We start from the raw sequence: 574,042 nt of genomic DNA, 5'->3' as shown, positions 1-574,042 counted from the left end.
CTTTACTTTATCATAATAGGAGACTGCTTGTTTTGCTACCAAGTCATCACAGCACAATGAACAATGTTGTCTATCTAGGGCTGGCCCAAGACATTTTGGCACCTGAGGCAAACCACAACATGGCTCTCCGTGCCCCGCTCCCCCGTCAGGGAAGAAGAGTGGAGTGGAGATCTACATCAGGAACAAGGAGGGAATAAAGATCTACATTGAGATCTGCTGTTCTTGTGAATCCTGCTGCCTGAGGCAGTCACCTTACCTTGCCTCATGGATGGGCCGGCCCTGTGTCTGTCACTGGTGAGCTTCAGGGACTCCTTCTTAATCAGCCTTGTCTGTACAGTATTCTCTTCAAATGATGTCCTTGAAAGAGGCACCGACTCATCAGCATCCTGAATTCCATGGCGATTAAAATGTATGGGTTTTCTCCATGCTGCCGTCAGAATGCTCTAAAGGGGAGAAGGGAGAGGGGGAGCTGGTCACAAATGTGCTTTCATCTGCAAATTCCTGGAGATGAATGTAGCTTGCAAAATGAGAGATTTGACAGGATATGAAACCATCTTTGTGCTGGGTAGCAATCAACAAATTAAAATGCAGTCAATAATACTGCCTTGGCAAAACTTCTCTGTCATCAGCTGCTTTCCCTCTGAGAGAGACAGGGCTGTGCCTGTGTCATGCTAAAGAGGGCAGAGGAGACGCTTCGGCTCCCTCAGTCTGGGATATTCAGTGACAATTGATCCAAGCGTACCATTTCCCTTTGCACAATGCTAAACGCAAACGTCCACTGCAGATCATGCAAAGGAGAGAAGCAAGTGTCTGCAGGCAACCATTTTACCACACTGTTTGCCACAGCACTGGTGGCACAGGGAGAGACATGGCGAGGGACCCCTGGGGAGAAAGAACTCAGCCTGGGATCATCTAGCTGTTCATTCCACATCCTCTGCTTCTGGTTCAAAAAAGCAACATTTGTGGGTCTTTTTCACCTTGATTATACAGTGGTACCTCGGGTTACAGATGCTTCAGGTTACAGATGCTTCAGGTTACAGACTCTGCTAACCCAGAAATAGTACCTCAAGTTAAGAACTTTGCTTCAGAATGAGAACAGAAATCGTGCTCCGGCGGCGTGGCAACAGCGGGAGGCCCCATTAGCTAAAGTGGTGCTTCAGGTTAAGAACAGTTTCAGGTTAAGTACGGACCTCCAGAACGAATTAAGTACTTAACCTGAGGTACCACTGTACATTGCTCAGCAATGCACAGATTCACTATATGAGTCCTAATGGCCTCCGTTAACAGGAAATGACACCGAAAATGTCAATGATGATCGCATTTACAATGGAAGGGACCATAGCTCAATTGCAGAACATGTGCTTTGCATGCAGGAAGTTCCAGGATCAATCTCCCACATCTCCAGGAAGCTTGTAGACTGGACTACTGCAATGTGCTCTAGCTGGGGCTCCCCTTGAGCTTGGTTCAGAAACTGCAGCTAGTGCAGAACGCTGCTGCCTGGCTTTTGGCCAGAACAGCTCTGGTTCAGTACTGGGGCTGAAAGCTCTGTTCTGGCTGCCAGAATATTACTGAGCTAAGCTCAATGCATTACTGATAGTGTTGAGAGCCCTAAATGGCCTAGAACCTGGTTATGTGAGCAAACCTCAAAGTATATCCCCACCTAAAGCACATTGCAGCAAACCACTCTAAAGGCTACCAAGAGCTGCAACACAATAAGCCTTTTCCCTTAGATACAAGCCAGATCACTGCAATCTGAAGAAGTGCTCCTGTCCTGAAAGTCTCACAGTTAATCTCATGTTCGTTACATTTCTACGCAAACCGAGGCTTTTTACCGTCGTGGCACCAGGAGTTTAGAATGTCATTTCCATTATAATCAGACAGGCACCTACAGTTCTGATAGTTTGCCACCTGCACAAAACAGTTCTTTCTTGCCAGACATTTTTAGAGGATCGGTTTGTTTCAGCACTGGTCATTAGTTCTGTATTTTAACGATGTAATAATTTTACGACGTTTTATATTCTGCATCGCCGTGACGCTTTTTCGGGAATGAGTTGGCAGTTAAAAAATAATCCAATAAATAAATACCACATAGGCAACCCATAGCATAGATATAATCAGGACTCAGCCCCCGCCCCACCCCCACCCCCCGCTGTAAACCTCACATAGTTTTATGCAACTTAACATTGCGAGAGGCAATTGGACGGAAGGGGGGTTTGGTTGACAGGGAGATCGCTTGAAACCCTAGCATCTTCTGCAGGCAGAAATTAATGTTTTGGAACATAATATTATTGGATTGGTTTTAAATAGATGTTTCCCTGCTCTTTGGTAATAAAATGAATGCCGCAAAGAGAGCCAAAGGAATATGATATAAACCCAGGCTGATTATTGCTTTTGGAAGAGCATCTCTCGATATTTCCCTCCATCCTCCGTTTGACGCTGGAGCGTGAGTAGCAAATGACAGGCAGCGAGAAGCAGATGAATGCCTATTTATGCAGGAATATGGAATGTATGAATAGTGATTTGGAGGACAAATGTATTTTGACAGGTATCTAATTTCATTCTGTTGATAAAATGCACTTTGTCAAGTACTCAAGCACTTTCTGTGCTTGACAGTTGTTATATTTCCCCTCTCCATCTTTTTCTCTCTTTTTTTTTTTGCTGGTGTCTTTTTATTTTTTTTACAAAAGATAAACACCCAAGTGCATTTATCAAACATCACAATGCAATTTAATTTAATATCATCACAGATGTGTGTTTGCTTTTTAAAAAGATGCAAATGTCTGGAGATAAATTATCTACCACACGCAACTGCACGCAACAGGGATTTCTGATGCAAGACAGAGAAAAATGTTACAGAGGAGTTACCAATTGAGCAGGGTTATTCTGAACACAGAGCTTTTTTTTACTATCAGTTTCAGCAGTATCAAAAAGTATCCCCCACTTACTGCTTTTTCTTTTCCCCGTTCTCTTTGTAAACACTTTGAGAGAGGACGAAAACATTTCCTGATTCAGGAAACATTGCCCTTCCTCCCAGTTGGCTTTGTTTGCCCCCAATCAGATTGGCTACTTGGCACGACGACATCACCTCTTTACTATTCTGTCCCTGATTGTCTATGATTCCTCACTTGGCTGTTCCAAGAAGAAGAAAACTTAATTGTCTGGTGGAAATAGCACCATAGCAGTGGCAAGAGGGGAAACAGTGTCTGTGGAATAAAAAAAGAAGTGAACATGTGCATGGTTAAGAGGGGGTTGACCACCTATCAGAGAAGTTATAGCAACATCTGGGGAGTGCACCAGCTTACATATGAGATACCTTCAACTTTATGATTCTACAAATGCATAGGGGTTCTCTGCTCCCCCCTGTAATTCAAGCACTGATTTTATGTGCTTCTGCAACCAGTTTGGAAATTTCTCTCGTTTCCTCTGTTCATTTCCCTGTTTAGGACACATGCTGGGAATCTCAACCTATCTCGCAAGTCCGTAGGCGGTAGATCCAGACTCTCCACAAAAATCATAAGGTCGGAAGCCATTTTTACTCAAAGCACACAAAAATAACAAATACAGTGGTACCATGGGTTAAGTACTTAATTCGTTCTGGAGGTCCGTTCTTAACCTGAAGCACCACTTTAGCTAATGGGGCCTTCCTGCTGCTGCCACACCGCTGGAGCACAATTTCTGTTCTCATCCTGAAGCAAAGTTCTTAACCCAAGGTACTATTTCTAGGTTAGCGGAGTCTGTAACCTGAAGCGTATGTAACTCGAGGTACCACTGTACTATGAAAGATAATAAATGTGAATGGCCAAGGATCCTGTTAAGTTGTGGGTGAGCATATCAGACAACACAGCGATTCTTCAAACAGCTCTTGTTTATTCACAGGCTAGAACAGAACTGAACTGAAGGGTTCAGCCAGCCTGCTTATACAGAGCTCCACTAGAACGCAACAGTAACCATTTTCTGTAACTATCCAATCACTGAACGTCACGTTCGATCCCTTATTTGCATATGTGGACCTGAACTATCTACAGTATCCCCCTGCTGGCCCAGGGTGAGAACTTCAGTACATAACAGATCCGTTACAGCAAAGGAGAACAATTCGTGTTTGGGAAGGAGGGCTGTGTAGGGAAGCAGCAGCTACAAAGGTCAAGAAGCATTGATTCATCAGCAGACCCTAAGCCATAGAATCCTAGAAACTAAGAGGTGCTTGTAGGTCATCTAGCTCAATAAAGGAAATCCAGAAGTAGAACTTCTTCCCATCATGAACTGGCTGTCCAGGCTCTGCTGCAAAATTTCCAAAGACATAGCTGTCAACGTTTTCCTTTTTTTAAGGGAAATTCCCTTATTCCAAATAGGATTCCTTGCAAGAAAAGGGAAAAATTGGCAGCTATGTCCAAAGAGGAAGCAGGAGAGTTTACCATCCCTCTAGTTAACTGGTTCCATTGTTGAACTTCTCCTGTTTTCAGGTTTCTCCTACCGTTCAGCCATATTCGACCCTCCTGTAACTTAAGTCCAATAGATCTAGTCGTCCCTTCACTGCTCCTTCTGCATCACAGCCCTGCCAGATCTGAAAAGTATTTGAAGATTCAGGACAGGCAACAGGAATGTAGGAAGCTGCTTTATACTGAGTAAGTCGGGCCATTGGTCCTTCTAGTTTAGTTTTGTCTGCACTGACTGGCAGCCACTCTCTGGGGTATCAGACAGGCTAAGTTTCCCAGCCCTAAAATGTGTTGAGCTTGGGACCTTCTGCAAGCACGGTAGATGCTCTGCCACTGAGCTATGGCTGTTCCCTGAACTCAGCAGTTCTACTGCTCATGTCCCCTTCCCAGGCTTCTCTTCTCCAGCTAAGCATATCCAGTTCCTTCAACCATTCCTCATAGGGCTCTTTTCCCAGCCTATGGCCATCTTTGTTGAACCTGAGAATAAGGGGAAGGAAGGGGTGCTGGACCAGCAAATGAACCCTTATAAGCAAATGGCTTATCACTGAAACACATTAAAACGTTGTCAAAAGAGAAACAATAGAAAGCTGATCATCACATAACCCATAGGGAACCCAAGACATTGCAAGGTATTCCCCAAGGGGAGGGGAAGGGGACCCCAGTCTAAAGGGATTGTGGCTAACTTCAGCTTCTTCCAGGGCAGGTCCCAGGTGGATGGTGTCTCTGGAGTGCTATCCTGGAGAAACAGCCAAACCTGAGCCCCAGTAAAGATGATGCTTTGGAAGAAAGGATTTGCAGCTGCATAATAACATTGGTTGCTTAGCAACTTGAACACCTGTGTGCCGGTCTAATTAGGATGCCTCCAAATATCTGATGAATCCAATTTTACAATCACTACAACCTTCAGAGAGGAGCAGAGAGACCTAGCTGGTATTTTTAGATCCTGCTTCCGAAAGCAGGAGAAACTTTGTTTTTTGGGTTCCCCATATCTCCAAACCTTGACTGCCTTCTGTCCGCAAGCAACACTTTGGGCTATAGTCATGGATGCTGGTTTAAAAGGATGCAAAGGCACTGATGGTTCCGTGGGAGGCCTGTGGGGCAGCAGAACTTGCTCCTGTGCGCCTCTTAACCGATTTCAACCTGTATAGCTGTAGATAAAAAAAATTACATTGACTCACACACCGCAGGCTTCCATTGCTTCCTCGCTCACCTTCAAATGCACATTGTCCTACAAAGGCTGAGCTAGAGAAGGCAAAACACAACCTACCTTTATGGACAAATAAGGTCACTCCCAGATTACCTGTTTGCTGAGCTTGATTAATTTGCACAAAATTTGCAGGGGGTGAGATGACGCTGGGTATCTATTGAGCACGACATGGCATCAAGCAGGTGTTGTTGTCCGTCCCCCGTCCCCCCCCCCCACCTTCCACTTTGTTTTCCCATCACTTTCCTGGTCACAATAAGTCCAATTGGTGGGAGGGGGACAGAAGCAGATTTGTTGTGCAAAAGCTCCCAAATCAAGCTGAATTTGCCGGTACATGATTGACTCACACCCCCAAAATAGCAAGTCTGGAAGCTCCTTGAGACCGAGGAAATAATGAGAAATATTGCTCTCTTCGAATAGGACGATAAATCCCTCTACAGCTAAATGCTGGAGGAGTGTTCTGTGCATCCATTACCAGAAGCTCAGAGACACCTTATTCTCTGACTGTGGAAGGGGCAAAGGGGGGAGAACAAGCCTTGAAGAGCTTATGACAGCATCAAGGTGCTGCCAGGAAATAGATGGTGGGAGAAACAATTTAGACTTTAATGTAACCAGGGGGGGGGGGGAGAAGAAATCAGAAAAATCAGTAGCACAAATTGTTTCTTCCCAGAGGTAAAATTGGTCTCCTTCTCCAGGCTCTGTTCAGGCATTTAAGCTTGCTTCCTTCCCCTGGGAGGATGTACAGATGGGTAAAACATTTTTGGCACTGCTAGGATGGCAGGCCAGGAGCAAAGCAAAACAGCACTTCTGGGGGGCTTTGATTCCATCAACCCCCCCCCCAACGCACACACTTCTTTTAATAGCTGCCTTAGTACGTCATATGTGACAGGGTGCCTTCTTATTTAACTTGCATTAATTCCTCAAGCCATTACCATCGTTTGGGGATTACAAATGACACTAATAAGGATTTGAGATTAACAAATCAGGAATTTTTCCACATCAGACTTTGGGAAGTGTCCAGTGGCTCCTGGGGCTGATTTCAAACCAGCAATTCTGAGCTGGCTCAGTCTCTGATGTTCCCAGGGGAGAGGGCTCTCACAGCAGTGAAGGACTTTATTGAGACCTCCGGAGAGCCAGGACAGGCAGCAGGGCACCAGAACCTGGCAGGTGGGTGGACCAGTGGTCCAGCTTGAAATAAAGTCAGGTGCTATTGACTTTGCTGAGTGGTGAGATGTTTTCAGAGGCAATGATGCTACATGTTTGAGTTTTCCTTTGAGGTATGCTGGTTTGACATCAACTGATAGGAAGTGCCTACAGAGGGTGGTAAATACAGCACAAGATATTGTAGGCTGTCCCGTGAATCCGGTGGATGAAATAGCAAGAGAACGTTGCCTCAGGAGAGTGAGGAAATTTCTCAGGGATGATTCACACCCTGGCCGGCACTTTCTTGTTCTTCTGCCCTCAGACAGAAGATATAGAAGCATGATTAGTCGTACCAACAGAGTAAAAAACAGCTTCTATCCATGGGCTGTTAGGCTGCTGAATGAAAATATAACAACAGGGCAACTGACTTTCGGGTTTGGTGGGTGTGCGTCAGTAAACGAGGGGAATTAAGACTAAGAGAGCTGTGTAGGGGGGTGCTCGTGTAATCTCACTATATACAAGTTGTACAAGTGACAGTAAAGTATTTCAATTTTCCTCTTGTGAGAGGGAGCTGAAGACTGTTGAGGTCCAGTCCCCTCCAGTTCCTGGAAAGATCTCTTTCATGGAAGAGACTTGGGACCCCATGGAGAACCACATTTCTAGGTGCACAGGTTGTGTCTAGGGGTGCCATCTCCCAGGAGTCAAGCCTTTTGGGGGCCCTGCCATATTTTGGGGGAGGGGCACCCCCTTCCCAATATTCGAAGGGTGGGAGGAGGCCAAGCACAGAGCCGAGTGTGGCATGGCTTCAGTGGCCAGCACCTTCTTCTCCTACTGCTGCTGTGGAGGGGAAGGAGCAGGGAAGCAGCTTCTAGCTAGTGGCTGCAGCAGAAGGAGGAAGAGGAGGAGGAGCCATGGTCATTGAAGCAGTGCTTCTGTCACATTCAACTCCACCCCCTGCCTCCTCCCAACATCCTGTGTGACCCCAGCCCCTCCATTCTCCCTTGGAAGTTGGCGCCTCTGGTTGTGTCCCACATGTTAAAGTGTATGAAAGAAAAACAACAGTGTATGTTAAAGACAAGAGACACAGGTGGTACTGTGGGTTAAACCACAGAGCCTAGGACTCGCCAATCAGAAGGTTGGCAGTTCGAATCCCCGTGACGGGGGGAGCTCCCGTTGCTTGGTCCCTGCTCCTGCCAACCTAGCAATTTGAAAGCACGTCAAAGTGCAAGTAGATAAATAAGTACCACTCCGACGGGAAGATAAACGGCGTTTCCATGCGCTGCTCTGGTTCGCCAGAAGCGGCTTAGTCATGCTGGCCACATGACCCGGAAGCTGTACGCCAGTTCCCTCGGCCAATAAAGAGAGATGAGCGCTGCAACCCCAGAGTCGGTCACAACTGGACCTAATGGTCAGGGGTCCCTTTACCTTTACTATGTTAAAGACAGAGGTGATCTCTTTGTTTGGAAGGCATTTGCCCCCTCTGCTCTCCCCCCCCCATGCTGCCCATGTCGGTCATTGGGCTTGGATAGAAGGGTTCGATTGTTCCTCATATGGTCATAGGACAAGCTGGAATGTGTGCAGAGGAGGGCTATCAAGGGTTGGGAAAACAAGTCTTGTGAGGAACAGTTGAGGGAGTTGGGTATCTTTAACCTGGAGACGAGGAGGCTAAGAGGTGGCATGATAGCCATGTTCAGATACCTGAAGGGCTTTCACATGGAAGATGGATTCAAACTGGAAGGAAGGAGATTCCCACTAAGCATTAGAAATAACATTCTGGTGGAAAGAGCTACTTGACAGTGGTGCAGACTACCTCAGAAGGTGGTGGACTCTCTTTCATTGGAAGTTTTCAAAGAAAGGTTGAATGGCCAACCTCAGAGATTCTTTAGCTGTGATTCCTGATTGCAGGGGGTTGAACTAAATGGCCCTTGTGGTTGCTTCCAACTCTTCATTCCTATGATTTCCTGTCTCCTTAATGTCTGGCTGTGCCACCACCCTGAAATCAGAGCACAAACACAGGCATTTTTTTAAATCTCTCCCTGTATTCCTACCAAGAGGGGAAAGTCTTTCGCTTTCTCACAAGGCCTTGGGGCCGCTTGGGCTTGAAGAATCTGCTGTGCCCCTTTCATGCTGAAATGAGGGAGCAGCTCTGAAGCTAGAGTTATGAATCATTGTACAAGCCCCTAGCTTGCAACATGAATTAAATGTGCACACGCACAGACACACACACAAAGAGAGAGAGTTTTGGAAGGCCATGAGGGCAGCTCAGCATGCGTACGCTCACACACACCTTTGGCTCTCTGTGTTCTTTGATCCTTTGGACATGTGCTGCTGCAGAGAAATGCAGCAAACATTGCTGTGTTGCCTTCTTCCCCAAGTGATCAAAGCAGAAGTCACTTAAAAGCTTGTCAGCCAAGAGAATGAGAAGAACTGTAGGGCCCTGACAGAGGTCTTCAAAGGACTGGCTGAGTTGTAAGGCTATAAAAGCTCAGTACCAAGGAATCCATATTTTAATACTTGGGTCAGCCACAACAGAGGACACCATGGCCACATTCACACCATACATTTAAACCACTATGGTACCACTTTAAATATTCATGGTTTCCCCCAAAGAGTTCTGGAATCTGTAGTCTGTGAGTCCTTAGGAGACCCCTATTCCATACCAGAGCTATAATTTCCAGAATTTCCTGGGAAGAGAGATTGCTAAACCACCCGGAGAACTGTAGCTCATTGAGGGGAATAGGTTCTCCTAGCAGGACCCTTAACAAACTACAGCTACCAAAATTATTTGGCAAAACCATGATTGTTTAAAGTGGTGTCATGGCGCTTTAAAGGGCCTTCTTGGCAGTGGCACCCGCCCTGTAGAACACCCTCCCACCAGACAGCAAGGAAAAAACCAAATACCTGACTTTTAGAAGATATCTGAAAGCAGCCCTGTTTAGGGAAATTTTTAATGTTTGATCTTATATTGTGTTTTTAATATCCTGTTGGAAGCCACCCATAGTGGCTGGGGAAGCCCGACCAGATGGGCAGGGTATAAGTTGTTGTTGTTGTTGTTGTTGTTGCTGTTGTTGTTGTTGTTGTTATATGTGTGGTGTGGAGGTCACCTGAGTCTGTCTGTGGCTGCTTATCATCCAAGGCAGATGAATCAACACACTATGGATGTTTGTTAACCACCAGTGATACGGGGCTGAAACTGGTCCTTATTTCCCTGTGACTCTTTGGGTCTGCGCTGTTTGAGAACAGCCTCCTTAGCAGACAATGAGCTAAATCAGAGGCTTTGATGCTCAGCATTTGCTTGCGCTCTTCGCACACCATCTTGGGAAGACTTTCCTGGGACTCGCCCCATTGAAGTCCCTTTGCAGAATGGAAGCTAATCACGCTACAGAGGCATAAGTGGATTGCGTAGCAGCCCTGGCAGACGGCTGGGGATGCGTATCTTCAAGGAACAGATTTGTTTGCATTATCTCTGGCTAGCTAATCTCCTCTCTTACCTGCAGAGGGCTGATAAACTGCACAGACAACCGCAGAACATTACAAAAGGCTGAGAGACCAGGAACGGCTCATGGGAAATGCAATCTCTGTTGGCCACGTCTCCCGGCCAATTGCCAGGGCCTCTGCATTGTCCCCCCCAGTACCGAAACTAGTCAAAATCTCAAACAAGAGCCCGTACATTTAGGACACAAAGTGATGCAAAGGCTTTCAATGCTAGAGGAGAAAAGGAAAGAATAGAAGCAATCATTCCTCTTTCAAGTATAGTGGACGGAGAACATAATGGCGCTACGGACAAAAAAACAGTCGCGGACGTTATGTGCTCCAAGGAGCATAAACAGAATATGGCTGCCAATTACTCAACATGCCTGCCATGGAGATTGGGGCAGTGGTGTGGCGTGGGAGGGGCCACAGGGATGGTTGTCCCAGCACCTTTGTTTTCTAGAATGACCGCTCCCCACATAAAACAGGGAGCGTCCTGTGCGTGGACGCACACAGCCCCTGGATCTGGAGTGGCTCCATCAGCATAGGCTTGGCTTTGCCTTCCCTCAGGTGGGATACCTGGAGGTCTCTGCCTACCTCAGTCAGTTGTCCAATCCCTCCTGGGGGAAGCATTGCCAAGGAGACCAGGCCAGGTAGGGGAGGGACTACCTGCCCACACAATAGAGGGAGGATCTTACCTGGGAATCCTCAGTTGGCTCCAGAGTTTCTCCCACCCTACCCACCCTCAGTTAAGTCTTATTTTGCAGGTTAACCTTTTCTTCAGAGGTATGCGAGCACTGCTACGTCAAGGTCACTGTTGAAGGGCTAGAAAGGAATTCCCCTGCATTGGCAGGTTTTGCCTTTTCCGTAGCAAAACGTCACAACTTTGGCGGTATCAAGCCTTGGGCGGAATCCTTTAGTCTATCTTCCTGAATGGGAGGGGGTTTGCAGCAGTGACCCACGCCCCCTTCCTCTTTGCAGCGGCAATATCAGGGTTCCCCATTAAAGGGGTTTCTGAGGGGAGGCTTTGACCGTACGCTGAGAGGTCGTCATTGCTCTCCCCTGCGACGGCGGCGTAACGGGGGCGGCTATCTGTGCTGGAACATATGTTCTCCAGAGCTGGCCCATCCCCCACACACACACTGGATAACCCTGATGTTCCCTAGGTCCTCGGCTGGGGACTGGGGAGGGATAACGCCCAATGCCTGAGCCAAGTTCTACCCACATTTGAAATATAATAAAGTTGTGGCCAATTTAATCCCATAGCACGTTGTCTTGAGTCGTTATTCCACATGACGGGGGGGGGGGCCGCCCAGGGTCTGTCCATGCAAAAATGGCGCTAGGTGTCTCCATGTCCTAAATGGTGGTGGAGGAGATGGCACTGGCTCAGACTTGGCACCTGAGAGGCTCACTAGCAGGAAGAAATGGAAGGGAGTCTCTGGTAGTGTGGGAGACAGTGCTGAGGTCATGGGCGTGGCTGGCATGAACTGATGAGTGACAGCCCACTGGGTTCCTTCCCAGAACCCAATTCTTCCTCCAGCACATCCTTCACAGAGAATCGGACGTCTCACAGTGTGACCCGGACCGCTGGGTCCCTCCCCAGTGGCATCAGCCTCTAGTTCCTCCAGTTCCTCCCACTTCTCATCCTGATCTAACCAGCCCCTTCATGGTGTCTCCTCAAGACTCAGGACACTGCCTGGATCGCAGAGGTGAAGTTCGAAAGGGCTGAGCTGTGGTTGTTGTTGTTTGCTTCCTACGTTTATGCTAAAATTATGGGTCAAGGAATCCACTGGCCTCTACAGAGAGGGCAACAGGCTCATCTTTGACCCCCTGATAGCAGCCCACAGACTAGCAAGAGATACTGAACTCTTGCCAGTGCAAGCGACTAATTGCAAAGAATGGAATGATAATTAAGAGCAAACACGCACTACCGATATTGCTACGGAATGGCTAATTTGCACAGTTAATGGCTGTCATGCCAGGTGAATCCCGTATGCTTGACATCCTTATTTAACGGGGCCACGTTCCAGTCATTTGCAAATTGGCCGGAAAATTGTTGACACAAACCAGGGGTTGTATCCAATGCTTGCCTTACCTACTGAAAATGCACAGGGCTAACTGAGCTGTATTCATTTCAATGGGTCTACCCTGAGTCAAAGATAGTTGGATACAACTCCAGAGCAGAGTGGAGCAGGGAGAGAGACAGAGAGGATGAGGGAAAGAAAGAAAGAAAGAAAGAAAGAAAGAAAGAAAGAAAGAAAGACCGTCGCAAAGGAAGAATGACTGTGGTAGAATGGTTAGAGGGTTGGACTAAGACCTGGATTCAAATCCCCACTTGGCCCCAAAGTTTACTGGGCCACAGGCACTGTCTCATAGCCTCACCTACTTCACAGGTTGTTGTTGGTTAGATGGGTGGGGGTGAACCATGGGTGCCACCTTGGGAGAAAAGGTGTGATAAAAGTGCAATGCAATAAATAATAAATAAATGAGTGCCCTTGGGCCACCCTCAATTTGCTCAGATCCGGCTATGGGGCTGAATGCCTTAATATCATACCCAAAATGGGCTTATTCACAAATAATAAATGTAACAGGGTATAATTACTCACCGGGTTAAGCATTCATTGGTTCCTCCATCCACATCATGTTGTCAATATAAAAGAAAGGTGATGTATAACACCCACCTCTGAGCAGGGATTTGCCGGCACGCAGGTTGCAACATGAAGCTCAGATAAGTTGGTCTATTGATGGCAAGTCAGTTTGGCTGTAATGAATTGTTTGTCACAGTGCATTGTAAAGCACGTGGAGTCATCAGTCACTGTGCTGGGTGGGGACGCTGCCTTTAACTCTACCAGCGAGGGGACAATGAAGTGGAACAGGAAGGTGGCCTCCATCTCAGGCATGAATTGCTGAGAGGGGAGAGATGCTCAGCTAAGGGTTGGGTGACCATGTGTCCTATTTTACAGAGGGGGGAAAACACTATCTGAAGGGCTGTCAGAGGATAATCCTCTATTTTAAGGAGTCCTCTGTCTGGTTATCAGACTAGGCTGGCACACAGGCCACTAGGTCATAGTCTTTCCCATTATGGTGAGATGGTGGGTTGTATTTCTATTTTAATCATTATTTCTAAATTTGCAGCTATACAGATACATTAGCAAATGCAAATATTATGCAAATATTATCTGTCTTCTTTTGCCCTCTTTTTTGCCAATGCTTAAGTGGCCACGCTAATTAAAGGATAGAAAACAGTTGCGGTGTCCTGGAGCAATGGAAATTTCATTTGCCCACCGTCTGGATTCTGAGTTTACAGCACTTGCCGTTTCCACACTTTCAAGTATGTTTTTGCATCCATAATGGCAAGAAATTTGTGTTTTGTAAATAAATAAAAGCTGGATTCTCAGGAAGGTGAATTCCCCAGTCATGATCATATTCTGCACATGGGTTTTTCCCTCTACATTCATGCAGAATTATGAGGTTTACCCTGTTAAGTGAGGACTTAGAATCACAGATATTCATAGAATCATAGAATTGTAGAGTTGGAAGGGACAACTATTCCATATCTAACTCATCGCTGTGTTGAACTTTTGTTTTTATCTTCACCAATTAATTTCCAGTTTTCCTCGGTAACAATGAACAGAGATAAAAGAACTATTGACATTTGTAGACTTGGATCGATTGCTTTCAGCAAAGATGTCACAGGGTGATTCCTGCTCTTTAAGGCTGAAGTCAGCAAGGTAAAGACGAGATGGTACCCTGTGGTTCATGTTGGGTCTGGCGGGGAAATGGGTGCATCATGCTCCAGGAAACATTTTGCTTGGGTGCTTACAGTCGAGTCATTGAGCAGCATGCAAAAGGCAAGGAAACCTGGCAGCGTCTCTTCTGTGAATTTATGCACTGTGACAACAACAGTTCCTTAATAATCACACTGAATGGTGCACACTAACTGTGTGTGTGTGTGTGTGTGTGTGTGTGTGTGTGTGTGTGTCTGTGTGTGTGTGTGCTTAATTGACAAATTAAGGAAACTGGCACAATCTGATACCAACCAAAGGGAACATCCCACAAAGTAATGGTTCCAATGCTTCACACACAATTCATTCAGGGCTTTTTATACATGCCCTGATGCATTCATCCCAGGGCCGGGTTAAGATATTTAGAGGATGTTATGTACTGAGTTGAATAGGATCCAAAATGCAGCAGTCTGATTGGTCCTAGAACAATAGGATTCAGAATGTAGCAGTCTGATTGGTCCTAGAACAATGCAGCAGTCTGATTGGTCCGCAGGAGCCACCCAATCCAGCTCCAGGTGGAAGTGAATCCACAACCTGATTTGCCTACAGGAGAATCCCAGAACTAGCCAATCACGTGCAGCCCATTGTGTAAATAATGCATATAAAGCAGATATTGTGGGGGGAACTTCCATTCCTCCTCACCACTATGAGCTGAATACAGAGCATGAAATCCACTCTCGACTCTGAGTATATTTCAGAGGAACTAAGTACTTAAAGGATTTTGGAGCCCCCATAAATCTAATGCAAACTACAAACGATTAAAAAAACCATAAAATTAAATTTAATTTTTTGAAATGAAACAAAACCTACAGTAAGATGGAAAGTGGTGTTTATTTTTGTATACTTCCACTTTATTCAATGTGGGGCTCTACAGGGTTCAGTTCTATCCCCTATGCTGTTTGACTTCTACACGAAACAGCTAAGTGGGCTTATCCAGAGGTCTGGAGTACACTGTCAGCAATATGCTGATGACACTCAGCTCTACTTCTCCTTTACATTTGCAGGCGAGGCAGTGGATGTGCTGGACCATTGTCTTGCCTCAATAATGGATTCAATAAGAACCAACAAACTGAAGCTCAAGCCAGATAAGGCAGAGGCACTGTTAGTGGGTGGTTCCCTAGACCAGAAAGGTGGGAGGTCGCCTGCTCTTGATGGGTTTACACTCCCTCTGGAGGAGCAGGTACGTAGCTTGGGGGTACTCCTGGATCCTTTGCTGTCGCTCAAGGCTCAGGTGGCCTCAATGGCCCAGAGTGCCTTCCATCAGCTTCAGCTGGTGGCCCAGCTACGCCCCTATCTGGACAGGGATGGCCTAACTACTGTTGCCTATGCTCTGGTAACCTCAAGGTTAGATTACTGCAATGCGTTATACATAGGGCTTTCTCTGAAGATGGCTTGGAAACTCCAGCTAGTGCAGAATTCAGTGTCCAGGTTGCTTACCAGGGCAAGATGGTTTGAACATATTACACTAATCTTGGTCCAACTGCACTGGCTACCAATTAGTTTCTGGGCCCAATTCAAAGTGCTGGTTTTGACCTATAACAACTCAGGACCACAATACCTCAAGGACCGCCTCTCTCCATGTGAACCTACCCAGACCCTGTGACAGTGGTGGAGGAACCCTCTCTGGCAGACGGGCCGGGGTGCTGAGGGGTGGGGTGAACCGCCCGGTGGAGCACATGTAACGCCCATACAGACTGCGCACACATGGTAGCCCATACAGACACCTGTATGGACGGCATGCCCTCGGCCGCTCTACAGCTGGGGGGAGGCAGTGGGCCATCTTGTTGTGTCCCCCACCCAGAGTGGTGTCCAGGGTGACCCACCCCGTCCACCCACCAATTGTACGCCCTGCCCTGTCATCATCCACTGAGGCCCTTCTTCATGTGCCTCTTCCACGAGAGGTCCGGAGGGTGGCAACATGAGAACAGGCCTTTTTTATAGTGGCACCCCATTTGTGGAATTCATTCCCCAAGGAGGTTCAACTGGCGCCTCCATTATACACCTTTGAGTGCCATGCAAAAAATGTTCCTCTTTAACCAGGCATTTGGCTGATTAAACAATCTATACAGTGGTACCTCGTGTTACAGACGCTTCAGGTTACGTGTTTTCAGGTTGCGCACAGCACCGAACCCAGAAGTACCAGAACGGGTTACTTCCAGGTTTTGGCACTCGCGCATGCGCAGAAGCACTAAATTGCACTTTGCACATGCGTAGAAGCACCAAATCGCGACCTGCATGTGCGCAGATGTGGCGCTGTGGGTTGCGAACATGCCTCCCGCACGGATCACGTTCGCAACCCAAGGTTCCACTGTATAGCCTTTTAAATGTGTTTGTGGGGCCCTTTAAGATGCATTTTGGAAAGGGGGTTATTGGGTTGTCTTTGTTTTTATTATGCATTATGTGGGGGGTTTTAATTGTGATTTTATGTTGTGAACTGCTCTGAGGTCTACAGGTATAGGTTGGTAAACAAATAAAATTAATTATGAATCTGTTTGGCCCCTGCTGTTTCTGATGGATTTCTCTGGCTAAAGAGATTGAAGCAAACATATATTGGAGGGGAGGGAGACACCTCAGAGTAGTTAGGAGGTTTTTGCTAAGTGAGAATGGTATGGGAGGCAGTGAAAGTCCACTCTTATTGAGTTAAGTGTTTAAGCAGGATGTGAAGACTGGCCGGCAGCTCAGGATCTTTCCATCATTTCAGATCTCGGTGGAAACTGGATCCTTCCAGCTCCCTCCTCTTGACTGCTAATGGTTTAAAGCTGTGAGCTGGGGGGGGGCTGAGGAAAGCATACCACAGAGTGCATGTTAAATTGATATTGCCAGAGTCAGTCGTGTGAGCCAAGAAGTACAAGGAAGGCGATGAAGAGACTGTTCGCATTCCACAGCTATTTGCTAAGCGGCTAATTTAGCACTTTCGCATCATGTATCAGACAGGGAAAAGAACAGTTTCCCTAAAGAACATGGAAAAGAAATTAAAATTTATTTTGTTTTAAAGGAACAAATTTTCTGCAATAATGGCTCTTTCCAGACTTCCTCAGTTTTCCAGTAGGTAAAAGTTATATTGCTGAACCAAACTTTTTTGGGGGGGCTATACAATAGGGTGGCCACTGAGACATCCCCCAAAAGAAGAGTACAGTGGTACTTCAGGTTACAGACGCTTCAGGTTACAGACACTTCAGGTTACAGACTCTGCTAACCCAGAAATAGTACCTCAGGTTAAGAACTTTGCTTCAGGATGAGAACAGAAATCACACAGCGGCAGCAGCAGGAGGCCCCATTAGCTAAAGTGGTGTCTCAGGTTAAGAACAGTTTCAGGTTAAGAACAGACCTCTAGAACGAATTAAGTTCTTAACCCGAGGTACCACTGTATACATTTGTGCAGAATTGGCATATGTTCCTATGTATAGGTGCACATTTTTGAACTAATTACCAGAATTTTAGTAGGAATAACAGTGCATCGCATCACAGTGGAGGATAAAACTATCCATGGCTACTGAAGGTACATTCTTTCACCTTTGGTGGGCGTGCCCAAGGATTAAGGCTTTCTGGGAGATGATATATAATGAATTGAAAAAGGTATTTAAATATACCTTCTGGAAGAAACCAGAGGCCTTTCTCCTGGGCATAGTCGGCCAATCGGTGTTAAAGAAGGACAGAACTTTCTTTATGTATGCTACAACAGCAGCAAGAATACTTATTGCAAAGTATTGGAAGACACAAGACTTACCCACTCTGGAAGAATGGCAGATGAAAATGATGGACTACATGGAATTGGCAGAAATGACTGGCAGAATCGGAGACCAGGGAGAAGAGTCGGTGGAAGAAGATTGGAAGAAATTTAAAGACTATTTACAGAAATATTGCAAAATTAATGAATGTTAGAATGATGTTTGATTGAAGTTAAGTGGTTTCTAGCTGTAATGGTTTAAAAGAATATGGAAAAATTGGATTTTTAATAGGTAAAAATTTAATGTTATAATATATTAAGATTAAAGATCAGGATAATAAGGAGGGAAAGGAATTGCTGAACTAATAAATTGAACTCGAATACAAAAAAGGGAGGTATGAGGAGGTCCGGGAAACAAGTAAATGAAAGATAAGTGACGAAAAGATGGAATTATTTTTAACTGTTTTTTATTTTTTATTTTTCATTTTTCATTTTTCATTATGTAATACTGTGAAAACTTTAATAAATATTTATTAAAAAAAAACAAAAAACTATCCATGGCTACCAGCCGTGATGGCTGCATTCTGCATCCACAGTCAGAGGCAGCAAATGCTGAATACAAATTGATGGAAGCCACAGGTGGGGTTCTGCTTGAAGATCTCCCAAAGGCACCTGGGCGGCCACAGTTAGAAGAGGATGCTGGAGTGAGGATGCCACTGGCCTGATCATAGCAACAACCCGTCAACCTCCCACCCCCACTGCAAAGAAACCCCACCGACTTTGCTGAAGGCCCACACAACAAGCTCATGGGAGGAGACAAACTATGAGCCCTGACCTCCATGAATCAAGATTTTAACCACCGGACAACACTGCCTCTCACACAAGCATGATGCCCGTGCCCTGAGTTGCTATTCTAAACTGGAATCTGCTGGGAACAAATAAATAAATAAAACCAAAACAAAGGTGAATCTGTGGTGATGGTTGTTCTTAAGAGACTGCAAGAAGGAAGGGTTGGAGTGGTTTAAGAGAGTCTGCTGGTGGATCTCTGGAAAAACTGCAATAGAGTGGCATGACATGGGTTTCTGATTCCAAATTGCTTAAAAACAGAAAACAACAAAACAACTTTTCCTGCTAAATTAGACTTCTGGGAAATAGAGATATGCTTTGTAAATAAGAGCAGTTGGAGCAAATGTGTGGGTTTTGGAAGTTGAGTGGTTTTTTTTAAAAGTAGTTATTGTTGTACAACCAGAAGAGACCATACAGATTAACATTCTTTATGTATATTTTCCTGGTTTAAAAGTAATGCATGCCTGTTTCAAAATCCAAACAGAATGGAGTGTGGGGGCAGTTAGTTTAGTCCCTTCCCCAGAGATGAGTAGGGTCTAGGCTGATACACATCTTAGACAGATGGTTGGGCATATATGTTGGGGGTGTTTTTGCTTTTTTATTTTAAAGATGATTTGGAAGAAAGTGGTGGGGAGTTTCCATTCATATACTGGATTCTTTTGCAACTGCAGGCAACATTTGCCATCATTATCTATTCCTCATGCAAAGGTGAATGGCAAGTGGCTTGTGTCTACACCTGTAAACTGGTCCAGGAGGGCCAAAAGTAGACAAAGAATCTCTAATTATTCAATACCCATTAGGTCTGATATTGAACTTTCCCCCATTGCTTCTTAAGGGAATGTGCTTAATTACTTCCAGAACTGCCCAGTCACTTGGCACAGCATCTCCTAATAGCATCACAGCCCCAAATACCAGCCTAATTCCATTGGAATGGATTTTAATTATCACTCCTTCTCCTGGTGCTGTTTTTGTCCTTTGTGATAGGTTTTCTTCTACATCCTTTCTTCCACTTTCCAATGTTCCTTAATTTTCTTTTTTCCTTTTTCCTTAGCACCCTCTTGTGATAAAGTATTCTTGGTGACAGGTTCTCCCGCTAGGAAGCATTGCGACAAATTGTCACATTAAAACTGATTGATCAGGCAGGCAGAGCCAAGGAAAATTAATGCTCTTGAAGCCATTGCCAAAAATAAATTCCATCCCCACGAAAATCGCCTTTGTAGCTTGGAGCATTTCACCTGTGGGTCCTTATATCGACGTCTTGTTTTGATTCCACAATTATAGGGAGCTTTTGTGGCCCCGACAGAAAAATTATCGGCATGGTGGAGCAGTTCATCCCAGGATTAAATCCCTGCTTAGGTGTGATGCTCATGGAATGGTTTTGGAGGGAGTCAAATACTCCTTTCTGGGCCTAACCTATATTGCAGGGCTGTTGTGATTATTTGTTTATTACATTTTTATATTGCCCATCCAAGCAAGCACTCTGGGCTATTTTCACAATAAACTTCAATTCATAACAACAACAACAACAACAACAACAACAACAACAACAACAACAACAACCACTAAAAATAAAACTGAATAAATTACAAAAGCAAAACACCCAGCAAAAAAACAAAAACCCACACGCAAACCCCAAATCAGCCATGAGCGTAAGAATAGCCCTGCTGGACCAGACCAAAGACCATAGAATCACCCACATGGCTGTGGCAAGCCCACAAGCAGGACACCACTTCCCCATGACCATCAACTGCTGTTCAGAGATATACTGCCTCTAGTGGTGGAGAGAGAACATTGACATCATGGCTAGTATAAAACACAGCAGCTAAATCAATTAAAACCACTATAAAACACAGCAATTTGGTGCAAAAACAGAGCTAGATTGAAATTAAACAGCTTGGGAAAGCAGTCTTCACACAGAAGATTGCAGTGAAGGTACCAGGTGCGCCTCTTTGGGGAGAGCATTTTTAAAGTGGTGGACTACTACCAAAGAGCTCCTCTCTTTGTTGCAAAGTCGTCTTCAAAGAATGCATTGTAATAATCCAATCTGGACCTTGAAACCAGCCATTGGCTTTTCTGCTTTCTGCCTTACCACTGAATAGGATCCAATGTGATGTGAATGCCACACACACACAGGCAAACTGAACTGCCTTGAAACAGAATTAACGGTAAAAGCAAATCATATCCTCTTGCATTTCTAAAAACTGTGTTGGATACCCCCCTCCCTTCTCTCCTCAGCCCCATAATCGTGTGCATGGGTTTCGAGAGCACTTCGTTCTAAAAGTGAAAAGTTTAAATAACTGGCACGCTTAGGCAGAGCTGCAAATCCTCTCAGACTTTCAGACTTGGAAAGCGTCCCAGATCCAAAGTCTTTGAGGCTATTCCCCCTTGGCAGCTTCGGGGTGAGAGGTTGGATAGATGGAAACAGTGGCATCTGCATGAAGCTTCCTCTGATGCCACCTGGGAAATGCTAAGTTTGGAAACCGAGATCCCACCAAGAGGAGACCACAGAGACTTCGGCAATGCAAACAAAACGGAGGGGTCATCAGTTCATTCCATCACTCAATCACTCTCTCAACATCAGCAGACGGGTATTATCAGTTCCCAGTCTGGACTGTTTTATGTGGGTTGCTTCACATCTCTGCAAGGCCTGAAAAAGCAGAACTCTGAATTCTTTTGTACAATTCTCTGTTGGAGATGAAGTCTGCACCCTTCTGTACCTTGACTTGCTTGCTTATTTAGACTAGGGATGAAGAAGAAGAAGAGTTTGGATTTGATATCCCGCCTTTCACTCCCCTTCAGGAGTCTCAAAGCGGCTAACATTCTCCTTTCCCTTCCTCCCCCACAACAAACACTCTGTGAGGTGAGTGGGGCTGAGAGACTTCACAGAAGTGTGACTGGCCCAAGGTCACCCAGCAGCTGCATGTGGAGGAGCGGAGACACGAACCCGGTTTCCCAGATTACGTGACTACCGCTCTTAACCACTACACCACACTGGCTCACCTGTCAATTTTGGTTTCTCTCAGTTTCCCAACTTAAACTCAAGTCCTCTGCATTACGACAGCAAGTTGAGAGTCTTTCTTTTTTTTTAAGTCGTCAAGAAAATTCATCAGCATTTTGGTGCAAATTTATCCTAATACAGTGGTGCCCCGCAAGACGAATGCCTCGCAAGACGGAAAACCCGCTAGACGAAAGGGTTTTCCGTTTGTGAGCTGCTTCGCAAGACGATTTTCCCTATGGGCTTGCTTTGCAAGACGAAAACGTCTTGCGAGTGTTCTGATTTTTTTCGCTCCCCCCCCCTTTTTCTAAGCTGCTAAGCCGCTAATAGCCTTTTAGCCACTAATCTGCTAAGCTTTTAATAGCCGCTAAACCGCTAATAGCGCTAATCCGCTAAGCCGCTAATAGGGTTGCTTCGCAAGACGAAAAAACCGCTAGACAAAGAGACTCGCGGAACGGATTAATTTCGTCTTGCGAGGCACCAATGTATAATTTTGTGCTCAGGTTTGCCCAATATAGACATTTTTCGAGAAATTTTCTGTAATACTATGCATTTTTATATGATACTTTCACTAACATGCACATTGTAATGCGCTTTTGCCTAATATATGCATTTTAACGCATAGTTTGCAGAACTGCATTGTAAAATTCGGAGGAGTGAACATTTCAAAGGATAGCTCTGTTTCTGTCCATGTATTTGTTTGAGGAGCGTGGATTATGTAGTTTCTCATGAAAATGCAAACAAAATCTAATTTCTCACCATTCTTTAACTTGGACTTCCTTTGCTAGTATGCATGAGACTTTTATCACCTGAAGCAAATGGTAGATTACGTTTCAGGGCCCCTAAGGGGTTAGGGTGGCCATGTCTCCTACTCTACAGAGGGACCTTAGAAGAAAGGGCAGAGATAGCATTGGCTGAGAGGAGCAGGTCGTGGAGGAGGAAGAAAGCTGGAATGGGAGACAATGTAAGGCTAGAGAAATCCTCTCCCAGTGCCTGGGGCAGAGAGGAGCTATGTCCTTTTGGCAGGGAAGGGGTGGAGCAGTGAGGGGCTTTGAAGGCCCGAGGGTCAGGCAGTTGCTATGGAAACATGCAGGCCAACCAAGGAGGCCGGTAGGGAATCTCATTAACTTCCACACTGCATTTTAAGGTGCTTTCTTTTCCACATTATCCCTTTAATTGCCCAATTAATAAGCAATAAGGCTATTAAGGGGTTCTCCTCCTGGATCCTCACCAGCCGCAATGGGAAGCAAAAGGTGAACAGCTAAGAAGACAATAGCACTTGCCTGCAGTTTTCGGAAATAATTGTTTTCTATTTCATTTAAAAATGACCGTCTGAATGTTTGTTTTTGCACAAAATGCCAACTCATGTTGATGTTTCGGTGGCTCCTGCCGGGATTGCCGTGGAGACACTTTGTGTGTTTGAATTTGGGAGAGCTGTTGCTGCTGGGTGGATTCCACTGGGAGATCTGGAGGGTGAGGGTAGCGTCATCTCGGTGTGCATTAGGGTGAAGAATAGAAGCGCCCTTGGCAAGGGAGGAAGCGAGTGGCATCTCCCAGTCGATTCATAAACTTGTCTTGCGTTTCACTGGGAGCAGCTGTCAAAAGAACCTAAGATTATGTTGGATCAGGCGAATGGTCCATCTAGTCCTGATCATGTTCTCACTGTGGCCAAGGAGATGCCTCTTTTGGGAAGGCCATGAGAAGGACCTGAGTGCAGCAGCACTCTTCCTCCTGTGGCTTCCAGAATCCAGCTACAGTGGTACCTCGGGTTAAGTACTTAATTCGTTCCGGAGGTCCGTACTTAACCTGAAACTGTTCTTAACCTGAAGCACCACTTTAGCTAATGGGGCCTCCCACTGCCACCGCACCGCCGGAGCATGATTTCTGTTCTTAACCCGAAGCACTATTTCTGGGTTAGCGGAGTCTGTAACCTGAAACGTATGTAACCTGAAGCATATGTAACCCGAGGTACCACTGTACTGGTAGGGGGCCCCCAGGGCTGGCCCAAGACATTTTGCAGCCTATGGTGGTAGAAGGAAAGATGTTGGGGAAGGCGCATGGAAACCTCTGGCTCTTGCATATCTAGAATGCAGCCTACTATACAGAGATAAGATTCACATCTATGGATTCTTCCATTTTGTCTCTGGCCCCTCCCACTTGTTCGTTTGACCAGGGCCACCTCTGGAGTGAATGCAATTCAACAACAACAACATCACCATTCTTATCCTGCATACCATTGCATGTTAACCATGAAGCACAATCAAAATCCTAAGCACCGTTGCATGACAACCGTTGAACAACATCAGGCATGAAATGCCATCATGCATCATCTGTCAAACTCTATCACATATCAGCCAGCATATATTAAAATCCAATATAATAGGATGTCAAATGCAAACATCAAATGCAGGGTGAACATTCCTCTAATGCATGACTGTTGGAGAATATCTGGAGAATATTCTACATCAAAAGGACCAAACGCATTTCATCTTCTATCTGAAGTAGCAAAGGGGCAAAGGATCAGAAACAGCATTACTCTGTGAGATATTAGACTCAGAACTGAGTTTTCTTTCAAGGTAAGGGAGGCAGCTACAGAAGGGGCAGAACTCAGTGGCAAAGCAAACACTCTGCAGAAAATCCCTGGATCAGTCCATGACACACCCCAACAGAGCTGGGGGAAACTCCTGCCTGAAACCCCATTGAACTGAAATCCCAATGATTCAGTTTTAGCAGGAGTCAGGACTGAGTTTGATGGACCAATGGAAAGACATGCATTTTGAGAATGAACTCCTATGCATGCCAGAAATTGTTGCTGTTGAGTTCAAGGGATCACGCTTCCAGATAAAGTAACGTAAAGGAGCCAGCGTTTGTCCACAGACAGCTTTCCGGGTCATGTGGCCAGCATGACTAAGCCACTTCTGGAACAACGGAACACCGTGATGAGTGCCAGAGCGCACAGAAACGCCGTTTACCTTCCCGCCGCAGCAGTACCTATTTATCTACTTGTGCTGATGTGCTTTCAAACTGCTAGGTTGGCAGAAGCTGGGACAGAGCAACGGGATTCAAACCGCTGACCTTCTGATCAGCAAGCCCAAGCGGCTCGGTGGTTTAGACCACAGCGCCACTCGCATCCCTAGTGTATGTCTAGCATCTCAACCTGAGAGTGCTTGTTTGTTGGGCCTGGCCGCAGTGTCCCCAGAGTTCCAGCAATGGCTCTTCCTCTGGGAAATCCTAGGAAATGCTGGGTGATAAATACAACATATGATAGGCAATGTTGATCCAAAGCTTCCTTTTTCTAAGGCTGGGGAGAGAGAAGAGTGATCACAGAGGGCAGAAACCGTCAGGGAGGGGAAACGACATGAAGGCATCCATAATGCACAGGCTCCTGCAACCGCTGTCCCTTGGGATGCTAGCATTTGTTTTTAAATTATAATAGCGCTGGCAACTGTTGACTTCATGCTGGGGAGAGGGGTTGGAGGGGCAGGGATGCTCTGCTTTCCCCGTTCCAAGGCCAAATTTGGTGGGCTGCCTTTAAGCATAACAAGCCGCCTGTCAGAGAGAACTGAATAAATCATTCATGCGTTGCGAAATCCGCAGCTCCCAGAGCCTGAGCAGAGCGAAGCCGAGGTTGAAACAGCAGGACTGGCATTGATTCAGCCTAGATTTTTGTTGTACAAAACCTCTCCTTGCTCATTGTGCGCTGGGGGTGGGGGGGCGCCACAATGGTTCAGCCCTTAATATTCTCTTGCATTTGAGGAGGATATTCATTTGCCGGTTTGGTGCTTTGAAGCAGGGGTAGCTAACCTGCCGCTCTCCAGATATTGCTGGACTCCAAATCCCAGTGGGCAGCATGGCCGGGGGTCAAGGGGGTGATGGGAAGCTGTAGTCCAGCGAATCTGGAGGGAAACAGGCAGTGAGTGCTGGGTTGTTAGGGCAAATGGGGCACTTTCTCACCAAGCTAGGTCTGCCCTGAAAGTGAACACCGGAACAGAAAACGAAGCGGCCATTTTTTGATGGCATTTCCCAACATCCCTACCCACAAATAAGTCCTACTCTGCATTCTCAGGGGCTGCTCAGTTCTCCAGACAGTGGCCTGCAGAAGCTAGAAGTGCATTTTGGCTGTACAAACGTAGGAACATAAGAAAACCACAGAGCCTGGGGCTTGCCGATCAGAAGGTCAGTGGTTTGAATCCCCGTGACAGGGTGAGCTCCTGTTGCTCGGTCCCTGCTCCTGCCAACCTAGCAGTTTGAAAGCATGTCAAAGTGCAAGTAGATAAATAGGTACCACTCCAGCGGGAAGGTAAATGGCATTTCCGTGCGCTGCTCTGGTTCGCCAGAAGCGGCTTAGTCATGCTGGCCACATGACCCGGAAGCTGTATGCTGGCTCCCTTGGCCAATAAAGCGAGATGAGCGCAGCAACCCCAGAGTCGGTCACGACTTGACCTAATGGTCAGGGGTCCCTTTACCTTTACCTCGGGTTACAGACGCTTCAGGTTACAGACTCCACTAACCCAGAAATAGTACCTCAGGTTAAGAACTTTGCTTCAGGATGAGAACAGAAATTGTGCTCTGGCGGCGCAGCGGCAGGCTAAAGTGGTACCTCAGGTTAAGAACGGTTTCAGGTTAAGAATGGACTTCCAGAACAAATTAAGTTCTTTACCCGAGGTACCACTGTACTGAGTCAGACCACTGGTGTATCTAGCTCAATATTGCCTACTCTGAGCAGCCGCAGCAGCAGCCAATGGTGGCTGGACCATTAGGGCAAATAGAGCAGTGCCTCAACCCACCTTCTTACTTATATCCAGTCAAGGAATGCCTCTGCCTGTTACTGGCTCTGACGCCACCTACTGTTGGACCTCCCTGCCTTTAGCCCACCAGCCCCAAGGAGCACTCAGCCACCCCTGGCAGCAGCTCTGCAAGGTTTTCAGACAGGAGTGTCTCCAAGCCCTACCTGGAGATGCCAAGGATGAAACCTGGGACCTTTTGCATGATGGGCAGATAGTGTATCACAGAGCTACGGTGACCCGCTCCTCACAGATGGCCCATGATAACACAGCTAGGAGGGGGATTTTCCAGCAGTGGAGCACCATGTGGTTGTGTAATGAATTTTAGCATTAAACAGCAGGGAGAACATTTGATCTTAACCTCTGCAAACAGGTTTGTTTGTATATTTTCTTATGAACAAAACTGCTCTGGAGGGTCGACTTGAACCAATGCCTTCCAGTTACAAGAAAGGAGATTCCAACTAAACGTCAGGAAAAACGTTCTGAAAGTAAGAGGTGTTCAACGGTGGAACTGTCTCCCTCACAAGGTTGTGGACTCTGGTTCCTTGGAGGTTTTTGAGCAGAGGTTGGATGGCCTTCTGTCATGGATGCTTTAGCTGAGATCCCTGCATTGCAGGGAGTTGGACTCCCTTCCAACTATACAATACTATCATTCTATGAAAAAGGAGAACCGGGGTGGTGTCATGGTTAGTGTATTAGACTAGGGCCTGGGAAAGACCAGAGTTCATATCACCTTAGCCATGAAGCTCATTGGGCAACCTTGAGTCAGCCCCCATCTCTCAGTCTGTCCTACCTTACAGGGTTGTTGTAAGGATAGGGGTGCAAGGAAGGGGGGACTATAATAACAAGTGTAACAAATAAATAAAATGAATAAATAAAACTCTGTGGAAGTTTTCATTCTTCTTCTTTTGCCATACTTGGTTAAAATGTGGTAAGGCTGCCAGGAACCAGGCAGAATTCCCTGGGGGGGGGGGGACAAGGGAATTGATAGGCTTGCCGCCACCAGCCTTGCTGCAGGAACGGATCATTCCCCTTCTGTACTGCCACTCTGCCGCAACTGTGCTCCCCTCGCCTCTAACAAAAGAGAGGCAAATGCCAAGTATGTTTTTAAAATCTTTGCTTGACCTGGTAAGAACTAATCTCCCAGGATCCCTCCATCACCAAGGAAGGTATTTTCACGCCGCACCGACCCTTCCTGCCCGTAGCAACAAATTGAAACATTCTCTGCTTGTCTCCCAGCTACGCTCATCTCTGAAGATGCTGCCTCGTTGCCATGGAAACCAACTTATCAAAGAACTGTGGAGCTCTTACAAGGGAAAGGGGGGGGAGGAAAAGGGGATTTCATGCCCAGGCAAGTACCCACCAGAAGAGTAAGGAGCTGTGTCAGTTTCTCTGGCATGGTTAGAGTTATGTTTTGCCCCATAGTGTATAGGGAGGGTCTGTCTGTCTAGTTTGAGGATTAGTGCTGAATTGGTCTGAATGTTCTCCACCTAGACCAAAATCTTGAACTCACTCTTGGGGGCCTCCTGTGCATCACTAACAAAGAGAAGGCGGATCTGTATAAAAAAATTGCACACAGCGTGCAAATTGCCCACAGCGGTTGCTTTCAGACAGCCAAGTTTGCATCCTGCTTTCTTTGCACAGAACATAGGAAGAGGTTAGAAGATGACAGCTTTTTATTGAGTTTTCATTCTGATTTGTTTGTGGGGAGGTTATACAACGGCCCCATCTGCACTGCAATATTATGCCACTTTAAACTGTCATGGTTTCCCTACCCACCCACTGAAAGAATCAGCACTTTTGCCGGAATTTCTCCTAATCCGTTTTATGCCTAATGCATATTCTTGCAAAACAATCTCCCCTAATACAGTACATTTTTGTTACATGCATTTTTATGTGCAATTTAGTGCAGTGTATGCTTTTTTGAAAAGAAAAAAAAGTGCCCGGAAAACATCACTACAAAATTCAGAGAAATGCAAATTTTATAGGATGGCTGCATTTCAGTTGCCACATTGTTTCAGAAAGTGCAAATTAGGTACGTTTGTCTGTAATGTGAACTGAATCCACTTTCTCTCCCGGGGTTAGGCATTGGGAGCATAGAGCCATGTGCAGCCTGCCCTGAGCCCCCTAAGTGAGCTTTCTGCCCGCAGGTGCAATGGAGGATGTTCTCACTAAGATGCAGCTACCCATCTGGTTGGCTTTAGTACGTGGAAGGGGAGGGGGCTGCCCTGTCTGCCGTCTCAGACAGCGAAGTGTGTCAGGCCTGCTGTGGATAGATATCCCTCTCTTTGGGCTCCTCGAGACAATCTGTTCATTGAGCATTCATTCTGATCTGCTTGCACAAAGCTTATTTGGAGGTCAGTTTATATATGTGGAGGTTAGACAATATCATTGAGCTTTCATTCTGATATATTTGTGGGGTGGCAGTTGATTACCGTATTTTTCGCTGTATAGGACACACTTTTCCCCCTCCAAAAATTAAAGGGAAATGTGTGTGCATCCTATGGAGCGAATGCAGGCTCCGTGGCTTCAGCGATAGCAACACGAAGCCTCCAAAGGGCAGAGGGAGCGCTCCCTCTGTGCTCCGGAGGCGATGCATTGCTTTCGCTGAAGCCTGGAGAATGAGAGGGGTCAGTGGCTATCCCTGAAGCCTTTGGAGCGCAGCGGGAACTCGCACTGTGCTCCGAAGGCTTCAGAGATCTTTGAGGCTGGCGGTGGGGGAAAGCCAGCCCCAAAGAGCAGGTCGATAGGGACCCGAAGCCTCCGGAGCCCAGCGGGAACTCCCACCGCACTCCAGAGGCTTCGGGTTGCCTTCACTGAAGCCTGAAGAGTGAGAGGGGTCAGTGCACACCGACCCCTCTCTCTCTCCAGGCTTCCGAGGTAGCCACCTGAACTCCTGCTGCGCTTTGGAGGCTTTGGGTGAACGCACCTTGAACACACCTTGTTTTAGAGGGGGAGAACAAGAAAATAAATCTCCCCCTCTCTGCACAGCACCCCTTCAGTGAAGTGGCAAGAGAAATGGAAGGGGCTCCTATAGAGCGAAAAATATGGTATATAACAATGAGCATTCATCTGATTTGTTTGCAAATGTTGTTTGCAACGTGTTGACACTTCTTCTCACTTACCACTTCTTAAAAGATCTGATGTGAACTGATGTGGAAAAAGTGAGGAACGAAACTTGAGGTTGGTTTAAAACCGAAAAACCGAGAGAAACCAAAATGGATAGACTTGCCTCTCCTTTCTCCTGTCTCCCTCCCAGCATCTGCCACCTGAGGCAGACGACTCACTCTGCCTGATGGTAGAGCCGGCCTGTGTCAAGCTGGTCTGGCTGCTTGGAAACCAAAACTGCCAACCAGCAGCCCTTCAGAAGAGCAGAGCCACTGAAACTGACTCGGACTGCAGCCTTTGCGTTTCATGCATAATTCACAGCTCCTCTGTGGCATTTACACTAGCTTGGCTGCCTTTGGAAAGTTCATAAGGGGAAAAGGCTTTGTTGTTGTTTTATTGTCCTTGCACACTCTGAGCTGGGGCCATGAAAGGGTGGCAGGTGATGTGTACAGCCCCCAACGTGCAGAAGATCACTGGACCTTCTAACTGCTGCTGGCAGTGTGGGGTCAGCACTCTCTGCTGGGTGGCGAGGGTGGGGTGGGACAGAGACTTTCAACAGGAGGGGACAGTGGTCTTGGCTGGATCAAGAATGTAGGAATATAGGCCAAGTCAGACCCATCATCCATTTAGCTCAGTATTGTCAACACTGACTGGCAGAGGCTCTCTGGGGTTTCACTATGGTGTCATAGTGCTTCAAATGTACAGTGTGACTGTGACCTCAGACAGCTTTGAAAGGGGATTGTGGAAAAGTAGGCTAACTGCTGCTATTACTCATGATGGTGGCATGCTCCCTCCATTATCGGAGACAGAGTTCCTGCTGGGAACAGCAGCTGGAGATGCCACCGCCTTCAGCTCCTCCTCAAGGACTTCCCATAAGCTTTTGGCTAATTGCTGTGGGCTACAGGACCAGCAAGGGACGCAGGTGGCGCTGTGGGTTAAACCGGAGAGCCTAGGACTTGCCAATCAGAAGGTCGGCGGTTCGAATCCCCGCAATGGGGTGAGCTCCCATTGTTCGGTCCCTGCTCCTGCTAACCTAGCAGTTTGAAAGCACGTCAAAGTGCAAGTAGATAAATAGGTACCGCTCCGGCAGGAAGGTAAACAGCGTTTCCATGCACTGCTCTGGTTCACCAGAAGCGGCTTAGTCATGCTGGCCACATGACCCGGAAGCTGTTCGCCGGCTCCCTCGGCCAATAAAGCGAGATGAGCGCCGCAACCCCAGAATCGGCCACGACTGGACCTAATGGTCAGGGGTCTCTTTCCCTTTACAGGACCAGCAATGCCTTTGATATGATTGAGGACGCCTCTTCTCAGGTTCTCTGTCCAGTACAACCTGACAAAAGAATGTAAGAACACGTGAAGAGCCAGCTGGATCAGAACAATAGCCCATCTTGTCTGGTATGCTGTTCTCACGGGGGTCAACACAAGGTCTGTGGGGACCTACTGATGTCATGCACACATGATGCGCTGATGTCACCAACCCTGGCCCCCTCAATCGTGGAGGCAAGGTGCTATATGGGCTGGCACCCATTGTCTGGCACTTGGCCGGTACTCTGCATCATAAAACTTTCCTTTTTCATTCTCGTGGCGAAATATAATTCATATCCTTCCAGGTACTGCTCTGGTCTTTAAAATTCCCTCCAGGAGGCAGAAGGGAGAGCCTCGATTTGCTTGACGGTCAGGCCACGAGGCGGCAGAGATTCCCCAAATTGGCATTTATCAGGCCGATTGGCCATAACGAACCTCATTTGTTCCCACTTTGTCACTTCCTTACCTCAAATCCACCTGGCTTCTCAGATCAACAACCTCCATTAGCCAGAGGATGCTGGGTGACTTCCCTTCTTGTCTGTCTCTGGCACTTTCCCTTCACAGGTGGTTGAGTCCTGATTCTCAGTGCCCTCGTATCTGAGAGAACAAAATGAGAATCGCAGAGCGACAAAAAGGTTTCAGTGTCTTCTTTCTGTAAACATCCTGCTGGAATATACTACCGGAAAGTACCCTCTCCCCCACCCCCGCCACCAAATGACCAGGCTCTTAACATCTTGTGCCAGCCTTCGCCAATCTAGCGCCCTCCAGATGTTTGAGACTATAATGCCCATCCTCCCCAGGGACTACCTCCTGCTAATATTTTATCTCTCAATGGGTGTTTGTAAGTTTGTTTGTTTTGTTGCATTTCTATCCCACGTTTTTCTCCAAGGAGCTCAAGGTCAGGTGTATATGGTTCTCCGTCTCCTCACTTAATCCTCACAACAACCTTGTGAGGTAGGTTAGACTGAGAGGCAGTGACTGGCCACACTGCGAGTTTCATAGCCAAGAGAAGACTTGAACCTGGTCTGCCAGGTCCTAGTCTGACACTCTGAACACTATGCCACACAGGCTCGGCTCATCTTTGTGGGATTTGTCCCACAAAGTACTAGAGGTTAAGGTAAAGGGACCCCTGACCATTAGGTCCAGTCATGGCCGACTCTGGGGTTGCGGTGCTCATCTCGCTTTATTGGCCGAGGGAGCCGGTGTACAGCTTCCGGGTCATGTGGCCAGCATGACTAAGCCACTTCTGGCAAACCAGAGCAGCGCACGGAAATGCCATTTACCTTCCCGCCAGAGCGGTACCTATTTATCTACTTGCACTTTTGACGTGCTTTCGAACTGCTAGGTTGGCAGGAGCATGGACCGAGCAACGGGAGCTCACCCCGTTGTGGGGATTCGAACCGCCGACCTTCTAATCGGCAAGTCCTAGGCTCTGTGGTTTAACCCACAGCGCCACCCACATCCCTAGAAAGTACTAGAAGAAGTCGCTAAATCATGCTGTCCATACCTAGGCCCTGTCTCTGGACTAGGGATGGGGTGCTGGTATTAAATTTACCTCACATTTAAAGATGAATCAAATTCACATACAAAAACTAATCATGTTTTTACTGTGTCCCCGTGTGAACTGGCCCTCAATTGTTAGCACTGGGCAGCGGTTTTTCAGTGGTGAGCAAAAGCCACCCTGTACATGCTCAGAGAGGTGCAGTCATCTTTGTTGTGGCTGGACATATTCTAAGGCTCGGCCCTGGCATTGAACATGCTGAGCATTGAGGCATTCCCATCAGATTAAGCCCCTTGGCTTCTTCTTGTGAGGAGCGCCTGTGCCTTTATCCAATGGGGGAGGGGTAAGCAGTGGGTGATTTTAATATCGCCACTGTTTAACTAAATTAACATATGTGAAATTAGTCATGGACTTGGGGCCGTCTTCTGGGGCAGGTGGTGGCAAGATTTGTGGGGCTGCCACCAGCTGTAGCCAAAAGGGTGGGGGCATCAGGAACACGGTGTCCATCCTTGCAAATTTTACGTTATAGGGACAAGAGTGCGGCTTGAGGTGACATCGCCATCTAGTGGAAGACCCTGACGTTGGCTCTGCCATTTCCACTCCTTCCATCTGGGTAGCCAGAGAAAGCAAACCTCTACAGCTGCAGCAGACCGAGTTTCTTGCGGTCCATCCCATATGTACCTTCTTTGGGCAAGGAGCTTGTGCCTAGCCGGTGGCCTTCCTGAATCTTGCTTTAGCTAGAGCACCATGGCTGAGCAAGGTTCTGAATCTGGCTTTCTCTGGGCCAAAGCTGATGCTGTAGATCTGAGCAGGGAACTTCAGGCCTGGGGGCCAAATGCTGGCCTCAAGACCTCCATCCCAAGCCCACATCCCCTCTCTGATTCTGCTTCACACCTTCTTTGAGTGTTTCCACCTGGCAGGAATAGGTCCTCAGAGTCTGATAAGGCATCTTGCTTTTCCAGTTTATACAGAAGGGTGTGTGAGCATTTGTAGAAACTAGACTGCTACTGTTGTTGTTGTTGTTTAGTTGTTTAGTCATGTGCAACGCTTCTTGACCCCATGGACCAGAGCGTGCCAGGCACTCCTGTCTTCCACTGCCTCCCGCAGTTCAGTCAAACTCATGCTGGTAGCTTTGAGAACACTGTCCAACCATCTCGTCCTCTGTCATCCCCTTCTCCTTGTGCCCTCAATGTTTCCCAACATCAGGGGTTGTTTCTTTTAAAAAAAAATATGATATTTATTACTTTTCCAACAATTTCAACACAACACTACAAACAAACAAAAGAAAAGAAAAAGAACAATACAAATACAAACAAAGCAAAAACAAACAAAAACAGTTTAAAAACACCTCAAACATTTTCAATATCTTATCTTTCATTCGCTTATTTCCAACGACCTCCTCACACCTCCCTTTTTGTATTCCACTTCTATTAATTATTTCAGCAATTCCTTTCCATCTTCCTCTGTTTTCTATCCTATAATTATCTTAACACATTCTAACCTTATTTTTCCCTTTAATATTCTATTAATCTATTTATACTTAATTCCTTATAACATTTCTACTAAAGCCATATAACTTCATTCCACCATTCTTCTAACATTCATTAATTTTACAATACTTCCATAAATAGTCTTTAAACTTTTTCCAGTCTTCTTCCACCGACTCTTCACCCTGGTCTCGGATCTTGCCAGTCATTTCCGCCAATTCCATATATTCCATCAACTTCATCTGCTATTATCCAACACTTCAGTGTTTTCAAAAAGCAGCCATTCTCTCAGTCAGCAAAAAGCAGATGGTTCACAACAAAGTTTAGGGGTCTGGCAGGGCAAGTCCGCCTCGTTCATTGGCATCCGTCAATATCTTAAATTTTACTCGAGGCTTCCTGCCCTGCCAAACAAATCTGGAAACATCCCTCTGCCACCTCCTGAAACAATCCATCCCATCCAAAACTTGCAATGTTTGAAACAAAAGCAACATCCCCGGCAACACAGCAACCCTCATCCCCACCACCACAACAACTCGGCCCAACAATAACAACTTCAGATTTGTCCATATTTCCAAATCCCCCTTCTCTTCAATCCAACGTCCTTCACAGTCATACTAACCCCCAAATACCTCTCTTTCTCAACCGATGTTAGTCCTGTCTCCTCCTGAAACTCTGTCAAGCTTTCCTTTCCCAATTCAGGTAGGGCTCTGGTCCTCAAATTCGTCTGTTTTTCTTTAAGTTCAATCATAACAAATGTCAGCTTATGTTCATCAAGTTGCCTTTGTATGGATGGGACTCTCTCTCCAATTGTATTGCTTTACATTCAGCAGCAAGGGCTTTCTCCCTGGCTTCATCCGCAGTTTGCCGTATCAAAGTAGATTCCTGTATCCATTTCTGGATGGTTTCTGTATTGGTATTCACCTTTTGTCCCAGATTATTTATACTTTCTGCAATTGAGTCGATTTTAATATTTGCAGCATCCACTTTCGCATTTATCACGTCTGTTTTCTTGTGAAGCTGTTCCAGCGAATCGTTTATTTTCACTAATGCGACCACTAAGGCCTCTTCTGTTGACATTCCGTCTGTTTTTTCCTTTCCATTTGCCATAACACTTAAGAGATTCAAGGTCAATCCCAGAGTCTCACATTTTTTTATCTTGCAGCTGAAAATTCCCCTAGCCCAGCTCCTGTAGAGCAACCAATTTCAAAATTCCCCTAGCCCAGCTCCTGTAGAGCAACCAATTTCAAAAGCTTCCACTAGGGGAAAACAGTTTCTATTTGTATTAGTCAGTACTGTCCTCTTTTAAACAATGTTCCAATAATCCAAAGTTAGTTTCAGTTTTCAGTTACTTTTACTCCTTTTTTTTTTAAACAGCCAGAGACAGTAGAAACAATGTATTCTCTTGTTTAGCTACCTGTCAATGAACGTTCTAAACGCTGTCAATGAACATTCCAAAAGACATCAATCCTGTTAGCAGCCTGTTTCCAGGGTCAGAGCGGCGGCATTTTAATTCTCTTCACTCTCTCCTACAGGCATATTCAGTCCACCACTTCCCCTCCCCCTCTTCTCCTGTTTCCAAGGGGGGGTTATGTTCTTTGCTGATGGAAATTTAGTCTTTTACAAAAGGCTTTCCAAGACTTCAGCTTGCAGCCTCATTGCTTTCTGTTTATTTACAAAAGGGGAGGCGGACTTCCTGTATTGAACCTCCCTGTTTCGATACCAAATTAAACGTTTAAAAATCCAATTCTCCCACTCACGGGTAATTACTTTAGAGTCAAATTGTCCACAGGAAAAAGTCAGGCAGAATACGAGACCAAGACAACCAGAAATTTCAAAAAAACTGGAGTAAACTGGAGTAAATTTTGGAAATATATTGGAACGGATATATAGGAGGAACTGGCGGTATTAGAAAAACTTTATCAGCTAATAATTATAAACTTTAATAAACTAATTACGCAATCTGGGATTTATTTGATACTTACCAAAAGGGTGAAGGGAAGTCAAAGGCTAAGTAGAGCCTAATGTTTATATTATCTTTTTGTATGATTGTACGCTTACTTTTTGTATAGCATGAAAATACGATGAATAATTTGTTAAAATGTTTATTTTTGTATCTGTTTGCCCTTTTTTCTTTTCTTTCTTTTTCTTTTACAAATTCTGAATAAAAAATTACTTGCAAAAAAAAAAAAAGGAAAAAGTCAGTGCTCTCCGGCAACAGCTATGTGGCTTCGCTCCGTGGAAGAAGCAGATGATTCGAAGCACCGCGCCGGTCACCCCACGTCGCTCCGGATCCCCGAAACCGGGTTTCCCCGCGAGTAGGGGAGGCACAAAAGGTGCCCGCTGAATCCCACGCTCACAGGCTTCTCCCGCCTGTGATTTTTACGGGTCTCCACCTTCGCCGTGGCGTTACAGACCCAAATTCCCACGGGGCGAATTCCTCCCAATCAGAGGAATTCCGCCATTACTGGAGGCACCAACCCGGAAGTTGCTAGGCTGCGTCCAACATCAGGTTTTTTTTCCAGGGAGTCTTCTCTTCTCGTGAGGTGACCAAAGTATTGGAGCCTCAGCTTCAGGATCTGTCCTTCCAGTGAGCACTCAGGGCTGATTTCCTTCAGAATGGGGAGGTTTGATCTTCTTGCAGTCCATGGGACTCTCAGGAGTCTCCTCCAGCACCATAATTCAAAAGCATCAATTCTTCAGCGATCAGCCTTCTTGATGGTCCAGCTCTCACTTCCATACATCATTATTGGGAAATAGACTGCTGTACAAAGGTAAAAATTTGCATGTCTTGCTCCACCTACTTTTTCCTCTGGCCCCGCCCACCGCTAACATGCTCAGAAGGAAATGCAGCCTTTGGGATGAAGAAGACCACCCATCTCTCCCCTAGACATGGAATCATTTGTGTATGCAGATGAGCACATGACACTGTCATTTCTGCAAGTATACAGAGGGGAGGGGAGGAACTGACAGGTGTTTGTTTGTTCTCCACCTCCTCCTTTAATCCTCACAACAGCCCTGTGAGGCAGGCTAGACTGAGAGGCAATGACTGGTCCAAGGTCATCCAGTGAGCTGAGTGGGGATTTGAACGTGGTCTAGCCAGGTCCTAGTCTGACATTCTAACCACTATGCCACACAGCCTCGGCTCATCTTTGTGGGGTTTGTCTCAGAAAGTACTAGAAGAAAGTACTAAATCATGCTGTCCAGACCTAGACCCTATCTCTGGACTAGGGATGGAATGCTGGTATTCAAATGACTTCACATTTAAAGATCATCTATCAATTTGGGCACTGTCTACCCAAATCCATCGCTTTCTTGCTCTGCTTTTCTCCTTTGCAAATGAGGACAGCCGGAGAGAAACTGCTGTAATTTTCCACTTGCACAGAGAAATGCAATCTCAGGGGGTGTCACGATTTCTCAATGCCCCTTGTGTATTCTTCCCTGTTTGATCGTCTCCCCACTCCCACCCCTACACGTTCCCTTGAGAGCTTCCAAATTAGGCTAACACATCCATTCCCCAGAATCTTTCGCTTCGGTAAACCAGCGTCTCTCTCGTTTCTTTTTAAGCGGTCTCAGGGTGCAAATTAAGACAAAGGAAGCATTGCCTGGCCTTCGTTCATACGCATCCCAGACTAGGCTGAAATCTGTGCACAGAGCAGTGCAGAGCTCCCTCTTTCTGACTCTCATCGTCTTCTGGTATGTGGCCCAGAGGAGACAGACATTCCAGGTGTCTGGTGGCAATCTGTGAAGTTGACCTGTAGCGTAGATTAAATTTATTGCAATTTATTGCCAGACAGAGCTTGCAAAGATCTGTGTCTGGCAGGTGAGTGATGAGGGAGGCTGGCTCCTAAATATTCAAGCCTGTTAAGCTCTTTATTTGGGGGCACATGTTAGATTCACCACCCCTGCTCCTCTTCCTTTCTCTCCTGCTGAGCAAATACAGAAGATCCACTCTTTCTGAAGCAGTTTTGAGCACATTGCCCATTTCTGCCCCCTTTGCCTTGTTGCTATGATCCCTGTTGCTCCATAGTTACATGGAGACCTGCTACATACCTTTGAACAGAGCCAGCCCAAGGCATATTTGCAGCCTGAAGCAAAGGACAAGGAGCCGCCTCTGGCCCCCATCCCAATTTCACATACAAAAGCTGGCTGGACTGGCAGATGAATCTTGCTTCAAAGGATTGTGTCCTTCAGCACCCCTGAGAATAGCAGCTAGCTTAGGGGTTGTAGGAAGGACCATGAGGCACAGACATCAATTTGCTCCAACACAGGGGAATGGCTGGGAGGAGGGGGTATCTGCCTCCTGGAGCCTGTCCCCAATGGTAGAGCCGGCCCCATCTATGGAGAAGCAACTGGCTGCTAGGTGGTTTAGACCACAGCGTCACCTGCATCCCCTTTCTCAAAGCTGGGAAAGTGCTAACTAGACTTTGGGGAGGAGGCAGGAGAACGCTAAGACCCTGTAAGAGCCTCATGCCTCCTTCCCTAACCCCAGCAACTCACTTGCCCGGTTTTGAGACAGTGCTCCCTCAATTCAGCACCCAGTGCATGCACACTGCTCACACAGTCCTAAACCTGGCCCTGGAGGCTGTAACGCTTCTGAATACCAGTTGCTGGAAACCACAGGAGGAGAGAGTGCTGTCGTGCTCGGGTCCTGCTTGTGGGATCCCGATTGGCTACTTTGAGAACAGGATCCTGGGCTAGATGGAGGGAAAACTCTCTCCCAACAGTTTCTTGTCACCCACACTTCTGGACCTGCCGCAGCGTTTGTTCAGGCTGAAAAAGATTAACCAGCCCTTTCCAAACAAAGAGGAGATAAATAGACACATGGTGGAATGAGATTTCCTGTTTCTGTTTGCTTTCAAAGACCATTTACCTTTTTCCCCATTCGGTTGTTTTTTCCCCGAAATGGAGCAGTCCTTTCCTCTGGAGAATACAAGGCAGAGGGAGAGCGGGTGAGGGAGGGAGGATGGCATTATTTTATGGGATTCCGTGTGATTTATATGTTTACCTTTTGCTTTCTTCACTAACTCGGTTTAATAACCAAGTTAATCGTTCCTAATGCCTTCAATTAATTGCAGATCTTTTCAGTGCTCCATTTCCTCTTACCTGAAATAACATTTGTACCTGATGCTCCTTTTGGGCTGCTTAGTTTCACACCTAAACTCTTGAAATTAATCTTAGGGGGAAAGATAGATGTAGGCTCTGTAATATCTGTAGCAAGTTGGGTGGCTTTAATAAGAGGACTGGGAAAAATTCATGATCAGCCTGTCAGTGGCTACTCACCACAATATGGTCTACCTTCACTGTTGGAGGTGATATGCGTCTGTATGACAGTTGCTGGCAATCACAACCAGAGACAACACTGTTGCTCTCAGGCCTTACTGATACTGACAGAGGAGTAGAGCATAGCTGGGGTAGCTACTAGGCACTGATAGCCTTACCCTTCATGAATTTGTCTAAATCTCCATCACTGCCTCCTGTGAGAACAAGTGTCATAGTTTAACTATATGCTGCATGAATAAGTGCTTTCTTTTAGCTGTTCTGATTCTTCCAACATCCGGCTTCAGTGAATGTCCATAGGCTCTAACAAAGTCCCTTTATGTCCGACTCTTTGTGACCCCATAGACCAGAGCACACCAGGCACTCCTGTCTTCCACTGCCTCCCGCAGTTTGGTCAGACTCATGTTTGTAGCTTCAAGAACACTGTCCAACCATCTCGTCCTCTGTCGTCCCCTTCTCCTTGTGCCCTCCATCTTTCCCAACATCAGGGTCTTTTCTAGGGAGTCTTCTCTTCTCATGAGGTGGCCAAAGTATTGGAGCCTCAGCTTCAGGATCTGTCCTTCCAGTGAGCACTCAGGGCTGATTTCCTTAAGAATGGAGAGGTTTGATCTTCTTGCAGTCCATGGGACTCTCAAGAGTCTCCTCCAGCACCATAATTCAAAAGCATCAATTCTTCGGCGATCAGCCTTCTTTATGGTCCAGCTCTCACTTCTATACATCACTACTGGGAAAACCATACCTTTAACTATACGGACCTTTGTTGGCCAGGTGATGTCTCTGCTTTTAAATGTCACAAGATAGTACCAAGCTTTTGGATCCGGCCGAATGTTAAACAGAGCAGGAAAGGAATGTGAGGGAGAACGCCTTGGCTGGTATTGCATCCACAAATGCAGCAGTAATTTAAGATCTGGGACTCAGCTACATTAGTAAAGAAAAAGCATTTTATATGTGTTATAACACTGTGACACTAGATGGCGCTGCAGCGTCTCGTCTTTCACCAATGTGATTTCCCATTATGAAGTTTGCAACGTGTTTCCCTAAAATGCTTTTTTGATGTGTAATTCCAATCTGGGGAGTGTTAGACAGCCGTGTGTATTGATTCAGTATCAGAGCACACCATTTTCTTCTTCCACATACACACCACCTTTGAATGCTTTACAGCGTTAAGTTTAAAAACAAGAAACAAAAACAGTTTGTCAGTCTTTGTTGTTGTTGTTGTTTTAAAAAAGTGAGGCAGGAACAAAATGCTGTCTTGATGCTAAACACATTTACTTAGGAATAAGCACCATTTTGTAAGGCAAAAGGCAAATAAGTGGGGAAATAGCAAAATCAGCAGAGGGGCTTAAAAATGAACATGCCCATGCCTGGCCAGCCACCCTCTGAGAATAAAAATCTTTTTAGAAATAAAAGAGACACAAAGACAGAGGGAGGGGGAACTGCACCCAGGTGTCCATACGGGGCCTATTTGCCAGGGTCCCCATCACCTGCCCCACTCTGTAGGCCTGGATGTTGGACCCAAAGCCCACCCTTGTTGCATGTTATCAGCCAACCTCCCCACCTACTGCTTGTTTCTCATTATTATTACTACATTTATCATTTCAGCCCCTGCTGCTGTGACTAAATGCTGTGTGTGCACACCTTGCCCAAGAAAACAACCACCCTCTTTTGCTCCTTCTTCAGAAACAGGAGGAAAGAGAATGCGAAGTCATTACAGGATGGTAAATATCCAATTATGTTGCTCCCTTGCACAGAAGCGAAGCAAGAACAGAGTTCCACTTCCAGAGAAAGATGATGTGTCCACCTCTGTGTAATTGAACTGGCTGGAAATGCTGGCAGGAGTGCGTAGGTGGGGGAAAAGAGTAAGGAAGGAAGATGCATAGGATTTAAAGGAGGGGCGGGAGACCTCCTGTGGCCCTCCTGGTGTTGCTGGGCTCTAGTTGGCTATTAGCAATTTGCTACTAGCCACAAAAAAGGACACTGTGGGCTAAACCACAGAGCCTAGGACTTGCCAATCAGAAGGTCCCTGTTCCTGCCCACCTAGCATTTTGGGGGGAAATAGTTCAACCATTTTGGGGTCTTCCTAAAAAAAAGGTCAACAACTGGTTTTTACTATTTGAAACATGACAACCCTATTTTCTGTTGTTTTGGTCCTCCCTACACACAAGCAGGGACGTGGGTGGCGCTGTGGGTTAAACCACAGAGCCTAGGACTTGTCAATCAGAAAGTTGGCAGTTCGAATCCCCACGACGGGGTGAGCTCCTGCTGCTCTGTCCCAGCTCCTGCCAACCTAGCAGTTTGAAAGCATGTCAAAGTGCAAGTAGATAAATAGGTACCACTCCGGCGGGAAGGTAAACGGCGTTTCCGTGCGCTGCTCTGGTTCTCCAGAAGCGGCTTAGTCATGCTGGCCACATGACCCGGAAGCTGTACGCCGGCTCCCTCGGCCAATAAAGCGAGATGAGCACCGCAACCCCAGAGTTGGCCACAACTGGACCTAATGGTCAGGGGTCCCTTTACCTTTTACTAGCCACAGTGGCTACGTTCTTCCTCCACTGTCAAAGGCAGCATGACTCTGACTCTGGTTGGCAGAGCCTGCAAACCCGTTTTTGGCCAGCCTTTACCTGCCCTGCAGTTGATGAAATAGATGGCATCAGGTGTAGGGCAGCTGGGCATGGCTTAGCCAAAATAGCCTTGTGGGCCAAATGTTGAAGCCTAGTGGGCCTGAAGAGGGCTGTGGACTGCAGGTTCCCCCCAGCTGCTTTCAGGAATAAGCTGCCAAAGGCTGTATACACATCATACATTTAAAGCGCATGACTTTCTCTCCCAAAGAATGCTGGGAACTGTAGTTTAACCCCTCACAGAACTAAAGTTGCCCACACCCTTAACAAGCTACAGTTCCCGGGATTCTTGGGGCAGTTGTTATGTGATTTTAATGTGCTTCAAATGTAAGGTGTGTGCGCAGCCGTAAGAAATGGCACTGAGCACTCGACCCTCTGGGGTGGAAATAAACATGTGCATAGAGGATCAGAACAGTTAACCGTGACAGTTCAATTGAGCCTCCATATTCAGTAGCAGTGTAGCCAGCAGCCCTGAAGAGTCTGGAGGAGATAGTGGTTTTCATTGCCATGCGTCACAACACCGTTTCTTCTGCGTTCTGAATGAGGAGTAAGCAGAGTTGCACAGATGGGGCACATGCTGATATTGTGCCCCAATCTCGGCAGCAGTTGCAACTTGGGAGCAACTGGGTGCCCTTGTTCCACCTTCCCTCACTAAGCCTGGCTCGAAGTGGAGAGGGGAGTTTCTAGGTAATGAGATGCAGCGCAGGCCAGACTCCCAGCTTCCTGAGGGGACTCTGAGCACAGAAGGCAACAAGACAAAGACCCCCGCTCTCTGAGCTTTACCTTCCCGCAGAGCAGCCGAGGCAGAGCTCTGAATGCTGATGGAGCCCATCAAACAGCAACTGCCAAAGCTGGTCTGTGGGCTGTCTCTTGGCGGGCAAAGCTCCCCCCTCCTCGCCCCCTCAGCCTCTTGCAGCTGCTGCCCTTGGCAGCCATCTTTGCCGAGGCTCAAACAAAGACAGTGTCAAAGGCAACTGGCAACGACAGCCTGGCCTCTCACGTCCTCAGGTCAGGTCTGGTCGAGTATGAAGGCTCTGGGAAGATGAAGGGGAGGAAAACAAGCAGTTCCTCTGAGCTGAATCACCACAAAAGCAAGGCAGACGTGTGTCTGCATTTAAATGGAGAAGGTTGGTGGCCCTGGAGCGGAGGGCTGGAGCCAAACCTACACACGGCTTGTTTTTCTGCCGGAACTCTCTGGAACTCGGTTCTGTCACCTCTCAGGTTGGCGCTGTTGCCATTCGAAGAAAATGAGGGAGGTGTTCATGGTGAATTCTGGCACCTTTTCCTCTAGAAAAATAGCACCGGTTCTACGAATGGTACCCAAGCAATGAATTAGTTCCTAAACTGTGCCAACCGTCTTTGCAGGATAATATTCCTGGAACAGCAGTCGAGAAGCTGTGAGGCAATAACTCCAGCTCAACAAGATCAATTGTTTACATTTAAAAAAACTCCTTTCCCCTCGAGGAGCTCAAGGCATGGATCTCCTTCCTGCCCCCAATTTTTTCCTCACTTCAACCCTGCAAGCTAACTAGGCAGAAAGACGCTGACTGGTGCAACTGGGTAGGCAGACAAAACAGTCAGGCAAGATACTGGGGCTTGGGCAGGAGAGGCAAGTGAATAAAGAAATATAGATCGTCTGGAGGTCTCCACTGGCAGGCTGACCACCTGAAGGACCCAGATGCTTATAATGTATGGTGTGGGTAGAGAAAAGTTTATGCCACGGTCATAAGACTAGAAGTCGTGGGCATCCAATGAAGCTCAATGTTGGACAATACAAAAGAGGTAACTTCACTAAATATAGCACAAGGTCTCCTGAGGTGGTGAGGGTCTTTGCTGATGTTTTGGTGCCAGGCGCCATTTTGAATCAAGATGGTGGACGAAAACATGGTTTTGCTCATTATTTTGTGGTGTCACAAGTCAAAACTCACTATTCTTAGTATAGTGGTACCTCGGGTTAAGTACTTAATTCGTTCCGGAGGTCCGTTCTGAAGCTGAAACATTTCTTAACCTGAAGCACCACTTTAGCTAATGGGGCCTCCTGCTGCTGCCACGCCGCCAAAGCATGATTTCTGTTCTCATCCTGAAGCAAAGTTCTTAACCAGAGGTACTATTTCTGGGTTAGCAGAGTCTGTAACCTGAAGCGTATGTAACCCAAGGTACCACTGTACATGAAAAGTCTTTTCTGTTCCTGTTTCTTTTTACAAAAGTTATTTTAAACATTTTTTTCAATTCATTATACCTGTAGTCAAAGTATGGAACTCGCTCCTGCAGGAAGCAGTGGTGAACACCAACTTAGATGGCTTTAAAAGAGGAGGAGACAAATTCATGAGGATAAGGCTGCCAATGGCTACTTGCCATGATAGTTATACTCTGCTTTCCACTGTCAGAGGCAGTAATGTTTTTGAATACTAGTTGCTGGAAGCCACAGGAGGGGAGAGGGCTCTCAAGCTTGCCTCCTGCTTGTGGGTTTACTACATGCATCATGGTGGGCACTGTGGGAACAGGATGCTGGACATACAATGGGCAAGGGGTATTTGACATAATATACAACTGGCACCATGGGAAAAATTATGGAGGGAAGATTTAAAATTTACAGCATGTTGTATGTTGAAAGAGAATTATATGAAAATGGTGTATCGTTGGTACCTAACACCTACTAAATTAGCAAAAAATGTGTAGAAATGCCACAGATACATGTTGGAAATGTAAAGAGAAGGATATATTTTACCACATGTGGTGGATGTGCAAAAAAGCAAAAGCATATTGGGAAATGATTTATAGTGAGTTGAAAAAAATGTTTAAAATAACTTTTTTTAAAAAAAAAAGCCAAACCTGAAGCTTTTTTATTAGGAATTTTAGGTCCCGAAATTAATTAATTAATTATGTATGCTACAACAGCTCTGTGGATACTACTTGCCCAAAGATGGAAGGAGGACAATTTACCTACAAAAAAAGAATGGCGGATAAAGATGATGGATTATGCCAAACTGGCAAAAACGACCACAAAAATCAGCGATCAAGAGGACAATAAATTTAATAAAGCATGTGGAAACTTTATGTTACTTGAAAGAATATTGTAAACAACTGAATACAATTGGCAGGATTTTTTTAAAAAAAAAAACACTTGCCATGAAACAAGAATGATAATAAAAATTGAGATTTAAGAAAATACGGAGAATATGATAAGATGCAGTTTGAAAAGAATATCTGGGGAAACCACGGAGGGCTGGAAGGAAGTCCAGGGATTCTGAGAATCCTGCTTGTAAAATGATTAAGATTTGTGTATGATGATAAATGTGAAAAGTGAAAATGAATTTAAAAAAAAAATTATGTAAAAAAGAGAGAGAACAGGATGTTGGACTAAGATGGTTCACTGGCCTGATCCAACTGGTTCTTCTTATGTTCCAAAGTCTGGCTCAAAGTCTTTCCCAGAAGGCTTGTGAAATAGTGCAAGCAGGCAGACAATCAGCGCAGCTGAAGTAGTTGGTGGAGTGAGGCAATGCAACTAGGGATAGCCACCAAGATGGTACCTCCCAGCTTGTGTTGGACCTCAACTCCCAGCAGCCCCCAGGAAGTTGTAGTCCAGCAACATCTGGCAGGCAGCAGGCTGAGAAAATCTACTGTAGAAAGGCAAAGGCTTGAGTGACCCAGCCTGGACTGAGGGGATCTGGGTTCAGATTGGATCTCAACATGTCCTGAGCTGCAACAGATACTCCTTTTCCCCTTAAAAGGCATGAAAGACAAGCTGGGGCTGGGTAAGGAGGCGTAAATAACAAGCTCAAGAATTTGCAACTTTAGGAACATTGCAACCCTATCCAAATTAAAATATGATAGGAGACAGACTAAAATAAACATCAGACAAATTGGTTTGTTGAAAAAAAATGGCTGTATTTATAACCTTTGGGAACAGCAAGTACCAGAAGACTGTATTTTTCTATTTTTCTCAAATGTCCTTGTGAACAGTTTCCGCCCCACCCCCCACCCCCACCCCTTTTCTCTCTGTCCTCTGTGATGGTTTGTCTTCTTTCCCTTCGTTAGTTCCCTTTCTGGATGACTGTCGATGCTTATATAAGTAGGTCTCTGCAGGCAACCATGCTTACATTTTTAGTTATATATTTATTTGCAAATCGCCTCCCGTCGCAAAGGAACATCATGGTGGTTTGCAGGACAATAAAGCAGCAACAAGAACATGACACAAAATCTAACAATTAAGTTCCACAGCAATGGAAGCACCGCCAGACATCAGTGTCAATTAACAGTAGCCACAGAGGCCACAAACCAGTGGGAATAAGCCAGGAAAGTCTTGGGTGAAGAAATATGTTTTTAATTGCTGGCAGAAGCAGCCACCAGTAATCATCCACCTGCTCTTCACATATAAAGGGGGGATGAGCCTTAAAAAAAAATAAGAATTGGTGAAACAAAAGGCTCGAACCAGATGAGAATATTTGAGGTAGCCACTGCCCTGTTTGCATATAAAGCATGTCCTCCAAGTGTCCCAATTTTCCAGGAACAGTCCCAAAGCAAGTATCCATGCTTTCAAAGAGAGGAAGAGCAGTCAGCTGTTGTAGAAAAACCTGATAGAAGAAACCTCAGGAGCCTGGAGGCGTCCAAGCGTGAAATTACTCAGATCTTCTTTTGCAGACCTGAAAGGTAGTCCCTTCCACCACAGAGGTCCGAGTCCACCATTAGATTAAAGTAAGCCCCTCACACTAGATCAAAAGCAGGATGGGGAAATCAGCCTCCATGCCCCAACACTCAAAGAGGTCACCTCGAATCAGGATCCGGCTCATTCTGCCGTCCACGACTCGAGTTCTTCCACTGAGCTGCCTCCTTCCTTGGCTAGAAGCTACCCTCTCCATCTCTGCTTACAGAGTCTTCAGGGAAGTGAGCCCTGCCACACATGGTGGATGGGTCAGGGTTCATATTGGCCACCATTATTTATTGTTTTATTGCATTTCTATCCCACCTTTTCCTCCAAGGAGCTCAAAGTAGCATACGTGGTTCTCCCCTTCCTCATTTAATCTCACAACAACCCTCTGGGATAGGTTAGGTCAAGAGGCAGTGACTGGCCCAGGTCACCCAGTAAACCTCATGGCTGAGCTTTGAACCCTGGCCTCCAAGGTCCTACTCTAACCACTACACCACCATGCCTTTTCTAGAACAAATTGGTTCAGCTTGGGTGTACTGGGGAAAAGTCATAATAGAAGGGGAAATATTGATTAATTTCTCTTTCAGACACACATACATCCCCCACAAGTGAGGTAGTAAAAAAGGAAGTCAAGAAAAAGGTCATTCCTGAGGCATCAGCAGCCAGCATAGATGCTTCCTCATATAAATTGCCCTCATATATTATCCCCCCACCCCTCCTAAAATACTTCAGGGCCAAGACAAGCCTTCGCTTTTATAAACCCTGCAGATTGATTTTTCCAGCGATGTCCTCCCACCCCGACATCATGATCAGGGTCCATTTATATAAATTATAGCGTGATTTATTTAATGACCCTCTTTGAGCGGTGTAAATTCCACAACTTCTGAGCAATTTGTTAGGGAACTTCCAATTAAATCACCTATGGGGCAGGGAGATACTGTGTGCAAGAGCCAGATGGCAGAGAAGGGGGTTGGAGAGGGGGAGGCAGGGGGTCAAGGATGCCAGAATGGGTACCAAAGCAAAATGAAGGGATCTGTGTCAGTAAATGTATCAATCACTAAGTACATGTGTGTGTGCATGGTTAAATTATATCTATCCCACTTTTCTTTGGAGAAATCGGAGGTATTCTGAGCGGGAGCCAATACCCGCATCACGCAGGGGGCATACTGCCCCCTGCCCTGGCATCATTGCTGGCGCACCACGCCTCCCAGCTGGGCACCCAACCGGGTGAAACCGCGGGGGGCGTGGTTTAGCAGCTCAAATGCTGCCACGCCAGCTCTCCCCGCCATTGTGCTACTGATCTCCACGAGTCACCTACCCACCACTCCCTTTAGTGCATAGCTTCTCGCTTGACCTTGCTATGGACCCATGGTTGGTTGCCCAGGGGGCCTGGTAGGAGTTTTTTCCAACTGGCGAATTGGCACCGGCCTCTTTTCGCCTACCTCATATCAATCGTCACAACTTTGTGGTATTTGGCGGTTAGGCATTGGAATGTGTTGTTGGTGTATGGAAGGGCAAGGTGTGGCCATCACCTACCCCTTCACTTATGGATATTCCGTTAAAGGAATCCAGCAGTTGTAGATCCTGTCCAATGCCCTGTGTGGCGGGGAGCCATGGCACGACCCCCGGTGATATCAGGGGAGAGCTTATAGTTGTATTTGCATCAACAGGCTCCCCCTACTGGTGGTTAACCCCTCGTCAGACTCACCCCTCTCCGAGTGGGTGGAGTCAAATTTGGTGTTGTCCAATGCCTAAGCCAATACCTTCTCGCATGCTGTAATCAATAAAGTTGTGGCCTTTTTCTAGCCCATTAACCTAATATACTGTGTCCACGTGTCTTGATTACTCCCAAGCGGGGGACGGGTCCTCGAATCACAAAATATTTTGCAAGACGAGGTGAGTAACTCAGTGAGTGAGCGCATGCTTGGCATGCAGAAGATCACAGATTTGCCAACCCTCCAGATGTTTTGGATGCCAATTCCTACCAGATCCAGCTGTTCTGCCCATTGATGTAGTCCAAAACATCTCGAGGGCACCAGCTTGGCGAATGCTACCTGAGGCCATGAAGGAGGTCCAGATTTGAGTCATGGGGCTTCCTATCTCACTACTCTTTCCCCTGTCAATTCTGTTCTTTCTTTAGCAGGCAATGATCTTTACAATTTACTAGTTTTGCCTATCTTTTTAATTATCTTTCAACTTGCTGGCTCTCTTAAGAGGTTCTTTCCCCTTAAATCAAATGGTGGTGTGCCAACATTACACCTGTCACAGTCTTAGTGTGCTAACAGCACGGAATCTATCAAATTCACACTGTCCTAAGCAATATGGAAACAGAACTGTTATTCGAAAATTGCACGTATCTGAATTTTGCAATGCAGTTCTCCTACCTACGTATACAAAAATGCATGTATATGGAGAAAGTGTGCATAAAACTTAAAATATTAATAAAAATATAGCATAAAAATGCATTAAATTAGGGGGAACTGATTGCAAAAAAATGTGTACTTTGTTCACAATTGCATATAAAATGTGTTTATTGGAAGAAATTCAAAGTGAAATGCTGGTGCATATTTACTAGGACTTTTTAAACAACAACACACAAAATGTGGAGAACTGAATTTAAGATTAGAACAATGAGAAATTCAAAGAATCAATATTGTCAGATACTTTCATGCCTAGTCCTGGGTCTCCCTGGTCCTAATCCTATCCTCTAGCGACTAAGCCATGGTGGCTTTGACAGTTGCCAACTAGGGAACTTTGGAAACTGCCACTTCTCAAAGGCCCAAGGAATCTCAGCAGTCCTTCCCATTGTTCAGTTGAAAGCAGCAATGGCTGCCAGAGCACGTTTGAGGGTGTAATGAAGATGTAGATGGAAAAGAGGTAGCCAAATCCAGAGGGAAGGATTGGGAAGAGCTTGGAGCTGCAAAGTGTGTGCAGCCAGCCCAGAAACAATATCCACAGCTTCCCTGTAAATCCCAAGGACCTGGAAAGAGAGGCAAATAGGAAGCGTGGAAATTATCCGCAACAAACCCATGGCAATTCTCTCCCATGTGGAAAGCTCCTAGGAATGAACAATAGCTAGCACATGCCTTCCAGATGCCCTGAATAGCCTCTTTCCAGTTATTTTAATACAAATCTTGGCGTGTAATTAATTCTGGATCCTTCCCTTCCCCCCCTTGATTTGATTCATTGCACACAGGTGCTATACTGCTCTTTGACAGCCTTGTAGCATTTATTCACTGTTGCCATCCCTCCCTTCATCTTAGCGGAGGAGAGATCTGCAAGCTGGGTGGAAGTCAGCTGGAACTAGCTTCTATCCCGCCCCAGCCCCACAGGAGGGAATATGATCAATTTGACATGCACCACCATGCCAGGGTTACAGCTGGCAACCCACGACGGGGTTGGCCCGCTGAGCAGAGAGCTCCACACAGCCCCACAGCCCAAGACTGAGCTGGAAAGCAGGTGTTTCTGTGCGATTGTAAAAGCACACCTGAGCTCTAAAGAAAGAACCTCTGCAGGATGTGTTTGGAATATGAAGTTGGTGCGTATCAGTTCCAAATGTCCCTGACAAATCACTGTTCCTATTTAGTCCTGGTTTTTCCTTTGGGTGGATATGATGAAGATGCCTCTCTAAGCAATGTTTGTGTAAATATCAATCCATTCAAGTCCCTTGGGACTGTCCTGTGTTTCTAGCAGTTAAATATTGCAGTGGGGGTTACAGCAGGTGCATATTGACTCCTGGTACAGACCCTCCAAGTGTCCCTATTTTCCAGGGACAGTTCTGGATTTACAGGAGCTGCCCTGGTTTCCAATTTAATCCCAGAATGTCCTGCTTTTCCTTAGGATGTCCCTATTTTCTTCAGAGAAATGTTGGACGTTATGCTGGAGTGCATGTACATACAGTGGTACCTTGGGTTAAGAACTTAATTCGTTCTGGAGGTCTGTTCTTAACCTGAAACTCTTCTTAACCTGAGGTACCACTTTAGCTAATGGGGCCTCCCGCTGCTGCCATGCTGCCGCTGCACAATTTCTGTTCTCATCCTGAAGCAAAGTTCTAGCGCCAAGGGCCTTCTGGCGGTTCCCTCACTGCAAGAAGCCAAGTTACAGGGAACCAGGCAGAGGGCCTTCTCGGTAGTGGCACCCGCCCTGTCCTGTGGAACGCCCTCCCACCAGATGTCAAAGAGAAGAACAACTACCAGACTTTTAGAAGACATCTGAAGGCAGCCTTCTTTAGGGAAGCTTTTAATGTTTAATAGACTACTGTATTTTAATACTTTGTTGAAAGCCGCCCAGAGTGGCTGGGGAAAGCTAGATGGGCGGGGTATAAATAATGAATTATTATTATTATTATTATTATTATTATTATTATTATTATTATTAACCCAAGGTACTATTTCTAGGTTAGCGGAGTCTGTAACCTGTGGCGTCTGTAACCTGAGGTACCACTGTACATGGACAGAAGGAATACGAACAGCCTACTGGCTCAGGCCAGACGAGGCCCATCTAAGCCCAGCACCCTCACAATGACAAACCGGTGGGAAACCTGTAAGCTGGACCAGAGAATGGGAGCCCCCTCCTGCTCTTGTAGTTTCCAGCACCTGATATTCAGAAGCATTTCTGCCTCTGACTATGGAGGCAGAGCATAGACATCATGGCTAGTAGGCATCAATAGCCTTATCCTCCATGAATTTGCCCAGTTCTCTTTTGAACCCATGTAGGTTGGCGGCTGTTACTGCCTCCTGCGGTTCCAAAGTTTAACTATGCGCTGCAGGAAGAAGTCCTTTGTCCAGGATCTTCCAACATTCTGCTTCATGAAACGTGCACGAGTTCTAGTGTGCTGAGAGAAGCGAGAGAAGCTTTTCTCCATGCTAGGCATAATTATGTCAACTTCTATCATGTCACCGCTTTCTCGCCTTTCCTGTAAACTAAAAAGTACAGTGGTGCCCTGCAAAACGAATGCCTCGCAAGACGGAAAACCTGCTAGATGAAAGGGTTTTCCGTTTTGGAGGTGCTTCGCAAAACGAATTTCCTATGGGCTTGCTTCGCAAGATGAAAATGTCTTGCGAGTTCCTGCGGGGTTTTTTTCCTCCCCCCCCTTTTTCTAAGCCGCTAAGCCGCTTATCAGCTGATCCGATAAGCCAATAAGCCGCTAAAAGCCGCTAATAGCGCTAATCCGCTAATCCGTCAATGGGCTTGCTTCGCAAGACGAAAAAACCGCTAGACGAAGAGAATCACAGAACGGATTCTTTTCTTCTTGCGAGGCACCACTGTACCAAATGCTGCAACCTTTCCTTACAGAAGAGTCGCTCTAACCCCATAATAATTTTGCTTGCCTTTTTCCGAACTCCAGTACTTTGGTATTTTTCCATTCCACGCCCCTGCCCAGCCTAATACCCATCACTACCTCTCCAGATACTAAAAGCTGCTGTGTTTGTCCTAAGCAGAACCAGATCCATTTTAAGTTCAAACATTTTTATTCATCTCCAATTTTTTTATTCTCTTGTAATACTTTCGGAATTGACTCCATTGGTTCCTCTACAGATATCACCACGTCATCTGCGAATGCTTTTAATTTATATTGCCTCTGTCCCACTCATATACTTTCAATTTCTTGATTACATCTTACTCTTTGCGCCAATGCTTCTAAAACTAATACAAACAACAAGGGTCACGATGGGCAGCCGTGTCTCGTTCCTTTAGTTATTTTGCAATTCTCAGTCAGGACGTCACTATTTTCACCTTTCAGGAAACTCGGGTCGCAGCAATTAAAGTGGATCTGAGCTCTTGTGCAACAAACCTGCTCCCCACTCCCAAGATTGGACATATTGCCTGACTTGGCGTCATATCAAACCTACCCACAAGTAAATCAGAATGAACACTCAATAAGCAGCATGGGGCATGTAACTTCCCCACAAACTTTGCGCACACAAATCGGGGTGAATGCTCCATGAACAGGTAATTTGGAAGTGGCCTTCCATCAAGATGGAGGCACCTAACCTTTCTTGGCTGATGCTCCTCTGCCTGAATTTCTCTCACATTTGAGTATGCCCTACAGGCATGTCCAACAGGTAGATCGTGATCTATTGGTAGATCGTGGGGTGTTCCTGGTAGATCCTGGTTGACCTCTGACCCCTCAGCGATCTCCTTACAAAAAAGCAAAACAAAAGCCAAACAAAAACCAACTTTGGCTTCCTAAAAAAAGCTCCACAACTTTGGGTAGATCACTGCCAGTTTTTTATACTGTGAGTAGATCACAGTCTATTGGGAGTTGGACGTCCCTGGACTAGTGGAAACTAGCCTGCTATACTGTATGTGGGGAGAAGCTGGTAAGGAAGGGATTCCTCGTGTGATAACAGGAGTTCCATACCTGCCAACAATCCCTATTTTCCCAGGACATTCCCAGAATTACAAGAAGCCATCCCAGCTTCTGATTAGATGCCAGAATGTCCTGGGGATGAGCCAGTCTTGGAGCAGCCAACTTACATGGCACCAGAAGATGTGTGTCCCAATTTTCATCAGGGGCTTTGAAAAATTAAAGGATAAGGTGCAAAATTGGCTACACTATGCCCAAATTAATGAGGTTTTTAAGCTAGATAAAAAAATAGGATTCCAGGTGGAAAAATCGAAACTTGAGACAGAGTTGTTAGAACCAAAGACCAAGGTATTATCGAGAATGTACAACTTGCTGCTTAAATGGAATACTCAGGATGAGACAGTTAAATCAGCCATGATAAAATGGGCTCAAGACATTGGTTACAATATTATGTCTGAGGACTGGGAAAGGTTATGGACCACCGGTATGAAATTTACGGCATGTAATGCCTTGAAAGAAAACATTATGAAAATGGTATACAGGTGGTACATGACCCCAGTCAAGCTCGCTAAGATATACCATTTGTCTGACAATAAATGTTGGAAATGCAAGGAGGCTGAAGGGACATTCTTTCACCTCTGGTGGACTTGTCCAAGATTGAAGGCCTTTTGGGAAATGATCTATAACGAGTTAAAAAAGGTGTTCAAGTACACCTTCCCCAAGAAACCAGAGGCCTTCCTTCTGGGCATTGTCGGCCAGAAGGTGTTAAAAAAGGATAGAACTTTTTTTATGTATGCTACAACAGCAGCAAGAATCCTTATCGCTAAGCATTGGAAGACCCAAGATTTGCCCACACTGGAGGATTGGCAGACGCAATTGATGAACTACATGGAACTGGCCGAGATGACTGCAAGGATCCGAGACTTGGGAGAAGAGGCAATGGAGGAGGACTGGAAAAAATTTAAAGACTATTTGCAAAAGTATTATAAGTTGTATGAAACATAAGACGCCGTATGATTTGGAACGTTAGCCCCAGCAACGAAATTTAATTACCTATGAGATTGATAACATTCATGAAAGAATCAAAGTTTAAATGGGTAAAAATGACATTATGTTATATCTTTAGAGTAAATGGAGAATAAGAGATTTAAACTTAAATTGCAACTGAAAATATAAAGAAACACACGAAATAAGGGTATAATTTGCTGATAACTTTATTATCAAGAATGCATTATGGGGGAGATGTGGGGAAGTCCAATGGAAATTTGAAATAAGTTGTTGAAATGGTTGTGATTTTCTGTTCTTTTTTCTTTTTTTCTTCTATTCTGCCTATCCTTTTGTTCTTTCTGTAATTTGGAAAAAATGCAATAAAAATTATTATAAAAAAAAAAATTCATCAGGGGCATGTTGGAGGTTCTTATTACCCCCTTTTTTAACCTGTGAAGTGCCAAAGGGCCTAGAGAACAGCATCTTTGCCTCTTGCCACCATCTCAGGCCTTTGGATCATTTCCTATTACAGTCCTCATAATTAGGAGAGGAAGCCTGGAGAGGAGGGAAAATGAAACGTCCTCCTCTCAGCTCTGCCCCTGTCCTCTCTGCATTGTCTATCTCCCCCCCCCCCTCGTGAGTGCACACTCGCTTAATTTAATTCCAGAAGCGGTCGTTCAATAGATCTGCTGAGTGAAATTGTTTCAAGGAAGGTTAAATTTAGGTACTGAATCTCGACTTCTTGCTAGGCTCCCGTACAGAAAAAAGAGAGGGAGAGAGAATAGCGTAATAAAGTATCTTGCCATCCACCTGATTAACAAGATGCCGTTTCATGCTTGACAACAGACGTCTCGAGAGTAAGGAGGAAATATTCTGAGAGAGCCAGCTAGCTAGGCTCATGTCTTGATGAAACGCTACGATCCAGTCCAAACTGCAGTAAACAGACTGTGCAGAAAAGAACAAAACCAGACTCATTAGCACTCTCCAGAGTCTCTCTGCCTTTCGTGGTTCATTTAGAAGGGTTCTCTTCACTCTGAGGTGCTTCTTGTTCCCTGCAGGCAACATGCTGTTTTACAGCCAAGCGTCTTCTTTCAGAGGGCTGGAGAAGAAAAGATGAAGCTGTTGTTATAGCAACAGGGACAGCATCCCTGCAGCTCCTCCTACCTAGGGCACCATCTTGCCATCTCGGGTGCATTTGGAGACCAAGGGAAACGTTGGATTTTGCCAGTATCCAGCAGCCAGAGTAAAAAAAAAGATCCTTTTCACCTCAGCCGTGAACTCGCCAAGGGATCATTGGCAAGCTGTGATCTTTTTTAAGCCTGTGCCCCTCCAGCTGCAATATAAGGATAATAACACAGGGATGTGCAGCAAGGGCTGCTGAGCTAAAATGTATTCTGTAATGTGTATTGAACAGTACAGAAGAGCTACAGAAATTATTTTCATTCTTCTTGTGGTTGTAACCAGAATTCTCCGGGTTGTGATCAGATATAGCACAGACAAATTTCTCAAAATGTGCTAATGGGGGGGTGTAGAGTCCCTTTGATTGTGGTTTGGTCATCAGAAGCTTTGGAAAATCTTCTATTATTGTTGCTGTGGGGACAGCAACAATAATAGATTATTCCATTATTGTTGGGAAAGGAGGGAAATCTAGCCCAGTTTTCATGTAAAGGTGAACTTACCTAATTGTACTTTCCAAAGCCATGTACACTCAGAAATGCAACCATTGTTTGAAATTTGTACTTCTCTGAATTTTGCAATGCAGTTATTCAGCCAATTAATGTCTACCAAAACACCTCCCTTAAGGTGAAATGTGTGTTTAAAAGATGAACATATTAGTGAAAATAACTTACAAAAATGTATTACATTACGGGAAATTGCTTTGCAAAAATGTAGTTATATTTGGCGAAATTGCATACAAAATGTGCATATTATGAAAAATTCCGACTAAAACGCATGTCAGTTTTCACGAGCACTTTTTTAAACAAAGAATTTGCAAGCTAGTGCAGAACTGAACATATAGCTGAGAAAAATGCAAAACTGGAAGAAACCAAATTTAACAGATTTGGCTATCCCTAGTGGAAGGTGGCCTTTGGGTATGTCCACATTAGTGGCTTGAAACACAGCAACATCTTTCCCAACCCACTACATTTCAAGTTGTATGTGACCACACTCACTCCATACATTTAAAGCAGTATTATACCACTTTAAATAGCCATGGCTTCCTGCAAAGAATTGTGTGAGCTGTAGTTTGTTGAGGGTGCTGAGCGTTGCTAGGAAGCCCCTATTACTCTCACAGAGCTATCATTCTCAGAGTGGATTAACACTGATAGAATCATACAATTGAAGAGTTGGAAGGGACCCTAAGGGTCATCTAAGTCCAACCCCCTGCAGGAATCTCAGCTAAATCCCTCATCCTAGGGAACTCTGAGAATTCTCAGAGTGGTCAATCAATCCCTCTTCCCATGACACTCTCTGATGGTAAAGGGGTCTCCTAACACCTCTCAGCACCCTTAACAAATTGCAGCTCCCAGAATTCTTTGGGGGAAGCAGACTTGTTTTAAACCAGGCACCCCCAAACTCAGCTCTCCAGCTGTTTTACAACTCCCATCATCCCTGACCACTGGTCCTGTTAGCTAGGGATGAAGGGAGTTGTAGTCCCAAAACAGCTGGAGGGCCAAGTTTGGGGGTGCCTATTTTCAGTGGTATCATGGAGTAAATAAATGTATGACCTGTGTGAATGTGGCATGTGACCAACATCACGTGAATGTGGCTTCAAAAGCTAGCCATGAGATATTAGAGATATTACCATCCACACACTTTCACTACGCAGATACTGGTGGTTTAAAACTATTTAGAAGAGTTTATATTCTTTCTCTTGTGGAAGCGGTGAACAATGATGAAATTGTTGTTTTAAAGATGACTAACCAAACTGTGACGTCTGGGTCAAAAGGTTTTATTCCCTGACCGGGTACAAGCATTACGGTAGGAAAGATATTTTTCAACTGTTAAAATAAACAGCAATTAACAGCACACTTTCAAACAAAAGTAATAAAAATAAAAAATAAAAAATAAAATAAAATAAAAGCTCTCTTATCTCTCACACATCGTAAATTACAGCCACAGTCCTTCAGCAGAATTTACAGGCAATACTCTTCTGACAGGCGCCTGCCATTAGGCGTCTGCGAAAATGAAGCCGGGTGGTCTTCTTTTTATTGGCACTTCCAGCTGATGCTAATTAAGCTCAGAGTGCCACTCCCACATATAAAGGAAAACGCCGGAACCTTCTAGAAACTTTCTACTTGTTTCTGGCAGAATGACTCCCTAACCTGAGATGCAGAGTAAGGGGTGATGCAAAAATACCCCAAGATGGCTGCCGTTGCGTCAAGAACATCCAACTCCCAACTGCAGTGTCTCCAGTCTGTGAATCTAAAAAGAGCTTGCCAGCCAGGGTGGTTTGAGGGTGTTTGAAAGAACAAGGAAGGGAGTCCAACTCCCAAGGAAAGTGTCTGATAAATAGTTCAGTGTTTAACTTAACAAGGGAAGTCTTTGAGCTGTGGAGCCTTTGGCATTTTCCTATGATCTGGAGACACGTGGGAGAGAGACGCATTTTCCTCTTTTGGAGAACCATTTTTCAATGTTACGCATCTCTCTTTATGAAGGCCCCCGCTTGGTTGGGGCTGATCTCCTTGACACTTTGAAGATAATGGCTGCTCTTGAATGGCTTTTGGAATGAGTTTGTTTAATGAAGCTCTGGAGGCGGAAACAGTAACGCATTTCAAATGCATTCATGGCCTTTGCAGTTGCTCTGCTAATCAGGGAAGCCTTTGGGGCTAAACAAGCAACTTTACAGAGCCAACCAGCCTGCCTATTTTCAGCCTGAACAAAGTGTTTCCTTACCCTATATTTAATATATTCTCTCTCTTTATTAATCCGTTTGTTCAACTGGTTCCATCAGGCATACCGAGGCACCTGCCTTAGATGGCAGATTTGGAGGGAAGATTTTGGCAGCCCCCTCCAGCCATTCCTTCTGAGAGAGCCAGTGTGGAGTAGTGGTTAAGAGCGGTAGACTCATAATCTGGTGAACCGGGTTTGATTCCCTGCTCCTCCACATGCAGCTGCTGGGTGACCTTGGGCTAGTCACACTTCTCTGAAGTCTCTCAGCCTCACTCACCTCACAGAGTGTTTGTTGTGGGAGAGGAAGGGAAAGGAGATTGTTAGCCGCTTTGAGACTCCTTCGGGTAGTGATAAAGAGGGATTTCAAATCCAAACTCTTCTTCTTCTTCTTCCGAGCATCCGCCTTCCCCCATAATTCCCTTCTGTAGGAGGACAGAACTATGTGTGCCACACAGCCAGTGCTCCCTGAGAAAGCCCACTGCCCTCATATGTGTGGGCATGGAGATGTAGCCACATCCCCAGTGTTGAATTCAGCTGCCCATCTGGTTGGCTTCTGTACATGAGGGTTGCCTTGGTGTTTGTTGCTTCGGGCCACAAAATGTCTTGAACATGTCCTGCCTCCCACGATGCCATCTGTCTTTTTTAAAAAAGGAGTGACACAGAGAATTTAATTCAGATTTACAATACTTTTGTCTAATTGAAGCAGATGGCTTAGGGTCCTGTGCTTCTCAGTCTTCGGAGCTTGGGATGGCTTTTCATGTGACCTCTGAGACCTTGATGGAAATTTGAAGAAAGACAACAGCAGCGAGGATATTAGTGGACCAGAGGTAGAAAGAAGACAAAGTTCCAACCAGACAGGAAGGGCTGATGAAGATGATGGACTATGCCAAAATGGCGAAACTGACTGGGGAAATCAGAAACCAGGAAGAGAAGAATTTCAAAAAGGAATGGGAAAATTTTATAATGTGCTTAAGATAACACTGTAAACAACGAAAAACTTTGGCAGGATTTGAGCAATGCTTGTAATGTAACTACGGAAAAATGGATTATTGTTTTTTAACAAATTGGAGAAAATAAGATAAGCAGTTGGAAAAAAAGATTGATAACAGTAACCATGGAAGGGTGGTGGGAAGTCAAAGGATTCAGAGAATCCTAGATGGAGAGGTGAATGATGTGTTTGAATTTAAATTTGTTATGTGAAACTTAATAAAATTATTATTATTATTAATAATAATAATAATAATAATAATAATAATAATAATAATAATAATAATAATATTATGGAAATTTGAAGAAAAACACTGAAGTTGTGGTGGAGATATATTCCTTTTGCATTCCTTGCTGAAGAGGCCAGCCCACATTTTGGTTTATACTTCAAATCTGCAGACTTCCCAGTTCAAAAACTGCTGAAGAGGCAAGCTGCTTTTCCATTTAAAATTAAAGCCAGCTTGCCTCTTCAGCAATGCAAAAGGCTGCTTTGGATCTCACCCCTTCCCGCACAGGCATATCACTCCATTGGAATTCAGCCTTGAGGGATGAACGCAGAGGCTGAGGATATACTCAGAGGTTTCCAGTTGCCCTTCCACACTGCAGTTTGTCTCTTCAGCTACGAGTTCAAAGAAAGTGACAGTGGTGAGCCGCTTATCCCCCCTGCCTGCATATAACACCATAGGATGCAGCTTCAGATGATAAATACAGCAGTTGAGGATTATCTCAGAAGTCTTCCTGTTTCCACCCCTCACACTGCAGCTATAAAGTAAGATTTGGAACAAAAATGGGAGGGGGGTTGTTTAACAAAATCCTCTCTAGGGGCAAAATGGAAGCGTGCAAAAAAAATATTGACATTTGTCAAGTTTTACTCATTCTTTGAAAATTCCTCTACCAAAATTCATACCAGTGCTAGTGGGAATACTGGTATATCTACTGCAAATATTGAAATATCACTCAGGGAACAAAAAAAAAATTGCAACTCAATATACATCACATAAATATTTCCTGCGATTCCTCATGAGAAACTCTACTTTTCAGCTACCCACCAATTTATTTATTTTTCAAGCTGGAAAAACTCTTGGTCACAATGGGAGCTGGCTGCCTTATGCAAAGCTGAAAGATGCACTCAAATCTGAAGCACTCGCAGAGAAACAAAATGTAGAAATATCCAATTCAAAGTGGTGCGTTCTGGGAAATCTGATCCCTAACACATCCGTGCAGATTTCCAAATGGGGAAAGTGGGAGAGAGTTAACTCGTGCAGATTTTGAAGCTGCAAGGATGTTGATTCTCTCAAACCTTCTCCCCTCTAAAGCAGATTTTGAACATCACAAGCCTTGGGCACAGTCCTACCATTGGGCAGAGTGAGGCAGCTGCCTCGGGCCATTAGCTCTGCGCCCCCTAAGCTAGCCTGCCACCCTCAGGTGTGGCAGAGCGTCCTGTCCAATCATCAGTGTTCCATTTGCTGGTCTAGTCAGGTTTTATACATGGAATGCAGGGGAACCATTTTGTCCTGTGCCTCAGGCAGCAAAATGTGTTGGGCTGGCCGTAATCTTACCCTTGCTATTAATACAAAGTGCAGATTCTGCTAGGAAGTCCCAAGTTCAGTGTGGGGTTTGTTTTTGTTTTTTAATTCCAAAATACATCCCATCTTCTCAGCTGCCTTCCTGTCTCTTGTGAGGAATTAAATCACTGCTGAAATAAAACTCAGTGCCCAGCAGATGGCAGTGGAAATGGGCAGTGGGAGCAACTGTGGTGGTTGGCGAAGGTGTAATAAATCGTAAGGGATGGAGTCTGGACAGATCACTTAAGAAGAATTTTGCCTCCTGCTGCAGCTAAGTAACCAGAGGACTACTCTAAATGTCCTTTTTACTATGCATTCATGAAAAATTGTGGTCCTGGTGGTATCAGGGTGGATGTACACAATGTTTCTTTCATTACTGGTTCCACCTGCAAAGGTTTGGGGGCAGACGCTCTGCTTGTCCTGGATCTTAGACAAGTCCATCGAAAAATCATTGGGGGTTGGGGTTTTTTTGCATTTGGGGGGGAAATAGTTCAACAATTTTGGGGTCTTCCTAAAAAAAGCTCAACAACAACTGGTTTTTACAATTTGAAACATGACAACCCTATTTTCTGTTGCTTTGCTCCTCCATACACACAAGCAGGGATGTGGGTGGCGCTGTGGGTTAAACCACAGAGCCTAGGACTTGCTGATCAGAAGGTTGGAGGTTCGAATCCCCGCGATGGGGTGAGCTCCCGTTGCTCGGTCCCTGCTCTTGCCAACCTAGCAGTTCAAAAGCACGTCAAAGCGCAAGTAGATAAATAGGTACCGCTCCAGCGGGAAGGAAAACGGTGTTTCTGTGCGCTGCTCTGGTTTGCCAGAAGTGGGTTAGTCATGCTGGCCACATGACCCGGAAGCTGTACGCCGGCTCCCTCGGCCAATAAAGCGAGATGAGCACCGCAACCCCAGAGTCAGTCACGACTGGACCTAATGGTCAGGGGTCCCTTTACCTTTGCTTTTACCTTACACACAAGCAACAATATAAGCCAAGATTCAGCACTTAGCCTTCGTTTCATATTACATGTGGCCTTAGAAACTATGGGTTGGCCATTTCAAAACAACCCAAATATGAAGCCGTCGTTTAAAAGTGGCTTCATATCCTGGCTTGGCTGTATGTCATTATCTCGTTTCCTGGCTTGCAAGCTGAATTGTGTCTTGCACAGACACTTGATCAAAGGGAAGAGGGAGGTTGTTGCAAAGGAGCTCCAAGCTTGTTTATATCCTGGCTAACTCAGCCAGGAATTGATTGTGCAAAGCAGCCCAGTTTATCTTAACAGTCTTCATTCCAGTCCTTTTGGTTCTCTGCTTGCCTTCTCCTTTTGGAATCTACTTCTCCATTCCATCTCCAGCACTTTCTCCAAGTCTTTAGCTGTGTAGGAGGAGAGACAAGGCTGGTGCTGGTGATGACAATGTCAGACCCTCCAAGTGTCCCTATTTTCCAGGGACGTCCCTGATTTAGAGAAGCCGTCCCAGTTTCTGATTTTATCCTGGAATATCCTGCTTTTACTTAGGATGTCCTTATTTTCTTCGGAGAAATATTGGAGGATATGGAGTTATCCAAACCCCAAGCTGTCTGAAGGCAATCCTGTATAGGGAAGTTTTTTAATGTTTAATGTTTTATTATGTTTTTATATATGTTGGAAGTTGCCCAGAGTGCTGGAGCAGCCCAATAAGATGTGTGGTGTATAAATAGTAAAATTACCATTATGGAATGGGGCATCTCCTCTATTTTCATTGGTGAAATGTTGGAGAGTACAGTGGTACTTCGGGTTAAGAAATTAATTCGTTCTGGAGGTCGGTTCTTAACCTGAAACTGTTCTTAACCTGAGGTACCACTTTAGCTAATGGGGCCTCCCACCGCCACTGCACGATTTCTGTTCTCATCCTGAAGCAAAGATCTTAACCCAAGGTACTATTTCTGGGTTAGCGGAGTCTGTAACCTGAAGCATCTGTAATCTGAAGCGTCTGTAACCCGAGGTACCACTGTACTCCATGTTTCATTCTTAGAATCTTGCCCAATTTCTGTTTTAGGCAGTGAGGGAGGTATCAGAAGAAGAAGAAGAAGAAGAAGAGGAGGAGGAGGGGGGGGAGGAGGAGGAGGAGGAGGAGGAGGAGGAGGAGGAGGAGGAGGAGGAGTTTGGATTTGATATCCTGCTTTATCACTACCCAAAGGATTCTCAAAGCAGCTAACATTCTCCTTTCCCTTCCTCCCCCACAACAAACACTCTGTGAGGTGAGTGAGGCTGAGAGACTTCAAAGAAGTGTGACTAGCCCAAGGTCACCCAGCAGCTGCATGTGGAGGAGCAGGGAAGAGAATCCAGTTCACCAGATTACGAGTCCACCGCTCTTAACCACTACACCACACTGGCCTCTCAGATTCATCCTCTCAGATTCATCCTGGTTTGTTCTGAGGCTTCCTCGGCACATCAATTTGCAATGGTGGCAGAAAGCAGAGAGCCCAACAGCAGATGGAGCCAGAGTCAACGGCAGGCAGAGCCAACTCATTCCACCTTTGCTTCCATTTCCCTCTTGAGTTTTAGAAGGGCAACACTGAGACTAAGAGGAGGAGGAAGAAGAAAAGCCAGAGGGACCCTCTGGACTGGTTACAAGCATGAAAATAGGTGGGTTTTGAGGACTCAGGCTGGTGGGGCAGTGCCCCATGTCCCCATGTTCCCTTATGGACCAGGTTCCATGGTCCATTTGCTGCTGCTGTGACTCTATGGCACAGCCCTTGGGGATTATGACTAAGCCACTACTGCAAGAGGGTTTACCAGCAAGTTAGACACTTGAGTGGTGTAGGGTTGGACGAAGCTGGAAGGCCCTAGATTCAGATCCCACCCACAGAGTGGCCCTTGGGCAATTTTGCTCTTGAAATACATTGCCCCATCTGTAAAAATGGTTACAATAGCATGGATAAATCAGAGAATGTTTGTAATTTGTTTTGCAAATGCATGATGTTGTTGCTGGGTGTAGCCTACCCAAGGCAGTTCAGATATAGATATAGATCCCCAAAAGCATACACTCAAACCAGTTTCTCTGATTTAAAAGATTACAAACATTAATACAAATGATCACTCCACCAACAAGCCCATCTATACTAAAATGACCACCTCTGAGATAAAAACCTTTAAGAAAAGGCCATGTTAATCATTGTCAGTGTTGGAACCATACATACCTCAGTTAAGAGGGAATTCTATAATCTAGCGGCTACCATAAACTGGGAATTGAACCTGTGACCATCTCAAAGCAGCTGCTCTGCCACTGAGATATTCCCTTAAAAAGGAAGTAATATTGTAGTCCTTCGGGGCTGGAATAAAGGGCTGCTTTAAAAAGGTGAACGGGTCCGTCTAGCTCAGCATTGTCTACACTGACCGAGTTCCAGGGGGCGTTTCCAGTCCTAACTGGAAAACAGGGACCTTCTACTGACTTACAGCCCTCCTAGTGTAGAAAATATTCCGTCCTTCTAAATTACCTGGAAAATACACTGGGCCATTCCCTTATCACAACAGAGGCAACTGGGGCAACCCTAGAAAAGCAACAATACATGTTCCCCATTATTACAAATTCTGTGGCTGTACACCTGGGTTATCATTTGAAGTTGCATTCCACAGAGTCAGGCCACTGACCCATCTAATCCAGCATTCTTATGACCTTTCCAAAGCACCTGAGCAAGAGCGATGCTCTTAGCTTTCCAAACTCAAAGTGACATATTTTCCATCACGGATTTGATATGTTGTAAACTGCTGTGGGCACAGAGGATGGATGAGTGTGTGCCAATTGGATGTCCTTGGCCCACTTGTGGGCTGGCCTGACCTAGAATCCACCTGGCACATAGTGTAACAGGGATCGTGTCTCTGTCACCTTCATTATTTCCCTGCTGCTTTTTCCGATCAGAGCTGGTTCGTGGTTGTTGACTCACTCAAGGAAACCTCCTTCCATCATACCTGAGTGACTCAACATCAGCCACCAGGAGAAACCAACACAAGGCCCTCTACATCCACCTTCCCCAAACCTGGTGCCCGCCAGATGAACCACAACTCCTGTCAGGTTCAGTCTGAACAGCAAAGGATGATGGGAGCTGAGGCACACACCTGGGAGTTGTGGTCCTGAACGTCTTGACAGCACCAGCCGCTATACATCTTCTGGCTTCTCTGTTGCCCTAAACAGAGGCTTGCTTACCTGCTCTCATACCCTCCAACATTTCTCTGATGAAAATAGGGATGTCCTAAGGAAAAGCTGGGCATTCTGGGATCAAATCAGAAACTGGGATGGCTTCTGTAAATCCAGGACTGTCCCTGGAAAATAGGGACCCTTGGAGGGTCTATACCCTGAGGGGACCTTTCTAGCCAGTCTGCAAAAGCTAGGACTGTCATCTTATTAAGAACAGCTTAATTGGTTAATCTATCTGTTTTCATAGTCAATTGGACCTAAAATGGACCTAAATTGGCATATGAGCGAAACACAGTAATTCTAAAAGGGATGGGGAATTCAGTTTTAATCCCACTCACCATATGGACCAGAAACTTGGAATAACAAAATAGTTCTTTGAAGCTAGGCTCAAAATACCTTTGTCTTTTGCCTAAAAGGAGCAGATAAACCTTCCAAATCCCAGTGGAGACAGGCTGACTCAGAGTGGTTTTCTCAGGGCCGCCCTCTTGATTTAAAAATTGAGTGTGTTTCTGCAGGGCAGGGCAGGGAATCCCCCTTGATTCATGAGTGACACTGTCTGTGTGGGCCTTTTCTGTTGAAGGAACCCAGAAGTCTCAGCCTGGAGTGAGGAGAGAGATGTAAAATAAACTATTCACTTATATCCCACTTTTCCTCCAAGGAGTTCAAGGGGGCAAACATAGTTCTCTCCCTTCACATCTTACCCTCACAACAACCCTATGGGGTAGGTTAGACTAAATTCTGGGCTGCATCAATAGGAGTATAGCATCTAGATCAAGGGAAGTAATAGTGCCACTGTATTCTGCTCTGGTCAGACCTCACCTGGAGTACTGTGTCCAGTTCTGGGCACCACAGTTCAAGAAGGACACTGACAAACTGGAACGTGTCCAGAGGAGGGCAACCAAAATGGTCAAAGGCCTGGAAACGATGCCTTATGAGGAACGGTTAAGGGAGCTGGGCATGTTTAGCCTGGAGAAGAGGAGGTTAAGGGGTGATATGATAGCCATGTTCAAATATATAAAAGGATGTCACATAGAGGAGGGAGAAAGGTTGTTTTCTGCTGCTCCAGAGAAGCGGACACAGAGCAATGGATCCAAACTACAAGAAAGAAGATTCCACCTAAACATTAGGAAGAACTTCCTGACAGTAAGAGCTGTTCGACAGTGGAATTTGCTGCCAAGGAGTGTGGTGGAGTCTCCTACTTTGGAGGTCTTTAAGCAGAGGCTTGACAACCATATGTCAGGAGTGCTCTGATGGTGTTTCCTGCTTGGCAGGGGGTTGGACTCGATGGCCCTTGTGGTCTCTTCCAACTCTATGATTCTATGATTCTATGATTCTATGATTCTAAGACTGGGTGGTCCAACACGCAGCTCATTTTTGGAGCTACTTTCTTCATACAACTCTCTCTCTCTCTCTCACACACACACACAGAGAGAGAGAGAGAGAGAGAGAGAGAGAGAGAAGCCATCTCCTAGGTGCCGAGGGCATTCAGCACCCCCCCAAAAAATTATTTGAGAGGGTCAAGGCCCCTCAAAGTTGATGGGCAATGCCATTCAAATGGTGGGTGTGCACCGCATCATGTGATCAGTTATGTAGGATGGGGCTTACCTGGGCTCCCTCAATATTTTATTCAAGTTGGCACCCCTACACACATTTCTGTGGGTCCCTTCCAACTCTTCAAGTCTATGATTCTATGATTCTGCCCTCCACCCAGCAAAAAGCAGGATCAAGGTCACATTCCAGCCAGACAAAAACACTCAAGGAGGATGCCAAGCCATGAGGGGGTGTGGCCTGGGTGAGGGGTGTGGCCTAGGAAGGATTTTGAGAGCCAAACAGAGAGGCCTAGAGGGCCACATTCGCCTGTCCCCCCTCTCCACAGGCCCGAGGTTTCTGTGTCTCTGCACTGAACCTCTGACTAAGGGTGAGAGTTACTCTGGATTAATAAATGTGAGAGATAATGGTGCAATCATTTGCACACATCAGGAAATACTTGAATTGCAAGCTCCACTATTCTACTTGCTCAAGGCAAGGAGTGTGAAATATACCTGCATGATTTCTTAAGACATTTGCTGGGACTAACAGGTAGGGTGGCTCATTAGGGCTTTCTCCATCTTTCCCCCCCTAATAAATAAATAAATATATTCGTCAGTCAAGGCAAAGCAACAGGTATCGCAAGTGCCAGTTGAAGCCACTGACTCACCTGTCCATTCTGGGTCATGAGCGTTTCTCGTGCCACCATATCTGTGGATTGGGATCATACAGAGTGGGCAGTGGGATTACGCCTACCGGCTTGGCCCAGCATCTGCAAATGATGCTATACTTGCATGTGTTAGCAAAGTCACCTAAATAGCCGATGGAGTCCAGTGAGAAAAGAAATGAGGATAATACCTTACTGAGAAAAAAAACTAAAGAAAAATAAGGAAAAATAAACAGAGAGGTTTGGTCTTTTTTCACTTCAGGCCTTGTATATAGCAGGGTGAAATTCAAGGAAACATACAGAGAAAGACTCCCTCCGAACTACACGGCCAGTCAGAGCGTATATTACCTTGGTGAGGATCAGGCCACCCTGACTGGTTGCCAAGCAACACCTCCACCCATCTCCCTTCTTGGCTAGGTGACTTTAAGTTTGACAGAATTAACCCTTAAATTACACACTGAATGATCTCTGCTGTCGTACTTCCAACAACATCAACAGTTAGTGCTACTGTGGTTGTTGGAACACTGAAATCTCCTCCAACATATTCTTTAGATCTACAGATCAGGTTCACGCATACACAGAGCCACGCATTGCTTGATGACTCCAATGTCATCAATGCAGCTGTAACAGTCCAGGTAGAACTTTCATATTATCCCAGATCACCTCAAATGTAATGCTTTTCAGTGGTGTCTGTTCACACATTCAGCTATCAAGCACTGAGTAATTAGATACAGGGAAAGCAGCTGATGTTGGCGCATGTGTGAATGAGGCCAGGGTATTCTGATGAAGCTGGCCTGAGCCACAAAAGTGCTGGGCAAGACAGGCTCTCAGGGAAAGTGCACCCAGGTCCATTTGGAATTCATGGATGACGTCCTCAACGTGAAAGACTCAGTCCAGGAAGTGGGTGTCTCATGCTCCTGGAATCTGAACGCGAGGTCCACCAGTTGTGCTAACTCCTGCCATTGGCCCTAGCCCAGTGGGGTCAAAACCCTCCAGTGTGACATGTTTGTACAGACCCCTGATGGCTGAAGTACATTTCTTTGGTCTGGAGTCAAGAAGGGTCAGTTTTAGAATGTTAAAAAATGGAAGAAATCCTTCCCAAGAAGAACACATCTGGATGGGAGGAGGCCAGCTCAGCACAATGTGTCATGCAAAGATACATCAGGGGCAGTGCAGGGAATATGCTCTCTGTATCTGGAGTAACTGAAGCATCCAGGCACAGCCCAATGTGGAGTGGCCCATCTGTCATCAACCAACAAGGACTTACTGGGTGGAGGCAGGCCCAGAACACTGGATCATGCAGAGAAGTAGCAGACATCCTCCTCCACAATCTTGGGAGTTGGGACACATAAGCTGTTCTCTCAGAGTGATCACCAAAGAAGAAGAAGCAAACTGTTTTGTGGATTCCTGCTCTATATAAATGTATTATGGGGAAGCTTAGTGGCAGAACACCTGAGTCACATGCAGAAGGTCTCAGGTTCATCCCTGATGTCTCAAGGTGGAGCTGGTATTGTCCCCTGCCTGAAACACTGGGAAGCTGCTGCCAGTTATTGTAGACAATATTGGGATAGATGGACCAAGGTATGCAAGGAAGCTTCCTGTGTTCCTATTGCCAACGTTCATTATTCTTATTATCCATTTAAGTAATTGCCATGAGCCAATTCAGGTGTTCCATTTCCTACACCTTAAACGTGAGTCATGAATGCTATCATAAAATAGAGTTGCCATACATCCAGAATTTCCCAGGCATAGCTTTTATTCAGTCCCTGTAAACAGCATCCTGGTGGGAATTGCTTAAATGTTTGGGAAAATTTGGACGTATGGCTGTAGTGTAGATTTTGAGGGTACTTGTTTTGTTTTTGAGATTTCACACAAAAAAGCTGAACTTTGCCCTAAAAAGCTCAACAACTTTTGTGTCTGGATTTTCACGTTTTTGAAATCTGGCAACCCAAACATAAAATTACTATTATTATTATTTTTATTACCTATGGGACCACCTCTCCCGGTATGCCCCACGGAGAGCCTCAAGGTCCATAAATAGCAACACCCTAGTGGTCCCGGGCCCTAAGGAAGTTAGATTAGCTTCAACCAGAGCCGGGGCCTTTTCAACACTGGCTCCAGCCTGGTGGAACGCTCTGCCTCATGAGACCAGGGTCCTGCAGGATCTGATTTCTTTCCGCAGGGCCTGTAAGACAGAGTTGTTGCGCCTGGCCTTTGGCTTGGAGCCAGTTTGATTCCCTCCCCCTCTTTCTTTTTTTCTTTTTCCTTTCTCCTCCTGTGATGAGGCTGCATTTTAATATTTTAATGTTTCAATATTTTTATTGTATTTTAATCTTGTTTTTAAGTTGTATTCATTCAACTTGTTTTTATTATTGCTTGTTAGCCGCCCTGAGCCCGGCCTTGGCTGGGGAGGGCGTGGTATAAATATAATAATAATAATAATAATAATAATAATAATAATAATAATAATAATTGCATATCTGTTACATTTGCATCCTGCCTTCCTTCCAGAGAGCTTTAAACAACATACACAGTTCTCCTTCTCCCCAATATAACACTTTATTCTCATGACAACCCTGAGAGGGAGTGGGCAGATGCTTTGGGGGTGGGTTGCGAAACAGATGATGCTATACCTCCATCACCTCCTCATCCAGCAGCAGTTTTAAAGGGCATGTCTCTGGCTGCGGAAAAAAATCAGAGATGTGGCTTTCCAGCTCACACCCTGCTTTGCTCAGTCACTACACTATACCAGATTGCTTATATGAAATTTTGCTTTCCTGGGATTTCAGCCAAGTCTCCGAAAGTCTTAGAGATGCCGTATGATGATGAGTCAAAAGAGAACAAGAGTTGCTTCTTCTCCCTAAGGCAAAGGAAGTCTCTTCTGCCCACATTTGGGAATGAGTTTCTGAATTACACTCCAGCTCTCTCGATTAGCCAGAGAGAGTCAGCATCGTCAAAATAATAATTTTATTCGTATTATTACACACCACCCCAATTAGCAGAGACAGTGGTATCTTTATGAAATGTGGTTTATTTACATACGTATACAACCTGAGCCTAGATGGAGAGAGTATAGAACATTCAAAGGTAAAAGGTAAAGGACCCCTGGTTACCGTATATCCAGTCAAAGGCAACTATGGGGTTGCGGTGCTCATCTCGTTTCAGGACAAGGGAGCCAGTGTTTGTCCACAGACAGCTTTGAGGGTCATGTGGCCAGCATAACTAAACTGCTTCTGGTGCAATGGAACACTGTGACGGAAAACAGAGCGTGTGGAAAGGCCGCTTACCTTCCCGCCGAAGCAGTACATATTTATCTACTTGCGCTGGCATGCTTTCAAACTGCTAGGTTGGCAGGAGCGAGGACAGAGCAACGGGAGCTCACCCCCTTGTGGGGATTCGAACTGCCAACTTTCTGATCAGCAAGCCCAAGAGGCTCAGTGGTTTAGACCACAGCGCCACCTGCATCCCTAGATCGACCACTGACCTGACTTAGAGAAGGACTGTGGATTGGTGGCAGAGCCTCTGCGCTACACATGAAAGCTCCTCATTTCAATCTCCAGCTTCTCTGGTAGGGCTGGTGGGAATGTCCCCTGCCTTAAATCTGGAAATCTGCTGCCAGTCAGTGTTGACAATACTTACCTAGATAGAAGATAGGAAGCTGTTAATACTGAGTCAGAGCATTGCTCTATCTAGCTCAGTGTAGACATCGACTGATAATAGTTCTGCAGGCTTTCTGGCAGGAGTCCCTGTCCCCGCCTTGCCTGTAGATGGCACGAATTGAAACTGGGACATACAGAGTATTCAAACCACTGAGCTGCAGCCCCCTCCCAGCACATAAATCAATGCACGCCTGAGAACACAAAAGCATCATGCAGCGCAGAGCCTACCACTCCACACCCTGAAGCTAGTCAGGTCTGGTTTTCAAAAATACATATTTGTAGAACAATTACGCTTCTCATGTTGTCGAGCAATTACATTCAATAGCTTTAACCCCAAACCACTCCTGCCTTTTAAATCAGCGCAGGACGGATGATTGCAAAGTAAAGGCATCAGAGTCAAGCCTTTGGCGGTACGAAGAGTGGAGGGGAAGACGGGAGCAGAGAAGAAGGATGTCCCTGTGGACTTTAATCGATGGAACCTTGGTGCGAATGTTCTTGCCTTTGAATCCTTATTTATTTATTACACTTCTAGGCCTACTCCTAAGAACTTAGAACGGGAATGAGAGGGGTCCATCTAACTCAAATTCTTATGATAGAATACCTGCAACTAGCAAAATTGATTGGAAAAATTAGAGGATAGTCAAATCTAAAGGTAATTAGGGAATGGAAAATATTTAAAGAATATTTGAAAATGTATTGTACGAACAATAAGATACTTGCAGAAATAGAGTGATACTGATATCTAAGAATTTATTAAAATATAATAGTGGAATGTGTAAAGGTAAAGGTAAAGGTACCCCTGCCCGAACGGGCCAGTCTTGACAGACTGTGGGGTTTGTGCGCCCATCTCACATCTATTGGCCGGGGGCCAGCGCTGTCCGGGGACACTTCCGGGTCACGTGGCCAGCGTGACATTGCTGCTCTGGCGAGCCAGAGCCGCACACGGAACGCCGTTTACCTTCCCGCTGGTAAGCGGCACCTATTTATCTACTTGCCCCCGGGGGTGCTTTCGAACTGCTAGGTGGGCAGGCGCTGGGACCGAGCAGCGGGAGCGCACCCCGCCGCGGGGATTCGAACCGCCGACCTTTCGATCGGCAAGCCCTAGGCGTTGAGGCTTTAGCCCACAGCGCCACCCGCGTCCCTATAGTGGAATGTGTATTTATATACAAAATAAAATAATATAAATCCGAGCAAGGAATACAGATATTATATGTAGTATAACGATAATTATTGGATGTTACATATTTTAATTTGTTATGTAAATGTAATATAGTGTATTTGTTTATGTTTGTTTCTTTATCTTTTCTTTATTGTTTTTTATTCATTTGTATTGTTTTTTGTATTGTATGTTATGTATATTTGTCTATGTGAAAATTAATAAAGATTTTCTTTTTTTAAAAAGAGAAAGGGGTCCATCTAACTCTAAATGAGGGTGGCCACTTTGGTTCCGGCAAAGTAGAGGGCAGGGTGGGGCGGTTGGGGGCGATTTTGTTTCCACCTGGTGCTAAAGTGACTTCAAAGCAATCCATTACAATCTATTGCAGTCCAACAGGATGGTCCCTCTGGACAGTGGGGGGAGACTATGCCAAGCTGCCCAGGACGGGCATGTGGGGCACGTCCCCAAGAGGGGTGAGGTGTGGAGGGCGCCCTCTCACGCCCCACAGTTCAGGGTAGAAGAGGGGCAGGGAAGCTGCTGCCCACTTTCTGCCTGCTCTCTGCCGCAGGGTCAGGCCAGACCTGGCGGTGGAGGTGGAGCTGCATGCCTCACTCCAGCCAAGGTGGGATGCTCTCTACCTCCTGGACAGACGTGACCCAGCGGCGGAGCTACTGAAGCCGGGCGTGAGGCACCTCGCAGTCAAGGAGGGTGGGCAGCAGTGTTGCCACCGACTCTCCTGCTCTCCACCACCAGGTCAGGCCTGAGCCGGGGGGCGAAGCTGCACCAGGCACAAGCGCCGCAGTCAAGGCTCAGCTCCTTCTGGCTCAGAGCCAGGCTCTGTCGAAGGAGCCTGCTGTGGGTGGCCCTGTTTGCACCGCCTCTCAGAATGGCGCCCGAGGCCACAGCACCCATGGCACACCCACCCACACTATGCCTCTGCCTCTGGAATTTGTCACACACACATGCATGCACACATGCCTGCACACGAATCTGTATATCTGTCTGTGTTTAGCTCCCCAGAGCTTCAATACATGACCTTTCACACACCCTTTCACACACATGCGTTTGAGGAGGATCCCTAACTTAGCTCCCGCTGCTCAGTCCCTGCTCCTGCCCACCTAGCAGTTCGAAAGCACATCAAAGTGCAAGTAGATAAATAGGTACCACTCCGGCGGGAAGGTAAACAGCATTTTCGTGCACTGCTCTGGTTCGCCAAAAGCGGCTTAGTCATGCTGGCCACATGACCCGGAAGCTGTACGCCAGCTCCCTCAGCCAATATAGTGAGATGAGCGCCGCAACCCCAGAGTCGGCCAGAGTCGGTCCCTTTACCTTTACCTTTACCTAACTTAGGAGAGAGAGAAAAAAACCGAAATACAGGACAAAACTGTATCAATAAAGGACTTGGCATTTTACATTGAAATACTGTATGGGACAATGCTGTATTATACAAGATAGTTGGCAATCCTAAAACAAAATTGTCAACACCACAGGTGAGGAACCTAAGGACTGTGGACCAAATGCGGGCCCCAGGCCACTCTATTTGGCCCTCAGAACTCTCCCCAGACCACACACCCTATTTGCAGACACTCTGACAATGTTTCTTGCTTGCCTGCAGGTAGGCTAAAGAGGGGTGCATGAATGTGTAGAAACTGGTAAGCCTTCCATTCTTTTCTCCATGGACTTTTGCCTCTGGTCCTGCCCATCCCTGGCATGTGGCCTCCGGGAGGTTGTCCAGAAGGGGACGTGGCCCTTGAGGGCCTGAACAACGTTCCCCAACCCTTCTCTATATTTGCTGGCAGCATCTCTCTGGGGTTTCAACCAGAGGTGTTTCCCAGCCCTACCTGGAGACACCAGGGATTGGAGCTGGGATGTTCTGCGGCGCTATGCCACCATCAGAAGAGAGGAAGTTAAAGAGAGAGGTCTGGTGAAGAAGGACAATGGGAGAGGGAAGAGAGCTGCTAGACTAGGCAAGAGGAGAAAGTAAACTCTGACCAGCTGGAAGACCCTGGAGACAAAAGCCGCTCCAGCCTCCGCAGCAGTTATCTGACATCATTAACCATCATTGGTTAAATGAGTAACCAATATTGGAGTTGGGAACTGTGGAATGATTGTATGTTCATTGTTATAATTGCCCCTTTATTAGATGTTGTTTCTTAATTTTATGAGATAAGGTAATAATACATTCCTGGACTCTTGCGTCTGCAATCCTGAACCATTACATCACCTTTCTTCAAGGCAGTGAAGAAGATTTTCTTCCCCCTCCTCATTTTATCTTCACAACAACCCTGAGAGGTAGATAAAGCTGAGAGGTGGTGACTGGCTCAAGGGCACCCTGAGGGTTTCATGGCTGGAGTGCAGATTTGAACCCAGGTCTCCCACTCTAACCACTACACCATATGCTATAGCAGCAGCCTCCAGCCTCTTCAGACCCAAGGGCCATCTTTCATCTACCCTTATCCCAAACATGTAATTTGGGGACCCATTTATTAATTGTTTTTACCATGAATTTGTAAGGTGGTTGTGATGCTGCTACAAGTCCACCTTAGATCAGGCTGTGACCCGGCACCAGATGAAGAGAAATGTACTACTGCATCCATGGCAATACACACACTATTCAATTAAAACTTCCTCCCAAAGAATACTGGGAACTGCCGTTTGTTGTGCATGCTGGGAATTGTAGCACAGGGGGAAGGATAAACTACAGTACTCAGGATTCTTTGCCTGGGGGTGGGAGGAACATCCTTTAAATGTGCTGTGTGGATGTGACCAAGTCTTATCTGATGAAATGGGCTCTAAGCCACTTAAGTTTATGCCCAAAGTTCCTTGCCATGGGCCACCTGAAAATTGCTGATCGCCTTGACAGGCCACTTAATGATTTTTCTGCCTATTAGGTAAAGGGACCCCTGACCATTAGGTCCAGTCGTGACCGACTCTGGGGTCGCAGCGCTCATCTCGCTTTACTGGCCAAGGGAGCCGGTGTACAGCTTCCGGGTCATGTGGCCAGCATGACTAACCCGCTTCTGGCAAACCAGAGCAGCGCACGGAAACACCGTTTTCCTTCCCGCTGGAGCAGTACCTATTTATCTACTTGTGCTTTGACGTGCTTTTGAAATGCTAGGTTGGCAGGAGCAGGGACTGAACAATGGGAGCTCACCCCAACTGGGGATTTGAACCGCCAACCTTCTGATCGGCAAGTCCTAGGCTCTGTGGTTTAACCCACAGTGCCACCAGCGTCCCTTAGCCTGAAAGGTTTGCAGGAGCACAACAGCACTCTGCCCACCTGCAATTTGACGTGCTTTCGAACTGCTAGGTTGGCAGGAGCAGGGACTAAGCAACGGGAGCTCACCCTGTCGCAGGGATTTGAACCGGCGACCTTCTGATTGGCAAGTCCTAGGCTCTGTAGTTTAACCCACAGCGCTACCTGCGTCCCTTTTCTGCCTGTTACAGCCATTATAATGCACTGTGCTAGATGCTGTAGGGTTGTTGTTGTTGTTCTGCTGCTTCTTTTATTTCTTATGTTGTATTTTATTGCGTTGCAATTTGAATTGAATGGAAATTCAGATTGTATGTCTGGTTCACAGCATGAACCCTTATGGCTGAAGCTCACAGGACCCCATTTGGGAAGCTCTGGTTTAGGCCTTAATAAAGTATGTTGGTCGTCAAGGTGCCACGAGGATCCTTGTAGTTTATGTAGAAAAAAGGGGATCGCTCATTGGGGTTCCACTTCTTTTTTGCCCTGGCCTCAGGGACAGTGTCTATTTGGGAGTCTCCATGCTCCAGGGAGCTTCTAGACTCAGCTGAGGTGAGGCTGTAGTATCAGGTGAAACTGCCTCTGGGGATAAAACTAGGGCAAAGAGGAGATGTTGGTGCTACTTGTGCAATCCAGAAGAGTCTCCCATCGCTCTTTTGCCATGCCACTTGGGTTGGGCGTTCTGTTGTTGTTCCATTCCAACGTTGTGCTCACACCAAACACACCTCAAGCGATTAGTCAAGGAAAATACACACGGTGTCCAGGAATGCAAAGTAAATCCGGACACAAATGAACTTTAATCCCCATGGGATGTGGGCTTACCACCACCACCCCTCCCCTTATGCTAATGTGCAAAACGTCACACACAGCAACAAGGTTCTATAAATAGATAAATTAGTTTAATAGCATATGGCGTTCGTCTGAGGGCCAGCGCATTCCTAGAACATTGGTTCTTTTCATTTCCTGCTTCCCCAGGTCTGGAATATGTGAAGCAATGACATAAAAAGAATGGGAGGGTTTCTGAGGATATACAGAGTGCATCCATTGCCCACCATCACAGACTTGGGATGAAAGGTGGGACTTTCAAGTTAGTGATGGCATGTTTCAGTTTCCAGAACTGGACTGCGGAATAATTGCCCTGTGTATTTATCCTATTAATTTCAACATACCAATTATTATACATTCCACAGAACTTCACATCTTATACAATCTTTTTGGACTTCCATCAGCACCTCTGATGATCCACCATTTTTATCATTTCTTTTGCATATCTTAAATTCCTATTGCCGTAAATTATCTTAACTCACAATCCACCTCTTTAACCATTTTTGCAATAATTCAAATAATTTACTTCACAAAACTTCTTGCAAACCTACAAACGTAATCTGGTCATCACAATTACTTTTCAAATAGTCCGTAAATTTACACCAGTCTTCTGTGAATCTCTGGTCCCGCAGGTCTCAAATTCTTCCGGTTAGTTTATCCAGTTCTGCATAGTCCATCAATTTCATCCTCCATTCTTCTTTTGTCGGTAATTCTTCTAATTGTCTCTAGGATAAATACACAGAAGCCCTGTGTATTCATCCTAGAGACAATTAGAGACGTGAAATTCCCAGAACCCTTTGCCCTGCTTTAGCAATGTAGAATTCTCAGAAACATTATCCCTGTGTTCTGACAACAAATGTGTGTGCAATCCACGTGTCAAAGGGAGAAGTGGGATCGTGTCCGTGGCCAACAAGATATCCCTGGGAAGTCCAAATCAGGACTTGATCACAACAGCGCTCTCCCCCACTGAAGTTTCCAGCAACTGGAATTGTTCTTAATGGATTCTCAGGTGTCAAACTTGGATATAGACTGGGAGATATCACCAAGCACTAGAAAGCAGAAGTTTCTAACAGCCTTCTCATAGAATCATGGAATTGTAGAGTTGGAAAGGGACTGCAAGGATCATCTACTTCAACCCCCTGCAATGTAGGAATCTTTCACCCAGTCTGAGACTTGAACCCACAACCCTGAGATTAAGAGTCTCATGCCCTACCAACTGGGGTATCCCTCATGCCAAAGGAACCTTTGCCAGCCTGGTGGCCTTCAGAGGTTTTCGACAACAACTCACATCAGCTGGGATGGGGGTCAAAAGTGACTGCCAAACACACACACACCATCACATTACTATTTATATCATACCTCTGTGTTGATTTTAAATGCAAGCTGCATTGGGAGCCAATTCTGGATGAAAACCAAAGCATAAATATAATTGATTAATTAAATAACCGGACTAAAGTAAAATATATTAACGCAAGCTTGCTCTTATATTATCTATCTGTCTTGAATAGTCCTTTCCATTCAGGTTTCCTTTGGTTTTGGCAGGTCAGAGGAAAGAATTAGGAAGCAGAGGTGATGCCCAGTTAAGTCTATATTAAAATCCAATTAAATAACATCTTAACAGAATAGCAAATCAATTCTCGTAAGCTTTCAGCTTCACTGTGGTTATCCTGACCTTCATCATTTTATTATCTTTTTAACAAAGCCAAATGGAAGGTCTGAGTGGTTTTCTGGGAAATACACAAGACTGAGTTTTGGTGGGCAGATTTAGGAGCCGGAAACCCCTGTTTAGCCAGAAGCAGCTGAGGATGATCCACCAGAAAGCTCTTTTGGGAGGGGCCCCATTCAAATGAAAGAGTGCAAATGCTTGTAAAAGGAGGCATTTCCTCCAATTAAGTGCTCAGGTTTTCTAAATGGTGGCATTGTTGTTGTTGTTCAGTTGTGTCCGACTCTTCATGACCCCATGGACCAGAGCATGCCAGGCACTTCTGTCTTCCACTGCCTCCCGCAGTTTCGTCAAATTCATGTTGGTAGTTTAGAAGACACTGTCCAACCATCTCGTCCTCTGTCGTCCCCTTCTCCTTGTGCCCTCCATCTTTCCCAGCATCAGGGTCTTTTCCAGGGAGCAAACAATAATGGGAGAGGGCTGATCTCTAGAACACTTCTGTAAAGGGCTAATCTCAGCCAAAGGACATTTCTCAAGGTTTATTTCCTTTTGTTCCCCTCATCTTCCCCTTTTATCATTAAGCACCTCAAAGTCTCCAGTAGCAGGACATTTAAGGAAGGTAAGAAATAAGATAGATAGATGATAGATGATAGATAGATAGATGATAGATGATAGATAGATAGATAGATGATAGATAGATAGATAGATAGATAGATAGATAGATAGATATAGATAGATAGATGATAGATAGATAGATAGATGATAGATAGATAGATGATGATAGATATAGATAGATAGATGATAGAGATAGATGATAGATAGATAGATAGATAGATAGATAGATAGATAGATAGATGATAGATAGATAGATGATAGATAGATAGATAGATGATAGAGATAAATAGATAGATGATAGATAGATAGATAGATAGATAGATAGATAGATAGATAGATAGATAGATAGATAGATAGATATAGATAGATAGATAGATGATAGATAGATGATAGATAGATAGATAGATAGATAGATAGATAGATAGATAGATGATAGATAGATAGATAGATAGATAGATAGATAGATAGATAGATGATAGATAGATAGATGATAGATAGATAGATAGATGATAGATAGATAGATGATAGATAGATAGATATAGATAGATAGATAGATAGATAGATAGATAGATAGATATAGATAGATATAGATAGATGATAGATAGATAGATAGATGATAGATAGATAGATAGATAGATAGATGATAGATAGATAGATAGATGATAGATAGATAGATAGATAGATAGATAGATAGATAGATGATAGATAGATAGATGATAGAAGATAGATAATAGATTGTCTTTGGGGAAATGGTTTTTCTGTCTATCCAATTGTTTTCTATGGGTTTGGAAGCCTTTGATGTAACTTCGCTAAACATAGCACAAGGTCTCCTTGAGGTGGTGAGGGTCTTTGCTGATGTTTTGGTGCCAGGCCCCATTTTGAATCAAGATGGTGAACAAAGACATGGTTTTGCTCATTATTTTGTGGTGTCACAAGACAAAACTCACTATTTTTAATAGTAGTAGTAGTTTCTTAGAATACCCAAGCAGTGCAAGGCACTTCCCACTAATAATAATAGTAACAGTAGTAGTAGACACACACTCCAACATTTTGTTGCAGGTCATTATTCTACATTATCACTGTCTCAGGAAATATGGGCCAGGAAAATCAAAGGATGAGTGCCCCCAGTGCCCCAAGCAAAAAGAAGATAAAATGTCAAAGGTGCAGAAGAATCAGTTAGCTTTCTGAGAAGCCCAAAGCGTTTTGCTTCATGAGACTATCTCTCAGGGGACAGCTGAACCAGTTTATTGAGGGGAACTGCTTAAGCAGGATGTCACACCATCTGATAAATGGTAGCTATGGCCCGCTAATGCTGAAGGCAGCTTCAGATGTTGCCATAGCACAACCACTAAGACCAACAAACAACGCGCAGTTCCGGTTGTCCGGTTGCTGCTGCAAATAATCCAGAGAGGAAACAATGCAAGACAGGTTTACACCCACTCGTTCAAAGCCCTGTGCCTTTGTCTTCCTGACGAAAGGCTCTTTTCAGTAGCAGCGACACTTGCATAACATGCAAGAGTGCTCTCAACAATCAAAACATCAAAAGCGAAAAGCAACTCGGGTCCCATCAACAGTGCACATTTAAAGCAATGTTATACCATCTTGAAAAGCCATGGCTTACCCCAAAGTATCCTGGGGACAATAGTTTATGAGTGCTGGAAGTTGCTAGGAGTTCCCTGTTTCCTACACAGAGCTGCAATTCTCAGAGTGGTTTGACAATCAACCCTCCTTCTCCGGAACTCTGAGAATTGTAACTCTAGGCTCACCCAGACTTTCACTTTTTCCATGTCTAGAAAGTCGAAGCAGTTTTCCAAGGAACTGCTGTTTGTGGCAAGGAGGCGAACAAGAGAGATTGCCATGCCGGGGAGACTTCAGTCCCCTCACCATCTACAGCTACCCTGTCCCTCCTTTGAATCTCCTGAACCTCACCATCAGGCGAGCCAGCCCCAGCAGTTGAGACCGACAGTAGTCTTGTGACTGCATCTTCAGCCAATCTACATCTGCTGGCTGCAGCACCAGCGACAAAGCAGAGACTGGGGACTCAGCTACACAGCTGCAAATAAAGCGTTTTAAATGTGTTATAAAGAATCGTTCGCGACTGGACTTAACTGTCAAGGGCCCTTTACTTTTTTAAAGTGCAATATACAAATGTGACACTAGATGAAGACAGTGAGCTATGCAAAATTCAATATATTTTTCAAAACGTTTTAAAATAAAGCATTTTCACAGCATTTTTTATATGTGTATAGATTCCACCTGGGCTCTGCTACAAATGTTTTAACCGTTTTTAATACGTGTAGGGCGGTTTTTGTTGTTGTTGTTCTGAAGAGAAACCAGAGTATTTGGGGTTTTGGGTGGTTCTTTGTAATTATTGAGGGAGGGGAGATGTGTCTGGAAGCAGAGGAGCTGGGGAGAGCAGACGGTGGCCAATAACAGTGGTTCAAAGGAGGAGGCCGTATGGGGTGGGAGGTGGGACAGGTGGGGTAAGGGGCACATGGCACAGACATTGATTGATTGATTGATTGATTGATTGATTGATTGATTGATTGAATGATTGATTGATTGAATTTGTATACCTCCCTTCATCCAAAGATCCCAGGACGGTTCACAAATGGAAAATACAAAATGAAAACACAAAAAGTAGTAGGAAACAAACCAATAACACACACATATACCCCAACACATTCAAAATACCATAGAATGTTAATCAGCCAAATGCCGAGTTGAAGAGAAACGTTTTCTCCTGCTGCCTAAAGATATATAATGAAGGCGCCAGGTGAGTCTCCTTGGGGAGAGCATTTCACAAGCAGGGAGCCACCACAGAAAAGGCCCTTTTCTGTGTGCCACCCTCTGGACTTCTTGCAGAGGAGGAACATGAAGAATGGCCTCAGATAATGATTCCAGGGTCCGGGTCAGCTAGAATTTCTGAACTGCCTTCAGAGGCAGCCCTACATATAACACATTGCAGTAATCTAACCTAGAGATTACCAGAGGACAGTTAGTGACTGTGCCGTGTGCCAGCCGCCCCTCCTCCAACCTGGGGAACTATGGTTGTCCTATCAGCCAGCCCTCCAGTCTGTGGCTGCTGTTGCTAAATGCTAGGTTGTCTCTGACTTTATGGCCACCATGACGACCACAGGGCTGTCCCAACATTTCACTGGCTCAACACATGTGGCAGGAAGAGAGTGATCTAAAAGTGGGAGATATTGACATCAGTCCCTTGTCATGGTCAGATTTTTCCTGTTGAGATGTAGGCTTTCAACACCTTTTCGCCTCTGCAGAGGTGGAGAACCTATGAAGATGCTCCATCCTTGGAGGCTGATTGATCCCAATGGGTTTCCAGATGGCTCTGGGGGGTTTCCGGCTGATATGACTGGCACTACTGCCAAATCCCTGGCTGACCTCTGGAACACCCAAATGGCTCGGGCCATTGATATGATCTCCAGCATTGTGAAGCCTGCTTGGATTCCTGATATACCCCACGAGCTTAGAGCAAGGTAACAAGCTAGGAGGCAGCTTGAATGTGAGTGGAGGGAAACTCCAGCCAAAGGCAATCGAACACTCGTCATCAAGTCTACCTAGTGGCAAGGAAGGCTGCAACGAAGGTATTGCATCCGGGTCATGCAAGACCTCTTACACTTTGGCTCAAAGGAGGTTGCAGAACTGACAGTAGCTCACAATGATTTGCTTGCAAAGCATTTTGAGGATAAAATTACTTGCATCTGCCGGGACTCAACTGTTACAGCAGATGAATCTTGAGAGACGTCCAGAGCACTGTCTAGTCCTGTTGCGTTGGATGAGTTTCAGTTGGTAAGGTGCGAGGATGTGGACAAGGGGCTTGGATCAGTCAGGGCGACCACTTGCGCTCTAGACCAGTGGTTCCCAACCTTTTGCCATAGCCCACCTAAGCATCTCTAAAATCCTGATGCCCCCACCCCTGTGACATACAATTCTTATTATTGAAAAAGTGACGTCCTATTCATGTGGAGGAAGCCTGAAAGGCCATTAACTGTTAATAACTCATTCTCAAATTGCCCCCCTTAAAAATCAAATTGTCCCCCTGTGGGGTGTGTGCCCCATGTTGGGAGCCATGGCTCTAGACCAGGGGTCAGCAACCTTTTTCAGCCGTGGGCCAGTCCACCGTCCCTCAGACCATGTCGTGGGCCGGACTATATTTTGGAGGGGGGAAATGAACGAATTCCTATGCCCCACAAATAACCCAGAGATGCATTTTAAATACAGTGGTACCTGGGGTTACATACGCTTCGGGTTACATACGCTTCAGGTTACAGACTCTGCTAACCCAGAAATAGGGCTTCAGGTTAAAAACTTTGCTTCAGAATGAGAACAGAAATTGTGCTCCGGCGGCGTGGCAGCAGCAGGAGGCCCCATTAGCTAAAGTGGGGCTTCAGGTTAAGAACAGTTTCAGGTTAAGTACGGACCTCCGGAGCGAATTAAGTACTTAACCCAAGGTACCACTGTAAAAGCACACATTCTACTCATGTAAAAACACCAGGCAGGCCCCACAAATAACCCAGAGATGCATTTTAAATAAAAGGACACATTCTACTCATGTAAAAACATGCAGATTCCTGGTCCATCCACAGGCCAGATTTAGAAGGCGGTTGGGCCGCATCCGGGCCCCGAGCCTTAGTTTGCCTACCCCTGCTCTAGACCCATAAAAAAATAAAATAAAATAAAATAAATCCCTCAGAACATGAACCGGTGTAATATATAGGTGATAAATAACAGAATATCTTGCGAAAGAATTAGGAAAGCAAAAAATAATAATAAGGCACTGTGTGTAAAATAACAAAATGAGAAACAGTACATTGAGAATAATCGGAAGTTTATTTTATTTATTTCATCTTTCATCCTTTTCTTTCTTCTTCTTTTCTCTTCTTTTTCTGTAAAGTATGTGTATGTAGTTTGTATATACTATGTTATTGTGTATTGTTGTGTAAGTTAATGTTGATTGTTTGATAAAGATTCTTTAAAGATTAAAGAACATGAGCTGGTGATTGCTGCAACTGCTAACCCAACCACATTTGTGGAATACTGGCCCAAGATGCCCTGGTCCTAATGGGAGCTATTTTTAAAGCAGGGCAATTGGTGTTTTGATCCCAGAGCATTTTTCCCCCATCTGGTTCTACTCTGTGCTTATGGAATCTGGGACTTTCCCTCCGTGATTGACCTTAGTTATTTGTACTCCTTTGCATCTTCCACCTTCTCTCTGAATCATTTGCAATTGAGCAAAACAAGCTGATGCATAAATCAGGGCGGGAGGCTGAGGGAATCATTCCTGCCCTCAATGCCTGGAAGGCAAAGCATGGGTAATATTCCTGGCTGCTTAAGAACTGGAATGTAGAAGCAACAGGAATGGAGGATTGCAGTGCAGCCTTTAAGTGGGCAAGATGCCTGCAATTGCATTCCCTGATCTGTTGCCTCACCTGTGATTTGGCAATCGGCTTTTGGCTACGGTTGCCATGGTGAAGAGCAGGGACTCATCTGTGTGTCACGAACTGGCCTTTGGCAGAGGTTGGGGGTATCTGAAGGATGAATAGGATGGAAAGTCACCAATTATGTAAAGAAACCCAGCGGAGGAGTTAATCATCTACCTCAAAGGAAGGGAGGGGGTGAAGGGTGTAATTAAGTCTGGGATGAAGTCATGGAAAAGTTCCTGATCTTTTGGACAGGCTTCCCACTAGGACCTTCTGGGGACGGGTGTCTAGAAATCCACTGTGGAATTTTAGTTCTCGTTTTAGCTTTAGTTTTCAAGGCTGTATTGGTTTTTGAGAAGGCCTCAGTACCACACGCATGGTGCCACAGTGGGCTCAAACCAACTGCTGCTGTTTTGGGTCTGAGCTGCTGGGAGGTCAAGGAAATTTCACCCAGAGTTCCAGCTCTCAGCAGGAAGCTGTCAGCAATAGAACTGTTAACCAGATGTATGGCGTTTGTTATGGAAGTAGATGGGAGACAGATGAGAAGGTCATGAAAGGGAGGAGCTACCGTATATTTCTCCAGAGGAGAGTGTGTTAGCTAGATGCACTACAGGGCTCTGGGTCAGTATGTCCCAGGCTGCGTACACAACATCCTCCCTCCACAAAGAATGCTGGGAACTGTAGTTTGTTAAGTGTGCTGGGGATTATAGCTCTGTGAGAGGAAAATTACAGTTCCCGTGTGTTTTAAATGTACAGTGCCTCTGCATCCGCAGTGTGCTAAAAACTAGGCCCCTGGTACAAAGTAGGAATGAAGTCCTGTGCTTTGCGGTCTTCAGATGTGCCCGTAAATGTCATCTTCCCTGTTTTCCTCTGGAGGGAATCCTTTTTGTAAGAAGGCAACTGCTGTGACGTTACATGTGGCCTTCTAAAAACAAAGACAGCCTCCTATTCTCTTCTTCGAAACTATTATATTCCATCCAGTGCTTTTTTTCTAAAAAAAAAAAAAATGCTTAGGGATACTTTCATTTTGACTCAAGAAAATCACCATTTTATAGTTCAAATTGGGGGAAATTAATACAGTAAATGGACAAAAGTACAAAGATTCACAAAATGTTTAGGGGTATGCGTACCCACAGAAAAAAACATTGATTCCATAACAAGCAAATGAATGTAAATGAAGTTTACTAAACCTCATATTCTAAACCTGTTTCATGACCATTAGTGACCATTTCCCCCCTCCCTTAAGTAAATAATGAAGATAATAGCACTGACTTTCCTTCCAAGGTTGTTGTATGACAAAAAGATAACGCATGTGGCATTCCTTTGGAATGCCCTGAATATCTAGATTGCTGTAGCCCAAGTTAGTCAGAGTAGACCCATTGAAATTAATAAACATGACTAACCTAGGTCCATTAATTTCAGTTGCTCTTCTCTGCATAGAACTTAGTTTCATGCAACTCACGCTCCGTGTGTGTGTGTGTGTGTGATTGTTAGCAAAACAACAAAATAATAATAATAACAAATAATAAATTTTATTTATACCCCGCCCTCCCCAGACAAGACCGGGCTCAGGGCAGCTAACACCCAATAGAAAAACAATTGATTGAAATACAACTTAAAAACAAGATTAAAAGCAATTTTTTCCTTCCTCTTTTTCACTTCCAAAAGACTTCAGGTGATGGGAGCTTGATATTAAAAACAGATCACTGAGAAAATGCAAAAAAATGGGGTTGGTGTCAGCAGGTCTTTTTAATTTAGCAGTTTCTCCCTGGAAGAGGAAAATCTGGATTCAATGACCAGGGTGTGGGGGATGCAGACTGGTATTTTGACGCCAACTTTCAGGCATCAAAAGAGCACCCGTTTTCCTCTTCCCACAACAAAGACCCACCTGGTTACCTGGTATCTCCCACCCCCCCATCCATTCCTAGGACTGGCTCTTGAGACATGGCATGCAAAGACAGGATCGCACATGCCCACATACATTTCTAGTGAGACACCAGGAGCAGAAACCTCCCTGCTCCTAGTTGGTTTGTGAATCTCTTTTCCCCACCCCCTTACTCCAGACAGGCCATTCAGATGCTGAGGTGCAGAGGCAGGTAAAGAGGAGGGAGGGCACATGCCAAAATGTGTCACCCTGTGAAACTTCCCACTGATGAGGGTGTGGAAGGAAGGTAATTTGCATCTGTCCGGCAGTATAAATAGCCCTGTGAGTTATGGTCCCTCTCCAGATCTCAGGTACGACAAGGCAGGAAGGTCCTGGAGAGAAATCAGAGAGGAGAAGAAAAACCCAACCTGATCATGCCTAGCTTCAAGTCCACCATGTTGCAGCTTGTCTTCCTTGGGGCACTGTTTGTTTCGCCTGCTTATCTTCAGCAGGCACCTTGTGATATCGTCAAGAAGACCGTTACGCGGGGCACTTACAAGCTGAATGTGGAACCTTCTTATTTCAAACCAAGCGCCATCTACACAGGTAAGTTGCACTTTGTCTCCAGGGCTGCTGTGGCGTCTTGGCATTCCTGTCTGTGTGTTCAGAGCTAACCTGCCTTTGGCCATCTTTGGGATCCAAAGGGTGTTCTGCCATTTTGGGGCACCCTTTCCTTGTGGACCCAGTCTCACCACCAGCCTGTGAATGCAGGGCTTGTTGGGATTTTAAGCTAGCTTTGCTGCAGTCACCTAGATAAGCTCAGAAAAGACATGGGATGGAAGCTACGGTATTTGTGGGGTTTGATGCACTGTCTTACGGGATGACCAAAACCAAAAGAAAAAGGAAGAGGGAGCCAACGTGGTGTCCTCCAGATTTTGGATTACAGCTGCCTTCATTCCTGTGCTGGCTGGGTCTGTTGGGATCTGAAGTCCAGCAACATCTGGAATGCAACCCATTGTTTAACAGAGTGTTAGGGGATCTATTCTTTCTAGAGGCATTGTAGTTGGTGTCAGATATAGAAAGAGCAACTCTGAAGTAGCCCATAAGTCAGTGCTGGGCAAAAGGGTGTGAATCTGCCATGGAGCTGATGGATGGGCTTGGGTCTATGCCACTATCTCTTGGCCACAGTCTCCCATCTGTAAAATGGGACCATAATGGTCTTTGCACAGAAAAAACTGCAGTAATAATAATAATAATAATAATAATAATAATAATAATAATAATAATATTGTAATGCTCTTATCAGTCTGTCACTAAACTGTAATGCAAAGGTCCTACAGATTTCAACTGAAAAAGGACCCAATCTTCCTTTGGTAGAAATGGTGGACTTTAAATTTTATAATAAATGAATAATTTTTAAATGAATACCAAATGAATACCCAGAAGGACAAAATGATATGAAAGCAGCATAGATTATATTGGAAGGGAACAAAATATTGATTCACACCACTTGAGAATCAGGCCTAACATATTCCGTATTAATTTTTTTAGTGCCGAAAGAGTTCCCCCAATTTTGATCATGCATCTATTGCACAATGACTACTGTGCCATTTAACCTCATAGACACTGAGCTGCCCTAACAGGGATTTGACCCACAGCCCCACCCAGGGTGGAACACAGTGTGTCACCCTTGCCACTTCCAAATATTATTTTTAGTCCCCGTGTGGGATGACGACGCCCCAGTTTTTATCTTCCCCAAATGAAAGCTTGCTGTTCACTAATGAAGCCCAAATTTAATAAGCTGCATTGCAGGCGGCTGTTGGAGAGCCTCTTCTTGAGACATCTAGGCTAGCCAGTTTCCCTAGTCCAGCAAGATGAAGGAAGGCATGAAAAGGTTAGCTGTCCGTGGCTGCAATGAGGGTCACACATTTCAGCACAAGAACCTCTAGTAGCCAAGTCCAGATCTCTGACAAGGGCAGCAGTTTTCAAATATCCGATTGTACCTCCCTTTTATCCTCACAACCCTGTGAGGTAGTCTAGGCTGAGAGAGAATGACCAAGGTCATCCAAGGAGCTTCATGTCTGAGTGGTGATTTGATCCTTGGTCTCTGTCTATGCTGAACTGGCCCTCTTATGCCAGTCTCCATACACCAGGAGGTTTAGAGTTGGGGGTCTCGAATGAGGAATATGGCGCGTAGGCAAGCAGAAACCTAGTGCCTTTTTTTCCCCCTTTAGAAAAGTACCGTATTTTTCGCTCTATAAGACGCACCAGACCACAAGACGCACCTAGTTTTTGGAGGAGGGAAACAAGAAAAAAAAAATTCTAAATCTCAGAAGCCAGAACAGCAAGAGGGATCGCTGTGCAGTGAAAACAGCAATCCCTCTTGCTGTTCTGGCTTCTGGGATAGCTGCGCAGCCTGCATTCGCTCCATAAGACGCACACACATTTCCCCTTACTTTTTAGGAGGGGGGAAAGTGAGTCTTATAGAGCAAAAAATACGGTATATCATATGCTCAGATTTCCTGTTCCTGCTTCTTTTCTAATGAAATGGTATATTGTATTTACACTCATTCCCCTCAATGTCACAAGCTGCCTCAAGCTTAGGAGAAGCAAGATTTAAAACAAAAACAAAACACCGCATTTTGAATAAATTTAGTCAAAAGATTCAGATGGCTTCTAGGCTCCATGAATTCTAACCATCCAAATCACGACACACAAAGCTATGGAAATAATAATAAATCAACGGCAATGATAAGAAGAACTTAAAGCTGTTTGTGTGTGTTATCTCGCTGTAATCCTTCCAATGCAACCCTGTTAAGATAGGTCAGTTTTATTGCAACCATACTGCAGATAGGGAAACTGATGCTTAAGAGGGGCATTGCCTAAGGCCACATGAGACAAAGGATTCAGATTTCCCCAGATCACCATTGCTACATACAGCAGCTGCTGTTTGTCTTCGCTTTTTTGTACAAATGATGCCACAACGGCACAACCCACAATGTTGCAGAGATTTTGCCTTTCCGTAGTTTCTTGGTTCCCTTTGTCCCTTTGCCCCTGCTGTGGGCTTTCTGGATTTTTTTCTCCCAGCATCACATCAAGGTCTTTCCTCCCTCCGCCCCCCATTCCTGTGTTTCCCAGTAAAAATGTGATTTCTCCCACTCTCTCTGCAGTCACCATTACTGGGATTGACAACAGCACTTCCGTCATCCTGCAAGCCGTACCTTCTGAAGACGGCTCCAGCGGTCTGTGGGAAAGTGAAAACAAACCGATCAGCTGCAGTGGCGTCGAGAACCTGGTGGAGAAAAACGTCTCCAGCGGCAGCAGCACCCGAACTCGCTGGACAGCCCCCAATGCCAACATGGAATCTGTGCTCATAAAGTAAGAATCCTGACCACTGGGCCTTTTCTGCACTGAAGAGTCCCTGCCCCAAGGGGTCTACAGCCTCACGCTACCAACAAATGTATTGTTTCTCAATACAGTTGTATCTTGAATTACCACAGAGCAGCTCAGGGTAAAAATGGCGTCGGCATTGAGAGATAGTGACGTAGATGCAGGAATTTTTCTCCCTCCCCAAAAAGCTTGGACAAATTTGTGTCTATTAAGCACTTTCAGCCCCTAAACAAAAGCTCCATGTGTAAAGGGAAGGTCCCTGTGGACAGGAAATGTCGGATAATGGCCATGGCCTTCATGCCTGACATGTGAGCTTCTCACAGATAGTGGGGTGGCTTCTTCTGCAAGGCCAGAAGGCACTAACTATGCCAATCTAAGTTAGAACTGAATTTTAACGGAAGGGTGAGACTGGGGGAACTAATCAGAGCAATTATCTGATAGTTGGGGGGGTGTAAGCGATAACAGTGGCGGAACTTGCTTATTTCTCCTATGAGAAGACATCAAAATTTATTACTTAAATCAAGAAGGCTGAATTATCAGTAATTGTTTGAATTGTCTGGTTTTTCCTTTGAGGGGAGGGATTTTATTATCCTCTGCTTTCATAGGAACTGTCTCACAGCAAATCAGACCACTAGTTTAGTGTCACTTACCCAGACTGGCAGCAGCCATACAGAGTTCAAGACAGGGGATCTGTACCAGGCCTACCTGGAGCTGCTGGGGACTGCACCTGGGAGTCCTTCTGCTTTAGGCAAAGGGTTTGTGGAGAGGTTGCAGCACTTCTAGACACAAAGCCTGATGTTTCCTTGCTGTGTGACTCCTAAGTGCAAAACGTACGACATAAATTTACGGCACAAAATGTGGTTTTGTGTAACGAGGCACTGCTTTATCCAAAGGGCCATATATCAGCCTGCCACCTCATGCCTGTCTGATGGATATGCTTGCTTTAATTTATATTGAGTGTTCTATAGCAAAGCTTAAGATTCATTTCCCCCCTTTTTTTGCAATGATCACCAAGAAATGCCAATTGGCTGAAGAAAGATCATATGCAGATAAATTACACTAGCAATAACTATCCAAATCTCCTATGCTTGCTCCTAAAAGTTATCAGCATAGTTGCTCAGGCACAAATGAAAAGGAAGCTGTTATTTTTTTTTTCCCTTCTCCAAATGCCAGCTAAAATGGGGTTCGGGCATCACTGCACCCCCTCCCCCATTTTTAACAGAAGTGCTGTTTGGCTATCATTTCACAGCTTCTCTCCTCCACCATTCAAGATCCTCATTTTCTGTTTGTTTCCCAACAGGTCTTTTGTCGTCTTTGCCAATGGAACAACCCTGCTGCAAACTCAGACCCTGGCAAGAGGTAATTTTGTGAGAAAACAAGGTCTCCCTCCAGTGTCAGTCTGTCGGGAATTGTAAATGGGTAGAGTGCGGTTGCGTTCAGATCCTGTTTGAAGGCTTCCCATGAGAGAACACATTTTGTTGGCTGCTGTGAGAGCAGGATACTGATGGGCCAATGGCCTGATCCAGCACAGCTCTTCTTATGTAACATCCAAAGCAACCTCTCTCTCAATTTTAACATTTTTCAATCCCACCCACTCTCTTCCATCTAAACAATGGGGGGGGGTGAGGTGGCTACTACTGGCTAACATAGCCCAACTTCAATCTCAATCTCAGGGCAATTCCTTCAAAGATTGGCAGGAGGGGAAGTTGATGCAATTCCTGTTTAGCCGGTGGAAACAACCTAGTAAGCTGTCTTACACTGTCAGACCATCAAACCATATAGTATTATCTGTGCCAGGCTTCCCCAGAAATTTTAGGCTGCTGAGCTGGCTATTACACTGCTGAATATCACTTTTTTTGGAAATTGCAGGTGGGCAGGCTGCTGTTGTGCTCCTGCAAACCTTTCAGGCTAAGGGACGCTGGTGGCGCTGTGGGTTAAACCACAGAGCCTAGGACTTGCCGATCAGAAGGTTGGCGGTTCGAATCCCCGGTTGGGGTGAGCTCCCATTGTTCAGTCCCTGCTCCTGCCAACCTAGCATTTCGAAAGCACGTCAAAGCGCAAGTAGATAAATAGGTACCGCTCCAGCGGGAAGGAAAATGGTGTTTCCGTGCGCTGCTCTGGTTTGCCAGAAGTGGCTTAGTCATGCTGGCCACATGACCTGCAAGCTGTACGCCGGCTCCCTCGGCCAATAAAGCGAGATGAGCGCTGCAAGCCCAGAGTCGGTCACGACTGGACCTAATGGTCAGGGGTCCCTTTACCTTTAGTACCTTTCAGGTCCCCCCCCACAAGTGTCTGGCTGGCCCCTGTGAGAGTGGGGTGCTGGACTGGCCGGGCCACTGGCCTGATCCAGCAGGCTTGTTGTGCATTCTTACATTCTGGGGCTGATAGGAGTTGTTGACACCTGGAGTCAAAAGTTTCAGAAGGACACCTGGTTAGGGAAAGCTGATATACACTGCTCTCACTGGCAAGGGCTCTCTAGGATTTCAGCCAGGCAGTATTTTCCCAGACCTGCCTTGAGAGGCTGGAAAGTGACCTTGGAAACCTTCTGCCTGCAGAGCACTGAGCCACAGGCCTTCCTGCCTCCTCAGGCCTTGATTTATGTGAGGGCTTTGAACTCAGGCCTTCCCCCCACCCCAGTCCACCTACAGATCCTTTTCTGCTAAGACGCAACAGCATGGCTAATCTGATTTGTTTCTTACAGACACAACAACCACCAGCATCAGATCGGTGTCCTCCTCCGCCACCCCTCGCCCTGACACCAGCACCCATGCTTCCCACAATCCGACGCTTCACAGCAACCCAACCAATGCCCACGACCTCCTCAACGCCAGCACCGCCCACCACCATAACTTCGCTTCCTCCCACCAGTGGACACAAGGTCCCAAAGGCTCGGCCTCTGCAGCTCAAGGCAGCTCATTCCTCCTGGCATTCCTGCAGCTCCTCTCCATCTCGCTGGGCTTCAAGCTCCTCTCCTAAGCTGAATCCCGAATCCCCACAACACGCATTCCCTGCTTTCCTCTCGTGCGTGGCCACCTTCCCTTCAAAACAGAACGTGAAGGGCGGGTGGCTGGTCTCCTTGAGAAGGAAATCCCTCCCTCCCTGCCTTCACCTGCAACTCTCTTTCCCCTCCACGCCATTATGCATCTTTATTTGCACATTTATTTCATCAATCCCTAATATAGCCCAGCTGCTGACTTAGAAGATATGGCAGCAGGTAGCTGTACTGAGAGACGTCTAAAGAGAGAGGGCTCATGCCTTTAGGGGGCTGGGAGCAAGATCCAAACATTATCTCTTTTTTATTTATTCTTTTCCCCCTGCCTTGGGAACAAAAATATAATAATAAGCTAAATAATCAACAGACTTAACTCTGCCTGTTGCATATGGATCCAGTGCTGCTAAGATCTTCCATGGCAAGAGTAGGAATAGACCAGATATTTTAAGTTAATATTATTTTATCAGGCTTGGGACAATGATGCAACCTTAGGAAAGGAAGCGTCTCAACAGTTCCTTCTATGCATCCCACCTCCCCACCCCCCAAAAAAATTCTTCCAGTTCTCTGAAAGAGAAGTGCTAGGAAACTGGTGTCTATCCTTGGAGGATATTTGACTGGATGACACAGAATGGAAGGAAAGGCTGATCCACTGAGAATCTCCACTATACACTATGAACAAAGGAAGCAGCGTTTTGCACCTCCATGTAGTTCAAGAAGGCTGTTCCAAAATTCTGACACCATACACATGCACACACCCCTTTCCCGTATTTTATTTTCTGCGATAGAGGAAAGAAAACCCGGCGTTTCCATTTGAACACAGATCCGAATGCCCATGTGCCAAACAGATCTGAATGCCCATGTGCCAAATTTGAAATTGCACCCTTTCTTCAGCTTCTGAAACAACCATCACTAGACGTTATGCAGATTAAGGGAGGCCCCTTCTACTGTATATTATGAGCCCCCTGCTGGCAGGGCAACCCCCATGGACTGTAAAATATTTATTTGCTCTGAAATACTCGGATAACTCCTCTGCTCCTTAAGAAGTGCTCACCCTACTGTCTCCATAGGTTGTATGCAGAGAGGAAAATGGGGTGAAGGATGAACCAAGTCTATTGGTGGTTAATTGTGGGCTTCCACAGAAAGATAGACTGGGTTTGCGGCCAGTGGCTTTTGTTACAGACTGTGTTTCCTCAGGAAAATGTATTTTGGAAATCTATTGTATTTGAAAGACCCTGGTTCAATAAAAGTGCTTCATAATGTCCTATATATAACTGGTCTTCTTTTGGGGGTGTTGCGGGGGTGGGGAGAGGGTAGTGAGTGAGGAATGGACAATGAGCAAAGGGTTAGAAAAGGAGCATATTAGTGGCTCAGTTTCAGCTGGTTTATATACTTCTCAAGGTCGTGAGCAAAAGTCTCTGAAAGAACAAGGTTAAATCCTCCCTTTTTACTTATGCCAGCGTTAAAAGTCACAGCCATGACTTTTTTGAATGGGTTGGTTTTTTTTTCCTGCCCCTCAGGCAAATGCTGCCTCTTTTGCTATAACAACCTTTCCAAGCCAGTTTCAGCCAGGAAACCGACCTCCCCTCCCCTGCTTCATGTTGACATTCGTTTGAGGCTGCAGAATAACAACGGGATTTATTGGTGCCTCGGGACGCCTGATCCATTTTAATGAGGACTAGGATATTGCAGATCACTTGGGGTGCTAAAAGAAGTGAACACAATTATACCCTTTTCATTCAGCGGCACATTGGCAAATGGGAGTTGTTGCCCTGTGTACTGTACTTTAGAAACAGCAAGAGGATCCAACTGGTCAAAACTCTGTATAGTTCACCAGAAAAAAATAATACTGTGGTACAGGGGAGGTCAGTAGCAAAAATGAGGCCAAGTGCCTCTTGGTGGTGTGGAAATGGTCTCACATGTTAGATTTCTGAAAGGAAAAGCATGATATATTTTAATACTCCCAGACATACTTTTTGGGATTGATTCCATTGGTTTTGATGGAGTTATTTTTCAAATAAGCACACTTAGGATTGATTGTGGAGTCCTTTGCCAACCTGGCACTGATGTAAAAATTGGGGTTTAGGTTTTGCTGCCCAACTCCGCATGGGACTCTGAGTCCCCTAAGTCCAAGATCAGTCAGAGAAGAATGGATGGAGGCAGGGTCCAGTGGAAAGCAAGGCAGATATTTATTTTTCTGTTGCAACAGAGTTCCCTCCTCGCCTTCCAAGGAGGGAGAGACCCTGACCAAAAGTGAGCAGGAACCATTAAAGACTTTTGACATTTCCTTACCCCCTTCGCCAAAGGCCACCCCAAAATCATCATACATACATCATAGCAGGCAGTCTACAGCAAAAATTCTGTCTGCCAGGATAATGGTCACTGATTACATTACCTTGGCAGCCTGGCCATTCTTTTGTGATGGTTAATACTTTAGTTCCTGAATTCAGGTCACAGGCTCACCCTAAAAAGGTAAAGGGACCCCTAACCATTAGGTCCAGTTGTGGCCGACTCTGGGGTTGCGGCGCTCATCTCACTTTATTGGCCGAGGGAGCCGGCGTATAGCTTCCGGGTCATGTGGCCAGCATGACTAAGCCGCTTCTGGTGAACCAGAGCAGCGCATGGAAATGCCGTTTACCTTCCCGCCGGGGCGGTACCTATTTATCTACTTGCACTTTGACGTGCTTTTGAACTGCTAGGTTGGTATTCATATACAAATATGCCCTTAAAACAGAATGTGTAAGCAAAAAGACAATGGGAAGGCTTTCCCCATTTGCCTCCCTTACTGCAGAGGAGTATTAGAGGTCATTGGGAGAGTCGAAATGGCTTCAGGATTGCTCTCCTGCTCAGACACATGGTTCATATATTAAGATATGTGTGCATTTGTTGTATATTTGAGACCTTAGAATTCTTATAACAGCGCCCTCCAGATATTTTTGGACTGCACCGCCACCCTTGCAGCATGCACTGGCTGGGGCTGATGGGAATTGTAGTCCAGCATGGCAAAAGTTGGATTAGGATGGGGAAACTCTCTGGAAATGTGGAAAATGGCAATCCTTCAAGTAACGACAGAGGCCCGAGTGACAGGCTACTCCTCTGGGATGGGAGTCTTACCTGCTCCCTTCCCTAGCCTGGACAATGCTCACCCAGCCCCCCCCCCAAGTCCCACATGGATGAAGGATGCCTCCTTGAAGCCTACAAGCAGGTCACAGGCAAGAGTTCTCTCCTGACAACTGCTCCTGAATAAGGAGGCTCTACTTGTCTATCATTACTAATAGAGACCGACAGACATCTTCTTTTCATTAATTTCTCTAATCCTCTTTTTTGAAATAAGAGAACCTGTTTCATACTCTCATTGTGTGTTTTTGCCAGCCTGGACTGATTGATTGATTGATTGATTGATTGATTATATTTATTGATTGATTATTTTCACAACAAAAAATGACAATATAAAAATCACAGAATACATAATAGAAATAAAAACAAAGCCAATCCAATATAAATCAGCCAAAGGTCTGACTGAAGGGGAATGTTTTTGCCTGGCGCCTTAAGGTGTATCATGAACCTCCCTGGGGAGAGCATTCCACAGAAAAGGCCTGCTCTTGTGCTGCTGCCCTTTCATGGAGGAGGCACATGAATAAGGGCCTCAGTGGATGATCTCAGTGTCCAGGTGGGCTCATATGGAGAGAAGCAGTCCTTGAATATGAATTTGAAACCTGATAATGCCTCTTACTTGTCGGGGTGGAAGACAGAGAGGGGTGTGCATGGAAATAAGCCTACTGCACAAAGGTAAACTTCACTGAGCCACCTGCTTTTGCTCTTGTCTCGCCCAACACTGGCATGTGCCCCCCCCCCAAGGAAGTGTGGCCCTCAGGCTGGACTCTGGGCAAGGGAGGGCTCACTGGATTTGGTGTCACTCTGTATGGTAAAAGGGACAGTGAGTTAAACAATCCCAGACTCCTCCACAAAATCCTTGTGGTCATTTCCCCAAAACAGGATAGATTTTTCTTTGATTGTGCCACAGATAAAGAAGCACATCTTACTTGGAAATACCCAACAAGTCTTATGTCTGTGCAGGATTGTAGCCCAAGTGAATGCGCCATCCAGAACTGCAGCTTCTCACAGGTCTGCCTCTCTCAGGTGATGTTACTAGGCAGGTAAACAACAAGGGAAATTCCCAAAGGCTGGGATGCACAGAGGAGGTGCTGCTTTCTTTATCTTGCATTCCTATCAGGCGTCTTCAACAGCACGCTCAGAAGTTAGTCAGCTGCTGTGGAGCTTCCCTCATCTTAGCTCAGGGTTACTCAACCAGGTGCTCTTGAGAGGTTATGGGTTCCAACTTCGATCATCCTGAAGGCTCCACTACACAATTTACTGAGCACTAGTGGAACGCGGAATTCTAAGGAACCACATTAAAACAAAAGTACAATTTTGAAATCAGTGGTTAAAATCAATGTGATTCTGAAAAATTCAGCTGGCCAACTCGATTCAAAATGGCGTCCAATTTTATTCAAATATAGACAAAAAGCTGCTCCTTCATCTTGAGAAGCGTCATGCAAATTTTGCCACACATTTTAAGGACCACAGACAGTTCCCTCACACATTCAGGATTAGGGGAAGAGTTTCCAAGTGAAAGAACCTCTCATTAAGTACTGCTGAAGTCTTCCCACACCCCACAACAAAATACTAGCATTAACCATTAACCAAAAATACTAGCATCAACCATCTGAGTAATGCCTCTCTCCCCCAGCACCTGTTCAGCAATAGCTGTGCCACAGTCAGATGATGGGATGAAACCTCCCTTGATGGAACCAAACGTTCTGCCTTTGCCTTCTCCCTCTCTCTCTCTCCCACACCCACACACAGTTATGGCTATTAAGGAGCCATAACACAAGGACATAAGAGGAACCTGTTAATCAGGTAAATGGCCCATCTACTTCAGCATCCTGTTCTCACAGTGATCAACCAGATGCCTGGGAGAAACCGGCTTGTAGAATTTGGGCACAAGAACACGCTCCTCTGCTATGATTTCCAGCAACTGGTATTTAGAGGTATTGAGCACAGCCAATGCTATTAAGCCTTCTCAATGAATTTGTCCAATCCTCTTTTGAAGCCATCCAAGTTAGTGGCCATCATTGCCTCCTGTGGCAGTGAGTTCCATAGTTTCACTATGCACTTCGTAACCAATACTTCCTTTTCTTTGTCCTGAATCTTCCAACATTCAGCTTCATTGGACGGAACAAAGTCACTTGCTGATCTCTACCCACACAGCTTCTCCCATTTCCATCCATGAGTTTCGCTTGCTCAATTGCCTGCCCTTCTTGCTCAAAACATCCTCAATCTTCCTCATGGGAAAACAGTTTCACTCTTTCCCCAGATCAAACCTGGCCCATGACACATCCACCCAGAAACAGATTTGTTACAGCAATGCCCTCTCACATTCTTGCGATGCAGACCAGGGGAGAGAGAATTTGGAAACTGGTCCGTGCCATCTCAAGCAGGTGTGGCCCTCAGCATACCATCTTAGGCCCTCAAAATTTTATTTTTCAACAACTCTACCTTATTTTCTACTTAATATCCTGCAGTTGGGGATTTCACTCCCCACTATACCAAGTAAAAAGGCTTCTGGTTTCTTAATAAATGTGTTTTTCAGCACTTTTTTCAGCTCATTATAAATCCTTTCCCAGAAGTCTTTTACCTTGGGGCACGTCCACCACAGGCATGTGCTCTTTCTTACATAGGCATCTAGCATTCAAAAGCTTTGCTGCCTCTGACTGTCTAGGCAGAGCACAGCCACTGTGGTTGGGAGCCAGTGATAACCACCTCCTTTGTGAATTTGTCTAACCCTCTTTTAAAATCACCCACATTGGTGACCATCCTTGCCTCAAATGGGAGTGAATTCTATAGTTTAACAAGGCCCTGTGCAAAGAAATCCTTTTTTTATATCTGTCCAGAATCTTCCAACATTCAGCGTCATTGGATGCCCACGAGTTATGAGAGAAAGAGAGAGAGAATTCTCCGTGCCAGAAGAACCAATGGTTTTATAAGAGATGTAAAAATGTGTGCTAAATACATTCAGAGCCACACTGCCTTTAGATACAGACGTGCTTAATCCAAGAAACTTCATCCAACAAGCTGAAGGCAGCCTACATGATTTAGATATTGTCTTGAGGGGCTGTAGCTCAGTGGTAGTGTTGGATAGTCTCTCTCTATGTGAGAGGATCATTTGTTCCAGAAACAGAGAAGAACAGAGAAGAAGTTTCAAGAAGCAGCAGAAGGCTGAGATTGTTTTGTTTATGCAAGGACATTTTCTATGGAAACTGTTATTATTTCTATGGAAACTGTGGCTTAGGGCCCTCGTATTTCCAGGACCACCTCTCCTGGTATGCCCTGCAGAGGACCTTAAGGTCCATGAATAAGCATAGTTTAGAGGTCCTGGGCCCTAAGGAAGTCAGACTATCCTCCACCAGGGCCAGGGCCTTTTCAGTGATGGCTCTGACCTGATGGAATGCTCTGTCCCATGAGACTAGGGCCCTTCAGGATTTAACCTCCGTAAGACAGAGCCCTGGCCTTTAATTTGAATTCAGCCTGATCTTTTATTTCCCTTTTCTTTCCTCCCCCTTTCTTTTATGAAGATTACCCGCTCTGAGACCCCACAGCTAATTCTCCCCTGGCCTCCTCACTGGCCCAATTCAGCCAGCTAGCCCTGGGGATTATCTAATGCTTATTTCCCCTAAATTGATTTCTGAATTTTGAATTTTATTGTTATTCATGTTTTTATACTGTATTTTATGCTGCTTTTACAATTAAGTGTTTTAAATTTGTTGTTAGCAGCCCTGAGCCCAGTTTTTGAACTGGGAAGTGCAGGGTATAAATAAAAATTATTATTATTATTATTATTATTATTTGCATGCAGAACTGCTTTGCATGCAGAAGGTCCTAGGTTCAATCCCAGCCAGCATCTCTAGGTAAGACTGGGAGGGACTCCTGCCCGAAACCTTGCAGAGTGACTTCCTGTTAGCATTGACAATGACCCTTACCTATAGGGTCTGCCGCCTTTGCAAGACGGTGCCTTCTGTGCCAGGTGCCTTCTGTGCCCATGATCTGCCAGGGGACATGGACTTGGGTTGTTTTCCCGGGCCGGCACAACCCCAGATCAGCCTCATGCCAGTCTAGAAAGTGGACTCTGGCCTGCTGGCTGTTTGTCCAATGACCGGTGGACTGAGTGTCCGGTTCCACCCCAGGGATGGGTTGGACTAGGCTGACAGGCTTCACTCCGATCCACCTCTGGGGTATTTATGCCCAGCCTGCCTCCACCACCTTGTCCATTGCCTTCGCCAGAAAGTTGAACCAAAGATCTGTGACTCGGGCTGGATCTACACTGATCTGTAAAAATGCTGTAAAAAAAAAAAAGTAATATAGCTCTCAATGGAATTTCCCATTGCCAATGGATCTCTGCTGTACAGCGCCCTCTGGTGTCACATTTTTACAACGCTTTTTAATGTTATAACCAACCAGTGGAGATCTGCCCTCTTTGAGGTAGGCAAGGTAGGACTAGGTGTGAGAGACTGACATAGACCAAGCTTCCTCTATGGCTCATCAGAGATTTGAACCTGGATTGCCCACCTCCTACTCTGACATTCTAGCCCAAGGTAGCCATTGTACTGCTATCTAGATGTTGTTGGATTTCAACTCCCATCAGCCCCACCCAGTATGACCGATAGTCGGGAATGATGGGAACTAGAGTCCAACAGCATCACATTACCTCCCCCTGCTCTATCCACTCCCCCACCTGCCTCCATTGAGCTCTTGGGCCCATAAATCCTAAGGGCACCCGCGATGTCTCTTGTCAGTTTTGTAAGCCTGCAGCTCAGACAGGAAAAATTACCACGGTGGAATGTTAAATGTGGCCCTCAGCTATTTCAGGAATGACTAAGTAAAAGTGGTGAGCAGTTTGTTTCAGCTAAATGGCTATTTTAAAAACCATCTTCCCTCCAACCCAGCCATCAGCCGATGAGACAATCTTTCCTGTTGCTGAGCAAAAAAAAGGGGGGGGTGCAAGCCTGTTCATCATCATAATCTGGAGACAGGAGATATAGATATCTGCAATGAGTTTATACAGAATGTAGTAGGGCAATTAGCAACCATATAATATCGCTTACATACAATAATCAATAGAAATGAAATTGATTTTGCTTAATGTATTGGAGACTGTAAGCAGCACCTCCTCCGCTCTCAGTCAGCAAAAGGGGATGGCAAGGTGTGCGTAATGGCGTAACTTGCAGCTGCAGTTTAAATTGCCTTAAAAGTGCCATTTAATAGGACAACATTGACAGCACAACCAAGGTTGGTGGTTGTTTTCCTGCATATTCCTTGCAGTGGGTTGGGCTGTATGACCCTTGGGGTCCCTTCCAGATATAGATACATACACCATCATAGGATTCTTTGGAATGTGCTTCAGAAAAAATAAAAAGAAATAGCATTCTTTTAAGTTACAGGACGCGGGTGACACTGTGGGTTAAACCACAGAGCCTAGGACTTGCCGATCAGAAGGTTGGCGGTTCGAATCCCCGCAATGGGGTTAGCTCCCTGCTCCTGCCAACCTAGCAGTTCAAAAGCACATCAAAGTGCAAGTAGATAAATAGGTAGCGCTCCGGCGGGAAGGTAAATGGCATTTCTGTGCGCTGCTCTGGTTCGCCAGAAGCAGCTTAGTCATGCTGGCCACATGACCCGGAAGCTGTACGCTGGCTCCCTCGGCCAATAAAGCGAGATGAGCACCGCAACCCCAGAGTCAGCCACGACTGGACCTAATGGTCAGAGGTCCCTTTACCTTTACCTTTATTACACTGTACATTTTGCACGTGTTTTTTTCCTTTTTCCTCCTTTCTTTCCTCCTTCCTCTTTTATCACATTATTCCTTTATAAATGAAAATCTTTCAAAAAAAATATCTTCCTCATCCTCATCGTAATCTTGAGACAGGAGATAATGCAACAAGATACTGTTCCCAGCCACCCCAAAGCAGGAGGAAGATTCCAGGAGTCTTGGAGCTTAACCAAGGTTTGTGTTCCTTTGGAACGAGACACAGCAGACAACTGTGTCTTTATGAAACATGGCTTATTCACACATATTTACACCTGAGTTTTATGGACAGAGAGCTCCCAGCAGCACAGCATTGGATTCAGAAGCATCCTAAGCACCATCCCTATGTCTCTCTGTAACCCAGCCAGCCAGAATGGATGCTGCCCTGCCTGGAGTTTTGCTCACTCCGTCCTTCTCTTCTCTAAGCCCAGCTCCTGGAGAAGTTAGCTTGACTTCAAACCCTGCATTTACTAATTTCAGAGATTATGGGGAGAACCTGGCACCCAGGATTTTAGGGGATCCTTGCCCCCTGCAAGCCCATAACAGCGCCATCGCCAGCTTTCACAGTGAAGGCAGCATTGTATTTGCAACCACAACTCCTAAGTGCAAGTCAAGGCTCACAGTCTGTGACCTCACCCCATGGCACCCTTCAACATTGCTGGACACACTGTTCTGTGGCGTTCATTCATTCTGCAGTCACAGCCCACCCCTAAATTGAAAAACCAAAGGGGTGTTTGTTCTTTGGATTAAAGTTACCCTTGATAAAATGAAGTTGTCCTCTCAGGATGTTTTTGACAAAATGTCCCTCAGCGGTTGCAGGCAGGGTGTGTGTGAGAGAGAGGGGGGGGGAATATGGCAGGCTGTTCACTCCTGTCCAGGCGTGTCAACACTAGGGGGTTGAGAAGCCTTCAGCCCCCTCAATATTTGTTTAAAAGGGGCCTGGCCCCCTCAATTTTGAGGTGGCCCAGTGCTTGTCACTCACACATGGCAAGCATTGTGTGTTGCAGCTTCAGTATCCAGCTCCTCCTCCAGAGGACACGACATTCCATGCACATGACGTGCAACATGCATGACGTCATGTTGGCATGATGCACATCAGGAGTCTCCATCTGGAGGCAACCTGGCACCTCTGCTCCTGTCACTCTTTACTGTTCATCCATGTATGTGCCTTTTAGTTTTATGTGCTCTAGAGTCAAGGTGCAGCCATTCCCCATCTACAGAGTTAAGTTCTAAAGACCGTGAACTCCAGAACTTGCTGGACTCCAGCTCCCATGATCCTTGGCTCTCCAGGGTTTCAGACAAGGAGTTGCCCCCCATCCCTAGCTGGAGGTGCCGGGGAATGAACCTGGGACCTTCTGCATGAAAAGCAGATGCTTTGCCACTGAGCTATGGGCCTATCTCACAGAACTGTTATGAGAGTGAAAGGCTGTGAGACAGGTCTATGTGTGCTGCCTCAAGTTCCCTGGAAAAAAGGCAGGATCTTAAAAAAGCAATGTAAAGAATGAACTAATTAAAGTAGAAGCCAAGAGTAGGATGCGGAGATATACATCCATCACTTGATTTGTGCATGTTAGGGGTTCTTTAATCTATCACACTAAGGTGTGAAACTGCCTTTAATGAGGAAAGTTAAAAACAGAAGCAGAAAAGGAATTCTGCTTCAGGCGATGTGAGTAGAGTTGCCAACTGATCTTCCAAAAGCACCACCCAGCCTGCTCTTATGCTTGGTTCTGCAGAAATGGCCAGTGGGAATGGGGAGAAGAACAACCACTTGCCCATACCTGCAGATCAAGCTACTGTTCAAAGCATCGGAGCAGGGCCCAGGGAAAGCATTGGGCAACCCTAGATGCCCAGGTGATAGAAACCATTCATCTTGCCGGCGCTGGATATGCAATAGCCCATGACTGCAATAGACGGTCATCGCTTGATGCTGCAACCACCAAGTGATGACTGCATGTGTGTGGACCAGCTTCAGGTTCTGCTTTGTCACTTGATAACCCTTCGTGAATAAATTCCATCATCTGGGCCCAGGAGGGTCCCTCCCTAAAACTTCCTGTTTCTTTTATAAAGCCTCCCATTAAAACTGCAGCCTCCACAGCTCTTCTTCCTTCTCCAAGGGAATTCCATGCTGTGCAAAGGTTTCAAAAACCAACTCCCTTTGATCTGAATCACAAAGGAGCCACATTCCACTTGGGTACAACCCACCACCCACCTGGAGCCAGTTTAGCAGGTCTTTTCCTCTCTTGCAATTAGGAAGGCAAATCCCTAGGAAGAGAGCTTCCTTCCATCCTTCTAAGAGGCGTCTGGTGATCAGAAAATCCAGTTGCCTTGTGCAGTTTTATTTTAAAAGGCCACCCCACTTTTTTTTTTTGTCTCCCACACATTGCTTTCTAAAAAGCAGAGAGAGAGCCCTTTTTAAATCAGACGTTTGTTCAAAACCAAATGCTTCTGGTTTTTACAAACACAGAATATTCATTTGAAATGTCTTTTAATGAAGTTTATAACATTTCCAAACAGACTGGAGAGGAAGGCGTTATTTTCTCCAGCTCCTTAGAACTCAGGGTCACCATTGAAGTGAAGGAGATGAGCACAAAGGAACGTCCGTTTTATCTTCACAACAATCCTGTGAGGTGGGCTAGGCCATGACTGGCCTAAGGTAATTCAATGAACTTCACGTCTGAGTGGGGATTTGAACTCGTATCTGTCAGGGACTGGCTGGATGCAGAGGAGTGGTGGGAGGGAACTACCAAGGGAAGAAGGTTCAGAGGCTGGGGAATGGTGGTGGGATGACGCTGAGTGGTCAGAGGGAGAAGAGGGGGCCGACTAGGAGGAAGAGGAGTCAGAAGCTGAAGTGGCAACAGGGTTTAGTGAGCAGGAAGAACTTATGGCAGAAAGCAGTTCAGAATCAGAGGCAGAAGAGGAGGCTGGAGAGAAGGGGGCCAAGAGGCAAAGATGAGACAGGCTGCTGAAGAAGCCAGGGGGTCTCTCCCTCCTGCTGTAATCAGCTCCCTTCCCCTGGTCTACTAGAACACAGAGGAAACTGAAAAGAGCAAAGAAGAGATTGACTGTGCACAGACGAAGTCGATAACTGCTTGGAAAAACCCTGAAGACTTAGGCAGCTGTGCAAAGGTAGAGACCTTCAGTCTTCGCAACTGCCACATTGGGGTAATACCTAGTGGGAAGAGTTGCAGGGATCATTAGGCCTGTGCTGTTTTGGTTTCTTGGAATAAAGAGAACTTCACTGAAACCAGTGGTTTTTCTTAATTTCTGACCTTCACCCGACTTCCTCTCCTGAAAACATCTTCCAGGTTTTAGTCCCACACTCTAACTGACACGGAGTCGTTGTTGTCTCCTCTGGATGTTGTTGGACTACAACTCTTAGTCAACAACTAGTGTGATCATGGATGATCAGGAATGATGAGAGTTGTAGTCCCTGCCCCTCCCCTGCCCCCCAAACCACCATGGTTCTAGCATCCAGCTGTCCACTATTAGAAACAGAATACTAGAGGGACTCCAATGTGACCCATCATGGGAGTTCTCACACTGACAGGTTTTCTCCCACATCACTAACAGATTAATAGTGTTATTGGTGGATTTATATTGGACTGCTTTGCTAGTTGCTCTGTAATGCATCCCCAATGCTATTGCACTACAGCTGTGTGGAAGCTGACATCTGTGCTTGTTGTTGTTGTTTAGTCGTGTCCGACTCTTCGTGACCCCATGGACCAGAGCACGCCAGGCACTCCTGTCTTCCACTGCCTCCCGCAGTTTGGTCAAACTCATGCTGGTAGCTTCAAGAACACTGTCCAACCATCTCATCTTCTGTCATCCCCTTCTCCTTGTGCCCTCAATCTTTCCCAACATCAGGGTCTTTCCCAGGGAGTCTTCTCTTCTCATGAAGTGGCCAAAGTATTGGAGCCTCAGCTTCACCATCTGTCCTTCCAGTGAGCACTCAGGGCTGATTTCCTCCAGAATGGATAGGTTTGTTCTTCTTGAAGTCCATGGGACTCTCAGGAGTCTCCTCCAGCACCATAAATCAAAAGCATCAGTTCTTCGGCAATCAGTCTTCTTTATGGTCCAGCTCTCACTTCCATACATCACTACTGGGAAAACCATAGCTTTTACTATACGGACCTTTGTTGGCAAGGTGATGTCTCTACTTTTTAAGATGCTGGACATCTGTGCTACAGCGCAACCAAAGCGTGTCCAAAAAAAATCCAGAATATATGTGGTATGAAAAGTCAGCAAGAAGTTACAGGACATGCACCAACTGGAAACCAAGAAATATGAGCAGCTTGAAACTTTTGCAAGTGTAAACCACCCCAATTTATGCATCATAAATAGGATGAATGAAGGATGCTCTTCAGCCAACAGAAATGAGGTTCCTCAAAGAGAAAAGGCCTGTCAGATCTCAGGAGATGGAAGGCCCTTGGCTTCCCGCAACCCAATATGGATGAAACTTCTTCAAGAAGAGCTCTATTTAGTTTTTAAAAAACAAACAAACAAACAAAACTATGGTGGAAGCCATTGAAAAGGCACACTTGATTTGCCACAGAGTAATTGATTCATAGTAGATGGAAGGTTTATGAGCTTGCTAAAGCAGTTGACATGGCAATGTCCTTCCAGACTTCTACCTAGTCTTGTGACACCAGAGTTTGACCAACAGCTCCTTGGGCTGCGACAGACAACACAGAGGTCCTTTTGTTCCCTGCTGGGTGGGGAGCCCACATTGATGTTGGTGGGCGGGAGAAGAGAACCTCATGTGGGAGATGCAAAGTCAGATAATTGACCACAAGGGAAATTGTACCCATCTCTGGGCCTAGTCTCAGCTTGGCCCTTTGCTCCTCTGTGCTAACTTCTCCCGGCCAGCAACTGAATCACAAGAAAAAGTCTAGAAGAGACCTACATGGGGCGCAACTTCAGCAGGCTGGCAACGACTAAAAGCCCTGGAGGCCTTTTGATGCCTTTTCCATTTAGCTTGTAGTGATGGATAGCAGAGAAGGCTGCCAAAGGCTAGAGCAGGGGTCTGCAACCCGCGGCTCCGGAGCCGCATGTGGCTCTTTTACACCTTTACCGCGGCTCTGGGGCGGATACTAGCGAGGGGAGGAGGCGCATTGTGTGCCCCAACACTCCCCACTGTGGTGGGCGCTGTACTGGCTGTGACGTCGCATGGGGGCGGTGCGTGCGTTAGTCACGCACCGTCCCGACGTCACCTTCCCGCCCGCCCGCTACATTGTAAGGGGCATGTACGCTGGTCACTGCATTGAAAGGGGGCGTGTACGTGGTCACTGTTTTGAAGGGGAGTGAAGAACACACACACACAGGGGTTTATTTGACATCTAAGAATTTGAACTTGTATAAAGACAACTATGAAAAGTGTTGGTCAGAAATCAAAAAAGATCTAGAAATATGGTCAAATTTGAAATTGTCAATGTTAGGCCGAATTGCAGTTATTAAGATGAATGTATTGCCTAGAATGTTATTTTTGTTTCAAACATTACAAATCCTTGACAAGATGGATTGTTTCAAGAGGTGGCAGAAGGATATTTCGAAATTCGTCTGGCAGGGCAAAAAACCCAGAATAAAATTTAAAATTTTGACGGATGCAAAAGAAAGAGGGGGATTTGCCCTGCCGGATTTAAAGCTCTACTATGAAGCAGCAGCGTTCTGCTGGCTGAAAGAGTGGCTGCTCCTTGAGAATACAGACATTTTGGACTTGGAAGGTTTTAATAATGTATTTGGTTGGCATGCATATTTATGGTATGACAAAATTAAGGTGCATAGGGCCTTTAAAAATCACATTGTCAGAAAAGCTTTATACAATGTTTGGATAAGATATAAAAATCTGTTGGAACACAAAACCCCTAGATGGTTGTCACCTCTGGAGGCTAAAGCGCTGAAAAAACTCAATATGGAGGCCAAATGGCCGAAATATTGGGAAATTTTGGAACAAGATGGAGATAAGTTGAAGTTACAGAGTCATGAGAAATTGAAACCTAAAGTACGAGACTGGCTCCATTATTATCAAATAATGGAGGTGTATAAACAAGACAGGAAAATTGGCTTCCAGGTGGAGAAATCAAAATTAGAAACTGAACTGTTAGAACCCAATACTAAGAACTTGTCAAGAATGTATAATTTGCTGCTGAAATGGAATACACAAGATGAAACAGTTAAATCAGCTATGATTAAGTGGGCTCAGGACATTGGTCATAACATTATGTTTGCTGACTGGGAATGGTTGTGGAACACCGGGATAAAATTCACGGCATGTAATGCCTTAAAGGAAAATATTATGAAAATGATTTATAGGTGGTACACGACCCCAGTCAAGCTAGCAAAAATTTATCATTTGCCTGATAATAAGTGTTGGAAATGTAAAGAGACTGAAGGTACTTTTTATCACCTTTGGTGGACATGCCCGAAGATTAAGGCCTTTTGGGAGATGATATATAATGAAATGAAAAAGGTACTCAAATGTACCTTCCCTAAGAAACCAGAGGCCTTTCTCTTGGGCATTGTTGGCCAATTGGTGTCAAAAAAAGATAGAACTTTCTTTATGTATGCTACGACAGCAGCAAGAATACTCATCGCAATGTATTGGAAGACACAAGATCTACCCACTCTGGAAGAATGGCAGATGAAAGTGATGGACTATATGACATTAGCTGAGTTGACTGGCAGAATCCGTGACCAGGGGAAAGAGACGGCGGAAGAAGACTGGAAGAAATTTAAAATCTATCTTAAGAACTATTATAAAATAGATGAATGTTAAAATGTCGAGGTTTTGAGAAGGAAAAGGAGATTACAGCGACATAAGACTAAGTTGAAGGAAAAATTAGTAAGACGTATGTTTGATAAAATCTAGATAGAAGTTGCTGAAATAATTTTGGACATTGGGATGCACAAAGGGGAGGTATGGGGGAGTCCGAGAAGCAAGGGATATGAAAGAAAGGTTATGAAACTATACATGTTTGTTTGTCTTTTTATTTGTTTGTATTGTTAAAATTTTTTGTAAAATTAATAAAAAATTTATATATATATAAAAAGAACACACACACACAAAAAGGTAACTTGTTAATTTAACGTTTACAGTGGTACCTCGCAAGACGAAAAGAATCAGTTCTGTGATTCTCTTCGTCTAGCGGCTTTTTCGTCTTGCGAAGCAAGCCCATTGAAGGATTAGCGGATTAGCGCTATTAGCGGCTTTTAGCAGCTTATCTGCTGATCAGATCAGCTGATAAGCGGCTTAGCGGCTTAGAAAAAGGGGGGAGGGGAAAAAACCAGCAGGAACTCGCAAGACATTGTTGTCTTGCGAAGCAAGCCCATAGGAAATTCGTTTTGCGAAGCACCTCCAAAACGGAAAACTCTTTCCTCCAGCAAGTTTTCCATCTTGCGAGGCATTCGTCTTGCGGGGCACCACTGTATTTCTATGAGGAGGAGTAATTCGGAGGGGTCAAACAAAGAAATAAAAAAAAGTGACATAAAAGTTATTTTTATAATGAGGAGTTTTGCGGCTCCCATGTTTTTTTTCTTCGGAAACGGGTCCAAGTGGCTCTTTTTGTCTTAAAGGTTGCAGACCCCTGGGCTAGAGGCTTCAACGACACCAACCCCTCAGAAGATCTCCAATTCAATGCTCCCTTCCATTTCTCTCCTTTCTTACTTTGTGGCAGCAGATAAAATAACAAGAAAAGCTGTTGCAGGCTCAACTAGGCCTTAGGAAACAGTAGGAATAGTCAGAAGTCCCGAGAAACAATGTTTCCTAGATGTTATGCTTTCAGTGGTGTGTGTTTGCCTGAGCTTGAGTCTGGACTAAGAATTCTGAGCCCCTGTGTTCTGATTCAATACATGATATCCAGTCACAGAACACTGCAGGATTTGGGCCACTGACAGTGGCGTAGCGTGGGGGGTGCCAGGGGTGCCGGCCGCACCGGGCGCAACATCTGGGGGGGCGCGAGTCCAGAGGGAAGGGACAAGTTCCTTCCTCCGCCGGGCTCCCCGCCGCCACCGCCAGCCTTGCGCCCCTAGCGCGCGCGCGCCCCCCGCCGCCGCTGCGGCTGCGCTCCACTCACTGCTCGCAGGAGGAGCAGCCGCTGCAGCAGCGCCGACGCCGCCACCGACCCCTGGCCGGGCACGGGCAGCCTCCGCACCCCGCCGCCGACGCCATCCCCTCGGCCCAGCCACAGGCGGCAGCTGCTTCTGCCGACTGGGAGGGAGGAGAGCTCCGAGGGGCCTCGCTGCGCCTAAACCCTCCGAGAGGAAGCCGGCGGGCGGGCGAGGGTCTCCCGGCAGAAGGAGGCGCCGCTGGCTCCGGCTCTCAGCGCAAGTCTCAGCCGGGGGGGGGCGAGGACGGAGCACGGCTGGAAGCCCCGGGACCCGGCCGGGAGGAGGAGAGGCGCTCGCCAAGCCCGCCGGCTTCCTCTCGGAGGGTTTAGGCGCAGCGAGGCCCCTTGGAGCTCTCCTCCCTCCCAGTCGGCAGAAGCAGCAGGAGAGGAGGCGGCGGGCAGGCACCCGAGGGGAGGGGGCTTCGGCTGCCTCAGCCCACGGGGGCTCCGCAAATAATAAATTTAATAAATTCCTGCTGAGCCTTTGGGGGGATCCTTGGCTCCTTCACTCGCCCCCAGCCCCAGTGGCATAGCGTGGGGGGTGCAGGGGGGCCGGGCGCAACATCTGGGGGGGCGCTCGCACTCAAGTGCTAAAATCCATGGGTTAGGGGGCGCAAATTACTTGCCTTGCCCCGGGTGCTGACAACCCACGCTACGCCACTGGCCACTGACATTGGCTCTTAAACTCTGAATTATGATTCGCAGCTTGGGAGTTTAGACAGCCAATCATGCTGAGAGTAAGAGCAGCCCAGACCTTCAGAAACGTATATAAGCAGGTGCTTTGCCCCTGTTGTCCAGTTCTGTTAGTTCAATAAAAGTTCTTGCTGTTATCACTGTGTCTTGCTTCGTGGGAATACACCTACACTTCAGCCCTGATGACCACTAGTATAGGCCACAGCAGAGGTCATTCTCATTGTTTCTACCAAGTAAGAATCAGTGACGAAATAGAATGGAACAGTTGTAGTGGCAGGGAAAGTTGATTCTGGGATTGTGGTTGGGTTAATTGCAACCTGAGCCAAAACATTAGAGGAATGTGGGCTCCATTTGTAATTACCCGGGAAATTCCAAACCAAGAGTGTTCATATTATTAATTCCCCACTTCCAAATCCCAGTTGCTTCCCTGGTCTCCCAAAGTGGTCAACAAAGTGGTGGGAATCTCTCTGGCAGAGAGGTTCCCTTGTTGTTTAACCCCAGCATCTGGGAAGCAAAGATGAAATGCCTCTGAATATGAAGTTTGCCATTGATTCTTATATCCATGTGTTATGTACTGAGTTGAATACGATCCAAAATGCAGCAGTCTGATTGGTCCTAGAACAATAGGATTCAGAATGCAGTAGTCTGATTGGTCCCAGAACAATAGGATTCAGAATGCAGAGTCTGATTGGTCCACAGGAGCCACCCAATCCAGCTCCAGGTGGAAGTGAATCCGCAACCTGATTGGCCTACAGGAGAATCCCGGAATTAGCCAATCATGCGGGGCCCATTGTGTAAAAAATGTATATAAAGCAGACATTCTGGGGCAACTTCCATTTCCTCCTCACCACTATGAGCTGAATAAAGGGCATGAAATCCACTCTCGACTCCGAGTATATTTCACCATGAATTTGTCTAATCCTTTTCAAAAGCCACCTCTTGGGCACTCTTGGTGGATTCCAAACTTAGGGAGAACTCTGTTGATATCCCAGGTCCTCATGGGACATGGGAAGAGTACACCATTGTCACTCAGGCTATCTAGGGCTCACCTTACCTGGGAAAAGGCAACAGCGAACCAGTGTACAGTGGTGCCTCGCAAGACGAAAAGAATCCGTTCTGTGATTCTCTTCATCTAGCGGTTTTTTCGTCTTGCGAAGCAAGCCCATTGAAGGATTAGCGAATTAGCACTATTAGCGGCTTTTAGCGGCTTATCTGCTGATCGGATCAGCTGATAAGCGGCTTAGCGGCTTAGAAAAGGGGGGAGGAAAAAAAACCAGCAGGAACTCACAAGACACTGTTGTCTTGCGAAGCAAGCCCATAGGAAATTTGTTTTGCGAAGCACCTCCAAAACGGAAAACGCTTTCGTCTAGCGAGTTTTCCGTCTTGCGAGGCATTCGTCTTGCGGGGCACCACTGTATCTCGTTGACACGCTTCCTTCAGTTGGCAACTCATAACATTCTCCATCAGCTGAAGCTTTTGAACAGTCATCAAGGGACATCCCTCATATTCAGTGGGAACAGGACTCAGCATCCTTCACGTGTTGAAGTTTTTGAACGGTCATCAAGGGAAGGCCCTCGTATGTGATGAGGCTGGAATCTTACCCAAACTTATAATGGCTGGCTGGGATCTCTTGAAATTCCATGTCACTAAGGCAGCGGCATAGCTAGCCGCTCGGGTGCCTGGTGCGGGGGCATGTCCTGCAGCCAGGGGTAGGGCAATCCATCCATGGGGGCGGGGCGAGCCTCTCTGACACTTGGAGCCTCTCCACTGCCTTCAGCTGAGGGAAAGGCAGTAGGCAGACGCATGACCCACACTGCTGTTTCAGGCACTGCAGAACCTGCAGGTACCTAAGCCACCACGTCACTCCTAAAAAGTTTTGTGAGCCCAATTTTAAAAAACAAAAACAAAACTTCATTTTGTCACACACACATGCCTCAGTGATGGCACCTGGGGCAGACCGCACCCCCCACACCCCATTCATCCTCCAATGCACACTCTGAAAAAAGATACAGTCCAGTGTTCCCTATCTGGGTGGGAAACACTTGATTGATTTTAAGTCTAATCTTCCTTGCTCCAGATTTCTAAAGTGAGCTCTCAATTGTTCCTACAGTCTGATTGTCTTGGAAACCATAAAGCAGCATTAAGTTATTGTCAATTATGGTAAATTTGTTGTCAGCTCCTAAGCAGTTTGTTAGATGAAGTAAATTGCCCCTGAGGATGGAGCTGAGCTTGCAGACTCACAAAAGAAAAAGAAAGAAAGAAAGAAAGAAAGAAAGAAAGAAAGAAAGAAAGAAAGAGGAAGGAAGGAAGGAAGGAAGGAAGGAAGGAAGGAAGGAAGGAAGGAAGGAAGGAAGATTTGAGCTACCTAACTTGTTGTAATTCGCTGGAGACCCATTTTAGAGCCAAAACCACATTTGTTTCATCCATGACAGAACTTCTACAGTATAAACACAAAAATCTAATTAAAGACCCAGTAATATTGAGGGGTATGCATTCACAAGCAACAAGCAGTTAGGAGAAATGTCCTTATCCCTGCACTTACCCTGTGAAACAATGTCCGTTTCCAAAAAAATTCCAACCCAAATTAGACAATCCACGTGAGCCTTGACTATTTATTTATTTATTTATTTATTTATTGAAATCCCATTAAACCATGGCTTTCATCAAGAAGGAAATACGCCGAGTTAATTGATGCAAAACAAAAAACAATGCTGATGGTTGTTCTGTGTAAAGAAATTTAGGCCAGGAGATACGCTGTCTGAAGAACAATTTGCATCCGATTGGCCAGTCTGCCATCCACCACATGACAACTTGTGGATATATTTATTTGGGGCCCGCATGAAGGTTTCCCGCTTCTAACGGCAGCTCAGCTACCAACCCTCTGTTAACAATGGAGCGTGTGGCGAAAGATAGCAAGCCGAACACCGCAGGCAAGATGACCTTCCTTTCTCGCACCGAAACATTTGCAGCCGCCCATAGGCTGAACAGGTAACAACGGGGAAGAGGGAGGATGGAGGGTTGAGAGGAAAAAAACATGTTTCGAAGGTGACCAAAGAGCCCACGATTTCCCCATCCCTGGAAGGAAGCATAGATGTGCAACCTCTCAGAAGACTGGCTGCCCAATGGATTCTAGTGAGTATTTCCTGTACCTACAATTCTCCGGACATAAGGAACCAGTTGCCCCAAGATAGCATCTCTGATACTCCTATCGTTCAAAGGGCAAATAGAGCCAAAGGGCAAATGTTAACCAGGTTTGGTCTGCAGGATAAGAACAATGGGTGTTATTGCAGCAGTTTCCTTCCCAAGTTCAGGAAAGAGACTCATCTGTAACCTTTATCTCAGCTATGCAATATGAAGCGTTGGGTTTCTTAATGCATTCTAGCTCTCCCCACTTTCCCCTATACGACCTGCCCCACCCTGCAACAAAGGTGAGAAAGGATGTCTAAGGAGGTTGAGAAGCTATCATAACAGACCCTCCAAGTGCCCTCTTTTCCAGGGACAGTCCCAGACTTACAGAAGACATCCCGGTTTCTGATTTGATCCCGGAATATCCCGCTCTTCCTTAGGACGTTCCTATTTTCATTGGAGAAATGTTGGAGAGTATAGAGTTATGTGACCCCCAAGCCAAGGAGATTAAGTAACTGTTTTGTTTTGTTTCCCTTGTATAGGGAAGTTTTTTTAATGTTTAATGCTTTATTATTTTTATTATGCTTTTATATATGTTGGAAGCTGCCAATCAGATGGGTGTGGTATAAAGAAAATAATAATAATAATAATAATAATAATAATAATAATAATAATAATAATAGGATAGGACATCCATATTTTCTTCAGAGAAAGTTTGGAGTTTATGTCATAGGTTTCTGTCTCCAGTGACCATTCAATCTTTCCACTGTTTACTCTGTTCATGAAGCTGACAAAAAAAATGTGCAACAGTAGGCCCTAGATGTCTGTAAAAAGGGGAATTAAAAGAGGATTTCATCAATGATGGCACTAGAAGGAAAATGGACACTTTTGTCCAAGTCAGCTTTAAGCTAGACAGAGGACCTTCTCGATAGTGGTGCCCGCCCTGTGGAACGCCCTCCCATCAGATGTCAAGGAAATAAACAACTATCTGACTTTTAGAAGACATCTGAAGGCAGCCCTGCTTAGGGAAGTTTTTAATGTTTGATGTTGTATTGCGCTTTTAATTCTGTTGGGAGCCGCCCAGTGTGGCTGGGGAAACCCAGCCAGATGGGTGGGGTATAAATAATAAGTAATAAATTATTATTATTATTATTATTATTATTATTATTATTATTATTATTATTACAGTATTATTATTATTATTATTATTACAGTATTATTATTATCATTATCATTATCCGACTTGGAGGTGCTGGGGACTGAACCTGGGATTTTCTGCATGCAGAACGGATGCCCTAACCACTGGGCTACAGCGTCTCAGTATATACTGACAAGCAGGGTTCTGGGAAAGGTTGCCAAGTGGCAAAGCTTCTCATGGCCCAGGGAAAAAAGCATTTCTCCCACCTACTAATGTTCACAGTTAAAGGCACAGGAACTGGGGTTGGTATATGAAAGACAGCAACCTGAGTTCTGGGGAAGAATGAAGAAGAAATTATTTATACTTGGGGGAAAGGCAACGTGATTGTTGTAGCTAATGCTGCTTAGATTGCTGACAGAGCCTCCCACCCGGGTTGAGAGGACGTATTCCAGAGGGGGACATTTGAGTATCTCTTGCAAAACACACATGCATATAACAAGAGTATTGCGGCACCTGGAAGACAGATTAAAAGATTTATTGTAGAAAGTGCTTTTGTGAATAAAAGCTCGTATAAATGAAGCGTTGCATTACACACACACAGCAAAAGGCAGCAAAAGGCAAATGGTACAAGGTGTGCTATTTCTCTCCAGAGTTGGTGACAAGGTAGATCAGGATTTACTGGTAGACTTGCCAGAGATAAACAAGGACATGGACTCCCGGTTGTTTCACAACAGCCATTTGGTTGGCCATTGTAAGAACAAGATGCTGGACTAGATGGGCCACTGCTCTGATCCAGCTGGCTGTTTTCTTGGACTGCCTCTATTAATTGTTGTTGTTGTTGTTTAGTCGTTTAGTCATGTCCAACTCTTCATGACCCCATGGACCAGAGCATGCCAGGCACTCCTGTCTTCCACTGCCTCCCACAGTTTGGTCAAGCTCATTTTCGTAGCTTCGAGAACACCATCCAACCATCTCGTCCTCTGTCGTCCCCTTCTCCTTGTGCCCTCCATCTTTCCCAACATCAGGCTCTTTTCCAGGGAGTCTTCTTTTCTCATGAGGTGGTCAAAGTATTGGAGCCGCAGCTTCAGGATCTGTCCTTCCAGTGAGCACTCAGGGCTGATTTCCTTGAGAATGGAGAGGTTTGATCTTCTTGCAGTCCATGGGACACTCAAGAGTCTCCTCCAGCACCATAATTCAAAAGCATCAATTCTTCGGCGATCAGCCTTCTTTATGGTCCAGCTCTCACTTCCATACATCCCTACTGGGAAAACCATAGCTTTAACTATATGGACCTTCCTCTATTAATATAGACATTTAAAACAGCGTTGATGGAATATCTTTATTGTCAAGGTCAAGTGGCTATGGATTTTCGTTGCTCTTTTTGTTTTAACGTTATCATGTTTCTTCTGTTAAAATTGCTGGCATTCCTACAAGAGAAAGGTTCTTTTTCCCCCTTCTAAATTATGCAGCTGTGATGAAGAACGCTCGGAGTAAAAAGGCCTTGTGCTCAGTTCTGGAACTGAAAGAAAATTCCTGGGCTGAGCATGTGCTCAGAGGCCCTGTCCTTTTGTTCTGAGAGTGTTTTGCATCCAGTTTGCGAGGCTCAGAGTTTGAAGAAAAAGTCAAAAGAGATGCTGGAAGCTTGCTCCTCCCTGATCTATGCAAAGCGCAGCCACATGAAATATAGGTCCAGCAACCAAAAGTGAGGTTCAAATAAAACAAAGAAGACTTACAAATAGCTGCAAAGAAGCCAGGTTGGGTATGGCTCAGTTTTTTAAAAATAAGGGCTGTTTCAGAAGTATCCAGTCTTTGAGGGTCCATTTTGAGTCATCCTTGCTAAGTCACTGACAATAGACACAGTCTCAGTGTACAAAAGGCTTCCTTCTCTGTTCCCATCTGCAGTTAGATTGCCTCTCTTGCTGTTTTCATCTTATTCCAGTTGGCTGCTTCTTTTTCTCAACCCTCACCCTCTGTCTTACAGCAAATCTCTGAATGAGGAGGCGAATAGGAAGCTGTTTGGGAAATGCAATCAGAGCCACGGGCATAACTACAAAGGTAAGAGCAGTGAGCCTTTCTAGCATTGATGATGATGATGATGATGATGATACATACTACCTCCATGTAAAGACTGGAGCAAATTCTTCTACAGGCAAACAGGGGAAGGGGAAGGGTGATAAGCTTTGAAAGGCATTCCTCTTTCTGGTGGGAAGAGACCCTGCTCAGTGTTTTTCCTGCTGGAATCCGAATGGAGATTTTTCTCACCAGGGGCTTAGAATCCAGCAGTGTGTACAGTGGTACCTCGGGTTAAGTACTTAATTCTTTCTGGAGGTCTGTACTTAACCTGAAACTGTACTTAACCTGAAGCACCACTTTAGTTAATGGGGCCTCCTGCTGCCGCCACACCGCCGGAGCCCGATTTCTGTTCTTATACTAAAGCAAAGTTCTTAACCTGAAGCACAATTTCTGGGTTAGCGGAGTCTGTAACCTGAAGCGTCTGTAACCTGAAGCGTATGAAACACGAGGTACCACTGTACTCAGCTTCAGCTGGCAAAATCGAGTGGTCAAATTCCCCAGGACTGTGCCTCTTTGGGGTTGCACACTTGAATGCTCTTCTGTTGGGGAAGAGGGGAGACCTTGCATGCGGAAATGTAGCAGCACATCAGGCTAGTTCTCTCTGACGTGCTCATTTTCAGTGTTTTCTGGAGGTGGGACAGCGCTAAAGCATGCAAGTGGGAGAGCTTTACCACTTCCCCCACCTTCATACCTGTATTTTTCCTTATTGCAGAGGAGATTGTATGTTTCAGCAAGAGATGTGCTTTACCCAACTCTTTGCTACCACCTTGTGGTACTGAACTGGGTCTGCAATTAATGCTAACAACTCTCTCACAGTTTCTTCTTTCTCCTTTGCAGTGACAGTGACCATATGTGGAAAGGTAGGGCATTTTCCTTTTGTTGCTCTTTATTTTGAAAACAAGTTTTGTGCTTTTACCAAGAGTCTGAGATTCTCAGCAGCACTTGAGATATGCTGCTGCCATGTTTCAATTCACCACTGACTCCTGTGGGATAGGATCCCTTGACTAGAGGCCGCCTTGCAGGATCAGAACCAGTTCCATCCAGCTCAGACGTCTGTTTCCAACCATTTGACCACCCCAGTACCTTATAGGTCACATATAAGCAGAGCACAATGACCATGTCTTTCCCCTGTTGTTTGTCCCTAGTACCTGATATTTAGAGATAGACTGCATCTGCAAATGGAGGTTCCATTTTAAGCCAATAGCCATTGATAAATCTCTTCTCCGTGCATTTATCCAATCATAACCTCTTGTGATAGTTCCTAGCATTGGTCCCCCCCACTACTGTTAATAGTATTATCATAGTAGTAGTATTCAAGAGCAGTTCTAAGTCCTGTCCTCTGAACACTCCAAGGGTTAAAAAATAAAATTATTATTATTGACGCCATTTTTAGTAAAAAAATATATATTAATGTACTTGTATGTACAGCACCAGAAATTCTGAATATTAAATGATATATAAATACCTGGTATAAAATCATCACCATTATTACCATTGCTATTATTTAACTTGTCTTACAGATTGACCCCATCAGTGGAATGTTCATGAATATTTACAAGCTTCAGGAATATATGAAGGTAAGTCCAGAGTTATGAACTTCAGAGGCAAAGTTTAGAACACGGATCGGCAAACTAGGGACCGTGGGCCAGATCAGGCCCAATTGCCCTCAGGATCCGGCCCGCGGACATTCCATGGATCGGCGATTCTGTTTGTTAATTTTTTCCCTGTTTCCCCCCTGGTGCCGCCATTTTGTTTTCAGCGCCATTTCCCCCCTCTCCCTCTCACACACCACGGCGCCTCCTTCCTCCCTCTCCCCACCATTCTCCCCGTCCTCCATAGTGGAGGAAGGGGGCTGGGCTGGGCTGAGCGCCATTTTGGGCAGCGCCTTCTCCTGTGCCAGCCTTCTCAGGCTATTCATCCCGCCGCCGCCGCCAGCCTCTGCCGCTCGCAATGGCAGGCAGAGGAGACGCAGTTGGCAGCGCACAGTGCCGCGAGCGGCAGAGGTTGGTGACAGCAGTGGCGGGATGAGTGGCTTTGCAGCAGCATAGGTAGGCAGGGGGAGGGGAGGGGAAATGAGAGAAGCCCCCTCCGCTGCGTTTACTTCTGGGGGATGGTGAACCGGCCCCCTCCAAAAAAAGTTTGCTGACCCCTGGTTTATAACTTCATAATCCCTGTTCCCAACCAGATCTTTGCTCTTATTTTCAGGAAGCCATTATGGATCCGCTCGACCACAAGAACCTTGACCAGGATGTTGATTTTTTTGCCAGCGTTGCAAGGTGGGTAGCTGTTAAGTTTGTGTGCAGTCTCCACTGCCCACATTTGTAAAGAGTGCAGGAGACTTGCATCCATATACAATGTCAGATGTGGGTCATGGTCCTGGTTTTGGGGAAACAGCCTCATTGGACCCACAGGCTAGAGGTGCCTCCTCCCCAAGCTGCTTTGTAGAGACCTAGCAGGGATGGCTATGAGGGCAAAACAAACAGCCACAGGCAGAACAACTTAATGCTGTTACTCTAGAAACAAGTTGCTCAGACCAAAGGACCAGGCCAGAGGTTTCCATTTTATACTACCATTGGGAATCCGATTGGCTCCTTTATGTCACATGGCTGGAAAGCCACCTGCTGGTCAGCTGCATAAGTGACCCTCAAGTACAGCAAAAAGCAGGCTGGTTGCTCCCTCTTCCAGAAAACTGGCACAGAGGTGCATAGACCATGCCTGGCTTGTGTAAGTTTGTCACAGCCTGAGGCTTGAGAGAAGAGCCACACCATACATATATATAACCCACAACTGTCCTGGATAAACCAGGAAAACCATTTTGGGCACCATGCTCTCACGCAGTTTCGGGTCGTGATCTCACACGGCTCCCCCAAATTCCCAATTTTGCCCACCGTGCTTGGAAAAAGCCTTCTTGTGCAGGTCATGTGAGTGCGGCCTGGAAGATGGTGGCCCCGTTTTTCCCCACTTCCCCAAAAGAATCATGGGAGCTGTAGTTTTCCCATGCACAGAGAGAGCTACAATTCCCAGTACGTTTCACAAACAATAGTTCCCAGGATTCTCTGGGGAAAGAAGCCATGTTCTTTAAATGTGTGTTTAAATATTTGGAGTGGGTCTGCCATGAGACATCCTGTGCCTTATCCAGACTAAAGTTACATCAGAGTAGAATATACACAGATTTGATTTGAAGTCATGGGCGAGAAGCAACAGGGGTAAAGAAAGGCAGGTTTGAAGGCAGCGCTACCTTTATGCAGAAAAACCTATATTGTGGAGTCTCTTCCTTTTCCATATCAACCTCTCTGCTCTTCCTCCAGCACAACAGAGAACTTAGCCGTGTACATATGGAACAACCTTGAAAAAATCCTACCAGATGGATGCCTGCACAAAGTCAAGGTCTATGAATCCGACAGAAATTTTATCGTATACAAGGGGGACTAAAAATCCACAAGGAACAGGGGGCGGGGGTTGGCTAGGAGAGTTATTCTCCCATATATTGTATTAACACTCATTGTTGATTTAATGTGACAAACCCCTTTTCAGAACATTTGCAAACTATTCTGTATCTACAGTGAAGAGATGCCTCCAGGGCCTTTTACTGCAGTATTGCAGCTTTGTTTAATCTGTTGGTTAAAAAGATCTGCAAAAGCCATGTTGTGACATGTGTGTAACCTCATTCTTCATCACAGCATTATCCAGCAAGGGGATAGTCCATTACATTAAGATAGTTCACATGCGTAAAGGCTGGCTGCTGAATATAAGACTGGCTCCGTTGCAAAGCTCTGGGTGCGAAGAGATGCAAGAATCCTGGGTTGGAGCCAATGCTGGTCCTAATCTGAGTCAACCCATTGAAGCTAATGGGCATGGCTGAGGACTCATCTAGACTTCTGCTTGTCCTGGCACTTCCCCCTACGGAGACCCAATCTTTACGCTAAAGTGGAGCAAACGTCAACAACCAGGGTTTCTGCAGACTGACATTTGCTCTGATTCAGTGTTAAAGAGCAGGTTTTCCCAGGGGCCAATGGAAAACTGCTCAGACCAAGAAAGCATGGGACAAGCAGGAAAAAAAGCATGGGACAAGCAGAAGTATGGATGAACCCCGAGTTTCACTAAATCCAACAGGCCTGCTTTAAGAAAGACTAGCAGTGGATATAATCTTCTGCTTCTGCAAGTGGACCACATGCAAAAGGCTGTCAGGTGGGGCTTCTCTGATGACCAAGTGATGGATCCCATACAACTTTATATCCCAACAGCGATTGTGTTATCCTTACAAAGCCAGCTCATAATCCGACTGCTAAACATCCTCCGTTAAGATGCATCACCCTACATAAGGTTAAATGGGCAATTTCATAATGCCGGGATTGTTAGCACAATACATTCAGCCCAAGCTGCTGAGCTGAGGTTTTAGTGAATGAACCAAAGGAAAAAATAACATCAATCATTTCTAGGGCTGTGAAGCTTATGAACAGTGGGTTATGGGGGGCCAGGGAGATGGTCTATCAGGGAAACAGTTCAGTTTGCCTAATGCCCAAAAGGCTTTTCCAACCCAGAATTTTTGCATGTGAATACATGAAAAGCATTCCCGAGAATCTAGGGAACTGTCGTTCACCCTTCACAGCACTGCAGTTCCCAGAATCTGTAACAAACTACATTTCTCAGGATTCTTGGGGAGGTGCTTTAAATGCATGGTGTATACGCAGCCAGTGTCTTACCATGCACAATGCCATTAGCAACGTGACTGGAAAAGAGAGAAGAAACAGGTGTATGTGCAAACTGACCCATATTTGAGTGGCAGCTCCAAAAGGAGTTCAGTATCCATCCTCAGAGGTCTGAACACACCCTGCTGACACTTCTGAAAACAGGCTGTGGGATCAACACTGGAGGTGTGGAACCTGGAAGATACACTTGAGAAAACACGCCCGGCCCTTCCACCCTGATGCATGTCAGATTTGGCACTCCTGGTCCAAAAGTACACCTCTAAAATCAGACAAGCAGAACCACAGCCGCTGCTGCGCCGCATCGACTTACTCCAGGTTCTAGGGGTACACATAACATCAGAGTAAACACAGTCCCCAGCAGGCGTCTGATTGCACAAATTGGTCTTCGCTGCATTACCGTCAGCGCAGAGTGCACTGCAGGGTCTGCTCCCCACCGTGAGGTACATACAGAATTAAATTGCTAATGGAGACGAATTTACAATAATCACTTGTTAAGTCCATAAAACAGAGTCCACATACTCTCAATTACTAGTCACTGGTCATAATAAAAGCACGGCCAAATTCTGGATTGTTGTTGTTTTCAATTAACAACACAGCTACCTTTTAAAAACTAAAACCAGTAACTAATGATGACTTTTCCCTATCACAGCCACCCTGCCAAGAGCATTGTTCCCCCACTACCATCACACATTTTACAGATGGAAGACTGGTGCTCAGTGAGAATGCCTAGCCCAAAGCCACTCCATAAATCCAGGGCAGAGGCTGGAATTGGACCCAAGCACAACTCTTAACATGCAACCAGGGCCAAACAGATTTGGGGGGGTGGGATGGGGCAGGACAGCAGGCAGGCCATTCGCCCTGGGTCTCCAGCTCAAAGAGAGTTGGGGAACCTTTTTCAGACCAAGGGTCTCATTCCCTTCTGGGGGACACATGGCAGTGGTGACTGTGAGCAGGGTCAGAGACAAAGCAGAGCATCAGATGCAAAGGATACCTTCATACAGTAGACTACTTCCTACACACACACACCCCTACCTCTATAAAGGAACAGCCCATCCCATTTTGCCACCTGAGGCAAAATGGGGAGGTCCCGCTGACACCACTGCCTTGATTACTGGAGTCACATGGCTGTGGTTTCTGGGTTACGGTGAAGTCCATGTTATCTCACCGGAAGCCACAGCCATTTCTTGCTTCTCCAGCAGTAGGGGCAGGTGCCTCAGTATGCCTCATGGGTGGGCCGGCCCTGCATCTATACTCCATCCAGAGAAGCAAAAGGTATTATCAAGAGTTCAATGGCATGTTTCAACTAGACACAAGGAGGGTGTGAATCAGAGCCAGCAGGGGGTGCTGTGAAGCTCAGATGCTGCTCTGAGCAACTTTTGGAGGAAGGAGTACCAACACGCCAAGGAAGAAAATGCCGTTCCTTGCACCCCTGCAGACTTCTGGTGTTCATTTCCATAGTGCAATGATCATTATGCATGGAACAGGAGGACAGGCCTCTTTCTTAAGGGGTTTCTAGTCTAAAATTCAGGACAGGGAAGAGAAGAGAGGGAGGAGGAGGGAAATAGAAGCAGGGATAATTCAGGGAAGAACATGCATTCATTCCACTAATGTGCATTTGTTTTCCACTGGCTGTGGCACTTTCCTTCAAACACAGCGCTTTGCAATGGGAGTCCTCAGTTCACATCCAGAGACGCCAGGATCAATGGAGTGGCAATACCACCAATCAACTTCCAAACCACAGTCCCACACAAGACAGGCCTTGTTTCAGCTGAGAGCTCTGGGATACCACAAGCAAACCCCTACCAGTGAGACCTTTTAGTTTGTAAGAGGTGCAGAGTGAGAATGGCCAGGGTGGTGGTGGCTTTTTCTGCTCAAGATGACAACAATGCCCAATCCTGCCAACTTCTGGAACCAGCACCACTCAACTGGCTTTCAAAGAGTTCAAGGGTGTCCAGCTCCCTGCTGGACTGTTGTGTACAACCACAACCACATACACAGCATCCAAACAAGGGATGTTTTGCCACACCCCAAATTCCCTACCTTGGCACCTGGCGGTTTGCATGAGAGTAACAGCTTGTCATTTATCCCCAGAATTCAATAGTCAGGTGTCCATTCATTGAGGCAATAGCTACTGGTAGCGTCATCTGTACAGCAAGTGCCTTAATCCTTTCCCCTCCAACATAATCATTCCACCTTTTGCGACTGCTCCCAATTTTCTCTTCACCATAGGAAGAAACATGGAGAATCAAAATCCATTAACAAATCAACATTTAATGACTGTTGGTCAGGAGAATCACATAGTGGAAGCAGCACACAACGTAAGTAGCTTTTATAGAGCATTTATATGTTACATTACCTCTGTGGTCCTTTCAACAACCCTGTAAGGAAGGGGGAAATGGTTAATTCCAGTGGGTTTTTTCCTAGGGGTACTAAAGGGAATGCAGTATCAGCACCTTCCCCCAACCCCCAATGTTAAAAGTGTGGCACTTACTGGAACAACTTCATGGTGAGTACCAGCACTTAAAAAAGAAAGAAAAGAGCACTGGTTATTCCCATATCCCAAGAGTGACACTCAAAAGTGTGGTTTGCTGAGAGCTACCATTTGAGGCTGTGTACACACTAACCCATTTGAAGTGAAAAGTGTAGTTTTTTTCTGAAGCTGGAATTGTTCACGCTCATCCACAACATGCTGCTTTCAGTGTAGATCAATTCCACATACTGCCATGCACAAGGGTGGCTGTGGTTACTTGATACTTTGAAAAACCTCCCTTGGATTAGGTTATCCTCCCTGCACAAGCCCCAATGAATGAAGAGAATGGTGACAGCAATCTTGGTATACACCCATCCACGATATCATTGGGTGGGTGTAGCTGCCCTGCTCCAAACACACACATATCTGAGACCACCTACATGTTTTCAAATGGACACACTGCAGGGTAATGCAGACTCAATCTGCAACAACCTTTTATTTTTGGAATAAAACCAGTTTTCTCAATTAGTGCTTTTCAGGGGCAAAAAAAATATGCATCAGAGGTTGATTGTGTGTGGACTACGTAGAAAAGCCAAACACTCGGTCTGCATCAATTTGAGAAGTGGTGTGTGAGCATAGCCTAAATTCATGGCAGAAGTGAGATCTGAACTGGGGACCCTGATAGGAGTAAAAGGAAAAGACCACGGCCAACTCAATGGGAGACGACATGCTTTCTATGTAGGTCCCAAGTTTAATCCATGGCATCTCTAGCTATCAAAAAGGCCCCCTATGGGGAATGGCCTGGTGCAGCCGATCTGAATGAGGATCTCTATCAGTGCTAATCAGCTGTCAGCGAGCCCCACTTGGCAAGGAGCAATTGGGAGGTCACATTAAGTACCCCAACTGTTCCTTTGGAGTCAAGTCCTTAATTGCCGCACACATGGTGCCACATATTCCATCAAATGGGCGGAGGGTGCCTCTGATTTGGGGGAAATGGCCTTGCAGACCAAACATGGGATCTGTTCCAGGTCTAATGAGGCCTGTGGGCTGGAGGTCCCCCCACCACTGAGATAATGGGATCAGTGAAACACCTTCTCTGCCTCAGACCATGAAAAATTGCTGCCAGACGGAATACAGTGGTACCTCTGGTTGTGAACGGGATCCGTTCCAGAGGCCCGTTCGCAACATGAAAAGAATGAAACCCGCAGTGGCGCATCTGCGCACGCGTGGGTTGTGATTTGCCGCTTCTGCGCATGCACGTGCCATCATTTTGCACGTCTGCACATGCGCGAACAGTGAAACCTGGAAGTAACCCTTTCCGGTACTTCCGGGTCGCCGTGGGATGTAACCTGAAAGAACGTAACATGAAGAGGACGTAATATGAGGTATGACTGTAAGTACTCAGGATTTTGAATTGGTGTGACTCATGTAAACGGAAACAGACACAAAAGGGCAGAGAAACTACATCTTCCTCGCTATCTAGAAAAATAGAGGACATTTTGACACATCAAGACAGCAACAAATTCCAACAGCACAGAACTGCACAAAAGATTCACTTCCTTCACAAAAGCCTTGCTGTCTTTCTGTTATAGCATATCTTTAACAAATAAGATACATTCTAGATTTCTCATGGCTACACTTAGCAGATAAAGCTCATTAATCCTCCGGATGATTGGGTTCTTTCACCAGCACTAGATCAAAGGCATCAAGACAAAGGCATCTTCATTTCTCCAGAACGGTCCCCTCTCCCTTGTAAACAACAATGTTCTTGTCTGTTTCATACACTTTGACTTTATAAAGTGTCCCCTTAGGAAGGTGCTTCTGGAGGTTTTCCCAGATGTACACGGCAACATTCTCTGTAGTGCTGCAAGAAAGAACAGTGAGTTAGCCATTCTGCCCTTCTAGTTAGATTTCTGTCATCTTCACAGACACTCGGGACACGCCTACACCAGAGGGAGAAGCTGCTGTGGATCACTGCACAACGATCTACAAGAATCCTTTATGGATGGACCCTTGATGTCCATGCCTGTGCTTCTTTGAGTATTTTCGCCAATTCACTTTTGAGTTGCATAAGCTTAGAAAGTTTTTTGCACTCATCCAAAACAGATTATCTGGGCGCTTGCATTAGAATATACTGCTGAGGAAGGTTTGAAGTCTAACAAGAGTACGGAGTTGGAAAGGGCCACAAGCATTGCATACACAGATTTCCCACCCAATGGGACATGCACAAAAGAATGGCAAGTGACATTAATCTGCCTATATAGTGTAAAAAAAATGGTCACAAGATCCTTGAGCTGGTGGGGGCCTTGGAAGTCTTCTGGTCCAATCCCTGCTCAGTGAAAGGAATCCATAGAACAAGCCTTCCCTGCACCCCGCTGCCAACAGATGGATGTCCAGGCTCTACTTAAAGACTTCTAGCTACATAAAATGTCCCATAAAATTACCACTGTTGACCTCCTCAAGAAGCTTCTCCTAATGATCGGCCAAAACCTGCCCTCTCTTGTGCAACGGCCATTAGATCTAGTCCTTCCCTCTTTGCGACAACCCCTTCAGGAATCTGAAGAGGGCTGTGGTGTCCCTCTGGCCCCCAGTCTTCTCTTATCCAAGCTAAACCTTCTTAGTTCCTTCAATTTTTCCTCGTAGGGCATATTCTCCAAATCGCTGATCCTCTATGTTGCCCTCCTCTGAACCATTTCCAGCTTCTCCAGACCCTGCTTAAGGTGCACCACCCACAACTAGACACAATATTCCAGATTATGCCTAATTAGTTCAGCCTAATTATGCCTAATTAGTACAGCTGTTACTTCTTGTGACTTGGAAATTACGATTCTGTTAATGCAGCCTGAAACTGCATGAGCCTTTTAGACAGGAGCATCACACTGCTAACACATGTCCAGCTTGAGACCAGCTACAATCCCATGATCCTTTTCACAATGTGACTGGCCCAAGGCCACCATGAGATTCATGGCTGAGTGGGGATTAAATAAATTAAATTAAATTAAAAATAAAATAAATAAAATATTACTGCCAAGCCAGGTATCCCCTCTATACCTATGCAAAATTTCATTTTGGTTGTTTTGGCCCAATTACCATCTGGTCAAGGCCATTTTTAATTTGTTATTCTGTTGTTGTCCTCTGACGTGCTAGCAATCCCATTCCAGTATCGTGTCATCTGCAAGTAAGATAAGGATCCCACCCAACCCCTATCAATCTAAGCAACTGAAAACAAAAAATTATGGAGTCCCAGTATTAGGACAGAGCTTTGTGGCACCTGAATTGAACCCTCCCTCCTGTTTGATGAAGACCATGGATAAACACTCTCGAGTATGGTTCTCCAACCCGCCGCGAACCCAGCTGACCACGTTATCACTTACCTAGATATGGGAAATCTGGCGCCCTCCATTATTATTTATTATTATTATTTATTGAATTTATATACCACCCTATACCTGAGGGTCTCAGGGCGGTTCACAGAATAAAACCACAAAATACATAATAAAAATAAAAACAACTCCCCCAAAAAAAACACATTTTAAAAGGGCATAGGATGTAAATCAGATCAACCAAAGGCCTGGTTAAAAAGGAACATTTTTGCCTGGCATCTAAAGGTGTATAATGAAGGCGCCAGGCGAACTTCCCTGGGGAGAGCATTCCAAAGATGGGGAGCCACTGCAGAGAAGGCCCCATTCTCGTGTTGCCACCCTCCAGACCTCTCAAGGAGGGGGCACACGAAGAAGGGCCTCAGAAGATGATCTCAGGGTCCGGGTATGTCCAAATGGAAAGAGGCAGTCCTTGATGTATTGCGGTCCTAAGCCATTTAGGTACTGCTCCAGGTACTGCTGGACGCGGGTGGTGCTGTGGGTTAAACCACAGAGCCTAGGACTTGCCAATCAGAAGGTCGGCGGTTCGAATACCCGCAACGGGGTGAGCGCCCATTGCTTGGTCCCTGCTCCTGCAGTTCAAAAGCATGTTAAAGTGCAAGTAGATAAATAGGTACCGCTCCGGCAGGAAGGTAAACGGTGTTTCCGTGCGCTGCTCTGGTTCGCCAGAAGCGGTTTAGTCATGCTGGCCACATGACCCGGAAGCTGTACGCTGGCTCCCTTGGCCAATAAAGCGAGATGAGCGCCGCAACCCCAGAGTCGGTCATGACTGGACCTAATGGTCAGGGGTCCCTTTACCTTTACCTTACCAGGTACTGCTAAACCACAACTGTCATCATCCCTGACCATGTTGGAGGGTCACAGATTGCCAACCCCTGATCAAGACAGTATTGAACATGCCTGCTAACCAAAATATCATGGAGGACTTTGTCAAATGAAATCAAAATTCAATTATGTCCACAGTATTCCCACAATTAAATGATAAAAAAGGGAAAAAAGACTAGCTGTGTAAGAGGAACTCAACAGCCCCAGTTCATAATGAGATGCAGAAAGCTCCCCTACCTTACGACTTCAGCAAAGTAGGGAACATCTTTATCCAGATTCTTGTGATCAAGAGGCTCCATGATAGCTTCCTAAGGATAGAGAGGAAAGGTTAAACAGTTATGTCCATGTCTAGTGCGGGATAGCAGTGTTAGACTAAAGACCTGGAAGGCCAGGGTTGAAATCCCCACTCAGCCAGGAAGCTCACTGAATGACGTTGAGCCAGTCACCATCTCTCAGCCTAGCCTGCCTCACAGGGTTGTTCTGAGGATAAAACCTAAGACACCGTAAGCTCCCTGGAAAAATGGGATAATAAAAATAAATGATAAATAAAACGTAAATAAGAATGCTGTTGGTTCTTATTACAGGTCTGCAATGATGCATAACTGTTTCAACGGGCCATTTCTTCTTAGGTTGTAGCAAATGGAAGATAAATAGTTCACTGCTTAGATTATAGGGTGTATCACTTATTGATCTGAAGGAATTCCCTCCTTGTCCAGATCGTGAAAGACAAGCAACTGGTCTGCTCTCTCTCCCCCGCCCTCTGGCCTTAGTTTAGGAGGACTGATGCGTCCCTTGCCTCTTTTCCTCTACCTGTCTGAAGGAAAATGCAAAAGCTTTCAGGTTGTGTTCATTGCTCTCCCAGTCATGTTTCTCTCCTGCATCAGCCTCCTGCCCCTACAACCCACTATTCCCTGCAACATACACTGGGCTGGGGGAGTACTGCAGACAACGTTTCCACTATGAAAAAAATATGGCATTATTACCTCCATGTAGTCTTTCAGATCTGTGAGGTTGATCACCATCCCAGTAGTAGGATCAATCTACAAGACAAGGACAAACAGAGCTTGAACCAGATGCCAAAGGAGAACAGAGAGTGCTGGAGCAGATGGACTTTTCTTATGTTCTTAAGCCTGACGAGAAGCAAATAGCTATGTTTTCCATAACATAAACAGCAGAGATATTTGCCTATCGGTGACTACCTCTAAGTCTTAGTCCAAAGAAAGGCACACAACTTGATACCCGAAATTTCATGCTGCTAAACTGCTCCTCTCATAGCCCCTGTTCAAAAATCAGCAGCAACAGAAGGCCTGTTGAGAGCCAAAATGTAAGATTTCTGAAGCTCACAGCTTGCCAAGTACACTGGACTTTGGTCTGGTGCAATGGGTGAGTGAACAGAGAGCTCTGCATTATGAGATTTGCTATAGACCTAGGACTTTGTAGCCACGATCTGCGAGCAACATCACAGCACCCTCAACAGCAGCAATGAATCAGGGAAGCCTGTCTGGAATTTCTGGTGCTGGACAGAAGTTTCCTCTGTTCAAGTTTGTTATCACAAAGCTTGTTGTTGGAATCAAAACTAGGAAAGGGTACAGGGCAGGGAAGAGAAGGGAAATGGTTTCAAAGGAATGGCTCTTCTTTTGCTTTAGTTCTCCTTCCAACAAGTCACAGGCTAGAGCTACTCAAGACAGCAGCATCAGTATTTTACTCTCTAAAACTTGACATCTCTCAGATAAAAGATGTTTTATCTGATTCCCGGTACAGCTGGATCTAAGCCATCAAATCATTTTTTCCTGGGCATTTTTAGGTAACAAGATCTCGTAAGAAAAAGACAGTATGACATGGGGAATGTTTGGAGCTTTGTGCCCCCTGTAACTCTTCAGAACCCCTAACAAGGAACTCTCTATACCGATCCAGGCCATTGGCCCACTGAGCCCCACAGTCTACTCTGGTAGACAGAGTTCTAAGCAGGGGCCTTTCCCACAACTACCTACCTAAAACCTTTCAGCTGGAGATGTGGGGGTGTTGAACCTGGGAATTTCTGTGTGCAAAGCAAGGGAAGGACGGTAGCTCAGTGATAAAGCATCTGCTTTGCATGCAGAAGGTCCCAGGTTCAATTCTGGGCATCTCTAGGTAGGGATGGGACAAACTCCATGTCTGAAACCTTGCAGAGCTGCTGACAGTCAGTGTAGACAATACTGAGCTAGATGGGGAAATGGTTTGACTCAACTGAAGACAGGTTTCTATATTCTGCTACTGAGCTTTGGCAATAATCTGGACCATGTTGCCTTCGCCTCTCCATGACAATAACCATCACAGCACCAGTTTCACATATCTGAGTAAGAAAAAACAACTGCAGGCATTGCAAGGTAAAGTATACATGAATGCAGCCTTCTGGGTGCTGAGATAATCCTCAAACTTCACCTGGGCATGATGCCCAGTCCCCATGGTGAGTTCTGAGGTCAGAGGGTGATGCACCACGCCTTGGAGGCAAAGAAGAAAAGTCTGGATATGCAAGACAAAGAGTTTTGTGCCTTGGAAATTTTGGAAATCCAAAATTATGACTGAGTCTGTCAGAGGGAATATATTTCTGAGCACTAATTGCTGAGGATTGTAAGTAGGAAGCACTGAGGGCCTTCTTGCAGGCTCCCCATAACGGGCATCTTGGTGGCCTCTGCGAGAACAGGATGCTTTGGCCTGATCCTTCAGGGATCTGTGTATGTTCTTATGAGTCACTCCCACAATATGAAGGAAATCCCTTTTTCTGCCCTCACGACTAGCACTCACTGAGAATAGCTTCCTCTTTCTAGGCTGAAATCCAAAAGGCACAATATGGGCTGTGACTCACCAAAATGTTGCAAAATAAAGACTGGATAAAACCCAGGTTGGTTGTTATCTAGAATCTAAAAAATGGCACATTGGTGCCAAACAATCTGAAATGTACTTCAAAAGCCTTGAAAAGTTTACACTTACCTCTCCGTGTACAGTTACTTCCACTGGGGTGGGGAAGCAAAAAGAGAAGAAAAATATCAAGTCACAGTGAGTTTCAAATCAATTATGATGACGTACATAGAGATACTCATCAAGTTCAGCCAAAAGTTTTCAAAAAAGAACCCTTTTTCCCTAAATCTTCCCTTGCAAAGTACCGGTAACTGCTCTGATTTTCTGCCACAAAGAGGCACTATTATATAGAAAAGCCATTTCAGACACTTCTCCTCTGTTGCATTTAACTAGCAATACAGGAGCATAACGATCAGTTCTGCATTTACCTAACTGTGTCTTTGCAAGCACCCAGTTTCCACAACTTTTCTGAGTACTCAAAACAAATGCTTGCAACAGCAAAACAAAACAAAAAAAACCCCACACAAACACTCAGAATAATGAGGACTGCTCCTGCCTGGTAAAAAAACTGATGTTGAGGGGGAAAGCCCACCCCATCCAGGAGTGGGGAGGGTGTTCATTATGGCAAAAGGATGTCCTGTGGTGGGTGGACTACTGCTCCCCAGAAGCAGCCCTCCAAATATTCCTCCCCACCTCCCACATGCAAACCAACAGGGAGAACGTCTATCAGTTTGTGGCTGGGGTGATTTGAAGGCCTGCTTATGAAAAGCTACTGGGGGAAAACACCCGCCCCATATGGGGTAGTCCTGTGATTCAAGAGTCCCCTGGGGGGTGGATTTCTCTCCCCCACCCAGCCCTCCAAATCACTCCCATCTGAGCTGTAGAATGTGAGCAGAATCAAGGTAGGGCGGCTGGGTGGGCCACATAGCTGAGCATCCCCTCCTCAAATTTAAAACACAAGGATGTAGGAAGTTGCCTTGTGCTGAGTGAGACCATTGGTTCACCTAGATCAGGGACGTCCAACTCCGAAAGAGACTGAGATCTACTCCCAGTATAAACAAATGGCAGTGATCTACCCATTTGGGGAGGGTGGAACCAAAGTTTGTAGCTTTACTTTGGCAATCGCCAGATGTTCTTTTTCCCATGTAGAGGAAAATGAGCCCATGATCTACCGCAATTGACTGCTAGCACCCAGGGGTGGGACATCCCGGATCTAGATCATTATCATCTGTACTGACTGGCAGTGGCTCTCCAGTTTCCACTTGGGAGATGCATGGGATTGAATTTGGAAACTTCTGTGTGCAAAGCACTTGCTCAGCTACTGAGCTGTGAATTCTCACTGAGTTTGTCAAGCATAAGAAGTTCCTGCAAAGGATTTATCACCCACACAGGAATATCTCCTGCATTATGTACCCAATGGAATACACCAAGTTTATCAGGCATAAGTACCAACAAGTCATAGCTTGGTAGAACTTAAGTTAGTAAACCCAGGATCAAATCTCATCCTAATGCCATGAGTTTTAAAACTACACACAGGTATGGCTGTACATGAGTGCTCAGGTTAGCTGGTCTTCACCTTTGTAGTTGTGCCCATGTCCATTGGGGTTATTGCATTTCCCAAAAAGTTTCTTGTTTTCTTCATCACTCAGCAAGTTACTGTGGAGAAGTGCATTAAAGAGCTTGTTACTAATCCAGTTTCACCAATTGAAGCATGTGAAAACGTGTGTGCATGCATACACATGTGCTTTCACACTAACCTGATGGGGCAACTTTTGTTTTTGCTACAGTTTTAACGTGAGTTTTACACACATTTCTGGATGGGGTCTTATTCTAAACATGCCCATCTCCAGAGAATAAACAAGAGGTTTTTGTCCCTTATCTTTTCTGACTAAGATGTGTCACAAGAGGGCTGAACTTTCGTAACCAGTAGTTCCTTTCCAAAGTTGTAAATTGCATAAATTTTTAAACACGGGAGTCATTCAAGACTGATTCAAGGACAACCCACAATCAAACACAGTTAAGAAGCAAAAAAAATTACGTCAATAGATTTTTTTTTTAAGGACTGAAAGAGCTGTTTGAATAGCTGCAGAAATAATTTGGGGCACATTTTCACATGTAAGGATTACAGCCCAACCCTAAAGATATTTACTCAGAAGTAAGCCCCACCGAGTAGTACACTGAGTATCTCTTAGTAGATGTGTAAGGATGGGGAAAGCTGAAGAGTCACAGCCCCTCTTCAGGTTTAGGGACAGAAGGAAAAAGGGAAGAGTGTATCATTCCCTCCATGCCCCCCCCCAAATAACTATGAAGCCCCGCAGCCGGGTGCATCACCCTAGTTTATGTCCACTGCATGTGTGGAAATACAAATCTCCACTTCTCCTCTTTTACATGGCTACTGTGAAACACAATGTGTGTCGTCGTCGTCATCATCATGCTTTGGAAAGAGGGATGAATTAGTACCAGGTATGCTTTCGAACTGCTAGGTTGGCAGGAGCAGGGACCGAGCAACGGGAGCTCACCCCGTCGTGCTTTGAATCAATGGGGTGAGCTCCCGTTGCTTGGTCCCTGCTCTTGCCAACCTAGCAGTTCAAAAGCACGTCAAAGTGCAAATAGATCAATAGGTACCACTCCAGCGGGAAGGTAAACGGCGTTTCCGTGCGCTGCTCTGGTTCGCCAGAAGCGGCTTAGTCATGCTGGCCACATGACCCGGAAGCTGTACACCGGCTCCCTCGGCCAATAAAGCGAGATGAGCACTGCAACCCCAGAGTCGGTTACGACTGGACCTAACGGTCAGGGATCCCTTTACTTTTACCTATGCAATTTAGATAATGGTTGCTCAGTGGCGAGTGGGGAGGATGCATAACACACTTTGGTACTGCAAACAGGTGCTGGGGTTCAGCCCTAGTCTAAGTGAAACCTGTGCCATGAACCCAGTCCTGACCCATCAAAGCAGCTTGCTCTGCAGCAAAGGGAGTTTGGAAGCCCCACATCCTTTCTGTCCCCCTTAACTTCACAAAGCCTGATTAGAGCTGGATTTTGGTATGACCAACCATTTTGAGGTGGAGCCCTGGAGCCAAAAAAAATTCACATGCACACACACACACAGAACGGCTCTGCATAGATTGGATATGTATAGGGGGTGCCTCCCTACTGCTTCTTCGGGCAGCACTCTGCACATGCTCCGAGCCACCATCTCCCTTAACCTTAACATCACATCGGGAATCTCAGCCACGATCTTGCTGCAAAGAAAGCCGAGTCTTGATGCAAAGTGAGGAAGCGCACGCCCCCTCCTCATATACATACATATATACGCAAGCCCCCTCCCACTGCGCATGCGCGCGCCCTCCGCTACCCCCTCGTTCCCAGCAAGCAGCCGAAAAGGGCCGCTTCTTAGCTCCCTCCCCGCCCCCCGGCACCTGTGCAGCCGGTGGCAGGCGCTGAAGGAGACGCAGCGGGAAACCCGGGCCAGGCGGCTAGGCCCGGCGAAGCGCGAAGGCGGCGCCATGGCAACGCCGGGCAGGTGGGCGGGGGTCTTCGCTTTCCGCCGCCGGGGGCCCGCACTTCTGGTTTTCCCGAGGGGGCGCTACTGAGTCTGCGCAGCGGGCAGAAGGCGCAAGCTCAGTAGCGGCAATTGAAGCCTCTTCCTTATCCCTCTCCCCCCCCCCCCATCCTCTGCTCACTGTTGGAGAAAGTTTGCAAAGGAAAGGAGGTATGTTGTGTCAGTCTGTTAAGAGGATGACGCAGGTGGAGGGGGGGGGGACACTTTGCTTCATTCGGAAAGGTTTTGGAATACGCGTGAAGGGCTGCAGAGCTGGCAAAAGGCAGGGCAAGCCCAGTCTTCCCAGTGCCCTTTAAATGCTGAAAGCATGCACATTATAATTACAGATGAAAGACTAGGTAGAAAGTGCCTGGAGGCGGTTGGAGGATGGATGGCGGCTAATGGATTGAGGTTGAATCCTGACAAGACAGAAGTACTGTTTTTGGGGGACAGGGAGCGGGTTGGTGTGGGGGATTCCCTGGTCTTGAATGGGGTAACTGTGCCCCTGAAGGACCAGGTGCGCAGTCTGGGAGTCATTTTGGACTCACAGCTGTCCATGGAGGTGCAGGTCAATTCTGTATCCAGGGCAGCTGTCTACCAACTCCACCTGGTACGCAGGCTGAGACCCTACCTGCCCGCAGACTGTCTCGCCAGAGTGGTGCATGCTCTAGTTATCTCCTGCTTGGACTACTGCAATGCACTCTACGTGGGGCTACCTTTGAAGGTGACCTGGAAACTACACTTAATCCAGAATGCGGCAGCTACACTGGTGACTGGGGGCAGCCGCCGAAACCATATAACACCGGTCTTGAAAGACCTGCATTGGCTCCCAGTACGTTTCCGAGCACAATTCAAAGTGCTGGTGTTGACCTTTAAAGCCCTAAACGGCCTCGGCCCAGTATACCTGAAGGAGCGTCTCCACCCCCATCGTTCTGCCCGGATGCTGAGGTCCAGCGCCAAGGGCCTTCTGGCGGTTCCCTCATTGCGAGAAGCAAAGCTACAGGGAACCAGGCAGAGGGCCTTCTCGGTAGTGGCGCCCGCCCTGTGGAACGCCCTCCCATCAGATGTCAAAGCGATGAATAACTACCTGACATTTAGAAGACATCTTAAGGCAGCCCTGTTCAGGGAAGCTTTTAATCTGTGATATTTTACTGTATTTTTTGTTTCTATGGAAGCCACCCAGAGTGGCTGGGGAAACCCAGCCAGATGGGCGGGGTACAAATAATAAATTATTATTATTATTTATTATTATTATTATTATTATTATTATTATTAAGGTTTAGGGTTGCATGCAACGCTAGTCATTCTTAGACTTGTTAAATCGGTGCACATTCAATGGGTCTACTCTGAATAGATGTCAGTTGGTTTGAAATGATACTGGCATTGAAATACTACTACTACCTAGTATGAATGAATGCAGCATTTTCTTGGCCTTGTCTCTGACTGGCCCTGTTGCTGTTGTGGTTTTTTTGCATTCCAGACAAATGCAATAGCCACAAGCCAATATGCAGCTGAACATACCCACAGGCATGAATCCAGTCTTGTGTTGGATCGCAGCCACTATTTTGTCCTACTGCGACAATAAATAAAGGCACAGGGAGCAGATGCTGGCAATGAACAATTTTTGGCAATAGTCAAGGAAACAAACATTTTTGACTGTCAAGTCTGTCCACTATTGCTGCTCCCAGCACTGAAGAAATTGTGGTACTGGGACTAGTTGGAAAAGATGTTAAAAAGAAAGATAAAAACCTATTCCTGTATGCCACGACAGCAGCAAGGACTATGTTAGCCCAGAATTGGAAAACAGAAGTAATACCAACTATTACTGAATGGCAGGTCAAAATTATGCGGAACTGGCTAGAATATCGGGGAGAATAAAAGATCAGGATGAACAAAAGTTTTATGAAAATTGGAGTAAATACTTGGATTATATAAGAGACAACTGTAAATCTTTAAAGACACTGGCAGGATTTGATTAACTTCAACAGCTTATGATCAAATAGATAAATGTATAAAATACATGACATAAAGAAAATATATGGTACTTACCGAAGGGGAGGGAGGAAGTCCAAAGCTCAACAGAGCTAATGTTATGTATGAGATGTTTTAATACAATGAATGTATTGGAATGTATGTCTGATGAAAACTAATAAAAATTTAAGTTGAAAAAAAAAGAAGAAGAAAAAAGAAATTGTGACACATGGCTACAATCCTGTTCATGTTTACTCATAAGTAAGTTCCAGTAAGTTCAACGGAACAGTTCAGAGGCCGTATGTGTCTGAAAAACAGTTGCTGGAAACTGCAGAAGCTGAGAGTGCAGTTGCACCCGGGTCCTGCTTCCCACACGCATGTGGCTGGCCACTGAGTACAGGATTGGGAACAGCTGTGACGTCACATGAGACCCTTTTAACTATAGATGCTACATAATAACCCAGAAACCTCAGCATGCCAATCATGCGCTCCACGTTCCTTCTGGGTCAATTGATTGGTTCTTCTATCCATCCCATGATCTCAGCTTCCAAGATGTAGTGTATAAAGTTCTTCTGTGACTTGATCATGTGATGGGCGGCTGGTCTTTATCTAGGATGTGGCTCCTCTGCTGCTGTCATTAGCAGAGCCTCTCACTCTTCCTGCTCTCCGACGAAAGATCAGCTCAACTCCAGCAATGCAGAATTCAGGGTCTCAGAGGACGATCCTAACGACGTCTCCTCCGAGGACAGTGACCTTCTCCAGGATAACTACATTTAGTGCTTCCCATAGGCTGGCCTGGTAACTTGCTTCCAACCTTTGGTGGTTTCTGGCAGGGGATACATCTGGGATGCACAGCTGTTGGCTGGAGGATTGGTACCCAGTGGCTGAAAAAAATGGGAGTTTGGGGGATTAAAAAAACTCTTCCAGCCGTGCACAGAAGTTTTGGAAACTGCAGGTTGATGCTTTTAATATCTAATGCATCTAGGAAATAGAAATACTCTTCCCACATTCGCTGCTGTGGCACAGTCATAGGTAAAGTGCTTTGTTGGAAATCTTGGTATTCTTGTTGCTGTGCTGCACTGCTAATGGAAGTGCACTTTGCAGCGTAGCATAAGCCAAAGAGAGAGGGGAGGCTCTCTGCCCCAAGGAATTTACCATCTAGACTGAAAAAGTGTGGGAGTCAAGCAACAGGGTAAGAGAAGCAAACTGGAAGAGGGGAGGAATGAAAGAGGCAGGGGTGGGGGTGAGAGACAGTAAACTGCTGGTTTGGGGCATTGCTCAGAAACATTTCCTTTTCTTAAATGTACTTTGCACTAGCCTCTTTCATCCAACTTGTGAAATTAAATCTTTGTAACATAATAATTCATGCACAAAGTTTCACCCAATGCTCACACAATTGCTGGAGCATGGAGATGAGTGTAGCCCCTTCTGTGCAGAATGTGTGTACAGTAATGCGTCTGAGTCCATCTGTGCAGCCTTGGTTGGATGTTAGGAAAGCTACCCATAAGCCACCTGTGCCTGTCCAGTGCTCACTTGGGAAAGCAAGCATATGCAAAGCAAGTTGATGGTGTATTAAAAAGCCGGGGGGGGGGAGGGGAGAGAGCTGGCTGGGAATGTTTGAAAGCAAAGAGAGGTGTGAGCCTTGTTAGTGGCTGGGATTGGGTTTGCACTATCTTAACACTGGGGCACTAATGCTCAGCATCTTGAATTCACTGAAGAAATGGGAAGCTTTGGGGAATAGGACCAGAGGGAAGGGAATCTTTCAGCTAGAAATGTAAATTTCCAGAGGTACGAAGAACCAGTCGCTTCCAAATTATGTGCCACTGAAAGGTCATTCTGGTGAATACCAGGCTCCTTAAAGGCTTGTTATGAGAGAGAAGCACACCTGTCCTGTTGGGTGCTAGTGCCAAGTGAGGGAGTGCTGCTTTTGTTTGAGTGGGACCCATCCGGAACAACAGAATTCTATTTTTTATCTGATGCAAAAAATAAACCAGAAATAAAGGACGGACTAGCAGCTTGGATCGCACAGTGTCAGCTGACTCCCAGGCTTGCTGCTTGCTCACCAATGACACATTATTTTTCTTTCTAGCAAGATGCTGAGCGACACAGAGAATATGAAGCTGTTTGGGCCATGCAGTCAGATGCATGGACACAATTATAAAGGTGAGGGGGCCTGAACAACTTTGTGGGTGGTCCTGCTTATTTTTAACACCACCATGGGGTGAAGGATAGAGCAGCTGTTGAAAATTTATTTGGGGGTTTCCACCTGAATTTTCTCTTGACAATTCGAGCCTCCTGGTAGTCCTGCAATTCTCTCCATCTGTTGCACAGATACATAGTGGAACAGCAGAGGCTGGATATACTTGTATGTTACATGGCTTGAATACACAGTCAATCCCCATAAGGTTCCTCATGTCGACAAATGGCCAGGGATAGAATCACAGAGCCTAGGATTTGAATAAGAGTAGAGGCAGGGATGCGGGTGGTGCTGTGGTCTACACCACTGAGCCTAGGGCTTGCCGATCAAAAGGTCAGCGGTTCAAATCCCCGCCACGGGGTGAGTTCCTGTTGCTCGGTCCCTGTTCCTGCCAACCTAGCAGTTCAAAAGCACGTCAAAGTGCAAGTAGATAAATAGGTACCGCTCTGGCGGGAAGGTAAACAGTGTTTCCGTGCGCTGCTCTGGTTCGCCAGAAGCGGCTTAGTCATGCTGGCCACATGACCCGGAAGCTGTACGCCGGCTCCCTCGGCCAATAAAGTGAGATGAGCGCCGCAACCCCAGAGTGGACCACGATTGGACCTAATGGTCAGGGGTCCCTTTACCTTTACCTTTATTAGAGGACCTCCAAATCAAATGGTGGGAGCCTAAACACAGCTGAGAGGTGGTGGAGCAAGAGGTTGATTGCTTTGGAATCACTCTTGGAAGGTGAATCGGGTGAACAATGGGGCCAGGTAGACTAAAATGGAAATAGCACCAGGTGCCAGTGCATTAAGATGTGTTTGCAAAGCTGGGTTGGAATAAGTCAGGATCAAGGTAACCAGGAGGAACTTGGTAAGATGGAGAATTTTCAGAGTTAATTAATAGCCTGGAAGCAAAACGGACGTCTGTTGTTTCAACCACCATTGCATCCATTCACAATTCAAGGGATATATGTATTAGCTGCTGTATCAACTTAATTTTCTTTGTTCAGCTTTGTGCAAGTTCACATTTTGACAGGTTTGCCTTGAGATTCCAACACTGTCCCCATTCCAGAACAAGCAATAAAGGAGGATCTGCAGACATTGCTGGTCTTGGAGAGTTAATTGTTTTCTTCTTCTCTTCTAGTTGTGGTAACTGTCCATGGAAAAGTAAGTAAAACCATGGGTGGCGTAGGGAAGAAACCATGAGTAGCTAGGTGTGACTGGCAGACTCAATAGGTGTTTTGGCTCATTTGTTCTTCCATGAACATCATTCATTCCACTACATCCTGCTCATCACTGAATTATCATGAAAAATGGAGAATGCCAAAATTATATTTGACCAACAGGCTGGTATTATTCTGCAGTACACGTGATGAGAGCTTAACTTACCATCTTCCAGAAAGTCTTCATTATGTGGTATAGGGACGTGAGTGGCGCTGTGGTCTAAACCATAGAGCCTAGGGCTTGCTGATCAGAAGGTCGGCGGTTCTTATTCCTGTGATGGGGTGAGCTCCCATTGCTTGGTCCCTGCTCCTGCCAACCTAGCAGTTCGAAAGCACATCAAAGTGCAAGTAGATAAATAGGTACCGCTCTGGCAGGAAGGTAAACGTGCGCTGCTCTGGTTTCGCCAGAAGCAGCTTAGTCACGCTGGCCACATGACCCGGAAGCTGTACGCCAGCTCCCTTGGCCAGTAAAGCGAGATGAGCGCCGCAACCCCAGAATCGTCTGCAACTGGACCTAACAGTCAGGGGTCCCTTTACCTTTACATATGCTTATGCACACAGAGACAATATTCATATTTACGTTTGCATGAAGACAATGTAATGCACATTTAAAAAGGCAACCCTAGAAATAATTATTGCCATGAAATATAACTACTAAGAGTATTAAAGGCTTGTGATTCAGGAGTCCATGAATGTGCATAATCCTAACATTAAATTGACAGAACATTGGAGGGGAAAGGCATTAGGGTTCTGCTGTTGGTTAGTTGGCTTGTGTTAAGGGTTGTATTTATGATATTGTGAGCTGCTAAGTTGCCTAGAACATCCGTCTAGTTGGTGGGTTGCAGCCTCACCTAATGCGGATTGCAGCAGCAACACCTACAACCATACAAATATATGGTGTAAAAACATGTGGGCTTCCAAATGCACGTTTGGGCTAATGATGGATCCCTGGTCTGAAAATGCTAACGTCTACTGAACTAGTCTGCTGGCGTGCTCTGGTCAATGGGGTCACAAAGAGTCGGACACAACTAAATGACTAAACTACTACTACTACTACTACTACTACTACTACTACTACAACAGAGCTAGAGGCTTTTTTCGCATAGACACCATGTATATCTAAATTTATTATTTTGATTAACCACCAAGAAGTTCTCCTACGTGATCCAGACTGAATAGGCAGCTCCCAATTCATTTTGGAGCTTGCAAGGTCGATTGTACCCAATGGACCTTTTTGCCACCCCACTATTAGCTATTATATTGCTAACCTGTAACCGTAAAAGCCAAGTCTCTAACTCTGAGTGGTGTTGCCACATTGGCCCATTGCTGCAAGCAGCTTTATTGTGGCATAAGCTTCCACCTGCAAAGCCCACATCGTCAGATCATAGAGATTGCGGACCGTGCTTTAAAAAAATGTTGCAGGTTGCACACCCATGTCATGAGGCAGCCATTATAAACTAGACACAAAGTTCTGGGTCGTTGGGAGTGCCATGCAGAAGGCTCTGAGACTAATTGCAATAGACTTCATGTCCACACCCTCTAGCGGGGAGTGGGTCGCCACTAACCTCTGGGTCATGCCTGTGTATATTTGACTTTAGTGTGCTGGCCAGCTCCCATACTTTCCTTTCCTAGATGGCTGTAGAAATTCTCCAGCGGCCATCAGGAATTCAAAGAGTAAATTGTATTCCCACAAAATCACCTGTCCATAGATTGCTGAGATGCCCACTGATCTTCTTTCTAGATTGATCCCACTTCTGGGATGGTGATAAATCTGGAGGATTTGAAAGCATTCATGAAGGTAAAGATGCTGGATTGTGCCTGGGAGATTCTCGGCTGAAACCGTAAACACAAAGGGGAGGGGAATGGTTCTCTAGCCCAAATCTGCTCAGCACTTCCCAGCTTTCCAACTCTCATAAGGTTGATGACTGCTGTTTATTAGAAAAAGACCTCGCGTAACCCAGCTTTCATTCTGAGAGCGCAAGCGGTCAATCACAAAGTCTGTTCAAGGACTTGCAAACCAGCAGCTGGCATGTCTGTTTGAAATGCAAACTAAAACCTTTGGCAATTTCAGTCAGCCTAGTGAGCCATCTATTTTTATTTTGCCTTGCGGGGAAGAAAAGAGGGAAGAACATTGCAGAAATGAGTATATACTGTACTAAGAATGTTGGAAGAAAACTATTCAATCAGATGAAAGGTTCCATCTGTTTTAGCAATTCTTGTTTCCCAGAGTGACTCGACCAAATGTCCCAATGGGAAACCTGTAAGTAAGACATGAGGATAATAGCCTTTTTTAGCTCATGTTCCCAAGCATGTTGCCTCTGAACCTGAAGGTAGCCATAATAACTAGTAGCTTTAAAAGCATCCCAATCTAGGGACCATCATCGTATCTTGTTGTAATGAATTTCATGTTACCTCAGGGAAACGTTTGGCCTACCAGACATGGCTGTACTATAATTCCCATCAGCCCCAGGGCTGATAGGAGTTGCAGTTCAGCCACACCTGGAGAGCCAAAGGTTCCCCACCCCCGAGTTAACTCATATGTGCATAAGGGAAATAACAATTATTTTAACAATCCTGCTATGCCACAAAGTAAAACTGATTAATCAAAATATTGCTGTTGGTTTGCTTGCTTTTCAAAGTACCAAGGAATAGGTTCAGCAAAAAAACTCTTCTGTGATAAAGGGCCTTGCATATATTTCGCGGTCATACCACACAAATTCAGAATTTGGTGCTGAACGCAAAATTCAGCATTCTAAGACCCAGCTTTTTAAAAAAAATAAATGCTGGTTCCTATCCTTTATGGCCCTATTAGGCTTGAATATATTTGGTGAACTCTCCAAAGTTAAAGCAGAGGGGGAGGGGGAGATTGGGGGTAACATTTTCTTCCACTGATGATAAGAATTTGATACATAGCTTTTTGCCCTGTAGCAAAAATAATAGCAGAATTCCTCGCACACTGCCCAAAGCCAGCATGGTATAGTGGTTAAGAGTGGAGGACTCGTAATCTGGTGAAGCGGGTTTGCTTCCCCGCTCCTCCACATGCAGCTGCTGAGTGACCTTGGGCCAGTCACACTTCTTTGAAGTCTCTCAGCCTCACTCACATCACAGAGTATTTGTTGTGTGGGAAGAAGGGAAAGGAGATTGAGACTCCTTAAGGGGAGTGAAAGGTGGGATATCAAGTCCAAACTCTTCTTCTTCTTCAAAGCAAGTAAAGTGGTGCCTCGCAAGACGAAAAGAATCCGTTCTGCGAGTCTCTTCGTCTTGCGGTTTTTTCATCTTGCGAAGCAAGCCCATTAGCGTCTTAGCGGATTAGCGCTATTAGCGGCTTAGCGGGCTTAGCGGATCAGCTGATAAGCGGCTTAGCGGATCAGCTGTTAAGCGGCTTAGCGGCTTAGGATCAGCTGATAAGCGGCTTAACGGCTTAGGATCAGCTGATAAGCGGCTTAGCGGCTTGGGAAAGGGGGGGAGGGGGAAAAACCCGCAGGAACTCGCAAGACATTTTCGTCTTGCGAAGCAAGCCCATAGGAAATTCGTTTTGCGAAGCACCTCCAAAACGGAAAACCCTTTCGTCTAGCGGGTTTTCTTTCTTGCGATGCATTCGTCTTGCGGGGCACCACTGTACTCATATTCATATAAGCTTATATGAATATCCCTATAGGCACATTCATATAGTACGTTCAAATTGAAGAATTAAATTATACTTGGTGTAAGATTTTGGCTTGTCTTGGTGCAGAATTCTTCAATAGAGCTCTGTGGAAACTAAATGAATTTATAATAGTTAACTGCTCTTTGCTACTCACTTCGCATCCTTTGCCTTGTCCCTCTTAGTATCCTTTTCTGCCCTTCCCCAGGAAGCCATCACAAAGCCCCTTGACAAAAAGGATCTTGACCGCGATGTCTCCTACTTTACCAACATTGTAAGGTAAGAAACCAGGATGATGCTCACAATAATGGTAGTGATATACCTTACCCACTGTCAGTGGTGGACCACGGGGTCTCAAATTTCAGCAGCTCCCTGTGCAACACCAAAATTTGGTGCCCTCCCCCAGCCTTCGCCTTCCATTCTACAACATAGTTGCAGTGCCCCCCAAGGCTCTGCACCCAGTGCGATCAAACCAGTCGTGCTCTCCTATATCCACCTTCACTGCCCTTCACCAGCAGGTCCTGGGAGGGTTATAACAAATTAAAATTTGCTATTAAAAAGAGTTAAAACAAGTCACAGGAATAGTTCAACTGTGTTAAATTTTTGTCCAGCTCTCACATCTTTTATCAAAGCCTCAGCAAACCACTCGCCACTTTCTCTTGTGTTTCTCTAAGTCGCATGCAAGAAAGGTGCAGACAAGCCTAACGCCCTGATTCTGTCTCTGTCAAATCTCCAGCACAACCGAGAATCTCGCTGTATTCATCTGGGAGAACCTCCAAAAGCACTTGCCTGCAACGGCTCTTCATAAAATAAAACTCTACAATACAGATGAGAGCAGCGTTGTCTATAGGGGAGAAATGCCAGCTCCATCGACTGTCGTGAATGCCTGCAGAATGCCCACCACAGATGACCAAAGGAAGCTTTGTAGCAGTCCTAAAAATATGTAACTGCTGGTCGCGATTGCAACCTTCCTGCCATGTGCTCCATTTGTGGGCTTGGGGGAAATCCACTGATCCATCACAGGTTACAAAGTCTGAACCCACAGGCGTGTCCAGCACTTGTATGTATTCATGTGCACACTACCAAGGGGTTTAGAATCTTTGGCTAGAGTTATGATGTGCATCCATTATGAGTGCATTTTTCTCTAACCCAATGCCCACAAGAGGTTCGTATACAAAAGTAATAAAGAAAGCTTGGTTTAAGACATGGAATGAAAGTGACAGAATATATAAATGCTGCTTCAGACAGCAAAATTTCAATTTAAGCAGCCAGCAAATCCTACAGTACATAGACACCTTGATTTAAAGAGTGAAAGAATCCCTAACTATTCTCAAAAGCCTACAGAAAGTGAGTGGGAAGTGACAATTTTGCCACTGAACCCCACGCTAATAGCAAGTCAAGGAATGAAGAGGGAAGGGTATACCTGTCCTTAAGGGCAAAACGTATGTTGGTTCCTTAAGAGTGTGACTAGGTTCGTTATTGGACCTTGGAGCACTGACAAACCATTGAGAATATAAAGTTTTTGTAGTAATTTTAGCCAATGCAATCTAATGAAAACGGGAAGTGGGCTTTGAGAGGAGCGATTTCTATAACTCCAATAGTTTGATTGTCATGTTGTTTCTTCCCAAAATTTCCCATTTTGTTTATTCTGCTTAATTAAAAGTTGAAAAAGTATAATCCTGGTGAGCAATGACTAAACTGGTTATCCTTCTTTGCTTCCTTGTTATCATGGCATTTTGCCTGGTAGCAAGCATTCTTTAACGGGAGATGTTGATTAGATTTTACAGGTAACTAGATTACATGTACTGATCTTTATTCAAGGTATTAGGAGCTCAGGAGTCTACCAGGGCATGTTTGAGGTAAGATTGGTACCAAGGTCAAGAAAGTTCAGAATGGGGATCTCCTTATGCCAACCTTTTTATTTGTGCCATGATCTTCAGTAATAAACCATAGAAAAAGTTCAGAATGACACACACACTGCACACACGCATACACACTGCACGCACACACTGCAGACTCTGTTTTTGAGCCTTCTTGATTTTAATTTATTTTAGTCTAGTTTTTTGCCATTTTAAACTTCTGTCAGGGCTCTTTTACCTTTACATTTTTTATGTTTTAAATTATGGTTGCAAGTCTTTAGTGACAATTTTATTGTTTTATCTTTTTGTTGACCGCTTTGAGATTTATCTACATCAAGCGGTATATAAATTTTATTAAATAAACCAATAAATAGACAGACAAATGGTGTGACTCACTATAAGGCAGTTTCCTAGGTTCCAGGTGCTCTTCCCAGGTGTTTTGGACTACAGCTCAATTCTGGGTGGGGTGGGGCTGATGGTTGTTGTACTCCAAAACATTTTTAGGGTACCAATATGGTGAAGGTTGACCTAATGAATGAAAGCAACATCTCCAGACATGGAGGCGGTCTTATGGTTCTTAGTATGCTGTCCCTGGGAAGAAGAAGACCTCATTTCCACCTGTCAGCTCCTGCGGGTGCAACGTTGTGTTACCAAAAAACAAAACATGAATCCCTAACAGAATCAGGGCATCCCTTTCTCTGTCTCTCTCCTCTGTCTGTTTCTCTCTCTCCACCCCTTTGTTTTCAGCAGCCAACTTCTCCAAAAGAGTACAAAGCACATTAAAACATTGCTGTTATCATTGAAAAGATTTGAAGATATACAGAATATGTCCAAAGCGCTTTAATTGCATTTAGATAAGTAAATCTCAATATAGATAATACAAAAATAAAGGCTAAACAAAATTAGACTTGTCCGAAAGGTTAGATTTGAAGTTGATATTGCTTGAGTGCCTCCTTTAAAAAAACCTGATTTATGGTCAATGTTTTCCTTTCATTGGCGACAGCTCTCACACTCATTAACCTATTTCCTTTTTAACATCTCTGTGGATCAGAATAGTCCCAAGAACTCCTCTAGAAGGCCTGTTTATTGAGCTGATTTGCTTGCACAAAGCTTACTTAAGAAGTTAGTCTATGGTGTGGCCTTTGCAGAGTATTCTTTCAAATCTGTGGCAAGGTTACACAGCAATGAGCATTCATCCTGATTTGCTGGTGGGATCTTCCCGTTAATAATTTGTTAATCCCACAATTTGCCAATGCATTTCCCTGTAGCTTTCCAAACTTTAAAAGGTCAGTTTTTAAGTGGTTCTTTTCTGTACCAAGGAAAGGGCTGTAGATCAATGGTGGGACACCATTGCATGCAGAAGTTCAATGCCAGGTTCAATCACAAGCATCTCTTGGTGGAGCTGAAGTTCTGGAGTGCCACTGTTGGCTCAGTGCAGATAATACTGAGCTACATAGCAATGGTTTGACTTGGTATAAAACAGATTGTTGTGTTTAATCTGCCTTAATTCTGCAAACCTAAATTCACAGATGCACTTCAATCCCTCCCTCAAATAGTGACAGCCTGTTGGCACCCCTAGATAGGTTAAGATTAAGAATATTGTCAAAGGTTTTAAGATCAGAGCATTGTAGAGCAGACTCTTTCTCCTCCGCATCCTATGTGACCACTGCCTAATCTCTATTGACCTGGAACAAAGATGCCATGAAAACCATAGGGGAACTGGACAGGGACTTCTGCCCGGCCCAGTTCAGTAAAATTCTCAGCATCCAGAATGAGCAGGAAGGTACCTCGATTCTGAAACAAGAATGATGGTCAAAGTCGAACAACAATACTGAAATGCAGGATTATCTCCCTCCCACCAATGCACCCTCTCACAATGCTCTTTTCAATAAAATTAGAAAGGTGAAACACAGAGGAACAGAGAAGCTGTACAGGGTGCTTCCACGTGGCAGTTTACTGTGGACCCAGCAATGTCCATGCATGCAAGTTTTGCGCAGCACCCTCCCAATGTCATCCTCATCAAAATTCCATTTGATATCCTCACTTGCCCCAAATTTGAACCAGACCTTGCCCGGGTTATTTCACTTACCGGATATTCCACAGAAATGGTAAATCCAGATTAAATGGGAGAAAACTATATGGGATTGGCATTTTGATGAGGAGGACGTCACATGGAAGCTACGCAAAGGCTGTATGCAGGAACAGCACCAAATCCACACACTGAACTGTTGTGGTGAAGCGCCCACATTGCGTTTCGAAGCAGAACACAGGATCCTTCTGTACACACCAGTGTTCACTAGAGATCATTGTTACTGTTGTTGTTATTTATTATATATTGTATTTTCCTGGTCCTAAATAATAATAAAATTAATGTTCAGACAGTGGCCATTTATATAGGCAACGAAGACCAAATTACCTGCTTGGCTGTGAGCACAACAGACAGAATAATCCCACGATCTTCTGCAGCAGAGTTAGGTTCTGGCACAAACACTGGCTCAGAAGGATACATTCCATCCTGTCGCCAAATCTTGCAGGCAAAAACAAGGGAACAAAACAGGCTCCTTATTGTGGGTTTTAAGAGCCGGCTCTGGCCCACCCTGAAATTAACTGTGTTTCATCCTTTTACCTTCATCTCCTTGGTCTTTATGTCAGTCTTAATCAGTGAGTCACCAACCATATGCCCAAAGCCACAACCATAGAAGTAACGATATTTCTTCGTATTGTAATTAGAATAGTTAATCTGGGGGAATTCAAGACCCCCTGCTTCCTTGAGGTTCTCATTATGTAGGCTTTCATATGTGCACCAGATCTGGAAAAGGAATCGACACATTATAAGTACATTGGCAGTTGCCTTATACTAGGTAAGCCTGTTTCTCCATCTAGCCCAGTATTGCAGTAGCTCTTCAGGGCACCAGGCATGACCTTCTACCTGATCCTTTGGAAATGTCAGTTCCTGTAGTCACATGCTTGCTAAATTGGAGCCCAGTGTTTACATTTTCTTTTGGCAAGGAGCAGCTTGTCAGCTACAGCACGGAGGAGCAAAAGGGATGTTGGTGGGCAATACAACCACATGGAGAGCGAGTTCAGCACAATATGGAAATGTCAGGCACAAACGGTAGCCCCTATAGCATCCCTTTGTACAGAGAGTACATACCTTCCCATTGGATTCTTTCGTGGCCGTTGCTGATGTGTAGGACAAGGGGCTGAGATTCTGTCCCACAGCTGCACTGGGATCCACATTGATGGGCAGAACAAAGCGTCGTGGATACGGCCTTGCCACTGAATTGTAGGCCTGCCAAGGAGACAGGATGTCATTGCAAAAGGAAGAACTGGTCCCTTTTTGCAGGCCTGGTATAGAGATAGGGAGCAAGAACCAACCAGTAGAGAAATAGAATTCCTTGGCCTCCCAGTTTGGGGTCCTTCTTGGGATAAATTTGGTTCCGTTCTGATTTTAATGCAAACCTGCACTTTCAAAAATAAAATGCAAACCAAAATATAGCTACCCTTTGATATTTGCACTTCTCTGAATTTTATGCTGCAGTTCTCCAACCAAATAATCTGTACAAAATGGATTTAAAGATCATGAAATGTTAAAGTGCACCATTGGTGATTCAAAGCTTCTTTCTTCTGGAAGCTGGAGATTTCAACCACCTGCGTGACTAGTTGTCAAGTGCAGCTACAAGCTGCATGTGCTTTGGGCACAGAACGGCATTATAACCAATGCCAGTCCAAATCAGAGTAGACCCATTGAAGTTAATGGACATGACTATAAGTTCATTAATTTTATGTAGGACTAGCACTGAAGACAACCCACTGGACTGAAATGCTGCGCTCATGACTGCAACCCCACACCCACAACAACAGCACAGCTGTACTTACCATAGTTAATTATGCACTAAACTCCACCTTCACAGCATGTAGTGAGAGGGAAATGGAATCTTGCTCCAGGAAAAGACATAGCTGAATGTAGCAAGAGCTGTACATAGGTATTCCTTGCCACTGATGCCATCTGCCAGCAAAAGGCTGCTTACACAATTCCTGAATATGAGAACCGCCCACCAACAGTGCCTCCATCTTGCCAGGATTCAACTTCAGCTTACTGGCCTCCACGACTGCCTTACCTGATCCAGAGCCTCGCCTGCCTTATGGAGGTTTTGCAGCCGGTAAACATCAAGAGCCCCTCCATCATCTTGACAGCACAGGTCAAGGACGATGCATCCTTGATCTTCAAAGGCATTGATTTGATGGAAAAACAAGAGAGGCTCACTGCAGTACTGCCCGGGCAACACCTGTGCAAGGAACACAAGACATGCCAGTAATGGCATCTCAGGCCCTCAGTGACACCTAGAGAACATTCCACAAAGCATCCCCTCTGAAAATCTTAAGTTATATATATTTCAGCGTTGCTGGAAAGGATTTTAATATAGGGGCAAAAGTAGGAAGCCTGCCAGCCAGCTTCTACTTCATAGCCCTCTGCTGCTACAGGAGGTGGCTAAAGTACCGCACTTCGCAAAGAGTGAGGGGGCAGGGTTGGGGGGCAATAGTTAGCAATGTCATGAGATGGTGCCTTATATACCTGAAAACATCAACAGCCAGATAGCTACGTATGAGGAATCTGATATTTCAAGCTCCCCAGCCCATGGCAGATGATTGCAGAGTTTGTCCAACATGCAAAATTTATACCAGGTGTGCAGGTTTTGGCGCTCTGGCAAGAATCTGGTTTTGAGGAAGTGAAGTGGCTATCAACTGAATTCATGTTGTTACAGCGGAGGCAGGCTGCAGAAGCCTTGCAGGAGTTTGAGAATATATGATCCAGGAAGGTGGATCTTTAGTTCCATCTAGTGCAGCTTTCTACTTCCCCCCAGTTGATAGCCAGAGGCCTCTCAAATCTCATAAGCAGGGCTTGAATGCAAGGAGAACTTTCCCAGTTGTTTATTCCCAGAAGCTGGTATTCAGGGGAACATTATGAAGAAGTGAAATTCTTCCGGGGTAGGAAACTTCCAGCCTAGGGACTGAATGTGGCCCTCCACATTACTCTATCAGGACCTCTAGACTTGCCCCGGGCCATGCACTCCCTGGCCCATCACTGCATTTTCCTTGAGTGCTTCTGCTAGGCTGAAAGTTGTCCTTGGATACCGTGATACATACAGTATCCCTTGTGCATTTGCCCATGAGGGCAAATGGTTCCCCAAGCTGCAGAATGTTCCTCGCCCCCTATATACTTTCAGCTGCATTATGAGTAGCTGACATGAGCTCATTCCTTCAAAACTCAAGAAGTCAGTAGACTTGGCTGCTGGGCAGTTCTTCAGCAGGTAAACCTATTGTAGCAAAAGCCAGGCACTGCCCAGAAAAGAAAAACGAGCCATGAGGCAGTGAACCCAGAAGACGTACCTGCCCAGTGAGCTTGTTCACTACATGGAAGCGGGTACTGTGCTCAGGCTCCCAGCTGATCGCTTCCAAAAAGGATTTCCCAAGAACCTTGGCTGTGATGAACTTCCAGAGGTTCATTTTGAGTGGCTGCTCAATAAAGATCACATAGTTTTCACTCATTCCTACAAAGAGGAGACAACAAGGCTCAGGACAAACACTTCCAGCAACACTTCTAAGCCCCTGCTGCTTTGCTTCCCGTCATGGCCATACCTAACCTTCCTCCTGCTATCTTGACCCTTCCTTGCTGAAGGAGTTTCAAATTGCACCCAGTGCAACCTGGTGTGCTCCAAATGATCTTGGACTACAGATCCCATTAGCCACAGCCAGCGTGTGGCGTTGTAGTCCAAAAGCACCAGGTTGGGGAAGGTTTCAATATGTAAAGCTTTGAATAAAATATATTTAACCAGAGTATTAATTGCACTATTTCTATAGCACTTCTCACTATACCGCTTGTGATTTGTGCTAAGCAGTCTGCTAAAAAAAAAAAAAGAATACCAAAAGTGATCAGTATATTCCTGCAGCTATTAAAAGTTTTTAATAATAGGATAACCTCCCCATTTCTTTATGGAGCTGCTTTTTGGATTAGAGGAGTGCGGTCTAGTTAAATATTGTCCAAATTAAATTCCTACAGATCCCAAGATGTGCTCCTAATGCAGCTGCACTTTTGGTAACAGGACAGTGCCCTTCTGAGATAAGAGCATGGTTGCCAACCTTAAACCTTTGGCTTAAGAGCTTTATGTTTTTTTACTGGAAACAGGGCTGTTAGCACGTTTACCTGGGAGCACCTTTTGCAGTGCTTAGACAAAGCTTGTTGTCCTCCAAGCTCTCTGTGTTAGGCTCTCACCCTTCCTCCTCCTCCTCCATATGGGACATGACAGGAGGTAGAATCTGAACAGCATGTCCTATTTTATAAATTCAGTGCTGGAGTCTGGCAGCATACGATTGGCCCTTTAGTAACCAAATCTCCGGGAAGGTCAGTAAAATTATAAGTTAAATAAGTTAAATATCCCATGGAAGATAAAAACCCAAGGGTATCCCTATTCCGATGGTGGCTAAATTGCTATTAATATCAGTGAGAACAACAGGATTCCTCAACATCTGAAACTGGAAGGACTATCTCCAGGGACCAATCCAAGATAACTGTAGCTCTAACTGGTAATCTTTATGTTACACTTTTGAATCTGTTGCGCTCTGAGATTCCGGTGCCCTTCTGTTCTTTTCAGTCTATTGGCTGTGCTAAAGTGATTTGATGAATTTCTATTCCAAACCACTGACTAGGCGTTCATGATGTCTGGGCTTTGACTCAGAGATGTTCCATCCTTGCAACATCGACTATGGGTACATCTGCTCCACTTAAAAGGAGGGCTGGCAACTCTCACCAAAGCTGTGGTAATAGGAAGGTTTCATCTTATCCTCTGGCTCAATAGAACACAGCACTTTTGCACCCTGCAGGCTAGAGTCATCGGAGCCCGACGTCTGTGGGGGGACACAGATGATGTTATAGTTGGAGCCTGGAAGAGAGAAAATGCATTTGCTATTTTTTATTATTATTAGCTGCCCATCTGACTGGGTTGCCCCAGCGATCCTGGGCAGCTCCCAGTAGTCGTAGTAGTAGTTATTATGATTATGATTTATTACTTATGACCCGCCCATCTGGCCAGGCCTCCTTAGCCACACTGGGTGGCTTCCAACAGAATATTAAAAGCACAATAAAACATCAACCATTAAAAACTTCATTACACAAGGCTGCCTTCAGATGTCTTCTAAAAGTCAGATAGTTGTTTATTTCCTTGACATCTGATGGGAGGGCATTCCACAGGGTGGGCACCACTACCGAGAAGTCCCTCTGCCTGGTTCCCTGTAACCTCACTTCTCACAGGGAGGGAACCACCAGAAGGCCCTCAGCGCTGGACCTCAGTGTTCGGGCTGGACAATGGGGATGGAAATACTCCTTGAAGGATACAGGGCTGAGGCCATTTAGGACTTTAACGGCCAGCACCAACACTTTGAATTGTGCTCAGAACATGACCCGGCCAGCAGTCCAGCTATAGATGGAACTAGACATTGGCTCCATAATTGTTGATGTGGGGTTTTGGAATAAATGCATGACATGAATGCAAGGCATTCTGATTCATAAGCCTCCATGTTTCCAGTTGAGAATAAGGTCATGCACACTCCATGCCACTGATTTGGATTTAATATAAGAGGGTGGAAGACGCAACCTCCAACGCATGGTTGTGAAACGATAAGCACATAAAGATTCTGGGCCAGTTCTTGTCTTATTCATGTGACAGAAGCCTCTTATTCATGTCCAAGTGCCACAGGCAGTGTTAGGAACACCAGTGATCTAACCAGAAAGTGCTTGCCAAACTCCCATGCTTTCCATGACATTACAGCAGCTTTCCTAAAGGGGGCCCTTCAGATGTTGACTACAACAGACGTGCTGGGGCTAATGAGAATTGTGGTCCAAAACACCTTGAAGGCACCATGTTGAGGAAGGCTGCATTAGAGACTGCAACCACTTCTCTCCCTGTCCCTTTTCCCTTCTGCATGACAAAGGTGTTTGCAAACGTGGCATGAAGGCTGGCAACATCAACCCGGCCACATGTGGGAATCCCTTGCAGACGACCACAGTGCCTGGAGGCAGGCAGTCAAGTCATGTATCCATAGCAGTGACCAGAGGAGAAATGACCTCTGGGAGAAGAGAGAAGCAGAGAGAAGAAATGCCATGGTGCTTCTGCAGCAACACAGCCGGACGCCTTCATCTGCCCCAGCTGCAACAAAACATGTCTCTCCTATATCGGTCCCTACAGCCACAGCAGGCACTGCAACCATCCAACAGCTTGACCTCATTCCCAAAGGCAGACTCCTCCATTGGCTCCCAACACAGATGGATGCCAACCATGTATTTTTACATTGTAATCCTGAGGAGCCAGCAAGGACTGTTGTTGTTTTTATGGATTTGTAAACAGCCCTGGGAGCAGTTCTGGCTGAAGAACAGAGTAGAAATGCTTTGGATAAATAAATTATTTTGAATAAAAGCAGAAGAGAAGAGAAGAGAAAATATAATGATCACCTTCCCTGACCACCACCACCAGTCTTCAGCAAATCAAAAGCCCCTTGCCTTTGTCTGCTACCAGATGCACTGGAAAAGGTATTGTTCTCTGACAGTTCCAAACAGAAATCGATTAGTTAGTTGGCAGTGCAGCCCAACAGAGTGACCAGGCAGACATATAAAGAGCAAGCTGCATCTGCTGCAATCTCTGCATCTAAAACCTTTGTTTATGAAGTGTCTGTCTTGGCAAAAGTAATGCCTGAACAATAATGCAGCAGACATCTGATCCCCCCCAAACTGGTGCTCTGAACAAAAGTGAAATATGAGTTGCAGGAAAGAATGCAAAACTAGTTCTGCAGACTTCTACGTTGTTTTCCAAGTCTGCCCCAAATGTTTTATTATATAATGACAGGAGCCTGGCACCTTTCCCTGCTATTCACATGTCCTGACACAGAAGCGAACAGAAGCAAGTGAACAGAGCAACAACACTGAAAGTTCAGCAAATTCACAAAATTGCTGGAAGTAATTGGAGCAAGTTGGCTGCCTAAACTTCAACAACGCAGGGTGCTAGAAATTTCTTTCTGGGCTCTCCTCCTGCAGCCCTTCTCTTCATTGCAAGCTCGATATTGCCAGTTACAATAAATACTCCAAATATTTCAGTTTAGTGCATTCTCTCTGCACTTCGTACTTCACCATCGCTGCCCCGAGCACAGCGACAAGTAGGCTGCAATCGCCACTGAAGCCAATAGAAATATGCTTTGCACCATTTCATTTCAATGCACACAGCCATATACAGTGCAGAACCAGTTACAGGACTGGAAAAATCAACAGATAAATTCCTGTCAGCTAGTTGTCAAGCTGTTTTGTGTGTTTTAATCAGAGCTGGGAGAAAGTGGAGTGAGGAATCTTTCATCAAAGTAAGATTATAAGGAGAGGGGATCTGCCAGTGTTTGCCTTGAATGCTGCTATTGCCTGTCTCTTAGCAGCCCTTATCCAAGAGTCACAAGTGTGATATATTTTTCATCAGGGGAGCTAACATCTTTCTGAAGATGAGCAAATATTTTGATGCACAAAGGACAATATTGCTGTGATTATGTGCGTCAGAAAAATAAATTAATGATGTTGCCATGAGGGCAGGGTGGTCTTTACATGTTATGTTTTTATAAACATGTACACACACACCCCCAAAAAAGAGTAGCTACTGTTGCAGAAAAAACAATAATTAATGTGGAAGAAGGCTTTTCCTGAAGTGTGGAACAGTCATTTTAGGGGATATTAATTATGGGATATCTGTAAAATGTGCTTTATTCTTTGTTTAGAGTTTGTTTTATTGTACACTGCTTTGATGGCCTCAGGTTATAAAGTGGTTTATAAATCTGTAAAGAAAATATACCAGAGGCAGTGCATGCAATCCAGGGATTCTATTGCTCTGTCTCTAACTTGTGGAACAAGGTTCTGGTATCTTTGGAAGTTGCAGGAGAAGCTCTCCCACAGACCACAGTGACCTACTGGGTATATATAAGAAATAAGGCAGCCTCTCATATAATGTGGTCCTGAGCAGTATAGGGCTTTATATATTAATACCAACACTTTGAACCTGGTCCAGTAGTGAATGGAGCTCCGCATCCAGTCCATTCCTAGCATAGAAACATCACAATCTCATACACAATGTCGTGATTTCCTAGAAGTCAGACAAGTCACCCTCTTCTGAGCCATAGAATCTCACCATGTTTTCCATACGAGTTGCCCATGTTATACGCTGTCCCGTCTGGGTCATAGTGTGGGTGGGCAGTTGCTCCATTCACTGCAATGTACTTTGTCCAATCCACCTGCAAATGCAAATATATATATATATATATTTTCCTTTCAGGGTCTAGGTGGAAGCGATTCATTTATAAATATTTCTCCAGCCCTGGTATAAGCTAGACAACATGGATCCCTGCCTTTGCAACTAGTTGTGAATAATGGCACTCATTGGCTACCTCTGCTAATCAGATTTCAGTAAACAGACGCATTTGACTTCTTCGCAGATGCATTTGTCAGAGTGCGCATGCTACAGTCTCATACACACATGCAGAAGATTGGGGTGCGAAAGGGTTGGTAATCTGCTGGGTTAGAGAATGGACTCTACCATTTCAAGGGGGGTTTCATTTCTGGGTGGTCCTTTTTCTTCTTCTTCAAAATAGCCATGCCAATAGAAAACTTGAACAGTGTGGGGTGGGGATTGTGCTAGAAACTGTCTTTGCTAACCTGGTACTCTCCAGATGTTTTGGACCCCCATGCGATGAGAGCTGCAGTACAAATGACCTGAGGGGAAATGGCTAGACTAGAAGGTTTCTACCTGCAGGGTTAGCTTTCTACTTTCATTGAGTTTGGAGGAAAACATTCAGAAATGGGATCTCTCACCTGCAGACTGAAGCAGTAGAGGCCATTCTACCACTCCAGGTCTCATGTTATTCCCATCTCTGCCACATCTGCAGACCAGACCAGGTCTGAGTCTCAAAACAGCAAGTCTCATCCAAAGTGGCCTACCCTTCAATACGGCTTATTTACAGAGACTTAACCAACACCTGGGACGCGGGTGGCGCTGTGGGTTAAACCAATGAGCCTAGGGCTTGCCGATCAGAAGGTCAGCGGTTCGAATCCCCGCCACGGGGTGAGCTCCCGTTCCTCGGTCCCTGCTCCTGCCAACCTAGCAGTTCAAAAGCACGTCAAAGTGCAAGTAAATAGGTACCGCTTGAGCGGGAAGGTAAACGGCGTTTCCATGCGCTGCTCTGGTTCGCCAGAAGCGGCTTAGTCATGCTGGCCACATGACCCGGAAGCTGTATGCCGGCTCCCTCGGCCAATAAAGCGAGATGAGCACCGTAACCCCAGAGTCGGTCACGACCGGACCTAATGGTCAGGGGTCCCTTTACCTTTTAACTAACACCTATGAACCTTTAACCTCACCCTGCAAGTGCTGTGATCCAGCTTCCTCCTCCTGTGACCTTAACACCACAGTCCCACTCTATTCCTTCACCTTCTAAGAGCATCAGGTAGCTGTCCTGGATTTCTGGGAGACCCCAGAGAACCACTCTCAGTCAGACTGAACCATACTGGGCTTGATAGACAAACAGTCTGACCTGATTCAGGTTCCTTTACCTTCTCCTTTGTTTCAAGGGTTTCCGGATTGACCTTACGCATTAAGTTGGTTTCTGTGCTGACGTAATAGTCGCCTTTGTAGACCACGTAGTTCACATTGCAGTTGTCCGTCATTTCTGGAACAAAAACCCGAGGTTGGTTTGTGGGTGTGCTACAAAACACTTGGGATCATTGGAGTTGCATGGATGCTTTTAAACCGATATTGAGTGCCAGAAACTAACAATAGCAGCAGAGAAAACATGTTCTTCTCTTTATTTTCAACTTTCTTGGGCACATGAAACTAACCACAATTACTTTCTGCTTAACCCTCAAGAAAGAAGGGCTTTTTCACTGGACAGGTTTAATTCAAATCCATCAAACCTCCTGTGGGGAAGGTTCTCAGGCAGGGTGGAAGGAGAAAGAACTTGCCCAGGTGGAGACCACCTGGTGGAAACCCTTACACATATGGTTCCTAATTGCATACTATATCCTGATCTCCGTCAGCAATTTCTAGATCAACTCTGCATCCCCAAATAGAAACCAGAGTTGGATGTCATACATTTTCTATTACTGGGGAATGATCAGGAGCTCACCAAGTTAGTGGCTAAATATCTCTATTTGGGGTTTTTTGTCGTCGAAATACACTGCAGACGCCCAATCTCCCTGGAGACCTAGAGATGTGACGATAGACTGCTCTACCTCCTTTCTATTAGCAAATGTTTTGTGCCACTGGGGAAGTGGTAATTCTGTATTGATTTTTTTTTTTTTGGATGTTTGGATGTGATGCCAATAAAAGGTTTGATGATGGTGGTGGTGGCTTTTAAACCAGTGGTTTTCAACCAGTGTGCCATGGCACCCTGGGGTGCCTTGAATGATGGTCAGGGGTGCCGTGGGCAACACTGGCCTCTGTCCCTCTTTCCTTCCCTCCCTCCTGTGATGCCCTCTTGCGTCTCTGCCTCCCAAAGGCTTGCACAGCTGTTTATTGCATCAGCCCTGGCTATAAGCTCTGTAGGTGAATGGTGCCTCTGGGAGCAGTTGCAGAGAGGACTCCCAAGGAGAGGGGAGAGGCAAGGAGGCTGAGGGAACAGTCCACAAGGGATGTTTGAGACTGTCAGCTCTGCAGGCAAGGGGTGACATCAGTGGGCTCCTGAGCCCCACAGGGGTGCCGCAGAAAGAACGTAGTTGGTCAAGGGAGCCGTGGACTCAAAAAAGGTTGATGTACAAATGTGCTGGAAATGTAAAAAAAAATGAGGGTGCTTTTTAATCATATGTGGTGGTATGTAAGATGACAAAAGACTTCTGGGAAATTATATATAATGAACTGGGGGGGGTGTTGAAAATATGTTTCCTAAGAAACCAGAAGCTTTTCTTTTAGGTATTGTAGGACCAGAGATCCTGAAGGACCAGACGAAACTGTTTATTTACGTGAGCACAGACTCTCTTAGCTCAGAAATGGAAGGATAGTATACACCTGAGACCAAAGAAGAGTGGCAAACAAAATTGATGAACTATTCTGAGATGAAAAAAATCTTACAGGAAGAATTAGAAACCAGGAAGAGGGAGTCTTTAATAAAGAATGGGAAAAGTTTATAATTTATTTGAAAAGCTATTGTAAACAACTACATACATTGGTAGGACTGACAGGAAACTTGTTGTTAAAATTTAAACTATGGATTGGCAAAGGATTTATAAGAATAGAGTTATGATAGAGATGCAGAGGGGAAAATCATTACATTAAGATCTGCAATGAGCGTGGGGAGGGAAGTCAGAAGGGACTATATGTTTATGTTTTTAATTCATTTGTTTATGTAAAACAGAAAATGAAAAAATAAAATTTATATATATATAAAAAGAAAACCTCTGTTTTCCTTGTCAAAATTGTTTGTGCCTCCAGGAGTCACAGATGAAAGTGGGGGACGGTGGGGACACACACAAGTGGTGGCAACCTGCCTTACTGTGGCAAGTGGCCTAAAAAAGAGAGAATCACTTTGGCTGTTTTTGATAGGAGCCAGTGAAATGGTCCCTTCCTCTTGGCTCATTCTCTTGGATTACTGTCAACACTGTGAAAGGTGAGCTCATTGCAACTGAATGAAATACACTGCGGAGTCTCAGTTGAGCTGATTCAGAGGAACCTGAGACATCCCTTTTACATGAATTGTCAGGCAGCTATAGAGATCCTACGGGGGCTGGAAGTAAAAAAAGGCACCAAAGATTCTAAGATAAGGTTACCAGATGTCCCCATACAAAATCCATGGAAGTTGAACAGTGTCCCCGGATTCATTGAAAAAATCTGGTAACCTTATTCTAAGAGGTGTCTCCTCTTGGCATTCTTAGTGCTAAAGAAAGGATTTTAGCGATGTTTGAGAAAGACTGAGCAAGCCTGTGAAAGTTGGAACAAGAACTGTGGGAGCTTGGGAAGGAAACAGAAACCAATTACATGCAAATGAGATGAAGAAAGGTGCTTATCTTAATCTCCAGGTGGGAGGGTGGAGCAACAGAAAGCTTTTTATGTGGTGGGATCAAAAAAGGTAAAAGATGTATCAAAGCAGTTTGGAAAAGTGTTAAAATATATTCTTTGCTTGCTTATTCTGTAAGTTACAGATAGGTAGCCGTGTTGGTCTGCCATAGTCAAAATAAAAAAATATTCAGTGTATCTGAAGAAGTGTGCATGCACACGAAAGCTCATACCAAGAACTAACTTAGTTGGTCTTTAAGGTGCTACTGGAAGGAATTTTTTTATTTATTCTGTAAGGTTAGTCTGTGTTGCATTGCAAGGCTTAATAAACTTTTATGACACTTACTTGGCACTTCAAACCTTGACATGAAGCGCTCAAAAATGGACTTGCAAGGGTCAGGCATAGCTAAGGTTCCAAACTCAGATACCATGATCCGGTTGTTCCGGCTGTTAGTCATGTAGGAATCGCTCTTTAGGAACTTGCTGCTGTACTTCACAACTCCATCATCAATGTCAAACTGGTGCATCAGAGACATGCCATCAAACCAGTGGTTATACCTTCCATTGGAGAAGAGAAATCTAATCAGCGGGGGGGGGGGGGAATAGGAATACAGGGTGCTGATTTCACCTATTTCCCTTTTCAGCTCCTGCCAACTTTAGGCATCCAAGGCAGAGGGCCTTCTTGGTATTGGTGCCCACCCTGTGGAATGCCCTCCCACCAGATGTCAAGGAAATAAACAACTATCTGACTTTTAGAAGACATCTGAAGGCAGCCCTGTTTAAGGAAGTTTTTAGTGTTTGATATTTTATTGTGTTTTTAATATTCTGTTGGAAGCCACACAGCTTGGCTAGGGAGGCCTGGCCAGATGGGTGGGGTATAAGTAATAAATTTTTATTATTATTATTACTCCTACTCCCACTACCTACTTAGATCCTCACTGATGAGAAAATGTGCACATGCAGTTCTGCCCATGTAAAATGCACATATATACCAAAGTAAGAGCAACAAGATCAGGTACAAGCTGATTTGGGGGGGGGGGATTGATGAGGGCACACAGGTGTGTTATTTCATCTTTTCCTTCTCAGCCAGGTAACAAAGGGAGGGGAAAACGCATCTCCCAAACTTGGGGAAACACTTGTTTGATTGAATTTATGTTAACTTCACATATTGTGGGGAGTAAGTTCAAAACCGATGAATGCAAATCTCAAAGGACTGAAACGTTTTTCTTAAAAACTTCCTTTTAGATGAGGGAAACAAGAAATGTTTATTAATAAAGAATCTATCTCCAGGGTACTGACTTGCCTGTTAATCCTGCCACCGCTAGGGAGATGGGGGTGGCCAGAATTCTCGAATCCCTAAGAACAAACCTTGCCAGCTGTGAGCAACATGGTTCTTGTATTTTCTTTCTGGAGACACAATTGACCGAACAACCTACATATGAAAGAGCATATCCCTGTGTGGCTTGTAACTTTTCTGGGTGGCTTCTACAGCCTGATCCATAAAGATATGCAGATTTTTTTTTTATCTCTGAGGTTTAGAATCCCTTGCAGGGCACAGCCACAGCAAACCAAGCAGGCCTTACTTGTCTTTTCCAAACTCAAACTTCCCTGGGCCAACTCTCAGCAGCTTGCCCTTCAGCCAGGTGGGGACATGCCCCTCGATCTTCGTAGGAATAGCTTGAGATGTCTCTTCTACGCTGCAGAAAAATGGCGAGATGCATTCCAAGCCCTTCCGGTTGCTGAAGGAGACCTGCTGCTGTTTCTGGGTCAATAGGAGACTTGGTACCACTGAGGAGACAAAAGCAAGAAATTAGCAGACCAAAAAGGAATACGGGCGCCCACCAACTTACCTGGAGGTTACATTACGGGCTTCCGTGCGCATAAGTGAAATTGTGTAGGCTGCAGCCTATGCAGTCACAAGAGCATGTAATGTACTGTAATACTTGGGTAAAGCCATGCATTTTCCTAGAAACTAAACAATGAGTCCTGGCAGGAGTGGCACACAGTCTCAATGGAGACCACCACCAGTGTCCAAGACATGGGGGCAGGCTTCTTCTTCACCAAAGGGAGTGCCCAAATCTAGCACTATTCACACACACACACACACACACACACACACACCCCAGCAATGAACTTCCATGGGGAAAATAAACTCATACCCTCAGAGACATTACTGGGATGTCAGGTTTCCCAGGCTCTCAATTTTCTGACCACAGCTCCCCCATATTTCTGTTCCAAGGTTTTGATTAATATTCTATTTGATTTTTTTATTGCATGTCGATAATAGGCATTTATTTATTTTTTGCTTGTGTTTACGACAGTAGTTTGTGTAAACCACTTAGAGATTTTCTTACATTTAGCAAAACCAACAAATTTGCCCAATAAAAACCAGCCTAAAAAAGCAGAGGAAAGACCTTCCAGAGGAGGGGAAATAAAACTCGCAGAACACACAGCTACACACCAGCCTAGGCAAATTAAATAAGGGATATGCTTTATAGCAGCCATCAACCACCATGTACCGATTGACATGCTTGTCTTAAGTGTAATACTTAAGAATAATCATATTTTCACATGCAGTCTAATTGAGCCTTCAGCAGGGATCAGCATTCTAAAACCCCTTCTTATATCTTTAAGGTTCAAGAAGCTTGAAAGGGGAAATCCACCTGCAGGGTTAAAGCAATTATCCCTTTGGTGGTTAAGCTCTGGTAAAATACATTCAAAGCAGAAAATCTGATGCTATGTGTAATAATTATGTAATGAGGTAGAACGCGTAGCTTCCAATATATCCCTTTCAAGAAAGGGAACATTACCTTCTGGGCAGCTTTATGAAGGTCACATGCCCGAGATGGGTAGAGATAGGTATCTTTTACCCTTGTAACACAGGCAAGTTTTGGCAAACACTCTCACACACTGTTGGCGCATGGCATGTGCCAAACATGTGCAGCTCCCCAAGCGTGTAGGTTCACGGCAGTGCAGTTTTGTGCTGGAAGAAATTCATTCGGACTCCAACTCCTAAATCAGTACAGTCCTTTACTGACAGGTCCAAAGCATTAAGGCAGTTTCCCAAAGATATACATCTTTGTTATTAGCAAACCAAATTGTTATACGGGTATTGAGGGAACATTGGAATAAAGAATTAGAGATCTCAGTTTTGACCACACAGTGGAAAACTGTTTTAACTGCTACAACAAGGGTGTCTCTGGACCTTAAATTGAGGCTATTACAACATCAACAAAAATTTAGAGTATACTGGACCCCATTACATTTGTTTTTTTTAAAGGGCTATCTAAAGTATCTAAGGGACGTGGGTGGCGCTGTGGGTTAAACCGCAGAGCCTAGGGCTTGCCAATCAGAAGGTCGGCGGTTCGAATCCCCGCGATAAGGTTAGCTCCCGTTGCTCGGTCCCTGCTCCTGCCAACCTAGCAGTTCAAAAGCACATCAAAGTGCAAGTAGATAAATAGGCACCGCTCCGGCAGGAAGGTAAACGGCATTTCCGTGCACTGCTCTGGTTCGCCAGAAGCAGCTTAGTCATGCTGACCACATGAACCGGAAGCTGTACGCTGGCTCCCTCAGCCAATAAAGCGAGATGAGCACCGCAACCCCAGAGTCAGCCACGACTGGACCTAATGGTCAGGGGTCCCTTTACCTTTAAGGTATCTAACTGTTGGAGATACCATAGGGATAACGCTTCTCTAAAACATATGTTTTTTCATTATCCTATATTGAAAGAGTTTTGGCAGGAGGTAACTGAAACTATCAACAGAACTATATGGAACAACCTTAGATTTACAGAACAAAATATCCTTTTGAATTATATACTCACCACATGGAACCTTACAAACATGCCCTTACCAAACAGCAAAAAGACTGATACTGATGAATTGGAAAAATAAAAATGTGGCTCCCTTCTATGATTGGATTGAAGACTAATTCAAACTCGCAACATATGAAAGTTGTTTTTGTTTTGTTTTTAAAGGCAGTTTCACTATATACAGGCTTCTGCTAGATCCCTAGTAGAAGGTGCAGGCTTCAAATGCAAAGCAAGTCCAATTCACAGCACACATACAGCACAGAGTTCAGTGTCAATCTGGCAGAGTTTCCTTGCAGCGAAGCAAAGAAGTAATGTACAGCCCCCTCTTAATATACCCAAGAATGATCACACCCTTGGCTAGTTGCCAGGTCAGTGACCATCAAACACTAATCGCATGACCTGAAGGTGCAAGATAAGGGAGGCCCGTGCACCAGCTTTTCCTTAACAGCAATTAAAGGAACCTCAACACCCCTTCTTAATTCTGTTTAGGAAAAAATATGTATCAGAGCATGTTATTATGCCAATATATCAGCAATGTTCTGGCTCGACTCACAATACACAAGTTTCATTAATCCATGTTCCACATTGTCCCTGACATGTCTATATTTTATGTCCATGTGTTTTGTCCTAAGCTTGAATTTTTTAAAAAATATTTTTTATTAACAGGCCAATCACATCACATTAATTCCAAATCACATTAATTCCAAATTACACAGCCAAATTTTTAAAAATTTTGTTGGGGGTACCCATGCTTCGAGCTCCAAAAGGAAATCCGATCATCTCTCTTGTTGCTGCTTTCATTACACAGTTCTGTCAAAATAATATTCACAGTTCTGTTCAATCTTCTCTTTGTTGTTTTCCTCATCTTCTTGTTGTTATCATATATTCCTTTCTTCATGATCACTGATAATCTCCACAAGCGGGTTGAAAACAAACGTGTTATGTCCTGTGTGGATTTTACACTCATCCAAGAGCCATAAAAGTAGACAGACGCCATTTCAACACCTCCGTTTAAAGCATTCCTACAGTCTGCAGGTCGGAGCCAAACAGTACAAACTGAGAGCATTTGCAGATGATTTAGTATTGACATTACAGGAGCCAGAATCTAGTACTAAAAGAGTTTTAGAACTGATTCAAGAATTTGGTCAAATGGCAGGTTTTAAATTGAACAAGTTAAAAACTAAGGTTTTAGAGAAAAATTTAACACCGATTGAAAGAGATAGGTTTCAGAATGAGACAGGATTGACTGTGGTAAAGAAAGTGAAATATTTGGGGATTAACATGACAGCCAAAAATGGGAATTTATTTAAAGACAACTATGAAAAATGCTGGGTCGAAGTGAAAAAAGATTTAGAAATCTGGTCAAACTTGAGGCTTTCACTGCTGGGTCGTATTGCTGTGATAAAGATGAATGTATTGCCAAGAATGTTGTTTCTGTTTCAAACATTGCAAATTGTGGACAAAATGGATTGCTTCAAGAAGTGGCAGAGAGATATCTCTAGATTTGTCTGGCAGGGCAAGAAGCCCAGAATAAAATTTAAGATATTAACAGACGCAAAGGAAAGGGGTGGATTTGCCCTGCCAGACTTTAAATTTTACTATGAATCAGCAGCCTTTTGCTGGTTGAAAGAATGGCTACTTCTTGAAAACACAGACATTTTAGACTTAGAAGGTTTTAACAATGTATTTGGATGGCATGCATATTTATGGTATGATAAGGTCAAAGCACATAAAGCATTCAAAAACCATATTGTCAGGAAAGCATTGTTTAATGTCTGGGTAAGATATAAAGATTTATTGGAAAATAAAACCCCAAGGTGGTTGTCACCAATGGAAGCAAAAGCTCAGAAAAGGCTCAATATGGAGGCCAAATGGCCGACATATTGGGAAATTTTGGAACAAGGAGACAAATTGAAATTGCAGAGTTTCGAAAAATTAAAAAACAAAGTGAGAGATTGGCTTCATTATTATCAGATAATGGAGGCATATAATTTGGACAAGAAAATCGGCTTCCAGGTGGAAAAGTCAAAATTAGAAACAGAACTGTTAGAACCCAAAACTAAGAATCTGTCAAGAATGTATAACTTGCTGTTGAAATGGAACACTCAGGATGAAACGGTGAAATCCGCTATGATTAAATGGGCACAAGATGTTGGACATAATATTATGTTTGCTGACTGGGAACAGTTATGGACCACAGGTATGAAGTTTACGGCATGTAATGCCTTAAGAAGAAGAAGAAGAAGAGTTTGGATTTGATATCCCGCCTTTCACTCCCCTTCAGGAGTCTCAAAGCGGCTAACATTCTCCTTTCCCTTCCTCCCCCACAACAAACACTCTGTGAGGTGAGTGGGGCTGAGAGACTTCACAGAAGTGTGACTGGCCCAAGGTCACCCAGCAGCTGCATGTGGAGGAGCGGAGACACGAACCCGGTTTCCCAGATTACGTGACTACCGCTCTTAACCACTACACCACACTGGCTTTAAGAGAGAATATTATGAAAATGATATACAGGTGGTACATGACCCCAGTCAAGCTTGCAAAAATCTACCATCTGCCCAATAACAAATGTTGGAAATGTAAAGAAACGGAAGGTACATTCTTTCACCTTTGGTGGACGTGCCCAAAGATTAAGGCTTTCTGGGAAATGATATATAATGAACTGAAAAGGGTATTTAAATATACCTTCCTGAAGAAACCAGAGGCCTTTCTCCTGGGCATCGTCGCCAATTGGTGCCAAAGAAGGACAGAACTTTTTTTATGTATGCTACAACAGCAGCAAGAATACTCATTGCAAAGTATTGGAAGACACAAGATTTACCCACTCTGGAAGAATGGCAGATGAAGGTGATTGACTACATGGAATTGGCAGAAATGACTGGCAGAATCCGAGACCAGGGAGAAGAGATGCTGAAAGAAGACTGGAAGAAATTTAAGGACTATTTACAGAAATATTGTAAAATTAATGAATGCTAGAAGGATGTTGGAAACTAAGGGGTTTCCAGCTGTAATGCTTTAGGAGATACGAAAAAAAAAGGTTTACAAATGGGTAAAAGCTTAATGGTAAGGATTTGCTGAACTAACAAATTGAAGTGGAATACAAAGAAGGGAGGTATGAGGAGGTCTGGGGAAATAAGTGTAAGGAAGATATGTTATAGAAAATTATTTGTTTTTAACTGTTTTTATGTTGTATTTTGTATTATGTTTCTTTTTATTTTTCATTTTCATTGTTATATTTTTTAAAAAAACTTTAATAAATATCTTTAAAAATAAAAAAAAAACATTCCGACAGTCTGTCCTGATCTTCCCAGGTCCACCGCTCCCTCATAATTTTTTCTCAGGCGGCCCTGCTAAGCTGAACCCACACTCCAACATAGTAACAGCCATAGTCCTCCTCCCCCTGGATTCCTGCGGGCAGGCCTGCCATGATAAATCTCTTTTTATGACTGCATCACAAAGGACTTACTTTCGTTTCCCGATGCTCCCATAAGTCACATCCTTGCGTAGTAGTTAATTTCCACACAATTCTTATTCCTCCTGCTTGTAATCAGTAATTGCAACGATTCTTTTTTGGGGGGAGGGGGGTTATTGGGTACTCACATAACACCCCCCAAAAAAAAGTTTTTCTCCCCCCCCTCCTTTTCAGTCTCGCTCCGACATACCGATCCTTTGATGAGTCTTCTTGATTTATTCTTCTTCTTGATTTATTGTTAATTGTTTATATAGAGCTCCCGCAACTAGCTGTGCAGATCAGAGACAGCATCCAGGAGAGCCGACCCACACGAGGGCTTTTGTGCCTAGTGCCCTCACCCCCTTTCGAATCTGGGGGTGTATTATGGGCACAGCAGGCAAGGCAGCGTTCCCCATCTGCTTGGGGTAACGAGGGAGGCTGCATACTCCCATAACAGCCTCTTAATTACCTCGTGTGAGCCGGAGAGATGGTATTGTCGGCCATCTTCCGATGCGCCCCCTAGCGGCCCCCTGTCCTAAGCTTGAATTGTTCAGGCTCTGCCATGGATATGCAGGCCTGATGGTCCTCATAAACTGTCACAGGTAGCTTGGATTCTACATTCATGTCCGTAAGAATCTGCACGAAATAGGGAAGCTGATTGTTCAATTCAGACAGAGCAGCCTATTCCGCTTCAGGTGTAGACACAGATACCAACCCGTTTCCGGGATTTCCAACCCACTAGAGACCGTCCAAATTGTTGGGAGTCATTCTGCACAGAAGCAGTAAAGATGTTTGTACCTTTAAGAACAGTTTCTGTAAGCTCTGGGCTGATTGGTTACAGCTGGCCAAGACTACAAAAGGAGAAAAGCTGCAGTTTGAACTCTGCCTGCAGGAAAAACACCCACAAGCTTTGTTGTTTGTTGTTTTGTAATAAAAGCTTTATTTGATTTGGTTTTACACTGGTTTCGTGGTGTCACAGTCTCTGTCATCTGCCACCAGTGACAAACCTCCTCTGACATAAATTGTACTACTATCCCAGCACTGGACCTTCTTGTCTGTACAGTTAAGAACTTAATTCGTTCTGGGGGTCTGTTCTTAACCTGAAACTGTTCTTAACCTGAAGCACCACTTTAGCTAATGGGGCCTCCCACTGCTGCTGCACCGCCGGAGCCCGATTTCTGTTCCCATCCTGAAGCAAAGTTCTTAACCTGAAGCACTATTTCTGGGTTAGGGGAGTCTGTAACCTGAAGCGTATGTAACCTGAGGTACCACTGTACATCATTTCCAAAGAGGATGACAGTTTTAAACAGTAGTCCTATGTTGCTTTTAAATAGCGAAGCACTCTTAAATAGCGAAGCACACCACTGCCAAGCTGCTTAGCTTTGAAACTAACCTGCTAAGAACACCCACAGCATTGTTAACATCTGGTCTGGACCACTGTGAAATGTACAACAAACTGCCAATGTCAGAGTGGTATAGCTCCTGGTTTTCAAACACCACATTACTCTGCTTTTTAAAAGTCTGTCACCACAGGAGTTTGAACGCCTTTACAATTCTGCATATGGGACGCGGGTGGTGCTGTGGGTTAAACCACAGAGCCTAGGACTTGCCGATCAGAAGGTCGGCGGTTCGAATCCCTGCGACGGGGTGAGCTCCCATTGCTCGATCCCTGCTCCTGCCAACCTAGCAGTTCGAAAGCACGTCAAAGTGCAAGTAGATAAATAGGTACTGCTCCGGCGGGAAGGTAAACGGCGTTTCCGTGCGCTGCTCTGGTTTCACCAGAAGTGGCTTAGTCATGCTGGCCACATGACCCGGAAGCTGTACGCCGGCTCCTTCGGCCAGTAAAGCGAGATGAGCGCCGCAACCCCAGAGTCGGTCACGACTGGACCTAATGGTAAGGGGTCCCTTTACCTTTACAATCCTGCATACCAAAACATTCTAACAGTTGTGTAAATTTCTTTTTCTGGCTTAGTAGAAAAACTCCCATCACTTATTCTCTGTACTTCAACTCCCAGGTACCTCTTTATAGCTCCTAAATCTTTGAGCTGGAACTCTTGCCCCAACTTGCTGGGCAAACTCCGGAATTTAGTTGTTTGTTTTCCCAACACACGTTAACTCATCAACAAACACTAGAAAAAACATACAATCATCTCCTGTCCCCTTACAATATAGACAGGAATCAGCCCAGCTCTTTTGAAACACTAGAACACTTAGCGCTTCATGCAAGCACATTTTCCAATTTCTGGCTGATTGGCAAAGTCCATAGATCACCATGTAAAGTCTGTATACAGCTTTAGGATTCTGCACAAATCCTGGAGCTTGTTGCATATAAACCACCTCTTTTAACCCTGCATTTAAATATGCTATCCAATGTCAAAGTGACTAACTTCAAGATCATGTATTGCTGTGAAGGTTAAAAGAATTCTCATACTTTCACTTCTGGCTGTCAGAACGAAAGTCTCACCATAATTTCAACCCCTTCTCTGCATGAATCCTTTCACAACAAACCTTTCTTTAAACTTCACTTTGCCAGATGCTATGGTTTTATTTTTATAGACCCAACGGCACCCCACAGATTTCTCCTGTTCTGGCACATCAACAAGTGAGAAAACCTTGTGATCAGTCAGGGATTGCATTTGTTGTGCCATTACAGCAAACCCAAGATCCTGCTGTTGTGAAGGCAGCTGCAGAACTTCCTCAAAAGTTTGAGGTGCATGGCTTCCGGTTCCAGTCTGCCTTAATGGAGGCAGCTCTCATGACAGCAGGAGATCGTCGGTGGAGGATAAACAAGGATGATTGAGGATAGTTATCCTGGCTCTCACTCCGGCATGGAATGCAGGAGGCAGGGAGGCGCTGAGTACAAAAGCACTTCTGCCGAAAACCCAATGCCTCCATTAAGAAGCAGAGGTTCTCCTGTGAATTAGAGTTTCATTCAGACTAAAGTACATGTGCATGCTAGAAGAGATGAGATCACAAACCGCAGAACAGAACCAGCTGCAAGGTTGTTAAGGTTTGAACTTGAGAGAAGACTTTATTCACTGCAAAAGATGGGGGGGAGCCTATGGTTTCTTTATATAAAGTTTTCTTCTCTACATTTATGATTCGGCAACCCTCCTTTGAATGTTAGTTCAAATTATATTTGTACAAGCGAGGAGGGAAGAAATTGGATTATAGATATGGAATATAACATTAAACGGAACTGTTTGTGTAAAAAAGGAAAAAGGGAGGGAGGCTTTATTTTGCAAAAGGTTTACAATGGAAACTTAAAGCTGACTCTTCCCTATCTTTTCTTATTTACAAAGTGAACTGAATAACACTAAGAGGACTTGGAATTTAATTTAATTGGAAGTATAATTGCTCATATATCTTCAGTTGGAAGGAAGGATGAAAGGAGTCTGTGAACTGCCAAGGAATTGACTGCTCTTCTTCCCAGGCTGAGAGGAAAAATGGTGACAACAGTTTATTTATTGGGACAGAGTGAGTTTTGCAACTGTTGTTAAAGTTGCAAAACAATAAAGCACGGGACAGAGTGAGGTAGAAATTTCTGGAACAACAATGGGATATCAGCTCCATCCAAGGCATGATGGATAATAGCAACAACCAGAAAAAGATAGGCATAACATTTTACAAGGACAAGAAGAAACACCACGGACAGAATAATTGCACACATATGAAGAACAAGGATATAGTTTTTTTGTTTGTTTTAATTTATTTGTATAGTTTGAGTGCCTCACTTGTAGTTTTATAAATCATTTAATGTGTCAACATGAATAGAAGTTATTAATATTGCAGTTGTTGTATAAGGGATTATTATGATGTCCGGAATGTAATGGAAATCAATAAAGTTTTGGAGCGCAGAAATAAAGAAAATAATCAAACCTTCAGTTCTAGCACACGAGGGGAGGCACCTTATCTGAATTATATAATTCGGTATTTGAACAATTGGTATTAGTAATTGTATTACAAACTGGTATTACAAATTGAGGCTATTATTGGATTGTCACTGAAAACTAATAAGTTAGGTCAGTTTGCACTTGAGCAAATGGTCTTTATGACACTCTGTTACTCTTTTTGCTCACTTAGAAAGTTTGCAGGTTTCACACTCCCAAGTATTTACTTGGGAGGCTTTTAACTTTAAATCAGTGCACAGCTGTGGCATTTTTGCTAAACTTCTAAAGTGTGCAAGCCCCATTCTCCGGCAAGTTCTGCCAGTAAAGATTACATTGTAATTATCTTTTGCCAAGCATGCTACACTCAGCAAACAATACTGGAGATTTTCCACTAGCAAAACGTTTTCCAAATGTGCCCCCAGACAAGGCACATACGCCGACCCTCGCCCTTGGATTGAAACACATGAACCATCAGCAAGGATGAGATGGTCCTTACTCACAGTGCTTCAAGAAACAAATACCGTATTTTTCGCTCTATAACACGCACCCGACCATAACATGCACGTAGTTTTTAGAGGAGGAAAATCCATAGGCATGCCACCCGTAGGCATTTCCTCCATAACACGCACAGACATTTCCCCTTACTTTCTAGGAGGAAAAAAGTGAGTGTTATGGTGCAAAAAATACGGTAATTCCCTGGGGTTCACCGCATGCTCAGTACAGGCAGAGTCCAACAGCCAGACTCAGCCAGCAACTCTGGTTTCAGGAACTGACTGTCTCACCACAGCTGAGACAAACTGAGTTATTTGCTTCTGTTTTAAATGGGGATGCTTTTTATGGTTGGCATCTGGAGCCAGGCAGGCAGTACAGTGTCTCCTAAGGTGCTGTGTTGAGCCACAACGAAAAGAGCCACACCACAACTATCGCCCTGGCTTCTCCCTCACCCAAGAATGACCACACCCTTGACCGGTTGCCAGGTCACAGTGATGTACTTGGCAGGTTGCCAGGTCAGTGACCGACAAAATCCTCCCTGCTTAAGTCAAGCTGTTGACTTTTCTCCCTTTTGAAACATTGCTTCTGATCATCTACTCTATCACCATCAATTACTGACATGGCTTGGCTTCACCTGCACCTTCTCTGCCAGCAAAAGCCAACTGCAAGGAACATTCTGTTCCTATCCATTGGCTAAGGAAGAAAGGAAGGCAGCAGTCCTCTACTCATTTGCCTGGGAGTAAGCCTTATTGACGCCAATGGGATTTGCTTCTGAATAGACACGTACAAGCTCTCACTGTAAGCCTGCAATTCTCTAAATCAGGATTTCCCAACCTTGGGTCTCCAGTTGTGTATTCTCAAAAAACAAAACAAAACAAAAAAACCCAAACCTTTCATACTTTACCTGCTCCATTCCTTGAGAACTGTGTGTTTGGAGGCAAATCAGAAGATGATAACGCTAGAAATGCCAAGTATTTCTAAGGTAAATTACAGTTCAGTGCCACTAAAAACAAAGTACATGAATCTGGCAACTAAAGAATTCTCTCTCACTCTCATGCCAGTGCACGGAGTTGGCTCCATTTTCTGGTTCTCCTTAGACAGGCAATTGCCTGCAACTTTGAGATTAAGGAAGCACTTTGCAAACTCATTGGCTTTGTGTCCAATGCAAACGATATCAGGCTGCACCAAATGGTATGGCAAAGAAACAAACAACCGTCTTTGAAAATGTAAAAGCCAAAAATTATTTAGTTTTGTCTTTGGAATTCATCAGAATTCTGGAACACACCTTTATAAGGGAAAGCAGTAGCAAAATAGATGTGGTAGTCCTCATATTAAGAAAACTAGATATTAATTTTAGATTATTCACTAGGTGAGAATGATATAAAAATTGAAAATGTTTTTATGACTACTGTTCATACGAAAGGCATTTCAGAGGAGAAAAGTTCAGGCAATGTCTGAAAATACCCAGCAATTATGACAGGTTCAATTCACACAGGAAAACAGCCATGATGGATCAAGATGAAAGATGCTGTTTCATGTCTGTGTCATTTTTGCATAGGCAGTTTGTATTTTTTTTTAAAATAGATTTTATAAAATATTTTCTTGGTTTACAAAAGTACGTGTCTTGTCTTTTTCCCCAGGTTGTAAAGTCCTTTGTGCAAGTTTTGATGCTGTACGTGCTGCCGTTTAAGACTCTGGCATAATGATAAATGTAGAGTTCCAGTTAGTTAGTTACTTTCTTCCTCTCTTCCTGACAAATAATGGTAATTCATAGCTACATCTTATGTGGGTCCACCAATAAGAGTAATGAAATTAATGTAAAATTGGCAAAAAGAAGTCCAGTCTCCTGGTTCCATTGCTGACTGATATAAAAGGTTAGTTCTTTATTTTGGGGGGTGGAGATGCGAAGAGTTGTATAAGATTTATTTATTCTTCTTGCTTACTGCCTGCTACTCAACTTGCTTTGTGTATTTGGCCCCGCTGAAAACTACAAGGCCTAGCCTACTGCCTTGGGTTGAAAACATTGACTTTTATTCATTTATTTTAGTAAGCTAGGGAACTTAGAACTGTTTCAGAACTAGACCGACTGGAGGGAAGGGGAAGAAGATTATGTTATTTATGACTTCATACCATTAATGAGTACGTGCAAATTGTATAAAGCTGTAAGTTACTTTTGTTTCAAATATGTTATCTTTTGTAACTTGCTTTATCTTGTTTTATTTACTATAACTTTTGCAATATTTCATATCGTTTAATAACACCACTCAGTGATTTGTTTCAGTTGCATCTTGAGCCTGTGGTTTTACTGGTTAAACTCTATTCTCTAATGTATCTGAGATTTGTCAGCTATGAAAGTTACTGCTTTCCCACAATTTGTTTCTATTTTGCTTTGGTGATCCAAAAAGTTGAAGCAAATAGGTTTGCATTTCCAGCAAAAGGGTAAAAAATAAAGAATAATAACTTTGATAAGAACTGCTTTTTAGATTACTGCTGTGATTAAATGTCTCCCATCTATGTAATATTGCACAACTCTTGCTCTTAAAACATATTACATTGCTGTCAAAATAGCATACGTGCTGTGAAGCAATACAATACAGAAGAAAACTAAAAAACATATTACACTATCGCTCAAGGCATTTATCCTTACAAAGCTTGCAACAATGAAACTAGCAGGTTCTAACGATACCAAAGCTTGCACAGCAAATGAACTGAATTTGCTATACAAGGATAAGTCCATTATTGCTTTCCTGCTCCATCCTTATGAAAATTTGACAGCAGGCAAAACCATGGCTTAAGGATAGCAATGCAACTTAACTAGGCTTTGAGAGTTCCAATCCCGATTCCAATGAGAAACACATTACACATTATTTTAGTTCATCACTCCCTAGCTGACTGTTTTGATATTCTCTGAGTTCTGTATTGTGGAGACTAGGTGAAAGCTTTGGTGTTACATGTTTTAAACAAGCGACTTCCTTCTTAAAAATAAAATAAAAAGCCATTCAAATTTCAGACTGCAACCTAATTGTAGAGATTGTTGTTGGCCGCCGACAACCTCCCAGCCCCCAAACTGCACAATCTGAAATAATCAGTACATGCGCTTCTGAATAATAATAACTAGACTCTAATCTTGTGGGTTACAGGCACAATCCCAAACAGGCCTCTGAATACAGTCCATCCAATCTCAGATGCTGAAAAACAGCCCCTAGCAGAAAACTGGGAGGAAATGGAAATCTTACCTGGGATGTACTGGAGCAAAGACCAAAGAAAATCAGCCACATTCCTAGACAGGAGGCTGATGAAAGAGAACATGTGGGAAAGCATCTTTCGTGATTCTGAAGCATATACTGAGGAACCTGCATAAACCGTCTATGCAAAAGATGGTACAGTGCATCTGTTAATGATGGGAGTGTACAACTAGGCTGGCTGAACACATCATTTCAGAATAAAAGCCTGGCTCTCTCTCTCAGCCTTTTCTGACTGAACAAGGGCATTTAGGGATGAAGCTGAGCAGAACAGACAGAAACAGCGATACCAGCTTTTTGCACCGTCATTCTGCAGCGTTCCATCTCTGCAGCTTTGAAAAGAAACTGGGGGAATAGTATGCACTTTCCCAGTTAAGACTGGCTTTTCACATATACGAGCTTTGCTGTCTAACACGTTTAGGACCGTTTACAAATATGCTCAGAGAATCTAATGAAATGTGCTACCAATTAATTGTTTCAAATAGACAAGAGGGCAAAGTGATTTGACCCAGCATAGTAAGGAAGTGAATGAAAGGAAATTCTTACTGTGAATTTCTGTTCCCAGAGACTCCCTTACATCTGGGATGACTCTTCCCTTTCACTAGTAGCTAGGGTCACATAACAAAACAGGTCCTTGCTGGGAAGAAATAATCCTAGGATGGTTTATAAATAATTTAGGATGGTTGAGCAGGAAATAACCGCTCCCCTTTAGGCAGCACGTTGCAGGTGGTGAAGTTCATTTCCTGCTCCAATTGGTGTGTCGTATCAGTTTATCTTCCAGGTGTACTGCTAGGCAAAAAAAAACAAAAAAAAAAAACCTCAGGCACAAAACTTACCGTATTTTTTGCTCTACAAGACTCACTTTTTCCCCTCCTGAAAAGTAAGGGGAAATGTGTGTGCGTCTTATGGAGCGAATGCAGGCTGCGCAGCTATCCCAGAAGCCAGAACAGCAAGAGGGATTGCTGCTTTCACTGTGCAGCAATCCCTCTTGCTGTTCTGGCTTCTGAGATTCAGAATATTTTTTTTCTTGTTTTCCTCCTCCAAAAACTCGGTGCGTCTTGTGGTCTGGTGCGTCTTGTAGAGCGAAAAATACGGTATTAGGTACTATCTTGTGACTTTACTTCATCCAGTGAAGTCCTAGCCCCATACAGCCATGCATGACTCTCTTATTGTGGTAGCTGCTGTCCCTGGAGTCTCAGGGAATAGAAATTCACTGTAATAATTTTTTTGTTTCCCAGAAGCTCCTGAAGGACAGCCCTTCTTATATCTGGGATATACCAGAGCTATTCCTATTGGGTGGGTTTAGAGAGGCATCATGGCTGTACCACCTTTTGTAGTACCTTCCTGCCAAAGGCTGTGTTGGCTGAAGCCCATTTGTCTAGCTTGTAGTGTATGGCGAATGTGTGCAAGGAGGCCCAGATGGTTACCCAACAAGCATCCACCAGGGGAAAGTCCCCTTTAAAGGTGTGCTGTTAAACCTGCTGGAGAACCTGCTTTGGAAGAACTGCTACAGACTTTGTGAAGGCCTTTGTTCTGTCTAAGTAGAACCTCAGTGCTCTATGCATGCCAAGCCTTCTCCTTATCTGGCTTGGGGTTATGGCAGAAGTAGGGTAATGCTATTTCCTGAGACCTGCAGAAAAGGGAATTCACCTTGGGGATGAATGAAAGATCCACCTTGTCTTGATGAAAGGTACAAAGATATGGGTCAGAAGTGCTCCTATCTCTGGCACCCATTGAGCTGATGTGACAGCCACCAGAAAAAAACTGCCTTCAGATGGAAGTCTTTTGTTGCCATAGGTTTGAGGGGAGCACTCATTAGGGCTGTCCAAAACCTGGGTTCCAGCTGGGGAATCAACACACCACTGGGGGAATTCTTCTGATTTATGCCCTTCAGCGAGGGGTGTGAAGACAAAGGAAAATCCCCTTTTGCAACCCAAGATGCTGCCTAGGGCAGCTGCCTGGCTCTTGAATGTGCTAGTGCTTAGACCTTTATCTAAGCCCTCTTGCAGGAACTCAGATATGCTGAATATGTCTTTGGCCATAGGATGCCTCCCTTTCTGACTGAACCAGCCCAACAATATTCTCCAATACTCTAGAACCTTCCTGGATGCTGCCAGGTCTGAGAGCCAGATACACTCAGTCTCTAGCCAGTTAGTCAGAACATTCCTAGGTCTGGGTGAAGGATTGGTCCCTGTTTGAGCAGATCCCTCCTAGCTGGGAGTTGCTATGATGGAAAGTTCAATGGTGAGTAGGCGCTCTAGGAACCATGGTCTTCTTGCCCAGTGTGGAATGATTAGTATCACTTTGGCTTGTTTATTTTGTTTTTTAATTGATTAATTAATTTTGTATTGTCCTTGCCAGAAGGCTGAATTGGGGAAAGGGAGAGGGAGAGGGAGAGGGAGAGAGAGAATCCAGAAAGGAAAAAAATAAGAAAACACATGCTGGCACGCTGAGAGCTTCAGGGCCAAACTGGCTCCTCCCCCAGCAAGGACCTCTTTTGTCACATGACCCTGTGAGAGAGGAGAGTCATCCCAGATTTCAGGGCTGTCCTTCAGGAGCCTCTTGGGGAATTTTTCTTTCTAATGCATCTGCCTCCTATTTTTAAAATACTCATAACACTTGGTTGCTGTCCCTTTCCAACCAACAGAAAGCAGACTCAAAGAAAACTGGAGCCGGTCTAGATTGCAAAGAATATTATTATCACCTATACCTGCATGCCTTCCTCTGTGATCCTGCTGCATGTGCTAAAATTTTCAGTGCCACACACCTCTGCATTTATGTGTAAAGAGATGAATAGTACTGAAGTACTCACATCAGAGTACATCCAGCAGGAAAATCTGATTAGAATAGAGCAATTTCTTCCTCCATCAACAGCTCATTGTGAAGGGCAGGTCTGAAGAGGAATACAGTTGGTGAGGGGAGGCTGAGAGCCATTTGGAAACCTACCACAGCCACATCCAGCTTAAGGGTGAAAGATTCCCTAATTTTGTCATAAGCCAACATGAAGGAATATTGGTAAACAGTCTATCTTAATAAGCATATTTACAATTTTACAGGTCACATGTTTCAGGAGAACAAAACATTAAATAGTTGACAAAAGTATGAAAGAGCCTTGTGCTCTCTAGTATTCTGTATTTTATCAATTATGGATATGATCCATATAATTTTTAGTAATGGTCAGAGTAGTCACAGCTACTCCTAGCCAGTAGAATCTATAGAACTCATCAGAGGTCATTTCAAGACACTGGGTTCTGAGGTCTTTGAGTCAGTTGACCCTGTTAATAGTCAAAAATATTAGGAATGCTGCATGTTGAACAAAAGGATGGAAAAGATTAGAGGGAGAAGTAATTCCCAGCTAAGCTCTGTTGATCAGACATGGCAGCTTTAAACCCAATTAATTTTTAGTTTAAACCTCACCCTGAGTCTCTAATCCAACAGGAAAGCAGATTATGGAAAGAAAAGTGGAAGTATAATTCTCAGTACAATGAAAAACAGGTATTACATTTAGTCTAGGTCTAGGATATACCAACAATTGTTGACGGATAGAATCTTGTATCAGTTGCTTAATAACTTATCATTACATAATGAGTAAAATAATGTCCTTGATTTCTGAAGGTTAGTAACAAAAGCATGATTTTATTTAGGGACAGATAGGTGTGGCAAATTTGCACAAGCAAAACAAAATAATTTTTGGAATGTCCTATCTTCCTTTCTCTTTTAGTTTAATTTACTGAGTCCCCCAACATTCCAAAATAATAAAATAGGCAACAAGAAAGATGAATCTGTAAAATCTATTTAGTTAAAACAGGTGTTTAGTCTGAAATATGGTTTTACCAAAATACACTGAGTGCACAATCCAACCAAAGTTAAGCACTGTTAAATACTAAAGTTTTTATGTGACAATTAAACATGTGTTTGACTCTCTTCCGTTTAACACAATAATGAGATTTAAGAAGACTTAGAATGGTCTAGATCAGTGTTTCCCAACCTTTTTTGGGCAAAGGCACACTTGTTTCATGAAAAAAATCTCGAGGCACACCACCATTAGAAAATGTTTAAAAAATTAACTCTGTGCCTATATTGACTATATATAAAGAAGAAGAAGAAGAAGAGTTTGGATTTGATATCCCGCCTTTCACTCCCTTTAAGGAGTCTCAAAGCGGCTAACATTCTCCTTTCCCTTCCTCCCCCACAACAAACACTCTGTGAGGTGAGTGAGGCTGAGTAATTCTCTTTAATAGGAATCAAATAAACACAAAGAAAGTATTTTATAATTACTTTATTATGAAATAGTAAGTAAACAGAAATATGAAAAATTATAAAATACTTTATTCAGTGCGCAACCTGGGCCTGTTTGGCTGAACACAAAGCTGATATTCTGGCTGGAATCGAAGAAAGACACACACGTAGCTCTTCGTCAACAGCTCTCAGTCTCTCTCTGTATTTAGTTTTTATAGCAAATGAAGGAAGAGTGAGCAGGCTGGGGTGGGTTAAGTAAGGGCTGAAAGTGCCTAGATGAAGTGGGGGAAGCTAGAGAGGAGGTACATTCTGACGTTTGAGGATAGACTAGGTTCTTTATGTGAATGATAGGTGAGTTATTTGACAGATCGAACTGAGAGCAAGGTGTGGCTTGTGTAGCTGGGGTTGACATGAATGTTTGGGGTGCAAACCCCAGGCCGGCCAGGTCCGAGGGGGGGCAGGGAGAGACAGGCCTGCCTGCCTCTGCCTGCGCTGTGGTGTGTTTTGCCCCGACGGACGGACGGACCGACCTGCCAGCTGTCTCCGCAGTAGCAGTGCGGACTGGAGCTCCGTCATTCTCCCCGCCAGTGCCCGGGGAGGGGAGTGTGGGGCGGCCGCTGTGGAAGCGACGGCGTGCTCCTCCTCCTCCTCCTCCACTTGCCGGGCTAGAGCCAGCCGGCTAGCGCTCGCCCCTCCTTGCTCGAGCCGACCCCGCCGCCGGGGGCCTTCCCGTCCTCTCAGCGGCGGCGCCTCGCGTTCCTCGTCCGGGGGTTGGGAGGGGGCTGGGGGGGAGGAAGGGGGCGAGGGGGAGCAGCCGCCGCCGCTCCTGAGGAGATTCTGAGGCGGTGGCGGGCGGCGCGTGGCGGAAGAGGAGGGGTCCCGCCAGCCCCGCGTTTCTCTCTCTCTCTCCCTCACGGAAACCTTCCCCTCAGCTTCTGCCGCTTTTTCTCTTCTTTCCCTCTTCCTTTTTTTTTTTTTAAATCAAAAATCTTTCCTTTCTCTCTTTTCCAGCCCCCCCTCCCCTCTTCACGGAATTTCACTACACTCGGGCGCCGCGGCGCGCAGGCGCACTGCTCGCTCCTCTTTCCGCGCAGGCGCCTTCTCTCGCTCTTTCGCCTCCTTTTCTTTCTCTCTCGGTGGTCCGCCTACAAAGGAGCGAGGGAGGCGCCCGCCATGTTTGGATTTGCATCCAGCAGGAGATACCGCCGCCGCCCCAGCTCTCGCCGCCCGACTCACCCGCCTCCCTCCCACGGCACACCAGGCAACGTCTCGCGGCACACTAGTGTGCCGCGGAACACCGGTTGGGAAACACTGGTCTAGATTGTGTTACTGTAAGCATTACGCATGCAGTTTATGAATGCAGAGGAAAGGGACAAGACAGTTAATTTCGGTGGGTGGGTAGGTCGGCTTGTCCTTCACCTGCAGCTGGTCAAGTGTGGTCAGCAAACTCATGAGAGTGAATTAGAGGCAGATGACTTAACACAAGTATAAATGCCCTTGTGTTTGTAGCAAGCTAGCTGTTGACTGAAACCTTATGTGTGCTGGCAGAGAGTATTCTGGGGCCACAATCCACTGGCATGTCAAATGGGCATAATGTACTCGCTTTCAACAGATTACAGTATGCCCACAAAAATAAAGTATCAGTCAAAGTTAGCCACTTTCTGCCAAACCATAAAATGTTCCTAACTTGTTTGTCCCTATTCTTCATTGAAAAGTCTGTTTTAGTTCAAGCATTCTGAATTCTCCGCATTCCCTCTTTCTGATACATCAAGTTATTACTATCAGAAAGGGAGCCCAATCTACATCCAAACTTGTTTTAGAAAGAAAAGGTTATGGGCATGGGCCTTGTAATAGACTCCAATCCCAGATAATCATATTAAAAACAAAATCCTATATTCTAGGGCTAGGGCTTGCCGATCGAAAGGTCGGCGGTTCGAATCCCCGCGGCGGGGTGCGCTCCCGCTGCTCGGTCCCAGCGCCTGCCAACCTAGCAGTTCGAAAGCACCCCCGGGGGCAAGTAGATAAATAGGTACCGCTTACCAGCGGGAAGGTAAACGGCGTTCCGTGTGCGGCTCTGGCTCGCCAGAGCAGCGTTGTCACGCTGGCCACGTGACCCGGAAGTGTCTCCGGACAGCGCTGGCCCCCGGCCAATAGATGTGAGATGGGCGCACAAACCCCAGAGTCTGGCAAGACTGGCCCGTTCGGGCAGGGGTACCTTTACCTTTACCTTTATATTCTATTTCATCAATACTGTTAAAGTTACATTGCTTTGAAAAGTGTTGGGATATTTCTTGAATGATAAATATGCAAGTATTACAATAGATAAGAGGGTGTTTTGTTCTACAATAGCGTACAGCAGAGATAGAACCCTAAATATGCAGCCTGTGTGTTAAAATTCAGGTCATTTGCCAGATAATCCATGTTCACCTCACAGAGTGTCTGCAATTGCAGCAAATCTGTGTTAGATTCTCCCTTTTCACCTTTATGTTATATTCTATAGAACTAGCTTCTTTCAGGATTCCTTCGAGCTCCTCAACATAGGAGGCATCCATCGCTGATCTCTCAGTTTACATATAAACACAAAAAACCCTATACAGTGGTACCTCAGGTTACATACGCTTCAGGTTACATACACTTCAGGTTACAGACTCCACTAACCCAGAAATAGTACCTCAGGTGAAGAATTTTGCTTCAGGATGAGAATAGAAATTGCATGGCGGGGCGGGGCGGCAGCGGGAGGCCCCATTAGCTAAAGTGGTGCTTCAGGTTAAGAACAGTTTCAGGTTAAGAACGGACCTCCAGAACAGATTAAGTACTTAACCTGAGGTACCACTGTACCTAAAATAAAGTTCTACTCATGTTGACACATTAAATGATTTATAAAACTACAAGTGAGGAACTCAAACTATATCCTTGTTCTTCCTGTATGTGGAAATTATTCTGTCCGTAGTGTTTCTTCCTCTCCTTGTAAAATGTTATGTCTATCTTTTCCCGGTTGTTGCTGTTATCCATCATGCCTTGGACGGAGCTGATATTCCATTGTTGTTCCAGAAATTTCTACCTCACTCTGTCCCGTGCTTCATTGTTTTGCAACTTTAACAACAGTTGCAAAAGTCACTCTGTCCCAATAAATAAACTGTTGTCGCTCGCTCTACGTGGGGCTGCCCTTGAGACTGACCCAGAAACTCCAGCGGGTGCAGAATGCCGCAGCGAGACTCCTTACGGGGTCCTCGCTGCGAGATCACATTCATCCGGTGCTATACCAGCTGCACTGGCTCCCGGTGGAGTACAGGATCAGGTTTAAGGTGCTGGTTTTAACCTTCAAAGCCCTATACGGCCTAGGACCCTCGTATCTACGGGACCGCCTCTCCTGGTATGCCCCACAGAGGAACTTACGGTCCTCAAATAAAAACATCTTGAAGGTCCCAGGCCTCAGAGAGGTTAGGCTGGCCTCAACTAGAGCCAGGGCTTTTTCGGCTGCAGCTCCAACCTGGTGGAACGCTCTGTCACAAGAGACAAGGGCCCTGCAGGACTTGACATCTTTCCGCAGGGCCTGCAAGACAGAGCTGTTCCACCAGGCCTTTGGTTAGGGCACAGCCTGACTCCCTCCTTTGGCAATCTTTACAATACTTTAGTTTATGGTTGCCATCAATTCTGATTTTAATTAATTCTTATGATGTTTTTATAATGTTGCACTATTTTAGTGTTGTTAGCCGCCCTGAGCCCGGCTTCGGTTGGGGAGGGCGGGATATAAATAAAATTTATTATTATTATTATTATTATTATTATTATTATTATTATTATATTTTTTTCCTCTCAGCCTGGGAAGAAGAGCAGTCAATTCCTTGGCAGTTCACAGACTCCTTTCATCCTTCCTTCCAACTGAAGATATATGAGCAATTATACTTCCAATTAAATTAAATTCCAAGTCCTCTTAGTGTTATTCAGTTCACTTTGTAAACAAGAAAAGATAGGGAAGAGTCAGCTTTAAGTTTCCATCGTAAACCTTTTGCAATATAAAGCTCCCCCCCCTTTTTCATGTTTTTACACACACAGTTCCGTTTGATGTTATACTCCATATTTATAATCCAATTTCTTCCATCCTCGCCTGTACAAATATAATTTGAACTAACGTTCAGAGGAGGGTTGCCAAATCATAAATGTAAAGAAGAAAAGTTTACAGTAAATAAGGAAAGAAATCATAGGCTCCCCCCACCCCGTCTTTTGCAGTGAATGAAGTCCTTCTTTCAAGTTCAAACCTTAAACTCCTTGCAGTTGGTTTGTTCCGCAGTTGGTGATCTCATCTCTTCTAGCACACACCTGTACTTTAGTTAAAATTAAACTCTAGTTAGCAGGAGAACCTCTGCTTTTTAATGGCAACATTGGAGGGTTTTTGGCAGGAGAAGTGCTTTTGCACTCAGAGTCTCCCTGCCTCCCGCCTTCCATGCCAGAGCGAGAGCCAGGATAATTACCCTCAATCATCCTTGTTTTTCCTCCACCAACGACATCCCCCAGGGGATGCCTCCATTAAGGCAGAGTGGAACCAGAAGCCAAGCATTGTCCATATTTTCATGTGTAACCAACAACAGTAATTGTTGCGGCAAATTTGCAAAATGCTGGCTATATTCTAGCATTGGCAAGTTTGTTTTTAAAAGTTTTGTTTCTCACACACCCCAGCCAATCGTAAGCAAACGCATCATTTACATTATGTTGATCTCATCACAAACTGCTGGAAGAGTTTACGACCATAAAACAGTATAGGAATATTGCGAAAGAAATAATAAGATAAGCTATAAATCTTATTAAGCTCAGTAAGGCTCTCTCCCTATTAAATGCGCTTAGCATTGCAGGCATACAGAACAATTGTCTACGTATCACTTCAGTACTATGCCACACTAAGTGCAATGGGACTTACTCCCAGGTAAATGAGTATGAGGAACAGAGCTGCGATCGAAGGCCTACCGACGCCTTAATTATACAGCTGGGGGGAAACGACTTAGCCTACCGTAAAGCCATAGATTTACAATGGAATATCTTCAGAGACTTTGACGAACTACTTACCTCTTATCCCAGTATTATCATTCTGTGGTCATCATTGTTGGAAAGGCGCACTTGGAGAGATTGTCGCTCCCCTGTCACAGTGAACGATATTATGCTAGGGATTAGGGATTGGTTACAGGTTTGAGTGTGTTGGCGGCGAGCTTGGGCTCGAGTGGCGGTTAGGCATTGGTGGGGGTACTGTTTTATTGTTATGCAAATGAAGAGGGGGGAAGGTAGCGCCATCACCTTCCCCCAAATCAAAGGGTGGTCCGGTAAAGGATTCTGGGGGGCGTGGCCTTGTCCTAAGTCTATGGAGGTGTGTGGGCCCACGGGGTGACCCCGGGGGGAGGTCCTAGTTGATGTGTCTCAGCAGGACTCCTTCTACTGGTGGTTAACCCTCACCGGCCTTCAAGCAGGCGGGCTGAAGCTGGTTAGTTGTTAGGACCAATGCCTAAGCCAATACCGCTCAATTCCTGTAATCAATAAAGTTGTGGCCTAATTTGACCCATTAACTCGAATTCTTGTGTCTCGTGTCTTTATTTCTGAGGGGGGAGGCGGGAACTCGCCATGCAAGTTTTGTTTCTCACACACCGCAGCCAATCGTAAGCAAACGCATCAATTACATTATGTTGACTTCATCACAAACTGCTGGAAGGGTTTACGGCCATAAAACAGTATAGGAATATTGCGAAAGAAATAATAAGATAAGCTATACATCTTATTAAGCTCAGTAAGGCTCTCTCCCTATTAAATGTGCTTAGCATTGCAGGCATACAGAACAATTGTCTACGTATCACTTCAGTACTATGCCACACTAAGTGCAATGGGACTTACTCCCAGGTAAATGAGTATCACATTTAGAGCAGGACACTTAGGGATTGTTGTTTGCCAGCTTTACCAGCACCATTACCACACACAGTGAACCCCGACAAAGGGGTGAGGAAGGAATACAAGGACTAGATGCCTTTTATTTTAAAGGAAACCATTTCTTTTCAATAAGCTGTTCCTCGTTCCTCAGCGCTTAACAGATTTAGAACAGAGCAGCAGCAGCAGCAACAGAAATTGAGCTCCAACTCCCCACACAATAAAGGACCCTGTTTTAAAGCACCACCACCAAATGTTGCTTAGAGCTCCAAACACCAGGGACAAATTAATCCCTCACCCACATGGAAAGAGGTGTGGGTGTGAGGGATTAGTAAATCTAAACATCCAGCATGAGTCTTGATAGCACAAGGATGGAAGAATGAGGAAACCCCGACTAAAGAACAGTGGCAAGAGAAATTGATGAACTATGCAGAACTGGCCAAATCGACATACAAATTGCGAGACAAGGACAACTGTGACTTCAAGGAGGAAAGGGAACTTTACACAAATTATTTAAAAACACAACAAAATGAACTGGACTCCTTGGCAGGTTTTGAATAAACACACACAAATTTATTGTTGATAACATGATGGACAGATATGCAAGGATATATACCATTTTATAATATGCAGAGAAAATATGTGCAGCGAAATCAGGGAGAGAAGCTGAGTGAAGTCCGGGGGGGGGGGAATTATGTAGGTGATGATATGGCTTGATAATTTGTTATGTGGAAATTGAGCAATAAAAAAATTTTTTTTTAAAAAAAAGGAAATCTAAACATCCCCTTTAACTTTCAGCATCTCCATATGTATGTGTGTGTGTTTTGGTTCCACAGTTCCCACACCCCATATATGAATGCGCCGCCTTTCCCCCCTCACAGCACACAGCACCTCCCTCAGGGTGCTGGTGATGATGGAAGAAATGGAAGGAGCCATTGCTGCTCCCTTGCTTCCCGCCCTAAGACACGGGGAATGGGCTGGGTGAGGTGGGGGTCCTGCTTTGGCCGTTTTGGCGGGAAGACGACGTCTTTCCCCCTCAGTCTGGTGGAAGGCAAAGTCAGAGCAGAATAACGGGGCGAACTGCCTTTAAAGGGGTCTTATTTGGGTGCCGCTTTTGGGTGCCGCTTTTGAATTATATTATTATTATTATTATTATTATTATTATTATTATTATTATTATTATTATTACAGTGGTACCTCGGGTTAAGAACTTAATTCGTTCTAGAGGTCTGTTCTTAACCTGAAACTGTTCTTAACCTGAAGCACCACTATAGCTAATGGGGCCTCCCGCTGCCACTGCGCCGCAGCCACATGATTTCTGTTCTCATCCTGAAGCAAAGTTCTTAACCCGAGGTACTATTTCTGGGTTAGCGGAGTCTGTAACCTGAAGCGTATGTAACCTGAATCGTATGTAACCCGAGGTACCACTGTATTCATCTTTGTTGCATTTTTTAAATTGACAGAAGAAAAGAATAAGTTGATCCTAAACCACATATACTGAAAAGAAAAAAATGCATAAAAGAAAATTTTAGAGATCTAAAAAACAAAAAGAAAAGAAATCGAAAAGAAAAGAAATTTATCAAATACACAACATTATTTAAGGAGTACAAACCATAATTTGAATATTCTACACACAAAATTCCTAGAAAGACATTACCTTCATATTTCTTCTTTTCTTCTTTTCCCATTCTTACAGTCACTCTCTTGCTATTCTACTAAACTGGTTTAAGTCCCTTTTGAATTATATACCTGTTTATGAAGTATGGAAAAAATTGAGAGCCAGCCCAGTTCTCCCTTTATCCTACACATTTAATTGCCTTATACACACAAAGCGTTGTCTTGTCTGCTATCTTAGTCATACACAAAGTCATGGACAAAGCTAATGCAATTCCAGGCTGCATCGTCATCAGCACTGTAACAAAAAATGGCGATTCAGCATGTTTCTATATGCTTATTGGGTGGGTAAACCTTACCTGCATTGCTAACTATTGCAAGTAAGGGATTTACTGTTGTCAGAGCTGCTACCAGGTCCCAGCTCACATAGGACCACGCCACACAGCGTCCACTTTAAAAGAGTCTTTATTGAGTTACAGGTTTCATTTCCGAACTGCAGCGTGCAGCTCTACACCTTCTGCTCTAGGTCGGCGAAGACCCGTCTGAGTCCCCGCCTCTTGCACACCAGCTTAATACCCTAGCCTTGCTCCACCTCCTTCGCCTCTCCCTACGTCTCTGGGTCCTTCTGCCCCCCTGGGCCTCCTCCCTTCTACTCTCCTCTGACGCTGACCCCCCTGATCCTTCTGCCTCCTTGCGGCGGGCTTTAGGACCTGGCTCACTCTCCGGGCTGCTTACTGCTCCAGCTTCCGCTGCATTTGAACTTGGCGCGCGCGCCCAACTCTCTACTTTCCTCTTAACCGTTGCCTCGCTCTCTGAGGAGGGCGTGACCACCCCTGACTCGTGCCCTCCCTCCTGCTGACAGCCTCCGGAACCCGATGCCTGGCTACCTTCCTCCCTGCTGCTCTCAGTCTTGAGCGTGGGTCCCGACTTCCAGCTGCTGCCGCCCTCAGTTATGAGCGTGGGTCCCGACTTCCAGCTGCTGCTCTCTGAATCTCCTCTGTTCCCTTCCTCCTGGGGTGTCCCCCCGGATCCCCCCCTTGCTCTGCTCACTGGGGCTCCCTTTTGGGAGTCCTCTGACTCACTGCTTAGGCTTGGAGATCTCGGGTCGTCATCATCACTCATTCTCCCTTCGGCTTCCTCCCCCTCGCTCTCTGTTTCCACCCTTCTCTGCGTCTCTGCTTCTGAACCCCTGACAACTGTATTTGTCAATTATTGCAGAATAACCCATATGGAGATGGAGGGTGTGCTTTTGTGGCATGTTACCAAACATTCAGCTGATTAAACAAATAAAAAAAATCATTCCAGAAACAAATGAGTCAGAAGAGGAAATTCTTCTGCCAGCATGTATGACATCATTCTATCGTTACACAATTAAAATATATTTGTTAAACAGAGAATTGCTGTGCACAAGACACATTTTAGCAGAATTGTTGCTGACAAAACCATTACCGTATAGCTGCCCAGCTCTTAGAGTTTGAAAGAAACCCTAGTCACTGGTCCAAAAATATTCTTCCAATTGTATCCAGCTCTCGTTTTTCTCCTTCCTATCAATATGCCAGGAAAACTATTCCAAAAGCTTAGACTTCTAATGGCTGAAAACATTGTCTCATTAGCAACCCAAATATACAGTCTTTGCAAGTGAAAACTAATTATTCATTTTAAACATTTGTATCCTTACGCTGTAATTGTGATGTTTAGCCTATTTCTTAGCTGCTGCTGCTGCTGCTTTGCTAATACTGCTTTATAGATTGTAATTGTTTTATTGGCGTTTTGTTAATTATATGATTTATGCTGTACTTGTGGTGTTTTGTTTTGTTATTGTTATTTATTGCTTGTAAGGCACTTTGGGATTCATGTGAATGGAAAGCAGCACAGACGGACTCTTTGGTGAGAGAACCCCAGCAGAGATTTAAAATCACAAAATATGCAGCAAAGTAAAGTGTGGAAATATAGGCTATTAAAAGGTAAAGGGACCCCTGACCATTAGGTCCAGTAGTGACCGACTCTGGGGTTGCGGCACTCATCTCGCTTTACTGGCCGAGGGAGCCGGCGTACAGCTTCCAGGTCATGTGGCCATCATGACTAAGCTGCTTCTGGTGAACCAGAGCAGCGCACAGAAATGGCATTTACATTCCCGCCGGAGCGGTACCTATTTATCTACTTGCAATTTGATGTGCTTTCGAACTGCTAGGTTGACAGGAGCTGGGACTGAGCAACGGGAGCTCACCCCGCCGCGGGGATTCAAACCGCCAACCTTCTGATCGGCAAGTCCTAGGCTCTGTGGTTTAACCCACAGCGCCACCCGCGTCCCATGTCTAATAGGCTATTAGATCTTTCAAATATGCCCTCATGAGTTCCAAAACTTCCCTCTTCCCCTAGCATGGAGAAAGACCAAATATTTGGTTAAAATGGTTTACTTACAAACTCTGTCGGTCAGATTCATGTGCTTTTCCATACAGCATTCAGAAGAAGTTACACAAACAGTAAAACTTGGCTTAGTTACAGTGGTGAGAGTTCCAAAATTACTGGTAAATGAACTCAAGAGTGGCTTCTGAGAGCCATGCAGCTAAACTGGAGCAACCAACTTAGCCTTTTTACATGCTGTGCTCAGGTTGGTTGGGGGTTGAAGAATAGGCTTGATTACTCATTTCTTCCCAAGGTAAGGGAAATGGACATAGCTAAGCCTTAATTAGACTTAAGCATGTTGGTTATATGAGGCTGGTTATCTCACAGTTAGGGCCTCTTATCTGTTTTTCTCTCCCACTCTTAATATTGTCTCCCAGGCCCTTTGCAGAAAATGACAGTTACAGGGGTGGGGTTCTCCTTCACTATCTCATAAATCTAAAGAGTGTCCCACAGCTGCTGTCCCTTCACATCCAAGTAGCAGAAAGGGTTGGGTGGGCAATATAGCTAATGAAGAACTTGCTTTTTTCTTCCTCCCTCCCAATAACCCTTCCTTTTGTGTCATGTCTTTTAAATTGTGAGCCTGCAAGCAGGGACTAGTTTATCAGTGATATATGCAAGCCTTTCTCGCCTGAAGAGCAGGACAAAAAAAAATCCTAGATAAATAAATAAATGCAACAATCCTAAACCCAGTTCAGTTTTCTAGGGGCTGCTTCTTTGATTTGCTTTCAAAATGGAGAAGATATATAAAATGGTAGGCATATGAGGGATAAAAAAAATCAGATTCTGCAGAGAAGTGTTCAAAGATGTGCCAAACAATTTTCCCAAACTATGGTTAAAGCATGTGGTTAAAAGCGTAATCTCACAGGTTATAAGTAAATACAGTGGTACCTTGGGTTACATACGCTTCAGGTTACATACGCTTCAGGTTACAGACTCCGCTAACCTAGAAATAGTGCTTCATGTTAAGAACTTTGCTTCAGGATGAGAACAGAAATCGTGCTCTGGCGGTGCGGCGGCAGCAGGAGGCCCCATTAGCTAAAGTGGTGCTTCAGGTTAAGAACAGTTTCAGGTTAAGTACGGACCTCCGGAACGAATTAAGTACTTAACCCAAGGTACCACTGTAAGGCTAGATAGATGTAAAACAAAATATGTGGTTATGGATTTGATAATGGGTGACCTTTGGGAGGTAAATCTCCATAGATACATTCCAGAGAGAGTAGAGTGGTGGTTCTGAAAAGTAAGATAAAAGGAAGTATTTGGGTCCAGAATGGTTGTTTCTGCCTTTTGATTGTCATAAGGAGGACAGTCTGTGTCATTTCAGGGATGCTGTCAATTCATTGTATTTGTTTTAAAACAATGTACGTGGAGCTTCCAGGTGGTTCCTAATTCAAGTACTGACCAACCCAGACCAACTTCATAGCTCCAGCAAGGGTCATCTGGAGTTTGTATGGTTTTTCCACTTAAGCCAACATCATAGTTATATTTTTCTCCAAATATATATTGCCTGATAGTGTCCAGCTGGAACACTATTCTCCATTAATCTCTTTCTACTTGCAAATTTATACTTTATCTTAGAATCTCATTACATCTGATATTTCTTTGAATTAATTTCTGCCTAAGTGTAATTTGTAATAATTTCATTTGAAATTGCTTTAATTTAATTTCTTTGAAGTTGGTTCTACTGGTATTATTTCAGGTTGTATTCTAATGAAAACTTGAGTAACAGAATGTTTACAGACCGATGTTGCAAAGAATTCCTTGCAGTAACATATGTACGGATAGCATATTTTGTACCATAACTGTGACAAATCATTACCGTCATACTATTTGTTAACTGTACTAACATAGCAAGTTACTACCAGGTGTGTAAGTGGCATTTAAGATTGGGCTTCCAAGGACATGAGAATGTAGTTAATAAAGTTATGTAAAAAGATTTGCATCTAGAAAGAAAACGAGAGAGTGAATGCCAGAAACTATATATAAATTTAACAAATAATAATAAAACCCTGCAACCTCACACTGTGGCAGAATTCTCTGCTAGAAGGCCCTGGAGAAAAATTAGACACTTCATATGATTCAGACACTTTCAACCAATGGTAAATGATGCTTATTAAGACCTGAATAGGAAAGCAGTATTTTAAACTAATTTGAAAACTTAATACAGTGGTAAAACAGCCTCCCTGCCATTAAAGATGCTTTCAAATGGATTTTAAACAGTCTCTCAGCTGGATAATTTGCCATTTTACAAAACTGTGGAAAAAGTGTCCAGCCAAGAGACAGGGCCAATATAATTATAATAGTAAATGCAAATACTGAAGGAAAATTAAGGTTTCCAGAAAATGAGCAGAATATCTGGCATCAACTGTTATTATACTGAACTGAATGAGGACACCAAGTTTCCTAATGCTATATTGATTTCAATAGGGAGTCTCCTGGAAACACAGGAATCTTAGAGACAAGTTTTTTCGCTGGCTGAGAGACAGACCAGTGATTTGATTACAGGTTTTAAATATACCTACCAGTAAGTCAAGGGAGTGAGTGCAGGGTTCCCACATCCCAATTCTTATGAATCACCCTTCCACTCTGCAAATGCAGTTTTCCCACACCATGCTGCCCACAACATACTGATACTTCCTGGACAAACTGTGGGCACTGCAAACACCCAAAAAGCCCAGCTACTTCCTCTCCTTCTTTCAGTTCCTTGTTAGGACGCTGAACCTTTTATTCAAGTAATATTTCCTCCACAACACAATGGGTAGTATTGAAACATTATCACACTGACAACAGTGGTACAAAATGACTTAGACTGACATTCTAAGGTAAGGGTAAAGGGACCCCTGACCATTAGGTCCAGTCGTGACCGACTCTGGAGTTGCGGTGCTCATCTCACTTTATTGGCCAAGGGAGCCGGCGTACAGCTTCCGGGTCATGTGGCCAGCAGGACTAAGCGACTTCTGGCGAACCAGAGCAGTGCACGGAAACGCCATTTACCTTCCCGCTGAAGTGGTACCTATTTATCTACTTGCACTTTGACATGCTTTCGAATTGCTAGGTTGGCAGGAGCAGGGACCGAGCAACAGGAGCTCACCCCGTGGCGGGGATTCGAACCGCCGACCTTGTGATCGGCAAGTCCTAGGCTCTGTGGTTTAACCCACAGCGCCACCTGCGTCCCAACTAACATTCTACTCTAACCTATTTAGCATATCCAATTGCCATCATGAACACAAATTTGGCATATCCTTTGAGCAAATACCTAACTCCTTAGCACCTAGGCTGCAATGCTACCCATGTTACCTGGGAATAAACCACAGTGATTTCAATGGGACTTACTTTTGAGTCGACATGGTTACGACTGTGCTATTAACTTTTATTTTCATCACTTATGAAAAGTGAATGGGGTATGCTAAAATAGATTAGGCTATCAAAACAAGCAGCTGAGCAAATTGACACCTCTTACTTTAATCATTTATTTACATGAATAGCCTGCCTCAATGGAACTCCAAGAAAATACTCAAAAATTTAAATATATATATTTTTAAGGGAAATAGTTACAGTTCCTTGTTCTTTTAAGAAGCATGGTTTGAATTCCAAAGACAGATAAAGAAGTAGAAAAGTCTGGGCATTTATGTTAAGAGACATAAATACAAACTCCAGTTTTTCCCAAAGGCAAACAAATGGGCATGTTATTCACCTGTGGCCTTGTGGGAGCAGTACATTCCCAGTCTTACTTATTTTTTCTCATGAAATTGCATAGTTTGTTTGCCATGGAGACGCAGATTGCAGCTATAACAAAGGCGGGATTTTTTCATCTCCGCCAAGCTAAGCAGTTGGTCCCTTATCTCTCTCGCCCTGACCTAGCCACTGTGATCCACGCAATGGTCACCTCTAGACTTGATTATTGTAACTCACTCTACGTGGGGCTGCCCTTGAGACTGACCCAGAAACTACAGCGGGTGCAGAATGGCGCGGCGAGACTCCTTATGGGGTCCTCGCCGTGGGATCACATTCACCCAGTGCTATACCAGCTGCACTGGCTCCCGGTGGAGTACAGGATCAGGTTTAAGGTGCTGGTTTTAACCTTTAAAGCCCTATACGGCCTAGGACCCTCATACCTATGGGACCGTCTCTCCTGGTATGCCCCACGGAGGACCTTACGGTCTTCAAACAAAAACATATTTTTGGTCCCCGATCTGGTGGAACGCTCTGTCACAAGAGACTAGGGCGCTGTGGGACTTGACATCTTTCCGCAGGGTCTGCAAAACAGAGCTGTTCCACCAGGCCTTTGGCCAAGGCACAGTCTGACCCCCTCCTTTGGTAATCCTCACAGAACTCTCCAGCCCAATGGTTGCCATTAATTTAATTTAAATTGATTTTGAATTGATTTTGAATTGATTTTAGAATGCTGTGTTACTTTTATTGTTGTTAGCCCTGCTTCGGCTGGGGAGGACGGGATATAAATATTTTTTAATTATTATTATTATGTATTATTATTATTATTATTATTATTGGAATGTATAATTGTTCACATCAAACTCCTTATTGATGCTCAGAGAACCAACTATCAGTAAATGTCTCCATTTAAATAATAATAATCTATGCATAAGTCTGATAATATTTTTGTTGTGAAATAAAACAGCCCTTCTAGTTTGGCCTCTTATTCTGGCTGAGCATTTGTGAAGTGAGTTATTTAAACTGATTAAAATTAAATTAGATTGCCTGTTAATACTCAAGGTTGTTAAGCTAAAGAACTATGGAGGTTTTTAATCATCCTGAAAAGTTTATTGTGACTAGGAACTCTTCATGAACAGTTAAGGGCATACTCTGTTTCTGTAGTAAAGTAGGAAGAAAGGGGATGTTGTTAATGTTTGAAGAATTGAAATGGGAACTAAAGGACTATCGTTCTGCACTTTACTGACACCTCAGGTGTTGCGGGACATCCTTGAGGAGATTGTGGCTCCATTTCTGGAAAATGAGCTAAACAGATGCAAACAGTTTGCAGAGACCTGTAAATGAATAAATAATTATTAAACAATTAGAAAAGGTTTCAAAGATTCATACAGCCCGAAATGCCGACTCCTGAAGTGAAGGATTTGGAGCGAAGGCTCAATCCCAGGCGGACACAGCCAGAACCTACATTCAATGCCAGAGCACAACTCAGGAGCAAATAAAAAGCAGCACTGAGCATGGACAGAGTGCACAGGCTTTCCTGGTCTGAGAGGCATCTGCTCCATCGCCACTGCTAAGAAATAAGCTACTCATGATTCTACATATTACAAAGAGAAATGAGATATGAGCATTCTTGATTCTTGAATTTTGGGATAAAGAGAAAAGATTGAAGGGGGCATACTTGTGCAACCCCAAATCATGTCCTTATAGTTAGGGTATTTATTAAGTTATTTAAAACATTTCTTTCTCATTTTTCAAGGAAGTCCAGAAAGATAGGAAGGAAGCTAAAAAAGCTACCTTAAACAGGTAGCCAGACCATTGGTGCATCTAGATCAGGACTCTCTATTGCAGGCTATAAGGCTATCAGGTTCACCTTTGTTTTTGGAGACACACCAACCATACACAAAAGCCATAAACTTTGAATCAAATAATTCTAAGTCGAGGCCAGGAATGTAGTTTGAGAGTAGCATAGATGAACTGACTTGGCAGTCCTTCCACACATCCCCTCCGACCGCCCTCCAGTTTTCATATTTTCAACAGTAATAGTTCTGTTTGCAGTGCACCAGATCCTGCTGTTCATTTTTCTTTCCCAGCTCCGCCTGGAAATGCCAAGAACCTGGGACCTTCTTACATGCATGGCAGCTATTGAGCCACAGCAGCCCTTCCTCAATTACAGCACTATACAACCCAATAAAAAACGTCATATGGTTGGTGGTAAAACTGTCTGGTCTGGTGCACTGCTTTCCTGTCTGTTCCTCCCTTCCTCTCTGCGCACCGCCCAGCTTGGCTGTTCTCCTGCATCATCCACATATACTCAGACCTCAGCCACTACTTCCCCAGTCGCTTGTGAAGGTTCAGCTGATTTGGTTGCCGTCGGATCTTGGGCTGTGCAGGAGGCAGGTAGGTGAGGATGGGCAGCCTGTGCTGTGATGATGCGGGTGGCTGCCTGGCTGCGTTCAAGAGGGGCAACAGGGCACGCTTCCTAGCTTGGCTTCCTGCTTGGGGCTGGTACTTTAGGGCCAATGAAGGTCTGCGTTGAAAAGGAAGCCAGTCCCAAGGCTGCAGCTTGGAAATCTCTCAGGAGATGCTAAGAAAGGGGGATCTGGGACTGCTAAGTCGATCCATCTACTCTGCAAGAAGTGGGAGCGGAGCTGGGCACAGCTAGGCGGGGCCACCAACCTCTGTCTCCCCCAAACGCAAGAGGGGCACCCCAGAATCCCTCACAGAGGATGCTGCTAAGACACAGCCTCTTGGATTGGGATCTGCTTCCTTGACATCCCTAAAGATAGCCCTATCTGAAGTAAACCAGCCTTGCAGCTGTAGTGGGCACAGTTGTCAAGTATTGAGGATAGGGTAACAACTGGAGCACTGCCACAAGGAACCATAGAGTATTGCCACAAGGAACCAAAGTGGGTGCACTCTTCCTACCTTGGATCAAATCTATGCTTCCAGGTGCCATAAGAAAGCTGCAGAAATAGCGCAGGATAGTGCGCACCCCAGAAATGATTTCTTTCAGCTTCTGCCTTCTGGAAGAAGGTACAGGGTTATAAAGACTAGGACTAGCCACCTGAGAAACAGTTTCTACCCAAATGCAATTTTGGTTTTAAACGCATTGTAAGGAGTCTGTATGGGAGTGTATTGTATTTAAAAATGGGGTATCAGAGTTTTTAGGGGGCTAACCAGGCTGGGATAGAAGGCTTGTTGGGTTTTGAATGTCTTATGTAGATTTTTCAGTTTCATTGTTCTGTATGGGACAATGACAATAAAGATATTGTATTGTATCGTATCGTATCGTAAACTTCTGCACTAGCTTACTTTGGGAAGATTTTCCTAGCAAGGAGATAAAGGGATGGGGAAAGTTTACCATATTTTTTGAACATCAGACAATTCGGCTTGAATAGGATACCAAAGAGGACACCTACGGCATCAAGATACATTATTTGTAGGGACGCAGGTGGCACTGTGGTCTAAACCACTAAGCCTCTTGGGCTTGCTGATAGGAAGGTCAACTGTTTGAATCCCTGAGACGAGGTGAGCTCCCGTTGCTCTGTCCCAGCTCCTCCCAAACTAGCAGTTTGAAAGCATGTCAAAGGACAAGTAGATAAATAGGTACTGCAGCAGCGGCGTTTCTGTGCACTCTGGCACTTGTCACAGTGTCCTGTTGCGTCAGAAGCGGTTTAGTCATGCTGGCCATGACCCGGAAAGCTGTATGTGGACAAACACCAGCTCCTTTGGCCTGAAGTGAGACGAGCACCGCAACCCCATAGTTGCCTTTGACTGGACTTAACCGTCCAGAGGTCCTTTACCTTTTTTTACATTATTTGTGTATGCATTACATTTCTGGACTATGTAAATTATTACACTGGTCAACAACAAATTTGTTGTCTGCATTTTTTCTGCTGATTTAGGACACATCTGATGCGCTGAATCCAAAAATCACATTGGTTTTGCTCAACCAGGTGAAGTTTTTGAGCTATGGCCACATGTCATTTTTTTACGTTTTTGTTCACATGTACGCTTGTGTGGAGCATTTTAGAAGAAGTTGGTGGGGGTAAAATGCCATGTTGAATAATAGTTTTGATTGGAAATGATTATTTTAACGACAAGAAGTATTCAGGTCTGATAGTTTTGGGTGATTATGTCGAAAAGGGATCAGTTTGAAGTTATAAAACCTTGAAATCTTCCATAAATTAGTGCAGCTCCATAAATTGGTGGGATCAACAGAAAGAACAGGAGCAGCCTCAAGTATCCTGATCTTCAATCAGCACATCGTCCTGTAGCTCATTGTGATGAAATTCCAGTGCCTATCTTCGGAGAACTTCCTGACATTAGTGACGAAGATGCCTCCAGTGTTGAAGAACAAGAAGTGGTTCTTGAAGATGATGCTCCACATCCATTTTCCCAAAAGGAGTTGAATGATCTAGTTCGTGACCTCAGCTCGTCAAAGGACTCTGCCGAACTGTTGGCATCCAGATTGAAGGGAAAAAACCTCCTCTCTGACAGTGCTCGCATCAGCTTCTTCCGCAACAGGCATCAAGAGTACCTCTGTTTTTTCTCGGAAGAGAAGGACTTGGTGTCCTGTGCAGATACTGCACAGCTTCTAGACTGAATTGTTAGAACCCAATACTAAGAATCTGTCAAGAATGTATAACTTGCTGTTGAAATGGAATACACAAGATGAAATAGTTAAATCAGCCATGATTAAGTGGGCACAGGATATTGGTCATAACATTATGTTTGCTGACTGGGAAAGGTTGTGGAACACCGGGATTAAATTTACGGCATGTAATGCCTTAAAAGAAAATATTATGAAAATGATTTATAGGTGGTACATGACCCCAGTCAAGCTTGCAAAAATTTACCACTTGCCTGACAATAAATGTTGGAAATGTAAAGAATCTGAAGGTACTTTTTACCATCTTTGGTGGACATGCCCGAAGATTAAGGCTTTCTGGGAAATGATATATAATGAAATGAAAAAGGTACTCAAATGTACTTTTCTTAAGAAACCAGAGGCCTTTCTCTTGGGCATTGTCGGCCAATTGGTGCCAAAGAGAGATAGAACTTTCTTTATGTATGCAACAACAGCAGCAAGAATACTTATTGCAAAGTATTGGAAGACACAAGATCTACCCAGCCTGGAAGAATGGCAGATGAAAGTGATGGACTATATGACACTGGCTGAGATGACTGGCAGAATCCGCGATCAGGAAAGAGAGACGGCGGAAGAAGAATGGAAGAAATTCAAGATTTACTTAAAGGACTATTATAAACTTGATGAATGCTAGAATGTCAAGGTTTTCAGAAAGAAAGGGTTACAGTGACATAAGATTAGATCAAGGAAAAGATTAAGATGACAGAGGTTGAAAAGAAATATCTACAAGTTGCTAAAAAATTATGGACATTGGGATGCAGAAAGGGGAGGTATGGGGGAGTCCGAGAAAAGAGGTTTATGGAAAAAAAAATATTATGAAACTATACGTGTTTGTATGTCTTTTTATGTGTTTGTTTGTCTTTAAAAAATGTTGTAAAATCAATAAAAATTCTATATATATATAAAAAAAGATACTGCACAGCTTCTGCTCAAGCTTGAAGTGCCACAGTATGAACCCAAAGATTGGAGACTGTTCATTGACAGCAGCAAGCGATCACTGAAATGTGTTCTGCTACACAACGGCAACCAGTTTGCCTCTATACCCCTGGCTCACTCGAGTACACTGAAGGAGAACTATGAAGCGGTGAAGTATATGCTGGAGAAAATTGGTTATGATCAGCATAAGTGGTTTATTTGTGTTGACCTGAAGATGGTGAACTTTTTGTTGGGACAACAGTCTGGCTTCACCAAGTACCCATGTTTTCTGTGCATGTGGGATAGTAGGGACCGTGCTCAGCATTACACGAAGAAGGACTGGCCTGTGCGGGAGGAATTGGTGCCTTGCAAAGTAAGGAACGTCATCAACGACCCTCTGGTGGACAGAGACAGAATACTCTTCCCACCGCTGCACATCAAGCTTGGCTTAATCAAGCAGTTCACCAAGGCTCTGGACAAGGATGGTGACTGCTTCACTTACTTGTGCCAGGCTTTTCAAGGACTGACCATGGAGAAGTTGAAAGCTGGCATCTTTGACGGTCCTCAGATCGGTCAGCTCATCAGAGATCCAGAGTTCGGAAAGTCAATGAACGAAGTGGAACTGGAAGCGTGGAAGGCATTTGTTCTGGTAGTGAAGAACTTTCTTGGCAACAATAAGGCCAGAAACTACGCAGAACTTGTCAACAACATGCTGACTGCTTTCAGAAACCTGGGCTGCAACATGAGCGTCAAGATGCACTACCTATTTTCACATATGGACCTGTTTCCTGAGAACCTGGGTTCAATGAGTGACGAGCAGGGGGAGAGATTCCATCAGGACATGAAAGAAATGGAGACCAGGTATCAGGGTTGCTAGGGCGCAGTGATGATGGCTGACTACTGTTGGACTCTGAAGAGAGACCTCCCTGCCGCTGAGCATTCCAGGAGTTCCAAGAAACGGAAGTTCAAGCCCTGAAGTTTGAAAAATGGTGAAGCAACATGCAATTTACGTGTACTTACCTTTATCAATGCCAACCATTCAGTTTACAGTAAACCTGACCTGATGGAGAGAAACGGATGCCATTTCCTGATTCAGCAGTGCAAAAATACCCTAAATCAGTTGTAGAAATCTAGACAACATTCAAAAAGTAAAAAATTGTTGCCCAGTGTTATTAATAATCTAGTGGTGTCATTGCAAACAAGAAAGGTCAGGGTTCTGCGGCAGAGAAGTAGGAAAGCTTCATTCATAGTTTTCACGAGAAATATGCAGCCACTACATCCCTCACAACTCGCTTTGTGCAGGCCTTCACCAACTCTGTGACCTCCGTGTGTTATGGACTACAGCTCCCCAAAACCCTTTCCTTTGTCAGCAGCCATGGTACTAATTCCAGCTGCCTGAATTCTGTGTGTGTGTCTCTCTAACAGTTCTGCCACACTACGTTGTGGAGCACCTAAGCATGGGAGCAGAAAGGCATCATGTACCTTGGAACACTCTATAGAAAACTGATACATATTATTAACACTTTTCTTCCTCCCACCCCACTCCTAAAGAGCAAAGATGGCTGGTATAATTCAGATGTGTCCACTGCGTATTGAAGATGATGGGACCCTCTTTTTTGAAGGTAACTCTCGCCTGGATTATTTTGGTTTCATTTTCTGCAGAGGTGTTGCTATGGCCATAATCAGGGTCCTACCCCCAAATGACTATAGTGGTACCTCGGGTTACATACGCTTCAGGTTAAATACGCTTCAGGTTACAGACTCTGCTAACCCAGAATTAGTGCTTCAGGTCAAGAACTTTGCTTCAGGGTGAGAACAGAAATCGTGCTCCGGCGGCACGGCAGCAGCAGGAGGCCCCAGTAGCTAAAGTGGTGCTTCAGGTTAAGAACAGTTTCAGGTTAAGAACGGACCTCCGGAACGAATTAAGTACTTAACCCGAGGTACCATTCAGAGTGGCAGATGGAGGCAGTGGCAAATAGACCTGGTGTCAGCTCCTGAGTCAGCATGGTATGCTGGTCACCACAGGATCAATCTCTCTCTCTCTCACACACACACACACACTTCATAGTTAGTGTGGCTGAGCACGTGCATAATTTCAATGCTCATTTTATTTTTTAAAAAGCCATCATTTTCTACAACAAAATGGTGCTTAACTGTGTTTAGCATCAGGGCAGCAAGCCCAATTTTATTTTCAACATTGACTGGTAGCGGTTTTCCAGGGTTTCTGATAAGGGTTTCCCAACCCCACCTGGAGATGTCAGGATTGAACCAGGGATGTTAGCTCTGCCACTGAGCTATGGGCCTTCCCCATATGGAGCAAGGATGGCACCCCACGTTTTAAAGTGAAATGAAGTCATACATGTTGCCATCTGAAGAGGAGTGTTGGTAACAAACCATTATGGCCAGAGTGCAAGATTAGCAAATTGCACCGCTAGGACTAAACACGATTAATTCTGATTTGGATAAGGCCCAGTATCTCCAGAGAAAGCATGTAAGGCAATAAGGTAATATCTGAAGGAAAATGTATGATGTGGGTTGTGACTCTTTAAAAAAAATAGGGCAATGTTTACATAATAATATAAGCAGAGGGCAAAATAGACAATTGGCTGCCCTTGTAGGTGAGCGATTCAGGGGCTGTTCTCCACTGCCTGTGGGTACTCAGTATATTTCTGTTGGTAGCAACACTTATCAGCACTTAGGAAACAGTCTGCGGTTCAGTGGCAGAGCTCCCATTTGCTATGGTTAAGTCCTAAATTCAACACTAGGCACCTCTAATTAAAGGACTCCTTGTAGCCTGGCTGCAAACTAGGAGATCAAACTGCCTGTCAACCTACACATCAGTGGGCTAGATGGACCAAGTGGTTTGATGCAGCAAAGAGTGGGGGGTGGGAAACCTTCTGCTATGGAATTAGGAAATTCTGTTTCCTTGTTTCCAAGCTCCCCCTCCCTCTGTTGAAATTGGGCTTGAAAGAAGTGTTCTCTTGTAGCCAATGCTAACAGGCTGTGGTATGTATTTGGATGCTGTGTGCAGTGCCTGCTGTTTCTCCAATTTGCAAATACAGTGGTACCTCCGGTTACAGATGTTTCAGGTTACAGACTCTGCTAACCCAGAAATAGTACCTCGGGTTAAGAACTTTGCTTCAGGATAAGAACAGAAATTGTGCTCCAGCGGCGCGGCAGCAGCAGGAGTGGTACCTCAGGTTAAGAACAGTTTCAGGTTGAAGATAGACAAAGACTGGAAGGTGTTTAAAGGATACTTGGAAAATCATATTGACAAATCAGAACTCCTATTAGAATAAACAAGTTCCGTTATAAATACCGAAATACTAAATAAGATGGATAACAATGTGTAACAGAAAAAGAAGCAGAAAAGTTGGTTTAAAAATGTGTGAAAGAAAGTAAGAGAAGTGGAAAGAAATTGCAATTGAGTAGATTGGAAGTCTAACACAAGGGTGGTGTAATGAATATAGGGGTTGCTCGTGCGTAAGTTGCCGCCACTCCTGGCTATGTTGCCTTGTTAAACCTTTTCTGTCTGGACAGCCCTTCACTTCGGGGCTGCCTCAGTCGCTAGCAGAATCCGTCAGTGGGCGTTTCTTAAACCTTTTCCAGCATAAAAGCTGTTTGACGCCAAGTCTCCTCCTACTCTCCCTGCGCGGAAGTCTTCTGCGCAGGGTGGGCGTGGGTAGCGGAGGACCCGTGCTCTCCCCGCTGGTGTCCGGTGAAGAGTCCTGGAGCCCTCTCGCCGATTCCCCCATCAGCCCCTCTATATCCCTGGTCTTGCGCTGATTTCCTTCCCCAGCTAACGGGCTGCCTCTCTCCCTGCTGGGTCCCTCTCCAGCATCACTTGGGAGCCTTCCCTCCGCCTCTGGCTCTGATGTCAGTTCCCTGACAGGTGGGGTGAGGGATGGTGGTGGGAAAAGGAAGTATCTATGGGACTGAGTGTGGGTATGTATGAATATTTTTAAGGATTATATGCAATGTATGTTTGTTTGTTTGTATATTCGTAATATGTATGTATTAATGATGAATTATTTTAATAATAAAATATTTAAAAAGAACAGTTTCAGGTTAAGAATGGACCTTCAGAACGAATTAAGTTCTTAACCCGAGGTACCACTATATGCCCACAGGCAGGGGCAGCCCACCCATGAGGCAAGATGAGGCGCCTGACACAGATGGCAGGATCCTTGGGGCAGCAGATCTGGCTTCCAAGAAATGCATTGCCTGCTGCCGCTGCCATGGTAGCAGCTACAGCTGTGGCATGCTCCTTGGAGACCAGATCCGTTGCCTTCTTGGCAGCTCCTCCACAGTAATCTCTTGGCAAATAGAAGGCAGTTTTGGTGCCACAATGTAGATCTTCATCCCCTCCGTTCCTGATGTAGATCTCCATTCACTCCTTCTTCCCTTTTTGGCTGGGGGTTGTGGTTTACCTCAGGAGTCAAAATGTCCTGGGCCAGCCCTGCCTATAGGCCCCAAAGGGCTGACAACCCCTGTTCTAATCAAATTGGTAATAGGCAGGGGGGCATGTTGGGGGGAAAATAAATATGAATTCATTTGAATTCAGCGGGATGGGGGGATAGAATACACCCAGCTAGCAAATAATCAATTGTCTGGATGCACTCTAACAACATTTTCCCATTCTCTCCCTACTCTGTTCGTGGTTTGGCTGGAACAGAAGATGAAGGTAGTTGTAAATTCTCTGTTATAAATTACTCAACAAACAAGAGTTGTGCCAATATTTTGTGGTGTTACACTTTTGTATGGAGAATTGCGGCTTTATGGGATAGGTGGTTTCTCCCCCCATTTAATCAAATGCTGTGGAAAATCAGTATTGGGCCATTTCCTCACTGTCAGCTTTCTTTCTAACTTCAGGAATGAATTAATAAGATCAAGTGGTTTCACATGCCCAGCTGAACATCACATAGCAAGAATGGCCGTGGTTTTGTGCAAGACATGATGCAAAGCCACCAAACTTTCAGTAAATTAAATGACATGTAACAGCACAACCAATCAGATTTATGCACCAATATAACAGCAATTGTATACAGTGCTGTGTTACCCAAGACAAAAGAACAAAAAATAATAATCAAGAGGTGGAACCGATGTAGTTCAAAGATTATAATCCTAGTCCAGAATTATGGTTTACTAAACTGAGAACAAGTGTTGTGACCACATCTTTCATTGTCAATCCTCACTCAGCTTCAGCACATCAATCAAGTCTTATTGGCAGTGTTTCCCCTTACTTCCGAATAGGGAAACTGTGGTTTAATTTCCATTTATAAAACAGGATATGAAACCAGGGTTAGTGAGTGGTTTCATATCCTTTCTGGCTAGGAGCAGTGTTCTGAGTTTCCCAGTTCAGGTGTAATGGGAAACTGCGGCTTAATACTCAGAAGAGAAGAAGAGAGTGCTTACACATGGTGTAATAAAATATGGTTGGGGAGGGGACAAGATCTAGGCCTACTGAAAATACTGATTCAAAGGTGAACCTGCCTGAAGAAAAGTTAATTCAGCATTCAAGTGTTAGAAAATTGCCCCACTTCAAAGCACTCATGTGGGGTACAATTATTATTATTATTATTATTATTATTATTATTATTATTATTATTATTAATTTATGTATTTATACCCCAGCCACTCTGGGCGGCTTCCAACAGAATATTAAAAACACGATAAAACCTCAAACATTACAAACTTTCCCAAACAATTACTTTCTGGAAGAGAAAAATCTACAGCCCTCCTTCTGAATCCACATTTATCATGTCTCCTGAAAGGTTTAGAAGCAGACAGCTTTAAAAAATCTGAAAAATTCAAGGCAGCACAGATCTTCCGAAACCAAGAAAATCACGTGCTCATCGTGAGACCAGAGGATGATGCTGATGCCACGGCAGCATTTGAGCCCATGACAGACGAAGAAATGATAAACGGTACAGTAATATTTCCGACCCTTCCTTGAAGTCTTAACCGGTTTCACCTATCCCACCTTATTTTTTTCTCTTGCTTCATGTATTCAGGAACAAAATAAAACATTTAAGAACAACAACTGCAGGTGTGTACAGTTAGATTGCTCATTAGGAAATAGCTTTGTAAGGCTAAGAGAAGTTTAATCATGGAACAAGTTGTGCAAAGAGAGTTGTGAATCCATTGCAGTTTTTAAAGACAACCTATAATAAACAGGAAATGCATTTGGAGCACACGGATAGTTAAAAACCACTAGTTGTCTTACAAGGTGCACTGAGCTATACCTGTAAATGTTCATGGCTCTGCCACCACATCCCTCTTTGATGAAACACAGAAAAACAACTTTTGGGGGGAATCACAAGTAAAAGGGTACTACAGTGATACCTTGGTTCTCAAACGCCTTGGTACTCAAACAACTTGGAACCCAAACACTGCAAACCTGGGAGGGCTCCAGTTTGCGAACTTTTTTCAGAAGCCAAACGTGCTCTGGTTTGAGTGTTATGCTTCTGTTTTGAGTGTTACGCTGATGATTTGAGTGCCACACTTCTATTTTGAGTGTTATGCTGAAGTCTGTCTGGTTTTACTACTTACCGTATTTTTCGGCCCATAGGGTGCACTGGCCCATAGGGCGCACCTAGGTGTTTTTTTTGGGGGGGGAATAAAGAAAAAAAATTGGGGACGCAGGCAGCTTTCCGCAAGCCGTGGGAGACCGGCGCGAAGTCCTGCGGGCTCCCAAGGCTTGCGGAAAGCTTCCTGAAGCCTGGAGAGCGAGAGGGGTCGGTGCGCACCTCGCTCTCGCTCTCCAGGCTTCAGCGAAAGCCTGCATTCGCCCCATAGGACGCACACACATTTCCCCTTCATTTTTGGAGGGGAAAAAGTGTGTCCTATAGGGCGAAAAATACGGTATTTTGAATTTTTGTTTTTGCAGCTCTTTTTTGTTTTGTGTCTGTGTCTGTGTGGAACCCAGTTCAGCTACTGATTGATTGATTGTGTGACAGCAGTACATTGTTTATTGCTTTCATTTTATGGATCAATGCCCTCGTTAAACAGTAAAATCCATGTTAAATTGCTGTTTTAGGGGTTGTTTTTGAAAGTCTGGAACAAATTAATCCATTTTGCATTACTTTCTATGGGAAAGTGCGCCTTGGTTTTTGGAACACTTTGGTTTTGGAACGGACTTCCAGAACGGGTTAAGTTTGAGAACCAAGGTACCACTGTATTGTGCTCATGACCTGCTTCTGAGCTTCCCATTAGAACATCTGGTTAGCCAACATGAGAACAACATGCTGGAGTAGATGGAGTCTGACCCAGCAGTACACTTAAGTTCAAACTCATATATCATGTTCTTTAAAAGCCATCACTTTTATGCAGATATCTGGTCAGCCCCCATTGCCACCTGATTCAGCTTGTCTTAAGCAAGCGACCGCTGCTTGCTCTTGTAGAAGTGTTGAATATTTGCTCCAGCCTTCACTAAAAACAAGGCAGAGACCAACAGTTAATCACACAAAGGCCACATGTTCTTGTTGTTGTTGTTTAGTCGTAGTCGTTTAGTCGGACCCCATGGACCAGAGCACGCCAGGCACTCCTGTCTTCCACTGCCTCCCGCAGTTTGGTCAAACTCATGCTGGTAGCTTCGAGAACACTGCCCATCCATCTCGTCCTCTGTCGTCCCCTTCTCCTTGTGCCCTCCATCTTTCCCAACATCAGGGTCTTTTCCAGGGAGTGTTCTCTTCTCATGAGGTGGCCAAAGTATTGGAGTCTCAGCTTCATGATCTGTCCTTCCAGTGAGCACTCAGGGCTGATTTCCTTCAGAATGGATAGGTTTGATCATCTTGCAGTCCATGGGACTCTCAAGAGACTCCTCTACTGCTGGTCAAATGCTTTTGAGTCACCAACACAAGGTTACACACTTTTGAGGTTTCTTGGTGCAGAAATCCAGCATGCTGAATACATCACATCTTACTGAAGTTGTGCCCACTTAATCAAAGGGAAGGGGTGATGAATGATGTTGACAGTAGGCGATAAACCTCAAGGAAAGTGGTGCAATTGTAGGCACTCAGCTCTGAGGCTTTGTTAGCCACTGCTAGAGACTTTTCCAAAAGGTGCCCAATTGTCCTTTGTGCGCAGAACCTGGAATCTCGTTGAATATTCACATTTACCAAGACAGCAACCTGAGAGGACTGCCAGTGGCCTTCAGCACAAAGTGGAACGGTGAAACATACATCATGCAAATCGTGAAAGACGGTAGCAACATGAAGGTGGTGTTTAGGGTAAGCCACTGCCAATTGCCATAAAGACTCACTTTTAAAGTTCTCTACCTTTAACGTTGCAGCCTTGTTGACTCTCTAGGAGGGAATTGCACAGGCCAAGAAGGGAGGGATGAGGAATTGGCTGAGTGATCTTTTCGCAGCAGACTGACCCAGTTTGACAGTCCCAAACTTCCTTGTGCATTGGAACATATACGTTCCAAAAATATGTATGCTATGATTAAAATGTGTATAAGATGTATATTTCACAGGAAAGTGCATGAAAAGAATTGAAATTTATGTATTTTGAGAAAACACATAGTGTGTGTAATTTATTATTATTTAATTTATGATATTCAGTTATATACATTTCAATAGTTTTACAATCATTTTAACATTTCAAAACTCAACTGCCTTCCTCTTCTTTCTGTGGTTCCTTAAATTTATTAGCTCGATATAGTTCTGTATAAAAACTCACAAATTAATCTCTTATTTTTTTAGGGTTTTTCCACAACTCTGCCTCCTCTATTAATTTTATTTATACAGGATTTTCCTTGTCTTTTCTTTATTTGCCATGCTAATAGTTTCCCTGGTTTGTTAGCGTGTTTGAATTGTTTCTGTTTTAAATATTTAATTTCCCACTCTATTTCTTGATTTATTATCAATGAGAACTGTGTTTGCAATATCTTAATATCCTGTTTCACAATCTCTTTTCGAGGGGAATTTATTTATTTTTCTTTTCGTTTTATTTCTTCTAAGGTTTCTTGCTTTTCCAAAACTCTCTTCTTTTTTTGGTATGCGGTACAAAATCCTTTCCCAATCTTTTATTAATCAAAATCCTTCTGCGTTTCTTTGACAATGTGTGTTTCCTGGAGGCAAATCATGTCCAAATTTAACTTTTTTTTCTGTACTAGCCATGATTTTATCAACAAGGTTTTTTTTTAAAAAAAGAAGGTTCAAAATTAGTTATTATTTTAAATAATAAGAAGTACAAAATGGGGCAGAATGGACCAATGATTGAGCACCAGTGTAAGTGAAATGGGACCAACTTTGGAAAGGCCAGTAAAACATTTTAAGTAGATTAAATAATATCAAGTAGTCCCATTTGTCTCTGTGCAAATGCTCAAGTAACACAGAAAAAGCAGGTTTACATGTAACACCAAACCAGTTTTTCCCAACAGTCGTATGCACACCAGCTTCTCAATCCAGGTTTCAGATCCTGGTTTCATGGACATTCACAAACCATGGTTTGTCTGATAGCACAAATTCAGATATCACAACAAACCGTGGTTTGTTGCATTACATCTCACTGTGCACAATCACGGCTAGAGCATGGAGCGACCAGGGCCAAGTCATGGTCATGTGAAACTGTCTGATGAGCATCTACAGTGTTTCATTTTCCATGTGAGTTACATATCAAAGTATTAACCAGTTCCCAGAACTACTTACAGTGACAGGATCCTATTGCTTGAGTCTACTCTCCAACAAGGGTCTTAAATTACAGAGAGGCGTATTTTATTCAAACACTGAGAAGCCTTCCTAAACTGGCGGTTTAGCATGAGGTCTCTCTGGGCTTCTTTTGCCTCTGTGTTTGATGATCTGATCAAGGCCTTGCTTCAGACACTGTTTGCAAGATTCTGAACTTTCTTTGAGATAATACATTTCTAATCTTCCTTCTTTCCAGCCAAGAGACGTCCCAGAATTCATTCCAGGAGAAAAAAGTGATATGCTATTCTTCAAAACCCCATTTTCCAAAGCTGACAGACAATTCTACAGATTTGAGTCCTCACTGGAGCAAGGCTACTTCCTTGCCTTTGAGAGAAATGAGAGGAACAGAGTCACACAACTGGTGATAAAGAGAATCGATGGAATAGACGAGTCTATAAAGCTACATACTTCCCCACTTCCCAGAAGAAAAATATAACCATCGCAAGAAAAACATAAGCAAAATAATACTAGAAATGGAATACAAACAAGTAAAACAAATAATATAGAATACTGTATTGTAATGAAAAACATCACATCCCTAATAAATAAATCTTGGAATATCTGTATAACACACTGCAGAGCCCCGAATGAAAAACACACAAGGTTTATAGGATCACGGGATTTGCAGTATAAAGAAATGTTTTGTTATAAAGCTCTCTGTGTCACTTTTCTAAGTGGCTGTTTGATGACTGTGAATGCTATACGCAATTTGAGTTGATGAATATTTTTGTACAGAGTATTTTGAACTAAGGCCTACTATTCAGTGCTCCTGAGAAAGTTGCGTAATAAAATACATTGGGCATTTTATAACTCTTAGTAAAGTTTCCTGCATCTTCATACCATTTTGAGTCTTGCCTTTTTCTCATGCATTTGTATTCCTGCCCATGATTAACCAGTATAGATGTACAATAAGCCATCTTTTAGCAGATGAGATCTACCTAGTCCAGAACCAGCTGAGGTATCAAATATGGGCCTTTGCCGGCTAGGAACCTAAAATCCTTTTACTGGAGATTGAGCCCAGAACTTCCTCAGTGTGCTCTACAGACGCTGAAATAATCATGTCATTCACACAAAGAAGTTTATGTGCAAGAAAGTGCTTCCTCATTGTAATAATCAGATACACGCACAATGACTCATTTATGACCATCTCTGTTGCCTTATCCTTGAAAAATGTGAGTAAGCGTCTAGTCACATTTTCACAGAGACAAGTAATTAAAACAGCTCTGTAACAAAATGTATCCCATTTTTAAAAGGGTCCAACTTATTAAGAACCATTCCAACCAGTTTAAAAACAGTAGGTTGACCTCCCCGCTACAAATTTCCATATTTGTCACCAAAGAAATACATTTATGCAACAAAATCTACCACTTCAGCAAAAGCAACTATGAACAATAGATTTTCTTCCTGAGGAAAATTGGCAGTGTGAAGGTGACAGACTGGGGAAATCTCTTGCAGCTGCAAATCAACACGTGCTGTGAATACCTTGATGAACATGGTGGATCAATTTAGATGTTACCCTATTACAGCAATTTGATTTAAACCAGTTTCTGTTTGAATGTCACCTTGTTTACTTATAGCTAGTTTATTATGATTTTTAAAGTGTGTTTTTCTAACCTGCTTTTATAAATCAACACAACATTTAAAAACTCATCCAAACTTCTGCACATCTTCAAGTCCGCACCACACAAAGGAAGTACTGCAAAGATTCCAAAGCAGCCATTACCAAGCTGGTGCCCTCCAGATGTTTTGACTACAACACCCATCAGCCACAGCTAGCTGGCTGTGGCTGATGGGTATTGTAGTCCAAAACCTCTGCAGCATAACCACCAGCTTGATGAAGGCGGCTCTAAAAATTCTATTTAATGCACCAGATGAAGAGGCTAGAAGCAACACCACTCAAGGAAAGAGTCAAAATTAATGATGACACAGCCCTTCTCCAAAGGCAATACAGGAACTTATTATCAAACCATTTCACCTTTAGTGTGTGTGCTTGTACAGACAAATTGCATGAAGACTACAAAGTTAAATATTTTAACAATTTCAGTATTGTAACATGCAGATAATTTGCTCTCAGTTTGTTATACACTTTAAGAGTGGTAGCAAAATATTTAGCTGCCTTCTCTGTCATGTAAGGTGTAGTATCTGCTAATAGTTCTGTGACTGTAGGTTGTTCTAAACAGTTTTTTATACAGTGGTACCTCGGGTTACATACGCTTCAGGTTACAGACTCCGCTAACCCAGAAATAGTACCTTGGGTTAAGAACTTTGCTTCAGGACGAGAACAGAAATCGCATGCCAGCAGCGGGAGGCCCCATTAGCTAAAGTGGTACCTCAGGTTAAGAACAGTTTCAGGTTAAGAACGGACCTCCAAAACGAATTAAGTTCTTAACCTGAGGTACCACTGTATTGTGTTTTAATGTTGTAACCCCCCGGGACCTTAGAGTGAAGGGCAGGTGAACAAAAACAATATAAAATTAATATAAGCAATGGACAAGTAAGTGCTTCACGTAAGTCACTGCGGAATTTGCACGAAAAGGTATGTGAAAGAGAATTTCCATCTCCTCAGACCCACATGGACACTGACATTCTGCCATACAGCCCATCAGTAGGGCCTTAAATCAAAGTGGAAGGGCATTAAACAATATAGCCAACTTCGACAAGCCCTAACACAAAAGAGAGATTTGCAATGAGGAATAAGTCTATTTCAGCTACAAACCAAGAGTTAAGTCCAACTACTGCCAGTGAGGAAATCAATTAAGGAAAAACAATGAAGTCAAAAGAAATGCAAATAGATAGAGAGCTGTTTGTTTCTGCAGTTTTGTAGTGTTTTCTGGTACAGACACCTGAAAATCTGAGGTTTGTTTTTAAAGCAAGTTTCTAGACCTTGTGACCATGGAAATGCATTGTGGGGGCGGAAATGGGGAAGGTAGGAACAAGCAGGAACCTCAGTCTCAAACTCCTTGGTTCAAACATGGGAGTTTAAGGTCATTCACTATTCTGGGAAAATCCCTGCTTCAGACAGCCCTCAGATATGAGCACCAGAGCTGTTGGACTCAAGTGAGTCATCAGTGGGTGGCAGTTCTGTGAGTTGTCCTCCCACCAAGGCCTTTTGCACTCATCATTGGTCTTGAGACAAAAGCGCCATGCTTCTCCAAGAACTGAATAATTAGGTTTAAACTAAAGACTGCAACAAGTGACGCAGCAAATGATGGGATCTCACCTCCCAGTCTCCAGTGCCTTTTCTGTAACATTTGATGGTGTCTGAAAACATGAAGCAGGGAACTTGAGCCAAGGTCTTCTTTTTCCATATACTTCAAATGTTGCTAAAGAAGAGATTAGTCAGCTAATTAAGGAATATTGGGGCAATTAGGGATGTGAGTGGCGCTGTGGTCAAAACCACTGAGCCTCTTAGGCAGGCATAGGCAAACTCAGCCCTCCAGATGTTTTGGGACTACAACTCCCATCATCCCTGACCACTGGTCCAGTTAGCTAGGGATGATGGGAGTTGTAGCCCCAAAACATCTGGAGGGCCGAGTTTGCCTATGCCTGCTCTTGGGCTTGCCAATCAAAAGGTCGGCGGTTCAAATCACTGCAACAGAGTGAGCTCCCATTGCTCTGTCCCAGCTCCTGCCAACCTAGCATTTTGAAAGCACGCCAGTGCAAGTAGATAAATAGGTACCGCTGCGGCAGCATTTCTGTGCGCTCTGGCACTTGTCACAGTGTCCTGTTGCGTCAGAAGTGGTTTAGTCATGCTAGCCATGACCTGGAAAGCTGCCTGTGGACAAAAACTGGCTCCCTCGGCCTGAAAGTGAGATGAGCGCTGCAACCCGTCACCTTTGACTGGACTTAACTGTCCAGGGATCCTTTACCTTTATTGGGGCAATTTCCCCAAGAGAGAGGCCATAGCTCAGTGCTGCAGCGCATGCTCAGCAAAAGTTACAGGGCTCTCCCCTTAGCATTTCTTGGGCAACAAGGGGGAGAAAGACATCCCTCTATGCTTCAGAGCTACAGAAGTCACAGCCTGTCAAAAGCAGCCAATACTGTGCTTGTTGGTGCAATTGTCTGACTCGTATATGACAGTTTAAAACATGTTTCTTAATATATCACTGCAAACAGCACTGTGCCCGTTGGACTGGATCCCTACTCGTTGTTGGGCTCAATAAAAAGTGTTGCTTTTGACCTTAACAGTTTAAGAACAAGTTATCTGAAATTCTACTACGTATATTTTTATTATAGTTTTAATCTTAACTGTCCATTGCAATGAATGCCCAATTCCAAACCTCAATACAGGTGGATTTTGGGGATAAAAGGGAGTGAGAGGCAATTTACAACATAAGCTACCACCTTTGGTATCTTCTTTTTAAATTCTCATTCTATCAACTCAGAAGAACAAAAAACAAAAGGAGTTCTTAGCACACAACCCCAATCAATCAACTAAAGCATTCATTGATTTATCTTCCAAATAAAAATTTAACTGTTTTATTTAAAGTGTTAACTGCCTTGGTGGTAGTAGTAGGAGGGGACACAGTGTGCTGTTAGCTTTTAAAGGGATTGTGGTTTTTTTTTTAAAGCTAAGCAACATCAGAGACAACTGAAAGGATTTTCAAAGAAAGAGACTTCAGAAGCAAACAGCTGAGGGTTCTGTAAATTCTTTATTGTACATCAATTAAACAAAAAAGAAAGAAAGAAAAATTCCCTTTTGCACAGCAACTGCTTAGGGCCCAGACTGAGCACCATGCAAGATGCCGTGTACACAATCCACTAATTGCAATATCAGGACCAAAAAAACCCCAAGTGACTGGAATTCAAGACCAGTTCTGCTGCACCTGATGAAAAACCAAGCTGCCATTTGACAGGGGAAAGGGTCAGCCATACAAAAAAAGGCTGCCACTACAATCACTACTAGTTTGCCCTTTGCGTTAACACCAAAACTTTGTGAGCTCTCTAGCCTGTCTCAAGCCTAGCTCTTTTCTCAGCGAGAGATCCCCACAATTTGATGAATGGCTATGTGGATGCCTCTTTCCCCAAGTCATTCTGCTATATGCAGCGTGGGACCCCCTGTTGCTATTTCTCCCTCATTCAATGACTCGGCAATAATACAATGAAGCAGAGGCAGCGGTGAACAATCGTTGAATGTTGCCGGCAGGTGACGTATTGTGCCTCAGAGGCTCCACAGCATGGCCACGGCCCTGCAGATGCCCACATCGTGGTAATTGAAGTAGCAGAGGCCAGCAAAGGTGAGCGCTGAGAGCATGTAGAGGCCAGTGTTGGCCAGTTTAATAGATGTCTCTCCATGGACGTAGTCAGTTACTATTTGCCCAAGACCCCTACAAGGAAGAAGAAGAAAAAGCTAAAAATGAAGACGATTCAACCCAACATAGTTTCAAATGTTTTCTAGGGCATTTTCCATAGGAACTGGCTGATCCCCAAAGCAACATCCCTTTTGGTCATTTGACACACCTCTTAGAGGGGTGCTGGCAGCCTTCATCAAAGATCAACCCCTTTCCATCCCCGCAAAAAAAACATTCTTTGCCTTCTTAATTGGACAGTTATCATTGCTGAGATCAGGTGTGAGATGTATCAGTGGGAAAGAGAAAAGCTCAAAATCTACCCTAGAAGGAACTGAGGACCACAACTGCTTTCACAAATTATCCAGATAGCATTATTAAGCAAGTCAGAAGGAGCATAAGTTGTGCTGAATGACTGATTGTATTACCGAAGCAGAAAGGTATTTTATGAACATCGCATTAAAACAATCACTACGCAACAAGCCTATGGAGGAGTGCCAAGGAGTATTACAGCAGCTCTTGCAAACATGTTGCCTATGGGCACAACAAACAGCACTGTCAGCAAAAAGCACAGCAGAACACAGCCCTAGCACCTTTAATCAGCTGCCAAGAATTCATAAGCCAGGCATTCCAAGACTGGAATATTATTTCAGGAATTACCAATTCAACAGAAGGTTAAGGTTGGTATCACTGATCTTGGATGCCTTTAGAAGGGGATTAGACAAACCCATGCAAAATACAGCCTCCAGTATAATAAATATGTCTATGGATGCCAGCTGTTGGGGGTTATGAGTGTGCTGTTGTGCTTATAGGCTTTTCAGCGGCATCTGGTTAGCCGCTATGGAAACAGAATGCTGGACTAGGTAGTGGGGTAGAAGAGCTGAAAATAACGCCAATATATTTCACATCTGGCAACCCTTTGTTTTCAGATTGTATATGCGTAGACTAGGTTTTTAAAAAAGAGCCTAGGACACAAAACAAAGCCTCCTAATGTATATTTTGCTCTGGGAGGCTTAGCTTGGTCAGAATCGAGTTTACACTTGCAGAGTTAATGCTAAATACATTGCTTCTGGTCAATGAGCCACCACAGCCACTGGAGAGCCATGAAAAACTGTGTACCGGCTTTTTCGACTCATCTATGCATGTACAATCTGAAAACAAAGGGGAGCACAGTCGAAGTGCAGAGAGTGCTGAGCTTGAGAAAAACACCAACAGAGTTTTTAACAAGAAAACAAAAAAAGCTGCTCCTCCACAGTAACAGGTTCCATTACCAGCAACCCGTTCCAGAATTCAGGTGCCTTATCTTGCAGGAGAGCAACAGCCACCCTCACTCTCAAGGTCTTCCTCTGATGTATCCTACTTCCAAAACAAATGTCTACGGTATGTTTTCTTCTCTGTGTAAAATTTTTACTCTGTAATGAACATACCTTACATTTCTTGAGCTACTGTATGAACGGCTTTTTGTTTAGTCTTTTATGGGTCCCTCCCTTTCCTGTTTCTCCTCTTTATATTGCATAAACATTCTATAATCAATTTATAATGTTTGTAATCTTGTAAACTCTTAAGAGCTTTTTTTTTTGTTGTTGCAAATTTCTAATAAACATTTTTTTAAAAACCACAGTTTGCCAATTAACTAGTTGGATTCTGGGTGCAGTTCAAAATGCTGATATTGACCTACAAAGACATAATGCAATACCTGAAGGACCTCCTGTCTCAATAGGAATCTGCCTGGATGAAGACATATCAAAGGACCACTTCCAGGTGGCCTTCTGAAATTAAGGAGGTTTGCTATTAAAGCAAGGCTTTTCCACTGCAGGCTTCCCACCTGTGAAATGCCCTCCCCAGAAAAGTGTGTGTAGTCTCTGCTCTTCTCTCCCTCTGATGGCAAATAATTTTTTGGGGTTGTGGGAGGAGAGGGGAGGACCTTTGGGAGAGAACAGCTGCTTCTGCTGTACTGCTGGCTGGGGCTGGCCATTTCTAAGAAACTGTTATTCTTACATTGTTTCACTGGCAAGTTACATATTTTCAGGACCAAACTGGGTCTCTGAAGTTCCACACTGCCCTCTAGCGTTAAGTCAACCAACAGACATGGATAAGCCTCTATATGGCATATTCCTGGGAATGCTTGTAAACTGTAATTGTAAAATGCTTCTAAAGGCTTGTAAAAAGCCCAGGAAGGGAGAGTAAATTTCTAGGACAGCATGTGGAAAAGGCAGAGAGCAAAAGTGAGAAGCCATAAGAATTGACTAAAAGCTTCTGCCTCCAGCGGTGGTCAGCCAGGTGTTCCTGGGAAGCCTACAAGCAGAGCATGGGGAAAGATCATAGAACTGGAAGGGACCCTGTGGGTCATCTAGTCCAACCCCTTGCAAATGCAGGAATCTTTCGTCCAACATGGGGCTTAAACACTTCTTGCTTGCTTGTCCAGCATCTGGCATTCAGAGGCAGGACCAATCCCAATGCAACCAATTTGTAACAATTTTACTGAAAAGTAGGTTCAAACGTTGCAAGACTGAGGGACCTGGTGCCCTCCGGATGCTCTTGGGACTACAACTCCCATTATCCCTGACCAATGGCCATGCTGACTGGGACTGATGGGAGCCCAACAAGATCTGCAGAGCGGCAGACTCTCCATGCCAGAAATAAAGCACAGAGGTCCCTGTGCATCTCTAGGGAAGTGGCAGCTCCCTCGGTTACAGCAACCCCTGCTGTTGTTTACAGACTCATCTTTAGTTGAGCAATGTGGCAAGCCAAGAATCTCCGCCAACCCTTTCACACTCTATTTATTTATTGTTTATTCATTAAACAATTCATTTGTATACCACCCTTCAACTGAAGATCACAGGGCGGTTCGCAAGATAAAAATACACAACAAAGCAAAAACAAGGCAATACTGTAATCCCTCTCCTACAAACATATTTAAAAGGGCCATAGAGCATTATCAGCCAAAGGCCTATCGAGAAACACTTTTGCCTGGAGTCAAAAGAGATGTGACGAAGGTTCCCAGGTGAGAGCATTCCACAAATGGGGAGCCACTCATGTTGCCACCCTCAGAACCTCTCATGAAGGAGGCACATGAAGAAGGGCCTCAGAGGATAATCTCAGAGTCCTGATCAGTTCATATGGGGAGAGGCAGTCCTTGAGGTATTGCAGTTCTGAGCCGTTTAAGGCTTTATAGGTCAAAACCAGAACTGTGAATTGGGCTGGGAAACTAACTGGCAGCCAGTGCAGTGAAGCCAGGTTTGGTGTTATACGCTCAAACCATCTTGCCCAGTGAGCTGCCTGGTTGCTGAATTCTGCACCAGCAGAGTTTCTGAACTGCCTTCAGAGGCAGCCCTGTGTAGAACGTCTTGCAGTAATCTAACCTAGAGGTAACCTAGAACATAAACGACAGAAGTTAGGTTATCCCTGACCAGATAGGGGTGAGGCTGGGCCACCAGCTAAAGCTGGTTGAAGATGGCACTCCATGCCAATGAGGCCACCTGAGCCTCTCATGAACTTGCTACCATGCTTGAAAGATGTCCAGATCTCAGAAGGAATGGTGGGATGAAGCAAGTTCCAGGGCTACAGAGTCAAATCAGCACAGAGAAACCAGCCTCTGGACCCCACTGCAATCCAGGGTTCTGAACTGAGCAGGAGAGGCAGCAGGAATTAATCCCGGTTGGGTTGCTTCCCTCCTTACTCACCAGTGACCGTGGAGTGTGAGAGTGGCAGCCAGCGAGTAGTCCATGGCTGGTCCAGGATACAGGTAAGCTGCAGGCAGGAGCCCAAGCAGGAGGACACTGACTGCTCGCTCACCTGTCCAGTGCAGAGAGGCAGCCTTGGAACCAGCTACAGGGAGAGAAGAAGCACTGTTAATAATCTCCAGGAACGGCTGCTCGAGAGCTGGGAATGAATAAAGGGTACCTTTAATGATTCAACATTTGTCAACAAATCAATGCAAGCTAGTTGGATTTATAGGTCTCCTCCCCGAAAGGTTCCTGAAATTCGACAACAGTTGGCTTCTTCATGCCAATGATCATATCAGTTGAGCCTCCAAAGAGGAAATGGTAACTGATTAATGTTGGCAGAACTGAAGTATTGTCCCAGATCTGAGGTCAAACAGATGGCAAGGAAAAGGAGGTAACCAGGCCACATAACCCCATAAAAAAGCACAAAAACCTTGCCTCCGACAGGACTCTTACAAAAAAATAATAATATGGAATTTTTTCATTTATTCCCAGCATCAATCACACATGGAGGCAGTTTGCTACCAATGTTACTCTGATTTGGGTGGAAGGGTAAAGACTTTTTCGTCTTCTCTTCTGGCCCTTCAAGATGCATAAAATAGTACATTTAAATATATTCATCTGATTATTTGTATGCCACTTTTACACACAATTGTGCCCAAAGTGGCTCACAAGGTAGAAGAATATAAACAACAATTTGATGGCACACAAAAAAAAACCCCTTCTCCCAGCCTCCCACAACCAAATCAGGAGCCCAAACATCATTTATGCAGATTTGCTTATCAATCATTTGCATGCATTATTCTGAACTGAACAGTGGATATTTGCATACCTTCTTTTTTGTGGAGATGTAGCAAGTTGGTGGCAGAAGTAAATCTACAGGTGACAGAGGGATGGTTGAGTGTGTCTTGGAAGAAGAATATGACTGGAGCTGAGAAAGGAGGGGCAGGTAGCCTTGGGAGAGGGGAGTACATAAGCCTGACCCCCTGAATATTGAAGCTTTTGCACACACAACCTGGGTGCACCCAAGCATATCTCCACAGCCATGAGGACTAGAAACTTGCTTTTTAAAAACCTGGTATGGTAAGAGACGAAATTTCCAAAAATCCAAGTTGTGAGCAAGAACACCAGATTCTATTTAAAATTCTGCATACAAACTGCAGGAACTTAGCAGATGCAACAGACAACACAACTAGTACCACAACTAGTATATATGGACTAGAAAAGAACTATTACACACCAGGGAAAACACCAGCTTCATTCAAGACTAGCTGTGGAGAGGATCATCCACTGTGAAAAGTTGAATTGGCACATGTCAAAAGCAAGAGTGTTTAATTACAAAGGCAGATGGTCGAAGATACGGCACAAGTGTATTTTTCCATCACCACCTACATCTTTAAAACACAAGCTTTGACTTTGAGAGTATTAACAAACACCTGCAGGTTGCACTAAGGTGCTAAGTTTGCAAGGAGAGTTGTAAGTGGACAACTGTTCTGCTTTCATCCATCCTTGCTGGATTACTTTTAAGGAACCTATTTCAAGATATATTACATGAAAGTAGTTACACAACAACACAGACTCCGAAACGGCTTACTTTCATGCAATGCATTTGGGACAAGAGCACTAATCAGTGCTTAAAAAACCTCTAGAAGAGAACACCTTTGAGTGAAACAGCTTAGGTCTAGTTACCACGCGCTCTACACCACATGGGGCCTCAGCCAGCCTCTAAAAAAACTGCACCCAAATGCATTCTTAATTGTAGGGTCATCTACTGCAAGGCTGTTGTGTAGTTCCCATGAATTCCAACAGACTTGGAAACCAAACATCCAATTAGTTGTCCTATTTAAAACAGGCCAGAGGCAGCAAAGTACATAATTATCTATGGACCGTTATGGAACAGAAGGAGATTGCATGGCAAGCAGGAGAGCAAAATAGTGTTTCTTTCTCAGCCCAAGAGAACAGATTCCCCTTTTGCAGATGATCACGGCTGTCCATTATATGAGCAGCCTGAGACTCCACTACATTCAGGGATGCAATTCAATGTCCCAAGATTGTTCACCACATCATTCAAGTTCAGAATAAAAGGATGCAAATAAAGCAAACTGCATAAAATGAGTGCACATCTTTTGTGCTGGGATGTAAACACACAGCTTTGCAACATATACATTTGAGAAAAAATAAATAAGTTGGGAAAGTAGGAGACAGGAAAACAACAGGCATTGTCTGGGGTGCATGTTTGAAGTTGTAGGGTGGAACCTGCATGGTTCAGGCAGGAGACAGAGGAATGCTGAGAACTGAAATTCCACCAAGTTGACCCTCTCTTCCCAACTTTCTGGCTTTTCAGACAATCCCAGGTACTCCTCTGCAACCATCAAGACTAGAAGCTTTAGCTCCATAACTGAAAGGAATGGGGTTTTTCATAATTATCAATCTAAAACTTATTTTGATAATCCTAGGATCTGCCCCAAGCTTTCAGGGAAGAGTGAAATAAATTAAAAAAACAATAATTAGTTACTGAAAGCACTGTCAATGACAATAATTTGTCATTAAAATGACTTCATTTACCACTTGCGAAACTACAGAAAGCAAATTCTTTCTAACATGTCTCTAGCTCTAGCTTGCCAAGTTGAGGATGACTGTCATAACTACAGAGAGAAAAAACACATGAACTATTTTGCATGGCCACATGAAACAAAAGCACGGTAAAGGAATCCAAGAAAGACCTACCTAAACTCCTGGGGGATGTGTGGATTTTACATGTCAGAGGATGGCGCTTGTCAGTTGCAACACAAACAGCTGGTCTGGTGAAGACAATCTTGTTCAGGAGAACTGTGGGTAGAACAGGCAAATATCACCCAAGGTGGAAGAGGACTTTAATCCTCAGACTGGAGTAAAGTGTTTATGCATGCAATAATAAGTACTAATGACGTGCTAATGTTAATTAAAAAAAAAGACTTTAGAAGGGAAGCTCTTAGGAACAAAGGAAACTGAAAAGAGATACAGCTCTCCCAGCCACTGAATGACAAGAAAATCCACTGTGAGAATCTACAGAGAGGTGATACAAGAAGTCAGTGTGGTACCAGTATATAAGTATCCTCCAGATACCGCCTCACATGGCAACGAAAGGGGGTCCCAGGCCTCCCAGGATCAAGTTATGAACATGCATGTGTGAAGCAGCCCATAAGTTAGTATAGATGGGATGCTGGATAACAGATGGACAAGATGTCCTCCAGATATGCTTCACTGGAATTTTGGATGCATTCCAAAATCATATTGTGCAAGCCTACATTTCCATATATTGCACAAACAAAGAGGTATGGGTAGGTAGCAGTGTGAGCAAAAGAGAGAACAGTTAGGTCAATGAATGTCCCCTTTCAATGCTCTTATTTCTTTGCAAAGAAAGGTAAACTACCCTCTTCTCCACTCACATGCTAGCTCTTAGGTCACATGTTACAGGGCAGTGCATAATCTTAGAGGCTGCTGCACAACATCCCAAAGTGTATGTGACCAAGGGTTTCCGATGGCAGCAGCGATACTGGTTAATCTTTTCTATGCCTTGGGGCACTCATGTATTGCAAGTTGATGACTTGCATGTGTAATTAGAACTCTGTGTGTGTGTGGATTTACAATTGGTAATTAAATATTGCTCTTCCACATCTGAAAGAACAAGCTGCATTGTTCTGATCTGCACAAAATTGTCTCTGTCTATCACACAAAACACATTTTAGTAAAAACGTGTTTTACTAACATAGGAGAAATATCTCAGTCTCTATTCTAATTATTAAGACATGCTCCTTTCAACACCCCAACGAAATTCTTGAAGCAGAAAGGTGTGGAGAGTAAGTTGCTTGTGAGCTACAGCAGGAAGGTTAGCGGGTATAGAGTGAAGAGAAAGCAAAGGAAAATGCAGCTACCAAAGCAAATTAGCCTGACATTAGCAAATGCCTAAGGACCACAATGATAAAGAAGCCTTTCCTAAGAAGGGAGAAAGAAAACCAGGTATCTCATCTAGGGAAACCCCAAAGCTTGCCTCTTGCTTCAAAAGAGAGTCACCTTCAAAAGGATAACGCTACAGCTCCATGCAACACAGCAAGAAGCGGACAAAAGTTGCAGCCAGGAAAGAAGACCTGAAAGGAAAAGCTTCCCGGCCACAGGGACAAATACCACTGAGACAGCAGTGGAGTAGAAACAAGCAAGGAACCACCAGTACCAATATATATTATTTTGTTCCCAAAAATGGCTTTCTGGGGGGGGGGGGTGCTCAGTGGCAGAACCACCCGTGCCCTGCAATGCAAAAGCTCCCAGGTGAAATCCTCTACAGCTTCTCGGAGCGGGACTAAGAAAAGACTCCTTTGCCTGAAACCCTGGAGAGCCCTTGCTGCCAGCCAGTGCAGACAACAGTGCACTAGGCTACAGGTCGGACTCAGGACGAGGCAGTATCCTATGTCCCTCTGCCTTATGGGGAAGGGCAAAGCACCCGCCTTGCGGGCAGAAAGTCCCAAGTTCACCCCTTCCATAGCGCCCCCTGGCAAGGCAGGGAAAGGACTCCCTGGTATGATACCCTGGAAAGCCACCGCTGCCAGTCAGTGCAGACAATACCGAGCTACGTCGACCAAAGGTCTGGGCTCCGTACAAGGCAGCTTCCTCCGTTCTCAAATGTCAGTTTAGACAGGGAGGAGAGACAAGGGCGAGTCCCTGCGAGGCAGAAGGCAAGTCAGGTCCGCCTCCCCCCCCCGTCCCCCTCCGCTCACTCACCGACTCCCCCGCCGTGGGGTCTGCCCAGCCCCGCCCGCAGCAGCAGCAGCCCCGCCGCCATTTTGCAGCGTTCGCCGTCCCCCTTCTGCCTATTCGTGCCCTCCCGCTCTGATAGGGGGAGGGATAGGGCCCAAGGGCACTCGCTGCCCCGGAACAGGAAGCGTGACGTTGCGCTTCCGGTCGACGAGGCGCCGCTTCCGGTCGACCCTTGAGCGCGCGGGTGTGGGGAGGGCGGTCCTCGCCTTTGCCTTCGTCCTTGTTTTGAGGGGGGCTTTTCGTAGCACCTCGGTTCGGGGAGGCCGCGGGGCAGAAGCTCCGCCATGGAGGACCCGGAGAGGGAGGCCGACGTCTCGGAGCTGCAGCGCCTGGTGGCCGTCGAGGAGCAGCGCGCCCGCCTCGCCGCCCAGGTACATGCCGCGAGATACGTGTGCGTGTGCATGGAGGTACAACAAGCGTGCAAGATCGGCTAGGTTGAAATAGGAGTGGCTGGCTGAGTGGGGCGGGGGCTTGAACCTGGCCTTTTCTCCATGGAACACCCCGCCCAGAGCAACCGTGTTACGAACTTTTTTGTCTCGTCTGAACCCACATGCGTGTCCACGACTCAGACCTAATTGTACTTCCCTCTCCCCTCATTCCTGCGGGTCTGACAGATGCCTAGTAGCACGCCCCTTTACCCCACCCCGCTCCTTTCTAAGGCCCTTTCTGAGCTCTTCTCCCCTTCCTTTATGGGGGGAAACCAGAGACTAGGGACCTTCTTGAGCCCCAGGGCCATGTTCCCTCTGGGAAAGTTTCTGGGATTTTCTTACCAGTGTGGCACCATAACTTTGCACGGTAGCATTTGCCTTGCAGCCATACAAAAGCCAGAGGTTTCTGCACACACCCCTTTCTATCCAGGCAAGTGAAAGACATTGCCCCATTTCAAGGACACCTTCTGGCCCAGGAAAGCACTTAAGCAGGGCCTTGTAGGGTCCAAAGGGCCAGAGAGAGTCCTGGAGAACCCTCAGACTTGAGGTTTACCATGCCTGTCCTCCAAACAGCACTTATTTACTATACCTGCTTCCATTAAGAGAATCCAGACTGGATCCACCCTCCTGTTAAGAAACCTGAGCTATAGTTTACTTTACAGTATTATTTTGCCTAGAAGGCTTTAAAGGTGGCTGGGCTTTCTGAAATGGCTGCACCTGCCTTATACCCTTTCTTCGCCCAGACCTTCTGCCCCTTCTTATACCTTAAACCTCCTCCTCAGAATTCATTCGGAGGGTGGGATCTGCTAGAATTGCAACCCCTTCTCACAAATACTACTTTTGAGGCATGCAAGATTGGGAAGCATCATTAAATTCAGTGGGATCAGCTTCTGAGTAGATAGGCATAGGACTGGGCTGTTGGAACATAGCCTCATGCTGCACCACTGTGGCAAAGACAGTTCCTCCCAGATGTGTGTTTGGGGTGGGAGTGATCTCCTACGGCTTCGCTTCAGCTCTGCTGTGAGAAATGGAGGAGTGATTTTTTTAGCCCAGATGCTTCTAAATGGCCAGTTCCAGGCTTCTCTGCCAGATATCTCAGTTTCTCACACCAAAAGTTCCCCACAAGAATGTAGGAAGCTATATTATACCAAGTTAGACTATTTGTCTATCTAGCCCTGTATTGTCCACTCAGATTGGCAGCAGCTCTCCAGGGCCCTACCTCTTCTTTTCCACTGGAAAAGAATTGAACACGGGACATTTTCCATAGAGCATAAACTATACCACTGACCCATACTCAAGAAATGATAAACAGAGCTTTGAAGAGTATGCACATCCATTATTATTACAGTGGTACCTTGGTTCTCAAACTTAATCCATTAGACTCCCGAAATGGTTCGAAAACCAAGGTGCAGCTCCCAATTGGCTGCAGGAGCCTCCTGCACTCAATTGGAAACCGCAGAAGCTGCATCAGACGTTCAGCTTCCAAAAAATGTTTCCAAACCGGAACACTCACTTCCGGGTTTGTGGCGTTTGGGAGCTGATTTGTTTGGGAGCCAAGCCGTTCAAGTACCAAGGTACCACTGTGTTATTATTATTATTATTATTATTATTATTATTATTATTGGGGGGGGAGGAATGGGACTCATTGATCCTTGGTTGTTGTGATTTCTGTAGCTTTGGGGTATGAGTGTTGTTGTCCTCAATGTTACTAGCTACATGTGTACATGCTGTATGGATGTCTGTGGGAAATGTGGTTTTTGTACACAGATCCTGGAATGTATTTCTCAAATTTGGGAGTGTTTCAGATGTGCTGGTTTTTTTCAATATGTGTTAAAGCCTCGCATACTTTACACACTGAACCCATACTTTTGGAGGGGTGGGTTTGGGGGGGGGGGTTTAGATGGGCAAGACAAGGGCCTATGCCACACATCACCCAAACAGCCAGATTCACTTTCTGAGGGTGTGAGTCTCCCCTGTAGCTATGTTGTGCCATCAAAAGCGCAGCACGGCTGCAGGGATATCTGCTACATGTACACCAAGCTGGAGAGGGAAATGGGGCCTCTTGTTACCCTTCGCAGAGGGCAATGGAAACTTGCCATGTTGAAGGTTGTGAGTCGAATTCAAAGAGGCTGGTCCTAATGGGGAGTGCTGTTAATACTTGTATCCGTTCTCATCTCTCTCTCCCTGCTTCAGGTTCACAACTTCATGGAGGTCTGCTGGGAAAAATGTGTTGACAAGCCAGGTTCCAAGCTGGACTCCAGAACAGAAACTTGCCTCGCCAACTGCGTCAACCGCTTCATAGACACAACACTTTCCATCACCAATCGCTTTGCACAGATAATACAGAAAGGAGGCCACTGACTACCGCATGGTGGAGTCCCCTTTGGTCAACGGACTTAACAAGATCCAGGTCTTTCACTGGACCCCTACTCTGTCAGTTGTTCTACCTCAGTGCAGCAATGCTTGAAGAGCCATTTGTACATGACTGTTCATGCCTAAGTGGCATTAGACTGGGTCACGTAGAACAAAATCTTTGCTCCTTTCAAGCTAATAAATCAAGACTTGTCTAAACAAATTGACTCTGTAGCAAAAAGTTAACTGCTTTGCTTTCTTCCCAATGCAGGATAACAGGGATAACATGTACCCTCACACTAAATAGCATGCTCTTAAAATTCTCTCTCAAAGGTAGAAGTGTTTTCAGGAAATCTTAGGGGAAAATGGGGAGGGGGGAGCAATTGTAAACTCATTGCCGGAGGAGCTGTCTTCTTTTGTCCCCATTTATTAGCCTCTTTGAGGGATCTTATAGCTCACATAGGCTCTCTTGTGTACTCTTTCCTCCTCCATTTGATGTGAACAGAAAGTTGCTTTCCGGCTCAAAACTAATTTGTACAGTAGTTACTGCTGCTGATAATGATTGCAGTCAAAATCCATTCAGCCCTCCCATTCTCTATTTTGGAGTTTATACTGCTTCAGTTTCATTCTCCGAGCATGCCAATTTGTATCGAAGCACATTTCTTAATGAATACCTGTGAACCTGGTCAGCATATTTTATCCCTGCAAAACACATGTTCTGCCATTTGAGGAAAGAGCTGCTTTCAAACGGAGCTTTCTAGATCTGTGCCAGAGTGCTGATTGCAAGTTCTGCAAAAGTAACTTAGGATTTCCTGGCTTGCACTTAAAGGCCAGTAACAGGTATAGATCCTTCACTCTGCCATCCTCCCTCTAGAAGTTGGAATTCCATTTATAGTGAGTGTGCTGTTCTTCAGATTTATTGTTGAAGCCCACCCCTTTCACAATGCCTTTCTGATCTAAGAGTGTCTCATCTCCCCCACCTCCAAAATAATCAGTGCATGTTCACAATGGTGTATAAAATCTTAAATGCTATTATAAAGACTCTTCATTTTGACTGCCGTTGGGTGAAACCAACATCGTTTGTTATTGCGGACCATCTGAATTTATTCATGCCGATACCTTGCACATATTAAAAAATAGTTGTTTTTGTCAAAATAACTTGAGTTGCTTTGCTTTTTATAGCAACACATTAGAACTACTTTCAAAAAAATAAGCTTTGTGCACTGGTACCACAATGTAGGACAGAACCATGTGGCATTCTGTTCACTATTCCCAGATACGGGGTGATGGCAGACAATTGTATTTGTGCAGGGAGGCCAGGCAGAGGGGAGGAGGTCAAGAGACTGATAAAACAGCTCCAGCAGGATGTTACTGTGAGAAGATAAGATGTGACCATTAAGGATAAGAGGGGAAAGGTCCAAAACCCTTTACTCTAACCAGCCTGTTAATCCTGTGTGTCTTGAGTTTACAATGGCCCACTTTAAGAAAAAGGAGGGAATGATGAATTATCTACACTACAAGCTTAGTAGTTTTATAGGTACTTTAATAGTCATGGTTTCCCCAGAGGCATGGTGGGAATTTCAGTGGGAAATTGGTGAGGATGCAAAGAAGCCACTAATGTATAGCCCCAGTCCTCCTTACAGGGTGTAGGTAAGAGGGAATCAATGTTTGGTTTATGGTGTAGACTCTACCTCTTGACAGCATAAGATGCAGGGCAGAGGTAACTACTGCCAAGTTCTTTCTTCAGTGTGCATCTTTGCAGCCCCTAAGCTGTAGAATGAGCTAAGCCAGCCTTCCAGCAAACTACTGAAACCCTTCTGCTGCCTCCTGTCAATCATAGAAGGCATGTGGAGGAGGCTTTCATGTAACTCCATCTGGAGGAGGGAGTTACATGAAAGCCAAGTCACATCTGACTAGTTACACCATGGATGGGACATCTCTGATCCTTCAGATGCTGGTGGTCTCCCATCAACCTAAGAAACCACTTCTCTTGTTAAGTAAGAACAGGAACTCTCTCTCCAACTGCTCTGTCATTCCCTGACTGGTAGCGAGATATATATTTTTCCAGCAAGAGCTGGCAAAACCAAAGAGCAGGCAGCTTGGACACACACCAGCAAAGTTGACAACCAGTTTACCAGAAGGAATAGGATATGGCATTAAGCATACTCTTGCAGGGGGTGGGGTGCTTATAACCTCCATTTGACCAAAAAACAGCCAGCAGAGGTGGCTTACTTTGAATCTCACCGTGGCTTGTGTTGGGATAGTTGTCTCTGAACCCCAGTAGATCCTATTTGAACTTAGGGTGGCCACATGCCCTGTGCTGTTCTCCACTTGGCCTTTGGACCTGATGACACATCTTGTATGCCACCATCTGATCAACCTTGCAAATGAGATGGGTACATGCGAAACACAGGCGGGCAACCTGGGGAGCTTCTGATCTCCTTCATTGTTTATTGCAATTAAATGTTAGGTATTGGCCATCAAAAATAGATTTTAGTTTTTGAAAAAAGGCAAAGGGTACCCAAGGTCAGTTCTGCTCTATGCAGACTCCAATAGTAGCTGTTTTGTGAGTTAAGGTTCCGTATTGTCACAAATAAACTCAAGTTTGAACCTGGGCTGGACAAACAAGCCTTGGGCTGGGAGCTTCTCATTTCCTGACCAGTTTCTGACCTACATGAAACTGAAAGAAGCCCCCTGCAAGTAACTGAGGTTTGCGGCATCTAGATCAGAGCTGTTGCCCAGATTACTTTTGTTCCAAGGGGGCAGCACTTGGAGACCAATCTCCCAGAACGTCGGTGCCCCTGCCCTGCCCTGCGAAAAGCACCGACTGTGTTGGTCCCTTTCCCCTAGTCCTCATCAGAACTGTCCTCTGAATTCTCATCAGCAGCCACTTTCCAGTTCTTCCTCTTACTGCGCTTCTCCTGCACCCTTTCAGCACACCGTTCTGAGAGAGACACGTGGCGTTTCCGCCTCTTTTTCTTTGGCTGCTTCTCCTGCTTTTTATCTGGCTCACTGTCCTCAGAACTGCTGGAGGGGCAGCTGCTGGCCTTGCTGAAGTCACTGTCTTGCCCTGAGGAAGAAGAGGGGGCTGCCCTTGCAGAGCTCTTCTTGGCCTTTTTGTGACGCTTCCGCTTTCTCTTGCCAGCGCCTCTCTCCGACGAGTCAGACTCCTGGGAAGAATCTGCCGTGGCACTTGGCTGCTCCTGTTTCTTCTTCTTCCGCTTCTTATGAGATTTCTTTTTCCGCTTCTTCTTGTGTGACTTTTTGGCTTTTTTCCTTTTGGGCAACTCAAGGGAAGACTGCGTGCCGGGCTGAGACTTCCTTTTTCCGTTCACAGAGTTTTGTTCATCTCGCTCTCGGTCACTGCAACACAGCCAAGAGGACAAAAGTTTAAGGCATGATATTGAAGAATAATCAACAATGTTCTAAAGTGGAGGTGGCTTAATCTTTTTTGCTCTAAGGATGCTTTTTCATCCTTGGTCAACCCTCCACAAGGGCTGTGTGCTAACTGGGGGGTATGGTTACCCATGCATAGAACACAGTCTGGGATACAGAAGTCCATGCGTTTAAGACAGATTCCTGCAGGAACTAAATTTCACCTGGAATAAGAGGTATAACACTGAAAATACACACCTTACTTGTTTTGTAATGGAAATAAGGAACCATCTCAGTTTGGACACAGTTTAATTTTTGCATTTTATTTAAAATAAAAAGTTATACAAAAAATAGAACATGTCCACAAGGCTCATGCGCACACCATGTCTCCTTCTCTAGAACAGCCGTAAGTCAATCAGCATCTGCTTTTAAAGTGAGAAGAAGACTCCAGCTCCCATCAGCCCCAGTCTACAGAGCTGATTTGTCAGGGATTATGGAAATTGGAGTCAAACAACACAGGTTCCCCACCACCAACGTTTGAAACTAACTAGAATTCCTTGTTATATCCAAACTTGGGAGAACCAGCCCCAAACACACGCTACGGTTTCATCCTGTATAGTGTGAACAAACCAGACTTTAACCAGAGTTTTCTGAAGTTTGGATGTAATGTGAGTTCAGCTTAGTTTAGAAGCAGAGATTTCTTTTTTCTTTTTCAATTTTTTAATTAATTTTCACAAAATTATAAACAAACAAACATAAATCATAACCTTATTAAGATTACACTTATTAACATTGTTAAGTGACTTCCTGGCTTCCCATTGGTTGGGTTTCAATGCATTTAACGGTTTTCCAGATCATAGTTCCTATAAACTTAACTTAATCATTTAACATCATTCTATTTTTTTCCATTCAGAATTAAACATATTAATTCATCACTTAACTTATATAAAATCCTAGGCTGATCTAGTTCTTGCAAGCTATTTCCAATTAATTTAACTTAACATATTTAACTAAATAGTCATTAAATTTCAACCATTCTTTCTGATACTCCTCCTCATTCTGGTTGCGGTCTTAGAAGCAGAGATTTCTGAAATCCTCTTACTTGTGCTAGAGGGGAGGAAGGAGCATGTGCATTTGAGGTTTGTACAGGCAACATTGAGCCAGAGATTAGTGTGAAGGTCTAAAAAGGTCAAAGATACTTTCCCACCACCCTTTTTACAAGCAACCTTATTGGCTTTACCTGTCTGTATCGAATTCTTCTGGATACAGCTCTTTGTAGCCACTGTGGCCCCACCTGCAAGAGAACACCATGCTGTCTTAAGAGCTTCACAAACATACAAGCTATGCAACCACAGAGCAAAGCGACACATGATGCAACCTTTGTTGGACTGCACCACTTTCGGCTGCAGGCCAGGGGATGGAGGGAATTGTACCCTTTAGTGCTGCAGTGCCTCAATCTACCGTATTTTTCGCCCTATAGGACGCACTTTTTTCCCTCCAAAAATGAAGTGGAAATGTGTGTGCGTCCTATGGGGCGAATGCAGGCTTTCGCTGAAGCCTGGAGAGCGAGAGCGGTCGGTGCGCACAGACCCCTCTCGCTCTCCAGGCTTCGCGGACCTCTCCGCAAGCAGCGGGAGCGCTCCCGCTGCTTGGGGAGAGTTGCCAGCATCCCGAAGCCTGCGCGCACTGAGATCAGCACGTCCAGGCTTCGCGGACCTCTCCGCAAGCAGCGGGAGCCAGCGCTGGGCTCCCACGGCTTGCAGAGAGCTGCCTGTTTGGGGGCTGGGGTCGGGGGAAGCTCGGGCCGCCCCAGCCCCGCGCCTGGGGGAAAATAATTTTTTACCCTTTATTTCCCCCCAAAAAAACTAGGTGCGCCTTATGGGACGGTGCGTCCTATAGGGCGAAAAATACAGTACAATGTGCTTTGCAGATTCAAAAGAGAAGAGAAATTGTCACTGTAAGATATTCCTCCAACTTTAGGATTCCCCCAATTGGCAAGAGGCCTAAAATATGTCATAACCTTGCCTCACCCCTGCCAAACAAAATCTAGAAAGCAAAATACCTTGGGGGCAGAGGTCTGTCACCTGAGCTCATTTTTTTCTTGGGAAAGCACCACATGCATGAATGGACTTCTTATCAACGACATCGGTAAACATTCAGACCTGTCTGGCATGCTTGCTTCACATTCGTAGAGCTTCTTGTTCCAGTAGCGGGCATGCCGGAGGTCGTCTTCCATCTCTACTGACACAGGAGCCAAGTTCCTCGCCTTCCAATTGGCCTGCTGGGTCTCTTCATCAAAGCCATCGCTACGCATCCGGCTGCTGCAGACGAAAGACAGCAGGCTTTGTACATTTTGAAAGGTAAAAAGGCAAGCCATGAAAAGAGACTAAAAAGAAGGTCCTTCAGAAGGAGCTCCCCAAACAATATGGGATACCGAGTTCACCCCATTGGTCCATCTAATTCAGTATTGTCTACTTTGACTGGGAGCAGTTCTCCAGGGTTTCAGATAGGGGACTTTTCCCCAGCACTACCTGGTGATGCCAGGGATTGAACCAGAGACAAGCTGCATGCAAATCATGTATTCTATGGTATGCCCCTCAGTTTCTTAGACTGGTTGCCCTATGAACACTTAGTTGGGTTTGGGTTTGTCAGCGTGCATTGAGAGAAATGTCCCACTAGTGCTAGGTTTCCCGGAGACAGTGCTGTAGTAAAGAAAGTGTCAGTTTGCATTTCTTGGTACAGAAAGTATTGACCTGACGTGTAGAGATCTTTCCTATTCTAATTAATTCAAGATGCTTCTGGAAGCTTCTCTGTGTGATACAAACTGGTGCAAGCTAGAAGTTCTAGCTGACAAATAAATTTCTATTCCACCTAGAAACAAGCAGAAAGTTCATAATGTTTGGATTATTCCTTCAGAGAAGCTGGCTTAAACTGGTTCTGTTATCTCTTTCTGTAAAGGTCATGCTGACTATAATAATAAGGCCAGAAGGAGCCTGGGCTTCACTTTCTATCTCTCTTTCCTTCTGGTGTGGTGTTCTGTATATAGTATGCTTAGTGTTAAGGTTTTTGTCTTATTATGTTATTGTAAGTTTAAGTTAAGTCTGTTGCAACTCAATTTCTTATGGACAGTGCCAATCCTAAATGTATTGCATTTTTGACCATTATGCTCATTTGCCTTCAGTAGCAGTAAACCTCTGCTGGATGAAATATTACCGTATTTTTCGCTCTATAAGACGACCCGACCATAAGATGCACCTAGTTTTAGAGGAGGAGAACAAGAAAAAAAATATTCTCCCCCTCTCTGCTCAGCGCCTCTCCAGCAAAGGTGGGGGAGAAACGGAAGGGGCTCCGTTTCTCCTCCCGCTTCGCTGAAGCTGCGCAGAGCCTCTCCAGCGAACCGAAGCCAGGAGAACAAGAGGGATCAGTGCACACCAATCCCTCTTGCTCTCCTGGCTTCAGCGAAAGCAACACAGCCTGCATTCACTCCATAAGACGCACACACATTTCCCCTTACTTTTTAGGAGGGTAAAAGTGTGTCTTATAGAGCGGAAAATACAGTAATTGCTTCTGGTCTATTTGGGGGGAATCCTGCAACAGGTTTTAAGTTTTTACTCTGCTAACTATACGTTAGAATCTGCTCTGGATCGATATGAGGAGAATTCTTGACAGAAAGATGGTACACTGTCTCCCTAATATGAAGTTCATAAAGGATATTCCCTGGCAAGATAGCTCAGTTGGTTAGAGTGTGATGCTGATAACGCCAAGGTTGCAGGTTCAATCCCCATATGAGACAGCTGCTCTTCATTCCAGGGGGTTGAATTAGATGATCCTCAGAGTCCCTTCCAACTCTACAATACTATGATTCTAAAACTGGCCAATTTATGCTAAGATAGAACTTCCCTGCTGTCCTTCCTTGGCACTAACTCCTTCAATCACAGATGGGGAACCTGTGGCTCTCCGGATGTTGTTAGAGTCCATCTCCCACCAGTCCCAGGCAGCCAGGCCAATAGACAGGGACAATAGAAATGGCAATCCAACAACAATCTGAAAGGGGCCAGAAATACCCCATTCCTGCTTTATAAGCTCTGGTTTTAAGAGAAGCACTGTCCCTCCCTTCTCTATACTTCTGCTGGGGTCAGGCTGCCGGACCTTTCCCTTCCTGCCATATCATTAGTTGGTGGGGGACAGGAAGGGGAGGGTGCAGATAAGCTTCTCCTGACTCCCAAACCTTGACTGAAACAAGCACAGACTTCTGATCAGGGTAAGGAGCCACAAAGTAGTTGGTGGTGGAGAAGGATTGCTGCAACAGATGCAGCACTGGCAGCACTGCAAAGCAGAAACGTCACTTGTTGACACATGCAAGTCCCACCTGGAACAATCAGGAAGGAGTCTCTTTTCCTTGCCCCACTGAATGTCTTTGTTCTGCTTTTCCATTTCCCGAATTTTCCACATTTCCGACTCTTCTTGAATCTGAGGTACATAAAGATATATATCAGTTTACGAAAGTACCCACCAAATTGCTGCATTTCTACAGGAACGACCCCATTGGTAGGAGGAGGAACTACCAGCAATCACCCCCCACTAGGCTCTTATTGTCAGGTCAGAGGAGCAGTCTTGTACCCCAATGCCAGCTTTTTCTGTCCCCTCTCCCCCCAGAAATACTTGGAGGGAAAAATGAGATAGAGCTGTGTCTGTTGTTGTTATTTAAATTTGTATACTGCCCTGTACCCACAGGTCTCACAGGACTAGCACAGTTTCTAGGGCTAGCATAGTTTAATTGCTGTTTTTAGTGGCACTTCAGGGACTGCGAAGCCTACATTTCCTTTCTGAAGGCCATGGATCCTACTGAGAGTTGGAGCTCTAACATCAGTTGGACCAGGGCCACAGAAGCTGCTGCAGTGAAATGGAGGGGGAATCTGACACCAGCACTTCCTCCACCCTCAAAGATGGAGCTAGGCTATATCCTACATCCCAAGAGATGTTTTGGGCTACAAAACACACTTCTCAGTACCTTGTTATGTGCATCAGTGTGACGGATGACATTTCGCAGGAGGACTTTCCCTAAGGGGACACGGGACATCCTTTAACCTTAAAAGCAGACAATAAACAAAACACAGTATAAACAATAAACGACAAGTATATAATATACCTTCTCAAAACTCTGAAAACATCCTCAGTGGCTGTTTATAACAGAGCCTCATCCCAGACATGGTAACTGCTGATGCCGTTAAGAGTGAATGCAGGGAGGCTTTTTTCCCTTATGCAGAACCTTCTGGGGGCCTCATCCCAGTCCTGGACCAGGTCAGAGGCAAAGATGAGCAAAGCAATGAATGTGACTGTCAATTTTGTACAAGAGGCTACATTTCACCCACATAAAATCCATGCATTTACAGTGAGGGGGAAAAGTATTTGATCCCCTGCTAAATCTGCCCACTTGTCCTCTGACAAAGAAATGACCAGTCCATAATTTTAATGGTAGGTTTATTGTAGCTGTGAGAGACAGAATAACAACAGGAAAACCCCCAGAAGACAAAAGTCAGAGATTCATGTGAATTATAAGTGAAATAAGTATTTGATCCCCTATCAACCAGTCAGATGTCAGGCTACCTGGTATCTTCACTGTATGTAACGAACTGAGATTAGAAGCACCTGCTGTAAGGGAGAGGTCTTGCCTGTAATCCCAGCTCGTTACAGTACCTGTACAAAAGACACCTGTCGACAGAAGCAATCAATCCAGCAGATTCCAAATAAAGACATATTTCTCTTCCCTAGGAACTCCTTATACCAATGTAAATTCTCAAGCTCCCGGGAACCTACTTGTGTCAAACGCAACAGCTAGCAGTTTGGAGGTAGGGGGTGGAGAGAAGGGTGGCTATATATTTAGAACAAATTGTGCATTTGATAACAAAATGCAAAAAAGAGCAAGGGTTATGAAGCTGGTTCTTTCAATCCATTGCATGGCATTTTTTTTTTAGCAAGGGACCACTGGGGTTGACCACTCTCCTCACATGCTTTGGGAGCACTTCTGTCCTCTGAAATGCTCTTGGGTATTCCAGACAACTTGGTGCAAATCATTTACCCAATTCTAGAGTCATACCCATAAATCAGAAATGCAGAACAGCTCCCATTATCCTTGACCGCTGCTCAAGCTCAATATTAGATTATTCAGGGCAGAATAAATAATTTTATACACAGCACATAATTAAACCAGGAAATTTACTGCCTCGAGAGACACAATGGCCATCAACTTGGATAAAGGGGAATCGGACAAATTTATGAAGCATCAAAATGCAAATAATGCCTACCAGTCATGATAAACATATAGTGTATCTGAATAGCAGCTGCTAGGATTCACAAGTGAGACAAGTGCTTTTACGGCTATATACTGCTTTCGGGCTTCCCAAGGCCCATTGGGTTGGTCACTATGACAACGGGATCCCCTTATGTTCTTATGAATATTAAGAAGTTTTGGAGGCCCCGCCAGTTCCCCAACCCATGCCAAAAACAGCACCCAAGTTTCTTAACAGCTGCAGAGATTTTTCACCCATGATTTGCAACTACAAAAGGAATGGGCCATCATTATTTCAGATTAGTGATTATTACAGATCAACTAACTAGAGCAAAGAAGGATCTGATCCTGAGGGGGGCAGCTGCTGCGATTTTCTTCCAAGTGATCGCTGCTTCCCCAGCTTTGCTAATGGGCGCTTGCAAGGCGGGCACGGCGCGCCGCCCAGCCCAGGCGTCATTCAACAGGCCCGGGTTCAAATTCCCGCTCAGGCAGCACGAAGCTCATATTGGGCCAGGCATCGTGTCCGAACCTGGCCCACCTCACGGGGTGGTTGTGAGGATAAAATAGGATGAGCGGAGGGGTGGAGGGAGTCACGAATGTCCCCCCCCCCGCCGCCCCGAGAGACCTGGACAGGAATAGAATAGAGCGAGCATCCCCCTCACCTAGTTAGCGAGCCTTGCCAGTCCACGAGTCACAGCCGAGCACCCATTCACATGTTCCTTCACCACCCGTGTCCCGAGTTTTCCCTCCTTAGGAAACCGCTTATTTATTCCTCCTCCCCCCCCCCCCCCAGTTTCCTTCCGGGGACCTCGACCACGCAAGCGGCAGACTCCCGAGCTGATGATTCGTCAGGCCTCGGAACCCGGAAGGCGTGGGGCGAGGAAAGCCGGGGGAAGAGAGAGAGAGAGAGAGAACGCCTCGCTTCCGCTTCCGGCGGAAGCCACTTTCTCCTTCCGGCGGTTGCTAGGGAGACGGCTTGGGTCTTCGCGGGCGCGCGCGCGCACCGGCTGGGTAGGTTTGCTCGTGGCCTCCGCAAGGGAGTCTCAGCGCAAAAAAACGCAGCACCAAAAATGATTTGTACATTGTTAGCTCTCTTGTAGTTGTTGATATTTCTCTGGCATCCCCCCCTTTTTTTAAGATGCCTTCCCCTCCCAATTTTCGACTTGCAAGTAAGCCCCGTTTAAATCAGCGGGATTTACTCTTGAGTAGTCACGGCCACGAATCAGGGCCGCTCGCTCGCTTTTCTCCTGGGTAGCGGGGAAACAAGTGCGTGTTTGGCACCTGAAACAGGCACCCATCAATATCTATAGCCCAATCCTGTGTATGCTCTACTGTGAAGTCAGTGCCCGATTTAAATTGAATTCTCAGGTCGTTGGATATAGGATTGCAGCCTTATGAGAGCAATCATTTGCATATCTGCTCAGGAAAATGTTCCGTTGTGTTCTGTAATATTTATTCCTCTGGGTAAGGGAAGTCTTAGCCTTTTTATACTGCTTTTCGAAGTTTCAGTCCTGGGCATGTCTATTCAGAAGCAAGTCAGATTGAATTTGGTAGGTGTATACTGGATCGAGGCCTCATGGGCGCTATCTCAGTCACTCTTATATTTAATGAAATGGTTTTGGGTGCAGTTTTTAGCTTTGCAGATTTTACTATTGAGTTTTTATTGCTTTACATTTTGGAACTTGCCCTGCAAAGGTATAAATATATAAAATAAAACAGCCCTACAACATAGGCTAGTATAATTACCCCTTATGACAGGGGATGCAGAGAGAGAACAGGTTTGCTTAAAGCCATTTACAGAACAATCCCATGAATGTTTACTCAGATGTTGTTCTACTGTGTTTGATGGGGTTTGATTCCAAGGCATGTTCGGATAGGATTGCAGTCTTAGGAAGCGCGTAGCATAGAATATCTAAACTTGGAACTTCCCTTTTTAGCTACTTTGTCACATCATCTTTAAACAGGCGCAGCTTTGTTAATCACATTGGTTTGGAAAAGCTGCACCTGTTGCATTCATGCCTGCCAAGCAACTGTTTTAAAGTAGCTTTCCCCAAGTTAGTGTTTTCCTGATGCCTTGGATTACAAATCCCATCTGCCCCAGCCTTCCTGTAACCCCAAATCTCTGGAGAGCCCTGTGTTGGAGTAAGAGATCCTGCCACCACACAAGCCAGCAAGGCAAGTCCTGTAGGACTAGCTCATTGATTTTCCCAGTTTTTTAGAGAAGGAATGGAGGCTAGTGTTGAAAGAGGGAGTTTTAGGAACTCTCCAAGGACAGCCACAATGAATTTCTCCCTGTATAGATTTTACCGCAAGACAAAAGAGCACAGTAAGGCCCTGGAAGCACTTACTAAACTTCACAGTTCTTTTCCCACAGTCTTCTCTGACTCTCTTCTTATTTTGCTGCAGCCGCCCACTGTTGAAGAGACAATCATGGAGGCTCTTTGTAACTCTGAGGATATGCTGGCAAAAGCGAACCAACTCTGGACGATGCTTGATGACTTGGCTGAGAGCAATCCTGAAAGTTACCACCAGTTCATGCAGCAGCAACTCAAAGACGCAAAGCAACATTATGCTCCTGCAGAACCATACATGTGCCTGAAGACCTGCATCTTGGTATGTTGCAAGACACCTGCACAGCAAGAAGGAAGCTCAGACATCAAAATGTGCCTCCATTTTCACCAAACCTTTACTCAACTAGCCAGGCAGATACAATAGGCATGTGTGCACTTGATTTGCATTCTATATTTGTTCTATTGCTTCTCCTTATTTATTTCTTATTTATTTATAATAGAAAACAAGATGGATGGAAGGTAACAGGTGCAATTATCTTTTCAGTTAATCCAAAAATGCTGGACCGTATCCAGGACCAGAAATACCAGAGAATGCAAACCAGAGTTTGACCGTGTTCCTATTCTAGTTCATGCCTGCATGATGTAGTAATAAACCATCCTCCTTTATTAATCAACTGGTTTTGGATTCTTTTCCAGGAGCCTACTGAAAAATCATTGTTCGTTAACCTCTGCAGGTGGAATCAGGTTCCAGCACCCCAATCGCCATCTGACCCAGTGCCATTGAGGGCTGGCAAAATGGAGGAGATATCTGAGAAATCAGGTCAGCTTTGCTCCTTGCAGAAGGTTTAGCTTGCTGTGTAGAACAGTGCTCATTTCTATAGGTCTATTTTAGCCCCTTATATCCCAGCCCATTTTCTCTCTCCAAATGGGTGGGGTGAAGATGACAGGAATGTACATTATAAACCAATAAGCCTTAGCTGAAAGAGTAGGAAAATAACAGCCAAAAGAACAAAATTAAGTGTAATCTCACAATTTGACAACTGTGTGTTTTTTTTAAAAAAACTACAATTTTATAACCATGTATATACCGCCATTGTCTTCTACAATATAATGTATATGATAAAACAATAATTAAGACTTTTTTTCTTCTAGAGTTTTATACTGTCCTTGATATTGCATACAACCAATCTGTTATCGAGAAGGGAAAGGATGACCCAAAAATGAAAGACCAATTGATACGTCTATCACTTAAGTATATTGAGGAGCAATATAACATCATTCTGTCAAACTCCTACACTATAACAAAATTTAAACTGAAGGGGAGCCTGGCAAGGATGAGACAGAGCTTAAGGAGAGAGCAAGCACCAGTGGCTTTGTCCCAGAAGACCTTGCAGAAAGGTAAGTACCCTCCCAAGTCATTACCAGGAGTGAAACATGATGGGGTATGATGAAACTTCTCACACCACTCTTTAGGAGGCAAGTTATAACCCACATTAAGAGGCACTTGCAGAAGCGTGCTTGGTTTCAGCATGCCTCAGTATATTGTTTTATGAATTTAAGATGAACAGTAGGACCTGAAATATTTTATCAATTGTAAAAAGGAGAGATCAAATACTTATTTCACTCAGTATAATGCACATCTGTCTCTGACTTTTGTCTTCTGGGTTTCTGGGAGTTTTCCTGTTGTTATTCTGTCTCTCACAGCTACAATGAACCTACCATTAAAATTATGTACCGGTCATTTCTTTGTCAGAGGGCAAACGGGCAAATTTAGCAGGGGATCAAATACTTTCCCCCCCTCACTGTAGAACATATAACTGATACTTCTATAGCTATGTGATCCATTAAAGTATTTTTTAAATTCCCATGTCTAAAAATCACCTTGGAAAGAAGTGACACTTGACCAACTGAGAAACATCATAACAAAGGAAGATAGCAGTGACCTTACTTTGCTAATGGAGAACACGGTGCCCTCTAAAACATGCCTCATTGAAGAGATTTCCACTACAGAGCAGCCAGAGGAATTGTGCACCCCAGCCTATGAAGTCACCATCATAAAGGATATGAATGAGAAGCCTCTGAAGATTGAACTGAAAGTTGAATTGCCAGAGGTACACTGTGTCTCTGAGTGTGACCTAAGCGTTTCTGAGGTAAGTTTGTCATGAATGACACTCAACTCTGGCTGCCCTTCGGACAGCCCTATGTCCATCTGGCACGCCTCACCTGTAGCAATCACATGTATGTACTTCATTTACAAAGAAAATTCTTTTTCGATTTTAGGATGATGTATTGATTGAATGCCCTGCAAAGTATAAATTACACTTGGATCTTCCACAGTCTGTGAATGAAGAAGCAACAACAGCAGCATTTCACAGCCAGAAGAGAGTCTTACTTATCACAATGCCGGTGTCTGAAAAGAAGTGATGTTAGCAGATTTGACACGGCATGTGGGCTTGGGGGGTTGGATACTGCCCACCCAGCACTTCCAAACACTTTGCATAGGTTAATATTAAAGTCTGCTGGCTGCTTGCCTGCATTTCACACATTGGATCATTAGAGCAGGCATCCCAGCTGCCCTTTGGACAGATGCAGAGCTGAGTAATGCTAACTGGAGATAAGATATGTTTCTAAGTACAGAACTGAAATTCAACTCTAATGGAGAATGTTCCAATGCTTACTTTAAATGTTTCTCTTATCAGTCATGGAGTTTCTACTGTATTGTGCAAACTGTAACGGCTCAACAACTACATGAAAATCTTATAAAAGCACTTGTAAAGTTTACATTTTCATTGATCCCTCAATTAACAAACAATAAAAGATAACACATTCTGAGTTTGAAATGTGTCCCAACACCTACTCACAAGAACTCAGCTCAAGGGTGTAAACTTAAATACACTACAAGTTTTTCCATGGCACTATTTAAAGACCATGTGGTTGATGGGAGATACATTTTGAACACAGGACAAACAGGACTTAGCTTACCAGTTGTGGCTTTCTTGAATCTAAAAGGTTAGATTACTCTTTGTAACTGAAGCAGAAATTCCTGGCTCAAAGGCTGTCCATACTGTTTCTCAGCTACAGCAGCAGCAAATATACTAGAATTGTGGAATTGTAGAATTGGAAGGGGCCACAAGGGGTCATTTATTCCAATTCCCTGCAATGCAGGAATCTTTCACCCAGCATGGGACTCAAACCCACAACCCTGGAATTAAAAGTCTTATGCTCTACAGACTGAGCTTGTCAACCTCATACCATAGCATCAAAGAAGAAGAAAAATAGAAGCTAGCCATTCCCTACTTATAAAATAGTAAAATAAAAAACCAGTAAAATAAAAAGTCAAGTTTTGGATTATTACAATGAAACAAACACAAAAGTTTCAAGGCTTTAGTTCAGTTAGATTCTAAAAATAACTGAAGAACATTCAGAGCAGCTATGGAGTTAGTAGGCAAAAGCTATCCATACTTCAAGTGACAAATCTCTTGTGACTCCCAGCCCCTGAGTGGCACAAGTTAAGAGTCATGTTTCACTGATTCAAATAGTGAGGCAAGCTCAGCAATCCTCCTTACCAGTAGGGTCAGTTCCACACATACCATAATACCCTCAGCAAACAATGAAGCACCAGGGACAAGGAAAAGCCATCTAATAAATTTTAAACATTTAATGGAACACAACTGGCCTAACTGGCCAGACGGGAACTGAGTTAGGACGTTTTAAGTGCAACTTGCTTCTTACCAAAACAGCAAAAGATTTTATGCAAAACAGCAACTAAATTAACAAAATATTAGATAGGTCTCAGAAAAATATTTAATCTCCACAGTATAACCACCTTGAATATTCTTTTAGTGGATTTGGTAGCACAACTTTACAATACTTAATGCAATGCATATCGTACAGAATAATTTTGGGTATATTTATTAATGGTATACTTGGCTCTCCAGGTCACGTCACTTGGCTATTACATGATCCTCCTTTGTAAATTAACATTTTCTTTGGAAAGCAAACATGGGAGTGTTTTCAACTAGAGAATCCTTCCCTTTGTGGACACAATCTTAAATGCAAATGGGCACAATTTCAAAAGAAAACCATTCCAAGCAATTTAAATTTTTACACTATTTACATGGCCAAATAAATTTTGCCACTTCCCCAAGGCTGGGATTGGCAAAAGACAAAGTTGTTACAGAACTGACCCCAATTCAGAGAAATATAGTCACACCTATTTTGAAATCAATAGGACTTCCAGTCACAACTCACCTGTCCCATTGATTTCAATAGAACTTAAGCAAAACTCATTTACTCTGAATTATGGCCAGTGGTCACAAGCTACTCAGGTTATCTTTTCTGCACACTCTTTTTTTATATGAAGGAAGACAGTGACCTCACATTCATTTCATTGACAGGACAAGTCCCATTTGGATTGCACCTAGTCCCAACACACCTCAGAGCTTCCTAGGGTCAACAATGTGGAAGGGGGGAGGGAACCCTAAAGTCAGCATCCAGATGTTCAGACCGCATTGGCTTATGTTTATCAGCCCCTAATGAATTTCATCATTTCCCTGAACAATGACTCCTGCTTCAAGTGAAGCAGCATTCACTAAACTAGAGGGGGGGGGGGAAGCAGTCTCTTAAAATGAAAGATTTAATGCCAAAAAAGATGGAAAGTTCATAAAATGCACTAGAAAGAACATATATGGTCAGCATTATTTCAAAAAAAATGTCGCCATACAATGTGGGGAGTCTGATTGGAGTTCTTGAGTTAAAGTGCTCTCAAAGAATTCATGTGGCTATAAAATCTGAGTAACTGCTGAACTCTAGAAAAAAAGCTGGCATGTGGACCATTAGGGAACCCTGTTCTCTTCCATCCTTCAGGACAGCCTGCTAATCTAAAAGGACAGGAGGACAGAATGCACAAGCTCCCTGTCTTTGCTGGTAAGGGGATTTCAGCCACCAGGTAGTTCAACTTGTGTTTTTGTTTTTCTTTGCTTTTACAGTCTTGGTTCCTCTGTTTTTGGGAACACAGAATGAGTCATCAGGTTGCTGGGTGGGCCTGTGTTCCCTTGATCAGAAGCACAAGCTCCTCCACATGATTTCAATCACTTTGGGCTATTTAGGACGGGGGGAAAGTTTGCAAATTCATTTCCCTGTATAAAATACAGTATAACCGAACCAGGCTCCAGAAAGCCTATGCAAACCATTTTAATATGTACAACTGGTAATAAAAATTACCAGCAACCATATATATATATTTAGATACGATTTTTTTAAAAAATAAAGAAGGGAACATTTGTTTAAAAGTCTAAACACTAGATATATAAATAGCTTCTTTAGAATGAAGTGATGTGACCTAAGAAAGTCCTGGTGGCCTCAAGGGATTATAGCAGCATGGTGGCAGGCTTCTCAAGGAACTTCTTGAACTCGGCCAGCCACTGGGCTCCAACTGCTCCATCCACAACGCGGTGGTCACAGCTAAGCGTGACAGACATCACGCTGGTTACGTCAAATCTGGGGTGGGGGAAAAAGCACATTTCAAATGCTCAGCCTCCTCCATGAACCAATCAATAGGAATAGGGAAAAAAGTTTTTTTTAAAAAAGGAATAAAAGCAAAATGCAGTAATTGAGGATTAAGTCAGCAAGGAACAAAGCAGTAACAATGGGGCTGCCTTTGGGGACACACAACTTGTGCATAACCAGCATGACCAGCCATTTTTAGTTTTTTCTTCTATACAAATTTTGGACTTTTGGTTTGCACACAAAGGTAAACCATGATTTGAAATAAACTATGGTTTAACATGCACTTTGCACCTGAGTGTACCATGCCCTAGGAGAAACAAGCTAGGTCTAGCTCAGGCATAGGTAAACTCGAGATGTTTTGGGACTACAATTCCCATCATCCCTGACCACTGGTCCTATTAGCTAGGGATCATGGGAGTTGTAGTCCCGAAACATCTGGAGGGCCGAGTTTGCCTATGCCTGGTCTAGCTTGTTGTGAGATATGAATCCATACATAAAGGTAAAGGTAAAGGTACCCCTGCCCGAACGGGCCAGTCTTGACAGACTCTGGGGTTTGTGCGCCCATCTCACATCTATTGGCCGGGGGCCAGCGCTGTCCGGGGACACTTCCGGGTCACGTGGCCAGCGTGACAACGCTGCTCTGGCGAGCCAGAGCCGCACACGGAACGCCGTTTACCTTCCCGCTGGTAAGCGGTACCTATTTATCTACTTGCCCCCGGGGGTGCTTTCGAACTGCTAGGTGGGCAGGCGCTGGGACCGAGCAGCGGGAGCGCACCCCGCCGCGGGGATTCGAACCGCCGACCTTTCGATCGGCAAGCCCTAGGCGTTGAGGCTTTAGCCCACAGCGCCACCCGCGTCCCAATCCATACATATAAGGAGGTAATTATCATAGAAAAGAAGAAGTTCTAGGGTAAAAAAGTGGTTATAGAAATGCGAGAATTTAATAAAAAGTGTTTGGAAGTCAGAAAGAGGAGGGGGGAAGGAAGTCAATGCTCTGTTTGAGCAACACTTTATGTTATAGATTTGTGTAATGAGATGTAATTAAATATGAAAACTTAATAAAAATTATATGGGGAGGAAAAAGAGATGTGGATCCAGGCTTGTGCTTTGTCTCCTCCAAACCACAAGCAGTGAAGCTAAGAAGAAAACTTGGCTGCCACTTGTGATTTGATAGGAGAGAAATAAAACATGAGCCTGGATTCGTTGGTTTCCTCTACTCCATGGAACGACCAGGAGCATGGGAGAAGCAAAGTGCATGTTAAACCATAGTTCATTTTAAACAATGATTTAACAATGCATGTAAACCAGGCCACACAAATTCCCTTGGGTGCTACCCTATTTAAAGAGGTACTTAAAAAAAAAACTTACCCCTTTTCATTATCTGCTGGGACCAGCCTTTTCTCAGAGGCACCAACTGCTAAAATACAAGCCTGTGGTGGATTGATAATCGCAGAGAAATTCTTAATCCCATACATTCCTAAATTTGAGACTGTAAAAGTTCCTCCCTGAAAGGAAATAAATACATTAGCATTCTTTGACAAACTACTGTGTTTGGTATGCTGTCAGCTGTGGAACGTAAAAGGGTAGCTCTGAGAAACTGTTTGCTAAACAACCATCACCACTACAAAACATTTTTCTCATCTCTCAGAAAGCAAATCCAGAGCACAGTCACACCTTTGGAAATCACGCCTGCTCCATGTAGCTTACCTGAAATTCATGCGGCTGTAACTTCCCTTCGCGAGCTTTGGTTGCCAACGTTACAACATCTTTGTTAATGGAAGCCAATCCCTTTATGTGTGCGTTAAATACTATTGGGGTTATAAGCCCTGCTGGAGTACTGACTGCAACGCTTACATCGACTACATGATTCCTGGAAGACAAAAGGGGTGGGGGTCCATCTGTATGAACCTAGCAACTCAAAAGAAATTCAGACTTGAACAGAAATTGGAAGGCACTTTCACAATCCATTATTGGCTGCCTTATACCATAAGCCAACCTCCCCCACCCGGACCCCCCTTCAATTTAATTGCACAAAAAGACATCAAGCTGCTGCCTCTCTACTGCTGCATATCAGTTCCAGCATGCAGTTACGATGGGACCAACAGTTATGAAATTTACTTGCTAACTTAAGGACTGTACACTTACTGTCTAATGACTGTGTCCAACCAAGAGGAATTTGCTTCAGGCACTTTCATGCAAGCCAGAGCTGAAGCCTTAATTATGAAGTCATTGACAGAAAGCTTAGTGTTCTGCGGCATCTCCTGCAAAGACAAGAGAGACAGAATGGACATATTTGCAAAACTGTTCATCTGCCAGGGTCACCTTAGAAGGCTGAAAAAGGATGAATTCATGCAACCCGGTATTCCACATAATTACAATGACTGTGGAAAGCAGCTATTCAAGGCCAGCTGTTACACAAGGAGTCAGTGAACCTAAGTACAGTGGTACCTCGGGTTAAGAACTTAATTCGTTCCGGAGGTCCATTCTTAACCTGAAACTGTTCTTAACCTGAAGCTCCACTTTAGCTAATGGGTCCTCCCGCTGCTGCCGCGCTGCCGGAACAAAATTTCTGTTCTCACCCTGAAGCAAAGTTCTTAACCTGAAGCACTATTTCAGGGTTAGCGGAGTCTGTAACCTGAAGCGTATGTAACCCGAGGTACCACTGTATACAGAAGGCAATGCAAGCAAGAGCAGGCTGTCTGTCTAATGCTGACAGGTCAACCAGGCTGAGAAACCCAGAGCATACAACTTGAGTGGTTTCCCCTCTTCCTCCAGTTTACCAACAACACACATCATAAGCCTAAATCTCAGAATGAAATATCTTTATTCCAATTGAATAAGAAGGTTTATTTCCCCGAGCATTGTGCAAGTTTCTCTCTTCACTTCTAATAATGTAGAGAATAAAACAACACACTGAACTAGCTCTGATATAGTCATCTTTCCCTTATAGTTTACAATCTTTTGTTACATATTCTGTGATCTTGACTGGGAATGCAATGTGGGAAACCAGAAATGCATGTAAATGCGTACACTGCTGGAATATCCATGGATGGTAGGCTGTTTTGTATTATGTTAAAACTTCTACATACGGAAAACTCAAGGAAACATTACATCATTACAGAGCTGCAGTCCCCTACAACATAGGAAGCCATAATATTGTTTTAGGGACTACCTACAATGCCATCACAAATCTTCCCCCACCATAGGAAGTTACCTGGTTGAGCTCTTTTCTTAGCACCAGTATTTCTCCCATGTCTACATCAACTGAGAGATAGTAGTGAGGTATCGTTTGCTTAGACTGCATCAAACGCTGGGCAATCACCTGCAAGTACAGACAGCAGGACAAGAAATTAAGACACAACGTATTCTGCCAAGAGTTGGTGTCATATCCAAGCTTGGTGGCTTTCAGTTGGGTGGAACTGTTTAAATGCGCCACACAGAAGCTTACCCTCCCCAAATGTCAGTCAGGAGTGGCCTCTCTCTTCCTCAAAACACACCTTTCACGTGCAGCCTTTAGCCTTTATCATCGCCCACAGCCAGAAAAAAGCACACATGCTTTTGCTCCCATTAGCTCCTTATTACCTTGCCCCCATGCATCTAAAATGTGAACTTCTCAAGGTAGGAATCACCTTTTTTCTACCATTTGCTACTCTAAAGCATGGCACACATCTGTACAATACCACCCTTGACATGATGGGAACTCCAAGACTAGCATTTGGAGGCTATGTGTGCTAAAACATCTGTTAGCACCTGTTCACATGAAGCACTTAAGAGGTTAACAAGCCAAGGCTTCACATTTGAATGATGCTCAACAAGAGGCATTGACTGTTAACACACACCCTAAGGCAACAATGGTGGTGCCTTACCTTGCGAATATTGCTGATTGGAATATCCGTGAAGACGCCTGTGGGAAGAGCTGCGGCAGCTGCTGGTGCAGGTGCTGCCAGAGGAGGTGCTTCTGCTGCCCGGGGCTGTGTACAGAAAGACCTTTTTAGCTACAATGTTTTTTGTGAAGAATATTGTTGGGCTGAGAGCAGAGACGACTCATTGTTCTTTAAGCTATTCCAACTTAAAGGTAAAGGTACCCCTGCCCGTACGGGCCAGTCGTGTCCGACTCTAGGGTTGCGCGCCCATCTCACTTAAGAGGCCGGGGGCCAGCGCTGTCCGGAGACACTTCCGGGTCACGTGGCCAGCGTGACGAAGCTACTCTGGCGAACCGGCACCAGAGCAGCACACGGAAACGCCATTTACCTTCCCGCTATAAAGCGGTACCTATTTATCTACTTGCACTTAAGAGTGCTTTCGAACTGCTAGGTGGGCAGGAGCTGGGACTGAAAGACGGGAGCTCACCCCGCCGCGGGGATTCGAATTGCCAACCATGCGATCAGCAAGCCCTAGGCGCTGAGGTTTTACCCACAGCGCCACCCGCGTCCCCCCAACTTAGAGGAGCTTTAAAGTGTTGCCATCACACATATAAAAGAGAACAGCTTCGAGACCCATGCTTCCTTCCCACTACCTTATTTTCTCCAGCCTACAGAACACAGCTTCTAATTCCTATGCTTGTGCCATCAACCTAATTTACAGTCCATTTCTGTTTATGAAAGCAAAATTTCCATCAGAAGGGGCTCAGTGTGCTTGGTGGGAAAGGTCAAAAAAGGAGTGTTAAAGGCATTGGGGAAGTGGTGAGGAAGTTGTACGCAGGTGTATCCATGCATACTGTACCAACAATGCACAACCTACAATAGCGATCAGAAATATTTGAAGAATTTATCAGTACATAATTCCATGTAGCTACATTTAGAAAGTCAGATGAAATACTACATTAGCATCACATTTCTCAAGAAGTATCTCTAAGAGAATGCCAAATTGGCACAGGAGGTACAAACAGTTCTGGACTTTAAAAACAAAAAGCACCTGGGCATAGAACCATTTGACCAGTTGGCATACTGAGGGACAGACCCCTGGAACGTGCTGCAAGCCATTTTCTCACATCCCAGGGCTGAAACATCAGCACTCAGGTCAGGTTCTGAGGGAAAGCCCCATTTAAAATAATACATTGGAGGTAGTCTTCAGTAAAGGTTTAGCCTTGTCAGATATATAACTTTGATGCAACCAAGGCAGAAACATCAAGATGCTGCATTTCTGTGCGCTACTCACCGGGGCAACCTTTGATGGCACAAACGACTCAATGTCTTTCTTTGTTATCCGTCCATCTGGTCCCGTGCCTGGAGTGGACACACAAAAGGGAAAGTGTTTCATGGAAGAGCTAACCAAATGAACTGGGGATGTGGAGTGACAAAAGTATCCTGGGGATGGCCACTCACCTTTCACTTGTGAAAGGTCAATTCCTTTCTCTGCTGCCAGTTTCTTTGCCAGAGGGCTGACTATTACCCTCCCTTTTTGTCCAGGAACCTTAGCTGAAGGAGGGGCCGCTGGCTGGGATGGAAAAGAAGGAGTAGGTGTTGCTGCCGCTGCCTTAACAGAAAAGAGAAGGCCAAATGTTTAGTTAGTTACCAACACATGGAGGCTCAAGAGAATTCCCCAATGTTCCAACCTGTGCTTGACTAGATGGACGGGTGTTTGGCATGGGGCACAGTGCCAGCCGCTCAAGTCCAGTACACAGTACCACAGTGGAATTGCGCTAATACATGCATGACCCAAGAACGCAGGGTCCTAATGGGAGCTGGACATCTAACTTAGAAGAGGCGTGAGAGAGAGAGAGAGAAGTGTACTGAATGGGGGGGAAATCACATACGTTGGGAAGTGGGCAAAACAGCCTCAGTGACTCAGGAAAAGCTCCCCAATCCTCTGAAGAACAAAATTTAGCAAGCAGATAGGAAAGGTTTCTTTCTAAGCTGTCTTGTAGCCCCTTTCCTTGCAAATATATGAAAACAGGCAGCACACAGTTGATCAGGTTGTAGAAGCAACAAAATCTTCCTGCACAGGAGAAGCAAAAGTCCAAAAATCTTGGATCCAGCTGATTACATGGGGCTACCCAACAGATACATTTCCCCATCAGAGGTATCATATATGCAGGTTGAACTTACAGGACTTGGGGGTGGGGGCAGCACTGGAGGCTTGATATCTGCTACTCCAGCATCCTTGTAGTCTGCAAACGCTGGAATGTCAGACTCTTTCTCCACAATGATGCAGAGGGGAGTTCCTAAGGGCACATCTCTCGTGCCTTCGGACACCAAGATTTTTGCCAAGTAACCTTCTTCCTGTACTTCAAAGCCTTAAGCGGAGAGAAATTGTTTAAGGAAACAATCACTACGGAGACCAATACTGAAGGAAACTTCACAATCCCACTATGGAGAGAGAGATTCCAGCAAATAAGTTAATTGTGTATTATTTACAAAATAAAATATTTAAATTAGCAAATCCGGAAGATGAAATCCAGAGTTCTTCTAATTGAGGAGAAATCTTCATGTAATAAGATAACAAGCCTGGAGCACCTGATGCTGTAGTGAGATAGGGTAATGTTCAGTATAAGCTCAGTATCAGCCAATGCTGTGAGGAGAGAAGGGAATCTTGTCTGCATTACATATTCTTTATGAAATGCAAATAGTAAAGAATCTTCCAAACTAATGGAGGGGAACCTGCAGCCCTCCAAACGTTAATGGACCAGAACACCCACTACCCCTGGCCAGGCTGGCTGCCTGAGACTGATGGGAGCTGGGATCCAGCCACTTTGGAAGAGCCACAAGTTCCCCAACCTTGCTCCAAAGCTTTATTTGTTTAGGATTTAAAAGCTTCTCACCTATCGTAGCTTTGTCTGTCTCAATTTCTGCCAACAAGTCTCCTTCACTTAGCTTTTCACCAACCTTCTTTTCCCATCTCTGAACTGTGCCCATTGTCATTGTGGGTGAGAGGGCAGGGAGAAGAACCTAGGGAAGTAGAGAGTACAAAAGCTTGTATGAACAGATCTCTTAAAACCAAGCAGCAACCATCCTCAATCCAAAAGGCAAGGCCAAACAGTATGGTTACAGTCCTCAGTCTTCGTGACACAATGCTTGATTGAAAGGAGGGAAACAGGGCATAACTGCTCCATGGACAGTGAACTGAGTGGTCATTCCTCCTCCTCCTACAGCATTGTAGAGGATAAGGTAGAGCAGTGTTTCCCAACCACTGTTCCGCGGCACACTAGTGTGCCGCGAGATGTTGCCTGGTGTGCCGTGGGAAAAATTAAAAAGATTTTTTTTTTGTAAAAGTCAAATTAGGTCCTAATCTATCCCTCGAGCGCCCCTTGTCCGTTATTGTGACGCATGAAGCGTGTTCCCGCCCACTCCCCGCCCTCCCTTGCTTCTCTCTCTCTCTCTCTGTGGCGCTCTCCGCCGCTTCCTGCTGGGCATGCGCAGCTCGCCTTGCGCTTCCGTTCCGGCCCCTCCTTCCCCCGACTACCCCGCCGCTCCGTTCCTTTCTCTTTCTCGCGTGTCAGAGAGCGGCGGCGCGAGCGCGGCGGTTCCCTCAGGGCTGACGGAGGGCTCGAGGAGGAGGAGGCAGGACGTGGAGGCGGAGAAAGCGGCGGCGGCCACCCCCCACCTCCGGCTCCAGACCCGTGTAGAAAGCTGAGGGGGAGGGACAGATAGAGGTGGGCGGCGGTGGCGACCACGACCAACCGCCACAGTAGTTGTAGTGGCGGCGACGGCGAGCAGGGACTCCCGCTCTCTCTCCGTCGTGTCTCTCTCTCTCTCTCTCCCGGGCCCGTCCGTTGAGTCTCCCGCGCGCCTCGGCTACAAGATGAGCATCGAGATCCCGCCGGATCTGACTGAGTTGCTGCAGGGCTACACGGTGGAGGTGCTGCGGCATCGGCCGCCGGACCTGCTGGCCTTCGCCGCCGAGTACTTCGCCAAGCCGCGCTCTCCTTCCTGCCTCGCTTAGCTGCCTCCTCCCCCCCACCCCCAAAGCTTGGAGGTTCCCCGGCGCCGACCCGCAGGTTTGACCCCCTTCTCACACCTGTTCGCGCTCCTTGCATGGAATGGGGCGGATGGGGAGGAACGGGGCTCGCCGCTGCCTCCGCTCGCCCTCCCCCCCTCCGCCGGCGGTCCCGGGATTCTTGGCTTTTTGGCGGTTGGCACAGAAGGAAGGCAAGGGGGAGGGGGAAAAATTGAAACTTACACTTTCGTGCGTCCCTCCCGGCGTGACGCTGCGCGCTGACGTCACGGGGCTGTAATGGTGGTGTGCCGCGAGATTTTTTTCATGAAACAAGTGTGCCTTTGCCCAAAAAAGGTTGGGAAACACTGAGGTAGAGGGACATTCTCTGGCACCCAAAGAAACTTCCTCACTCTCTAGCAGTGGGCATGTTAGTTAGCACAACGTGTGTGTGTGTGCGTGTTCTCTTGGCAGGGAGCAAAGTCAACCAGCTAATACCACTAACTGAGTCAATGTGGTGTAGTAGTTAGTGTTGCACTAGGACCTAGGAGATGAGGGTTCAAATCCTTGCTCGGCCATGAAACTCATTGGGTGACCTTGGGCAAGTCACAGTGTCTCAGGGTTGCTGCGAGGATGAAATGAGTGGGGCTGTGGGAGGAGTATGCCAGTTTGAGCTCCATGGAGGAAAGGTAGGATATAATTGTGATAAATAAAAATAAATAAGTAAATAGTTGCTTCACACACAGACATGTGCCAATCTGCCAAGGGCAGAAACTTTTCACCCTCCATTTCCACAGTCCTTTAAAGGCAGTTCTGCTTCTCCTGCTGTAGCAAATGCAAGCTCACAGCTTGCATTGTTTTTGCAGCATGGGAACAGGGATAAAGTTTGAAGACAAAAGAAGAATAAATGATAAAGGACACATAGAGAGAGAGAGATACAGTAAGAGAAATAGTAAATAGGGCCTGTACCGTACCTGCATGTGAGGAGGATAGGAGCTGCCTGGAGCTTGAGCAGAGGGCTGAGCTGCTGGCGTGGGGGGAGCTGCTGCTGCTGGAGGAGGAGGAGGAGGAGGCACTGAGGCTGGTGGAGCAGTTGCTGAAGAATCCAAAGTGTAACTCTTAAAGGCATCAATAAGCTCAGGCCTAGGAGAAGGCAGGAAGGAGCCTTGAGCAAGTGCAAAGATACGATATGTCCACAAACTTGACATGAGCCAACAGTGTGACGCGGCAGCTAAAAAAGCCAATGCAATTCTGGGCTGCATCAATAGGAGTATAGCATCTAGATCAAGGGAAGTAATAGTGCCACTGTATTCTGCTCTGGTCAGACCTCACCTGGAGTACTGTGTCCAGTTCTGGGCACCACAGTTCAAGAAGGACACTGACAAACTGGAACGTGTCCAGAGGAGGGCAACCAAAATGGTCAAAGGCCTGGAAACGATGCCTTATGAGGAACGGCTAAGGGAGCTGGGCATGTTTAGCCTGGAGAAGAGGAGGTTAAGGGGTGATATGATAGCCATGTTCAAATATATAAAAGGATGTCATATAGAGGAGGGAGAAAGGTTGTTTTCTGCTGCTCCAGAGAAGCGGACACGGAGCAATGGATCCAAACTACAAGAAAGAAGATTCCACCTAAACATTAGGAAGAACTTCCTGACAGTAAGAGCTGTTCGACAGTGGAATTTGCTGCCAAGGAGTGTGGTGGAGTCTCCTTCTTTGGGGGTCTTTAAGCAGAGGCTTGACAACCATATGTCAGGAGTGCTCTGATGGTGTTTCCTGCTTGGCAGGGGGTTGGACTCGATGGCCCTTGTGGTCTATTCCAACTCTATGATTCTATGATATACCTAAAAATATAACTCAGCCACCCAGAAGGCCTCACAGCTCTGCTGGATAACACCTGCATGTCCCAACAACACACTGAAGCATGCAGCAGTACAGAATACAGAAGAGATGTGGCCCTGCCCAGAAGGTTTCTAGACCAAGCAAAGTGGACAGGAGAACGAGCAGAGGTCTGGGCTTGAAAGGGAGAAGCAGAGCTTAATTTAAGCCAGGACTCAGCCCCAGAACCTGCCCCAATATAACAGAACATAGAACATAAGGGTGCCTCTGCTCACATTTGGAGGTGTCTTTCAGACCACTGAATGGCAAGCAGGCTCCATACATCTTAGGAATTTGGGCAAGGGCCTTCCAATTAGATTTGAACCCCTCTCATATTAAGAGATTTTATCACTAAGGAGGCCAAGGCCAAGAAGAGGGCTAGCCAATACAACACAAGGGGGTCCTAGAAAAGATTTTGCTGCCGAAGAGGGTTTGAAGAGAGTTTTAATCTGAATGGAGAGGAGGATGGTGTGACAAAGAGATACTTTGGAAAGCTGTCCTAGAAGGAGTAGTTTGGCAAAGGTAGGGCAGAGATTGTGGGGTGGGGGAGAAGTGAAGGACACTAAAACAGACATTATCAAAACGGGAATTCTACAAAGATGGTCCTAGCTCTACTCACTTGTCCACAGTGATGCAGATTATGGCTCCAATGGGAACATCCCGCGTTCCTTCTGGCACCAGGATCTTGGCCAAGTAACATTCTTCCAGGCTCTCAAATCCCACAGTAGCTTTGTCTGTCTCTACCTTCACAAACATAGCAAAGTTGTTACAGTAAAGAAACATCCTATTTTCTTGACCTACACCTCATCAACCTCATATTAGCAACGTACACCATCAGAAGAAAAGAAAAGAAAAAGATGCCAGTGAAATCGACATCCTCCTCCCTCTTAAGCACAGGTAGTCAGGAGAAAGTATTAGGCGATGAAGGAGACTGACATCCCTCCAAGATGTTCCTAGGAACTCAATTCCAACAGCTTGCTCAGACACTACTTAATAAAAATGACATTTCAAGGTACCTCTGCTATCAGATCCCCCTCATTGATCTTGTCCCCTTCTTTCTTCTCCCATCGTGCAATAGTCCCCATCTGCATCGTAGGAGAGAGAGCTGGCAAAGGCACCTACAAAGAAACAGGTTGTTAAGGTGATCAATTTTCCACCTTGGAATTTCAGCGTCAACAGGTATTGACAAGCACCCACCAGCATGTCCCCTTCACAAGGAGCCTTAATTTGTGCAGAAGAAAATAGGGCTCCAGGCATAGGAGCAATATCCTATTCATCATTATAAGACCCTAGGGCCAATCAATAAAATACATTTACATACAAAAAAGACACCCGTGGGTAGAGAACAATCAATCAAAATACAAAAACAGTCAATGAAACGTTAAAAAACAGCACAAATCAATATTAAAAAACCCACTTCATCCGTCTAAATTTCCATGCAGGCCAGTTGTCTTCATTTCTCATAGGACTACAGAATGCCACTATTAATAGGTCTTGGGTGGAGATGTAATTCATACAGGAAACGGACAGAAGTCCCAGGGTACCTCATAGTAAAGAAAATCCCCAAGTTCTGGATTGTAAGCCCCTATATTGACCTTATAAATAAACCCACACAAGTGATTAGCCTGACAAAAAACAAAAACAAAACCCTAGCCTGCATTTTCATGCTAGACAAAGAGGCTGAAAAGCAGAATGTAAGAATGCAAGAGCCTTGCTGAATGCGATCAAAAGCCTGTCTACTCCAACACTAAGTTTTTCGAGCACACATCTATCTGCACTGGGGAAACTTACATACAGAGATTTCCATGCACTTTGGAACTCCCATCATACAGGGTCCCATAATAAGTAAGAGATCTATGTACATAGGCTGCCCTGTAGCAGATGTTCAGGCTCAATGAATGAACATCAACAATCAATTATGGGTCCTCAGTATGCCCATCATTGGGAAAGGCCACTTCAATAAACTGAGTCCATCTTTAAGAAAGGGGTTACTCTAATCAAGTCTTACTTTTTATATCTAAGGTGAGAAGCAGAGGCCAGGAGACCACATATCTGAAGAACCACTACACACATACACACAACACTTATGGGGTTGCTAACAGCAGAAAAGCAGTGTGTGTGTGTGAATGGGAGGAAGACCCATGAGCAGGATAGAATAACATACAAATACCACCAATAAATACAGAGAAGACTGGGGGTGGGGGGACCCTAAACACCTCTAATGAGGAGAAGCCATCCATATCCAAACTGGGAACACTGAACTAGACTCAACCCTTCCTTCCTTCCTTCCAGTATAGCATTAGGAAGTCCCGGGGAAGGGGAAGAAAGAATCTGAAAACATAGAAAGCTGCCTTATCCCAAGCAACAGCCTCAGTCCATCCACCTCAGGATCGGCTGCAACAACTGGCAACAGCTCCAAAGGGTTTCAAATAAAAGATCTTCCCCAGTCCTTCCTGGTGATGCAGACAAGGACCTTTTGCATAGAAAAGCATGTGCTTTGTCACTGAAAGATGACCTTTCATAAATAAAAAAAATTAAACGCAGATTCCAGCCTTCATCATTATGAATAACAAAAGCACTGGAAGCTGCCTCAAGATATGAATCTATCGTGCTCAGTACTGTGACGGGCAATGACTCTCCAACCTGTCAGGGCAGGTGTATTTCTCACCCTACCAAAAGATGCTAGAAGATCTGGTACCTGGGACCTTTTGCATGCAAAGCCCATCCACGTTCTACCAGCTGAACTCTGCTCCTTCCCCTAAAAATTCCAGTCCCCCGTGGCTCTAAATGAAGGCATGATTCAAATAGCAGCAAAAGAAACTGCCCTACCGCCGTACCCAGACCATTGGGGTCCACCTAGCTCTAGACTTGTGTACACCAGGTTTCTTCAACGCTGGGGCCCCCCAAGTGCGACTCCCACCATCCCGGACTACGGGATTTGCAGGAAGGAAGAAGAACCGAGGGCTGCTGAGCTCAAGCCCCGCTTGCACAGGCTTCCCGTTAGGGCACCGGACTGAGACCCAGATGCTGGGCTGAGAAAGGGGGGGGGCTGTCCGGCCTCATCCAGCAGCCAGGCGCTTCTTACCTTCGCATGACCTTCGTTTCTGCCTGCGAAGCAGGTCTTCTGCCGCCGCCGAGCCCGCAGCCTTCCCAACCGGGAGAAGGAACCCACCGACCCCCATACCAACCGTGAGAGGGATCTCCCAGTCCCTATGAGTGGAAGATTCCCCCCCCCCCGCCGCCGCCCGATCCTCCCACCCCGGGGCCACCGCAGGGGAGGCCCCCCTGCACAAATGCGGGCCCCACTCACCTTCTGGTGGGCCGGGTAGCTGCACCAGTGCCGGACGGGGCCGGGCTGGAGCCGGGCCTTCCCTTCCTGGAGGAACAGCGGCGCCTCTCCCCCCCGGCGGGGCCCCCATGAGGCGAGGCCGCCGCCGCCGCTACCACCGGCGACGGCCCCCCAGGAGGCGCGGCCCCGCCAAGGGGCCCCCTCCAAGCTCGCCCCCGGCGCCGACAGGAGCCGAACCCTCCGCGGGGCCGCGCATTGCTGGGCCACGCGCCTCGCCAGCACGCGCCACATCCCGCCTCGCCTCCCCTTCTCCCTCCCTCAAGAGGAAAAAAAGGAGGAGGCCCCGTCAGGCAGCGGCGGCCGAGAGAGGAGCGAGTGACCTCCCTCAGACTCCTCGGAGCGGGCAGCGCCGTAAGGCACGGGAGGGAGGAGGAGGGCGCGCGACACTGTCGCAAAAGGAACCGGGAGGCGGGCGGGTGAGGAAAGGAACCGTCAAGCGCGTCAAGTATGGGCGGGGCTGCCTTCCAGCCGTGGCCTGAGGTTACCTTTCGGCGGCGCGAGAGGCTGCGCGCGCAGCCAGCCCCGAGCCACTGGCGAATGAATGAACGAACGAGTGGGTGAAATTCTCACACCGAGGTTTGCTGCCCCGAGGAATCCCTGTAACCTTTTACCTACACACAAGTACGATGGCGCTGAAAGCTCTTCTGTCTTTCTGTGAACTGTGCTCCTTTACTTGGCAAGAGACAGTCCTGGCAAAAGACAGCCTCTGAACAAAGTGTGCTGGCAAACTACAACTGTTTCCCCTTTTGAAGCGGAAAGGTGTTTAATCTCTCAATGGATCTGGCTAAATTTACTATAGAATGAAGTGTGCATGCACACGAAAGCTCATACCAATAACGAACTTAGTTGGTCTCTTAAGGTGCTACTGGAAGGAATTATTTTATTTTGCTATAGAATAATTGCAGGTTTAAAAAAAACCCCTGATTTAAAAAGTTACTGATTAGTGGGTGTGCTGGGTTTTAGCTGCCAAAAGAATTAAAGAAGCTGGTGACTGGAGGGTGGAGGCTTTAGTGGGTGGTTTAAGATCATACCTGATGCTGGCTCTGTGTGTGTGTGTGTGTGTGTGTGTGTGTGTGTGTGTTTTGAGAGGTACAAGCCTTGGGGCATTTTCTTCTTCCAAACACAGCTGCTTCAACACACATCAAATACTACTAGTACAATGCTGCCAGTTCCTTGGATTTGCTGACACATCTGAGAAAGCAGCTGTAACTCACACCCACTACTAAGCACTATGTAGCAGGCAGGTTTTCCTTTCACTATTTCTTGCTGAAAAATGAAGCAGGTTGCTTGGGCTGGCACTGATGCTTGAGATTGAAATTGAAGTTCCTCCCTTTGCCAGACATATCAGGATGGAGGAAATGGCCTCCGTTTCCTTAGTTGGCTGACTTCCTTCTCACACCAGACCCAGGCAGCAGCACCTCCTATGGCAGCCTCAGAGCTTGCCAAAGGGTCCTTCCCTCAAGTACAGTACACACCTGTTGACATACAGGAAGCATGTCTTATGTGATGCTCAGTGCACCTAGCAAGTTTTTCACACACACCCCTCCGCTGCACACACAAAAATGCAAATCAGACCTGGGTTTGTGAACTCTCTTTATTGGAGGTTATTTTTTTCTTTAAAGTCTCGGTCCACAAATCCAAAGTATGTTTAACTGTTGCAGCACACAAACAAGCTTCAGGTCTCTCTTGGCCAGCAATGTGCAGGGAGGAGCTTGTGAGAGCAACCCCCCTCGTAATAGTAATGACTGCAGACTTCAGAATTTCTATACAAAATATAGAGCATTTTATACATAGCTTGCATGGGACATGCTGCAAGGATAGGAACTCAAAAGAGGAATTTCAAAAGGAAGCAGAACATCTCTAGAGTTTGTGTAAAAATCAGGCATAGATATGTTGAGAAGAAAAACCAAGAACTTCTCCCTACTTTTCAGTCTCAAATACAGCCTTCCCTAACTTGATGTTTTTGACTACAACTCCCATTAGCCACAGAAGTTGTAGTCCAAAATACTGAGAGGCACCCAGTTGGGAAATACAATTGCCCCCGTGATTCCATGAATGATTAATTTTATTTCAGGCCTATTTTGTACCTCCCCAATGCTCCTCATCCTTATAAGGTGACGGTAAATGTGGAGCATATCTACATGACAAACTTTCATACAATTTAAGCAATATATTGCTGCTTACCCCCAAAGACTTGAGGGATCTGTAGTTCAGATAGTGAAGAGATGCCTATATACTTTCCTGTGGTTCTCTGGTAGTTAGAGTGTGATGGCACCTAAGCCAGTTTTACATCAGCCTCAGCCATGTAGATACACCTTTGGTGTAACTGCAGAAACAAAGTAAAACTAGGTGTTTTGTAGAAAGAGGACAACACTGATATGAAAGAGTGGTGATAGTCTTAGGAAAATGCAAGCAACAACTTCAACCTTAATGCTACAAGACTGAGGCTGAAACCCTGAACCTACTTTGGATAACTAAATCCCACTGGGGTTCACAGTATTAAAATAGCCCAATAGTATGTAGGACTGCAGCCAACCAGAGTCCTTAGGTCTTTCCTGAGGTGACCCCCTGAACCAGGATATTCTTTGCTCCCTCTCGCCACCATAGCCACATTTCTGCCAAGAAGCCTGTCTGAAAAGGAAAAATTGGTTCAATTAAACTGAAGTTAAGTTGATGAGAAGTGAGTACAAGTTTGAGCTTAAAAGCTTAACTCTTCCTGTGAAAAAACAAACCACTGGACAATTCTTCTCTGTCTCTTTGTTTAGTAAATATAATTCCATGCTGCCTTTTCGCAATCTACTAAAATTCATGCAACAGAAAAAACAGTAATTCCATGAGAAGGAAGTCTTTCTTTATCAGGGGAGAGGAACCCTGTTTCTTCCCATTTAGTAATAAGCTCTCACCTCCAAAAGCTAGCTTGGTAGTTGCTGTTCTGAAGGACAACAAGGATTGCACTCTGAATTGCTAACAGCAGACACGGATTCTAATGAGGGCAGGGTTTAGAAAGGCACTACTGCACTTTCTGTACACTGAGGGCATTGGGAAGACCAACAACACAGAAAACACAATCAGTACAAGAAAAGGGCTGGCAAAATATAAAACCATTAGGAATCTGTAATACCTTCATAGTAAAGTAAACCTAGTAATGGGAGCCACTTGAGGTAGTGGCATTAACAGGATGCTGTACAAAACCTGCTAGCGTCCTCTAGAAAAATGGGTAAAATACAGCTCAGCATGTGTGCAGAAATATACAGAGGGGAATAATACTTGCACCGGTATAAAAATATACACCATCCTTGAACAACAGCAATGCAAATGGATACAAAATAATTCCAAAAAAAGGAACAAGTTTACAAAAAGGACATGTTTAAAATCTATAAAATGATAAAAGCCAAGTTTTCCTTCAAATGTCCAGCCTCACATGAAAAAGGACACGAAACAGGCTGACATACAGAAACGTTCATTCAGAGTGCTGGTGCATGCACCAGAGACATGCAGGCCTGCAACCACCTTCAATGCACAGTACTGTGCTGGATGGAAGACGAGATGCAGATACATGGAGTGGGGCTGGAGTGATATTCCTGATTTTGCCACTCGCCATCTGCTTTTCAGTTCAGTGATGCCATGGGTGCACTTACCAAGAGGCACCCCCTGCACTCACCAGTTCATTGCTGGAAGCACAGAAAGTCCATATCCAAGAAAAGCTAAAAAGTATCATGTTACATGAAGCAGTACTGATTGCCAGCTGGACTACCAGGAGACCAAATTTGGCATGTGGAGAACAGATGTAAGCAGCAAGTGGATGCGTCCCAAAATGATGTGTAGGTGTGCCCCAAAGACTCTTACTTAAACCTACTTATTTAAACTCGACTGACCTTAACGGCTACAATTTCTGTCCAAGCTTTATTATGCTATGAAAAGTGTGTGTGTTATGCTTGAGAGCCAGTTCATGCAGCTGCCCTGCTCGTGGTGCCTGCTGTGGCTCAGAGAACTGGTTAACTCGTTCTCCGCAAGCACACACCACCCGTTTTGCACGCCACACTTGAAGAGTGGTCTGACTGGCGCTGGGCAAAACTGCAGATTCTGCTTGAGACAAACAAGCCAGTTGACCCCGCCTTAACCAAAGGGAAGGGAACCGCCATGGGCAGTAGAGGAAAAAGACAGCCACCACAAGGAGGGGCGATTGTATGCAACAGTTTTAAACCAGGGGACCAGAGAGGTTATGTGCCTGATGCCTTGCTCCCTTTCGGCTTTCCCGAAGGTGGTTTCACACAGTCACACACTTTCACTAGAAAACTTGCAATGAGACTCACATGAAACAGTTCAATGTGCATTCCACTGTCCAACCACTTAAAATAAATAGCATTGAAACAGCAAAGTGGGATCTCAGTCCCACATGAGTTTCAGCACAGGCTGATTGGAAAAGAACTCAGATGGTGATGAGAGAAAAGCAGAGTCATGAATTCTTGACTTGTGGAAGAGGACAGAGAAGCCCCCTTTCCGAGGGACCCACATTACATTCTCCTACTGTTTGGACTGGAGTTTAAGAGAACAAATGTATGGACTGGACTCTCTTCTGCCACTTGATCCCTGGAGAAACAAAGACGTGGAACCTTCTGTGGCCTCCTCTGCCAAAACGAAAGCAAGAGGGTGACAAGGCAGTTGAAGGAAAGGGCAAAGAACCCTCCTCACCCATACCCCCCCCAAAGCAATCCAACTATCGTTTCATGTCCCTCAAGAGTTCCAGGATAGGAGAGCGAAACAAGAAGAGCAGAAGCAGACACCCCAACCCCAACTCATGATCTGAACCACAATCCAACCCACTTCTTTCTCTCAAGAAAGTCTTGTTGGCTCCCGATGCTGTCTGTCTGGCACAGAGTCATTTGGAATGATTGGCTGGCGAGAGCTTTCAATATGGAGAATGTAGCTGCGACAGCACTGCCTGCCTCCAGAGGACAGTTTCTAAGTTTCCGCCATTAAGTGCAAGGTTCCTTGTAATACTGTACGTCTCCCAATGAAAATGCTCTGGATTCTCTGACAGCAGGGGGAAGGGGAAGCAGGGAAAAGCACAGCATTAAGGCTGACAATGACTGAAAAGGAGAGGAGGGCCACTCCCCACACCATGGGACTTTCAAACAACGCAACATTTGGCCATGGAACTCAAGTGCCATACATCCTCTTCGCTTGTGGCAAAACGTTATACCCGTCATTTTGCAGAGAAGTCCGTTCCTTCCTTTTGGCAGTTTCGAGACAGATGCATCTCAGTTCACACACTTTTTGGTCGGTATCTAGGAAGTGCAGCAGACCAGTGGTGGGGTCGCCCGGGAAAGAGAGTTCGGGTGGTCTCTGATTAGTTCTCCCCATGGTCCTCTTCCACCCATGCCACAATCTTTCCCTCCCACCCAGGGATGATGTCGTCGTCATGGAAAACCTGTGAGAAAAGCAAAGCGAGAGAAACTCGTTAACAAAATGAGGGTACGTGCAGATGTTCCTGTGCCAAGAGTCACCAAGGCTAGCGGTTCTTGCAAGTTTGAGTGGATTGAAGTTTCTTCTCCCTAAGCACGTCTCAGGATGTGTTTTGAGCAGCCACCTGCTGGCATGGCGCAGTGGCTAAGAGAGCCAGCTGCATGTCAGGAGTCCTCAGTGCAAATGTTATCTCAGCCATAAACCTACCAGGTGACTTTAGGGTAAGGATGGGGACCCTCAGACTCAGGAACCAAATGCAGCTCCTCAAGCATCTGTATCTGACCCTCAGAACTCTCCTCAGTCCCCACCCCTCAGTATCTCTGCTTTGCACCATCCTTGAGTGTCTGGGGCAGGGGTCTGCAACCTTTAAGACAAAAAGAGCCACTTGGACCCGTTTCCGAAGGAAAAAAAACTGGGAGCCGCAAAACTCGTCATTATAAAAATAACTTTTTTGTCACTTTTTTATTATTTCTTTGTTTGACCCCTCAGAATTACTCCTCCTTATAGAAATAAACGTTAAATTAACAAGTTACCTTTTTGTGTATGTGTGTTCTTCACTCCCCTTCAAAACAGTGACCAGCGTACATGCCCCCTTTCAATGCAGTGACCAGCGTACATGCCCCTTACAATGTAGCGGGCGGGAAGGTGACGTCGGGACGGTGCGTGACTAACGTACGCACCGCCCCATGCGACGTCACAGCCAGTACAGTGCCCGCCGCAGTGGGGAGTGCCGGGGCGCACAATGCGCCTCCTCCCCTCGCTAGTATCCACCCCGGAGCCACGGCAAAGGTGTAAAAGAGCCACATGCGGCTCTGGAGCCGCGGGTTGCAGACCCCTGGTCTGGGGGCTAGTGCAGGACATGCCTGAACTCTTATAATGCCTCTTGCTTGCATGGGTAGAGGAGAGAGAAAGAACGTATGTGCATGCGCAAACTAGCCTGCTGTACAAAGATAAAATTTGCATTTGTTGCTCTGCCCATGCCCAACACTGGCATGCGGCCCTCGGAAGGCTTTCCAGGAGGGAATGTGGCCCTCAGGATGGAAAGGGTACCCTATCACTGCTGTAGGGCAAGCTGCTCTTTTCAACTCTGTATCTGGATTCCTATGAGGGATCAAAAGGCCACCCTCATGTTGACAGTCAAATGGTTATCCCAGTGAGCCCCAACACTATTAACGTTTTTCCTTTTCACGGGGTGATCCTGAGACACGATGACATGCCCACGCCCTCACACAATGAAGCCCATGGCAGCAAGGGGGTAGGTGGGCCAGAGCTGAGCTCCTCCAAGCACAAGCACAATTCTCTGTTCACCGCACTCAGATTCACCTGTAAAAACCGAGAGCCAGAAAGTCACTCCTTTTTAAGGTGCAAGCGGATTATTTTGCACATTCTGGGGAATCTCACAAGTTTTGCACCAGAAGGCTTATTCTGCAAGCTTGCAGGATGATCAGGGCCTTGTAAGCTCAGAGAAATTGCAGGTCCTTGCCCTACATGACAGCCTAACCTCCTTTAGCTATTACAGTTACATCACCCAAGCCAAGCGCTGCAGAAACCTGTCCTTACCAGCCAAATCAAACAGGACAAGTTCCCAGATCTTTGGCACTCTTATTGGTTGGGTGACATTCATCAGCTGATTTGTCTGGAGACTTCACTTTCTGCCTATATGCTCTTAGAGGGCGGCTGCTGAATAGTCAGGTTGCTTTTATGCAACATTCTTCAGTTGTACTTTAAGGTTGAATGATTTACCCACATGACACCCCACACCTGGGCCAACCCTAGCCTTTCTGCCTCGGGACTTCCACGCAACAGGACACAGGCCAAGCATGAGAATACAGAGATGAAAAAGAGTGACCACATGATTAGGGATGGAGGAATATGTCAAATTCAGTTTCCCTCAATTTCCCATTTTTCCAACCTTAAATTCAGCTCTCCTCGTTTCTGCAGCAATTTGAAATTATTTTTTAATCCTCATGCAAATTGGTCAATGGTTTAGGGCAGGTTTCTCCTAATAAAACACATTTTTGTACGCACTTTCCCCCAATATATTTTGCAAGCAATTATAACTAACTTAATGCATTTTTGTATTTTTCATTAATTTGTAGTGACTTTCCCCTAATGCATGCATTTTTGCACAGGTTGGAAAGCCTCCATCGCAAAATTCAAAGAAGTGTAGATTTCAAAGGATAGCAGTGTTTCAGTTTGTGTATTAGTTCATGTCAGGGAACTGACATCAGAGGCACGGGAGAAGGAGAGGGTCTCTGATTCTGCAGGAGAAGGTCCCAGCGCTAGGGGGAGACTCAGCTGGGAAGGAGGGGAAGAGAATGAGTGTAACACCAGGGATCCAGGAGAGCAACGGGACAGGGAGGTGCAGGGGCTCCAGGACTCTTCGTTGGAAGTTAGCGAGGAGAGCCCAAGCACCCCGCTACCCACGCCCACCCTGCGCAGGAGACTCCCGCGCAGTGAGAGGCGGAGACGATTGGGCGTCAAACAACTCTTATGTTGGCAGCGCTTTAAGAAACGCCCACAGACAGATTCTACGAGTGACTAAGGGCAGCCACGCTGAGATGGGCTGTGCAGTCCGGAGGGTTTAACCAGGCAATCCGATGCTCAAACGGGGCAGGATTACGCATGAGTAACTCCCAACCACTACAGTTCGAGAAGTGTTTATTAAGAAGTCTTTCACTGGGATGCAAACAAAATTGAACTTCTCCCCCATCCCCACACACAACCAACTGCAATTTTGCCACTCTCTACAAGTGGGCATGTCACACATTAACTGTGAGCGTAAGTCCTAATGAGAGGCTATTACATACCTCCTCTTTTACTGTGCCAAATTCTGGATCTAGGGCTTTGAAGTGGTAGCGATGTGTTCCTTCCCGATCAATAGCTGCTTTGAAGTCCCTTAGAGTCACCTCACCTAACCTGCACAGACACAAGAGTAGGAAAGAGGTAGAGCCAGCCTCACTGTCAGCTTGTGGCAAGAATGACACAGGGACCCTTGGGTGCAGTGGCTGTTGCAGTGCATGCTGGGAGAAAGAACATGCCACAAAGGCACAAATTCTGACTTAAGTCCCCCCATGACAGAGACACGATGCAGGGCTGCCAGCCTCACCTCTTTGGTATGTTCACCATGAAAGGTGTGAGGGAGCGATCCGTGAAGTAGAGCACTTTGGTGCAGGCACTGCTGCTCATTGCAGGGGTGCTGTGAGAATGAGGCAGTTCTGCAAAGACAGACGGACTCAGTTAAATTATAGCCCTCCAACTCTAAAAGAGAAGCTAGAGAAGGAAAACGTGAGAGCTCACCTAACATCAAGGGCTAGAGACCCCACCCTGACAGAAATCTCTCTCTCTGTTTGTGTACACACACACACACACACACACACACACACACACACTTCACACCTCTACAGAGTTTGTCACCAATAGCATTTAGGGACAACACCAGTGGATTAGACCCCAGGCCACACAACACCTCTCCCACAACAGCAACATCCTGCTTGCAGTCTCTGGAGTCACTGGCAATAATCCAGCCAATGATAAAATCAAGAATCCTGTTGTTGTTTTGCAGTCTCAAAGCACAACTCCTGCTATGCCTCCACTGGCCCCAAAACTAACACTACTTCTGATGTGGATAAGCAGAGAATTGGCATGGGGAGAAGCTGCAGGCACACCTGCCTATCAAGGGTTACACAGCACATACATCTCTCCCTGCTTTTGGAATAGTCATGCAGGTGTACGTCCCTCATGCTACATCTATGCTGTTTCCAACAAACTGGATGTGGGAGGAGGGTTTGGGATTCAACAAGCCAATTTGTCCAGGAACATGAGGCAGCTTTATTCCTGTCTGCCACTGCACACAACTCACAATCTCCAGTGTAGGTAGGGGTGAGCATGGATCAGGCAGGTACAGATGCCAGCTATGCCTGAACTTCTCCGGTCTAAAGGCTTGGCTTGTTACCAGCCTAAGAATTCTCATAATGCAAAAACTCTTCTGTTTTATAGATGCAATGCAATGATGGCGGGGAAGGCCACCCAGAATGAGATAGGAGATGCCCAATTTTTTAAAATCCAGCTGCAATGACTGGGGACCAAGGCAAAGAGAGGCACCACTGCCAACTGTGACCACTAGATGGCAGAACCTGTTTGCAGTAAGACACTGCAAGGCCTCAGAGAATAAGGTGGTGTTTTCTGCTTGGTGTTAAGAGTAAATATTAATTGGAGTTGTTCATTATTTATGCTGCAGTAGTGTCCAGAGACCGAAGCAGTCTGCTTTGTGCCAACAACTGCACCTTGGCAAGCTCTTAGTTTCAAGTGAAGCTGGTGAAAGAAACAGTCCAAGGCAAAGGAGCGAGTAGGAGGGTGAGCAGGTCTAGGGAGAGAGTGAGGAGGAGCAAGACCTGCCCAGATTTCCCAAAGCATCCCTGCTAAACAGCCTCTGTTCCAGAGTATCTGGCAGCTCCTCCAGATTTATTCTGCATTTGTCCCAATTTGCTTGCACAAAATCTACACTGAGGTTAGACAAATGAGCATTTGTTCTGATTTGTCTGCGGGGCAGTATTATTATTATTATTAGTTTATTTATACCCCGCCTTTTTGCCGTAATGGAACTCAGCGCAGCTTACAGATAAAAACAAGAATTGCTAAAAACATAGAAAGAGCAATAATTAAAAAAACAATTAAACATGAATAAAATTATAACTATATACACATATAAAACCTGTTCAAAGCATACAAATAATTACAATAAAAACAGCACAGCACCAGCCCTTTCAATAAAGCAGCCAGTTCCCAAAAGCCTGTTGGAACAAGATGCTCTTCACCTGCCAGTGGAAGAACAGCAAGGAGGGAGCCAGTCTAGCTTTTTTAGGGAGGGAGTTCCACAGTCTGGGAACCAAGAAGGTTATACCAGTATGTTAATGAACATCCATCAGAATTTGCTTGCAAGGTGTTTACACGCCTTCCTGTTAACCATTTGTCCATCCTACACTTTCCAGAGATATTTCCCCATCACTTTCCTAACCACAAAAGGTCCATTCTTTTTTGGAAGTGGAGTGCTAGAGCGACAAGAGCGCTTGAATGCACTTGAACGGTGCAACTCTGCTTTTCTGGAATGTAACTGAATCCTTCCCACAAAATACTGACAGTCTAGACCTGAAGCAGGACATTTCCGTCTGGAATGAGAGAACTGCACTCACTGGAGTTGGAGGGCCAGGACTCTCGGTACTCGTTCGTGGCGTGGCCGGCAGGTGATTTTCCTTGGATCTAGAGGGGGAAACCAGAAAGAAACTCTGTACATGCTCATAGGCACATTATTATTATTACTATTAAGATTTCAGGACTGAGCCCTGGCATCACAAATAGGTTCTGGAGTTGGGAATCCAAGGACAGAAATGACTTGCAAATTGTCTCTTCTTGTTGAAGAAGAAGAAGAGTTTGGATTTGATATCCCGCCTTTCACTCCCTTTAAGGAGTCTCAAAGCGGCTAACATTCTCCTTTCCCTTCCTCCCCCACAACAAACACTCTGTGAGATGAGTGGGGCTGAGAGACTTCAAAGAATGTGACTGGCCCAAGGTCACCCAGCAGCTGCATGTGTAGGAGTGGAGACGCGAACCCGGTTCACCAGATTACGAGTCTACTGCTCTTAACTACTACACCACATTGTTGCTCCTGGAGAGTCTTGAAGAATCTACTTTAAAGCTCTGACAGAAGGGCCTACTTTTACTATTCCAATGCAGGGCAACCATTTACCGGTTCTTGCATTGCTGAGCTGAGCAAACATCACAGAGGCTCAGGAGACTTGAGGGCTTGAGAGGCAAGGCAGGTTTGCCTGCCGAGTAGCAGCTACAACCGCGAGGGGCTCCATCTTAAAGGTCAGCAGAGAGGAAAACAACAGATGGGTTAAACTGATTAAAGGACCATGCGCAAGTGTGCGCACCAATTGGGACAAAGGGAGCATGTGCCGCTGTAATGTCAGCATGAGCCTGCTCAAAAATGACCCCCGCCAAGGACAGCATCCAGTGATGTGAGCGACTGAAAAGCCCTACAGCAATGGCAGCAGCTGGCGGCCCTTTAGCCGTTTCACAGCTTGTGACAAAGTCGCCCTCAAGGCTTCCTAGAGGAGGAACCTCGAAGGGGACAGCGGCAAGAGGCCTGTTAAAGGAGGGAGGGCGCAGCAAGCTTGTGAGAGTCAGGAGCAGGAACCAACACTCCCATCTCCTTGGACATATTTGCCTGGCGTAATATAGCCCAGCTGCAACTAAGCCGTGAAGCCTGAAATTGACACACCACAAAACGCAAGATCAAAGCCAAGACTCCTAAATCCCAGACACATCCCAGGCAGTGCCTGGAAAAGCATTCGTTTTTGGTGGAGCTAGTGCTTTACAACAGCATGCATCGCTACGTCCCCTACCTCAAGAATCCCTCCAGGGTGAATCAGGCGGCTGCAAACTCCCCCTTTGTCACAATGCAAGTCTCAACCCATAACAGTCTCACACAGTGCTTTTTCTAGGACTCCAGAAAGTAGTGCACATGCCCTGAACTTAGCCTACAGCTGCTGGAGCATGCATGGCAGAAGGAGGGGCTCATAGCAGAGATGATGATGATGATAATAATAATGTACTTTATTACCCCCTCTTCACTGTAAAGTGTCATGGGCACATGGTCTGTCCATGCAGGGCAAAGGCGCTTACGGAGAAGTGACTCCTCCAGGCCCCATGTGCAGGTAAACCCACAAGCCACAAATGGTGCAGAAAGAGGCAACATCGCCCCAGCATGACCCAGGAGCGCCTCTTACCCTCCTCTCTTGCCTCTTCTGCATCTCCATGCGGTGCAGCCTCTCCATCAGGCTGGAGATGCCCTGCTCCAGGCTGTCGATGGTATGGTGCTGGGGGTCGTGGCCGCTGAAGCTGTTCCGCAAGCTGCGCAGGGCCTCGCGCACCAACTGCAGGTCGTTGGTCTGTCCAGGAGATCAGGAGAGATCAGGAGGAAGCAAGCCTGGCTTCTCTGAGAGGCTCTGCCCTGCAATACCCCTGAGCCCTTCCAGCAGGTGGCTTGCAAAGCCTCCATGGAGCCCCAAGAGAAGGAGAAAGAAGTAACTTACCCCTCTGTGTGCTGTAGAAGCAGCTCCTTTTCCTGACGTCTGCAGGAAGCCGTTGCTCTGAGAGCCGTGATTGCTGTAGACTATCACCTGGTTGGCGTGAAAGAAAGAAAAACTTTTGTGGCCACAGGCAAGGAGACAGAGCTAAGAATGGATTACAGACCCAGCCTCATTTGCCACCATATTCTGGGGGTCTTCCACAGTGAAGGCAGAAGATTTATAGAGGAGCGAAGTCCATTTTTGGAAGCACTTTCATGAAGTGGTCCTGCAAGTTTGTAGCAGAAACCAGCTGTACATTGTGTTTATTGGCTGGTGTCCACGCTGTCACCACCTCCCAAATTCCCAGAGCAGTTTTGCACATTAAAAATAATTAATAACGCTTCAAATGAGTACATGTGATTTTCTTTTCTTTTTTTAAGCCAGAGAATCCACCATCATTTTTAGGGGAGGTCTCACAACAGAGCAAGAGTTCAATTTGCTGATACGCACATCAGTCATTTCAGTTTCAGAGCTAGGTGGTAGCTAAGCTCAATCCTCAACTCTTTTTCTCTTTTCTATTACATCTGTTTCCATCCAATGATGCTGCTGCAGCTGCTTCCAGTCTAACTGCAGTGTAATCAGAGGTTATTATTATTATTATTATTATTATTATTATTATTATTATGCTGGAACAGCAAAAAGCCACACTTGCAAAAGGCAAACAATGAAGTTCTGCTGCTGTTTCACACACCTCTTTTGCATCCTTCTTCATACACTGAGCCAACAGAGCTTCTTTGTGCTCCAGCTCTCGCTCCAGCTCCGCCTGCATGCAGAAGAAATGGATCAGCAAGCAACACAACCAAGTGGCCTGGGACATGAACGGGGACTGGTGGCGGCAGCAGGGCAGGGGGGGGGTGCCGGTACCTGGTGATAGCTGGCCTCGGAGAGCTGCCGCAGCATCTCCTCCATCTTGGCCTGGTGCTGGTGCAAGTGCCGATCCTTCTGGCTCAGCTCCTTCTGCAACACAGTGGGAATTGGGGTCATCAGCAGGGGAAGGAGGCTTGCACTGGATGGGAGCAAAGTTGGGGGGCAAAGGTCAGCAGAGGCCACGCAGCTGTTGCTACACGGCTTTCTTCGGAGAGGAAAGATCAGCTGGGCACCCAGCACACTGGGCTGCCTGGATAATGGAGAGACTCAGTAGCACAACCCAGCTACAGGTAAGGGAATGGGAGAGAGGCAGAATTATAAGGGCACGTGAGGAGGATTTCCCAGTTACACTGCAAGTGTGATCTGGGCAGTATGTCCCCTCTCAACCCCAGAGAGGAAGGAAGATTTTCTTACTTTGTATTCGGCGAGAAGTTGATTCCGCTCTTCTACTTTCCTCTGTAGATCAGCCTGCATAAGAAACAACTGAATAGTGAGCTAGGTGTGCTGTTTGCACCCCCTGGCTCTGGAGACCCAGTGCAACACTCTACAAAATGTGCCATGACACACACAGAGGCCCCTGTTGTTCCCTGGCCCTTCCTTGGGCACTGACGCTTCCTCCATTTTGAATTTACAGGGTGGCTCTAGCTCAGCTCTGAAGCTAAAGCAGCCCTGGCTGTGAAGTAAAGGATTTACAGGTCTGCGCCATCCTTTACCGCCAAGTACACTAGGGAAGCCATTCTCCCTTCTCACTAGACGAAGTGATTTTGGAAAATGCAAATAGCTACATACATCGATCCCTCAGGAAGAGAATGGGCTACAGAAGGCATTAATTAGGCCACTGAGCTGTAGCAATGAAATTTCCCCCAAGCAGTCTTGTTACGGCTGGTCTCCCAACTCCCCACAAGCCTGCCCTCTCACCATATTAATTTACAGCATTTTTAACAGTCACGGCTTCCCCCTAAGAATCCTGGGGACTGTAGTTCATTCCTCACAGAGCTTCAATTCCTAGCACCCTGAGAAACTCCAGTTCCCAGGATTCTTAGGGGGAGGCCACATGCTTTAAATGTATGGCATGGAACTCCCCTACAGGAACACAGGGAGTTGCCTTATGCCTGCACACAATTACTTGTGCACTTATCCCAGTATTGTTTACTCTGACTTGTTGTGGCTCTACACACACACACACACACACACACACCCCGGAGAGGCTAATGATTCAATCTGGAACCATCTGCAGGAAAAGTGCATGCTCTCCCGCTACAACTGCTCCCACAAGTCCCATGAGCTTCAGTTTCCAGAGAGGAAACCTCACCTGTGACGCTGCAACACAAAACGGCCACTCACATTTTGGCTATGCAGTTCCTCCTTGTCCATGTTTGCTCTAAGCAACTCTTGCTTTATCTGAAGAATCAGAGCATCCTGTTGGGCCAACCGCTGCTGCAAGGCATCCTGGGGAAAATAAAACGCACCCACTTCAGGCTGCCATCCTGGAACATTTGCTAGGAAGCAAGTATAATTGCACTCAGACTTACTTCTGAGGAAATGTGCAGTGTAAAGAACCTACAGACTTAAATGTGAAGAGAAAAGGAAGGGAGGTGCAGAAGGCAAGAGCACAGTGGCTACAGGAAGAGAACTACGCAGGCCAACCCAGGTGAACTGTTTAGACCAAACTCCAGGATCTCACCACACTCCAGCCAGCAGTCAGCATCTCAAAAGGTATATCTGTCCCCAGGGCTGCTCAGGCAGCTGAAGTGATAAAAATATGGGCAAAAATATGTGCCTTTGGAGGTTCTTTTGTGCGGCCCAGAGTCAATTCCTACGGCCACCACTCAGTGACCACCTACACAATCCATGAAGGAGAAGCTACCATTGTGTCTTCAAGTGAGCAGAACTATACAACACTCACCTAGGAGTACCCTAGTGCCCACTCAAAGATGTAAACATCTACCAGGGCTGAAAAGCTGAGAACGTAACATTCAGAGTATCACTATATGAAGATTCTCAATCCTAATCTCTGTAGCAGAGATAGGGAAGCTGTGACCATCCCGATATTATCGATGCAACATGTACTGTAGCCTGGTAGGATCTGAACTGCTTTACCAAAATTGCCTTTAATTCGGGCATAGATATTGTTTGAGACACTTGTTTTGAGGGCTGCTAGTAGACCAAATAAAGATCTCAAAATACTTAAACCATAGCAAGACACATGTAGTAAAATGAATGTGAAACATGCATGCAATTTAAAGCCTAATGGCCCGGGGAATACCATGGGATTTGAGCTAGCTAAGCTCTGAGAACCACATTGCCCTGCAATCCTGCTGTATCTGCCCAAGCCAGGATACATTTCCACAACTCTCCCTTCGTGTTTCTCACAGGTTTCCTCCTCCAGCAACATCAGGTGAGGAGGCAGAACTAAAAATACCTCTTGCTCTGGAGCTGATTATCACATGGCCGGGATATAAACAAGCTGAAGGCATCCAAGCACAGCACACAGATTTGTTGCAGATTCCTCAGATGTGTGTTGTACGCCTAAGAATGAGTACACTGATCCATTAAGCAACAACCTTCACCTTCAGAAGACAGATTCGTGCAACCATTTCCTCAAAGCAAGCACTGACTTTTTAAACTGCCGTGCAGAGGGGATGTGACTGTTTTTGACCAATGAGTGTTGACTGCAGAGCCCATTGCTTGGTAGACCCTTTCAAATTGCCTACTTCCACTTGATCCTCAGCACTTTTCAAATGGCAAAGGCAGCATTTATTAGGGAATCACTGATTGTTCTTTCAGTCCACCCAGAATGACCTGTCCTCAGATCTGGTTAAATGTTTTAGCTCCTTACAGTCAATAATCTAATTTTTAAGTATCAGGTTCATGTACTGTCACATATTGTTCTACATTCTTTTTTTGCCAGCATTTTTTTTTGGGGGGGGGGCGGTAGGGAATCACAATTTAACATTTTTAGAGGTCGATGTGACCAGGCCCTGGGATTTTCCCAGTCTTGCCTATTCAGTTTGTCCTTTGGAAACTGAATAACAAAGAAGAAGCTGCCTCTAACCCTACAAACTGCTTGCAGAAACCCACATTAACGTCAAGAGTACTTGCAATCAGACACATAAATCAGTTTTTGCACATTCAGCACAAATGCAAATGCTCCTCAAATCGCCTTCACATTTTCTCCAGCTATTCTTCACATTTTAATTTCCCTCTGGACAATCCACCAACTGGGAAATGGCAAGCGCGCTAGGCAGCCGGGGGCGGGGGGTATAGAGTGCTACCAAAAAGACACATTCCTTGGGGGAGTCCTGATGGAGAGAGGCATTTAGACAGGTAACACTTATCTTCCTGGTTGGAGTATCTCCCCCCCTTACCCCGCCATATATCCCAATGTGAGAGATCTTCAGCTACAAACATCTGCGTACATTTGGATAGGCAGGTGGGGATTGATGTGTATTACAAAATGTTCAGAAGTGGTCCTGTTGGGGTGAAAAACTTGCAAGCAGAATTCAAGGTTCAACACCTCCAGTTGGTTGCTTTTAAAACTCTGCACTGCTCACAGAGAGAATGAAAGTTGCGAGTCCGTTCCAGACATTGCTAGCGGTTTAGATCAGGGGTCAGCAAAAATTTTCAGCAGGGGACTGGTCCACTGTCCCTCAGACCTTGTGGGGGGCCAGACTATATTTTGAAAAAAATAATATGAACAAATTCCTATGCCCCACAAATAATCCAGAGATGCATTTTAAATAAAAGCACACATTCTACTCATGTAAAAACACGCTGATTCCTGGACCATCCGCGGGCTGGATTTAGAAGGCGATTGGGCCAGATCTGGCCCCCAGGCCTTAGCTTGCCCACCCATGATTTAGATTCTCAGATGTGCAAAAGAAGATTCTTTGAAAAGCAAGCATGACCCAACATTAAGGTTGGGTGAGCCATTTCTGCACTTCTTCCCCAATCACGCCAAACTGCAACAATAGGCCTTAGCCAATATTTTAAACTTTATTGTCTCACCTTTACCCCTTGCAGGCTTCTTGCTTCTTGCTTGTGCCTCTGCAACTCTTTCTGCAAGTTGAACAAAGTGAGGTTGCAATGACATCCTGATGTCACTGTCTCAAAATCAATGCTGCCTCTCCCACCTCCCTTCACTGCTCATCCTCCCCCCCCCCTGAAAATGTTTTAAAGAAACCCTCTTTCATGCTTGAAAATCAAATGGAATTTTGTACAGGACCTGTTTTAATGAGCCTGAAGGAACCAAGAAGAAATCAATGCCTGAATGAATGCCCCCCTGGGCACCGCCTGCTCCCTTAAGGACTCGACATTAAACGGGAAACGGGAAAAACCGACAATCCCTCAAAATCTCTCTTTCGGCCCAGTGCTGAGCATGTAGCTTCCAGTGAGAGTCCTGGGCTCGCTGCCAACTTCTGCATGGGCCCCAGATGAGACAGACATGACAGAATTGCCTTTTCCTGAGCTGCTTTCATCTTGCCAATGAAAGTGTGAATACACTTAGACATGGCTAGAAATCTTAACTAATGCCCCCATTAGTTCTCCAAATACAGCGTAACTTTTCAGCGTTAAGTAGGCTTCAAGAACACCTTGCAGAGTTAGGCTTCTCTTAGTTGCTGAAGAAAGGATGTTGTTAACAGGGGAGAAAAGGAGAGGGTGCAGAAATTTGGGCAACCAGAATCACACGATAAAAGGGGAGAATTAACTACAGAAAGCCATGAATGCAGTAAAGCCCAGTGCAGAAGTATAGCCCACACAGTTGTCCATGGGAAAACCTGAAAACACATGGGGAACTTAAGCTTTATGTTAAGAAATTTGTAAAGAGCTCTCGTGGGATATACCATATTTTTCGCTCTATAACACGCACCTGACCATAACACACACGTAGTTTTTAGAGGAGGGAAATCCGTAGGCATGCCACCCGTAGGCATTCCCTCCATAACACGCACAGACATTTCCCCTTACTTTCTAGGAGGAAAAAAGTGAGTGTTATGGTGCAAAAAATACGGTAATTTCTAGTGCTAGGCATGCTCCCTCACTGCAGCTGGTTCCCACAGTCCAGGTCTGGTTGTTGCCAAGGGATGCGGTTGCTGATGACCAGAACTGAAGTGGTTCAGGATGAGCATGGTCTGTGCAGTTTGCATGGTTTGCTTCCCTCAGTGAATGCAAGGGCATCCTGAGGGGGCAGGAGCGGGGGCGGGGGATATCTGTGTTTCCCCAGGACATGTCCCTTGTCCCTTGTTATGCTTTATAGCCCTTGATCCCACACTTGGGATAGCCCCACACTGAAAATTTGTAATGGTTTGGATTTGCATGTTAGACCCCCCCCCCAAAAAAAAGCCACCGTTTCCCTGCATGTAGCATTCAACTCCTCCTGTGTAAACACAAATGACCCAGTGAGAACTTTTAAAATGCAATCAGATGAAAGCTTCCCATCTCACAGACACTCCCAACAGTTAGGTATATATCCTGTACTTGACCATCAGGTCCACTAAGCGGCTTGCAAAATGCAAAAGTAAATACTGTATTTTTCACTCTATAAGACGTACCAGACCACAAGACGCACCTAGTTTTTGGAGGAGAAAAACAAGAAAAAAAATATTCTGAATCTCAGAAGCCAGAACAGCAAGAGGGATCGCTGCGCAGTGGAAGCAGCAATCCCACTTGCTGTTCTGGCTTCTGGGATAGCTGCACAGCCTGCATTCGCTCCATAAGACACACACACATTTCCCCTTATTTTTTAGGAGGGAAAAAGTGAGTCTTATAGAGCAAAAAATACAGTAAGTAAATTCAAACCTCTTGGGCCTCCCCTTGTCTGAAACAATTGGTGGATGATGCTTCCTATATGGCAAAGGCAAGGGTAGTCCAAAGTCCAGAACTAGAGCAAAATGCCCATTTCCAGGTAACTACCCTGTGATGTTTTGTTGGGTCTGTTACTGTTACAAGTAAGAATTCCCCAAACCATCTAAGTAATCTTACAGGTTTATAAAGGAGCAGGCGGTCTTTCAGGCAACCTGGTACCAAGTTGTTCAGGGCTTTATAAGTTAGCTACCAGACCCTGAACGTGGCTCAGTAGCTGGTGCCCCAGGAACCTCTCCCTTGCATCCTGTCTGCCTCTTCTTACCTTCAGCTCTTGATTCTCCTCCATGCTCTGATCCAGACGGCTTCGGACTATGATCTGAAGGCAAAGTATTGCAATTATTTACCAGTGCCTGCATAGAGATACTACACACAAAGAAGATTCTCCGGAGAAAAAGCCTTTCCGACTTACCAGCTGCTCTTCAGGGCAGGCATCTTGTTCGCAAAGGACAAACAGTCTTTCCTGCTCATCCTCAGGTAACGACCCATTGAGCAGCAAGGCCTGGCAAAGCAACAAAGGCAAAGGGAAAGGCCCAATCAGAGACCTCCATGGAAACGCGCCAGAGAGAAATTCAATCCCGTCTGGAAAGGCCCTGTCTGGGATGTGCAACCTTGTCTGTTTCAGCAACTGGTGCCCAACAGCACAAAAACTGGATTCTGTCCTCAGATGACATTAAAAGCGGTATTTGGACACAAGGGAAAGCAGTAAGAGTGCTGCTTTTGGCAGACTGCTAAGGCCCTTTTGGAGTCAAGTCCTCAAAGTCGTAACAGTATAAACAGCAAGCTTAGTTTCCCAAGAGATATCTATTTTAACTTGAACCTGAGTATGGATAAGTGCTGTTTTGGACAGACGCAATTCTAGCCCTGTGAATTAAGACTGTAATTATTCCCATTCCACAGACCTGAGCATGAAAACAACTATAGGAGACAGAAGCTGACAGGAGTTAAGATATGGAAGATGCAAAGCAAATAGTCTTTACTTTGCAGGCTGAATTTTTGTTTTACTTAGATCCCACAGAGAGCACTGGAAAGCAACACTGCTGTCCAATGGCAGGGACAGTCCAACTGAGATTCGGCAAGGCTAAACTCCGAAGTTGGCAGAATGTGTGTGATATATAACCAAGGGAGAGGCAACCCTGGCAGAATGCCAACCTCATACATATTTGCATTCCCTATGCCAAGAGCTCCCAAAGTTTGCCCAGCAAGATATCCAGTCGGGACCAACCAGGGAGCTGCTACTGTCCTGCTTCCCAAAGAAACATGCTAAGCCCTGGGCCTTCAATCAAACCCTCGTGAACTAGAGGCTTTAAAGGGGAAAATTGACTATTCAGATCCAATTTCCTGGACAGTGGGATCAGCTGCCTCCTCACTTCTCCTGGGAGACACGATGCCAGGCAGCTGCTGCCCCGAGTACCAGCTGCCTCCCGTTGGCTCCCGGAGCATGAAAAACCAGAGAAGGGAGTGCGTGATCTCAGAGGGTACAGTGAGCAATCGATTTTCAGCAGGGCACCAAGCAGCCCTGCTTGCTTTTTGAGCCTTTTGTGTCTCCCGTTCACTGCCGGCTGCAAATGCACCCTCCTGCCCGCCCTGTTTGATGCTGCCAACACAATGCTGCCTTTGTGCACTCATACATAAACATTTACAATTCAAAACCAGCACAGTTCCCAGAGCAGAAAATGCTGGTGCTCGAGAAAGTACAGAGCCTTTAGCAGAAGGAACAGAGCACTTGACCTCCAAGCAGAGCAGCGAGGAGGAGGAGGGTGGGTCACGTAACCAGGGAGGGGTCAGAGGTGGAGGAACAAACCGGTCAGGAAGAAACACTATCTCTCATCATTGAAGCAAGGCTTCTCACAAGGCAAATAAACTCAGTCCTTTAGAAGCCTTAGATGGAAACCTGTATTCTAGCATTTTTATCAGCTGTTGATCTGATGAAGTTATTGTCCCCTTTTCTCTATGGTTTTTATTGTGTATCTTCTCTTTTTTTAAAAGAAAAAAAGCAGAATAGCGTACTTGGTATGCATTTGTTACACATAGCCCAGACCTGTTCATCTCAGACCACACTTCTGGTGTGGGGACGTATTTTCCCAGCACTTTGCATCTGGTAGAACACAGTTTGTCCCCCAGATAACACATCCAATCATGATTTGCTATTGCTGTGCAGAATGTAGTTGTGCAACTATTATGGTCATCAAGTGGTACAGAGAATGATATAAATCCCTCCCCAGCCCTATGCCAGTGCCACTTTGTGAATTTTTTACTTTGCCATGCCCTTGGTGATGATGTGCTTCCTGAGTGCGCTTCCTCAGCACTGAAGCATTCGTTCAACACATTTCATTAGTTAACATTGAAAGTTTAAAGAGCAGCATGTCTCTCTCTTGTCTTCCCTGGGCTATCTCAGAATTTCTAGAACTACCAACCTCAGGAATGGCTGCAGGTCCCTTTTTGGAAACTATTTATTTAACGACATTTGTATACCACTTGATTGTAAGAAAACCTCAAAGCGGTTTACAAAAGAAACAAGACATTAAAATTATCAGTAAAAAAAAACAACCAGTTAAAAGCAAATATTTAAAGAACAATTTAACTCATCTGAATGCTAAAAACATCTCAGTTTCTATATGTCAGGATAGGCTTACCTAAACAAAAATGTTTTAAGCAGTTGCCAAAAAAAGTGTCTGCCTGATGTCAATAGGCAGTGAGTTCCAAAGTGTGGGTACTACACCATTGCTTTATTACAAGAGGAGGAGACAAGTATTCCATGGCACATGTAACAGTGCCATTTCTGCAAATCCAAATGGTTGAGTGGGCAAATATGGGGCAAGGAGCTGAACCAACAGCCTCTGACTCCCACAGCTGTGCCTCAAATTACATACATCAACCTACAAGTGGCCGCCAGAAGCAAATGGGCTAAATGCAGACAGAGGAAGCAGAACAGATACCTGCAGTCCTGAAATCATCTTCATTGCTTCTTCCATCTCCTTTTCCAAGTGATCTTGCTGCTCCAGGAGCTGCTCCTCCCATGCAGTCTCCAAGCCTGTGGCAGGACACCTGGCCTGCTGCAACTCTACGGGAAAAGGAGAGCACGTCTCTTCTGCAAGCAAAACAATGTGCTGGTTGAACAACTCTGGGTGGCCAAAATGAGTTTCCTCTGCACTTCAGAAGGCGGACAACAGTATAGCACATGCCTCCGGGTAATTTGTACACTTCCACGACTTCCTGCCATTAACAACAGGATGCTATGTCCTTAGGTGAAAATTCATCTTGGCAGAATCCTCGCAAGAGGACACACTGTGCTAATCTGAACTAACGTCTTGCTCTAGTTGCGGCATTTGGGAAACTGTAAGGCAGGCACACAGGCCACGTTCACACTAACAGTCTCTCTGCCCCCACTGCCAGGCAGTGCGCCAATTTGCACAAGGCCCAACAGCAATGCTACTGTTTTTCAGGAAGGCAGCTTTCAAGTCACTCCTGTCCCAAAATATGTAATGCCACGTTGGTTCCCGTGTTTATACAGCATCCTACCTGCCATCTTTCCCCCAGTCTGTCTTTCTTTCTGCCCATCTAATGCAGACTATAAACACCCTGGGCAAGGCACCTAATCCCTTCCTTCTACATTATTTAGAGATAGGCAGAGCTCCCCCACTAGCAGAGGCTGACAGATCTGGACAGGGTTGGGCAGAGAGACACCTTAGTTTTATCCAACCCTCCTTCAGCACAGTAGACTTTTCTGTTGCTTTGCCCTGCTAGGATCCTATGCATAGTGACTTGGAAATTAGGGCTACTGAACTCGGGGAGCTTTACTTCCAAATGAGCATGCACAGGACTGCATTTCGGGAGTGGCAATTGTCATCTCAGAAGTTGCCTGGTTCAAATCTCAATACAGCTATGAACTCATTAGATGGGTCTCTGGCAAAATACTATTTCTCAGCCTCAACCCATCCACCCCAAACTGAAAAATGCTCACAGAGCTACTGTAAGGGGTGGCAGAGATAAAGTTGTGAAATGCTTTGAACACTCACCAAAACATTAGAAAAATGCTACATGTTGTATTTGTTGTTACTATTATTTAAAAAGCAAGTACTACCCAATACTTTTTAAAGAGTCACTCCAAATGACTGAGGGGAAGTACCAACCCCCATTTTCCCAGGCTCTGTTCCAGCTTCTGCGATTATGAATTCAGACTTAGTCAGATGGGGGATTTCAGGCTTTTGTTTTGAGGATCCCACCCACCCACTGCTTTCCTTGAGTTAAGGACAAAGCATCCTTCCCTGTACTGTGAATGATAAAAAGGAGTTCTCTGGGACTCCCCCCCCTCCACATACTTTCATAGCTTTAAGTGAGTCCCCCCAAGACCACTACAAATGTGTCCCAGTCACATTATAGGTTTGAAAATTAAGCTCAAACAGGACTTTGCCTCAAATCCTATCATCTGCATGGACTATGGAGCCCTTTGCTGCAGTTTTTCATTCCCATCCTTGTTCTGGGGATCCCATAATCAGAGAGGGAAACTGCACTGTTTTTATCTGTGCCAGCTGAGACTTAGGCTGTTTCTAAGGGGATGTCAAGGATGCTTTGAAACCCGGAATGCATTCCTTTGGAACGTTGTTTTTGTACAGAAAGCAGGTGACATACATTTTAGAAATAAAAATGCATGACCTAAACAACATGGATCATTCAAATTACAAACCTAATTACAAACTGCTGTTATCGTGTGGTGGTTAGAGTGACCAACTAGAACCAGGAAGACCTAGCCCCACATCCCCACTTGGCTGTGAATTTCACCAAGTGAATGTGTGCTAGTCAGTCTCTCTCAGCCTAGACCTACTTCGCAGGGTAGTTGTGCAGACAGAGAAAGGAGAACAGAATCTTTTGTGCTGCCCTCAGCTCGTTGGAGGAAGAGCAGGTTAAAAATCAGACAACTGATTAAAACCAGCATGAAAGACCACGAGGGTGTGGAAACAGCCCAAACCAATTTTCGCCGAAAAAGAGCAAGGACCATCTTCATATTTCAGAGGCAAACCCCAGGGTGTTCCACAGCGAGACATGGGCCCCTGGCTTTAAAACATCCTGGGTTTACACTTAACAAAACGCCATGTGGAAAGCTGCCCTCAGAAATGCTGGACTGCTGTATAAGAACCAGTGGCTCACCTGGCTAAGGCCAGTTTACCTTTAAGTGTGTCACTCTCGGAGGCAGTATGCCTCTGAATACCAATAGCTGGGATCCACAGGTTGGGAGAGTGCTGTTGCGCTTAGGTTCTGCTTGTGGGTTCCGCATAACAGACATTATGTTATGTTGGCCACTGTGAGAACAGAGTGCTGGACTAGACGAGTCCTTGGCCTGAGACAGTGAGCTCTCCTTCTGCCCCTATTGAGCTTGCTATCTGCAGTTTTAATTAATCAGAGGTACCTTTCCAGTACATTAAAAGTGTTAAAATCGCTTAATCTAGCCAAATAATAAATTAACCACTGCAGCCCTAACCACGATGCAGAGCCAAAGTAAAATCTCAGAGGAAGGCTGTGGCAGCCCAAGTGGTGGACATGTACCTCTCAATTTACCTGGTCAGTTGTTTGTTCCCCTACCTGTTCTGGTATCTGCTTCCTCTTCACGAACAATGTCAAATCCAGCCTTCTCCTCTGAGTGTGTTATACTGGACTCGCTCCTTGCACTGTTCACAGGGCTGGGTGATGCGAGGCTGCAAGGGGAGGGGAAGGCAAGCATTCTTTTCATTACAAATTTTTATTATTCCATCAACTTTCTATGTGAAATAAAGTTAGCATGCAAAGTTTGATTACAGCAAATACTGCCCACATCTTGAGAGCAGCGATGGAGTGTAAGAAAGGGAGTGGATTACAGCAAATACATCAGACAGAAATAGGGTAAGGTTGATAGAGCTCTGAAGAAGCAGCAGCCCTACCCCACCCATGTATTCGTTGCCCCACCCCATCTATGTCCTAATAAGTGCAGGACTGCTGCCTGGAGGATGTCACTACCTCCGCCCACCTCGCAAGCCACTCCTGGTTGACAAGTTAATCAGAGGGGGACATTGTACCTGTGAACTGGGGCTGGTAAAAAGCAACAACTCATTGGACAGACTTTCAGTAATTAAAAATGGGGCATAATCCATTGGTAAGTTATCCTGCGCAAGCCCCACGGAAATGAACTGGATGTGTGCAAGAGTACAGAAGAACTCCCCAAGGGAATACACTCCATGAGTTCGATCTCGTATCTCTCTCCCGTTTTGCCCCCCTAAATGGCACCTGAATCTGATATCTGACATTGTTATCTCACTCTTGCCCGATTAGGAGGCCACGCTTCTGCTGCCAAGCCCATTCCTCACCCTGACATGGATGCTGACGGCTAAACAAAGTGATACTGGGAGAGTTTCTTTTTCTAGCATACATGAGAAGAGTCCAGAAGGGCTACCACATACCCCCAGAAGTCAATGAGTTTATTCTACACTTACACATCAGGAATTCTGCTTACAAGGGTGGGGGCCATTGCGGTCCTCCATATGTTAATGAAGTACAATTCCCATCAGCCCTGACCACTAGCCCTGCTGGCTGCTGGGAGTTGCGAGTCCAGTAACACCCAGAGGACAACGGGCTCCCCATCCCTGGCTTACAAACACTTCTTGGGGCAACTTCTGCCCTTAGGAGTTGGAAGCTGCAAACAAAGGCTACCCACAGGATCCAGTCTCTCTCACTTGCTTCTAAGGGCCTTGTGCAACTAAAGCCTAAAGTCAAATAGATTATTTTTAGCAAATTGTGAACTCCCATGTGGATAAAGATACCAACTTATGATCTGGCTTTAAATGCCTGAACTCAGCTTTTTTTCTTTCTTTTTTAACCCCAGTCCTCCCAGCTGCTTATTCTGCTCCAACCACTCAAACTTTCTTCCCTGTGACCCCACCCCAAATTCTTCTCACATCCATCACCCAGACAACAGAGAAAGGCATCTGAAACTCACTGACCCATTTAACATGTCCCTAAAGAATTTCTCCTTGCAAGTGTGAGCCAGAGTTAATGTATCATTTTCCCAGAGACAGGAAACAAAAGGTAGAGCATACAAAAGAAAAAGTGGGGGAAAGAGTGAAGAAAACAGAATGGATTAAAAACAAAAATAGAAGACGCCTCCCCACCAGCCTGCTTTCCAGATATTCTCAGTACTTTTGAGTTGGATCCCACACCTAGAAAGGCACTCGGTAGGAGGCACACACCGCAGAATAATAATATCAAAGCATCTCATAAACCCTGACGTGTTCTTAGCATGTTCGTTTTAACTCACAGGGCAAGAGCAAGGCTTCATCAAGCTCCTGAGTAATGTAGTTCAAAAATCAAAGTCCCTCCACTAAATCTACTCCAGCTTGGCTGCATTCAAGATCTTAAGACACAGGTTGCCATACTACTAGCCCAACCCAAGAGCTGCAGGCAGGCGGGAACACAAAACGTAAAAGTTGTGTGTTTTGTATATCAACCCCCAAGGAATCAGTGACTTGGGCTACACTGTACCAATGTGGACTAAGGGGCTTCACTCAGCACAGCTGTCAATCCAGTCCTTAGGGATCAGCTGGAAGAGCACAACTGACACACGCATGGATTCTCCCTGACCATGGAAGCACCTTTAGGGACCTCCATGCATAGGAGCAGTGTACCACAGAAGAAAAGAAACTAGACAGGGACCCTCAGCATTTGAGGACTACTGTTGGAAACAGAATGCTGGAGGGAGATGGACTGTTGTCCGATTCTTTAAGATATCTGAAAGTTCTCTATAGCTCTCAATCTGTGGGATCAACATGACAATGACACTCTAGTGACAGAAGTCACACAAGCAGTAGGACGGCCAACTTCTCCTCTTCTTTTTGAAGACATCGCTATTTTGCCTTCGTTAAGACCTGTGGAAATGAAGCCATTTTCCTCATCACTTTATCACCATGCCAGTACTGTATTAGCTTCACCAGTTAAATGTCTGTATAACACAAAGGCATGGAAGCAGGGCCAGTTAAGAAGGTTGCAACCCAGCAGGACAGCCCAGTGGAGGCAAAGCAAGATGAAGGGGAAATGCATATGGGAGAGGGTGTTACTAAGCAGACACTGCTCACTGGGATGAGGGCAGCTGGGCATTCAGATCCACAGAAATGCCCACTCCATTCGGAAGGATATCATCCATCACACCCTCCCCTAAAGCACCTTTGGGGGTAGCACACACAAGAAAACGCTCAACCATGCTTTAAAATGCAACTACAGAAGGATTTTAATAACCACCTTACAGATGTTTAATGGCAGTTTCACATGCAACACAACAGCTCCATTTTACGGTTCTTTGGCCCATGATCTACCAGTGACTGCCATCAGGCCACCTCCAAAATAAATAAAGTTACCAAGTCAAAGAGTGCACCTGAAACCCAAAACATGAGTCACAGATCATCTCCATCATGCATCCTACAAGTTAAGTGTTGGGGTGGGGTGGGGGTTAAGGAAACTCAGAGTCTTGCTATCAATTCCCTGGAGAATTGTGCATTTTAAGCTGTCAGTTTTCAGATTTTCTTTTAAAAATCCCAATTCAACACTCAACATTAGCAACACATAGAAATTAGGTCTGGGGCATTGAATCTATTTCTGCAGGATTTATGGTGCAGGAAAATTATTTATATGCATCATTCCTTCCAGCACTGCCTGGTCCCTTCCCTAAAAAAAGGTTAGACAGAAGCGTCTAACAAGGGACCACTGAACAGTCTTAGCAACCAAGCCCACATCCCCTGACCGTTTCCACAACCAACCTGTCCCCTCTTTTAAATGACAACAGCCACTGCCACTGGCTCACCATTTGACCTGCTTCCCTCCCATGATCCCCCCTTGACCTCTGGCCTCACAGAGCCAATCTCCTAGGGAGCCTCGGTCTTCCGCAAGTCCCAGCCACGGGCATGCCTCGTTCCTTCACGTGCTCAGAATTTCTGCGCCAAGGATGTCGGCTCCTGTCAAACTAGCAGAGAAATGTTTGCCAGGCGGACTCCCTCGCACGAGCCAAGAAATTCACAGCAGGAAGAAGGGGGGAAATTAAAAGAGCAGCTCCGGTTCTTTGGCAGGAACAGGTCGGTGATAAATCTGCAGCCTACGAGCATGGCTCAGGGAGGAGGAGGAGGCTGGACGCTCGGCAGCCGCGGTTTTCGGCTTGGCTCGGTCGCCTGTTGGGTGGTTGTTTGTTTTGCACTGTTGCATTTTGGTCTGACGTATGCCCAAAATCTTTTCAACAGCAAGGATCTCGGTCTGAATGGCAAGTCCTGCTTTTCATCCCATTCTAATCAGTCCAGCTCTCCAACAGCCGCCAGAGAGACCCCAAGCCAAGCCACAGAAACCACTTCTCCAGCCTCGGATCCTATCTCCTGTAGCACAGTAGGTAGCTGTCCCCCAGTCCTCTGTTCCTGTTATGTCTGTGTGCGCAGGCGAGTGTCTATGAGTGCGTTGCTTCTTCCTTCGCTCTCTGCAGCTCCGTCTCTCTCCTGCTGTCACCAGGGCTGTGCGAGGCAGAAACCTATTCTCTAAGATGTCTAAGCACAGGGTGGAGAAGAGGGATGGTCGAGGGGAGGGGAGGGGCTGGGAGTGGAAGAGGGAGGGAAGGAAGACGTGCTTCATGGCCTGGGAAAAAAACAGCATGATTTGGGCAATTCCTGTCTGAAGCATGTCTGCTGCCTTTCCATAACAGTACTCTGCTTTCCCTCCCCAGAAACTGTGGCACTAAGAGTGTGTCTGTGTCTGTGTGTTGATGAGGATCCAAAGGAAATTATCTCTGGCTATGTCACAGTCAGGAGGATGGGCATAGGAAGCAAAAATTGTCCATCTACACATTTTTTTTATATAAAAAACAACCAATAGATTTCAGACACTGATAAAATGGTGGCATGTCTTTTCCGGGCAGATTTGACAAACTGCCTCCCTGAATTTTTTTTTTTTGGGGGGGGGGGGGCTTGAAATTTCCATTTGGCAACCAGGATGCACAAGGCAGCTTTATTGGCAATCCCCCTTTTTTATTTAAAACTGCAACATGCACCAAGTATAAATACAGCAGGGTGATATCAAAACAGCAAAGGAATTGTAGACAGACACCCACACCCTGCCACGGAGTTACCACTAAGTATTTCACAACCATCATTGGGGCCAGTGACGAAACCAAGATGCCCTGTTCATGTTCCACAGCTGGAAAAAGCAAAACACAGAGCCAGGGAGAAAGAAAACAACTTGGGTCTGGCAGTCACACTCTGTTCCTCAGTTACTATTGGCAACAGCTACCATTGCTATATACAAAGATCTCACAGAAAAAGAAGGATGGCAATGAAAATGCACTTCGTACTCTATCCAAAAGAGGCCAGCTACATCAAGGTAACCCTATGCACCCAAAATACCGTAGTAAGAGCCACTTGTATTCAAACTTTTGGTGAGGATGGTAGAGAGATGGTTACAGCCACAATGCTCTAATTGATATACCTATCATAGAATCATAGAATCATAGAGTTGGAAGAGACCACAAGGGCCATCGAGTCCAACCCCCTGCCAAGCAGGAAACACCATCAGAGCACTCCTGACATATGGTTGTCAAGCCTCTGCTTAAAGACCTCCAAAGAAGGAGACTCCACCACACTCCTTGGCAGCAAATTCCACTGTCGAACAGCTCTTACTGTCAGGAAGTTCTTCCTAATGTTTAGGTGGAATCTTCTTTCAATATAATGGTCATGCAGAAACCCCAATGAAGTCTGCCTCAGTAAAATTGTCAACCATCCTGAGCCCTCAAAGCAGGGATGCTGGAGGAAAATCCAGTGCCCTGTGCACAAGGATCACACCTCAGAGCAGATGCGGGAGTTACCGGTGCATCAAAACCCTCTCCTAGTGCTTGTGCATAGGCACGAATTATTTTACATATGCATTTTTGCAGGAGGGCTGCATTTAATTCAACAGAGGGCTGCACAGGAAGAAGGCAGGTGAAAGAGTGCATTCTTCTGCTCTGAGGGCAAACTTTAAAGCAGGAGAATTTGCCATTCTCCAAACAGACACAGTGAGCTGCTTGGCAATCATGAAAATGTTACCCCCCCCCCCCACTCAAGGCAAAAACTGTACACCAAGTCAGACCACTGGTCCACCTACACTGGTTCTGAAGGGGGGGAAATGAATGCCAGGGGCTCCAAAAAGGTATCTCTAAATTGAGCAAATGGGCATCTAAATGGCAAATGTAAGCCAGTGTAAAGTGACAAAAAACACTAACTTCCATATAAAGTAATGGGACCTGAATCGGTGGTGAGTGGTGACTGACGAGGAAAAAATATTGGGGTCATAGTGGATAGCTCAAGGAAGATGCTGACCCCAAGATTAGAAAAACCGGCAAGGAGGGGACATGATCGAGAGCTAGAAAGTTCTGCATGGTGTGGAAAAAGCATACAGAGAGAAGTTTTTCTCCCGTGCTCATAATACTGTGAGTTGGGGGCATCCTATGAAAGCTGAATGTTGGAATATTCACTCCTAGAAGAGGCAATGATGGCTGCCAGCTTGGACGGCTTTAAAAGAGGATTGATGGCGAATAAGGCTACTAATCATGATGGCCATGTTCTACCTCCACAGCTGAAGGCAGAATCCTTCTGAATACCAGTTGCTGGAAGCCACAGGAAGAGAGAGCCCTGTTGCGCTCAGGTCCTGTCTGCAGGCTTCCATAGACATCTGGTTGACCACAGCATACTGAACTAAATGGGAAACTGGCCAGATTCAGCAGGCTCTCCTTATGTTCTCATGCTCTATGGTTCATTATAACTGTATAAACCAAGATTCACAATGCCTATATTCTACCCACAGTATCATGCTTCTGAATACTAGTTGCTGGGGCTCTTGAGAACAAGAGAGCTGGCGTTCTCGTATCCAGTTTGAGGGCTTCCCAGAGGCATCTGATTGGCCACTATGGGAAACAGGATGGGACCAGACGGGCCCTTGCTCTAACCCAGCAGGGCTCTTCTGTGTCCTCCTATTAGCTCTCCAAAGTTTCAGGAAGAGACTTTTCCCAGATCAGCTACCCAGAGCTCCCGTTTTAACTGGAGATGCTGATGACTTTATGCAAGGTCCCTCCCCTGTCAGGGGTGGTGTGTCCTTTATGTCCCATGATAATCCTGAAAAATTACGACCCACTAACATAGATTAGAAGCCCACCTATGACACATTTGAAAGGCCAGGAGAGAAAAATCCACCCTTTTGCCACCTTCACAGTGAATACAACAGAGTGGTTAAAGAACCATGTTAAGGTGTAACTAATCTGCAGCTACTGAGTCTATGACCTAGATTTAAAGCCAGCACCAATCACCTACATCATCTTTGGAAGCATCAAAAATTGCCTTGATGCTGACTTAACTTGAATTCTCCCTCTGAGTGGCTGTGCCTAGCCTGCAGCCATTATCTCCCCTTACCAGCTTGGCAGTTACGCTGCAGTTTAAACAGGCATTTTCCATGTCTGTGACAGCTCTGGATTTGGTAAACCAGCACCAGATGCCTTGATCCATGACAGGCTCAACAGCCCACCTCCTTTCACATGGAACAAGTTGTGCATCTGGCACTGCTGGGATGGAGAAGCACACAAGGTGTGGGAGAGATGGAGTGCCACTCTGCAGGGTAGCCTGGATTTGATGTCTCAATCTGGGACACTGCGGTGGGGATATAAACAGCATTTCCATATCTGCTTCTCCCCCCACAAAACCCTACAGCACACAGAAACTACTGTTTCCCCCTGCAATAATGGACACAACTCTGAAACATCTCCCTCCTTTTCAACCTCCCCCTTGGGTCCCGCTGCAGAGTTTCACAATGCAGCTTCTGCCCTTTGTCTGTACACAGTTACAAAGCCGGCACACAAATCCACATTTAACGGATGGAGAATATCCCCCATTCTCAAGACATTATGATTGAAATCTAATTACACATCACAGCACAGTCCTGGGTTTAATTAAAAAGCATTTTAGTTCTAGCTTGACATAATCTCCGATCAATTTCCTAGCAGGTTGTCTGTCCTTCTGCCTGCTTCTCAGCCCTACAGGATTAGGAGAACTCTGGGAAATTTGCACACTGGATCAAACCTGTCAAATCTTTGGGGGTCTTCTTTTCTCTTGCAGCTATGCTGGGGATACAGCACCTGCAGCGGGGAGTCAACAAGGCTAAAAAAAAAAGTATTTGGGAAGTTCACACAGCTTTAACACCATGTCTCAACAGAAAACCCAGTCTGAATTTGGGTTCCCAGTTACATACTGAGCTTGCCTATAGATCCAATTTAAGGTGAGAAATGGACAGGGTAAAAATCACCCAGTTTCTATTCATCCACAGCCACAATGTGCCCCTATTACCTGGCCTTTGATACCCAAGATGTGTGCTTTCAGGACCTGCCCTATTCATGTGACTGCAATTTTTAAAAACTGTTTTTAATAGTGAAATTTAAATTGTCGTAACCTGCCCTGGAATCTTCTGGTGAATCTACTACTACTAATAATAATAATAATAAATTTTATTTATATCCCGCCCTCCCCAGCCGAAGCCGGGCTCAGGGCGGCTAACAACAATCAAATAATCAGTCAAATAGTCTCACAATCTAAAAATATTTCATTATAAAAATTAATTAAATCAAATTGATGGCAACCAATTAAACAAAATTCTGTGCAGGTTGCCAGAGGACGGAGTCAGGCTAGGCTCCCAACCAACACTCAGACACGGACTTTGGTGAAAGTCAATAGGAAGGAAGTTCCTGAACTCTGGGGCAGCCACAATAATGTAGTGCTTAGACTGCCACTATTAACTATGATTATTAAACGAAACCTCCATGTACAGCAGCAGGTGACTAACCTGTGGTCCTCTTGATGTTGTTGGACTCCCATCAGCTTCAACTAGCACTGTGAATGGTGGGGCATGATAGGATCTGAAGTCCAACAACATGATGTGTACAGCAACAGTATACCTCTGAATACCTGAAGCTGGGAACAAACTAACAAGCAGGGAAGGCCATCAGCTTCAAGCCTTGCATGTGAGCCATCCAGGGGAATGTGGCAGGCTGAAAAAGATTGGACTAGAGGACGCTAGTAGCACAAACAAGACAGTTCTTGTGGAACACCTCTCCTCCTGTCCTCATTATTCAATCAATGCACAGATGACACAATAAAGGAGATGATCTAGAACAGGGGTCAGCAAACTTTTTCAGCAGAGGGCCGGTCCACTGTCCCTCAGACCTTGTGGGGGGCCGGACTATATTTGGGCAGGGGGGAATGAATGAATTCCTATGCAGAGATGCATTTTAAATAAAAGGGCACATTCTACTCATGTAAAAACACACTGATTCCCAGACAGTCTGCAGGCCGGATTGAGAAGGCGATTGGGCCGGATCCGGCCCCCGGGCCTTAGTTTGCCTACCCATGCTCTAGAATACAACAGGATATAAGGGGCGAGGCAATTTCTGCCATGGGTCAGGCCCCACAAAAAACCGCCATATTCTGTGTGAAGCATGAACATATGCCAAAAGAGCTGGGGAGCTGGGGAGGGGGAGTGGAATTCCAAGTAACATTCCCAAATAATGGAGTCAGCATATTGCTTGCTTCCAGAATCCTCAGCTCCTGATTACCAGAGTTATGGCATACTTTAGGTCAGGAAAAGAGGGGGGGGGGGAATGTTGCCAATTAGAACAGCAGAGGGAACTGCAGGAGGCAAATTGTAATTACCCACCCTGGAATCGGGCCAGGCTCTGTGGGCCAATCACTCTAACTCTTGTGAAATGTGCCATGCAGTTTTTAATGAGATCACATGACCAGGGATTCCATTTACTTCTCTTTCAAAGGGTATTTTTGGTAGCACTGTCTCTCTTTGCCCCATATATCAGAAACCCAGGGACTGGCACAGTTGCTAGGGAAAGGCAAGCAGTTTTTCCTGCCTATATCTTCCTGGGCTAAGAGGCATTCTGCCTCCATTCCTTACCTTCTCACAAGCTGATGTGCATGGGCTGATGGTAGAATGATACTGCCTTAGGTTAGGGGAATAGAAAGAGATGTTCTATAGGAAGAGCAGCTGTACACCTGTGGGCCTGGTTAGGTGATATGTTAGCTCCTTCTCTGTTTTGAGTTACAGTCAGCTGCCTTGGGGCATCCTATATAAAACGTCTTATTCTTTCCCTCTAATATGCTTGGGTCCAGGGATTGTCACAAGAAGGACCTCTGTCTACCAATCAACATAGGCTCCTTTTTTAAAATAAAATAGGGGAGGCGCAAGTCATGCATTTCTTGAATTAACAAGAGTTCTAACAAAAGTTGAGAATCCCTGACTCCACCAGACTTTTTGAAATATCTGTATGCATGGGAGGTACACAGAGATGGGGTTGAAACGAGCCATACTATTTTCACTGTGCGTAACAGCACACCTCCTAGGATTATTATTATTATTTTAAGCACACCGCCGCAATCCAAATCAGTGGGCGTTTTAAGTCTGAATGAATGTAAATGAACTGACGTGCAAAAATGATGAATGCCTGTTATTCCATCTCCCTTGTCTCCCTTTCCCAAACAGAACGTGAGTGCAGAAAGCCCAGGAGAACTATGTGCTTTCACTCTTGTATTTAACAACTTGCTTGGCAGCTGCGGGAGGTAATGAAGAATTCCATGCAAGAGGGAGTAAGTGGCGGAGGAGGAACAGATCTCTCCACCTCTCTTCCACCTGTCCACTTGGTCTCTGTACTAGCTGCAGAGAAAGGGAAGCTGCATCCCTCCTCTGCCAGCCCGCATGGTAGAAGGCATTTTTAATTTATTTTTTTTACAAGCCCCTTACCAGAGTAAGATGCCGCATTTCTGTTACTTTGCTGTAGAAAAGAGGGTGTCTTCTCCTCCACGGCTAGCATGGAAACACATTTAAAATACATGGCTCCCTGCCCCCACAAAGAACCCTGAGAACCGTAGCTCTGCGAGGGGTAAGCTACAGTTCTCAGGATCATCTGGAGGAAGCCATGTGTTTTAAATGTATGGTGTGCATGTGACCTAGCTCCTTAGGTAGTAAAAAAAAAAAAAAGTGTGCTTGTTACCTTTCTGTGAAATCATTAACAGGCTAGTGTATGTCTTCTTTTTCTATTCTCTGGTGGCCATTATGACCTATAAGTTTCTGTGGTGCACAGCTGTCTTGCACGTTTCTTCCTATATTAATGAGAGGGTTGCGCAAAAAAAAAAAAAAGCAGATCAGGAGAAAATTTTGTTGGTTTCTTGCTGAAAAATGCATATCTGTTTTTAGCAATTGGAATGCTGTAACTAGCTATATGATTTATTTGTGTATCCAGTTTTAATGTTCCAAGACTATGCTAAATAATTCATCAATTAATTATTTAATCTGGTGTGGGGTCTGCACAGAGTCTGTCTGCAACAGAAGCTCCAGCAAAAGAAGAAGAGACTGGATACAAATTCTACCTTTGCAGTAGAAATACCATGGCATGGGACACCCTTTTGAGGATACTGCTTTTAGGGTGAGGAATACAAAGGTGAAATCACATCTATGTGCAACAGCAGAAGTGACAAAATACACTGTGTGGGTCACATCATGCTGTTCTGATGTGCAGATGACCTCCCGATTTGCATTATTGTGTTCACAGCTGTAGCCCTATAGGCCTGGCAGAGAAACAAGAAATGGATTCTGCTGCCTAAGCTGCAGAGGCACACATGGCACTCGTTTTAGACTTCTTGGTTGGGTCTGAGTAAAAATAAGCCATAATTACAGTCAAGCTCCACTTCCTGCAAGGTCCTTTTCCCAGGGGCCTCCGTCTCAACTACTGCCAAGGCTCAGACCTCAATTAGCTTGTGAGGTTCTCCGACAGCCATGATAGCATGGATTTTTATAGCGCGGTGCAAGTACTTTGCCCTGAGTTTCAGTTCCAAGGGAGAGCACCCGCTATGTGGACTGTGGAGAGCTCTTACTTTTCCACCACAGGGGAGTTGTGGGAGGAAGAGGTTTTCCACAAACTAACTACGTGCTGAACTGCACCAAATGTGAAAATCCAGAGGGGTCCATGGGGTTTGAGGATGGAGAAACAAGAGAATGAAAAGCCTGGGGTGATGCCAAACAATAGATGAGGCATCATGGTAGAAAAAAACAGCTGTAAACCACAGTTCCTTTCAGTCAAAGAAAGTGAGATTTCTTGCTGTCTCTCTCTCTCTGTCTGTCTGTCTGTCTCTTTGCAACTGACTCCATGACTTAAATCAGCTTCACTCTGCCCAGCTGGCCCACAAAAGGTCCCTGATACAGGGTATCAGGCTTTCTCCACCATGCCGTCAAAGGTTCCTTCCTTTTCTTGTGTCTCCCACAGAGAGAAGAAAGCCGCTTGTAAGCACCGACATTTTACTGTGCCCTGCAAAATTTTGCACCCAAAGAGAAAATGCATGTAATAGAAATCCAGAGGCAAGCGGAAAAAAGCCCAGCGAGCAGAAAATAGGACGCAAATTGGCAGATGCAGGCAAACTGATTAACACACAACGCTCTGAGTTCAGGGGGTTTGCTTTCTGGTTGTGTAATTGTGGAGGGTATCAACAGTGACTGAAGAGCAATGGCCATCACAGACAAAGCACTTGGGAGGGATTGGGGGGGGCAATTAAGGGAACACATTTGGAAGGTGGGGAAGGCATTTGGTAGTCTTATGCTAAAATTCTGGGAGAATTGCTAAATTCTAATGAACATGAGCACAGAATCTCTCAATTCTAAATCCAGAGAAACAGTATAAAAGTTAGTGCAATTTAAACAGTGTGCTGCTGCTGCTGTGTGTGTGTATAGTAAGAAATATTTCTAGCACAAACTGAGGAGGTAAAGGGCAAGGAGTAATATACTTGGGGAATCTGTGCGGCACAGGGCTAAAAGCTATGGGAGAAGGCAAAGAGCTAGACTGTGCATGAAAGCACCACAACATAACTACTCAAAAGCATTGGGGATGCTTTTGCTTTAGGGCCTTCAACAAGCAGTGTCTGCTCTCCAATACATACATATTCATGAAGTCTAGATGAAACAAAACTTGAGATTCTAAAGGAGCTAAATTCTGCATCAGACTGAAGATTCCATGCAGCTCATCATGCACATGGAAAATAGCCTTACTTGTTTTTAAAAAACCATTACAGGACCAGCTTCTACAAAGGGTAGATTTGGAAAAGCATGGCGGTAGGAGCTGCAAGGAGCAAATTTAGTACCTGGAGGAGTGGGACTCTGAAGGCACACTTTGCTGCCCCTCGTATTGCTGTACCAGTGCTCGGACACTCCAGTATGGATGCTCAATCTCTTCATCCAGGCTGCTGTCTCTGAAGATTAAAGACTGCACCATGAGCAAGGACAAACAGTGTAAAATAACAACAACAACAACAACCCCCCTTGGCTTCAATTTAGGCTAATGAGGCATATTCATAGGATTTGGTTGGCACTGCCTCCTTAATGAAATGATTCTAGAATGTTGTATCATTTTACTGTTGTTAGCCGCTCTGAGCCCAGCTTTGGCTGGGGAGGGGGGATATAAATATTATTATTATTATTATTATCCAGATTTTTAAAAGGCAAATCATCACTCCTTGCATATAATTGGTTTAAAGATGTACATTTTTTTAAAAAAAAAACCTGTTGTACCATCAGCTACACAAGACAAAGCAAACTAAACAAATGTTGCAGAAAAATGGCAAAGTGGCAACTGTGGATCCAAAGAGAGAAGTAGATAGGTTAATGGTATGAATGGAAGGGGCCAGGTCTGCAATCCCACCGGCCTGTGGAAATACAAGTCTTTAAGGCTTTTGTTAATCTCTTCTCATCAGCCTACAATTCCAATCGCTCCTTTCATTGGCTCCTGATGTAACATTTTGCCAGCACAAGTGTACCTGCACAATCCATACCAGCATGCTACTAGAAAATGGCAGTTGCAGAATGGTGTCAGCAAAGCATATACCCCCAAGGTATCTCAAGAAAGAGAGCCAAGTCACATGCTACAGAAAAAGGCCAAAAAAAAAAGCCTTTCCCACCCAAACAAAAACAGATGATGAGTCAATCCACTCTAGGGAAAACCCCTTTTTGATCAATTCTAGATACGTCAATGAGGCAGAAACTTGAATATCGGAAAAACTAATCAAAGGGTGTTTGTTGGAGTTCCAAATAGCTCACATTATCAAAATGAAACTGAACAAGTGAAATGAGTTACCTCTGTCTGTGCCGGAGAACATCACGCCCCAAACGCAAAACATCCTGGCGAACATCTGCCAGGGCAGCCACTGCACCCTGGGCAACAGCAGCAGCTGATTGAGGCCTGTGATTGGCTGATGACAGTCCTGTTCCTGCAGAGTTCTTTCCCATCATGCTCGATGGAGTCTGATTGGCAGATTTACTTGAGCCAGGTTTAAAATGAGCAGCTAAGGCAAGGATCAACCTCATGATGCATTTCAGGTTCCCATCAACAATGTCTATAAAATACAACCAAACCCAAACAATGAGGTTATTTGCCTGAAACCCAGCATGACTCAGTCTGGACAATTGTTGCAACCATATTAGTATATTTATATCCCAACTTTCTTGCACCATGAAAGTCAAGGCAGTGTATATGGGATTCCCAGGCTCCAACCATACCTAACCTGCTTAGCTTCAGAAAGGTGGCTGCACCAGGAGTCTTCAAGTCCATCGCCTTCCTTCCTTATCCACTGGCAGGTGTAATTCAACTTATACAGAGCCCTGATGCTGTTATGATATGCATTTCTTGCTCCCAAGACCGCCTCTCCCCATATGAACCGACCCGGACTCTGTGCAGTGTTAGAAACTGAGTTGTGAAAGCTAGGAGTTAAATGACACCTTAAACCTAGGTTGTGGCCGCACAGAATTATTACTATTTAGGGAAGTTTTTAATATTTAATGCTGTATTGTTTTTAACACTCGACTGGGAGCCGCCCAGAGTGTCTGGGGAAACTCAGCCAGATGGGCAGGGTATAAATAATAAATTATTATTAATTATTATTATTATGTCCAGGCATGCTTTTTTAAAACAAGAACGCAAAGCTGACATGAATGAACCGCAGCTAAAACATTCTGTTCATTTTTCACACTGTCTAGTCCTTCCCGTGCCCACCCCCCTAATATTCTTAAGAGGGTCTCTTCTCCAGTCTTCAGAGAGTAGCTGGAAGTGGGGAGGTAGAAAAAAGGTCCTCCTTTCCTTCCACTCTGCAGTTTTAATCTGAAATCTTAGGCGCAGTACTGCGCCCAGAGCTCAGAAACTAATCCCCTGTTGCAAAATGCACCTAGAACAATGAGTGTTTTGAACACAAGTGGTCCAGAGTGCAGCAACATGAGAACAAGCTTTTCCTGCAATGGCTCCCCACTTTTGGAATACTCTCCCCAGTAAGGCTCGCCTGACACCTTCATTGCATATCATTAGGCGCCAGGCAAAAACATTCCTCTTCTCCCAGGCCTCTGGCTAATTAAACAATCTATGGCCTTTTAAACTGGGGGGGGGGGGGTAACGTTTGTTATTATGCTAAGTATGTGTTTTTATACTGTAAACTGCCCTATGAACCTCAGATGAAGGGTGGTATTTAAATTTGATAAAATAATGAATAAATAAAAATGCATAGTAATGTCTGGAAGACCCACCTGAAGCAGAGAAGGTTTAAGGGAATCCAGCTTGCAGCTGCTACTTTTGGTAGCTACACCCATTAGAACTTTTGAGAATGTAGCTGAATAAGTGACTCAAAAGAAAATCAATTACTGCCACCTACAGATCAGGCCTTTAACTGCATGGCACACTTCCAGGTTTGCTAGATGGGAAACTATCTCATCATAATTATGGGGACACTTTCCAGGAAGCAAGCCCAATTAAGGCCTAACTATACATTCAGAGCTATCACATTTTATCTTAAGCAGGTGTCTGCCCTGTTCACATATAAAATTGGGAGGGGAGGGGAGTCTGCTTCTAACTCGAAAAGAAGCAGCAAAATCTAACCCACAGGTTATCACACATCCCTACATAAATTTTAAGCAATGCATTGAAATGGGCAGTTGCAACTAACTTGTTGCAGGCAATCTAGATTTCTTCCTTCAAGCTAGGGATTGCTTTTGTTGCACTGGTTTTTCTTTTCTTTTTTTCTTATTAACACTTTATTGTCTTCAGAAAACAGTACATACCACATACAAATCTAGGAAATTATTTTCTAAGTTACGAAGCATCGTACTTTTAAAGCACAGATCTCTGGACGTGGGGGAAATGCACACTGCTAAGGCATGTTTTTATACTGTATTTTATGCTGCTTCTACAATTGTTTTAAATTTGTTGTTAGCCACCCTGAGCCCAGTTTTCTGAACCAGGAAGGGCGGGGTATAAATAAAAATTTATTATTTATTATTATTATATAAGTGTCACAGGCACCACGTAACAAACTCTTGTGAGAAAACATCTGGTCCCATGCTCACACCATTTGGGGATTTATTTAGTTTTATTGATTTATAAACCACTGTCGTCGTCCACACACACACACACTACAATCCTCTAGAACAGTGTTTTTCAACCTTTTTTGGGCAAAGGCACACTTGTTTCATGAAAAAAATCACGAGGCACACCACTACTGTGTGTGGAGAGGGAGATGTCAGAGCCCCGCTGCTCTCTATGGGGAATCGGATGAGAGCGGATTTCAGGTGTGGAAATATCCCAAGCCCCAGCCCTACCTCTATCCTGCTATCATCTGGTCTTCATTGCAGTATGATGGTGTGCCCAATTTCCTGAAAAAGTAGCTGAGCTAGGTTAAGCACAAGGAGTTTTTACCATGAAAACCCTATTTATCGTTTCCCAGGATTCCACCTAAAATTGTAGGAAACCCAATCTTGGTTAAAAAGAACAAACAGATGGTTTCCCAGGGTGCCATAAAAATCAGAGGCCTGATGCAGCTTACATAAAAGCTGGTACAAACTCTTGGGTAACATCTCACGGCTTCTCAAGAATGCTGCCGTTGTCACAGAGAGTCCACTGTTCCCCCCCCCCGTATGTACAGAGGGTTTCCAGCTGACATCTGCAGCCTGCAGGGCTGTGCTCTTCTCGTCCTGGAAACAACAGAAGCCACTGTGCCCCTTGTCACCCACACCCAGTGCCTCAAGGTAAGCAGTATTTCCAACGAGAGCACTCTGAAGCTCACAAGACTGGGAGAACGTTTCTCCTGATTCATGTGATGTTTGTGACTCATGTTGATGCCAGAGGAAGACAGAACAGCATCTGGCTTTGCCTTTTATATTTCTTTTCCACTGAATGTTTTGTTGTACTCAGCAATGGAAATGCTGGCAAACACGGCTTGCAAAAAGCAAAGAGGGAGGTGAATGCTTGTTTCTACTGACGTGCAATGCTATTTCATTGATTTGTATACATCAAACCAAGGAGCCCTCACCTTTAGCTGATGTCTGGTGCATACGAATCTTTTTGGATGCCACGAATTGCAAGACTTTCTCCACATTCTCCCTCATTTCTTGAGGGCTGGCGGGATTGACCTGCACTCCATTCAGTTTCTCTCCAGCTGTGGAAGAGACACAACCTAATTATCAAGAAGAATGAGCTTGTGTGACAGTAACTGCCTACTGGAGCTGTTACAGGTGGAGGGGAATAGTTGTTAGCCTCAGCAGCTGCTTCTCCTCGGAGGCAGAGGGGAGTACAAGCTGTGATTTCACCATCTTCTTAGGGCACTGGAATGCTAGAATAGACAGAGCTCATGCCCTTAAATGCAGCTGGCAAAGAGGGATCTTTCATTATCTGCTGTATCAGCTGGATTCAGCCATGTCCTCCTGCTGGCAGGCTCCACCATGTGGCCTTTGAAAAGAGTGGCATTATCCCAACAATTGTTATGGCAAACCCTACTATTTCCTCCTTATAAATAAATAGTGGTATCTCAGCAAAGAAATTAGTACCCAAGGAAGCCCTGTGAAAAAATAAAATCACAGTTTAGACATACTCTCATTGTTTGGCAAGGATACCTACCATGAATAAGGCATTGGTCAAACATGGCCTTCAGGGCAAAAAGAGATATTATTTTCGTTCCACTCCAGTACAGTGGTACCTTGGGTTACAAACACTTCGGGTTACAGACTCTGCTAACACAGAAGTAGTACCTCAGGTTAAGAACTTTACCTCAGGATGAGAACAGGAATTGTGCGCTGGTGGGGCAGCGGCAGTGCAGGCCCCATTAGCTAAAGTGGTACCTCAGGTTAAGAATGGTTTCAGGTTAAGAACAAACCTCCGGAACGAATTAAGTTCGTAACCAGAGGTACCACTGTACTGCTTAGAACTTATGTTTGAATTTTGGGCGGGACTAGCACTTCTACAGCCCAATCCTGTGTAACCCAAAGAGAGGTAGAAGAGAAACCTAGAACTGGGAGCTGATGGGACCATCAACAGCCTAAGAGCTTTCCCTACCTTCTGAAGGGCTACTTAAGACATGAACACCCCGATGAGAGGCAGATTAAAAGAAATACAAGGTAGGGAATTCCTGCCATCCTGAGACTGAGAGCCCCGTTTCTCATCTTTTAAAAAAGTATACAGTGGTACCTCGGGTTAAGTACTTAATTTGTTCCGGAGGTCCGTTCTTAACCTGAAACTGTTCTTAACCTGAAGCACCACTTTAGCTAATGGGGCCTCCTGCTGCTGCTGCAACTCCAGAGCACGATTTCTGTTCTCATCCTGAAGCAAAGTTGTTAACCCAAGGTACTATTTCTGGGTTAGTGGAGTCTGTAACCTGAAGCGTCTGTAACCTGAAGCGTATGTAACCCGAGGTACCACTGTACTACATTTCAAGCCATCTTGGCAGAAAGGTGATATACAAAGGGAATCAATCAGTAACTCTTACCCATGTTTACTTAGAAGCAAGTCGCACTGAGTGCCAGGGTAAGTAATAGGATGGCAGCAAACTTAAACTTTTTTGTTGCTACTAATGCTGCCTTTATTCTCCTAAAAACATTTAAAAATGCTTCTGCTGGTGTATACAACCATTGCTTGTTGCTGGTGCTTTACCTAAATTTATCAAAGCCATAGAGCTGTTTGGGAAACTTATTTTCAGCAGGGGCTGGGGCGAGTCTGCTTTGTGGCTGACTTGTGCAAAACCTCTCCCTTTCCATCATTGACTTCTCTCAGCCGCCTGGACGCTGACTAAGGATTTGTATTGAAAGCTTTGTTTGTACCATGATTTGGAACAGCCAAAAAAGTTCCAAACAATCTTTACAACAGGTTAGAAAGGCAGCCTTTAAAAAAATTCCTGCTGTTTTTCTACTCCACCATATGCAAATGCATATTATTATTATTATTATTATTATTATTATTATTAAGCTCATTGCTGTGCCATTTTGTGTATACTCACTTACCACCCCGTACCAATGAAATCCCATTCTGTCTCATCAATATACAGTGGTGCCTCGCAAGACGAAATTAATTCGTTCCGCAAGTCTCTTCGTCTTGCGGTTTTTTCGTCTTGCGATGCACGGTTTCCCATAGGAATGCATTGAAAATCAATTAATGCATTCCTAGGGAAACCGCCTTCAGACCAGGTCCGGGGACAGTCTGTCCCCGGACCGGACCCCTTCTGAAGGCTGGGGGGGGGACAAGGGCTTTTCTTCCCACCCCCAGCATTTTAAAAAACCCCGGGACAGCGGAGGACTTCTCCGCTGTCCGGGCGATCTTAAAATGCTGGCGGGCGGCATTTTAAAATCACCCCGAGACAGCGGAGGACTTCTCCGCTGTCCGGGGCGATTTAAAAGCCCCTGGGAAGGCAGGCAGGGGGGACAAAGACTTTCGCCCCCCGCCCGCCTTCAGAAGGTGTTCCCGCCCCCCCCCCCGCCCCGCTTCGGGGCAGCGTTCCGAAGCAAGCTTTACGAAGCAAGCCCATAGGGAAATTCGTCTTGCGAGGCAACTCGAAAACGAAAAAACCTTTCGTTTTGCGAGTTTTTCGTCTCGCGAGGCGTTCGTCTTGCGGGGTACCACTGTATGCAACTCCTACTCTGCTTTGTAAATGACAATGGATCATATTTTATTTAAGTTTCTAGAGTCCTAGCAGTATGAATGGCTCTTCCTAAATGCGGGCACTGCTGCTTTTAAATAATAAGAATAATAGATCTAGGAGTAAAAGAAATCCTTTCATCGCTTCCCTAAAACGGATCTTGGCTCAGGTTGTCAGTCATGAAAAGCATTCTGGCATCTATTGGGACATATATGAAAGTAAGGAACGTTTGCTTCTGGGATTCACAGGTTGTTCCCTTCTGACGGGGGATCATGGAGACCTGGTTGCAAACGTCTTGAGCCTACGTGAAACTAAAGAAGCCCTACCTACCCACCCTTCCTGTTTTGTTCTGCCATTCCCACCAGCAGTTTAAAGATTTATCCTTAGCAGTCCAAGCATAACAGGTACTGGGGAGATCTTCTCTTTTTTTTTTTATAATAATTTTTATTACATTTTTCCAAATTACAGAAAGAACAGAAGGAAAAGCAGAATAGAAGAAAAAAAGAAAAAAGAACAGAAAATCACATCCATTTCAACAGCTTATTTCAAATTTCCATTGGACTTCCCCACATCTCCCGCATAATGCATTCTTGATAATAAAGTCATCAGCAAATTATACCCTTATTTCGTGTGTTTCTTTATATTTTCAGTTGCAATTTAAGTTTAAATCTCTTATTCTCCATTTACTCTAAAAATATAACATGATATCATTTTTACCCATTTAAACTTTGATTCTTTCACAAATATTAGCAATTTCATAGATAATTAAATTTCATTGCTGGGGCTAACGTTCCAAATCATACGACGTCTTATGTTTCATACAGCTTATAATACTTTTGCAAATAGTCTTTAAATTTTTTCCAGTCCTCCTCCATTGCCTCTTCTCCCAGGTCTCGGATTCTTGCAGTCATCTCGGCCAGTTCCATGTAGTTCATCAATTGCGTCTGCCACTCCTCCAGTGTGGGCAAATCTTGGGTCTTCCAATGCTTGGCGATAAGAATTCTTGCTGCAGTTGTAGCATACATAAAAAAAGTTCTATCCTTTTTTAACACCTTCTGGCCGACAATGCCCAGAAGGAAGGCCTCTGGTTTCTTGGGAAAGGTGTACTTAAACACCTTTTTTAACTCGTTATAGATCATTTCCCAAAAGGCCTTCAATCTTGGACAAGTCCACCAGAGGTGAAAGAATGTCCCTTCAGCCTCCTTGCATTTCCAACATTTATTATCAGACAAATGGTATATCTTAGCGAGCTTGACTGGGGTCATGTACCACCTGTATACCATTTTCATAATGTTTTCTTTCAAGGCATTACATGCCGTAAACTTCATACCGGTGGTCCATAACCTTTCCCAGTCCTCAGACATAATATTGTAACCAATGTCTTGAGCCCATTTTATCATGGCTGATTTAACTGTCTCATCCTGAGTGTTCCATTTAAGCAGCAAGTTGTACATTCTCGATATTACCTTGGTCTTTGGTTCTAACAACTCTGTCTCAAGTTTCGATTTTTCCACCTGGAATCCTATTTTTTTATCTAGCTTAAAAACCTCATTAATTTGGGCATAATGTAGCCAATTTTGCACCTTATCCTTTAATTTTTCAAAGCTCTGCAACCTCCAATTACCTCCAATGTTTTCTATTATTTCCCAATATTTCGGCCAATATGCCTCCATATTGGATGTTTTCCGAGCTTTGGCCTCTATTGGTGAAATCCACCTCGGGGTTTTACTTTCCAATAAGTCTTTGTATTTTTTCCAGACCATAAATATTGCTTTTCTGACAATATGGTTTTTAAACATTCCATGTGTTTTCCCCTTGTCATACCACAAATACGCATGCCAACCTAACGAATTATTAAAGCCTTCCAGATCTAGGACATCAGTGTTTTCCAATAAAATCCAATCTTTCATCCAGCAGAAGGCCGCAGCTTCATAGTATAACCTTAAGTCCGGCAGGGCAAACCCCCCTCTCTCCTTTGCATCAGTTAGTATTTTAAACTTTATTCGGGGCTTTTTGCCCTGCCAGACAAATTTAGAAATATCCTTCTGCCACTTTCCGAAACAATCCACTCTGTCCACAATCTGCAAGGCCTGGAACAAAAACAACATTTTTGGCAAAACGTTCATTTTTATAGCTGCAATTCGGCCTAACAAGGATAGTTTCAATCTTGACCAAATTTCTAGATCTTTTTTAACTTCTGACCAACATTTTTCATAATTATCTTTAAATAAATTCAAATTCTTGGAGGACAGATTAACCCCCAGGTATTTCACTTTTTTAACAATATTTAGTTCTGTTTCCTTCTGAAACCCCTCTGTTTCAGTAACCGTCAAGTTTTTCCCTAACACCTTAGTTTTTTGTTTGTTCAGCTTAAAACCCGCCACCCGACCAAATTTCTGAATCAATTCCAAAACTCTTTTTGTACTAGGTTCTGGCTCCTGTAATGTTAAAACCAAGTCATCTGCAAATGCTTTCAGTTTATATTGTTTCGCTCCGACCCGTATTCCTTGTACCTGCCGATCCTCCCTTATCATATTCAGCAAAACCTCCAGGACTGAAATAAACAACAGAGGGGATAGGGGGCACCCCTGGCGTGTTCCTTTTTCAATATGAAGTTCTTCTGTCACCACATTGTTCACTATCAACTTAGCTTTCTGTTCTGAATAGATTGCCTCTATTCCATTCTCAAACCCCCTTCCCACTCCCATCCCTTCCAAGTTTTTCTTCATAAATTTCCAAGAAATGTTGTCAAAGGCCTTCTCCGCATCAATAAAAATTAACACTGCTTTGGTGTTAATATTTGTTTGTAAAAGTTCCAGAATATCGATTATGTTCCTGGTATTGTCATACAAATGTCTACCTGGGAGAAAGCCTGCTTGGTCCTTATGGATTACTTCATTTAGTACTTTTTTAAATCTGTTAGCCAAAACATCCGCAAATATTTTGTAATCCACGTTTAGGAGTGAGATGGGGCGGTAGTTCTTGAGTTGAGTCTTTTCAGTTTCCACTTTAGGTATCAGTGTGATGAATGCTTCTTTCCACGTATCTGGTGCCCTCCCTCCCCCCATAATCTGGTTGCAAACCTCCATTAATGGTTGTATCAAATAGTCTTTTAAAATCCTGTAGTACTTGGAGGTGAGTCCATCAGGGCCCGGAGATTTGCCTAGTTGCATATTCTGAATGGCATCCTCAATTTCCTGTTGTGTTATTTTACAGTTCAAGATTGATCTCTTCTCTTGAGATAGTTTTGGTAGGCCGTTATCTTTCAAGAATTGTTCTATCTCAGTTGCTTCCTCGGATTCTTGTGTGTACAGTTTTTTAAAGTATTTCTGGAAACACCTTCTAATTTCTCCCGGTTTCTGAATGTTTTTCCCTTCAACTTCTAAGTTGGTGACATAATTTAATTTTTGTCTCTTTTTCAACTGCCAAGCGAGCAGTTTCCCACATTTGTTCGCAGATTCAAAAGATCTTTGTTTCATTTGTTTGATTTTCCATTCCTCTTCTTGGTTAATCAATTTCGCATATTGTGACTGGTGAAATTTGATTTCTCTTAAAGTCTCTTTTGATTTTGGATTCACTCTTAATTTTTTCTCTCCATCACTTATCTTCTCCAATATCTTGTCTTTTTTACTATTCCAAAGTTTTTTCTTGATTGTATTCTGTTGTATCAGAAACCCTCTCATAACAGCTTTGCTTGCGTCCCAGATAATTCTTTTTTCCACCGAGGTATTCAAGTTAATTTCAAAATAATCCTTTAAAGTTTTTTGGGCCTTCTTTACGATCTCTTGATCTCTTAACAGGTTGTCATTCATTTTCCATCTGAAGGAGTCGGCAGTAGTAAATCTCATTTCCATTTTCAAAGCGTTATGGTCGGAGCAAGTCTTTGGGCAGATTTCTATTTTTGTAGTCTTAGGTGCCAGCCCTCTAGTTGCCCAGATTTGGTCGATTCTTGTCCATGACAGGTGGGCCTCAGAAAAGAAAGTTCCTTCTTTACCTAGGGGGTTTCTCGTCCTCCATAAATCAATTAGGTCCATATTGTCAGTTAGTTCAAAGAAAGTTTTTGGTAGTCTTCCATCTTTAGTCAGATTCTGATTCTGTGACTTATCCATCAAAGTAGAGACGACCCCATTCATATCTCCCATCATAATGATGTTGGAATAGTCCAGATAGTCCAGTAGTGTCTCATGCAGCTTCTTATAAAATTCTGATTTCCCCTCATTTGGTGTATAGATTCCTAATATCAAAACTTTTTCTCCTTGGGTCGAAATTTCAATAGCCAGGATTCTTCCTTGTTCATCTTTAAACAAAAATTTTGGTGATAGATTCTCTTTGGCGTAAATCACCACGCCTCTCTTCTTGACTCTATCTGATGAAATAAATTCTTGGCCTAATCTTTTATTCATTAACACCTTCCTGTGTGACCTGGTCACATGAGTTTCTTGCAAGCAAATTATATCCAAATTCTCTTTCTTTAGGATATGGAAGATCCTTTTGCGTTTTTCTGGGGAATTCGCGCCGTTAATGTTCCAACTATACAGCTGCAGAGACATCCTGTGTCAATCTGTTGTTACTCTTGTTGGGTGTCTTCTTTTTTGTCCAAATCCGAGAGTGGTAACTCTTTTCCTGACTCTGGTGGTGGCCAAATAGCTGCTGCTCCTTTCTGCAAGTCTTCTCCGTGGTCGTGTAGGAACTTCTGGCTATCCTCTTTCGTTTTGATTTTTATCTTCTTTCCTTTGTATTTGAATGAGAGGCCTTGTGGGAACTCCCACCTGTAAGGTATTCCGTTACCTCTCAAAAGTCCAGCTAGGTCAGTGTAGTTAGATCTTAGATCCAGTAATTGTTTAGGAATATCCTTGTAAATTTGTGCTCTTCTGTCCTGGATCACAAGTGCTTTATTAAAATGTAGGTCGAGTATCTTGTCTCTCTCCTGCTTAGTCCTTAAAATAATCAAACAGTCTCTAGGTCTGTCCTTCCCGGCAGCCCTTCCCAATCTAAATGCAGTTGTTATTTTGAAGTCTGTATCTTCGTTTATACCCCAGAAAATTCTGCTGTTAAAAAGCCAATCAAGTCCTCTTTCTCAATCTCTGGGATAGAGCGTAATCTCAAATTATTTTCCCTGTTTCGCAGTTCCACCAAAGACAGATAGGCCTGCTGGTCAGTAATATGTTTATGGAGCGGCCTTACCTCTCCTTTCAATTCCTCCACTTCTTTAGTTACTGCTTCTACTTTTTCATTCGCAGCCTCGGCCAATTTTCGATTTTCGATTTTCGGATACAACGTCCTTTAGGTTTCCAATATCTTGTGAATGCTTAGCCACCTGTTCAGAAAGTTTGGTAATTGAGGATGTGGCTAAGTCAATTTTTGCAGTTTGGTCATCCACTTTTTTTGTTCAAAATTGCAAATTGTTGTAGCATTTCCTCTAGGAGAATGTTGGATCCCCCAGCTGCCATATCTTCACTTGTTGATTGTTCTAATTCTTCAGCTGGGGTTGTTGGTGATGGTACAGCCTGTAATACCGCAGGGACTGAAGATCTGCGGGCCTGGGAAACCAAAGTTGTTTGTACCAATTTGCCTTTCCCTGCTTTCGACGCAGCTCTTGTTTTTGGTTTACCACTCATTCCACACTCATTCCACACCTGTCTTTGGATTCAAGGTCAAGCTGTCAAAAGTTCCATGGGAAAGACAGGCCTCAGAGTGAGTAACCAGACCACAGAGAGACAAAACAAAGTCAGTTCTCAGGAAATTGTAAATCCCAAACTCCACTAGGGGGAGTGTTGTTCAGTTCATGAAAGAAGAAACAAAGTTTCAGTCGCCATTAAAGTTCCTACAATTAGTTAAATTAATCAGTATCTTTAGAGAAGATCTTTTCCCTCTGGCAGAGCCCTCTCAATTTTGCCACAATAGTTTCTTAAAAGGTGCAGAATACAGTTACTTAATTGTATCCACCGATAATGCCTCTAAGTGTCTGTTTCAGCTTTGTAAGTGTATCCGCAACACAACTTTTTGCCCGCTGCAAGTCCGGGACTAGGGATTTTCAAGTCTTTAAAGTTTTTAAAAGTTTTAGCGGAGAAGAAACCCCAAACAGAATAGACACGATCACAGGAAAATAAAGATAACTTGCCTTTCCCTCAATTTCCAAACTTCTCCAGACGTATGCTGTCTCTCATTTAAAAACCCTTTTGTACTGCTTCCAGCTTGTCAGTTCCTTTGCCTTTGATCATTAAGCACCTCCGGGAGACGGACTTCCTTTTTCTCGTCTCCCGCTTTCAGCCGAATTCACAATTTGTAATCCAATCTCAAATAAATCCTACTCACGAGTAGTTGATTTGTAATCCAATGTGAAGGAAGAAAGGTCGGCGCTCATCGGTAACAGCCGCGCGGCTTCACTCCCGCAGAAAGAGCGATGAATCCACAGCACCGCTTCCCCCCCGCGCTTCCGGAGCCCCTTACGGGGTCCCTTCTTCGTTTTGGGGGTCGCTCTCGGTGCCCGCCGGATCCCACGGCCACGAGCTCACTCTGCTCGTGGTTTAACTTAATGGGTCGTCGCTTCGCCGTAGCGAACAACCCTTTCCTGCGGAGCCCCTCTTTGCTGCGCAAAGAGGACCGCCATTACTCGTTTCGCGCCGCCTCCGGAAGTACTGGGGAGATCTTCTCAAGGGACAGTGCAATGGAAGTGCAGGCAAACACACTGGAGCAATATTAGATAAATTTCTGGTGAAGTGCTATCATGGATTTATTATTTTATGTTATTTTACTTTGGAGACAGAAGGCATGAACATAGTCTTTCTTCACAGCACCCTTCAGCCATTGTGCATCACTCTAGAGTAGCTTCATTCAAGTTATGGAGGAGGGTGCAGTTGAAAACAGCCCTGACATGTTTACAATGAGTGTATTCTGCCCGCCATGTTACTGACCTACGATCTCAATGAGAGAAGCCAGGACAACGCCATCTCGGAGATCATGCCTCAGGTCCTGCACTGGCTTAACTGCAGGCTTCTTCTTCAGCTGTGAATTCACCCAGGCCACGTATGCTTGCAGCTGTTGCTGGAAAAGAGGAAGCAGTACACTACACCATTACCATCTTAACAGTTGCTTGAGAACCTTTGCACAACTGCATCCTTGCATGTGGGGGGGGGAGTAACAAGGCAGCAATCTGAAACACCATGTCCATCCTGACATACGCAATAAACTGCACATGCAAGGGCTCACCCACTGACTTTACACTCAGGTGTTCAGCAGTTCACAAGAAATGAAGAGGAGACCAAGGAGCTACCCCCTTCTGCTGAAGTCACCGGGAAAAACTTATGCACAGAGGTTCAACACACACACACACTGTAACTCTTGTGCACACTGGATGCCAGACTAAGACTTCACTTTCAAACACCATGGACGGAGACTTTTATCTGAATTGCAGGTAAAACCACAGAACACTGTTTCTCATGGTGTACACACAGTTCCATTGTTGCCTTTACAAAAAAAAAAAAAAAACAACCCTATAAACAGACACCATAATGGAATAAATATTGATGCCACCTCTTTTATACATTTTGGAGGGTATAAAAGAGGATCAAATTTATGTTGGAAATGTTCAGATACAGAGAGAACTTTAATTCACATGTGGTGGCAATGCAAATTCACCCCCCTATATATATATATATATATATATATATATATATATATGGGGGTGAATTTGCATATATATATATATATATATATATATATATATATATATATATATGCAGGTTTTGGTGTCTTCGGGTGTCTTCCCGTGTAAGAGTCGGGGTGTCTGTGCGACGTTTCGACGAGGTCTCACTCGTCATCTTCAGGCTGGTGCTTTCGGCTTCTTGTTACTGGAACAGAGCAGAGTCTGGTGTTTGAGTTCCTATAAATACTGTTGAGGGGTGTGGTGTATAGCCTCCAACGTTCTGGGCAAAGAGGAAGTTCCTAGATTAGTGTGCCTTTTCTTCTTTTGTTCCTTAATTACTTGAGGGATATCTTGGGTGATTTCATGAGTGATATTCAGAATATCACTGGGTGGGTCATTAAGTGTAGATTAGTTGCTAAAGCTTTCGTGTCTTGACCTCTTGAGCTTGTGAAGAGTTTTTCTGAGAAGATGGCTGTGCTGCATTTAGTTGTGCTCTGGCTTGGCTTCGTGTATAGGGGCGAGCTATGGTTTTGTGCCTTGTGCCAGCCAGATCTGTGTAGGGATTGCTGCACCCCCCTGCAATCCCTACACAGATCTGGCTGGCACAAGGCACAAAACCATAGCTCGCCCCTATACACGAAGCCAAGCCAGAGCACAACTAAATGCAGCACAGCCATCTTCTCAGAAAAACTCTTCACAAGCTCAAGAGGTCAAGACACGAAAGCTTTAGCAACTAATCTACACTTAATGACCCACCCAGTGATATTCTGAATATCACTCATGAAATCACCCAAGATATCCCTCAAGTAATTAAGGAACAAAAGAAGAAAAGGCACACTAATCTAGGAACTTCCTCTTTGCCCAGAACGTTGGAGGCTATACACCACACCCCTCAACAGTATTTATAGGAACTCAAACACCAGACTCTGCTCTGTTCCAGTAACAAGAAGCCGAAAGCACCAGCCTGAAGATGACGAGTGAGACCTCGTCGAAACGTCGCACAGACACCCCGACTCTTACACGGGAAGACACCCGAAGACACCAAAACCTGCATTCCTGTACCCGTGAAAATCTACGAAAGCAAATATATATATATATATATATATATATATATATATATATATATATATATATATATATATATCTGGGAAATGATGTATGATGTATGATGTATGATGAATTTAAAAAGAAGCTTAAGTGCACTTTCCCCAAAAACCCATTAGCTAAAGTGGTGCTTCAGGTTAAGAACGGACCTCCGGAACAAATTAAGTTCTTAACCCGAGGTACCACTGTATGACAGCCAAAGTAAGAAATATAGATGGAAAGATAGTAACAAGCAAGGGGGAACAATCTGAAGTGTATTTGAAATGAAGTGGTATTAAGATAAATCTACAAGCAGGGATAAATCTGTGATCAGCAGAAGACAAAATAAAGGATCATGAATGGAAGGAGAAAAGAATAGATAATCAATGGAGATGTAGCAAACTAAAGAATGTGAAATAGGATGTCAACGAAAGAAATGTTGGGAAGCCTGTACAGTCGTACCTTGGTTCTCGAACAAAATCCGTTCCGGAAGTCCATTCGGCTTCCAAAAACGTTCGGAAACCAAGGCACGGCTTCTGATTGGCTGCAGGAGCTTCCTGCAGCTTCCTACAGCCAATCAGAAGCTGTGTCGGACATTTGGCTTCCAAAAAACGTTTGCAAACCGGCGTTTGGGAGCCAAAACATGCAAGTCACAAGACATTCGAGACTGGTCCTGGAATGCGTCTTGTTCTGAAATGTGTATTTAAGGACTTCCTACTCCCCTTTGAACCCACCTGTGTGTTGAGATTTCCTCAGAAACTTTGCTTCACATGTCCTGCAGCATGCTGTGCAGCAAGTGAGAACATGAGATAGGGTCTGTGGAACTCTCTCCCTAAGGATTCTGGACTCACTTCTTCCTTCCTTGTACTTGGGTGCCAGACCAAGGTGACTCTCTCCCAGAGCACTTTTGGATTGCCCCAATTGCCCTTCTCCTCCCTGCACCCCCAGGCTTCTTCTCATCTAATCACTTTGGTTGCTACCTAAATGTAGGGCATTTTAAAAATCTGACTTGCTTTTGTGTATTCTGACAGGTAACAAATATCGGGGGGGGGGCACACACACACACAAACACACACACACCAGTGTTTACCAGTTTAATTAACATGAAAATATATAGTTTCCATCCTACAATACAGCGGCAAGCAGCAATCCTATTGTGGTGGGAACTCCCTAGGGGCAGACAAGAGCCTGTGCCATTGAGGCGACATAATCCAGTTTATTCCTTTTACGGTATATTGCCTTCCTTTCTGTTAAGCTCCCTGTTATTCTGCCGATGTGGCAGGTTTCAAGCCATCTCAGCAACGTCAGTCACAGTACATGCTTCTACGCAGCCCATCCGCCACAAAGTCTGATCACAGCACCACTTGTAATCATCTTGACAAGAAAAATCCAACTCCAGCCGTAACACGACATGGTTTTGGTCTGCCTTGCTCAGAAAGGTGTTCAGCCACTGATGTCTGTTGGATGCCCCTGCTCAGCAGAAAAACAGGGGGACCCTGGGAGGGTGGAGTGAACTGCCACAATGCAACACAATGCAGAAAAGCCAGAAGCGAGCAGGGGAAAACCTGAAGAACAGGACAGTGAAAAGCTGTGCTGCAATGGGATGAGGGTACCTTTGATTAAATGCATCAGCCTGTGGCGTTGGTCAGAGGAGACATATTGAAGAAGCTTCAGAGTTGCCAGTCAGCGCCTTGGCTCTGTTCAAGGGGGTTGGTTTAACAGTTAAAGCCCTCTAAGCAGCCTGGCCCCAAGGCATTCTGTGGGGTTTTTCCCCCTAGTGGGGGTTTAACTCATCTGTGTTTGGAACAGGGCCTTGTCTGTGGTGGCACCTTCCCTGCAGAACACCCTCCCTGGTGTTCTGCAGGAAAGCGCATCAGCTTCAGTCTATAGAAGCCTTCAAGAAATTGGTTAAACCATTCCTTTTCTACCGGACTTTTTGTTGCTTTCTAGAATTTTGTTTTAGAAATACGTTTTATCCAGCTGTTGCATTATCATTACACATGGAAATTGAGGGTTTTTTAAATGAATAATGTGTTATGGTGCATGTTGCGATAAAACTCTAACAGTTGAATAGCTGTTGCAATTGCAAGCATACTTTACTAGAGAATAAGTTCCACTGAAATTCAATATGACCTACTTCTGGGGGAAAAACATTTGTGTAGGACCATGCTACACAAGCTACTGAAATCAGTTATACATTTAAGAAAAACACTTAATGTTTTTGGCCCATGGATTTCAACAGGGCTTTGGGGTGTTAATCTGTGTTGTACCCTTTGCGTGGGGAAAGAAGTTCAGTTTTTAATATTAACAATTTATTTCCAAAAGCGTCCACACAAACATTTTAAACTGCAAACTTCCCAGCCTCCCATCTCTTGCTCTCCGCTTCACCCAGCATCTTCTGCATCTGTTTGCAAAGTGGGTATAAGTTACAGATTAGCTCCACTTAAAATCACTGCACACCAATAGTAGACCTATCAGACATATTAACACTAAGATCTCAGCATCATAGGGTGCCTCCAAAATATCATTCAGGCAGCTATCATAAGTTTTGTTGTTGCTGTTTAGTCATTTAGTCGTGTCCGACTCATCGTGACCCCATGGACCAGAGCACGCCAGGCGCTCCTGTCTTCCGCTGCCTCCCGCAGTTTGGTCAAACTCATGCTGGTAGCTTCGAGAACACTGTCCAACCATCTCATCCTCTGTCGTCCCCTTCTCCTTGTGCCCTCCATCTTTCCCAACATCAGGGTCTTTTCCAGGGAGTCTTCTCTTCTCATGAGGTGGCCAAAGTATTGGAGCCTCAGCTTCAGGATCTGTCCTTCCAGTGAGCACTCAGGGCTGATTTCCTTCAGAATGGATAGGTTTGATCTTCTTGCAGTCCATGGGACTCTCAAGAGTCTCCTCCAGCACCATAATTCAAAAGCATCAATTCTTCAGCGATCAGCCTCCTTTATGGTCCAGCTTTCACTTCCACACATCACTACTGGGAAAACCATAGCTTTTACTATACGGACCTTTGTTGGCAAGGTGATGTCTCTACTTTTTAAGATGCTGTCTAGGTTTGTCATTGCTTGTTGTTGTTGTTTAGTCGTTTAGTCGTGTCCGACTCTTCGTGACCCCATGGACCAGAGCACGCCAGGCGCTCCTGTCTTCCGCTGCCTCCCGCAGTTTGGTCAAACTCATGCTGGTAGCTTCGAGAACACTGTCCAACCATCTCATCCTCTGTCGTCCCCTTCTCCTTGTGCCCTCCATCTTTCCCAACATCAGGGTCTTTTCCAGGGAGTCTTCTCTTCTCATGAGGTGGCCAAAGTATTGGAGCCTCAGCTTCAGGATCTGTCCTTCCAGTGAGCACTCAGGGCTGATTTCCTTCAGAATGGATAGGTTTGATCTTCTTGCAGTCCATGGGACTCTCAAGAGTCTCCTCCAGCACCATAATTCAAAAGCATCAATTCTTCAGCGATCAGCCTCCTTTATGGTCCAGCTTTCACTTCCACACATCACTACTGGGAAAACCATAGCTTTTACTATACGGACCTTTGTTGGCAAGGTGATGTCTCTACTTTTTAAGATGCTGTCTAGGTTTGTCATTGCTTGTTGTTGTTGTTTAGTCGTTTAGTCGTGTCCGACTCTTCGTGACCCCATGGACCAGAGCACGCCAGGCACTTCTGTCCTCCACTGCCTCCCGCAGTTTGATCAAACTCATGCTAGTAGCTTCAAGAACACCATCCAACCATCTCATTCTCTGTCGTCCCCTTCTCCTTGTGCCCTCCATCTTTCCCAACATCAGGGTCTTTTCCAGGGAGTCCTCTCTTCTCATGAGGTGGCCAAAGTATTGGAGCCTCAGCTTCACGATCTGTCCTTCCAGTGAGCACTCAGGGCTGATTTCCTTCAGAATGGAGAGGTTTGATCTTCTTGCAGTCCATGGGACTCTCAAGAGTCTCCTCCAGCACCATAATTCAAAAGCATCAATTCTTCGGCGATCAGCCTTCTTTATGGTCCAGCTCTCACTTCCATACATCACTACTGGGAAAACCATGGCTTTTACTATACGGACCTTTGTTGGCAAGGTGATGTCTCTGCTTTTTAAGATGTTGTCTAGGTTTGCCATCGCCTTTCTCCCAAGGAGCAGGCGTCTTTTAATTTCGTGACTGCTGTCACCATCTGCACTGATCATGGAGCCCAAGAAAGTAAAATCTCTCACTGCCTCCATTTCTTCCCCATCTATTTGCCAGGAGGTGATGGGCCCAGTGGCCATGATCTTCGTTTTTTTGATGTTGAGCTTCAGACCATATTTTGCGCTCTCCTCTTTCACCCTCATTAAAAGGTTCTTTAATTCCTCTTCACTTTCTGCCATCAAGGTTGTGTCATCTGCATATCTGAGGTTGTTGATATTTCTTCCGGCAATCTTAATTCCGGCTTGGGATTCATCCAGCCCAGCCTTTCGCATGATGAATTCTGCATATAAGTTAAATAAGCAGGGAGACAATATACAGCCTTGCCGTACTCCTTTCCCAATTTGGAACCAATCAGTTGTTCCATATCCAGTTCTAACTGTAGCTTCTTGTCCCACATAGAGATTTCGCAGGAGACAGATGAGGTGATCAGGCACTCCCATTTCTTTAAGAACTTGCCATAGTTTGCTGTGGTCAACACAGTCAAAGGCTTTTGCATAGTCAATGAAGCAGAAGTAGATGTCTTTCTGGAACTCTCTGGCTTTCTCCATAATCCAGCGCATGTTTGCAATTTGGTCTCTGGTTCCTCTGCCTCTTCTAAATCCAGCTTGCACTTCTGGGAGTTCTCGGTCCACATACTGCTTGAGCCTTCCTTGTAGAATTTTAAGCATAACCTTGCTAGCATGTGAAATGAGTGAAATTGTGCGGTAGTTGGAGCATTCTTTGGCACTGCCTTTCTTTGGGATTGGAATGTAGACTGATCTTCTCCAATCCTCTGGCCACTGCTGAGTTTTCCAAACTTGCTGGCATATTGAGTGTAGCACCTTAACAGCATCATCTTTTAAAATTTTAAACAGTTCAGCTGGAATACCATCACTTCCACTGGCCTTGTTATTTGCAGTGCTTTCTAAGGCCCATTTGACTTCACTCTCCAGGATGTCTGGCTCAAGGTCAGCAACCACACTACCTGGGGTGTACGAGACATCCATATCTTTCTGGTATAATTCCTCTGTGTATTCTTGCCACCTCTTCTTGATGTCTTCTGCTTCAGTTAGATCTTTACCACTTTTGTCCTTTATTATGGTAATCTTTGTACGAAATGTTCCTTTCATATTTCCGATTTTCTTGAACAGATCTCTGGTTCTTCCCGTTCTGTTGCTTTCCTCTATTTCTTTGCATTGCTCGTTTAAGAAGGCCTTCTTGTCTCTCCTTGCTGTTCTTTGGAAATCTGCATTCAATTTCCTGTATCTTTCACTATCTCCCTCGCATTTTGCTTGCCTTCTCTCCCCCGCTATTTGTAAGGCCTCGTTGGACAGCCACTTTGCTTTCTTGCATTTCTTTTTCATTGGGATGGTTTTAGTTGCTGCCTCCTGTATAATGTTGCGAGCCTCCATCCATAGTTCTTCAGGCACTCTGTCCAGCAAATCTAAATCCTTAAACCTGTTCCTCACTTCCACTGTGTATTCATAAGGGATTTGGTTTAGATTGTATCTTACCTGTCCAGTGGTTTTTCCTACTTTCTTCAGTTTAAGCTTGAATTTTGCTATAAGGAGCTGATGATCTGAGCCACAGTCAGCTCCAGGTCTTGTTTTTGCTGACTGTATAGAGCTTCTCCATCTTTGGCTGCAGAGAATATAATCAATCTGATTTCGATGTTGCCCATCTGGGGATGTCCATGTGTAGAGTCGTCTCTTGTGTTGTTGGAAAAGCGTGTTTGTGATGACCAGCTTGTTCTCTTGACAGAACTCTATTAGCCTTTGCCCTGCTTCATTTTGATCTCCAAGGCCAAACTTGCCAGTTGTTCCTTTTATCTCTTGATTCCCTACTTTAGCATTCCAATCCCCTATAATGAGCAGAACATCCTTCTTTGGTGTCACTTCGATAAGGTTTTGTAAGTCTTCATAGAACTGGTCAATTTCAGTTTCTTCAGCACCAGTAGTTGGTGCATAAACTTGGATTACTGTGATGTTAAAAGGTCTGCCTTGGATTCGTATCGAGATCATTCTATCATTTTTGAGACTGCATCCCAGTACAGCTTTCGCCACTCTTTTGTTGACTATGAGGGCCACTCCATTTCTCTTACGGGTTTCTTGCCCACAGTAGTAGATATGGTAGTCATCCGAACTGAATTCGCCCATTCCCGTCCATTTTAGCTCACTGATGCCCAGGATGTCAATATTTATTCTTGCCATCTCATTTTTGACCACATCCAACTTACCCAGGTTCATGGTTCTTACATTCCAGGTTCCTATGCAATATTTTTCTTTACAGCATTGGACTTTCCTTTCGCTTCCATGCATATCCACAACTGAGCGTCCTTTCGGCTTTGGCCCAGCCGCTTCATCAGCTCTGGATCTACTTGTACTTGTCCTCCGCTCTTCCCCAGTAGCATGTTGGACACCTTCCGACCTGAGGGGCTCATCTTCCAGTGTCATAACTTTTATATGCCTGTTGTCTTTGTCCATGGAGTTTTCTTGGCAGGGATACTGGAGTGGCTTGCCGATTCCTACTCCAGGTGGATCACGTTTGGTCAAAACTCTCCACTATGACCTGTTCATCTTGGGTGCCCTGCTCGGCGTAGTTCATAGCTTCTCTGAGTTCTTCAAGCCCCTTCGCCACGGCAAGGCAGTGATCCATGAAGGGGTTGTCATTGCTAGGTTTGCACAATTGAAGGGCTCTGCCCTCCTAGTACAACAAATCTGCTAAAAATTGTTGTTGTTTTTTGCAGTTAGAAAAATAAAGAGGGGATGCATTAAAAAGTGTGGGATGAACAAATGATCAACAGGAAGATGTGTGAACACACTTCAAGCGAAACACGATGAATGCTCATTGACATATATCCTCCCTGCAAACAGATCAGAGTGAATGCTCAATAAAGACTGGACAATGTCTAACAACTACATAAGCTTTGGGCAAGCAAATCAGGATAGATGCTCAAATAAATAGGTTGCCTGGAGGAGGAGCTCCCTCCCATAATAGCTCTGACTTGCATTATCTTTGATTAGGCCCAGAAATTTTAACATTTCATTTTTTAGCCAATCACTTCAAAACCTTTGCGACTGTCTGCCTTGAGAGTCCCTTTCAAAGGGAGATGAGTTCCTGCTACTATCAAACAGTGATGCTGCTCTCCAAAAGAGAAGCAAATGGTGTTACAGTTGCTGCAGACTCTCATTTAATTAACAATTTCGATAATCTTTCCCCTTCAGAGCATCAGACTTTCCTGCAGCAGTTTCAGGCGTATTATGTGTCTAGAACTCTCTCCGCACTTACGACTTTCCTGCAAGATTCCACAGAGATTTCATTTTCCTACAAAATGAAAAATCCCCAGCAGCCTGTCATTCCTGGCAGCTGAGATGAACAGGCAACAGAAATGAAAAGGCATTAAAATTTAATGGCTAAATAGTGGCAGAGTGGCATTAAATGCGCAGAAATGGGAAAACCATGAGGCACTGGACAACCATGAAAATTCTGAACTGTCAAAATGAAAAGCATTTGGTTTGATCACTTCCTTACATCATAACTGCCCTGCGCATCTTCAATGAACCGTTATGTTAATACAGCAGAAAGTGTTATATACAGAGTCCTAATCTAGGGTCAAAAAAATAAGAATAGTTGCACCTTTGTTTAAAAACAACAACCACCATGTTAATAAATGCACCTTGCACTTCACAAGTCTAGAAGTCCTTCTGCATATCTCAGGGAATCATATTGCTCCCAATCCAATCTTGGTCCAAGAACAAGAGGGAACTCCAGAACCAATCCATTCTATTGTGTGTGTGGCTTGGCTTGATTTCGTCAAGCTGCTCAAGAGGCAAACTTTGTTGTTAAGGTACATCTACCACAGATAGAAAGCTGGTGTTTTGTATATGTTACTCAGGGACTCCCTAATTTGATTTTTTTTAAAAAAAGCATCTGAAGATGGGACATTTATTTCCCAATTTCCAAAGTTTCTCCCAGAGTTTAAGATCTATATTGTGTCCTATATCTATTGCCCAGAACTTGAACAAGCTCGCCTTTTGTTTCCCATTTTAATAAAAAAAATATACATTTTAGACAGAAGTTATCCTTATTTCGTAAGAGTTCTTTTTCAAATTTTGAGCTTTGGTCCAGAAATCCATTCTTTCTGTGTAATTTAAATATGTCATATATCTGGTGATATTGCAACCAATCCATAACTTGGCTCCTTAAGTTTTCCACTGATTTTAGTTTGGGTCCCCCGCCCCCTGAAAAATCCAGCAATTCCCTGTACAGTAAGCCATTCAAGAGGCAGACTTTGTGCCCCAGGTCTCAGGTGAAAGGCAATATATGAAAACTTTTTGTTATGGAGCAGCAAAACAAATAGCATAAATAAAAATTATAAATAAACGTCCAAACAAAATGTCATGAAAATTATGCACGTTTTTGGTTTCATCAGAATTCTTCATCAGGCTAGACAGCAAACAAAGCAGGCCGGTTGTAAGGATGGATACAGAGCAAACTGAGAATAGGGTGGGGGAGAGAACACCTATAAAACCCATTTGCATTTATTAACCACGATCAGAAACTTTATAATGATGTCTGGATACAACTGCAGGCAATGAAGCCAAACTCAGCTCCTGTTCTTTCTCTAGAGAAAATTACTTCACGGGACTAATTACTAGCTTCCATCTTTAAAGACTAAAACTTTACCCGCCATTATTTTTATTTAGGGAATATGAATTCCCCTTACTTCCACAGCTGGTTATCAAGACCCAGCAATCACCTTAGGCCAATATTCTAAGGCTGTAGACTGCCAACTACTTCAAGTGAACCAAGGAATTGCTTCCTATATTATGCTTTTACCTGCTGAAGAGCTTCTAGGGTTCCTTTTCTTCTTTACAGTGCTTAGCTGCACCAGTTATTTCCTGCAGGCCAATGCCAAGTTGAGGCATCCAAAACACATACACATTACAACCTAAAAGCTCCCTAAAATACACAGAATCTGCAGCGCCAACCCATAAATCTATGTAATTGCAGTGTGGTGTGGAACGATCATCATGAAAATTACACAGAGGGAACAGGTGAAGCTCTCCTGGTGGTCTCTGCATTAAATGAGGCGCATAGTGCATGCAGGAATCTGTGGGAAAGCCTTTTCAGTGGTGGCTCCATGTCTGCCAAATGCCCTCTCCACAAAAATGTGTCTTGCTCAAACTTGGAATCCATTTAGGTGCCAGGTAAAAGCTCACCTTTTTCTGTCAAGACTTTTAAAGGCCAATGGGTTAAGTTATTTTTAGATTATGGTTCTGCCAATCTGTTATTTATGTATTTTATGAGTATTTTTTTTCAGTATTTTCTGCTTATCATGCATTATGTGTTACATGGCCTCATTTCGTTGTAAATTGCTGTGTACTCATTTTTGATGAAGGGCTGTATAGAAAGACAGAAATAATTTAGCAACACACACACACACACACACACACACACACACACACACACACTTGTCTTTGCCCCAAACTGCTCAACCTCAAGCCTCTTTCCTTACTATGCCACACATTAAACTTTGTATCCTGCAATCTGATGTCCTGGGTTCGAACACTTCTGCCTTTTTTGCAGACTCTGCTTTCACCTTCACCTGTCGTCAGACTGCAAGATCTTATCGACCACTGCAAAGGTTATTCTCTAAGAAACAAGTATCCACACCCCAGAACAAACCTCCACTTTCATAAGTCTTGCCTCCACTATTTACTTGTGAGACCCATACCTCCCATCATCCTCCTATCTAACTGATGTTCTATACATTATAAACTCCTTTGGTTGGGGACGACATCACTGCTCTGTCCTGCACATCACACAGCCTGGCATGAGACAAATATTAAACAATAGCAATGAAAAAGCAGAAGGATGGCACTGGACTGTTACTGAGAAAATTATCATTGCATGATCATATCCTGGCACAGAGAGCATCTTCCTGTGGCTTGTTTAAATACTTTCCCCACCAGCCGCTCACCACATCCACCTGTGTCCTTCCAATGGAGTGCAAAACTCCCTGTGGTCTCATTACATTGCTTCTTGTGACATGGCTAAGCAGCCCTGCTCCAGCTCAGACATTTCCAAACAGCACAGTATTTAACAATTCCCTGAAGGTTCCCCCCCCCCCCTTTTGTCACTTTCTGATCATATAACGCTCAGTGTTATAATTCAGGAGAGGTAAGGGCAAAAGGTGCTTTTAAAAAAATAAAAAATCCCCACTTTCCCTCGCCTGGCATCTTCTGAGTCCTCAAAGATTTACTTCATTATCTGCTACTGTTAATAGCTCTAGGATCACTCTGAGCTTTGGCCAATGGCCAAACTGGAGCAAAGAAGCGCTAACCCCCAAAGCAAAGTCCAAATTTCTCCCTGTATCTTTCTCAGTGCAGGAGTTACTATACAAGGCACCGATTGGTGGGATTGTCGCGGGGTTAGGCATAATCCTATTTATATTAACACGGCTTTGTGTTCCAAAAGAGTGCCTGCTTTACCTTAGCTCCACAGATGGGAAAGTAGCTGCTCTGTTCAGGTACAATCTCTCAGGCAGTATTCCTTCCTCATATTAAACCTGTTGGATGTACGTGTCCTTCACATACTTTTAAGGTCAACGTAGAAGTTTCTAAAAGAAAGGAATTGGGGAATCTCCTGCTGCACCTTCAGCGGCTGAATCACAGTGGACCATTCTTGCAGCCAGCAAAAGGTCTGCAACCATTTATGGCACCTGTACAATGCAACTACACTTGTATCGATGCTATTTTAAACCCTCAAGTTGAAACAGCAGGTCAGACTTAGACTGTGCCTGGACTAGTTTTTCACATGATCTAACACAGACAGAGAGGCAGGCTCTGAACCACATGCTGTGAATTGCTGCCGTTTTATTTTTTCCTGCTTAATAGGTGTACGTAGACAATAGTGAGAATTCACCAGTGTAGGGGGATGGCGGAATGACTTTAAATAGGCCCCGACAGTTAAAGAGGAGAAGTGCGAATATCATTTATCTGAAGCAATTCTCCAGTGCACTGATACACAGCACTCATCTTGATGCAGCACCAGTGGACTGATAGCGACACAGACTTAAGATAGGTGGGGAAAGAGAATTCTCATCAGCAAGGTTAAAGCCGGTTTTATTTCATATTTCTAATGGCAGGTGCTTCCCTTAGCAGTTCTGCAGAATTAAAAAAAAAATGTTTTAGATGAAAATACATAAAAAGCATGGCTTCTCCTAGTCAACTTGATTCTAAGGAATTTTTGAACCCCCTTACCGCTTTTGCATGCACGTTTTCTCTTATGAATTAATTTAAGAAAATGCTTTTCAGAAACTTGAAATCACCTATGTAAAGCCAAATATTGCAGGTACTGTGATTCCTGTGGCAAGAATGATGATGAGATGCAAATCTGGCATTTATGGATGGTCCAGACCACCATATTGATAAAAGAAGCAGAAAAACAAAAGGCTGGATCATCCAGGGCAGTTGTGAATTAGGGTTTGTTTGTCCTTGGTCACGTTGCTCAGTCAAAAGTAGCACATCTGCTTTATGGCTGGGAGGGCGACTGGGTGCAGAACTGATGAGGGCATGATGAGGCATGATTCCATCTTGTCCTTGCCTGTCCCTTTAAGATACACAAGTTATCCATCACCTCCAAGCAGAGAGGTCACCCCTCCAATCCACAAGCTGAGGACAGGCTGTTATATGGTAGGAAAACTAGGACAAATTAGACAATATTTGACATTCTCACTGCCTCATTTTCCAGCTTCCCAAAGATGTTAAGTACATGGCTGTTCTGCAATTCATTGTGCCAAGGAACTTGTCACTAAAAGCTATCTGGACACAAGAGACCATAAATATCATTATGTATTCCTTTGTTCCCTCTTGATCCCGCATCCTGAAACCAACAAAAGGAATTATCAAGACCTGAGTTGGCCAATGAGAGTGCTTGACCAATGTGAGTTTCACCAAATGTAGGACCAGGGGTGAAGGAAGGGGGGTGCGGTGGGGGCGATCCGCCCCGGGTGTCACCACTGAGGGGAGTGACAAAATGGCTGGCAGCACTGACCGTGGGGCCTGCAGCACACCTGAGTCACACATCTCTCCTGGGAGTGATGCAGTGGCTTGGGTGTCCACAGGCTCCGTGCAGCCCCAAACTGTCTGCCCGCCACCTGCCCCTCAGTTGTAGGGCGGATAAGTTGGAGGAGGCAGGCAGACTCCTCGGAGGCCCCACGGAGTGTCCTGCCCTGGCTCGCCTCTGGGCACAGGGCACGCGCGCCACCCCGGGCACCCAATCGGCTTGCTGCGCAGCTGTGTAGGACTAGTTAGACCAATATTCTGGTTTAGTGTTTTATTTTCATTTTGATTTTGCATTGCTCTTTTTCATTTATCAATTCCTCTTGAATAAACTGGATTTCTGGGCTGTACTGGCACCTGAACACATTCCTTGAGGACACTTCACTTCTAAAGCAAGAATTGCTTTTTTCTGGTCTTAAGCATCAGGACATATTACACAACAAACGTAGGTGAAGCTTAAGGAGAAAGCCACATTTCCCAACATCCATCCACATTTATTCCTCGCCAGATATAATGCAGATCAAAAGGAAAATGCCAAGAAGGAAAGGCAAATTTTATGCCAACAACCCCTGTGAATTCCATAACTAGAAAGTTCAATTCTATTTAAGCATGATGACTGAAGAATGAATTAACTAAATGCGCACATTTTACATTATGGTTATAATTTTTCTTTTCTCTTTCTAGCAGAATAAGGATCTATGAGCCACTGCCTCTGTTCCTCCATAGTTCCTTCCTATGGAGGGTGTATGTTGTTATTGTTTCAGTGTTCACATAGCACTCAGGGCTCTGCAGGCCAAACAGTGAAGCAAGGAACGAAGCTCAAGGCATTAATTGCATCAGGACATAATGTGGCTAAGGCCTTGCATAATTTCTAAGCTCCTAGACATTATCTTAATTAGATGACCTCAGTAATCTCCTGGCCAGAGCTTGGTCAGTTTACATTCTTGTTGTTTTTCAAAGCAATGAAGTGGGGTGGGGAAGATTTTTACCAAAGCATGACTGGAGGTATGGAGAAGAGAGACTGTGATTAATTCCAAGCATCCATCTGGAATAACCTAAGCATCACCGGGGAGGGGGGGGGATTCTATTTTTTCTTCTGATGTGCTAGAAAATGAAGGGTTTGTTCCCTAAAGGTCAACTTCCTTGGACACGAGTAGATGTGGTCAGTTGGATATAGTTAAAATGGGTAGAATACAAAGCACAGATTACTTATTAAAGGAATCTGTTCCCCAAAGCTGGTCACCACTACAGTGGGCAGCCTGGAGACTTGGACAAGGTGCTAAGTCCGAATTTCAGTTCCTGCCTATATTTCTGACAAGACCAAGACAGTCAGAGAGGCTGCATTGAGACCCAGAGGTCTGAAGCTAATCCATCTCAGACGTTCTCCCCATTCAGTGATTTTTCCTGCACTGCTTGTGCCTGACCACCTTGAGCTCAGCAGTGCCTAGCAACAGGTTCTGTAAGTTTAAAAATAGCGGCAACATTTTCCTCCTGATTTTAAGGCTGTTTCCAAGGAGAGGCAATCAGGGACGAGTCTAAGGAGGTATGACTGTCAAAATCAGGGTTTAACCACTTTGAATCCGTAAAGAACAATATGAACTGCGGTTTTGCATGAAGCCCAGCAAGTTGTCCACCTCATTCACTTCAGAAGGCCAGGCAAATTCCAAGGCACAAGGGATGCATCAACTGGTCCTTAAGAGTCATGTTTTCCTGAATACAGATCATGAGCTCCAAATGGTCACTGGAAATATTGTCTGTCTCTCCGCACTGGCAGGTCTACAAACTGTTTCTAACCCCATCAATCTGCAACACCCACCGTTGCCCTTCCTGTCCTCCAAAATTACCGTATTTTTTGCACCATAACACTCACTTTTTTCCTCCTAAAAAGTAAGGGGAAATGTCTGTGCGTGTTATGGAGGGAATGCCTACGGGTGGCATGCCTACGGATTTTCCTCCTCTAAAAACTACGTGCGTGTTATGGTCGGGTGCGTGTTATAGAGCGAAAAATACGGTACATCCTACCATCCCCTCTCAACCCAACAAGCCTCAGTGATTTTCCCCAGCACTTGTATTCAAAGGTGGGAGATCATTATGACGATGATTATCTTCACCTTTTCAAGGAGAAAGAATATTTCCAATGCCTGCCTCCTTGGAGCAAGTGCTTCTTTATCAGAAATCTCAGCTGGTTCTGCCATATCAAACAAATCAAGGGAAATCATTCAAACACATCTCTGTGCAACATCATCCGGTGTTTCGGAAAAGAAAATTACTCCCCCCTCTTTTTTCATTTAGGGCCAAGTCATGCTCATGATAAATGGAACCAGCAGCTTAATAATGCAGTCGTCTTCCCACTCCTGACAACTCACTTTCAGAGTGAGGGAACTGTAGCATCATCAGTGGGTATTTCCAGATAGTCACTATTTTCTTCCTGCTAATCATTCATTTATCCTACAATGCATTCATTCTTCTTTTCAATGCATTTTTCCATCACTTTCCAAAGCTGCAAAAAAGTCTTTCTTTTCCCCAAGTGGGTCTGGTGTGCTAGGACAGCAGACTGCCTTAATCCACTTAATTGCACAAAGCTAAATTTCCAGAATATGCTTGAATCCCTCCTGCAAAATATTGAATCTGGAGACAACTGACACTATGGAAAGCCTCTGTTGAGCCCCGATATCAAAATCAAGTCTCATAGCAGCCTTCCCTAACTTGGTGCCCTGCTGGTGTTTTGGACTACAACTCCCATCAGCCCTAGCCTGTGTCAACTGAGGCTGAAAGGAGTCGCAGTACAAAACATCTGGAACACACCAAGTTGGGGAAGATTGTCTTATACTAAGAAACACAGTTCACCCAATTAAGTGTCTTCACAGTGCCTTTGATTTGTTTTGGGGGTTGTAATTTTTGAAGAAAACCGCAAATGCTGAACCACACTCACGTTCCTGCTAAGTTTCTTCACCGTGCAACCTGCCACTTATACCAGCCCTGCAATATCTTGCCTCCATCCTGCTGGAAGGCTGAATTATTAAAGTGCCGAAAAGTGTGGAGAGCATCCTTTAGAAATAGCGGGAAATCAGGCTAACTGCAGAACATAATACGCTAATGAATGAAGGGCTAGGGGCTGTGCAATCGCCTCAAGGGGCCTTCCAGCTTTTAAACTGCAGCCACTCTGATTTAAATGAGACACACCGTATCTTATCCAGGAACCGAAGGTTCATTTAGCCTAAGGATGCTCCCCTGAACCCTGATTCAAGGATTACGTTAGCGACCAGGGGTCAAACGACATATGAAGCATCCCTTTTTGAAAAGGGTACGTTTAACACTGGCACTCTTATTTTAAAGGAAAAGCATCTGATCAGCAGCTGTTCCTAGTGAAGAGAAGTCAACAGCAATTTCTTCTCCCTTACCCTGTCATGTACAGAAGGGAAGACCACACACACACACACACACACACACACACACACACAATGCTAGGAATCCTCCTGGAGCCTATCGACCCCAGCAGCACACCCCCTTTTGGTCTCTGCCTCTTCTGGGGGAAGCATGCAAAAAAAAGTGGTTGTTCTTGTCTCTACTCTCTTGCTCACCCCCATGGCAGCGGACTGGGTCCATGATGCTACTGAGACAGCAATCTCAAAAAGCCACATCTGCCTCCTCATTCATCTTCTGAAAGGAATCACAGAGTGGAAATTTTGTCCAGAGAGAGAGAAAGAGGAAGAGCGAGCAGCTTGCAGATTCGCCATAAGCAGCTATGGGCACAATCCTCCCAACCACTATGCCCACGAAACACGGGCATAAGAAAGGAAGTGGGAACAGCACATTTCCACACCCTGCTCAGCAGCAGTGGTAGAGATAAGAAGATAAGAGAGATAAGAAGAAGCATCACTGGAGAAGATTCCATGGGGCTTCCCAGCTAGAGGGGTCTTCCTGCTCTCTTCTCCATCTTCTTATACAGAGCTGATGGAGAGAAAGATTGCTATTTATTGTTTCATTGCTTTTCTGTACTACCAACTGCTCTGCTGATTATATGCTTTTCCCTCAAATTAAAAGTGGCCATGTTAATGCGCAATGGAACCCCTGCAAAAACAGGTTTCGATTGGTGCAGAACTGGCCCTGCACCCGTGAAGGCAGTAAGGCCCTCTTTCTGGGTCACACTCATTCCCTGTGTTAATGGGTCTGGGTGAGTGCTCACAGCCAGCAAAAAATGAGGCAGGAGGGACCAGCAGAAACAAAACCACCTGACAAATCCAGATCCCAAAATGCCAACCACAGAAGCAGTGCTGTGATCTTGAAACAAGGCGTGTATTACTGTAAAAGCAGTAGGGAGATTGAGAGCCAAATGTTCGTGTGTGTGCACGCGCACACAGCCCTCTATATTTGCATTTAAGAACTTTTAAATTCATCTTCATGAATATTAACACTTACAAAGTGTCTAAAATCTTCTAAGCTCTGTACAGATGTTAGAAGGTTAGTCCCCACCACAATCTTCTTCCTAGGGGGCAGAGGAGCACCCTTCTTCCTATGTATTTTTTGCTCTATAAGACTCACTTTTTCCCTCCTAAAAAGTAAGGGGAAATGTGTGTGTGTGTTATGGAGTGAATGTGCAGTGATCCTTCTTGTTGTTCTGGCTTCTGAGATTCAGAATATTTTTTCCTTGTTTTCCTCCTCCAAAAACTAGGTACGTCTTATGGTCTGGTGCATCTTATAGAGCGAAAAATACGGTACCTTGGTCCCCTGGCCCACTGGCAGAGACCAGAATGCGTTTTCTTTGCAATTTGTTATTCTTTTTTCTAAGCAGTTAGTTTTTGGGGTTGTGTGAATATATAAAGGAATGGATGTATTTCTGTTTTGTTTTTTAAGCCGAATCCATTCTATTTTGCTGCACTGTATCTAGGCCCAACCAGCAAAGTTATGCAAGGTTTGTGATTCCCATGCTTCATATCAGGGCCGGCAGGGGCACAATTACCATTCTGCTCCAGGCTTCATGAAACAGGTCCTTTAATTTCTGTGAGACACTTGTCACATTTGCAAAAACTGCATTCAAAATGTATTAGCTGCATGCAAGTAAAATATCCCACTAGCTGCAGCATTTTTTAAAGCAGCTACTAGTGCTGAACCACTTTCTCACTCCTGCTGTAATCATGTCCTGAAAAGTCCTCTAGTCCAACAAGCGTCAGACAACATCACCTGGCCAGCTGGGGGTGGGGTGGCGGTCACACATAGCTGAGACTGCAACTGCTCCGAAGTCTGGTGAGTTCATGAATAAACCTCCTTAAGATAGTAGAGCGGAAGGACTGTGGTTAGTGGATCAAAGCACAAGATTACAAATCAAACATCCTTGCTTCTTAGCTCTAAGCATGAGACCTAGAGCAAAACAGTCTTACTTCTTATGCCTCAGAAGCTGAAGATGCAATTTAAAGATGGTGGTAGCAACCTATCATAGTGAGTCCCTTTTAACTTGAAGCTGCCCAAATAAAGGTGGCCCTGCCTTTTGCAAGAAAAGGAGGCTGAACCTCAGTTGCAATTTCCTGATCTTTGGCTAAAGTGCTGTGGATATTTATGAGGGGCAGCTGAGAATTTCTCAAGCCTAAAAGCCAAGCTGGACAAGATAATGGAAATCCATGATCGGATTTGCAGTCACTATAAATTTTAGCAAACAGAAACACAGAAGGAATTGTGGCACTGGAGGGAGTGGTTAACCCTTTCTCATCAGTTTTCCTAGATGAAAATGGGTGTTTGCCTCATTAGGAAAAACTTATACAGTATGTACAAGCAACTCCAAAATCTTGTCCACAAGTCCACGTTTAACTCATTTCTACTTAGTCCAATAACTTTTCAGCTGTACTTACGTTTATTAGCACTGTTCACATTTCTACTTTCTTAAAACATTTTTAACAATTTGCCCAAGGCCCTGCATTCCCTGCTACATATATGATGCAATGATCTAGCTATGGCTAAAAAAGCAAGAAATGCCACAGCTGGTGAACAGCCAACAATAATACCTCTGTATGTGTTCTTATTGTTCAATGGTATACTCTTGGTTGATTTAAGACACTGTGATGGCATATGGGAATGGAAGTAGTCTCGTGAAGCTCATGACATTTAGGACTGTGTAGGTCGAGATCAGTACAATGAAATATGCTCAGAAATCTATAGGGAGACAGTACAGAAGCTATGACATTGCATGCCCTCTGATGCCTATTCCCCATCTCACCCCTCATTTGAACTTATCACAATGAAAAAGGGAGGAAAGATCTGCTTCTCAAAGCTCTGAGACCCAGCCTAATTGAGATTCCTGCAGGGTTCATTTCAGATGTAAGAACTGAGAATAGTATGATCTTGTTACCCTATTTGGCAGTTTCCCAAAGTCAGTTGGGAGTCAGGGGATCCGAAAGCCAAAATGGCTCCCAGCCGGCACACCAGGAGGTTAAATCCCAAACTGACCTTGCTGTGAAGTTCAAGACAGATTTGTTGCTGAGGATCCAAGAGTCTTTTTCAATGTGCTTTCGGGATGATTTGTGCTCATGGTGGTATTGATGTGGGGATAAGCAATCCTGCTCTCAACACTGTTAATACCCTCTAAAGTTTTATGCTGCTTTGTTTTTTAGTGGTGCACATCCTGTAGTTTCCTGCTAAAATCCTCTAACTTTACATATTACAAATGTTCCAAGAAGGGATTATAAAATGAAATTTAACACACACCTTGGCCTGAAAAAAGGTTCCAGAGATTTTTGGGTGCCTACTTTAGTTGTCCTATTGTGCAAGGGTGCCCTTCCAGATGGAAGTAACGTGGTAACACTAGGGAAGCATTGCAGAGAAATTAATGAAGCAGAATGATGTGTGGGCGGTCCAGCAACTAATGCGCTATTATTGTGTCAGTAACACATTGCACAGTACACCAGCAAAAAATCCACGAGTCTGTGGGGGGAATCTCTGCTTTCCTAACCCTCAAACTATGATATTTTATTCCTGGGGAAATGCTCAGACCAGGGTGTAAACAGCTGTTTGCCCATGGCCTAATCCTATGCGCGTTTACCTCAGAGTGGATCCCACTGCTTGCTTTAAAAATGAGAAAAAATAACAGATCCCGGCCACAGAAATATCCTTCCAGATTCCTCTGCTTCTACCTGCCACCCCACTCCCATCAGAGAATAGAGGGGAGGACAGACTTAGCCAGGTGTGGGGAACCGGTGGCCTTCCTGATGTTGCTAAACTATAACACCCATCAGCCCCAGCAAGCATGGCCAATGGGATGATGGGAGCTGTAGTTCAACAATGTTTGTAGCCTGCCAATAGAAAACAGAACATTAACTGCATTTTTTACTCTCGTTACAGAGCACTTGGGGACTTTTTTTTTTTTTAGTAGGAAGCGATGTATACATTGAATAAACCTAAAACTCATAAATGACAGCAGGATATTCAAATGAAAGGGGGGGACAGCAGTGAAAGAAAACGAGAGAGAGAGAGAGAAGTGCTCATTTTCTATATTTAAAAGTCTGAAGTTCCCCCTGAGCAGTCTCATTTATCTGGATGCACTGTGAGATAGGAGTTTGTAAATAGGAAAGAGGGAATGAAACATCTGAGAAGAGCTGAGGCCTGCAAGCGCCAAAAGAAGCGTTACAAGCAGTCAAATCAAGACACAAGGTTAAGTCTGGAACACAATGTAAGTTCTGTCAGGTGAGGGGGGAAACCACCATAATCCTGATCACTGAACGTAAGTCTCACGTTGGTCTCCTGTCTTCTCAGCTTGCTGAGCCAGGAAACCCTTGACTTAGCTGCACGGCCACTGATGGCATTCCTTGATAAAGGCAAACAGATCAAACTGAACTGGCTTTGCACCAACTGCTCGCAAGCAGGACTAGGAGATGCTGCCCTCGCCCCTCAATGGTATCAGCCAGGTATTTCATCCCACAACTTAAGAGTTTATTTAACATGCTTTCCTTCAACTTCAGAATAATTGATCAAATTACGCACACACACCCCGCCCCGTATGTGCCGATTTCTATGTCCCCAACTGTTTAGAATCAAGATGGACGGGGAAAGGGGGCGGGGGGAGCAGCCAGCATGTTAAGTCCCTACTCCAGGAATCTGCATGCCCATAAAAACAGACTTTACAGCATTTCAAGCAGACACACACACACACACACCCAGCAAAAACCTGCCAATTCTACAAGCCAGGTCTTTCATCCTAATGTTTCCGCACTTTGCTGCTGAGTCAGTCAGCAAAGGTTGCTGCTGCAACTTGGTGCATAAACAGCTAGCTAGGAATCGCATACACAAACTCTCCAAAACTTAACGATGCTCTGCAAAGCGTCAGCGAGGCTTGCTGGCTGCTTCAAGTCCTCACGTTTGGAGGTCAAGCTCTTTCCCGTTTCAGTGGCATTTGGGGCACTTTAGCTTTGCAGGAGACAAGATAAGGAAGACAGATAAGTTTTATTTACCTCCGTGAAGCCCTCGTGCAGGATATCCAATAAATTTCCGCGCGCCAAGCAGGCAAGCATTCTTCAGGAGCCCACCCAAAGGGCCGAGTTCTCGGAGCATGCAAAACAATTCCTCCAGCCTGGGGCACGACCCCCTCCTCCTCCCCCCCCTCCTCCGCCTAAAGACAAAGACTTGCAGCTCATGGGGGACCTCGTTCATAGTCCCATATGTGCAGCCCGTTAGTGCAAACAGGATACTTGAGCCAAAGTCAAGACTTGTACTGGGCATGCTCGGAGGGAGCCACTGGGGGAGCAGCAGGAGAGATGTCACACCACTCTGTTCCTATAGAAACGCCTCAGCTTAACAGATGCAGGCTGAGGAACTGGTCAGGGAAAACATCTGAAACCTATTTCCAGAGGCTGGCCCCTCCATCTGATACAGAGCTCTGCTCCGAAGGACTGGGGGGGGGAGCAAATCTGGTTCGGCTAAGAAGGGAACGTAGTCGAAAGAGAAGAAAATCTAAAATGGAACGTCCAACTTTAAAACTTGGCGCAGGAAACCTGAAAGTCAGCGCCAGTGTGGCTGTAACAGGCAATATGCCCAATTTATTTGCCATCTCTTCAGTGTTAGGGTACATTGTGTATATACCTGTAACCACACAAGGCAGTTCATTGCTAAAATGTGGTTTGAAAACATGCTCTATGGCTTGGCTATGCAAATCGATCCTTACAGCCCAGGGGGAGCAATAAACAAATTAAGTGTGTCCACATCCTGGTAGCATTTCCTTTCAAGTTGCTGGAATATTGTAGGCTGCATTCCTAGGCACGTGTACCTGAGAGTAAAACTAACAGAATATGGACTTAATTCCAAGTAAACGTGTACAAGATTGTGTCATCTTTGTCCCGTGGTACACACTTCCTTCTCTTGGATTTTTAAAAACAGAACTCTATATTTGTTACGCACCAAAAAATGTAATTTGGACTTCAAAAGGGGTGTGGGTTGGCTATACGTCTGTGAGTATGCTAAGTGCCTCGAGTCAGTCACAGCCCTGTTCTCCCACCCTTCTCATCTCCTTACTCTTTTAAAAAAAGAAATAAGCAAGATTTGTGCAAAATCAAGTTTTTGTTTTGGCATTTGTTTGTTTTCCAGTTAACAGAGGCTCTAGGAATGGAGGAGGCAAGGCACAGTGATGGCCAGGATTAGAGCTATTATGAGATATTCATCCAACTAAAGTGGGGACACTGGTACCTTTAAGCTATCAGTGAAGTTAAATGCTTTTCTGGAACAAACCACACTGCTCAGCAAAAGACTTCACCCCCTTCCTTTTAAGTGAACAAAACAATGGGAATTCTCAGCACTGCTTAACAAAACCAGATGCAGAGTTATGCAAGAACAGCCCTGAGACAATCCCATCCCAGTACTATTTAAATTGTTTGTTAATAAATTCCTGAAATGACACACTTAAAACGGAGCATATTGCTGCCTTTCAGTCCGATCCTATGCAATATTACTTGTAAGTTGCCGCAAGTTTCACTGACTTCAATGGGACTCACTCCTAAATAACTGTACACAGGATTACAGCCCATGTTAGAAGTCACAAGTAACTATAATAAAAGTCGGTGTACAAATAACATATTATTACTTCCTAAAACATGAAAATGTCCTATGATAGGCACACACAGAAGAGCCCAAATTATAAGCCACTTTCAACACACTGGCTTAACTTGCACCATTTCTCTGTCCATTTCTCAAGGTCTGGAAGGTTGGAGCTGGGAATGACAGCGGTTGTTTCAGCAGTGAAGCAGCTCAGATTAAATAGGAGCTGGAGGCTCTATCCCATGGGTAGGCAAACTAAGGCCTGGGGGCCGGATCCGGCCCAATTGGCTCCTAAATCCGGCCCGCGGACGGTCCAGGAATCAGCATGTTTTTACATGAGTAGAATGTGTGCTTTTATTTAAAATGCATCTCTGGGTTATTTGTAGGGCCTGCCTGGTATTTTTACATGAGTAGAATGTGTGCTTTTATCTAAAATGCATCTCTGGGTTATTTGTGGGGCATAGGAATTCGTTCATTTCCCTCCCCAAAATATAGTCCTGCCCCCCACAAGGTCTGAGGGACAGTGGACCAGCCCCCTGCTGAAAAAGTTTGCTGACCCCTGCTCTATCCCTTCCTGGCTCTCAGCCAGCCCCTGATCCAGGTGGGAGTTTCCATGCATTTCCTCTCCTCCTGAGTAGCCTTATAGGTGGGCACTTTGCTGGAGACTCTAAAGTTCCTGCCTGGGAACTTCCTGCCTGGATTGCTGTCTCCTCTGTTCCTGTAACCCTGGGAGATGGGGTGGGTACACCCGAAAGCTGGCCAGGAATCCAGGCAACTGGTGTAGGGACCTCAAGTAGTGGAGCAGGGACATCTGGATCCAACGACTACTCAGAATCACTGGCAGTGTGGAGACCTGGTGTAGCATCCTGCTTCCCTTGTTCTTCAAGTTCAAGTCCTCATTATCACCACTTTGAGTTCAAGACCTCAATCAAGTTTTTCTTATAAATTTGGGTTAGGACTCTTTGAAAGAAAAATAAGACCAAGCATGAGAACAGGGTAAGGGAAGAAGCACATAAGAATAAAAGGGACAGACAACAACACGAGGACACAAGGATATGAGAAAGGAGAGAGAGAAGGTTCGCAGGCTATGAAGGACTTGCCCACAAATTTATTGATAGCTGCACGAATTATGAGAGATAGGAAGTGGAAGGGGCAAGCAGAACATAAAATGGGAGAATGGTATAAAGAGGTGTGGGATATAGCTATGAATGATAAATTAACATGTGCCATTAAGGTAAGACGGGGCATATGCAGGAGAAATGATTTTGAGGAGATATGAAGGGTGTTTGTAGAATTTTCACTGTTAAAATGGAAAGGGGTCAAACCATCGCAAGAGGTGTTGAAATTTTGGGAGGTTGGATAGTTACAATGGAATGGTCTCAGTGGTGGGGTGCACATTTTTATTTTTATTTATTTATGATTATTACTTTTTCAAAATAAAATAAAATAATAAAAAAGAAAGGAGAGAAAGCAAGCTGCCGTGGGGAAGCTCCATGTTCCAGCCATAGACCACTTCTGCATCTTTTAGCAGAAGCAGCTAGCAAGTTAAAGCAATTATTTTGCCACCGTAAGGATTGGAAACTTTCTATTTAATAATAAAGAATGAAAACCAGAGCTCTCCACTTCTGGATTCTAAACTATGCAGTGTATACAAAGGAAAGGAACAATATGCAGATCTGTCACCAAGACAGATTACAATAACTCAAACAGGTCAGGATTCTGCATTATAGCCCACGAAGAGTAGCATGATATTCTATGAGACCTTGAAATAAGGAACGATATGTAGCTTTGATAAGAAGCAAGACAATTTTAAGACTGTTATTCTTAAAGCATTTAAGGTAAACATTTAAGCCTCAATATAAGAACAACCGTTGCCTCGGAAATATGTAAAATAATTGTTGCACACTGGATAAAGATTTACAGACAACTTTTCATCATGTACTAAGTATGAGTTCAATGTATGAGTTCAATACCCTACAGGATACAGAAAAGAATGTTCACAACATGGATGCTGCTCCGCCAATCCTCTCCAAAAAACAGGCTGCATAATGCTTGTTTACTGTTGCATATCTTTAAATGGCCCCCAAACGCAATATTGTGAACATGATAGCATGTCAAAGTTCCTCTGCTGTAGCATCCAATAACTTAACATGATGTGGGGTGGTATATGAAGTGAAGCCAAATCAAAAGTATTAGTATAATGCTGCCCTCCCCAATCTAGAGCTTTCCTAGTGATGGGCTAAAGTCCCATGGGTCAGCAAACTTTTTCAGAAGGGGGCCGGTCCACTGTCCCTCAGACCTTGTGGGGGGCCGGACTTTTTTTGGGGGGGGGTACGACGAATTCCTATGCCCCACAAATAATTCAGAGATGCATTTTAAGTAAAAGGACACATTCTACTCATATAAAAACACGCTGATTCCCAGACTGTCCGTGGGCCGGATTTCAAAGGTGATTGGGCCAGATCCGGCCCCCAGGCCTTAGTTTGCCTACCCATGGGCTAGACTGATGGGACCTGTAGTTCAAAACCCCTGTATATGGAAGGCTGCACTAATGAGTGCAGAAGGCCATGCTCAACATCTTGATGTTGACATATAAAGCCCTGAACAACTTGGGATCAGGTTACCTGAAAGACCACCTGTGCCTGTAGAGAACTGTAAGATCACTTAGACCATATGGATAAATTCTACACGTGGCACCGCAGCCTACAGAATATCACAGGGTATACTGAAAACATACATGGTCTGTTGTTGCCCCTGTATTATAGAATGCCATTCCCTCGACCACATGTGAAATGTTCAGACATTTTGCAAAGATTTATCTTTCTATCCAGGCTTTCCTTGATGCATAAGATCGGACCCTGTTGCTGGCTCCCCTGAATTCGTGTTTTACTTGTTTTCATATGTTTTCACATTGGGGTTTTATTAGCATTGTTTTACTGATATTGTTTGTTTTTAGACTGTACACGGCTTACAGATTTTTGAAACGTTAAGTAGTTTATACATGTTTTTAAATAAAACAAATGCATAAGTAATGAATAATCTATGTTAAGGGGTGACGGGTGTCTTCTAAGTGGTCTCATGTTCTTAACAAATCTGGTTTCCAATTTTAACATGTTCTATTTTCCCATAAGTGATACAATCCACAAACTGACATTATCAGGGTTGAGAGGATGCTGCCGGTGTCCTACATCAGAAGCATGGGGGAAGGGGAGAGTGGGGAGAAGTAAACCAACCCTCTACACTACAAAGAGAGAGATAATCCTTCTGAATAATATTGATAGCAACATGGAGGGGGAGGTGCACACAGGACTTAATCCCTTCAATGCCCTGTTTAAATCATGAAACAGGAGAAGCAGCAGATCAGGCAATAGCTCTTATCAGGCAATAGCATCTGGGGGGTGGATGAGCTTTTTGAGCTTCACTCACAGCTCTTTTTCCAGGTTCAGAAAAGGTGAGCCAAACTGCTGTTTTAGACATGGGGCAAGCCCTGCGCAACTTGCCACTTGATGGCGAGAACTAATTATCAAGTGATTGCTCCTTTTTCATAAATGTGATCACACACAGAAGCTTTGGTGGCTGGTACCACCGCGGTTCGAATCCCCGCAACGGGGTGAGCTCCCGTTGCTCGGTCCCTGCTCCTGCCAACCTAGCAGCTCGAAAGCACGTCAAAGTGCAAGTAGATAAATAGGTACCGCTCCGGTGGGAAGGTAAATGGCGTTTCCGTGTGCTGCTCTGGTTCGCCAGAAGCGGCTTAGTCATGCTGGCCACATGACCCGGAAGCTGTACGCCGGTTCCCTCGGTCAATAAAGTGAGATGAGCACTGCAACCCCACTACTGGACCTAATGGTCAGGGGTCCCTTTACCTTTACCTTTACCACCATTGGGACTGGCAGGGTGGGAAGTGGGGACCCCAACAGCAGGTGGCGCCAGAGCCAACTAATTCTAGTTTTGTCCCCCATTCTCCTCCTGCCAAGTTCTACAAGGGCAACATTGGGACTAAGGGGAAGAAGCTGACAGGCACTGCCATCTCCTGGGATGGTTTATATGTAAGAAAGCAGGCAAGTAGGGTCTGGCTGAGGACAGACAAAAGCTGCCCTAGCAGACCAGCCTCTCTGCACAGAAGGCAAGTTTCCTTGCCATTCGCCTGGATGTTCTCATACACAAGCACCATTGAAATGAATGGGAAGCCCCTATTTATTTCAGTGGGCCTTGTGCAGGAGAACTTCCTTTTACTGTGCCCTTCCACCGCAACAATTCACAAAGGATTGGGCTTGATTTCAGGGCATCTGATGGGGGGAAACTACGTTCTGAAAGGCACCAGCAAGTTCCAAAGATCTCCTCCTAAAAGACTTGCGCTTCGGAGCTGTTGATCATGGCAGCTGTTCAGATATTCCCACAGGATCTGCATCAGCTGTTATACCAAACCTATCTTCCACAGAGCATTAATGAGGTTTGGCTCATGGGGAGCTTGGTTTTATTGATAAACGTGGAAACCCCAGAGGCAGAAGCCAGATGTTTAATTATTAATAAGACGGGGACATGTGGCTGAGAACAGTGGTTGGTCCAAAGACCCTCTCTCATGGTGAGAGCATGGCTACCAAGGGCTTCCTGCTCCAAGCCTATCCATGTGGACCAAACTCAATCATGTGACATAATGCAAAGGTCATGACCCAGTGCATAGCTGTCAACCGTCCCTTATTTGGCGGGAAGCTCCCTTATCCCAGCGCCTTGCCCCGCTGCTGTCCCTTATTGATGATGTCCCTTAAATTTCCCGGGTTTCATGCTTGCCCGGCTCAGGAGGGAAGCAGCGGCTTGGGGTCCTCCGCCACGCGAGAGAGAGCGTGCTGGCGCCGTCGTCCTGGCGCGAGGAGGTCCATTGGCCCTTTCCCGCCCAAGAGGAGGGGGGAGGGAGAGAGACTCTCACCCACGCCACCCGCGAGCCCGGAGGCGGCAGCAGTGGTGGCAACTGAGGGAGGAGGAAGAGGAGGGGATGGGGAGGGATGCAGAAGGGCGGTGCTTTAGCGGCCACCGCCGCGCTGCAACCACCTCATACTGGATTGACAGCATCTGTCAATCCTACCAATGTATGTAACTCTTTACAATAGCAAAATCCCTTATTTTGGCTGCCAATCCCTTATTTTCGAGGCTGCTGGTCCCTTATTTTCAAATCTGTAAGTTTACAGCTATGACCCGGTGGGAGCTTCCTGTGCCTACTGATTTGACACAATCAGGCACTCAGAAATGTCCCCGAAAAAAGCAGCAGGCCTGCCCCTTTCACCCTCTACTTGAAGCAACTGTACAGACTAAACATCCAAAGCCACCTCAAATTATAGCAAGCCTGGCTCACTCCAACACCTTGTTCTCTACTCTGACTTGACAGTGGATCTCCAAGGTATCAAGCAATGGTCTTTCCAAGCCCTTCAACCAAAAGTCCTATTAAAACAGGAGAGGCCAGAGATAAAGCCTGGGACTTTCCATGTGCAAATCATGTGCATCATATCACTGACCTATCCTGCCTGCAAACAAAAAAACATTCATACACGTACAGCCCTTCGTGAACCAGCAGAGGTCCAAATTAGCCACATGGACCAACACGCCCTCCCTCGATGTACCGCAGGGAGCAAATGCATTTGAAACAACACACCAAATCCCTAAAATTTCGGGATGTGGATGTGCCCCATCCTACAGACCAAAAGGCAAGAAAATATTTCGCCTGACCAAAGCAGCGGATGCTGCCAGCTGCTCTGGATAGCTTATTCTGCCTGCTAAGTTACAGCAGACAATGTTCCCTTTCATTCGGGCTCCAGAAGTCATAATAAATGAGCTCACAAGAGAGAGACTACTCTGGCCTGTCTGGGTCGCAGATTTGCTGTTGACAGAAGTGGGGTGGGGAGGGGTAATAACATCATCTGAAGTACTAATCCCCAGTTCAAACACGGGGCCCCATATGGCACTGTTGCCTGGAAAAAAATTATAAAACAGGAATTGGAGTTCACTGCAGCACAATACTAAGCGCATGGTACTTCACAAAGGAGGCAGGAGGAGGATGTGGGACCAAACAGAAACCTATGGCAATAACCTTCAAAGCATTCATCTTCTAACACAGGTGTGGACAACCTTTCTCACCAGAGCGCCACATTCCCTTCTGAACAACCTTCTAGGGGTCACATGCCAGTGATTGGCAGGGCCAAAGGAAAAAGTGGGTGGAGCATTGAATGTTGTTTTTGCACACACACACACACACATATGCACACCTCTATCATCAGTATCATCAGGGACACGGGTGGCGCTGTGGGTTAAACCACTGAGCCTAGGGCTTGCTGATCAGAAGGTCGGCGGTTCGAATCCCCGCAACAGGGTGAGCTCCCGTTGCTCTGTCCCAGCTCCTGCCAACCTAGCAGTTCGAAAGCACGTCAAAGTGCAAGTAGATAAATAGGTACTGCTCCAGCGGGAAGGTAAACGGCATTTCCGTGCGCTGCTCTGGTTTGCCAGAAGAGGCTTAGTCATGCTGGCCACATGACCTGGAAGCTGTACGCCGGCTCCCTCAGCCAGTAAAGCGAGATGAGCGCCGCAACCCCAGAGTCGATCATGACTGGACCTAATGGTCAGGAGTCCCTTTACCTTTATCATCAGTCTAGATAAGAAAGACACATTAAATGAGTGCAAGGACACATCATAGCCAGGCAAAAAAACTCAAGGAGGGTGTGAAGCATAAGGATGCTATAGACCAGCCTTTCTCAACCTGTGGGTCCCCAGATGTTGTTGAACTACAACACCCATCACCCCTAGCTAGCAGGGCCAGAGCTCAGGGATGATGGGAGTTGTAGTCCAACAACATCTGGGGACCCACAGGGTGAGAACTGCTGCATAGACCATGGGTAGGCAAACTAAGGCCCGGGGGCCGGATCACCTTCTAAATCTGGCCTGCGGATGGTCTGGGAATCAGCATATTTTTACATGAGTAGAATGTGTGCTTTTATTTAAAATGCATCTCTGGGTTATTTGTGGTGCATAGGAATTAGTTCATTTCCCCCCAAAAAAATATAGTCTGGCCCCCCACAAGGTCTGAGGGACAGTGGATTGGCCCCTACTGATAATGTTGGCTGACCCCTGCTATAGACCAATGGGCCCTGTGCTGCTGTAACATTAGGTCAGGAGTAGCTAACCTGCATCCTCCAGAAGTTGCGGGACAACAACTACCATCATTCCTGACCACTGGTCATGATGGTTGGAGCTAATGTGAGCTGGTGCTGTATTAGGTGATCCAAGAATGGGAGAAACTGATTTAATTGTTGGAAGGCTACAGTGGCCTGAGTGCCAATCCTCCATTGCCTTAACTGGTACTCAAGAACGGTGCCATGCAATAGGAAGAAAAGGTTCTCTGACTACTTCTTGCACTTTTGTAGCAGGGGCAGAAATATTTAATCATCCAGTGGATGATTAATCCACTGGATAATCATCCAGTGAAAAATTGGAAGGTGGGGGACTCTCTGACTTCAGAGGTTTTTAAGCACAGGTTGGTTGGATGGCTGTCTGTTAGTTGAGATTCCAGCATTGCAGGGAGTTGAATGAGATGACCCTCAGGTTCCCTTGCAACTCTACAATTCTGCGATTCCATGTTCCATCCCTGTGTTTGGAATAGTTTATAATGCAGCGCTATTAATCAAGCACCCTGTTAACAAAGGACTGCAAATCCGAATTAAAAGGTCAAATATAGGCACCTTAGAAATAATAAACACCGCCACATATTTTAAGAGTGAAAATAATCTCTCCCAGACTTTGTACAAGAGATAAGTAAACCCTTTTATCAATTTCCTGCACACACACAAAAACCCCAAATGGGAAATCTCCTGAGCCACCTTCTTAATGCTGGAGGAATCATACAGTTCAAGAGAGCGATGAAAAAATAAAGGGCAGTCTAAATATTTCCCTAATGCACCCAGATATAATATTAGCTGTAAGTCAGGGAACTGCAAGACAAAGCTGCTCATTATTTAAAAAGTAAAGCAAGTCGCAGCTGTTCTCCCCATCCCTGATTGGATTGCAGACTGGAGGCTTTTAAATTCCAACATAAGGTCCACATCTACATCTTTAGGCATCTTGTACAACACCCACCCACATCGAGACTCTCTGCCCCATTCTCTGGCATTAGCTATAAGCTATGAGACACTATTACACAAGACTCCAAATGTTCAGCTAAAAGTATTCCTGTAAAATTTGTCATTATCTTAAAACAGCCACAGGTGAATACAAATGAAGACAGGCAACCAAGTGTTCAGTAGGAGCTGTTTTGTACAGACTGGCCACCCGTGACCTTCAAAACAAAATTTACAATTGGTTGAGAACAGTGACCCCTGGTGGCCAATTTCAACAAAACATGTGCATCGCCCTGCCTAGGCAAAAACTTTATTTGATTCAGTTGTTATTATTATTACTCCATGTTTAACATTTTTTAGTACTTACCCCTCCTTACATCTACCCTTGGGTATTGACAAACATACCCTGGACTTCCAATCTGACATGGAACTTGTGTTTCCTTTCAACAATGTAAACCAATCTGGGGGTGGGAGGGATGTTAAGTAAGTTGTAAGTAAAAAAAAACCCCTTACATAGCGCCCACATTTTGGTTAGTTTATTAGAAATATAAGTTAACCTGGAAGTAATTCTCACAAAAAAATTATGTTCACTCTCCTGTAAGGAAAATCTATTATAAGTTAATTCTCAAAAAGAAATTATATAAAAATATGTAACTGTGTAGTATAAAGTAATGGATAGACAAAGTACAATGAGAATAATTGGAAATCATTTTTAATTTTTCTTTCCCTACGAGTTTTATAATAATTTTCAGTACCAGAAGTATAAATGATGTTAGTTATATTAATCTTGTTGTTGCTTATATGGTGGGTGGTTGTTTGTTTGATTCTTCTATTATTTGTTTGATTGTATGTTTGTTTGTTCATCTGTTTTTTCATAAATGTATTTGTTTTTAATTAATAAGGATATATACTAAAATATAGGTTAATTCTCAAGTACAGAACTGTGTTTCTAGGTCCAATGCAGTAGTTCCCAAGGTGGGTGGTACCATCCCCTGGGGGGAGTGGGATGGGGGGAATGTTAAGAGGCACGGAAGCAGGAGAGTGCTGGAGGTGTAAATGACTTATCAGCCTTTGAAACCCTGACATCACTGGATCAAGTTCATCTCTTTTGTTGAATTAATTAAACTAAACAGTTTTGATTGGATCCTGAATAAACGTGTAACTAATTGTTACTGCTTTGAATGTTACTGCAGTTGTTATATTCCTTGGTGGGTTGTGCAAACCGCTATTCTGAATAATGCTTTTTATAGAGCATGGTAGAGGGTGCTGGGGATGGGTTTATGGAACCAAGGGGGCAGTGGTCTGGAAAAGTTTGGGAGCCACTGGTCTAAGGCAGCAATCTACCTCTTATAGAAGTTGGTGGGAAAACTCACACTGATGGTAACAGAGCTAAGATACAAGTTGCCTGGAGCTGATAATACAAATTTCTACCTATCCAATATACTAGGCTGAAGCGCTAACATTTCAGGCTGTGGCAGAGTCTGCTGCTAACATCATTATCCAACAATGGATGAAGCCTACTACTGTGTGTTCAGCAAACTGAAACAGGACAAAGGATAAAGGTAAAGGTACCCCTGCCCGTACGGGCCAGTCGTGTCCGACTCTAGGGTTGCGTGCTCATCTCACTTAAGAGACCGGGAGCCAGCGCTGTCCGGAGACACTTCCGGGTCACGTGGCCAGCGTGACGAAGCTGCTCTGGCGAGCCGGCACCAGCGCAGCACACGGAAACGCCGTTTACCTTCCCGCTATAAAGCAGTACCTATTTATCTACTTGCACTTAGGGGTGCTTTCGAACTGCTAGGTGGGCAGGAGCTGGGACTGAACGACGGGAGCTCACCCCGCTGCGGGGATTCGAACCGCCGACCATGCGATCGGCAAGTCCTAGGTTTTACCCACAGCGCCACCCACGTCCCTTTTAGGACAAAGTATATGAACCGCTTAATCCTCTATGGCCTATCTAGTGACCGTGATATAACATGCCATCGTAAGAGCTTCAGAATTGTGCTCCTGGATCAGACCAGACCCATCTAATCTGGCTCTCTTATTTCCAACATTGGCCAACTAGCTATCTCTGGGTGCTCTTCAGCAAGGCATTGCTGTTTCATTTGTCCCCAGCATCTGGAACTGAAAAGTACTAACTTGGCAAATCTTGTTTACCGTATTTTTCGCCCTATAAGACGCACTTTTTCCCCTCCAAAAATGAAGGGGAAATGTGGGTGCGTCTTGTGGGGCGAATGCAGGCTTTCGCTGAAGCCTGGAGAGTGAGAGCGGTAGGTGCGCACCGACCCCTCTCGCTCTCCAGGCTTCGCGGACCTCTCCTCAAGCAGCGGGAATGTTCCCGCTGCTTGGGGAGGGTTGCCGGCACACCGAAGCCTGCGCGCGCTGACCTCAGCGCCTCCAGGCTTCGCGGATCTCTCCTCAAGCAGTGGGAACCACCGCTGGGCTCCCACGGCTTGCAGAGAGCTGCCTGTTTGGGGGGCTGGGGTCGGGGGAAGCTCGGGCTGCCCCAGCCCCGCGCCTGGGGGGGAAATAATTTTTTCCCTTTATTTCCCCCCAAAAAAACTAGGTGCGTCTTATGGGACAGTGCATCCTATAGGGCGAAAAATACGGTAATTTTCACAGCTGTTAGCAGACCAAACCTCCATGAGAATCCTATGTACAGTACCAAGCAGTAGTATAAGGGGAGGGTCTCAAATTCACCTCCCATTATCAACATCCTCTGATGGCAACAGCGGGCATAGCTCTCCTGGTGAAGGGCTCATAGCTCAGTGGCAGAACATTTGCCTTACCTGCAGAAGGACCTGGGTTCAATCCCAGGTAAGGCTGGGAGAGACTTCTTACTGAAACTCTCCAAGAACTGCTACCTGTCAGTGCATACAACACTGAGCTAGAAGGACCAATGGTCTTTCTATGATAGCATTCACTGTGTGCCAGGTTTGGACACCATGGGACACGAAGGTTTCCTCTATGTACACAAGCCTTCATGAGCCTCAAGCAAGCTCAAATGCTCCCCACTCCAGTCCATCTTGTGAGGCCACAAGAAAATTGGAAGGTTTTGCTTCTGTTTCAAAGTAACAAAGTGCATTTTTTAAAAATGGGGGGAGGTTTTGATGTGGTTTCTTTAAACTGTGATATCCAAACAGGCTAGGATTCAAAGCCACAATTTTATCCTGACTCATTTGAACAAATCATACTTTAAACTAACCAAGTTCAGAAGTAAAAAGAAACTATGGCTTGTTTAAAACCGAAATTAAAAAGCTTCCAATCTCCTCCTTATGGCCATACAAGCAGGGAGGGAGGAATGCGTGAGCCCAAGGCTTGCACACGTAGCAGGAAACTCTGGTATTCCATTACATCTAAACCGGTCCTGCGTTAGCATTCAGTTTCAGAGATAACTGTATTTTGTGGCCAGCTTATTACAGAGGCTGCATTTGCATGTCATGCTAAGTCATGATGTAGACAAGCCGGAACAAGCATCACATGGTCAGGAGGAGGAGTTTTTTATTTTGCTTGTAACTAACACTTCTATGGTTAATTTCAAAACAAGCCAACGTCAACCTGTGGTTCTGAAGCAGGCTTGTTGAAACTAACCATAACTTTAACCTCAATTTCAGGTCTGGGCCACATGGCAAACTGCAGTTAACTAAAAACAGAAGCAAGCACTTACAAGCTACTACCCCTTGGCCATGTGGAAGGACAAGAGCGGATGCAGGGGCACACAAGCCCAAGGCTGACTGCAGCTTGTTTCTGCTCATGCATGTCAAATTAAAGAATTTAGCACATTTAGCATGACGTGTGAATGCAGCCAGTCAGAGAGTCAGGAAAGGCTGCAATCAGCAGTTTGCCCCATTTAAGTTTCTAATGCCATAGTCAAATACCACAAAAAGATGCAAGGAAAGCAGGTGTTCTTGGAAAAATATGGATTTAGAAATCCTTGAAAGAGATGAGAGGCAGTTAAGAGCAGTTCTATGCTACACCTATCCGTAAGCTTATGCCATTGTGCTGCTGCTAAGCCTCTGCTGCTCTGCTTTTACTGATTTGTCACTTATTAGGTTTTTGGAATGCTACTTTTTGGTGGGTTTTATACAGGATTATTATTGTTGTAAGCTGCCTTGAGAAACTTAACACAGGATATAAATTTTTAACACAGTTTAATACTCTATTCTATTAGGCCTACTTGAACATTAGGAACATCAAAAGAAATTTTCTTATTTAAGGTGCGGCATAAAACTTCATGTATATCTGAAAGGATAATCCCATGGCAAATGTATAGTCCAATAAATACTTTCAAATATAATTGCATTTTTTAAAATACTGCACAATGTTTTGCACAAATAGGAACATAGAAACTGCCTAACACCAATCAGACTACTTGTCGACCACGAACTGGTACCCTCCAGATGATGTGGATTACAATTCTCACCAGCCCCAGGCAGCATGGCCAGTGGTCAGGGATGATGGGAACTGTAGTTCCAAAACATCTGGAGCTGGGGAAGTAAATGACTGGCAGTATCTCTTCTGGTATTCAGACAGGGTCCTATGAAGAGATACTGGAGATTGAACCCAGGACACTTTGCAAAACACACGAGCTGTACAACTGAGCCACATCTTTGCTTTCATTACTATATATTCTGAAAATGAAAATTACAGGTTATCCTATGTAAACTATAAGTGACTTCTGTGGAAATTAGTTCAATGTTAAGGCCATGTTCTACTTACCTCTACTACACTATCTCATTACAAATACGTCAGCGGTGAATGACCAAACAAGGCAAGAATAATCTCTGTCATTTGGGGGAAGGAGTTCTCATTTGTACTCTTCAAACATTTCATTTTCTCCTCAGTTCTCCTCAGAAATAATTGCCAGAACACTTACCGAAGTTTCCGTTGGCTGCAATGGATTACGAGACCCTACTTCCAAAAGGGTTCCCATGTTCGTCCTTAGGAAACTGAGTCAGGAAGGCAGAAACACAGCTTTTTGAAAGGAGTGATGGTACTGCAACAGCAAACGACAGTTCATTTTCAGCCTTTAAAGGAAAGGTCTTCTCTTGCAACCTGCAGCAAGTAACAGGAAGAAAAGGGGATAACAACTAATGAAATGAAATTGGATATGCCGTTAAAATAACAGAGTGTGCCTATAAATATGAAGTGCTCCATTCTTCCGCAGCATACCTCCACCCTACACTTCAAGCCCACTTCAAGTCCCAGATTTGGTACATCTGGCACCAATGATTAATGAGAACAATTAATAATGAAGAGTAGATGGGAATGCAAAGTGATCACTGTCTACCTCCACAACGGGATTCCTCCACCACTTTAATCGGGCTCATACTCTTGAAAATTTGTTATTTCATAGCACAGTTTTACTGACATTGTGCTTTTTCTCCTTTTAGCATGCTGAATCATTTAGAAATAAGAGAGATATGGCTTTTCTGTCATTCCCCCCCCCCCCCGCACGTATGTGAAATAAGAATTCTCAGTACACATCACTGACTGGGAGGACTAAACCAGTGGCGTTAGTTATTTCAGGCTCATTTCTCTAACTTCCATGCACATTGCACAACCTCCAATAGTTAATCAGAAGAAGAGCCTAATCCTAAGAGTGTTTACTCAGGAGTAATAGCTGTACAACCTGTTATTGAGCATTCATTCTGCCTTGTTTGTGCAGTTTGTGGGGAAGTTAGATGATGTCACTTGGTTTTTTGAACATTAATTCTTATTTGTTTGTGGTTAGGTTAGATGACATCAAGTCAAAAACTTTCCAGTACATTTTCTCATTCCCTTAACAAATAAAGTCGTTTTTGAAAAAGCTGATTTATTACACAAGCGCTCCAAATCAACTTTAATTTCTGGCATGTAACTGAATCCCACTCAAAAACCACTATGGTCTGAGAGTGCCCTATGGAATGTGTTACAATTTCAGTTGTTAAAAGGCAGCGGTTCTATCCACACACAAAAAAAGGCAACCCAAATCGTACACGCCAGCATGCACAAACACATGCAGATTTGTTGCTTTCAAATTCCCAACATTACCCACACAATTTTTTCCCTTGTGTTTTTTTAAAATTACTAGTTCCTTTTGAGCTGTTCCTACCTTAAAATGTGGCACAGAAATGCATATAGATTTTTATATATATATATATATATATATATATATATATATATATATATATATATATAAATTCAGGCTGCAGTTCTTGGGACTGGGAGCAAGTCTCACTAAATGAAAACTTCCTTCTGAGTAGGCATACCTAAGATCGCCCTGTAAATAAAGCAAGTGATTTTGGGTGAGGGAAACAATCCCCTACACACCACCCACAACCTGGTTTTGGTTACCACAACTAACACGGGTAAATGTTAGCAGAAGCCACGCGTTTCTGGATATATATATTTTTTTCCGCTTTCTCCTTTCCCACCAGAGTCGAGGAAGAAAGTTGCTTTGCAAGGAGCAAGGAGGCGCCTATATACTTATGGACTGGGGCGATGCCTGAGAGGGGGGCTTATACCCGTCACGGCTACCTTACCCACTTTAAGGAACCAGCAGCGGCCGCCCTTGGGATCCATCTCCTCTCCATTGCGCCCCCATGCGACCTCCCTCCCGCCCATGTTTCTTCCCGGGAAAGGTGCTGGGCGCGCGCTGCAGGCCGCCCTTCGCTCCCACGTAGCAGCGCCGGCGCGTTCTCGTCGCCATGGAGACGGGAGCCAGTCCCCCCTTTCCCGCCCCTCCTCCTCCTCCTCTCCTCCCTTCACTCTGGGAGGGAAATAAATTTGTGCGTCTGATCAGGCTCTGACCTATTTCCAAAAGCTTTCTTTCTTTTCGGGGGAAAAAGTTGTTTCTTCCATTTATATTCATTTGGGGTTTTATCCAATGCTCATTTACAGTGCCAGATTGACGCAGAAGTTAAACAAGCTATAGCTTAGGGCCCCACTCTCTTGGGGGCCCCCAAAAAAATTAAAGGAAAAAACTGGGTGTACATTTCCAAACTATAAAAAAACTAATAAAATGAAACCTACATACAGCAACAGTGTTTTGTTTTGTGTTGTGTTGTGTTGTGTACGCTCCTATGATGTAAGTAATAGGCCCCACCTCCTAGCCTGCTCCCTAAAATATCACTGGTTTGTATTTCACTATTAATATACTTCTTCTTAATTGTATTTCAGTTCAGCAATTACTTTGATAAAATACATATTTTGTTATGTGCAAATGGCTTTAGATAGGTCCATAAATTACCATATAGCATATATTCAACACAAAAAACAGCGACAATTTGTTGTTGACAACGGACAGCTGGACATATAAATGGCCCCGTTACCTTCAGTAGCTTAGGGCCTCATCAAACCTAAATCCAGCCCTGCTCATTTAAATGACACCCATTCATTCCAATGCATCTGCTCTGAGTTGGACCCTTAGATACATCACTGTAACCTTGGCTGCAAATAGTACAAATTCTAAGTATTGTAGCTTGGCAGGTAGAGCGCATACTTTGTGCTATAGGTCTTAAATATAGAATCAATGTTGATAATTGCACAAGGTAAACACACAAACAAATATAAACCAGATGTCTAAAATAGTATAGGAGAGCAATCCAAAAGCCATCTTGGCTCTCCTAAAGATTCTTAAATATTTCCTCTGCCTCCTTCATCCCCCTTGCCTGAGAACAGGTAGGCAGATTGCAATCCGGGGAGGCTCCTGAAGGAATTCCTCTCCTATATCTATTAACCTCCTTTGTATGAATTGTCGTTGTTTGCCCAGATGCTCTGCACTGAGGGATGTCTGATGCATAGCTGTCAACTTTCAGATTTGAAAATAAGGGATCAGCAGCCTCACCTGTCCCGGAGACAGACTATGGGATATCTAACAATCCGGATAGCAGAGGGAAGCAGCGGGAAACAGCGCTGGAATAAGGGAATTTCCCGCAAAAAAAGGGAAGGTTGACAGCTATGGTCTGATGGGCAACGTGATGGGTCTTATCAAATGATAATATTTTGTGTAAACTGTGTTTGGAACTATGTAAAATTTGCTAAATCCCTGGGAATATCACCCCTTGTCCTGCCTGAGCCACAGTAACCCCACCTTACGTTTGATCTAATTTCTGACTGTTTGTAGAGGGGTTTTCCTTCTCCAATTTGGTGGTTCAGAATAAATTCTATTTGGCTCTTCCTATAACGGGTTATAGTTAAATAACAAGGACGCGGGTGGCGCTGTGGGTAAAAGCCTCAGCGCCTAGGGCTTGCCGATCGAAAGGTCGGCGGTTCGAATCCCCGCGGCGGGGTGCGCTCCCGCTGCTCGGTCCCAGCGCCTGCCAACCTAGCAGTTCGAAAGCACCCCCGGGTGCAAGTAGATAAATAGGTACCGCTTACTAGCGGGAAGGTAAACGGTGTTCCGTGTGCTGCGCTGGCTCGCCAGATGCAGCTTTGTCACGCTGGCCACGTGACCCGGAAGTGTCTCCGGACAGCGCTGGCCCCCGGCCTCTTGAGTGAGATGGGCGCACAAACCCCAGAGTCTGTCAAGACTGGCCCGTTCGGGCAGGGGTACCTTTACCTTTACCTATAACACCAAAATGCAAACCCTTAGGGACGCGGGTGGCGCTGTGGGTAAATCTTCAGCGCCTAGGGCTTGCCGATCGCATGGTCGGCGGTTCGAATCCCCGCCGCGGGGTGAGCTCCCGTCTGCGGTCCCAGCTCCTGCCCACCTAGCGGTTCAAAAGCACCCCTAAAAGTGCAAGTAGATAAATAGGTACTGCTTTCTAGTGGGAAGGTAAACGGCGTTTCCGTGTGCTGAGCTGGTGCCGGTTCGCCAGAGCAGCTTTGTCACACTGGCCACGTGACCCAGAAGTGTCTCTGGACAGTGCTGGCCCCCGGCCTCTTAAGTGAGATGGGCGCACAACCCTAGAGTCGGACACGACTGGCCCATACGGGCAGGGGTACCTTTACCTTTATAACACCAAAATGCAGATAAACCAGTCTCTGGAGAATCTAACAAAGCAGACGGCAGAGAATACCAAGAAACTGACAGAGAATTCACAGAAATTGACAGATTTAACAACAAGACTTGACCTGAATACAGAATCTATAAACAGGCTTACGCAAGAAAATTCTGCCACACGACAAATTGCGGAGGAAGCCAGAACTATTGCCGGAGAGACCCAGGAAAAATTAGAACCGATTGCCAGGAAGGTCTATGACCACGACGCAACTCTGGCATTGTGGGAACTACAAAGAAAAGAAAGGAATTTGAAATTACGATCAATTCCAGAGGACGAAGGAGACAATCTTACGGACTTTTTAACGAAAGAGTTTGCTGATTCCTGGGAAGATCTAGAGGAAGACGAATTTAAAATCACAACAGCATTTAGACTGGGCAGAAGACAGAACAGAAAGGCGCCGAGAGACTGTCTGATTACCTTGAGATCGAAGGAGGAAAGAGACAAAATTCTAAGACTGCACTTTGAAAAGGCCTTACAAATTGGGAACTCACCGATACAGATCTTTAAAGACATTCCTAAATATATTTTGGACTTGAGAGCTTCTTATAAGGATTTGGTCTACCTGTTGAAGAAGAACACCATTCTCTTCAGGTGGGAATTTCCACAGGGACTGTCTTTTGACTATAGAGGGAAGAAGGTGAAAATAAAGACGATACAGGATAAAGACAGGTTCCTGCAAAGAAATCAGGAAGACTTACAGAAAGGAACTGTAGACCCAATTGCTGAGCAAAGGAGTGTAATAGACATCCTGAACCTTTCGTTTGGACAGAACCTTCCACCACCAACAGAGGAGGAACAACAACTGGGAGCTGTTGGAGGAATACCAGAAAAATAACAAGATGGCCCTGCAATTCCTTAGTTGGAATTGTAATGGGATGAACAGCCCTTTGAAGAGACGACAAATATTCCATATTTTGAACAGAGAACAACTGGACTTGATTTGCTTACAGGAAACCCATATAACCAGAGCACACAGGAGACTGCTTATGAATAAAAAATTGGGACAAGAATTTATTTCGTCGGACAAAGTGAAAAAAAGAGGAGTTGTGATTTATGTAAAAGAGAAGTGGGCTCCAAAAATGATGTTTAAAGATGAACAAGGAAGATATTTAGCGGTGGAGATTCAGGTACAAGGAGAAAATTTTTTGATAATTGGGATCTATGCGCCAAATGAAGGTAAAGCAGAATTCTTCAAAAAACTCCATGAAACTTTGACGGATTATTTGGAATACAATATGATAATTATGGGAGATATGAATGGTGTAGTTTCTACAAACATGGACAAGACACAAAGACTGACTCTTACTAAAGAAGGGAGACTCCCGAAGACTTTCTTCGAAATGACTGAAAATATGGACTTAATAGACATTTGGAGAACAAGGAACCCTCTTGAAAGAGAGGGAACCTTTTTCTCCCATGCAAAGATGACCTGGACCAGAATCGACCAAATCTGGGTTACTAGTGGAATGGCTCCGAAGATTAAGAAGGTAGAAATCTGCCCAAAAACCTGTTCCGACCATAACGCCGTGAAGATGGAAATGAAACCTACAACAACTGGTCAGTTTAGATGGAGAATGAATGACACCCTATTTCGAGATAGAGAGATCCACATGAAGGCCCAAAAAACTCTAAAGGACTATTTTGAAATCAATCTAAAGGGCGATGTGGAAAAAAGAGTGATCTGGGACGCAAGTAAAGCTGTGATGCGAGGATTTTTGATTCAACAAAACTCAATAAAGAAGAGAAAACAGAATGAGAAAAAGGAAAAATTTTTGGAAAAGATAAAAGAAGGAGAGAAAAAATTAAGATCAAAACCAAAGTCCCAGGAGATTTTGAGGGAGATTAAGTTGTATCAAACACAATATATGGAATTGATGAACCAAGAGATAGAATGGAAAATAAAGCAAATGAAACAAAAGACATTTGAGTCGGCAGACAAATGTGGTAAACTTCTGGCATGGCAACTTAAGAAAAGACAGAAATTAAATACAGTCACAAGTCTAGAAGTGGATGGAAAAAATATATCTAAACCCAACGAGATAAGAAATTGCTTTGTGAGTTATTTTAAAAAACTCTATTCCCAAGGATTACAAAATGAAGAGGACATAGATAAATTCCTTAATAAATATGGATTACAAAAAATCTCTCATCATAGCAAGGTGGAGCTAAACCAGAGAATAACAGAACAAGAGATAGAGGGTGCCATTCAGGATATGCAATTGGGCAAATCTCCAGGGCCAGACGGACTGACTTCCAGATATTACAAATCTTTAAAGGAATGGCTAATACAACCGTTAAAGGAAGTTTGTAACGAGATCTTAGAGGGAAAAAAGGCACCCGAATCGTGGAAAGAAGCATATATCTCACTCATACCAAAGACAGAGACTGAAAAGTCTCAACTGAAGAACTACCGCCCAATTTCGTTATTGAATGTGGATTACAAAATTTTTGCAGACATTTTAGCAAAAAGATTTAAAAGAGTACTGATGGAGAAGATTCACAGAGACCAAGCAGGCTTTCTCCCAAAAAGACACCTCTCAGACAATGTTAGGAACATAATAGACATTTTGGAAAAGTTAGAGGTGAATATAAATACTAAAGCAGTTTTGATATTTGTGGATGCGGAGAAAGCCTTTGACAATATTTCGTGGAGTTTTATGAAAAAGAATCTTCATGGGATGGGGGTAGGACAAGGATTTGAGAATGGTATGGGTGCAATATATTCCGAACAAAAAGCTAAGTTGATTGTAAACAATGTAATAACTGAGGAACTTAAGATAGAAAAAGGAACACGACAGGGGTGCCCAATTTCCCCATTGCTTTTTATTTCGGTCCTGGAGGTGTTGCTGAACATGATTAGAGATGACCAGCAAGTTAAAGGTGTACAGGTCGGAACTAAACACTATAAGTTAAGAGCGTTCGCAGATGACCTTGTATTGACCTTGCAGGAGCCAAACACTAGTACAAAAAGAGTGTTGGAAATAATCCAACAATTTGGGCAGGTAGCCGGATTTAAATTGAATAAACAAAAAACTAAAGTCTTAGGGAAAAACCTAACAGATATGGAAAAGAATAAGTTTCAAGAAGAGACAGGTCTGACGGTGGTTAAGAAGGTGAAATATCTAGGGGTTAATTTAACATCTAAAAACTTGAATCTGTATAAGGACAATTATGAAAAATGCTGGTCAGAAATTAAAAAAGATCTAGAAATATGGTCAAATTTGAGATTGTCAATGTTAGGCCGAATTGCAGTGATTAAGATGAAAGTATTGCCTAGAATGTTATTTTTATTTCAAACTTTGCAGATTATTGACAAGATGGACTGTTTCAAGAGGTGGCAGAAAGACATTGCGAAATTTGTCTGGCAGGGCAAAAAGCCCAGAATAAAATATAAAATATTAACAGATGCAAAAGAAAGAGGGGGATTTGCCCTGCCGGACTTAAAATTGTACTATGAAGCAGCAGCATTCTGCTGGCTGAAAGAGTGGATGCTCCTCGAGAACACAGATATCTTGGACTTAGAAGGTTTCAATAATGCGTTTGGCTGGCATGCATATCTATGGTATGACAAAATCAAAGTGCATAGTGCCTTTAAAAATCATATTGTAAGGAAAGCGTTGTTTAATGTCTGGACGAGATATAAAGATCTGTTGGAAAACAAAACCCCTAGATGGTTGTCACCCTTAGAGGCTAAGGCCCACAAGAAAGTTAATATGGAGGTCGGATGGCCAAAGTATTGTGAGATCTTGGAACAGGATGGAGAGAAACTGAAATTAAAGAGCCATGAAAAACTAAAACCCAAAGTACAAGATTGGCTCCACTATTATCAAATAATGGAGGTTTTCAAACAAGACAGGAAAATTGGCTTCCAGGTGGAAAAATCAAAACTTGAGACAGAATTGTTAGAACCCAATACTAAGAATTTGTCAAGAATGTATAACTTGCTGTTGAAATGGAATACACAAGACGAAACAGTTAAATCAGTTATGATTAAGTGGGCACAGGATATTGGTCATAATATTATGTCTGCTGACTGGGAAAGGTTGTGGAACACTGGTATTAAATTTACGGCATGTAGTGCTTTAAAGGAAAATATTATGAAAATGGTCTATAGGTGGTACATGACCCCAGTTAAGCTAGCAAAAATTTACCATTTGCCTGATAACAAATGTTGGAAATGTAAGGAAACTGAAGGTACTTTTTATCATCTTTGGTGGACATGCCCGAAGATTAAGGCTTTCTGGGAGATGATATATAATGAAATGAAAAAGGTATTTAAATATACCTTCCTTAAGAAACCAGAGGCCTTTCTCTTGGGCATTGTCGGCCAATTGGTGCCAAAAAAGGATAGAACCTTTTTCATGTATGCAACAACAGCAGCAAGAATACTGATCGCAAAGTATTGGAAGACACAAGATTTACCCACCTTGGAAGAATGGCAGATGAAAGTGATTGACTATATGACATTGGCGGAAATGACAAGCAGAATTCGTGACCAGGGAAAGGAGACTGCGGAAGAAGATTGGAAGAAATTTAAGATTTATCTTAAGAACTATTATAAACTTGATGAAGCTTAGAATGTCGAGATTTTACAGAGAGAAAGGGTTGCAGTAATATAAGATCAGATTAAGAAAGGACTATGATGAATTAGGATGGGAAAAAATATTTATAAGTTGCTATAAAATTTGGACATGAGGATGCAGAAAGGGGAGGTATGGGGAAGTCCGAGGAAAGAAGTCTATGAAAGGACATTTTGAAATTATATTTGTTTGTTTGTCTGTTTTTCTTTTATGTTTGTTTGTTATAAAAATTTTTGTAAAACTAATAAAAATTTTATTAAAAAAAAAATATAACACCAAAATGCAAACCCTTAAAAGAGATGCTTCTTCTCATTCTGGGTCTCTCTTGCCTCCTTTGCTGGGTGGGGGTGGGGAGCTCTGTTGCAACAGAAAAATAAAGACCTACCTTGCTTTCACCGCATCCTGCCTCCATCTCAGACCGACCATGGACTTAGGGGACTCAGTCCCTTGGGGAGTTGGGCAGCAAAAGCCAACCACCCCTATTTTTCTCTATTAAGGTGGTGCCCCGCAAGATGAATGCCTCGCAAGACGAAAAACTCGCTAGACGAAAGGGTTTTTCGTTTTTTGAGCTGCTTCACAAGACGAATTTCCCTATGGGCTTGCTTCGCAAGAGGAAACGTCTTGCGAGTTCTTGCGGGTTTGTTTCCTTTTTCTTAAAGCCGCTAAGCCGCTAATAGCCGTGCTTCGCAAGACGAAAAAACCGCAAGACGAAGAGACTCGCGGAAAGGATTAATTTCGTCTTGCGAGGCACCACTGTATTTGCATGCAGAAGGTCTCAGATTACATTCCCAGGGTGGGCTAGGAAAAACATTTGCCTGAAATCCTGAAGAGGTGCTGCCAGTCAGTGTTGACGGTACTGGGCAAGGTAGACCAGTGGTATGACTAAGACAATTTGTTATGTTCTAAGTGTGATCTTATGCTTGTCTCCTCACAATCTTATTTCTGTGTATAGAGGATTGCAGTTTATAAGAAATCAAAAAGAATCTGGGTACAATCCATGTACAATATTATCTAGGAGTAAGCCCTGTTTACACCAGTGGTGATTACTGATAAGTAAGTAGGGGAGGGCGGGATATAAATAAAATTTATTATTATTATTATTATTATTATTACATATTATAGGATTGAAGCTATAATGTATACTATATACAGTTAGCTACCTGGCCCCACTGACCTTAGAGTTGTTTACATCTTAGTAAAGCATGCGTAAAGTTGCTTTCAGATAAGTGTATGTCTGGAAGATTGCAGCTTCCAGAAATAAAAGAAAAATGGCTGCAATCTATATTCTGAGTTACCTGAAAATTACCCCTGCTTAACCTTCTGAGTAGACACGCAAAGGAATTGCTCTGTGTGTAAACTCACACTCTTAACACACAAAGTTGTACAGAAGGGAAACTTTTGCATGCTGAGGAAGACTGAAAGAAGGTAAAATGATATAATTATTAACCCAGAAATAGGAAACAAACAAAAGCAAATAGCACAAGATGGAAATTCAAGAGTAAATAAAGCTTCAGAGAAGTATCAAGGGAAAGCCACTAGAATATTTCAAGGTAAAGAGTTCCACAGAGAAGTAGCCACAAGAAAATAATTTCAGATATGAGAAATGGAGAGGTTTAAGCAGATTAATGCACTTCAAACATATACTGTAGGTGCATAATTTTCCAACCCCCATATAATTCTCTAACTTTCCACTGCCTCACTTTTACGCAGCCCCTTGCCATTTCAAATCCTCTGTAAATCTTCCTCCCAATTAAAATTATGTCTTTTCATTAGTGTATTACATAGCCAACCACAGTTCTTATCTCCAGACACTAAACAAAGAAGTAATTGGAGGAGGAGGAAAGTAAATGTGAAGAAAAATAGGGAGAGGAGGAAATTGGGGGCAGGGGAACCATCCCTAGGTCCCCCCCCCCAACGGGTACAATGTGTCTTTGAACTCTGATGCCTTTTTTTACTTTCCACGATAAATGATAGGAGAGGTGCGTGCGTGTGTGTGTGTGTCCCAAGTGACAGAGGCCAGGGTGAAGAGGTGCATCTTTTACAGTGGACAGTATTAGAAGGGGTCTTTCTGGTCCAAGTCTAGTTTTAGGAGAGCAACATGAAGTTGTTCCTCAGTGGTTAGCTTCTGGACAGCAGACTAAGCAGGCACACAGTCTTCCCTACTATGGTGAGATGGACTGTATTTGTACAGTGGTACCTGTGGGTAAAAGCCTCAGCGCCTAGGGCTTGCCGATCGAAAGGTCGGCGGTTCGAATCCCCGCGGCGGGGTGCGCTCCCGCTGCTCGGTCCCAGCGCCTGCCAACCTAGCAGTTTGAAAGCACCCCCGGGTGCAAGTAGATAAATAGGGACCGCTTACCAGCGGGAAGGTAAACGGCGTTCCGTGTGCTGCGCTGGCTCGCCAGATGCAGCTTTGTCACGCTGGCCACGTGACCCGGAAGTGTCTCCGGACAGCGCTGGCCCCCGGCCTCTTGAGTGAGATGGGCGCACAAACCCCAGAGTCTGTCAAGACTGGCCCGTTCGGGCAGGGGTGCCTTTACCTTTACCTTTACCTCGGGTTACAGACTCCGCTAACCCAGAAATAGTATCTCGGGTTAAAAACTTTACTTCAGGATAAGAACAGAAATCATGCAGTGGTGGCAGCAGGAAGCCCCATTATCTAAAGTGGTACCTCAGGTTAAGAACAGTTTCAAGTTAAGAATGGACCTCTGGAACGAATTAAGTTCTTAACCCAAGGTACCGCTGTATTTAAATTATAGTCATTTAATTAAAATGTGTGTATGTGATAAATAGGATTTTCCTGGATATTACCATGTATTTAAAGGCTGAATTGATGTCTTCCTGAAAAAAGTTCAACAACTGTAATGTATGAATTCATGTAAAACCAATAAAAAAATTATTAAAAAAAGACAAAAAAACCCAGCCTTGTCCTGGTTTTTTAAAATAGAATAAATTGTGCAAGTCTGATCTCTCTTTTTTGGTGACACACATGAAGACTAGTCTTAAACTACAGGGTGAGTCTTTTAAAGGACTCACCCTGTATATTGAACAATAGGCTATATAGCACTCTTGTGTATTATGCATTCAGTGTACTGTACTCCCACCACTGTTTCGGGATGCAGTGTATGTTATGTACTGAAGTTCTCACCTGGGCCAGCAGGGGGATACTGTAGCTGGTTATGCAAATAAGGGATCGAAAGTGACGTTCAGTGATTGGATAGTTTTAGAAAATTGTTACAGTTACGTTGTACTGGAGCTCTATATAAGCAGGCTGACTGAACCCTTCAGTTCAGTTCTGTTCTGGCCTCTGAATAAACAAGAGCTGTTTGAAGAATCGCTGTGTCGTCTGATATGTTCACCCACAACTTAACAGTGTACACACAGCATTAGCCACAGTCCATATCTATCCAACATCTATATTGTCATTTCATGTGAAAGACTTCGTCAACCCGAATTGAGAAAAAGAATGAACTAGCTGTGTTTTAAACTGGCAATGCATACACAGCTGTACAGTATTCTGACGAGTCAGTGCCCAGATGCTTAGGAATAAATTCAGATGACTTTGTTGTAAGATTAATACGCTTCATATACACTCAGAGGACCTCTTATTCTTATCACTGCTTGACATCTTTTGCAAATGAACATTTGCATTCAGAACAGATTCTGGGACTCAACTCCAATGAAACGTGACTCAAGATAAGCCCAGGATGGAAAATAACAGTTCTGATCAATATGCCTTGATCAAATAAAATCATATACATTGTTAAGGTGGTAAAGAGCAATCAGAAACCAGAACCATCTCCTGTGTTAACTATAAAAAATATTTATTTGCAATAATAAAATGTGCAGCCCCTAAACCCAGGAGCCAGGAAGTTCTCCATTAACTATTTCCAATATTTTTATGAACAATAATCAAATGCTGGTGGAGGAAAAATCCCATTCAAAGACAGTATCCACAGAGGTGTTTGCAGAAAGTTTCATTTTAGTAAAACACATTTAGTTATACTTTTCATTATACAAATCATTACAATAAAATAAGAATAATTCAGGATATATACAGATTCTTTTTCTGCTTTTCAGCATTGCCTGTGCTGAAAATAAATAGGAATAGCTTTTCTTCATATAATATTTAACAGAGTGACAAGCTGCTCAATGCTACCTTTTGCCAGTAGAAGCTAGTTCAGGACTGACCTAATTCAACTTATGACCATTTAACGACTTGGATAAAGCTCAACGTTTATTCATTACTCAATGCATGCATGAAGGTAAACATCATGAGAAAGACCAAATATTTTTTTAATAGCAAAACATATTGACTTCTGCCTTCTCCAGCTGTTCCCACTGTAATAAATATATGATTTTATTAATTAACTGTATCCTACCAGGATCCAGAGCAAAACTGTCTGAAGTGCAGTATGAAACTTAAGCATTTATACAGCTGTCAAGCTGAAATTAACCCACTGAAGGACAGTTTGATGCATGGATGCATAACCCTGTGTAGCACTGAGGTCACATTTCCTGAGCTACAAGCAATAGCTGATCTGCATGTCTACATTGACATGTAATTAACATAATTTAGATGACATTAAGCCACAAGTGAGCGATACGTTGCACTTCTCCCGGATGTCATTTGTTTAAACATGGGGAAAGCACTGTAGAAAATTGTTTGAAGATAAGAAACTGAAATATTCATTGCCAATTTAAGTGCATGTCCAAAGAGTCCAGCAACAAGAATACTCTGGGGTTTTTTAAATATTTGATGGCATCATAGGTTAGCCCCAGCTGAAGGTGTGGTTCATTACCAAGAAGTTACAACACTTGTGAAAATCAATTAAATAGGTATCAGTTTTGGTTGTTTATTGGAAGCCCGGGAAACTGTTTTCAAACTTCAGTTTCTCCAGCTCTGTGTCTTCTGTGGCATTAAACTTTCACTAAGCAGCCAGTGCTGTATCTTAGCGCCAGCTGAATCCTTCACTAAAGGTGACTAAAGGCTTGTTATTGTGCATTCTGATATTCAAAATCCTGAGTAAACCTTGTCGAATCATCAAACAAGATTTCAGGAAGTGCTGTTTTCACCTCTTGAATTCCAGGTGTTTTAAGTATTCCTGCTACCTTGAGAACCAGTCTATTAAAAGTGAAACGAGATTGTCAGGATTCTTGTTCAATACGTCAGGCAAAACCAACTGAGTAACTACGTACACCCATTTCTGGTCTGATCTCATTCCAATTGTTGGAAATAAACAGGAACTAGAAGCCAAGAAGGTGTGTCTGCCTGATCTATAAATCCAGTGCAAATAATAAAAATAAATTTTCCAGTTAAATCATCTTGAAACACTTTAAATGTTCATATTTCATCTATTTAGCGCCTGCTAAACTGGCAAAATTGCTGTTATTATTTCCCTTTCCCTGCAGAGCACTTGATTATTGGTTAAATACACTGCACCTCTAAAGCCAGGCATGTAATACTAGACCCATCTGCAGGCTTCTTAGAGTTCCCCTGGGCAACCAGAGATAAAATACTGGCTTTGTACAATGAAGCTCATTTGAGGACAGTGTTTATTGCTGTTACTTCACATGCAGAATATATATATATATATATATAAAGCCTGAGGACTTGCTTATCCAATTGCATCAAATGACATGGTTGGAAGACAACTTTCACATGTTCCATTTTTGTTCCGTCAACTAGATAGACAGAAGAACCAGTTTGTTTGTGATAATATAAAGTAGTCTGCAGCCAAGAGCAGAATGAGACCAGCCTCATTCACACACAACACTAATCCAAACCATGCAACAAACTGTAGGGAAAACCTTGGCCTCAGATTGTGGATAAGGAGGAAAAGACCTTAACCAAAATTCCAGGTTCGGTTGATGTGCTAAGCTGAGCATTAGTTTAGGTGCTTGTCATCCTGCATTGACATAAATAGCCAAGTGGCTCCAGTCTCCTCCTTAGCAACAGGTTTGCAATCGCATGCACCAACCAGGCCAGAGTGTAAATGTTAAGTTGTGGATGAACACATCAGTAAATAACCTCCTTTATGCTGCTTGCTAACTGACACCCCAAAGTTGTTTTCTATGAGACAGCCATGTTTCACCCATCATAAAGGCAATTGCCTCTCCAGGGATGCAAGGCTGTGCAGAGGACTCCCCGTTTGAAAGACCAGCTTGTTGATGACCAAGCCATGGCCCTGTGCCAGAGAAAGCTCCAGGGGTTATGGGGCCCTTGGGCAATCCTGCTCCGTGGCAAAGCAAGGCAAGGCAAGGCAAGGCAAGGCAGAGGTCAGCCTTGGTTGCAGGGCTAAGTGGAGGCCGGATACTAGCCAACCGGAGGCAGGGCAAGTTGAGGAGAACATCAACTACACTCTAGGAAGTGAAAAAGTGATGGCAAACCTGCAACATGCATTCAATACAGTCTTATACCACTTCTGACACCCATGTAGCTCTGGGGCAGGTCTCCTAACAACTCTCAGTACCCCTAAGGATTCTTTGGCAGAAGCCATGGATGTTAAGGTGGCATAGGGAGTGCTTTGCATTTAAGACTCTCCAAGAGTCTCCTACTGTGGTATGTAGCGGGAGAGCCTCTGGTCTCTGACTGGGGCCTGACTGGGGTCTTCTGAATCAGAAGACAGCAATGCCACCTCCTCTGGCCAAAGGAACTCTGAACCCCTCAGGCTCATCAGGTAGCGGCACCTCTGGGACGTACCCTTCCCCCTTTTGGTTCAGAGTCCTTGACTTGCTCTCCAGAAGAGGAATCTGCTTTCCGGTCCCTGACACTGAGCCCCCTTCTCTGAGTTGGTCCAACTCCTCTTCAATCCCTGTCATCACCACTTGCCTATTCATTTCCCCTCTCCCTCTGGGCCCGAAGCAGAAAACACCCCAGGGGCAACCGGAGTGTGATATTCCATCTTCATATCACTGTTTGTGTGGTAAAATGGGGTTGGGCAGTGTGCGAAAACAACAGAAAGGAAGAGGAGGAGTTGGACCAGCAGATGCAAGAGATGAGCTTTGTGCCACTGCTTTTCCCTGTGCCAAAAAGTAGCTATTCTACAATCATCATGAATTTGTTTTAGACCTTTTGAATTTGTACACGTTATCAAATATGCTAGAAGAATGGCAAACACCCAAAGGTCACACCTGTGCTTTCTGCCAAGGCTCCCAGTTCCACCTCTTCCCTTGAAAGGTCAAGCCCACTTTACAAGTGCCTGCACACACAAAAACAGAAGCCTTGGGAGATCTTACACTGCCTATTCTGGATGAGAAAACTAATAAGCTAATATTAGGATGTGTGAAGTTATCATTCATCACATAATGATCCTTTCACAAGACAACTGTGTTGCATAGAAACTGGGTGCAAAAGTCACATTGTGACAACTTTTCTGCCTCAAAAACGGTCAGGTAAATCAGCCCCACGTGCTGTCACTGAACTTCACTGTCACAATCTGTGTACTCTATGAATAGGTGCTTAACATCCGAGAAAATGTAGAACTGTTTTGCCATAGGTGGAAATGGGGGCTGAGCTTTCTGATGGCGTTGCCCACACGAACAAAACGAGCTTGTATTCCATTTAGGAAGAGGTATGTCCTGAATTTCCTACACGCAAATCACTTGTTGTAGGATTAATCTTATTGAAATGAATGTAATTATGTGGCTGAGTTGAAGACGACTCAAATGGAAAATGTTCTCGGTACATTTGTCCTGTAGTACTGTGCAGTAACATTTTTGATTATCTGTGTCCGATGAACCAAACTGAAGTCCAAAGATGCTTATGCCATGAAAAAAATGTGGGTTTTTTTTTTCCTTTAAGGTGCCACAACACTCTCTTTTCTTTTCCTTTTTGCTGCAATATATTAACAAGGCTACTCCTCTGGATATTGTTGATTATGTTAGTACCTGCTTTCTTTGAAAAATCACTCTCACTGTGCATCCTAAACGATACTCCCCGGTTGTAATTTCACTGTGATCGTTCATAATATGTTAATGGAATCCAGTTACTATTGATCTGAGGGGGGGGGGACATCACAAATATCTATATTTTTTAGCTCCAAAGGCACTTCCAGGCTGTTGCTATTTTAAGTGGGGATTTGATCACATTAAAGTTGATTTGCAGTTCTTTCACAAACCTACTTCCCCCCCAAAGGACTGGACTTTTTGCAGTAAGGAAAGTGATGGAGAAATGAACTGAAAGTGTGGGATAACAATTGCTTGGCGCAACATCATCTAACCTCCTCATAAACAAATCAGGATGAATACCCAATAAATCACAAAAGCCACCTAAACTCGCTGCAAACAAATCGGGATGAACGCTCAACAAACGGGTCATTTGGAAGCAAACCAATATTCCAGCTGTGTCATTCTCCCTGTGTAGCTTGGTCTCCCAGTGATATCTTTATATTATAAAAGAAACAAAAGAGGAGAGATTCCACTAGCTTCAGAAACGTCTCTGGTCATCTTGCCCCAAATAGTAATTTTCTTGGCACGCTTGGAGAAATGTTTTTGCTCCCGTTACAACAGTGTCCCCTTATCAGATGCAGCCGAAAGGTGACGTACACCCTTCTTAGGTGTTCACCAGCCAAGGAAGTGGAGACACAAAATCCACAACATCTTGGTCTGAGAGATGCTTCTGTTGTTGGATAGCAAGAAAGGTTCAGCTCTTACACCAGAGTGCCATTCTTACTGTCATACTTCAGTGTAGCCCGGGGGAAGTTGAGGGTGGCATATTCTGTAGTGTTCTGGGACTGGAACGTCTTCACCTCTTCAGCTGAGCGCTCCCGTATTTTGCTGAAGACCTGGATGTCTGCGTAATGCACACTGCTGTCATCGCGCTTCATGCTCTTTGGCTTGCTCACGGTGGCATAGACTGGGAACTCAGACACGTCGTCATAAACGGGCCCAACATCCATTCCCTTCAGAGAGAGAGAGAAAGGGGAAGATATTGAGGAAGGCAAATCTCTCTGAAGCAGGCTCAGCCCAATGAATGTTGGTGCATCAGGCGGAAAACCCATACTGCACCCCTGTTGCATTATATTCACTCCATATTTTTAATTACAGATAGGTAGCCATGTTGGTCTGCCATAGTCAAAATAAAAAAATTCCTTCCAGTAGCACCTTAAAGACCAACTAAGTTAGTTCTTGGTATGAACTTTCGTGTGCATGCACATGGTATCTGAAGAAGTGTGCATGTACACGAAAGCTCATACCAAGAACTAACTTAGTTGGTCTTTAAGGTGCTACTGGAAGGAATTTTTTCATATTTTTAATGTTAGTTTATAAGGGAAGGACCACAGGTCCGTGATGTGGCACCTGCTTTACATCAGAAGGTCTTAGGGCCAACCCACAGCATCTACAGGTAGGACTGGAAGAGGCTCACAGTCTGGAACCCTAGAGAACACTCCCAGTCAGTAAATGCAATACAGTGGTACCTTGGAAGTTAAATGAAATCCGTTCCGGATTTGAGATCCAAGGTACGACTGTACTGGGTTAGGCAGACCAATAGCCTGACTCCGTTTATGGTAACTTCCTATTCCTGTTTTACTGTTTTAAAGGGGTTTTATTGTGTAGTCTAATTATGCATGCTCGTATTTTAATGTTATGTGCAATGGGATTTTATACAAGAGAGAACAGCTCAGAAACCGGTTTGGGCTTTAAACAATATATAATATAATAAATGATACTCCAATACTTTGGCCACCTCATGAGAAGAGAAGACTCCCTGGAAAAGACCCTGATGTTGGGAAAGATGGAGGGCACAAGGAGAAGGGGACAACAGAGAATGAGATGGTTGGATGGTGTTCTTGAAGCTACCAGCATGAGTTTGATCAAACTGCGGGAGGCAGTGGAAGACAGAAGTGCCTGGCGTGCTCTGGTCCATGGGGTCACGAAGAGTCGGACATGACTAAATGACTAAACAACAACAACAACAATATAATAAATAATTACATGGGGCACTATCCACTGGAAAATTCTTCTGCTTGAGCCCCATTGAACATAGGGGGCTGCCTTATACTGAGTCAGACCATTGGTCCATCTAGCTCAGTATAGTCAACACTGACTGACAGCAGCTTCCCTGGATATCAGACAGGGATAGTCTCAGCTTTTCTTAGAGACACTGGGGATCGAACCTGGGACCTTCTGCATGCAAAGCTAGTGTTCTGTCACTGGGCTAGAAGAGAGCTGCTTTTGCTCCATTGAGTCTGTCTTACTAGCACCAGGCAGAGTCTTACTAACACCAGAGCAAACACTTTCATTATTCCAGATTAATTACTCCAGAATTATACATCAACCCATGGTAATGCATTCACAATTATTGATGACTTCAGAATTGCAGTTAAACATACATCAGGATCATAGAAGTTGGATGGGACCCCGAGGGTCTTCTTGTCCAAACCCCTGCAATACAGAAATCTCAGATAAAACATCCATGAGATGTGGCCATCCACCCCCTGTGTAAAAACCTCCAAGGAAGGATGAATGCACCAAAGTAGATGCATTGTGTTTGTATGGTTAAAAATGGCCTGAATTGAGCACACTCACAAATTGACTAGGTTCATGAAGCTGCACTCACAGCACTGCAACTCATACGCCTGTGTGGCCTCTTGTGTGTATGAATTAGGGCCAAGAACGGAGTTATAAGGCTGATCCAATAGGCACTACTTCAACTCAAAATAACACGGCACTGAATCAGTAACATACTTTAGGAGCTTGTGCAATTGGTAGCAAAGTATTTTGCAATTGGTAGCAAAGTCTTTTCAGAGGCAGTTTTACCTTCTTGCTCTCTGGGTGCTGCTGGGTGCTTGACTTAATGATTCTTGTACCTGCGGAAGAAACAGCTGATATTTAGAGAAGCAGCATAGCTCGTACTAAACAATGATAGCAGAGGCTAAATTAGAACATGATGACTCCAGCAGAATCCTATTAATGTAAGTTTGTTTTTAAAACAGCAAGTTGCTAGACCCCATGAGTTTACAAACACCTCCAAAAATATGTAGGCACTGTGAGGTTTCCAGTAGGCTTCCGGAAATAGAATTATTCTATCCACCCAGGCACCAGGACGTTCTTCCTCAACGTGTGTTCTGAAACAGCGTCATCTCACAAATACGAATCCTTAATTGTTTTTGAGGGAGGAATGAGACCCCAGCCCCACTATAATTGCTGCAACCAAAACAAGCTTAAAAAAAGCTCAGCAGAAGAGTAAGATTCTGCTGGTAAAACACATGAAAATTAAGAGCAGGGGTGCAAAATCGTGTTGTTTGTATTGTCAGCCTCAGACTGTGAGCGCTCAAGTCAGAGCACCTGAGTCTCTTGTGTGTGAAAGTCAATAGGACTTCAGCTATTATTCAGTTATTTGAACACCGAAGAGATCCAGCGCTGAGAGTGAGCCCCCTTCACTGCGACCTTTGCTAATTTTTAACCCAGAGTGAACACATGACCTTCTCCCATGAGAAAGCCCAGATCCGTTCCTTTGGCAGAAAGCTTCCCACGAAGCACTGGGGTACAGACGACCACAGTGGTTAGTGGCCATAGCAACATCTAGCAGAAGGAATGTAACAGTGGAGTTTTCCTTTCAAGTCCTCCAAGAAACCAAGGAACATTCTGTTTATTCCTCTCTGCTAACTTTGCTGTTTGTCAAGCGATGTGTTTTGCTAGGCCAGGGCCGCACTGGGAAGCCAAGTAGCAATTCTGTTTATTGTTCTTGGCTCCTGCTTGCTTTTAGGAAGGATGTTTTCAGCTCTAAGCCCAAAGTCTGAATTTGGATGTTTCTTTGTCTCCATGTTTATATACGCCTGGTGAACACATAACATTCTAGTTCTGAAAACACCCTGTTTCCAACTGCCCTTAAAGTATTACCCAGTCCTGTTCCCGTTTTCTGTTGTTGTTGTTGTTGTTTCTTACCCACCCTTCACCATAAGGTCTCAAAATGGTTTACTGCAATTTTAAATTCAATATTACAGACCCTCCAAGTGTCACTGTTTTCCAGGGACAGTCCAGGATTTACAGAAGCCATCCAGGTTTCTGACTTGATCCCAGAACTTCCCACTTTTCCTTAAGACATCTCTATTTTCATCGGAGAAATGTTGGAGGGTATAGAGCTATGCAACCCGCCAAGCCAAGCTGATAAATAACTATACAACCTTTAGAGGACACCTGTATAGCGAAGGTTTTTTTAATTAAAAAAAAGTTTAATGTTTTATTATGTTTTCATATATGTTGGAAGCTGCCCAGAGTGACTGGGGAACCCAGTCAGATGGGCAAGGTGTAAGTAATAAAATTATTATTACTATGGAATAGGACGTCCCTATTTTCAGAGAAATGTTGGAGGGTATGGTATTAAAAACAGTTTAGAACAAATTACAGTCACAGGAATAGGGTATACAGTGGTACCTCGGGATGTGAACGGGATCCGTTCCGGAGGCCCGTTCGCATCCTGAATAGAACGTAAGACGCGACAGCGCGTCTGCGTGTGCTGCGTTTCACCGCGCATGTGCGTGACGTCATTTTGACTCTCTGCGCATGTGGCGAAACCCGGAAGTAACACGCCCCGTTACTTCCGGGTCTCTGCGGAGCGCAACCCGAAAATACTTATCCTGAAGCATATTTATCCCGAGGTATGACTGTATATATTTATGGTGAGTGTGTCTTCAGCAGAAACTACATTTCATAACACCTACACACCGTTCGATTGCGAGGGGAAAAACCTCGAAGGGGTTTACAAAAAAGACAAAACAATTAAAATGATCACTAAACGTTTTAGCTTCTTAACAATGCAGCTGCTGCACTGTACTCTGGACTGCCAATAATCTATTTTTGGGCCATTCTGTTTTAGTAGCATGTCATTAACACACACACACAAAGGCATTCTCCCTGCTTCAAGTGGTTCTTGGATCAAATGGAGGGCAACCTATTGTACATTAATGCAGCACATAACAGTGTAGAGCAGTGTAGCCCAGGAACATGTGGCCCTGCATATATTTTTCGACGTTCCCAGGCAGTTGTCCCGTTAATCGCTAACAGAATCCCTTGAAATCAATAGGACTTGCTTCCAAGTAAACCTGTTTAGAACTGTGGTGTGACTAGCTGAGTATTGCAGGGTTGTAGGCAGGAGATGAGAGGGTGAAACACCCGGGATTGAGCTTAAAAAATCTGGTAAAGACGCCACGTTCCAGGTCATTCCAGGTCTTGCATATAAAAAATGTTTGCAGAGGATTATTTACCTGGCTTTTCTTTTTTCCGCTTAAACGGCGAAGGACAGTTCCTGAAATAAAAGAGACAGAGTTGCTTGAAATTCAGAGGGTCTTTAATCCTCTAATGGCGCACTGATCAGTACTTGATAAAGATGTATTGATCCCAGTGGCGTAGCGTGGGTTGTCAGCACCCGGGGCAAGGCAAGTAATTTGCGCCCCCTAACCAGTGGATTTGCGCCCCTAACCCTAACCCCCAGATGTTGCGGCCAGTGCGGCCGGTGCGACCGGGCCCCCTGCACCCCCCACGCTACGCCACTCTGCAGCAGTAGCTTCAAAACCCACCTTGCCAGTTCCCAAAGGGCACCATGCACAGCAAAATCCAACGCCTTTCGTTTTTCTCATTTATTTTTATTATTACTATGTATCTTTAAAAGATAAACATTCAGCGTAACAAAGAACTTAAACGGGAAGCCTTTCTTTAGCACACACACACCCCCTTAGGGGGATGATCCACCACTCATTTACTCGTGAGCAAGCCCGCCAAACTTGCTGATGAAACCGAAAGCCTCTTAACCCGCTGGCGAGAGGCTTAGCCGGGCCTCGCCTGCCCACCGGCTTCCTCTCGGAGGTTTTTGGGGAGCGCAGGGCGCGGCGAGGCCCGGTGGCGCGTCGGGGTGCGGAGGCTGCCCGTGCCGGCCAGGCGTTGGTGGCGGCGTCGGCGCTGCTGCAGCGGCTGCTCCTCCTGCGAGCAGTGAGTGGAGCGCAGCCGCAGCGGCGTCGGGGGGGGCGCACGCGCTAGGGCGCAAGGCTGGCGGTGGCGTCGGGGAGCCCGGCGGAGGAAGGAACTTGTCCCTTCCCTCTGGACTCGCGCCCCCCCAGATGTTGCGCCTGGTGCGGCCGGCACCCTTGGCACCCCCCACGCTACGCCACTGATTGATCCACAGCGTGCCACAAAATGCTGCAGAGTGGAATACTTCAATTTTCTGGTTCTCACCCTCATCTGTCAGTCAGCATTCCATGCCCACTGAGCATGCTCAGTCTTCGTCGGGTTTGTAAAAAGTGCTGGGACGAAAAGAAAACTGCTCAGAAACAGAGCTTTTAAACCCAGACCTGTGCCTAGAAAATCGGCATGAAAGGAAGTCTGGATGAGCCCTGACTGGGGATTTGAGCCCTTGTCTCCCAGGTTTTAGTCTGATGCTCCAACCATTACACCACCCTGCCTCTCATTGGCTGTAACACGACTGGTGCTCTAGATTTCAGCATTGCCACCAGCAGAGGGGAGAGATACCACCTTGTTATATGGATAGCTAAAGAATGGAAAAATACCAGAGTGGGTTGGGGGACAGAGAGAAAGGAGGTGCGGCTGTGGGGAGCCTGTTGCTAAGATACCCGCCCAAAAACTCATTTTTCCATGGAAAGGGTTGGAAATGCCGAGAGCTCCTGGGCAGGGAGCCACAGCTGGCAGCTCTGTGACCTTCTTCAGAAACAAACACCCGGCTCTCGTAACATGCCTCCCCTCCTCCAGCCAGAAGCCATGGGGCAGCACGCAGACCGAATGCATTGTACAGTCAGCGAGCACACACTGGCTGGCTTATGGAAAGAGAAGAGAATGGACCCTGTTCAGTACAGGCCACCCCACCCGTCCTCTTCCCAAAGCTGGACATTGTCCTTTGCTACCAGTGAGGACGCCTGCTCTCTTTCCCATGAATAAGAAAGTTGTTTCGCAGCTGTATTTTTGCTTCCATGTGATCCAGTACTTGTTTGCCCTTTCTGTGCTTTTATGGAGCCTAAAACTAATGTTGAACTGGAGCATTTGTTTCTTGTTTTCTGGCAGAGGTTTTTCCCCCAGCGCGGAGTTAGTGATTAGATCAGCCACATGTTTTGGAATGCATCTCCCATAAGCTCTAGCCAGGATGATTTTGCTGGCTGATGGGAGTTGTAGTCCGCAAGCACAGTTAAAATAAGTTGTGATCCCATAAGGCATGGTTCCTTGTAAAAGTTTGTTTCACATAATGGTTTGTTGCCAAAAAACAAACAAACCATGGTTACTCTGCGTGGCTGAGTTCAAATGTCCAAACAAGCCATACTTTAGCCAAACAAATCAGGGCATAGCATCATGTCTGAAGCATACCAGCTCATTTACATGAGTAGGGCTGCCATACGTCCGGATTTTCCCGGACATTACCAGGATTTCAAAGGAGGAATTGACGTCCAGGGGAAATTTCTTGGATCTTAAGCAGCAATATATATAATATGGCAACCCTAACCTAAGAGTAAGCTGCACCAAACTCAATGGGATTTGCTTCTGAATAAATATGCATAGGATTCCACTCTGAGAGTGGTATCCATTGAGTGGTGGTATCCATTGGGACTGGTAGGGCGAAAGGCAGAGAGGCCAATATAGGCAGAGCCAGAACTAATGACAGACAGAGCCAACTAATTCTGGTTTTGCCCCCATCCTCTTCCCTGCTAACATCTACAAGGACAGCACTGGAACTCAGGGGGAAGAAACTGACTGGCAATGACTCCCTGCTAGACAAGTAGGCAGGCAAGGGCTGGCTGAGGATGGACCGAAGTTGGTGGGGCAGTACCCCATTCATTCACCCAAAAGGACTGCACTGCAGATAAAATCCATTCTGCCTCATTTTCCAAAGTGTTTTCCTTCCCTGCTGCAAGTCCAGAGACTTACGCCAGGGGTCAGCAAACTTTTTCAGCAGGGGGCCGGCCCACTGTCCCTCAGACCTTGTAGGGGGCCGGACTATATTTTGGAAAAGAAAAAAATAATAATGAATTCCTATGCCCCACAAATAACCCAGAGATGCATTTTAAATAAAAAGGCACATTCTACAAACATGCTGATTCCCGGACCATCCGCAGGCTGGATTTAGAGGGCTATTGGGCCAGATCCGGCCCCTGGGCCTTAGTTTGCCTACCCATGACTTACGCTATCTTCTTGTAATGCAAAGAGCGGGTGGAGCATCATGAAAGACCCACAACTCTACTGGCCATCTTTCCACTCCGGCACCAACTTGTTCATTTCTCTGTTCTGCCAAGGCCTGGGCAGTGCAATTAAAATAGCTCGGCTTTAAATATAATCATTGGCATCCTAAGCCTGTTTCCTAAGAAATACAAGGCCCCTGTATCATTTTTCAGAGCTGCTTTTCTCTTGTATCGGTTGGCAGAGTGGAGGAGTGTTTTAACAAGCTGCCCCGCAGGCGATGGCTATTCTGAGGCTGTCTGCGGGCTAATCCCCGGCTCGTCCGTCCAAAGGCATCTCCCAGCTTCTGCTGGATCAGACAGAATTAGAATGGACAAGGATGGGAGAGAAGTCTACAGCAATGAGGCTGCTCCCTCTCTCTCTAAACCAAATACAAATGTTCCTGAAAAATCTTGCCCTTTGAGGCTTAAGCCCTAACCCTCACAAACCACTTTTTCTGACAGCTACCCAGTACTACTTGATCACAGTTGTCCATGTATTGGCAAGTCCTAGGCTCTGTGGTTTAACCCACAGCGCCACCCGTGTCCCTTCTAAGTACCCAGTAGATATGTTTAAAACAAAGCTAAAGCAAAACAGATACTCATGACAAAAGCCCATTTATCCAGCTGTGTTGCCATTCATAAAGTACACTATCAAATTTTTGATGGAGATGCTCAGCAGGAATCTGAAATGTCTTCTCAAGCCTAGCAGATCAGGCCAAAATATCTGAATCCCAGCTGCTGGGAATCACAAGTGAGGATTCAGGTCCAGCTTGTAGGCTTCCATTTTGAGCATCTGCTTGGCAACTGTGAGAACAAGATGCTGAGCTGTGATGAGCCTTTGGTCTGACCCAGCATGCCAGGCTCCTCTTAGGTTCTATTCAGAACCACCTGGACAGAAAACGTTGTCCTTAACCTCAGGAACAGGGCTGGGGAACCTGTGGTTTGCCAAATGCTGCTGGACTCCAAGTCTCACCATCCCTGACCATTGGCCATATTGGCTGGGGCTGATGGGAAACAAAGCACCATTCACAGGTTCCCCAGCCTTGCCCAAGGGGGATTCCCAGATTGCTAGTAGCCCTGTTTAGGGAAACTTTCTAAGGTGTAATGTTTTATTACGTTTTTATATATGTTGGAAGCTGCCCAGAGCTGCTGGGGCAAACCAGCCAGATGGGTGGGGTACAAATAATAAATTATTATTATTATTATTATTATTATTATTATTATTATTATTATCTGCTTTGCAGTTATCCAGCATGTGCTTTTGCTGACCCACCCATCACCATTCCATTTCCCACTTGCAGTCAAGAGAAGCCCTTTCTCTTTGTGATGTTGATCTCATCTTCACATTCATGGATGGGAGGGCTGAATCTGATCTGGGTTTCCCCCCCTTTAATTTCCCCCTGTTGCCCCAAACTGGCTTTGAAAAGCCCTGCACAGAGGTCACAGCTACGCCATACATTTAAAGCACATATGGCTTCTGCCAAATAGTCCTGGGAACTGTAGCTTAACACCTACACCTACAAAGCAATGATTCCCCAGCAGGCTGAACAAATCATGGTTCCCAGGATTCTTTGGGAGAAGCCATCTCCTTTAAATTTGTGGCGGGGATGGCTCTACAAGGGTCTGTGAGAAGTTGGACTCCTCCTCACAGTAGAGGCTCGGGGGTCCACATTTGATAGAGGCTCGGGGGTCCACTGGCCCACAGACCAGTGGTTTGGTGGTAATTAAATTCTGAAAGGCTCCCTGTTTGTTTGTATGTGTGCTTGTCGTGAAAATAACACTGGGAGTTGCACGTGTCAGACCAGATATCCCAGGTGAGAACATCGTGTGTGTGTGTGTGTGTGTGATTTTCTAGAAATTAAGGCCCAAGCTGAAAATCCGCCAACAAATCTAGACAACTTTTCACCAGGAAATAACCCTGCAGTTCTCTCTCCACTAGATGGTGCTATTTCTCTGTTCCACCACAAATCATTAGCGTCACAGCAAAACCGAAAACCAGGACTTCTGTTTCACAGTGAGCCTTCTCTCCTCTTGCTCAAAGCAGTCTTTCAGACAGTGGCCACACCACAGACTGGGCTCTCCCCACCCACACTCCCAATGTAGGAGATCCTTCCACCTGCCATAAAAGGAATCTGCTTCTTTCTGCTGCTGCTTCTATTACTGTATTTACTCGTATCAAATGCTCACCTTCTTTTGCCCAAATTACCTTGTGAAAATTGAGGTGCGCATTAGATTCAATGGCACATTTACATTCGCCAGCAAATACTTTTTTTTGTTTCAAGGTTCAGAAAACTGAGATGCGCATTAGATTCGATGGCGCATTAGACTCAAGTAAATACGGGATATAGGAGGCAAAATAAATGGGGAATCCTAGGGAGATTCCGCCCCAGAATGGAAGGACTATAGCTCAGTAGAACAGCATCTGCTTTGCATGTCAAAGGTCCTAGTTTCAATCCCCAGTGGTATGTCCAGGTAGGGCTGAGAGAGACCCCCTTCTTGAAGCACTGGAGAGCTGCTGCCAGTCAGTGTAGACAATATTGAATTGGATGGATCAAAAGGCAGCTTCATATGTTGCTAGATCACACCAAACTACTCTCATTTGGGACTCCAAATGTAGGCTGAAGGAATTTTTGGCATCCTGAGCTTAGGTCCTCAAATGCCCAAATAGTGGTTAAAAGGTAAAGGTAAAGGGGCCCCTGACCATTAGGTCCAGTCGTGACCGACTCTGTGGCTGCGGCGCTCATCTCGCTTTATTGGCCGAGGGAGCAGGTGTACAGTTTCCGGGTCATGTGGCCAGCATGACTAAGCCGCTTCTGGCGTACCAGAGCAGCACACGGAAATGCCGTTTACCTTCCCGCCGGAGCGGTACCTACTTATCTACTTGCATTTTGACGTGCTTTCGAACTGCTAGGTTGGCAGGAGCAGGGACCGAGCAATGAGAGCTCACCCCGTCGCGGGGATTCGAACTGCCGATCTTCTGATCAGCAAGTCCTAGGTTCTGTGGTTTAACCCACAGCGCCACCCACATCCCCATAAATAGTGGTTGGAACCCCCTAAAAGAGAATGGCTGAGTGACAACCGGGATGTTCCTAGTTCGAAAGTCGCCCCAAGTCAGTGGCGTTAGGCACAGCACTCTTTCCTAGCCTCACCACCTCATCTGCAATATACGGAAAAGAATGGATTTCTTTTCTATAATTAAACTGTTTTCTGGTTGTTGTTCCATACTTTCTCCAAGGAGTCCCCAGTGCAGATTAATGCACTGGGTTCTCAAGTGGCCATCGATCCAACAAGGATTGCCAACTGACCCCCACCCTTGGTCAGCTCTTACGTTTTTAACTGTTGCCTGATATATAGAAACCAAAGAGCAAAGTTTTTTCTCAGCATGGAGATAATAAACACAACTGCCTATTAAAGGCAAGACAAAACTGCTGCTAAGGGAACAGGAGCGGCAACAGGTGGGAAAAGTTGGCAGCCTGCTAGCCCTCCTCTGAGTGGTTAATCTCTAAAAGGGGCGGTGCTAGCACTCCAGCCTGCCCATCAAACTTCTACACATTGACCTCCTATAATCTATTACAGGGATGGGGAACCTGCAGCCGTCCGTCAGCCGCATCAGCTAGCACGGCCAATGGCTGGGGATGATGGGAGTTGTAGTCCACCAACATCTGGAGAATTACAAGTTCCCGCCCACCCCACCCCCCAGCCAACCTGGTATGTATGGGGCTAGTGGCAGCTCTCATTGGTACAGGCAGCACACCCTGTACGTGCTCAGCAAATAAGTCTCAGGGTTTTGACAATGAATTAGCTTCTGCGTCAGGCTGAGCTCCATTGACACCTGTCTCCAGTTAAGCTCTGCCTCCTTTGGAGAAGTGGAAGCCGCTCCAGGAGGATCTCTCTGTATCTTGCCTGCAAAAGCATTGAAGGCAGATCAGGAGACGGGCAGGCTCTTCCTGTGGATGTGAAACCTGGAAGGCACCCATCCTTCCCCTAGTCGATACTAGGTGCTGCCCGGGTGGCTCTGCTTCCAACCACGGGGCTGAGGACGATGGTGGTGGCACCAGCTAGAAGAACCAGCCAAGCTCTCCAGACCCGGCAGGGAAACACCACCCCTCCCTCTCTTTTAACACGACACAGCTGGCAAAGCTGGTCTTCTTCGTAGCCCTGGGCTGCCCCCAAGAAGCGCTCCCTCCCTCTTTGCCCAGCTCCCAAGCAGCGAGCCAGCCCCAGCTAACTCACCAGACGCAGCAGCAGCACTGGTTGCCCATTTCGCTCTCTGGAGGGAGAAATCTTGCCTTTCTGGAGAGGAGAACCTCACTGGAGCACAGGGCGCCCGCATTTCCTGGTTCCCTGTTCAGCCCCTGGCAGATCCAATCCAAGGGAGTGTCTGGATCATGGACGTGTCAGGTTTCTCCCTCCATCAAGGAAGGCAAAGCTGTGTGTGCCATCTACTGGACAGAAGATCTCCCGAAGGCAGCGGCGTCAGCGTCTGCTGCTGTCGCTGCTCCTCTCCCAGCTGCTCTGCTTGCCTCCTTGATTCTCTTCCTTGCTGGCTTTGGAGTGTGTGGCAGCTTGAGTTATAGGAGTTAAATGCACAATGGCTTTTGGGCTCCTCACATCCGCTCGGAGCATCATGCCCAGGACATTCAGCTCTCCGCCACAAGAGCTGAAACAGGTGAGGAATCTGGCATGCGCACACAGAAGGAATCATATCCATATGGACGGATGCATAGATTTTGATTTTGAAAAATATTTCCAAACTTCCAGTGGGGTGAGGAGCCGTCTTGCCCGTGGTTGCAGGCTTGTCTTATTCTCATGCAACATTTTGCTCTGAAAAAAACAACCACCTGAAGATCATGAGCCCGACTTACTGGCCCGACATCAGTGGCAGACTTTAGGCTTTAAAATTTCAGCAGTAAAATTGGTGCAACACCAAAATTCAGTGTGGGTGAACCAGTCATGCTCCCCTAAGTCTGCCTCTGCCAACATCCTCCCTTCTTCCCCACCACACCATTATATGATTGGATTATGAGTGTATGGTTAATTTATAGGACGGGGGCTAGTGTGTATTCTTTACTTTTATGTTCCTGAGCCCTCTGCAGCTGCAAAAGAGACAGCAGTTCTACAGGTGGCCTTTGCCATCCCTGAACATGCTATCTGCAGCTTTTTGGCAGGGGAATTCCAAAAACTAGACTCAGGAAGTTTTGAAACAAAAACAGGGTATACGTAGCTCTCTCTGCTCTTCTCCATCACCAGTCACCTTGCATCTGCAGGAGACAGCAAGGGATAAAGGAAGAGGAGATATTCTGCTCATTGAGATCCCCAGCAGAATTAGGGTTAAGTGGAAAGGCTGTGGCCAAGAAGCGGACCATAGCCGAGTGAGAGGGCTCGTGCTTGGCATGTAGAAGGGCCCAAGGTCAACCTCCATTTGAGAAGATCAGGCGACAGGTGATGGGAATCATAAAAGCCCTACAAGATCAGTCCAAAGGCCTGCCTCCTCCAGTATCCTGTTTTCACAGTCACCAACCAGATGCTGATTGTGGAAAGTGTGAATAATAATAATAATAATACGTTTTATTTATACCCTGCCCAAGGCGGCTAGCACCAATAAAATCACAGTAAAAACATAATGGGGGAGGGGACCAATTTAAAATACAGGTTAAAATGCAATTTGAAATGCAGCCTCATTTTAAAAGTAGCCCATAAATCAAGACCATAAGGAGAGGGAAACATAAGGGTCAGACTAAGTGCAAACCAAAGGCGAGGCGGAACAGCTCTGTCTTGCAGGCCCTGCGGAAAGATGTCAAGTCCTGCAGGGCCCTAGTCTCTTGTGACAGAGCGTTCCACCAAGTTGGGGCCAGTACTGAAAAGGCCCTGGCCCTAGCTGAGACCAATCTAACCACCTTGCGACCTGGGACCTCCAAAATGTTGTCATTTGTGGACCTTAAGGTCCTCCGCGGGGCATACCAGGAGAGGCAGTAACACTTGCTTTGACGCATCATAATCTAACACCCCTCCCCAAACAAATTAGAATGAATGCTCATTAAATAACCAACATTGTCTAATCTCTCTGTGAACCAATCAGAATGAATCTTCAATAAGCAGCTCATCTAGAAGCATCCAGAGTACCTGATCATTTTAGTGGCTTCCACGACTATATTCATAGTGCAAACAAGTATAATAGAGTAGCCCTGAACAAACGCCCTCCCCAGAAACACTAGACCTTTGCTAATACGAGCACAGTCCCTGAATCTGTTTTGATTTCCAGACCGTCTTTTGAGTTTTCGTAGCCCTGTGCTGAGACCCAAAAATAACATAAACTCTGGGTTTGCACGCCTGCTCCTTTAAGCCCCTCTCTGGACATGTGCTCAGTTTGCTCAGGGGTTTTTTTTAGCTCCTCTGGGGAAACAGAGAAGCATCAAAAACACCACCCCTGCCAGCCAATCCTTGGCTGCCAGTCCACATTCCCTTTTCATAACGTGTCTGCGGGCACAAAAGGGAGTCTGGGTCTCAGCGCCCAGGCTTAACAATGCAATGCGGGGCAGTGGGGTGGGGGGTGGGTTATGCTTTGCTGGCAAAAATCTGGGCCTGTAATTCCCTGCAGTAGATGGGCCAAAACCAAGACCCACTTCTTTGGGGCCTGAAATGTAGGGATGGACAAACCAGAATGTTATTATTCCAATCTTAAATCCAGCTCTCCACATTTCTGCAGCAATTTGCAATTTGTTTTTTAAAATCCTCATGAAAATTCATCAGCATTTTAGTGCAATTTTCTTCCACTAAATGCATTTTTGTAGTTTCTTGTTTAGCAATGTGCACATTTTGCATGCTATTTTGTGACTAATATATACATTTTTAAGGTGCATCCCTCCCCCTCCCCCATTATATGCATTTGTATGCACTGTTTGGTTGGATAGCTGCATTGCCAAATACAGAGAACTGCAGATATTGAAGGATGGTTGTGTTTTGGTTCACACACTGGCTCAAGAGGCGTGGAATTAGGAAGTTTCTCATTGAAATGTAAACAAAGTTAAATTTCTCCTCCACTGCTACTGACACGAGAGGCGTGTGCAATAATCTGTTTCTGTAACGAAGGAATTGAGCACTGGCTGTGAAATATACTCGGAGTCGAGAATCCCACCTTCGTTGCCAGTGAAATATACTCGGAGCCACTAGTGGATTTCATGCTCTTTATTCAGCTCATAGAGGTGAGGAGGAATGGAAGTTCCCCCAGAATGTCTGCCTTATATACATTATTTACACAATGGGCCCCACGTGATTGGCTAATTCCAGGATTCTCCTGTAGGTCAATCGGTTTGCGGATTCCCTTCCACCTGGAGCTGGATTGGGTGGCTCCTGTGGACCAATCAGACTGCTGCCTTTTGGATCCTATTCAACTCAGTACATAACAGGCTGGAAGAGGGGAACAGTGCCCAGCTCTGTAGGGTGGCATCCTGAAGTCCACCAGACCAGCACGGGGCAGAGAAAAGAGGATGAAAAGTCAGAATTACTGAGTTTTGCAAATGTAAGAAGAGACCTGCTGGATCAGACCAAAGGCACATTTGGCATCCGTTTCTCTCCATGATTAACTGGATGCATATGAGAAACCCACAAGTAGGACTCGAGTACAAGAGCTTGGCTGCTGCCAAACTCACTGGATGATCAGAGGCCAGTTCCTGTTTCTTAGCCTAATTTACCATAGATATTCTTCCCAAGCAAATTTGCCTAATATCGTGCATTCTTGCATGCTGTTTAATATATGCATTTTAATGCAAAAATTACCCTAGTATATGCATTTTTGTACACCTTACTTGGCCAGGGAACTGCATTGCAAAATCTGGAGAAGCATGACTTTCTAAACATCATAGAATTGTAGAGCTGGAAGGACCTCAAGGGTCATCTAGTCCAACCCCCTGCAAGAATCTCAACTAACGTATCCATGATACATGGCCATCCAACCTCTGTGTAAAAACCTCCAATGAAAGAGAGTCCACCACCTTCTGAGGGAGTCCGTTCCACTGCTGAACGGCTCTTAACGTCAGAAAGTTCTTCCTGATGTTTAGTCAGAATCTCCTTTCTTGTAACATGAATCCATTGGTTCGGATCCTACCCTCCAGAGCAGCAGAAAACAAGCTTGCTCCATCTTCCATGTGACAGCCCTTGAGATATTTGAAGATGGCTATCATATCTCCTCTCAGTCTCCTCTTTTCCAAGCTGAACATAACTTTTTATGTTGTGAACCACCCTGTGATGTTTAGATGAAAAGCAGTACAGTGGTACCTCGGGTTACATACGCTTCAGGTTACAGACTCCGCTAACCCAGAAATAGTACCTTGGGTTAAGAACTTTGCTTCAGGATGAGAACAGAAATCATGCTCCGGCAGTGCGGCAGCAGCAGGAGGCCCCATTAGCTAAAGTGGTGCTTCAGGTTAAAAACAGTTTCAGGTTAAGAACGGACCTCCGGAACAAATTAAGTACTTAACCCAAGGTACACTGTATACAAACTGAATAAAATAGATAAATAAATAAACTCCCTCAACGGTGCACCATAAGGCTTTCCAGACCCTTGATCATATTGCTTGCTCTCCTCTGCACACGTTCCAGCTTGTCAACAACCTTCTTAAATTGTGGTGCCCAGAACTGGAGACAGTACTCAGGTGTGGTCTGACCAAAGCAGAACAGAGCGGTGCTATCGCTTCCATGGATTTAGACACCAAACTTCTGTTAATGCAGCATAGAATAACATTTGCTTTTTTTGCTGCTGCATCACGCTGTTGACTCATGTTAATATTGTGCTCTACTAAGACCCCTAGATCTTAGATGCCTGTGTTCGCATATTATTTCAGAAAGTGCGCATTTGGTAGGGTTGTCAAATGTGAATTGGATTGAATTCCTCTCCCATCTTTGCTGAGAAGGTACAAAAAAAATGGTTTATCTTCCACACCTCTGGGACGGTGCATAGCACCCAAGCTAATCTGGGATCCTCAAAGCCCTCTCTCTTTCACTGGGCATTAAAAAACCCCTACAAGAATAAAATAAGTAACGATTTGCTGTCCTTTGGCAGCACCCACAATCAGCTGCTCAAGCCAGCTGCCTCCCTCTGCCTAATGGGATGCTCAATAAGAAGGAAACTTTATCCTGAATAGTTTTTCTTCTTCTTGCCAAGGAACCCTGGGGATGGCTAACAAGCACTTGGCATTTTTTCAGGATCATTACAATTTTAATGATAACCCCTCAACTATATATTTTAGGAAGCATGTATGTTCACTATGCATTCAGACGCCTCTTGAGATATTGTAGCCAAATTTGCATGAAGATTCATTTGCTTTCCCTGATACCTTCTCCTCTCTCCATCTTTTGCAGTCGCCCCTTCTGCTGAAATATAGAAAACTAAGTTTTCTTGGGCAGGGATCTGTGTTTTTTTTTACATCACACAAAACATGTGGTGATTTGGGATCACAGGGGGCCAAATAAACAACACCTTTTTGTATATGCAGTAGGTCTCTGTCTCCAGCATCCTAGAGCCCCACACTCAGCATGAAAAGAAAGGGTTTTTTAGCCACTAAGAAGCCTTCTCACCTTTAGTGCTGATTGGAGTCATCAGAGTGAAAGGAGAAAAGTCAGCCACCAACACTAGGGTCACTCTGGAAAAGGCGCATGAGGAAATCACCAAGGGGGAGTTGTTTAGTATGCTCCAAACCTAAGCATTTAGACACAATGAATAAACAAGGTACCTCCATTTCAAGAGACTGGTGTGCAAGTTCTGTTACGTACACAGGAACGTCAAGGAAAACACAAATTAAGATACTCCGAAAGAAGATTGGCACTGGCCATTGCAATGCATCCCTATTTGCGTGTTCAGACCTAGAAACCTCCCCCCTAAATAAATTCACACTTGTCTCAAATTTTAGTTTTGGTTTTTGGCAGAATTTAGGCCACAACTTTATTGATTACAGAAAGTGACTGTTTGCATAGGCTCTGGTTCAACTAGCTCCCTGCCATGCTGGTAGCGCTGACCCAGGGTTCCAGCATAGGTCAGCCAAGGGTGAACACCTGGATAAGCAGAAAGCCGGGAACAGGCTATCTCCGCCACCCAAATGTCCCCCTCTCAGGGGTTGACCAAACCATTGAGTCCCTGGATTCCTTTAACGGAATACCCTTCACATAGGGATGGCGAGAGCGTCCTCCCATCCCTATCACCTGAACCAGAGCCTATCCGCAACCTTACAAGTTGTGACGATTTGCTACGCGGCAGGCAAAACCCAAATGGCCACAGCCAATCAGCCAAGTGGGGAAAATTCCTGCCATGCCCCTGTCCCAATGACAGACACATGACGACATAGCAAGGTCAAGCGCAAAGCCCTAAAAGTAGGGAGAGGTGGGTGGGTGTTCCGAATGCACATGCCAAAAGAGGAAGCTCTGGGTCACGTGCATGGGTATAAATCGGTCCCTCAAACGGTTTAGACTGCGTCCCATTGGCCAGATTGCACCCAGCTACGAGGGACCTACCAATCGGGTGTTGTGGCTGACCTTTTGTACCCACCCACAACACAGGGTGTCGGTTTCCAGGTCTCACTGCAATACGTGCCCTCTTTAAGGGAGGACCCGATTTATCATTATTGCATCATTATAAAATTGCATAATCTTAGAATGCTGCATAATCTTCGGAGGGTGTGACTGAGAGTGGCTGTGACTATTAAGAAGGGACTCTGCACTTCTGAATTTGCCACTACACTACTGACGTTGTGCCATAAAATGCTGGTGCTCTCTAAGTGGTCATTATAACAGTCTACGTAATTACTCGGACGTATCGCTCAGTTCAGCGAGACATACTCCCTGATAAACGAGTACAGGACTGCAGTCTAAACCCTGTTAACTTATCAAGCTTCTTATATTCATGTTCCTGCTGTTTCACATCAAGACGATGGGCCTACTCCCAGTGTGTACCCTGAGGTGACCTGCATTGCAAAACACCTGCTTATGGCCCTCGGTTAACAATCAGCTGCCTCCAAGGTGTGTTGTGGAAGTAAAAGTCAATAGAGCTGGTAAGCTTGTTTGCGCAGGAGAAATGTTTTAGTCATGAGGAATAGTAAGCATTACAAACTTCGGTTCTCCCCCCCCCCTTTGTTTATTTTTATGAGCTTTCAGAATGGCATGCCTCACTGGATTAAGCACACATGTGCCTCCTTTCAGTTGTGGTTTTATTAATGCCTTATTCTCACGGCACAAAAAAAGCAAACATATGAGTTCAGTAGCGAACACACCCAGCTGGAGCAGCCAGTTAATGCATCATCAGAAAAGGGGATATGAATTTCCAAGAAAAGAGGGTGCCAATTTGCATATGGTAACTTAGAGGCAATCCATACCTCGTCTTAATGTGGATTGTGAACGCCTTGTGCTTCTTTTAATTCCCCCTCGTTTGTGCAGTGTTTTCCTCCAACTACTGCTGTCCCACACTTTCTCTTCCCTAAATCCCTGTGATTTGAAAATCCAAAATAGCTATATTGATTGCATAGGGAATCTCTGGATTTAGGGAGGAGAAAGTCTGGGACAGCAGGAGTTAGAAGAGAATGCTGCATGAACAAGGGGCGAATTAAAGGGGGCACAAGGGGTTCACAATCCACATCAAGTTGAGGTATGGACGGGCCCTTGTTTCTACAGTATTACTAAAACTCGGGAATAATTACTGTGCTGCCATTGAATTAGGAACACAATACATCTCACCATAGCGGGAAGAGGCTAAGGTGGCTTGTGTGCTTGCCCAATCTGCCGACATATGCCTCATAATTTGGGGCATGGTGGGAGCTCATACGCATGAAGGGGGCCATGTCAACATTGGCACTGCTGCACTGTCGCCAGCTTGTTTCTTTCAGAATCCCACTAACTTGAGCTCCATGGACCAAATAGGCAAAACTAACTGCATTGCGATGAGTGGCAGTGCCCTTGTTGCCATGACAACACGAGTAATTGATGGTGGCTGCTGCTGGCAGAACCAATGGAAGCAGCTCAGCCCAATCAGATTGACCAGGATGCCCGCCAGGCACTCTACTGCCTTCTGATTGGTCAAATGAACATCCTATCTCCTTGGCTCTGAGTCTTGAAAGAATATTAGTGAGGTACAGAGGTCCACAAGCGTATAATTCTCAGGATTATTTATTTTTTAAAAAACCAATTTATACATTCAGAGCATGAGGCTTAACAGTTCAAACACACACACAGAGAAAAAATGTTGATCCAAGTCAGTAGGCATACAATAGGACAGGGGCTTTTGCCAATTTTTTTATGCCGATTGGCATGTTCGAAATATTTTTGAGAATGTGCCATGGACACCAGTCACAAAATGGCTTCCTTGGGGGCATGGCATAAAAAAATGGCTGCTGCGGGTGTGTGGCATAACACAAAATGGCTGCCACATCTAAAGGATGAGAAAAAGAGACAGGACCCCACAAAGCCATGTGGGTGGGCCCCCTTCTCCAAATCAGCTGTCCAATCCTGACATTCAGTGAAATGTGTGCACGTTGAAGGGGGCATGTTCAATGTGGGAGAGGACATTGCTGAGGGATGTTTTAGGGCTGTGGCTTCTCCTCACAGCCCTTTCCTTCCGCTGCTGGCTGTTCTTGGCGTATTATTTTCACCTCATTGATTTTGGCCTTCACCTCCTTTCCTGTCCGCGGAGCTTCTATACTCAGAATGCCATCATGGGTCACGGTGGCTTTGACCAACAGAGGGTCAACATCAAGAGGGAGGATATAGGTCCTGGTGAACTCCCGGGATATGAAACCATGCCGATCTGCCTTCTGTGGGTGCTGAGCTGTCACCTCCAGGAGATTGTCCACTGTGCGGACAGCAATCTCATCTGGCGTGAACTGACAAACGTCAAGGAACACTTGGAATTTGTGGTCGTTGAGGTTGACCTCTGAGATACCTCGGTCCAGCTGCTTATTAATCCGAGGTCTAATGTAGTAGCCATGGTACAATGTGGGGGACAGGATTTCCCCTGGGGAAACACCTAAAAGGGAGAATTGACAATTACAGATTATGCCACACTTGAGTACAATTAAAATAACAAGAATAATGGAGGCGGATTTAGGTTCAGTGCCAAAGCAAGTTCAGTGCCAAAGTGCATTGTTTACTTATGTAGAAGTAAAAGGGTCAGTCTATTGACTGCCCCTGCGTACACATAGCTGTAGTGCCAACTTATCCATCAGAATCAGGCCCCAAAGTTTCGTCAACCAAACTTTATGATAAAGGTTGCTCTCCAGAGTCCCCTGATAGCTTGCAATGGTGAGCTGTGTGGCCATCATGAGATGGAGAATAAGGTCTTTTTGAGAAAGGTCCATAGCATCTGGGTCAAAGAGTGGCAAAAGAGCAGGCTTGCCTCATATAAACCAGCCATATGTTCAATAGGCTGCCATGCTAAGGAAACTTGGCAAACTCAGCATTTTGGAGTTCCCGATATATTTCTTTTGGGGGGTTCATTTATTTCCCAGATTCTATGTATTCTCACTCTCCTTACACTGAAGCCTTCCTCTTCTGCTTTGCCTGCTCTTCCCCACCCAAAGGCATCACCTACCATTGCCCTAGGCTTGGTCCTGCCCAGCCATTTTGCCAGGCCCAGAAGCAAGAGAGGCACATGGCAGCCAACTGCAGTCTGGAACAGACAACAAAAGCCCTTTTATGCAACACAGTCATCCCACCGGCTTCTCTCTGGGGGCTTACAGCTTTTCACTCTGTTCAGCGCTGAATGGTTTACTGCTGCCTTCTGCATTCTTTCTCCTCTAACAGCCACTGCAACTCCAGCCGGGCTTTGTGTACAACCCACCAGCTCAGCTTTTCACCAGTTTTAACGGAGTTTGCAAAAAAATAAAAATAATCTCTGGCTGGCATCGTTCCCCTCCATGCTGCTCTGTGCCAGCCACATTCCATAAAGTGTCCTGGATCCGTGTGGAGAAAGAGAAGGATCTCATTCCCGGCTGCCAGCAGCTTTGAGAGGGCTCCCTTGCCAGCTGGAAGTCTTTTTAACTTCTTGCAAAACAGAAGTAAAGCCAAGTGACCCATATGGTCTCATCTTCATGGGTTGTTCCTCCCTTACACCTGGGATGCTGTCTCTCTCTTTTGCATTGTGTGCGGTTACAGATAGCTTGGTTGTAACATATTGGCTTGTTTTTTCTTTTAAAACCCCCCCAAAAACCTTGCCTTACAGTATAACAAACCTATGCATCCCTTTATGTTGGTCGATTCTGTTGCTGACTGTTGGGCACACATATTGATTTTAATGACCACAATATTAATGGACTAAAAAATATTAAGGATTTGGAGATGTGCTTCAAGATATGTTTCCCCATCCCAGGGGATATGGATATATAGTTTCATCATCCCCGGCGATACAGAGAGTGTGTGTGTCTATAGCTATGCCTCTATAATTCTATTTAGCACAGTGAATGCCTGGCAATGCCTATAGTTGCAATCTGACTGCATTATACATTAAGAATTGAAAGAACTCACTTTTTAGAGGATTGATTTGTGTTTTCTATAATCTCAGACCACAATCCACTGCCCCACTGAACCCAGAAAAGCTTATTTCTGGGTAAACAAGCACAGAATCAGATTATCAGCACTTGGGGTAACACACTGAGACACAGTTCTGATTGTAGGAATAATAATAATTAAAAAAACCTAAAAGGTTTCCAATAGAGAGGTTGTTTCCAGATGGGGTTTTTAATATTATAAATGGGTCACTGAGATATCATGAACAGGTTTTTCCTAAGAAAGGGGAAATTTGGATTAAACAGCCGGAAATATGGGGTGGCATTTTCATGCAACGATGCTGTTTGGATGCTGCAAGAAATCTCACATGCATGAAGAAAAGCAATCCTACAACAAACACTCAATTGGATGCACCTTCAGTCTCATCAGACCCATGAAGAAGGTAGTCACTGCCACGCAGTGGTGCCCCACTGTGCCTTTGTTCAGGGAGGCAAAAGTGTGGTGAAAAAAGGGTCTTCAAACACTCTTTCCATGCAAGCTCACGAGAACATTTCTATAATTACAAAATGTGTGTGTGTTATTCTTTGTTTCATAATCACTCTTCCATAGGATTCCCTCAATCGCTGAGTTAGAATCACCAGCTCAGCCTTGGATTGTCTGCAATCTACTGTGTGCAAATACCGGCCAGTCATTTTTCTTACCTTCTCCAAAGTTCTGGTCGTAAATCTTGCTGGGGTTGGCAAACTCATACTCCGCGCTCATGGGGTAGGCGTGAGGGACAGTGCGCTCCGCCATGGTCTTTGCTGGTGGAATGGACCTCGTTGACTACCTGTTTCTGTGTCTCCTTGTGAAGGCTGCAGTCCGATTGCGACGTTTTCCCGGGGCAAATTCCATGGGGTGGGGGAGCAAGTGATAAAATATGGACCAAAATAGATAGGCCCTGGAACGCCAAGCCCCCAATGATGACCAAAGAGCTCCTTGCTGCATTCCACCCGAGAGGCATCTTTTCGCTGTGCAGCCCTCTGACAATGCAGTTGCAGCTGTTAGAAATGTCATAAATTTGTGATTCTCCCAAGCCGGCCGTGTTGTGGGACAACTGGATGGGAAGCCACATGGATGAAATGAAGAGCTGGCTGTAGCCACAGGCAGTGTCCTCTCCTCCAGTCCCACTGTGTTCTCCATGACTCCCTCACGGAGTGCATCCACCAGCCTTCCCCAACCTGGGGGGATAATTATTATTATTATGGTGCCCTCCAGCAGTTTTCGACTAAAATCTCATCAGCCCTAGTCAACTCCCAGGATGACTAGACTAGAGGCATTCTGCGTGGCTGCTCCACAACTATGTACTATGGAGAGAGTACTTCAGTATCTTTTACAGACCAGTACGTTTCCGAGCACAATTCAAAGTGTTAGTGTTGACCTTTAAAGCCCTAAATGGCCTAAGCCCAGTATACCTGAAGGAGCGTCTCCACCCCCATCGTTCTGCCCAGATACTGAGGTCTAGTGCCGAGGGCCTTCTGGCGGTTCCCTCGCTGCGAGAAGCCAAGTTACAGGGAACCAGGCAGAGGGCCTTCTCGATAGTGGCTCCTGCCCTGTGGAACGCCCTCCCATCAGATGTCAAAGAGATAAACAACTACCTGACATTCAGAAGACATCTTAAGGCAGCCCTGTTCAGGGAAGTTTTAAATGTGTGACATCTTAGTGTATTTTTGGTCTTTGTGGAAGCCGCTCAGAGTGGCTGGGGAAACCCAGCCAGATGGGCGGGGTACAAATAAATAAATAAATAAATAAATAAATAATTACTATTACAGACCGCTTCAGGTAAAAGCGCTTACCAGTCGTTACAGCCACAATCCCCGAATGCAATGCCTAAAGACATTGGGAAATACTTCTGCATTAATGTAGCAGGAAGGCTGCATAAGATGCTCAATTGTTGTAGATGGGATAGTCTGTAGCACGTTTCTCTGTTCTGGTATCCTTCAGGTAAGAACACAAGAAAAGCATGGCTAACGGTTGGGTCCTATTGTCCCAAACATCTTGAGGGCACCAGCTTGAGGAAGGCTGGCCTGGAGCTGAATAGGGAAAAGGTTGGCAACGAGGAATCAGTTGGAGCCTGGAACCACTATAGGTATGTTGTTTTGTTCTGAGCTCACAATGTATCATTTCGTTTGGCTCAAAAGAAGTGATTTGTATGCTACGCAAATGTGCAAAGGGGCTGTTCTGCCACAGGAGTAAAAAAAGAAAACCCACATGGTTTGGCAAATGGTCATCTGCATCCAGAGAGAGGCAGAGAGGGAGACACTGTGCACTGGATAAAGTGGTAGGGGAAAAGGACATCTAAAGTTACCCCCTATTTCCTTCCCTGTGGACTTCTGACTCTGCTTGGTAGTGAAAGAAAGGTTCCTCTCTCTACCAGGACCAGTTGCTGCCTGATGCAAAAACAACACAACACAACACAACACAACACAAAACAAAACAGGTGCTCTCCCCACCAGGCCACCTATTTATTTATATAGTCAATGCATTCACACTTCACCTTTCCCCCAAGGAACCAGGGCCAGATTCAGGTTTGATGAGGCCCTAAGCTACTGAAGGTAATGGGGCCCTTTACATGCCCAGCTGTCCTTTGTCAACAACAAATTGTCGCTGTTTTTTGTGTTGAATATATGCTATATGGTAATTTATGGACCTAATAGGTATCTAAAGCCATTTGCACATGTTGCCATGCAGAATGTAGGCACCCTATATATAGAAATGAACAAGCCAGTGATATTTCAGGGAGCAGGCTAGCAGGCGGGGCCCATTACTTACATCATAGGAGCCTACACAACACAAAACACTGTTGCTGTATGTAGGTTTTATTTTGTTTTTCATCTTATATTTTGGAAATGTACATCCAGCAGTGGTTTTTTTCCTTTAAATTTTTTTTGGGGGCCCAAGAGAGTGGGGTCCTAAGCTATAGCATGTTTAGCTTATACATAAATCCAGCACTGCAAGGAACGCAAGGGGCCGTCCAAAGTTCCACCCACCTTCCCATTTTATCCTCACAACAACCCTGTGGGGTAGTTCAGGTCGAGAGATGATGACTAGCCCAAGGTTGCCCATCCAGTGAGCTTTATGGCTGAGTGGAGATTTGAACCCTAGTCCAGCACCCTAACCACTAACCCTAACCCCTGCACTGCACTGTAGACAAACCAACTGGACTGAGAGATGAATCTTACTTTGTTACTGGCGACGGGATAGAGTTCTGAACCGTCTGTACATGAAAGAAGCAGGCTAGTTGTGAGGCTTGGAAGGGGCAGGACAATATGTGTCCCTCAACAGAAGCGTACAGCCAGAGGCCTCAAGAGGAACATCAGGAGAGGCTGCCTCTTTCTGTCCCCACCCCAGAATTTGCCCCGAGGCAGCTGCTTCAATCTGCTTCAACCTGTCTGAATGGATCCAGCATCCACAAAGATTCCCAATGCGTGCAGATCCCTGTCACACTTAGCTTTGTCAAACATACAGTGTGACCTTGGGTCAGTCTCTCAAATGCTAATCTACCTCCCTGGGGTACTGTGAATAACAAACTGTGCCATCCCTTGTAAAATGTCCTGCCAAGGAGGAAAGACAAGACACAAAGTTGTTAAGGACTTTTCCCACAACCGAATGCCCTACATTAGGCCCAGCCCTTCAGTTCTTACCCTCAGGAAAGCAGGCAGAGGACTGCAATCTTTCCTCAGTAGAAATGATTCACAGAGTGCAAGAAGCATCACCATCGCACTCATCATCCCGTATTCATTTGTGATGTGATGTGAAACCAGAGACTTATTGAAGACCCTTTGGGGCAGCAGGTGCACAGACATCTTGTCTCCCTTGTTATTTACATGAGATGAAACTGGAGAAGGAAGCCATCTCAGAGACCATAGCTGGCTACAGCCAGGCAAAAAGTTGCCCCCACCCGCCACCTTACAGCTCCATCCTACTTCAGCAGCATCTGGTCCTGGCTGTCACAGGATGGCTCAAGGGAGAACCCGTGCCCTTTTAAATGGAAAGTATAAAAGCATACCAGCCTCTCTCATCAATTTTTCTCTCCTTTGAAATTTGCTATCCTGCAAATTTCATGCAGCTCTCCAATGGAAAATTATTCATAGAAATGCAAATATTAGTGCAGATATGACACACAAGTGCATTGTATTAGGTGAAATGGCTTGCCAAAATGGATTAAGGGAAATGCACACTAAAATGCTGGTGAATTTTTGCAAGGACTTCAAAAAACCCGGCAAACTAATGTGGAAATTTAGTGAACTAGACTGAAGTTTGGGAAATAGAGAGATGCAGAAATTGACTGAATCATCCATCCCTAGTGTGTATATATATAATTTTTATTAAATTTTCTGTTTCACAATTTAGAATATTCATTTAAACAACTTTAAAATATCAATGACTTCCCTTCTTCTCTTTCCATGGTTCATTTTACAGAGCATAAATCCCTGCATATTTTATATAAACTAAACCATTCAGTATTCCATTATTATTTCCATCAAAACTTATTTACACTCTTGAATTTATCTTAATGCTGCCAATGTTTTCAAGTGTACACAATTCCCCCCCATATATTCAATAAACATTTTCCAATCTTCCTTAAACAAATGTTCTTCTCTTATTCTATATGTTAGATCCACAAGCTGCGCATATTGCATCAGTTTAAGTTGCCATTCTTCTTTGGCTGGGACCTTGTTCGTTTTCCATTTTTGGGCTAACAAAACATAAGCCATCGTCATGGCAAAGACAATTCCCAATAGCTGCCAGCCAGATGCCTCTGAGAAGCTCTCAAGGAGGGCATGGGAATGATTGCCAGCATATGGCAACACATGTCCAGTCCTTCCGTAAATTTAGCAATCATAGCTCAGCTTGGCCAGCTCTATTGGAGGGGTGCTTCTTGTTGCCTGCAAGTTCCCCAAGAGGCCCCAGCTCAGGTGCAATCACAACTACAGATCTGACAAAAGGCAATTCCCAGCTATGGGTACCACCAACGCACAGCACGGGTTACACCCTTGGAGGGATGGGGGCGAAGAAAGAGGAACAGAGAGAGTGGAAACAGGTCAGGCAGCATTCATGTCATGCTCAGCTGGAGGTGGTGTAATGGCTGGCTGCAGCCTTGCATCTCCTTTTAGGAGCCTGAGCAATCAGACTTAACACTCCCAGTTTTAAATTAGGCTACATTAGTCAGCTCTTATTCTTAGCAGCTGAATCGGAGCGAAAGGGGATGGGAAGTGTTTGGCTTGAAGGGAAAGATATGAGGAAGTAAACAAACATTCAAAAGTTCAGATCCAAACATGGCAAGGAGGCCAAACGGATAACAAGGTACCTTCTTTCAATATAACCTCTTGAGCACGTGAACAGAAATGGAATTCAAGCAAGCAAAGGCTTCCAGATCAATAAGGTCAAATGATAGAAAGAAAGAAAGAAAGAAAGAAAGAAAGAAAGAAAGAAAGAAAGACTTTTTCTGTGCCACTCCAAAGGACAGGACTAAAACAGATCACTGGAAAGTAAATAGAGAGCAGATTTCGGCTAAGTATTGATTGATTGATTTGATTTATTACGGCCATTGGCCCATATCTAAAACAATACATCAAGATTTATCCATAAACAAACAATTTAAACAGTTCCAAGTTAAAACACCCATATAAAACCAATTTTACTTCAATTAAGTAAACACTATATACAATAAGCTCCCTCTATGTCAACCGTTATTCAAATCCCTCGGGGATATGCATCTTAGTTCTGGCACTTATTGATGGTTCTTAAGTTTGGCTAAGCTGTCAGAGTCATACAGTGATCCATTTCTCCTCTTATGAAATAAGACATTAATCAGGTATCTAGCGACAGCAAGGGATCTACTTGAGTCTTCGTCGTTTAATAAGTATATTATTTGGGCTTCCTGAGGTCTGTCAGCAATTCTCGATAAATATGGGGCCAGAAACTTAGACCGTGAAGCCAAATGTAATGGACAACAGAAGATTATATGATATAACGATTCTATAGATCCACTTTTACAGTCACAGAGGAGTGAGATCTGTCCGTTGGAGAGTCTGTTACCCAACACATTTGATGGGAAAACATTGAATCTAGTTCGGCTAAGTATTAAAGAAACTCCCCAATGGTTCTCAGTGAAAGTATTTAATTCATCTGTCATGGATCTTGCCGTTGCTGATGCTGCACTGAGCACTGGGTTAAGCTAGATTGGTTGGCCACTGTGAGAACAGGATGCTGGACTAGACAAACCTTTGGCCTGATCCAGCAGGCGATTCTTACATTCTAGATTACCTCTAAGGCACCTTCCAGCACTATGGTTCTATGAAAGAGGAAAAATCCTTGCCAGGTCCCTCTGCACTTGTATGATGTTTCTAACAGCAGCCACCTGAAGATCTCTGGAAGATGACAAGCAGGGCATTAAGGCAGTAGGTATGTCCTGTTTGCCTCCACCATCTTGTAACCAGAGGCACATGGATGCTCTGTGTTCAGATATCCTGGCTATTAGCAGTGGGCATCTCTTCCACGGATCTATCTCACCCTTAAAAACAACAGAAGCCACCCCAAGGAGTTGCTGACACCACCACATCTTGTGGCAGTGAGTTTTCTAAGCGCTGGTCGCACTGAGTGGAATGGGACTTCCTTTTTGCCTGTGCAGATTCTGCCACAAATTGACTTTCTTGGGCAACTCTTTGAGCATCAGTTTTACATCACAGGGACCAAGACGTCTCATTGAGTAACCTTTCTGTTTCAACACAGCCAGAGTGGAGAGGAAGGACACAGCCTGGCTGCAATGGAAATCGGAAGATTCCAAGCGACAGAGATACAACAGTGCCTTGTTTCTCTGTGTATGAGACAAAGATAGTAACTGTGTGAGTGGCGCTGGCATCCGAAGTAGGAGAGAATACCAGATCGGCCTGACCGGGCTTTTTTTAAAATATAAAAAAATATATAATAAGAAGGGAGGGGGCGCGAGGAGATTTCATGCTGACCTGCTAGAATTTAGCTGTGTTCTTTTTCCTTGGCAATGTGGGTGCTGAGTGGGATGTACAAATCTCCAGCTAATCTGCCAGCCAGCGCTGAATGGTGCAGATGGGAGAACAGGGATAATGAAATGCCTGACATCACCGTTCCAGAGAATTCAGCCTGGGCACAGCCTGGCACCAGGGAGCATATAAAGCCCTGGCTCTTGGCTTGCTGGAGTGCACTGCTGCCCACTGTCTCCTCCGGGACCAACTCAGATGGATATCACCGTTCACCACCCCTTCTTCCGCAGACCCCTGCTATCAAGCTTGTTGCCCAGCCGCATCTTCAACCAGACTTTTGGGGAGCACCTTGTGGAATCTGAACTGCTCCCCAGCTCCTCAGTTTTCAGCTCTTTCTTTTTGAGACCCTCCATCCTAAGGAACCCCAGCTGGCTTGAGAGCCGACTCTCAGAGGTAAAAATATTTTCTCTTGCTAAACTTCCCCCAGCTCCCATGCAGTCCTTGAACCAGGTGGAGGGACACCTGTCCCCTTTGCAGTTTGTGCCCTTCATCAGTTAATTTATTTAACTGCATATTTACTATGAGCTTAAAAGGGTGACGTAAAAATCCTTGACAAAGGGAACATAAAGACTTGCCAAGATTGAAGGCGAAGAAAATCGATATCTGCCCCTTAACGTACCCCGCCACAAAAACCTGTTGTTTTCTCCAGTGACGCTAAGAATACCTTTGAAACTGGAATGAGTCATCTGTGAAGATTATTCACACAGGAAAGCCCACAGAAAACAGCCAGATTTAGATCTAAAAGTAGTCTTCATTTGAATGATAAACTCTGGAAACAGAAACCTCACGGTTGAGAATTGCTTGCAGGGGGGAGGTGGAAAGACAAAAGGGAGTTCTTCTGCGTAGGCCATAATCAAAGCTGTGTGAGAGTATCCATTTTCATGGGACGCACACAGGAGAAGTTCCTGATGGATTTGTGCAATACAGAGTCAAAAAAGGGAGCAAAGTTCTGTAGCCTGGGAGGCTGCTGCGGAGAATGCACTCACACTGTGAACATGGTAGTCAACAAGGGCAAGACGTCTGTGAAGGACTAGGAATTGTAATGGGGAATGTTAAAAGAAGCTTCCTAAGGGGCAAGAAGTGATCAAAAGTGGAACAAACAGCCTCGGGAGGTGGTGGGCATCCTCCACTTAAGCAGAAGCTGGACGTCCACCTGTCAAGAGATCCTGTAGCTACAGCTTGATCTTGCACTGAGCACTGGGTTGAACCAGATGACCTCCAAGGTCCTTCCCAACTCTGTGTGACTTAGAGGTTTAGGCCCTGTTGGATTAGCCATCCTGTATTTTATGGCTGACAGTTAGCATTGTTATTGTCTTACTGCGGTTGTTAATCATTCCACGCATGGAATTTCTTTCATTATATTTTTTTCATTAGGATGCAACTCTACCATGCAATATGCATTTTCACATTACTAGTACACCCTAAAATTGCTAGATGCTGTACAAAAATTAAAAACCAACAACGCAGCCTCTTGCACCCTAAAGGACAAGACACAATGGGGAAGTAGGTGAGGGAGAATAAAAGCCGAGAAGGGTAAATTGTGGTAAGTCGAACAGATCTGTTTTCAAAGAACCTGGATCTAAAAACAGAGGAAGAGAATTGGCTGCCAGGTGGGGGGGGGGTGACTTTCCAGTGGTAGGGAGTTGCAAGGGAAAAGGAGACACCGTGGGGAACAGTTCTGGTAGCTACACTGGTGGATCCCTTCTGCCTGTTTTGTGTTGTAGAGTTTCCATGCCAGCACAGCTCATTTCTAGCATTATGGCTTTGAGAATCCATCACATCAAAGCCATAATTTTCTCTGTATTAAGAACACAAGAGCCTGGTTGGATAGGACCATCTATGCCTGGCAACCTGTTTCTCACAGCGGCCAATCAGATGCCTCTGCAAGGCCCACAAGCAGGGCCTGAAGGCGATAAGAATCCCTCATTGATGCTACCTAAGCAACTGGCATTCAGTGATACACTGAAGAGGTTATATATAGCCCCCATGACTAGTATTTTTATTATATTTATATCCCACCTTTGATCTGAAAAGCTCAAGCTGCCTCCCTCCGGTCCTCGAAACAACCCTGTGCAGTAGTTTAGGCTGAGACGCAGTGATTGGCCCAGTGAGGATTTGAACACTAGTTGACATGAACTCTCCTCCCCCATAGTCTTGTCTAATCCCTTGTAAAGCAAGCAAATATTCTGGCCATCACTCCATCCCATGGGGGTGAATTTCATAAGTTAATTATGCAATGTGTGGGAAAATCCTTTCTTTTGTCTGTCCTGAGTCTACTGCCAATCAGTGTTATAAGGGGGAACAAACCCTCATTTTTATGTATGTGTTTATCGTGTTTTTAATATTCTATTGGGAGCCACCCAGAGTGGCTGGGGAAACCCAGCCAGATGGGCAGGGTATAAAATCATCATCATCATCATCATCAACATCATCATCACTATCAACATGCATGACCTCTATCTCACCGCCCCACTACTAGTCAGCTGTGGAGATGGGCAGCAGCCCCCCCTACCCCCCCCCCCGAAATTAGACTTTGAACTAAAAAACCTCATTCACATCAATGGGAACTTTTTTTCCTAAGCACAATTGCCATGTGAGGAAGGCTTATAGAAAAGATTTCACTCGACAGCCAACTCTCTTCCTGTTTCTACGTGGGTGGGCGTGTTTGAAGGGTAGAGACAGAAAGAGGGAAGAATGGGAGTGTGGCTTACTGCCTGTACAGTGGTACCTCGGGTTACATACGCTTCAGGTTACATACGCTTCAAGTTACAGACTCCACTAACCCAGAAATAGTGCTTCAGGTTAAGAACTTTGCTTCAGGATGAGAACAGAAATTGTGATCCGGCGGCGTGGCAACAGCAGGAGGCCCCATTAGCTAAAGTGGTGCTTCAGGTTAAGAACAGTTTCAGGTTAAGAACGGACCTCCGGAACGAATTAAGTACTTAACCCGAGGTACCACTGTACTGGTTCCAAGAGATTTCCTCTGGAGGACTGCAGCCCTCAACATGAAGAAATGTTGCCTGACCTTAACCCACATGCTAGCATGAAAGTAGCATACAGAACAGTCTTGCACTTGGGGGATGTGGAATAGCAAATGATCTACCACACTGATCATGTCTAATTATCTGCTCCACATACAGCACCTAACAATTAGTAAACATTAAATATTGTAACTGCTCTAAACGAGACTCTTTTGTTAGCAGATGCGACTGGATAAGGACAAGTTCTCTGTAAACCTCGATGTGAAGCATTTCTCACCTGAGGAGCTAAAAGTCAAGGTTTTGGGAGACGTGATTGAAGTTCACGGAAAACATGAGGAGCGCCAGGTTGGTCTGGTCTTGGCATGAGCGCAGCTGGCAGGGTGATGGGAGGCAGGGTGGAAGGAAGGAGAAATTGACCCATTCTAAACAAGGTTGCCCATCAAGGAAGGAGACGTTAACAATGCCATGTTACCTGCCACATAGAAGAGTCTCAGAGACACAGCCTTGGGCAAAGGAAATAGAAATGGTCCCTCATTCATTTATTCTTTTGGTTTTAAATGTGAGAAAGCCAAAGCTGGACCACAGCAAAGGACCATTGGCCCAGCTCACTTAGTACTGGCCACTCTGATTGGTAGCAGCTTTCCCAGGTCTCTGGCAGTGGTCTTTACAAGCCCTGATACCTCTAAACTGGGGTACCCCAGGGGACTGAACTTTCTGAATGGGAAGAGTGCTTCTTAACAATGAACTATGAGCTCCCCTTATAGTAAACCATTTGCAACCAGACATATATGGTTATGTTCTTCTCCCCCTCGCCCCCTTCTCTTTTGAAAAGGATGAACACGGCTTCATTGCCAGGGAGTTCAACAGGAAGTACAGGATCCCAGCTGATGTGGATCCCCTCTCCATCACCTCCTCTCTCTCTTCGGATGGTGTCCTGACAGTGAATGGACCAAGAAAAGCCATGGAAGTCCCAGAGCGCACCATCCCCATTGCCAGGGAGGAGAAATCTGCCGTACCAGCAGCGCAAAGGAAGTAGACATGCCCTTTGAGACCTACTCTTTTATACCCAAGAAAGCCTTTCCATTGGATGCAAACAGCAGGCGGTGTCACTGGCTGTCTGTTCTTATTTATTTGTGCTAAGCAAATGAGCTTGTTTACTAACAAATAAACCGATGAGTAAGCATCTGGCGGCTTCTTTCCTCAATCTTCGGGGGCAGGGTCAATTTGAGACAGGGCTCAGCCCTACAGCATGCAAACTTGTGATAAAAAAAGAGAGAGGGAGAATAGCTCTGAGCACGTGCAGAGTTCCCTTCTTCTCTGGCAGAGCAACCACAAACAGTGTTGGGGGAAAATAATTTTACTGGCTCTTCTAGCTTTGGCTACACAGAAAAACAAATGTAACAGCTAACAAACAAAAATTAGGTGGTGCTTCACAAAACGTCAGAGGGAAAGTACAGTAAAAACTTTATATACACACACACACCCCCCAAGCCATGAGAAGTAAGAAGAATCTCCTTCTCACTCTGACGCAGACTCTTTTATTCACAGACATGGTTTGTGAGTTGCTGCATGGCAGCCTAGCTTTTAAGTGGGTGGGTGGGGAAAAGAGGGGGCAACTAGGTCACACAGGCACGGCCTTTCAAGCAACCCCGGCTGTCCTGAAGCGGAAGAGAGACCTACTCTAGTCCTACTGCTTCAGCGGAGTCCCTTGCTGTTCTTTGGGCTTCGTGTCAACCAAGCAGCAGGCTCCCTTCTTCTGTGGAGGCTCATAATCTATCATGTAGCATGACCGGGCAGTTGGCTTGATTGGAGGAGGCTCCAGCTCTGGCTGGTGTCCAGGAAACCAGTGAACATCTCGCATAACTCCTAAGAGCAGAGAGAGGACAAGGCTGAGGAGCTCAAAAGAAGGCAGGGCAGTTGCAAGCCAGTAAAGCGGAATGAACACATTGCACTGAACAAACTCGACAGCAGCCAAAGGCAGTCTTAGCTTCTGCCAATCTAAAAGGGAGCTGAATACCTGAGAAGGCACATTAGGAAAGTCATACGGGACACGCTGCTTTATCACAAGTGCAGTACAGAAGATTCTGCACGTGAATCCACCCATTTCTATGGGTGCCGTTTCCAATTTGCATACCAGCAAATTTCAGCATATGCAATCATGTATATTTTCCAAATTTACATTCTTGCACTATCAGGGTTGGAACACAGGTGGCGCTGTGGGTTAAACCACAGAGCCTAGGACTTGCCAATCAGAAGGTCAGCGATTCGAATCCCTGTGACGGGGTGAGCTCCCGTTGCTCGGTCCCTGCTCCTGCCAACCTAGCAGTTCGAAAGCACGTCAAAAGTGCTAGTAGATAAATAGGTACCGCTCCGGCGGGAAGGTAAAAGGCGTTTCCATGCGCTGCTCTGGTTTGCCAGAAGCAGCTTAGTCATGCTGGCCACATGACCCGGAAGCTGTACGCCGGCTCCCTCAGCCAATAAAGCGAGATGAGCACCGCAGCCCCAGAGTCGGTCACGACTGGACCTAATGGTCAGGGGTCCCTTTACCTTTTTACTATCAGGGTGGTCTTTGTTGCTTTCTAAATCATGGACTAACTCTACCTTTTTATGTTGCTGTTGCTTGCCCTGGGGACATTATGGTGGAAGAATGGGTAAGAAATCATATGAATAATGATGATGATGATGATGTTGATGCCTGCCACTTTCTAAGTAGAAACAGTTCCCACGGATAGCTGACAACTTCAGGGGAGATGGGAGTGGCGCCATTCAATTGTGCATCCAGCCTGCTAGTACTTCAGGACGTACTGCAATGGATTTCATTGTGTTCCTACAGGTCCCTTGCTGTCACCACCAGAGTCCACTGACACTTGACTCATGGCAGTCATTTACTTATTGTTGTTCTAAGCTGCACTTTGGCCCCTCAAGACACATTATACATTATCACTTCTGTATTCCTCTTATTTGGACAGCTCTGTTAGGAATATTTGAGAATAGAGGATTCAGAACTGGGGGAAGACCTAGATCTTCCCAAAGTTCTCTTGCAGCTTTTAAATTAAGTGCCTGCATTTCAGTTTTATGTACCTACTTCTTGTACTGTGGGGCTTTTCCTTGGAATAGTCCGATGTGTAGGTGGACTCAAAATAGTGAGCAAACTGAAAAGGAAAACACAGATTGAGTGCATGTTTACGGTAACTGAGAAACCATAAGAACATTAAGAAGAGACTGGCTGCTGAATCAGACCAAATGCCCATCAAGTCCAGAATCTCAATTCCCATAGTGACTAACCAGGTATTTCTGGGAAGTCTACAAACAGGGCATGAAGGTAACAGCACTCTCTTGCTCACGTTCTGGTACTCAGGCAGAGGCATATTGCCTCTGATCCTGGAGGTAGAATATATATAGTATGACTAGCAGCCTTAACCTCCATGAATTTTTCTAATCCTCTTTTAAATTTCTCTAAGGTCTTATCCACAGTTACCTTTCCTTCACACTTTTCAGGCATGGTCCACGCTTTAACCTCCGTGTTCAAGCACCTATTGTTATTATTTTTTGCTTTGCAGCAATCTGCAGGAAACCCGAATTGCCAATTATTGTGCTTCAGCTTTTAAGAGTGGGTTATCGCAAGTTAAAAAAAATAAAATCTCTTGGACACGGATCCGTGCCTGGAGAGACAGGGCAAAAGCTAAGTGTAGATAAGGCCTAAGTTGGTGGCCATCCCAACATCTTGTGGGAGTGAATTCCATAGTTTTAACTGTGAAGAAGAATTTCCTTCTGTCTGCCTCAAGTCTTGAAACATTCAGATTAATTGGATGACCACACTGGGTTCCAGTGTTATGGGAAATAAATGCCTCTTTACTCTTTAATTCACACCACATGCAACTTCATATACTTGTATCGTGCATAATTTTGTACACCTCTATCATGCCCCCCTTTACTTGCCTTTTTTTTTCTAGGCAAAAAATCATGTAGAACTTTTAAGAGGACGAGCCTTATCACCAAAGCAACACCAGCTTGGCTTGCCTTAGTGAGGCAGAAGGGCTGGGTATAATTACCGTATTTTTTGCTCTATAAGACTCACTTTTTCCCTCCTAAAAAGTAAGGGGAAATGTGTGTGCATCTTATGGAGCGAATGCAGACTGCGCAGCTATCCCAGAAGCCAGAACAGCAAGAGGGATCGCTGCTTTCGTTGCACAGCGATCCCTCTTGCTGTTCTGGCTTCTGGTATTCAGAATATTTTTTTTCTTATTTTCCTCCTCCAAAAACTAGGTGCGTCTTGTGGTCTGGTGCGTCTTATAGAGCGAAAAATACGGTAGGTATTGCGTGGTGGTGGAGGGTTTGGTGGGATGAAATGGCTAATACTGCAATCCTATGCAAGTTTACTCATAAAATGTGTTCAGTGGGACTCTTTCCCAGGGAAGTGTACATAGGATTGCAGCCAAAGAAAATAAACTGGAACTGAACAGACGGAAAGCAAGGAAGGACAACATCATAAACAGGAATGCTGCCTACTATTACATTTGTGCTTCTTCCTTGGAGCTTGGAGCAACAGACACGAGCTCCTAGGTGATGCCTGATTTAGGTCAGCCAAGCTCCCCTTCAAATATAAAATACAACAGAACATTTATATCCCACCTTTCCCCCAAGGGGCCTACATGGTGCCCCCGCCTTTTAAATCCTCATCACAACACTGTGACATAGATTAGCCTGAAAGAGAACGATGGACTCCAGAGACCAGTAACCACCGTGGCCAAACAGGGAAGTAAAGCAGTTCAAGTATCTTATCTTCACACTTGCTCTTCTAAAGCTGGGCTGGAATCATTCAACAGGTTATAAGATAAATTAAACACAGAGTACTAGAGCAGGGGTCAGCAACCTAAGGCCCATGGGCAGGAAGTGGCCCGTGGAGGTCATTTGACTGGCCCATGAGCCACTCCCGAACTGAGCTGCCTGCTCACACGCTGCGCTAAACTGGAACAGCACAGCGAATCGCTTCCGTGGTGCCGAAAATCACGTCTGTGCAGACGCAGAAGCCAAAAATCATGGGGGCGTGTGCTCACGCGGGCGTGCAAGATAAACCTTGCTGACCCCTGTACTAGAGCATGGGTGGAAGACCTTTGGCCACCAGATACTGCTGAATTACATCTCTCCTAATCCCTAACTGGATGCTGGTGCTGATGTGAATGGAAGTCCAAGAACATCCAGAGGGCCGCAGGTTAGTCGCCCCTGTGCCAGAGGGCTGAATATTTGACTTTACGTTAACAAGCTAACAAACAGGGCACTGTGAATATGGTACTCTGACCTGAGAAGGGAGAGGCTTGGGCTGCAGTATTTTCCGAATGTCATAGCGCTCTTCGTTCCAGTTCCCCAAGAGGGTCTTGTTGGTGTAGGAGTCTTCGTTGGTGGTGCACCTCCAGCCATACTGGAAGAATTTGGCAGAGCTGTCCCAATCTGTCCACACTTCTCCATGACCATTGGCACGTAATAAAGAGCCATGATGGGGGTTAAAGAAGCAAGACAGGGACATGGCCTAGGAAGAGACAGAAACGTCAAATGAGGACAGGAAACAACTTGTATTAGGGAAGGCACAACTACACTACAAACCTATCAAGTGCCATGTCTTCTCTCAGCAAATTCTGGGAACCGTATTTGAAGATGTCCTGAGCTGCCTTCTCAGAAAACTCCTAATACCCCCTAAGGAAGTAACTATTAAAGAAGGTTAAGGCTATAATCCTAATCACACAAACTGTATGCCCCAATATAGTGGTTTACATCAGAGCAAACATGTTCAATATGACCTTTTAACATTGCAAACCCATACACACTGACTTACTAGACAAAGTTCAGTTGAAATCAGTACAACTTACTTTTGAATAAACCTGCACAGGCACATACTCCTTGTCTGTTGTGTAGGTATGTCTCAGAAAAAAAGACAATATTAATCACTGTTCCTAAAATTATGTTTCTCCCTTAATACTATTTTTTAATATTTATTTTATGCCACTAATATGGTACATGCTCCTCTACTACACCTCTTGCAATCTAATTATAAACTTGTGTACTCCTGAAAACCCACTTTTAGTGGGACTTACTTCCTCATTACACTTGGGATTTAACTATTTCTACATTTTAGAACATAACTTTACATTCTTTTAAAATTAGTTTTTCAGCCCTATGCTTCTCCAGTTCTTTTCCCACACCAAAATCAGTCTGATTCCCTGACACTGGACTGAAAGATCTTATTTTAACCAAAACATATGGGGATGGTTTCATCATGTGGATAGGTTAGAAGGATGGATTGTGCTGAAATTTGGAACTGGAGTTCAGTAGGGGAATACCTCTGAATCAGAAGAGGTTGTAGCTGATAAAACTGAAGAACTGAGCTGATCCACATTTTGCCACATTTTCTTGCTTATTTGTCTTGGTTTTAATTGTAATTTTGCCTCAGGATCTCAGCCAAAATGGGCAGCCTCAGTAGAGTGAAGTTCAAGGCTGTAGCTGATGTTAAAAAGTGCTGAAGTTTTTTTTGGCAGCCCTTACAAAGGAAGGTGGCAGGAGGAACTGGAGCAGGCAACCAGAAAAACTTTTGTTTGTGATGCAACTTCCTGATCATCAGCTAGTCCTGATGTCACTGGTTTCTGAGCATCCATGGGGTGAGAGACTTTTATCCAAAAATCTGTATGACTGGACCTTGTCATCAAGGAGGTCAAGCACTAAGATACAGCCTCACTAGTGAATAAGGCCCATTGAAATAAGCAGCATTTAGATCTGCGTAAACACACTCAAAAGGTTGCAGTGCATAATAATATGCAGGCAGAAATACTACCAAATGTTTGAAGCAGCCACTTCAATTGCATATTGATGAGATCTGAAACCTAGAATTATTTAAAAAATGATTTGTACAACTCACCGCTCGAGTTCCCTAGAACCATCTTTTTAATTTAGGTAGCCCCACTGATATTTTAATTTCAGTGGCCCCACTGAAATTAACGTACATGTCTAAGTTACCTCCCCTAATTTCAATGGAACTGCTCTGAATAAAACTTAGCTGAATACCACCCCAGTGCTACAAGCCTTGTATCTTAATATCTTAAAATTAAATAAGCACAATATTGCCTGATATATTTAATTTCCCAGAAACATTATTAGCATAAAGGTGTGCATATGACATACTGGAACACAATCCTGCCATACACTCAGAGTGTGTACCTGAAAGCTCTCCGCTCCCTTCTGATAACGCTGGTTCTGATGGCTCAGAAACAAAATGGAAGGCAATCTGTGCATGCTTAAAGGCAGGTTTCACTCCCTTATTCCTCTTTTGAAGAAGCTTTTAGGGATGAGCAAGTTACCTGATTTGAAAACAGCCTACAGCGGGTAGCGCTGTGGTCTAAACCACTGAGCCTCTTGGGCTTGCCGATCAGAAGGTCAGCGGTTCGAATCCCCACAACGGGGTGAGCTCCTGTTGCTCTGTCCCAGCTCCTGCCAACCTAGCAGTTCAAAAGAACGCCAGTGCAAGTAGATAAATAGGTACCGCTGTGGTGGGAAGGTAAATGGCGTTTCCGTGCGCTCTGGTTTCCGTCATGGTGTTCCGTTGTGCCAGAAGCAGTTTAGTTATGCTGGCCACATGACCCAGAAAGCTGTCTGCGCACAAACGCTGGCTCCCTTGGCCTGAAGCAAGATGAACGCCACAACCCCATAGTCGCCTTTGAATAGACTTAACCGTCCAGGGATCATTTAACTTTTTTTGTACAAGCCTATGCACACTTGTAAGCACCATGGAGGCTATTAGGACACACTTCTAATAAATGTGCATTGAACAGTACTGCACACCCCTATGAGCAATGCATCATTGAGCCCAACCAAAGAATCACCTTGCTGGATCAGATGGAAGAGTCTGTCTAGTGGAAGAACTTTGGCCAGTCACTCTCAGACTAATCTTCCTAACATAGTTGCTGTGGAGACCTATGTCCACATGAGTGATATGGACATGTGTTTTGTATATATTAAAAAGTTCCCTTATTTTGTTATTTACTTTTGCTGCTTTCGAGGCTTTCGTGCTCTCCTGTTAGCTGTGATGGCCTCAATAATATTGTCCAAAAAATGATGATGATGGCATAAATCATTGAATGTTATTTTTAATATTGCAATTGTTGTATAAGGGATTATCATGATCGGAATGTAATTGAAATTAATAAGATTTTGGAACGCAGAAATAAAGAAAATCATCAAACCATCCATTCTAGCACACGGGGGGGGGGCACCTAAATTATATAATTCGGTATCTGAATGATTGGTATTAGTAATTGTATTATAAATTGGTATTGGTATAATGTGGCTGTTATTGGAATGTAATTGAAAATTAATAAAAATTATTTTGTAAATTGTCCAAAAAACAACAACAAAAAAACCCCGAAGGAAGGAAGGTTAAGAACAGGAAAGGATGGTAGGCTACATCTGAATATGGTGGCTCCATTTCAGCAGCATCCCTAAAGACTCCTCTCCTCTGCTCCCTTCGCCAGGTGGCCCCTTCCCTTCCGCCCACCCTGCCCCGCTCCATCCTCCCCTCGGTCTCAGCAGAGCCCGGCCCTTTCCCTATGCCCACCTGATAAAAAGGCGGAGTAAGGGGAAGGAAAAGCAGGAAGCCGTTTCCAAGGCAACCGCCCAAACGGCGCGCGCCGGAAGCGAAGGGTGCACGCTGGCGGAAGTGACGTAAACATACCGCGACGCCGGCTTCGGGAGAGTGGAAAGGTGTGTTTGCGGGGAGACCTAAGTGGGTTAAAAGACCCAATGAAGAAAGGAAAAGGCGTGGGGGGGGGCAACAGTCATTTGCCTCTTTTATGCCCTCTGCGGGAGGGAGGGTCCTATGCCGCGCCCCCTAGGAATCCCCTATTTCTTTGTTTACATACAGTCACATAGCTGTCAACTTTCAGATTTGAAAATAAGGGATCAGCAGCCTCGAAAATAAGGGTTCAGCAGCCTCACCTGTCCCAGGGACAGTCAGGATATCTAACAATCCGGGATAGCAGCGGGAAATGGCGCTGGAATAAGGGGATTTTCCGCAAAAAAGGGAATATTGACAGCTATGTACAGTCAGTGCTTTTTTTCTGGGGGTACGCATGGGTATGCATACACCTAAACATTTTGTGAATCTTTGTACTTTTGTCCGTTTACTGTTTTTATTTTTCCCGGTTTGAACTATAAAATGGTGATTTTCTTGAGTCAAAATGAGAGTAATCCTAAACATTTTTTTTAGGGAAAAAACCACTGCATACAGTATATCCTGCCCGTCCGTGAAGGAGCTCCAAGGAGGTGTATACGTAATTCTCTTCCAGCTCAACCTCCTCCGGCTTGTTCTCTCACAACATGCTTTCAAGGACTGGTCAGGAATGAAGGGGCTTCGTAGTCCCAGCAGCGTCTGAAGGGCAGCAGAGTGGAGTGGACTAGCTGAAGAAAGGTCACCTTATGGCTTTGGGGTATTGATCCTGGATCTCTCTCTCCCCTAATCTCAGTGTGAGGTACTGAGTGACTACAGTCTCATACCAACTCACCATTGCTTCAAGGAGGGGGGATCTTCTCACCTGTATATACAACCTTTAGGGAGCCAGGAGGACTTGCTTTTCTAAATTTACTAATTTTTTAATGCTCAATCTTTACTGTACTCTTAATTATTAGTATTTTTTAAAAAAAACAAAAATTGTACAGAATATTTGCAGTGTTGGGAGTATAAGGAATGAAGGTGTGCTAAACCACAGCATTGAATTAACATGATTGATGAAACAATATAAACCGCTTGCTGCTAGTTTGATTCACATCTTGGCTTATTCTCCAGCTTCCTGTAACCATACACCTTTTTTCACCATGTATTCGTGTATGTTAAAGTAAGATTAGAATACTTGCTTGCTTATGAACTTGAATTTTTGACCTGTACAAAGGATTTTCTATGTTGCTGTCATGTCAGCTAGGCTGGCCTGGTGGATATTATTAACAAATGCTGCTTTTGCTGACTGGAGACAACTCTAGATGTTTTTGAAACCAGCCTGATTCCTATATTTTTTGTTTTTAATGCCTGACGTTTTCTTACGTTTTTATATGTGTTGGAAGCCACCCAGAGTGGCTGGGGCAACACAGCCAGGTGGACGGGATATAAATAATAATTATTTTTATTACATTTCTCTCCACTTAAAGTTTTGTCACCATGAGGCCTCTGCATCATCAGCCCTGTCTCCTCCTAGTTGGAGAAGGAAACTTTTCCTTCTCTGCCAGTTTGTGTGAAGCAAGGAGCTGTGAGGCTCACATTGTTGCTACCTGCTATGAGAGTGAAGCTACTGCAACTAGACAAGCTGTTGCCAAGTCCAACATACAATATCTGAGGGACAGAGGTAAAAGGAAGACGAAAAATCAAAAAAGAAAACTTGTTTGTTGCATAATTTCTGATGGCTGTTGTTGGAGAACTATTTTCACCAGAGCAATTTGGCTTCTTGGGACCCTGATAATGGGGTTGCTGGGATGCCACAGGATAAATGGGGTTGCTAGGATCCTGCCTAGACATGTAAACCTTCTAAATAAGTAACTGGAGGTTCATCTGTCCTCCTCTTTATAGCAAGTTGGACTTGCCCTGCAGTAGGTGAGATGGAACAAGCAGGATTAAGGGACCTGGGAAATGGTGTGCAGAAGCCACGGGTGCATTTTCACAATATCTGATTAGAGCAAGTTGAAGAAAATTGAAAATAAAAACATTATTAGAAACTGTAGGAGGGAGAGGAAAAATTGGATTGTGCTTGTGGAAGTTGTTCCACTTGTTCAGTGACTTCCTAGAGCAGTTAAATGAAAACAAATCATGGCTCCACCATAGCCAGGCCACAGTCACACAGTCAAAAGGAATCAGTTACAGCATTGTCATCTACATTCTTGGCACATTTAGAGAGCTGGAAAGGATCTTGTTTCAGTCTAGCTTGACTTGCTTCTTGAGTCATTTGAAGCTATTGATTGTATCTGCTGTGTACTTGTGGGCACAACAATCAGGTTTAGGTGAATTAATTTGTGGAAGACCTTGTCCTGAAGCAAGGAACTGTGATGTGGGTATTGGGTGAGGACCCCTGCAAATTCAAGCCTAACGAATATATAAATTTGCTTTCAGTTGTTACCTTTGTTGCATTGGGAATACCCTTCCATGCCATGTCTCATTAAGATAATGATAATAATAAAGATTCTGCCTTTTTCAAGTGCCCATTAAAGTGTGTATTGCATGATCTCCTAGTATCTTACATATCATTTTTCTTTTACCATTCCAGGTGCTAAAGTTCTCTTTTGTGTTGACTGCACAAAACTGAAGGAGCATTTTTTGCCAGCTGATTGGAAATTTGATTGCATTTATTTCAACTTCCCCCACTGTGGGAGAAAAGCTGGAGTGAAAAAGAACAGGGAGCTTCTTGCCAGATTTTTCTTTAGGTGAGGCTAAAATGAGCCATGTCAATGTACTCTTGTTACTGGGAAGGTGGTGTGTGTTAACTTCAGTTGATGTTGCTACCTTACACCAAAACCTGTCTTCAATATAAAATTGATATAAATGTGAGCCAGCTAAGTTCAGATGTTCTGGTTTTATACAGGCAGGCATATTTAGTTGATGCGCTTTCTTTTAAACGCTATATACAAATAAATGCTTTGTTGCAATTGGCTGTTTTGAGCAATGAGGCAGTGTGGTAGCAGATGGTCTGTATAAGTAGGGGAAATGCACTAGGGTTTTCATGCAAGAGAACAAATAATTCTGCGCCTTGGAGTTGCTATTCATTTTTGCAAGCTTTCCAGCAAACACCTCCAGTTATAGGAACTATAAAGATCCTATTTGGAGCAATGCTGTTAAGGTCCAGTGAGAAAATATAAGCACTATGTGTTTTCCTCTCTTTGTAATCTTTCTTTTGATGAAAGTTTCTTGTCATACCTGCCCAAGCTCAGTAACCAATCATATAACACACTCTTTCCCCTCCCAAAGTGCAACTCTCACAATCCTTCCCCCACCCCCTAAAATATTGCTAAAAGCTACACAATCCAAGGACTTCTTGGAAACAGCTCAAGAAGGCAGCAGAGTGTTGCCTCAGGCACAAAAGAATGTTACCCATCACTCCTCTCTTCCTTTTCCAGCTGTGCAGAAGTCCTGGCAGAGAAAGGCGAGGTCCATGTGGCACTTTGCAGAGGGCAGGGTGGTACCCCTGCAGACCAGCCTGTGAGGGAATGGCATAACAGCTGGCAAGTAGTGGCTATGGCAGCGGAGGCAGGATTTATTTTGAGCGACATTCATCCATTTAACATCGGGGATGCTTGCAGATATAAATGTACAGGTTACAGGTAAGTTGCAGCACAGCACAGCAGATGGTGGCATTCCAGATGTCATTGTGGGTGTTGCCATGGTAACCAGCATATTAGCATCTGCTCTTGCTTCTGAAGCTTCCTCCGTGTTTAAGAAACAGCAAGGAAGTTTCTTTGCTGGATGTTGCTGTATAAGATTCCTGCCTCTAGCAGCAAGAGTGCTATATTTTATACCAGCCTTTCCCAGCCTGGTACCCTCGAGATGTTTTTGACTGCTGACTCCCACCAGCCCTGACTCACTGACCTTGCTGGTTAGGGTAATGGGAGTTGAAATTAAAAATTCATGGAGGACACCAGGAGGGGGAAGGCTGCATTTTAACTGTCTTTGGTTCTCAAGACTTTATCAGGTTAGTTGATAGAGGGAATGGATTGGATCTCAATCTCCAGTTAAGTGCTACAGAGATCTGGGGGAAAGAGTCAGCACTCTAGTAGTTTCCCATGCCTTCCTCCCACCATTTACTTTCGGCCAGCCTGGCATTTATACCCAGGGCCCTGAATCGACAGTCGTACCTCTGCTTATGTATCCCTCTGGAAATGTAAACTTCGGGTTGCGAACGTGGCAAACCCGGAAGTATATACTTCCGGCTTTCGCTGTGTGTGCATGCGCAAAAGTGCTCTGCATGCCACATGCATGTGCAGAAGTGCTCAATCAGGCCGTGCATGTGCACAGAAGGGCGCCTCCGGTTACGGATTTTTCGGGATATGGCCGGGCCTCTGGAATGGACCCCATCCGTAACCGGAGGTACCACTGTACAGTGGTACCTTGGGTTAAGAACTTAATTTGTTGTGGAGGTCCGTTCTTAACCTGAAACTGTTCTTAAGCTGAGGTACCACTTTAGCTAATGGGGCCTCCTGCTGCTGCTGCACCGCCGCCACACGATTTCTGTTCTCATCCTGAAGCAAAGTTCTTAACCCGAGGTAATATTTCTGGGTTAGTGGAGTCTGTAACCTGAAGCGTCTGTAACCTGAAGTGTCTGTAACCTGAAGCACCACTGTAATTGGTTTACTGTTGATCATGTAGCTCTGCATAGTTTGTTTGGTTTTATGCTTGTGCAAATAAAGAGTGTCTATTTAAATATTCTTGGCTTGTTTGTTTGCAGGAGTCAGGATAAACCTTTTCATGTAGAAGGAGCTTTGAATCATATATTCACACAGAGTGTGCCTTTTCAGCATCCCAAGCCTATGATCTGTCAAACAGAACTGGGAGGAAAGTTGGTTTCCTTCCTTGTTCCAGAGATATTTCTAGATAAGATTAACAGGTATGTAACTGAGTTTCAGCACCCATTTGAAGTTAATAAATATACAGCATAGTCACTCAGTTGATAACTGTGGAAAATTCAGCAGGCATCCTATTTTCTTAGCCCTGGGTGATCTTTAGAACAGTCCTCACGAGGTTAATTTTGATACAAGTTCCATTGACTTGTATTTCCTTCTGGGTAGGTATGGTTGGCGTTACAGTCTAATCTTAATCTAAAGTTTGTAATGTATAAAATATATTGTGGTTTAATGGTTGTTTGCTGAATCCAAATCCTGGGGAAAGCTGCATTCAAATTCTGCTTCATGGGATCTCTTTGTAGCTTTGAACTACTAGAGACACGATATCCTGCTGCCGTTACTGCTGGAAGGGGGCTCCAGCTGTCAAAAGACAAATAGTCCTGTCTGTCTTGGATCATCTGGAGGAAATATTTGCTGCCAGATGGTCTTCCCACCTGCAAAACGCACTAAGGATCATATAGCTCCTTTGTACATTTTGGCGCTACATGAACAGAGTGCTGTTCTTTAAAATATAAAATCCAATTTTAATGACTTGCCTAAGAATATTGCTTTCTGTTGTTTTCCCCCTGTTTTTAAATAGGAGTTTCCTGGATACAAATTCGGAACATCCTGTAAGAACAATAAACGAAAAGCTCACTGATGAGCTTGGCAAGTCTTTCCCAGTTCAGAAAGTGAGTGCTTCTCTTTCCTTGATGTTCCAAGATTGTCACAGCTCTCCTTCCACTCTGGATGCCACTTGGATGGTTCCTGCTGCCCAAAGTAACCCAAAAGCCAAGTCTGTGGTTAACAAAGCTGCAGCGGATACAGAGGCCTTTGCCTTTCCTTCTGGCTTTCCTAGCTGGGATGATACAGATCAGGGTGGCAACTTGATCAGCTGGGAAAGAGATTGGATCTTTGGACATTATTGTCTCCAACCTTCCCTTCTTATTTCTCTTCACAGAACTGTACGAGACAGAGAGCTTCCTCTGGGGACTTTCCTGGTCCTCAGCGGGCTGGCATTTAGGAAATGCAAGCTCTCTGCTCACGCTCTGCCCATTTTTCATGAGTCCGTTTTTATCTGTGTGGTTAATAAGGGCACAGAAGAAGCTTGTAGCCAGCTCCTCGCAGAAAACCTTACAAGTACTTTATGTGCTCTGCTCCAGCCTTCAGGCTTCAAGCTAGACTGTACAGCGGACAAGCCAAAGACACAGCTAAATACTTTTGCGAATCCTGAACTTCAGCTCCTTAAATCAAAGTACTTTTTCAGTGTGACCCCTGACACTTCTGACCCAGACCCAAATAAACTTTGTGTAGGGACCGTAAGTACAGCGCCGTGGCAGCCTACAAGCATTGATCGAGAGATTGTTTGTGCTTCGCTGAACCTTGATCTTCTGGCCATGCATGTATGTGAAATCTTTGACTGGCGCATGCTCTGGACTTCTGACGAGCGCTTCCTAAATCAGTTTGCAGGAGGGCATTTAGGTCCGTTCAAGAGCTTTTCCCTCTACCCAGTCTCCTACGTTCATGACGTCAGCTTCTGGGTTCCGAAACCAGAAGAGTTTAATGAGACCCAACTCCATGCCATTGCCAGGTGTGTGTCTTCTGAATCAGTGGTGTCTATCCAACTGCTCGACAGCTTTCAGCACCCAGGCACAGGGCAAACCAGCCTCTGCTACAGGATCACTTACCAGTCTTGTGACAAAGCACTCAGTCGCCAGCAGGTGGCAACGATGCAGATGAACCTTAGGAAAGAAATACAGCGCTGTCTGCATGTGACTCTTAGGTAGTTCTTTATTATTCTGTGCAGACAGGTTTTGTTGGACTCCATAATTCAAATTAACTGTGTGTGTTAACATCAGGCCAACCGTAGCAAGCCTTTTATAAAGGCTGGATGGGCTTGAAGGTGGTGCATACACCACCTTTTTCTATTTTCCTATTTAAGGCAATAAAGTCAAACACTTTATAAACCTTGTTTAACTCTTGTCACTCTCGGTGAGTTCTTTTTGGAAGAGGTTATTCATTGCAGGCTGATGTAATTGTATCCAGCTCCCGTTCAAAAGCTTATGGAGGCTGTAGCTGGTCAGAGAAAATAATACAAGGCAGTTTAATTGAGTCCCATCCACTCTTCTTTTGCTTATTTGGAATGGCATAAATGGAAACGCTGGAGATGTAACTGCAAGGTACATAGGGTTAAGCCATGGGTAGGCAAACTAAGGCCCGGGGGCTGGATCTGGCCCAATCGCCTTCTAAATCCGGCCCGCAGACAGTCTAGGAATCAGCATGTTTTTACATGAGCAGAATGTGTGCTTTTATTTAAAATGCATATCTGGGTTATTTGTGGGGCATAGGAATTCGTTCACCCCCCCAATATAGTCCAGCCCCCCACAAGGCCTGAGGGACAGTGGACCAGCCTCCTGCTGAAAAAGTTTGCTGACCCCTGGTTAAGCTGTTCAGTTTGCATATCAGAAGAGGTAATATTTCTGAAGTGGAATTCCTGCAAAGTCTTTAGGATAAACTAAAAAAGAAGAAGTTACATTTCAGTTCTGCTACCCTGCAGACAGGCTCATGGCAATGCACACAATTCAACCATCACAACAACCTGCCTAGGCTGAGAGGTGGTAACTGGCCTAAGTTCACTTAGCAAGGCTTGTGGCTGAGCCAGGGACTTTACCTTGGGCCTCTCTCATCCGAGTCCAAAGTGCTGACTGCAACATTAACAGCAGCTTCTATACAGGAAATTCTACTACAGAAGGAGTGGAGGAACTTTTTCAGCTGAAGGGCCACTTTGCTTTCTAGACAGCCTTTCAGGGGCCACATGCTAGTGGTGTGGGGGGGCAGATGCAAAAGTGAGTATAGCAACAAAGGTGAATTTTACCTTTGTACAATCAACTACTTTCTTCTCTCACACATACCCTGCCCTGTCCACAATCCAGGCAAGCAAGAAGCAGGATTAGAGTTCAAGGGCACATTTCACCCAGGCAAAAACACTCAAGGAGGGTGCAAAGCAGGAGTGGAGAGGGGTGTGGACTGGGGAGGGTCCCATGGACCAGGTAGAGAGGCCTGGAGGGCCACATTTGGCCCAAAGGCCTGAGGTTTCCCAACATTGCTGTGCAATGTCACCATGTTGACTCGGCCATGCCCACATCTTTAGGTGGTGGAATGCAAAGAGTGTGAGTAACAAAATGCCAACATATTTATAATCAGGTCTGGCAAAGACCTAAATCAGCAAGTGCTGTTTCTTATTTTTAGAGAGGATTGTCACAGTTGTTTCTTTGGTTAAAATAAGAGACTGTTGCAGAATCCTGAGCCCTTTGAGTCTGCTAAGTTTGTGCAGGATAGCTGGAAGAAGGGAGAATGGGTCTTATGCCAGCCAAGCCTTAACTAATCCAATCAGTCTGGATGCTCACAAGCTTGGATGAGCTCAGGTCTTATTTAAAACCAATGCAGTCACTTCTCTGCTACCCTGCTTCATATTGGCACACGTGGTGCACAGTGATGTTGGTGAATTCAAGATGCACATACAGTGATATTTACTGCCAATGTTGTAATACTAAACAGATAATAAGCCCCACTGAATGCGACCAAGTACAGTGGTGCCTCGCAAGACGAAATTAATTCGTTCTGCGAGTTTTTCCGTCTTGCAAAGCACGGTTTTAACGGTATTAGCGGTTTTAAGAAAAAGGAAACAAACTCGCAAGACGTTTTCGTCTTGCGAAGCAAGCCCATAGGGAAATTTGTCTTGCGAAGCAACTCAAAAAACGAAAAACTCTTTCGTCTTGCGAGTTTTTCGTCTTGCGAGGCATTCGTCTTCCGAGGTACCACTGTAAACAGGCATAGCGTTGTTGCAAGATTATAAAGACTCGTAAGCTCCATTACATTCAGAGGGGCTTGTGAATAAATACATAGGAACAGGGTGATGCACTTTTCAGCAAACATGCATGAAAGATGGAGACAAATTCTATCCCCCCCCCCCCCGGTCATTGGTTTGCTTCAAGTGGAGTGTGGAAAACTTTTGAATGCAGTAAGAGCAAAATCACGTAATGATGGCTGGTATGCAAGATCCAGATAAAATTTAGGCAATGCAAACCACCCTGAGTCGTGGTAATCTACTGAAAAGCAAGTCTCGTTCTAATAAATGGGTCTTGCTTGCATGTACGTAGAATCTCAGCCACAGACTCACTCTTGGCACAAAATAAATTGTAAGGCACACACTGGGTGTTAATTTAAAAAAGGCACAGGAGGGTAGGGAGGTTAGTGAGGTAAGTATTAGTCCTGAACACATTTTACTCAGCAGTAAATCCTACATACTTTGGGCATGCAATTCTAGGATTTATCTGCCAGTGCTGAGTGGGGAGAGATAATGAATGTATTTGTGCAACTGGAGCACACTGTAAAACTACCATCTTGTGCTCAAGTTGCCAGCTGTGTGTGCACATCTGCAATCTTCAATTATTTACCTGGAAGCAGTTTTTACTTCAATAAATACATACTTCTGTGAAAACATGTCCAGGAAAGCAAGGGCACCCTAAAGGTGAGGCATTTCCCTTGCAGGCATTGAGGGTGTGAGGCTGAGTACACCCCATACCTTTAAAGCACATCCCAAGCACGTTTTCCCCTCAAAGAATTCTGGGCACTGTAGTTTACCACTCCCTGAATTGCCATTTCCATCAATCCATAGCCAACTACAGTGTCCATAATTCTTTGAGGGTGAAGCTGTGCTTTGAATGTGCTTCAAAGGTACAGCTGTAAGCGGCCTGAGAGGGAAGGGAGCAAGCCATGGCTTGCACCACGTGGAAAACCTGAGCAGCCACCCACAGCAGTGCCCTACTTGGGGAGTTAGTGGAATTCTGGATTTTGCTGTGTTGTAAATAAAAATATGCCCTTTTCCCTTATGGGGTATCCAAGAGCCCATATAGAGTCCTTACATAGGTTCCCTATTGGTAGGAGAAAATAACAGAGGCCAACCAGAGAATATTGAGAAGCAAAGCAGCTAGTAAGCTTGATCTTTATTGATCTGTTGCAACAGGGTACTCCCCTCACACGCAGGAGAGGAAGAGGACCCAGAACAATGGCCTGCAAGGCCTTATACTTTTGAAATTCCCATTTTCTAGATCAAGACCACCCCCAGAAACATTATGCATACATCACAGAAGGGGTGTAACCTAAGACCACCCCTCAGATCCATCCCACCTACATCACAGAAATTTAAATGTTGTTTTTCTCCTGTCACAGTTTATCTCCTGTCTAGCAGGTTACTTGATTGGATTTCCTAGGGAGCCTGGCCATTCTTTTGTAGTGGTAAAATACTTATTTCCTGGGCCAGGTCACAGGCTCACACCTTATTCAAACAGAGATTAAGAAAGGATTTGTGAAGGAAGAGACAATGGGGAGGCTTTTCCATTTTCAACCTCGCAGAGAAAGGATTTGGTCAGTTTAGGAATCAAAATGGTTCCAGGTTGGCTTTCCTGTGCTGATCTATGTATGTGCAGTTATGAACATTACCATATATCTAAGGCCATAAAATTCCTATCACAGCTGCTAAAGACAGAAGGGGTCATATTTTTGAATACTTCTTTCCGTTCACATTTATATATGTATATATATAAGCCCGCATCCCTGCAAGGAGAAAACTAGCGCATCAGCGACAGGCTCAACATTTCACTGCTAACCGATGACATACAAGGGATAATAAACACCATGAAAGGGCACGTTCAAAAGCGGCCCTCCCACTTGGGAAGTGAAGTGGTAGAGTCTGAGAATGCATAAGGTAACAGCTGCGGCTCCCTTCTGTAGACTCTTCTCGCCCTGCGAGAGGGAGAGACACGTTTTCCTAGCGGCCACCGGCGCCCCAGCAGGGAAAGAGACTGCGCTTGCGCGTGTCTGTTTGCCCGGACCCATCATGGCGGCCGCCACCTTCAGCTCTGACGTGTCCCTCTCTTGACTGCCGGGAGGAGCCTGCCGTCGAGGCCGTTCTCGTGCCCACACTCGGCATGGCGGCCAAGGGGCCCCGGCAGCGGCCTCGAGGGGGAGGTGGGGATGCGGCAGCGGCGGCTGCCGTTTCCCGCCAGCGAGAAGAAGCGCCCCCGCCGGCCACTGAGGAGACCAAAGCCGAGTAGGTGGCAGATAATGGGGTGGGGCGAGCGAGGAGGATATGGGGAGGGGGGAGCTGCCATTAGGGGGTGACTTGGAGGGACGGAGACACTTTATAGGGGGGAGGGTTGCCTGAGGTAAATGGGGTCCCCTCGAGGAATTTGAGGGAGGGTCAAATAGGGAAGTCTCTTTCGAGGTTGGACTCGTGGGGGTGGGTCCTGTGGCGCCTGAATTACTAGGGCCTTCCTGACTTTTTAATTTTTATTTTATGGGGGCATTGGGCTGAGGGAAGCTTCCTTGAGAGTCGGGCTCGAAGGGTCATGAGCTGTGGGGGCTTTGGAAATGGAATTTATGGAATTCTCTTTTTGTTTTGGTTGTTGGATGATTGTAAATTTCAAAATTTGGAAAAATTAAATGAATTTTAAAATTTGAAGAAGAAAAAAAGGAAGCGGAGCAGGGGTGGGAGACACTTGACTGGTTTTAGGCTTTGTAAAATGCTGTGTTGCATCATGGATATAAGCCATGTTGAGATACAGATTGTTGCTTGGAAGTAGAAGGACTCCCACAAAAAAATGCACCTCTCAGAATCGTGTAACACCCTCCCTTGAATCTCTGTCCACCACTGTCATATTGCACACACATAAACAAGCACATCCCTCAATCCTGTAGGAAACATGAAGCAGACTTGAGGACATTGTCCAGAGGATAGAGTCTCCCTATTATTTTAACTCCCTCACCCTATTCAACTGCCTCCCCGCACTGCAAAAACAAAACGAAACCACACATGTCCCATAACAGCATCATATAAATAGACAGGGTCAGTAGTAGTCTCTCTCTCTCTCTCTCTCTCTCTCTCTCACACACACACACACACACACACAGGAAGAGCTTTGTGGGACTCTCCCCAATTCTATGGAGACTGCATCAAGACCAATAGGATGTGTTGCTGTTCTCCCCACATATAAATGGGATGTTTCATGGGGGATTCTGAAGCAGAGAGACATTCTTCTTTCTCTCTCATGCCACAGGCTCCCATTTGGGTGTGTGTAGCTTTGCATTCTTGTGCATAGTTTCTTGAACTGAAGGCAGGATACTGCCCCAAAGCAAGAAACTAACGCAGTTCTTTTTCCTGCCAGCAGCAATGCAAGAAGGTATGGTATTTAGAAAGGAACCTTTAGCAACCCGTGGGGTGGACATGACATCCCTTCTTGATTATAGGCCAACCAAAGTTTGGGCCGATCAGTATTTTGTCAGAAGAAGAGTCTGCACTCACTGATCAATGTGCAAATCAGTGAGAATTGATCAGCGATTGTCTCCACAGTGAGAATTTTTAGATTTATGCAGTATTTCTGGGTGTTTAAAAATGCTTCATTTTAAAATCTGGAATGATTCCCTGAGCACCCTTCCCATTTCTCAGCTTCAATCACCTTGCCACTTCGGTCTAATCCCCTCACCTTATCATCCACTCATGGGGCTAACACCTGTCTTTTTTTGGCTCTCCCCTAGGTCGTCTGGGAGCAAAGCAGGACATGTCTGGGCCCCTGAAGGATCTACAGCTTTCAAGTGTCTAATCTCAGCCAGGTTCTGTGCTGCACTGTTGAGTAACATCGCCGACTGCGATGAGACATTTAACTACTGGGAACCTGTGAGTGGCGTTCGTGTCTGTGAAATACCTTGTTGGGGGGTGAAGGGGGTACATGTTCAACCCAAATCCTTAATCACTCCTGAATTGAATAGTAGTGGTATCCAGGGTATACCCTGTGGTTTGTTGTGATGCAGGATCATGATCCTGCAGGTTCATGTTTCCTAAGGGTGACACTGCAAATCCTTTGCTCTTCCTCTTAATCTTTTGCCCATAACTGGCTTAGCTTTTAGCATTGTGTGTGTGTGTGCGCGCACATCTTACTAAAGCGAGAATTGGAACACCTTCTGACTTGATTTTGTAACACGTCCTACAGATGCACTACCTCGTTTATGGTAAAGGCTTCCAGACATGGGAATACTCTCCTGTCTATGCCATCCGCTCCTACGCATACCTGTGGCTCCATGCCTTACCAGCTTTGTTCCACGCCAGAGTTCTGCAAACAAACAAGGTAATGTGCATACTTCAGGAGTCAGGAATCCCAGGCCCAGGGCCAAATGCAGCCCTCTCTGTCTGGCCCTTGCTATCACCCAAGGCCACACACCCTCACCAGCCCTATGTCATACCCTCTTTGAATGTTTTTGCCTGCCTGGAATGTGTCACTGAACTTAACTAATGCCTCTTGATTGTGTGGAAACTAGCTTAGAATACAAAGACATTGCTCTGTCCGCCTCTGCCATCACCTACCACTAGTATGTGATGCCTAGAAAGTTGCTCAGATGGTTGGGTAGCCCTCAGTCTGAAATATATTCCCCTCCCCCCATGACATACCTTGACTTTATCTATGTGTTGGGTGCTCTATCCATGGCTCACCCAAGCTTCCCCTCTCCTCAACCTTCTTCCCTCCCTTCTGCTAACATGGACTCCTGTATCCTTGGTGCAGTGTGGGACACCCAGTTTGCACATTGTAAAGGGTCTGCCCACAGTTTCCTGGAGTAAAAAACAGCTTAACATTCTATTTGTTAATCAAATATTCCTTGCTTTCTTTTTAAGTCTGGGCAAGTCCATCTTGGTGAAAGCTCTGGCTTTCTGAGTCCTGGGCAGGGGTGTGTGGGTTTGACTCTATGTCTGCAAGCATTATAATTGTAATTCTTCATCCTAGGTTCTCATCTTCTACTTCTTGCGCTGTCTTCTGGCCTTCCTGAGTTGTGTTTGCGAGCTTTACTTTTATAAGTGAGTACAGAAAGTGCTTCCTCTATTACCATTGTGAATGCTATGACCATTGACACAGCTGTCACTGAATGGGAATTTGCCAGTTCATCATATAAGAAATGTGCCTTGATAAACTACTGGGCAAGTACATTTCTAGAGATCTTGGTCTTGTTTTCTATGTGCGTATCTTACATTGTAAGCCACCTTAAGGATCTGATTCAGTTAGAAATCCTAAGAGCTAGAGCAATTTTGTAGGTTGGCCTAGGATATAAATCAGTATTAAACTGTCACATGAGACAGTCTTACCATTGAGCTGCCATTCAGCATTGTTATCTGTACAAAACCTGCTTCTGGTATCCCTCAGCACTCCAGTCTCAACTGGCATGTAGTTGGGAGACTCCAGCAAAAAGGCATAAGGGGGCAGAGGTGGTAGGGATTGAATGGAGAAGTTCAGAAAACCTATTGAGAAGGACATATAAAACCTGGTACTATGTATGCTGGTAGCTGGATTCATAGTGCAGAACTGGCCAGAGGTCATGTTGGTACCTTAGGGGTGCCCATAAGGTGTTAACATGTAAAGCTGTACATGTTGTAAGATATTTATATACTACTTTTCTGGCAAACCTCACCAAGTGGTTAACATGGAAAAGGTTAAAACAGTATTCATCAATTAAAACTACATAATTAAACAGCCAAGACAAGCTACAAAGGGTGGAGAAGCTTTCTGCAAAATATATTTTCTTTCAGAGCAAGGTGGCTGCTTTAGTTGAGGGAGACGCTACCTCGTCTGGAGCTAGTCTTTGGCCTGTTTAGCCCACTCCTGGGTCTTTCCCAGCCCAGACTCCTAAGCCCCTCTTTTAGCTGCATAAAACACACCTCTGCTTTGTCACTAAGTTACGTGATCCATCTGAAAACATAGCTGCCTGATTCTGAGCCATGCCTTTGGTCCATATTGTTGTCTGCTGTGCTCGCAAGTTCTTGGCTTTTGCAGGTCATGGGACTTTTTGTGCACTGGAACTGTGCTTATTTTACCTTCTACTTCCCCAGGGCCGTGTGCAAGAAATTTGGGTTGCATGTGAGTCGTCTCATGCTGGCTTTCTTGGTACTCAGCACTGGGATGTTCTGCTCAGCGGCTGGTGAGTTAAGAAGTGAATTGCTTGAGGGTTAGGAACCGATTTCATATTGACTTTTGATGGGCAAGGATATTCTCCTGCAGAATTTGCATTTTTGGGTAGAGATGGGTAAGAGATTGCATGAGAGGTGGAAATTATATGGTCTGTATCGGCAAATCTTTCCTCCTCTCTTTTTCCAGCTCCCTGTATGCCATTTGAATGAGTCACCTAACATTCACATATACCAGAGCTTTCAAAACTGTGCAACACATTAGTGTGTCGGCTATAGTGTGTAGGTGTGTTGTGTGAACACATCCTGCACTCCTCCCAGGCCTGGATAGGGATAGTTTAACCTCTGGTTTTCTAGTAAAACTGAATTACGGTGTTGCGAAATGATGCATGTCTAAAAAGTGTGTCACCAACATGAAAAGATTCAGGTAGGTAGCCGTGTTGGTCTGACGCAGTCGAAGTAAAAAATAATAAATAAATAAATAATTGTCCAGTAGCACCTTATACACCAACTAAGTTTGTTCTGGTATAAGCTTTCGTGTGCATGCACTCTTCTTCAGATACACAGGCACACACTTTAGATTTCAGATACACTTCTGAAGAAGTGTGCAGGCACACGAAAGCTTAATTGATCTTATAAGGTGCTACTGGACAATTATTTATTTATTTATATTTTTCCCCCAACATGAAAAGTTTGGAAAGCTCTGGCATATACTTTTCAATCTTTTCTTCATACCAATGGGGGCTAGAAACTTGTAACAAAAATAAATACTGAGATGTTCAGGATTCTGAAAAGGACATTGGATTTTGCACTAGGTAGTCAGTGCAGACTTTTGTGCATCCGAATTCTGTGGAATTAGCAATGCATAAGGACTGTTTCTGGTTTTAAGATTAGTAGAATCAGAACATGAAAGGCATTCACTTTGCTTACTGCAAGAGTCCTCACTATTTGTTGGAGGACTTAGCCTGGATCCTCAGGTGTAACTGGAGTAAGGGACTTCCCTTGCTCCCTGAGCCCCCTGCATCTTGGCATAAAAAGAGACCATCTGTTGCAGAATATTTCCAGAGATGAAGAATGAGCCTCCAGTTAGCAAGAGGTTGCTTAAGAATCACCTTTTCCAGCAGAAGGATTCCAAGGGTTGTGTTGGTTCATATGCAACCTCAAGCACCCCCACCCCTGCCAATCTGCTTTACATTGTGTACAGCCCCTGATCCATCTAGCCTAGTACTGTCTACTCTGACTTGCAGCAACCTGGGCAGAGAGGGTTCTTTCCCCTCTTTTCCAATCTGATAGTTTTAACTGGAGACTGAATCTGGAACCTTCTGCATTCAAAGCAGATGCTCTCCCATTGAGCTACAGTTCCTTTCCTATGTCATGTGTTCTTAGGTTTGTGCTGAGAAAATCTCCTGCTGACAAGGAGTCCTGAAATGACACCAAGTCATTTGTGGGGCTCTGAATGCTTTCTGCTTTCTCCCAGACCCTGATTCCTTTTTGCTTCTTTTGCTTTTCAGCCTTCCTCCCCAGCAGCTTCTGCATGTACAGCACAGTAATAGCAATGACGGGGTGGTACATGGATAAAATCTCTCTGGCGGTCCTGGGCGTGGCTGCAGGAGCCATTGTGGGCTGGCCTTTCAGTGCAGCACTTGGGTAAGCAAAAGGGAGCGGGGAACGTGGACGCATTCAGGGACAGGTAGCTCTAGGTGGCCCCTAGCCAGCTGCAAGGGCAACGATGTCTCTCCAAGACTGATCAGTTTCACTGTTGTCCTCAGGCTATTATAGCTCTGTGCGCAGGGCTGCAATATTTGACTTGCTTGGGATTGTAGCTGTGCAATTGTTGTTCCTTGAAGTGTTCCTTGAAATGTTGTGTTTTGGAACCTGGTTGTTTTGCATTGCATTCAGGTGCTGTGACACTCAGCTATTGAAAACTCTTTAATTAACTTCCTAGGCCTCATGGTGGCTAGAGGAAAGTTTCAGAAATATGTGGGAGGTACCATCAAAATTAGCGAGAGCTTCCATTCGTTAAGAGTAAAACTGGAAGCATTCATCTATTATTGTAACTGGAATTGTTGAAGTTAAGAAATTATATCACCATGTGATTTATAAAATTCTGAGCAGAGAACTTTGCATACTGCCATCACAAGTGATACCTTAAGACACTGCTTTGTAGGCACTAAGTTGGTTTCTGTAGCAGTAGCGCTTCCCTAGAAAAGAGAGAGGAGAGATAACAGGTAGCTCTTATCCTGCTATGTTCACCATGGAAAGGGGATTCCCTCTGTTACTCCAAAAGGATTGCTCTAACTTACCTCTCTCCGCTCTTTGCACCCCCTCCCTTTTTTGTCCTGTATTTCCAAAGTTATCCAGCCAAATCGTTCCAAACTATGCTTTTTCTATCTCTGTTCCCTTTGCTGCTCTGTGTTCCAGTTCTATTTATCTATTCCCATGATTCATAAATGTCACTCCCTACTCCCTTTGCTGTTCTTTGGGGGGGAAATGAATTCCTTTGCATCTTTGATTAATTTAGAAACAGGATTATATTCAAAGGTAGGTGGGTGGGGCTCCACATGGTTGGTTTGGGGGGGCTTGGAGGGAGGGAGGGCTGGAGTGAGTGTGCAAGGGTCAACTGATAAATGTTTTTAAACATCCAAGTTGAGATGGGAATATTTTTGGCATCTCCTTTTGCCAGGCTTCCTATTGCCCTGGACTTTCTCATCCTGAAAAGAAGGTGGAGAAGCTTCCTGAGGTGGTTTCTGGTCGCACTAGTGGTGTTTCTGGTGAGTTTCTCAAGTTAATTGTGGAGAAATAACTCAGAGGGGAGTGTTGTATAATGGGAACTGAGTGCCAGGTTCTTCCAAAGGGGTTACTGAGGAGGAGGGGTCTCTTTTGCACTTCTGACCCCCCACTCTTCCTTCCAAAGGAGTATTCTGCCAGTGAAGTCATGTGGGCATATCCCATTGTTTTCTGCATGGCTTTCTGGACAGGAAGGTATTTTCTCTATGGCTAGAAGAGGCACCCTGGGAAGGAGCTGTAACGTTCATGTCTCCTCCCATATTGTGGCATCTTCACAGTGTGCGTTTCCAGCAGATCTCCCTTGACAGCAGTAGATAATGCTGTTGGCTGTGGGAGGGCAACATACACTGCAATGCCCTTACATCAGCGGTTATTAACCTGTGGGTCCCCAGATATTGTTGGACTACAACTCCCATCATCCCTGAGCTCTGGCCTTGCTAGCTAGGGGTGATGGGAGTTGTAGTCCAACAACATCTGGGGACCCACAGGTTGAGAAAGGCTGCCTTACATTATGATAGAAGTGATAACTACGACGGTTTTTTGGCGGGGGGTATATATGCGCACACACACCTGATGGGAGGATGCTTTGTTCAGTGTCAGTCTTGCATCTGCATCACCCTGTAGTTCTTGTGCCCTAAGTTCTGATCAGCACCGCTGTTTCACTTGGTTTCCAAACGTGGGAAACGCAAGTGCTGTCCTGGAATTGAGATAATCTAGAAACAGCTGTGTTCTTTTTGTTGAATGAAGGTGCCCCTGGTGGCTGTTGACAGTTATCACTATGGGAAGCTTGTGATTACTCCTCTCAACATTGTCTTGTACAACGTCTTCACACCACACGGACCAGATCTTTATGGTGAGTCCACACCTGTAGGACACACGTAAATATTTTGGGGCGCTAGGTAGGGACCACAAAAGCTAAGGTGTGATAATGGTGCACAGTTTTGTGGGTTGTTCCCAGAGTGGCCCTGTTTGCAGAGCTTCCTCTAACAGCTATACGTACCGTGAAACACTTGGGTTGTGCAGGCCCCAGCAGCCTCTCCGAAGGAATCCGGGAGCAAACCTCTTAGATTCAATGTTGCTTTACTCAAGTCCTTAAAATCGCAGCTACTTCAAGCAGACTGCATGAGTCGCTGATAGTCTTGCGGGCTCTGAGGGATCAAGAGACACCTGAACTTGATCTTAGTTTGACACTTCTTAACTTAATCTGAAGCATAAGAAGAGATGCTTTACCTTGGTAAAGAGATGCACCACCTGCAGACTTGAAATGGGATTTCTGCCATGCAGACAGCTGGTCTCATTGAAATGTACAGCGGGAAGCAGGCAGGCAGTATGGGAATTTGTGGACTATAGGGGTTTGGGTGAGTCTAACCTCTGAAACTGTTGGTGAATAAGTCCAAAATGAGGACATTTATGCAGCGGGTTGGGAAGCAAATTTAGTTTCCTGTGAGATGTTTCAGCTGAGTTGGTTACTGCCTTCATTTATTCCTTTATAAGGAGCTGTCTTACATTGGGGTCATACTTTTTGGGTTCAGATAGCTCCATACTGGCTACTCTGTACTGACAGTGATTATCCCAGGTCTTGGAGGTGTTCCCCAGACTCTGAGTGGGAGGCAATGATGTATGTAAGACTGCAGCTTCTGGCTCTGTGGCTGTGGCTGTAACAGCAGCTTGATCTTTGTCCTTCTGTGAGTCCTTCATCTCTGCACAATGATTCCAGACACACATCACTGTTGGACCTCGGAGCCTCTTCTCTCTGTCACTGTATTGAGCCTGACCTTTACACATTTCATGCATGAGCATGAGCTGGCTCTGTTGTCCTCAGGGGACCAGTGAATTCTGAAGTGTCTTACTCAGAATGACGCTTATGTAACATCTTCATGCTAATGAGAGAGCTGCTTTAATACTGTCTCGCCTGGAAACACAATGAAGAGCAGAATGCCGTGTGCGTTTAGACAGTGTCACTGAGGCACACACTCAAGGATGACTCAAGGTTGGATGTGTCTGGATGGATTTTGTTTGTTTGTTCTGACTTTGAAGTAAGATTCCGTGTTTGTCTCATCCATCTGGGTTCAATGCTCAGGCATGGAATCTGGCATTTTAATTTTTGTTTTTAAAAAGCAAGTTTCTAGATCTCATGGCTGCTGCTAAATGTTTGCAAGGGGAAACAAAACAAGGCTTGAAAGAGGACTTCTGATGGTCAGAAAAAGAACACTTTTTTCCTTTTCCTGTAATTATTCCTCAGGGCTGGAATTTATATTTGTCACCCAGGCTGTGAAAAATGCGACACCAGCACCTTGGAATTTGGGATATGTTGCTGTCATCTGTTCTTGCTGCCCATAAACCTCATCACCATGCTCTTGTTTTGATCCAGTACATGCAACCCCTTATTATCCACTGTCACCTTGCAGAATCCTGAACTGGTTTAATGCATCATACTTTCTACTTCCAAGATAAGATTAAAGGGTTTTAGCCAATGCCCATGACGGGGTGAGCTCCCGTTGCTTGGTCCCTGCTCCTGCCAACCTAGCAGTTCGAAAGCACATCAAAGTGTAAGTAGATAAATAGGTACCGCTCCAGCGGGAAAGTAAACGGCATTTCCGTGCGCTGCTCTGGTTCACCAGAAGCGGCTTAGTCATGCTGGCCACATGACCCGGAAGCTGTACGCCGGCTCCCTCGGCCAATAAAGCAAGATGAGCGCCGCAACCCCAGAGTCGGTCACGACTGGACCTAATAGTCAGGGGTCCCTGTACCTTTACCTTAGCCTTACTCAGAGTAGACATGGCTAACATAGGCCCAATGTGGATCAGATATAAATTTTGAAGAGAAGCAGAAACATAGCAATTGACAGAGGAGAGGAAAATGGAGACAAGGGAGTAAGAGAAGAATGTAATCTTGGGTTTAGTTTCAGGAAGCAATGAGGACTAAAGTGAGTGTGACCTTGGCTCTTTGCATTACTGGAGTGTTTCTTAGCTTCCATGCTTTGATACTGCTTGATAATGTGCATAGCAGTGGCAATGCTCTTACCTTGTGCTGAAACAGTATTGGGTAACGTGGTGGCCATATTGGCCTAAAACTTAACAAGCCCCACTCCAAAGATACAAAAGCTCATAGCAATTTGCTACTGAAGAAGCCCCCCAGGAGACGAAAGCAAGGCAAAGACACACAATGTCATCCTTTTTACTTTTGTCTCTACTAAGCGGCAGGTGGTACTGGCCTTTGTTCCTAGAGAATGTTCACCCACAAGTTCAGAAACCCCCACAAATAGATGACTGTCTTGCTGGCCTTTGGGCTGTTGACTTTGCTCTGTTGGGGATCATGACTTCCCCAAATACACATTGGCCTAGGAAGGGTGAAGAAAACCCCATTTTCCCTCCAGCAACCTTCTGCACCTCTTTAAAGGGGGGGCTGCCCTTGTTCTTGAGAGAGCCATGGGTCTTAAAGGAGAAGAAGAGATCAGCTAAAGTAAGTCGGGAAGGTTGTCTGCTTCACAGGGCTGTCTGCAGCCAGCTGCTGGATGAATCGTTCTAAATTGAGGTGGAACCGCAATGTCTTTTGTTCCTTGCGTGCTTTTTATAGCTCCACTACGCAATTCAGCGTTACCCCAGAACTATTCTAATCCCTTGAATCTCCTGTGCCTCTGCCAAGCCTTCTAAATTGGGAAAGCACCTTTGCTAAAGAATTAAAGGGGTGGAGGAAGAGAAAGAAGAACCGTTTGTTCTTTGCCATGGCAGGTGGGGGGAAGGTCAGCTGCCTTGGAATTGCTGAGGACCCCAAGAGCAAGGCACCCTTTCCCCTTTCTGCATGACTCTGTGTGACAGCCTTCCCCAAACTAGTGCCCTCCTGATGTTTTGAAGAACAACTCCCATCAGCCCCAACCGGCATGGCTGTTGCAGTTTGAAGCATCCAGAGGGCACCATGTATGTGAAGAAAAAGGAGCAATGATAAATAACTACAGCCAGCATGTTACAGGACATATTAACCTGGTCTGAGGGGAAAATAATAATTGGACTCTTGCTAGATACCAAACCTGGTTGAAATTTGCAGATTGCCAGTTGTCATTTCAGGTGTTGCTGAGCAAGGAGCCTGTGTTTACTATGGGTTGTCCCCCCCCCTTAAAAGTGAGCTGCAGTTCATCCCTGCTCTCTTGACAAACATCTCTGTCCGATATGAAAGTTCACGCCTGAACGTCACATTTACATCTTAGGTGAACACTTAAAATAAGCAAGAAGCTTAAAAAATAAAAAGTAATGTGTGAGGAGGATATAATGGCTATTGGTTTTGATGACTATAGGAAGCCACCAATTCTAGAGGCAGTATATCTTGAAATAACGGGTGCTGGGGAGGAACCATGGGGGAAAGTTGCGGCATTCAGGCCCAGCATGTGGGATTCCCAGAGGCATCTGCTGGATCTTTTGGCTAGAGGGCTGTTCTTTATGTTCTGGAGAGGCCTGAGGAATTGCTGGGTCCAGAACTTTCCTATTGCCCTGGAGAGTCTCTGTCTCAAGTGATAGGCCCTGACTGCAGAAGGGCATCACGAGCCCTCTTCAGGAGTCTGTATGAAAATATTACACCTTTGCAACATTCCCCCCCCCCCAATTTTCTCTTCTCTCTTTGCCTCCCTTAGGTACAGAGCCCTGGTCTTTCTACTTCATAAATGGCTTTCTGAACTTCAACGTGGCCTTTGTGCTGGCACTCCTGGCCTTACCTCTGACCTCCCTCATGGAAAGTCTGCTGCAGAAATTTCATGGTGAGTGCCGCGGTGTGTTTTTGGGAGCTCAGCTAGAAGCTATGGTATGACTGTCAGGCGACAGCTTGCTTGCAAGCGCAACTTCATTTGGTGGAATTGGCCAAATCCTTCCTGACTGCAAGTGTTCAGAGCAGCCACAGAAGGACAGGGCAGTCAGGGAACCTCAGGCGGAATTTCGTGTGCCGAGAACCTGCTATTACCCGCCACAAAAAATTGAAGTAGGATTCTAGACCTTATGACCGCCAGAAAAGCATTAGAAGTTTGAGGTGGCTTTTGCTGGAATCCTGGAAGTCCAAGTGGAGCTTGAGCAGGACTTTCCAAAGGCTGGGGAGCAGGAACTTTGATGTCTGCCTGCAACTCCTTGTATCTTCTTCTCTGGCTAGTGCTGGTGGCTGTTACTCACCTTGGAAGCTTTTTGTTAAATTTAAAAGCAGAGTATAAGTACTTAACAGGAATAAAGTGTGCCTTGCATATGCAACCTCACTGCTTTCTGTTTTCTTCTCCCCCCTTTCTGAAATTCTTGTTCTGTAACTCAGTGGCTGTGTGCGATCAAAGGGCACCAGTTCTCCAATCAGGACTGCTTTTTTTAAAAAAGCATCAAGCCTGCCTCCACAACCCCTGCCTGGTCCCCTACTGCCCTGACGCCTCAGAAATGTTTATTTTATTTTATTTAAAAAATAATAATTTCTTTGCTAGCTGCAGGCTTGCTTATCCAGTATTTATAGAAGTTAAACAACTTGCAAATGGCAGCAGCCCAGCTTTGCCACAGGGCAGACACACAAGTTCCTTCTTTGCACATTTTAGCTTTGAAAAACACCACAAGGATAGAGGAACTTGAAACATCCCCCCGCCTGGTTTTCCACAGGGGTGGGCTGGCTTCACACTGCTGTGGCCCAATGTATTTATTTGTTACTAGCATCCCTGGAGGTCACTGATGTGAATGAATTTTTTAAAGTGGGAGCATATACTTCGGATCTCTAAATAGTTAAGGCGTAACTTGTTCCTGCTAGGTGTTCCTGAGAAGGCTCACCTGCTTAATAGCACAAGAAGTGCTATTCTGGATCAGACCAAGCTCTGGAAAACTCCAGCATTCTTTGTTTTGAAACAAACAAACAAAAAAATCCCAGAAACTAGTGGGGCACTGGGGAGGGGGGTGCCTGCCAGATACTGACCAGTGGTCCACTGGTGGGCCATGTTTGTCTTTCTGTCTTGCCCATCTCTGAAATGAAGGCTTGTACATCCAGGGATGTCCACTAGAGTGCACTAAACGCTCACGTTCTGCAAAGGGCGCCGCATGCACTGTGGGAAACATAAAGGCCTCTTGCCAGCCAAGCCCAGTAGTGGAGGCTGCTGTAACTACCCCTTTCATGCCTTTCTGCTTAGCAGATTGTGTCCCGAAGCGGCGGCAGGGGGGGGGGTTCCTTCACTTGCACGCCTTGTTCTCACGGGCTTTGTGAAGCGCTGTTCAATCCTGATTTGCTTTAACACCCTAAGCTTTTCCTTTTGGGGGCAATTCAGGATTTTGACATATATTGAGCTGCCTCTGCAGCCCTTGCAAATTGAAGTAATTGCTGTTACTTCCAAATAAATGACTTCCTGCTTCATTCGAGGGGAGACAAGGGAGGTGGTGCCTTGGTTTTGTTTTCCTTCAAGAGAGAGAATGTGCGTTCAGAGTTCTTGGTGTACTCTGTTGCTGCTGTAACAAAGCGTTGGAGGTTTTAGAAGTGCCTGCCCCTAAGCAAGCACATTTTTCTTTCAACATCTTAGGCTCCTTAGAATTCCCCTTTGGATGAACTTCTACAACACCTAGCAGGTAGCTGGTAAATCAAAGACTGTTCTCGTTTTTCCTATCGCTCTGCTTATAAGCCTGGGGGAAAGTATTTATTTGTGAAATTTGAGGTATATGCATTAATCATATACCTTTGCCCAAGATCAGGTGGCTTTGAGATGTGTTTAGTAGTTGTGTACCAGGCACTTTCACTGGCACTGAGGAGAAATGGCAGAAGCCCCTGTACCTATGTAGCTCAGGGTTCACATCGAAGCTCCATAAAGCAAGCTTCATAAAGCTGGGTCATGCCTGATGATAAGGATGCAAGAGGGGCATTGCTGGATTAGGCCAAGGGTTTTCTTAGCCCAGTTTTCCGTTTCTAGCAGCAGCCAGATGGATGCTCACAAACAGAGCAGGAAGGAGTGATCCTACCCTGTCAGTGGTGGTCTTCAGAGTTAACAGTGCCTTCATGTGTGACTGTGCATACCTCTAAAGCACATTCATTATTTCCCTAAAAGAATTATGGGCACCCTCCCAGAGTTACAATTCCCAGCAACCCTTAGCATATTACATTTCCCAGAATTCTTTGAGGGAGAAAACATTCATCAAATGTGCTTTAAAGGCATAGTGTGTACGCAGCCTATGAAGCCCGCATCAGATTTCCCCACCCAAAAGCCCAACAGAGAGCTGAAATAAACAGCAAAGTGCTGCATTCCAAGATAAGGGTGTGGTGGGGTCCTGATCCAAATGCCTTGGTTGTCCTTGAGCCTCTCCCTTCCTGGAACTAACCCCCCCCTTTTTTTTCTTTTTTCTTCCAGTTCAGAATCTGGGACGGCCTTACTGGCTGACGCTTTCTCCCATGTACATCTGGATCCTGATTTTCTTCAGCCAGCCTCACAAAGAAGAGAGGTTTCTGTATCCCATCTACCCCCTCATTTGCCTATGTGGTGCTGTAGGACTCTCTGCCCTTCAGGTGCGTTTGGGGGTGGCGATGGCTGAGTGTGGGTGCAGGTGAAGAGGGGCCACACCTAAGCAAAGCCATGTTCATGCTAGGTGGTTCCCCCTTCACCGCATTGCTTTGAGTTCCCAACTTGACGCATGAGCTTTCCATGTAGCCTCAAGAGTTGGCATGAAGCAATAGTAAAAGAGAGAGAGAGAGAGATTTGCAGGAATCTGTGCTATCTAGGAACACACAAGGAGATTTTTTCTTCCTGTGGTCCCAGTCGCAAACAGGAGTCCTGGGCTGGGAGCTCTCAAAATTGGTCTGAGGTTGTGCCAAAAAAAAAAGTATAAAAGTGGGCAGCTGGCACCAAAATGAGTCTCCACACTGTTGTCTCCCAGTGATGCTCCAGTGCGGCCTTTGCCAACCCAGTACCCTCCAGATGTTTTGAGCCACAACTCCTTCAGCCCCAGTGGCCAGGGATGATGGCAGCATCTGGAAAGCGCCAGCTGCACCATCCCATTCCGCTTTGTATTTCCCAAACTTGTGCAGAAATATAATCTTGTGGAAAGGCTGTTAGAGGTTTCTTTGCAGCAGCCACCCTCTTCCTCCACTGGGTTATTGAAATGAGCTCTATTCCTCCCTCCCCTTGTTGTAGTCTAAATGGCATTCATATTTTGCTTTTCTCTCTCCCCTTTCTCAGAAATGTTACCACTTCATATTTCAACGTTACCGCCTGGAGCACTACACGGTCTCTTCAAACTGGCTGGCCCTGGGGACCATCTTTGTCTTTGGGCTCCTGTCCTTGTCGCGCTCCGTAGCTTTGTTCAGAGGTTGGTTCTGGAGAGGCTGCCCTGCCGCTTATTAGTTCCAGGTGGACAAACAAACAGCGTAATGCATTTCAGGGGCAGCTTACTCCTCCCTTATCCAGAAACCATGGAGCAGGAGACACCTGACCACCAGCGTGCCATCTGCGGAGAATGGCATTCTTGGTAGCTGAATCACAACTTTGGAATTCCCATTTGCCAAAGTCTGAGCCTAGCCATCTTTTGGGAGTCTTTCAGGCCTTTTGGTCTGCGCTGGTGGTTAATATTGGTGGTAGCCATGAGATTTTAACAACTCTTTTGGTTCTTTCTCTCCTGCCCCTTTTGCTTCTCTCCTGATTTAAGGATACTGTGTTCTACCCAGAGCCTTTGGGATTTAATGTAAAATCCTTCAGATGTGTTCTGAAATTGGGTAGCTAACCTAGGATGCTTAGCAAAGCACATGCAGGAGCCCCTTTTAAAGTTAAGAGGCCTTATCATAAGAGCTTCTGTGGCATAGTGGCTAAGAAACTGAGGAAGTCCCTGGTTTAGATATTGTCTCTGGCATTTCAAGTAAGACTGGGAGAGTCTTGACTTCTGACTGAATGTTGGAGAGCCACTGCTGGCCGGAGCCTGTTGGACTCCGACTCCCATCAGCCCCAGTCACATTACCAGTGGTCAGAGATGCTGGGTGATGTAGTCCAATATTTGGAGTTCCAGGGGTTTTCTATCCCTAGTTGATAAGAAGCTGAGCTATATGGGCCAGTGGCTTGGCTCCTTACAAGGCATTTTCAAAAGTGTAAATTTCTGGTTCACTTTGTTAAGTGCAAGGGAAGGGCATTTTCACAGTTCATCATAGCTCAGGGAAGCTCATGCTGACTTGAAGAGGTTCCTAAAATTGTTTAGGCACAAAGGCACAGCCAAATCTTCTTCCTTTTTTTTCACTTGCAGTGTCTCTTCCTCTTAGGTTACCATGGGCCCCTCGACCTGTACCCAGAATTCCACAGAATCGCCACTGATCCCACAATCCACACTGTGCCAGAGGGGAGGCCGGTTCACGTTTGTGTGGGGAAGGAATGGTACCGTTTCCCCAGCAGCTTCCTCCTGCCAGATAAGTAAGTCAAGACACAAACAGGGTTTATCCCACAAGGATGCAGGTGCTGTTCATCCCCCTAGATAACCAATTTGTGCATAGACCAGGAGTAAATACTTGGGTGGACCGGTGTCCATGCTACCTGCTCACATTGTCAGCCTTCCAGGTCATTTATGCCCCGTCGTCCTCCAAAAGCGCATGAGGTGGCTTATACAAAATTAATGCAGCACAAGATAAAAGTAAAACCTAAAAACAAGAGAAAATGCTGCTTAGAAACAAAAAACAAACTAACTAGCCAAACCAGCAGCAGTTAAAAACAAACAAGCAGCAGTTTCCCCTCTGAATTCCAGGTGCTGAGAATCGCAGGAGGGGAGAATGCTGCTGCTATGCTCATGTCTTGCTTGAGAGTTTCCCATGGGGATCTGGTTGGTCACTGGACTAGATCTTTGTCCTAATCCAGCAGAGCTCTTTTTACATTCTCAGTTTTCAAAGTAGATCACACAGCAACAGAAGACTGAGGACCATGGAACAGTGTCCTCCTCTGGCTCCCAGGTTTGCCAGCTTTTAACTAAGGTTGCCTCTTAACCAAGATTTGAAACCAGGATCTGCTGCTGTTTTCCATAGTTTGAGAGAGAACCTCATTAGCAGCTGCAATGGCCAAGTTCCCCCAGGCTCACTGATGGTGATGAGAACTGGGTTGCTTTTGGCCACTGCAGGAATCAAAGGAAGGTGTTGAGGCCGGTGAGATGGAGAGAGTACCTGGACATTGTGACATAAACACTGGGCAGTGTTGTGTTGTGTTGAGGTTGCAATTTTGATGTGTTTTTGGTTTATTGCCAGGTTTAATTTTTCGAATGTTTCATTTTATTTTTTTACTAATATATTTATTGCTCAATTCTTTTTGTAAACGCTTTGAGCATGTTTGTTTGTTACAATCAAGCAGTAAATAAATTTATGAAACAAGTAATTTTGCAGGACTGCAGCAAAAAAAATGCAGAATGTGGAATTAGGAGCAGAATTCAGTTTCCTATAAAACCCACTTCAGGATTTAAAAACCCCACAAAGCAAGGTTTCTAGGTCTCATGGCTGCCGATAATACAAAGGGGACAGGAGCTTCTGTGAGCTGCTTGTTCCCCCCCTCATCTGCATCCATTATGCAAATAATTGCAGAAAATGACTTTTCAAAAGATGAGACATGATTCAGATTTGCTCAGGTAGTGCAGATGGCCAAATCCAGCTCCCACAGTAATGTACTTTGGTTTGGCTGAAGACAGAATTTCAAGTGGGATTTTTTTGGCTGGGTGTGTTGTGTGTGCTACTGATTAGGACAGCTTTGCATTTAGCTTTCCGTGGTGACACCGATGCTCACGTCAGGCTGCGCTTATGCCTGCGCCTTCAGCTTCAAATCGAGGCAGCTTTGCCTGCACAGACGTTACTGTAGCTGTAAATTCAAGGGTTTAATAACCTAACGGTACCTAGACCATAATGCACCAGATGGATATCTCTCCCCCCCCCACCTTTAAAAAAAGAGAGAAAGAGAATGAGGCATTAAATCCCAACACCGTCACAAGGGATTGATGATTAAGAGGAACAAAACTCGCCCAAGACTACGTCAAAACTGCTGCAGCGTTGCAAGAGCTGGGATTAGCTCTGGCCTTGCCAGTGATTAGGGCTCAGGCAGCAGCCGAGGGCTGTGTTCTTGGAGTCACTGGAGCATGAGTTAAGGAGCATCAAGGACAAAAAGGCTTTCTGGATCTCCTGCCCCACTGAAGCACCTTCTGCCAGGGTTGTTCTGACCCTGTTGCAGCAGACGGGCTCCGAATGATACCTGAGCTGTAAACTTTCTTGGTGCTTGTAGGCAAAATGTGAATTTAGCAAGGCTTTGTACCTACAGAGCCTGTTTGTTTTCCTCTTTACCTGACTCTGGCCTTTGTTCTCTTTGCACTCTCAGGAGTGCTGCACATTTCCCCCTATCACTGCCCCCCTCCAATGGCCTGTCACAACTGTAGCAATCCATTTCCCCATGGTCTGCAGCCCTCTGATGAGGGAAGCCCCTAGAATATGTAACATGAAGAGCAGTTAATGATAATGGGACTGTGAGCATGCACAGACACACCCCACTCCCAAATCCTGATTCACCCATGAAGGAATCACAGGCATGTCCTCATCCTGTGGCCTGCAGATTACGGTGAGCTGTTCTGTAGCGGACAGCTGGCAACCCCAAGCTGTGTTCACAGCCTTTGCCTTGCTGGGTTATTGCTGTGGCGTTTTACTTGCAAGTTAAAAGCCCACAGGGTTTAATATCACCCCCTCCCTCTTACTCCCTGCAGTTGGCAGCTTCAGTTCATTCCATCAGAGTTCAGGGGCCAGTTGCCAAAACCATTTGCCAAGGGACCAATGGCCACTCGCATCATTCCAACAGACATGAACGACCAAAACCAGGAAGAGCCCTCCAGATACGTAAGTGACATCTTCTCTCTCTCTCTCTCTTTCTCTCTCTCTCTCTCTCTCTGGTACCTTGGACAGGACACGCTTGCTGTGCCCAATGGGAAACAGCACTCTTGATTTCTTTCAGGGCAGAACTTCTCTTTGGCATGTGGGGGATTCCTACGTACCTGTTTAAACATAAGCGACCATAGCTGGGGGGCCCCATTGCATTTGGACAAAGCTGTTTCCATGATAAGTGCCTGGACACTCGAAGTTGTTTTTTTTTAAAAAAAAGTAACTTCTGTCACCAAGTTGTCACAGGATGCAAGCAGAATAGATACACCCAGGTCCTAAAAACATAAACTCTTATGCACAGTACAACCTGTGGCCCAAATGTGCATATGTGAGACAGCTGTAATGCAGAAAAGCATCCCAATTGTTGTTCTTGTACAGTGGTACCTCGGGTTAAGTACTTAATTCGTTCCGGAGGTCCATACTTAACCTGAAACAGTTCTTAACCTGAAGCACCACTTTAGCTAATGGGGTCTCCTCCTGCTGCTGCGCCGCTGGAGCCCGATTTCTGTTCTCATCCTGAAGCAAAGTTCTTAACCTGAAGCAATATTTCTGGGTTAGCGGAGTATGTAACCTGAAGCGTATGTAACCTGAGGTACCACTGTACTGATGAGACAGGCAAGGAGATGTTGTCCCTGCAAAGAGCAGGAGTCCTGATGCTGTGTGAGCTGCATCCCTGTGGGAGATGGGAACCAACCCAAAATGTCCTCTCTCCCTTCCAGTTTGACATTTCCAAATGCCATTACCTGGTGGATTTAGACACTGCAACCGAAGCACCCAGGGAGCCACGGTATGCAGCCAACAGGGAAGAATGGATAAGTATCGCTTACAAGCCTTTCCTGGATAGTTCAAGGTAAGATGCTGAAAAGCACAAGGGGAAAAGGAGAGCTATAGGGGGCGTATTCTGCCTAGTTGGGGATCTCTGCAAAACTCAATTAGGGATCTTGTATCTTTTGGGAGGGCGGGGATGGAAAAGTCGTTACCTGAAAAAGGGAGCAGTAGCCATGTGTGCGCGCTCTTAACCTGCACTGGCAAACTGCACCTGCTCTGTCTGCTTCTTATGACGGTGATGTTTGGAATGGCAACAGCCTGCACTGCTGGTGGATTTTCAATGAAGTTTCCTTTTGGGATGACTTGGCTCAGGGTTTGAGTCATGCTAGAGGTTGAGAAGGAAGGAATTCCCCCCCAGCAGGGAGGACTGTTGGCAGCCAGCAGCACTCTTCTTCCTTCCTTCCCCCCTTTCCCTTGCAAGTGAGTAGACTGCTAAAAAGATTACTGAGGTGTGAAGTTAATCACATCCCCTCACTTCTAAATTTGCATTACCCCTGTGTCATCTTCTTCCTCCTCTCGGCAACTGTTCTGGCTGAGGTTTTGCTCCCAAGTCTACTGGTCCCAGGGGGGCTCACCTTTCAGGAAAGATCTGCCAGCCTCATGAGACACTGAGGGTGGGATTTTGGGTCCCGTGCAATCCACTTCTTCTTCCCCTTCCAGCCTCACGTTGACGGCTGCGACATGTCTGGCTCCTCCGAAGTGTTCACCAGCTGTCTGGCTTCCCCAGCACTCCCCACGCTTTTCTCTTTATATATTTTAAAAGATAAGAGCATGATCGAGAATTGTTATTTTAAAAAAACAAATAAAAAGCTTGATGAGTGGGTGGATGGGAAGCCAGCTCTGCGAGAATTTCCCCAAGGAAGGTGGCAGTGGGAGATGTGTTAATAGGTTACCAGCTTGCTGGAGAATCTCAATTGGCAGCTCGGGGGGTGGGGGTGGCGGCAGGAGGAGGTGCAGCTGACTGTGCTGGCGACCCAGAGAGGCAGCATCCAAAGCAGCTGCTTCCATCCTTGGCCACTTCTGCAGATACTGAATCTGAAGAAATTACATTGTGTTAAATATTCCATAGCTTGTGCAGCCTGGCAATAATTCTGTGTGTGATGAAGTGGTATTTTTCACTGTAGTTTGGCTTATTCACTTGCAAAACATATAGAAATGCATTGACAGTGAGACAAATATCTCCAGTGCTTTAGTTTCTGAAAAGGAAGATATCTCACCTTAATTCTGCCCTCCTCACCTTGGGGAAATCCTTTCCTCAAATGTCAGATGTGTTTGTTCTGCAGTACGTGTTCTGCACATGCTCAGAGGAAGTGTCACTTTCATTATTTTATATGTTCCAAAGGGAAAGGGGGGGCTTAAAAACTGAAAAGTTACTGGGGCTCAGTCTTGGCATATGTTTAATTCCTAAATATTCTAAGCAGCAAGCATGAATTGAAGCCCTGAGCCCTTTCCACTCCTTCCTTTCTATGGGAACCTGGTGGAAGACCCTCCGTTGACTTGCCTGTAGCAGTGACAGCTGGTTACTGCTTGCTCCTGGTTCAGAGGGAGGAAGAGCGAGAGCCGGGGGCATGCTGGATTTTGGCAGCCTCTAGATCTGGCAGCTGCTCCGCCGATCCAAACATAGCGGTTCCAAAAAGAGAGAGTGGCGGGTGTGTGCAGGGGAATGGATCTGTTAATAGCTATTGGCTGTTTTCAGAGACTGGAATTTGACCGAGGAGATGGGGAGAGGGGAGGTCACGTGGCTGCTTGCAAACGGACTCGAACCTCTGGCTGGCTGCCCCTCTCTCAGCTCGGCTGACCTCCACTGCAGCGCAGCCAGCTGCCTAACTCCTGAACCCTCAAGGGGAGAATGTGGACTAACAACTGTCTGTTTCTCTGCCCCCCTTTGTGGTCTCCGGCACTGTGTAAATCAAAAACCACCGTACTGACCGTGACCACTGCTCTGTGTTCTCAGGGAATTTCTACATGGGTGGGCCTTAAGTTTAGCTGCTCCTGCTGCATTCTGTACCTGAGAGTGCCACAATTCTGCGCTTGAAACTATTTGTGTAAACGTAGTAATATAGCAGGGCTGTAGCTGAGAAACGGGATTTCAAGTAACATTTTGGGCTTGGAGGCTGGGGAAGGAGGGACCAGTGCACAAACACAGGAGAGCCAGTGGGGGCTGCTGCACTGGGCTGCCACTCTGCGCCCGCTGCCTGACAAGTGCGCTTTATCTTTCTCACAACTACTGTTTCTCTTCTCTGGGAAACTGAATGACCCTGGCTGCTCGATTCATGCTTGCTGAACCAGAGGCTTCTGGGACACAAAGAGTCCCCCATTGACGTCAGCCAGTGCCGTGGTAACTCTCAGTTGGCTTTGATAAATGGTGCTGCTAATTGAATTAGAGAGCACTCAGAGCCATCGACTAATTATGCTACTCAGGCAGCAGCTTTGTCTGGGTCCATTTAATTCTGCATTGGCTGAGCGCTCCAGTTCTGGGGGGAGGAAAGGGCGGGATGGATTAGGGATCCCAGCTGAGGCAGCAAAGGCATGTGCCAGCACTTTTAAACCAAGGAGACCCTCCCCATTCCCCACCAGCTGCCTTAGCACTTCCCCACCCCCTCAAGCATACAATAAGCGACCAGGGGCTTTAAGCAGGCCAGCCCTCCCTGTCAAATTCTTTTTTGTTCCCCTTTCCCTATAAGTGATGTTCAGCTACCCTTAATGTTCTAATTTTCCCCTGCATATCTAGGGAGTCTTAGAAACCCTCACTTTCTCTGTGGGTAGGCCTGTTTTGGTGCCTTCCCACCACCAAGTTTGCTATTAATAGCTAGCAATGTGTGTGTGTCATACATTTTATTTTCAAAAGCTTCCTTGGTTTTCCAGGTCCTCAAAGTTCTTTCGGGCCTTCTACATCCCCTTCCTGTCCCACCAGCACACGACGTACATGAACTATACCATCCTGAAGCCTCGGCGCTTCAAGCAAGCCAGGAAGAAAGCTGGAGGCTAGCTCGAGCCTCTGGGGATCCAACGAGAACCAGCTGAAGATGCTGGCTTCTGCTTCAGGGGTCTCAATCCCACCTGCCCACTCCCATTTTTTGTAAGAGTGGCAGTGGCTGTGGTGGGTGGGTGGGTAGGTAGGGAAATGCTTGGGAAGGTTTCCCTTTTTTGGCTGGCTGTGCTGCAATATTATTGACCCTCTGATCTGCCATTGTTTGGGGGCTCTGCTTCGCTTTCAGAAACTCCTGGAAAGTATGAGCAAGGCGTCATCTTGCTGAGGAGTCAACAGGAGCAAAAATCTTGGTTTGTGCGAAAGTTTACCAGGTTTCTGGCTGAGAGGTAGCCTGGGGCTGCTGTGGGTCTTTCAGTATTTCCCCTCCACCACAGAACATCTCGCCAACCCCGGAGGGAAGTTTTTTTTTGGGGGGGGTGTATGTGTGTGTTTTAAGAGGGCTTTTGGAGAGAGAAAACAGCCTCACCAGCAGGAATGCACAACGCTCCCTGGTGGGTCTTCCGGGGGAAAGGCCCTCCTTGACTCAGATGGAGCAGAAATAACTTGCACTTTCGAGAACTGTGACTCTGTTAATTACATAATTTAGTGAAACATTGACTTGTGCGTGAGTGGGTTTTTATTTTAAAAACCTCCATTGTCTGTCTTGTCAGCTGCTGCCAAAACACAGGGGTTTGTGTAGGGTGTTTTTTTGTTTTAAGTTTCCTTTCACCCCCCTCTACATTCTAGCTTCTTTGTGAAATGTCTGGCTTTGTAATGTTTCCAAATTTACTAAAGTGCGGAAGGGAGCTCTCCTCCTCACTGCACACCTTTCGCTGTGGAATACAGTGGCTTCTCATTCAGTCTGCACTGTATGTACTATGAAACTGTGTCATTAGTGATTAAAAATTAGGCTTGTACCACCCCCAAATGCAGTTTTAGGTATGGAAGGAAAGTGCGTGTGTTGGTCTCTCTCTGTCTTTCATGAACCCAAAGCTCCAGTCTAACTGCATCATCCACAGCCTCAAAAGTAGATGAGAAAAGTGCTGACAACATGCGAGAGCAACAGGTGATTTATTTCATGATGGGAAGGCCAAGGTCTCCCTTCTGAGGCTAGAGCTGACATTTTAAGCATCCAATGAGACTATCCGGCACCATGTACAGCTAATGCATCTAGCCGGGGCCCCTGAAGAAGTGGGAGGCAGCAGATGATTTTTCACCCTAAACTTGTGCATGTTAAAAAAATCACAAAACATGTTATTCTGAAGAAATGTTTGAGGAAGCCAGTCCCAGAAGCAAATGAGTTGATTTTGGTCACTTGACCATGTTCACCTGAATTGTAAGGAAGAAAATGCAGCCGCTAAGTTTTTCCACAAAAGATAACGTAACTAAATATTTCACATGGCAGCAGGGCTGCAGGCTGAAGATTCATTGCCACCAGGGTGGCCAGAAGTGGGATTGAATGAACATCTCCATCCCAATGCCGGGACAACGCACAAATGTTGCGAATCTGGAAAACCGGCACATCATCCTCACAGGAAGTGCAGGAGATGTGGCTGGGCAAAGCTGTGAAGAGGAGAAGAGAAAGGGTTGTGTCAGAAACAGACTTAAGGAGAGCTGCTTAGCCTCTCCCTCCACAGCTGAGTTGGAGACAGCAGAGGCTGCCTGGGATCTACAGTGTGGTCTGATTCAGCTGGTGATTTTTTCCCCTTTTAACATACTTTAGAGAAGGAATAGGAGAGTGCTGGTTCCATTTAAATACTGTACTTGCTGATTGCCCTTTTAGTCCTTCTAAACAGCACTGGCTTCTCTCCTGCCCACACCCTGAAGCTGTGCTCTCTTGTGCCTTTGTTCTGTGCAAAAGGCAAAAAAAATTCAACCCTCCTTAACAGCTAGGAATATCTTGCTACACAAAGCAGGCTGCATGAAGGCCTGTCGTCCTCACCACAAGAGCTTTTGCACATTGGTGCAACCGTGCATGTGTGGCCTCCGTCCCCATTTGCTCAGTAGGGCAAAGAAGAGGCTCACGTGTGCCTTGCTATGTACAGAAAGGCAGAGAGCAGCTGGGAGTTTTGTTAGTCACGATGTCTCGAGCTGATGTTCTGGAGACTGGAGCGACCCTTCCAGCTGGTTTATGCAATGCAGCATGAATCATGCCATCAACAAGCTCGGGGCCTATTATTAGATTAGGAAACTGCTGCCTCAATGCAAGATCTGCTCATAAAGATCAGTTATTTTTTGCCACAGTTCTCAACAAGGGGATGCTGGCCGGAGAAAATAAGAGGCTCTTTGCTTCTTAGGAATTCCTCTTCTCCTGCAGCTCAACTAACCTTTGACATCCAATACAGAACTTTGTTGTTGCCTGAGTTTTAATATTTGTCTCTATCAGGAACTTGCAGTAAAAAGCTGACTTTGCATGCTTCAATTAAAGCTTGGGTACTCCCCCCCCCAACTTCTGAGCGATCACATTAATGACCAAAGAATCCTTTTGCAGCTAAGACCTGGAACCAGTATTTCCTTCCTGCTAGTGACCCAGGTCCACTGATACGAAGCTGCCATTGACCCATCTAGTTTAGCATTGTCTACACTGACTAGCAGCAGTTCTTGAGGGTTTCAGGCAGGGTGACCTCTAGCGGAGGCTACTCTGTTAGGGCTAACAGGGCACAGCCCTACCAAGCTCTCACCTCAGCTAGTCTGCACCTGCCTACCTTTTTGCTTGCAACCATTCAAGAGGTGTCTCTACCTGCCATTGGCTCTGGCTGCGCTGCCTGTTAGCTTTGTTTCTACCCTAATGGTCTCAATGGGCACCAGCCACAACTGGTTCTCTCCTAACCCTACCTGAACCAGGGCCTTCTGCATTCAAAGCAGAGGCTCTACCAATGATCTATGACCCAATTTTCTACACCTTTTTCTCAGTGAGAGAAACCTTCTCCCTGCAGGGCTGCCCAAAGGAGGTCTTGCTAAGAGAATCAGAAGTGTGTTTTACAACAGGGTGTATTCAGCCTAATGGGTGACACATTGTGCATTCCCTTGGGGCTGCCTAACGTTATTAAGCATAACAACAAAGCAGCTGCATCTGGATTACGAATCGAACTGACAGACCCTGGAACACAAGCAGGGTGGGGATTCTGGACCAGCACCAAATTCTGAGGAGGTTCCAGGTTGTCTCTCCAGCAGTTCACACACCAGTTACAATCTATTGTGCCCACTAAGCTTGTGAGTCAGCATGGCAGGCATCAGCTTGTGGTGCAGGCATTATAGCGCTTCAGCAGAGCTGTTGCCTCCCCCAAAATACCTACCCTCTGCTGTTCTCTGGTTGCAGAATAATGTTCTCTCTCCTCGCAATACAACTTTTCAATCTCAAAAAAGTATCAAGATAACTTACCAAAGAGTCACCCTCTTCAGACCACTATATATAAAAAAAACCAATGGGGAAGCTTTTGCTGGGTTGCATATACCACCTGAGGCCAAGGGTGCGTATCCAGGTTTTAATGTCCCTTGTGGGGAAACACTCCCAACTGCATAGAAAACTAATTCATCAAAAGAAAGCATTGGATCCAGAGGTTCACCCTGTGAATTTCTTAATCTCAAAGAAGAAAAGGTGAAGGCAGCAAAATAACACACGAGAAAATCTCACAGCTGCTGAAAAATGTGTTATCTATGGATAATCCTTTCCCCTTAACCCCATTGCCTGACACTTTCCGAGAGCCGCTATGTCTGTTGATTTGCAGAGGTCAAATCACTCCCAGCTCGTCCCTCCCCTCATTGGGCTCGCTAGGGGACAGAAGTAATCTGGAGTTAGGGAACTAGAAGGGCCAGCCCTAATATTGGGTAGAGAGAGGAAGCAAATGTGGGGTGGGGTGGGAAGGGAAGAGAAGGGAAGGAAGTGGTGGTGGTGGTACTGGAGGACAGAGCTATGTGGACCATGAGGTGTGACAGGTGCTCTTCATCCTTCAGGTACAGCAGAGGACGTTGTCCACATTGAAAAGCCACCTGCCAGCCTGTGCATGGAAGGGGTTGTGAGCATTGGAAGCAGCTGCATTAGGGGGAAAGGGCCACTGCCCCACCAACCTGTCCGCCTTCAACCTACAAGAGCTCAGGGTGGCTCTACTTTTATTGGCTCTGGCGCCACCTACTGTTGGTCTCCCTGCCTTCCACCCTACAGGCGTGAAATACACAATTTGTCCTTCCCCCCTCTCAGGTAGCAGAAGTTCTCGGGCTAGTCCTGAGAACCAGCCAGCACCTGTGCCCTTTGGAAAACAGCCTATGCTCAAAACACACTAGGCCATTGGAATAAAAGGGGGAAATCCCCCTTCACTTCCCACCAAATCCACCTTTACAGCACTTGAGAGGCCTTGCCTCCTTAGCACGGTCTTTCGTCACCCCATGCCTGGCTTCCAGAAGGAGGAGCCTTGACCTTAGTTCGCCTTGGCACCGCAAGGGTCTGCTCAGGGCAGGCTCTTTCCTGGGCTTGCTCCTGGCAGTAAACAGACAGCGTTGCGTCACCATCGGGCTCGCCTTGTGACCAGGCAGCCGCCAGGAATGCGGCGACCCTTTCTCCAGGGAGCCTGAGGCCTTGGCGTTGGTTTTGGCTGGCTCCCAGTTGCTGCCTCAATCTGCATTCAGAAGAGCTCTTGTTTCCCTCTGGATTCGCATCCGAGAGAGCGCTGTGACAACTTCGGCCCGCTCACTCGGCAGGAGAAAAACAGACAGTCCTGCTCTCTGTCCACAGGTCACCCTGGCCGGCTACCTCTCTCTGTCTGAAGCACTAATGCTGACTTTCCAGTGACGACCTCCCCTCCCTCTTTATGGGGGCGATGAGCTGGTGGTGAAGCACAGAGGGAGCCGAGCAAGCTGCCTCTTTGCATTAATCCCCCTGCTGTTGCGAAGCCTCGCTGTTGACTGAAAGAATGAGTTCGCGCTGGGCTCGGGGCTGCAGCAGCTTGCCAGCTGGAAACAGCTCGCAGCGTGCAACTCGCCTGCTCTCTCACATAAATGACAAAGGGAGGAAGCTGCCTTATATATGCCGAGTCAGAGAATTGCCCACACTGGCTGGCAGCATCTCTCCACAGAGTTTCAGACGGGAGGTTTTCTCAGTCCTAACAGGAGTTGCTAGGATTTGAAAGCAGGACCTTCTGTGGGCAAGCAAATCCCCCATTGCTGAGCTATATGGCCCTTAAGATGCAGGAAGCTGCCATTTACCAAGCCAGACCAGTGATGCATCTAGCTCAGCCTCACCAGCACTGACTGGCAGTGGCTCTCCAAGGTTTCAGATGGGGCATTCCCTTTTTTTTTTAATAAAAAAAGAGATTTATTACTTTTCGAACAGTTTCAACACAACACTACAAACAAAAAAAAAAGAAAAGAAAAAGAACAATACAAATACAATACAAAAACACTACATAACACATTAAACTAACAAAACAAAACAAAACAAAAACAATTTAAAAACACCTCAAACATTTTCAATATCTTATCTTTCATTCGCTTATTTCCAACGACCTCCTCACACCTCCCTTTTTGGATTCCACTTCTATTAATTGTTTCAGCAATTCCTTTCCATCTTCCTCTGTTTTCTATCCTATAATTATCTTAACACATTCTTGCCTTATTTTTTCCTTTAATTTTCTATTAATCTATTTATACTTAATTCCTTATAACATTTCTACTAAAGCCATATAACTTCATTCCAACATTCTTCTAACATTCATTAATTTTACAATATTTCTATAAATAGTCTTTAAACTTTTTCCAGTCTTCTTCCACCGACTCTTCTCCCTGGTCTCGGATCTTGCCAGTCATTTCCGCCAATTCCATATAGTCCATCAACTTCATCTGCCATTATCCAATACTTCAGTGCTTTCAAGAAGCAGCCATTCTCTCAGCCAGCAAAAAGCAGATGGTTCACAACAAGGTTTAGGGGTCTGGCAGGGCAAGTCCACCTCCTTCTTTGGCATCCGTCAATATCTTAAATTTTACTCGATGCTTCCTGCCCTGCCAAACAAATCTAGAGATGTCCCTCTGCCACCTCCTGAAACAATCCATCCCATCCCAAGCCTCCAATGTTTGAAACAAAAGCAACATCCCCGACAACACAGCAACCCTCATCCCTGCCACAGCAACTCGGCCCAACAGTAACAACTTCAGATTTGTCCATATTTCCAAATCCCCCTTCTCTTCAATCCAACGTCCTTCACAGTTATCCTTGAATAGGTTCACATTTTTTGCAGTCATACTGACCCCCAAATACCTCTCTTTCTCAACCAATGTTAGTCCTGTCTCCTCCTGAAACTCTGTCAAGCTTTCCTTTTCCAATTCAGGTAGGGCTCTGGTCCTCAAATTCATCTGTTTTTCTTTAAGTTCAATCATAACAAATGTCAGCTTATGTTCATCAAGCTGTCCTTGTATGGATAGGACTCACTCTCCAGTTGTATTACTTTACATTCAGCAGCAAGGGTTTTCTCCTTGACTTCATCCGCAGTTTGCCATATCAGAGTAGATTCCTGTATCAATTTCTGGATGGTTTCTGTATTGGTATTCACCTTTTGTCCCAGATTATTTAAACTTTCTACAATTAAGTCTATTTTAATATTTGCAGCATCCACTTTCACATTTATCACGTCTGTTTTCTTGTGAAGCTGTTCCAGCGAATCGTTTATTTTCACTAATGCGACCGCTAAGGCCTCTTCTGTCGACATTCCATCTGTTTTTTCCTTTCCATTTGCCATAACACTTAAGAGATTCAAGGTCAATCCCAGAGTCTCACAATTTTTTATCTTGCATCTGGAATTCCCCTAGCCCAGCTCCTGTAAAGCAACCAATTTCAAAAGCTTCCACTAGGGGAAAACAGTTTCTATTTGTATTAGTCAGTAAAGTCCTCTTTTAAACACAGTTCCAATAATCCAAAGTTAGTTTCAGTTTTCAGTTACTTTTACTCCTTTTTTCTTTTTTTAAGAACAGCCGGAGACAGTAGAAACAATGTATTCTCTTGTTTTGCTACCTGTCAATGAACGTTCTAAACGCTGTCAATGAACATTCCAAAAGACATTGATCCTGCTAGCAGCCCGTTTCCAGGGTCAGAGCGGCGGTATTTTAACTCTCTTGACTCTCTCCTACAGGCATATTCAGTCCACCACTTTCCCCCCTCTTCTCCTGTCTCCAAAGGGGGGGGGTTTAGTTCTTTGCCGATGGAGATTTAGTCTTTTGCAAAAGGCTTTCCAAGACTTCAGCTTGCAGCCTCATTGCTTTAGTTTATTTACAAAAGGGGGAGGCGGACTTCCTGTATTGAACCTCCCCGTTTCGATACCAAATTAGACGTTTAAAAATCCAATTCTCCCACTTCAGCTCTACTCACGGGTAATCAAATTGTCCACAGGAAAAAGTCAGTGCTCTCCGGCAACAGCTATGCGGCTTCGCTCCGTGGAAGAAGCAGACGATTCGAAGCACCATGCCGCTCACCCCATGTCGCTCCGGATCCCCGAAACCGGGTTTCTCCACGAGTAGGGGAGGCGCAAAAGGTGCCCGCTGAATCCCACGTTCACAGGCTTCTCCCGCCTGTGATTTTTATGGTCTCCGCCTTCGCCGTGGCGGTACAGACCCAAATTCCCATGGGGCAAATTCCTCCCGATCAGAGGAATTCCGCCATTACCGGAGGCACCAACCCGAAGTCTCCCAGATGGGGCATTCCCAGCCCTACCAGGTGACACCAGAGATTGAATTAAGGGTAAAGGGACCCCTGACCATTAGGTCCAGTCGTGGCCGACTCTGGGGTTGCGGCGCTCATCTCGCTTTATTGGCCGAGGGAGCCGGCGTACAGCTTCCGGGTCATGTGGCCAGCATGACTAAGCCGCTTCTGGCGAACCAGAGCAGTGCACGAAAACGCCGTTTACCTTCCCACTGGAGTGGTACCTATTTATCTACTTGCACTTTGATGTGCTTTCGAACTGCTAGGTTGGCAGGAGCAGGGACCGAGCAACAGGAGCTCACCCCGTCGCAGGGATTCGAACCGCCGACCTTCTGATCGGCAAGTCCTAGGCTCTGTGGTTTAACCCACAGCGCCAGGCGCACCCCAGGGATTTAATTGGGGAGAAGCAAAAGCAGCGGTTGCCCCTTACTTGCCTCTTTGTTGCTCTGCCAGGGGGCCACCACCTCTCCTTCCTTTAAACCATTGCTCAAAGGACCCTTTATGTGGGGAGCCCCTTGCATAAAATCCCTCATTCCTGGCGCACATTGGTATAAGGGTATTTGCCCATGTCTACTTCCCTGGCTGCCAAATGTTTGGAAATTTCTCGAGGCAGAGGCTTTCGGTTGCTAATTTCACTGAACAGCACTTGGTGTTTTATTATACCTTGAATAGTTTATTCGTGGCATCAAGAATACCAGATTCACTTTTCGTTTCGTTTTTTAATAATGTGAAGAAGTGGGGTGTCTGGGGATCGTACTGTGCTCCCCAATAAGGGCTTGCCATTTATCTGACCCCTATTTTTCAAAACACAGCAAGTAATAAAGAGGGCTGCCATGCATGTTAGGTAGGGAACAAATAGGGGGAAGGGGAGCTGCTCAACCTTCGCTGCTCCTCACGAGCCACTGTGATGGGATCCTCGCAGTGCCAGAATAAATTCCCCTTGGTACCACCACAAAGAGAACGCTCAGCCCAGCCCTTCTGGCTGTTTATCAAAAATGCGCTTGTTTTTGAGGGGGGGAAATGTTAACAAAACAAGACTGGAAGGTTTTGGACTTTGAACTGGAACAAGGATAAATAAATAGCTGATAAAAGAGAGGCAGGAACAGGAGCCAGTGGGCTTTGAAGTGCATCGGGGGCATGAGGCAAGAATTGCAGGCCGAGAGCCGGAGAACACGCAGAGACAGGAATGATCATAATATTTTGTAACTGGTGGTACGAAGAACACCCCCCCCCCCCATATCCACATAATTCCTTGCTTTGTAGAGGTGGATGCCTGAAAGCTTACAACATTAAGATGACTTGGAAGGATACTGGCTTCCAAAGCATCCCTGGGAATTTTGGTATAAAAGGGAGGGTTATTGTGAGAACTCTTGTTAGCAGAGGTGCTTGCATTTTCTAAGCAGCTGCAGTTCCCACAGGGTTCAGATTTGAAAAATCAAACACTGATATAAGCCCTTTGGAGAACAAGAAAGAGAAAATAAAAGCATACTGGCACAGAGAGGAATATGTGTCGGACACACGTAATGTACGAATGGCCTTCAGAAAACGAGGGACTGCATTCATCAAGTCCAGGAGTCAAGTCACAAAAAAACAGTGGCTGAATCCTACAGACAACCTCTTACCACAAAGTGCGTGTAAATTGCTTTGCAGGGTGGTTTTGTTTTGTTTTTTAAATCTGGATAACCAGCCAGAGTACTACTGGGCAGACCCATACCCCAAATTTATGTGGTAAGACAGTGGGAATCACAGGATGCTTCTGAACAACTTGCTGGCTGAGTACTCATCCCAATTTGTGGGGAGATTACATGAGGTTGCGTCAAAGCAAGGGTCGGCCTGCACTTTCAAGATGTTTCCCAGTCACTTTCCTTACGGTAAAAGTCTGATCATCAACCATCAACCGTAATTGTACAGCCGGGATTTGGCCAGTTTGTGATGGAAACCCACACAAAAATAGCAACAGCCTTGGAACGCCCAAACGGAAGGGTGAGAACAGAAATATATCGGGTTTCCAACATGCTTGAAATGACTTAATGTTATTAATGGATTAATGGATCCAGTATTTGTTTCTAGATAAAGCTGGCTATAAGGCTGTTTTGACTCGGAAAGTTTAGTCTGCCATTGTAACCCCACTTACCTGGGAGAAAGCGTGCATTGTCCTTCCAGTCTGAAAGGATGCTCCTTCAGGTAGTTCACCTTTCTACGATTCAGTGACAGGTGACATGGCTGCCCCTACCTATCCACCAGGGACAGCCAAGGTGGAAGCCTACTTACTCAATATGCCAAATACCTCCCCCCCCTTTTGCTCACAGCAAGCCTGCAGAGGCAGCCACTGATTCTAAGGACAAACATGTTATGTTGTTGTTTGGAGGGGTTAGGATGCCAGCCAGGTGTTGTTCAAGATATCAGCCCCCACAGTGGCAAGAAAGGGAGATGGCGGATGTGCACTTTGTTAAATTTCCAAACAACGTGGCTTTGATAATAATAAAAATAATAATAAACCCGTTTCCTTGGCAACTGCTGATGTCAGGCTTGCTCTGGCAGGGAGTGTCGCCTGTGCGGACCCCTCAGAGCTTGAGGCTAACTGGAAGAAAGAGAGAAAGGCAAGTGTCAATAAATAACCCACCTCAACCGGCAAGTCACAAAACACTTCCTGGCCATTCAGTGGTCTTGAATTCAGACCCCTCTGCCGATCCAAAGAGGCTCACTTGAGGTAAAACGTTTTAGTAGTTGTAAGGTGCTTATTGTCTTTGCAATCACAACAGCAATGTGAAAGAGAGGTCATATATTCCCATTTTACAGACACAACATTGAGGCCAAGAGACAGCAACTAGGTCAGTGGCCAAGACCCCAGACTTAAGGACAACTCAGGACAGATGTGGGCACGTAGCCTTTTCTAGTCTCCTTTCTAAGTTCACCTCCTCTGCTTATTCATTATTGGCTTGCAGGCGTATAATCTCCATCAAGGTTCACAGCCGGTATCTGGAAAATTGATCTCTTGAACTCTACATGTTTCAAGTCTCAGCCGTCAGATTTGGGAGCTGGTACAGCGTCAACAGCTAAGAGGACAAGTTGTGTATGAGTCGATATGTCTGCGCTTCAAACCTTGTGTCTGCTGTGAGCTCACCAGTGGGATTTTCTGTGTCAATTAAGTAACCCCCCCTCCACGACAGGGATGACTGTGGTCTACCTTACAGTGTTCGTGTAAGGTTTACTGAGCCAACACATATATGCTAAGAAGTGCTGGGTTGAAAGGCTCTCCTAACACCTCCCAGTTACATCAACAACACAGAGATACCAGCGTTAATTGTGACGGGTTGGTTCAGCCAGAACAAGAATCTTGAGACATGGCCAGACTGAATATCAACTGCTTTCTTTGCTTCTTCTGGGAACAACCCCTGCTGCATTGTGCGTTGTGGCTGCTGCATGCAAGGCTGCAGAGATAGAGATTTATGCATTATGTACACTAATCCAAGTGTGGCTGTAACCGTAACCTGGGGTGGGGTGGGGTGGGGGGAGAGGGGGCCACAGCTTCTCTTCCTGCACAAGGTGACTGTGGGTCAGGCACTGGCAAGTGCGAGCAGAGCGTCTCCTTGGAGCCGTTGCCATGCCAACACATCTGCCTAGGTGATTGCCACTTGTTGAAGGTCGGAGATGAATTAGCAGCTGGAGGAAATGGCAAGGGGGAATTAGAGAGCTGGAGGGTTTAACACTCTCCAGTCAAAGGGTTTGACACCCAATTTCTCTTACTAAAAGGTGCACTCTAAAGGAGCAGGGGCCCTTTCTCTGAGACTTCTACACTGCCTTGTCGATGCAAATTGAAGTGCTGTATAAGCAGATTGGTAGGAACACGGGTGGCGCTGTGTGTTAAACCACAGAGCCTAGGACTTGCCAATCAGAAGGTTGGCGGTTCGAATCCCCGCAGCGGGGTGAGCTCCCATTGCTCGGTCCCTGCTGCTGCCAACCTAGCAGTTCGAAAGCACGTCAAAGTGCAAGTAGATAAATAGGTACCACTCCGGCAGGAAGGTAAAAGGCATTTCCGTGTGCTGCTCTGGTTTGCCAGAAGCAGCTTAGTCATGCTGGCCACATGACCCAGAATCTCATGACCCGGCCAATAAAGCGAGATGAGTGCCACAACCCTAGTCGGCCACGACTGGACCTAATGGTCAGGGATCCCTTTACCTTTACCTTCTATCCAGAGAGCCATCAACCACTAAAAGAAGAGAGGCCTGGGGGGCGGTGTCAATCATTACTTGCTCCCCCAAAGCAGATATAAAGTAAAGCAGCAGCAGTCAAACACTGAGCTTTATGGATTCTTTCCCCAGGAAGCACAAATTCCGAGATCCAAATTTGTTAGGTAATATTTAATATTGCTTTAATTTATTCTGCTTCCACAATCTGGGTTAACTAATAACTTGGAAGTTATCTGGAAACTTTTGAGGCTAGAAACAGGTGAGCAACAGAGATGTTTCCTTGTTATTCTCCCGGGTTAAATGAGAAAGAAGCGAGGAACAGAGATGTGCAGTCTTCAGGGTGCTGAATTTAGAAATGGGTGGCCGGCTGATTCTCCGTTTTTGCATGGCCAGTCCTGAGATAAACAGAAAGCAGCCAGTGAAAATGTCTCTTGCCCAAGGTGTTTCCACGCTGAGCACGGGCAGATTTTGTTTCTCCAGGCACCTTCCCCCTCTTTTCCGCTCCTTTGAATTCCTACTCTGTACAAAAAAAGGAGAAAAGAAATATACTGCAGAAAAAGGCATCTGGCCTGTGCAGTTTTCTTTGCAGGAGGATGGCCTCAGCAGGGCCTCGCTGAAAGGGTAATGCATACTCTGGCAATTTCAATGCAGGGTATTATTTACCCAGCTGACGTCATTCAGAGCACATTCTCCGCTTCCATTCTCTCTAGAAGCCTCCAGGATATAAGGCACCTGATCGTTTTACTGGCTTGAAAATGCTGGCTAGCCCTTTATATAGAGCACAGTGCATGAAGCAGAGGAAGGAAAGAGAGAGCGCGTCATCTTGGACTATTTAGGAGAGTAAATAGCCTTCCCGGTTTAATTTGCTTCCTTCTATGCTCCTTGTTGCCAATTCACCCCCTCCCCAAAACTCTAGATGGATTATTGCAAAAAAAGGCAGGTTGCTACTATTTATGTTCCAAAATCTGAGGGAAAGGTTTCAAACAACTGACATGCCTGTCCCCTTCAAATGTAGACATAAAATCGCTTTTTTAACACATGGAGGATTTTAAAAGAACTCACATGATAGGGTCATTAACAATGATGTGTTCAGAGAAAGAGCTCAAGTCTACATACTGTATTTTTCCGTGTATAAGACGCCCTCTATTTTTGGGGACTCAGATTTAAGAAAATGGGGGAGAGATGTATCCGTGTATATGACGCCCCCTAATTTTTGAATTAATTTTTAGGGAAAAAACCTAGTCTTATACACAGAAAAATATGGTATTCGTTTTTCAGAGAAAAAGTCTCCTTCATCATTTTATCTTAAGAGCAACCTTCCAAAAGAGCAGTTTGTCAGGATAGCAAGTGCATTTACAAAGCCAAACGGTATGAACATGACTGGTTTGTCTTTTTCTCGCAAGTAAGTTCTGACTAGGAATGTGTAGATAAAGCCTGTGCTCATCACGCCATATTTATTTGCCAAGTTGGTGAAGGCTGCTCTAAGGTGTTCCGGAAAACCTCTGCTTGGCTAGCTTGTTAGTAAAATGAGAGCCTGTGCTTTACAAATGAAAACCCATAACGTATCGCAAATATTCCCCCATAGGCAAATGTATTGGTGGGAGGTATACTCAGTGTTTCACACACAGCCATCTTAAAAAACCCATCACCCACTGCAGCCAATGAATGGTGGAACTCCCTGCCGTAGGAGACAATGGATACCAGTGATAAAGTAGGACAGAAATGGGACAAGGGCATTGCTTTGCAATTAGTAGCCTCCTCAGGTCATGCCTGCCAATGCTGTGGGGCTAAAGGAGCCGCCATGTACACAGTTGAACTCCTGACCGGTTTAGCCTGCTATAAATGTATGTTCCTGTGCAGATTACAAATGGTTAATATTTTCTTCCTTCAACTTCTCAAATCAGTTTCTTCCATCACACACATTACTGAGTAGAGAGACCTTAAGATTTTATATAACCACACACAGATGTTGTTGCTTATCAAATGTCTCAGATTTGCTAGACGTAGCTTCTGATTAGCGTATGACTTCTCTGCAAAGCCTGGCTCTGCCTTGCACTGAAAAACAAGTCTGAATATAGTATTATTATTTTTTAAGTTCCCCAATTAATCTATGGAATCCATTTGCAACTCCCATCATATCTGGCAAACAGAATTATTTATATCCTAATGGAGAGAAAGTACAAGAAAAGGAGAATCGTTGCAATGACATCTTGTAATGTTGCCCCTGTTTTTCATCACCATAATATCCTCCCCCCGATGTCAACAACAGAGCGTGAATCGAACAGGGCCGCTTGACACCTTGATGAAGAAACTACTTTGGCAAGAAGATGGTTTGCTTTTCATGTTACATATTATATATTCTGCCGAGTATATGTCTGCACTTCCCTGCCAGTGGTGGCACCAAAAATATGTTAGGAGGGAAGGTCAGGGCATGGCAAAGGGAGAGAAACAGGGGTGAGATTTGCTCTACACATCAGATTTCTGAAAGGGAAACAATATATTTCCCATTAATGGTTTGATCCTAAAGGTAAAAGGGCAGAGGCACTCCCTCCTGCCCCAGTGCTACTAGGCATTCAGCCGTCTCCTAGTTTTGCTCTACCCCGGCAACTTGACAATTCCACAAAGACCGCTCAAAGTCTATTGCAACTTAAAAAGCCTGGTTATTTTCCAGGGGTGAAGGTGTGGAGTCCCAAGAGAGAAAATGCCTATGCAGTAGGTGCTTCTGCAGTCCAGGACATCACTCCTTGCTCAGTCTCTTTCTGGCAGGCTGCCTGCAAAGTAAAAACTCTTCTCACTGTTTGCTTCCAGACCCAAAGGTGGCTGACTATTCTTACAGGACTTGGGAAGGAAGCCTTTTGAGAATCGGGTTTTTCAATTTGTTGCCTACAGGTGCCTTTTGCGTGCAGAATCTCCTCCAGGGGAAAGGCTACCAAACATGGAGTGCAAAGGAACAGAGAAGGCCACTGCAGCTCACCAATTATTATTTTTATGTATATATATATATATAAAAACCAGAAGGTCCATGTTCTTTATTTTGCATTAATACACGGTAATTGCTTTTACAGAGTCCAGCATACCAACTGCGTGTTGATTCTACAGATGGATGCGCCAAAAACCGGCGCTGACCAAACTAGTGCATTTCTCCCAAAGCGAAGACTAAAACCCTTTTAACTCTTCTTAAAAAAATACATTAAAGAACGTACCACACACACATATTGCACTTGTCTCCATATGAAAAATTTGTTTAACCCCCCCGCCCCATGTACATCTCACCAAAGTCTCTTCAAAGGAACCTGTATTAAAACTAATAAAGCTAGTAATTGTTATACAGTAGTATACACAAATCCTCTAACAACAGACATCAACAGCAGACTCGACAGAAGCGGCTATTCTGAAGGAGTAGTTAAGAGAGAGAGAAAGACGGAGAGAGCGAGAGAGAGAGAGAGAAGGCGGGCAAGTGCGCTAAGGATATGTAGAGTTAAGAAAAAGGGTTTCCTCTGTTGTAATATAAATGACAACAAATGTTCCGAAACACAAGCTGTTAAGCAGAAGGGGTTAGCTATGCCTGATATAGTTCAACATTCAGAACTTCTGCCCCATCTGCTGAGGTACAAAGCGACTGCCAAGGAAAGTGATGCTTATCACTTCTCTGCACCTGGATATGGAGCTACAGCCACCTCCTGAGGCTGGCTACAGGTTGTGCTCTGGATGCCCCCACCCCACCCAGGGGAAGGAAAAGCTGTGCAGGCCAAAGCTGCGTTATTCCTTGGTGGATCTCTGCTCTTCGGCTGCCCTCTGCAAGGACGCGAGCTGGGATCCTAACAAATCTTACTCCCAGTCGCCACGGAGTAACGTCTTGCAAAGGAGATGCCAGCTCACGAATCTCCTGGGCGTTAAGTCAAGGACCACCAACATAACAGCGCTTATATCTTCCACGCACAATGAAAGCCTCCTCCTATTGTGAGAAACAGCTCCGGAGACTAAGGACATGGGGGGTAGAGTAGACAATGCAAGGTCTGAACGTGGCGTCCAGCCCATCAAGGTTTTGGCTAACATAGACCGTTGCTGCAATGCCCCCGGTGAAAAACTTCTGTGGGTTGGACAGGGTCCAAAGGCTGAGGTTGCCTTCTCCACAGAGCAAAGGGGAGAGGAATGGCTGACCTAAGCTTGCTCACAGCACCACCACCATATGCAAACTGAATAAAGTAAGAGGTTAGCAGCTGGGTGGGCAGGTCTCAAGGGCCAGTGGGGGTTCCTCCCACTGCTTACAAGGAAATAAGGCAGTTGGCGTCAGCTTGGCTGACCTCTCCTCCCCACCCAAAGTGCATAGGATATAGCAGGAAAGGATTTCCTTGTGGGAAAAGCACCTTAAGTCAACGTGCTTCAGTAGTTTACAAGTCAACGGAAGGTTATTAATTCCTGGCTCGCCTCTCAAGAACCCAAAGGTCCCGGTTCCTAAGGGCAAGGATCGTCCACAGGAAGGAATTCCGCAAGGCAAGAGGTCTCTTCAGGACACAGCTCCTTGCTGAATCAAAGCCTGTCTCCAAGTCACTCATTTCTCTGAGAGTTCAAAACTTAACTGAGGCGGGGGGGGGGGAATTAATGGCAAAGACAGCAGCTAGGAGCAAACAGTTGGTGTGGCAATTAAAACGGGAAGTTTAAGCATCGCACAGTGTGAATGCGGCACATGGACGAAAATGGGTCGGGAGGGGAGGGGTACAGTTTCCCCTTGAAGAAGAGAGGCACAGTTCTCACCACCAAGCTGGGCTGCACCATTTCAGACTGTAGGTGGGGGGCAGGGCTGGAGGGGGGCTCACAGGATGGAATGTTCCGCCTTACAAGCCCCCTCCAAATTAGGGCTGAACTGGAAGTTCTCCGTTGGGAACCTTTCGTTTAGAAAACTGGGAAGCCTGACAAGGCACCATTTCAGCAACTTGGGGAGCGAGAGGGCTTGAGGTTTGTGCTTCTTTTCTTTAAAGCATCTGAATACCTTGAAAACAGGTTGTAGCTGCAGAGGTCCTATTGCCAGCTGCTTCCTGCCAGCTGCCTTCCCTCTGCTGCCCCACACCCAGAAGGGCCCGGATGGGGCACGGCCACACCTGCAGCCCAAAGTGGTGGAGCTCAGGCGCCAGTTGAGCCCCTCAGTTGAGAACCAGGCCTACATTTGTCTTCAGCCAGATCGACTTTGCTAATCCATTGTTCTTTGTGCTTAAAACAAATCTGTGTTGTGCTTAAATCTTCATCTGCTCCCAGCAGGATGCTCAGTAACCCGTAGTGCCTTTCCTAACACTGTCACGGCATTTATTATTATCTAAATCCTCTTACGTGACAAATTCAAGGGATCCTCTGTATTCTTTCCTATGGTTTTGTGGCCAGCGTGTCATGCATCGCAAAAGGTCTCGGCCAAACGCTTGATAGAGCAGATGCCTGTTGAAGTGGTTAACAAGTCAACAGTTATTGATCCTAAATATTGCTGTAATACTTTTTAACATTTCAGATATACTAATGATGAACAAGTCAGAAACACTTAAGGAGAACGTTAAACCTGCATTCCACATGGTGGAATTTGAGCTCTGAAGGGACTTTGGCGTCAGCATGGACACAAACGGGGGTATTTTCTACTTCAGAAAAAGAAAAAAAAAGAAAAAGCGTAAGAATCTCAAAATGAACCCAAAAAGGCACAGCACTATCACTTCACATGGGTTTTCTGATAAGCTCATTTTGTTTCGTCCTTAAAATGCTAATTCCCTAAATAACTGTCGAAATATACAAAGCCTAAGAAACCAAAAGCAATACACACTGCTTAGTCCAAAGTAAAGTTGCTTCTTCTTTTAAAACAGAAAAGCAACAAAGGGCAGCTTATAACTACTTCTCCAGTGATCACAGCTCCCCCCATGCTCCCCCAAGGGGCAACATTGTATAGCCTCCCCACACACCCCTGGGTCTTCCCCCCCCCACCTCCACATTCTTGTCCATTGATCTCTGGAGGGGCTTCCAACACACTTTTAAGTTCTGTGAAAATCCTGGATGTCCAACTCCAGCCTTCTTTTGACAACGGTATATGGACCCTTTCGTCACAAGATCCAGGGGCTTGTCAGGGTTCATAAAGATCAGGAATTTCCTGGCGAGAGTCAACAGAAAGAAGTGGAGATTGTGAGAGGCGCCACGTGAGTCCTCTGAGGATCGGCTGCAGTCAAGTTCTACACCGGCAGCTCAGAGAAAGGTTGTTCGATCCCCAGCACGCTACGTTCCTGATTTGCTTCAATATCAGCGCACAACTTTGCAGCGTTCCAATGAAAAATGTATTGCTTTTATTGCCAAGTACCATGGTGTCGTCCCATGTTCGCTACTCTTCTTGATCCCTTCCAGGCTTCCTCCGACAGGGGCTGCGTGGTTTGCAGATCTCCTTCTTCCCTGCAAGTGTCTCACCTCTTTCCTTTCAAAGTAGTCCCCTCTTCTATCGAAAGTGCAGTACCTTGCCTCCACAACCCCTGCCATCGAGTTTCCTTGCAGAGCGAGTGATGCTCAGTCATTCCCCTGCTAGTACCAATTTAGGAGGGTTTGTATAATCATCTGTTAAGGTCAAGGGTTGGGTCACAAACCATGAATTTTAGGGATGGGACGTACATGGAAATCCACATGCATTTCCGTCCTTCACTTCAAACAATCCACCTTCCATCCACAACACTCCAAAACTTGCTAGTTCACCAAGACGTAGCCACCATGTTGGGGGTCAACAGTCTCCATCATTTCACAATCAAAGAGCCCCGGCAGCTCCACCAGGCCTAACGCCTCGTAGCTAGACTGGGATCCAGGAGGGTCTGAACTCCGCCGGCTGTCGGTCATTGCTACACTGCTCTGCTGGGTCGGGCCCAGGGGATATGGATGCTGGCTGGCATAGTCTGGTTCGGACGAGGTGCCAACGGGCAATTCGCAAGTCTGATAGGGATACTGCTGCTGTTGCAGGGGGATCTGCGAGGGCAGTCGAGAGGAACCGTGGATCGGGGGTGAGGGTGGCTGGTCAAGTTGAAGCTTCTGGTATTGGCTAAGGAAAGGGTCGTATTGCATTTGTTCGGCAGAAGGCTCCATGACGGGGCTCAGGGGCTGCACCAGACTGAACTGGGGAGGGGGTGGTGGCTGCTGCTCCTCGTGGCATGTGAGGGACAGCTGGCTTGGTCTGGGGTAGGTACTCTCCGCTATTTGCATCTGGTTGAAATACGCCTGCAGCTGGGATTGCTTCTGGAGAAACAGCCGCTTCTGGTGCAACCTGGATCGAGAGAGGGCGAGAAAAGTTGGTTCAGCCAGTTTCTTAAAAGCCATGCCACTTTCTTCTCCTCTAGAGGCAAGGATTTTGGATTGCCAAGCTAGCATCAGACATAAAGAAAATGACATCTAGTCTAAAGCTGCACTGCCCCCAAATTAATTCAAACTAAGTCTTTTTAAAAACATCAGTTTTTGAATTATTTTCTTTAAGGATCAAGGAAACCAAGATAGACCAAGGAACGAACACCGCTGCTCTAATTCTATGCAGTACGCACTTTTAAGCACAGATTTTAAAAGCAGGAAAATATACAAAATGAGCTGAAGGAGGCTTTGGGAGAACCTTGGGGTGACAAATTTTGCATTGGAGGTTTCCAGGTCTACAAGGCAGAGCCATCTCAGCCTGAAGCAAGAAGCAAATATGTGAATTCCTTCCCTGCTTTTCGGACTGGCTCACAATTCAATCTGGAGAGGAACACTGCTGACAAGGAGAATGGGGCAACACACCTACGACAATTCAGTGCTGCCCGCATACATGCACTGAGTGGCAACTGTTGGAGATCACCTGGGAACCATCCACCCCTCTTATGCTATAAAGAATTGCATTCTTGTGAGCCCTCATCCAAAGACACATTAATCTGGAGGTGGGTGGGAAAGCATCCTAATTAAGCTCCCCCGACTCTTAAAGCAAGCTTATATATACAAGCAGGTCCAAAGCAGTGGGCGCTGCTTCCTTCTCGCTCACCTGTGTTCCTGTAACTGCTGCTCCAGGCTCCGGGGTAATTCCTTGCAAAAAACCTGGCAGGCGTTTTGAGCTTTTGAAAGCAGACTGGGCTTCTGAAACAAGGAAGACTCGCTGTATCATCATATACACAATGCTTTATACAAAATAATACGTTAGTTGGCTACTGAAATAATGTAGGGACTGAGCTTGCTGGTAAGCCCATCACAACTAGTTTTGCCATGATATGTGCAGCCGGCCACGAGAGCCCCATGGCTTTATTTGAAACCCTGGAGGAGGGGAGAGTAGTGTGTCTTATATCTCGACCCATTTTAGTGGGGAGACAAGAGAGAAGGAGAGGCAACAGCACTCCCTATAAACGTCTGTGTTGTTTGAAGTGGCCTAACTCTTCCAAAGGTGGCACCGTACCTGGAGTCTGTGCTGCAAGTACTGCGTTTCTAAGCTCTGCCGCCTAGAGAGCAACTGGGGATGGATGCCGTTAGCAAAAGCAGAGGCAGCTTCCTGCTGTTGGGGTGTTTCCTCCTTGGGGGAGAGAGAGAGACAGACAGACAGAGAGAGAGAGAAAGAGGGAAAGGATGAACGTGCTGTAGAGACCTTCTGCTGATCCAGAGGCCACATTTCCCACTTAAAACTCTGACAAGTAGCAAAGTCCATCGAAACGAGAGCCGGATCAGGAGCCGGGCAAATGACCTGAATGCAGGTCCAACCCTCTGCCATCCAGCCAGGCTGGAAAGAAGTTTCAAAATCCCCAAGTGCGGTCAGCAAGCCTGCATGTTTGTGAGTGATGCCTGCTTCCTAGAGAAATCACAGGTTGCTGGTGTTATCCAACTAACTTCTACTTAGAGTAGCTTCACTGAACTTAACGAGCCTGTCAGCCACATCTATTAATTTGAACGGATCTCCTCTGAGTAGGAGTCTTTTAGTGGCTCATGTATTGTATACGCCTGGCCTGCAGAGCTCCCAACCCCTTCCACACAGACCTGAGGTCCACAACCTCCTCATTCCTATACAGTACTCTGAATGCCAATCAAACCCACCCTGGCATCAAGAGGTTTCAGATTTGGAAATGCAGAACTTAAAATGGTAACAAAACCCAGATGAAAGCTAAGGAATTACACCCAGCTCAGATTTGTTGGCTTCTTGTGTGGCAGGTGCCCCAGTTAAGTTTGCTCTCTCTGCCTACCGACACATTCTGACTTCTCTGTGCTGCTTCAGCTGGAGTAGCTTAAGGAGGGCTGCAAGACTCCATGACTCACAAGAGATATGGCAAACATGCCCCAGAAATGGCGTACCTGCTGGGGACCACTCCTGAGGTCTTGCAGATGGGGAGACGTGGAGGCAAGGGCAGGCTCATCTTCCGACCTCATCTGTTCATAGAACAGCTGGACTTTGTTAAGCTCCAGGATTCCTTTGGTTCGGGCTAGATTCTGAAGATGCTGCCTAAATGCCACAATTCCTGGATTGAGGACAAGGCAGAGCAGTTTTTAGAAGGAAAGCAATCCCTGGATGTTAAAATTGTGAGCAGCTCTCTGCTTTGAATTGTTAGTTTATTTTGGGGTTTTGCTATTTGCACCTGTGATGTACATGTATTTCCAGGACATCCACATACAATTTCTAAAAAGCTGAAGGTATATATAGAGCAGGGTTTCCTAACCTTGGGTCTCCAGCTGTTTTTGGACTACAATTCCCACCATACCTGACCAATGGTCCTGCTAGCGAGGGATGATGGGAGTTGTAGTCTAAAAAACAGCTGGAGACCCAATTTGAGAAACCCTGATATAGAGGCCCATGTGCACTAGGGAACACCAACAGGTTGCACAAAACAGATAAGTATGTAGGCTGCAATCCTAAACACCCTAGGACAGGGGTCTGCAACCTTTAAGACAAAAAGAGCCACTTGGACCCGTTTCCGAAGGATAAAAACAACTGGGAGCCGCAAAACCATTGCGACATTTAAAACAAATATATCTCCAGAGCCGCGATCTGACAGCGGGTGGGAAGGTGACGTTGGGACTAACGCACGCACCGCCCCCATGCGACGTCACAGCCAGTACAGTGCCCGCCAGTGGGGAGTGTTGGGGCGCACAATGCGCCTCCTCCCCTCGCTAGTATCCGCCCCGGAGCCGCGGCAAAGGTGTAAAAGAGCCACATGTGGCTCCGGAGCCGCGGGTTGCAGACCCCTGCCCTAGGAATAGCTCCAATTGAACTCAATAGGGCTTACTTGTTAGTAGGTTGCACTGTGAGACAGCCCCACAATCCCCTCCTCTCCTTCCCACCACCCAAAAAGAAATATGGTGGTAAATAAGAGCATAAGAAGAGCTTGCTGGACCAGGACTGTGGCCCATTTAGTACAACATCCTGTTTTCACAGCGTCCAGCCAGATGTTCACAGAAAAACTACAAGCAGGACCTGAACACAAGGGCGCTTTCCCCTTCTGTGGTTTCCAGAAACTGGTATTCAGAAGTTCTGCTGCCTCTGAATGTGGAGGCAGAGCCTAGACATCATGGCTAGTCGTCATTGATACTTTTATCGTCCATACGTTTAGCATCTTTGTTGTATAGCTCTTGCCATATGCTGAAGTCCTATCTTAACTGTCAGTTTAGAACTGGGGCAGTTCAGGACTTCCTGGCTGCCAGGACAACCATGGGGCCACCCCAAAGCCATCAGCCTGACCCAGGTAGCAGGGCACACCCCACCCAGACTGCCTGCCCCAACAGCTGCAGCCCATACACCTTGATTTCTTAACGGAAGGTACCTTGTGTTAGGGATGTGTCTGACGCTCTGCGCCCCTCTCGGAAGCTGACAGGGGAACGGTTGTGGGCCTCTCGTTTGTGGGAGGCCAGAGCCTGCATGGCCGGATTAGCGGGTCTCAGGCCTATGAAAGGAGGCGTCATCCTAGGAGCTGGCTGATTGGCAAGCACCATTTCCTTCAGGGAAGGAGTGTCTTCTAGAAAGTTGAGGTCTCTCTGGATGGATCCCATGTCATATTCAGAGTCGACGCTGCTCAAGGACTGGTTCTCATCCATGGAAAAGACTTTCCCTTTAGAACACAGGAAAATCCATAGTAAGTGGAATGAGCAATCACCTACCAAAGCAAACTAAGCTGCTGTGTCTAAAGCCACGTCTCTAGTGGCTAGCTGGAACATGTTAAGATAGCCTCCAAAAGAGCAAGGCTGCATTGCTTTAGCCCTTTTCCAACACTGCAGAAACAGACAGGTTCAAACAATGATGGCAGATGGCCGTGTGAATTGGCACAGTCAGACAAAATATGCTACCACCTGGAATTTTTTATTTTCACATTTGAAAAGTGAAAAAGATACCTTTTAAGGACAAGTCATTTTGGTTTTCTTCTTAAAATTGCCCAAAACGCACTGTGAGCTGAATACTGCTTTTCTACTACAGCAATTGTGAACAGATATGACACATATTTGGAAAGGAGCACAGACAACCTTCTCACGTTTAGAGGGAAAAAATCATGCAAACACTTTCGCATGAAGTCACAAGGGGCATTTGCCAGGCAGTTGCTTCTCTGCGATTCCAGCCTTGCTTATCGCAATATATACACACACTGTGTACGTGGCGAGGCTGGAACGTAGCAAGGGCATCTGAAGGTCGATGCTCTAAACATTACAATGAAACTCTCCTGTATGTTGGTTTACATTATGACCCTCTTGGTGTCTCCACAGACGCTGTTTGCTCAACAGCAATTTTGGCAGAATGATTCTTGCTGCGTCACCACTGTGATTTTTTAAAGCAGATTTGAGGGTGGAGGAATTACACACACACACACACACACACACACACACACACACCCGCAGTTACTGAACAAGCACCAATAAGTTCTCAAGTGATGGTGGAACAGCAGCCTCCTCCCATTTGCACAGGAATGATGGAGAGATGTTCTCCTGGGGGCTATACCACTGGCTCCCAGTGCTATGAAACATTCACTAACTGGTGGCTCCTTAGCTGACACTGTTTGCTCTTCCCAGCCTTTGAACACTGTCATGAGAGTGCTTGGCAAAACAAGCAGAAACCATCTGTACATTTATCATTCTTATCTTCCTACAAAGCAAATTCATTGTTGGCTCCAAGGTAATAACTGCACCCCCCGTGCACACAGGGCTTGTCTTTGTTGGCTGCTAAATTCAGTGAGGCATGAAAATTAGGCCAAGACCTCAACCCCCCCCACCCTCTGCCTCAAGTTGCCTTCAGTGTATAACCAAACGTCTCTCTCCCTGGAAGTCCACCACAGGCCCTTTAAAATAATAGAATCAGAGTTGGAGGGGACCCTGAGGGTCATCTAGTCCAACCCCCTGCAATGCTGGAATCTCAGCTAAAGCATCCATAACAGATGACTATCCAAGCTCTGCTTAAAAAACCTCCAAGGAATGACGAGTCCACCACCTCCTGGGGGAAACTGTTCCACTGTCAAACAGCTCTTACTGTCAGAAAGTTCTTCCCGATGTTTAGCCAGAATCTCATTTTTTGCAACTTGAAGCCATTGGTTTGAGTCCCACCCTCCAGAGCAGGAGAAAACAAGCTTTTCCCCTCTTCCATGTGCCCCTGCTCTCAGTCTACAACATACCGCAGTTGGAATTAGGTGGATTCACATAAGGAATACTATCCTGACCTAGGGCAGGACTGGACTAGCCCAACCAGCCAGTCAACTTGGTGCCCTTCAGATATTTTTGACTACCACTCCCATTAGCCCCAGGAAGCATGGGACTTGTTTGGATGCTGAAGCCCAAAACATGTGGAGGGCACCAGGTTAGGGAAGGATGAACCAGCTGAGCTGTGGCGCCACTCCAACTTCCTAGGCTCTAGCCTGGACCACTTACTTACCTGTGCCCGGCATGACAACCAGCTGATTGGTTACTTCTGCCAGAGTGTGACGCCTCTTCCCACAGCGAGTGGCTTGCAGGGCTGCAAACGCCCGAGCAGGATCCTCTTCCGACTCTCCCTCTGTCTCTATCCCTTCATCAATGGAAGTCTCCATCATACTGCTTGGCAGGGACTGGCATCCTTTCCTTCCCATCATTGGGGGGATGGGATCCAACAGGCAGCCATTCACCTAATGCATTAAGAAAAGGAGGGTGAGGAGAACCACAAACACACAATATCTACTTAGTGGCACTTGTATGCAGAGACTCTGTGACATTTGAAATCTCTGTCAAGTGAGAGACAATTATGATACTGAGCAGCATCCGAAAACACAGTAGAGGCAATCTGTTGATTGAATACAACCAGAGTGCTACAAACCATGATGCTGCTTGATAAAATGTCAAGAGCAGAGCTGGCAAGACACACGAGAGAGAGAGAGAGAGAGAGAGAGAGAGAGAGAGAGAGAGAACAGTGAGAGTTGGTCTTTTCTTACAGGGCCATCTTTTCCTGGTGAAAACAGGCACACTAACTCAGGAGAAATCCCACCCCCCACTCCTAGGTAGCACAAGTTAAACTACTAACAGACAACCCTCTCTCTCTATTCTCTGGGGCTTCTCTGTGGCAGCTACCTTCCAGAAAACAACCACCTCCCATGAGCATTTGTCACAGCAATGAAAAGGTCCAGCAACTTCATACCAGCTCAGGATTACTAGCTAGCTAGAGAGCTGCGCTGCTTCCTCTCAGGGGCTACGGACTAGGGCACAATTGACTAGGAACTCTCCTGTGCAACCCCCATGAACAGGCTTAGGTGCTCTTGCCCATTTGGGCCTTGCAGAGGAGATGTTCCCAGAATGCTGTGCCCCAGGTGCCCTGCTCTTCCAATAAAGAGGCCTCCCAACCAGCTGATGAGTGACCTTGCTGCTCTTGACTAATTCCCAGACATTTAAGCAGCTGTTCCTGAATTCCATCAAGAAATCTGTCTCAGGGGATCAGCTTCAAAATTAGCTAATTGCTGAGCTGCTGAGGTTGGGCCAAGTTCCCGTTTCTCTAGGAGATTGCACTGATACCTAAAAAATATATTCAAGTTTGACTGCAGTCTATCACACATGGGAACATATCTTGGATAGGGCTCCAATTCTGGGGCGAGGGGAGCATGTTCTCTGTGACCTCCCCCCCCCCTTGGAGAAACACATTTGGCGACCTCTAAAATGGAGCCTTGGTGTTATCAGCAAAAAAATAAAGGGGGAAAAAATAATTTGCATCAACTTTGTGCATCTGCCCCCCCCACCGGATTTCACATATGAACCTGATGACAAATTGGCTCCACAAGGCAGCACTGAAGGTTGATTCTGCAAGGTGTGGAAGCAAAAATCCAGAGCAACTCTGCACCTGGTTGAAGAGAACTTTCTCAGGTCAAATGAAACTCTATGCATTTTACCCAGTCATTTGTGTGTTGCGTCAACCCCAGAAATACCTGTTGGGCTGCTCTGGCAACTGATTTTGATGCAAGTGAAAGTACTTCAGATTCTGCCTTATGATGGAGCTACTTTCATCCTTGCTTATGTGCAGGATGTTAAATGCTTTGATATCGTTACTGATTTCAATATGGTAAATCAGATTTCTTCTTGTTGCAGTTGCTTAAAAACCCACCCAGGTTTAAAGGGGTTTTGAAAATCACCTTGCAGAAGACCTCCTTGCATCTTTTCAGGCTCCTATAGCTGGTGGTTACCTCCCTAGGATGGGCAGTGCCACAACTCCCTTTGAAACATATGCAGGGAACCTGCTTATCTTCACAGGTCATCTCCATCAGCACCAGCAAATGCTCAGGGGTGAGAGGAAGTACAGTCTCACAACATCACTGGAGGACCACACGTTCTCCATCTCTGCTTAAAAAAGGATCCAGCTAACAACAGTAGATTAAAGACACTGGTGTCTCGGCCAGATAGCACAATAACGTCCATTCCATGACTTGTTTTGGACCCAGAAATGATTTTTGTTTGTTTCCTATACTGAGACACTGAAAGACTAACCAAAGCAACTTCCATGTCTAACAGAAGGCAGTTTTGCAATTTGCCAACTGCAGGAGACAAGAACATTTCAGAGGCAACCCTGATCCCACAGCCGGGTTACGGGAGCGCCGCTGTTTGTTTTACCACAGGACGTCTAGCTGACACTTCCAGCTACAACTACATTTAGGACACAGGGAGGACACTGGTGTTGCCTGCACTGGCCATAGCTTAGCCTCTAAAAAGGAACCTGTGCTGGGAAGAGCATGCATGGCAGGCGTCTCCCCCCCCCCAAAGATATGAAGGGTGGCCTCTGCCTTCATCTGGATTAAGAGTTGCAAGCCTGTACATGTGGAGACATCTCTGGGGGAAAGCTCCTTGCGCTGCTGTCATCAGACCAGGGAACGAAGCCAAGATACACCAGCCCCATGGTGATGACTGCAACAAATACGGTAAACCGTGTCAAGCCCCGCTTGCTAGATTGGATTTGACAATCAAGCACAGAAGAAAAACAGGTTCAGGACAGCACCTCCTGTATAAGCAGGTCTTAGTATTTTAAGAAGCACAGCTGTAAAATGAGAGGGTGAGCTTCCATGTTTCCCTGCTCCTCTGAGGCAATGATTTCTCTTAAGCCCTATAGCCCTATAGCTGCTAACTCAGCAATGGAGCTGTGTGTTATGCTGGGCAGGCTGTTTCCTGGAACACCAAGCCTGGCACCACGCTACCACCCGCATCACAACAAGAATCAAGTTATCCGTTAATAGCCGGGCTGGTTAAGCAGCAGCCAAAGGCATAGACAACTTAATTCAGTCAGCAGACACGACACAGGACAAACAATTCAGCAGAACTATGGGCCAGTGCTAAGACAGGTTTCCTAGATTTTACTGTTCAGGTTGCTTGGAGCAAGTAAAAAAAACAACAACCTTAATAGCTGCTATAAGAGAAATCTCCTGGATTAAAGAGGGAGGGGTTCCACAATATGCCTGAATGCTTTTGCCACTCCAAACTGTACATGAGATTAGACTAGAGTTTGCCAAGAATCAGGGTATTGTATAGTAACAGCCCTGCTCACGTTTATCCAGCCTTATCAGAGGCAGAAAGCTATACTACACCTCACTAAAACTAACTGCTTACAGATCTCTTAATCCTTGTGTTTAGAAATGGTGGTAAGGCTGAAGCACTCTCGCATCCGAGGAGAATAATTTCGGTGTCAGGCATGCTGATTAGAAAGGGTATTCAGGTGTCGATCCCTCCTGGTCCCAATGGAAGACTATGGACTGCCAGATCACCTTAGGGCAGACCCTCTGAAAGAGAGGTAACTGACCCCAAGATGCATTTTTGGAGGGTGGGGTTACTTCTGATTCCTGCTCCTCTTATTTTAGCACCACAGCATGAAGCTAGCTGTGCGGGAAGCAGCCACATTCATAAGCTGTCATATAAAAAGCACAGACGCGTATTTATGAAGGATGAAAGAAACCGAACTAATAATTATAAGCCTCTTTTGTGTCATCTGGTGGTACAGGATGACACTGGGCTAGACAGGCCAAGTACATGCTGCTCTTATATATAGAAGTCTCCCATCCTGGCAAGCCCTAAATCAAGGGTGTCATTTGAATCTGATGGCATAAAACACACCAATATCAATGAGGCAATGACTGTGCAAGAACAGAACGTGTCATTACGTAGGTATACACACACCACAGAAACGTGTTTCTGGCCTATTTTGTGCTCCTGTCGTCACAAAGGCTCCGGAATATTTTTCTCCTGCCAGCTCACATCCATTCTGGTTAATTCCCACTTCCCTTCAAGACCCATCACCACAGACCTCTCAGCTTGATGTGTGAATGTGCAAAGCTCACTGGAGCAACTGTACCTTTGCACAATTGTGGATCTGTCACATCCGATTAGTCAGGTTTAGTGCCAGCCTGTTAGCGGCAGAGGAGCACGAAGTTTATACAAGTTTTCTTGCATTAACGACAGGAGCCAAAATCTAAAGGGACTGCAGCTGAACTAGTGATTCTCCGGAGCAGATTGTGAATTTCGACTTACAAAGTGGGAGAATAAAAAACAAACAAAAAAAAGGCTTTAGAGACAGAAGGTCTCTAATATTTTTTGACAACTTGAAGGTCCCAGCAAGCTTGTTACTGCTCATGAAGTGAACTAAAAGCAAACATTAATAACACCATTTCAATTAAAGCATCTTGCTGCCTGCCAAGTTTCCAATATCACATAATGTAAACAGGCAGGAAAACTGCAATTACAGCTGAAAATTAACATGGAAATTCTCAGCTTACAAGGAAATTTGGGGGAGGGGGACTCATTTTGCAACTGCAGTCAAGCATACCTGCAAGTTTACATAAAGAAGTCTAAGGCTGGCTGCAAATAAGCAGCCTCAACACTGTGAATGTAAACTAAAACTCATGAGGGTCCTTGTCAGCATAAACAGCAACGAGCCTTGCAGCACCTTAAAGACTAACAGATTTCGCTTATGCCATAATAAATCTGTTAGCCCTTACGGTGCCACAAGCCTCTTGGTTGTTTATGCTGCAACAGAGAATCCGCACAGCTACCCCGCTGGAAACTTTTCAGCAGAAGGCTTCGTATCTGCAAGGACTGAAGAAACCTCTATGTGACAAGAGCTGGTTAATTTCTACTAAGTAACAGAAGCTGTAACCAAAAAAAGTATGGCAAACTCCCTCCTGGCTCAGCTTCATATCATCATCTCACTGTGTGTAAAAGGTAGAGCTGTCCACTTGGGAGAGGAAGCAGTTTGCAACAGGCCTGACTTCTTAAGAAGCTGTTTTTTAGCCAGTGGAAACCGGTGCTGCAGCTGCCCTGAAGTCAGCTGAGTTGTGAACACACAGTCAGCTGCTTCAGGCACCCTGTTTATCTTGTGGCATAGGAAACCACACCACTGTGAAACGCAAGGGCCTTTCTGCACTGTCCACCCTAGGAAAATGCCTGCAGGTCTCCCACACTTCCTGCTGCTGTGAAGTAGCCAATAAGCCCAGTTCACACAGGCCTCTGTTAGCTGCCCACTACTGATAAGTGGAGACACCTCTGGTGGGAAACCACAGTGAGGAGGACACCCACACAACCGCCATCAATAAATGGGGAGCCTTCATGCACCACCACAAGCAGACTGTGAAAGGCAAAAGGAAGCACAGCCCCCCCCCATCCCTCCAAAACACAAAAACCAAGAGCTGACTTTTTGCTCTGAAAATTTCTAGGAAGATTTTGTTAAAGCAGCTCATGGGATCAGTTAAAGCCATATCAACAGAAAATAATAAAACATATAAACACTACTAAACCTAACAGGAAGTGTAGTCAAAATCTTTAAATACCACTAAATTCCAGGGTGAAAAAAGCAATACGAAGTTGGTGCCTAGCAGGTAGATATAGGGATTTCCTCAAATGAGGGGCCACCACAGAAAAGGCATTCTCCCTCAAAGCCACTCACCAATTTTTAAAAGTGGGGCAGGCAGAGCAGGGGCTCTGATGAAGATCTGAATGCTCAGACAGAACTTTGCTCAAAAGTAGTAGCCAGGGAAGATCTTTAAGTCATACAAGTTCACAGTATTAGTTGCTATATTCTGCATGAGTTTAAGTGCCTAAACTATCTCTCCTACAAACGCATTTTAAAGGACATAGAATGCTGGTCAACTAAAGGCCTGGTTGAAGAGGAACTTTTTCGCCAGGCGCCTAAAGGTGTATAATGAAGGGACCAGGCTACGCTTCCTGGGGAGAGTATTCCATAAATGAGGAGGCACTGCAGAAAAGGCCCATTCCCTCTTTTTTTAAAAAAAAAAAAACACATTAATTTTTTAAAAATACTTATCCATCATACAAACAATCATTGAATAAAATGAACAAATAATACAAAAACAGAAAATACAAAAACAAAATTACAAGGATGTAAACATAATAACATAAACTACAATAAAAAATATAAAACATTATATTCTCCTAAAAAAGGAAAAAGAAGAACGAAAAATAATATCAAGAAGAAGAAGAAGAAAAATTGACTTTCAACTAACTCCATGTGGATCTTTATTCCTCAAATCACTGGTTGTCTGTAATGATTAAATTTTTGGAGAAATATTCTAATTATCGGTACCTGTGAGATTTTTATTCTAAGCTAAACCAAGTATGAATCTGGGAATCAGTTCTCTTTATATAATTTATAAAGACTTCCCACTCTCTCCTTATTTTCTCATTAGAATAAATTTCTTATTAAACCTGGAAGTTTGGCCAGTTCAAGATATTCTGACAGCTTAAGAACCCATTCTTCTTTTGTCGGTGTTATGTTACTTTCCAATGTTTAGCAATTATTATCCTGGCCACCGTTACTGCACACAAAAATATTCCTTTGGTTTCTTTTGGGGTGTCTGTTGTTAATAGGCCCAATAAAAACATTTCCGGTTTTTTGGGGGAAAGTATGTCTTAACATTTTCTTTAATTCTTCATAAATGGTATTCCCAAAAATTTTAATTTTAGGGGAATGTCCACCACATATGGAAGAAATTCCCTTCTTTAGGTTTGCACCTCCAACAGTTTCCACTAGTGTTTTGGTACATTTTAGCCAATTTTGAGGGTGTAAGATACCATCTGTACATCATTTCTTTAAAAAAAATTCTTTTATTGTATAACATGTCGTAAATCTAATGTCTCTTTCCCATAAATTTCCCCATTTTTCTAATTCAACTGTATAACCAAAATCTTGTGCCCATTCGCCCATGACATCTTTAACCTCTTCGTCTCTTAATGCCAATTTAATAATAGTTTATACATTCTGGATCGATTTTTTATCATCATTTATAATCAATTCTTCATCTAATTCAGATAATTTCTTATCAAATCCTTTTACTTTCTTGTCCTCAAAAACTGCATTTAATTGATGGTATTGTAACCAGCCTATTCCTATATGTCTTCTTGTTTCATATTTTTTCATTTGTAATCTATTATTTACTTCCTCTAAAAGATCTTTATATGTCAACCAATTTGAATCCATATGTTTTCTTTTTGCTGCCTCTACCTCCATTGGTTACAACCATCATGGGGTTTTTGGTTCTAATAATTTTTTGTTCTTTTCCCAAACTTCATATAAGACTTTCCTAATAATGTGATTTAGGAATCCTTTGTTAATTTTTACTTTATTATAACCCAGGTATCTGTGCCATCCCACGATATTATCCCAGCCCTCAATATCCAATAATTTGGTATTCTTGAAGATCATCCATTCCTTGAGCCAGACCAGGCAGGCAGCTTCGTAGTAGATCCTAAAATCTGGCATTCAAAACCCTCCTCTGTCTTTGGTGTCTGTTAATAATTTAAATTTAATTCTAGGTTTTTTGTCCTGCCAAATGTATTTCACCAAATACCTGTGCCATTCCTTAAAATAATTTAAGTCATTACGAACTGGAATTGATTGAAAAAGGAACAGTATTTTTTGTAAAACTACCATCTTGATTGTAGAAATTCTTTCACACAATGTGAGTTTTAATTTGCTCCAGATTTCTAAGTCTTTCTTAATTTAATGTTTTTCATGGTTATCCAAAATCCTAAATACTTTGCTCTGTTGGTGATTTTAAGTCCTGTTTCTATTTCTAACGTTACTTTTTCTTGTATATCTAATTTTTTTTACCAAGAGTTTTGTTTTTCCTTTATTAACTATAAATCCTGATAATTGTCCAAATTCCTTTGTTTTCCCCAATATTGCTACAATACTCCCTGGTTTTCTGTTGTAATTATTAGATTGTCTGCGAAGGCTCTTACCTTAGAGGCCCTTTGTCCCAATTTAATTCCTTCTATTCTAGGGTCTTCTCTTATTGCTTTCAAATATACTTCCAGTAAAAAAGAGGAGAGGAGAAAGAGGGCAGCCCTGTCTTGTTCCCTTAGAGATACTAAAAGCTTCTGATGTTTCACCACCGATAGTCTGGCCTTTTGGGAATTATAAATCACTTTTGTACTACTACATATTTTCTTGCCCAAACTCATAATTTCCAAAGTTTTTTGCATGAATACCCACGAAACATTATCAAATGCTTTCTCTGCATCCACCAAGGTCAGGGCTGCAGAAAAGGCCCACTCTCGTGTTGCCACCCTTGGGACCTCTCGTGGAGGAGGCACACAATGAAAGACCTCAGGTGATGGGCCTCACTGGCACATGGTCCCTGGAAGGATGCCCACAAGGGGATTTGGCCCTTGGGCTGAAAAAGGTTCCCCACCCCTGATATAAGCCTCTCAATCTTTTGTAGATGCTTCCTGTGCTAGCAAACAGCTCACTATTAAGCTCCTTAATGCTTAGCTCAGTTGCTTCAGCATTACTCGGCTCAGCTATGAATCTAACTCCTCCTCCAAGCACGGACAATTCCAAAGGTCTAGGAGACTTAAATATGGCATGTGAGAATTGCAGAGCTTACCTTTGGTGTGTCGATTCTCTCTTCCTCCATGAAAGCCGATTCTGCCTGGCAGGCAGAAGGGGGGAAAGAGAAAGCTTCAGCAGTGGAAGTTGGTGGGAGGCCAGGAGACCTTAGCAGCCTGACATTCTGGGGGCGCAGGTTGACGGGAGCTACGGAAGTCTGGGCCTACAAAGAGTAAGAGAAATAAAGAGCAGTTTGTTAGAAGGCATGCAAAAAAACAGAAATGAAACCAGGAAGTATCGGACATGGGATGGAGCACAACAATAACACCCCCTGGAGAATAATAGAAGTGGTGGGATCTCAACCTGTGAGGCAAAACTAGCCTAACATAGGTGGGGAAAGGAGAATGACCAATACACAAGACTGAACTGCTCACACCAAACGTTTCTCAGAGAAGAACAAAGAAGGGAAGTGCTGGTCTTGTGTTTTAGAGCCAGAATGCTTTTAGCAAGACCTTCTTGCCCTGCCTAAAGCCACAGAAGGTTCTGCAATTCAGACTGTGCATGCCTAGTCACACTTGTGGGACTGTGCGGAGGCCATAAGGAAGAATGAGGGCTTCTCCAAGGGCTAAAAGCTAGATTGTGCCTTCACTGTTATTTTAAGCGTGTGCTGGTTTAATGCTCACTTTATTGGCATCATGCTGATTAAATAAAGAGTCAGAGGCTGTGAGATGCCTGCCAGCAAGGGGATTGCAACATCCACAACATTAACCGTCAGTGTATATTAAACATCTCAAACTGCCAATGCTAAGCACAACATACTTGGTTTCTATACATTTAAACACAAAACAAAACATGGGAGTTTGCAAAATACGAGAATATTTGGGGATCTGTTGGAAACGACAAACTACTGCCATTTATCATATTCTACAAAGGACAAACTTCAAAATAGCATATTTGTGTGAGTGAAGCTCTGATGCCACCCAATGTTTTGCTCCTTAAATGTCTGAGTGACATTCAGCTGCAATCTTATCAGGGCTTCCGAAGCCAAGGCAGAGCCTGCAGGAACACCGTGATAAAAGTTCCGCAGTGCCATGCAGTCAACTTGTTTTACCAATGAGTTTTGAAAGCACTTTAATGGCTTGATTGCTTTCCAGACCACCAGTTGGTTCGTGAGCGTGTTAATGTGGGCCAGTGCTTGGTCTGTGGCTTCAAGATCTAACATTGCCTGTGACTTGCCAGTCAGGAGAATCACAACAGCTGCCCAAAGCTGAGCATTGGCATGGGGAAAGCCATCAGCTAAATAACGCCAAATGAATACTATGTGCTCAGATTCACATACATCACAGTCATGCTTAGAATGATCCTGTATGGAAGGACAGCACTGCCATTCCCATATTGCAGATTATGGAGAAGGTTGGTTGGGTGAGGCTGAGAGAGATATTGGCCAGCCCAAGGTTAGTGAGTTCACAGCATAGGCAAGATGGGAGACTTTCTGGTTTGTGCTCTTAGCCAAAATACCAGCGCTCATTACAGAGGAATGAAACAACACTTTATTGCTTTTGCTCAAATTTTGGTGCATCTGATCAGCTTCAGGCAAAATCACCAAGGAAAATAACTGCCTAGGTCCCCCTCTTACCGATTTTCCTATTGCTGCAGCAAACTGAACCACTTTCTGGAACTGGACTGTTGTGACTGACTTTTCACCCTTCTTAAAAAAGAACCACAGTCAAAGGAGGCTTCCATGATATGCAGGCCCTTTATATATTCAACTAGGTTCCAGGTCTAAAAATACAGGTCGCTGGGGTGTGTGTGTGTGTGTGTCTGTCTGGGTAGGAAGAAGAGCTCTGTGACTGAACACTGACTGGCTTGTGTGGTAACAACTGTGCCTAGAACAGGGAGTTACCTTGGCGACTGTTTGCTCAGCGATGGTGCTCGGTCGTCGCTGGCGGGAATCGAGCCGCTGCTCCACAGGGAAGCTACTGCGATGTGACTTGAGCCTCTCTATGAGCAGGTAATAGATAGCAGCAAAGTGGTTGTAGCTCTTGTCCTGCAAGGACTGAGAAGAAAACAGGCATCCAAAGGTTAAATCAGGACAAATAATATATTTTACCTTTCTCCAGTGTGTGAGAGACTGCTACAGCTATATGCATACAGAGAGGTGCAGTGTTCCACAACATTTCCTTGGGAGGAGTGCGAGTCTTTCTTTCCCTAGAGTCGAACTGGGCTGCATGTTTGGGATTGGGAGGGAGTTTTCACCTTGTTGAGATAAGCTGGCGAAGGAGGGAGGGGAGATGCCTGCTGTGTGTTGATCAGCTCTTTGATGGGACTGCATAAATATGTTTTCCATAAGCACATCCTACAGTGCCATTTGGGTGGCTGGGTGGTGGAACAAGACACGTTTTAATCCCTTCTAGCTCCAAATTCTGTTCCCAGCCCAAAATGACAATGCTAATTGGGCCCTGGAACCCCATATTGACTTTAGTGCAGTTTTACAAAAGTGTCAGTTGCACAAATGAACTGTCAGCAATGCGTGTGTCTGTGCCTGTTTATTAACCCTTAAAAAACAAACACAAAACAGTACCACCTAGCCCAGGGATGGAGAACCTTGTGGCCCTCCAGATATTGCTGGACTACAGTTCCCATTGCCCCTGACCACTGAGCCCTGCTTGATGGGAGCTGAACTCCAACAACATTGGGAGGGCCACAGGTTCCTTAACCTAGGCTATTCCACATTTTGAGCCACAACGGGAAATGGAGCCCTGAGCAAAGAAGCTTCATTGCCCCCTGCCCTCCCTCCTGCCAACTTTCTGGCAGGAAGCATTAATACTGCAGACTCCACACCGGCTAAAAATATCAACCATTTTGAAGGAAGTGATCACACAGACTCCTCAGGGAGCTTTTCAGCATTTATTTCTGGTAAGAGGCTTGATTTGGAATCCTAGCTGAGACACCAAAAATAAAGACAACTGGCTGCCTTTCTAAGGGTTGTTTTTTTATTTTATTTTTACTTTGTCAGATCTCACATTTTAGAAGCTTAAAGCAAAGTGAGGTCCGTTTCCTCTTTTGCTCCCCTTGTTATCCTCAAATTTCCCCAAACTTGCCCTGTAAATATATAATGAAGAATAGGCACATGTGAACATTTTCACCACTCCAGGCTATAAAACACAGGAAGGCTTGGCAGTGAAAGTTTAAGAAAATCAAACATTATCTCCAGAAAAATATGAATTGTATTTCTCACTTAAAAAAAAGAAGGGGCTACAATATTCCACAGTACAATCAAAGCTGAGTGTACCTTGGCAAAATCAGCTGTGGGAATTACTGGAAAAGTGTCCCTTTCCTGATGGTTTGAGATGGGCATGCTAGAATATACCCATTAAACTCCACCAGGTGGTTTCCCACTCCTCACTCCCTCTACCCTGCAAATTCATTTCCCAAAGGCATTAGGCTCATTTAGTCTCTTGCACCATTATGTTACTAGTTTGACCTTCCCAGCAAAGGTGAAAAACTTGGAAGATACCAGACAGACCTGTAAAGTAGGGACTGTAAATGAGCTTCCACCCGAACAACAAAAGACTGTGTTACCTCAATGGTTTTTTGTTGGTCTATTCCCAAGCTGTGCATCAGCCGCAGAACTTGTTCATTGTATTCTCCAATTGATGGCTCATTCTCTTGTCCTTGGGGATAGAGAATAGGTCTCTGAACAGGAACCTCTACCAGCATCCACTTGTGCTCTTTGATCTGAGCAATTGTCAGCCTCTTGGATGGATCCAGGACCAGCATCCTCCGGATAAGATGCTCACACTCTACATGGACAGAGGAGGGGTGAAAAGTTCAGACTGATACAGCTAGTATGGGATCTATCTGCATTGTTAGCCTGTGTCAATGTAAGCTGGGTGACTATTAGCAATAGGAAACTGCTTAATTCAGATGCCAAATACTACTGCTAAAAATAAAAATAATCTTGAAAGAGGTCTTTAATTTGTATAAAGAACAAAACCCATTTCTCCCACAGGTGAGCAATTAGGGGAAACAGCACAATTATTTCTAACTGCAGGCACAATAAAAGGAATAATAGTAATTCTTCATACCCATGGGACCGACTGAATTGCACAAAAGGGTTACGTTTGCATTAACCAATGAAGTTTCAGAACAGAAAAAAAACTGTTTTGTTTTTTAAGCTCCCCATTTCAAGTATGTGTTCTTGCAGTTCTGACTTGCTTGTTGCAGTGCCTACTACAGCTGCAAGAAATCATTGCCCCCTGCCCAGTTGTTATGGAAATTGTGGAAAGGAGCACCATCATGGCATCGTACCGCAATATTTTATTTTAAACATTTTTGTGCTGCAGGCCACCAAGGCAGTTAAAAAGAAAATGAAATACCCACAAACCAGTTGAAACAATAGCAGAATTAAAAACAAGAGTATTAAAAACCAAGATGAGTAGAGTGAAAACCTATGGTCTCCAATTAAAAACCAAGCTGTATGTCTCTGTCAAAATGTCTAAAGTCCAGGGATGGGACCACTCTGATCTCCTGAAGGAAGGGATTCCATAACTGGGATGGTTGCAATAGAAAAAGTCCTGTCCTGCAACCCTACTTACTGAATACTGAATCTCTTTTTGGTAGCAGGACATTCGACAGAGTATAGGAAGATGAGCTCAATGAATGGAGAGGTACGTAAGGAAAAGAGGTGGTCCTTCAGATTGGTCCTGAACCTGTTAAGAGCTTTATACCTAACCACTAGTATCTTGAATTAGGCCTGGAAACAAATTAGAAGGCTGTACAATCTACCTAGGACCAGTGTAATATGATCTTGAAAAAATGAACACTAGAATGGCTATTGCATTTTGTGCCAGCTGTAGTTTCTGAGCATCGTTCAAATGTCCAACATGCTCCCCACGTAGAGCATGTTCCGCTAATCTAATCAGGTGAGCAAAGACATGCATCACTATGGCAAGTTCTGCCTTTTCACAGCTCGCACTGCAGTCACAGCTGAGAAAAAGCACTCCTGAACATTGCAGTCACCTGTGCATCCAAGGACCAGCAGTGGAACCAGGGTACTCCCGAACTGCAAGCCTGATCCTTCAGAGGAAGTCAAATACCACATACTGTATTTTTCGCTCTATAAGACGCACCAGACCATAAGACACACCTAGTTTTTGGAAGAGGAAAACAAGAAGAAAAAAAATCTGAATCCCAGAAGCCAGGACAGCAAGCAGGATCGCTGAGCAGCGATCCTGCCGGCTGTCCTGGCTTGTGGGATAGCCATGCGCAGCCTCTTCTGGGCAGGGAGAGCCTTCATCCCCCTGCCCGGGAGAGGCTGCGTGCGGCTAAGTCTCCCCCAAGAGCCACGCTCCCTTTAAAGAGCATGCGGTGTGTGTGTGTGGCTCTTGCGAGAAGGGCTGCCCTTCTCCCTCCTTGGGGAAAAGCCCCCAAGAGCTGCAAGATGCTCCACACAGCTCTTTAAAGGGAGCACTGAGCAGAGCCTCCCGCCTGCATTCACCCTATAAGACGCACACACATTTCCCCTTACTTTTTAGGAGGGGAAAAGTGTGTCTTATAGAGAGAAAAATACGGTATGTTGTTTTTCACAAGGCATCTCATTGTTATATGATATTTGATGTTCTGCTTTATCTCACTCATGTTGTTTGCCACCCATCCTATCAACCACCCCATGTTTAATGATGAATTTGGATGGCTGGGAACGACATGGAAGCTGTCTATTCACTTGGCACAACAAGTGGCACTGACCTAGGGTCTTGGCCACACACAGTTAAGCCTGACATTTACTGCTTCCCAGGATTTCTGAGTGACAGTGGAGGGCTGGTGAAGCTGTGCTTAATTGACTAACTGCATGGTCCGAAACGACAGAAAGTTGGGGAGTCCTACAACACCAGCTGGTAAGCATTTAAGCAGTGGCTTGGTCTTTAGGTTCTCCAAAGTTTTATCCCTTGGATACCTGACAATGCCATGTCTACACCTACACATCCAAAATGGCTGTTACTGCACTAAGATTTTATTTCTGCATTCACGGTACACTAATATACAGCAAAGTTAACACTGACATTGTGGAGGTTATAGAACGCATAGACCATGTAGGGGACTAGGATGCTCCCAAATGGAAGTTTATTGTGCTATCATTGCTGCTCATGTTTAAGAGTTTTTGCATTGTTTAAACAATGTCTTCCTCATCAAAATGTCACCTTTGTACTCCCCATGTAACCCAGATTTCCTCTTAAGTAAAAATGACCAATTATACCTGCTGGTATAGAAGCTCCTTTGAGCATTTTTCTGACGGGGGGGACTGGTTTGTATGGTGATGTTCCTGGCTGCGGCTCCTACCACTGCACCCCTATTTCTGTTTGCTCTTCACCTGAGCAAAACCTAGCCATTCTGTTTCCAGCAGCACAAATAACACAACTGTGCCTGCTTCCACTAATAGCTGCATGTGTAGTCACATCGAAATTTCATCAACTATTCTTTCAAGGTCTTGATGCATGTAGAAGATTACCTTGGAGACTAATCACAGTCCCCAACAGGACTTCTTTCTATTTTTAACCCAAGTCATGTGCAAGACCACTTTGCCAGGATTGCAGTATAGCTACATATCTGTCTTGCACAAGACGTCTATATGACTCTTTTTTAAAAGCCACCGAATGGGAATGGATCCTCTCCCACAAAGCAGAAGTATCCAATTTGTCCATAATGAAACATGACAACTAAAGGCTGGTTCTTGCACACCTCCTTTGGAGTAAAAGCATTTAAGATCTGTACGCAAATGTACAGAAATACCTGTCCATGCCCACAAGGGGAAGAGGTAGTGAAGATCAGGGGAGTAGTGACTGAGGGGGTCAGAAAACATAGCACAGAAACATTCCATCAAGAACTGCTCAGTTGTGTAAACAGGAAACAGTGGAATGCCTATGAAAAAGCTAAAACTAAAAAATATTGTGTGGATGGTCATGTACTAATCACACACACACAGAAAAATCAGATCTGAACAATCTATGGGCAACATTAATTCCCTATCTGGAATACCCCTTGATGGTTTGACACCAACACTAAGAGCCTGTAACAAAGATTTTGATAGGAGGCAGATTTTGGGTTTTTCCAGAAACAAAATACGAAGACACTGCCACACTTTTCAGCTCAAGATCAGCAGAAGCATAGATGAACGAAAAAGAAATGGAAAACATGAAGTGAGGAGAGGGAGAAATGTCAGAAGGGAAACATAACAAGGTGATGATCACATTGCTTTAGGAGTTTTTCATGCAAAGAAGTGCTGTTGTTTTTTGTTTTTAAAAGCCACAGTAATGGAAAGACTACAAGTGATTAAGATTAAGCACACAATGGACATGCAAATAAAGGGATGTGCATGTAGTTTTGAAGTGAGTTAGATAGGTCCATTCATTCCTGCTTAGCATCATGACATCCTAGCTGCATTCCATGTCACATCAAGCAGCTATCATATACCAACCTAGAAGACTTAGCAGTGGCTAGAGCACTGCTGCTCTAGGATGCTGCTCTGGTCAATGCTAAAATCATGGGACAAACATCCTCATAGCCTATTAAACACACATTACAGCTGGTGATGCGGCCATCCAATAGCATTGTCTTACATACTGATGTTTAGGCATCATCAGGTTATCATGTGTTAATATGGCTGCATCACTAAGCAATTGGATAACAACTTCCCCCATGTGCAAGCAGCTGTATTATGTACTATTATTGTATACTCAAAGATGGTTTTCAGGCAAATTAAGCCATAGTAACTGTGAAATTAGAAATAACTTGCTGTTTTAGTCTAAATCTCTGCACTTTTTTGCCATAGGACGGAAACGAATATTTCTTTAGGACTTCTATCACCTTCATCACCAGCAGAATACAGGCAATCCTTGCTTTGCACGGCAGTTACGTTCTGAACTCTCTCTCTTTTTAAATATTTTATTGGATTTTTACAATTTATAGTCAATCAAAAACGCAATATAACATTTGTCACATAAAAGAAAAAGAAAAAAAACCCTCCCCATGACTTCCCTCAACTTCCCCTTCTGCTTCTTGAAATATTTACTACTTCTGCTTAATTATTATCTTATTTTTATAATCTTATACCTCAATACTCTTATTTTCTTATCAGTTTTATACCAAATTTTCCTTCATGTTTACATATTGCAGTCAATTTCATTCCATGTTATCCTTACTCTACCTTTGATTTTATTTTCTGACTTGTGTTTAATCAAACCATGCTAGTGAGTTGGTATCTTTACAGTATTTCTGACGTTCTGAACTCTCTCCTCACAAACATACACTGTGCATTGGTGGGGCCCACATAAAGTGTTCTGCCCTTTTAGTGATGCTTTAGTGACATTTTCGGGTCACTTTCAAGTTCAGCATTGTGTGTACATGGACATGCATCAATCAGTCATTGCCTGTATTATAAACAATAGGAAAAATTAAGCCAAAAAGCCTTACACAAAACTGTTTAGGGAAGTTTTTAATGTTGGATCTTTTACTGTGTTTTTAATATCCTGCTGGAAGCCATCCAGAGTGGCTGGGGAAACCAAGCCAGATGGGTGGGGTATAAATAAAAAATGATGATGATGATGATGTTACCTTCAGACATGAAATAAGGGATCCGGAACCTCCCTTCCAGAACCCGTTGCCTCAGGATGGGCAGTGTAGGTCCGTCAAAAGGCAGTGCTCCACATACTAAGACGTACAGAACTACACCCATGCTCTGAAAGAGAAAGAGGAGTATTAGATTTGACTTTCAAAACATGCGGACAACTGTACCTTGCTCCATAGTGTGCTGGTAAAACCCTTATATACTAATGTTTTCTTTCCGGTGGCTTTTCACTACATCTGAATGTTTCAGTATGTAAGCAAGGTATATCCAGAAATTATCCCATATATATAACACAGACTAGCAAGGCCTACAAGCTGCTGGTAGCAATAACACCATTAACCTTTAGAAGCCCATGTCTAATTTTTCATCAGATTTATTTAACACTTGATTGTAAGAGAACCTCTTATGTGGTTTAGAAAAGCATATTAAAAAAAACTTTAAAATTATTGATAAACAGTTAAGAGGTATTTTAAAACATACAACAGTAGCTTTAAGAAAAGGATAAAACACATGTATCATCTGTACATGTCAAAATATACTGCTTTTTTGTCTTTCAGAATTCTGCAAAAAGCCTTTTCATACATTGTACCAATGAAACACATTTCTATAACTTGGATGCAAAAGTTGGGATGCTGACTTGTTGAGGAATCAAAATAATTTGACCAGGACTGTATTGCTGAAGCATCTCTTGCTTCAAGCATTCCTACTAGGGAAACAGGGAGCCAGTTTTTGACACCAAGCAGACAAGAGAGGAAGGAATCCATTCCAAGTCACTATGGCTGAACTGCGAACCAACTTAGAACCTAGTGTAGTGTGACTTCCCCATCATCTGCACATTTGTGTTTGAGCAAGCCAACTGTGGGTTCCATTTTATCACCTGAATCCATTTAGAAATGACTTCTCGATACTAGTACTCAATTGCAGAGTTATGATTTTATTTGGAATTATTATGATTTGCCTTCAAGTTCTTCAGTTGGGCAACATCCAACTGAACTTATGGGCACCTCTGGAACCCGCACCTTCCTTAGATCACTTTAAAGGACAGAAGTTCTATCTGCAACTCTGGAACTGCAAACAAGACAGGAGTGAGACTGATAAGGGAGTGTGGGATCTACAAGCTAGCTTTACTCAATAAAATATAAACAACCTTCTTAATAAAAACCCCTCCTCTCCCCCCTCTTGTGCCCCGACCCTATCCTGCATACAACACTAATGTCTCATATCAAATGTAACTGATTTGTAGAACGGACTGCAACCTTAAAAAATGCACATACCAAGAAAATCTTGAATAGAAATTACTTTTAAAAAATAAAATCTGAATCCCACCCTGAAGTTTGCTTGAATTCTCTCTGCTCAGAGCACAAAAGTGTGATTCTCCCTAGTTCCCAACTTGCAAAAGCTTACGAGAAGAAATCCCTGTGAAGGTCAGGATAAGAGCCTCAGATCCTGATTCTATGCAAAGCCTGTTAAGATTTATTATGTAAGACGGGGGAGGGGAAAGAAAAAGGGAAGAGACAAAGTCAAAGTAGCAGCAATGTGCTAATAATGACTGAGCCTGCTGGAAAGTATGCACAGTATTTGGTAGCATTAAATCTGCTGAACAATGTAATGCCACACAGAGACTGGGGTAACGCAACAACAACAACAAAAGATTTATCTTTTCTCCTTTAAATGGAGAGCATCTGTTTCCCAATGGCAAATTTTGGGAGCCTAGGCAGAGCACTTTTCTGAGCTGTTTTTGCCGCTACAGATTTTGAGGGGGAGGAGAAAAGGCACCAATCCCACCATAATTGTGAGAATCACTGACCAATTTTGTAAGAGGCACAAATTTATTTTTCAAAAGAACATTTGCATTGTACAGCCAGTGCTTTTCATCTGGTTTTGAAAGGTATTTTTGTTAGCAACCTAACAAAGTCAATAGCTTCCACAAATATTTTTCAAAACTCCTGTTGATCTGGCACATCTCCACACAGCATTAGGTGCTGTAAATCCTTGGGTGTGTTTAAGGTGTGTACCGAGTTCATCTGGAAGTTAGAGGACAGCGGGCGCAATGAGGCCGTAACAGTTTCCTCATTAAAGGGGAACTCTTGTTGAGATGTGTTTATTTGTAAAACAACGTGGGTGTCTTCACAGAGAAGAACGCAGCACTAATGTCTGCACCCTGCCTCCTTTCCAAAGAAAACCAAGACCGAGGGCCAGTTCCAATATGGCAATTTTCACTGCATCCATAGTGCGAATGATAACAAAAATATAAATATAGCAAAATATGCTTGCCATAAACAGTCTGAAGGTATAGACTAGGGTTGCCATAGTTCAAAAGGTGAAAATCTGGACACAAAAGTTGTTGAGGTTGGGTTACCATACATTCAGATTTTTGTGGACATTAAAGCGATTTCCACCAGGAAATTCTGGACGGATGGAAACCCTAGTACAGACCAGGGGTCAGAAACCTTTTTTAGCCGTGGGCCGCATAGACCTTCTGATGTTACTGTTTTCCTCACTGAAGTAACTTGTAGGCTCAATCCCATGACTGAAAACTGGTGCCATAAATGCTGCGGGACATTCACACTGACAGGTTTTAGCCCCTAAACTCTGGCAACACAATGGACAGCAAAACCATGCTCTGGAAACATTGCTAATACCAGGAGACACTAAGACCCAATTACTTCCCCACCGCCAAAAAAACTGGAGAGCAGCAAGCCTGGCACTGCATTAAAAGAACCTGGATCAGCACATCCTCTCTCCTGTATGTGCTTTGCAAGATTTTCTTGTCACCTCCATGTGTCCTTTCCCATTAGAGTAGCATGAAGCAAACACACACACACACACACACACACACTCTTTTTGGTTCAGCCACGGGCACCTGCCTGCAGCAGAATTGTTCAAGGCAAACTGTCTTGTCCTCTCAACTGAAAGAGAGGATGGATAGCAGCCATGTGCAAATGACTCAGACAATCCCTCTGGCCATACAGAGAATTTAGAATCTTAACTTTGGTTTGAACTCCCAAGAAGGAGGAATTAGCAAGCTAAACTGCAGCATAGACATAAGTGCATAGATTCAGTAAGACAGGACCAGATTTCTGCATTGGCCAAATTGTTTCCTCTAATACAATAAAGACAAGTTTCAAAGTAACTCTTGCTTCCCATTCTCAAAGCTACTGGGGCCTTTATGACTTGTCTTTAAAAGCAAGACCAACTTATCTACCAATTAGGAAGAGCAATATAACATGTTAACTAAAATTTAGCAGTTTTTTAAAAGGGACGCTCAATTTAATACAATTAAGATACCCATATATCCAGCTGCGGACCCTCGTACTGCTGGCCTTCAAACACCTCAGGGGCTGCATATGGGGGGCTTCCACACCATGTTGTCAGAGGCTCACCACTTTTGTAGAAGTTGCCAAATCCAAAATCTGGAGAGAGAGAAAGAGAGAGAGAGAGGGGGTAATTGATAATTTAGCTATATTTTTAAGTCCAGGCTGAATGTATTTATCTAGTATGCTCAACAAAACAAAATGGAACCTAATGTATATTAAGCCCCCAAATCCCTGTGAGCTCTTTGCATTTGTGGGGGCCCTGGTTTGAGCCCAAACGATATACAAAAACACTATATGTCATATGACATATGCTCATGTCTTAGCAGCTCAAGAGAATTTCTCTAATGCTTCAATAAGAGTTTGGGCTCTAGCAAAACTTCAAATCCCGAGGAAGAAAATTCAGGAGCAGACTTCTCCCATCGTGTCATTTTAACCAGACCCCACACCATCAAGGCAAGTCATATTAACTTCATTCCAGGTGCACCGTGCCCTGTTTTGCCCCTTGAGGAGAAATGGCAACATGCCCCTGCTGCCACACTTCTCTTACCCACGAAGCAACAGCAGCAGTGGTGCCTTCCACTGAGATCTTGCTGGCATCTCATGCCCTCTGGAAGTGGTAGGACGGGTAGCAGAGGAGAGGTCGGCACCACCTCTTGGGCTTCCACTGCTTGGGGCGGGTGCCTCACCCTGCTCTGCCTTATCAATGGGCCAGGCCTGGTTCCTACCAAGCACCATCAAAGGTTAGACACAGAGTAGTACAGGAAAGGCATCTCCTTCCCTTCCTGTTACGAACTAACGTTAGGAGCTGCATTGAACATTTGTAGAACAATAGCAGCGTTTGGTACTTCCAGGCCTTCAGTTTATGAGTTTCCATTAAAGGCTGCTTGTGCTGTTGGTGCTGCTGCGTACAATTAAGTACTGTGACTTCACTGTGTGGGTACTACGTATAGCCCCAATTATTTTTATATATCAATCAGAGATGTGTAACTAGCACACAGCTAAGATAATTAGCCTAAAACTATAAAGACATTGTAGAAACAGGGTACAATTTTACACAATGGCGTTGTCCATGGTCACTCATTTTGTTTGATCCTATGAAAAAGATTTTTTTCTGGAAGACATGGCTAGAACAATCACAGGTGTCTGTGATGATGGTGTTAGGAATCTGAAAGCAGTTTTTAGCCTTGATCCTGAGAATGCAGGTGGTCTGGATTCCTGTTTTCCTACCCCCTTCTTGCCACTCTTCTCTGGGTACTCCAAGTTCTGCTCAGCATGGGGTCTCTGCCATGTGATGAAAACTCTCAGCAGGAAGTTGCAACTGCGTTAACTACTACCAGCCCACCTATATGCATTGCAGATCCATTCCCAAGAAGCGACTGAAGTTACCTTTACCATGAGAGCCTTAAAAGGAGCTAAAATATAACCTGAATAGTAAGAACAGCTTCAAGGGCAGAACTCACAGCTCAAGAGCAAACACAGAGGTGAACAATTAAGCAGCTTGGTGAAGAGGACACAATGGAGTGAATGCAAGAGCCCATTTGTGCTCTTGTACATTTTAATGTCACCTGCAAAGCTGGCATGATAGTGGAAACAAAGGATCCTAAGGGCACCAATGTGAACCAGTATAGTATTCTTGGTTTAAAAGGCTCCAGGAGACAAGCTAGTGTATGTTTCCAGTTCTCTCAACACTTTATTCCATCAAATACTGCTGTCAAAAGTATAACACACAACGTTTGCATAGTGTTTGTAATGCAAGATTTGTACAGCATGACTTCATGCACACTTGCTATTAGCATAGTAAGGTGCACCGACTATTACTTCATAATGGCCTCTCTAAAAGAGCTGCTCTTACTACTTTTCCGTGGAGCACAGAGGCACACAAGCTAGGTTTCCAACTGTGTCGTTGCAAAGAATCACACCTCAGACTAACAAGCCTCATATATTCTTGAGCAAAATTGTTCACTTGTGAAGTTCCAGAAACTTTGAAGCGAAACTCAAAGCGAGTTTGGTAACAGATGTTTGTTTAGTCTTATCTCCCAACTGCATAGTTCTAAGCCAAGGCATGCAAGTGCCATGTGGCATTGGTCAGCAGACAGCATGACTGGATAAATGCTGCAGTTGTACAGGCATCATAGAGACTTTGGTCCAGTGGTGAACACGCTGCATTATGCTGGAGAGCGAGATCCCAGTTTACCTTGCATGACCTGTGCTACTAGAAGCAGACTGACATGGACTCCTAGTGTGATACTGACAAACTCTGCCTCCATATTTCATTCAAAGGTAGGGGCCTTCAGACGGCCCTAATCACACACCTCAGGGTCTAACATGTCCAACACTGGAAACAATATACAAAGGTGGAACTGATTTCCAAGCAGTTCTGCACCTGCACCTCAAATATAGGAATACAGACCTAACCGACTTTCCACTTAAAAACAGCCATTTTAAAAACCATTTCAAGAGTACAGTACACATCACTATTTTCAAATTTGATATGTCAGAAGAAAAATGCCAGTGGCGCAAGAAAAATCATCTGATTTTGCTGCTCTTTGACCAGATAAGCAGATGGCCTGGTGTGCATGTAATGCTAGACCAAAGTTTAGCATTACAAGAATGAGCCACACACAGTGAACCTCAGGCTTGTCTCCTCCTTGGGCATGGTTGCGAAAAGGAGACTGGAAGGTTTTGCTTACAGGTTTTTGCCTGCTAACACAGTCAGTGCCAAGCAAGAGTGGTTTTTGCTTCACTATTTTCCCCAGGGTATGTAATTGCTTGTTTTACTTTGGATGGTGACTGCTGAGATTATGTCTTATAAATTTTGTGGCCCACCTAGAGCCTTAAGTTTGAGTTATTTAAGAATGTTAGATATAGATAAATCCAACGCAAAACCTAAGAGGATAACAAAAGGCATTGAAACTGTTTTAGCTTTAAAAGAAGTGGGTGGCTGAAGGGGCAATATGCTAAACATTCACACTCATAATGGCTGCTTTAAGGATGGCTATAATAAAAAGGAATGTCAAGAAAGGAAGAAGAGCCACAGAATTAATTGCAAAAGGGATCTTATGAAGTCACTAATAGAATAGAAATAAATTAAATACTTGCTGAGGGCTGTAAAGGTATTGATCTTTTTAATGGCAGGGGACTGGCTAATTTACTTTGAGGTCCTTCCCAGCCGTGAAGTGATAATCTTCTAGTAAGGAAGAAACTTGTTCTCCTTTTATTTGAACACTGCTGGGAAACCCAGATGGCTGTTCATGTCACATTTCCCCATTCATTCTATCTTCCTTCACCCTAGAAGCTGGAAAATTAATCTATGATAACTAATGCCCTCTGTTAGTCAGTTTCTACTACCGTCTTTGTTGTGAACTTTTCAAAAATCCCCCCTAGCAAACTTTGAAAAGAGATGAAGCAAATTATTCCCACCTTGCTTCCTATGCAGGTGTAAAGACACTTTCCCCACAAATCTGCGATACTGAGCTGAGATTTTAAAAACAACAACACAGAGACAGACAGGAAAACAACAATATTTCCATATGAATTAAAGCTTTTTAAAAAGCATCTTACTTGGGAAATTTCCAAACCAGATTATGCAATACTTTTGATAAGGTAAAATTACAGAGCCTTGTACAACCAGGGAACACCTGTTGGGCAATACTGCATGTCAAATTCACCCACCCACCAGTTTTCTGTGATGTTTATTATTTAATACTAATGTACGAGATACAGCAATCCACAGCAAAGGGCTCCAGAGCAAAATAAGCTCCCTTCCCCTACAGTTTGAAGAATTTGAAAACTCTTTTGTCTAAAAAGAGCAAATGAGTTTTAAAGGGGAGTAATTTTAAGAAATTGGGTTTGTTTGCTAGCAGAAGGCATCTCTCCTCAGCTTCAGGAGGGAGATGTGTGGATCTTTTGTTATTTGGTAATGTGAGCAAGGCAGTAATTGCAAAGAGAGGTGCTGATAAAAGGAAAGGAATGAGTGAGAGGCATAAACCTGACCCACTGCAGGAACTGAATACTGATCACTGATCACCCAGTTCTGACGTCAATGCATGTTACACGGTCCACCAGCAGAAAAGGCTGCTGTGAGCCCTTTCAAAATAACAGTCTCCCGTCCCCACTTTCCTTCAAATGACCTAACTGCATTCAAATCATGGAGTCCTGTCTTCTGCACAGCATCACACTGATGCTCAAACTGCTTTGCTGGATTTAACCCTCCTGGCCTTTAAAGAGGCTAATGTGGACTTTAAGGAGTGGGTCGAGAACACGCAAGACAGCAACATTTCTGCCAGCTCTGAAGTGCTGCAATTACAATGTCAGGCCCAGACGGTTGCTTCCTTTTATAAAGGGGCCCACTGAAACACAATTCTGTGTCATCACTTTCACAGCACCTGGAAGACTGATGTGCCTAACAGTCTTCACAAGCCCCTCAAAAGCTAACCAGAAGGACAAGTATTTTCTCAGAATAGCCAACAGAACTGTGTTTTCTCCCAAGAAGTCTGGGAGAAAAATTGCCAGGCTTGCACCAAACCGTGCCCCTCTCCATAGGAAAATTCACATAGAGTCCATGCAACCATTTATCAAGAACAATGACAATAACAATGACAACAACAACAACAACAACAACAACAACAATACCCCACACATCTGGCTGGGTTGCCCCAGTCACTCTGGGTGGCTTCCAACACATATACATTAGAACTTGCTTAGATCAGTCATCCAAACCACCCATCCTAGCATTAACAGAATTTTAGCAAACTATTCAGAAATCTGGGTAAGAACCAGGAGTGTAAAATTCACCAGAGAGATTATCATTGTAGCAAGTGGCTACATGACCCAATGTCATATGTTACCATATGATAAATGGTCATATTTAAAGTATTTAAAAATAAGGTCAGTATTAATTTGGGTAATTAAAGGAAGTACAGAGATCTTCAAGCAGCAAGACAGAAACAGTATCACAGACAGTCATTTGAATTTCAAAAGGGAGTGCCCAAAGCCATTGAAAAATACATAGCTCATATACTGAGCAAAAATAGTATGAAATGATGTAGTGATTGACGATGGCTAAAGCAGTTTTAAAAAGAGACAAATTCCTGGGGGGTATAGGCCTGTCAATGAAAACTGACAAGGATAGCCGAGTCGAGCCTGCACTTTCAGAGGCAATGTTCCTGCGATTACTAGTAGTTGGGGAATTAATATGGGAGAGCTAGAGCCTTCATATCTTTGATGTGAACTTTCAGGAATCATCTGGCTAGTAAGCGTTAGGAACAGGTTGCTGGTTTAGATGGGCGCTTGTTCTGATCCCAGGACCCTTTTGAAATATAATTTAGATTTCAATGCAGTATAGTGAATTTCATGCTGGATTAAAGATAGGAGCTACACAGAATCAAATCCTTGCACTGCTACCTTGGACCAGTTACTCCCAGCCCAACTTACCTCCCAATATCATTGTGAAAATAAAATGTGTGTTGGTGAGGAGGAAGCAAGGCTATGTGTGGCTGTCGTGCATTTCTTAGGGAAAGGGCAGAATAAAAATGTAGTAAGTATGCCAAGAACCCATGGAGTGGGAACTCAGCACAAACTTTGAGCCTTCAGGTCACAGTGTCCAAATATTTCAATTTTAGTGTTCATTTTTACAGCGCTGAAATCATCATGGAGGATACAGAATCTGACAAGTGCCAGAATTCCAAAGAACATGGGTTGCAACAGAACAAACAAACAAAAAAGCATCACCCATTCTGACAGAGGTATGAAAAACCAAGACACTTGATTACCTCATGCAGATGTCCCAGACTGCCAAATCCATCCTTAAGGCACACAGGTGTGTCTTTAAAAACGGACAATGGTGCAGCCCAAATTGATAAATAAAATGCTGCTGCCGCTGCCACACAACAGCATATGAAGGATTCTTGTCATCAAAGTTCATCAATGCAAACAAGTTACACACAGATCTTTTGCTGTGTGGTTTTTCTGTCCTTCAACCCTTTATTTGCTGCCCTAAGAGGATCCCCATTTTTCTCAGCACGGCAAACTACATAGTGTGAGGAATCGAACACTTCCCCATTTCCCAACTTCCCGTTTGAAATGTGTCTATTGGAGATGTTTTAAGTGAAAAAAATAGAAAAGAAAATAGTCTGCAGGCTTTTTTGTATGCAAGTGGTTCATTTGTTATAGGGGCAAACTACTTACTTCCCTGCAAAAGAAAATCTCATTCCAATATCCTCTTAATATCCTGGTTTTTTTCATGCATTAAGGCCAGTGCTTAATGGTCCACTGAATTTCACTCATTTCAGTGGAAGGAGTAAGTCTTCTCTGTAAAACCCATCAAGCCAGGCTTGGGTAGGGTATGTGTGTTGTGTGGGGGTTGGATTCACCGCAGCACCACAGTGCATGGGCTATTGCAGTCTTCCCCAACCAGGTGCCCTCCATATGGTTTGGAGCACAATGCTCACCAGCCCCAGCTATCACATCTGGAGAGCACCACGTTGGGAAAGGCTGGCCTCTTGTATCTTTCCCTCCTGTATGAAGTGCTACTGTTTGATACCAGCACTGTGTGTCTTTCAGAGTGATTTTTAATTTCATGGGGATTTGTTTTTAACAAGCTAACTTTCCTGCCAACTTTTTTTCCTTGGTGCAGCTGCTCTTCTTTCTCTGTCATCTATCCCTACGTAAGAAAATGCTAAGAAGCCTTAAACAGTCATTATTCCCTCCTCCTTGAAGCTAAACACCATCTGGAGAACTTGCCAGACATCTTTTATTCCAAGAACTCTACTGCTCTATAGAACTCTCAGCAGCTTAAAAATGAGTGTCCCTCATTTTTGAAATTCTGGTCTGGCAATCCAAGGATCCTTAGTATTATACTGAGGCAAAAGAAAATTATCTATTGCAAGGAACATCTGCTGTGTCTAAATTTGTAATTAAAATTAAATCAAGCATGCTAAAATAATCCAGAGAGTTTCCATTTTGAGCTTTTTTATACTCAAGAATTATTTGATTAAATTTGATTGTAGCCAGCACATCTGGCTATGCTAACAAGTTGTCATGACACTACAAAAAATCATAAAACCCTACAAAATTACTGCCATTTTCCCCCAAGAAAGAAATACAAGCAGCAGCTATTTTTAGTAAGAACTTAGTGTCAAAAGCCTACACCACCCATAATGCAAAGGGGGCATATCAGGAAATCCTCTCTGTCTTTCCACTTTCTCTAGGGCTGCTATAGGAAGTTTGCCAAAGTCACTTGGAGGAAAGAGGAATTTATTTCCCAGGCACTAGGACAAAAGGAAAAAAAGTATTGAGGTACCTGCTATTTTAATATTCATGTTGTTATCAAGCAGGAGGTTTTCAGCTTTGAGGTCACGGTGCACAATCTTACGGCTGTGACAGTATTCGACAGCGGAGAGAATCTGCCAGAATTTGCGCCTGGCCTCCGACTCACTCAAACGGCCATGGTTAGCAAGGTAATCTGTAGAAAGAAATATGGGATTCAATGAGTTAATCACATTGAAAAAATCATCTTCAGGCTCTCCAACATGCCCCACAGGTAGACATCAGAGATAGTATGTTATGCTCTCCCCAAGTTCACTAGCAAACTGCATTGTGATACTTGCCCATTATGTGAGGTTAACTTTTCTGCTCCAAAGTTTAGTCACTAGGAGAAAGCCTTGCACATTCTTGTTTTGACAAGAACAAAAAACAGTAACCTCCTCATTCACCAGAGACTGGATGTTTCACTCTTCCTTCATAGTACATTCTGTCCTGACTGTTTACTAGAGTAACCAGAGGTGATGTCTTTGCTTGGGGCTTGCCTTAAGTTTCCTATATGTGGCACAAAGAGGCGAAACAGAGCAGGTAAAGAGAGGGGAAGTAGACTGAACTAGTCATTTCCTCACAAAAATGGAAAGCAAAAATATACAGCCTTATAGATTCCAAGAAAAATAATAAAGACAGCAATCTGGTATGTTTTTTTTCTAGTTAAGGATTCTGCAGTAAAGGACATCTGTAATGGTGCAAACCATTTCCAGGAGTCAGTATTTCCGAGGCATTTGGGTGACCCTCCACTCTCCTTTGATTTACACTGCTATAGAGTGGGACTTTTTATTTAGTTTGCAAGTAATAAGTAAATGTTAACATAAATTTATGGTGGCAGCACAGTAATGGGGAGCAGTAAATTGTATAAAGGCCAGTTGACCAAGCCAAAAGCATGAACATTAAGGATGTATCTTAACTGGAAAAATGATATCCACATAAAAAGCAAGCCCTGAAGAAGGTTTTTGCGCATGAAACATGGCTGAGGACAGTGTTCTTCCTGTCGAGTGCAGAAAAGAGAAGCCCATTTAACACATGCTGTGTGCTCTCACTGCAACATGAAGACAGATGCATCTCTCCCTATCCCCTTTCAGAAAGGAAATGGTAACGTGCTACTTTCAGAACCAAATGTCTTGCTTCTTAAAGGAGGAGTTGGCAATGCAAAGTCTGTGGCTATACTAGGCCCAGAAAAGTTTTCTCCCCAAAATTATTCTCCTTGTCCATCACCCTGTCTCCTGACCCCAGCCCCAACCACACATTCCATCCTGGCAAACTGACATATAAAACACAGTTGCAAAGAATCAGGAAGTAGACTGTCAAGAACCTGGAAGATGGCACTGATTTGTTGATTAGGTGGCTTATTATGAGAAGTGATTTTTGGCCTTTTTTAAAAAAAGAAAAGAAAAGTAGGGACACATATTAATGGACTATAGATTCATAGTTTTGGACCAGTTATTTGCAGGATGGCTGCATCCATCTTAACCTGCCTGGACCTTGAGGTTGCTCTCAGATGGCCTGCCATCAAGAACTCTTAGGTTTGTGAGACAAGGGTAAAGGAGACTTCTTGGTAGAATTCTCTTTCTTGATTGTGAATGAATCCTACTCTATTGGTTTATAAACTGAGCTTGATTTTTTTTTTAAAAAAATCACATTTCTTTTTAATATGTGGTAGCCGGTATTGTTTTAACTGCCTCTGTTTTCAGGTTATAAAGTTTTAGTTTTATATTGCAGTTTTATTGAAATGGTGCAATATGTTTTTGATGCAAGCTACCTTGGGAGAGTTTTGCTCTGAAAGGAAGCACATACACATTATTGAAACAAAGAAACAAACCTGCCCAATAGATCTGGACGTGACAGATACAGATTAAAGCATATAGTAATACAACATTCTTGTTAGAGTTTAACACAATTCATTTCCTTAGAGAAGGGGAGAACTTACCTATGTGAACTGTATTAATCAATTGTAATAAACAACTACTGATCAAAACTGATTTCACCCAAGTGCACCTTTTATGGAAGTAATGCTGACCATCTACTCTACTGAGGATATGCAATCTGCTCTGCATAGATACATTTTTCAAGAAAGAACATGAAATATTTCATTTACACCTCTTACATCCCCAAATGATATCGTCACCTCAACAATATACTTAGCAGGACAAGTGAATTGGAACAAGACAAAAATGAGAAGTAACCAAGTAGGTTGCTAACAGACCAGCCAATACATTCACTACGATAACAGTTATGCCTTTATTTAGCCACTACAGCAAATTTGGTCACGAAGCAGAAAACATCTTCATTCCTTGCAAAAAATGTATATGCTTATAGGTTGCAAGGAAAATAGCAAAATAATAAAGATAGCAATGTAGTATATTTTAATTCTGATTTCTGTATTCTGAAATAAAGGGCATATTTCTGTTCAAGCAGGGCTTGATGTCCACATCTACTTATGTATGTTTGACTGCTAAACAACTTATGCATGTTTAATTGCTTTATTTCCCCTTTGCATTACTATGACAAAACTCTTTTAGATCTGTCATATACTCCAATGCAGCAATGCACACTGAAAAATTCTGAAACAAAACTGCCAACCTCATGCTATCCTAGTGTAATTCACTAAAGCTCCAATTTACCACCCAAGTCAGTAACACTTCACTTGCAACAAATCTTAAACTTTATTTTTCTGAAAGGTATCCAGCTGCAATTTTCAATCCCATGTTAGATAGCTGCCTACCTGTATGGAGAGACAGATGGAAACTACCCTTAGTGTTCTTAATGCTGGGGCTGTGATGTCAATTAAATTGATCGATAAAACTTAAAATTAATTAGGTCTCCAGTAACAAGTTGCCATTATTCTTTATTATTATTTGACTTATTAGTTGCTTAGTACATAAAATGCTATTTACAAAATGTCAAAAGTCAAAAGGGTGCAACATATAACAACACATTTCCATAAAACCATTCTAATAACCCATAAAAAGACCCATAAACCAACAAAAAAACTACAGCAGCAAAAACATTCTCATCAAAGGAATAATCAGCCAGCTTGACATACGCAGTCTAATGAAGACCTAACAAAACATTAATCATTATGTCCTTTCTTTGGGTGGCAAAGTTGAAGCCAGCTAGCTGGCTTCCACTAAGAAAAGCATACTATATAGAAAGATAATGTCTGGGGTGACTAATCAAGAGAGTTGTTCTGACCTTTGTGGGATATCATATAGAACCTCCAAGTGCAGAAGCACTATATGTGATTTTTTAAAAAAAGCTTCAGATATGATAAAAAGCACAACAAGTTAGAATTTAGCCATACTCTAGCCATATCAAAATCTATGCAAATATAAAAATCAAATTGAAAATGTCTTTCTTATTCAGATGACAGACCTAAATCATTCTGCATTACATTTTGCCTGCTACTCTCAACGAGCTCAAGAGGATAAGGTGCACCCAGTCCAGAATCGTGTTCCCACAGTGGCCAATCAGATACCTATACTCATATGCAGGATGCACTGAAATTCATGTTCTCCAGCAACTGGTATTCAGATGCATACGGCCTCTGATAGAGGGTAATGGATGCCCATCATGACTAATAGCCATTGACAGTCTTTCCTCCACAAAACAATCTAATCCCCTTTTAAAGTTGCTCAATCTGGTCACTATAAGCATGTCTTGTTAGGGAATTTGTGGTAATGAACATTCAACTGAGCAAAGTACAGTGGTACCTCAGGTTACAGACGCTTCAGGTTACAGACTCCGCTAACCCAGAAATAGTACCTCGGGTTAAGAACTTTGCTTCAGGATGAGAACAGAAATCATGCGGCGGTATCAAAATTGGAAACAGAATTGTTAGATCCAAAAACTAAGAATTTGTCAAGAATGTATAACTGCTGTTGAAATGGAACACTCAGGAAGAAACGGTGAAATCAGCTATGACTAAATGGGCACAAGATGTTGGACATAACATAATGATGGCTGACTGGGAACGGTTATGGACCACAGGTATGAAATTTACAGCATGTAATGCCTTAAGAGAAAATTTAATGAAAATGATTTATAGGTGGTACATGACACCAGTTAAGCTTCAAAAAATCTACCATTTGCCCGATAATAAATGTTGGAAATGTAATGAGACTGAAGGTACATTCTTTCACCTTTGGTGGACGTGCCCAAGGATTAAGGCATTCTGGGAGATGATTTATAATGAAATGAAAAAGGTATTTAAATATACCTTCCTTAAGAAACCAGAGGCCTTTCTCCTGGGCATGGTCGGCCAATTGGTGTTAGAGAAGGATAGAACTTTTTTTATGTATGCAACAACAGCAGCAAGAATACTCATCGCGAAATATTGGAAGACACAAGATTTACCCACCAGGGAAGAATGGCAGATGAAGTTGATGGACTACATGGAATTGGCGGAAATGACTGGCAGAATCCGAGACCAGGGAGAAGAGTCGGTGGAAGAAGACTGGAAAAAGTTTAAAGACTATTTACAGAAATACTGTAAAATTAATGAATGTTAGAAAGATGTTGGAATGAAGTTATATGGCTTTAGTAGAAATGTTATAAGGAATTAAGTATAAATAGATTATTAGAGCATTAAAGGGAAAAATAAGGTTAGAATGTGTTAAGACAATTATAGGATAGAAAACAGAGGAAGATGGAAAGGAAATGCTGAAACAATTAATAGAAGTGGAATACAAAAAGGGAGGTGTGAGGAGGTCGTGGAAATTAGTGAAAGAAAGATATTGAAATTGGACTGTATTTTAAATGGTTTTTGTTTTGTTTTGTTAGTTGTATGTTAGTGTTTTGCAGGTTTTTTGTATTGTATTATTGTATGTTTTTTTCTTTTTTTGGTTTTTTGTAGTGTTGTGTTCAATTTGTTGGAAAACTAATAAATATTATTATATATATATATAAAAAGAAATCATGCGGCGGTAGCACGGTGGCAGTGGGAGGCCCCATTAGCTAAAGTGGTGCTTCAGGTTAAGAACAGTTTCAGGTTAAGAACAGACCTCCGGAACGAATTAAGTTCTTAACCTGAGGTACCACTGTACTTCTTTTTCTCTGCCCTGAATCTCCCACCATGCAGCTTCTTCGGATGACCCTGGGTTCTAGTACTGTATTATGAGAGAGGGTGTTAGCTGTTCTTGCTTTTCCATTCACCCGCAAGTGATGAATGAAGCCTTAACAATTACTAACTGATGACTGAAATACTTTTAAGATGCTACAGATAGATAATGGACAAGGGCTGCAATCCACACTTTGCTGGAGGGGAAATTTAGCAGCAAAGAAAAACAGCATTCTACATCTTGCAACTTGCACAATGAAACTTAATACACAGGGAGTAGGAACAAATATGTTCCTCCAGCAATATTTCAAATACAAAAAAAGTCAAAGAACAAGTCTAATTTACAGTAAGCTAAGCTGTCTGTTTATGGTACAGAACAGAGCTGGCAAAGAACCTCAAGGAAAAAACTCTGAAATCTGCTTGCTATAGAATAATTGCACTGGACTTTACTGCATCTATCCCAGAGCAGGTTGCTATAAATTAGGAGGCAAGAGAGAGTCCATTATATGTTGCTTGAAAATAAATAATCTTACTGAACATGTGGTCATTCTTCTAACCTGATATCAGCATACATAAAAGCAGAATTCTGAACTTTTAACACAAATCCCGAGAGTATTTTTCTGGTGGACTTTTAGATTTCTCATAAGCATATTTTTAGTAATAAGAATAACCACAACTACACTAGATTGGAATCTCACTAGAGAAAATCTATCAGGGATTTCCCTGAATGTCAGACTTTCAGTATTCCTCTTTACAAAGTGTTTCTCAAGCCAAAGCAGCCCTTTGCTCGCGGTACCTTAACTCTGTTGGTCCTGGAGGCAGGCTATGCAGAGAGTGGTTGCCTTCCAGCAACAACAGGCCAATTAATTCATCCGAACTTTTTACAGCAATGCAAACATTCTCCCCCCGCCCCATCTTTCTCATGTTTACTGCACTCCCATGTCATTTTCCATCACAGTCCTTCCTTGCACATTTTTGCAGATAAATAGGCATATTTTTTCAAGTGGAACACACTGAGTTGTATGCAGTGATAGTCATACTCAGGGAATAGACCCATTGAAATGAATGGACATGATTCAGATCCACTCATTTCAATGGGTCTACCCCGAGTAAAATGTCATTGGCGACAACCCTAACATAATATTTCATCTAAGTATCAGCCACAGTAGTGGAATTTTTAGAAAAATAACATCTACATCAAAAAGGGTTCAGCTTCAGTAACAATAAAGAGATGTGGATCCCCATTTAGAACCCCATTAGTATAAGCACTTAATGAATAAGACAGTTTCCACCATCGTCTTGACATGTTAGAATACAATATACATCACAATAATCAATCCAGAAGATGGGGATGTGTTTATGGTGCATGTGCATGTGCATGAGGGAGGGAGACTTGGGTAACAATTACGTAAGAAGATTTTATAAACATCATAAAATTAGGGCAGTTCTAAGAGGCTGCAATGAGAACTCTCAGCTAGTGTCAGCGCCCATTCAAAAACAACATTAGTCTTAAAGAAGGAGTGGGGGAGAAGAGAAGGGATGAAATGCTGAAAGCACAAGATATCCCACAGGGCATTAGTTTTTTAAAACGTCTGTTCATCAGTTTACTGTTAATGTGATGGACTGGAAGAAAATGATATCTACGGATGTTCCCCTCTGCTTAGCGCTCAGTATTTGAGGTGAAATGATGATGTCACGGCATTTTGCAGGTTATCATAAAGGCAGCTCCCTGGAAATCTAAAAGGGTTGGCAATATGGAAGTTCAACATAGGAGAGACAATAAATCAAGGGGTGGGTAATGGAGGTGAGTGTAAACAAGGGAAGGATGCATGCCATTTGGTTACATGTATTTACCAGGGGCTCAGGACAACTCCCAACGGATTCCCAGGAAAGGTGGGTCATAGACAATGGCAGATATACACTTGGACCGAAGGGCAGAGAGAGAGGATGGTCAAGGCCACAGGGGGCTGTAAGTATGTATGAGGAGTTTGTGCCAGAAGCGTTAGTAAGCCAGCATTCAGATTGAGGGAGGGGTGTCACATGGTTTGATTGACAAGAGAAATTATTTTGGTGGTAGAGCTCTGGATAGGGCTGAGACATGACAAGTGAAGGGCAAAGAGAAGGCTGCAGTTGACCAGGTGGAATATGAATGAAGTGTGAGCCAGAGCTTTCCCTGAGGAGGAAGGAGAGGAAAGGGCAGTAGTAGTTTTGGAAGGCTGTGCAGAGGGAAGCAACACAACGTAACAGACTGGATATGGAGAACAAAAAAGAGAGGGGATTTAAAGGATGGCGCCAAGGGTTTCTGCTTGGTCAACAGGGTAGATCGTGACTACTGCAAGTGCATGAGAAAAGGAAGGCTTCAACAGAACTATAATAAGTCTTGTGTTAGACATATATGCCCAATTATTCTCTAAACAGAGTGGCTGTATTACAGACACTAAACGGATGCAAAACCTATGAATCCCACTGAATTGCGCTGAACTTCCAACCCGATAAATATGCACATAATCACGATGTACGTGTGACCATACACAAAGTGCTGTCTTCCCCCATTATATAGATATTTTTGATAGAGCCACCCTTATTTATGCTCCTGTGGCTAGAAGGGACTGAAGCCACCCTGACATAAAACACACACAGCAAGTGAAATCACTGACCTGGCTTCCATGTCACACTAAAACCAAAGCAAACAATGGTTTACACTATAAAAGTGCTGGTTTAATGAGATGTGAGATGCTGGCAAGTTACATTAGTCCTACAAGAAACAGTATCAAATATACTGAAAAAGAAATGTGGATTGGGGTCTAGTCCTTTTGAAGTGGGGTGTCTAGTTGCTCACCTGTTTTGCCAGCCACAAGTATAAAGCTTATGCATCTTTCAAATACTTAAACTTTCCTTAATGAATCATCTTAACCAACTTTCTCTTAATAATAGGGCCTACACAATAAATTACAACTAAAAGTATTCTACTTGTAGAATGTAATTTCAAAGCAAAACCAAGGCTAACATGTGCAGCATTATGCTGAATGAATTGTTCGCATCGCCATGGACACATCTCAAGCTTCGCAGCAATAATTTGCTGACTACTTCAGAAAGTTTCCTTAATTCTCTCTCCGCTCACTATGTAAGACACGACAAAGAGCTTTGTCAACAGCACTACTCATCGCTGCCTTCAGCTTTCAACAACTGAAAGAAGATCCATTTGTTGTTTCTTTCGAACAACTTCAAGTTCTTATTTTCTTTGCAACGAGGTGTTATTTTGCAAAGTGTAAAGACAAATTACCTAAGTCAACCTATGTGGTGGCAGGCACTAAATCCTGCTCTTTCCCAAGAAATAACATACACAGAGAGCACATATACACACCAGCCATGTGACACATCTTTGCTAAATAACCATTGCCTACTCTGATATTCTGTGCAGATATTTTTTCAAGGGAGCAAAGGTGTGGTTGTGTAGCAGCTTCTTGTATTCCTGGTTCAGCACTTCAGCAATAACCTAGAAGTGAAGGAAACATTGCTCTAAGGAGCAGGTTCTCCTGAGGTCAAGGTTCTCTGCAGAGGCTTAGACCTAGTACAACTTGCAATGCTCAAACCAATTGCTTCCCCACCCCCACGCCTGCCCCCTGGTCATAAGAACAGGCAGAGAACCAAGGTCAAGCAGAGCCAAAAAAACGCATGCATGTGTATGTATATACACACAGAAAGACAAAGATCTCCTTTAGGGGTTTTAAGCAACAACTAATAAACACACAGGAGCACAGGAATCTGCCTTATCCAGTCAGACCATCAGTCCATCTGCCTCAGGATTGTCTACTACACTGACAGGCGGCAGCACTCCTGGGTTTCAGACAAGGGTCTCTCTCACCCATCCCTGCAGATGCCAGGGACTTGAACCTGAGGTCTTTTGCATGCAAAGCAGATGCTCGATCACAGCTCTTCCCCACTTGAAATATTTGAAAAGATTAATCTGCAGCAGACCAGAGGTTGTTTTTCAAGAAGATTAAAAAGGAAATAAATCTGTGTTTCAACTACAGTTTAGTATACCTACAACTGGAATACCCAAAATGGGCATACTATTTTCACACGTTAGTAAACAAGTGGGACGTGGGTGGCACTGTGGTCTAAACCACTGAGCCTTGGGCTTGCCAATCAAAAGGTCAGCAGTTCGAATCCTTGCAATGGGGCGAGCTCCCGTTGCTCGGTCCCAGCTCCTGCGAACCTAGTAGTTCAAAAGCACACCAAAAAGTGCAAGTAGATAAATAGGTATCGCTGTGGCAGGAAGGTAAACGGCGTTTCCGTGTGCTGCTCTGGTTTCGATGTTCGGTTGCACCAGAAGCAGCTTAGTCATGCTGGCCACATGACCCGGAAAAACTGTCTGCAGACAAACGCCAGCTCCCTCGGCCTGTAAAGCAAGATGAGCGCTGCAACCCCAGAGTCGTCTGCGACTGGACTTAATTGTCAGGGGTCCTTTACCTTTACCTTTTAGTAAACAAATATTTCTTTCACTGAGAAGGAGCCAGGAAGTTACGGGAACTACATTAGTTTATTGATGTACTATTTCTGATTAGCATTTAAAAAAAAACCATGAACTGTTGCTTAATACCAATCTACAACAGTGGACAGAGAAGATAAATAAAACATCAAACTCGATACACCTCTCCATCATTGATGCTCATATTGTATATTAACAGAGAAGCTTATTGCTTGTGTTTTGCTTATTTGTACAGATTGTCAGAAATATTTTATTGAACTGACATGATCAGAGAGCCTTCTACAAAGAGGAAGCAAGTCAGGGGTCCTTCATTGATGAAGTCTATGCAACAAACTCCTAGCATTATGGTACAGGTTTTGATGAGTAACATAATGGTGACTTGAATTAATTTTTTTTTAATGCTAATTATTTAAAATTGCCTTTGAAAGCATTTTGGAAAAATATATCTGCCACATACTTTGGGAATAGAAATTCCCTTTTCCTTTTAAAATATACTTAATTAACTAGACATGGGCATTCTAGCTTGAAAAATACACTTTTATAAGCAGTATTGTATAAACACAGGGCTCTGGTACTAATACCAAGATAGGAATTTCCCTGCACTAAAGCTCAGATGAATTCACACAAAAAGCATTTGCTTTTAATGTAAATGAAGGGAGATGATGTAATGATGGCTGCAAGCCCTGCTTCTGTTTGTAATAATCTCATCGTAAGATCTGATTAATGGTTTTACTTACAGATTTTAGTCAAACAGGTTATGTAATTGCAGTGGGCCAAACAGAGCTGGCCTAGAAAATTTAATTTCTCAATAGCGACAGGTTTGGGAAGCCTCAAACTAAGCAGGGCAATTTTGACAGGATTAGTTCATTGACATGCTGTCAGAAAAGCATCTTTCCTTGCACCCTCACATTTTTTGCTTATTGTGTCCTTTTCCATTAACCAGATGAGCTATGAAGACCACACAATTTATCAGACACAAACTTTGCATTGGGGATGCGAAAGATAGGAAATATCCATTTTCCCACCAAGCAAATGTCTAAGTGTTGCATCTGTACTTTTTCGCCAAAAATATCAATTTTGACTCGATTAGATGAACCTCAGCCCTTCAAATTCCTCTTATTGATTCCACCAAGTGCCCCCTGCCAATGTTTACTTCCTTGCCTATACCCCAGGCAGTGAAAACATTGCCAAGTTAGGGAAGAAAGAACGTCTTTGAAAGAGGATCCACTGCTAGGCCACTATCTGCCTCTCTCCACAACACGAGTACCCTGGCTGCCCTGTAGACTGAAGTTTCCAATAAGTACCAATGGCAGTTCAAACAGTAATGCTAGGGCCATTTCTACATTTTCCATACAGGTAGCTGTGTTAGTCTGTAGCAATAAAAACAACACAGTCTTGTGGCACCTTAAAAGTTAACAATTTTTATTACAGCCTAAGCTTTCCTGGGCTAGAATCTATGAAACAAAATTGTTAGTCTTTAAGGTTCCACAATACACTGTATTTTCTATACCTGTGATGAAGCACTCAGGCCTGCTGTTTGTGGCTTCTTGGCCCTGAAAGCGCTTGAAATATGTAGTGTGTAGCAGGGATGTCACAGCCAGTATTAAGAGTCCCTTCGCACCGCTTTAGCTTGTGCATCAGCTGGAGAAGCCAGGTCAAGTCAGGTCATTATTAGGCATGACATGAGCCTCTTGGTTCCAGCAGTTCCTGGCATGATTTGGCAGCCAGAGACGCAGGAGGAAGGAGCCGAGTTCCTCCCCTTGTGTCTATAGATGTCGGAGGAGGAAGCATATCTGCCAGCTCTCTCCCCCCACCCCTCCTGCCAAGCACAGAGACTCATTGGGGTGGTGCTGAACAGGAGGTGGCAAGAGCAGGGGGCAGAGCTGAACCAGCTGCCATGCTCAGGTGACATCAGAAGCACACACCCAGAGTGAGTGTGTATGCTTGCAAGTAGCAGACTCATAAGGCATAGCTGTCAACCTTCCCTTTTTTTGTGGGAAATTCCCTTATTCCAGCACTGTTTCCCGCTGCTATCCTGGATTGTTAGATATCCCGTAGACTGTCCCCGGGACAGGTGAGGCTGCTGATCCCTTATTTTCGAGGCTGCTGATCCCTTATTTTCAAATCTGAAAGTTGACAGCTATGCTCATAGGGCAGGAGAGTCCTGCATGCTGGGTGGGGAGTGTCAACTGTTAGGGTATCTTCATAGCTTCCATTCAGTTATGAAACTCTTGCCTTGCTCATGTACCTTGGAATCTTGATTTCTGGACCTTGTGCTTGATGCCGCAGAGCCTGTACAAATATATTTTCCTTACTTTCAACTGAAATATTTTTGCCTGCCTGGAATGTGTCTTTGCATTCTGATGATGCCTCCTGCTTGTCCGAATGGAGCAAAGAGAGGCACATGTTAACGTACTGTACAAAGGTAAATGTATATTAATTGCTGTGTCCACTTTTGCCCCTACTGGCATGGGGCTCCCAGAAGGGAATGCAGTCCTTGAGCTGAAAAGGTTTTCCATTGGTGTGCTACATGATTACATAGACAATGTTAAATGGCTGTCTTTTCCCACATGGAGCAGCCCACTCTTTGAGTTTGTCATCTTCCTCTACATGCTGCTGAACTGGCCAGGATGCAGGACCAGCACTTTCGCTGTAGTGTTAGAATCTCATATATATAAGCTAGGCATCAAATGACTCCTTAAACCAGGTCTACAGTCACCGAAACAAATTTCTAGTTTCCATTTTGGGGCCAGACGACTCTTTGGTTCCTGAAATTATTTCTGATTGTTCAGATAAAATATCAGGGATAGAATTCTACAGGATGTCTTGTTAGTGTGAAAACAGTCAACATCCAAGGATCCCAAGCATATGCCTCTATCCTGGCTCCAGGGCATCTTCATTTGGTCACAAGTTGCCAATAGCCAAGTGCAAAATGTGCCTGGCGCCTGGTCAAATTTTGTACACTGCCCACAGGTTGTGGAATTCTCTTCCACTAGGAGTCTAATTAGTCACCTTATTATTGGTATTCAGATAAGCATTTAAGATCTTTTTACTCCACTGCAATTCATTAGTTTCCCTTGTCTTTTATGTCATGACTCTGTCCTGCGAAATTCTGTTCCAGTTCTCATTTTATCCTTTATGTTTTATTATTGCAGACTGCTTTTATTGGCATTGTGAGCTGCCTTGTAGGTCTTTGGGCCAAAAGGCAGAGTTGAAATATTTTAAAAGGAAATAAATACTGGGGACACTAAAGAGCCAGATAAACAGGTTGATGTTTGACACTCCAACTTTACATCATGTTCCTGTATCAGAATTGTTCTGTTCTGGGCTATGGTTCCTGCCTAAAATCACCAATATACATTTATTTAGCATCTATAATGCATTAGATGCTACAGCAGAAACAGAAACATTAAAATACAGACAGGGACAAAGGCAGAACTATAGGTTAGGCTGTGATGAAGGCATAGCAAAGATTGATGCTAAAGGAGGTTGCAAGGCAATTAAAACCTAGCCTGACCATTTGCTTTAGGAAACCAAGCTTCCAAATGCTGTTGGTGCTTTTCGGCTTTCAGTAGTATATATAAAATTTCCAGCTGGGATAGAACTGTTGGGTGTTAACTTGTATTACAAGTACAATTGAACAGGATTCTAGACAGAAGCCAACTAGAAGGTGATGATGACAAGCAGCTACTGCTCACCACAGGCATTTTTACATACCAGCTGGACCTTGCTCTTAAGGAGATTTGGAAGAGCCGACTGCAAGATAATAATTTAAGCTGCAGCTTTTCTCCAAGGATGACGGCTTGCTTATTAGGGATATTGTAAGACCAAGTGAAAGAGCCGATTTACCAATATATGCAGGCGGGGAAGACATCTTAAGGGGGAAACACGAAGCAAACCTCTAGCAACCATGTTTAGTCATACACTTAACCTGCAGCCTTCTGATGGATGGTATGTAAGATTAAAAAAATAAAATAAACAAATTCAGTACAAAGAGGAAATACTGTACTTGATATGCACATTTTCCAACTTTACACTCGAAAATCAGCAACTGCACCTTCCTTTGGCCTGGCTTATTAGCACTCTTCCATTGTTTCTCAAGACAGACGGATGCCAACAACTTACAACAAGTGTTATGTACGAACCCTGCCCAGCAGCTTAACCATGGTTTGCTTACAGCCAACAAACCACAATCTGAAGCCATAGTATGTTGTTGAGGAGAATTAGCAAGGACAAATTTCCCCTATCTCTCTCCCAACATACAGGGCAACCAAAGCAGCTTCTGCGCAAAACAGGGCCTGATCAATTTTAACTATGGTTTGGCACTGTGTTTGAACCCAGTGCCCTGTGACCACTGATGACACTTAATAAACTACAAAGGCATGAAGCAATAGCAGCTAGAAAGTAAAGTCTGGAGAATCAAGCCACTGTTTGTTTGTTTGTGGTTAACGTGTGGTATGTAAATAAATGATGGCTTAAACAAACCATAACATCCTGTTATGTATAAACCAGCTAGTTGGTTTGTTACATCTAAACTTCTTTTCCCTAATATTTTATTCTGAGAAGCCTCAATGCTGCTGCTTTACACTTATATTACAGGCACATTTCACCTTCCTTATGTAGTTTTATTTAGGGTAATTCAGCAGAAACTAGAAATCTCCTTAGACCTTAGAGAGAACAATAGCTGGAACAAAGAGGCCTTTCACTTGGAAGCAAGACAGTTTCCTGTATCAGCAGCACGCTCCTATGTGGAGTAGTCAAACATGTGGAAAAATTTGGAATAAGCCAATACTGCAAAGCACATCAACTGATAAAATGTTTTTAAAATCATGGCCCAAGATTTTCAGGTGGGCCTCAGTGCTACTGCCTGTAGAATACCTCCTCATGTGCCTGCTCCATTTCCTGGTCATGACATAGCCTTCTGGCTGGGTCACCGCAAGCACCAAAAACTTGGTGGGGGAGGATAGTAGGGTAAGATGGAAGGAATTAGGAAGTGAATGATTGAATTTACTTTATTTGGTCACAGACCAGCATAAGCAAAACATCTAAATAAATAGTATGAATCTAAGCAAATAATTAAATAAATGAGAGCAAAAACCAACCATGAATTAGAACATATACATAGAATACTTGATTAAGCATAAATAATGGGTGAATAAAAACTAATAAGAAGAATTTTAAAAGACCAGTTAAAACAGCTATACAGAATCTGGGGACTGAATATGTGACTTGTGGGCTTTTGTCTTGTAGTAATAGGGAGATGTTGTGTTGTTCTGATCACCCTGGGAATCTATAAAGGATGGGCTGGATAAACCTGGCTCGAATGTCTATATAATACGGGCAATGAAGAAGGGCATGCTCCGTTGTTTCCTGCTGCCCAGAGCCACACGGGCATTTCCTCTCCTCATATGGTATCTTCCTATAACAGCCTTCTTGAATTGCTGAAGGGAGGGCCTGACAATGGGCCAAGGTGAAAGACCTTCGCTATTTTGGTATTTCAAGATTAGATATGTATGGCATTTGGGAAGTCAAGTATCTTCTAGTTCTAATTAGAACTTTTGGGGACCTGGAATTAGGAAGTGAGATAAAAGGATAATCATCACCTGGGAAGAAGAGGAAAGTTGTTTTTATCTATTTATCTATTTATTTTCTATACTGGTGGCTGCTAAGCTGTGGAACGCTCTCCCCACAAAGCTGTTTCTGGCACCTTCATTATACAGCTTTTGAAGAATGCTGAAGATGCAGCTCTTTACCCTGGCTTTTAATACTTGGGGTGTATGTTTTTGGTTGCATGTTGTTTTAAATTGTTTTTAATATTGCGTTTTAATGCTACAATCTGCCCTGGGACATTAGGGCAAAGGTGGGAAATACATACATACATAATACATACAGTGAGGGAAAAAGGTATTCTAATCTCAGCTTGTTACATACAGTGAAGATACTAAGTAGCCTGACATCTGGCTGGTTGATAGGGGATCAAATACTTAATTCACTCATTGTAATGCACATCAATCTCTGACTTTTGTCTTCTGGGATTCTGGGGGTTTTCCTGTTGTTATTCTGTCTCTCACAGCTGCAATAAAACTACCATTAAAATTATGGACTGGTCACTTCTTCGTCTGAGGGCAAATTGGCAAATTTAGCAGGGGATCAAATACTTTCCCCCCTCACTGTACATAAAATGGGAGGCTGACTTAGGAACCCCAGAACAAGATTCCCAGGTACTGAATGACACTCTGAAAGTCTGGGGATGTTTGGTGGTGGTATCCCTAAAACTGAAAAAAAACTGCAAGCTATGTTCTCTTACATAAATTTCTGGACCATGACGATACCAGTTTTCATTCTGATTATGTTAATGTGGAGTAGGAATGACATCTTTAAATGTTCAAGGCAGGCTGGTTTAACTCAATATATCTGATCTGATGTTTTTACTCTGATTACATTTATTCCTTTTTTTTTACTGTGTTACTGTATTTTATTCTTAGAAATAACTTCAGGTCACTCAGTTGTGGGAAGCAATAAAAGTAATTAGCACTATGATTAATGGATACAATAAGCAGTTAAATTGGACAGTTTCATAGTCGCAATTAACTTCTTTTCAGATAACTATGCACCTAAGAAATATCCCTATTTCAATGAAGCCTTGGTGGCAGCAGGACATGTTGCTTTACTAGTTCTTTATTTTTTAAAGTGCCCTGTGCACAGTCCAACTACAGACCACTTGTAAAAGCAAAGCTGAGGACAGAAATTCTCTGCTCTGAATCTTGGCCAAGAGCAACATGTTCCGCTGTCAACAGGGATTCACACTGTAAAATAAGTTTTAAGTCCATAGCAGCACAATCACAGCATTATTCACGACTCAATTCAATGTCTTATGAGACTGACATGCTTAGGATTTCTGACGGGGAATGAAGTTGACCATTCTGACCCTGAGGGCATTGTATAAAAACAGCATAACCATAGCAAACAAGTATTGGTTAAATTTCATTTGGAGTAATGGGGGAAACCACATAAATGGGACCTCATATATTCCTTGCCCATTTGCTTCATGTACACCCCTCTCATGGTTTCCTCATTTCTATGACCAAATAACCAAGCTATTGAATAATTATGGAATTTGCTGCCACAAAATATAGTGCTGGCCACCAGCTTGGAGAGCTTTAAAAGGGAATTAAACAAACCACAGAGAAGAAGCAGTCAAGGACTACTAGCCATGAGAGCTATGTTCTCTACTTCCACTGTCAGAGGCAACATGCCTTTGAATTAGCGTCCAAAATTAGCCAGGTGCATCTTGCACCTGGCTATTGACCACTTGCAACCAAGTGAAGATGCCTGGGCACTTGTATGGCACCTGACATCTCCACCATCTGGAGGTGAATGCCTGGAGATCATTGGATCTTGACTGTTTTTTTCACACTAATACCCCATCCTGTAGAATAGGTAAAGGGACCCCTGACCATTAGGTCCAGTCGTGACCGACTCTGGTGTTGCGACGCTCATCTCGCTTTATTGGCTGAGGGAGCCGGCGTACAGCTTCCAGGTCATGTGGCCAGCATGACAAAGCCACTTCTGGCAAACCAGAGCAGCGCACGGAAACGCCGTTTACCTTCCCGCTGAAGTGGTACCTATTGATCTACTTGCATTTTGACTTGCTTTCGAACTGCTAGGTTGGCAGGAGGAGGGACCAAGCAATGGGAGCTCACCCCGTCGCGGGGATTTGAACCGCCGACCTTCTGATTGGCAAGTCCTAGGCTCTGTGGTTTAACCCACAGCGTCACCCACGTCCGACATCCTGTAGAATACTATCAGTTATATTTTATGTGCATGATCAGAATGAATTTCAGGAACCAAAATGCTTTTCTGTGCAGCCTGAGCAGCAGCAGCGAACGACATTCTAGTTAACTATCGTGGCTTGTCTTCACTTACACCACCGCACTGCTGTGCTCACAGTTGTGAAGGATATTCTTACGTTATGAATGGTGTGTGTCATCATTAAGAAAAAGAGGTAGGAATAGGCCAATATATATGTGGACTGTCCCTAGATAATGTGACTTTTCTTTTTTCAGTTCTCAAAGTTCTTAAACCAGCTCAAGGTTGTCATCTGAACCAGCCAGGTGTTTAACTGATAATCAATCATACCCAGTCCATCATTTGAAAAAGAAGACTTAAGAGCCATCTTGCCCCAAAATGGCAAGTAGACTTTCCATTTTGGAAACTGTAACCTTGGTTTAAGGAGCCATTTGGTCCCTAACTTATATATCTGAGTTTCTAACACTGCTTTGAATACCAGTTGCTGAGGATCATATGCAGGAGAATGCTATAATGCCCTACTTGCAGGTTTCCCATTGGCATCTGTTTGGCAACTGTGAGAAAAGAATGCCTTTGGTCTGATTCATATCTTATGTTTAGCAGAAGGTGTATTTAGAATATGGCAATTTGTAGGTTTCTTCTCCCAAGTGAAATAGCCAAATACTGATGGAGAGATCTGATGATACATTACTGCAGAACAGACTCCTTATAATTATCAGATGACTGAAGGCTGGCAGCAAAGGAAGGGATTGAAATGATTTTTTAAAGTTTCAGGTAGAAGAGCTGGAGAGAGAGACATTGAGGTCAACTTAAGAAACAGAAGATGCTGTTGGAAAGACCCTTTGCAAATGTACAAATATTATTGACTATACAAATGTCTAAGTGTCCAGGTGAAATGGCAAACGCCAGAAAGCTAAGCAGCAGTTTTGAGTACTGTACTTAATACATGACATGAAGTAGGGCTCCATTTCAATGGTTATATGGCAAATTTATTTTCTTTTAAATCACCCAATTAAATACATGGCAAAAAACAAGGAAGTCTTTTGCCTGCAAAAGGCAATTTCATTTTTATTTGCTGTCTTGTTATCAACACCAGTTTTCCTTTTTGGCTCTTACACAAAGTTTTGGTAGACATTTGACTGACCAACACCCAGGGCACTGACAAGCACAGCTCAACGATAAAGTTTTAGAGAAAATACAGACAGACTAAAACAGACTTTAAAAAAACCAAACTGCTGCAAGTTCAGCTTAAAAGCCAAGCCACTAAACAAACAAGATGGCATCATCAGCCAGCCACCTCCTCCTCTGTTCTCCAATCATTGGAGGTCTCATTACCACAAGCCAGTGAACTTTATTCTAGCTCCTCTTCTTGGCAACCAACGAGCTCCCTTTCTACCAAGCTAGGCCCTTCCTCACCCTTGACAACTTGAATCACCACCAAGTGCCTACAAATTATAATAGTGACAGTAAGTTAACAATGATTTTATCTCCTTATTGCTGCAGTGTCACTTTGCCCTTTCTAAAATGTCTAACGTAGATCAGCAAGGAAATAGTTCTAGACATGAAGCCAAATTTGAGTCACGATTTCTGGAATGAATTCTGATTCTATCCAGTTCCTGGATGATGTAACTACATTCTTGATCTGCAGGAGGTACATAAAGAATAACTTATTCTTAAAAAGATGAACAGCTTTTTGTTAGTCACCTCCACTGCATCCAGTTCTTTGCCTAATGAAAAAATAAACCCTACCAACAGTTTTTTAATTAAAAAAATTACACTGGTGTGTGTGTGTGTGTGTGTGTGTGTGTGTGTAGGGGTGTATTTAATTTGATATGATACAACTGCCAGCATATACAGCTTATTAAGCCATTCCTTGGATACGGTATTGAAAGTGAGCTTTTTCATAGATTTTTAAAGGCAAGTTTTTAATCAAAAAGGTTCAAGTTTGTTACCTTATTCAAGAGCGTTTATTTCAGTGTACTTCATAAAGATACCATTCCAACACCTCCATGGTTGAAACATTGGGGGGTAAAATGAAAACACAAAGGCATTATCTCCCTTCACACTGATGGCCTTGCCCCTTTCTACTTGTATACATGCAGCTGGCTAAGAACATTCACACAATGTTCAGCAATTATAGAAATACAATATTATTGGTAAATGTAAAGTCACCCCTGCCCGTTAAGTTCAGCCGCGGACGACTCTGGGGTTGCGCACGCATCTCGCTCTATAGGCTGAGGGAGCCAACATTTGTCTGCAGACAGCTTCCGGGTCATGTGCCCAGCATGACTAAGCTGCTTTTGGCGAACCAGAGCAGCGCACGGAAATGACGTTTACCTTCCCGCTGAAGTGGTACCTATTTATCTACTTGCACCTGACGTGCTTTTGAACTGCTAGGTGGGCAGGAGCTGGGACTGAACAACGGGAGCTCACCCCGTTGCGGGGATTAGAACTGCAAACCTTCCAATCGACAAGCCCTAGGCTCTGTGGTTTAGACCACAGAGCCATCCGCGTCCCCATATTATTGGTACTTAACCTCATTAAATATAATTACCACTGTGTTACAGAAGAGATGAGGAACCACTGGCCCACAGAGACTCCAGACTTGGTCCAGAACGTCCCCTCCTTGCCCCACCACCAACCAAACCCAACAGGAGGGTTTCTTGAAACCTGTATTTGGTGTGAAATACATTTGATGGGCTGCAGTCGGGGAGGGAAAGGTTGGCCTATGACTTCTATACTGAAAATGCACCCACATTACAATGAGACTTGGAGGGGGGATGAACTTCCAACCATAATTGTGGTGGTGGGAAGTTGTACACCTAGTAAATGGAAGTTTGGGTGAGGAAAAAAATGAATGGGGGCGCAGGCTTTGTGGATGTGTGAGTTAGCCCTGCCCACTACCAGTTCTGGCCCTGCCCACTTTAGCAACACCACTTTGGGGTCCACCCCCATCGGCACGCTCCCCCTAGAAGGCTGGCTGCAAGGGAATGCAGCCTTTGAGTGAAAAAGGTTCCGCACCCTTGAATTACAGGAAATCTCATTTACACTACACAGATATAATCTAACTACCACCACTGCAGAAAGAGAAACTGATCAAAAATAAAAGAACATGAGCTTTGTCCTTGCAAACTGGAATTTCCTCCCATGGGATTTTCTGCTAAGCACTGAAGATACAGTATGCAAAGAAGGGACAGCAGGGACTTGCTCACATTTCATACTTCAGGGCACAGAAAACAAGGAGTACTACACATCAGGCTACCTTCCTCGTAGTGAGCCAGAACCAAGGAATTCTGCCTTCCATACTATGCCAGAGGAGCATGTGATATATACTTAACACAAGTATGCACAGTAAGATTTGACCTTTAAAGAAGGAGTGGGGAATCTTTGGCCCTCTATACATTGTTGGATTCCAACTCCCATCAGCCCCAGCCAGCACTGCCAATGGTCAGGGATAGAATCTAGAGGGCCACACTGCCATATTGGAGGATATTTAAGGAGTACAATACCACAACACACAACATCCTCAAAACCAGCAACGGACTCCTGGAGTTTACCCCATCCTGCTGTGGAGGTATGAAAGGTATAACTGAAATTCTCCCAATTTAGGCTACGCAGAAACTGGTGTGAACGATTTACAGTGGTACCTCTGGTTACAAACTTAATTAGTTCCGGAGGTCCATTCTGAACCTGAAACCGTTCTTAACCTGAGGTACCACTTTAGCTAATGGGGCCTCCCGCTGCACGATTTCTGTTCTCATCCTGAGGTAAAGTTCTTAACCCGAGGTACTACTTCTGGGTTAGCGGAGTCTGTAACCCAAAGTGTTTGTAACTCAAGGTGTTTGTAACCTGAGGTACCACTGTACATGGTTACATCTAGCAGGGAGAACATTATGACAACAGACTATAAATAAAATTGCCACATATCATTGTGCTTTCCCAGAAGAGCTCTCATTTATTTCCTTATTGTATTTTATCTCTGCTTCTTGTATTTTATCTCTACTTGCATAGAACTCAGGGTGGCATACATGGGTTTCCCCACAACCACCATTTTAATCCCAACAATCCTGGGAGATGGCAACTGGCCCAAGATTACCCAGTGACCTTCATGTCTGTGTGAGGACTTGGAATTAGTGTCTCCCGGATCTTCATCCAACATTCTAGCACCTATACACCACACTGGCTCTAGTAAACCAAAAATGCTGCTCTGAAATTGAAGCTACCCAGAACAGTCCATCTGCAGCAATTTTTAACGCACAATTATTCATTATTCAAACCATGTGCTTGGAAGCATTATACTGTAACGCATGCCTGAGATACATGGTATATGAGGAAGTTTCATTTAGCTGTATCATCCATCATCTGCCATATTTTTGCCCAAACCAAATGGAAGTCTGGAAGGCACCCAAAGGGTTATCCTATCCTGCCACCACACACGAAGGTGGATTAAGTAGATTAAAGCCAGCTCAAAACAATGCTTCAACATCTTTCTCCAAAGAGCTTCCATAACTTTCTTGTACAACTAGTGCTCCATTTAAGCCTATACTGCTGCAATAAAAATCCAGCAAAATAATACAGTATTCCTGAACGTATGCAGTGCTTTTCTCTTACCACTAACAACAATCTGCCCTCATACATCTGGAATAAGGCAATGATGGGAAAGTGTTTCTAGGTCAGATAGGCAGGATTCACATAGAGACGTAATCATCATTTTAGAAATTAAATAAGCACCTTAGAAATTAAAGAAGCATGGCTTCAAATTCACCTAGTCTCTTCTAAGACCACCAATGCCAGAACATTTGGTTTCCAGAGAACTTGTTTTTAAGTTTAAATCAGTACTGAATAATGACCAGAGTTTTCTGAGTTTCAGTTGGTGATAACAGAGACCCTGACTCAAATGTGTGCTCACAACAGAACATCTCACAGGTTTTTGTTTTATCAGGTTTTAAAGAAGCCCACAAAAACTTGCAAACAGCAACAGAAAATAAACCATGGAGCAAAGAGACAGCCATCTTGTGACAGAGGTTGAGCAATCTTATTCAGCACCAATCCTGAAAATTCACATGGACCATGTTTTCTACCATGATGTAAGTCATCAATGACCACAACTTACTTACTAGAACATGAGCTCTGATTCTTTGGTGGAACTATTTCTGGCCCACTGCTCCCTAGGAGGAGATCCTGTCACTAAGACATGGATAGGCTTCAATAACTAAGCTTGCTATACATGCAAGATCAAGTGTGGGGACTATACGACTATCTGCATGCTGGATGCAGTTGTGGGTAGGTGTTCAGAGCAATAAGCTCCTGGCCCACAGGGAATGATTTTGTTCCCTTGAGGCCATGGTGGTTGACCTTAAGAAGCTGAGAAAGCCAGAGGTTAGTAGCTAAGGCCTTCAGGGTTGTGATACCTGCACCCGGTTCGCAAGGCGAAAGCTTCTCTGCTGTTACCGCGAATAATGGTCTCTGGGAGGAAGATGTCACTCTCAGGAAATAATCCCGGGGTTTGGGGGATAGTCTAAGCAGCTATCCTCTCACACTGATGATAACCTTCTTATTAGTGGGTGATTTGAACATTAGGGACATAATTAGATAAGCAATGGAGGTCAATGCATAGTGACTTGCCTGGCTGGTGTGAAGGCTGCATATGTTATGAGTTGTTTTGATGGCCTGTTAGATGGTTCTGGGGAGGAGTCAGTGCTTATGGTGCCTCTTGGCACCAGTGATGTGGGGAACTGTAATCATGCTGTCCTGGTGTTTAGAAAACAAATCTAGGTTACTAGATAGGAGGTTGAAAGCCAGGAGCTTCAAGGCAGCTTTCTCAGAAGAACTAACTGTTCCATGCAGAGAGCAAGATAGACAGACATAGTGGTGCAATCTCAATTTATGGATGGGATGGTGGTGTTAGGAAAAGGTTATTGATTTGTTAAAAATGTAAAGGGACCCCTGACCATTAGGTCCAGTCGTGGCCGACTCTGGGGTTGCGGTGCTCATCTCGCTTTATTGGCTGAGGGAGCCATTGTACAGCTTCTGGGTCATGTGGCCAGCATGACTAAGCCGCTTCTGGCACGGAAACACCATTTACCTTCCCGCCAGAGCGGTACCGATTTATTTAATTGCACTTTGAGGTGCTTTCAAACTGCTAGGTTGGTAGGAGCTGGGACCGAGCAATGGGAGCTCACCCCGTCATGGGGATTCGAACCGCCGACCTTCTGATTGGCAAATCCTAGGCTCTGTGGTTTGGCCCACAGCGCCACCCGCGTCCCTTAGGTGCTGGGAAATGTTTGGGAATGAGTTTGGCTTGTACAAAATGGATGGACTCCACTTGAACCAGAATGGAACCAGACTGTTGGTGCTTTAAATTGAAAAGGTGGCAGAGCATCTTTTAAACTGATTGCTAGGGGAGAGCCAACAGCAGCTGAGGAGCATCCAGTTCAGAACAAATTATCCTCCAGGGATGAAGGTGAAAATGTTCATGATTGCTCAAAGGAGAGAGAAGAACTAGGCATTTCAAGTGCAAGGGTACACGATAGCAATTCAAAGATCCCAAAGGACCATAGGGTAAACACAATGCCAAAGCCAAGACTGGCCAGCTGAAGTACTTGGTACTAAGAAAGAGCACGGATATAGGGGGTATTAATGGAAATTTGGTGACATAAGAAAGAACTAGTGGGACACAGTTATCTCTGGATACAAACTCTACAGAAAGAATAGGGAAGGGCACACTGGGGGTAGTGTCATTGTACATTAAAGAAAATATTGTCAATGTAGAAACTTCAAAAGGGGCAGATTCCGCAGAATCACTGTGTATGGTGATACTGGGACCCAACAGTAATTAAGTACTGGGAATGTACAATCGCCTCCCTGACTAAAATGCAGAATAAAATCAATGAAGTATCCAAAGGAAAGGTAACAAAAAGCTATTGATTCCCCAGAGATGTCAACAGGTTCTTTATCCCAATATACCAGGTTCCTGAACTCTGCTCCTGGACCAAAATTATGTATCATTATTCAAAAAAAGCCTTGGGGTACTGTTGGAAGCAGGTAGGGGAAAGAAGAGGACTTATTTTTACACCACTGTTCTCCCAGCACCTCCAGAAACTTATTCCACCAAGAGTTCTGGGAGCCAGGGGCCAATGATAACATCTGTGCAGGAAACCAGAAGCCCTTGCCCTCTTTGGACACTAACATAGTGTTATTCAGGCCTGGTGCTTGGCAACAACCTTCTAAGGTATGGGGCTATTTTCTTCCCTATGGAAACCCTTCCTCATCTCCAGCAGGTTCCTCCACAGGTTCGGAAAGTCAGGAGCTGCTGATGGAACAGGACAAATGAAATTGTTGCCCTATTTTCTTATGGAAACTGCTCTGAATTTGTTGTTGTTGAAAAGTGGTTGATTCAAATACTTATATGCAATACATATTCAGGACAATTTATTTTCAAAGCTACCACTTTCACTTATGGATGTTAAGTTGCCATCTTGAGAATAGCCCTGTCTCTAAAAGCTCCACAGCATTTCCCTGACAAGCTGCATGGCAATCCTGCCACTACACAGTGTCTTACAAATTTATCAAAAGCACAGGTCAGTTTGTACAAATGGGGAACTTCTATTTATTCAGTGGCAAGGCTAAATGATAAGAACTCCATATAAGAACAATAATAGATAAGTGGAAAGACAAGAAAACCAGTTTTCTGATTGGAAATATACTAATATTTTAACAACTTTCAACTGCCAAGAGTCAACACTATTGTGAAATGACAAACTGGCCTACAACACATTTTATTTGCTAACCTACTGAGCAAGACGTAATGCTCATGAATTAGTTTTATATGAAAACCTCCTTTAAAAGAGAAGTGAGTGCAGTAAAAAGTTGATCTAAAGCTTCTATTTTTAGAATGAAAACAATCCTCCCACAACTCACAGTATTTAGCTGCTGAAATAAACTATCAAGCTATTTTTAAGCGAAAAGACTTACCAAAAATTTCTCCATTTTTGGCATATTCTGTCACAAGGTACAACATGCTTTTGGTCTCCATTACCTATTGATGGAAAAATCACACATTAGTTTAATAGGTGAAAAGAATTTTAAAAACAAAACCCTAGAAATTTCTCAGTAACACCCCTGTCTCACAAAACACATCACAGGTGGCCTTTAAAAGCCTAATATTCTCATGCTACAAATATTCTAATTTAAAAGTATGATTAAGCAGCTCCTTAAATTAGTGCCTAGACAGAGTTTTTGTTTCTTGGCCATGAAGTTCGTTAAGAGGATGTTGAGATTTCCCAGGACCAATTTTAAGACTTAGTCTAAAGGCAGCAGGACTTCAGCCAATACACCCAAGCAATTGCTTTGCTCAACTCCTAAATTACCAGGAGACTAGATAGCATCTGGGGTCTTAGCATGGGTGTTCATGATGCTCTAAGGTAAGTAACAGATACTGTGGGAGGGAAAAAGAGAAAAAACCACCACAATGCAATGTGTTCTTAATCTTGGAGACAGGGTCTCAAGAGTTTGATGAATCATGAGAATCCACTTATACAATATCAGAATCATTGTTATTCAGGCCTTCTCTCTGGGAAGGTCAAGTTGAGTAAGTACTCTTATAAAACAGCAACATGAATGTAAATCAAAAGCTATATCTAATAAATGGGACCTTATTAACAATGAACAGTAGTGTACACGCATCCCCTAGTAATGGGAATGCTCTTGTCTGACAGCCATGTTCTCCTCCTTGGTATTATACGACAGTCAATGTGGTGCTTCACCAGATGCTAATGGACAATTCCCACCGGCCCCATCCAGTATGGCCAATGGTGAAGGATAATGGGAGTTGTCATTCAACAGCATCTGGAGGACATCTCATTGACTACCCTTGCTATATGAGTATGATGTGAATGCACATGAGATCGCTGCCCTGCTGAAGCTAAGCAGGTCTGCAAGGCAGGTCTGGGTCAAATCAGCACCTGCATAGTGGCCACCTGGGAACCACACGTACACCATCTTGGGTTCCATGACAAAGGACATTAACATAAGAAAGCAAAACCAAATAAATGATTGGAAGTTCAAATGGTGCATTCTACTCTTCATTCATTCATTCACACACGGCATGCTAAGTCTTCCTTGTGCATTTTTTCCTACTTAAGTTTATTTATTTTAATTTTAACTATTTTTGTTAAGGAACTCAAATATCTTTACATACATATCCAAGGTATGTTGGCCCCGATTATCCTCTCATTACATTGTCGTCTTTTTCCTGGACACTTTCTTTTAAGCCTTGCTTTGTCACACAAGACAAAACACAAAGTGAGCCTCAAAGTTCTCACCGAATAGGTTATCTGGCTGGTAACTTTTTTAACAGCTCATAGAATGAGATTGCAGAATAAACTCTCCTTAAACTCTGAAGTGCTGATCAGGATTTTTCAGTCTTGAAACTAAGATTCCTTTTAAAATTGGTTATTTTACAATACATATTCTTAGGAATCCACATAAACCTAAGCAAAAAGCTAGTCTACTAGCTCTGATGCTACAATAGATTTTAGCTTTTTGTATTTTCAGTTAATACATCCTCTCTACTCTTTTATGAAGCTTCTTTTACCAGGACCCTAACTGAATACAAAAAAATGTGATGTTGGCACCTAGGAACGCAAACTATTTTTCAGCTCTGTGCAGGGCTAATGCTGTGGAATTGTATCATCTCCTGAGAATTTCAAATACTTTTTCCAAATCTGGCCTCTGCCTCTGCTCAATCTAATACAGATTGCAAACCATCATGACAGAGAGTGCACTGCTGGCACTAAATGAATGTTAAGTTCATTTAATGTTAAAATATCCAATGGGCTTACCAATAAAAGGCAAGATAGAAATGCTTTTAATAATTGTAATAAATTGTATTAGTGAATTACCAGAAGTCATAACATTATTTTGTACCACCATCAACAAAACATGACCAGAATTTAATCTGGATTCCGTAATCAAGTTTCATGTCCTGCCCAAAGTGAACAGTTTTGGTATCAGAATTCAGGTGGCAACCTTTTCTATTGCCAAGGTAACTGTGTAACCACCCTCTGGTAAGGGTGACAAGCAGTCAGTCACGCCCCCAAATCTGAAGCTGTAGAGGTGGGTAGGGATAATCCCAATGCTTAAGCAGCTATCTCTGCCCTCTCCCCAGTTCCAAGACTGGGAGGGTTTGGTTGCTGGAGGAGAGATACTTCAAAGAAGTCAAGGTAGCAAGCTCCCCACCCTTCTTGCAGGAAGGTTTCTTGGCTGCTTGGAGGTAAGGTTATACCTGAAAGCTCCCCAGTGGCCTTTCTCAGGAGAAAAGTGGTGCCCAAGCTGCTAAGCTTCCCCACTAACTTAGCTCCTGCTGGTCTCTCTTGCAGGTTTTCTTGGGCAGTGCTAGGGGATGCACCAGATGCCTCCATCCAACAGAGGGGCAGGTCAGTATGTTTTCTGCCTTCCTTTCCTGCAGAAAAGGCTAACGGGGGCTACCTTGGAGGGAAATGATTCACAGGCAGATAGAAATAAAAAGGGAACCCAAAGCGGTAGGATCTATCTGCTATGGTGTCCAAAGCAAATGGAAAAGGTCACATTAACCTTGCCATTAACCTAGCCTACTCTCCCTTCCCTCTTTTAAATATGAAATCATTATATAAGCATATAATGGGAATGAGTGTGATACCCTCTCATTATTGCTCAATGTGAGATTAGTCACCATATATTTCTTGTTTGCATGCACATTTGGCTCCTAGCTGACCTGTGAGCAGTAACGTCTACCTGCAATCCCAACATGCATAGGAGTTTTAAAAGGAGGTTGCTTATTAATAAAAACTGCAAATTCTTGAAAAGTGGAGATTGTTTTGGGGTGGGGAAATATGAGTGGTGGTAACTAGCCACTTTTACATCAAGATTGCAGACTGCAAGACAGTTATTATATTCTTTTGACTACTGGAACAACTCTCCTTTGTGCACTCCAGGTTAATTTTTTTAAAAAACAGCCCAAAGTAACATGTTTGTTTCATACTATTAGAATTGTATCCCTTGAATTATAGGTTGCTGTCAAGATTAAGACTTGATTTAATAAAGCTGAACCACTAGACTATTTCTGATGGTAAAATTAAAACTAACAAGACAGACCTCATTAAATCAAATCTTCCCTCTTAAACAGCAGGAAGATTCCTATTTTGCTTGAGGCATCAACACTTAATGGGAACAATCCATTAATGTCACTGGGACACAGAGCATACAAGATGGCTCAGAACTAAAACTCCTGTTTAAATTTACATTGGATACAATCTACTGGCATTTTATTCCACGCAGATGTGTTCTGGAATAAGTTCTGTTCAATTCATTAGGCATAGTTCGGGAAGCATTCTTGAACTGTATCCTTTATCCACATATTCAGCATCTATATTTGATTATGCGTTTACTGTATTGCAGGGACAGCCAGCAAGGTTCCCTCCCAAATATCATTGGACTCCATAAGTCCCAGCCAGCATGGCTAATGGCTAGTGATGATGGGAATTTAAGACCAACAGCACTACATTGGCTACCCCTGCTCTATTATGATGTTTCAGCTCATGTAAGGCACCAAATGCAAAATAGAACAGCAAAACCTGAATGCCCATTCTCAGCTTCAGCTTAATATTTTGTTTCACATTTCAAACAGCTACCTACTCAAAATAAAAGCTAAGTTCACCAAACAAACAAACAAACAACACTGCTTTAACTTTGATATAGAGATGAATGCTTGATCACATAATAATTTGGACCGATTCCTGCATGTGCCCTGCCATCAGGCACGTGAGGTTTAATAGGGGGGATGCGGCCTTTGAAAAGCTTTGATGGAGACTTAATTTATGCTTAACTTGTGCTTACAATGAAAATCTTGCCTGTGACACTGAATTGGGTGTGTGTGTGTGTGTGTGTGTGTGTGTGCAAAGAATAACAAACAGTTTAGGGCATGTAAACATTTTAAGCAAATTTAATGGCTCCCCATAAGGAAGCTGAGAACTAGGGAAGCCTACAAAATAGTTCTCAGAACCTTGACAAACAACACCTCCTGGAAACTTTGGGGGAAGCAATGACATTGAAAACAAATCTATACTAGTCACATCTGTAGCATAAATGGGCCCTTGGGTTCAGATTTAAGCATTAGCAACCCAAACACTCTAGCAGCATCAGGCTAACACATTAAAACAAAGTGATGGAGTCATGCCTGAAAGAATGATTTCCCACCTTCACACAATCAAGGTTTAGAGCAAATCAAGTACCATAATGGGGGAAAGAAAATCAGGTTAAACCAAGCAGATTTCTAAAAAAAGTTCTCCAGTTAAAACACACACTAGCAAAATCCACATCCAAAGCTTTAGCTCAGTTTTAGACAGTTCTCTTTTCCACTCTAGGAAATTTATTTTGTAGATTGTACTACTGTATTGAATTCTAATTGGCTGTGATCACACATCACATTACATACAGTGGTACCTCAGGATGCGAACAGGATCCGTTCCAGAGCCCCGTTCGCATCCCGAAGTGAATGTAACCCATGTCCGCGTGTCTGTGCATGCCACATTTTGGCGCCTCTGCGCATGCGTGTGACGTCATTTTGACGGTCTGTGCATGCGCGCGTGGCGAAACCTAGAATTAACGTGCTCCGTTACTTCCGGGTCGCAGCGGAGCACAACCCGAATTTGCCTAACCCGAAGCGTATTCAACCCGAGGTATGACTGTAATAGCAGATGCAAGCAAGCTGTGGGTTTGTACACGCTGCTCAAAATTCCTGCTTCACTCTTCCCCTACCTTGGCTTACAGCTTGCAGTTTGGAGAGAAACAAACCACAAGCCTGGGTTAGGTGACACAACAAGCCATAGCTTGTGGTCTGTTGCTCCCCGTGTGGCATGGCCAGGAATAGGAATAGTGTGAAGAGGGCACTTTTAAGCAGTGTGCAGAAGCATGCTACTTATTCTCAGTAAATATAACTATGGTTTGACATAGGCATATGCAACTATTTTCTGCCAGAGAACCAGATCACATTGCAGCCAACCCTCCATGGGCCACGTCTGATGAATGGGTGAGGTCACCCTTTTGACATCATCAGGTGACTCTGACCCCCAGGCAAAAACAGGGTGGCTTCCCTTTGGCACCAAAGTTAAACAGCACTGATTGCAAGCTGAGCTCAGAAAGGAACAATCAGTAACTGTAGGGTACATTCTTAATTGTTCCTTTGCAAGTACAGCTTGCATTCGCACTGTTTCACTTTGGCTAGACATCAGATTCACTTGGAGCTCCTGACTGCGATGGGCAAACCTGGCCATTGTCACAGAAGCATTCAGGTCAAATTGCATATTTCATAACAAACAGGATGCTATAAAAGATGAAATAATTCTGACCCATCTGGACCTGGCCTTATGGTGGCTATGAGAGAGGCAGTATCATCAAGTGGCTGAACTTCCACACTAAACATATTCCCTGCACTCTAACTTAAAACCTACTGGGTGTCTGTTCCTGTCAACAAGGGTCTTGGGCTGACTGGGGAATCTGCCAGATGTCTAGCTTTCCTTGTCTGTGGCTGTTCAAGTTAATGGGAGTTCAGTCCCTGTGAATTAATGAATTATTCAAAACCATTATGATGTCATTGTTCACAAACAACCAAGTAAAAACCTCATCTCATATATACCGATTTTTAATTATTTCCAGATTTATAAACCTGCCAGATTTATAAAACTGCCACATAAAAACTCCAACCAACAGCAACAAGATAAAACTTACAATACAGGACTTCATGGGACACAGCGCTTAATTCTCACAAACTCAAACCCTTAACATGAAGGTTTAGCAGAGAATATAGCTACGTACCTGATAAAGCTTGATAATGTGTGGGTGGTCCAACATTTTCATTATCTGCACTTCACGATAAATTTTCTCCAGGTTCACCGAATCTAGCTGGGATTTGTCAATGATTTTTATTGCCACCTAGAACCAATTACAAGAAGAATTTTAAAAGTTGGCTTTGCCAAACCAGGTCAAAAAGGCAGTATATAGGTTATGACCCAATTTTTTCTTTATTTTTTCTAAGAGAACTACAGTGTTATACTCACAAAACAAAGTATTTTGGAGGGAATTTGAAAATACTCTTAACATGTTAGCGCGCAGGTGCTCAACACTTCCTTTGTAACAGAAAGAGCAAGTTCAGACACTTGGCCAGAACTTTAGTAAAACATGATTACATTTTATTATACACAGGAGAGTCTACTTTCACATTTTATGCTAAAGAGGAACAAGGTGTTTCAAAACAAACAGGACCCCAATAGGAAAGTCCCGAGGGCCAGGATGCCATGGAAATGAAGATCTCTATAGCATTTTCCCTGTGCCATTCCATTCTATCTGTTGCTTTCTAGTAATAGATATGAACAGAATTTTGCACTTTGTCTTGATGTTGTCTGAACCAACTTTGCAAAAACTCATAATGTTAAAGCAACTTCAAACCATGGTTCAACATCCTGGCTTGTTCCAAAGCAGATATCTATCGTGGCCCAGTTCAGACAAACCAGGAAACCGTAGTTAAGAAAGGCTGTAGCATGTGCCTTTGCAAAGGCAAAAAGACTTGCACACATTTTGGCTGAAGAAGGCAATATATGATCATTCACAAGTGAATAATAGATATTGCAACTCATTCTGCAACCTCAAGGCCGCTTTGAATTAGTGCTCCTTGAGTAGCAGTCCACAGGCTAAATAAGAAATCATTACTTATTGGGGGCTGTTGCAGGTTGGGGGTGGGGTGGGACCACAATCAACAAACCAAAAGCTACTTGGCACATGCAAGTTTTCCTAAGGTAGCTTTTTGCATCCCAGCCAAATTGCTTAGAAGCTTGTTCCCACTAGTAATAGACAACTTGATTTTTTTAAAAAAAAATCTCGTGTGCCTACTCTATTAATGAACCCCCATGTACTAACCCCCCAATAGATGTTGTTGAATACAAAAATACAATTTAAGCAGAAATTCACATAGTATTTCATATTTAGTACAAAAACAAAATCAGTGTAGTTTGAATTATTGCATACACCTTATTTTAACTGTGATTAATGTCTCATACATAAAGTAATTTATAACCACACTGTTAGGACTTGAGAATAAGCTCTCCTTAGGGAAACTCACCCCACTTAAATACAGCTCAGCTTATCTACAGTGTGGGCAGGTTGTTGTTTTTGGTTGTTATTACTGCACATATTTTTGAGTTTTTCTATTGTAAACAGCCCTGTGATCTTTGGATGAAGGGAAGTATAGAAATTTAATTAATAATAATGATGATTAAAAAACACACTCTAGTTTTGGGCTTGCAAAACCCCAATTCTCAGGCAATGGTGTGGAAGGAGTTATAAAGAAATGCAGTAATGAGTTCACAGATACATTTCAAATGCAAATGAATGTGTGAATGTGCAACTGAAAATACTACATGGATCAGTGGACAATCTTGATTCAGTGCCTGAGCTGAATGACCTCTGAAAAACTGTAGAAATGGTTACCAACAACATATACAAGCATGGCACAAAATCTTTGTGGCATGGAATTGGTTTGATATGGAAAGCATGGAGACTACAAAATTGGACAAAGATGTATTCTCAGCAGTCCCTTCAACAGAAGAAAACCTTCTTCTGGCAGGATTCACCCAAGCTGAAGGATCTTTCAGAATCACTGTCATTTGTTATGATGTTTAAATATTAAGAACCTACTGGGTTGTGGGGTGTGTGTTAATTTGCATTTTGTGTTTCTACTTTTTCCATTTATTCCTATATGCCTACTTTTTTCCATTATATGCCCCAAGCATTTGAGAAGGTGCAGAGCAGAAGACTGAAGAAAAAGGAATGATTCTTGATTGCTTGAATGTTCTGTGTTTGTATTAAGTTGTTTCTTCTCCAGTGGACATCTATTTTGATTGCTGTGTGGCCCTTGCTATTACGATATACCATATCATCTGGAATGATCTCAAACTGCTATATTAAATAATACATTTTGTTTTAAGGAGCACGCAGGATCCTGATTCAGTGCAGGCCTTGATCTAGAAATGGATCTTCAGGTCTCTTATAATCTTACAAATCTACTATGAAATCTTCTTGATCTAAGATCTCTATGAGCATGTTGGAGAGATCAACTTCCCCGTAGCAGTATAATCACAGCAAATTTAGTTGCATACCCACAGCAAATTAAGAAGACTTCACTCACTGAATTTAGACAACTATCTGGTCCTATATAGAGACCTATATCTTCCCATATATATGTGAAGTGCTACAACTTATAATAAATGACTTAAGTGACCATGTAACCAGAGTTTAAAGCTCCAACTCTGCATCAAGCTGCTTAAAGCTTCTATTTTCTTTGTTTAAGACCAAACAGGCATTCAGGAAAAGTGAATGTCAACACTCTTTTGAAGAGGAATTAAACCCCCACTTCCTTTGTTTACCCAATAGATAACTAACCTGTGAAAATGTCACAAAGTATCATTAAGATTAGCAATGCTTTTAAAGAAGGGTGAAAGACTGATGAATCATTGAAACATAAAAACTTACTAGAAACAGAAGCTAGTAGAATTTTTATCCTTCCTAGACACCTCAGCTGCCATGCAAGTGTATAAAGCAGGGGTCAGCAACCCGCGGCTCCGGAGCCGCATGTGGCTCTTTTACACCTTTGCCGCGGCTCCGGGGCGGATACTAGCGAGGGGAGGAGGCGCATTGTGCGCCCCAACACTTCCCACTGTGACGGGCGCTGTACTGGCTGTGACGTCGCATGGGGGCGGTGGGTGCATTAGTCACGCACCGTTCTGACGTCACCTTCCCGCCCGCTACATTGTAAGGGGCATGTACGCTGGTCACTGCATTGAAAGGGGGCGTGTATGCTGGTCACTGTTTTGAAGGGGAGTGAAGAACACACACACACACAAAAAGGTAACTTGTTAATTGAATGTTTATTTCTATGAGGAGGAGTAATTCTGAGGGGTCAAACAAAGAAATAATTTTAAAAAGTGACAAAAATGTTATTTTTATAATGACGAGTTTTGCGGCTCCCAGTTTTTTTTCTTCGGAAACGGGTCCAAGTGGCTCTTTTTGTCTTAAAGGTTGCAGACCCCTGGTATAAAGGTACATTAAGCTACATAGTCCTATTAAAAACAATATGGAGTCAGATATTGTCAACAGTCAGGCAAGGCACTGACTGTCTCTGGGAGCTCAAGTAGAGATCTTTTCCAGTCCTGCTACTATTGTGCTACTAAAGAACATTTTAATTAAACTAAAATCTGGGGGCATCCTCATCTCTCACCCATACACCACTCTTCTTTTTGCTCACTCATTCAGAAAGCAGGAATTCTTCTTATCCCACCCCAGCCATGCTATGACACCGCAACGGATTTTGAGATTGCAGGTACATCTGTCTTGCAAGTCAAGGGTATTCATCGATAATCACCCTCTTCATCATGCATAAAACCATGCAGCAGCATTGACTTCAAAGTGGTTACAAGCCAAGGAGGGACTCAGAAGGCAAACACAACCATTTCTTCTTGTAACTTTGGAAGCAGCTCCTGGCTACAAGGAAAACAAATCCTGATTGAGCAAAAAGCTTAATTATTTATAAATGTTTGGCACAACAGTTTCTTTTGCTACAGCCTGATATTTCCTGAAGTGGCAAAAGGATATGTCTATGTTCTCTATAATGTTTAAGAATCAAACTCTAAGAAGATGTGGTGTCTTCAGAACATTTCTCCAAGAGCCCATCTAGCTTGAAACAGTACAAAATAACTAGCTGATGGCAGAAACTTCAAATCAGGTTAACTCCCAAAGAGGTGACCACAAGTTTAAGCTACAATTTAGAAAGCTGATTAAGTACAAAGGAGAAGTTCGGGTTGGGGAGGCACTACAAAACTGAAATCCAGTTTAAAAAGTGGTCGGGCAGCTCAGCAAGGATCAAAATTGCTGAAAAAGAAGAACATATCGTGACTTGGCAATCATAGCTGATCTGTCCAAATGCATTTGAGTTGTATTTCAATTGTTCTTTATTTCAATTTAATAAAAAGGAAGATCTTCCTTTTCCTTGCATTTATTTGTGGCCAAGAGCACAATGAAACTCCAGGAAGAACCTCCAGAATAGAGACCACATTTTTAAAAGTGTGGAAATACCTGCAATTTTCCTGTAAACTTGGTTCCAGATTGACAAGTGCTAATCCATCTTGCTGCTACTCCCTCATTCTCTCCATGCTATGGATATCTGCTAGTAATATAACCTTTCCAAACAATGATGAAATAAATTTGAAGGTCTGTAAGCTATACAGTTCCAAGAAAATTAGTTTTCAGTAAGTCAACCAAGTTACTTCCCTAACTTTCACTTATTTCCTCTAATTCTGAAACATGAGAAGGGAGGGGAAAACTGCATACATTCTGTTGTAGTTCTAGTCTTCACTGTCAAATTTTTTTTACAGAACACTTTGTCACCAACACTGTAGTTGTGGATTGTTAATGCTACATTTCAAAAGTTCATAGTGTTTTGGTCCGCTTCTGATTTCTTTTGAGAATGATTTTAAGATATCCTTGAATATAATAATTTTTCAGCCTTAATAAAGCAGCAAAAGTTAGGAAGCAAAACTTATGCCAGTTATGAGAAACACAGTACCACATGCTTGAACCATAGCAGTCTAGTCTACCCAATCTAAATACAATTCACCACTGTTAATACTTCTTTTGAATATGCATACTAAATCTTTGTTCACAGAAATTTATCAACATGATTATCATAGGAGTTTTGCCCGAATCTATTTCCTTCTCTTGTTTTGGTTCCTCTCACTTGTAGAGGCAAACCAAAGCATATAGCTTCTGTATCTTTGCAACCCTAATTGCCACACACCTCTGTGCCATAACCAAAATGTGCCTCTTTCTAGAGATGCTGTGACAGCTGCAAATGGTAACATACAGATAGGAAGAAAAAACTGCAACCCACTGCAAAACATTAAAGTAGTGACCACCATCCATCAAGATACTGGGTAGATGAAACCAACACTGATTTATCAGGCAATTTCTATGTTCTTAATAATAATAATAATACAGTATGCACTAAATACTTGAAACAGAAACATTATCTCAAAGGGGCTTCCTGCATTGCGGAAAGCAGAACTGGGAGTGGGGAGATAAAGCGGAGCCATGCATGGTTTTATACAATCCTCTCTCACCAATCCAGCTGTACCAGCAGAGCTCATGAATCCCTCAAGTTGCTTACCATACTTTTCCATGTATAAGACACCCCTGTGTATATCAGGTTGTCAAGAAAAGTCATGAGACAAGGTGATCAAGTTCCATTTTAGCAGAATTTTAAAGTATGGAATTATAAAAAGGAAAGCTGAAGAAAATAATTTCAAAAAACTACCACCAGGATGGCATAACATTGTAATCTCTTGACTTAACATCAGAAACAGAGGTGAATTTCTTATTTGAAATTTGAACAAGGTGCATGGCTGTCAGCATGAAGGAATGCCATTTGAATTTATGATCCCCTTTAGCAACAGAAAGCTTCTTTACAAACATCTATTTTTGCACATTTTACGCTCTGAGCCCTGTTGTGTCCAACAACTACAACTACAGAAGCCAAAATTGGTTCTTTCCATTCATACATCAATCTCTGGCTACTCATGCATCCTTGCTGTATTTGACACTTTCTGTGCAATGTCCTGTAGGTTACTGCCAAATCCAATCTTATTATTGACAGATATTAAATATAGTGCCAGGTATTTACATAAAAATTGCAAGTGCTCAGAGAGGTGTTTTTATTAATGGATCTTGCAGTCTCCAAGTAAAGTTATTTACAATGTAACATTTTTCATTATTTTCAGCAAACGTTGAAACCTCCCCTAACAACATTACATTGGTACACTAGACAAAAAAATGGGTCAAAAATCAAGCAGGGAATAATTTGTACAAAATTACCTAGCAGTCACTACAATGTAATATGGAAAGTGCAACCCAAAGTGAATGAATTAAGTGAATAAAGCATTATGTATTAAAGGCATTAAAAACTCGCTAGTTTTCATCTGTTTCTACCTACAGAACATAATGCTGTAATTAAGTTAGCCTTCCCACCAACTTTACTTAAAAAATGTAAGTAGTTTCTCAACTGTTTGGGTCCTTCAGAAAACATAAGCAAAAATGCTAGGAACACAAACAGCTATAAAGATGCATAAAACCAGCCAAGGTACTAGCCTCTATTAGGAACAAACTTTTCAGTTGCTTAAATAAAATCTAGCATGTTTTAGATACTTTAATAAAATCCCACAAAAACTACTTCAGTCATTCATTTAATACTTAACCAAGCTACCTATTTATCCAATAAACTGTAATTACGTGTACCCTCTGCTTTTCCCCCTTGAGACTTGCATCTTCTTTAATGTGTAGTTTGCATTCAAAAAGATTCTCATGGCCTTAATTTAGTACACAGACAGAATGATTCATATGATTGGGAGGTAAAATAGAACTGACTCCAGGTCAAAGGAACTAAGTTTTGTGATCTTTCCAAAATAGATGGGAGCTTAGCACTCTGAGGTTTGACTTTTGTGATTTCCAAAAAGATAAATAGCAAACCCAGCGTCCAGAATTGCTATCATTCTCATCCAAGGTATAACTACCGAAGAGTTGAGACAACTAAATGGGCAGCATGTACCACCTCCCCACTTCCAAGATGCAGTCATGGAATGAGCCAAGGGCATGCTGCCAGGGATGTCTGCATGAAAAATGGACTAAGAGCAAAGGCAGTAAAGTTTGACAAGGTATCCCAGCATGTTTTGCCTTGAGAGTTCTTCTGAGAAGTAGAAAAATAAACTCTCATTCATTCTTCTGGTTGCAGAAAAACTGACAGGTGCCAACATTATGCCAGGCCTGGGCTAGCTTCTTAACCTCATTTGCTGCTGGAATGAAAAAAAGGGACAAAGGAAGTTACGCTTCCCCATCACATTCCCAGTTACTGGAAAGGAAATGACTGTGGTTGAGGCTACAAGGACAATAGCAGAGTTCAGTTATACCACTGAAGATCAAAATCAGCTGAGAGAAAGGGACAAGATACCCTGCTAGGAAATCTTCCTGAGTGCCGGGAATCATTCTGATCAGTTTGCTAGGCCAGTGTTTCCCAAACGTTTTTGGGCAACGGCACACCTGTTTACCGGAAAATAATCTCGCGGCACACCACCATTAAAGCCCCGCCCCGTGACGTCAGCGCGCAGCGTCACGCCGGGAGGGACGCACAAAAGTGAACGTTTTTTCCCTTCCCCTTGCCGGGGTGGGAGGAGGCAGCAGAGCGAGGGACGGCGGCAGCTGAGGCGGCGGCGGCTGTTGTGGTGGTGGCGGCGATAGCGGGCGGAGGAGGAGCCGTCGCCGGGAGTTGCTGCTGCTGCTGCTGTTGCTGCTGCTGCCCGGACATGCCGGCCTCCTCCTCCTCCTCCGCTGTCTCGCGCTCCTCCCTTTTGCGCGCGCTGCCCCGCCGCTCGGCACCACCACCGCGGAGCCGCCCCCGGCTCGACGCGGATCCTCGCCGCCGCCGCCTCTCGCCGCCCGACTCGCCCGCCTCCCTCCCACGGCACACCAGCCGGTGTCTCACGGCACACTAGTGTGCCGCAGAACACCAGTTGGGAAACACTGTGCTAGGCACACGACTGACCTTGTTACCTCATTGTGCTCAGGAACTCCCTTCTTTTTTAAAAAGCCATTTTTTCATACCACATCCTACATACTAATCCCCCTTGTTTTAAATTACAACAGCCTTTCTCTGCTACAACCCACCCCAACTCACTTCTCAGGTAAACGTCTATGTCCCCTCTTCTTCCTCCCCATATTTATGCCTACAATTATAATAAAACTGCCTTTTCTTTGGGTGCAGCCTCCCTTCCAATCCCAAATTTCATAAAGGGAAAATATAATCATGTTCACCATGTGATGCCTAAATACCAGTTCCTGCTTCCCAATGGCCTTATTAGACCCTTTCCCCCAACTCCAGTCATTGAAGCCACTGCCCATTTGCAAATAACCACCTCAAAATTAGCACAGCCATGTCCTTCTGAGACAGAGTCCCTTTTAGACGTGTCAACCATTTTCAGAATACTCCAACCCACCCTGCACAACAAGGAAGACTGCCATCTCTCTTTCTCTCTCTAATCACACTTTCTTGGGGGCTCAGATGTTGTTGAACTACAACTCCCATCACCCCAGCTAGCAAGGCCAGAGCTCAGGGATGATGGGAGTTGTAGTCCAACACAGGCTGCGAACCGCTGCATGGGTAGGCAAACTAAGACCCGGGGGTCGGATCTGGCCCAATCACCTTCTAAATCCGGCCTGCGGATGGTCCGGGAATCAGCGTGTTTTTACATGAGTAGAATGTGTGCTTTTATTTAAAATGCATTTCTGGGTTATTTGTGGGGCATAGGAATTCGTTCATTTCCCCCCAAAAATATAGTCCGGCCCCACAAGGTCTGAGGGACAGTGGACCAGCCCCCTGCTGAAAACGTTTGCTGACTCCTGCTCTAAACCCTTGATGCCATGCTCCATTATCGCCTATTAGCCTTCTTCTCTGGATACATTTTGTTTAGTTTTTACTTTGAGGAAGCACCCTCCACTTATCACCCTGTTATGAACAACCTTTATCACCTACTTTTGAGGATCAGGTCTCCTGTGGGAGGATATTTCAGAGTGCCATGAGACATAAACTGACTCCACCACCCTTTCCATATTGCCCAGGCTCATTTCCTGGACAAAATGATCAAGGTCCGAAGAAAGCTTGGGGGGGGGGGGTTGACACTCCTACCACAACTTCCTCTAAAAGACCACCCATGGAGACTATGTTTCAAGAACACACCAACAAGCACTTCCTTTGATATAATGGTCCATTCTCCAAGGTAAGAGGAAAGCGAAGATCATCCTCCTAGTGAAAATCTCGCTTTATCACAAAAACCTCTTTTCCAGGGTGTGGTTCTTCTTTCTGAAGGGGCAGGCCATGACAAGCAAACACCTCTTGATTTAAATGGGGGGGGGCTTTATAAGGAGACATCCCTTTTGTATCACCACCACACATACCTTCTCAGAACTATGTCCTGCAGCATTAATGAAGCCAGCATCCTTCTCATGTGTGTATACCTGGAAGAAGTACATTTTGGAAGGGGTGTGTGGGAAGTATACTTGTGGGGATGCACCTTCTCTAGTGAAGGAAATGTTCCTTTTAGGAAACCCAAGACTGCCTTTTATTAGGCTGGCTTTCATTTCGTTACTAAACTGCCCCCTTCCCTCGCAACATTTCTAGCATCATTTTAACGTAATACTTTCTAAAGTGGTGAGATGGGAAGGAGGGAGAACCCTGCTGCTTGCTTTTTATTATTTACTTGAAAAATGTATACACTACCTTTTAAGGTAAAGCCCTCCCAAGGCAGCTAATAAATTATAATTAATGCAGTATGAAACAAATTTTAAACTACTGTACATACAAAATGATTCAATTACAAAACTAAAAGCAGCAGCCGTTTAGAATCTCGTCACATATTTAGAAAAATGAAGACTGAAACAAAAAAAGTTTTAAAGGTATGTTAAAAGCTAACATACATATTTCTTTCACAAGCAAGCTCGAGACATATGGGGCCACCACTACAAGTGCCCCATCACTAGCTGATGGACCTTGATGACAGGCCTGGAAGCAACCTTAATGCCCAGGCAGCTAATATAGGAGCAGGCTTGGGACTAGGTTATGGCTTTAAATGTAAAATGCAGCACTTTAGAGCCCATAAATAAGTAACCCAAGATAACTGGTATAGTATCAGTCTAGTATGCTTTGACTGCCATCCCTCCCACCCACCCCGACGTTCTTGCAGCTGCATTCTGTACTTGTCGAAGTTTCTGAGTGTCTTTAAACACAGCCCTAGGAATTGTGCATTAGTCGGGATATAGGCAAAACATGTGTAACTGTTAAGGTTTGCTTTCTCCAGGTATGGTTGCAACTGGAAGCCAGCCTAAGCTGGTAAAAAGGCACCCCTAGTCACTGGCAGGATCCAAGCTCCCAGTGACAGTACCAAGTACTGTACAAGAGAACCCCTAAACCACATACTTGATGTTTCAGGGGGAATGCGGCCCCATCCCAAACTGGCTGCATATCTCCATCCAGATCAGCAAATTTCCCACCCCACACTGCCTCTCTCTTTATCCTAATTCAGCTTCAACTAGGCCACCTGCATCCATTCCAAGACAGCCTCCCCCTAGGGCTTGCAGGTAGAGAAGAGGGGTAAGGCTGTGTGTCATCTGCATAGGAATGACATTTAGCCTGAACCTCATGATGACTTCCCCCACCAATGGTTTCTTGCAGATGTTAAAGATGACAGAGAAACAGGACACAACCTTGAGGCACCCCAAAGGGCAAGGCCATGAAGTGGAAAAGAAGCTCCCAGAGCACCCACCCACCCAAAGACTTTAGTACTTTTAGAAAAAGGAATGGGGGGGGGGGAAGGAAAAATACTGCCTCTTTCCTCTTGTTAATATTTGTATTATGGGCCACCCCCAAAAAAGGACCCACCACAATCCTTTCCCCTTTCCCGGAATCCACATTATTATAGTTTCCCAAGGAGAAAAGACACATGGATGCAGAAAGAAAGGGGGAGAAAAAAGAGCATTTACCTTTCTTTCATCAGCACACCTCAAGGAGAAGGGGGTGGGGAAGAGGGAAAGCAGGAGATTGATAGAAATGCTCCCCCCCCCTCTACCCGTGGTTGGAGAGAAGGAAGAAAATAAGGCGGGACACAGCTCGATCCCCTTCAAACATAACCTCCACCAAGGGGGAAAATAGAGAAACGCCCCCTTGGTTGGAAGAAGAATGGGGCGCCCGCGTTCACACGTTATCCTCACCCAACACGCGTGTTGTTCAGGGGGGAAAATCTTCTCCCCCTTCTCAACCGTGCCAGAGAAAGGTGAGGGTGGGGGGCTCGCTATGCCCACCTCCCTTCTCTCTCTCACCCCCCCCCCGCCACGACCGCGCTCCCCTTTTCCTCTCAGGCGCCTCTCCCCACCTCGCTCCGCGTGATGCGGTGCCGGCCCAGCTTGACCACGGCGAAGTTGCCCTTGCCCAGGGTGCCCTCGATCTCGTAGAAGCCGACGCGGACGGGGCCCGACCCTCCGCGGGGCGGCTGCAAGAGCAGCGCCGCGGCAGCAGCAGGGGGAAGCCGCCGGGGCTCGGCCATCACCATGCTGCCCGGGCGGCTCCCCGCTCCTCCTCGCCGCCGCCACCTCCTCCTCCTCCTGCCGCCGGGGCTGCTTCCCCGCTCCTTCCCCTCCGCCTCTCCCTCTCGCTCTTTCCCTCACGAAGGACTGAGCAGCCGCCACTGAAGCCCGGCGCCCTCCCAGCCGCCGCCGCGCTTGGCTCCTCCCCCTTGGCTCCGCCCAGGCTCCGCGCGTCACGGCGCGCGTCATCGGAGAGGGAGGGGGCGCGCGTCGCCGCGGCAACCGGAGCCAACCGCGGGCGAATGTTCCAACGGCCATCTCCTCTCCCACCCGCCATCGCTCTCTATCCTCCCGCCGCGCGCGCGCGCCACTTCTCAGTTCAGGGGGCCGTTCCCGCCAATGGGGGGGGGGAGGGGGAAAATCCCCATCAACCCCCGCGCGATACTTGAGGGGCTTTCCTGCCACCTCCCCCCCTTTTTTGCCTTCCCGTTTGTGGGGCTGCGCGAGGTGTTATCGCCTCTCTCAAACTGTGCTTTAGCACCGAGCACCCCTCGCTGTGCCATAAGCATCAGGAGAAGCGGCTCTGGCTTTAAAAATGGGGGGGGGGGCAGGCGCTCTTTTTTTGACATTGATAACTTCTCTCCCCAGTTCCTTATCGAGTCGTCCTGCGAGGGACCGTTTTTCTTCGCCAGCCACGTCATTTTACCACACGTTCACAGAAAACGCGGTTTGCCTCGCGTTTTACCTCACGTTCTCTGATATAATTTTGCTGCACGCATTTCGCACCTGATGCGTGTGGTCACCATCTCCCTCGCCGCTTGGCACAATGGGAGGGCAAATTTTGTGACGCGAAAGATTAGTTTCGTTGTTCCCTTTCAATACCGAAATGTTTGAATATGGTGAGCTTCATAACATCAGAAGAGCCTCACTGGATCAAGCTAATGGCCTGCCTGATAAATGTGCCCAATGTACTTTTATGGACACATTTTGGTGCATAGCCATTCTACAGAGGGAGAAGATTCTTTCTCTTCTACTGTTTCCCTCACAGTGAGATGCTTTAGTTTGCCCTAATGAAGTTGGAAACTTTGTTTTGTCCTGATTAAGATTTTCGAGTCACCAGGAAAGCTTGTGAATGGGATTCAACTGCATATTGGCAAATTCAGATTGCACAGTGAAAGTGATTCAGTAAACAGCACACCCCGCCCCCCTCAGCCTTTTTGCAGCAAGGAAAGTGATGTTAAAACTGGAAAGTGGGACACTAATTACTAGACATTGATGCCATGTAACCTTGCAAACAGAGGAATGGATGCCCAATAAATTGGGTTGGGTATTGTATATAATCTTGCAAACTTAGTGCAAACAAAACCGGACAAATACTCATTAGGTTGTTTGGAAGTGATCCGTCTGCTTCCATTAAATGGGAATAATAAATAATGCACACAATGAGCTGTTGTTTTTAGGTGTTGTTTTTTTTTTTTGCAAACTATGTGCTGGGTAATCCTGGGTTTCCTTGGAAACATAGATTCCTATATGAGAACTCAAAACTTGCATTTTGTGATATTTTAGTTGACTTGATAAAGGTGCTGCCCTAAGAATGAATTTTAGGTTTCCCCCTCTTAATAAGATCACTCATGGAAGACAACCTTTCCCAATTGCTAAAGTTGTCGGGGGAGGGGGGGAATGGTAAAGCCCAACAGGCCGAGGACCAGTGCCCCATATACTATGCGTGCCCTAGAACCTTCTTCACAACTCTGCAACAAAACCACAGACCAACATCCTAATCTAAAGCAAAATTGCAGACTTGAGGGAGAATAGTTACACCTTAGGAAATGCTTCCTGCATCTATATTGTATTTATACTACAACATAAATACCAACCAGTGGGGCCATGGCATTATGGAAAAGGAGAAGGAGCAGAAGAGGGGTTGTCTGTTTGTGATGCTGAAATATATAACTCTTGTGATATCGCTGACATAGGTCAAAGAGATGATTGCCTAACAAAACCAGTCTCCAAGGTGCCATAGTGTCTTTTATCTTCTGTCTTGATCCTATAATTCCCCCCAATTTACTCCTGGCAGCCGATGGGGACTCCAAACCTACTTGGATGATTGCAAAACCATTCCTAATTATAAGGCAAAACTGAGCTAGCACTTGTTTGGAAGAGATTAGGACAGTCTGGGCATGAGAGGATATTGAGTAATGGAGATATTTCTGCCTTTTAATCCAAAATAAGTAGCTAAAAAGATACTTATTTTGATCCTGCTTTGTTTTAAATCTTAATAACTGTGCAGCACTTACTTTATTGATTTATCATACCCATAATTGTTGAACTAGATGGGAGGGTGATAGATGAACAATGGTATGGTAGCTACTAGCCAGTGCCACCTAAACAGAAAGAGTTGAAGGGTATTTTTGAGTCTGAGTTTTTTTTTAGTTAATATGGAGAGAAGACAAATTCTAGCATAATCCTGTTTCTGGAGATAGAACTAGTATGAGCCAGAGGGCAGACTATATTTTTTGTGGATCCTACAACAATAAATTTAAGTTACTTAGTTTTAACGTGCTTTGGGATGCCTAATTATGTACAGAACCAGGCTACAGTTTGTGTGGCTGATTTTTTTAGCCTCAGTTTCCATAGTAGAAATCATAGTGGTCTATCTTGTGTGACCGTTGTGAGGAGAAAATCTAAATAACTAATAACTACTTTTGAGAGCTTTAGTTCTCATGTTTTTACCCATGTCTGACTTCAAATTCTTCTTTAATCTATCCATGGTCATTACTGCATGGTGTCAAAAGCCTATAATTAATTTGCAAGTGTCAATTTGTTTACATATCTACAACTATGAGCCCTGGACGCTAACAGCAACAACAAAAACCAGCTGGTCAGATAGCAGCTGGAAGTTTTATGTGGGGCAAACTTCAGCTGATGTCCACCTCTGCAACCTCCATTCAACAATGAACCCTTCTGTAAAGGGCTATTTCAGAGGGGATTTGGCACCCAAGATTCTCTGTTTTGTACACTGTGATGACTATGGTCTACCTCCACAGGTGGAAGCAGTATGCCTATGAAAGTCAGTTGTTATGGGGAAAGCGCTGTTGTACTGAGGTCCTTCTTGCGGGCTTCCCATAGATATATAGTTGGCCACTGAGAACACAATACTAAGCCACAAGTCTGATCCAGCAAGCTGTTCTTACACCATATGGATATATGATTATACAGTATAAAAATCTGAATAAATTATAAATTTAGTGTGACATTCCAAGGCATCACAAAGCTGATTTATGGATCTAGTTGTAAAATAAGTCCCTCTACATCAAATTTTAAGCTGAACATTGCCCTGTTTTTTGGTTTTGCTCTTCTCCTTGCCGTCTGGGTACTCCTTCCACCCTTGGTTCAGTGCTCCCAGTTTTGGCAATTCTTGTGACCTGTGATATTTGCCAGAGCTTCTGGCTTCTCTGCTTAACTTCAAGTTTCCCTGATGATTAAACTGACAACTGTTTTAACCCCAGCAAAAGATGTGCTCCCAAGCTAGTCTGCTGCTGAATACAGTCAAATTAACCACTTTCTGGACTCTGGAGCTCAGTAGCCATCCAGTCCAAAGGTTTGGAAGCAAGTATTGTGCCACATCCAGTTCTGGTGTGTTAGTTGTACTATACAATTGGCCTAATGACAGATTCCAAACCGCCACTGTCTCCCATGGATTGCCAAGACTTTACCAGAATAGCCCCTCTTTGGTTTTCTTCTCAGGGTTGAAAAACGCAAGACAAAAAAATGCACATACTGTACAGGTAAAAGAAACCAGAACTGATATGCCTCAGCCATCTCCTAAATTCCACCATACAACTCAAATAATGTTACAGCTGGTTGCCTATTGTCTCTATTGGGTTTTTGTTTTGTTTTGCATATTGAAGAATTTACATTTTCAACAAGCCTTTTGAGTCTGTATCTGTATTGGATTTCAAACTTTTATTGTTAATCGCTTCAGGATGTTTCATGGGTAGCAACAAACAAAAAGGCAGGCAGCCATTTCAGGGAGTTTTTGTACATGATGCCCGTGTTGTAATGGAATCAAAGTGGAGCTCTCTTCTGCCCACTTTTCCCTTAAACGTGGGCTCAGATAATTTTTCATCTGGGCATTTCTGTCAGTACTTATTTTATATGGCTAACATTTGCTTTACTGCCTTCTAGATTTATCCATTCTGAAAAGTTCCGGTGGATGAATGGAAGCTGCTGAATGGAATTAGTCAGCCATCCACCTTCAGAGATGGTTGAGCTAAGCAAGAGCAAGCTAAGAATAGTGCCTCTCATGGTATGATATGGTACCAGATGCTGTACTCTGCTCTTAAACCCATTCATTATCCCTCCTTGCTGTAGTGTTTCATTCATTCACCTGTAATTATTCTTTCATGCTATTAAAGTGACAGAAAAGTTCCTTTAGTAGATTGTCCCCAAACTCAGCTTTTTATGCAATTGTAATACATGCACAACCGCCTTCCCCAAACATCTGCTGTAGATGTGGTGGACCTAGCTAGCTGGCTCCGATGGGAGTTATAATCTCAAACACCCAGAGCCGGGGGGCTCCAGGTTGGGGAAACCTTTGGTGCACATTTTTAGAAACTGATGTCCTTTTATTGGCAGCTAAATCAGCAATAAAAATAGCAGAGCCAACTTTAGCAGGCTGGATGAAATGTTCTTAATGGGTGTGCCCTTTCGTGACAGTGGGGAGGCACAGCTGAGGAAACAGGAAAGATCAAATGATACTTGCAGCAACTTTTTCATGGGAGACAGAAAAGGACCTCCTTTCCACGGGTGTTTTTAATCCCATATAGAATTTACATTTTGCAAACACAGTTCTGCTGCTCAGAACCCTTCACCAGTCAAGTGTGTGGCCTACACTACAGAACGCTCAGGACATTAGTCTCAGCTATGCCAAATCTGAAACAAAGGTGCCCTCTAGTGGTGCACATTTTTTCCTCTTCATACATTATTTTTCTAGTTCTTAGGGTTGAGCATAAATGACCTCCCATAATTCTCCACTCTTATTTGCAGGCAGCAGACTTGGGAGTGGGGGGCATTTTGTGGAATATTTCTGTGTGCACATGCACACAGAAATTTTACAGTTCAGAGGCAGGAAAAGAAGAAGAAACTCCAAATTTTTATCATAATATCCTCATAAATTTCTGCTCCAATCTACTTGGTATGCAGCCTTCAAATAACAAAAACAATACAAGCATGAAAAAGTTGTTTTAAAAGAAGCCTTGAGTACCCAACAATTCCTACACAGATTTTTTAAAAAACAGACACTGCAGCTGCTATTCTTGCAGGTTTCTGATATATACTGTATTTGCATTTCAAGCATACATGCCATCTGCACCTGGCTTCTAAAATACTATCTGTTGCAGAGCCCAATTCCTCTCCCTCTCTTGCTCTCATCTTCATGCTTCTAGCCCTGCTGTTCCTTATGCCCAGACTAGTCTTGCCTCCCCTGCAATCTCCCTCTTCCTATCTGCTTCCCCCCCTTGGATCCTTTCCTAGACTATCCTACCCTTACCTACTCTATAGCTACTGGGCTCTCCCAAGCCTATCCAAACAGTATAAAACTGTCTCCACCATCACTACCATAGATCACTATTCTGTCATTCTACAGTAGGTCTTTGATATTCAAGAAAGTGGTTAATGTAACAAGTTGTTGTTGGGTTTTTGTATTAAAAAAAATACAAGTGCTTATAAAAACTGCAGATGGCAAGCACTACCTTAAAAGAGGCATCCCCCCTTTTCTCTCGCATGCCTCCTATGCGTGCAATATCTGAAAACAAATTATGCTTCTTGCTTCAGAAATATTGACTTTCCCATATGTAGATTTAATCAACAATTTTATCAACATGTATGAAATAGAACTCAGGGCAGGGCTATGAGGACAGACTTCCTTGCTTCACACTGAGTTATATGGGCAACGTAAGTGGGTAGCAACCTGATACACAGTTGGGCATTTAATTAGTGTTACTATGAAATTCAGGAATAGCCATGGACACAGATAATGGAGGGGGGGCAGGGGGCATTTGCCCCCACCCATAATCAAGTAAATCAGTAAAAATTCTAAACTAACCAAGGTTCTGCCCCCTCCTAACATAAAGCCTATCCCCCCCCCAACCATAAATCCTGGCTATGCCCATGGTAATAGCATTTGCAAGGCTGCTCATCTGTGCCAAAAAAATCTCTGGAAAAGCAACTTGTGGTGAAGCCACCAAAGAATCTGTGTGTGAAATAGCTAATTTGACCCTTGCGCACAGGCAGCATGTGACCCAAGCCGTCTAAAAATGCTGCCATCCCACTTTGAGAGTGAATAAGACACACAAAGGTTGGGGCCATGGCTTTCCCCAGCACAGCTCTCGTTTCCTGTTTTCCTAAACCAGTAACAGATGATGCTGGACCAGCTAAAAAAGAAAAGTTGAGAATGATTAAAACCTTTTTTAAAAAAGCAAATGCATCTGACTGCTTCATGAAATGTAGTTAAAAATTGGGGGAACAGCCAACGGCTATCATTCTGCTGGCTAACACTTCCCTGGCAGACACTGCTTAGCTTTGTTCAGGCTGCTTGTAGTCATTTATCTGGCGTTGAACTCCCTATGCAAATGGCTGTAGTTTTCCAGAGAATTTTGAGCCTTGCAGAACTTAGCCAGCAGGCATTTCTCAAAGGCTGCTAGCTAGGAAGGAAGGAGTCACAGAATAATGCTGACCAATTGACAGGGAAAGGCCAGCAGAAATGTAAAAAGGACTACAATGGTTGAAAAATGCTAGGATTCCTTTCCAGAAAACTGGCTGCCTGAAGTGTTTATACTGGCAAAGCAAAATCATAGCAGCATTCACTTTTATGGTTGTTTCATTCCCATGCCACACACATTCTTCTCAAGGCTTCTTTTCATTCTTTAACTTCCTGGTAGCTTCTGGGTATTGATTTTAATTTTATATTGTGGTTTAGCTACTTTTGATGCAAAATAAGTAGAACCCCAAGCATCATATTAACAATGCCAGTTTCTAATGAGGGTACAGTTGCTTTGTAAGCATTACATGTCTGCTGATTTCATGAAAGATGGGAGGTGGGCAATTATTTATCTTCAGAGAAGCAAGGGGGGGACCCTATCCAAACTAAATAGCAGACTGTGATCTTAGGTCTGCTATAGTTCCACAGATGTGCACTGTGCATTTCCTATATCCACCCTCAGGCATGTTTTAAGGGAAAATACATAGCTGTCAACTTTTCCCTTTTTTAAAGGGGAATTCCCTTATTCTGAAAAGGATTCCTTGCAAGAAAAGGGAAAAGTTGACAGTCTGTTTACATTGCAATGTTGAAATTTCCTGTGATATGAGAAACTAACCTTGGTATCCCCAATGCCATAACTTGCAAATAAAGAAATGCTAGTGAGATTGATTAACTTTTTAAAAATAGCAATAAAAATTGAAATGCATCTAACTACTTAATGGAAAAGGTACCTTTAGCACAGCAATTGGGAAACCAAGCAAGAGGCATCACTCAACTAACTACCACTTCCTTGGTGCAACCTGGCAACTGTTGCCTAGCACTGTTTTGACTGTTGCTCATGGGCAGCAATCTTGGCATTATTGTTGCCTTTGCTTTTAAGCAACACATGGCTGATTCACACATGCATGCTCATCCCTTGCTCATCAAGACGCGACTTGCATGTGGGACTGTATCATCACAGATCAAACACAATGCACTTAAGTAGAGGAATTTCACACATTCAGCGATGTGTGCTGACTAATTCAATGGTGGTCAGGAGGACTCAGCCCATTGAAGTAGATGTGCACACATGTTTAGTAACCCTGGCCATCTTAATAGCATGGAGTTATAGTCCAGCAAACAGTTCACCAGCAAAACATGTGTATTCCTTGATAAACAACATATAAGGTTGCATTCAGACATGCACTTGACAGCAGTGCAATAATACCCATGTCCAGGATAACGGGAAAAGTAACTGAAAATACAGTGAAGGTTTGTGGCTGTTTGTACACTAAGGTTTGTAAACTAAAAGTTACTAGAGTTTTGTCAGTCATCAAATTTGAAAGGTGCCCAAGGCTATCTTGATACCAATTCCAGGATCCTACTACCCTACATTCCAACTGGAATCATCTGGAGAGGGAATTTCCCTTATAGGGGATTCTCATTCATATGTGGGTTAACGGATTGTGCGTATTCAATTGCTCCTTTTCTATCCATTAAGTGCAGGAAGCAACTTCTCTGTTTGAGCCATTCACATAACATGGTTGCCAGTTCTCACATGTCTGAAAATCACGCAGTGAGAATTGCTGTCATCAGATTCCATTACAGCTATTTGTGCTGAATTGCACATATAGGAAAAAATATGCTCTGAACACCCTGCATGTCACACAAAGTAATACACTCTGGTAAGGAGTATAAACACCCATTTCCTTATGCCCTGACCACAAGGTTCCAAGTGGCCTAGCCTGCTTTCTAGCTACTCAAGCAAGACCTCATGTCTTTTTGGCTAATCTTTGCCTCAGTGTCAAATTTGATGTTACTTTTTCCCTGTGGTTAGCATCCACATCATTTTTAGGTTAAAAAAAATACTTGGCACAAACCCCTTTTTCTTATAACTGGATATGAATGTGGGAAGTGAGGTTTAACCCTTCCACGGAATCCCCCCAAATCCCTGTGTGCTAGATTAGAAGAAGAAAAAGCTCTGTTGGTCTCTGCTTTTCAGCCCCTTCTCTCTGCCCTTTCTTTCCTCCACCCCTTGTGTTCTCTGCCTCTTGAAGAGAAGAGTCCCATCAAAACTGATCTTTATTTTCATCACAAAAGTTGGTCTGTTTGTGGGGATTCTATTGTCTTCAGTGCCATTCTTTCCAAGTTAGAATGTTCACAGACATTCCATGACATCACAGCAACTCAGCCACCCACAGTCAGAGGCTTCAGACGTCCACATGCATACAACCCAACACCACCACAAATATCACCTTACAATATAATTTAAAAAAATTGTGGCCTCATATGGTAACACTGTTCCACTCAGTACACGATAACAGACTGCTGCTATTACTAAGCATCTTTTCTTTTCTGTCACATGTCAAATAACAAAACAAAAAACAATTTCCCCCCGGTCTTATTCCAATTCACAGCTTCTTCCTTGGAGCAGAAAACCGGAGGAGTTGTAGCATTCAGGTTAAAAACTGCAGGCCTCAACTAAACATGTCAACAAATAATGCATTGATTGTTTGGTTTGGACATTTCCAGGAATTACAGCATGGAATTCAATAGGACTACTTTTGACACCACTGTACAAACATAGCCCCAGTCACTTTGTTACTTTTTCCAGTGTGGGTCTCTCATCACCTGAGGCAGAAACTCACTGAAACATGGAGGAAAGGATCTCAGGGAACTTTATTACATTTCCTGAAACCGACATCTTCTTCAGTCCCTCATTTAGTATTGTGCTTCCAAAAACAGATATCAGGCCCTTTTTTGACACTGGAGGAAGTCTTGTCAGTCCTGGCTCATTTAGAGGTCAAAGTTTAAAAATTCCACTTAAGGATCAATGGTTTTTAAAAAAAATCAAAATCAAAGTATAATGTATTCGATATCCGATGGCAAAGGAGGAATTTCATTTGTTTCCCTCTGTCTTAGGACTGATGGTAGAAAATCAGGATTAGATGCTGCTTCCAGAAGACTGTTGCTCATGAAGATTTGCTTTCAGTTATTTCCATCACTTGTGTTTGTCCTGTTGCTAGACTTTAAAATCTTTTCAAAATTGTACTGTAAAACACGAAAGGAACAAGAAATAGTAATAAGAAAAAGAGGCTAAAGGCATGCAGAGACTTACTTTCCACCTTCACTGTTCAGGAAATCACATTCCGCACACACAAAAATTGCATTTGGAAGCTCTTGTCAAGTTCCCGTTACGCTTACATTGCAATTGTGCATTCAACAAATTTATAAATATGTAACAGATAAACAAGACTTGTAAATAGCCACACACCGGTCTATTGATTTCTATGCAAAAGTATATAAATGGGATAAGCATCCTCCCATGGATATGAATGGGTTCAAAATTGTACCTTGGCCAAATCATGTTGCATGCATGGATAGGTGAGCTAGCAATTTTTTGTGTGCTTTGGTACTTTTTGTGGACATTCACAAGGCTGGGTAGAATATAAGAGTTAATGCTATCAGGCTCAAACCGTACATGACATTAATCACCCATGTAGCAGAGAAAGTGCGCACAGCAGTTCTTCTGTCTCTTCCATTATACTAGAACTCAGGGTCATCTAATTATTAAACTGATTAGCTGTCAGTTCAGGACTGAAAAGAGAAAGTGCTGCTTTGCATAATACATAATTGCTAACTTCACTAGATTTGCTGCCATAATATCTAGTGATGTCCACTGAGTTAGACTTTTTTTTAAAAGGGCCTTTAAACGGGATTAATCAAATTCATCAAAGAGGTCTAAAAATGCCCATTACTGAAGTTGGCTATATGGAATTAATGTTCAGAGGCACTATCACATTTTACCTTAAGTCCTATTTCAAGTCTTCAAGAGGAAGAGTCTCCAGTGATGTAGCCAAATGGCATAATCCAAGCACAAAGTTTGGGGGAGTCCTGAGATTTGCAGCAGTATGAACAACAACAACAACAACAACCCTAATGTTGGGGAGGGGACATTCCATATTAGTTTGAAATGGATACAAGTATGTTTGCTCCTGGGAGGAAAATAGCAGCTGTTGGGGTGGGCAAATTTGGATTAAGAAAATACTGGCAGGGGAAGGGTTAAGTCTTCATCTCCCAGTGCCACCACCCTGATCTGAATCCCTCCCCCTTCCTAAAAAAGCAACAACACAAAACCATTAGGAAATCCAACCACAGATCTCCAGGTGTCACTACTAGCCTCTCAAAAGTGCACTGATGCATTGGCTTCTACCACAACAGATTTATACAGAATGTGTTATTATGTGTTTCAGACTGGTGGTATTTTTCTACTCCCCATTACATTCACTAACCTTGCACAGTAATCTCATCTGCATCAGGACTTCTAGGAGTGCAGCTGTGCTGGTCTTCAACACCCTTGCCGGCAGCAGAAAGCATAAAAGAGGTAATAACGTAACAGTAGCTGGCCACCTATTTCCTCCAAAATTAAGTGACCAGTGTTTAATCTTTCCCTCAAGGCATATGAGCAAACCTGGCACAGAGGTCTATTGTACAGCAGCATATAAGTGCCTTCTTGGCTCTACAGATGCAGATGTGTCTATAAATTTTTGCTTTAGCAATCTTTCCAAAAAGAGTGGTTAGGGATTGTCGCCATTCCTATGGTGAACGCATTGCCTGCACAGATACTGCAAGTTCTTTATATTTAGGTTCTTGGAATGAGTCTTTTTGCTTAACGTGTTACATCCAACATCCGAAACATATTGCTTTGTTGGTTTTTGATGTCATTTGATGTCCATGTCCTGTGTTGGGAGGCCTTTGGTATAAGAAAGCTAATCAGTTGTTGCAAAAGTAGGCTGGGTGGATAAGAGCAAAGCACAATAGAGGAACAGCCCCCTCCTTGCTGGAAAACTGATGGCTTTCAGGATGACAAAAGATGGATACTAGGCAGCTGGTGAAAACTAGGTACTGATGGTCACCTGTGACACCTGTAGTATTTTTAGCCTGGAGCTGGAAAAACCATCACTGAATAACTCACAAGCTCCATCTGGGCTTAGGCAATTAGCTTAAAAGACAGGAGTTTTGATTTAAGTGCATGTTGTCACAAGACAGAAATACTGTCAAGCTGTAGATTATTAGGGAATGATGTCTGTCTGTCAAGGAATGGAAGCAAGATTGCACAAGGCCATATTCCTTAGCTGAGTAAGAGCTCTACATATATAAATTCCCTCACATTCCACTTTCAGAAAAAGGAAAACCTTTATCATAAAAACATAAACACTGCCAAATGCAGAAATCACATTCCTTTGCCTACAAGGCGCGCATCCCTGTGTGCCAGAGCTAGTTCCAGTGTCCACTTAGCTCAATAGCCAAAGCACTGTCTTCATTAATAGCCATAGATTTCATTTTCTACCCAGGCTGATTCTTTGCTTCGCCCCACTCGGTCATTGCACAGTTCGTATATGTCATTGGTGACAAATCCACTTTCGGTGCTGGCCAAAGTCACAAAGCCGCTCTCTGAGGTGTTGACAGCCATATTGTCATAGTCCCCAGAGAGGTCATCGGGAGTATCTTCTCCAGGACGGGCCCGGAAAGAAGAGTTCTTAATGTCTGGTCTGGTCCTAGCGAGATCTGTTTCTGACTGTTTTCTGATTACATTGTATATCTCCAAACTGGGGCTGTTCTGTCTCTTGGGGGACAGCCAGGTATCCTGTTCCTTTGCGTTCATCTCCGTTTGCTCCCGTCTCCTTAGAAGGGAAGTAAATAAAAAGGTATTAGCTTCCCATTATCTTCCACTGGACCACAAAACACTTACTAAGAAACTAATCTAGTGGTGTTAGTGCAGAGAAAATGTGTGTGTGTACACACACACAGAGTCTGTGGCCACATAAAGGGAGAGAATACTTCAGGTATGGTCAGATTTGTTTACTGTAGTATGTAGTGGCACAATCCAATCTGAACTTAGCAGTAGCAGGAAAAAGAAAGGCAATAATAACTGCAGGCAATAAAATAACTTCCTTTATCCAAACGTAGAATTTTACCCTGGAAGCACATACAAGCTAGCAACAGGAAGGACACCTAAAAGTGATAGCAGCAGATGTTTATGTGTGTGCACATTTGTTAACTTAACATGCCCCTTTCTCAAAATAATGTTTATTCATTAATTAAATCTATATCCCACCCTTTCTCCCAGAGGAGCCCAGGGCAGCAAACATCAACACGTTAAAACAATACAATTTGAAACAGAATAAAAATGAACATGTTTAAAGCATTTTAAAATAGTTTGAAAGCCACCAAAAACATTTCATTCCAGTTGTGTGTAATAGTAATTTCATTGAGCTTCTTACAGCCTATTTCACATCCCTCCTCTTCCATTACAACCCCACTCCCAGTTTTGTTCTACATTCATTCACACTGCCCCTTGGTCCTGACCAGATGCTATCTATGACAGCGTATCATATATTGTGACTTGCCTCTTTGCATAAAGCCAAAAGCTGAAAATGGCTGTGATGACCACGAGGAGAAGCAAAACAGGAATGCTGGGGATTAAGAAGTAGGCAAGGCTCCAAACAGGCTCTGTTGAGGGGGAAAAGATACTCTAACTTTCAGTGGAAAAATTAACAGGCATTACTTTTTCATGCAGTTATTGCGCTCCAGGTTCTCTGTGCATAATTTCCCCTTTTTCCTTTTAACTTTAGCAATGGGGGCAGGAAGAGAGGATATAATTAGCACAAGTATCAGGATGTTTTAACTATCTCTGCTGTGGTGTTCTCCAGGAAATCAAATGTTGCATTACAGTCTGTGGTAATGAATGACAGTGCCTACCTTTAGCTTCTTTGAACGTTTTATTGGTTGCAACTTCAGGAATGGGTTCTTCTGGGGATGTGGGTATAAAGGTCTCTGTTGCAGCTCCTAGGAAAGGAATCTGGCTATTACAACTCTCATAGCTGTCAACTTTCAGATTTGAAAATAAGGGATCAGCAGCCTCGAAAATAAGGGATCAGCAGCCTCACCTGTCCCGGGGACAGTCTACGGGATATCTAACAATCCAGGACAGCAGCGGGAAGCAGCGCTGGAATAAGGGAATTTCCCACAAAAAAGGGGTTGACAGCTATGCAAACTCTACAGGAGAATGGCTTCATTGCACTCTACATTTTAAAGCAGTATCATGCTACTTTAAGCAGTCATAGCTTTTCCCAGAGAATCCTGGGAACTGTAGTTTGTTAAGGGAGTTGCGGACAGTTGTTAAACGTTGACTGGGGAACACTCTGGGAACTGTAGCTGTTATTTGGATCAGAATCTATACCATGCACTCAAATTTTACTGATGTGAAATTTACCTGCTTGAGAGGTATTAATTTCAGAGGCAGCTGTTGGCTTTTCTGCAAGGGGAAAAACATACAGACATACATTTTCTTCTGCATTTGGTCACCAGGAGAAACTTAATCCCACTCCCCCAATGTTTTGGCTTATCCATGGACGTTCTTGGCACATTTGATATTGTGTCCCAGAAGTTTAGTTAAGGAGACCATTTTTGGAAACGGCTTGCAACTTGTCACTGAAACCATTTTTCCATTTCCCTTGTCATTTCATCGCCTTCAGATTTTTTCGGTGCCCAATGGTAATACTTAAAAGTCTTAACCTGCATCCTCTCTAAGGGTGGCTCTCGAGAAGCTATGGTTCCATACAATTCCCTTCTAGGTTTCTTGATGTTCCTATGAGCAATATCTTCAAGTATGTGGCCAGTGAATGCTAGAGGCAAATTATTGTACTGCACATTGCAAACTCCATCAAAGCTGTGAGAAGCTATGGTTCCATACAATTCCCTTCTAGGTTTCTTGATGTTCCTATGAGCAATATCTTCAAGTATGTGGCCAGTGAATGCTAGAGGCAAATTATTGTACTGCACATTGCAAACTCCATCAAAGCTGTGAGAACTAAGCCTCACAATACAGTACAGTGGTACCTTGGGTTACATACGCTTCAGGTTACAGACTCCGCTAATCCAGAAATAGTACCTCGGGTTAAGAACTTAGCTTCAGGATGAGAACAGAAATCGGGCTCCAGCATGATTTTTAAGAAAATGTAAATAGGGATTGATAATTTGAAAATTGATATTTATAACAGGTTAACATCTTGAGTGAGGATAAATGCCAGAGGGTAAGGATTTGCTGAATTAATATCTGAACTGGGATACAAAATGAGAGGTGTGAGGTCAAGAAACTAGTGAAGGAAGTACAAGATTTGAAATTACTAATCTATTTCCTGTTTTGCTTTTTGGGTTTTTCTTTTTGTCCTTTTTTCTTTTTTGTATTTTTATGTGTTTTGTTTTTTGTATTTTTATATTTTTGTAGTTTTTTCTTTATGTTTAAATGTTGGAATTTTTTATTATCTGTGAAACCTTAATAAATATTATTATAAAAAAAGAGAACAGAAATCGTGCTCCAGAGGCGTGGTGGCAGTGGGAGGCCCCATTAGCTAAAGTGGTGCTTCAGGCTAAGAACAGTTTCAGGTTAAGAACGGACCTCCGGAATGAATTAACTACTTAACCTGAGGTGCCACTTTATCTTCTTCTGAGTTGGAAACTGTTAAAAAAAACAGCTGGAAGAGGAAGGGGGCACAGAGCGTGAAGAAAGAGCTATGAGTAGAGGGGGGCCTTTCCCCCTCCTTTAGACTGCCTGGGAAATGCATCAAACCTGCTGTACCCGGAACTGAGTGTGGAGAGTACAGCTGAATGACACACAGCTGTGGGCAGCCTGAGGAAGTGCCATCCACTTTGGGCCTGCCCATAAAAAACAAGTCTAGAATGAGAGCCTAGGGTGATGTCCTCTGTTTCCAGGAACTCGTCTTCTTGTGAGACTTTTGTGGGGAGCTGAGAGTTTGTTTGGGTGAGAATCCTGAGGCTGAGAGGGAGGGTGTGTCAGAAGGGAGAAAACCCTGATATTGATTTATATATATTAGTAACTCTGTATTAATGTAACGTTTTTGTATGTACAGTGGTACCTCTGGTTAAGAACTTAATTCGTTCTGTAGGTCCGTTCTTAACCTGAAACTGTTCTTAACCTGAAGCACCACTTTAGCTAATGGGGCCTCCCACTGCCGCCGCAGCGCCGCCACTGTGCAATTTCTGTTCTCATCCTGAAGCAAAGTTATTAACCTGAGGTACTATTTCTGGGTTAGTGGAGTCTGTAACCTGAAGTATCTGTAACCTGAAGCGTCTGTAACCTGAGGTACCACTGTACCTGTAACTCTGAATTTTAGTAATATTTTGTTTAAGTTGTCTGTTGTTGCTTCTTTTTTGTATGCTGCTTAGAGATATTTTTAAATATATTAAGCAGTATAGAAATTGAATAACCCTTCAAGCAATAACCAAATATACACTGAGTTCAGAGACTGCCCCAGTAGCATTTCCCTTTTAATGCCTATTGCAGTGCTGAGAAAACTGACTATATGGAAGGATGCTGGATTTCTTTAAAACTGGAGAGACATCACAATATACAGATATATGTTATTAATCATTCTTGGTTCCAGTTCTTTCAGTTAAGGCCAAAGGACATAGGATGTTCATTCCACAACCACAAAAGATAAAGTCCATAATTAGCAAGTTAACTCTTAGGACTCCATAACACAAGTGGACATTGCGTTTAATGACACATTCCCAGGCATTCATGTATCCCTTTGTGGCGTTTGCCCTCCCATGTGTGTGACTTCATACTGGGTTCATAGGGAAAGGGTTAACTAATTGTAAAATGACTAACCAATGGGAACCCAAGGGGCAGAGTTAACTGTGTACAGTGGTACCTCGCAAGACGAAAGGGTTTTTTGTTTTTTGAGCTGCTTCGCAAGACGATTTTCCCTATGGGCTTGCTTCGCAAGATGGAAACGTCTTGCAAGTTTGTTTCCTTTTTCTTAACACCGTTAATACAGTTGCGGCTTGACTTCGAGGAGCAACTCATAGAACGTGGTGTGGTAGCCTTTTTTGAGGTTTTTAAAGACTGGTGATTTTTGAAGCTTCTCCAAAACTTTCCCGACACCGTGCTACGCAAGACGAAAAAAATCGCAAGACGACAAAACCCGCGGAACAAATTAATTTCGTCTTGCGAGGCACCACTGTATAAGGTTTAAGCACAGAGAGAATTTGTTAAGAGGAGTTAGAGTGGTTGAGAAGACGGTCTGGAGTTAGACGAGAGAGGGAAGATAAGTCTGTGGGTTGGGCTAGTCTGGTGTGAGAGAGTGAGAGAATTTGTTAAGAGGAGTCAATCAAACAGTTGAGATAATCAGTCAGAAGGTATTAGGAAGGTATAGGCCGGTAAAGAAACTAAAGTTAAGATACTGATAGGAATATTATCTGAGAAACCATAAACTCGTTAATGTTTGTAAAATAAACTTTTTCTTTTGATTCACTTTTAACAACTGACTGGACTCGGTGTTTTACCAGAGATTAACTGGTTGGTGGCAGCGGGGAAGCGATCACAGTGGTGGCACAGGGATCATAGACCTTTAAATGTCCAGGGACCCTGTGTGATCGCCACACCCTTCATTACTATAAGTCTCCCACACCACAAATGACCAGCCCCTGAGCCGAATTGCACATCACAGGATATGGACTCCGTTACCCTGGGGATATTTGCAGATGAAGTTGTTTTTCATGCTGCAGCTGTCATCATTCCACTGAAACATATATGGTCCCCCATCGCCTGCCGGTGCTGAGGGCTGGTGGTACATCACAACACAGACTTCACTTCCACAGGAGGGCTCGTCTGCGTACCAGTTTCTGTGGAATCAAAGCAAAACATCAGGTGAATTGTTTCTCCTTGCCAGGAGTTCTCCCCATGAAGGGCATTTCTCAGAGCAGAGAAATACATGGAAGGAAACAAATTCACTCACAGCACCTTTAAACTTTGTACCTGCTGCTCTAGCTATTCACGTGAATGTGGAGGGGGCAGATGTCAGGGACAGCAAGGCTAGAAGCAAGAATCCATAGCTCTGTGCACAGCTGCCCCCCCCCCCGATGATGAGCCAGGGGAGCTAAATAATAATAATAATAATAATAATAATAATAATAATAATAATAAATATTTATTTATTTATTTATTTATTTATTTATTTATTTATTTATTGTACTCCGCCCATTGGGACACGGGTGGTGCTGTGGGTTAAACCACAGAGCCTGGGACTTGCAGATCAGAAGGTTGGCGGTTCAAATCCCCTCAATGGGGTGAGCTTCCATTGCTCGGTCCCTGCTCCTGCCAACCTAGCAGTTCAAAAGCATGTCAAAGTGCAAGTAGGTCAATAGGTACCGCTCCGGCGGGAAGGTAAATGGTGTTTCCGTGTGCTGCTCCGGTTCACCAGAAGTGACTTAGTCATGCTGGCCACATGACCTGGAAGCTGTACGCCGGCTCCCTCAGCCAATAAAGCGAGATGAGCGCTGCAACCCCAGAGTCGGTCACAACTGGACCTAATGGTCAGGGGTCCCTTTACCTTTACCCCGCCCATCTGGCTGGGTTTCCCCAGCCACTCTGGGCGGCTTACAACAAAGATTACAAGTACATTAAAATGTCACATATTAAAAACTTCCCTGAACTTCAGATGTCTTCTAAATGTCAGGCAGTTGTTTATCTCTTTGATGTCTGATGGGAGGGCGTTTCACAGAGTGGGTGCTACTACCGAGAAGGCCCTCTGCCTGGTTCCCTGTAGCTTTGCTTCTCGCAATGAGGGAACCGCCAGAAGGCCCTCGGTGCTGGACCTCAGCGTCCGGGCAGAACGATGGGGGTGGAGACGCTCCTTCAGGTATACTGAAGGAGGCCGTTTACACGTTGGAGGATCTCCCTAAACAGAAAAAGGATCCTAGATGCTGGAGGAATTCCACTGACCCAGGCAAGCCATTGGCTGTCCTCAGTAGGAAGTGCTATGGTGGTTTCCTGTTTAGGCTGGCAACATAGGAAGCTGACTTTTGGTCAGACTTTTAGTCTATCTTGCTCAGTATTGTCTACACTGACTGGCAGCAGCTTCCCAAGTTTGCAGGCAGGGGGTGCTCTGAGCTGGAAATGCCAGGAATTGAATCTGGGACCTTCTGCAAGCAAACCAGTGGGCTATGCCCTTCTCCAGACCAATGGTTCATCTGGCTCTATGTTGCCTACACAGTGATTCGAAGTGGCTCTCCAAGGATTTTTAAAATGGGGTGTTCCGAGTCCTACCTGGAGATGCTAGGGATAAAATCAGGAACCTTCTTCATGCAAACCAAATCCTCTATCCCTCCACCTGATTGTCATTCAGGCAGGAAGCCTTACTGTATTATTTTTGGCATCCGTTAAAAACATTTTTGTTTAGACAAACCTATCTGGTTATGTAGAATGTTTGCAAGGTTTTAAGCTTACCATTGATGTTAATTATTATTTTTATGTCTTAAATAACTGTTTTTTCACTGACAGTGATATTATTTTATTCTTTTCGTAAGCCACTTTGAGGTCTTTTATTATCAAATGGTATATACATTTTATGAAGCAATACATAAATAATACCCCTGAATTACAGCCCATGGGATCTGTCTTGGCCATAAGCCTTCCCTGGCTGAACCCAGATACTGCATAGTGCTAACTGAGGATAGGCAAACGGATTTAGCCCCTTTCACAGTCCAAAGAAAGAACACTTGTGCAAGTTTTTTCCTTGCCATAATTCTTGTTATTGGTTATATCAGCAGGATACAAAGCTGGATGGGCCCCTGTTTGGTCACTGATGTTCTGGTACACAAATTTTATTGGCTGATGTTGGTCACATAGGATAAACCCACAACTATGCCAGAAAGTAAAGGGTGTGGCAGCTGCTTGCACTCCTAGCATGGGCCTGAAGTCCCAGTTTGGTACTGTGAGCTGTGGGAAGTTTCTCTGGAAAGGTTAGCACCATTCCTACCAGGAAACTTGTTATGCAATAATAGGTTGGGCTCTTGACATCCTTGACACACAGGTGTACCTAAGCCAGGAAAGCAAAACACAATTATGGCCTAAAGAAATTCTCTGGGGCTTTGGATTGAAACGCCAATGCTTTTTCAAAAGGTAGAACTTATTTATAAATGGGTAGGAATCTGATGAATTAATATGTTTAATTTCATAAAGTGAAGATTTAAGGATGTTAATGTTTAAGTTAAATTTTATAAGAATTGTGATTTGGGAAACCATTAAAAGGATATGCAATGAAATTCAACTAAGGGGAAGCGGGGAAGTCACTTAGCAAAGTTAATAAGTGTAATTTTCAATAAGGCTATGATTTATGTTTGTTTGTCTTATATGTTTGTTTATAATATTGTGAAAACCAATAATTTTTTTTTGAAAAAAATATATAAATGGGTAGGAATCTCTATTCAGAACACTTAATAATTTTGTTTGACTTGCTAACTTCATGAAGGAACTCATACTTCTGTTCTGAACATGTGGACTTACCGAAACGTGGACAAACTTCCATCTGACCAAGAGTACAAGTTTGGGCATTCAGTGCTGTTGTCAGGATCTGATTCTCTCCTAAGCCCTATCCAGAAGTCACCATCTGACGCCGAAAAGCTCCCAATCATCTTCTCAATCAGTTTCTGTTCTGACTGTGTTTCTATACTGACTAGGTCTCCTCCATCTCTCCTACAGGCCTGAAGAGCTTCTTTAAAGCCAACCCTGCGTACAACATTATGCAAGTAAACAATCTTGTAGCACGGGCGTTGGGTTCCTCCACGGCAAATGGCATGTCCTGAGGAAGACCAAAAAGAAAAAGAAAAACCATTAGCAAACCAGCAGGAAAAGGTAGCCATTACTTCTCCCACGATGAGTTTTGTGCTGAATGAAATTTCTCTCCATTAACTCACATTAGCAGTCATAAAACTAGCATGAACTGGAATTAAGAACACCTACTTTCATATTATGGCCAGTCTAGCCACATTTCCTTTGACTGAAGTTGAGGAACACACTGCTGTCTTATTTTGGCCAGATACAAAAATGAGTGCCAGCCATAATTCTGTTGGTATGTGTGCTCAGAAAGAACCCAAATTTTGTATAAGGTGAAAGCTTCTTATCACAAAAAATATTAACTAAACTAGTTCATATTAAGGCTCATTCAGTCTCAGAATTTGTGTTATGAATTTTCATACAGGCTGTAGCTCAATAGTAGAATTGTCATGGTCTGGCAGGATGCTGAGTGGTGGGGGGCACCAGCTGGGGAACCCCCAAGGGAAGGCGGCTCAGAGCCTGGGGATTGGTGGTGGGATGATACTGAGTGGTCAGAGGGAGAAGAGGGAGCCGACTGGGAGGAGGAGGTTTAGTGAAGGGGCAACAGGGTTTAGTGAGCAGGAAGAGACTGGGGCAGAGAGCAGTCCAGAATCAGAGGCAGAAGAGGAGGCTGGAGAGAAAGGGGACCAAGAGGCAGTGATGAAGCTGGCTGCTGAAGAAGTCAGGGGGTCTCTCCTTTCTCCTGTGGCCAGTTCCCCCCACCCCCGGTCTCCCAGAACCAGAAGCGGTATGAAGTGAGAGGAGCAAATACACACAAGGCATCGAAGTCTCAGATCGTTTGGGGGATGACCCGGGGCAGGAGGAGACTTAGGGAGATGTTTGGAACTGCCTTACTTGGGTAAGATCTAATGGGGAGAGTTGCAATGCTCACTAGGCCTGGCCTCCTGAGCTGTTTCTTTGAATAAAGAGAGTTGACTTCACTGACACCATGTGAGTTATTGCGGACCTACTCCTGAAAACTGCCCTGACAAGAATTCATGCAGAAGGTTCAATCCCCAGCATCTCCAGGTAGGACTGCAAAAGACTCTTGTTTGAAACCCTGAAGTGCCATCGGCAATGTATGTGGACAATACTGAGCGAGGCGAACCGACGGTCTGGCTCCTTATAAAGCTGCTTCCTATAAACCTATATCATCAGCCAATCTCTGCCTCGTGGATTTCACAGTGTGACTTTTATATAAAAAGATAGGGAACACAACGACCACATCCGAGTAAATCATTTTAATTAGGATTTTTATGTCCACATTTATCCAGTGAAGAGTCAAGTGTTCTGTTTTACGAAGCCAACCATGGAACATGTATTTCAGGACAGGATGTTATAAACCCCTACGATGCAAAGTGGTGTTTCTAAAACACATTTTGAGAGAGATCCTTGTGTTTCTATTCATCCTTAAATGTACAAAACAAAAGTCTACAGTACTCCATTCCAAGGATCTTAATACAGCACAGTAATTCGACTGCATGGGATTCCAATGTCTTGACTGCAGATGGCATACAAGTTAAAATGCTGAGCACAGCAAAAACAGTCTAGTCACCATCGATAATCTGACCAACATGCATCTCCGATGAAACACAAAATACGTTACCTCTCTGAAGAATCAGATCCGCAGCTGTGAGGCAATGGGAAGAAGAGAAAAAGCACATCACTTATAGAATTGGCAATGACCAGGACTGCAGAATATCCAGCCCTTAAGAGTGGGCTGCTTTGAGGTGGCTAAAGTTTTTGCAACAACCTGGCAATTGTCTGCATTTTATCAGCAAAATTTGAAGTTATTTTTAGCCAAGGAATGCAATGCAGTTGATTGCAGGCTGGGCACTGCTACAAGTCAACTTGTCCAACCAGTGATCTCACTCTCCTGCATACTAGGGATGAGTCCATGAAACTAAAGGTGCTTAGTTATTAAGTAAGGTGTTGATTTCAGTCTGATTAGCCCTTAATAAATATAGCTAAAATTCCAACCAGTTTCTCTGCTGCATCAATATGTTAGGCATTTTTAGTGCAAAGAGGTAGAATCAGAGGCCCAAGTTCAAAACCCTACTTAGAGCTGCTTCACATCTTGCACAGTGGCTAGATCACACTGGTGTTCAGTGCAACACAAACTGCAAGTGTGGAGGGCAGATGGGTGCTCCAAAACAAGTAGTGGATATGCACCAGAGATCCATGGCCAATCATAGCTCTTTGAGCAAGTCCCTGAACGTTTAGGAAAGCATGTCTGTCTGTCAGGTGTTTCATATCTGCTGCAAAACACACTAGCAAACACCTTATTAATGACTCAGACAAATAATATGAAATAGTTCTGCAAAACAGCAGCATAGTTTAATACAGTGATGGGAGGCCTGAGTTCGAATCTCATTGTAACCAAGGCCTTGCATAGCTCCCTCTCTCTCCCCCCCAATCTTCTGTAAAATGGGAACAATAATGTCGTGTCATCTACGTTTCTGATGAGGATAACTAAGGCCTGCAAGTTGTTTTGCATATGAAAAGTAATTAGTGCTAGAATGGCAAACATGTGGTAACCATCAATCACGTGGCAGTATATTAACGTATTAGTTTAACAATGAAATCATAACATCATAAATTGGGGTGGGGGACAATAGCATGCCATGCACAAAGTTGCACACCTTCAATTACACACACAACACCCTGGCAGAAGTTGCTTTATGAGTTTTCCAAGACACATTAAATTGGAGCTCGTGCGGGACTGATTCTACATGCCAAAACCATAAAGTGTGTCCCCAATGGTAATATGAACTGGCTATGTATCTGGCCCTCATTAATGCAAAAGAAAAGAATGGTTGGAAATGCCTGCAGCATTAATAAAAGAAAAAGGAAAACGGGTACCTTTTAAAATACAAATACTTGTTCAGGTAATTGAGTAATTTTATTATGCTTTATTGTATGACTGAGATGTGTATTTTGTTTTAGTTTTACATTGCTTACATGATTCTGCAGCAGCCTAGAACAGATAGGAGCACTTATAGCTGTGGGGGTGAAGGAACAGCAAATCCAGACAAAGCAGGCCTGACTAGTACAGAACAAATGGAAATTCTTTGGCAGTATTTATTTTCAGACAGTCTCCACACTTAGAGTGGGGAAAGAGTTTATTTAAAGCTTAGTGATAGCTCATTTGCTCTGCATGCAGGTCCCTGGTTCAAGCCCTGGCACCTCCCAGCAGGGCTTAGAGAGCCCTCTGTCTGAAACCCTGGAGAGCCACTGCCAGTCACTGTATAGAAATTACTGGACTGGATGGCCAGATTCAGTATAGGGCAGCTTCCTATGCCAGCTTTCGTAGTAAGGGTTTTTTTTTTTGGGGGGGGGGAGCTATAGTGACTCAGTAGTGATAGATAAGCATTCTAAGCGAGCTCAGAAGCATTTCTCCTCGACGGCACTTCATGGGAATGGCCAGAGCTCAGTGGTACACTGCCTGGTTTGCAGGTCCCAGATTCAGTCACCAGCATCTCCAGTTCACAGGACCAGTTTTAAACAAAGGACAACACCTTCCTGCAACTGTGGAAATCTGCTATGAGTTGGAGCAAACAATATAGGCTAGATGGACCGATAGCCTGACTCACTAGAAGAAAGCATCATATAAACAATATCCATTTTGCACAATGGCACCATCAGGGCAGGACGCTAGGGCAGATCAGCAGAATGATCAGGAAATGCCCCAGCTGAAGCCAGACTGGCTAACCACCTTTTGAAATAAGCGAAGCAATGCCATCTAAAGAGAGATGCCCCATAAGTCTATTCTGCCCAGTGTTTAAAATGACTGAACTTAACCACTGCTTTTGGACGGGAGCTCAGATGAAGAAGAGCGTACAACACCAGCCCCTGCAGCTCACAGAGATTCTCAGGAGCAGACCACCAGCTAAAATAGACACCACGGGGCCAGCTTATTTCATAGAATTGTAGAGTTGGAAAGGACCCTGAGGATCATTGTAGTTCAACCCTCTGCAATGCAGGAATATGCAGCTGTCCCGTACGGGGATCGAACCTGCAACCTTGGCATTATCACCATCGTAGTATAGCCAACTGAGCTACCCAGCTTGATACAGTGAAAGCAACTTCATATCATTTCTTCCAGCACTGATCCCCAGCACTGAAACCAGGGTCCTGGGTATCTGACTCATGTTAAGTCTCCCTAAGATTTACGGGTGCCCGGTTGAGAGAGATCTGCAGAATGTGAAGCTGGCAGCCCATCACTTCCCCCCTCCCACCATGCCAAGGCAGCAAAGCATCTGCCATAGTGCCTTCCCTGTTGGGGCAGCCCCATTCTGCACCCCTAATTCTGCTGTGTCCGGAGCTTTAGCAGCCCAGAGCAGAGCCTGGAAGGGATTCCAGGTTCTCCGCTGCAGAGATACACAGGGTCCAGTGGCGTAGCGTGGGGGTGCAGGGGGGGCCGGCCGCACCAGGCGCAACATCTGGGGGTTAGGGTTAGGGGGCGCAAATCCACGGGTTAGGGGGCGCAAATTACTTGCCTTGCCCCGGGTGCTGACAACCCACGCTCCGCCACTGTCAGGGTCTCCGCTCCACTTGGGTGTTGAAACGCACACAACTTTTTGCTGAAAGCTCTACCATCGCCCACCCCCCTCCTTCCGCGAAAGAAGGGGTTTCCCTGTCTCATTTAGTCCACCCACAATCCACTTTGTGTAGGCTGAAGACGAGGCCACCCATATCAGCTGGGTCGTCTCTGGGGTGCCATCAACATTTCCCTGGGCGCAGTCCTGCACACAACTTTGGCAGCGCATAGCCCCTGGCTTCCGATGGGATGGAGACTGCCAAACCACACAGCCAGGACTGCATACTTTAGTTGCCTCCCTGCCTCTAGAAACAGATACTAAAACTGGCCGGCCGTTGGTCCCGCTTTTCTCATGCAGAAGGACCCCCCACCACCCTCCATTTCTGGGAGGGGAAAGCTCTGCACCTTCACAACCGGCCTGCTTCTCGTGGCAGCAGCAGCAGCATTTTTGTGTGCGCATTAATAGAAGTGCCATCACCTTGGGCACCGCTGAAGCTGCTCTTTCACCCACTGTTCTCCCTCCAACACAGAATCTTCTCCCACCCCACCCCCCAGTTATAGCACCACTTTCCTCATCCATAGGCAGGTTTCTCATTCCAATGATTTAATGACCCCCCCCCCAAGTACCCAACCCCATGCCCAAAGCGCTCCCCATTCCAGAAAGCGGAGACGCAGCTCCAGATCGTCCCCCCCCTTAACTTTTGCATTTGCTTTCAGTTCCCGGGTGTGGGTGCTTCCCCCCACCCGCTGCAAAACAGGGGGGGACCAGCCCGAGACCCCCGCGCCTGCAGCGCCTGCTTCTCTCCCCAGCCAACTCGGGACCGGGACTGATGCATCCGCTTGCCCAGTCCAGCCCGGGAGGCACTCACCGCTGAGCAGCCGCGTCCCCTGACCGCCCGCCGCCCCGCAGAAGGCAGCCAGTAGTAGCAGCAGCAGCAGCAGCAAGTTGCTCCCCGCAGCGGCTCCTCCGCCGCGTCCCCGGAGCCGCATGTCGCGCGGCTGCACTGGCGGCGTCAGCAGCAGCAGCAGCGCAAGGGCAGCAGCGCGAGCTCCGGGCGAGCTTCTGGCAGCAGCCAAGGCGGCGGCGGTGGCGGCGGCAGCAGAGCCGGCTCCGCCTCCGGGCCAGGGGCCAGCCGAGGGGAGGGACGCTGGAGAGCCCGGCGGGTGGGGTGGGGAGGTTCTGCGCGGACACTGGCACTCACTCTCTCGACATGCCTGCCGAGAGGGGTCGAGAGATGCTTCGGTAGCCAAAGCGGAGCTCGGTGCCAAACTGATGCCTGGGAAGAAGCTGCGGAAGTTGAGGGTTTTGGGTGGAGGTGGGGGGAGCATCCATAAGACACACAGAATGCGAAGTTAGAGCGCGTGGGTTTTGCATGCGGAATGTTCCCGTGCAGATAGGGGTCCAAAAGTTGGCTTAGAAGTGAAACGCTGCACGTCTGGCGTGCATAATGCTATCCGCCCCCCAGCAAGCAGTGGCAAGGACGCCCTGACAGTAGAATCATAGAATTGTATACAGTGGTACCTCGGGTTACAGACGCTTCAGGTTACAGACTCCGCTAACGCAGAAATAGTACCTCGGGTTAAGAACGTTGCTTCAGGATGAGAACAGAAATCGTGCGGCAGCGGTGTGTCAGCAGCGGGAGGCCCCATTAGCTAAAGTGGTACCTCGGGTTAAGAATGGACCTCCGGAACGAATTAAGTTCTTAACCCAAGGTACCACTGCAGTTGGAAGGGACCCCCAGGGTCATCCAGTCCAACCCCCTGCGATGCAGGGATCTCAGCTAAAGCATCCATGACAGATGGCCATCCAACCACTGCTTAAAAACCTCCAAGGAAGGAGAGTCCACCACCTCCAGAGGGAGACCATTCCACTGCTGAACAGCTCTTACTGTCAGAAAATTATTGATGTTTAGTCAGAATCTCCTTTCTTGTAACTTGACACCATTGGTTCGAGTCCTGCCCTCCAGAGCAGAGAAAACAAGCTTGTTCTCTCTCCCATGTGACAGCCCTTGAAATATGTGAAGATGGCTATCATCATAGCTCATCTCAGTCTCCTCTTTTCCAGGCTAAACATACCTGGCTCCTTCAACCTTTCCTCATAAGGCCTCACCAAACAACTCACAACTACAGCAAACCACCCCAGCTGTTCACCACGTACTCCACAGATACGTGGGCTCAGCCAATGTGCTTTAGGAATATAGAATGCTGCCTTGCGCCAAGTAATGACTCACTGGTCCATCTAGCATGGTATTCTCATTTAGTATCAAAAAGGCAGTCCCCCTCATTGCAACTTGGGGATATTGCAAAGGACTGAAGCTTGGACTTTCTGCATGCATGCAAAGCAGCTGGTCCACAGCAGTTACATCTTTCCCAAAGACTTGAGGTTTGTCTTCTGTAGCTGGATGGTCAAGGGGTCATGTGACAAGGAAACAGCTGGCTCAGACTGTGATTTGGCACACCCCACAAAGCTTGGGAGATCACTCTGCTGGAGACCAGAGTGGCCCAAGGCACTGAAACACTATGGGTGCTGGTGAACTCCTTGCCGTACTTGGAGGAACCTCATTCACACAACCCACTTTCATTATTTGCCCAGGCTGCCAGGTTTCTCAGCTGTATGGTTTCTTATTTCATTTCTGGCAGCCAGTGGGCTGAATCCAGGTTAAATGGAGCCTGTCGCTCCAGAGCAAGAGATCTGGCATTGGCTTGTGCTTTGGAAGCAGAAGGGAAGAAAGCAGTCTGAGTGGAAAGTTTCCTTTGCACCACTTCCAGTGTCCGAATGCTGACCCTGCATTTCTCCCGCTTGTTTCCGGAGGGTTGAGGAGCTGGACTGCACCTGCTTCCTGGCTTCCCAGCCATGTTTCTGCTCATCCAGGCTTGGAAACAGTTTCTAGCTGCCAAAGTGAAGATAAAGTAGACTCAAGGTGCTACTTGCATCATGGCTTAAAACAAAGATGTACATTGTGGGACAGGGAACCTCCTTATAACAAAGTTTTGTCAGCATGCTTCTGAATAACAGTTGCTGGGAATTGCAAGGGAGGAGAGAGCTCTATTGCATTCAGGCTGCTCTTGCAGGTTTCCCAAAGGCACCTAGTTGGCTACTGTGAAAACAGAAGGCTGGACTAGATGGGTCATGGGCCTGATCCAGCAGTGCTCTTCGTGTTTGCAAAGGGAACCTTTTCTCGGGTTTAAACTGTTGGTCTAAACACCCAGCAAGTGATGCTTGTGAGCACTTTATAATAATCACAACATCATAGAACTGTAGAGTTGGAAGGTAGTTTAAGGGTCACCTAGTCCAAGCTTCGGAATGCGGGTGGCACTGTGGGTTAAACCACAGAGCCTAGGACTTGCCGATCAGAAGGTCGGTGGTTCGAATCCCCGCGATGGGGTGAGCTCCCGTTGCTCGGTCCTAGCTCCTGCCAACTTAGCAGTTCGAAAGCACGTCAAAGTGCAAGTAGATAAATAGGTACTGCTCTGGCGGGAAGGTAAATTGCATTTCCATGCGCTGCTCTGGTTCGCCAGAAGCGGCTTAGTCATGCTGGCCACATGACCCGGAAGCTGTACACCGGCTCCCTCGGCCAGTAAAGCGAGATGAGCGCCACAACCCCAGAGTCGGCCACGACTGGATCTAATGGTCAGGGGACCCTTTACCTTTAGTCCAAGCTCCAGCAATGAAGGAATCACAGCTAAAGAATCCCTGATCATCCACTCTGTTTAAAAACCTCCAATGCTGCTGACTCCAACACCTTTCAAGGTAGTCCGTTGCACTGTCAAACAACTCTTGCTGTCAGAAGGTTCTGTCAAATGTTTAGTCATAATCTCATTTCTTGTAATTTGAACTCATTGCTTCAGATCCTTTGCTCTGGAGAAGCAGAAAGCAAGTAAGCTAATAGCAGTGGTAGCTCCAGTAGCAAACCCATGGTAGGATGCAGAAATCTAAATTGCTCCAATTTTGAGGTGTGTGTGGAACCTGATAAAACACCTTCTGCTATTTTTCAAGTTTTTCACCCAATTATCATGAAAAACCAAGGTGTTTTCGGGGCCAATTCAAACATGTATACCACTTGATCACTTAAGATTTGTAATCAATGCTAGAAGACTGTCAGCTGTATTTGTGAACGCAGGCGATCTAAAAGTTTTGTTTCTGGCAAATGATGCAGATTTGCTCTTAGCAATTCCGTAGATGAATGCTAGTCATTCTGATCATCTCCCTAATTGCATTCAAAGCATTTCTAGAAAGCTGCATTGCAATGGCTCAAAGAGCTAACATTAACACACTGCTACGTTTTCTCTGGAAGAAGTGTCAGCGATTTTCTAAGTAGGATCCTGAATTATTAGCAGGATATATATATATGTATGTATGTATGCCACTCACTCATCATGAGCCCCTGCTAAACCATGTGTGAACCTGACCTGAAATCTTGCTGCAGAAGCTGACGCAAAGAAATGTTAATTAAATTTCTGCTGATTTTGACAAAGCAAAAAGAGTGTGTGTTGCAAAGCCATCGGGCTTAAAGATATAGAAAAATGTAAACTTATTACATTAACACAGACCTTGTAATAGATCTTAGCAGATCAGTGTAGGGAGGAAAAAGCATTCTGCATTACATCCTTTTATCGAATGTAGAGAATGTAATCTTCTAAGCATCCTCTGCAATGAATGCTCTCAGACTCAGTTGCTTATCTATGAACTGGAAAGAATAAAGGCAAGTCTCTGAGAGATCTGAAATACATACATTTATAAAAAAATACATTTATATTTTGCAAAGCTCTATACGGATGGACAAAAAAAGTTTCTTTTTCAATATTGACACAGCTGTACCCATCTCAACTATTTTCTTCATGGTTTTAAGAGTGTAAAGTATTGTTAAAGTCATATAATAAGAACAAAAACTCTTGTCCCCACAACTCAACAGTGTCAATTTGTGCACACTGAAAACAAGGTGGTAGATTTAGCTCTTGCTAATTTATCTCCATGTATTAATGCCAGAGACCAGGGAAGAGACAGTACTGAAGTAGGGATTCTAGGCAAAATTCACAAGACAATTTTCTGCCAGAGAAAAGTGGTTACTATGCAACGAAATCCTATGTAGGTTTACTCTGAAGTTAAGTCCCAATGGAGCTTATTCCCCAAGAAGTGTGCACAGGATTGCAGCCTTAGAGACGTAATACAATAGGACATCAACGAAACCCTGAAAACTAGAGTATTTTATTTCAGTGGATATCTTTCTGTGGAGAGACATTTTCTTAAAAATGTACATTACATGTTCCTGATCACCATTTTTGTCACAGAGAAACATCATATCTGGGTTTGAATATTGGGGGAATGGCCTCTGCCAAACCAGAAAATGATAGAAATATCACTCTTAAGACCACTGAAAGATTAACTTTTCAACATGCATAATACAAGCTGGTGTTTCAAAGCCTTTTATTGTGTTTAGCATTTCTAACCATGCCTTGTTGCCTGGCATGACAAACTAATAAATTTACTAGTCGGATTGAAGAATTTATTAGCTTCTGACATAGGGCACTCTTCTCAAACTCTTTAGGAAGAAAGTTAGCCAGGGAATTCCACAAGGGCTCAGCATCCGAACAGCCCAAGGCAGAATACGATGAAGAACAGGACAGGATTTCCGAATGGACAAAGACATCGCTCTCCAAGTTGTTCACGTTGACCAAAACGCTCAAGGTAAAGCACTTACACTTTCTTTATCCTCAAGGTCGGAATCTGATACCTTTTTTTTAATTTCGCTGAAACCAATCAAGAAAATGCACTAAGAATACAAGTTAGTAGCTGCCACACTTTTTGAAACGATATATGAACTGAAACACAACTATTATTTGAAAATCTCCCTCATACAAATTTTGCAATTCAGTTCTCCAGCCAAGTATTGCATGGTACCTTGGTTCTCAAACTTAATCTGTTCTGAAGAAGAAGAAGAAGAAGAAGAAGAAGAAGAAGAGGAGGAGGAGGAGGAGGAGGAGGAGTTTGGATTTGATATCCTGCTTTATCACTACCCGAAGGGGTCTCAAGGCGGCTCACATTCTCCTTTCCCTTCCTCCCCCACAACAAACACTCCATGAGGTGAGTGAGGCTGAGAGACTTCAGAGAAGTGTGACTAGCCCAAAGTCACCCAGCAGCTGCATGTGGAGGAGCAGGCAAGAGAACCGGTTCACCAGATTACGAGTCCACTGCTCTTAACCACTATACCACACTGGCTCTCAGAGTCCGTTCGACATCTGAAACTGTTCGAAAACCAAGGTGTGGCTTCCGATTAGCTGCAGGAGTTTCCTGCACTCAAGTGAAAGCTGCAGCAGATGTTCGGCTTCCAAAAAACATTTGCAAACTGGAACAGTTATTATGGGTTTCCGTCATTTGGGAGCCAAGCCATTCAAGTACCAAGGTACCACTGTATATCAAAGTGTGAAAATAACTGCATATATTAGTGAAAATAGCACACAAAAATGCATTATATTAGACAAAAGTGTATAGAAATGTGTATAGTAGTTGAATTCTGCATGCAAGTGCTGATGAATTTCATGAGAACTTTTTACAGTGGTACCTCGGGTTACATACGCTTCAGGTTACATACGCTTTAGGTTACAGACTCCGCTAATCCAGAAATAGTACCTCGGGTTAAGAACTTTGCTTCAGGATGAGAACAGAAATCGTGCTCCAGCGGTGCGGCCGCAGCAGGAGGCCCCATTGGCTAAAGTGGTGCTTCAGGTTAAGAACAGTTTCAGGTTAAGAACGGATCTCCAGAACGAATTAAGTACTTAACCCGAGGTACCACTGTATTCTTAAACAAATTCCAAACTGATGCGGAAATGTAAAGAACTGAACTTGACCAGAAAAACTAGAAACTGAGGGAAGCTGAAACTGACAGATTCTCCCATTCCTACCTCATGCAGGACAGTTAAATTTTGCCTTGCTATGGAGTTGGAACGATAAAGAGAAGAAGTGGAAGCTGTTTCTGTGAGTGGTGAAAGGGAGGGAAAGGGCTTTACAGGAAGTGAATTTTTCTACCTCACTGCTATATTTAGTTTGAGGACATGGCTAAATGAGTATGAAGACTAATCAGTGAGAGAGAAAGAAGAAAGAGGGGAGTCATCAGTCTATGAATCGTTGAAAACTGCCAAGGTTTTTGAACAAGAACACCCATTCTCACTTTCTCCCAGTGAGATATACGAGAGTAGCCCCCAAATACTTTAGTAAGAGGATGGGCCCAAATAATGGTGTCTTTGTTCAGGGATTGTGTGCCTTTAACCACTGTGCCGACCATGCTAGCGGACCTCCTATGGCACATTGATGGGCCTGGAAATTCTACCTGGGAATTCACTGATCCAGTGAGAGGCAGATCTCTCTCCACATAGTAAGGAAACCACACTGGATGAAAAACCGGACTGGGGGTGGGCAGAGAGGACCCGGGAGTAAGAACAAGCAAGTAGAAGGAATTGTTTCAGATCATTTCATGGGAGCATCTTGGGATTCCCAGCAAAAGCACCACTGAAATGGATGCAGCATGTGCAGGCAGGGAAAGGAGGAGGAGATTGATCTTAGAAGAATGTCTTGCAGAAAGACAGCACAGTAAAGCCCCGATGAACTCCAAAAAAGTCAGCTGGAACAAATAAGGCATTCTCCACCATCCATCTTAGCTGTCAATTCTAGTAGGAACCGCTGCAGCCAGAACAACCAACTCTTAAAGGAAAAGAGGAGAAAGGGGGAAAAAGGTGGAGAATGAACGTTTTCCTATTAAAAAACCAAAAAGTAATACAAGGAGCCAGAAAGTTGATGAAGGAATATTTTGAAAACAATTGGAGGAAAGGGACAGATGTAAAAACAGTGTGGGATGCTGGGAAGGCAGTTGTTAGGGGATATTTCGTACAATAAAACTCAACAGCATATGTCAGGGAACTGCCATCGGAGCTAGAGGCGGAGGGAAGGCTCCAGAGGGATGCCGGAGAGGGTCCCAGTAGGGAGAGGGGCAGCCCATTTGCTGGGGAAGGAAATCAGCGTAACACCAGTGGAGAAGGGGGGCAGATGGGGGAATCGGAGAGGAGGCTCCAAGACTCCTCGCCGGAGACCAGCGGAGAAAGTATGGGTCCTCCGCTGCCCAAACCCTCCCTGCGCAGAAGGCTTCTGCGCAGGGAGACTAGGCGGAGAATTGGCGTCAAAGAATTTTTGTGCTGGAAGAAGTTCAAGAAACGCCCACTGATGGATTCTGCCAGCGACTGAGACAGTCACGATGCTAGAGGCTGTTCAGTCAGAAAGGGTTCAACCAGGTAACCTCGCCAGGAGTGGCGGCAACTCACACACGAGCAACCCCTAAACCCATTACAGCATATAAGAATAAAGGGGGGGGGGGAAGGGAGCTTTTAGAAGAAATTAAAAGGAAGGAAAAATTGGCCCATGCAAGCAAAAATAAAGAGAGATTAAATCAAGAAATTAAATTACTGAGAGTAGAATACAATAAAATTATAGAACAGGAGGTAGAACAACAAATCAAATTTTGGAAATATAAAAAATTTGAATGGGCAAATAAACCAGGCAAGATCCTTGCCTGGCAATTAAAGAAACAAAGAAATGAAAAATTAATAAATAAGATAAAAGTAGAAGAGAGGACAATAAGGGACATTACAGAAATTTAAAAAGAATTTGAAAAATATTATAAAAAATTATATCAGAAAGATGAAGTGTCAATAGAAGAAGCACTTATCAAGAGGCTTTTCAGAAACTGAAGTTGCCGTGGGATTTCTCGGGGAAAGGTACCAGGAAGCCCAACAAAGCGGGAGGTGGACCTGCAGCCATTCTAATGAAATGCTCCCTGCCCCCCCCCCAAAAAAAATGTGTGCTGGAACTCACCATGAAGTTGTTACAGTAAGTTGCCGGGTGACTCAGGGCAGCCCTGAACTTGGGGCAGCCTGTTTGACAACAGCTGTGTTCACTGCCCGCGGAGGTGCTAAAAGCTATGGCAAGCTGCCCCTATAGCTTGTTTGAGGGTCGCCCCTGGTTTTGGTGCAGGTCAAATAAATGCACCCAAACCTCCCTCATTTTCTTGGATTCAGGCGGATAGCTAGGGCAGCTCGTAAGGGCCCTCGTGCAAACGCATGCAACTTCATAGCTGGAAACCTTAAAGCCCTATGGGGCGGAGCCAATTTCTATTTCCTTTTCTTCAGTCTGTCTCCCATGTAGCGGCAGCAGGCTTTTAGCAGCCTCTTTTTTCTTTTTGCAGAATCCACAGGAAATCCTAGAATTTGAGGGGACTCCAGAAACCCATTTAGTCTAACCCCCAAGCTCATTACAAAACTGTAACAAGCTGGGGGTTTGAATTCTACTTTCTTGCGGGTCATAAGCTGCCCTGGCTGAGAAAAATTCTATCAATTAACACAATAAAAGGGAAGAATTTGCTGAGTGAAGGAGTGTGTGAGATGCCAAGCTTTTTAAAAGATGTGGCTTTTAATTTCTTATGGCTTTATTCCCCCCCCCCCCCATTGCTGAATCTAAACCCTGCCAATAATAATTAATAAGACCTGCTACTTTATGCTGCCAGGTTTTACATGTTTTAGTCAGTGTTGGAGAAAATAATTTCATTTTACTATGAAGTGTGTGCCTCAATGATCTCCCCAGTCCTATTCAGCCTGCCCATTGGGCATATAAATAATCCTTCCCCCAACCCGTCATTTTAAGACTAAAAGAAAAAAATAGATCTTCATGGTAAAATGAAATTACTTTGCCAATGCAGATCTACTCCATCATTGTTTATACGCACGTTGGCAGGGATGTGCCTGACAAAGTGTGGATTAAGCCAGCCCTGGAAAGTAAGCCAGTGTTGTTTTATCCATTTTGCTGGAGGAAGCAGGGAATTAAAGTAGTATATGGCAACCCTGAAGTGTATTCCACAGTTGTTTTTCTGGCATGTTTGGTTTCTTCCCAAGGAAATGAGGAGTGTGTGGGGAATTGGCTGTAGAAGCAGTGCAATAACCTGAGGGTTGGAGGGCGTAAAGAGGGCCGGGGGGGGGGGAGGGGAATGGAGGATTTTGACTTTATGTGGAGAGACTTGGAATACAAGTTTCTCAGAGACCAGGTCTACCAATAACTTGCCATCATTTAGTCACCAGACCTACCAGAAATAAAAAGCCTGCTCTCTTGTGCTAATTATGCTTTTGAGTATTTACTTCCCACCCCTGGTCTAGAGAAATTCCTACTGACAATTATGAGTGCACATCACCCAAACTCTGGCTTTTTCATCATTAGTATCCAGTAGTGATGTATGGAAGTGAGAGCTGGACCATAAAGAAGGCTGATTGCCGAAGAATTGACGCTTTTGAATTATGGTGCTGGAGGAGACTCTTGAGAGTCTCACGGACTACAAGAAGATCAAACCTATCCATTCTTAAGGAAATCAGCCCTGAGTGCTCACTGGAAGGACAGATCCTGAAGCTGAGACGCCAATACTTTGGGCACCTCATGAGAAGAGAAAACTCCCTGGAAAAGACCCTGATGTTGGGAGAGATGGAGGGCACAAGGAGAAGGGGACGACAGAGGACGAGATGGTTGGATAGTGTTCTCGAAGCTACCAGCATGAGTTTGACTAAACTGCGGGAGGCAGTGGAAGACAGAAGTGCCTGGCGTGCTCTGGTCCATGGAGTCACGAAGAGTCAGACATGACTAAACAACAACAACATCCTGTAAAAATGTGTGATAAGTTGCAATGGTGCAAAGAAAACTGGAGGTTTCACATTTCAAAAATTATAAAAATGATTAGAGACAAACAAGAAATAAAGCAATATTACCTTTCACAAGGTCTGGTCTTTGTCTTATATGGATCAGATACCATTTCTTTCTGAGAAATAATAATAATAATAATAAATTTTATTTATATCCCGCCCTCCCCAGCCGAAGCCGGGCTCAGGGCGGCTAACAACAATCAAATAATCAGTCAAATAGTCACACAATCTAAAAATATTTCATTATAAAAATTAATTAAATCAAATTGATGGCAACCAATTAAACAAAATTCTGTGCCTGGCGGAACAACTCTGTCTTGCAGGCCCTGCGGAAAGATGTCAGGTCCCGCAGGGCCCTAGTCTCTTGTGACAGAGCATTCCACCAGATTGGAGCCGCAGCCGAGAAGGCCCTGGCTCTAGTTGAGGCCAGCCTAACCTCTCTGAGGCCTGGGACCTTGAGGATGTTATTATTTGCAGACCGTAGGTTTCTCTGTGGGGCATACCAGGAGAGGCGGTCCCGTAGGTACGAGGGTCCTAGGCCGTATAGGGCTTTAAAGGTTAAAACCAGCACCTTAAACCTGATCCTGTACTCCACTGGGAGCCAGTGCAGCTGGTATAGTACCGGATGAATGTTATCTCGCAGCGAAGACCCCATAAGGAGTCTCGCCGCGGCATTCTGCACCCGCTGGAGTTTCTGGGTCAGTATCAAGGGCAGCCCCACGTAGAGCGAGTTACAATAATCCAGTCTGGAGGTGACTGTCGCATGGATCACAGTGGCTAGGTCAGGGCGAGAGAGATAAGGGGCCAACTGCTTAGCTTGGCGGAGATGAAAAAATGCCGCCTTTGTTATAGCTGTAATCTGCGCCTCCATAGAGAGGGAGGTATCGAAGATTATACCCAAACTCTTAACGGACGGTGCTGGCACTAATTGCACCCCCGCAAGAGATGGGAGTTGCCCCCTCGATCCCATATCGTCCCGCCCCAGCCAGAGGACCTCTGTCTTCGAAGGATTTAACTTCAACCGGCTCCCACGTAACCATCCAGCCACAGCTTCCAAGCATCTGATCAGTGTGTCTGGGGCCGAGTCAGGATGGCCATCCATCAACAGATAGAGTTGGGTGTCATCAGCATACTGATGGCAACCCAGCCCAAAACTCCGGACAAGCTGGGCGAGGGGGCGCATAAAGATGTTAAAAAGCATCGGGGAGAGAATCGCACCCTGAGGCACTCCACACACCAAGGAGTGGTGCGATGACAATTCCCCCCCAAGCGCCACCCTCTGTCCCCGACCGGAGAGAAACGAGCGCAGCCATTGAAGGACTGTGCCCTGGATCCCCATGTCGGCAAGGCAGTGGTCCAGAAGTTCGTGATCGACCACGTCGAAGGCTGCTGACAGGTCTAGAAGAATCAGCAGCCCCGACCCGCCTCGATCCAGCTGCCTGCGGAGATCATCTGTTAGGGCGACCAGAGCCGTCTCGGTCCCATGACCAGCACGGAAGCCGGACTGGAATGGATCCAAAGCAGATAAATATTGCTTCAAAAAGGTTTATAGTCACACTGTAGGCACCAACAAAACCAAGTATCATTATCACTACTGGCACATCAAATATGTAACATTTCTTGTTACTATGGCATGCAAAACATAAATACAAAAATCCAACCTCCCAAAGTTTTGGCCTGCATTAAGAAAAGAATAATACTCCATTTTACCGCAATCCTCTCTTCCCTTTGTTTCTTCAATAATGCTATTATTTCTTCTCTCTTCTTGCTCTGAAAGAAAATATACTTGCAATAATTGAGTGCAGAGAAATGACTCTGGGACACTTCACACAAACTTGTTCAACCTGGGTGAGTCGTAAAGTGACCCTGTAGAGAAGAAATGTTTGTATAGCCAACCTTTCAATTCCACACATCGTATGCTAACAGATGAGCCAAATTAATTTTGGAGATCCACCTGCCTCAAGCTCACCCAACTGATAGAGAACTTCAACCATGTACTGGCTTACACAATCAAGACTACTTTGTTCAAGTCTCATTCTCTGCTACGAACTCACAAGTCACATACTCTCTCCATGTCAGCTTGTACACTTATAGAGTTGCTCTTAAGGATTATTTTTAAATTTTATTTATTAAATGTATATACTGCCCTTAATCTGGCAGTTCACAAGATAATGGATCGGTTTCAGGCTAACTTAGCTGAACTGAAGTCTCATTAAATTCAACAGGACAAGTCAGCCATGACTAGAGATATTGGAGAATTCCATTGGAAATGGAAAGAGGAGCAGAAATTAATCAGGAATATAAGCAATTACAAGCAGTATTCACTTCATTGTGTGTGTGTTTTAGTCTGCAAACATTACATAAATAATTATGTTATTTTCTGCATTACTTGAGGTTTCCCTTCCACTGAAATTAATCAAGTACAGTAATTAATTATGTCAGTATTAGCCATAGCAGCTAGTGAGAATAACATAGCTTCTAGAAGAAGCTAAACTGTAGCAGAATGGAAACAGTGCTGATTGTGATGTACACGGGACATGATGGAAACCAATGCTTCTGTGCATCCCTAGGCATGACTTACTGATTTAATTGGAAATGAAGGGCAACTAACTCACTCTGGATCCAACCCAATGGGTTGAAATGCTAAGCGCATCAGAAGGAGAGGCTGATGCCAAACACTTGCTCTGTAAGCTACCACACCCTAAACAGCAAACCTCAAGTTCAAGCAAAGGAAAACAGAATGTGATTTGCTACTCTGAAAAATCTCCATTCCTCCTGCAAGACAACAAATTAGTTTTGTTCTTGATGAGATGGAATTTAGACGTCTCCTGGAGCGCTATTCTGGCCCGATGATCTATATTTTGCAGGATGCACGTGGACTTAATAGTTCTCCCAGTTGTGTTTCAAAAGCAGAAAAGAGGGATATAGTGAGTCAGAATGTTGCATCTTTTGTTGTGGGAGTTGCTTGGATAAAACAAAATAGCCTTGAAAATTCTCAAGTGCAAGAAAAGGGGAAATGAATTCATTCTTGTTATGTTTTGTCAACAAATTTAGATTCTTAGTCTTTCAATCAGTCATAGCTCTTGTGAAACTTCTGCTTTTGAAAAAGCCGCTTCCAAATGAGATGGTTACACATCGGAGTTAGTTTGGTCCTTTACTATATTTAATTTCTCTGGTTTAACCAAGACTTCTAAAGATTATTGATTTATTTAGAAAATGTATAAACTGCTTCATCAAAAAATTATCCTAGCAGTGCACAAATAAACACAAATAAAACATGGGTAAAATTCACAAACCATTTAAAAGCATATATGCATCAAACTATCAAAAGTTACATACTACATACATATTATATAAGAATTAAAACCACCCTATCTGAGCTTCTGGGTAGCTTATGATGCATTTTCAGTGCAACAACCTTGAGAAGTTGGTTGGTTAAGAAGATGTTGCTGGATTATACAGTTCTTGCTGCTGCTTTACTGAGTCTCTTTTATGGATTTTAGTATGGTTTTTAATTGTAACGTATTGTTTCCCCTGCCTTCTGATTTGGATTATGTTCTTAAATTTTTAAAAGTAATTTAGAGACTTTCTGTAGCAAGTGACTAATAAACTGAAAAAATAAAACCATATGGCTCTACAGAATAATTTTCTAGCCAAAATCAACCAGACTTGCTGATGACCTTATGATACGCAAAATTGAGCAATCTTGAGCTCACATCTTTCTGTGGCTAAAGTATTTGACAAAATAATGGGGGAGGGGGGAACGTTGAACAGGCTCACTTCTCCTCTTAATCCAATTTCTACTAGGTAGGTTTAATGGATGTTGCTAGATGAAATCCATTATATGGTTATTAATTGCAATAAGTAGGAATGCAGGCTTGTAAGAAACAGCTGCAGACCTCAGCACTTTTCAGCTCCTCCTAACGACTGCTTGAATCTGGCTTCCTTCCCAGCCCTGAGATATAAAGCTTTTCATTTAATATAAAAAGAGGGGGAGGGAAGCCTTCTAAAATTAGACTAAAATTAGGGAAATATCCTCAAATAACAGGCTAGCACTAGCAGCCATAGCACAATACTGTAACGTTATATGGTTTACAGTAATGTTACTTACACTTTCAATTAGCTTAATGATAAATGTGCACAGTGAGCCAGGAGACAAAAGATGCTTAGTTCCACAGTGTGCTTCAGGAGTTAATTAGCAAAGAGCCAACATGGTGTTTCCCCATCAAGATATATAGAACAGTGGTCAATTTCCCGTTACATCTGCTGTAGCATCATAAATGATGTGGTCCCAACAAGTCTAGAACTGACATAACTGTTGCTCCTGGAGCCTGCGCTTACTACATCCTCTGACAGCAACTTACCTGGAATTTTCCTTGATTGATGGAGTCTAATGGACTGTACTGCCAGACTGGTTCCCCATATTCTACAATGCTGGCTATAAATGCCTCCTCTGACAGCCACAGAGTTGTCACTATTGTAACTAAGAACTACTGGCTGCTTTTCTCTGTTCGGCCTGGCTTTGTTTTTATGTTTGAACTTGATTTCCAGAACCAAAACTTGAATTAGACCAACAGCATCCTTCTTCTTAGAAAACCTTATAATCCTTTTTTTTTTATCTCTTCCAAAGCTCTGTGAGGAAAATCACCATTATTCTCAAGTTAAGTCTACGTAAATTTCAGTAATTTGGGGACGGAGATGGGTTTTGGAATGCTGGTATCCCACAAGGAATCTGCTTTAAACTGAATCAGTATAGCTGTAAGAAGGCATCACTTTCCCATTCCATTCTGTATTTGCCGCATGCAGCCCTGTTTTCGTCCTGCTGTAATTAGTAATGTAATTTACGCTGTCTTAACATTATTTCACCCCACCCATTTCAGTGCAGAGGAAGTTGAATGCAAACAGGGAAGAAACTTAATCTACTGTGTATCATTGTGGACTGAAAGCAACAACAGCAGTAAACGCTGTTTTCTATTCCAGACATGAGATGAATAAACGAACACCAGCAATTTCTGCTCCCTGGCATCCCTACGAATTGGACCATGTAGCTCAGTATTGTCTGCACTGACTGGCAGTAGCTCTCCAGGGTTTCAGGCAGGAATCCTTCTCAGCCCTACCTGGAGATGCTGGAGATTGAATCTGGGAGCTTCTGCAGATGTCCCTCTGCCACTGAACCACTGCCCTTTCCTTACACCTAAATCCAAATCAATATCCACTGGCCCATACCAAGGTTGTGTTGCAGTCAGGATATACTCAGTGTGCAGCAGGAATGGCAAGTTTACAGCTGGTGGGCAGGATCTGTCTCACAAAGCAATTTTGTATGGCCCAAGGCAAGCCACCCAAACTTTATTCAAGGGTTGGAAATGGTTTGCCCTCCATTTCACTCACTAGGAATACAAAATGCTTTCAAGAATTGTGCGCAAAAAGGAAAAAAAGAAGAGATTTCTATGCAATGCCCCTGTCATGTACCCATACACAGAAACACCTTTTCCATATACAGGGCCAGGAGCACGCTAAATTGAACAGCCACAAAAACAAGGTGCTTTAGTGAGCAAAGAATCCAGCTGAGAATCTTAGCTTTCATTTCTTTTGAAATCAAGTTTGTATCCCTCACGGCTGCAAAGATATGCTTGAACATGCATTGGCTATGGCCGCTAAAATCTCCAAAGCCAGAGGAGCAGCTGAGTAAGATTTGCACATAAATTATACAGGTTACCAAAGCCAGCTTTTCTTACTGAGTCTCTAGACGCGGATACAGAATTTATGATTATTTTAATACAGCCCTGTCCATAATTAAGTACCTGTTGCTAAGTGGCATTGGGTTTGTCTGGTAAAATGCATTTCTGGGCTCAAACTATTGACTGGAGAACAGGGGGTGCCCAAGAATACAGTTCTCTCTCTCTCTGATGCAGAAATAAAAAGCTTGCTTATTTTTCTGCCCAATCACTGGTGCAGCGCAAATCTTGAAGAAAGGCCATTTCAATCTTTTCAAATTTATGTTTCTAATCCAATTTGCTTGCATGTCTTCCTCTCTCTCAGATTTACAATGCAATTTAATTATCTCAATTTCTTCAGTGAAAGAGATAATCAGATAGAAAGGCTTCTGGAGTGGAGGGGCTAACCTGTACAAACAATATAGAAATATCTACATGTATATAATTATCTACTTGAATTCTAATCATTTTTCAGGAAAGACACTGAAAAATAAAACACAAACATGTTACTATTATTATTATTCTGAGAAGGAAGGAATCTTACCTTCTTAATATAATGTCCCTTCAAATCACTTTCCCCAGCAACACTATTTTCCATGCCTTTGTCATCTTCTTTTTCTAAATAAAACAAATGAAAGTAAAACAGTGAGGTTGCAGTCCTAATTCCATTTACCTGGGAATAAGCCCCATTTATGGAATAATTCAAAACTGTATGGAGCAATAGCCACTAATACGTAAGCAAACAATGGTAAGATAGAATGAAGGCATATAGCAAGATGAGGAGGGTGAATGGTTAAGGTAGACTCCCCCAAAAAGGAACAGCTGTCCATTTTTAGTCAGAATAGAGCCAATTTCCCCAAAGATCTCTCGTCTAGTCTCCTGCAGACAATTCCTACCCACTGCAGGCAAACCTAAAAGGAGCTACTTCTAAATCTGCTGAAAAGTGGTTTTCTTTTTTAAAGAAATAAAAATTTTGGGTACTCCTGTGGTCAAGAGGAGGCACATTAAATAGTGGGGTGATCTGGAGAAGAAATGGAAAATCATTTCCTAGGGCAAAGAGACCCTGCATTCATTTCAAATCAGTCCTGCAAAGTGAACTGCAGGTTGACTGGAGAATATGTGGGCTGGTGTCAGGACTTACAGGCAAAGGGGGCTATCCGATGCCCTCAGGAAACTGGGGTGGCAACCCACGGGCAATTATCAGTAAGAGGAGAAAAACAGTTACAGATAGGTAGCCGTGTTGGTCTGCCATAGTCAAAATAAATAAATTCCTTCCAGTAGCACCTTAAAGACCAACTAAGTTAGTTCTTGGTATGAGCTTTTGTGTGCATGCACACTTCTTCAGATACACTGAAACAGAAGTTGCCAGATCCTTCTATATAGTGAGAAGGTGGGGAGGGGTATTACTCAGAAGGGTGGTGGGAATGGGAGATTGGCAGATAGTTGAGATGAGCCTGTTGACGACTCTAAACGACTGTAATAGGTCTTACAGGAAAAGGCAAGGGGTGAGAAGGTGAGAAATGGCTTAGTCATGTATAATGAGATAAGAATCCAATGTCTTTGTTCAGACCAGATCTCTCCATGGTTTTAAGTTTGGTAATGAGAAAAACAGTGATTCCTTCCTGCACCTCCACCCCCCCCCCCCGCACAGTGTCTTCTCCAGTTTAACAAAGGGATGCCTCTGGTATCCCACCTGATTACTCTGCAGGCAGATGGGGGCTCCTAATGATTAAAAGGTAGATAAGCTTGAAGGGATGGCCTTAGATGTAACAGAGGATGCTCACCCAGACCCATAGCTGTCAACTTTCAGATTTGAAAATAAGGGATCAGTAGCCTTGAAAAGAAGGGATCAGCAGCCTTGCTTGTCCTAGGGACAGTCTACGGACTATCTAGAAATCCGGGATAGCAGTGGGAAACGGCACTGGAATAAGGGGATTTCCTGCAAAAAACGGGAAGGTTGACAGCTATGCCCAGACCCCATGAATAGAACAGTAACACCCCAGAAGATGGGGAGATGGCGGTGTATGGTAGTAACTTCGACTAATAGAAGAGGAGACTGTTGAACAAGTGTGGTTAAAATGTTGGATGAGGACCTGCGAGGCCCACATAGCCACGAAGCTCCCTGGGTGACTTGTGGGGATCTGTCCCTCTCTCAGACTATCCTATCCTGCAGGGTTGTTGTGAGAACCAATTAAATATACACTCCTAGTAGCAGTTTGCTGGACTTAGGACCTGCAAGACCAGGGTTCGAATCCCCACTCAAGCCTCTCTCAGCCTAACCTACCCCACAGGGCTGCTGGGAGGGTAAGATGGAGAGAACCATATAAGCCACATTGAGCTCCTTGGAGGGAAGTGCAATAAAACAATACAGTGGTACCTTGGTTCTCAAACGCCTTGGTATTCAAACAACTTGGAACCCAAACACTGCAAACCCGGAAGTGTTCCGGTTTGTGAACATTTTTTGGAAGCCGAATGTGCTCCGTTTTGAATGTTGTTTCTGATTTGAGTGCTGCACTTCTGTTTTGAGTGTTATGCGGAGGGCTGTCCGTTTTTGCTATTTTGCGGCTTTTTGTTTCGTTTCTGTGACCGTGTGGAACCCAGTTCAGCTACTGATTGATTGACTGTGTGACTGCAGTACATTGTTTATCTCTTTCATTTTATGGATCAAAATGGTTTCGTTAGATAGTAAAATTCATGTTAAATTGCTGTTTTAGGGGTTAGTTTTAAGAGTCTGGAATGGATTAATCTATTTTGCATTACTTTGTTCATTTGGTTTTGGAACGGACTTCTGGAACGGATTAAGTTTGAGAACCAAGGTACCACTGTACAGTAAAAGGTAAAGTTAAAGGGACCCCTGACCATTAGGTCCAGTTGTGACCAACTCTGGGGTTGCGGCGCTCATTTCACTTTATTGGCCGAGGGAGCCGGCATACAGCTTCCGGGTCATGTGGCCAGCATGACTAAGCCGCTTCTGGCGAACCAGAGCAGCGCATGGAAATGCCATTTACCTTCCCGCCGGAGTGGTACCTATTTATCTACTTGCACTTTGACGTGCTTTCAAACTGCTAGGTGGGCAGGAGCACGGACCCTTGGGGATTCGAACCGTGGACCCATTCCGTGGGCTAACCCACAGCGCCACCCGCGTCCCTGTATAGTACACACAACAAAACAGGCCCAGGGCTGAGGATGCGCACGCAGGGCACGCCCCTTTTTCCCAGGGGAGAAAGGACATGCACTCTGCACGTGCCCCGGGGCACCCTGACTTTCCCCTCGCTCGCAACCAGCGGGGAGGAGGAAGCCCTGCCAGGGGAAATGAAGGGGGGGGGGCGAGGGGAGGGAAGCCGAGGGAACCAGGGGCGCTGCTTCTTCTCCTCACTGTTGCCGGGGGTGCGGGGGATTTGCAGGCTGGTACCGCTCGCCCGGGAGTTCTTCCTGGAGCCGGAGCCGCTGGCCGAGTCCCTTCGCGACTCCAGGCGGGACTCGAGCGGCGGCTGGAGGGTGACGGAGTTCCAGAAGGACTTGGCCAGCGCCACGTCCTGCTCGCAGGAGCCCGTGAAGGCCAGGAAGGCGGGAGAAGGCAGCGGCGTCGGAGAAGCCATGGCGGCCGCGGCGGCCGTCGTCGGAGGGGCCTCAGGCCTCGGCGTCTCCGGCCTCGGCGTCTCCGGCCTCGGCGTTTCCATGGCGCCCGGAGGAGGAGGAGGCCTCGCGCGCTCCTTCCCGCCCTTGCGCTCCGGCGGCTCAGCTGCCTCCCGCTGGCAACCGTCGCTCTGGGCCTCCCTCTGCCCCGGATGAAGGGGGATTCGGAGTAGAGGCAGAAAGCGGGGTGGCCGAGGAAAGGTGGCGGGGCCTGGGCCTCGGGATATTACTATGTGTCTCCTATTCGTTTCATAACATTCATTTCTTTTATATATATCATAATTTGTATTAGTTTTCCATTGCAATCCAGTAATAGTCTCATTATAACAACGCCAAATTATAATACAATTACCAATACCAGTCATTCATATACCAAATTATAAGCATAGCTGTCAACTTTTCCCTTTTCTTTTCCTGCCCGCATGCTAGAATTGATGGATTGATGATTTACTTTATTTCTGCGTTCCAAAATCTTACTAATTTCAATCACACTCCAGTCAAAGTAACAATCCCTTATACAACAACTGCAATATTAACAACTTCCATTCGTATTGACACATTAAATGATTGATAAAACTACAGGTGAGGCACTCAAACTATATATCCTTGTTCTTCCTGTGTGTGGCAATTACCGTATTTTTCGCTCTATAACACGCACCAGACCATAACATGCACGTAGTTTTTAGAGGAGGAAAACAAGAAAAAAAATATTCTAAACGAAATAGTGGATATATGATTTTTGTGGTTCATGCTGTGGCCACAGACATGTGATCTGACAGTGAGTTTGGAGTAGCCCAATGCAAAAATCCTGAGGATCCATGCTTTGTAACCACGGAGGAGGGAAGGAAGGGGAACCATGGATCCTCTGCTCACGACTGCAGCAGATCTCCCCCGCCACCCGCAGGCATTCACTCCATAACACGCACAGACATTTCCCCTTACTTTCTAGGAGGAAAAAAGTGAGTGTTATGGTGCAAAAAATACTGTATTCTGTCCGTGATGTTCCTTCCTGTCCTTGTAAAATATTATGATGGAGAACAGCAACAACCGGGAAAAGAGAGACATAATATTTCATAACATTCATTTCTGTACCACCTCCACTGTAAAGAAAAACCCTCAGGGTCTGTAATTATTTCATTGTTTCCTATTTATTAAATTCCATACCCTCCAATGTTTCTCTGATGAAAATAGGGATGTCCCATTCCATAATAATAACTTTACCATTTGTACTCCTCTCATCGGACCACGTTGCCCCAGCCACTCTGGGCGGCTTCCAACACATATAAAAACATGATTTAAAATGTTTCCTATCCAGGGCTGCCTTTCAGTTGGCTCGGGGGTTGGATAACTCA

General features: G+C 44.5%; 18 protein-coding genes and 5 long non-coding RNA genes across 44 annotated transcripts; 10 read left to right on the top strand and 13 right to left on the bottom strand.

Moving 5' to 3' along the window:
• Positions 1-85,200: 85,200 nt before the first annotated feature.
• On the top strand, positions 85,201-92,499 carry LOC309519849 (uncharacterized protein). Its single transcript, XM_082201089.1, has 4 exons — positions 85,201-85,452; positions 88,017-88,224; positions 89,537-89,595; positions 90,938-92,499. Exons 1-4 carry the CDS (start codon positions 85,281-85,283, stop codon positions 91,210-91,212), a joined length of 714 nt encoding a protein of 237 aa, XP_082057215.1. The 5' UTR covers positions 85,201-85,280; the 3' UTR covers positions 91,213-92,499.
• Positions 92,500-111,708: 19,209 nt separating this feature from the next.
• On the top strand, positions 111,709-118,860 carry LOC309519862 (6-pyruvoyl tetrahydrobiopterin synthase-like). The gene is made up of 6 exons (XM_082201116.1): positions 111,709-111,868; positions 115,126-115,199; positions 116,055-116,077; positions 116,738-116,794; positions 117,423-117,493; positions 118,526-118,860. The coding sequence occupies exons 1-6, from the start codon at positions 111,771-111,773 to the stop codon at positions 118,647-118,649; spliced, it is 447 nt and encodes a 148-aa protein (XP_082057242.1). The 5' UTR covers positions 111,709-111,770; the 3' UTR covers positions 118,650-118,860.
• Positions 118,861-122,177: 3,317 nt separating this feature from the next.
• LOC309519861 (6-pyruvoyl tetrahydrobiopterin synthase-like) lies at positions 122,178-133,057 on the bottom strand. Its single transcript, XM_082201115.1, has 6 exons — positions 132,856-133,057; positions 131,016-131,095; positions 129,572-129,594; positions 127,585-127,641; positions 126,839-126,909; positions 122,178-124,260 (listed from the first exon to the last, which is right to left on the bottom strand). The coding sequence occupies exons 1-6, from the start codon at positions 132,942-132,944 to the stop codon at positions 124,119-124,121; spliced, it is 462 nt and encodes a 153-aa protein (XP_082057241.1). The 5' UTR covers positions 132,945-133,057; the 3' UTR covers positions 122,178-124,118.
• A 1,795-nt stretch (positions 133,058-134,852) lies between these two features.
• Positions 134,853-143,344, top strand: LOC309519857 (6-pyruvoyl tetrahydrobiopterin synthase-like). Of its 2 annotated transcripts, XM_082201109.1 has the most exons (6): positions 135,471-135,746; positions 137,038-137,111; positions 138,271-138,293; positions 140,091-140,147; positions 142,201-142,271; positions 142,729-143,344. In XM_082201109.1, exons 1-6 carry the CDS (start codon positions 135,643-135,645, stop codon positions 142,937-142,939), a joined length of 540 nt encoding a protein of 179 aa, XP_082057235.1. In that variant the 5' UTR covers positions 135,471-135,642; the 3' UTR covers positions 142,940-143,344. The 2 variants fall into 2 exon arrangements, with proteins under 2 accessions (XP_082057236.1, XP_082057235.1); XM_082201110.1 differs by lacking the exon at positions 140,091-140,147 and having other exon boundaries at positions 134,853-135,746.
• Positions 143,345-144,676: 1,332 nt separating this feature from the next.
• BCO2 (beta-carotene oxygenase 2) lies at positions 144,677-219,980 on the bottom strand (the record flags this gene model as incomplete). Of its 3 annotated transcripts, XM_082200987.1 has the most annotated exons (13): positions 144,677-145,645; positions 146,268-146,378; positions 146,478-146,660; positions 147,006-147,143; positions 147,973-148,140; positions 149,243-149,403; positions 150,661-150,792; positions 154,063-154,165; positions 155,478-155,593; positions 158,258-158,469; positions 159,495-159,699; positions 217,631-217,732; positions 219,659-219,980. In XM_082200987.1, 13 exons carry the CDS (start codon positions 219,978-219,980, stop codon positions 145,529-145,531), a joined length of 2,070 nt encoding a protein of 689 aa, XP_082057113.1. In that variant the 3' UTR covers positions 144,677-145,528. The 3 variants fall into 3 exon arrangements, with proteins under 3 accessions (XP_082057113.1, XP_082057115.1, XP_082057114.1); XM_082200989.1 differs by lacking the exons at positions 217,631-217,732; positions 219,659-219,980 and adding an exon at positions 173,344-173,363; XM_082200988.1 differs by lacking the exons at positions 217,631-217,732; positions 219,659-219,980 and adding an exon at positions 172,792-172,987.
• Positions 200,772-206,732, top strand: LOC309519869. Of its 2 annotated transcripts, XR_014214030.1 has the most exons (4): positions 200,772-200,879; positions 201,970-202,122; positions 204,284-204,426; positions 206,087-206,732. It is a non-coding gene; the product is annotated as an uncharacterized lncRNA (long non-coding RNA). The 2 variants fall into 2 exon arrangements; XR_014214031.1 differs by lacking the exon at positions 200,772-200,879 and having other exon boundaries at positions 201,878-202,122.
• On the top strand, positions 219,925-222,697 carry TIMM8B (translocase of inner mitochondrial membrane 8 homolog B). Its single transcript, XM_082201120.1, has 2 exons — positions 219,925-220,065; positions 222,316-222,697. Exons 1-2 carry the CDS (start codon positions 219,979-219,981, stop codon positions 222,481-222,483), a joined length of 255 nt encoding a protein of 84 aa, XP_082057246.1. The 5' UTR covers positions 219,925-219,978; the 3' UTR covers positions 222,484-222,697.
• Positions 222,698-224,890: 2,193 nt separating this feature from the next.
• On the bottom strand, positions 224,891-232,944 carry NKAPD1 (NKAP domain containing 1). Its single transcript, XM_082201069.1, has 6 exons — positions 232,801-232,944; positions 230,861-230,937; positions 230,219-230,319; positions 228,012-228,170; positions 227,090-227,143; positions 224,891-225,837 (listed from the first exon to the last, which is right to left on the bottom strand). The coding sequence occupies exons 2-6, from the start codon at positions 230,927-230,929 to the stop codon at positions 225,321-225,323; spliced, it is 900 nt and encodes a 299-aa protein (XP_082057195.1). The 5' UTR covers positions 230,930-230,937; positions 232,801-232,944; the 3' UTR covers positions 224,891-225,320.
• Positions 232,945-232,978: 34 nt separating this feature from the next.
• On the top strand, positions 232,979-237,261 carry PIH1D2 (PIH1 domain containing 2; the record flags this gene model as incomplete). Of its 3 annotated transcripts, none has more annotated exons than XM_082201059.1 (6): positions 232,979-233,149; positions 234,545-234,751; positions 235,126-235,249; positions 235,582-235,827; positions 236,320-236,579; positions 236,710-237,261. In XM_082201059.1, 6 exons carry the CDS (start codon positions 232,979-232,981, stop codon positions 236,851-236,853), a joined length of 1,152 nt encoding a protein of 383 aa, XP_082057185.1. In that variant the 3' UTR covers positions 236,854-237,261. The 3 variants fall into 3 exon arrangements, with proteins under 3 accessions (XP_082057185.1, XP_082057186.1, XP_082057187.1); XM_082201060.1 differs by lacking the exon at positions 232,979-233,149 and adding an exon at positions 233,168-233,602 and having other exon boundaries at positions 234,513-234,751; XM_082201061.1 differs by lacking the exon at positions 232,979-233,149 and adding an exon at positions 233,627-233,688.
• Positions 237,262-238,072: 811 nt separating this feature from the next.
• DLAT (dihydrolipoamide S-acetyltransferase) lies at positions 238,073-253,365 on the bottom strand. The gene is made up of 14 exons (XM_082200990.1): positions 252,995-253,365; positions 250,701-250,802; positions 250,304-250,428; positions 248,784-248,952; positions 246,698-246,824; positions 245,985-246,172; positions 245,262-245,412; positions 245,095-245,162; positions 243,804-243,908; positions 243,152-243,259; positions 242,083-242,198; positions 241,645-241,807; positions 241,306-241,442; positions 238,073-239,928 (listed from the first exon to the last, which is right to left on the bottom strand). The coding sequence occupies exons 1-14, from the start codon at positions 253,262-253,264 to the stop codon at positions 239,799-239,801; spliced, it is 1,959 nt and encodes a 652-aa protein (XP_082057116.1). The 5' UTR covers positions 253,265-253,365; the 3' UTR covers positions 238,073-239,798.
• Positions 253,366-258,329: 4,964 nt separating this feature from the next.
• Positions 258,330-343,061, bottom strand: DIXDC1 (DIX domain containing 1). 8 transcript variants are annotated; one of them, XM_082200983.1, is made up of 21 exons: positions 342,936-343,061; positions 341,288-341,407; positions 304,274-304,403; positions 294,768-294,893; positions 291,554-291,812; positions 290,565-290,672; positions 277,942-278,054; positions 275,301-275,452; positions 272,774-272,863; positions 272,627-272,680; positions 270,508-270,558; positions 267,844-267,948; positions 266,914-266,967; positions 266,497-266,589; positions 266,324-266,395; positions 265,597-265,683; positions 265,291-265,452; positions 263,692-263,758; positions 261,609-261,717; positions 261,310-261,418; positions 258,330-258,464 (listed from the first exon to the last, which is right to left on the bottom strand). In XM_082200983.1, exons 2-21 carry the CDS (start codon positions 341,342-341,344, stop codon positions 258,384-258,386), a joined length of 2,079 nt encoding a protein of 692 aa, XP_082057109.1. In that variant the 5' UTR covers positions 341,345-341,407; positions 342,936-343,061; the 3' UTR covers positions 258,330-258,383. The 8 variants fall into 8 exon arrangements, 7 of the variants coding, with proteins under 7 accessions (XP_082057109.1, XP_082057107.1, XP_082057108.1 ...); XM_082200981.1 differs by having other exon boundaries at positions 341,288-341,466; positions 342,936-343,058; XM_082200982.1 differs by having other exon boundaries at positions 341,288-341,466; positions 342,940-343,058.
• A 10,721-nt stretch (positions 343,062-353,782) lies between these two features.
• On the bottom strand, positions 353,783-371,030 carry LOC309519864 (uncharacterized protein C11orf52 homolog). The gene is made up of 4 exons (XM_082201118.1): positions 370,366-371,030; positions 363,184-363,224; positions 360,737-360,786; positions 353,783-358,878 (listed from the first exon to the last, which is right to left on the bottom strand). Exons 1-4 carry the CDS (start codon positions 370,392-370,394, stop codon positions 358,627-358,629), a joined length of 372 nt encoding a protein of 123 aa, XP_082057244.1. The 5' UTR covers positions 370,395-371,030; the 3' UTR covers positions 353,783-358,626.
• Positions 371,031-378,263: 7,233 nt separating this feature from the next.
• Positions 378,264-381,507, bottom strand: HSPB2 (heat shock protein family B (small) member 2). The gene is made up of 2 exons (XM_082201111.1): positions 381,315-381,507; positions 378,264-379,135 (listed from the first exon to the last, which is right to left on the bottom strand). The coding sequence occupies exons 1-2, from the start codon at positions 381,406-381,408 to the stop codon at positions 378,693-378,695; spliced, it is 537 nt and encodes a 178-aa protein (XP_082057237.1). The 5' UTR covers positions 381,409-381,507; the 3' UTR covers positions 378,264-378,692.
• A 6,104-nt stretch (positions 381,508-387,611) lies between these two features.
• CRYAB (crystallin alpha B) lies at positions 387,612-391,838 on the top strand. 2 transcript variants are annotated; one of them, XM_082201112.1, is made up of 3 exons: positions 387,612-388,067; positions 390,875-391,000; positions 391,488-391,838. In XM_082201112.1, exons 1-3 carry the CDS (start codon positions 387,870-387,872, stop codon positions 391,689-391,691), a joined length of 528 nt encoding a protein of 175 aa, XP_082057238.1. In that variant the 5' UTR covers positions 387,612-387,869; the 3' UTR covers positions 391,692-391,838. The 2 variants fall into 2 exon arrangements, with proteins under 2 accessions (XP_082057238.1, XP_082057239.1); XM_082201113.1 differs by having other exon boundaries at positions 387,631-388,067; positions 390,878-391,000.
• On the bottom strand, positions 391,762-399,374 carry CFAP68 (cilia and flagella associated protein 68). Of its 4 annotated transcripts, XM_082201108.1 has the most exons (5): positions 396,991-397,227; positions 396,520-396,571; positions 395,955-396,182; positions 393,741-393,807; positions 391,762-392,521 (listed from the first exon to the last, which is right to left on the bottom strand). In XM_082201108.1, exons 1-5 carry the CDS (start codon positions 397,044-397,046, stop codon positions 392,343-392,345), a joined length of 582 nt encoding a protein of 193 aa, XP_082057234.1. In that variant the 5' UTR covers positions 397,047-397,227; the 3' UTR covers positions 391,762-392,342. The 4 variants fall into 4 exon arrangements, with proteins under 4 accessions (XP_082057234.1, XP_082057232.1, XP_082057233.1 ...); XM_082201106.1 differs by lacking the exons at positions 396,520-396,571; positions 396,991-397,227 and adding an exon at positions 399,255-399,374; XM_082201107.1 differs by lacking the exons at positions 396,520-396,571; positions 396,991-397,227 and adding an exon at positions 398,524-398,604.
• Positions 399,320-433,332, top strand: LOC309519821 (alpha-1,2-mannosyltransferase ALG9-like). Of its 4 annotated transcripts, XM_082201014.1 has the most exons (20): positions 399,320-399,400; positions 399,906-400,167; positions 400,838-401,031; positions 401,944-402,100; positions 402,791-402,994; positions 404,116-404,274; positions 411,866-412,004; positions 412,318-412,452; positions 413,104-413,174; positions 414,201-414,289; positions 415,787-415,922; positions 416,959-417,046; positions 417,810-417,915; positions 421,687-421,809; positions 424,396-424,550; positions 425,221-425,350; positions 426,288-426,435; positions 428,744-428,873; positions 429,635-429,765; positions 432,609-433,332. In XM_082201014.1, the coding sequence occupies exons 3-20, from the start codon at positions 400,848-400,850 to the stop codon at positions 432,730-432,732; spliced, it is 2,409 nt and encodes an 802-aa protein (XP_082057140.1). In that variant the 5' UTR covers positions 399,320-399,400; positions 399,906-400,167; positions 400,838-400,847; the 3' UTR covers positions 432,733-433,332. The 4 variants fall into 4 exon arrangements, with proteins under 4 accessions (XP_082057140.1, XP_082057137.1, XP_082057139.1 ...); XM_082201012.1 differs by lacking the exons at positions 399,320-399,400; positions 399,906-400,167; positions 400,838-401,031; ... (1 more) ...; positions 402,791-402,994; positions 404,116-404,274 and adding an exon at positions 410,104-410,381; XM_082201011.1 differs by lacking the exons at positions 411,866-412,004; positions 412,318-412,452; positions 413,104-413,174; ... (9 more) ...; positions 429,635-429,765; positions 432,609-433,332 and adding an exon at positions 404,871-406,241.
• A 14,267-nt stretch (positions 433,333-447,599) lies between these two features.
• Positions 447,600-528,128, bottom strand: SIK2 (salt inducible kinase 2). The gene is given in 16 exon segments (XM_082200940.1): positions 447,600-451,852; positions 452,591-452,682; positions 452,996-453,109; positions 453,880-454,043; positions 455,343-455,627; positions 457,430-457,658; positions 465,897-466,061; positions 467,742-467,894; positions 469,421-469,641; positions 474,449-474,572; positions 477,750-477,874; positions 485,079-485,240; positions 510,427-510,490; positions 516,304-516,420; positions 527,505-527,717; positions 527,720-528,128. Coding segments are annotated over 16 exon segments (3,069 nt in total). The 5' UTR covers positions 527,993-528,128; the 3' UTR covers positions 447,600-451,284.
• Positions 479,946-484,654, top strand: LOC309519381. Its single transcript, XR_014213828.1, has 3 exons — positions 479,946-480,535; positions 483,415-483,522; positions 484,413-484,654. It is a non-coding gene; the product is annotated as an uncharacterized lncRNA (long non-coding RNA).
• LOC309520360 lies at positions 501,318-504,731 on the bottom strand. The gene is made up of 2 exons (XR_014214234.1): positions 502,203-504,731; positions 501,318-501,975 (listed from the first exon to the last, which is right to left on the bottom strand). It is a non-coding gene; the product is annotated as an uncharacterized lncRNA (long non-coding RNA).
• An 8,515-nt stretch (positions 528,129-536,643) lies between the features above and the next one.
• LAYN (layilin) lies at positions 536,644-553,680 on the bottom strand. Of its 2 annotated transcripts, XM_082201057.1 has the most exons (9): positions 553,485-553,678; positions 549,682-549,705; positions 547,767-548,061; positions 544,947-545,104; positions 541,671-541,712; positions 541,157-541,243; positions 540,805-540,907; positions 538,687-540,078; positions 536,644-537,445 (listed from the first exon to the last, which is right to left on the bottom strand). In XM_082201057.1, the coding sequence occupies exons 1-8, from the start codon at positions 553,603-553,605 to the stop codon at positions 539,718-539,720; spliced, it is 1,191 nt and encodes a 396-aa protein (XP_082057183.1). In that variant the 5' UTR covers positions 553,606-553,678; the 3' UTR covers positions 536,644-537,445; positions 538,687-539,717. The 2 variants fall into 2 exon arrangements, with proteins under 2 accessions (XP_082057183.1, XP_082057184.1); XM_082201058.1 differs by lacking the exon at positions 549,682-549,705 and having other exon boundaries at positions 553,485-553,680.
• Positions 545,051-551,201, top strand: LOC309519881. The gene is made up of 3 exons (XR_014214046.1): positions 545,051-545,129; positions 547,962-548,114; positions 549,350-551,201. It is a non-coding gene; the product is annotated as an uncharacterized lncRNA (long non-coding RNA).
• A 4,125-nt stretch (positions 553,681-557,805) lies between the features above and the next one.
• HOATZ (HOATZ cilia and flagella associated protein) lies at positions 557,806-572,792 on the bottom strand. Its single transcript, XM_082201104.1, has 5 exons — positions 572,431-572,792; positions 569,599-569,672; positions 565,051-565,110; positions 563,407-563,456; positions 557,806-558,363 (listed from the first exon to the last, which is right to left on the bottom strand). The coding sequence occupies exons 1-5, from the start codon at positions 572,732-572,734 to the stop codon at positions 558,297-558,299; spliced, it is 555 nt and encodes a 184-aa protein (XP_082057230.1). The 5' UTR covers positions 572,735-572,792; the 3' UTR covers positions 557,806-558,296.
• LOC309519884 lies at positions 558,806-563,400 on the bottom strand. Its single transcript, XR_014214049.1, has 3 exons — positions 562,343-563,400; positions 559,404-560,311; positions 558,806-559,159 (listed from the first exon to the last, which is right to left on the bottom strand). It is a non-coding gene; the product is annotated as an uncharacterized lncRNA (long non-coding RNA).
• Positions 572,793-574,042: the final 1,250 nt, after the last annotated feature.

This window comes from Podarcis vaucheri, assembly GCF_965113315.1.
Source record: "Podarcis vaucheri genome assembly, chromosome: 15".
NCBI lineage: Eukaryota > Metazoa > Chordata > Lepidosauria > Squamata > Lacertidae > Podarcis > Podarcis vaucheri.
The sequence above is the reverse complement of the archived record's forward strand: the minus strand, read 5'-3'. Positions and strand labels throughout refer to the sequence as shown.

What these genes read in the sequence shown, in the direction of transcription:
- CRYAB (XM_082201112.1), top strand. Translation starts at nt 387,870, where the DNA reads ATGGATATCACCGTTCACCACCCCTTCTTCCGCAGACCCCTGCTATCA. An exon ending in TTGAGAGCCGACTCTCAGAG is followed by an intron (nt 388,068 to 390,874) that starts GTAAAAATATTT and finishes CTCTTTTGTTAG; the next exon opens with CAGATGCGACTGGATAAGGA. An exon ending in GAAAACATGAGGAGCGCCAG is followed by an intron (nt 391,001 to 391,487) that starts GTTGGTCTGGTC and finishes TCTTTTGAAAAG; the next exon opens with GATGAACACGGCTTCATTGC.
- LOC309519864 (XM_082201118.1), bottom strand. Translation starts at nt 370,394, where the DNA reads ATGGGCAACCAGTGCTGCTGCTGCGTCTG. An exon ending in CAGTGCTGCTGCTGCGTCTG is followed by an intron (nt 363,225 to 370,365) that starts GTGAGTTAGCTG and finishes CTTTTATTTCAG; the next exon opens with GAACTGTCCTTCGCCGTTTA. An exon ending in GCGGAAAAAAGAAAAGCCAG is followed by an intron (nt 360,787 to 363,183) that starts GTAAATAATCCT and finishes TTTCTTCCGCAG; the next exon opens with GTACAAGAATCATTAAGTCA.
- DLAT (XM_082200990.1), bottom strand. Translation starts at nt 253,264, where the DNA reads ATGTGGCGCGTGCTGGCGAGGCGCGTGGCCCAGCAATGCGCGGCCCCG. An exon ending in TGCCCCCACCCCCAAGTCCT is followed by an intron (nt 245,413 to 245,984) that starts GTAAGTTCAACC and finishes TTTTCTGTTAAG; the next exon opens with GCAGCGGCAGCAACACCTAC. An exon ending in TAAGAAAAGAGCTCAACCAG is followed by an intron (nt 242,199 to 243,151) that starts GTAACTTCCTAT and finishes TTGTCTTTGCAG; the next exon opens with GAGATGCCGCAGAACACTAA.
- LOC309519849 (XM_082201089.1), top strand. Translation starts at nt 85,281, where the DNA reads ATGCCTAGCTTCAAGTCCACCATGTTGCAGCTTGTCTTCCTTGGGGCA. An exon ending in ACCAAGCGCCATCTACACAG is followed by an intron (nt 85,453 to 88,016) that starts GTAAGTTGCACT and finishes CTCTCTCTGCAG; the next exon opens with TCACCATTACTGGGATTGAC. An exon ending in AACTCAGACCCTGGCAAGAG is followed by an intron (nt 89,596 to 90,937) that starts GTAATTTTGTGA and finishes TGTTTCTTACAG; the next exon opens with ACACAACAACCACCAGCATC.
- LOC309519862 (XM_082201116.1), top strand. Translation starts at nt 111,771, where the DNA reads ATGGAGCGTGTGGCGAAAGATAGCAAGCCGAACACCGCAGGCAAGATG. An exon ending in AGCTTCAGGAATATATGAAG is followed by an intron (nt 116,795 to 117,422) that starts GTAAGTCCAGAG and finishes TCTTATTTTCAG; the next exon opens with GAAGCCATTATGGATCCGCT. An exon ending in TTTTTTGCCAGCGTTGCAAG is followed by an intron (nt 117,494 to 118,525) that starts GTGGGTAGCTGT and finishes CTCTTCCTCCAG; the next exon opens with CACAACAGAGAACTTAGCCG.
- LAYN (XM_082201057.1), bottom strand. Translation starts at nt 553,605, where the DNA reads ATGCGGCTCCGGGGACGCGGCGGAGGAGCCGCTGCGGGGAGCAACTTG. An exon ending in GGGGACGCGGCTGCTCAGCG is followed by an intron (nt 549,706 to 553,484) that starts GTGAGTGCCTCC and finishes ATTGCCTCACAG; the next exon opens with CTGCGGATCTGATTCTTCAG. An exon ending in CATCTGCAAATATCCCCAGG is followed by an intron (nt 541,713 to 544,946) that starts GTAACGGAGTCC and finishes TTCCCCTTGCAG; the next exon opens with AAAAGCCAACAGCTGCCTCT.
- LOC309519821 (XM_082201014.1), top strand. Translation starts at nt 400,848, where the DNA reads ATGAGGCCTCTGCATCATCAGCCCTGTCTCCTCCTAGTTGGAGAAGGA. An exon ending in CATTTAACTACTGGGAACCT is followed by an intron (nt 412,005 to 412,317) that starts GTGAGTGGCGTT and finishes CACGTCCTACAG; the next exon opens with ATGCACTACCTCGTTTATGG. An exon ending in AGCTTCCTCCTGCCAGATAA is followed by an intron (nt 426,436 to 428,743) that starts GTAAGTCAAGAC and finishes TACTCCCTGCAG; the next exon opens with TTGGCAGCTTCAGTTCATTC.
- HSPB2 (XM_082201111.1), bottom strand. Translation starts at nt 381,408, where the DNA reads ATGGCGGAGCGCACTGTCCCTCACGCCTACCCCATGAGCGCGGAGTAT. An exon ending in CGACCAGAACTTTGGAGAAG is followed by an intron (nt 379,136 to 381,314) that starts GTAAGAAAAATG and finishes TCTCCCTTTTAG; the next exon opens with GTGTTTCCCCAGGGGAAATC.
- LOC309519857 (XM_082201109.1), top strand. Translation starts at nt 135,643, where the DNA reads ATGCAGAATTCAGGGTCTCAGAGGACGATCCTAACGACGTCTCCTCCG. An exon ending in GCTTCCCATAGGCTGGCCTG is followed by an intron (nt 135,747 to 137,037) that starts GTAACTTGCTTC and finishes TTTTCTTTCTAG; the next exon opens with CAAGATGCTGAGCGACACAG. An exon ending in TACTTTACCAACATTGTAAG is followed by an intron (nt 142,272 to 142,728) that starts GTAAGAAACCAG and finishes TCAAATCTCCAG; the next exon opens with CACAACCGAGAATCTCGCTG.
- HOATZ (XM_082201104.1), bottom strand. Translation starts at nt 572,734, where the DNA reads ATGGAAACGCCGAGGCCGGAGACGCCGAGGCCGGAGACGCCGAGGCCT. An exon ending in AGGGACATTATATTAAGAAG is followed by an intron (nt 565,111 to 569,598) that starts GTAAGATTCCTT and finishes ATTTTCTTTCAG; the next exon opens with AGCAAGAAGAGAGAAGAAAT. An exon ending in AAAGGGAAGAGAGGATTGCG is followed by an intron (nt 563,457 to 565,050) that starts GTAAAATGGAGT and finishes ATTATTTCTCAG; the next exon opens with AAAGAAATGGTATCTGATCC.
- DIXDC1 (XM_082200980.1), bottom strand. Translation starts at nt 326,799, where the DNA reads ATGCTTGCCTGCTTGGCGCGCGGAAATTTATTGGATATCCTGCACGAG. An exon ending in GCACCAGACATCAGCTAAAG is followed by an intron (nt 291,813 to 294,767) that starts GTGAGGGCTCCT and finishes TGTATTTTATAG; the next exon opens with ACATTGTTGATGGGAACCTG. An exon ending in CCGAGGCCAGCTATCACCAG is followed by an intron (nt 266,396 to 266,496) that starts GTACCGGCACCC and finishes TTCTGCATGCAG; the next exon opens with GCGGAGCTGGAGCGAGAGCT.
- NKAPD1 (XM_082201069.1), bottom strand. Translation starts at nt 230,929, where the DNA reads ATGTCCCGTGTCCCCTTAGGGAAAGTCCTCCTGCGAAATGTCATCCGT. An exon ending in ACACTGATGCACATAACAAG is followed by an intron (nt 230,320 to 230,860) that starts GTACTGAGAAGT and finishes TATGTACCTCAG; the next exon opens with ATTCAAGAAGAGTCGGAAAT. An exon ending in CTCCTTCCTGATTGTTCCAG is followed by an intron (nt 228,171 to 230,218) that starts GTGGGACTTGCA and finishes TTTCGTCTGCAG; the next exon opens with CAGCCGGATGCGTAGCGATG.
- TIMM8B (XM_082201120.1), top strand. Translation starts at nt 219,979, where the DNA reads ATGGAGGACCCGGAGAGGGAGGCCGACGTCTCGGAGCTGCAGCGCCTG. An exon ending in GCGCCCGCCTCGCCGCCCAG is followed by an intron (nt 220,066 to 222,315) that starts GTACATGCCGCG and finishes TCCCTGCTTCAG; the next exon opens with GTTCACAACTTCATGGAGGT.
- LOC309519861 (XM_082201115.1), bottom strand. Translation starts at nt 132,944, where the DNA reads ATGGCGCCGCCTTCGCGCTTCGCCGGGCCTAGCCGCCTGGCCCGGGTT. An exon ending in GCCTGCCACCGGCTGCACAG is followed by an intron (nt 131,096 to 132,855) that starts GTGCCGGGGGGC and finishes ACTTCTCCACAG; the next exon opens with TAACTTGCTGAGTGATGAAG. An exon ending in AAGTAACTGTACACGGAGAG is followed by an intron (nt 127,642 to 129,571) that starts GTAAGTGTAAAC and finishes CTTGTCTTGTAG; the next exon opens with ATTGATCCTACTACTGGGAT.
- CFAP68 (XM_082201108.1), bottom strand. Translation starts at nt 397,046, where the DNA reads ATGTGGATCAGCTCAGTTCTTCAGTTTTATCAGCTACAACCTCTTCTG. An exon ending in CTGTGCAGGTTTATTCAAAA is followed by an intron (nt 396,183 to 396,519) that starts GTAAGTTGTACT and finishes GTCTCTTCCTAG; the next exon opens with GCCATGTCCCTGTCTTGCTT. An exon ending in AAAGCCCCACAGTACAAGAA is followed by an intron (nt 392,522 to 393,740) that starts GTAGGTACATAA and finishes CTCTGCTCTTAG; the next exon opens with GAGTTATGCGAGATGTTCAC.